Source organism: Anopheles stephensi, chromosome 3 (genome assembly GCF_013141755.1).
Source record: "Anopheles stephensi strain Indian chromosome 3, UCI_ANSTEP_V1.0, whole genome shotgun sequence".
NCBI lineage: Eukaryota > Metazoa > Arthropoda > Insecta > Diptera > Culicidae > Anopheles > Anopheles stephensi.
The window spans coordinates 80,937,171-81,513,886 of record NC_050203.1 but is presented as its reverse complement, the minus strand read 5'-3'; the positions used below and the strand labels follow the sequence as shown (position 1 = coordinate 81,513,886).

Genomic DNA, 576,716 nt, shown 5'->3' with positions numbered 1-576,716 from the left:
TTGACCGCGGTTCGATTCCCGGGTGTGCCCTTGAGGAAAAACTAAGAATTCGCCGTCCTCGGGGAGCCGATGAACTATTTCAATCATTTTTCATCAGCGTCCTCATGCAGTTGGGCTAGCACCACCGTCAAGCTTATCAGAACTAGCTCATCGGCTAGTTGGCACCTTCGCCGTACCATGCGAATGTCCTTTGGGGCACGTGGTGAACTTTGAAACTTTCCGAATGCACAAAACCTTTTACACCGTACCTTTGTGCCCATCACCTGCGGGTGATGAGCATCCATCCCGTGCACTTAGGTGCTATAAATTTTCGGATTATTTATTGACCGGTAGAGATGTTTGTCTACGGAACGAGCTGCTTGGCGCGCGCGCACACACACACACACACCACGGGTGGGGAGTTTTTTGCATAGCGGGCGGTGCGTTAAAGGCTAAAGACACGCTTTGGGGACTCGAGCGATCCGGCGAGGTCGCCAAACGGTCGGCACGACTGGAAACTAAGAGGCATTTTTCAAAGCTCCATATCGCAGCCAGGAAAAGCAATGGAAGGAACTCCGAAAGGAAATAAAAGCTACCCTAGCCTTCGGGGCGGCATGCTCTAGCCGGTCGGCGCTGCACCGGAGCTTATTTATTTCATATTTCACATGTAAATAGCATGTTTAAAATGTACTTAGAAGGTGTTACAAACTATAAAAATTACTCGCCAATCGTTCGTCTGATCGGGAAGGCTTCGAAGTACCGTTTACAGGTTCGGTGGGCACCATCTTCACCAAGGTTAATAAGGCGAAGCGCTCGAGCCGAGGGTACTCAAATAGGAAAATCATCGCCACGGGCGTGTGGCGTTCGTCGTGAAACCCGGCGTGATGGTGTGGTACAGATTGGTGCATTCGTTGCACCATCCAGCGCACGCTCTATTTCACAGTGGAGAGGGGGAAAAAAAAGGAAGCGCCATAAAATAAAATCATTCTCCGCCTGTCCCGATGTCCCGTACGGTAAACGCCATCCCACAACCCACCCCGAGGGTGCCAACCCGACTGATCGGGGCTCGGTCGTTAGAGGTATATTCGGTTTCAGAGTAAACGAGCCATAATTTTGATGATAACTGCGGCGCAGAACAAGAAATTTCACTTTGCACCCTCCGGGGTGATAGAAGACGAACCCCTCCGCCCGATGACGGTACAGCAAAGCCAGCGCGCCACTTAGACTGGTGCAGGCCCAAGCAGGAATGGAGCAGTTTCAGGTGGTGATCGATTTTTCTCCGTACGACTCAGGCATCGATTTTTTTTTTTTCGTTGATACTCTTTTGTCCTCGAGCGAACAACTGTGGAACAATAATTGATATTTATTACAGTGCAGTTTCTTTCTTGGTCGGGAGGAATCGACTGATATCGGCATGGTGCCGGCGAGAGTCTAGGCTCTAGATTCGCTCGCCACCTAGCTTCTCTTGGGGGCGCATCGTGCCGAATATTTTGTGCTGCTCGCTTGAAAATGGGTCCCCGGAAGCTACTGCAGCGAACTGCAAACTTCCAATGCCGGCGCGGTGATGACTTGCGGCTAGAATAAAAAGGGCCCCTAATTCTAGGATAGGTGCACCTTTTTCGTGATTTTACTAAGTATGAGCCTTTCGTTGGGATGTTCGCTGGATGTTCTATGAGTTTGGATTGCAGTGCAATCGGATGTGTTAATGTTTGCTCAAAGGGTTTTTATTGAGGCTTTTCTCGTGACCTTTCGTGATTTGCTAGACCTAATTTGAAGTGTCAATAGCGATCATCTGTGATTTGAAAATAGTATGGTATAAATTTGAGCTTCTGCCTAACGTTGCCTTCTGCCACATAAACTATTGCATATCCTTGATTGCAATGAATTCTTTTCAAGGACATTTCTGCAGAGAATTCCTCGATTCTTCTTCCTTAGCACTACAACCTGGAGAGTTTTCGACCTGCCATTTCTGGCTTTCTGTGACTTAAGTTTCAGTAGTGCATAAGCAGCCGTAAGAATTTGCAATACTTTGAGGGTGACTATTCAAAATGACCACTGGACATGGAACAAATGAATATAAATCCATTAAACGTAAGCAACACAGCACAACTCTACCAACCAATCACCCTCAGACTCATCACAGCACCAGACCGATGCGACAGAACGTCGCCTAAGCCGCTTCGAACCACGATTCTAGCTCATTAAAAAATAGCCCAGCCCTCCACGAACCACTACTCGCAGCTACTAGTGCTGGGCCGGTTTCCCTTGTCCACTTGCACATCCTCCCAAGGCATACATCACCCACCTAAACCTAAACGCCCCACACAAGAACGACACAGCATACACACATATACACACACTACACTCAATGATAAAAAAAGGTCTCGGACAGATTAAGTCCCACCCGGCCACCCTTCTATCCGTCGAACCCTCGTGCAAAAACTCGTGCTGTGGCCGAGAATGTACTTCGATGCAACCGAAACCGTCCCACCTCATCACGTTCACCTGATGCTTCTCACCCGCGATGGTGTGTTGCAACACTTGAGCTCTAGCTTTTGCTTCGTTTTCCGCAAAGCGGTCTACTAAAGGGTGTGGTCGTCGTCGTCGTCGTCCGAGCAGTGGCGTTTTGCTCTCCATTTGCTGGCTGGGCTCATAACGGGATCCAAGGTTGTGCCGATCGTAACCATATCTTGGGTAGCTTGCTCAAGTGCGCAGTTTCGCCGGCCGAGCTGTCGCTGTGTGCAAATGCAAAAACGGTGAACAGAATGGTGATCGTGTGTGTGTAGAAGTATGCATGATAGCACTGCATCCGGATGTAGAAAAAGGCTGTTACATTTAACAAAAATCAGAGTATTTTCTTGAGTTTCTTCAAACGTACAGACTCAAACCAAAAAAATGTCCCACCAAAGTGACTCTTTACAATCTGACCCCAAACCGAACGAGACCAGAGTGTGTGCTGCTTAAATCCTCATATTTTAAGTGCACTAAGCCGGAGTGCCAAGCATAGCCAAACATATTCTTCCGCTTTTTATGACCTTTACCCGGGCACTGATATCACCTCGACTGGGCCTGCACTTCCTTTCGCTCTTAATATCGCCCATAAAGTGGGTGACTTTATGCTGATTTCAGCGAATGGGGCACCATGACCTGACCGTTACGCGGTACATTATTTGTGTTGTACCGTGTCAAACCGTGTGTACGGCACACGGTTGTTTACCGTATCCCGACCGAGAATACGTGCTTAATTGAATTTGATGATGCACCTCGCGAGGTCATCTTAATTGTCAATCCAAATTTAGCGAGCTGAAGCGGAGAAAAAAACAAAACAGATAAATGCATCCCAAAAGCTGATTAACACGGTCTCGTTCTGTTGCATTTTAACCATCTTAATGTTGTTTGTTTATTTTACATGTATGTGATGCATGTATGTGAGTAAATCTGTTTTTTTTTTGTGTTAAAAACCCCCTCGGACCATGTAACAGTTCCTTCCGTGTTTTTTCCACTCTAATAACTTTCACTGATTTGTCTCATCGAAAGGGTTCGTCGCTTGTTGTCCCTGTGCCAGGAATCAAGTCTTTCGTTAAGACTATGAAGCAAATACTATTAAAACGCCTAGTTGAGTGATTCTTATCATTTTGCAACGTTGAAAATGCATAGGCTTGGATGTTTCCCTACACTTGTCTCAATAATACATCTATTTTCCTTTAAAATATCAATCAGAAGAAAATATACTGAAAGAGCAGATAGTCTACGCGCCGCATCGCCCGACAGGTTCGATGAAGGTTCGGCAAGGAAGTCTCCCCGACCAGAAGGCGCTCTAAAGCCTGACAATCACCTTAATCCCATCAGCGCGACTTCCGGACGCGGCAGTCACCTTTCGTCGGCCTGAACGCATTTTTCTGCGGCACTTCTGTCATTTACGTAAGCCACGGACCGGGCTCGGACCCATCAGACCCACTAATGTGCGCGTCTAATGATCGTGTACGAGCACCCAAGAGATGCGAGCGGTCCGATAAAAGATCTGCTCGCTTACTATGTCGGGCACCGCACACACACGCACGCACGCAATTCATCTGCTGTCGATGGTGTCTCCTCCCGAGTCTCTAATCGCGCAACCGTTGCCGGACATTCTTTCAATTTGGCGAATCGATAAATTATAATCTTCCAGCGGACCACCTCGATCACCTCATCGGAAACCTACCGTCCGCAGGCCGACTCTCCTTTCGGAGACCGCGAGCTTCCTGGTTGCGGCTGACCGCTAAACAAATATGTGGATGAGTGTGTGGGGTCTTCGGTGGTGTCTGCACCGGCAGAAAGAAAGTGGGCTGCAACGATCATTATAAATCACTCAACGAGTCACTCTCACTACCGTCAGCAACGTTAGACACCGTCGGCTTCCCTATCTATCCACGCATCCTGAGCCGGGGCTTTATAGGTTCTTGGGTAAAAAATCCTTCCCGAACGCATCTCGAACGGAATATCTTCCCCCGGAACGAATGATCGGATGATCGGTCAGATCTTTCAACCGCAGACCACGGGAGAAGACGAATAGTAACAGCAGCCTTTGGGATGGCCACCGATATGCGTGTTTTCGTAGTGGAGCACCGACCAAACTTTCGAACGACCGGGAAGGGTAATTGCTGCCAAAGAGCCATTAACTAAATTATCGCACCAGCGAGAGCGTAGAGTCCTTTCACTTTTCGACTGCCCTTATCACCTGGCGTTGGTCTCTTCTGTCTCTCCGCGTTCCTGTATCACGAAAGCATGAAGAGCACACACGCGCTGATGCTGGTGGACTGAAGAGTTTGGGGAGGATTTTTCGGTTTCGGGACTTTCGTAATGCGTGCTACGGATGGGTTTTCTGGATGGATGAGTTGTTTGTATTTGGCCTTTTTTGAGGAGAAGAGAGAGATTGAGAGAGGTCGTTGGTATAAGCGGGGGAAGGAGGAGTTTTGCACCATTATATGCAGTTCGGTTACGTTTTTCCTGGCGGTTGTGTGCGAGCGAAACAATTAATTCGGGTTGAAAGGTGACGAAGGTGATGGCGATGCGTATCTGCATCGAAAAAATGTTTGCCACCATTAATGCTGAGTTTATAATTATGGCTTTGGCTGTGTGGACTGTGTGCATGCTTTTATGTCGCGGTCGTCGATTTGGAGGATAATATTGAGTTATGTAAATAACTATTTGGATGCTTAAGTCTTTTTAATCAAGATAGATTGTATCTTCATTTGTTTATTTCATTTCGTTATGCATTAACTAATAAACGATTTGTTTTGGAATGTTGTTTTGAAATGTTTTTTGTGCTCTCTTTCATTGTATTTTTTTTTTCTAAATATTTTTATTTCACTTTTTTCCTTTTAAGTAAGTTTTGTTTGCTTGAGTTAGTTAAATATTTATTCTAAATAATGTTATTTTAATTTTCGTTTTTTCTTCTTTTCTTATTTGATTTATATTTCTATTTTATTTAATTTAATTTTTGTTTGCATTATTTTGTGTCATTTTATTTTATATACTTTTATAATATTTTTTTATTCCTATTTTTTATTTTTGTTGTTACATTATTTTGTTTTATTTTGTGATTTTTATATGTTTTGTTCTACTTTTTTGTGTTTTTTCTTTGTTTAACGTGAATTACGGCTTTGTTCGTTATTTGTGTTATTTTTATCACTGTTTTCAGTTCTGTTCTATTTGGTGAGGTGTGTTTTTCTCCTTTTTTCTTGTAGGCTTTTTAACAAGTAGAAATTAAATCTACAGTTTATAAACTTACTTTTTTTAGTTTCTTAGTAGTGTTGTTATTCAGGTTTGTTTTCTTTCACGTGTTTTACTTTATTTTCATTTTTCATATTAGCTTTTCTTATTTGCAACGAAAATTTGCTTTTTAAATTTTTGAAGTTTTGTTCTTAAACACAGAACTTTTTATTTGCAAAGTTATTTTAAGATGAATTGTGAACTCTCCTTCGCCTATTGAACCACCCTGCAAACACTTTCATCTGGTCAAGATTTACGGCACCCCCCTTGTTGGTCCTTGGTCATCGTACGCAAAACACACACGCCTCAATTAACTTGCATGTGCATCAGCATCATCTGCACAATGCCAACAGCAACGATTTCGAGGTCATTCGGTGTAATTTTAACCCGACAACCAGCAACAACAACAACACTCGACTCGTGTTCGCACCACGGTGCACTCTTACCTGAACCTGTCGCTTTAATTCGCGCTGCCTGCACGGGACCTTCACAGCTTACCCGGGTGACAGTGATGAAGAGTTGAAGCTCACGCTTTAGCAGAAGCTCATCAAACTGACCCCCGGGAGCATGACGCGACACCCATACCGGCTACGGGAAGCCCGACTTGACCGGTGAAGATCATGCCAGCGTCATCCGTCCAGTACCACTTCGTTTTGATAAACTTCAAGGCAACCGGTCGAGGTCGAGTGACCGAGCCGGAACCGGGACCGAAAGAATGCGATCGCATTTTGAATATTTCTTCCCCGCTCTGTTTTGCACACACACACACACGAACCACAAACCGTTGACTTCCCGCTGACAACCATGGTGGATGGTTGAAGTTTGACCTTATTTTCTTCGGAGCTTCGGAGTGCTTAAATCAAAAGTCAAGTCCCTCTCTAAGCTCGTGCATATTTTCCGGGAGCTACTAAAACCACAAAACTTTGATGAGAAAAGAATTCTTTCTCCCTCCTGTATCCCTGCACACCAAGCCTCTCATCTCGATCGTATCTTAAGGCACGCTGGCTATTTATTTTTGCATTTCCATTTTATTCCGACCGATGACAGCCAGCCACACGACATGACACGCGCACAATGACCGGAATAGTGGAAAGTTTTGAGCGATATTCAAAATAACTACCGTTGCAATCACCGCAAACCGGCAACCGTGTTGGCTTCCGTGTGTGTTTGTGCCTCCCCCGTGTGATGGGTATGCTTTCCGGATGGATGGATGGATGGGATAGTCGGAGGGGGAGCTGCTAGGTTATGGAAATGTTTTTTTTCCATCCCAAGAGCGACGGATCCCGGACGGATGCACTTGCACTACTTGTGTCATTAGGTAGTGGTGCACCGGCGCAAGATAACGAACGGGGCAGACAGGTGAATAAATGGATGGAGCGTTAAAAACTGTTACTTCGAGTGCATTTGCTTTCCTTTCTTTGGTGGTTTGCTGAAATGAGGCATTCCGTGTGGGTTTTTGATTGAATCCCCAGAGCAGGATCAATTGCTTATGAGTGCTGTCAAGAGAGATGGAAAAGGGGAAAATATTTTAATGGATGTTGAAGCAGTTGAGGGCTTGATCAATTTATAATTTTTGAATCAAGCTAAGGAGTATAAAAATGCTACAAAAAATTCCCACATCTAGTCAACTAGGGCCTGTTATAAGATGATATTATTAACCTTCGTTGAAGAATTTACAGAACCCTGTTGGATTAATTTGTTTTCATGTTCCTTCTCATCATCCGCTCTATTCATAACCCGTTTGATTGGATAATCAGCATCATATTAAATCCATCCAATCCACCGGCTTTGCTGCAGCTTAGCGACCTGTCACTGACAAGCTGGCAACAGTTTCCTACCGATTTTCCAATTGCCAATCGCAGAAAAACGCCAACCATTTGGCAGCGAAATTGTTTCTCTCGCTGTGTTTTCTTCCTGGTCGTTCGTACCTGGCCCTGGTCAGCCTGTACCACTGCATTGCTATTACTCTTTGACGCTCGTAAAATTGGCATAACCTTCCAGCACGCGTTAGATGGATTTATTTCAGATTTCCCTCGTCGTTCGGCTCGGGCCGGCAAAAACTGTAGCAAAATCCACCAACGCCTAGACATATGGTGCGCCCGCTTACCGGCAGCCCGCAGCTTATATTTTATGTTTGTCCTCACACACACACGCGCAGTGCTCTCTATCGAGTGCCGCTCGTCAAACGTCATCGTCTCCCGTCGATGAAACGTTGTAAATCAAAAAGGTCTAACATCGAAAATATTTTAATCGCTTTTTTGTTTCACCCACCTGCACCATTTTAAAAGCCATTCCAGCGGGACAGGACCGCCGGCATCGAACATCGAGCTCCATATTTCACCTCGCCACCCTTACTTTGCTCCTCCGCTCCTTCCCATCCTACGGCTACACTTAGCGACCCGAGGCACGCCGGTGAACTTGTTGCTCGACTTTGCTGGGGCGAACCGGTGGCCTCGGCCAAATCCATGAACCCGTGAACCCCCACCACTCACCGAAGCCCGACGCGCCCCCGAACAGGGAAAAGCTCATGCAAATCCTCGGTGCGTTTCACCACCGGCAACGGGAGGCCGACCACTGTCTACTAATCGCTTCCCTCTCTCACACCGATGGGGGTAGCCGAAAACGAAAAAGAGAGTAATAATAAGGGAAATAATTTTCGGATTAAACATCGCTAATTCTAACGATAAATTATCCCCGCGCTCCGTACTCGCGATCTCGATCTGTGATCTTGCGCCACATCGTCATCTGCTCGGGCACGGACGAAGAAGAACAGGAGTGTGGCGTTGGACGGAGCAGCACGATTTTTCTATCAAACATTCAGACAGCCACGTTGACAGGCGAGGCGGCGCTCGATCGCCCCGATTCGCCGACGACGGCCGAGGGTCATGGACAGGAAGCATGACACAGCATTACACTACATGAAACGGCTTTCCCGGCAACCGGCCCGTTCGACTTCCTTTCCCCGTTCGACGGCCGACGAGTTGGCGGTGGAAGGCCACCGACGGCTAATGGAAGTCGTGCAAAAAAGGTACAGACCACAAGTAAAGCATTGGGAGGTGGCATCTCGGTAGGTGTGTGGTGGTCAAATATGGGGAAGACTCGGTGAATTATTGGCGTTTTGGGAGTCATTCGATGTGCGAAGAAAGTAACTGCAAATTTGATTGGGATGAGTTTGAGAATATCTAATACGTCGTGTAAACATTCACTTGATATTTCACTTGAGATATTTCTAGAAGTCGGGCATCATCAACTCTGACTTTAGTAATTGTTATCAACCCTCGACTAAATTTCTTGATGATAGATACAGTATCAGAACTTCTGCTAGATGCTGTGATGTACAGTAAACTAGGTCTCGTGTTCATCAGTGTTGTTCAAGAGGACGATGTTTTGACATCTACAGAGCGTCGTCCAGCGTCACAGTTGAACGCCTTTTTGAAAGGTTCTCTTCAACCGGAACATCTCCTCCTCTGGATTAGTGATGAGGAAATTCATGCTTTAGCAGGATTTGATCAAAACAATTCGGATTCGAAAGAGACTAATGAAGTCGAATGTCTCAAACTATACGAATCTATGGAAAAGGATCGATCCTTCCAATCCTATCCTCTGCCCATACAGAAATCTAGTCAGAATCAGTGAAAAAATAATCAAAAGACTTCATCTGTTGAGAAATGGACCTCTGCGGAGATCCGCTCTAATTATGTTAATAATTCTTCATCTCGGTTTGACTCTGTTTTGTTGGACCTTCAAAGCAACTATAAATTCAAGAGACCCACGAGTTACTTCATCAAACTCTGCTCTTGTTACCACCATGTTAAGGATATTCTTCATCTCACCAATTCTCTGCGGACGATTCCCCAATAGCTTTAAAATCAGATTATTTTATAATTTCATTCGTTACGCAATCCTCCCAGGCATCCTTTCCATTCCCCATCAACAAGTCCTCGCGTCATCACGCACTCTTCACTCACTTGACCACTCTCAACACATCACCGAAGGATGAATGTGATCTCAAACCGGTACCTTTCCAATAACTGCTCTCAATGTATATTTCTCTCCATTCCAGCGCAAAACAAAAGAGACGACAAAGTAAACTACATTTCGTTACACAAGTGCAACCCCGAAAAAGAAACATAATCACCACACTAACGAGCGATCACACACAAGAACATCCTCTGATCGGTTTCGCATCAGCCGGATCAATTCCCACACCGTCAAGGAGCAAAAGTAAAAGTGATCTCGACCTCGTCCGTGTCATCCTGGACGGATACCATTCCCATCACCGTTTACCCGTGCGTCGACAGGATGATCAGATCAGATACTGTTAAACTCCTTCAGGGGAAGATACAGATCGAAAGTAAACTTCATCCGAAATCGGTAATTCTCAGATGGATCTTTTTTCCACATGTTTCTTCCCTTGTGTTCAAAACATCGACATCGAAGTTCACAAGGTCCAGGGATGTGGCACGTTTTTGGGGTTTTCTGGTTTCGACTTACGAAAACCAAACCGATGCACTCCCTGGAGGACGCTCACTTTCAGGCATGAAAAATGCATTGCTTCGAAAACGGAAGGGCAGACGTGCGTAACGTGCCGCGTTCCGTGTGCTTCGGTGTAAGATTCGAAAATTAAAAATTATGTGCATCCCGAAACCATCATCATCCAGCGAATGAAGGTTGGAGTCTCCGTCGTTTTTAGGCTTACGGATGCAATTGCATGCTTACATTCCGTTAATTTAATTTAACAAAACAAGCAAAAAACAAACCCACCAAGCATGGTTTCATGGTCGTGGGTCCCAAAAGGCAGCAGAATCCCTGTGGTCGTAATTAAAACCAAAACCTCGACCAAATATGTGCACCGGGGTGCGATCCACTAACGAGTGACGATCGTTCGTTGATTTTTCTTCCCCGACCCGGTACCATTAATTGCTGCACAACCATGAGCATCATCGCTTTATTATGCGAGCATCCTTTTTAACTGTGAATTTGGCTGTAGTTTGGTGTTTTATTTTTTTCTTCTTGGGTCGATAGTGATAGCGATCGCTTGTGTGTTCGAGGAATTTCTTGTTTTGGGGTTGGAGCATCGATCGAGCGAATGGTATTTTTAGTTGGGAACGTGGTTTTGGTAATTGTTTTTGGTAATTGTTTTTGTTTGAAAAAAACAGAAAAGATTGTTTGCTTTATTTGGCAAATAATGTATTATATTTTGATATATTAAAGTATTTCATCAAATCATATCAATAAAGCTGTCGGACTATATAACTATATAACGGGCATAGCTAAGCAGTTTATTCGGGCAAGAAAAGTTTTTCAATACTGCCATAGATTTATGGCAATCCTTGCTTTCTTTTTCTGTCTCTTTCTCTCTCTCTCGTTCCTTCTTTTTTTATCTCTTTGTCACCCTCTTTCTATCCTTCTTTATTTTTCCATATTCAACATGAACGTAACATTTAATGTGCCGACAAGTTGAACCAGCTAATAAGAGTTTTCTAATATGTTTTCACTGGTCTTCTCTCTATCTCTTTATTTGTTTTCTATTTATTTTTCAAACTTCTTTTCTCCCTTCAATTGAAATGAATCATACAAACATCTTATCAAATGAATCTTATTCATTTATAACATGCGAATTGTTTCAATCAGAATTTTTGAGCAGTCTAGCCTTTAACTGTGAAATTTTCTTAAACTTCTTCTTTCTCTTCTTTTTTCTTCTTATTATTCTTCTTCTTCTTTTTCTTTTTTCCTTGTTTTCTGTCTTTCTCTTCTTCTTCTTCTTCTTTTTCTTCTGTATTTTACATCTTCTTCTCCTATTCCTTATTCAGTCTACTTTTCCTTTTCGTATTCTACTTTTTTTTTAACCAAAAAAAGTTCGGGATAACAACATTAGTAGAATATTTAAAAATAAATTCCTACAAAGGGCTTCTTATTTAATTTTTTGAAATCTTGGCCATTCATCGATCAAACAACCAGAAGTTCAATTTTATGAATCTTCTACTCATTTACAGATAACTTACAAAGACCAGTTACAGTACATCGTGTATAATGCCACAAATTTATTGCAAAACAGCTCTTCCTTTGCACATCAAACCATCAACACATCGCTTCGCAGATTTGAACCGCTCAAACTGCATCGCTTTCTTGGAAATGAAGAGAAAATTTAATTTGACCTTAAATCTTCCCCGTTATCTCCCCGAAGACACCCAGCGCTGACCATGATTGCGTGTGAGTGTGTATGTGTGTCCACCCAAGTCAAGGCTGTGCTCCGGTTTAGGTGGCCAACATAAAACGCATTTCTTAATGATAACATTTCATTAGCGTTGTCGCAACCTGCCCAAAACCTATCCACCCTACCACGACTCCCTCTGTCAACCGTTCCTCACGCTGACGAAGCTCGCGTGAAGTGCAAATTGGTTCGACCCGTAGTGTTTGTGGCGGGAAAAAGTGCGAAAGGAAATTATAGCCCCGGCGCTCATTTCGGAACACAACAACAAGCTTGCGCGAAACACAACGCTCCGGACGCTCCAAAATGCCCAGCAACTGAAACATCCGACGGTCTCCCCCGAAAGTGAGACCCCCAAAAACGCTGCAGGAACAACACCTGACCAGATCGGTTGATACTTGCTCGGGTGACCCAAACCGGGCTGGGTGGAAGGATGGATGGATGGATGCTGTTGCGAAATTCTACACGCCGCTCGTGCACTCGCGCCGGAATCGCAATTCTTCACCCTCGAGGGCAGATTGCGCTCGGCCGGTCCGTCCGTCACCTGACAGTTATGTTGCGTTTGGATCGTAAATTTTAATGAACATGTACCCCCGAGTAGTTCGCGAGACCACGTCCCTGTACCTTCCTCACGCTCCATATCATCCGCACCCAATTAAGAAAAAGAAGAAGGCACGATGAAGGAAGCCCAACAGCGAACACGATAATTCGGAGCAAAACATCATGGGTGACATCGTTCGTTCCGGTTTTTTTTTCCGGGGGTTTGCATCTAACGGATGAAGATGTTCATGCATTTTTATTAAAGACGAGCGGTTTACGGTACATTCTGCCCTGTTCAACCCAGCTCAGGGTGATCAGCTTTCATCACAGCACAGCATGATTTGTGTACGGTATGCGGTGGTGGTTGTTGGAGAGTGTATCAACTCTGTGGAACGGTTCACCACCATGCTGATAAGGTGTGAAATTCGTCGCATTTTGCACGAACGAAAACTGATACACACTCGCACCGGTTTGTGCGTGTCAGGTGTTGATATCCTGGAGGGTGAGATCGGTGAAGTTCAGTACCCACAGAGTAATGAACTCTATTTTGAGGGCTTACCACCAGGTCACCCTATCCAATATTTTACCCTTTATTAATATTGTACGAGATATGTTATTAAACCTATCTTTGCAAAAAAGCTCATAACTAGAAGATGATTTTTTATACGTTAACAATATACGTCAAGGAATTACACTTTTTTTCTGTTAACCAAATAACGCTTAAAGCAGCTCAACAATGCTCTCAAAATTAAACGCAACTTAAGCTTCACATCCCCCAGAAAGCTGATAAGCATCACCACCACCAACTTTGAAGACATTTCGTCCACAAAACACATCGTCCGGAGAAGCCACAGTTGCTCTGATCCATTTAAAGTAATCGCTTTGCATTGTTCCGCTTCGGTTTTGCGCTCACAGCATATATGTAACGCTTAACGAGATGGACAAGATGAAACCGCTCGGTTGGATTTTTTTGTATTCCTCCCCCGATTGCGTGATTGTGCATCTTGACAAATATCTCCAACAAATGCAGCAGGAAGATCACCACGAACTTGGCTTGTTGAAAAATAAGGCCAAAGATGATGCTTTAAATTGACTGCTGGATTAAGTTCATCTCTGTACCGGCTCTTTATATGGCACGGGGTTTTTCAATTTTAAATCATTTTTGTAACCGCTCGCCGTCTCGGAAAGTATCGCCGGATAGGCAATCAGTGCGTGCATATGCGATCGCGTTTCGGTGCGTGATGGACGATGTGCGAAAGCACGGATCGGTGCCGATCCATGACGGGAAAACATCAAAAAAGTTTAATTGATTCTGACAGCTGAAGGGTAGCTGTGTGTTGATCGGCCACGCCGCTGCTGATGCGATTTCGGCGATGGTTGACCTTTCTTTCCGACTGGCGTACTGTCTTCCCATACATACACTGTGACAGATTGTTGATGATGCGTGTACGTGCAGCGGGGGCTGCGAGATGCTGGAAATTGATCCAAGGTTTTAGCTCGAACGTGCAGCAGGGTGTGTTTTGAGATCGGTTTGCCGAATTAGGACGATTGTCAGGGTTCCATTGACATCGTTACCTTGAAGCTTATGGACTATAAGAGCAGCAGTTTTTTTTTGTCGTGTGAGAAGCAGTTATGCATTCTCACAAAAACTGTTTTGGATAATGCAAAGAGCATCACATTAAAGCCCATAATTGACTCATCCAATCGTTAAACTTATCCCACGCCAATCTGCCCACTTCTTCGGGGTGAGTTAATTATCAGGCAATCAACCGATCAAGGTATATTTATGTATAAATACACCCCAAACAACTTTGGCGAAAGCTTTTACTAGCCACGCATAAGTTACCCGTCACCAAGTTTGTACCCCGTACCGTAACGCACCGAATGCCGATTTTATGGCCCATTTCAAAGCCAGGCCCTTTTTGCACTCTCGCTAAAGCCTATGCTTCGTGTGTCCCACGCAACTGTGTCCATTTCCAGCCCGGTCGGTCATTAAACAGCTCCGGTTCGGCATACCGATCGGAATCTTTATTGCGCTTGCAATTAAAAATTGACTCCCGAAACGCAGCCGAATGCAGCCGCCAACTGGGTCCATCTTCTGGGTAGTTGCAGTCACGAAGGCGGTGCAGCCCGACCCGATGACTGTAGACCCGGGCCGGTGATACCCATTTGAAGTTAAGTACCGCAATCGATCAGTCAGCGAAACGATTCCGGATCGGATATGTTTATGGGCACCGGGTGCACCGACGAGGTTACAGCCAGCATGAGAATCTCCGTGCACGGTAGCGTTTTTCGGTGCCGAAAAGGAAAAGGTTCACGTAAGAACGGCTCTTCGCGCTTCCCGCAAGCGTACTGTACGGTTCACATTTGATCACCGACCGACCGTAACTAGCTTATCGCAGTGCAAGATTGATTGCGGCGAAACAGACCGACTGCACCTTGTGCCTAATTATTCGGGATGCAAGATTTCAACGCTGACTCAAGCGACGAACCGCGCTCGAAGTCACTGTGCGTGTTTTAGCCTTTTTGGAGCTGCAAAGTTTCATGACCATATCGTAAATCTTATCATCGAAATGAAGTCGAGAGAATACAACAACAAAATAAATCCCGCACTCAAATTCATCCCGAACGATCGATCAATCGGATGCAGGCGAACGGCGATCGGAAAACTCGTAGGAAGACGATCAACGCTAACGGTACAATGGTACACCGGGACGGAATCGGTTAAAAGCTTTGACATTTTGCAACTTGGACAGTCTGTGTGTGTGTGTGCCGGAGCGTGTAGGGGTCGTTTCTCGATCGGATTCGCCAGTGCACCGAAAATCAACCAACTCTTCCTGATCGGCAAGATTGCCGAGCTTGGTTTTATTTCTTCGTGAGCTAAATTATTGTTTATTTTCGGCTCAAGCTTTTATACTCCGCTCTAATGCGCTAGGATGTCCTGCTTTTTTTTGCATCTTCCGACTAGAGGGTTGTTGCAGTTTCTAAGCACTCGCTTCAGGCCGGTTGATTGCACCGGCAATAAACGGTCAATCCGTCCGATTGCGGAGGATTTTCAAGCAGACGGCTTTACGGTGTGTCCCTCGGTATCGAACTGGGTCACCTTCTGCTCGGCGGTTCTTGCCCCTTTGTTTTGTTCTCTGCACGGCCAAGAACAACCATGTGCAACGTCTAGCGTGAGGGATGGGTTTTATGTCCCATCCTCTCCAAAAAGTGGAGGGGGAAGTGGACATGCAAACGCGATTTCGTATCGTGCCTTTATTTCTATCCCTGAAGATGAGATGTCGATGATGCATATACACGCTGGCACTATACAATCATGGCGCACGGTGGATTGGGGGAAAATTAGCATAGTATAAACTTTACAATACCCACCTCAAATCCATTCCGAGTCTCTACGGGCGACATCATCTGCATCTCAATCTGTTGGCGCTATTTGCGCTATTTCCCTTCCCGGTTTTGGTCGATTGATCAGCCCACGGGGAAAGAATGCGAGTCAAATCTGCACCGTTGCAAAATGCAGCCATATAAACTTTATGGCATACGGGTTTTTGTCTTCGGAATACAAACAACCGGCATCTGCGGAACGATTGCTACAGGATTGCTGTTTCTCTAAAATTTATTTGTTTGCATTTATGACGCGTGGTATTATACTTCTGAGCGCTGATTCGATTGCTTCTTCTGCTTGCATTTAGCTTTACTCTTTCCTCCCTAACCCGTATGTAGATCACTATCCTCGGTGATCTGAAGGAACAAAAAAAAATGCATTCGATTGAACCGTTTAGAGAAGAAACGTTGTCAAAAGCTGACATACCAGCTCCACATTAAATGTGAAACGCTTTGCTGTGCGAATCAGCTAAGGAACACTTTCGTTTCCGTTCCAGGCCTTGGTTTTCTCGTGACCGTGACACCGTCGGACGGAAAGTTTTATGGGACGGAAAAAGACGAAAAAAAAATCTAAGCTTCCCATTACTCGAGTCCAGCCCGGCCAAACCACCCCGAAAGCTAAATCATTTGCTAATAGGATTGAGAATTTTGCATAATTCTAAAACTGAAACGCAAATCTAGAACCAATAAAATGGTATTAAAAGCACGAGACTACCCAATCAAATTGGAAATCGCTTCAAAAATCAAGACTGACGATCGATTCGGGGAACGCTTTGTGCAGATTTCGTTCTGATCCTATTTTTACTTCCACTTTTACTTTTTTCTTTTTACTTGACTTGTACTAAAGGTCGTTGAAGTTTTCCTGCGCGCCTAGTTAAGACGACTACTCAAGCACTAAAACACCTTATCGTAGACAAAACGGTCATAGGATCGCTTCATTTCGTTCTGTCTCACACACAAACGCTCGATCCCTGTAAGACCTTGACGATCCATTCAGCGAAGATCGCAACACGGCCCAATCCGACAAACCGTGCCAACCAATTCCACGCCACATTCCAACGGCGTTCAGCTCACACGCACACGTTCGTTTTCATCCCGCAAATAATCCTGCCACCGAAATCAGAAAGTTCAGAGGTTAAACATAGTTATTTGGTGCGCGAATGACCGTTGATGATAGGTATTCAAATGAACTGCTGCAACCATTCGTATGGAACTCTTTTGCTCGAATCGTCATGCACTTTAGCCCCAGCTTGGGGATTGAATTCGCGTACCACCGGGGCCAGAAAATTACGTGTCCGAGTTGCTTCCATTTAAAGTTCGATACGGCCAGTAACATCCATTTTGCACGCTTCCAAATTCCGTCACTCGTGCGATAAGAGGCGGTCGGTGGCTGTGGTTGGACCGTGTGTGCAAGGGTCGTGCTTGTCGCTGCCGAAGTCAACGCGAGATATGGAACCAGCGATTGTGGATTGTGGTCACTGCACGTACTTTCACCCGGTAGAAATTGGAACAGGGGTCTGAGCTCTAGACAGCGAGTTGGATGCTGCTGGAACAGTGGAACTGATCCACACAAGCTTGGAACCTCCTGATATGAGGCGTCTTATAGGCTGGTATTCAGTTAACATGAATTTAGAGATTTTATGTAATTATTTATAATTTTGACGATATTTCGAATTACTCAGCAATTAAAGACCAATAAAAAAGGCAAATATAATCAAACCGAGCTAAATCCTAATTCCATTGACCATCCAACACTCAGCTCAGTTTTCCATCAATCATTCCTACCATCCAGCGAGCGATATCATTTCGAAGCTCAAATCATCATTAACTCACAGACAAAAAATCCGAATAATCTCACTAGTTGATCCAAATAAGAGCAACAATCCTAAGGAAAAAAATCGGTACCACCCAAACAGCAAACGGATACGATCAACGATCGTACCTCCCACCCGTGGTGACAATATTAAAACACCGGCTATTCTGCAAGTGGCAGCCACAACACAAAACTGAAACAAACACTCACCCGTCCCCGAAAACTGCCCAACTCAATTACGATAAAATCAATCGACCCGGAATCGAATGGCCGCGAAATGGTTTCGAGCAGAAGAAAAAAAAATTGGGAAGAGTTTTTCTTATTTTGTACACAAATAAAAGCAAACATTTGCGGCTTGAAAAAGATCACTTTACTCTGGTAAAGTTTTATCTCCTAGCAGAAAGTTATAAAAGAACCACCCCGCAAGACAATGATCAATATTAAACCGAGCGCCATTCACCCCTTTCATCGTGTGTGTGTGTGTGTGTGTGTGTGTGTGAGTGTAACGCGCTTATAAATTTGGGGTTCAGAGCTCCTCGCATCACGATGATCGTGGATCAGCTGCAAAATTGAGACACTTGCTCGGATGGTTAAGCGCGTGATCCGAATGTGAGCCCGGCATCTCGCCTACGCATCGCCGCACTCAGCTTGCGTAAATCCTTGGCCAGACCCCGCGAAAAAACCCATCAACACCACATCAAAACAGGTCGTTTTTTGCCTGTGACGAGCCCACCGGCGAACATCTTTCCACGGCCGCGGTCATTTGAAACGAAAATTGAAGCATAAATGTCGGCAATAGAGATAAGCATGTGCGCGCGTGCGCTCTCGTGCAAAAAACTCCCCGAGCGTTTTGTATGTGTGTCTGTATGTGTGTGTGTGTCCAGAAAGAATCTTTCACATTTCGGCCCCCCGTTTTGTCTAGACCGCAGTAACCATCCCGAGATACACCTGCAAAAATTTGGGTCCAGTGTTTGCGAGTGGACCTACCTACAGGAAGGCTTAAAGATTTATGCGCACGGTGAAGGTTAATTACCTTACTTTAACAAATTTATTCACCACCGAAACGAGACGGAGCGACTACAAGCGACAACAACGCGGCTTTGATGGCGATGTGAAAACCTACAAAACGACGAACAAGAACATTAAACCCGTGTGTCGCACGAGCCAAAATGACTCCATAGTACACACACTCGCACCCTAGGGGCCTGGTCCAGGCCGGGTAATAGTCTGCTAATCTCCTGCAAATCCACCTGACCCACACACCAGCCAGATGAAGCCAGCTATGAAGCTTTTATCCATAAACTATAGCCCGTTCGTGAAAGGAAACGTTTAGATCATCATCCGATGGAGTTTTGCTACGGTTTCCCTGCAACTGACCCATCACCGTCCGCTTTCGGGGCGGTAAGTTCACGAAGGATTAGCTCGTAACCGCACCTTTCAACACATATGGTAGAGTGTATGGGCGACGGTTAGAGCGGGGGCCTAGCACTAGCTTTGCCATTTTGATAGAGTTATTAGAAGCGTGCTTTTTGTGCCTTTCAGTTTAATGTAGCTGATGCCACCCGAGAGGCGAGCGGTGATGAAGACGGCTAAGCTGATGTTCGCGTTGGTCTGTATTGGGTGGCTCTTAAAGAAGATTTACTGGCCTTAAGGAGGGAACGGTTTTTTTAGTGAGAGTTTAAAAAATTGCTACAAAAAAACCTAGGCGCATCATTTGAGGGGTATTAAAAAGCTGTAAGACATTAGCAAGATGTAAGTGATGTCGCTTTTTTTTTTAAATGATTCCTCACTTTTTGAAACATTTTGCTCAAGTTTTTATTTTCGAGAGATTTTTTATATGTTTTACTTACAGAAAAGATTGGATACATCGTCCATCAACACCGGCGTTGATCAAGATCGTAGTAGCATAAATTATGCTCCACCTCAGACCATTCAATCTAAGTTCTCACTCGCAATTCTTCGCGTGAGCTCCCTATTGCTTAGCTAAATCAATGACTCCATCGATCGTTCGGTTGTTGCGTGCCGACTCGTCAACACGGACCAGCGCTACAGCATTCGCTAACGATACTGGACCTATTCCATTCGAGACGGGGGGAAGCTTGTTGCAGAAAATTCCTCTCGTGCGCTCCATCGAAAATCGAAAACGAAACCGAGAGTGAGAGAGAACGAAAAGGCGAGCGAGAACCGAGAGCTTCGATTTAATTAATTTTGACTCTAATTCCTTCGATATCAATTTTCCTATTCCGAATCGGTTCGCATGTTGTTCTTTTTTCATTTTGCGTCTGATTTATGGCGTCAAGTGTTTGATTGATGTCTTAATGGAATCTTGATCTTGAAACATATCCATGCTGTTGTACTTGCTGTTGGTAGGTTCTGATGCTTCTGGAGTTGGTGGAGACACGCATACATTACGCATGATTCGATGTGCTGAGATCAGGTGTGTAAGTGAATCTTGAGTTGAGAGCAAAAAGGGTTCCCCATCAAGAAGGGTTCGTCGCTCGTTCTCTGTACTATAAAATCGTTGATGTCTTTCGATGTAGCCGTCTTAATCGTCCGGGAAGCTATCCTTGAGCTGATGGCTTCCGTGTTTGTCGAGTTTCTACCTAACCTTAAGCCACTAACGTCTACATTATGTTTTCCTTGAACTTCATTACATTCCGATCCGATCGAGGCTGGTTGTGCGTACGTTACTTCGAGGCCGTACTAATGGATTCATTTGCGAGCTCAACTACTAAGGTGTGTCTCGTGTCGATGATAACAGCCTTGATTTCACTCGCTTACAATAATCTGGAAATAACGAGCCGATAAGCTTTTCATAAAATATAATCAACATTTATGACCGACCTGCCGAGCGAAAGTGTGTCCTTTACGCAACGTCGCACGAGCGAAAGATTTGAATCACGGTTTGGGGTAAAGAAATGAATACACAAAAAACACCGTTGCACGATTTTCGATTATGACGGACGAGGAAAACGAACGGAGAAATGGTTGACTTAAGTCCTGTGTTTTTTATTTTTTTTTGTTTTGCCCATCACACATCCTATATTCCCGATTCGCTTTCCAGCTCCGATTTCGGCGCCATCAGATTGCAATCCATGGGTTGCATGGGTAACAACCCATGTAACCCACGCTAAACTGTCTAAATATTACGTTTCTAGTTGGGTGCTTCGGGTTGCTTTTTTTCTCTTGTTGCCTTCCCCAAAAGTTTGCACCATTTTAGGTGGAATCGTGCTTATCGTGATAGCACGTGCCTGGAACGACTCCGAAACAAATGATTGTCGTACCGGGTGCGGGTCGAACGAGCCGTGCCGAACTTGTTTATGGTTTTGGCACCGAAAAGCCTTTCTAACGTGTCATCGATGCTTTTTTGTTTCGTCCCCGATGGTGTAGGATGTATTTAAACTATAAAAGAAAAAAAAATCAGTATCTGAGGAGGACTGTTTTATAGCAAAAATTATAACTTTTCTATTTAATTTATATGCCATATTTGAAAACTACCTCATGCTTGACTAAAAGCTTTGGGAATTCACTCAGTAACATCCTCGTTCACTGTGGTATAAATCACAATTTGCTCTATTTTGTAATCCAACAAACACGCAATCACTAAAATTGTGCCACCATAAACACTCACCGACGGCAATGCAAAACCCCCATCCTTGCGAAAATGGAATCGCTTTTAATCGCTTTTCCCATTTGCCCGCCGATCGCTGTCCCGTATGATTATCTGCCATCAAGGGTTGCCCCGGTATCTTTGCTCCAGTGATCGCGCGCTACTCATAAATCATCCCTCCGGGTCTCCGGCCCTTGAATGGCTGCACGTCTGGTGTCTTCGACAATATCATCACAACCGACGATGTGGTCATCGATTGAACGCTTGTGCGAACGTCCTTGCAAACGGGAACTGTAAAAAAGGCCTTCTGATTGCCCATCTCGGCGCAATGCATCCCGTACCTCATTACTCAAAATAAATATTTGCATAAAGCTTTATGGCCGTAATTCTTGCGCTCTCATTTCCTTCGCCCGCTTTCTATATGACACGCTGAAACGCAATCATCCCATCTAACCTGTGGCGCTGAGACGACTGAGAAGCATCATGCGTTTCGTAACGTGTGGATGCGTGAAGCTGTGAAGCTCTTTGATGGGACTGGGGTTCGAAAATTGAAATTTTTGAGGGACTGTTTTTGTAGACAATATTTAAAAGATAAATCTTAAACGAAAAAGCTATTTTGTACATTTCTCCTACTTTTTACAGCCGCAAACGCAACCCATCCGATATTAAAAATCGGATCTTGAAGAGGATGCATATACGGATATCATCCTCACTACGGGTGGCATCCTTTTTATGGCCCAAAACGCTCTCTTTCTATTCATCTCTCTCTCTCTCTTCCTTAAAAAAAATCAACACATCCAAACCTTCAACCCTGGATCCTGAATCGTAAAACGATTTGGTTCGAACGAAAACTGCTCTCTATTTATGTCCCATCCCCAGGATCGATCCCTAGTAGGGGAAAGTAAAATACAAGCTGCCGTTTTTTTCCTCCTCCTCAATGGTAAATCACTCCAGCAGCTCATTTTGGGACGTAAAACACAAACACACACACACACACAATTGACAACACACATTGAGCGAAAGATTGTTAACGTAATCTCATTTGGAACCTCCAGTCCAGCTTCCAACGCTGACTTCTGGGAAGCCAGCTGGAACGATTCGCGAATTTGATGGTTGCAAATGTTTCGTTTTCGTTTTTGCAGGACAGTTTAACGATCGAGCGAGACAAGCTGTGTTTTTTTTTGTTGATGACCGGCGAACGACGCCTGGCTAAGAAAGGGGAGAAGGTGCAATAAAAAGTTCAATTATAAAATCCAGACATTTAGAACGTCGTCAGCGCGCGCGTAGGGTGTCGGATGTCTTCATGGTCTTGTTGCTGCTGCTGCTGCTGCTGCAACTCTTTGCTAGTGACTTAATTATCGGCCGTTGAGAAATCCCAGAGCCTGTCAGCCAGCATCCAAGGAAGGACTTTAAACTGGACAATAATTGTGCCCAATAAATCACATATTTATTCTCGCGAGTGCTGGGACCACGGTACAGTGTAGTGAGAGATTGTATTCATCTTGGAAGGAAGCTGCCATATGATCGATGCTTTTTCTTTTTAACTATCTATTTGTGGTTTGTTTGCCTTTTGGTTGTATTTATTCCAGCAGACGACGAACCCTTGCTAGAGGAAATTCACAACATTGTAGCAAAGCTGATCGAAAACAGACAAAACGTGCCGATCCCCAAAGGTACGAGCTGTTCCTGTAAAAGCCTCTCGTCTTATTTACCCGCTTCTTTCTCACGCATACAAAACGCAACCCCACTGTGATGTAATCGATACGCTCCTCTACACGCGCCTTCATTCACCTGCCACCGATAGGGTGCCAATTTATCTCACCTCAGCAAATCTTCAGAGCAATAAACGATCCGTTGCGAAAAACCAAACGCAACTAGCAACGGGATCAATTTCGGGAACCCAGACGGGGTACACGCGTCAAATCACATCAACAATAATTAACATCTACGATACGCCTCGCAGCGGATGTAATTTCTATAGCGCCTGCAGACCTTCGCCTGGCCTGGCCAGCAGCCGTCAAGCCACCTGTAGAAAGTCACCCTCAGTCACACATTTGTCACCTTTTAATTACGACGAATCCGGTCGTAATTTACACCGTTATTGTGACAGTTAGTTTTGCTCCAGATCATGCTTCTTCTTGTTAGTGGTAGCGGTGAGCTTGTGCGCGCATGAGAAAGTGAGTGCGGCACTAAAGGAATTTGCTTCCTTTGGCGTGTTGTTTTCTGGAAAAAAAGTATGAACAGATCTACCGTTTCCGGGTGGTTTTAGCGATCGAGGAGGATGCCCGCGATCAGCCTTCACAAATATGAGATACGTTCCATTTTTTCACCTCACAACTCTCCTGCCTGGACAGTGTTGCATGTTGATGGCGATGAACTTATTTTTTAACTTCATCTCCATCCGGTGCTTTATTTCGAACCATTTTCAACTCACTCTCTACAGGTCGCTTTTTTCCAATCGAAACTTCAGTCAACACAAAAAACACGTACACGCACACATACACGAGTGTCCCCACCTTATCAATGAAATCGAGCGCGAACACGAAGCGCGTCGATTCGCACAAAAGACTTCAACACCCGGGCAAGCGATGAACCGGACCGTTTTCCGGGATCGATTCGATCGTAAGCCCCTCGAGGTGCTGCTTACGAGACCAATTTGGTCAGCTATCATAACAATAATAATAAATTATTTCAACTTACCCCCGTCCGGCCGAACCGGCCACCTCCTTCCTCAACAACTCACACGAAAGGGCCCCCCTTTGTTTTTTTGGGAATCGCCTTTTGGGGAGCAATATTTTACCCCCAAACCCAGCATGGTTCCCGTGAAAACTGGGGCAGGATGAGTTTTATCGTTACGGACGGTTTCTAGACTGGGGTGGGGGTTGTCAACCATCGTCGATGGCACTCACGCGATCAATTTTGTTTTCATCCAAATTTCTGGCTCTCTGGCAACGGATGCGCCCGGTACGTATCTTATGGTACGGGGCTGAGGGCCGTTCTTGTGCTTCTGCGTAAGCGTTCATCATGTACACACCGGATCGCTGTCGTTGTCGTGGTTACATTACCATCATCATGGCCATCACACACGACCGTTGTCGTGGTAGGTCGCACGAGATCGACAGATCACACTATCGATCGATCGTTTTCGATCAACATCAGCGATGCTAGCACCAACGGGAAAAAACACCAAGGGGGAAACGATGCTAAATGTGCCCAAAATATCGACTAGCCTCCGTGGCTGATAAGATCAAAACTTCGACTTCGTGCAACGGAAACTTTGCTGTACCCCTTCTTGTCTTCTTCGTTTCGTTCGAACGATCTGGGCTTGATGGATCCACACCAAAAATACACCCTACCAGGTCCCCAGCTTGTCCGGTTTGTTGAAGAATTTCGATCATCTTGTTTCCGTGGTCCCGTCCACAACCAAAAAACAAAAACGAAGCAGGCCTACAAGAATGGTTTGCTGCTCGATATCAACCGGTAATTTACCACAATTTATGATTATTAAAAATATATTCAATACGCCAAGTCATCTTTTCGAAGTTTGGCGGCTTTCTTCGAGCCTTTATGCCCTCCAGCTTCCAGACCGTAGAAGGGATGCGTCTTACGCAGCTGCATTTCCCAAAGCTTTCCTGCCCTACCACAACAGAAACCTGCCCATAGACGAGCTGGTGACGCATATTTCGCACAGCAAACCTGCAACGCACATCCCGATCTCTGCACGAAATCAGATGACGCAGCAAATGATCGTACTTGGTGCGGAGTTGATTATAATGTTTAATGTGCTTAAATTGGTAAACGATGCCATTTTGCGTCTTGTAAAATCAATTGTTACTTCATAATCGTAGCTCCGTAGCCTTAGGGGACGCACGGTGATTTCATGGTGGCAGAAAGCAGCGACACATACCCACGGGCAACCCGGCTGCCTTAATGAGACAGTTTGTTTGCATATTGGAGTATATCGGTTGAAGTAACCTTACAGTATCTACTAGGGTCTAAAGAGTAGGGTAGAATTCTAAATGCATTCTTCTTCATCGCGTAGCTTCTCGTCTGTAAAATACAACATTATATTTCCTTATCGTCCTCAATTTTCCCTCATCCCCAATATCGAGTATCGAACCAAATTATCGGCACTCAACTGCTCATAAACGGATATCACACGATTTTTCAATTTGCATCTGCTGCATCTCCGTGCACTTACGATGTGATGCCCTTCGGGGACATTCTCAACACTGCACTGCATTTTTCACATAAGCAGGCAGACACTCATCCTCACTGCACACACCTTTAATAATGATGTTTTGTGTATAATTTTCGAATTAAGCAACCAACAGCCCTGTGCGATCTGTGGCGGGTAATTTTTCGTACTATATTTAAGCCAGGAAAAAAAACCAACGCAAGTACATCATATTGAGCTTCGTGTAGAGTACTGTGCTACAGGCTACACTGGATGAGATATTCGCAAAAAGTTGTCCCAAAAATTGAATCTTTAACGATACAGTGCACCATCGCAAAGTAATTCTTCAACTACCTAGTGCAACGAACGCTGAAGAAAAATATGTTAAACGAATTGAATTTTTCATCGCCATCGCGCCGAAGTCACCGAAAACACTGGCAGGAAATAAATTGTGGAACAAATTGTAGCTGCTGGGCATTATTTTGCAGCGATTTTTGAGCGCACTAACCATGCGTGTGTGTGTGTGTGGCTGGAAGGAGATCTTCGTGTGTTTTGTACAAACGGGTTGATTGAAATAAAATAAATTTGATACATTTATTTTGACCAACCGTTAAATTGATATGTTATTGCCCTCGGATGCCTGACAGCGCGCGGTGCTTTCGCTCGTTACGGAAACATCTCTCTTTCTTATTTTTCGAGCGCAATTTAAATGATTTTTGTGAAGTTAATTTTCCGGTAATGCTTCATGCGTGTTTGTCCGCTGTTTTTGACGGATTGCTTTGCTGACTTTTGGCGGTTGGTAAGTTAAATTGATACCAGAGGGCAACGGGCGTATAAAATGTGCTATGATTTGCATAATGTGTCCATACGGTTCTCATGTCATCGGGCTGCGTTATATATTTATGAGCAGTACAGCTCAACTGACAGTACGATGAGCTCTTCATTCGTTTTATAAGGTAAAAATACATACATAATTTAAGGATATTTTTCACTATCATGAAAAAAGTTTAATATAAAGTTTTCAATACTGACACCAAAAAGACTTACTCTCTCTGGTAACTGTTACGATCCCCTTTCCATCCATTAAGCTTTAAATGGTCACCGATGAGCAGAGCGAAAAAACAAAACCATCCCCGAAAGAAGCATCATTAACTTGGCAACAAAAATAATAAAATTCAATAAAAACTCCCTTGAGGAATCTCCCGAGCAAAAAGCGATTTCCGTCCTCGGATGCAACAACCCTCACCACGGGAGGAACGCAAAAAGTGCAACCGTGTTTGCACAAAATTACCCAGCCACGCTACTATCTGGAGCGATTTATCAACCTTTATGTGCGGAATTAATCAACCATGGGTTCGCGCTTCGGGACGCTGCGCCCTGCCTACCTTTAAGGGACAGTTTGCCCATTTATGCATGGGAAGCGCTCTTTAGTTTTTGTTTGATTTTTGGAAATGCATCCCCCCAAAAGGAAGACGACTTGCCGTTAAGGGAATAAAATTCAAATCGATTGATAAGCAAAAGAAAGAAATGGACAAAAAAACGCTCACCGACACAGCTGTGGCATGTGAAAATTATCGTGTTTCGCAGGCGCCTCGTACGGTTGGGTTGCAGTTTTGCAGATTAATTGAATTTAATTCCTCACCGATATCCCTCTAATTAATTATGCGACGCTTATCATTTGGGCGACGCACAGTACAGTGACCATCCTCGATGGGTTTTGCTGGCAGTATAAATCTCCTTTTTCGGAGCACCCAATCGGTGCGTTCAGTGATTACGGGACTGTTTTTACTGTACGCTCACTGCCCAGTTCTATATCAAGGATAGGGCGATGCGTTAATTAATACTGCTCCTTCGAGTGTGACACACACACACGCGCACTCGTGTGCAACCCTCTGGGCATCTTCAGCCCGGAGTGTCGCCAATTTGCGCCCTTGCAAGATTAATTATCACCGTGCGTGTAAGTCGAGCCATGAACGTTTTTCCTTTCCACAGCTCCAATGCGAGATAGCAGATGGACGCACACACACAGGCACACACGGAACACCCTTGGGGGAATGTAATGGGATGAAATTTAATTAAAAGCAAAGCGAACTGTTTTTCGAAAAAAACCGTAAATGAAATCGCACTTCGTAATAACAAGCCGCAGAATTTTGGTTGGACCTGGTGAACCTGGTGGATCGTTACACCCGGTGTGCTTGTGGTTGTGCCGAAGAATGGAAAATGAACGGGTCCTAGTGGCGGGGAGAAAACTAATATCATTTACAATTAAGAGTGCCACGGTAACGCCCAAATATGTGTAGAAGGTGTATTAAGTTAACTGAATCGCATCAACATCGATCCAGTGAAAACACCGATTACAGTGGGGGATATATGTTTAAGCATATGAAATTTTGATTTGCTTGATGTTGTTTTTCATGATGAATTCCATGTTTAGATACCGATTTTATGTTTAAATTTAAAATTTAAAACTATAAAATATTTCCACATGTTTAAACGTAAATTTTGTTTTAATTCAAATCCCTTGAGACTGGGTCAAAACAAATAAATGTGAATATTAAAAGAACGGACTAACCTTATGGGCTAATGGTGGATAATTTGACACATAGCTTTAGCAAATCTCATAGCTTTTAAGAGTGAGAAATAGAACATGATCAAATAACTTTAAAATTGTGGAAAAGTTAGGTTATGGGTCTCATATCTATTATCCTGTCGGTTCTGGCAGACTTATCAACGACAGCACTTCATCTAAATTTGGGTATCCCATCATCCACTCATCACTAGCTCAGAGGAGCCTGGTGAGTCTAATTTGCTGTACAATATCTCACCACCGTACACCTCGTAAAACTCGTCATTGTAACGGCTCCTCCATCCATCAAAAATCCTTCCGAGCATTCTCCTCTCTAACACAGCTAAGAGAGTTTGGCCAGTTCTTAGAGCCGTATGTGAGTACTGGAAATTTAAATATTCTATTCAAACTTATCTTCATCTATCGCTGAAAAAAAGAGCTAGAATATACTTATAAAAACAGTCTCATTATTATTGTGGTGGCCCTCTTACTGTGTATCCCTGGCCGGTGGCCCTCTTACTGTCTAAAACACACATAATTATATGATCAACACTGTAGTGATATTGTCTCGTGAAAGGTAACGCCCTAAATGAAGCATCACCACACGCTGCTCGATCACAGTGATCAAACTGTCACAGTATTAAATTTTATCGATGCAACAGCTGCCTGAATTGCCAACCAGCTCGCTTGCATTTTCACCCCTCCAAAAATTGGAAAACCACAGTCAAGTGAAAATTGTTCCTTCCCACCGAAATGAGCAGTCATTTGTCACCGGCTTGTAAACGTCAACCTGATTACGGCAAAGGAGCTACACTCTCATGGCTAGAAAAAGTGTAACAATTTATTACCCGCAGACACCGGGAGAGTCGGTGGTGTCTCTTATCACCGATGCGAAAAAAACCCTTCAAATTGAGGAGTGACAAAAAAAAACGAAACCTCAAAGTGATCTAAATTAAAACTTAATTTTCATCACCATTATTATAAAGCTATGCATAACTGATCTACGCCCGATTTTTGTTCCCGTGAGGTGGTGTTCCTGACCATTACGGTTGGCAATCAAATTAACAGCTTCCATCAATCAGCAAACCGTCTATAAAGTCACCTTTTTTTGTGGTTCATTTTTTTTTGTTGGCTCAAAGTAATATAAAATGCAAAGCTCTCTCTCCATCTTGCTCTTTTTACTTCAGATACTATAAAATGTGCCCATTCGGCCGTATCGACCAATTTGTCGTCGTCCAGTGCCTTTATTCCCGTCGTTTCGGCGCAATACAAAAAAAAACCGCTTGCTAACAAAACCGTTGTGATAAAGCGCCTGATAAGCAGGACCGCAGCTCGTTCACGCTGAGCGACCCAAAATGCGACCATTTTCACGACAGCAAAAAAAAACCAGACCAAACAAAGACAGTGTCGTCTTGGCAGTAGCACCTCGCAAAACTCACCTTTTTTTGTTTTGCTCCAAAAAGGGACCTCATGGGGCGCGTTCGTCACCCGGTGTGGACGTGATTATGCGGGTTTTTGTTGACGCGATATAAAACATACCCACCTAAGTCTCATCTGGGAAGGTGCGAAGACTTCCAGCGGGGGTGAGAAGGACGTGGAGGAGGAGGAGTGCAAAAAATAAAATAAAAACCAACACCAACCCAAGCCGGCCAAGGCTGGACCATCCTTCGGTGTCGAATCGGTGGCCAGATAGATAGTGGTTTGATGCAAAATTAATTGTTACTAATTAGCGATTCCGCGCTTCGGGACAACATTAATGTGTATCGGTTCCTCGTGCGCGCATGTGTGTGTGTATGATGTGTGCCGGTATCAGTTTGTTATATTTTGGGGCTGATATGCTATACTTGCGAAACAGGTAGCGAACGAGCGAAAACTGTTATATCCTGCTGTGAAGCAAAGGATTAATTTGAATGGCTTTTGTCACATTACTTTTGGTGCAATATTTTATGGAAAAACCTTTCTGAAAAACTGAATTGTTTGAGCTTAAACATTATCCACAACTAAGCGTGCCAGAAAGCTCTCCTTCCATTGAACCTTCTCCCTTAATCAACCCCCTAGCGCTTATTTTACTCACATTTAATAATTGAATGGAATTGATTTCCCTTTAAAATTTAATTTAATCTAAATATTTTCTCCCCATAAACGTTGCCCCCGTTCGTAGTCACCTCGCAGGATGACTGAACCGCTGATTAATGCTCCGATTGGAGCGGTCCGATTGGAGCGAACACCGAGCCCCCGTGGGTGTCCTTAAATTCGATTACTTTATGGACATTTTCTGCGCACCATCAAACCCCTCGAAAACAGTGATACAGAGATGGTGGACTGCTGATAAGTTTGGAGATGCTGGAAGATTTGGCACAGCAAGATTGGGACACCATTTCGATCGGTCAAAAAATGGTACCGTTTCGCCTGCCGGGTTGACCGCTGCTGCTAACTGTGTTTGGACCCCAGGATGTGGCCGCACTTTCAGAGCCCGGTCGATCGGAGATTATTTCAGCACAAATTGATATTAAGGGTGTTAATGTGTGGAGATGTTTGGAAGGTATTCGGTTTTTTTTTGTATTAGGTTTATGTGTATCGTCTTCTGTGATGGTTGTTTGTTGTTTGCAGGTGTCAAACACCTAATTTAATAACGCGTGGCACACTCGAAATAGCTGAAGATTTATTTATTTGCTGTGCGCACAGCTAGATTCATATTGTACATTGCTCGAAATTGTTTAAAATTTATTAAAAAAGTCTTTTTAAGGATGTTTCTTGGTGATACTTAATCTTGCGTACTGGAATAAAGTCCGGACGAGATTAAATACCTGGTTCCGCGATTTTGAGATCAGCATAGTCTTCTTAATAAAATTCAAGCCTATTATTGGAAACATCACAAAGCAAACATTTCATAATGGATGGATTTTCACGCCTTGGTGTCGTCTTTTGACTGCTGTTTAATGAGTCCACCTAAAATCCACCACTACCAGCCCATTAGTATCGGCAGTGTTCAAACATATTAGCATCAGAGAGCTATTTTAATTCTCATTTCATCCCTAGAGACACACACTTCTGTGTAACACTCCTGCACTCATTTCCCTACTTCACTCCTATTAAATGGTTAACTAAAGCTTCGAAAAACCCTCATAAACGACTCTCCTTTATACACACACACACACTCCACTCACTAAGGTGAGATAGGTCCGTGTCCTCTAAACACAAACGTTCGACCGATGGTGTTTAATGGGTCGGCCGGGATAGCCTCCGCACGCCGACGACGAATGTAAACACTTTTATTCCAACTAATTAATCACGATTTTAGCTTTTATTGCTTTGGCGCTCTACCAATTGCTACCGCAACCGCCACTCGCTGTGGCAAGTGAATGTTCCAGCCGGGCACGGGGGGGATCCCGTAACGGACCGTGAATATGCCGGCCAGCTGCAAATGAAGACAAATGGTAGAATCGATAGCGGGTAGATGTCTAGAGTCCAGCAGCACCGGATGCAAACTATCCGATTCGGGATCCGTCGCTGTAGAAATGTCTGCGCTGCACGCGAGCCACGTCAAGTTGGTCCAGTAATTTCAGGACAAATTCTTCCCAAGCGCAGCTCAACCTGAACGAGAAATAGCAACGAAACAGAGCAAACGTTTGCAAAAAAAAAAATATTCTTCCTATGAGCACCTTGTAAGCGGTGTTATTCGTGTTTGACTCGGTTGAACCCCGGGCAATGGCGTGATCTACCGGACCTGTTCCAAACGTGGCCAAATAAAATGCAGGGGCTTTGTTGGGGAATTTCCTTTTTCCGGTACCTAACACGGATTCACCGACAACACCGCGAACGCCAATGTTCGATTCGGAAGGTCTTGGACATAAACATTAATTAGCACTACATCAAATACGTGGCGCACGCGATTAAAAGGCAACTTCTTAGAACGCAAGTCCACCTCGCATCTTCCGAGAAGCATCTCGTTAAAGTTGCGTGCATTGCTGCTGGTGCTGATCTTAGCCAAACTTTGTATTTTAATTAGCCCATCGAAAGAATGCTTTTTGGAGAAGAATTTAATAGGTTTCATTAACTCAGCGCATCCTTCTATTTTAATTGCTGGAGAGTATTTGTAAGAACTGTGAGGAATGGTAAGTGATCAAGTAATTAACTGCGGTTGTGTTACTGCTTTAAATATCTAGCTTTAAATTGGCTAGATATTTAAAGCAGTAACACAACCAGGAGAGACTCTAAAGCCCTCTCTTAGGAATATAACTTATCAAAGATTTTATCCTGAAAACTCTCATCAATAAATTAAATACATATCATCCTACCAATACCTTCCAAAATCAAGTAAACTTAGAAGAATTTCTTAACTTCTTTGGATTTTTCACAGTTTCCACCAACCAAGTCGTACCAGGAAGCGCGAAGAAGCGTTACGTTCGCTAATTACGTATGCCAGATAGCAGCAAAACCTCTGATCTGCATCATCACGAAACAGCTATTGCAACACCAAATTAAGCATGCATCCAACCACCACTACAAAGTAAGCAAGAGATAGGTTCATCTAATTATCCTTTCTCCCAAACACGACCAACCGACCAACCAGCACGCGTATGTTACGGTTGAGGGTATTTATGAAGCAAATTTAAATCTATCGTTCAATCGTATTAAGGCAGATTTACACCATATGCACACGCCAGACAAAGACAAAGCATGCAGACACCGATCTCCGATTTCTCCTTCACCTCAGACACACGGACACAGAACTCATTTACCGTGCTCAAAGGTACCATTAACAATTCATTTGATGTTACAATTTAATGGTCGTACATTCAGAAAGCAGCTTACCACCTAATACAAATCACCTTCTCCCCCCCTTATGGTACTGTCCCCATCGAAACCTCCACCCAATCGCTCGGTGGTGATAATTTGCTCGATTACATCCGTATCGCACGTGCCACCAACGAGTTGTGTTGCTGTTCCAAATGAAACAAACAGCAAAACTGGTGCAGCAGCCGTCCGATCCTTTAAGCGGGGTGGGTGGCTCATGTTTTGCTGTGGGTGGTGTGGGGTGATGTTTGAAGAAAAGGCTCCCGTGCTCCAAGAGTAGTCTCCAAGACGAGCGCTCCCGACGTGTGCCTCCTGGCAAAGGTGGACAAACACACACACAGTTCCACATGATGTTCGTTCCGTGTGATCGCATTACACAGATAAATCCTGCCGGCCCACACTACACCCTGCCTTGGCTCTTCTCCTCTTCCCCCTCATCCTTCTCCACCACCTTCCCGGACGAACCGTTACCCGTTGAAAAGTGAAAGGAGAAAAACAGGGCGTTGCACATACATCGGGGGTCGGCTTTGCCTGTCGGGTTGACAGAACCGGATCAAATTGGACGTGTTGCCAGGCAGCATCCAGCCAGCCGTGTTGGTTGCTTCGGTGTGTGTGTGTGTGTGCGCGCACGCCCGCCCGCCTGGTTTAGTTCCTCGGGTGGTTCCCGTCCTTGGACTGGATGCTTCTGGCAACCAGTTCTTGAACCGACCGACCTGTACCGGTTAGATCTTCAGCTAATCCCTCTTACGGCGAAACGCTGGATGCATATTGTCCGGGTGAAAGAATTGGATTACGATTGGGTCCGGGAAGTGTAGCGTAACAAAACAAATGCGATTTTACTCAACAGCTCATTAATAAATTATTATTTGAAATTATCGTTAAGAACTCGTATAATCCTACCAGATGAATACTGTATTAATTTAATTAAAATTAATCCCAAAATAATATTTTTAAGGCACGCTAAAATTCGAAAGTTGCTTCCACGTAAGTACCTCAGTTCCAGGAATCCATCGAGCACGAGATATCCAACCCCGCTGGAACATCGTTGAACCGGTCAGCTGACATCGACGGCGTCGCAGGACAGAAGTTGCTAAAAGCTGTTGTTACGCTCAAATAAAAGCAACAGTTGGCTCAACCTTTCTCTTCACTGTCGAACCAAGCGCGATCGAGTAAGCATCCTTGGGGTGTGACCCTGCCCAAACCTGGCACCTGGCTCATCCGTGGGAACATGGCACCCCGGTTACCGCCGTTTCGATCAGATATCCGGGGACCGAGCTCCGAGGTGAAGCCGCCTCACATGCGTGCGATAAATGATGATTGAAATGTGCCTTGCTTTAATTCGATTTTTACCAAAATAGTTTTACGACAAATAGGTCCAACCTACCCCATTTCGCTTAAGGCTCATCATACTTATTTGAGATTACTTTTTGAGATCACCGATAGCTCTGTGAAGCTCCCTACACATGCGTTGGAGCAAGCATCTTCAGCCTATTACCTATTTTCAAGGTTGTTCAACGCTAATGAAATGTCGCACCCTTTTAATTACCTCTTCTTTAGCTCTACCAGCATGCAAGATATTGCTTTGCAGAAACCTTTCGAAGATGCGCAACATCATGCGATCGATTGTTGGCGGCGAAACTTTAATTTCGAATGCAATCAATCAATGACTGGACTGGTAAACCTGTCGTGGATCTTCACCCTTGGACACGGCGTGTTTTTTTTCCATCCGAAGGAAACCAAACCTGTAGCTGAAGGCCATCCAGAGTTCAATATGTTCAATCGAAGGGACGAAGAGAAGAATGAATTTAAAAAAGAGCAACGAAAAAGTATCCTTCCGCGAGGTGAAAGGATGTCATCCCTTTATCTCGGCCACTGGGACCATCCATTTTTCAAGGACCGAAGTCAACTCCGTTCGTCGTTGAAGCGACTGATGATGATGATGACGATGATGAGCAGCAACAGAGCAAAATGATGGTGAGCAACGATAAAAAATCATCATCCTTCTCGCCGCAGTACACGGACCATTTATCCCGGCCGTACTCGAGCTCGGGCCAGCCGACGCTTCCTGCCGACGCCAAACGATGATTTATAAATCAATTTGTCATCTTTGTTTACCATTATTTTTAACAACGTTAAATTTTGTTATATTTTATACCACCACCAGCCTGATCTCCAATGTGCGCCGCGGCGTGTTTATGCGGAAAATTGCACTTGCATTAAGGTCATAATTATTATTAATGAACGATCGATTGATGTCAATCTCGTTCAGCTTGCCGGCTCATGGCTGCTCGCTCACTCACTCGCACGCTCGCTCTGCTTTTTCCTGCTCGATCTTGGATCGATTTCCTCGACTCAACCCCCTTACATAACGTCTCTCCTTCTGCTTCACTATATCCGAACGGTTCGAAAAGTGTGTTAAGGTGGAGACTTCCTTTTTTTTTTGTGTGCTTGCATCCTTTTTCGCGCTTAACGAAAGTTGCCTACGGTACGAGAACGAATCGCTTGCATTGTGATGAAGCTACCGGTTAAATGAAACATGTCCCGGTTTTGGTTGCATCCTCCAAGGGTGTTATGGGGGGATGGGGAACTCGGGAGGAGAGAAGAAAAATGTACACCCCGAAAAGTGAACGCCTTCGGTCGCTGTTGATGGTGGAGGATGTGTCTGTTTGGCTGTGTATTTTTTATTTTGTTAATGCTGTAAAGCCGTTTTTGATTACCTCATCGGCACGGGGAACGTAATAAGGGGGGCGAAGGAAGGAAATAATAATGTATGCATAATATTTAGTTCAATAACACGCTCTGGTGAAGGAATCGCATCAGAGCAGGAAATTCAATGACGATATTGGCTTGGTTTAGTAGGCAAGACACCTAGTTCTTTGAATTTCTTATTCATTTGCTTCTTTAAAAACTTCGCTCAACATGACATATCTGCATTAATTATTGGTCCTAGTCTCACGATGACTACAGTAAATAATTTTAAATACTTTTAATACACATAAGAGGTATTTGGTTCATTTTATAGGTCTTATAAGAATATTTTAAGGTTCTTTATCGATGTCAATAGATGTTTAGAAATTTCTAATCAGAATACCTGTGTGAAACTGTGTGAAGTCTTCACTTTTTAAAGTAATTATTACAGTCTTGATGGTCAGAATCACCTAAGATATGGATCCCTAAGTTTTCCTCAGATTCAAAGCCGTTACTCACCTCATCAGCTAAGAATTCCATTGACAAAGAAGTCCATGTCTGAGAGGAAGTCATCATTGCGACAAACTTTTGAAATTAGCGTCTGGCGAAGTGCATCATCAACCAAAGAGATATTTAACCGACCTCTGCGCATCGACTTCGAAATTTTTTTGAGTAAACTTCTATTGGAAGACCTTGATAAACTATACATTTTATCCATGACGGACTAATAGCTGATCATCTAGGAAGAATAATACCTATAAATCAAGGTTTCAAGGCCCAGCTAACTGACACCCAGGAAGTGACAGCAATATTTTTTTAGAATTAGTCCAGTATCTTCCTATAACCATTATTAAGGATGTAGGATTAGGGGCGGTCCGGTGGCCGAGACGACAGCGGCGCCGGTCTTCACACGGCAGGGCTGGAGTTCAAACCCCATCAAGACCGCCTGTCCGTACGTAGGGCTGACTACTTTACTACGGGTAAAATTAAGTCACAGAAAGCCAGAAATAGCAGGCCAAGACCTCTCGAGGTTGTAGTGCCAAGGAAAAAGAAGAAGAAGGATTAGGGTAAAATTATATCCAATGTTAATCTGAAGCTAGTCTAGTTGTTATAATTTAAAACTCTGTTTAAAGTTTAAACTAGTAACATAACGTATTACCACTCTAATGGTACACATGAATTGAAAGCAAATATATTGTTGTCTGGCTTAAAACCCTTAACATGCTTTCGATTAAGAGTTGCTTAAGATGCTGAAATATTTCTTCTAGCTACCAGCTTTACAAAAAAACACATACCCTCTACACCTTCTCTGCCCTGAAAGCGTATCACCAAAAACTCAAAAAAGGAGTATTAAAAACACCAAACCCGCTCATAAAGTTGAGCCATTTTTAATGCAATAAATTTTTACGTTATTCCGTTTATTAGCAATTTCACCAGAGCCATCGACGGGACTTTTTTTTTCGGTGCAGCATCGTTGCAAGCTTTACCAGTGGTTGAGTTTTTTTTACCTCTCTTCTCCTGTTTCCTTGAGCTTCCGCCTCCCGTTCCCAGCCAATGTGCGCTTACAAATGGAGCGAAGATAATGCGAAATGATACACTTTGCATAATGAGCTATCACGTCTCACGCCCAGCAAAGGGAAATGCACGTGCAGAAAGATTGGACAAAATGTATCCCAAAACAACGGAAAGCCCGGGGATCTGGAGCATTGGGTGGAGCCTTGTGGGATGCCCCAGACATACGTTACTTACCGGAGGTGCAACAAAAAAAAGGCCGTCCCAGCCCGCAATGACATCTTCGTGGTGAAATTATGAGCCTACGATTACTGGTGCGAAAATAACTCGCGTACCCAAGGACGACGGTGCACCCAGAGACGGGTCGAAAGACATCGTCTTCGAAGCTGGCATTCCTTCTGGCGAGTGAATCGGGAACGAAAAAATGTACTTTGTCTCTGGCATTTCACTCTCAGCGCAAGGCGTTTCACTTTCAAAGGTAGATCGCATCAGTTTTCTGTTTTTTTGCAAGCTCCCGATCGTGCGGAGAGAAATTATTTACGACCGCAAAGCAGCCGCACAGAAATCACTCTCGGTGAGACATTCGAATTTCGATTCGGTTCGATTTTTCCACCCTAGGTTACAATTATACGCCAGTGCTGGAGGTCCTGCCGAGCAGCAATTGCACTCCGATAAAATTCGAAAATGCAATTAATTCGACACCCCTAAAAATAGCCGCACGGAAATTGCGAATGATATGCGTGCGAATCGAAACATACATTCCGGAGCGTGGTTTGAAGCCGTTCAAGTCCTCGACAAAAGCGCATCCCCAACTAGCTGCCCTCGAAGGTGTCGAATATGTGGGGTTTTGTTGGCTATGGCACGAACTGAAATAAAAATCAACTGCCCGAATTCAATTGCTACCCCATTCCTTCCGTTTCTTCACCCCAGCTTCTATCTCCCACACGCATGATTAATGGCGTATCGAGCAATGCATCGTCGTTTCACATCGTGTGGCGCAAGCAGCATCTTGAGGCAGTCTGCTCCCTGGAAGCTGACGCTCAATCAGTGCGTCCATTGTGCGTTGCAGCAAACGTTTCCCCCATATCTCACACACGGTTGCAACAATGCATTCGCAATGCACATACACATCTTGCACCAATGCCGGATTGCGAATGCGTGTTGCGAATTATTGTGACCTAGGCCACCCTTTGACCTGCGCCTTTTCACATCGCCGCTCCGTTCTCTCATCCCTACACAGCACGATGAACGGGAGCGCGGTTCAAAATGATAAAAATCGCGACCACCCTTTTGCAATCGTGCATCCCCACAGACAGTTCGTGGGGGGGGGGGGGCTCGTTGTCTGTTTTTTCGTTTAAGTTCCCAGACAGAGGGGGTGCCATTTGATTGCTGAGCGCAAAACGCAACAGCAAGTGGATTGTTTGTTTTTTTCGAACCGACTTCGCTCCGTTCCTTCGATCAGTTCCTGTTCCTTCGCTGACCTGCTTTTATGAACTTTTGTTTGCACATCGGTACGGGGCATTTGTTTGTTTTGTCGGCCGGTCCACAACGCTTTAACGCTTCAGTCGGCCTCCGAATCGAAGACGGTTTTTCTCGGTGTGTCGTGCTGCTGCTTGAGGGCAAACCTGTGATCGCTGTTACAATAATGATACACAGAATTACATTTATCAATATGTATGCCCTGCTAGTGTGCGTGTGCGTGTGTGTTTGTTTTCCTTCCTTACCCGTGGCCGTAAAGGAAGGATGGTTAATATTTTTATATTTAACTGGGCTTGTTAACACTCACCAACCCAAAACGAGCCCTGTGTGATTGAGAGTAAATTTGGCCAATTTTTTTCTTAAATGCCTCTTTCCTTTTTCCCGCCTCGAGGGTGGTGAATGCTGAATCCCTCCACGCTCAGAAAAAAAACATGTAGCTCAATTTGCTCGCCTTTTGTGTTTGGTATTTGGTTGTTAAAACGTAAAAGCGGGGTTTTTTGTGTATTTACAAGCATTTTTTTTTCGCTTGTGTGATTGTTTTTTCTTCACCACCTTTGCAATTCATATGTTTACAAGAGGCGGCTTCTACACACACAAAAAAACGAATGGACATCATCGGTATCAGTCGTAACGTCGATGGGGTCCATCCACCGAGGCTACCATCCACCGAAACCGACCCGATCGTTATCGTGTGATCCAATTGTGGTTAATCGTTTTTCGTGACGAAGTAATTTGAATTCGAAGAAGCCATTAATCGAGTCGATGCATGCCGCCACCATCATACACACATGCAGGAGAAGAATATGGCCGTCGAACGTATGGGTCCGGCGAAAAGGCGAACTTTTCGTGTGATTAATTACTACGCGCCCACGGGGTAGTAAGGATTTGTAATGAGTGGCAAATTTACGGTATCACATTATGGGTCAAATGATGAGAAGGCTGTTTTGGATGTGTGTGATTTTTTGTTTTGCATAGTGGAAACATGATACATGATTTTCTGTTTTATTCTCGGGATGAGGAGATGCATCGCTTCTGCTACTCTTTACAGCAAGGTTTTGGGTTGATTCGTTAGCCGTCCTCTTGTATTGTGATTGGATAATCACATTCGCTGATCTGCGAATAGGTCTAAAATAGTTATGTTTTCCAACCTCAATATCAATATATTATCTGAAAATAGTTTCCAGTGCTACAATATAACTCTACGTAATGGTCCTAAGATGCGAACGCTGGGAAGTGAAGGACCAAAGATCGCAAGTAAACTAGACATGCTGATATAGGTCTGTGAAAAGATGTTTTGTCTGACAGTACGATAAGGAAGAATTGGAAAGAATGTCAGTATCTCTGAAAAATCTGTTTTTGGCATTTTATAAGATATATTGCTTCAAGGAATGAATGACGATCCAGTTGTACGAAGAAAGGCTGTTCGGTTTCGATGCTCAAGAGCTGCAGAAAACAGTTTAAACAGAAAATTTATATTTAAAACCTGGCAGAACTCTCAATGTTTGATAAGGTCCAACGATATTGAAAAAAATCGATCAACTGTATCCCGAAGTGGACTTCAGAGTTTGGAAAAGTCGTTCAATTCCCTGAGCATCATTGATCCAAGCAAAAAAGAAGCAGACTTAAATTTTGAAACTGTCCCTCAAATAATGATGGCGAGAATAGAGTGAGTCGCAGTCTAAGACTTAAACCGTTTGACTGCTTCATTGGATAATGATGATTAGCTGAATGCTTCAAGAAAATAATTTTGCCTTGAAAATAATTTAAAATACCTTTATGAACAACCAAACACAGCTATCTGCATTTTCAAGCAACTCTTTTTGTAAAAGGTCACAGACAAGCTGATCAAATTTTAAATAAAACTCATGCATTTTGCTTCGACTTATGATGTGCACAGTTAATGAACGAATCAAGCCGAACGAGATGACCCTTTCCATATTCGCTAATAAAGCATTTTATTGTCCACCTTTTACGAATCGACCTCGCAGGGTCCAACGCTTTTCATGCGTAACGACTCGGGACACAAAACTCTGCATGCAAATAAAAGCAAAACAAAAAACAAACGCGAAGATTCACAACACACACACTCAACGTCTCCTTCAAAAGTCACATTTTTCAAGCAATCCCAATACACCCCGTCGCCATAAATCTTCCCACCGGCCCATTCTTTATCGCCTCGTTTTGTACTGAAATCAACGCGTCCTTTCTCTCGCGCGCACGCTTGTCTCAGGCCCAAATCTTTCCTCAAGCCGCAAAAAAAACACAGCACGCCACGCACACACACCAGCAGTAAAAAAAAAAACAAAACACAGACAACAAAATTGCTAATTTGAAAATTTCGCTTTTACTCGCAAACGATTAATAAATTTGATAAGCGACAAAATTTATGAGTGTTTTATTGAAAATCTCTCACTCCGCGACAGTTCGCCCCATGGGCTGGTTGGTTCGGTGGGATGAAGATTTTTTGGCTGAACATGCACAACATAACGAACTGCCAATTCGCAGCTTCACACGAAATGCATTTCTGGATATCAGTGCATCCTCCCAGCTCGCGGACCAATACTACCACCACCCTATCTGGGTGGGGGGGGGGGGGGAGGGCGATAAACGCAACATGTGTGAAGGTATTCGAAAGTATGCTTTCCTGCACCCAATACTGCTGCTGCTGCTGCTGCTACTCTCAGAAGGGTGAAAGAAAAAGAAAAGGAATGCTGATAAATAAATAATTTATTTCGAGTACGATTTTTTCGTGTTTGATATGAGCAACATAAATATTCATATAATTGTCAACCAATAATTTATCATCCCCGTTCGGAGCGGTGCTGTTGCTCTCAGCTGATGATCTGCCCATCTGCACCTCGAGACCTCGAGCCACCACAGTGCAACAGAACCGCAACGAAAAGGCAGATCATCGTTGGTGATCTTATTTTATTGGTTATGTTTCATTTATTAAGAAAAACACTGAATGCCATCCGGGGCCACCTAGCTGCGTTTTTTTTTTTGCTTCCCTTACACGCACAACACTGCTGCTGCTGTGTATCTTCATTCAGGCAGTAATTGGGAGACGATTATGATTGTTTTATATGGGGAAGGAATTAAAATCAACCACCATTGTATGACCTATCGGAAAAAACATACAACCTTCGATCAGTTATTCAGCATAACCTTTTATTGAATTTCGTAGTCTCGGCAGCATTGAAATCTCTTATTCATTCGTGGCACCACGACGGCTGGCTAATAAACACATCATTTAGTACAAAACGCCGTTATCGGTCGCCGATCGATCGCCGCTATCTCCACGAAAGTTTTATCTCACGCCACACCATATGATCAATTATGCACCCCTGCCACACATATTACGTATGTAGATTGATTGAATAATATTTCTTACCGAATCGATATGATATCTTTTCTCCCCGACCAAAAAAAAAAATAAAGCTGAACCTTGTGACCAAAATTGCGACGAGTGATAAAAACGATACAATCGCTCACCTTCATCGCGTTCTTCAGGCCGAGCGCTGCCGATCGAAGGCGGCTGCATCTGTTGCGGACGGAACGGGGCGATTATCACCGAAATGATGGTCATGAATTTTGAAAATGACCAATATTCTTCACTGTCACAAGCTGGTGCCCAACCTACCCGTGTCCCGTCCCTATTCCAAGGCCGTCTGGAGTGTTCTCTCTGGTGTGGGCAAGATTTTCGTCCAAGGAATGTGTTACCCTGTTTTTCCTACCCGATGACTACATCGGGTATGGTGTGGGAAGCACACCGATAACGTGAGATGCAAATTGAATTTTATCACAGGCAAGAAGGAAACGCGAGCGAAGAAAATAGTTTTTGACGAATGGGATCGCAGAGAGATGGGACAGTGGTGGCAATAAGCTTAAACTTTGTTTATTGTTTCCAAAAATATTTTTTGTGCTGTTCTCCTTTGCTGATGTGCTGATGTTAAAAATACTTAACTAAAATAAGGTCTGCAAAAGAGTTGGTTCTGTAAAACACTCCAGCCTGCATCAAATTCTAGTTGATGAAGACTTTGTGTAGAAAAAAAAATGCCTCAAGTCTGTGTGGCTAAATGTGTGACCGATAATAGTAACTTGTGATCCAAAAATGAATTTAAATGAACAGAAATGAACAACCCTCGAATCCATCATGCGCACAAGCATAAATGAACGCAAATAAATTACTATCAATATTGGTGATATATTTACTCCTACCACTGTACATCTCCCAAAAAAGCCACTTGCTGATCAAATTTTTCTACCCAAACCAGCGAGCGAGTAGCATGTTTCGATGGTTCGTGTTGGCAAATCGTTGCGCTGTCGAATACGCTTCAAGTGAAATTAATAAAACCACACTTCATTCGCGCAACGGGAACACCACGCACAGCAGAAGCATGTCGACGGTGGGTGACTTCGGTTCCGTTTTTTTTTTTTCGGGAAGCTACGAACCCGTCGCTGGAAGGCTCTCGACAACAACCACAACACGCAAAGATGCAACGCAAGGAACGCTCTCGCGCTAATGGAAAGGAAAAGGAAGGAAGGAGTGAAATTCGGCTCAAAGGTGCGTCAGTGCATGTCAAACTTTCTTCCCGCGTGTTCGGTGCTTTTTTTCATAGTTTTATTTTCACTCTGCTCAATTTTACAAAATTCTGGGCGGGCCACATTCATCACGCCTTGAACCTTCCCGGGGCGCTCTAGCTGCTGTTGCTGCTGCTGCTGGTACGGAGCTACGGATTTTCTTTACCGAGCGAACAGTTTTTGTGTGTGTGTTCCGGCGTGCGATGCCAATTGATATTAATATTGCAATTACACCCATTATTATCCCGCTACCGGGGTCTGTTATCTGCAACCGGACCGGACCGCTCACAAAATTCAACCGTTTAGTCCACTTCCCAAGACTTAAGCCACCCAAAAACATTGAAGCAACCGTGATTGCCGAACATTAATATCGGCATTGCGACAATGCAGGGCTGTGTACGTACACCCGCAAGATAATGATACCGCTGGGAAGCTTTTCCGAAACCGTGCACCCATTGTGTGCCACACAAACACACACACACACACACAATTCCTTTGTCCGGTCGTGGTAAACAAGCACGCTCCCCTAACCACATGTGCAACAGATAGCGTGCGTGCTGCACTGCGGAACAGAGCTTTGTACACCGACAGTTTGTACGGTTGGCGCATTTGCTAATATGCTACCCATTTCCCTAACGCAAGAAGACAACCTGTTGGCACCTGGGACTGTTCTTGTTTTGTTTTGTTTTTATTTCATCCCAGCTCTTGCCTAACTGTACCACCCACCGCACCGCGAGCGCATTAGCGGCCAAGTGCATCCAAGGCCAGCGTAGCCGATGAGACCCTCGTTTTTGAAATTTCGTGCAACAAAAGAATCGCGAGCTTCTCGGGATCCCTGGGGGTGAGGCAAGCGGTGAAGAACAACAGCAACAACAACTACACCCATTTACGATGCAAATTGCAACCGATCATGCAGCTACAGAGCTGGATGTAACGCCACCGATTTTTTTTTTACCTTTATCGTGTCAGATTGCATTAAAACGAGACCGACCAAATCGGGTGCCGTCATACCATTTTCCCTTCCACGGGGGCCTATGCTTATCCCGCGCATTTTCATTTCAACGGGTGTGGTCTCTTTATGACACTTATCCTTTTAAACATGGACGAAAGTGTATCACGTATCCTGCAATTTGTTCCTTTAACCGAAAAAAGGCACAGCAAATGAAAGCGAACGTTGCGTAAAATTGGGATTTTTTTTAAGAGTCATTTCATTCTTTAGTCGAATCGGTCATAAATTTGACGAAATGCATTTGGTTGCGCTACCGATTGCTGCTCTCATTTCACTGTCGATTGCACCTAAAGAAAAGTGAAACACGGGCCACTTTAAATGGAGTTTTTAATTTTATTTTTCCACCCTTAAGCGAGCTGAATAATGACACGAATCTTTATTAGTTGTTAATGTGGAATGACTTTTGCCGGGCTGCTCATATTTCACCTCATGCTCGGGAATGCTGGTTTCACTTTTTCCAAACAATTAATCCCGGCCCGAAAACATGATCTGGCCGTAAGTGCTGAAATGCGTAGTTGAGAAGTATATTAAGCGCATTTAATGATGTAGTGCAAAATGGATTGTGATTGATACTCGAGGTTTCATTTTTTTTATCTCGATTTCATGATTAATATTCGATTTTTAAATTTAATTTTTAATTTTTTTATTAAAAAAAGGGAGCAAAAATGGTCTGTTAATGCATTTCGTGCTAAATATGAGCTATTTATATCAGACAGTCGTTTCGCCCTAGTCGATTACCCTGCACAGTAGGATGGAGAATTTAATCGATTCTGTCCAACCCCACTAGTATGCAGCTTACCAACCTTCACCAACCAATCCCGAACCTTGTTAGCGCACGATAACGACCGTCCACAAACCTAGCAACAAAAGTCGCGCAAAAACGACAACTGTCTCATATCGCTAATAAGCTCGATCGAACCGGACTACACCCCGAAGGACAGTGCTGCCCATCCACATCATCCACAGGCTTGACCAACGAAAATGAAGTCATCATCAGCAGTGCCGGTTCGCGACCGAAATGCGTCTGCGAGGATACAAAAATTTCGAAGGTTCGTCGCTTACTATCTGCTCGCTCAACCCTGTGAAGCATTCAAATCTTTCGTACATTATTTGCTCATGCGGTTCGACGCCAACGCGTTTAGTGCAATTCCCAAGTAGGGTGAGATCGTACGGGTGATCGAAACAACATACAGACACCCCCCGATCGGGATCGTGAGAATCGGTTTGCAACCGACGGCTGGAAAAGGTGATAAAGATGCAGATAAAAGCACAGCATCGGCTGGGGTTGGGTTGCTCCGGTTTGTGCTGTTTTGTGTACCGGTGGCATTAAGTTTCCACATTTTTCGGGGTGGCGATAAACAAGCAACGTGGGGGCAACAATTGTTACGGCCGCAACAACAGTTGCGTTGCAGCTTCTGCACGCAAGTGTAGCAGCTCACACACACATATGTGTGTCTCTATTATTTATTTGTTGCTAGCATGCAACATTGACCGGCATGCTAATAGGCTGATCGCGATTAAAGAAATAGATGTAGAAACGGCACGACAAGTTTGGGGAAAAATACAAGCTTTAAACAGTATTTACAAATCAATTCAAAATAATGCATGAGATGACTTTATTTTCATTTTAATTTAAGCAAAGCTCCCTTCAAATACACTGAAACCACTTTCTATAGCTACACTAATAATTTCATTTTCATTTCACTTATTTTAAAATAAATAAATAAATGTTATTAAAAGTATTTTAAAATTACTTAAAACAAGTCAGTATGTAGAATATTAAAAACTAACTCCAATTATGCTCAAATTCGGTGTGTCTCTCTAGGGAATGATTTCAGTGTACAACAGTTCAACATTGTTCAAATCGTTCACCTTCATCAGGCACCACCAAACACACTCCAGTTTTGCATTTCAGCCTCACAGCAAAACAGCACAATCCACATAAAATTAATTTCGACATAAAACAGTCACCTTCGCGGCAAAGGTTTTATGTGCGCCCGTGTGGTGTTGTAGTGCTGTTGCTATGTTTGAGCGGTGTGGTAAAGGCAACATTAAAAGTAACCAGCCAACCAGCCGGTGCACTGCACAGCCATCCTTTACGCAAATGCATCTTCATGTCTCACGTTCGTTGGTTTCCTATCAGGCCAAGTAAAAACAAAAAAAAAACGGGCCAAAAACACAGCCCAGTGTCTCGTGATAGTTTTGATGGTGAATAAATTAAATTACAATTTAATCAACCAAAACGACGGCCACGACGCCGCTTGATGACGTTCGCTGATGACATGAGCTGCACTCGCGGGTATGGGAAGGTCCTGTGGTGAAGGCGATGTTAAGACCTGACCTGTCTCGGTCAGGTTGGTTTGTTCTGGGGGTTTTGTTTTTGCAGGCCGAGCTGGGCCTCACGGACAGCCCTCAGTTCATCAGCCGAAATGTGTTTAATGAAATGGGTACCGCCTCTGGAAACATGTTGGAGCCGAAGAGGAGAAGAAAAACGAAGCAACAAACAAGCCATTCCACATATGCCAAAGTAAAAGTGAATAATGTGTCCTTGAGTGTTTTTTGACTTACGAAACTAAACGGAACACTTTGAACAGTGCGATGCTGCTTCCTTCCCGACGGACAAGCAAAGCAATCAACCATATCACATCATACTTATGCAAATTTCGGTGCACTAGTAATGATCATTGGATGTGATTACCTTTTTCGGTGTGTTTTTACCCTGGGAAAGAATTTCCTTTCACAAAGTGCGCATCATGTGATCCTTTCCTTCGTTGATCGCTTATCGAGACATCGCGATCGATCTTCCGGCCGCTGCTCATCTCATTTTTCACTCTCCAGCCGTTTGATGGATTATCGAAAGCGTTGAAGCGGCCCATAACAACCGTACTGCGGGGCAATTAAGCATTCGGACTGGAATTTGAGAAAGGATTCCCAAAAGTACATCCTTGCTGAAGCGTTTCGGGAAGATTCAAAGGCTTCCCGCTTCATGCACGATGTCAACCCGTCATGTTTTGGGGGCCATCATCACCGTTTCGGGCTGGACGAAGGGATCGTTCGTGTTCGTGTGGTGCTTGAAGATGATTTTTGATGGAATCGCGATGAAATAATAACATTAAAGAAGATTAAATCAGCCTCTTAAGCGAGGAGATAGGGGGGGAAGGAAAATGAGTGTCTTGCGAACTTCATTTACTCATGTCATCTTGACCTGAGATGGGTTGACGGCTTTGTGAAAGGATGTACAGGAATTGGCTGAAGATCATTTTGGAAGTGATGGAATGATCAATGGTTTCTCATCCTTTTTATAATGCATCGATATGGACTGAAGTCATCGAAAGTCATCTTTTACTCCGATTATTATTTATTCAAATAATAAATCTCCTATTTCAAACTCATTTTAAGACACCAAATTTTGCCAATTCGAAGTTACTCAATCACTTCTTATTACCCATCAAATCCCAACACTGCTCTCGTAACTCTCCCATCCAGATATCCGTATGCCGCCCATTTTATCCATGTACCAGCAAATTGCACTACACACGGCGGTACTTTTCAATCAATCGTCAATCAAGCCAACCTGACGCCTACTCATGACAGAACTCCTGCTTCATTAGCGCTTTCCCTCCTCATCTCCTCGTCCCCTTCCCATAACTTACCCACCTTAAAGCCCGTACGGATCAGATGAGCGCCGGCAAATGCACACACAACAAAAAAAAACTCACATCGAAAGCGAAAATGTCCCCGGGGCTAATTATTTGGCGACAAAGTTTACCCACATCCTTTACGCGATAACCATCGCGAGCGCGCGCGCGCTGGTTAAGAGACTTCGGCTTGCCTTGGTTACTCCACCGCAGCATTGCAACCAGTAGTGTGCCTGGTTCCGTGATGTAACATCGGAGCGTATGCTGCACCACAGCATCACCGACGGTTCGGGGTCGGTTTCCGAAACCGCCTGCGCGATGTGAATCGATCCGGATCGATGCACATTTGCATACACCTTCCAATAATCCAATTAAAATGCAATCGCAGCATTTTGAGCGCACCGGGTTTTTGCGACATCGTTTATGGGGTTTGCCGAGAGGTTTTTTTTTCTCTGTCTTATTTTGTTTAACGCTCTTTATTTTCATCTGCTCCAGTTCGAAGGTTGTGCTGGAATGGAATGGTTGGCAGAGGGAGCTACATTCGTGGTACCGCACTCATAGATCACATTGTTCAGCTCCTACGTAAAACAAAACCCCCGTCCGCAATCATCTGGGGCGACATAATCGAGCAACAGGAAGCAACTTACAGGCTACTTGGGGAGGTTCGAAGTTATGTTTTTGCTTGCATCTGTCTTAAAGCTTTTAGTTGTGGTTTGTTTTCAAATTCCCCTGTTAAAATTATACTTAAATATAAATCCTTGAAAGTTATCCGACGATTTTCTCTGCTTCGTTTGCTGGATTGGAGCTGGTGTTCCTAATGCCACTGTGACTTTGGAAACTTTGGAAGGAAGAAGAACTTCCTTTAATGAATCCGAGATATGGAGTCTGTTAAAACCAGGTGATACCCTCTTAGCTGCATGCCACGAAGAAGACAGGTTCTTTGATGAACTTGACTTCGAAGTTTTACAGCAAATTACTCGGGCCAGGTTAGGACTCTATGTTGAACATGTCCCACAAATAGCACCAGAGGACCCCTAAGAAAATACAATGACAGAGGAAGTGTTCTAGGCTCAAATTGAGAGGGAACTATGGCACTTGATGGGTCTGCCACAAAAATCGAGATGAAAGATTGGCATACGATGGCACTAGACTTAATTAAATAGCCTTTTTCTGCCAAAATAAACTCAATGAATTAATTGTTAGAGCTCACTCAAGAAGTTTCTGTCAAAAACAGTTGTCAGCACTCAGATTCGAGTGTCTGAAAATCGTGATCACCTTAACGATCAACATCCTTAAACCAACTAATCCCCCCTCAAGTCCTTTTCCCCCGAACCCCAATCCCGTTCATTCCATACTAATGTCATACCCGCCTACTTTGACAGACCACTGGGCAAATACCGCAAACGCATCCCTGCATACGCAAAACCCACGACCCATCCCACCGACTGACCTTTTAACATCCTGCACAGAGCATCCTCAACATTCTGCACGAGCAGAAGCCACGCCGGGAGAAAAACCCCCAGAAAACGAGTGCGTGATACGTCATTTAAAATGCATTAAGATGAACGGTTTTCCCGCTGCCGGAGATAATGACTTTATTAAACGCGATGCCTGCCGTGTGGACACAAGGACGTGCGCACGCTCGGCTGCATCGTGCTGGATGGGTAACATGCCCCATGTGCATGCATCCGACCCGACCATCCGAACAAACGGCGGCCGTCAACGGGCGTGTTTAATTTCGCGGGTTCCCGAAATTACGGTTGCATCCCTCGACCGTGCACTTAATCACTAGAGATGTTGTTGTGCCTGCAAAAGGATGTTCGATGCGTTTGTTTCAATCCAAACCCGGGGCCGTTTGTGTGTGCACATTCAATAATAATCGCACGCTTTGCTGCTCCCCCGGTTTGTGCCATGGCCGGGTTCGTGGATGTGGCGATCTTAAACGATCACATCGATCGTGCACTTTCTCCCACCGGTTGATTAGTTACGCAAAAACGGGGAGACGGCGAAAAACAAAATACGACAACAACACCACACTGCATCCTTATCAACCCCCGAAAGCGGCAATATGTACGGTGTGCGAAAATCATCATCGCATGATTACGAGTATGTGTACAGTACACTTGTGTTCCATTCCCTTCATCGGGTTTGCCGGTGAGATGGCACATCGGCCGCATCTACTTGCCGGCCTGAATTATGTGCCCGTGACGTGCTATAATTACTCAAATTAATGGGCCGGAGATGTTTACATTCCAAGTGGGTCCCATTTTTTCGGTCCGTTCGTTCGTTGGTTGGGTGGATAAAAAGCGTTGATTGTCAAAATATGCCGACAGTGTTGTGTTAGCTTCGGTTTCAGCCCCCGGGGAAGGGTGAGAAGACTCAATTCCTGGCTCGCTGACGGTTCCCATTTCGTAGTACGTATATGGATAAAAACGATCGAGAAACGGTTTATGATCAGCAGCAAAAAGTACCCTGAAATCGATTACAATGATTGGTTTTATTTTGCACGTGTTAATGATGTCTGAATTGAATATTCATGTATCGCTAATCAATCACAAAAGTGGCCGTTTACTTTGGTGTAAATCAATACAAACAGTTAGCCAAGAATTGTAAGACAACATTTTCATAAATAGACGCATAACTGTGGCAAAAATAATTATCAAAATTTAATAGACATCGAAACAACAATACAAATACAAATTGAAAATTGTTATTGAAAAACATAATTGAAGAAGCAAACTATCTCTTCAAAACAAACAGGACCATAAACACCCGATAATTACTATTAAGAATTGTAATGGATGAAATAAATAAAACGATTTGCTACAAATAAATTAAGTCAAAAGACAAAGAGAAAAAAGGGGATAAAAAACCCGACTAGCAAATTTTAGTAGAAAAAAGAACATAAAATTTAATAAATTGAAAAAAAGAACAAAACACTTTAAAATAAAGGAATTTATTTAAATTAATTCAGAAACGAATAAAATTTTAAAAAACTAACACAAAGGAATTCACAGAAAATAGAGATGGGTTTAAATAAATGAAACATAAATACATGAAGACATGAACTATAAGACATGAACAAACAAAAATGAAGAATAAAAAAACAGACAAATCAAACAGAGAAATAAATCAAATGAAAAACAAACATGCACAAAAAGCAACAGATAATCGCATAATTGAAAACTTCACTTTAAACAAATGGAATATTTATGCTTTCTTTATCTCGCTCAACCTTTCATCCTACAGTAAATCCCGCCGACGAACGCGCGAATCTTCAGCTTCAAACAAAAGGTTAAAGGGCCTTCCCATTCACGCAATCCAACCACCGATGCCGATTGTAAATTGGAAAATAAACGCACCCATAATCAATTATCGTCATTACGAAAAGCGCAAGCGGAAGCTACACACACACACACAGCGGCTTTTGTTTTCACCCCTAAATGTTCATCCCAACTGCAAAAAAAGCCGACAAGAAGATGCAACCAGCTGAAGCTGGAAAAAAACGCACACCATTCCCAGCTTGGGCTCGGTCAAAAATCTGCTGGTTGTGTCGCCGGCGGCAACCAAGATGCATCGAAATATGCACCGTGTCGTGGTGCGTGTGTGTGTGTGTGTCTTTTAGCACATCCAGCAAATAACTTAATTTTCACCCCGAAACAACACCAACAACAAAAAGCCGACCGAGCGTGTTAAAAGCGAACCCATAAACCTATACTTACGTCAATGACCACAGTACGGTCTCGGGGAACCCGAAAATGCAAACCAAACATTCACCGATGGAAGAAAAACGTGTTCAACATGACACTGCCTACTGCCTAACCACTCCACAACCCGTTCCCCAAGACCCACAAACCCCACCTTGCTTTGGGTGGCTCATTTACTACCCCCCCGTTTACAGAAGACGCTGGACAGGCTGGACGATCTTCCCCCGGAAAGCGTGATCGCACGTGAAATTCCTGTCCAAATTAAGGAAGAAAACTCAGTGAATCTGATACCGCTTCGGGGAGGAGAGATGTTTTATTGTGTCCCGGCGACGAGGCATCCGAAACACTCCCGTTTCGTGTAGTTCGCTTTGCGTACATAAAATCGTCCTCAATACAGAAAGGAACAAGCTGCAAGAGAAATAGACTGGCTTTTGGAGTAAATTGTTCTCATGGAAGATCGAGGTGGCCGTGCTTGAAAAAAAAAAGCTTGGCAAGGCTAAACTATCTTCTCACTTGGTCACATCGATGTCTCACATTTCACATAGATGACGTGCAACGCTTTTAACAACGCCATTTACATCCCATGAACGTCAAACCCCAGGTCGAACCATGATTGAAGACAAACGTGACCACAACGGCAGCAACAAAAAAGACGTTAATACCTTCCATGCTCATCTTCTTTTGCACTTTTTTGAAGCTCCTTCTTGGTAGCTTCGAAGCGTAACAAGAGAGCGAAAAAAACAGAGACCCCCTCATGATGGATCACCTGCTCCATCACTTTAAATTGTCTAAAAAAAACACTTCACCAACAACAATCCAATTCAAGAAGCTCACAAGATTAAGCTTAATCCCTGCAGCTGCTGGTGAGATAGGAACCGAACGAAACTTGCCGCTTGCAGCACACCTTCTTTATTTTCAGCCGATGACTCATCAGTCGATGACGTTTTTGCTTCCTTTCGGTTTTAGCCGCTTCCATTCGGCCGGTAGATGTCACCTTCAGGCCAACGGTAAGGAGCAACAAAAACTCTCCACTTTAGCTTCTTTATCTTAAACAGACCACCCACAGGATAGGAAACAGCACTCCCCAAACAAACTCCCCAAAGCTGCCTGAAAAAATAGACCTTTTTTTTGGGGGGTGTTGGGAACAAATAAATGCTCACCCTCAAATAATGGGGGTGGATGCCAGCCGGGTGAAATCATAAATCATAGAAAATGGCAAGATATACCTGTGCTGATAGTGAGCAGGTACGTCCGGATCAAATCCATCATGACGAGAGGCCAACGTTGTCCAATTTTGGACAGCAAAAGCAGTTTAATTTTTTATTGAAAGTGAGCAAAAAAATTGAGATGGAGTAAAAGAGAAAGAAAGTACAGGAAGTTGAAGTTAATTTGGACAATCATAGTGATGGATTTTTCTGAATTCATTTAAATTAATATGTTTGCTTAATCCTAATTTCCTAATTTATTGCTTGTTTTCTAGTCACTTCCTAGTGTCGAAAGAAGTATCAAGGCTAGTCATTTTCCATATATATGCGTGAAGCGCCTGGAATTTGCGTGAATATAATGCGTGAAGCATTAAATTTCACATTGTCACCGTAAACCTGTAATTGGGAATAACGAAGATTGAGTCGGTCAAACAAAATAAGTTATTTGGCAGATTCGTTTTGCTTTGATTTCCGACTGTCAAATGCATAAAGTTTTCGATCTGTGCTGCCGTATTGAAAGGAATAAGAGATAATGGAATGATAAATGAGTATACATAATGAGAGAGAAATGAGGGAGAAACGATATAGAAATGGGATAAAAATGAGAAAGAAGTGAGAAGGCATCAACAGAGAGATGACTTAGAGGGAGATGAGAGATAAATAAGCGCTAACCGACTGATAAATGAGAGAAAGGTGGAAATTAAACATGAGAAAATCGAGAGAAATGAGAGAAAATTGAGAGAAAACACAGACACAATTAGAGGGAAATCAGAGAGAATGGAGAGAGGAATGAAAGAGAAATCAGCGAGATTCGAAAACAAAATTAGATAGAATGAGAGAGAAAGTAGAGAGAAAAGGGAAAGAAATGAACGAAAATCAATAGAAAAATGAGAAAGAATCAAGAGAGAATCGAGCGAGAAATAAGAGAGAATTGACAGAGAATCCAGAGAGAGAAAGAGAGAGAGATGACAGAAATATGAGAGCTTCGAGTAAGAACTTACAGAGAAATGAGAGAGAATCGAGATTGAAATGAGAAAGTGATGAGAGAGAAATATTGAAAGAGAATTGATAGCGATACGAAAAAAAAACATGATAGAAATGAGAGAGAATTTTCTCATTGCCCTCTCATTTCTATCTCAATTTTCTTTCATTTCTTTTTTATTTCTCTCTCATTTTTCTCTTGATTCTCGTTCATTTCTCCATCATTTCTCTCCCATTTATCTAATTTTTCTCTTATTGCTCCGCTGATTCGTTTTCTTTCTCATTTTTCTCTCAGTTCTTTGGCGTTTCTCTCTCTTATCTTTTATATCGCTCCCGATTCGTTTTCAATCTCCTATTATTCCTCTCCCGAAACTCTCTGATTTATCTCCCTTTTCTCTTTCGATTATCTGCCGATTATCTCTATTTCCTTGCCTATTTTCTCTATTTCTCTCTACATTCTCTCTCATTTTTATCTCTCAATTCTCTGTCTCATATGCTAAGACACACGAGAGATTCCTTTCTCGATTCTCTGTCATTTCTCCGTTTTTCTCTCCTATAACTCTCTCTATTCTATTTCATTTCTCTCTCGCTGCTCTCTCAGCTTCCCGTCGCATCGGGTTGATGGAGCATTTTTTTCATAATTTCATCTATTTTATAGTCTATTTACTTTTAACTCTACTAGCAATACGGCCAGGCCGTTCTTTATGAATAAAAAAAAAAAATTTAACTCTTATGCTAGGTTTAAGAGATTTGTGAATTATGCGTAATACATACAGACATGCAATAATGTTTTTCATTCTCGATAAAGATTTTAAACTACATCAGTTTGAGCAAAACAAGTTCCTTCTCTACTCCAGTCTAAATGAAATTCTTCATTGAACCATTCACCCCTTAAGCACCAGCTACCTTTCTGCCCTAATCGAAGCTTCACGAAACATTCATTTACCACTGCACTCCCTCCTTACTAGATGAGCTTCAAGCTACCTTCAAGCCTTGCCTTAAATAACCACACAGCATACAGAGGCCGAGCGCTCAACCACTGTTTGTTTTTATTCCTAACAGTAGCCGCGCGAAATAATATAGCGCGGCTGCAGTAGCCGTGGACCTTCTTAACTGCCCTGCCCTCATTTGGCCCGTTCTGTCCGAGGGCAGTTCACGATGTTGTCGTCCGTAAGGCAAAAGCGATTGCATTCCCGTTGTGCCGTTTTGTTTCCTTGTCGAAAGTGCAGTTTGAAGTAAAAAAAAAACACAATGCAACAAACGGTCTTCGGTAGATACACACCCGGCGGACAAATTCCGCGATGATGTCGCGGTCGTTTCGAGTGGAGCAAAATAAATAAAAAAACCAGCTCAGCTCAGTTGGTGCAATTCAGGACGTGCTTCGTTTTGTTCTCTCTTTTCTAATTAACTAAGAAAATAAAATTTCTCTTCAACTGCTGTCCCTTCTATTTTAAAATACTTTCACAAAATAATATTGCACTAAAAATGCGATTCGTTTTTTGTTGTGGCTCTCCTGTGTCCGATAATCCACTAATTGCCTGGATGAATCAAACTTAAGCCTGATCATCTTCCTTCTAGATTTGTCGCAGGAAGCCCCTTCGAGCTAAGTTATCACCCAGCCTGGACCAACGTTAAATAAGATTTGCCTCCGGACACTCGCACAGATCCAGATAATCGCAGATTTAATGTACCAAGCCATCAGCCATCATCATCATCAGCAACGTCCAACTGCATCGGCGTAGATGCGTCGTCGCATTACGAAATGGTACCCTCAAAAAGCCGCGTTCGTTCGCTGATTGACAGGGTGGCCCGTTGGTTTTTGCTCCAACGATCGAACCGCACCGGGATCACACCGGGTGACGGGACAAAATCCTTTCTTTATACACTTAATCTTGCACGCAAAGTGCTACCGGGGAATGCGTGGTGCATGTGATAACCGAACGCTGTCCAACTATTTAGACGACCAATATGCGGACACGACTCCATGATGATCTCCAATGAATTAGGCTACTTTATGGTGTCATCAATGGAACTGCCGTGCTCGGCGAGGACCAAAGCGCACGGGGTGAAGCACCGGGAAATGGTCCGGTTGCCACTGGATTTTTGTTTTTTCGCCTTAAGAGCAAAACGGCATCAAACTGCTCAACATTAAGGTCTGAAAGCTTCAATTTACCAAGCCATCCGGAACTCACCATTTTGCAGCTGTGGGTGACGATTACTCATGCTGCGATTGCGGCGTACGCAGCGAGACTTTCCCTTAATTGTGCCATATTTTCTCAAGCGGAATGTGATCATACGTTTGAGCTGCGATGGAATTTTTGGGGTTTTGTTTTAAAAATGGTAAGTGTAACGATTGTTTAAAAATAAAATCTTCCAAAAGAGAGGGTTCGTCGCTTGACCCGGCATTGTAGTCTTTTGTCCCGTACGCTACTGTTCACCGCATAAAAACGCATCCAGTTGATTTTGTTTCAATCAAAAACGCATTCAGATGCACAAAATACGCGGATGTTTAATTAAACTAGAAACATGCTTCATTCCGTGCCATTAATTCAATTAAAAACACATATCATCACACACAGCTACAAAAGTAACACCTCGCTGTCGCCGTTGCGCGGGGTGCAAATAATTAATCAATTGCACAATCCAGCGCCAAGGTTCGAATTTAACAACGCCTTAGCTTCGATCGTTATCACCCCGGCGTTCTCAACGCTGGGCCAGCACTCGCCGACTGTGCGTATCACGTTCCTTTTTTGCACCGAGCTATCGCTTCGGCGATTCGAGACAAAGACGCCGACAGAAACGGATTCAACCATTCGATCTGTGGCATTGCAATTACTTCGGTGAGAGCGCGAGCGCGTGCGGGCCCTCGTGAGGGGAAACCAATTACACCCGAACAGAACACGGCCGGGTATCAGGTGTCACCGTTGGCCGATCGAAGCCAAGGTGTTGACAGCGGTACGTACAGGAAGGTCAAAGAAGCAAAACATTTCGCAGGCTTCACATTTCAGTAGCTTAGTGGGGAGAGCAAAAGAAAAAAAAACAATTCAGGCAGTCGTTTCGGTAACGAGACATCATTGAACGTACTGGAGGGGTAAATATTTCATTTCCCCGTTTTGCTGGTCGAAAATTTGGAATAAAATTAACGCAAAGTAAAACAACGCACCATTTCATACATAACGTGAGTTTTCGCTTTTATTCAGATAGTGTGTACGGTGAAGATTGTATTTTTTTAATATGATACATTTCGATCAGAGCGTTGTTTGGTTTTGTTTTATGGTAGGAATTTAAAAATATTTTTCTTACTGAATCGTGATTTTTTTGTAGCCTGCAACCTTACTGTAAGCATTTTCCCACAGTGCACAGTGGGAAAGTAGAACAAGTTGGGTTCGTCCGTATCACTCTATCTACTCCATTTTGATGCTACCTTTTTTACATATTATTCCCTCAAGTCCCTTTTCTTAAATATAATTGCGTTGTTTTGCTGTTATTTTGCTGCTTTTTCATTTCTTTTTAAACGTCATATACAGCTGTGAAACGTCATTCCGAAGGAGATAGAGCGAGAGAGAGAGAGAGAAAATGTGAGATGGAAAGAAAAGGAAAACAATTAAGATGTACGTGTTGCCCTTAACTTATTCGTTGTGACTATGCTTTATTACAGAAGAATTTAAACACTAACTAACAATGTTGCACTTACGAGACTACTTGTTCCTGTGAATTGTGTTTACTGGTTTTCGTTCGCCCCTTTTTACGCTGACATACATTCCATCCCCTCAACTCTCTTCATTCGAACAATACAATTCCTTCTAATTTTGAACTAAAACTCCAAACATGTAGGGAAACAGAGAAGTTCCTTTCTTGATTTGCTAGCATTTTTTTTAATAATTTTAATTTAGAAATTATTCACAGATTAATTGTTTATTTAGCTTCCTTATCGATCGTAAAGTAAACCAATATAAGCTCGTAACATAAGGTGAGAAATAAATTAACTCTTTGAAAACGTCTTTTTCTACCATACCCGAACCCATTCTATCTTTTATCTTAATACCTTACTGGGTTTGTGTGTGTGTGTTTGTGTTTGATTTCTTAGTTTGCATAAATCGTGAGCAGTAGATTAAGTGATCAAAGCCAATCTTAGTTTGCTTTGTTAGCCCTTTTCCATTTTTGGGTGTATCATTTTGGTTCATTTTTCTCATTCTGTTTTTGGTTGATCTGTCACCTTCATTTGAAGAATTAATTTTTAAGTCTTAATTAATAAAAAAACCCTTATCATTACCAATCATCATCCTACAGGAAAGAATAAGTGCATTCCTTCAATATCTTTCAGATAACCCATCCTAACCTAGGACATTTATTCTACTAACCGTGTCTCAACGTCCGCCACTTATTTCCTAATGTTTGATTATTCTTCCTTCCACTAAACTTGCTTGTACACTTATAATCTTAAGGTTCGAAAATTAAATCAAAAAGCGCCACAAATGACTTCAGTTAATGATATTGGAACCCGAGTTCCCGTTCCGTACAGCCTATTTACAAGCGTCCTTTACCTCACTGCTCTAAGTAGACACCTCGATCGTGTCATTGTTGTTGATCGTGTCCTTGTCCGAATCGATGTTGATCAGATCACTCTCACCGTCACAGCTGGCTGCATCTTCCTCCTCATCCTCTTCCTCCTCTTCCTCCTCATCATCCCCACCAGTCACGTCCAGCGTTCGCCCATATCGCCTCCTTCCAGACGCACTGTTCTCACCATCCTCACCATCCCCTTTACCCGCCTCAACGTCTGACGCTCCCGGCAGTGTCCCCGGAGGCAACAGAGACGCCGGTCCCGAGTAGGTAACCTTCCCCATAAACGAACGGATCTCATCGAAGAACACATCTTCCCCACGTTCTGCTTCGTTGGAGGAGGGCGAATCACCCAACACGAGTCCAGACGCATCCGCATCGTGCTTCTTCAGATGCCGGTCCAGATTCGTCTGCTGGCCGAAACAACGCTCACACAGATGACACTTGAACGGGCGCTCCTTGTTGTGGATATTCCGCACATGTCGTTGCAGGTTGCTCGAGATACTGAACGATCGCTCACAGTACCGACACTTGTACGGCTGTTCGCCCGTGTGGGTACGCAGATGCCGCGTCAGGTTGGCCGATCGCGGGAACACTTTGCCACAGTACTTGCACGAGTATCGATCTTTAACCTTCCCGGGAGCTACCTGTCCACCGGGTCCTCCCGGTACACCGGGAGGCCGCGCTCCTCCAACACCGAAGCCCGGTGGCATCATTGCTGCCTGGTGAAACGCTTTCGAAGGCATATACTGACGGCTACGCTTTAGCAGATCCAGATTCGATTCTAGTGAGTCCAGGAAGCTGAACGCTGGTCGCTGAAAGCCTCCCATCGGGCCAGGTCCTCCGTGACACATCGCTTCGAGGAGAAAGGGATAGATCGGTCGTGGATAGGAGATGGGCTGGTGGTGAGGACCGGATCCTACCATACCGCCCGGAGAGGACGGTGAGGGTGATGGACGCGGCGACAGTGAGGGTGAGGGACTTGGTAAAGCGAACGCATCTGCTAGTGGAGAGGCCGATGCCGCTTTCGGTGAAGTGTTCCGTCCGCGCGCTCTCAGCGAGAGATCCTGGTGCGGTGTGTCCGAGGAGTTGGGCGTTGGAACGGATGGGGTCGGTGTGGATCTTGGACTGGCCACCTCGATCGGGGTTGGACTTCGGTTTGAGCTACGATTTTCTACCTCCTCTGATGCATCTTTATCGTCATCTCCTTCACCACCATCGTCTGTGTCATCGTTTTTAAGCTTCTTCGAAAGACTCAGATCTAAGGGTTGCTCTGCGGATCCGGTTGAGTCATCCTCCTTCTTAACCTATGGAAGAACACAACTCATTAGTATACAGTTGCAATAATAAAAAAAAGTTTGATGAAGATAACATACCTTCTTCGCCTCCGACGAGAACTCCTCGGATTCTGACGTATCAACATCATCCACAGTGCGGCTTCTTCTACGCTGTGATTGACTTCTATCCTCTGACATAGCAGGTGACTTGCTCGGCTCTCCAACGGAATTCTTCGATCGTGTAGAGAAATTCTTCACCCGAATTGCTGAAACTCCCGCATCTCCTTCCTCTGCATCTGAAGACTCGCGATGCAGCTCTTCTTTAACGGTGGCCGCTGCAGTTACTGAGCTACTGCGGCTTGAAGATCGTCTCAACTGTTGCTGCGGTCCACCGTAGGAACTGGTACCATTCGTCTGGTTGTGATTGTTGTTCTCCTTGATGTGATTGTTGTTGTTGCCTCGCTCCGGGGCCGATTCCGTAGCAGGGAGGCTATGACTTCCCATTAGCGGACCAGGAGATCCTGACAGTAGCGCCACCGCTGCTGCCGCCGAGTTGAAGCTAACCGGTATTGGACGAGCCGGAGATGGGCGAAGATGGTTGGTCGCTTCCTCACCGGTCGGTGGTGAGATCTTCATCGATTGCTGCCCGTAACCTTCCAGCAGACCAAGATGTCTTGAAGATGGTGAAGGAGTTCTGCGTTCCGGTTCGGGTAGTGGGCCCGGTGCCGCCGGTTTTGGAAAGAAAGACAACGGAAACTGTGGAACCTGTCCTGGGGCCGGCGGGAAGATACTGGGCATCCCCGGGTATGGTCTAAACCCTGGTGCGAAGAACGGTGCACCCGGGAACATAAGGAATGGATTCGGTGGAGTTGCCATGCCGGGTGGTAAAGTGTGAAGTGGTCCTGCACCAGATCCGGCTCCAACTGCGGATGCTCCTCCCGTACCACTACCACCACCAGCACTGCCCTGTTGACCCGCTCCCGCTATCGAGCGTCCGTGTGGGTAAGGATCGTGCGAATGGCGCAGTTGCGATGGATGAGCTCCGGAGTGTAGTGAGGCTCGCGTAACTGCCGTTGAGTCACAGAAACGCTTGTGCTTCGAGAGGGACGTCGTAGTGCTGAAGCTATCGCCACACTTGTTACACTTTATCTGCACCTGGCAGTCAGCGTGCATACGCCGGTGGCGGCAAAGGTTGGAGAACTGGGTGTACGATTTGAAGCACACCTCGCACTGGAACGGCTTTACTGACGAGTGGATGTGCGTGTGCTGCTTGAGACCGGACGAGGTGGCGAACGTCTTACCACACTCGGGACACGCGTGACTACGGGCTCCCACGTGATGTGTGCGGATGTGGCGCTGCAAGTTCGAGGGATCGGTAAAAACCTGGAAGAGAGCAGAAGTCGAAAGAAAGCAAACGAATTAGTTGCGTTAAGTGTTACGATCGAACAGAGCAAGTTAAAAATAGTTTTCATTTGGTGAGATCTAACATTAAATGACCTACTGAGTGAGACATCCATTGGAGTTTGGATGATAAATCAAGCTCCTACCAGATACACTTGATATCAACCAAAACGCATCGGTTATCAAGGCCCTTTCTAACGTTTGAAACACCCGGCAAAGCAGTTTGCAATCTGAGCCCTTCTTACTTCATATCCCCGTCCTGTTCACTCGAGCCCCGGCCCATTCTAATCAAGATTGACAGTTCGTGACGATGGCTTTGCGGACGATAGTTATCTTGTGCCCAGCCCGCCCCAACGAACAAGTCCCGCCTGGGACTAAGAGCCAAGGTAGAGGAGATTCAGGCGAGGATAAACTTACTCTAAACAAACTATAAACCTTTGCCTCGCGGTATGAATAGAGTTAGCTTATGGGAAGGTTAAATGGCATCAATGGAAGCTGCCATTGGGAGTGGTAGAGTAAATTCAACGTCATAACGACTTGTGGAAAATATGGTGTTAATGTTGAATTTAAATTTGCTCATCATCTTCCATGTTTTAATATTAAAAATCCTAACCGCATCTTCATCATTAATTAGGACGCTTAAACTTCCAACTCTTCATAGCTTCAGAGACCCTCTATTTCTAGACGACATGTCCACATACGGTCCCTCCTGCTGTGCGTGTGCGCAATGGAGCATGGGACTGCGATCGCGATCTTTCCTTTCTATCTATTCCACGTGGCCAAACCCCAACACCACATCGTCCTAATACCTCCAAAAAGGCAAAACGCAACAGTAATCGGACACTCGGCACCCAGGAAGGCATCCCAAAAGACGAGAGTGTGCGGGAGACATAGAAAGGCATACTGGCTTTAGGGGTTTGCGTTGCGTTGTGGAAATCAACTGCGTGACCAAGTGCGCGACGCTCTGCTTTCAAATCGAGGCGGCGAAGAATAAATGTGATTAGCAAAATCAGCTGTCAGATTTGGCGGGTATCCCTCGAGTACCGAACGAGAAAAAAGGGAGACTCGACCCCCTGCTGCTGACCAGCGCGGTAGCGTTTTTGTGTAGTTGAGACACATATTTAGAGGGTGGATTTTGAGCCCGCTCCGCGAACCTACCACTCGCGAGCTCTCTTTTGACAGCAAATCGGCTGGTGCGACCATAAGCAGCACCTGGGAGGAACGCCTGGGTCGCTACCGATAGAAATAAATCAAAATGATTAGATTGGAAATGTCTATTTAGCGACCTGTGTGTGTGTGTGACTTCGCTGCGGTTACCGAACCAAGAACTGTGGACATTGCGAAGACGGGGACCTCAGGAGGTGTAGGAGCAAAGTGATGTGATACAATGCAACATGGAGCCTTTGCTCTGTCTGTATCTGTGTGTGTGTGTTTTTTTTTTGTCTTTAGTTTTTTTCCCCAACTAGCGTCAAGCTTCGGTTAAGGGCTATTCACCAACAAAAAAAAAACAAACGAAAACAACCGCTCCACGTCAGTCACCGTACGTAACTGGCAACCGCGAAAACTAAACAATCCAATCAAATCCTAGAAGTCACAGTGCTGGCGACCGGCGCCTTGCGCAGTTTGGGCTTCTGTACCGAGCCACTGTTCCGCACTGTCACTTTCCGTTGGTTGTAGATCAATCGGAGACATCTTGCCATGTTGCCGGCGCGGTTCGGACGCAAGTTACGCTCGAGGCGTAAGCACTGACTGACCGCAAGCCAATAGTTAGCAATATCGGTATGTTTCGTTGTATCTTAATCAATCGCCAGATAGCTTTGCGGTGTTGTGATTGTTATTAGAGGTTTTTTTTTCGATCTGTCTTTCTGTAAGCGGAAGAGGTCGATCGATGTGTGTGCCATTATGTAACCAATCTACCTACAATTGAGGTTAGGTGATCGTTTCGTAGAACGTGATCAACACTGTGATGCAAAGACATCCTCCAAGAAATTCATCGGAGTTCTTTTTGCAACCAAACACGAAGAGAAAGCCAACTCTGGTGTGTTTTCTTCTATCAAGTACTCTGTTTGTTGCCCTAATCACACCCAAACCCGGAACTGGTGAACTGCCCAAGGCCCACGTGCAGTACCCAAATGGGAAAAAGGGAGGCAAACAAACCGGCCACTCAATCCAGAGCACCTTCGCTTCGCAGCGGGTACGATTGTACTGCTTCCCTTTTTGCATTTGCATTTCTCCGAACTGCGAAACCGATAACGAACCGCTACTCCCAACTTCATGGCAACTATCTATCGGTCCCAGACTACCGTACAAGGAGATGGAACCCTTCGGGAGGGCGAATATCGTTTCCGGCGAATCGCTTTCGTCCATCGCCAAAACTGGTGCATACTGGAGCATTTCAATTCAACCCAGCAGGGATGGTTTTTTTTCTTCACAAAACCCCTTGGCTACAGTGCCCTGGCTACCGTTTTTGGGGGGCGCGCTATGCTTAATGAAAGCATGACCGCGATTATCCATATTGGAGTAGCGTTAGATAAACCTCCTCCTACAACGACCAAGTAACAACCCTCTTTGGGAGACTCCCGACAACGATGGGGACATTCTCGAGTCATTATCCGACCATACGCCCGGTAAGCCATTGTTTCAGTGGAAACCCCCGCGGGTGATCAAGCTTGGCGGCGGATCGATCGATCTTGCGCCATACAGCCGACAACGAGGGTGTGCCAGGCGCGAGTGTCTTGCACGAGGGGATTAAAATCATAATTTTATTCCAAATCATGATTCCCTGCGTTCTGTGGAGGACTTCTCGACCTGGCAATAAAAGTACTGCCACTGTAGGTGGCCACTCTCTGTGCCTTGTTCCTGGCCGGCTAATGCGCCATACTTCATTGATTCGTAGACATGAAAGGTGAAGATAAAACCTCACCCCTGAACCAGAACTGTTCGGTGGAGAACATCTGAAACAATAGCCAAATACGAGTCTATCTCGACAATGTTCAACTTTTAATAAATTGCTCTGCCTGTTGATCTTGTTTTACTAGCTTCCAGCCTTTATCATCATCTTCTTCGCCACAGGCATCCAGGAGGCAACTCCGGAGCACGCCAAGAACGCTAGGAAGCACTACCGTTCTGAGCTTTCGAAAAAAATGGATGGTTTATAACTATTTTTACCCAACCCTAGACAACGACTGTCCGAGCTACTTGCAATCATTAATAATAATTAATGAGACCCCCACCACCGAGGGGGGGACTCATTCTTAGGTACTTTCTGGACGACTCGGTCCAAAAATTTCACAACACCCACCTAAACATCTCGCATCTCCCGTAGAACGAAGAACCCGACAACGCTATTTGCTAATAAGTCCGAACCGGTTGCATAATCCGGCCCCCGGTGTCTCGTGATCATGGGCAACTGTCAAATTCCGTCACGTCACTTGTGTGTGTGTGTGTGTTCATCCTCGGGGCAAGGTGGAGCGGTTGCCGTTGCTCAAGAAAACCCCCTAAACAACCATTGCCATAATATCTGCGTCTGTTTGGGCGAGAGCCTTAGGTCACGAGCGCTTATCTATCGAGTTCAATCGATCGTCTTTCTCCCAAAACCAACCCGGCACCGTGCTCGCGCTTCGATGATTGATTACCCCATCTTCGTCAACTGGATCGACAACGACAGCTCCCAGGTGTGCCTGTTTGGCGGAGGAAGCGAGCGAGTTCGAGAGACCCCGAAGGAGAAATCAACACGAAGCACACGAAATCTCGTCGCCTTCCGCGGTGAAGTGTGCCCAAGTGCCGACGACCCTCTTTCGACCATCGACGGTTGATCGATCTTTCACAAAAAAGCCCCACCTCCCCCCTGGCAGCCTCGGATCCATAATAATCGAAGCGCGCTTCAAAAATCGCATCCACTTAGGTCCCGAAGCACGAGCACGCGCTCGCGCTCGAGTAGTTTTCGATTCCGAAAGCAAAACATTGCCAGGGCCAAAGGTTTTGTTTGCTCAAGCGCATTGATTACTGGCTGGGAGATTTCTGTTTCTGGGTTCGAGGGATTTCGGAGGGATGAGTTCGGACGCCGATTTGGAGCATCTGGAGGCAATTGGAGCATTCGATTCTGCAATATCGATTATTTAACCCCGGACTGGTGCATTCCAGTGTTTTGTTTTTGGCTGCGCCATAACTAGGCCGCACCACGATTCATTCCGGTTAGGCAAATAGATATTTGGGGTGTTTGGATTTCGCAACGCCAAGATCACTCCCAGAACACCCGCAAATGGGAGATTGGGCTTGTCTAGCCTGCTCCCGAGGTGAGGTTGAAGTTGATGCTGTTTGCACAACTCCCAGGGAAAATACCCAAACGGGAGCAGGTTGAAAATGGAAAACAGTTTGTTATGTTGCATTTGCTTACCCTATTATCATGAGCTTGCAGAAGGTAACTGAATAGTTCGCTCGGTGAGGAAGAGGTGTTGGGGGTTGCTGTGCTCACCTCGGTATCTTCGTTCTAGAAGTAAAATAATTTACACACAATCGCATTTTAAACGAAACTCTACCACCAGCAAACACAGACAACGAACTTCTCTGGAGTTGAAGTTTAGAGGGGCGTTAAGACAATCCAAGGATCAAAGAATAGGCAAGTGTCAGAAAGATAGGCAAGGACTTCGTCAGAAAAAGGCTCTTTTCAGTTACCTTCATGCGCTCAGCTTAGAAAATAGAAATAGATTCTCGTACGCGGGTTTTGTACGTTTGCCATTACTTACCTTGGGACAGTTCTCGCACGGAAACCGTCGCAGCTCGCCGTGTACGATCGCTCGGTGTCGCAGCAACGATGGTCTGTAGCTGTATGCCCTCGGACAAAGCTCACACCTGTAGGCGTCCTTTGGATAATGGTGCGAGATCACGAGATGATCGTCGAGCCTGTTGGTGAGGAAAGACCGTGAGGGGGGGGGGGGGGGAGGGAAGAAAAAGGAAACGCGGAAAACAACATTAATATCCAAACCCGATTCTCTTATGCTCAATCAAAAACACCGCCGACAACAACATCGAATTGCAGATCGTTACGAAATCAAAAATTAGTCAAAACCACGAACGAGCCTCCCTCCAAGGGACGTGTGTCTATGTTGTGATTATGAATATTCAAGCCGACACTGGAGAACTCCTGCCGGGACACGGTGCCACCAGGCCCGCCCTGTGTGGGCGGATAGAATAATGGCAAGCGGCAGCATAAATCACCATTACCCTGGTGCGCCAGAATCAACGCCCGAACGACCCAACGCTTTGCTGCTCCGTGGCTAGAACACCTAGGAAAAAAAAGCCTTCAACCATTCATGAATAATCCAGTGCACGATTTCTCAGTCTCATCATCATCAACCTCATCGTCAACGGCGTCATCGGCGGCTTCGACGCGCGAGCGATCAAAAAAACAAAGCCCCGTACTTGCGACGCTAAACATAAGAGAGGCGGTACAGTGGAAACATTCAAACAAATTTCAACGCGCTCTATTGTCCGCGTCCACCCACCCAGCGGTTTAAGGCTCCTCGCTCGCGAAACAGCGCGAGGACCCACCTAGCGGAGAGCCTTTCGGAGTTCGATTTTTCGGGGTGGGTGGGATTTCCTAACCTCGAAATGCCACACTCCACTCCGGTCGACACATTGGAGGGTTCTCCTGATTTTGCGTACATCGTTTAATATGTAAATTTCATAACATCAACATTAGTTGTGCCTTCTTCACTGCCTGTCACCGCGTCAGTGGTCCACCGGAAGAACAAATCACCCCAAATTGAATGTTCATCGAGCGAAAAGGGTGCTACTGTTACGACTAGCGGTACAATTATCTGACCACCAATTCCAACACCTTCACGAGGTGCGTCCAAAATCAATTCCAAGGCCCATCCACCCTTCATTAGTCAGCTTCGAGGGCAGGGCGTGGAGAGCGATTTGTTAATTATTCACCAAAAACGAGGTAACCGTAATTGCGAGGTACCTCATCAGTAAAACAACAACGGCGCTAGGGTGAGTTCCACGGAAGGGTTTCGGGAGTGCTACTCCTCCAACTGAAACAACAAGTTGGACTCTATCCGAGGATCGCCTATTCTACTGCCCTAAGCGTGTCTGTTGTTTGTTCGAGTGGATGACACACACGACACACAGCGCCACCAGCAATTCGAGCCAAACACGAACACGCCACCACCAGTGCCGGTTCCCATCATTAAAAAGGATTACCTTCGATTGAATGTTCACACGGCAGGTGCTTTTAAACGGGAGTGCCCCAATTGCGCCCGGCGAGGAAGCAGCAATATCATCATCATTCCGTGGCAATTGTTGATTGAAAGGGTGATTTGACCACAGTTAGCGATTATCGTCTCTGGCAGACTGTGTGTGTGTGTGTGCGTGTGGAGCAACGTGTGATGGGTGATGATGTTTATCATTCCCCGTCTAAACTGACCCTAACATGTGCCATGAATATTTTATTGCCGCAGAACCACTCTACGCTCGGTTCTAAGGACCTGAAGACCTTTCCCCTTTATAAATCGAAATCGGGATGTTGAATGCTACAGCGCTCTTGTGTATCCACCCACATCGGATGTATTTATTGCCCAAGATAACAACCATCCTCACCAGCATGTCTGGCATCCTGCGTCTCGTAAACGAAATCTGGTAAAAGCGAAAGGAAATCGATCAAACCGGACGAATCGCGCAATCGATCGAGTGCCCAGCGCACTCTTCTACCGGCCTTACTGCGTCACGGGAGATTGTGATTTGGAGATCGCAAACCGCCGGACGACAATCCGGGTCTCGTATCGTCGCGCCCACTGACATCCTCTCCGTGGTTCCGTGTGCGCAAAATTTTCGTGAAGGTGAAAGTGATAGACAGAGCAGTGCTACCTCCCAATGTTTGCCATGGATCAAGACAAACCAGCGGCGGCACCAGGTCCGAGCCGCTCGGAGTCAGATTAGAAATCAACGTCGCTGGACCCGAGCGCAACTTGGACGGAAATGAAGAACAAGATCAGCGCGATCTGCCCGGGCGCGTACTCACCCATGTACACCAACCGACCTACCGCCCCACAACTCCGAAGGGGTCGATGATTGATCGGCATGGTGAATTTTTCTGACGTTCGCAAAATCTGTGCCTATGTGTTACCTACGCCTCCGCACGAAAGGCGATCAAACCTGGCCAGCCTTCCTGGCGAACGGGATGTTTGAATAAACCTCAACCAAAGATCGTAACTAGACAAATCCTAAACCAGACAACACTTTCGGTATAGGCTACCACCTCCAGCACCGTCGGACATGAAGCTCTTCCTCGAACAGGGAAAAAAAAAACACCAAGCCAACAAAGCCCTCTCAACACTCTAAACATGCACCGTTGTTCTCCAACAGTTCCGTTCCCATGCGGTTCGATGATCTGCTTTTCGGGCTGGGAGGTGCGAAAACAGGAAATCTCAATTCGTCCTCCTTCTGTCTCCGATGTCGCATGTCAATGACACTGTCACCACTGTCATCCGGTTGTAGTGCCTTTTTTTTTGTCTTCTGCTCTCTTCTCCGAAATGCGCTAAACTTGTTGATCTTATCGCTGTCAAAGCAGAACAAGTCTGCCGTTTCGTACCCAAGCCGTGCTAGGTTTTCTTGGACGTCGTTTGACGAAGATTTCGAGCTGAGCTAGAGTTTTGACTTTGAACGTTGGAAGTAGATTGCTTTATATTCCAAATTCTTCAACTACTTCAATTTTTTATTTCAAGAAATAGCGAGAGTCTTGATCATCAGATCTTCATGGTCCTGAAAGCAATTGCTTATCGACTCTCAGTAAACATGTTTTTCGATACTACCCCAGCTGTACTCATATTTTTCACCCCGAGACAATCTCTCCCACCTAATAACATGACAACCTCCCGCGACATGTGTCATGAATAGGTTGCATTCTTCGCCGACCAAACATAATTTGTTTGGAGAAACAGCTTCGCGCAGCCCAGCCTCATGTACGGTACCCAAAGTTATGATCGGGTACGATCGCAAAACACGCAACATAGGCAATGTCGCCGATCTGCGCGCTGTTGGAGGGCCGATAGACCCAGACCGTACCAACAAGCATCCCGAGCAACCTACACCTACACGCGCGTGTGGTCACATCTACCAAGCGCGCTAGAAGACGAACCTCCTGCACAACCAGACTTCCACCGGGGAGGTACTGGACGGTCCTCCAGTGCGCGCGTTTAATGAAAATGTCACATAACTCATCACGACCACGAGCGCACGAGCCCGGTGTCGGTGCGATCGGCGCGTCGTCTGGTACACGACCCCGGCGCCCCGAATAGAAATCCTTCTGGGTATCACACCCCGAATAGCCACCTCATCGCCCAAGAGCTGTAACGCGTCTCCAGTAGTTCCCCTTCGCCGAACGTCACCGGATTCGAGGATCTTTCCATTCCGGGCGTGTGGGACTGTTGCGACGACAATTAGAGGCGTGAATAATTTGCACAAAAACTGCGCTCGCGAAGGTGTACACACCCGGACATTCAACGATCTATCGTACTCTAAACAATGGTGACCCCCAACGCGCACGAGGTGGTGGCCTTTTCCAAATGCACATCCGGCGCAGATCGCAAGATTTCGACGGCTTAAGGCGAGTGGCGCAACACCCGGCCCCGTGATCGTTGCAAAGCAATCCGAGGAAGACATTTGGCCGATCACCGGTCGACGACAGATCGATGAGTGATCGGCCCAGAGAAAGAGACAATCTCCTCACTCACTGTTGAAGTTGCGTTGATAATTGCTCACACCGCTTCCTACCCGCCGACGTCCCTCGGACGAAATCTGAAACTGAACTCCAGCACCTTGCCTCGTCAGCCGATCGACACATTTTTAATCAAAAAAACTTGCACCGCCGCGCTCATTCATATCTTTCGGTCGCCCACCATCCCGGAAAGTAGCCCATCCCCAGAGGGTAGATAAAGTAGCCTAGATAAAAGGCCGTCTGGAAGCAAACGGTAGGTTCCTTTCGGTGCGTCGATGACAGGGCTGCTTGCTGCTCGTGCGTTTCGATGCTGCGGGAAAGTAATCGCGTGTGCGCACGCGCGTGTCCGCACGATCCAAACATCGCACACACACACTCACTCCCAGCAGGAGTGGGCACGATCCTCGGAATCGGAAAATCATCATCATCGTAATAATAATGTTCAACATGGTACCCACATAGAATGGAACCGTTCCTCCTGCCCGAAACAAACGCACCACGAGGGCGATAAGCGTGCGGTCAAGCGGAAGAAGGTGGAACGCTTGATTGTAATTAGCGATGGACGACCCCCTGAACCGCCCAGACCGAGTAAACTGGGCGTGCGAGTGTGTGTGTGTGTGTGTGTGTGTGTGTGTCTTCGATCGAGAAAAAAAAAACCTGCGCTTAAAGGTTAACCCCAGCGGTGGTGCGTTCAGACCAAACAAGACCCTCCTCTTCAATGTAGCGACCAGGTGTTTACTACATCCATAAAGCTCAGCGATCGAGATCGAAAGTGACATGTTCGTAATTACCAGCGTGTTTTGCGTTCTTCTACTGCTGCTGCTGGTCTGCTTCACTACGAAGCCCCAATCGAGCACGAACCACCGCCAGCAGCCAGCCAAACGAGCTGCTTGATTGATTTCTTCGATTCATTTCGGTCACTTCCGTTTGCGGGTCCACCAACGCCGGTCGGACGATCGATCACGAAATCGCGGTGGCGTCTTTAACCACCTGGCTGGAGGCGTCGATGAGGCGCTAGACGGTGCGCTGACACGGACAAATGAAGACATGTTTCACTGTCACTTTCTGAATTCTCTTCTGCGCTACACGCGAAGGATGTGGGTCTCCGCGGGATGAATGTGTTGGAGAGCTATATAGGGCGGCCTTTGGTTTAATTGGAGTGGCATGAATATTTGACCACATTGTTTTAATTAGAATTTTATCAGCCCGTTTGGATGTCCTCCAAAAGTACTTCAATTTACCAACACCTTCAACTCACCGTACACACGAGGACACTAAAAGCGAGCCAAGTAATTAAAATGCAATCCCAGCGAAGTAATGCCTGCTGATGCAATATTCATAAATCAATCGTTTCATCACTTTGTTGTCAACGAAATACCAAAACACGGGCGACCGTTCATCGGACGCGCTCAGGACACGCGGACGTCTGGGTCCATCAGCACTGTTGTCACAGCTCAACACCCCCCCAACCGGCTACTGTGCATGTACATGTCTCGAACGTCATGGGTTCCGCCTCCACCAATCGCAGGCCAACGCGCCAAAGCGAACTACAGCCAAACGGAAGCACACTTGCGTATGTGGTCAATTATTCATACACCAAATCAGTCACTTATTATTGCGTGTCGTGAATCTGTTACAAACCAAATAAATTATTACCTTTCGCTCCTTCTGTTTGCTGCCAGCACAGAAGCCCCTGCTGAAGCGTCTCCAAAACACACCACCTTCGCGGACATGTGGACAGTTTGCCGTGTAAACATCACCTTCGCCGTGTGGTTGACATAAAAATTTTCACACAAACACTGATTTCAATTTGCACGCTTCAGCTGGACATTCCATGACCAGTTTTTTCGGAGTGCGGACACAGCTCGAAACAACTGGACCTGGTGGCTGTGGCTGCAGACAGATGACACTTTTGAGGCACACGGAACGGATTTGAACAGGTTTTTCGGGGCGAGAAACAGTTTTATGGAAGCAGCTTTTCGACGCCTTTGAAGCGTTGAGTCCACGCAATTTGGAGCAGTTTCTTGAGCATGTATATCTCTTTGGAGAAAGAAGGCCAACCTCAACTTCAAGCTCGCGCTCATGAACTCCTGACTCTAAAGACCTCAAGGTATGTGTTCATGTCTTGTAGACTTTCCGAAAAATCTTCGCTCCACCGAGCAGCATAAAGCCCTCTGAACTGTACCGCCGACCAACGGGCGTCAGCCATTGCTGTACCGCACCAACAGCTCCATCAAAATGCCGACATTTCATTTCGATCTACCATCCACCCACTGGCGACGCAAAAGAAAACAGCCGCCGCCGCCATTGAATTTAATCCATTTAGAGCTAATAGCACTGATTAAACGTCCGTCCTTCGTGTGTGCAGGGAAGAAATTAATTCTAGCCAAGACATCAACCACCCGCAGCAATGTCCATCAAGCGGGAGTTGACACAACAGACGTGCAGCGAAAAAATAAAAACTTTCATTTTCTCTCACTGCCACCGATAGCCAGGTTTGCCCAAGTTCCCCAGAGTGTGCCGTTCCGCATTCCGGCAGATAATCGATCTCCTTAAATCCGGACAGTATAAAATCGCAAAGCAGTTGTAAATTAAATTCCACCCAACCGAATGTGGACAGTCGTGGAATGGCCGCCTACTTCAGGGTAACATCGTGCCCAAGCGCGATTTCGGCACGTGGGGAACGTCGCTTACTTAGATCGGTCGGCTTTATTATACGCGTACCATAAAATGGCTTTCCGTCAGTACCTTCTGAACGCTGCGGATGGCGCCAAATAGCAAAAGTAAAGCCTTACCTGTCTTGGCGTTCCCTGGCATTGCGCGGGAAGTCATGTTTTCATAACAAAACGCTACGTCCTCGTAATAAGAATTTCAGCCCCAGCTTTCATCCAGGGGACCCATCCATGGATCAGGAATAGCGTTTCACCTGTACCGTGGCAATAATTGTATGCACATCGGAGCATATATCATTTCATTTGTAGACGATTTATGTGCGGCGAACAACACCGCTCAAATACCGCTCAAAACCGATCTCGCGTGGCTGTGGCTCGAGCGCCATCAAACGCGAGTGACGAACGTTTTGTTCGTTCGGTCGTAAGCATTGGCGCATTGTTTCTGCAGGCACAAACCGGCGACAGAAAACAAATTGAGTCGTAGGTGGACGCAAATTTATTATTTCAAGCCCGCCGGCAACAAGGAAGGCATCGCTTAGGCTCAACGTCATGCACAGGACAGTGGCGTTTGATGCAGGGCATAATGCATTCTCTCTGTACAGTTGTGCTCACACAAAGGGTGATGTCTTTTCAAGCTCTCTGGACATAAAATTGAGGTTTGTGATGACTTCAGCCAGAATATTGGTAATATTACTTGGCCGTAGAACTGCTACAATTTTGAGCATCACTGTGAAGTGCGCCACACAAAAATCTGATGACCCTTTAGACAAACGCTATCGCAGTTTTGCTATCCAGGGTTGCCTGCAACTACACGGTTCTACTACCTTAGTCGCCGTCCAGCGAAGACAAACAAAATGACACTCGGGGTTGAAGATTAATTACCCGCTAAACCAAACACACACACGCGTGCCAGTTCGAATGGGTCAGTTTGCGGGGTTTTACAAGCATCATACCGGTGGGAGTTGGGAAATTGATTTCCCACCGACAAATATTTGCTTCTGGGTTCGATCGATCTTCTCCTACACACACACCGCTCGCGTTGAATAATTCGATTTGGATTCAAGTACCCGCACCGCCACGGAATGAGGATCATTAAGCCTATGCCTCGGTTTCGGGGAACAGTGTGTAGACGACCCACCCACAAGTACCACGCGTAGACCACCCGAGAGAGGGGAATTGGAAGAAATCATAATAAATTGTGTGCTGTTGCCCATACTCTGCTACTCACTGATCAATATCGTGACACTGCCGATCACAGACGACACACCGCGCGTCAATGCCGTGCTCGTCCTCGTCCTCCTCCTTCACGTCCGAATGGTGGTGGTGTTGGTGCGGTTCGCCACTTCCGTTACCACTGTCGTCCGCCGGATGATGGTGGCCGTGTCCGTTCGCACGGGTACTGCTGCCGTTGCTGCTTCGGCCACTGCTGTTACTGCTGCTACTGTTGTGATGATGATGGCGGTGCTGCTCCTTGTTGTGACTAGAGTCAAGATCGTTCGACGTATTGTACTCGTCCTCGTAGTTGTCGCTGTGCTGGGAACCGCCTGAAGGGGTTACATTTTCAGGTCCAACCGAGACGAAGCGAAAGAAAGAAAGAACAATACGAAACTTCATTAGCATAGTGGATCGCGGTGAAAGGAGTCTATTGTCCCCGCTTGAGGACTCAGTGAACAATTAAACTTCAGCTACAATTGCGATAGGTATAGATTTTTCGTGCTGCAATAATGATGAATGTCCAGCGGCCGAAAACGGGACGCAAGGCCTTCTGTATCAGGTGGTTATCGTAGGTGAAAGAGCACCAACTACTACTACTGCCAGCCCATTCATGCGCTGGATGCGCGAAAACGAAGCGGCCAACAACACCGAATCTATGCGGACCAAATGGGCAGCAAATGGAAGCTAGTTTCGGGAGGCCAAAAGATCGCTAGACAGATAATCGATCAACTGTGGCGGTATGCATGAAGCAATGATATACACCCTGACCGGGGGGACCACTCCCTAATCCGGAGCAAGAAAGAAGACGGCCAACAGCAACAACAACAAAAACTCCACCAGTAATAGTCGCTGGCCCGAGGTACGGCCCAGGGTACGTGTTGGTCACTCTCGCGCGCAGTGCTCCACCAAAGCAAGGAGGCAAAAAAGCAGTAGTTTTGTTGATACAAACCGGTGACTGAATCGCATCAATCACTTTTTGCCTCCCCATCCGCTGCTTCGCTCGACCATACCCTCTCAAGATGATCATCACCGTGTGGAGGTTATGTGTGAGATCAGTGAGAAAAGTGATCGGCTCACATCGAGTCGAGTTCCACACACATTGGTCAAGTTCCATTCCGAAACGTTCGAGATCAAACAGAGACACAGAAGCGGCACACACACACACAGCATCCTACACCCCTAACGGTACTGGTGCTCCCATCGGTCAATTCCAAGGATTTGGACCACATTACTACACACCCGACGTGGCGGTGCATGGCGTGGTGCCTCCGTACGAAGCAAGAGAACGCCAAACTAATCTATGCCACACATTCCAACCGGAATTTCGGAGGAGCAGACACGGACCGAAAAATGATGTCTTCGCCGAGGTCATCATCATGCTCATGCACAGGTTGAGCAAACGGTTTGGTAAAACCACGCCGGAGCAAAGGGGTATGGGCGAGACAAAGGGTTAAAATATCGACATCCAAAAAACAAAGATCGCCTCTCGTCGGCTGCGGAGACCCTGCGGGGTCAGGTTGGTGAACGGTCTGTAATCAATCATTCCGATTCCGAAACGGACGCCGACGCCGAAACGCCTGAAGATTATCGGAGGGCCAGGTCGGGGCTGGGAGACTATTTTCTGCCGAGTGGACCACAGAGTCATCCTTTTCGCCAAAACATCATCGGTTCGGCGTTTTGGAGCACTAATTGTTTTTTTCCCCCCCCTTCAAACGGTTGTACTTCACAGCACACGGCAAACCTTGACACTATCCTTGGAGCTGATAATGTGCTGAAAGTGTGCAAATGCAGATCTTGTCTAATGAAAACAAATGAGCAATAAGCACAATCACGTTTCGGTCACGTTTTTTTGGCAACTTGAAGTTCACGATTTGGATGTGTTTGGCTTTTTATGGTTAGGTCCTGGACATGAGACCTTTGAGTATACTCACGCGTACAAACTTTCACTAAACTTCACTAGTCACTCGCCGATAGGCACGTAATCGTTGAAGATGTACCGCCGAAGACACCGCTAACTACTCTTCTCCGGAACTGCGGAAGAACATCCGAACACGTCTTCACCTGAAGCCCAATTGTCGGACTGTCCGGAATCAACGTCGCATCAAAGCAAGTCCTCGTCGTCTCCCATCGCGCGCACACACACACACAAGCAAAGGGGCATAAACCACGGACCACATCTCCACCCGCTTGCAAGGACCTGCAGAAACGCAGTCAATCGTATCGAGCGCTACTCCATAAGTCACGTTACGAGCGAGGGCACCCTAAAACCGTTCAACCCCACCGCGTCGGTGGATGGCGCTTCGGATGGCTGGCTCGGGAAGAGACAACGAACAAAAGGAAGCTTCACGTACACACACAGTCACGCATGTTAGGACATGGTCGGGTTTCGGACGGTCGGACCAGCCAACCAAGGACCCTCGTTCACGATCGTGGAACACAACAGCACTGTGTCTACCGTTTCGCTCACACAATCATAACGTGTCGCACGATATGATAAAGGATAATAGTACAGGACGGTTCGGAGCGTAACGCAAACGGTCAACTGTGCTTTAGCGCTCCTCGTATACCCAGTAACACCGTGGCCGCATTTATTCACCTGTACTGGGAGTGATTGGTTGGACGCTCAATGGAACTTCAATTCGAATCGAATTTCCGTAGCGGAATAATTGGTTCGGAAGCCAGAAGGATGAGGCAAACTGACCTAGCTTGTCATTGAAATTGTTTCGATTTGCACCAGGATCATCCGATTCAGGAGACAATGAATGGTTTGGAAGAACGGACATTAAATATTAACCACCATATTACTCAAATTATAATACAGGCACAAAGAATTCTAGAATTACTCCTGTATTAAAATTAAAAGATTGCTTAATGTCACACTTCTACGGAGGATTCCCACGCAACTCATCCATGAAAGGATCCGGCCCCAAATTATGATCCTCCAAGAGACCATATTGCACCTCAAGCTTAAGTCGAGGGTAAAGAACGCATTAAAAGGTGGAGTTCTTCTAACAGATGGTGCCCAATTTTTCCCCGCGAAAGAAGGGAGATCTAAGGGTCCTCGGACTAACTGCAAGCGTCAGATGGTGGCGTCGGTTTCTTCTCCTTCAAGGTATTCTAGCGACCGTCATCGTCGGTGACTTACCGGGAAATAGTTTTCCCACGAGGTGCGCTCTACCGTTGAGTTGCAGCTCAATGTTGTCTGTAAGGAAGCGATTCGCTTATAATATGTGAGAACTGTAGCATTAATGCAAGTGTGCCATATGGTGTCTTCATCGTCCGTAACATTGAGGAGAAGGTTTCGTTGAAGGCTCTAGAGCAATTCCCTTTACATTGGGAACTATTGCATCATGTTTATTAAAATGAGCTTGTCTTATATACACCTTCAAAGGTTACAGTTTTGAGATTTTCCTTATTATTTAATATTTTATCTAAACTTTATCTTTCATCTCTTTTTGTAACGGTTTTTTGCTTAATGGATTCCACAATCGCAACGGATCACGGATTCCGACAGGTGTGTATTTCGTATGCACCCCTACACCGGATCATACTGCACTGGCACATGGAAACCCTGCAGTGAAATCCTTTGCCCGAAAAATTCTACCAACTGTTCTACGGAAATGAGAAAACCACAAACTTAAGCGTAATTGGAAGAATCAGGACTTGTACTGTAGGCCCGACTTTAGGCAGGACATCTCTTGTGGTTTTATTCGTTAAATTAAACGTAACTTCACTACAAAAAGGAGTCATATTCTTCAACTTTTTTTTTTTTGGTCGCTCGCATGATTCAAGCTGCGATGGTCAAGAATAAATCAAACGATGACAGATAAGGTCAGACCTCGTCATCGGGCATCAGAGGCCGTTCCTGAACGGCAGGAAGTCAACAGCACGGCGCGTGCTGTCCACCGGAAGTAGTCGCACAGGTCACCCTCGTGGTGATTTCTCCCGCTTCTTCAGGTGCGTGCACTGGCGATCGTGATCCAGTTCAACGGTCGAAACGCAACCACAGAAAAGGGCCGAGTCGGGGTACGCGCTTCGGTTCCAGGCGGATGATTTCCATCGGGATAATGGAAATGGTTCAGGTGGTAGCCCTTGTTCAAAGGTCCTTTCCGGTCGGTACTTGACCGTAGGCCGGGAAAGTCAAATGAGCGCACGAGCAACGGCTTTTGGGTCCTGGACGTTACGCATTCAGATTTACCTCAGCCGCGTTAAGGACACGCCAGACACTCTCAGCAATTAAAAAGTCTGACTTCGATGAAGTTTGGCATCAAATCACGAAACAACTGAACGACGTTCACATTATTGCCACGTGACAGCTTACGTGTGAATCGAAACACATCGCTGCAAGTAATGAGTCTAGTCTATTAACTAGTCGATCTCATGCATGTTCACTTTTGGAAAGTAAAACACACATGAAGAAAACATAAACCTCCACGATCGTGAGAAATACGTGTGTCGTAGTTCAGCAAAAAAAATTGAATATCAAGTAGAATGGTTTTCCCCAGGAACTCTTCCTTCTTGTATCCAAGTTGTAAGAGAAACATAAGGCACACGGTTGAAGCATATGGCAGGATGGATAAAACTGGGGGAATAAATGTTCCTCAAGAAGCTAACCATGCAATTTATGTTAAAGAAAGCGTGGCGATGTTAGCTACTGAAACAACTGAAGTAAAGTTGTTAAGAAGTTATTGTATAAGTAGAATATATTAAAGTCATTTTTGTGGTCACAATGCTTCACTTGTACTATTCAATCAAGGTCCTGCAAGATAATATTCAACTATCAATTTCATAGAAACGAAACATTAAGCGCTTCAAAGCTTTCCTCCTGAAACTCTCAGGAACAACTGCGCGCAACTGCAGCCCATAACATTATTAACTAAATTTAAAATCATTCATACAGTACAATCACCACCAATTCCTGCTTTTGTCACACACCAAACCACATTCGCCAAAGCCGTTGCATGCGCAGCCCAGGGGAACCCAAAACAGATGCGGGTTTTCCCACTTTTCAATATCTCTCGGTCATCAGCCATCATCAGGCGTGCCGACCTTTTGCCCCGAACCTCTCTGCCAGCTCACAATGCTGAATCACATGTCGATAAGTGTAAGGTTCTCGCACACCGTACGACATGTCCTGTCCCACATGTCCCATACTTGGTGCATTGGTGGAAATTAGTTCGTTTGCCCTCCCCCTCCCTTTAATGTGACCACCGCCGTGTGGCGAGTGGTGGAAGAGAGAGAGAGAAATTATAATTTATGACCAAATCTCCTATCACCATTAGGAAATCACGTGAAATCGTGTGCCTGAGATGTAACGGTGCTGATACGGTGGGACGACTCGTGACCACCATTTCGATTGTCCTTTACTGATGGTCTAGTAGCCACAGAACCGATTTTTCATTACGATTTTCATTACGCACCGAAATACGCTTGCGCCTGAAGTTAGACAAATGCAATCAACGCAGCACCATTGCATAACTTTGTTCGTAGGGCTTATCGGTTAATTTTAAAATCTGCACGCTTCGCTTTCTCTCCTTGATTATTGAGATAGCATTAGGTGGGTTTTTGTTTCGAGAAGAACAACAATCTGTTAACATCTAAATTATGGGACGATATCATGGTTTATGAGAGATGAACCGCCTCAAAACCGAGAACAAATACAACCTTTTCCGTTCTGTCTTTCGAGCCTCCATTCTGAACGTTTGTCTGGTGAAAATGAGCGTAAAAAGGGATCAACAACAGCTACCTCAGATTACTCGTTTAGGGTGGTTGTGGAAAAAAAACACCTAGCTGTTAATGATCGGTTCCGGATCCGACCGTGATGCACGCGCCCATCCAAACAGCGCTGGGAAGCAAGAGAAAAAAAAGATGATCCATTACCTTTTTATTCTCTTTCCTGCTCTATCTCTCGGTTCGTCCCTTCATTGTTTTTGTAATCCCGCACTACCGACCGAAACTTTCGATCATTTGCGATGACATAATTTATCAATTTACACCCCGGCAGCAAGCAACCTACTCACAAATGGAAGATGCACTCGTGCCGTTCGGATGCGTCGATTTGTTCGCAGTAAGCACCCAAAAGCTACCGTAACGGGCGAGCGCCCTTTTCGGGGTGAAATTATTATCCTTGCTTTTGGGCGAATGTTTACCCCCATTATTTGTCGCCGGTCGGGTATTACACCATCCCGGTGATCACCAAATCACCGTACAACGGACACGATGTCCTCACCGTGAGGGCATGTAATTGTAATCGAAAGATAAATAAAATGTTACCAGTGTCACACTACGCTCCGTTGGTACGGGAGAAGAAGCAGGGGGAAAAAAAGGTTGCCAATCATAATCCACCCCTATGCGGATCGTGGCACGCACCTCGGGACACAATCAGCAATCCACGCACGCATTAGGACCCTCACGATTCGGCGTGTCCTCGTGCGTGATGTAACTGTCGCCGGCTCATCAGATGATTCAGTCAGTCTTTTGTGTGTCCTCCCTTGTGTCCGTGTGTAATGGATCCGACAGCTTTGGGACATTAATCCTTTACGTCAACTAATAAACTGTCAGCTTCCAGTTGCTGCGCAACTAACGCCATCCATAATCACCCGCTTGGAATAGCCATAACCGTGGGCCTGGTATAGTTCCTACGTCATCGCCCGAAAAGGAACAGCCACACAAAAACCTGGCGGACAGTTGTGACCGACTGTGGTGGCAAAATCAATTAAACCGAAAATTGTCTGATCCGGTGTAAGGGTGCGCGTACACATAGTTCAAGGTCGTCGGGCGGGGTAAGGCTTCCCTGGTAACCCTTTTATCCCGCACGCTCGCTGTCATCGCACTCGGTCATCGGAAGGCGGCGTACGAGTTACGGTTACGGTGACAGACGTCACTGTTAGCGATCGATCGGGTTGTGGGATGTGGGATGAATGATTAATAGATCTGGGTGGTACATCCTACTGTAAAAAGGAAATTGATCTTCGCCGTTTTGCTTTATGGTTGTGATAAATGAACGGCGACGTAGTTGCTTATTTCGAGCTTATTCTCATAGCTTCAGCTGCTCCAATAGCCCTTTATAGTAGATTGTAGCATCCAATCCTCCAGTCCTCAAAATATTATATTTTAAAGATAAAAAACTCTGTAAAATACATTCTCACGACATCAAGATTCACTATTCTAAAAAAATGTCCCTCAAACTGCACCAAAAAAGCCACCCCTAACATTATGAGGCACACGGCTTCACACTTTCCGATTAACAACTTCATCGAGCCACATCCCAATCGTTTTCATGGTTGTTGTGAAGGAAGGCTAATTATTTATCTTTAAAAAAACATGTGTAACGATTTACTAAAAAAAAAAGTGTGTGGCCCAACAAATCTGGGTCCCATACTATTTGTCACATAGACACACACAAAAGGAATCACGAAAAAAATCCTTTATCTTATTTTATTTATGCAAAAACTAATGCTAGATAAATATGAGCAAAAAACTCATGCTACCGGCTCTAAAAGGTGACACGAGCGAGCACCATAAAAAAATACAGTAACTAATCCAATTTGCATATGCATGCAGGCAGAGGAAAGAAATTCGATTGGCTCGTGGCAACACGCGCGATGTTTGCGTTTGCTCAGCACTAGATGGCGCTGTACCCTAAGCTGGTACCAGGTGGCAAACCGTACTAGACGCGATAATCATCTAATCGTGTGGATTAAAATTATTCCCTTTTATAGGTTTATCAGTTTACAGTTTACAGTCTAGTTCACTGCATGCAAATACGATTAGTTGAAAATAATTGTACGAGGCACACTTCACCCCTTTAGTCGCGCATTGATCCACAACAAACGCCAAGGCACGTGCCAATCATGCGGAAAGGAACAGTTTTTTTTATAAAGTTAATTCTTCCTTGTCGGGACCCCGTTTGAGGTTAGTTTTGTTAATCTTTTAATCCAGTTCGTTCACATTTGCAAAAGGATTTTCTGCATTATTCTCCCCGAAAGGGAAGTGCTTAAGCACTCCGGACAATTAAATGATTGTATCGCGGTACTTCACACGAAAAAAGGCTTTTTTGAAACCCTTCGCTAAATAAACAGCCACATCTGCATATTCTACTGCGATAAAGTCGGCTTGATAAGGTACCCGATACGGATATCCCTCGCATTACTATTGCATGAGATCACCGAAAACCCAACTTACCCGAGCCACGTTCGCTGCCACGCTCGTCTTGCCCATCCCGCGGATGAAGAGGAACCTTCGGTCGCAGCAACAGCTCCCTTCCGGGACTGATATCACATATCACTTCGTACCACAGCTGAAAATAGATCAACGCCGGGCAGTCCCAACGGGTCACCACCGATAGGGCGCAGAGACGAAGAAGAAAAAAAGAGAGGGAAAAAAGACAAAGGCAAACATTAAACATAAGTATCCCCAATTTTCGAAACCACACATCCCAAGCAGCAGCACAAAGTTTTTCGCTAAGACTCACATGACCATCTTTGAGAAAGTGTTGCACATTCGCTTCGGTTGGGCTGGAGGTGCAGCGTATGTGTTTCATCCAGTTCGTCGGCTCGACTGTTGCATCCAGCCAGCCTCGGATATCTACATCTATCACCTGAAAGAAGAGTTGAAGTTGAAGAAGGTTAATTAAAGTATAAAATGCGAGAAAATAAATAAATAAAAGAGTGTAGAATACTGCGGAAGAAGCATTAAGCCTTAATGTCTCGAGAGCGCCATCTGTTGGCTGCTCCCGGAAGCGCTTAGCGAAGACACACTTGAAAGCCATCTAGATCAATTTATTCCGTTGAAATTGAACCAGATGCATGTTTAAAGATTTTTTATTTTTTTATGTTGATTTATAATATTTAATAATAAGTTTTTCGGTTTCATAAAGTATATTAAATATAATTTATCTGCAATTGATACCGAGCTATAAATTTTAATATTTATCGAATTACTTCAAAGTATTCTTGATGAGCTATGCATAAAAATTGCTTAAATAAATAGTTTTGAAAGACTTTTAAAGAATAAAAAAATCTATTTATGAGCAATGGCTGGACTTCCAATAGCATCCAACGTTTCTGGTATTTTCCACAGCACAAGTTGCGCATGTCCGAGTTCTGGTCCCTTCGCTCGGGAAACTTGTTTCTCATTCATTCATCGTATCTCATCACTTTCCATCTTCTTTTCTATCAATTTTCTTGATTCCCACCTATTTCCCTTCTTCCGTCCGAAGTCGTCTTATTCAAACCTCAACGCAGAACCCTTAGTTCCTTTGATGGTGAGCGTAACGAATATAGTATAGCAAACTCCCCGATAGCCATTGTCCAATCACGAACGACGGCAGCGTGTCGTCTTCGTCTGGACAAACGATACAAACGATTCCAAACGGAAAGGACATCATCCAATTCGTTCCTTTTGCGGTGAACGTCCATCTCCCTTGCATTTTTTCCTTCCTTCCGACTATTCAACGGACAACCAATCGTAAAGACAATCGTTCGATGGTACCGATTGACACGTACGGACCGGTGTGTCCTTCTCACCAAAAAAAGCCAGGAAAAAAGACTTTCACATGTCGCTGCAGCACCAACTCCTATTGTGTGCCGTTCCGAAAGCAAATTAAAATTTAATTTTCAACTCAAAGCCCGGATTACAACACTGGTCCAGTTTTCTGCCTTTGCTACCCAGTCCGGAACAAAGCCAATCTCATCAACAAAGATCGAACAAATCGAGCAAGAGGATCCGATAATCCGAGGGTGTGAAGAAACGGATCCCTGATCCCTCGGTCCCGATAATGGGATGCTTAGGATCGCCGGCCGACACGTACGCGTATGCAATCTCTCTCTATGCATCTTGAGTAGATATTGGACTGTCCCGGTAGCCCGCGTTGTAATCTCTTTGTTCGGTGAAACTGTCCTACACGGGAAAAGTCGAGAGAAGGAAACTGTCCCGTGAAGGCTGTGCACGCAGATTACAGTGATGGACTCCTCAAAATCCTGGACAAGGGACACAATTTGTGAATACATTTAATTTTGAAGAAGAAAAAAGGCTGCCAAGATTTTGAAAAAACTAACGACACAACCTTACAAACCGTTGCAGCAGAGGAATGCAACCTTTCTGTTTCCCATTGCTCGTCCAAGGTCTTTTTCACAGATCTTTGTAGGAATTAGTTCGCAAGTTCATTTATTCCATAAAAAACATCCAACTTTTCATTTTCTATCTGCACATCTACCGATCGGCACGTCCGATACCCATAAACACATATCTTCTCTTCTCGGTCAGTTTCGCTTCTCCAAATCCCCAGCCAAGATCTTCCAGCCTTCGGATGGGAAATAATTAAACTTGTCTCGCAGACAATACCCGGTTTAGGTGTCGGCAGAGTATTTAAAGCAGATCACACTGAGATCACAGTGGGAGGATCTGTACGTGGCAGATGCCGTCCACAGCAAGGTGCGGAAGGATGGGAGACCGCGTCGCTCGTGGTCCCGTCGAAAGATGATCTTCGTACGTGCTGTTGTACAATATACAAGTGCCGCTTCATATCCCTCTGATGCATTTCCATTCACCTACTTTTCGATGCGGCCCGGGCCGCAATGGATGAAACCGTGCGTACGTGAGCTATCATCGTCCGAACGCATGCTTCTGCTCTGCTTTAACGATCGGGACACGATCGTTCGACGCTGGGAAATGTGTGTGCATGTGCGTCAAGAATTCATTACTCGCCCGGCGGACGGCCATCCCATCCAGTGGTGATGGGTTTTTTCGATTTAAGAAATGGGTCGATTCCTGGGGGTTGTTTCCTTCCTGAGTCGACTCCCTTCCGAGCTCCGGGTTTTATGTCCGGTGGCGACGGACCTAATAGCCGTGACGGAGTGAAAATGTCGTTCGAGGCATACATTAACACAGAGCATCGCTAGGAACGCAAAAGACGTCCAGAGAAAGAAAACTGGCACCAACATGTGTGGTATCTAAGAGATATTGTAGCTAATCATATTTTCCTGAAGAATTCTAGCTTCTGAGCAAGTTGTGAGTTGACATTAGATTCGCCCAAACTTCAATGAATAATCCCCTCCAGAATAGGATCCCTTTCGCACGCTTCACTCATCCATAACCACATAATACACATCATTGAGAAGATAAGCTCATCAAAAGGACCATCCAGCACCATCAAGAAGAGTCCTTCCCTAACCGCCGCCAAATAGACAAGACTACAATAATGCACTCCACTAGCTCAACTGCACTCATGCATGATGCAAAAAAGAAAACGGAAAGGGTGCGATGAACTTCCACCGAAACCGAACATATGGCATCAGACAGCCAACCGAGCACGTCGAGTGTGTTTGTTTAGGCGGCAGCTACTTGAGCGGATAATGAAGAAAGTAACGCACCAGATAGCAACAAACCGACTTGACTTTTGGCAGTTCCATCATCTGTTGGGAAAATGCTTCCCACCATGAAGAATCGGTTCCCGGTTCGGTTCGATCTCTGTGCCCGACTCTCCCTTTTGCTTCCCAATTGGGAGAATCTTGCAGAGGAAACCTGCATTTCACGCTGAATTATAAACTTATTAAACTTACCACTGTAAACCCTCGCGAGGACGGCTAGGCCCATGTGTTTCGATTTCAATCACAATTTTCTCGCCTGATAGTAAAACGGAAAATTTATGAGTCGTTTAAATGCGCTAGCAGTTAAAGGTTAATTCCTAGCATTCTCCACAGTCATGCGTGACTTCGAACAGGATTCGAACGTCTGACATACGGGACGGTCCGCCCACCCATCCGGACAAGCAAGAAACATGTGTCCAAACGTTCATCTCCGGGTGAGTTTGAATAAATGAGAGCAATTAATAGATGTCCACACAATCTGGACACTGGGGCACCGTCCATTTATATCTGACACTGTGGGACGAAGAGAGTCTGGGAACTTTGACGTTCGGGACGTTTGTCGCGCAGAGTTCAAGCCGCAATCGATTTGCATATCAACCTTCGATAACGAGCACTCTATTGTTGCAGCAAACGGCAGACATTGAGAACGTCCACAAACTTGTCAACCATACCAACCGTACGTGTCAATCAAATGGCTGTCAATTTCTGATGACGATCCTGGTCATCTCGGTGCTTCCATTCCCAATTTGCATTAATAATTCCAATCGTATCCCTGGCTTGTAATAACGCTCATTCAATAGTTGTTTGTGGTTACTCCAAGCGTTCGAAGAAGATTAGGGATGACGCACTCGAGGACCTCACGACACATTAAAAATTCATACCAATCGTCAATAATCGGGAGGGGGTAAATCAAACGTCAATAATCGAAACACGGAATATCTATTCCATGAGAGTTTTTGATATGTTCGGAACCACCACAGAACGGTGGCGGCCGAAGGTCAAACACCACCAAAGTGCTTCCGAACGAAAGAAACATGGAAAGGAAATATGCTAATTTCCATTACCGAAGAAATAAAAGCAAGTAAAACGGTTTTCCTTTTTTTTTGTGTGACTGTGTCTCCCTCTTGTGGGCTTGGAAAACTCCGTCCCTACCTCCCAAAAAAAACCAACCCTTGATTGACTTCTTCACAGAGCGAACGAAGCGAATCGCCGTTACGTAAAATTTGAAACCCCTCGGATAAAGTGTTCTCGCTCGGCAGCGAGCGTTGTCCGCTTGTCCGCACCCCCAATACTCGTCCCTCGTTCCCATCCCATCGTGCCAAACCGCTGGTAAACACATCGCAAATCAACATCCTCCCTCCCGGGGGGTGTCTCCTGTGCCAGTTGATAGCCGGAGAGCCATCCGGAAAAAAGGGAAGGAAAACATATTTAAAAACACTCCAAGCGGTGGTAATTTAATCAAAATTGAACAACAACCGACCATGCACTCGTTGCGTTAACTTGCCTGGGGTTCAGAAAGGAATAAGGGGACGATTTTTAGGACTATTCGGCCTACTCAGTATCCCCAGCCCAGTCAGTCGGCAGGATGTCTCGAGGGCGTACCGGGCGTAAATAGGGAATCTGTTTTGCTTCTCCTCCAGGGCACGGTGCCTTCCGGGCAAGTGCGAAACAGATTGAAACATATTTCCCACATTAGCCCAAATGCACATCATCCCGTGCGAGGGCGAAAGCGAACAAGGGATGGCGCACTTTTCCTGATAAGGGCAATTGATTTTCCCACATTATCCTCTCATTTCAATTGCGATGTTAGAAGCAAGCGAGAACTTGATGGATGTGGTTGAAAGTGATCTAGAAACGTGTCCAAGTGATCCGCTTCCTTCTAGAAGGCTTATATGATTCTAATAGGAATTGAATGTCCTCTTGTCCATCCTACATTCTATGAACACCTATCATGAGTTGCAGATTTTCCATGAGGCTTTCAAGTGATTTTTCATCTCAATTTCATGCTTCGTTACACGGCAAAGAACCAACGGCAGCCGCTTATCTCCCTCTGGAGATCACTCTTTAGGTCCCAAGTGTCTTCTTTAAAGGTGACAAAAATGTTCATCCCAACAGGACAAAGGAAGCAATTCATACAACTTGCCGCCTGCAATTTTGTCTATCCCGCAAAGGTGTCAATAATCGAACACTTTACAGCGCAAGCGGTACGGTATTGTTCATGCTAATCCTCTTCGTTTCATAGGCCACTTCTGGAAAATTGCTCACAAACAAAAAACAGAAGGACAGCGGTTGTGCTTCGTGGAGTGACCGGCAAGGCAGGTAGCATTAATATTCATTTCTTTACATCCTTTTCCGCCACCTTTAAGTGACCGAATGACAGTGCAGGAAAAATGACCCACCAAAAGCTAGGAAGAAAAGGATGTCACAGAAAAAATGGGTTTCTAAGCGAGACAGAAGAAGAACAGTAGTTCATTCATTTACATTTTCGGTTTTTGGAAAGCCTTTACGGGCCTCTATGCCGCGAACGTGTAGTGCAACTGGGAAATAAAACAAATTCACCCAAAAATGCAGTTACCGTTTCTTTCACACCAGCTAATCCTTCCGACGCGGAAAACCCCTCTTTCTAATACACTCACCCCTTTTTCCAGGCCAGGGTTCCATGTGTCAATCATCAAATTCACACCATTCCGTATTTGCGAAACAACCAGTAGAATCAGAGAACGAGAAGCAACAGCAAGGGCTTCAAATTGAAACTTACTGCACGGACGGATCTCAATATACCACTGGAAGCCTTGGTTGGGTTAGGGATGTTCGGATATAGGAACCTCCTCGGATCACCACGGCTCACAGATCACACGAGATATGATCTACTTTTCCAGCAGCAAATCGGCGTGGTTTTACGCGTGACAAACAAGCATCCCCTTGGAAAGGACCCTTCATTGTAGCTTCCTCTATGGTGAGGCTACTGTCGGGTTCTTCTCAATGTGCGCACCCAGCCAATAAACTGTCTAAGCGGTTGAAGCGACGGTAGGGACAACTCATTTACACCTGGACGGGTTAGACATTACTGCGGGAAGCGCACCTTTATTCTGTGTCTGTGTGCGTTTTGTAGAGACACAAACATCAGGGGACGACTCGAAGCCCACAGAAGATCATCAAAAACCACCTCAACTAATTCGATTTTCAATCAGGAAGCCTCCTTTGGCTGCTGCTCAGTTTCCAATAAAGAAGCAGGAAGGATCAATCCAGGATTAGAGGCCCAATTCTTGATGCTTTTTTCCCATTTAAATCTGCCTCTCGTTTGGCAGATTGAGGCTCTGTGGATTAATAAAAGGACAAGAAACGTTGAAGAAGGCTCGTCGTGATAGATTTGTCACTTCTTTGCCCTCAAATTGGCCATGATCGGGAGCGCTTGGTGACGCGCTACCCGACATTTATGATGGTTAATTAAGGGGATGTATCAGTTATCAGCTGTAAGCAATCCCTTTTCGGTAGCAATTTGCAGCATTTTTAAGAGTGATTCCTCTTTTAGATTTAATTTCTAATATCACAAATTTGTAAAATGCAGCCTGGACTTTCTCGGCGATTCTTTCGCAGCTGTTATAAGAACGCGCCATTTTTTTGGTCCCCTCGAAATGTCCTCAGAGCTGTCAATCATCTCGTCCACGTCCACGTCAGGAGCGCACCGGAAGACGAGTTACCTGGCGATGTCTTCTGTTAGAAGTTGGACCTCACATCACAACGAAGTCTCTCGCTCTAGATGGCAACTGCTGGTCACCTTCTTAACTTCTGTCCGAATATCCATAATTAGCATAAGAAAAGGAGGGATTCAGTTAACAAAACTTCAAGACTAACTCTCGAGAACCCCTCGCCGAAAGGAAAAACGACTTCGATTGATTGAATAATGGCAACTAATGTCGACTACTTGTTAACTGACTGGCCTAAACGCAATCGAAAAGCGCGCCAAAGGAACCCGCCGGGAATTGACCCGCAGTAATCAAAATTCATGAGATCGTCTAAATATAAATATCAAATTACAGGGCGCAGACTTCACTTGCCACTTGGCCACGTATCATAACGTTCATCTGTCAATCAAAATATTTTCGTTGGAAGAGAGAAAAGTAAACCCCTTCTGAGGAGAAATAGGATTGAGGGACTATCGAAGAATCTTGAAGTGTTGCCCAACGGTTCTTTTGAGTTAAGTTAAGGCTTATAACCTCAAAAATTCTATAATTTTTAGTAAATATTTAATTTAAATCTAGAAACACAATTAAATTATTTCATAAACTCATAACATCCCCCATTAATTTACACCCAATTTCAGTAGCCAGTGTGGCTAAAATGCGTATCCTGCCCATGCTCGTAATTTCATCAACATGCTTCCCGCCAACAAAACAACAGCCGGTTCACATGCGCCCGTGATGCTGCGCCATGATGACAATAAATGGCGTCACATTTCGAGGTAATTAACGCAAAAGCTTGTGTCGATTTATCGGAGCGTAAATTATGTTTTCATCCCTATCATCCTCGTTCTTCCCATCGGGTTGGTAACTCATTAAAATTTTAGCACTGTGACAAACGTACAGCACCCAGCCCATAGTTGGTTGGTGAATGTCGCAAGAGGAACAGGAAAGAGCTATCCCAACTATAGACCACCACCAGCATTACCAGGTGTGTGACTGTGAAAAGTTTGGTCAACTACTCTTACAGCGAAAGCATAATTAATATTTCACTCCCATCACGTATCACGGACGCAGTGGCTGATTGTCCAGCCGCGCAACAACAGCAGCCAGCCACAAACTTGAAATATCAAAACCACTTTGATGTGTACGAAAGCTGTCCCTCATGCGGAAAGGCCTCCCGCACGGTGCCGTTATCAAATCCTTGGTTGGTTTATTCAAACTCAAGCTAGTTGAAAGGTGTGGGTTGTTGGACGCTTCCACGCAAAATGTTTATGAATGGTATAATTCATATCAACGTTCAGCTACAAAAAAAAAGAGGCTGGAGTAACTGCACACTGCAACAATAACCTTTTTTCAGGGCCGTACCGCGCTTCTTTCCATGGCCCCGATGCATTCAGGATTGAAAAAAGAGTAGGAAAAAGTGCTGCTCCCGGCATACCATTATCCTCAGCTGGATGCACATGATATTTTAAGCATAAAATTTTAATCATAATTTTATTGCAACTTTTTAATTTTCACGGTGAAAGTTTTTGTCTCGAAAGAATTGTATAGGACGGCGCGTTTTTTGTCGTTCTACTACCCACCCAAACTTTCAACCAGTTAAAAGCATTAAAAGCATCATAGCTAGCAATGCATAAGCAACAAAAAAAATCCCAAACAATCCACTCGCAGGCTGCATTGTTCATTTAACTCTAAATGAAACTTGCTGTTAGCCGTGCTGTCCACGATTGATGCTTTGCTGTCGCTGCCAAGCTGTTGAAGTGCAATGACGAGACGTGTCGGTTGTGGTATGCGCAAATTAATTTGTCAACATATTAATATGTTTGTGGAGCGTATTTATAAAACAAATGCACACATCTGGTAATGAGGTGGTCCATCCGAATGCAGCCAACCGCAAAACAATATTCACAGGTGGCTGCCCATTTGCGGAATTTATTTGCCAGCAGCAAGGATTAAACAGCACTGTATTATTAATTGATCAGTTTTTTACGGTTCTTTCAATTTTCGTTTTTGTTTTATAGTTTTTCAAATGATTTCAAACAGAATTTTAGAAAAAGTTTTTCTTAATAATGTGGGTTGTAGTAGATAATCCACAAATATAGGATCCAGCTGTCATTAGCACTGAATACGTTTATACAGGGTAGTTGAGTATTTTGTCGTAAGGTTGAAGACATATTGTCCAAAGTTGATACTGGCGTTTAGCAGAAGAGTAATATTGTATTTCAATGTAATAAGAGTCCCAAGACCACTATTTCCCTTCCAAAAACTTGACCACAACTCCACAAAACAATCTGTTTTTCTGTCCAAGACACTAACCTGCCCATCAGTTTTACGCTGCATTAAGTAGCTCAGGCCTTTAGCCGAAAGCCAAAATTTACGACGGTAATAACAGACAATGTCCTAGCTTCCTTCCACCTTTGCCATATCCGGAGCACGGAAAACACACCACGACAAGACAAACGACGAACCTTACCGGCTCTGGTGGACGAGCTGCAATCCAGCAAAAGAACACAAAAACAGGCTCTCTTACTGTCCAGCGTCTGTCGATTCGAACGGAAAGAGTCCTTCCGGGGAACGTTGGTCGCATACCAGAAACAAAGGAAGAAAAAAAACATACACCAGAAATACGAGAAACTACTCGGCTATTTCGTTTTGCTAATTCTTTTCCCCCTTTTTTCGGGGGTTAGCATGTGACGACAAGCGAACCTGCATCGGTCATCTCCACTCGTTCATATTTTGCTTCACCTTTGCAGAGCTTCGTTTCGAGCAAAACCACCACTGGCAACGACTGGACAGTAGTTTTTCATCCCCAATTCTTACGGCAAACGACTTATTTTAGCTTTTGGTCTTTTTTCTGTCTTGGTTCTTACGCTACCAGCACACTTAACCTGGTAGAATAAAGGGGGAGATGTACTGCTAGCTATATCTTAATAAATGTGCTTGTGTCATGTTGCGGTGATAGTACAGGTTAGTGTCTTGATTTGCCGTCCGGACGACATCCTCGCCGAGGATGCGGACCAAACTTCGCCCACCCTCAGGCCACATAAAGCAGGCGCACCGGGCAACCTTCGTCCCATCGCAGAAACATGCTGCCAAGAACTACTGCACAGAAACAAAAGGGGAAAACTTGCCGAAATAGAAAGCACGGGCGAGGGAGTTCAGGAAATTTATTACATTATTACACAATTCATTCTTCACGAACCGTTTGCCTGTTCCTCGCTTCAAGGGTTTCCCGAGAGGGGAAGAAAAAACAAAGCCCACACCGATTAGTATCGCTAGCCAGTAGTTTGTGCTGAAGACCCCAAGACAGTTTATGCTTAAGCTATCAGGATGTAAGAGATTTCCCCTCGTGCGAGTGTGTGTGTCTATTTAGCAAACCGGTGTTAAGTGAGAACGAATTTCTCCTTACACAACGGATAAGGATGGACGAAAATTGGAGGGGAATGACGCTAGGATTGAGTATGGTGTGAGGAGGTCAAGTGCGTGCTACTGACTGACTTGATATTGCTTTATGATTTATCGTTTATTACTTTTTATGAGTGCCTGCGTGTGTGTCTGTGTACGTTTACTAGCTTCCCGGAAACTGGGAGGGTTCTTATGCTGAAGCAAGCAGTCACGTTCAACGCCATTTGCTATTAATTAGTTGCATGTTTGTTGATGTTCCTGATCCCTTCAATCTACACCGATTTTCAAATCTAAATTTTGGGAGTATTTCGCTATATTTCGGGTAATTCAAATTATTTGAAAGATTGTGATGAAGTCCTTCCTTCAATCATCTTCAACCACATTCAATCAATTAGCCGTGATGTACGCCACTTCGAATGATTATTTCTTCTTCGCATCCCATCAATAACCGATTCGCCAGTGTCGCCGCTCAACTGGCACCACCATCCGGCACACATCCGGTGGTAACATAAATCATAAATCTCATACGCAAGCAATCAAAAACAACACACACGCTCGTCCCAGCCGGAACAGCCATCGTCCCGCAACATAAATGATTAAGCAATAATAATAACAGCGACGTGATCGTACGCCACCGACGCCAAACCGATTGATGATTACGACTGCAAACCATATTTTTGCTATTTTTTACCTCCTCACCCATAAGATCTATTCCGGGGCGGAGACGAGAGAAAAAAAAACATTCTCTTGCACACTGATTTTACGCACGATTACGCCCCGAATCCATTGCCAACAGACGCGGACTGCGTCGCAAACCATCCGCAAAACTTTGCGGAGTGGCTTCGGAGATGCGCACCCGGGCGAGCCGTAAATCGGTTCGATAATCGAGCATGCGAAAGACATGAGTGATTATCTCAAACCTCCTCCAGCAAAAATGCTTATCATAATGCGTGTGGAGGATGAATGCGTAAACGGGTTGGAGAGGGGGTTTGGGTGAATGATTCCGGTTGCCAAATGCCAAAAGACAATCGAGCGATTTAATGATAAAGTCAATCATCAATCGGCACGCTATCCGTTTGGAGATAGCTGCGGCATGAAATGTCAACCCGGCTGCGAAGGTAAATCCCGCTCATCTATGATACTCAATCAGCTATCATCGCTCGGTGCACGGCTCGTGTCTTTAGGAATCGATCATCTCCACCCTGTAGTTGAGCTCAATTGAGCTCATCATTGAGGTAGGTGGATGGTTAGGTGAACGCGGTTAGGGATAGTCATTATGCCGTATCAACACACCTAACGCCATCAATAAATGACCATTTGCGAGACTCACACTGACAATCTTATCCACTAGCCCCCGTTAAATCGTCTCAACCCTACCAGCTCTCTATCTTATCCTGTCAGCTGTCCCAGTGGAAGTGGCTCGTGCACAAAACACAATGTGTGTTGTGTGACACAATCGTTTATCTCCAAACTGTCACCTCTGTCCGATTTGCTTTTTCTGTCTGGTGACGTACCATTACGATCGATGCGACACAATGTCCCATCATCGGCGAGATATCGAAAGACACCGACCGGGGTCTCGGGGAATCACCGGATGGGAATCCCTCTCGGGACGACACTCACCCGAAAAGAAAAATTGGAGCATAGCACCTCGGTGGGTGCGCTTAAGCGGAATTAAATGAAGATCGATAGCAATCTCCGGGCACGCTGGACTATCAATCACCGAATGATTACTGGCTCACCTGCTAGTTTCCTTTGGGTGCGTCTTTGGAAGCTCCCGTGCACAGTAACTGGACAAACGAAAGGGCATGTGTTGTTTACTGTATGTGCGACGTGCTGTCAAGTAGCGCCATCTCACCAATCGATGAATTAAGTCACCGGAAAGGAGATCGATGTCTGCTGTGTCTGGCTAGCTCCGGAAACACCTCGGTGATGTATCGAAGAAAGTTGGATCTATTGTTGTGCAATCGCAACCGAGTCAGCAAGCCAAAATAATGAAGATGTCCAGATTTTACAGATTCCATCCGTCTACCTGGCTCAAGAATTGTTCCTTCAAAAACGAGGCTTTCTTCAAGAACTCGCCCAAAGGAGACACTTTTTGATGATTCTTTTCTCTTCACAATTTCTTCGATCTTTATGCCTTGTCAACTTCGGAGAAAAAGATGTCCTTTGACGAGGTGATTATCAATGACACAGCAAATTCTCCTTCAAAAAATCAAAATACAATAAATGCTGATTTGACAGTACGAAGCAAATGCGAATCGCTTCAAGAGCCCGTGAACGTATCAATTTGTTCTACCGAGTGCTCTTGCTTTTATTTATAACAACTGTTAGACACACACAAAAACCCTGTTCCAAACAAGAAAAACAAATATCCCAACATTATTCTGCAATATGTTACCGCATCGAAAGAGCAAACAAAAAAAAGATCAAAGATAAAGCATTACACATCTCAGCCCATAGCACCCTCACGAACAGGCTTAACGAATGGTAAAATACCTTCCCGAAGCGAAAAAAAAAGCGGCATATCACGATCATTAGTACAAATAGCGCACCACGTCAGTGATGCATGTAATCCGCACACTCGTCGTCGGCAGCAGTGCGCAAAAAGCCGTAGCTGCGAGGGTTTGCTCTTCCACAGAGCAATGTGTGGCATTGGCAAAAATGGTACTACCGTTAAATAGATTAAACTTATTTGCCAGTAATTGTGTTGCTGTGGGCTGCGGTCGTTCTGCTTCGGGTATGAAAAAAACAGGCCGAGCGCAACAGTCACCGATCCCCATCCCGGTAGCAATTATTGAGTGTAGAAAGTGAGAAATCTCCTTAAAAAATGTGTGGAATCATCACACACACATCTTCTGAGATCTTAGCCGAGGCTGTTATCTTAATGATGCGTTAATATTGCTTTTGATCCTTCCCTGAGTTCACGTAAACGAATCACTTACCTCCCAAGCGAACCGTCGATCCATCGGTTCCCGCAGCAGCTTGCCAACGAACGGTCCGTACTGGGTGCCCTTGGGGATGGTTTTGAGCGCCACGACCGACCCCGTCTGGATGTCCAGATCTGGTGGTGGTGGTCGCTGTAGCCGTGCCATCTGTAGCAGGAACTGTTCCGCACTCTGGAGCTGGTGGGCGAAAGAGATGATGTTAGGTTTGCAGAAATTTCGATGTCCTCCCGAGGATCTTCACCGGCCGTACGTACCTTTAGCCGCTCGCGAACATCATCGGCGGTGGGTAGAAGGTGATGAGGCAGGGATGTGGGCAAGCTGAAGTCTGCCGGTCCGTGATCGTGATGCTTGCTCATCGGTACCACCTGCAGCCCTGGAGGCACTTCTAGATTGACGGGTAGTCCACGGGATGCGTCCGATTCGTCGCCACTGATGCCTGGAAGATGACGAGTACAAGTGAAGAATTAGATCAGCCTTCAAACATTTAGTCTTCTACATCGCTCCATCTCTAGACATTCAATGGAAGTGATGGTCCCCGAAAATTCTTCCACGAATTCTACTTGCGTCACTTTCAAGCTAGCGGTTGCGCATCACAACCAAGAAGAGCTATGGATTTAACCACATTCCAGCACAACTCTTTAGCCCAACCACAATGTAGTGTAAACACATTAGCACGAATCGGTTCCCACTTGTCACCCCGGGGGAAACTTATTTTACGACCATCTCCAAATCGTCGAAATATCCAACGCCTAGTTAACGTCCCAGCGGCTATTGCTTCTAACTCGTGCCTCGTACGGTTGTCTTCGGGCAAGATAATGCCGATGCTCTGTGCTGTCGATGGTTTCGGGCGTCTGGCGTTCTTCGAACACGGACAAGACTGTGACACTTACGATCATTGCCGTACAGACACATGGCCTCCGCTGCTCGGCGATGGGATTGCGGCTATTCATAATTGATTTTTTTCCCATTTTCCTAGCCAGCCAGATTGTCAACCAGCGACGCACAACTACTAAGCACTTGAGAGCGATCGTACGTTTCGGATGAGTGGTTTCTTTCACTCACAAAATTACACCAGATCCATCAGATCCACAACCGACCGATGGTGTGGTATTAAAATCAGAATCCATGACTGACCTATTTATCCCCGCATCAGCATCAATTACCAGCCGCTTCCATTACATCACACCCAGCCATTGAGTCTCAAAAGTCAAACTATCGAGTTTCCCCGAATCACGAACTTCAACACAATAACACCTTCTCCAGGAAACCCCTTTTCTTGCTTCGAGATGTTAAATTTCGTTGGTGCTGATTGAAACCGAACAAAACAACCGGCACGAGCCATCAGCATTATCCCTTGTGCTGGGTAACTTATCCCGGATTTAAATACCGGTCGATTAATGTAAACTAATTTTATTCTAATTTGCCGACAATCCGGCCACTCGAATCGCAAAAGCGAAACAACAACACATTTAAATATCATTTGCCAGGCAAACTGCCAATTGAAGGTAACAACTAGGGGCACGGGGTCCCTTGAGGAAAGAAACTTAAAACCTTCTGGACCTAGAGAAACCGGAACTACCAAGGAAACAATCGGCTGAGAGAGAGCGAGAGAGGCATATAGTTTTCCTTGGAAATGGTTTAATCCTGCGTGAAATCGGATCTTAGATCCGTTGATCTGTGTCACCGGGAAGGATCACCGGTAGGAAGTACGCAGAGAAAAGTTCGGAAGCAAAGCCCATACCCAAAAAGGGATTTGAGGCCCTGACTGAGGCAACGCAAAAAAATATATCAAAGGACACCTTTACCCACCAACCAAACTACCCATATCAAAACGGGACACACACACACGCAAAAAGTATTAAATTTAAAACCAGAAGAAATTGCACCAACCACGCTCGCACAAGCACGGGTAGACCCCTTCTCGAGAAACTGTCAACCGTACCGGAGTGGGCAAAACATGGGTAAACATTTATCGATGCCCAGTGGCGGATCAGATATTTAACGTCTTCATTTCGGGTTTCCCCCCCCCCCCCCTCCTTGGTTGTCTGTTTTTAATCTGGTGGAAATTGTTTGTTTAGCCCTTGTCTGTTACGGGCCTCTTTTTTTCTCGGGACGAGAAGACTTCAAGCATTCTACCGCTTGTTCAGGGGTGCAAAAAGCCAATTACATCAAGGCGCTTCTTGAGGAGTATCGCTGGAGGTTTTCTTTTTCCTTTCTGCCACATTTATACCAGCTAACACCTCAATCGACCTCAATCGGCGGAATTTGAAGGATTAAGCTGTTGGGATTGTTGGACCGAACAAATTGGAATCATCTTCCGAGCAACGGTTTTTTCGCCTCAATCAGCTTCAAGATCTTCGATTCCGAGGCTCATCTCAAATTTCTTCCCAAGAATCGATCGATACCCCAACATTCGGTTCTGCACACCGACTGTGTAATGCGCGTTTTCGGTGTTTAGTGTCCGCAACACAATATCTACTACACCCGAGCACAACATTACACATCATATTCCAATTGCCAAAATGCGAGCATGAATGAAAGGCAACAATGTGTGCGGACCAAAAAGTAATGTTACGGACGTGCCATGTCACCAAAAACCCAACCCACACTGTACAACAATATCTGGATCTTTCGGCTACTAAGCTGCTGAACATAGCACTTTTCGAACCACTTGTAAACAAACTCCAAATCACGATATGACTCGCACGCCCAAAAAAAAGATGCCAACGACAGCGAACGCCTGTGTGATCTTATGATGAGCGATCGCGGTTTGCCCTAAGTTAAGGGCGGCGGATGAATGATACATATCGTACGCCTCAAACCAACAATGTATCGGCCATGGGACGTCCCGAGCGGTTTAGTGATATTAGATTCTATATGTAGAATCACACACACACACACTTGAAGCGAAAATAAACATTGACCGACTTCTTCCGCTGCGACTTGATAATGATTTGGATTGGATCGGCGTACTTTGTGCGCCGTGGTACATTGTTGCTATCGCCGGACTGGATGAGCCATTCGAAGGCAGCTTCATCTTTTCGATGACTTTTTTTGGGGGTTTTCCAATCCAACATACCACGCACTGCATTCACCTGTAATCGTATCCAATTTCCTTACCACAAACACACAATCGGAAGCACTCGCTCCGAACAAAACCACACAACAACAGATGACATCTCGTTTCCTTCGGTTAGCCCTATTTTACAAAACGGTAGCTTAATATCTCCTGCAGGAATCTTTTCGCATGCCTGCACATCAATCGGGACCAACAATCTCTTCCGCGCACATCCACGCGGTGCGTTACTTCGGGATTTTTTAGTTGTGTTTATCATCGGCCGGGGCAGCATACAAGCCATCACGGAGCTCCCGGCGCACCGAGCTTTATCTCTCTTCTCAGATTCCCTATTCTGTCTGCGCGAAACAGGAAGCAGATTGCTTCATTTCCTGATCTGGTGGGACTTTTTGTTGTTGCTTCACTCCTCTTCCTGAGGCTATCTCTGTGCAGTAGAGTCTTCTACGATTGCTTGAACGAACATGGGGGGAAAGATAATTCATATCAAAACTCATCCCAATGACGATCGGATGCGAAACAAGCTACCTACAAGCAGCATCTTTTGTCTCATGAAGCTGTTTATTCTTCGTAACTCATCTTCATCCTTAGCGTAAAAGGTGATCTGCGCGAACAGGTACGTTCCGGTGGACACACACCATCTCTCTTGGTTGCTTTAACACCGCAAAACACACACACAAACACAATGTCCTTCAAGGTACGGCAGACACAAAGGAGGATCACAAAGCGATCAGAATATCCTGTCTCGGTGCGGTGTTTTAAATTGCGGTCCACACTTGCGTTTCCCTGTTCTTCCCACCGGAAACGATGCGGCTGAGAAGCGTTTGAATGATAACGAAGGACGATCACGTCTTGTGTGCTCGGGAGATATTGGATGCAATTTGCACATCGGAGGGTTTCTGGAGATGTTGTTTGATGTTCGAAAAGAGCTACGCTCACGTCTAGGTGAGTTGTTGAAGACAAATAATGCTATTAGGACACAACAAACCTAATAAACTAATTCTTGAACCTAGTGTTTGAAGAGGACCTCTCAAAAAACTTGAGGACCTTTTTTTTCCTCCATAAGGAATACAAGTATGCGGCCTAGATTTCATGTAACATGTTCAGATAAACTTCAGCAACGCACCACAGATCCTGCCCCAAGATCTAATATCCACCGCGTGTCGTGGAAACCTTCCCAAGGCAGCCGCTCGATTTACAATACCTGCATCTAATTATTAGCGTCTAATCTGAAACAGATTTGCAAAGCAAAACTTAGCAATAAAGCAGCAAGGAGAAACTGCTCGCTGGACATAAAATCGAATCCTCCAGCTTTTATTTTGGCAAAACTCCGTACCGTACACATAAATCTAAATCCGGCAAGGGTCTTGAAGGTATAAGGTGGTAGTTAACTTATCGTCCGGTTCGGTCCGGTCCAAAAAACCGTGGACATAAAATATTTCAATGCTCGTAAAATGAAAAAAAGCAGGCGAAACAAGCGAGTACATATTTCACCTCTCACCGGGGCTCAAGAAGGTGAAACCTCGAAATGGCCACCCGGCAAAGCAACATATCTGCCATAGAGACTCGTAAAAACAAAGCAACAGTTCTTAAAATATGTCGCACTGTAAGTAGGAGGAATCTCTAGCGCGTACAAGGAGAAGAAACGCGAAAAAGCTCTAGAAAATGGTACTAAATTTTCTTATTTACCACGACAATGCTCTGTGTGTGTGTATGTACACATTCTAATCAGCAATGTTTTGTGATACCTCATTGTATTTTTTTCCTCCCGAACCATAAACTGTAACGAGGAAAGAAATCTGTCACGTAAAAAAATGACCCATCGTGCCAAGTGGAATGTGTTTCTTTTTTAATATCGCACTTCGTTTTTGGCACTCCTTGAATTTATGTGTGTGTGTGTGTGTTGTGGCTTCATTTGCGTACGAGCCCCCTCCCCCCAGCAATACACACAAACATTGAGCACACAAATAACAACCCAAAATTAATCGCCCAACAGAACCGTGGTTAATAATCATCGAAGTATTTGCACGACCGACCAGGGAGAGGGGGACCCCACTATAACTCTATTACGTCCTCCCACCAGGGTCCTCCTAGCTTTTCCCGCCCCATCTTTACTGGGGGTAAGTATTTTAATATTGAACAAGCACGCTTGTTCCCCGTGCAACGGTGGGCACCCTTAAAACGGCGTCCGCGAAAAATCCCAATTATTCAATCATAAAACAACGACTAAAATGGCACCCACGGGGAAAAGGCCCCGGCTCGTGGCTTACAGGTTGCTATATTTTACTTTTCCAGTATGAGATTTTGGGGGGGGGCTGTATATTTCCCCACACACACACACACCCACGATCAAATTTATGCAAATCAGATAAGGTAGTCAGGGCATTGTTGCACGATTAAAAGAATCACACACCCGTTCGGGCATGATTCGATGCTAGATGGCAAGGGTAGGGATTTTTCCAAAATTCCCTGGTTACTCTGGTTTTATTGGTTATTATGGTTGTCTGGGTGAAAAAGTAGTCGGCCGGACCAAAAACACCACTGACCCACCCAGTTGCGCGAAAACGGCAAACGGTTTAATCATAATTAATTGAATTCTATAATCATGTTTTCGTTTGGCTGACTCGTTCGGTTTCGTGTGCGATAAGAAGTTAAGGTACTTCTCGGACAAAGTCATAATATACACGCTAATCGCACGCAAGTGCTTTTTCCCGGCCTGATGGTAAACATCCTCTTATCTGTAAGGTGTTTGCGTTCCCTACCTGGCATCATTAATTCGATATCGACCATAGCATGGATGGTTTGGTTTTATCCACTGTTCACGCAATGTTGGTAATATTTTCCACGTCTTAATCGCTTTCACACACTGTTTCACTGCTCTGGATGTCTTCAAACTTTTATAATGGGTTTTATTTTTTTGTCATTTACTGCACTTCATGATTTATTTTGATTGTTTCGAGCTAATTTTCTTAAACATCATGTACACTATTTTACTTTTTTTGTTTTTTTTTAATCTCTTAGGTCTTAGGATCTCTTGGGATCTGTGTAATCAATTTTGTCACATTAATCACATCACATTAGAACAATTTTTTTTATTAAATCCTCACAAGCTCAATTCACTAAAATATTCCTTTCAATTCCTTCAAATTTCACTTTTCAACCTATTTCAAAACACACACACTACCGCCAGGACCTTTCTTTGGACCACAAATTTTCCACGGTGAATCCTTGTTGGCCGACACCAACCAACATCCCGCGAACCGAAACCCCGTCCGACCGTAGCGCGGTAAAGCCGAGCCGAGCAGCAGTGGTAGTAGAATCGAAAGCGCGCCGGCACTGATCTCTGCAGCAGTTGTCTGTCTGTCGGAGATGCTAAGAATAGAGTAAAAATTCTTCCCAACACACAGGCGCTTTCAGGCGTTCATCGTTCTCGAATCCGAAATCCGATCCTCGATCCTGCTCACACGCTCGGCCACGGTTTGTCCCTTTTCGGCCCGACCCGACCCTCGGTACAATACAATCAGTGCCACATCAGCAAAGGGGTCGCTGTTTTTCCACCGACCGAACGTAAAGAAGCGTTCATTCACTGATGAGAGAATACACCGTGCGGAAGCGAGAGAGAGAAAGAGAGAGCGAGTGAAAAGCGAGCGAGAGAGCGCGAGTGAGAAAGAATGAAGCGAGGGGAAAATGAACTCAAGCGAGCGAATCTTCCACGAACGGGGAGTACTGTTGAGTGATAGAGAGATAGAGAGTGAGAGGAGGGAAAATGTGACTAGGGGGAGTGGGAATGCGGGTGGTATCAACCAACCCACAATGAAAGCACGATGATAAAAATAGTATTTGCTCCCCCAATTGTCAAAGGGATGGTCACTTCCTGCCTATGCGCAATGACTGTGGAGATACAGCCCGAACGGCGCATCCTCGACGAAGAACACACATACACACCCGGTGGCACCCCCTCGGTATATGACGCGAGGGTGACAGTGCCTCAAGGAGGAGCCTTCGAGTTTTTGGTGGAGGGTTTTGGAAACATCAGTGGGATATGTCTCTGGATGGCACACACATGCGCATGTATCCTTCCGCTATTCCGCGGCCAAGGTCTGCTTTTATCTGTCGCTCGTTCACTCTACCGTTTCGGGCAGCCTCGCGGCTTCTCTCGCCTCTCTTCGTGTGCACGGTTTGTCTATTTGTCCTGTCTATGTCCTTTCTCGAGGTCATAGGGCGCACATGGACGAGGGTTCCCAGGTCCGAATGAATGGATGTAGTCATGACAAACCTCAGCTGGAGAATGGTAGGGCGAGAAGAACTGAGGGTAGAGTGAGAGTGTACCTCCAAATCTATTTTCTAGAGATTTGGGAATGTTGTGTTACTTAGACTTAGACTTATCAAAACGAAAGTCCCAGAGATAAAAAGCCGTTCTAGATGGGTTTATCTACTCTTCTATACGTCACCAAAGTGTCTCTCTTTTCCGACCGTGTTCATCTCCGAGCTCCGTTCTCAAATTCTCGTTGAAGAACAACAGAACTCCGGCAATGTATCTAAACATACACATATCTCCGATTCCCGGTCACAGTTCATTCTGCCCTTCACAGCATCACCATCGTCATCATTCCGCATTCTGTCTCTCTGTGTGCTGCTCTGTGTAATTCTATGCTGTATTTAGCTCCTCCTCTCCAATTATGCTACACACGGCAGCATAATTCCTTCCACCAAGCCAACCAGTCAGTGAGCGGCAGCGTTACGCAAAAAAAAGAACGACGAAACGCACACACAGCAAGCCAGAGATAGAGCCGAAGACAACCCACAATCATCCGATGCGAAACAGATAGGGGATGATGATGATGACGATGATGACGATGCTGACAAACAAGGGTTGAATTGTCGTCTTCGTCGTCGTAAGGATCTATGGGGATCTATGCGAGCGAGTGAAAGAGACACAGACACACAGACACATAGAGAAGAGAATAGCCTGTTTGGGGAAGATTTCTAGTTCACCGAGGACATTCGGCAGATCACTAAGAGCTTCGCGGTACGAGAATTTGCACCGCCTCGGACGATGATCGTGTCGTGGTGTTGTCTCCCATTAACGAAAGCCCCCGTCGTCGGACAGAAGGCGGGATTTACAAGAGGATGATGCCGCAATTCTATAGGATGCATTTGCGGCTCGTCACTCTCTTCTCGTTATCTCATGTCCTTGCGCCGGTGACGTATCTGTACCTATTCAGAATTCCAGCACAGCGAGCGCTACAGAGTGTGCGCACACAGTGTCCTCACCGATTCCTCACATCAAGTCCCCGGGCGAGGTGGTTGGATGGTGAGCGAAGATAATCATTGCCAGTGAGATGAATTCTAGTTCTGCTACACAACGGTACACACCGGTCGGGATGATGGACAGGCTCCAAATCCGACCTCCGGCGACACATAGTAGCTATGGCAACGGTGGCAAAACGACACCAACACTAACAGCGAACAATTCTGAGAGATGCCACAATGATAGCGCCTGACGGTTGAGGGGGCAGGAGAGTTTTTTGTTCGTGTGAGTTTTCTGGAGCACTGTCATGTATTGTGACGTTAATGTTTCCGTTCTGATGTTAGTAGCACATAGCGTTTAGAGGCAAGGATTTGGGAGTTATGACACCAGGAAAAAAAGTTTGATGTATCACTCGGTAAAGAGCTACGTAAATTCTAGGAAATAAAATGTATCGTTTAGGTGCTCCCGTTCATTTCTCGTCTCGGATTCACCGGATTCCTGCACGGTCTCTTCCAACATGGAGAGATATATTTTTATATAATCTTCCAACTGGGGGCAGACATCATCGTGATGCGGTAACAGCCATCCTTCCACGAACACGAGCTTTGTAACCTCCATCGTACATGTTGTTCCTTTTTCGTTCAGACACGGGCACACACACACAAACACACCCGAAACCCGAGGCACACCCATGTGGGTGCACATGTTTTCACTTCGTCCAATCGTCGTGGTTTATCTCCATTTATCTGTCAACGATTCTAAATAAACGCCGAACGAACGAGGCGAGAACGAGCAAGCAAAGTGTGGCAAAGCGAGACCGACTGAGGTTTTACAGATTGCGGTGACTGCTGGTAGTAGTCACCGACGGCTATACACACTACAAGAGCATCGAGGATACATAAGACGTTAGCAACAGAGAGAAGCTGCAACATAGAGGCCAATAGCAGAAAAAAACAGCGTACACACCGAGCTCGGGAAACGGGATGAAATGTAACGACTCTTGCGCTATCATACCCCCACGGCAAGGACAGGACAGGAGAGTGGGTCGTCGTTCTGGCGATGGTGGTGACTTACTGGGAGCGCTGCTGAGGCCTTGACTTTATGTAACAATCTGTACGGGTCGGTCTCATGAGTTGGCGATGAAGCATGATCTCACAGCCAATGGCAGATAACGAAATCCCGAGATCCGGACAAAAACAGACATTTTGACAGCGACAGCGAGAGATAGTGGACAAGACGAGATATTTTTAGACACCATTTTTTATCACTTTCTTCTACTTGAGTCGCTCTCAGATATGGTGGCTGAAGTTGGTGAGAACTATCTGCAAATGCTGAAGTATCCGCTTTCTTCCCATCAAGGAGTGATCAGAATGTTGTTCTCCAATTATTTAATCCCTCCGACAACTTCACAAAAAAAACCCATCCCAACAGTACGAAACTTTGCTTCCAACAAAGCGAAGCGCGATCATCGACCGAAGGCTACCGATACGCCAGATAATCCGCCTTGGCCACCGTTAAAGCGAGGTTATGCTCAATTTACCACCCCTTGTACCGTACGTCCTACAGTAGCGCGCCTGTTTTCCACCGAAAACCGCATGTACTTTCCCTATGCAAGCTGCTGCCGTATGTAGTCCCCTTTGCAGCTCAACTTCCTCTGCCCCTCGTTCTCTTTAGCTTCCCTGGTTTTGTCAAACACATCCCATAATGGTATAATAAAGTTGTTCGCACATTAATGCGGATTTTCTTTGCCGTATAATGTTGGTGTATGTGGTGCCGCTTCACTGTGTGCCATCGCCGTTGTTTGTGATTGTGTTTCCCGCTGTCTTTCCGCTGTAGTGGTGGTCCCTTTGTTGCACTTTTCCGCGTGGGTCCATCCATGGTGAGGTGAGCGAAAAGCCGGGAAGATTTTTATTGAACGCTGCTAAATCGTTTGTTTGACTATCGTCTTTTTGACCAGAAACGATCCTCATAATCGCACTCTCCCCCAGGTTGTAGCTGGTGGTTCGCGTTTTTAAGGTTTGTTTTTTTGTTCTATTTTCGCTCCCGTTTGGTACCATATGCTGCCACACAAGCGACAGATTGCACCAATAATTGTTAATCCGATCTCGTTTGCACAATGTGACAGGTCATGATAGGGCTGAATCGTTCAATTATCACCAGCAAGATTAGTTGCCTGATTAGAGCAGGGTAAGTCGAAGAAAAATGTATTTAAATAGGAGCTATTTATATTAATTGTTTTCGATTAAATTAAATAGCACAAACTATTATTTCTTTTTTAAAATAAAAATGAACTTTCTTTAGATCTTTCAAACGCTCGGAACATTCAGGATGCTGCTACTCCTTTCTTTTGTCCCTTTCCTTCTCATAGATCCATTTATTTTCAATCGTTCAAAAGGAAAAATAGATTGCATCATCAGAGCACACCTTTTCTTGTTCGAGTTCCCGAGGCCATTTTCTCTCGCTCTCGTCCGGATGCTTGCTGATACACGGGGAACAGAATATTGATTTCACCAGCGAAACGAAACCTTCTTCCACAGCCGACGACGACGAAGAACGGTAAAGGATGCGTGCCAGGACTATCAAAACGTTCCGAGAACCTCGAACAATCGGTTATCGCTACAGTTACAACGGAGAATCGTATATTTTCTTGGTTTGCTTGGTCGCTCGATTCAAAATATAAAATTGCCAACGATTCCACCAACGGTCCCGGTGCCTGGGCCGACATAAGGCAAAGGGCTAAGCAGTGTTCCGAGAAAGGAATCTCCACTAGCCAAGTATTTATATTTTATTTGTGTTTGCACAAAAGCACATTCCCCAACGGTCCCGGGGAACCATTTTCCCTTAATGGGTCCATCAAAGGACACGTTTTACGGGCGAAGCTATTCGGATGCATCGCAGCCCAACCCGGCAAGCCACCTTAGCAAACCTTGAGCAGTTCGATTTTTCTTCCCTTATCTCGCAGCACAATGGCTGCGATGGTGGATGGGAAAAATAAATGTTTTAAAGTGGAAAACTATTCGCCCACACCCGGGGAAAACCCACCCTCATTTTCCACCGTATCCGTTTCGAATAGAATCGATGTTAAATTGAATGTGTTCGGGGTTTTTTCCTTTTCTTTCCCTTTCTCTTGAGAAGCTATTATTTGCAGAAGCAGAAATCCTGAGTCTCCTGAGAAGAGTTTCTAGGAAAAGAAGGATAAAATGTAATACCTACCTCCATGAAAATGGCACTGGTCACTGCCGCAAACAAGGAACTGGCGCGTGGTAAGTGCGAGATGCACAGCCACCACCACTACATACTATCGCCGTACTGGCCCTTATTGGCCGTTTGGCACATAAAAGTGACAAGTTATCCTTCTTGCAGTATGTGTTTGCCACGAGTTCTCAAACAGCACAATAACGGAACGTGCACTCAAGTGGCAAGAATGCAGTGAAGAAGTACAGCACTACTTAAGACAACAGTCTTTGCACCTTATGGTTGGAATGTGCAATTTTTCACTCTCCAAAATTGGTCATTGTCAAAGTCCAAGAAGCTCGCTCGTTTTGGGTGGAACGCATTCCATTGAAATGGGTTGAATTTATGGTCTTCCTCCCTCAAACAAGGCAGATTTATCTGATCACACCACCTAATAGAATCACACTTTAAAGTGAGAAGTAAAGGATGAGATTGAATTTAAACTGCCTGATAGTAATGGCAAGCCTGTCCAGGGTATCTCCCGAGAATTTTCTACCATTCCCAAAAAAAAAAGATCCCATCGCGAATTCAATTCAGCTCAACGTATCAATGGTCGTTACAGTTCAAACTCTTTGGAATTGAATAAATATTCTTAAGCTGTAGCTCTTTCCAAGATCTGATAGGGGTCGTCCATATCCGGATGCCGATTTCCATATGGAAATTATTCGTCTGATAAAAGCCTTCGAGCGGTATATGAGAGTTTTGCCTCTGCCAACTGCTCCTTAGTCTCCCTTTCTTAAAAGATGTCCACCATGACATAGCTTGAAGAGAGTACAATCCTTCAGAAGAGCTCCAGGAACATCGCAACTTACATCACACTCACTCTGCCTCGTTACGAACAAGCTCCACAGGCAGTCCCCGTTCGACTACATTCAACAGTAGCTAGACGTCCTGCCGTTCCGAAAGAGGCGCACACTATGCCAAGACCCCCGCGTATCTTGGGACTCTATCAAATATCGTGACCAAGGTTGAACGGTACATATCTCACAGTACTATCACGTCACTTTGTGCTCAACATTGTGCCTCATGCCGCGTTGGGTGACGTGGTAGAGTTGTCATCGGCGCTGAGCAATGTCGGGACTTATACGCGCCCTTGGATGTTTGACGCTCCCAAGCGTCGAAGACGAATCCATCTGCGTGAATTGAAGGAATGTCACCGAGTAGTTAGTGCCCCCCATGGTGGAAGTTCGTTGCCGTTGCGTTGCCATGATTGTTACTGATAAAGAGCGATCGATGATTCCTCCTGGCAGGGGAAATAAGTACGAATCAGGACTCAGTGGTCGGTACAAATATTTGCTGTGACCTTCAAACTGTGTTTTGACGTATCAGAAGAGAGAGAACTTCTCCTTTGAAAAGATTAAATAACTTCCAACAAACTGGATTACCAGTGTAATTGATCCAGATACAATACAAGCTTTCTGATGTACAAATTATCAAACAAATTCTACAGGCTTATGTTAATGTTTCAATTACACACACACACCGTGACAAGACTCTGAACACATTAAAGCGTGAAAATCCTATTCCAGCAGCAGAAAACGCCAGGCACATTATCATACCTTACGGACTCCCTTACCAGAAACCGCTAATGCAAGCATTTAACAAACATCGCAACGACACAACGCACGCAACGAGACCATCTTCGCACCCCGTAACTTCCTTTGCCTTGTACTTCAAAGCGGACGACATAATCTTCCTATTTGAATGCAAACAGACAAGCACAACACACACACAAAACCCAACACGGCTCGGTTTCACGCTCGCTTAACGCTGTCGCACCAATCCTTTATCACCGCGCACCAGTTTCTTCTCCTCATTACGATGTAAGAAGAGTGTAAAGCAGGGAAAATGCAAACGTGGCCTTCAGTTGCAAGCTCGTCACGGGATCATTACACGCACCAAAAGTGACCCGCAAAGATGCGCGTCCCTTTTCGCTGCCAGCGCCAACCGTGTGAAGGGTTGAAACGGTGTGTGAAAATAGATAATCCTTCCTGTCAACTTGTTCTTCCCTAGCCCCGGGGAAAACGTTCTTCCACGAGCATCATCATAAACGCATAATTCGAAGGTGTACAAAACGAATTTACATGCGGAGCGTTAAATCCTTTGACCCGGGGGGAAGTATGTCAAAGCTAGTTATGTTTATTGAATTTAATGCGTTCAAGGGATAGACTCACGGTTTATTAACCCTTGCCAGATTTAGATCGGTGTGTTACATATTTATTGATATTTTTAATAATGCTTTACGCTGACGACGAATGAAAGGTGACAAATGTAGCCGTTGGATAGGTAAGAAGGACAAACCATTAGGGAAATGCTATCTATTTTTGCTGTACCTGATAGGGGAGTAGAGATCCGTAACTCTAGGGTAAGATCTTCAGAGTGCATCCTTATCCTTACTCGAGGGAAAGATCTTCAGAGTGCATCCTTCCTGAATTTCATGCATCTCCATTTTATTAGATTGATTTAATGTTTTCCTTTTTCGCTAATAGTATGAATAAATTATGGGTTGACTTCTGTAGCTTTATTATCGATGCAAAAATTGACTCTAATTTATTCCCTATGCAGTTTTCTGCATTGGAAAGAACTTCGTCGATGAGGAAGTCTTCTTCAGAGTTGGCCACGTCGCCAATCCTTTTCCAGGAAGCCCATTTACTCGATAAACTCATAAATTCTACCAAAAGTCACATAAGTTATCTAGAAATATCTTTACAAGCTAGAAAAAGGCTCCCTCCACATGACATGGAGTCATGGAGAATGTGTTGATGGGATAATAAATTTATGACTATGTTCCTTCGCCACTAAAGATGATCCGTTTTGTGTTACTTTTTTAACTCAATTTCACGGTTGGTTGCAGGGACCAGTTTGCTTTTCGCACACGCACACACACACGTATGCCTCAGGTAGGCTGTTTTGTTTGCTGCCTGCCTTCCAAGGGCGCCTCATGCCGCTGATGGACGAGTGCAGATAAATAGCAACGGAATCCAACAACCCCGTGGCAGATTGGCTGGCTGGCATGCAAAATAATAATAATACACGCTCGAGTGGATGATAAAACATCATTTAAAATTCAATCCCATTCGTCCATCCGGTAGGAGATGACTTCCCAACCGTGTACCAGCAGCCCATTGACAAGAGTTGATCTGTTCTGCGCAAACGAAATGAGCACCGAGAGCTGTGCAAACAAGGGCAACCGACCGAGCCGGGCCTACCAAAAGGCCAACGAGTGTGCCGCCGGTGGGAGGTCCATGGGTAAACATGGGTTTTTCCGCCCGAAGGAACAAACCAGGCAAAAATAACAACATCGTCCCCCGAGCAGAATAGATGACGGGAAGGATGGATGCCGAGCAGAGCAGATAAACAAAACCATCTGACGTACGCTTCAACGGGCCGAGTTATAACGAGTTGTTTAATGCTGAATTAAATTTAAAACCTCTTCAGGCTGTGATGTACATTGATGTTGGATAAAGGAATGTAGGGAAAATTCAACCTAAAATGAGAAGAGAATAATTTTCCTCCGATCAGACCTCAAAATAACTTCATCAAGTAGCTCAACCGCGTGAGTAATCAACACCCTGAATCTCTTATCATAACCAATTCGTTCTGCACACGTGAGCTAAATTAGCGGTTCGATATGAGCTGCAACTGCACTGCCAATATTCTCGTCTACGATATCAATTCCGCGATTCGTTCCACCGATGACAGTACACCAACGTATACCGCACCGTACCGAAGGCTGCAGATTAGAACCGTGCTCTTGCTGCTGCTGGAAAAATATCTTTAAACAACAAACATCGCTTCTAGTGTCAACCATTCATTCCGTACAGCATTAGCGGCTGTAACTGATAGGCCAAGTGCACAACAGCGTCCGAGCGTGTGAACCATACCCGAACGAACGAGAATACAAGCGCACCATCAGATGAAGCGTGAAATCATCCTATCGGGTACGGCTGATAACACACTTTGCGAGCCTTTTTTTGCCAATGTTTTATGGACATTATATTTCTACAAGAAGCCATACGCACACTCACAGCTGTACGGAAAGTACATTGAAAACAATTTGCCCAACAGTTGCTTACTTTGGCCAGCTCGTTTTTGTTCTGCTAATAGAACACCAACTCCAGCTAGGCGTGAAGAAAGCCGACCGATGAACAGCAACTTACGGCTCAACGCAGATAGCTCCAAATGGCGACCGTCAAACAAGCAGCGACGAGCTCCCGGGGACGGTGGGCGAGAGTGAGATGTAATAAAAAATTAATGCAATTTTCAGCAGGCACGGCAAACACACCGGCAAACACACAGCAAACCGCAATGGCACACACAGGCCGACACAGTGCAATGCGCATGACATGATACGCTTCCGTTCGTCATCTCGTCTGTAAATAGCTCTGGGGGTCCAGCAAGTCGTGCGAGATTGTGTCGTGTTACGGGATGCAAAACGGTTTGGCAAAATGGAAGTCGCCGGATGATCTCATACCGCACACTGGGCGAAACGATGGAGAGCATTTGGAGCTGAGGTTTGGTATTTAAAATGATTTTAAATTTTCAGAAATTTACACAGACAGATAACAGGTGTCCCGAAATGTGTAAACCTGAAGGACTCAACTGCTGCAAAAATAAGGATAAATCGTTGTTAACGATTCTACCAGATGATGCCATGCTCCATCTCTCAGAGGAAATCGCTTAAGTACCAGCCCAACATATACTGATAAACATTATAAGACGGAAAAGTAAACAAGAAGCAGAGATATCTCTAAAGTTCATCTTCTTTGATATCTTGACGTATTATGAGAATCTAAGAACCAGAATCTGTGATAAATGTTGTCCCTTGAAGGTCCAAAGCAAAATGTAAATTGGGGTCATTGGAAATACTGGTCTGTCAGTTCGGGGCCTCTGGTTCGGGGTTGAAGTCGTTTTGTTTCTTTGTTCAATACTTCTTCAAAACTTTAGATTCATGTTTGGTCGTGGTTTAGAAACTGTGTGAGGATTTCTATGTTGGGCTTTCTGGACTAGGAAGGATAGGTTAAGTCATTAGAAATACACCGAACAACCAAGCCCTTGCGGACTTGCTCACTAACTCTTGACTTAGAACTCTTGCTCGGGAGTCAGGAAATATCTTGAGCTCTTACTCTACTCTATATATTGTAGTATCCTTATCTTAAAAGCAGTTTTCGGGCAAATAAGCCCAAACAGAATCTAGCAGATTACGATGTTACAATCGTCTGCATAAAAACATAACCTCGGAACATAAATCAAAGTCTCATTCCAAGCCAAGCCAATACGATATCTGCAGTTAGTCTCACCCTCCTATCCCATCCTTCTTTCTGATTCATGTCAAAATTACTCCGAGTGTAATTATTCCCCACTTTACACACAATCTGATCATCCTTCAACATCTCCGCCAAACCCGTGCTCATCATCCTCCAATGATTTATTGCGTGATAAATTATGTTATTATTTTCTCGTAAAATGGTTTTTGTCACCGCCAGACAGCCAGAGCAGCCAGGAGCGTCCCTTGTCAGAAACGGCAGTAAGGAATCGTCTAGCCGAAGGAGTAAGGACGCTGATGTTTCCCATTTAAATCAACTTCCGAAGCATATTTCCGGATCCTTTCGCCAAAACAGGCACGTCGCTAGGGACTTTGGATTTCATCCCCGCTCAAGGATGGTTCCCGAAACAATCTGCTCTCTTCATTAAAACTCCTTCAACGATTTGGTGGCAAGATGGTTGGCGTGTAAGACATCACACTGCTGTACGGCTTCCCTATCCATTCAATAACCCATCCCAAAGCATCTTCACCTTTTCGACCAGAAAGATCATCATGCCAACAAGGGAAAGGACACAAGGCTGTGTAGAAATTTAGAAACAATAACAACATAACTCCATCTCCAAACATTTCCACGTTACCAAGCAAAACCCACAATTAACCAAGTTCCCGAAGGAATCACACCGCAACTGCCACAAAATCACCGGTCTCACCATCTATCTTCTGACAGTTTCCAAGCACCAAAACCGGAGGGGGGGGGGGGGAAGAAAAGCGAAACGTGAAAACCCCCAAGCGTTGGCCGGTTGATTGTTTACCTTTTCCCTGTATCGCTTTGCAACGGAATGGAAACCCCGCACAATGATGACAATCCCGTCCCCGGTCGTTGTTTGTCATCGTGACAGTTTTTCACCATTGTTAATCATTAATTGAGTTGTGGCTGGCTGACTGCCACTCGGACGGAAAAGGGGACTAGGTTAATTCAGCGCCCAGCAAACCAATCTATGGAAGTCTTGAAAGTGTCCTCCTGTGCTGAATGTATGATAAAAAATCAATTTCTTCCACGATTTCGTAGAAGCAAAACAATACGACCAGCACAATACGATTCTATCGCTACCAGGAAAACTGTTTTCAAAGTCCTAAACACCAGCCCTGTATGGTGTGGAACAAGCTGGGGCAGAAAAAATGGGAAATAAATTATGAAAAATATATGCTCCAGCCATCCATCTTCTCGTGCCTCAAACCTTGAACCAGTTCTGCTCTTTCCTGCAACTTCTGAGCTCCCTCACCATACACAGAGATTGTGATTCCTTCACGCAGAGATTGTAACATCCTTGGTTGTACTTTAAAATGTTGCTCCTTTGCTAGCGTTACTTTCTACCATCGATCCTTGGCCGGGCCGCAACGAAACGGGATTCCGGGAGCGGTTACAAAGAAGTGTGTTTCTGACAGTTGACAGGTCGTCCTACACCTCCCAGGAGCGCTCGTTCGAGGGAAGGAAGGATGATGATAAACAATTTATATTCTATTTTGAAAATTTGTGTCATATTTTTTTCACCCAGCCAGACCTCATAGTGTCGGTGTTATCTAGCGCTTTCCCTTCTTGCTCATACCGTCAACACCTCACAACGTAACAGTTTTATGTAAGCGGGCGACAGAGGGAAGCCTGTTAAAGTTGTTTCCAACAACATGATAATGAATTTGTCCCGACAGGCGCGAAGGTCGACGAGCTGTTGCAAACAGGTGGGCAACCCATGGTAAGCGTGCTGTTTTTCCTGGTAAAAGAAAAGGAAAACGTCGCTCGCTCTCTCCTATTAGCCCTGCTAAACACCACCTGAAACAAGTCTAATCGATGTCGGATGGTGACTTATGGCATGTAGTCGGGTTTTGGAAAGAAAGTTATGAAAGCACTGATGATGACACCTGATGACGCCTGGTGCGAGATTTATCAGTCCTGATTTCTGCTCTAGGACCACTTGCTGGGAAAATTAATTATTACTTGGTTTTGTTTTCGGGCGAGAATTCCATAAACTCGTTACCGAGAGTACCTTTCTGAACGTGTCACATACCGGAACGTGTTACAATTAAATCGCCTTCTCTGCTTCTCTCTTTAAAGCTTTTCGGGGCTTTATGATAGGACACTCTTTGCTCGATCTCAATTGATTAAAGGAAGTGTCATGTGTGAGTGTTTGATTGAACGCGTTCGGCCAATTCCAATCGAACCAGGAGCAGAGATGGTCAACCGTCCACTACTTCCACCGACACCGTGTATGTGTGAACTTCAAAGCAAACTACCAACAGCTTCACTGAAGTGAAATGAACGGTGAAAAACTTCCATCCCACACTGACCAATGGCCATCTCCATGCCGTGTGACGGGGTTTTGAAGTCCCTCGTTTACACCACTGTCCTGGAATTGACTTTCAATCAGGAATTTATAATCACAGCTGTCAACATATATGCGACCAGCGGGACTTTGCGGGTTTGTCGATACGCAGATCATGTGGAGAGCAGGCGACAGGCAGGTTGATAACGCTACTGACAGGTTATGCTACCAATCACGCACCGATTCCGAATCGGCGAACTGGACATGGAAGCCCCGTGGAGCCGTAGGTGACGATTATCTAACACCTCCAATCACGTCCAATAAGGTAAGCTTCGATCCCTTTGAAGATAAAAGAGTCCTCTTCGCTCTTTTGACTGTCGGTGCTGTGGTTTCGATCGGAGTTGGCACTCGACATGTAATATCTGTAAGATACTCACACACACACACACAGTCAGTGCAGCTAATTTTTCACACGTCACCAGCAGAGTTGTGACACTTTGGCCTCACAGCTTGAGCCATACCGATCTCGGGGAAATAAACCTAACAGTCTTCAGGCAACTAAGGCTGATGCTTTGATCTTTTAGGGAGCATCAGCTTCTTACCTGTAAAGAGACAACGAGAGAAGGAGAGAGAAAAGAGAGACAATTAGAATTTGAATAGCTCGTATTTTTGGCGGTTGTAAAATGATTTTCAATTCAAACATCAAAACAGGAATTAATCAATCCAGCTCTGTTCGATTACGAGTCTGATTCATATTGAAATTAGAATGGGTCCTGTTCGAAAGGAAAGCAGTCAGAATCTCTAGACTACATGTCATAATTAATTCCGGGTTTTCCTTTGCCCTCATATTAACCGAACCGAACCGGCTGCTCGACACCGTTGACCTACAAATTGAAAGCAAAACCCCTCAATACAATCAATATGACATGACACGCAATGTTCACGGCGTCTCTAACCCTCTCTTCCGTTAATCAAACTAAATTAAGATGAGGTGTCGTGCACCCGGCGAAGGTCACACTGATCCAGTTCCCTTCGAGAAAAAAGAGTTTTTTTTTGCAGTTTATCTCGGTTTTTTGGCAAAAATGAAATATATTCTGCACGATTTTCTCATCAAGAAGGAAAGGATTGCTCTGAATATCGCTTTTTTGGGATAGTTTTGTGCCTCCGTTTGAGTTCGGGACAAACAAAGGGGTCTGATTAAAGATCAATACGATGAGAATCCGAGAGGGTTTAAAGATTCTGTCGTGAGAAACTGATGGTTCATGATTCCTCAGGATTCCTCTAGATTTTCTCAAGATGTCTGCAGTCCTTCATTGTTCTTTGGTATACAATGGAGAATATCTGAAAGTAGATGCATTATTATTCAGCAATGAATTCAATGGCTAAATGTCCAGCAATTCATTGCCATCCTTAAAGCTATAACAAATCGAAAAATACATTTACTTCACACCAAAGAAATAAAAGTTGTGGTAAAGACATCCTCGCGAAAGTCTTCGTCTAAGTACCAAAAACAATGGCTTTATTCGGGCTATCACATAATCCTAGTTCGACACGCACGTGTACCAAGCGCTCTTTTCGACTTTTCTTACTGCTCGTCTAATATCCGAAAGGTACAGAACCTTCATTGGGATCATCTTTTTTTTGGCCAATATCTCAACACATCTTCCTCAATCTTTTCACCCCAAAAATGCCACGCACATTGTACGTATCTTCGCACCACTTTCGGGATCGCCGGTGCTTAACAATGGCAAGATAAATTGGTTTTAAATTAACTGCCGCTTGTTACAGTTCGATTTTTGTGTGATCAAATTGAACTTTTTGCACTGCACACGCACACAGATTTCTGCTTAAGGATTTCTCAAGAAAAAAAAGATAACTTCGCTCCGTGTGGTTATTGATGATGGTTTGTGTCAGGGAAAAAGGATTGCAAGGGATGGCGGTGTGAGATAATTAATTGCTTTGACACTGGAAGTTGGGTGAAGTTTTGGATGAGATAGCAGGGGTTAAGATATTGATTTTTCTACGTGGATATCGTTAAGGAGTGATGCTGATATGCCACTGAGAGTTTCTTCTCGTTTCGCTTTGTAATCCAGATTGATATTGTTCCTACTGCCAACTGTCTTCAGAAGTTGCTGAGATTCAACTCCACATTATTTGAGCCTCCCAAAGTCATTAGACATCCGACCAAAAGTATGTTACCGAGTAAAATACACCATCCACTATGAGGATCTTCATGAAGAACAAAAAACAAAACCGAGCCTACATGCTTTAGTCACCGTCTGCCGGCACCGATGAACAATGGCAATAACCGTCGCTCAAGAGATTGATAGGTTTAACTTTACTCGTCCTATTAAAAGCCCCCTTCTAGTTTTTCACGACGGCTCAACGTGCATGAAACAGCGCACGCACACACACACACACTCGCCGGATCGCTTCAACACGGCAAGAAAATGTGCCGACGTTTTTGCCGCGCATCAAGGCCTCACTTCCGGTCGAGTCCGGCTGCAGCCAAGGTGGCTCGTGATCATCATTGTCCGCGCTCCCTATCATGCACAGCAGCTTCTGTTTTCCTTCGCTCACTTCGAGTCTATTATTCTTCCATTATAATTGCTGCATACGATGCTTGCCCTCTGCTATTCTGATTTCGCGCACTCTCTCTCTCTCTCTCTCTCTCTCTCTTTCTCTTTGGCTTCACGTCCAATAAAATATTTAGAAAAGGCGATTGACAAGGTGAAGATTTTTGTTGCCTAATGACATGATGATCAGCCGTCGAGCAGCACATCTACAACTGCTTCGACTTTATCTCAGACTTCGCCTTCAGACGCTCTCCAGAGCACAACCTCGAAAACAATCCTCCTCGAAACCGACAAGCACTTCCGCTCAGCTTTTAGCGAGTTCAGGGGGAATCCAGGAATCTTCTACCACATACACAACAACAACAGCAAAAAAAAACCTTACCAGACCACACCATAAGGCAAAACCGATATGCACACCTTTCTTCCGGTTGCTTCCCTTGCACACGAGAAAAGATCGCCTCCGCCTCTTGGCGACGGAGCGCGTTCAGCAAATGCATGCAACAAAGCCGCGATGTAACGCCCCGGTATAAAGTATCGAATGCACCGCCACCCGTCCAAAATCTCAAGGACACAGAACGAACGCAGAAGTCCTGCTTACGGGTGGGGAACTTCACTTCATGGCTTTTTCTTCGATGCAATGTTTTAATTTGACAGCATTGAGGTTGTTCGGCATCGGAGAAGGAACTTCACGCGTTGCTATCGAGTCAATCCGTCTCAGTTGTTTGGCCTATGGACCTCCCCTAACTGTGTTCTTAATATCTTCCGAATCTCACACAGATTCAATGCTCAGGACTCTCAGGATTGTCCTCCCGAGACATTGCCCAAGCTTGTCGATTCCTCCCTCTTTCCCCGATCTCAACGCCATCTGTCTGGATGCGGTATGTTCGGGTCACCCGGTATCAGGACGGTACATATGTTCCTGCAAACACCAACATCTACCAACATTACCGCCATTATGCGATTGTTAAAACGGACCCCAAGGCCCGACTGCCTCCCGGTTCAAGGAGGTGTGTACAAGACTTGTTTGTAGGTTAAGGCTAGAGCCCACCGATATTGCCGTGCTTCGATTGTATGCGCCGCACAATGTGCGTTGTTTTTTTTCCCCGCAGCTCATTGTGTCACAAGAATTTGCCTACCCGAGTGTGATTGAAACACAGTATCGAATGGGATTGTTTTTCGCGTTCGGTTTTCTTTTGCGATACGACAACATACACACAAGGCTCACAGTGGTTCGTTACCTTCGTCAGATACTGTTGAGGCCAAAATGAGTCTGACTCTCAAGAAGGTCAAGAAAGTACGCCCCGAGAAACAATGTCACAATGAACGCATTGGAAACACACATCAAAACTACCCTCTTGACAAGCGACTCAAGCTGAAGCGTATGCCCTCAGACGTTTTGCAACTTCAGTATGCAAATATTCGCTACAAACATTCCTGTACTATTGACGATGTTTCACACGTTTCACAGGCCAGGGAACCAGCCCTAATCAACAAACGATCGATTGTTTAAGTGAAAGGAGATGTCGGAATTTGTTGATCGAGTTTTAGGAGACGCAAATATACGCTGTTTCTTTGTGACCTTTCTCACGCTTTTATTGAGATCTTGTTGAGGTTATATTTTTGTACAGAGATGTTACAGAACAACACTCATGTATTTCTTCTTTTATGCAATACGAATAAAGATTTTATTGTTTTTTTTTCCTACATTAGAAGAAGGACGCGTAGCAAACGAAAAATGAATATGAAATGAATTGAAAAGAGAATTCCTTGAACAATAAATAGAAATCCTTTGCTCAATGACACATGTCTCAAAATTTGGGAAGTCTCAGGAATTAGTCTAACTGATCTTTGAGATGCCAAGGTGATAGCGGCGCCAGTCTTCATACGGCAGAAACAGGGTTAAAATCCCATTCAGACTACCTCCCGGAATCATCAGCGTTACTCAGATTTAATTGATTATTTCACTCTAACAATCTCTCTTACTCGTTTCAACTTTTTCCCAACAAGGAGCAAGCAACAAATCAGTCAAAAAGTCTGAAAATCTCGAGAAGAAAGTTCGTGCGTGTGCGCCAGTATCCCAAAGCAGAAAAGGATACGCCACATTGAAACCTTTCCGTCAAACCTCGTCCCCCCTTCAACCCATCCTCCCAATTCCCATCCCTTTTCACCCCACCGTGTTAATCGTGTGATCAGAAGAAACCGAACATCCCCAAAAAGAAAGACGGACGCGTACGCGGACACCGATGTGGCAAGTGGAAAAGTGCTATACGTGATACGGTCACGTGACCGTACGCAGTTTAGCGGAGTAATTTATTTTTCCCCTTCTTAATTCCCCCCCCCCCTCCCCCTCCCACAAGCAGGAAAGGCAATTTATAAAACGGTCGAACGGTCGTTGTTGTAAAATTCTCCTCGAAAAACCCCTGGTGAAAATTTAGCTCACTGGCGGGCGAGCCTTTTGCCCGCCCGATGGCCACCGTCACGGAAGGAAGGTTTGTATTATCATATCTGACGCTGACGGCGTTGGCTTTCAAAAGGCTAAGCACACCGATTGGTCCGTCGGTTGCCACCTCCCGAGCGACTCTCGGAGTGGAATCCATTAGTGCACCGCGCTTGGAGCGAGACTGTGGACGGTAAATTCGTTACGCCTTTCGCCATCCGGCCATCCGGACGACACTGTGGCTCGATTGCGGCCTGACACGAGACACGATTTTGAGATCCTATTGAATGGGGTTTGTACCGTGACGAAAGGATGGCCGTTTTATGCTGGCTGCGGTTTTAGCAGATATTAAGCAGCGAGATGACAAAGCATTAATGCAGCAGAAAATCATTGCGCCTAAAACATCCAAATGGAAAGCTTAATGTAAACATTTATTGGTCACGAAACAACGCACATTGAAGTTTTTAAGAGTTTATGGACAATAATATAAATTTTAAATAATTATTACCACCAATCAAATGCTTCAGCTCTCTATTTGAATATCTAATTAAGCAAACATTTAAACTAATGGCTCGCCCAATAATAAATTTCCTTGCCTAACTGCCGCTCGCTAAATTACCTCTTCATCATCCGAACCAATAGGAGATACAGCGCGATAAAGCTGTACGACATTTCCTTTTCATATTTTCCTCCAGTGTAATTGCAATGTTTACACATACCGCCCAACCATCATAACAATTAAATTCTATACGATACCGTAAATAATACTATGTAACGAGCCCCTTAAACTAAATCCTCTCACACACTGACGCACTTTCCTCGTGATAGCATTTGAATAAAATAAATCCAATTCTTGCCAACCGATTCCAACAGTTCGAAGCGAAAACCTAACCCCACTCCACACCATCATGTTAATGATTTTTGGATGTATGGAGTGGAGATTTTTATTTTTATTCCAGAACACAAGGGCTCATAAAATAAACCATACCAACGTAGGTGGAAGGAGTTTGAACATTGAACTCCAGCGTAGCCCTTGTATGCCACCGCTAGGAAGGTATTCCTCTTAATGACTTCAAAGAAACAAGCTCCTGGACCATACACAGAACACCATTTTTTTTACATCACCCAAAAGTGTGCCAACTAGCTTTAGTCATAATTCTTGACCACATTTTATTACCCAGTCGGGCACGCCCGTACGGGGGGGCAGGAATGCGTGAATTTACATCCCAACCGATATCTTTTCGCTTCATTACCGACGTGAGCCGAAGTATCATTTCGCCCACCGGGTTTTGTGCGTATTTATGCAAACAACGGAACAAACGCTCGGTGGCTTTTAACTAACCGCCAACTAATGTTGATCAAATCCTCCCACATCGTTCCGTTTTCTTTTCCATCGCCATTAAGGGGTGGTAATGTTGTTGTTGTTGTAACGAATAAAGGCCTGGGAGTCATTTTCCAGAACTCAACTTCCAAACGAAACGCGTTTAGGGAGAACGCAGGTTTCGTGGTGGGGAATGGTCCCTCACTGTGTCTTAATTATCGCGCAAACGAGCTTCCTTTCGCGAACACGGACCGAACGGGTGGTGCCATTTCTCATCGAAACTCTACACCTTTATAGCTCCATTTCTTCACCTCTTGGGGTTGGATTCTTAAATTCGGTGCCGTACAGAAGGAACTATTGTGTTGTTGGGAGCTTCCTTCCAACTACGTTTCGTCCAAGATACGATCATGTATGATTTACAAAGGAGCTAGTAGGCTTGATGAACTTCAGAATGTGTGAGTTGTTGAGGGTTGTTTTCTTTGAAGGCTAATGATCTACACCGGTTGTAAATTTTAACTTATCCATTCTGTAGCAGTTTTGATTATCCGGAGGTTCATTATTGATAGATTGACATATTATGACACGACTTTCTAAGCATATTTAAGTGTGTTAACATCACATCCTTAGTCATTTTTATTACCCAGACCTTCTTGACCGTTCGGTGGCAGAGGCGATAACGGCACTGGTCTTCATTCGGCAGGACCGAGATTCAAATCCCATCGAGACTGCCTCTCTATACGCTGACAGACGTCTAGTACCGCAGAAAGCCAGACTTGACGGGCCTTTCAAGCTTGTAGTGCCAAGGAAGCAGAAGACCTCCTTAAAGCCATCCTCCTCTTTCGTCGTATAAATCAAACCTAACCCTCCAGCATTCAAAGAACCTTCAGCTTTTAAACTATTCAAAAGAGAAAACTCTTCACTTTTTCCTTGCCAAGATTTTACTGAACTCCAGGAGGAGAGAAAAAAATCATCACCATGTGTTCTTATCTCACATTTCATACATCCATCACCGGTGCTACTTCCGGTGACAAATTGACTTCCACTTCCTTCCCGAAGGCCCATTCCTTTGAGTAAATTCCTTTGTTATGCACACACACACACTCGCTGAAAAACTTCCTTCTGCAACGTGGAAATACCTTCTGGGTACTCGTCCCCAATAAAAGCCACTGTCTTACGATGTCAGCTGAAGTACGTGGAGACGGAGAACTTACAGCAGCAGACCAGATTTTCAACATTGATTCCCCTTTTTACTCGAGACGCAGCATAAAAGAGGTTATACAGGGGACAAGGGTCGGAGGCGTACTGTGCTGTATCGGAAATGTTCCGACAAGACGCTGACTTCTTTAAACTAAAGCGACCCCTAACGGAGTTAATTATAGTGTTTAGAGCGGGCCGATCTCGGTGTGGCAGGGTTCTCACCGAACGGTTCCTTCTCGCTCGAGGTTATTGCAGGAAGGCATGAACCCTTGAGGCAGGGCAGAATTCGAAGCAAAACCGTTTTGATATAGAAATGATTCTATAAGATTCCCCTTCAAAGGCGGACGAAACTAACGAAAGGATGCATCGGAGGAAGGAAAAAAAACCTTCCAGAGAGTAATCATTACTCGCCAGAACACAACGGTCTGCAATTAAACGGAAGTTCTCGCGTCTTCTTCGAAGCTCTAGGACGAGAAAAAAAAACCTTCCCCGAAACCGTTTCGCGCCAAAAACTACTCCTCCCCAATAAGCCTTACACATCCACATCTCGAGAGCTCTGCCATAACCGCCCCTACCAGCGACCGAGTCCTTGAAACAATAAACTCAACACAGCTGATCCTAAATTCCCGCGTGCGTATGTTGAACCAGGCAGCACTGCTGGTGCGAATAAATAAACGACAAGGACCAGTGACCACTTCAGCGTCCTCGGCTCTCGGACTCGTTCAATACAGTACAGGACCAACTGCAGCTACTGTTGAATCAATACAAACCACAGCCACCTTCCACTTATCGCGCGCATATGTGTGTGTGTGTGTGTGTGGGCACTCACTCCAGCCCGATCTAGCATCTCATTTTAAATGCATTTTACAAGACCACAGTCACCATCATCACCCACTTCATCGTCGAATATTTTCTGCCAAACCGCCCAAGTTAAAGGGGTCCCCGGGATCCTGGAGGAAAAATCTCATAATCCCATTCGGTCGAAACCACAACAACGCAATCGAACGGGAGAGTGAGAGAGAGAGAGAGAGTTTTCCGATTGTTATCTTTCGCCTTTGAGCACGTAAAGAGCTAACGATTTTCCCTTTGTCTTCATGGGACGAGTTTTATCAGGAATTATAATTATGGGTAAGTGAACAGCCACCAGTTCGAATTATGGGGTGAGTTTTGCTATGCAAAACATCCCCAAACTTAGATTCTATTGGATTTTTGTTTTTTTTTTTTTTTGATCGGAATATTTTTGAAGTACGGTTGATGAATGCACTTTTCCAACCCGGAACGCTAGAAAATGTGACACTTGAGGTCGAAAATTGTGATTACGATCAAAGGCAATTTGACCTGGGACGAACTCATTTTTCTTCTGTATGTATGTAGTATTTCCTTCTATATTTGAGTAGCATTATGTTGTTTTTCTACCATGAACAAAATTTTATATTTTTATAGTAAATTTATACTCATTTTATTTGCTTCATTTATTATTTTTATCACTCATGTTTGCTACTTCTGTTCTCATCTCTTCTCTTTTCTTATATGTTTTGTATTCTTCTTTATTCCAGCATTATTTCAATTTTTATAGCTGCTTATTTATAGCAAGACTTATTTATATTTCTGCTTGCAAAACTTCCTGTTCCAAAAACTTTCCCCCTTGTGAAAATATTCACTAATTTATCCTTTTTACTGAAAGTTTTGCCTCATTTTTCCTAGTTAATGTAAATTTTATTACTAGCCATGAAACTTATATATAAAATAAATATTTTTGCATATTAAAACCCGATTGATCTCTTACACGACCATTAAATTTTAATTTTAAGCCACATTTTATCCTATCAAATCATCAAATAGCGCTTACCTTACCTCTTTATGCTCTAATCTATCCACCGCACATACAACACCACTCGAACACAAGCAGCAAAACCCGGTCACAACCCGGAAACGAACTGCACCGCAATATGCTCAACTCGTTTGTTCCGAGCAACCACTCCAGTCCATTCAGTCCTTATGCTTTAATCGACCTGTAACCCTTGTGGGATACCACACCACACACACACTCACTTATTTGAAAGAAAAAAAAACTCCCAATCGGAGTCCTCCCTGCCTGCTTGCTTTCTGCTATGCAAAACGATCAACCACACGCTCTCCGGCACAATTAAAATCGCAAAACAACAATGCAACACAGTTACGAACCCCAAAACCCCGATGAGCGACGCACCGACAAAGAACTTCAACCGACGGCATACGGTTGACGCGCTTCCTTAAACATTGAAACGTTAAAAACTGCTCCTCTTCACAACGTGCACAATCACAAATTGAGCGGCCGTGCTAATTCACTCGGCACAGTTCTGATCAGCTTGTGTTGATGTTAGGACACAATTAAAAGTGCTAGCAGTGCTCACCAACTCTCGACCAAACGTACACTCGGAATACATTCGTTCGTTATTTCGCACCGATTAAATTATAATCAACCATTGATTTCAACCGCACCCGGCATATCAATTTGAAGGTTATTAATAAAGACACTACACACTATTCTTTCGTGCAGCCTTTCAGCACCAGCAACATGTGCACTCGACGAAAAACGGTTACACGTGCTCACTCGCTAGTACTCGAGGTGCAGAAGAATGCACGCAAAATCGAGCAGTTGAGTGTCGAGCAAAAGGAATCACAATACAGCAAGAAAAAGAAAACCACAACCCGGCAACCGTACAGCCGTCCGACTCCACACCGACTGAATGGGTCTAATAGAGAGCATCGACTAATCTAAACCCTGGCCCGGCATCTAAACCATTCCAGCCAGGGGGGGTCTCCGCGTGCCAACGTGAATCGAATTTCGAGCTCCAAATTTAATGATAATGGAACTTCGGGGTAATAGTAGTATCCTGAAGGGAAAACATACTATCGGGGCATCGGGTTGGAGGGTGAGTCTTCCCTTATCTATCTCACACCCCGGGTGAGAACGGGCAGCCACTGAAGGAAAAGGGTGGCCGGTGAGGCTATTGGCTTATCAACATCATTACATACGTCGGTAGACAAATATTCAGCGTTCCGGTATCTACAGCCCGAAACGAAAAATGAATAAACCTTCCCTGGGTTGGACAATGATGAGCCGCAGTGTCGCACTAAGTAATAACACGTGTAATCGTGACACATCCGTGTCGTGCGGCAGCAGTGTTTGAAGAAGTTGCAGAAGCCGATTAAACATACATGCTAAGCAGATAAACCCTTTTATTGATGCGTTTGATGGAGGAGATGCATTACCGACGTTTGGCTTTGAGGTTTGAGAGTTACACGAATGAAAGGAAAGTTACGAAAAGATTAGCAACTTCAGCTGAAATCAAAGTAGCTATGAGATGGGAGCAGTTCAAAATTGTTTACACTGAGCTGCTATAAAAATACTTTTCTTCTAACAAAGGTCTTTTTTTCTTTATTTCACATAAATTTCTACAATGCTTTTAAAATATGCGGTCAAAAACATTTCAAAAGCTCCCTCAATTTATCTACAAATCTACAAATAACAAAACATTTTAGGTGATGGGAGCAGCAAAATATTTTTTGATGTGAGTCACCTTAACATATGTTTTACTCTATACAATGCCTTATCAATCGGTTTATCAAGCCTAATACCCAATGCTTCTGTAAGTAAATTATTCAATTTTGGCTAATTAATTTAAAAAATACTTAACAAAAACAAAATCATCTTTCAACATTTATGATTCAATTTGCTGTGCGTTGCTATAAAAATACTTATATTTTATAGCATTTTAAATAAACGTCGTTATGTGTTTTTTTTAACTTATCATGTAACTTTGGATGAAAAACACAATTGAACCCAGCTTTATCTGTTTGCAGGTTTGCAAAACAGATTCCCAAAACACAAAAAAAGCTACCAGAACCTTCCAATTCTGACCCGATTTGAATACCTTCACAAAACGTGACGTTACCAGGCCCGGAGGCGTTACCTTCTCACCCAAAACCGATAAACAAAACAACAGCAAAAACTCGCCAAATGATCCCGTCCCGTGTGCGGATATGATAGCGATAGGATTTTTATTGACCCGGGCCCGATGTTGCTGGCGCTCATAGCGCGCTTGACTTTTTTATAGCATGTCCGTGTCTGGGGACTCGCGGGACTTGCCCACCGGCTTAGTGAAATGACTGATGCGACAATAAATCTTGTCACTTTTCTAGTCCACATTTAGGTAGGTGCGCGACAGATAAAAGCCGCCCTTTCCGTGTGTTGGTGCAAAATAGGACAAAATAAAGGTGCCCGAATGGGTCGCTTTAATAATTATTTTGGGGCAGTTCCCGACAAACGGAATATTGATTTCTAAGCGTGCACCTACAGTTCTTAGTGACTAATTGGTTTCGCTCCGCAATTGACACACATTTGCCCGGGTGATGTAACGTAGCAGCAAAACTCCTTCCCTCAGCTGGCTTTTATTATATCGCTGCTACCGTTTTGACATAATGTTTCGCTTGAAATCTAAACAGGCTCATGACAATCGCTACAATATCTCTCCTGCTGATGCCCTTTACGCCGAAATCATTGTCTCTACGGTAGCAGCAACAGCAGCAGCAAGTGATGCGGTTGCACCCGGCAGCAGTAACCACAGTCGCCGTATTACAACCCGTGTTTTACAGCCCCATTATTAACGAATCGATAATCTACCTCTCACTCTACCGAGCCAGCCTGCGATGATCTGCGAACCGGCGTCATCAACCTATCAACCGTTCGCCTCGGCGGTATCTGCGCAAATCGACCTCACCGTAAAAGAAGCGGAGAGATAGCGCGACAAAGGTGCAATAAAACTTTACCCCAAAAAAAATTGCGACACAGCCCCAAAGGAGAGATAATCGTGACACTTGGAATGACAGTAGCGCATCGGGACAGTCGGGGCTGTAGACAACTCACCCTTCACAGAACCGGTGGTTGGTCATAAACTCATCAAAGTTACTTACCTTACCGAGAAAAAAAATGGAAAATAAATAGCAATAATCGTTTGCTTATCCTATGATCGATGAGAACCTCCCCAAAATCGCTAGTTATCGTACAGGAACGGTTTGCCCATCCAATAAAATGTCTTCGGGCTTTGGTTAGCTGGAGCTACTTCTGGAGAAGGAAACGTTTTTTTGCACAATCACTAAACAGACAAGATAAACACAGGAGCAGAAACGATTAACCCAGGGTCAGCTTAGGAATGTGCCATATCTAAATAGTACAATCATAGCAATACGGCCAGGCCGTTCTTTATGAATAAAAAAAAATAGTACAATCATTAGCATTGAGCTCGTGTTGAAGTATTCTGAATCCAAAAACGCATGATGTCACACTTTCATTCTCGGAAGATCTCCCCTAACCCCTCGGTGAGTAGTGCTAAGCCCTAACGAGATCAAGGTCAAACCTTGAAGCCAACATCCCAACAGAACGCGTGCGATGGTGCGTCGCCAGTCACTGTCGGCCGGATGGTACGCGACTCCGCATTAATCAAACTGCACGCGACCGGCAGCGTATTTCGTACTGGTTCAAACAAATCAATGCAACACAACGACCAGGCTGTTACCTCAATGTCTAGCCAGGTGCTGCTGAAAGATAAAAATCTCTTACTCATGCATGGCTCCCGATCTCAGTCACTCCCTCTTCCGACGAGAAGGTCCGCCTCAGATCACACACACACAAACCACTCCCGAGCACAAAAGGGGCTCCGGTGTCATATGATTAACAACTTCCCAACTGCGCGGACTCGGCTAACGGATGCAGTTTTTTTCTCCGTACGTACTCGTCTCCTCTCAGCTCAGATACAGCTTTAAGGAGCCAGACAAGCGCTTTGTGTGCTGTGGAAGGTGAAAAAGAAATCATTGCTCACTGGCGCCGCCAAGGCCACCGTTGCAGAGGAAGAAGCCGTTTTGTGACAGCTGGAACTCTCTCGGAAGGAAGGAACGGTCTGGTTCCAGCTTTTTCTTCCTGCCTGGTTGTCTGCAGTCTTTATAGAAATGCAAATTTGACCACGCGCTGCATATAATTCGCTCGAGAAAGATGAACTCACCTTCGTGCAAAAGATTGACTGTGAGGAAGAAACACAAATTAACCTCACTTCGGGACCTCGGGAAACATTATTTACACACCCTTCCAGAGTCCACCGGTCCAATCGAAAACATATGATATTACGTGTCCTTAATAGCTCCTACACCATAACATAGGGAAGGGATCCCTCAGTGGATATAAAGTTTATCATTCAATTATCTTCCTTCCCATGTGATTCCTGTCTGAACGCTTGGTCTAAGCCTGATGGCGTGGTGGGTGAAAATTGACATCCATTACCAGACCGATCAACACTTGTTCCTGGTTGGGATTCACCCTCCAAAATACGCCCTTCGAGGAATGACACGTTAGGGTGACGGATATCAAACGATGAGCGAGGACTTCACCCCTTTTTTATATCTTCAATAGTTTCTGAACAACTTTGTTATGAAATGATACACTTTTTTTCTAATTTGCACTTAAAGTAATCAAGAATAATTCTGTTTTTATCATTGCTAAGGTTTGGTGATGAAGTTGAATGGTCTTCTAACACGAATCCTATAAGATTTTTTTACCCTTTCCAAGGTAGCTCATAGAGCATATTTAGCCTTCCCAAAAAATAAAAAGCTAGAGCTTGATGCAATCAAACTGATAAATGCAGGAATGTGGATTGCGTGAACATTATCATAATTTCGCACACCAGCGCAACGTCCAGTTGAACTCAGGCTACGAAACGAGCCTTCAAATGAGCCACCCGGTAAGAGTCCTCGTTCACCCACGGATCGGCACCGAATTTGTGCATTAAATCATCATTTTCAGACGAAACTCGTCGTCGAAAATATTGAACCCTCAATCCATCAAATCGTGCTGGAGCGTAATTTTACTTACGCTACAGGCGGAGAAAAGTTGGAGGCCTCGCAATTGCTACAATTGAATAATTATTGTACGCAATCAAGCTCACATATTAAATGAGGAACGCAAATTATTATGTTAAAAGCGAGCTTTTCTTCAAGTGCTCCAAATGCTCCTGTGTGAAAGTGTACAATTGTCAAATTGTTTCGTCCACTTTCAGCTTTTCCTTTCAGCCAGCTGGAGTATTTGACCCTTTTTTCACTTTACTTGCTCCCCCCCGTTTTTGACGTCGAACGAGAACCCACGGATGATGGAAGTGGGATGATAAGCATCTAGCGAGGTTTTATCGGAAGGAATTCTGTTGCTCACGAATACGAATCGCTCTCATTACGTCGGCGTTGGACGGTGTTGCTTTTGCGTGAACGTTACAGAGTTACCGGTTTAAGGTCTGGTTATTGCTGAGCATACCATAGTTGGAATTTGTCTTGGGAACATTTTTTGCCCTGATGACAAGGACAACAAATCCATACGATTTATTATGCTATACAAAATGGTAACAAAATCTTTATCAAAATTTTAAAATAATTTAGGTATCAACGATTACTCAACAACAGTACGGAAAGACGTCCTCTTGCAATCGCCACAATTCCGCAGATAATTCTCTTACCATCAATCACAAACGGTCAAAGATAGTAGGATCTCAAACATTGCCCTGCACAACAAATCCATACGATTTATTATGCTATACAAAATGGTAACAAAATCTTTATCAAAATTTTAAAATAATTTAGGTATCAACGATTACTCAACAACAGTACGGAAAGACGTCCTCTTGCAATCGCCACAATTCCGCAGATAATTCTCTTACCATCAATCACAAACGGTCAAAGATAGTAGGATCTCAAACATTGCCCTCCGAGATATGGTGCGCTTCTCGCGACCAGCAAACACCGGTCACACGTTTCCCTGGCCAATCCAGAAAAGCTAAGCACGGGCAGCGAACCGATAACGGAAGATCAACTCTTTTTTCCGTGAGGCCTTCGATGATGGGATTATGATAAGCGATAGCGACACCGAACCCTGCAAAAATGACATTTTAATTGCCTGTTAATTGATTGGTACAGCGATCGGTAGCTCCTACCGTGGACCTACGCCGAAAGGGTGCTGCAAACCGCTGCCGCTATTGCGTTATTGGGCCGCACTTGGAGCGAATGACTTGTGCGGGGAGACGATGCGGAGGCACACAATCTATGACCGCGTACGTTGCAAATCACGCGAGAGCCTTCCGACGTTAATACTATCTCTGGTTGGTTGGGTAAGAGGATTTCTTGGAAAACGGTTGTACCGGAAAACGTTGTCTGAATGTCTGAGGTTGAAGTGAAGCCTTCCGTTTAACTAGTTCGACGATCAACTGTAGCCCTTATAGCCCATTTGAACATAATCTCGAATATCTTGTTCCTTCCCAATATTGATCGGTAAACACCTCCAAACTACAAGGCTGATAGCGACGCTCAATCACAACACAGCACACCGCGCGCAAAACAAAATCTCTTCCGTGCAAAGGCCACCTTTTATCTGTACAACTCGACACATCGGCAATTGCTCAACTTGTACACGGTGGTAAGACAAGCACTAGTAGCAGCACTTCGGACCACTCTCGGACATGATCCTCAGCGTATGGAGTGACCCACCGAGTGGCATATTTATGATGACAAATCACCTAATCCGACTCGTCGCTCGTCGCGGCACTCAAAAGACGCTTATTGACCAGTTCCAGGTGACCGCCGAGAGCAACCCCGACCGAGGCAAAAAAGGGCAGGGCACTCACAAACGCCCACAAACACACACACACAATATCTAGCCAACCGAAATCAATCGCTATCACGTGAGAGAGCACGCCTGCCTTCCTAGCAGAAGCGCGCTCCCTGCCGTACAGGGATTAGCATTATCTCCATTTTTTTAAGAAACGTCCGTTTGGTGGGTTTTTTCGAATGCTTGATTGGAGGTATTTTGGATTTTCAACTCCCAACCACCCATCTCCACTGCTGCCTGCTTCCCACCGATAACGCAACTCCCCAACACCGATCGAGCGTGCATTGGAGATGCAACATCGTCATGTCATGTTGGTGGCGATTGTGCCGGGGGTAGACCGCACTGGCTGTTTGACATTGATAGAACGAGGATTTGAAATTAATAACCGAAGATAAGAATAATTTTTAAGCCTTTAATTACCGTAACCGTTCGGCACACATGATAAAACTTTGTTGTTATTGATAACTCGAGCCTGTTTTTTGGGGGGTTAGAGCTGGTACTTCTATGGAAAGAGTTGGTAAAAAGATGTCTTATTGCAATTCGCTCTAATTTTTTAAAAAAGAACTCTTTTTAAGTTCCATGCTCTCTCACATTTTTTTTATTATTGCACATCGACGGCTATGGTTCGAATCTCCTATCTACCAAGCTGAGAATCATGAACTACGGATTCATATCCACTCATACGATACTAATAAAAGTGTCTTGCAACAATGTACTTCGCATCCTTGAACGTTCTTCAGCCTTCTGCCCAAAGCACCTTACGCCAAAAAGCGTTTGATCCACAACTACTGCTTCTCGGACGTGTGAAGAAACTTTTCGCCCAAAAATAACACCCTGCATTACTACTTCTATCCAGTTATGACTCGTCATAACTCGGCGAAACACAGGCCGTTGGAGGCATAGCCGTATCACCCCAAAAGCCTGGCCTAGCCCTGCAGGAGTTGACTCTTGAAAGACAGCCAAATTAGGTGGAGGCATTTCCGATTAGCATCTCGAGAGTTTTCGAATTTTCTATTTTATTTCGCTCACAAAAACCTTCAAAGTATGTGATTGAAAGTAGGTTCTTTGCGGAGATTCTTTCCTTCTTTCTTGTTTTTTTTTTCTTTCTCGACAGAACGCTCTTTCTGGGCCCGGAAAACGTGACGAGTTGCAGAAGAGAGCTGTGAAAAGACTTCCAAAGCGTGGCTTATTTTTAGATCAACCAATCACACCAGAATGTAAATACTAATCTTGTAACAGATTTTTAACGTATCAATACACGTACGCTGCCAGCCCTATTCACTCGGGCTGTGATTGACTTCACGCTTGATTCGAATTCAGTCTTTCTTTTTTCTTTTGCTTCCCCACACATGGAACTTCTTGTACTGTTCTCCAATCGGCCTCGAGAGCCTACACGGAGTGGTTTACAATTTTTTTTTCTTCTCTTTATCAAACCACGTACTTTTCCCAGTACACGTACGTACGGACACGCGACCTGTGGAACTAAAATAGCAGCAAACAAACGAAACGAACGAACGATACGAATGTCAAAATAAAAGTGAAGTTTTTCCCAATTTTCGCACCGATTTTTGCGCGATGAAGAGGAAAAAAGTTTTACTGCCAAATGTTTGTGCCCACACGGCCTGTGTCCATACACCGCGACAGCCAACCGTTTCTGACAGTTTTGTTTGCCCCTGGTTGAATTTTTTTATTCCCACCACTGTCTCCTGTGGCCAGTTTTTAGGCATTTATTCGGGTTGAATTTTTGTTTCCCCACGCCGCCATCCTCGTGTGACCGCGGAAACCAAAGGAAAGTTTTTCACTTTCCCTTTTTCTTTAGACACGCAGTCGAGGGTGGAAAAAAATTGGCTCACCGCAAACGCCGGAACCCGGATGACTGTTAATGTGGATGTGGGGAGGCGGGTAATTAAATTTATATACAATTTTAAGATCGATAAACAGATTCAATGAGCATTGGGATTTCTAATTACAAGATCTTCAACCAGGATTCATGGAAATCCTCTAATCCTCATTCAAAACTCCAATGATTTTAAAGTCAAAAAAATTTGTTTCTCTGTAGCCCAAAACAAAACTTATTGCCCAATTCTATCGCCACTTCGTATCGCCATGTAAAACATCGCCCGTACCTTGCTACACCAACACTTACGCCACCAAAAAATATGATTCCGTATTTATGAAATCATAACTCGCTTATCATACCCCCATTCTACACTTCGTCGAACCGAGAATGCCCAAGAGGAAGCGAAGCAAACAACGAATCATGACCCCAAGCGCAAGCGTGTCATGAATATATATTGACCTCTCCGGGGGCGTTTGGGTGTCGCAAAACCAAGGGCCGAAGTGAAAAACGCGTGAACGCGATCCTGTGACATTAGAATTGCTAATTAGTTAGCCCTTAGCCGGGCGAAATGTAACGTTGGAACGGATGGAGTAAATGCCTTGAAACTGTATGGGGAAAAGTAGTTTTTGGGAGTACTTTTGTGGGGTCAGAAAATATATGTAGGACATGCTGTACCTGTTGTAAGATACAAGCAGGACAAAGAGTTAAGAGAGACTTTGGCTTACGAACTTTGAAGAAGAGATATGCTTGGTGATATCTTTTCAGCTCTCCAGGGTTTTTGGGAACGATCAGGACTCTTTCACCATATCCAATACCATATCTCCCTGGAAAGATCTTCAGGAAATGGGCGTCAAGATATCTCTCCACTATCTGCCAACAATGTCCTGCAAAGATCCTGCAGAGATTTTTCAACACAAAAACCCTACTCCCAAACATGCCACACAAGACACCAAACACGATAGAGCATTGCTTTGGATCGTTCCCTTCTGTCTACCGAACACGACACCCTACCGTGTCTGGCCGAAAAACATATGCCGCTTTCAGCGCATCCGTGAGCACGTGTTTCCGGTAATTGAAAAAAAAACCGCCGGCGCAAGCCGCCGCCTTACAAAACATCCTCATAAACCCCCGGAGGGCGAACAGGCGAATTTATCTTTTGCCACGTGTCATCGCTCACCAGCAACCCGGGGGTTAGCTGGGTCGGGTGCTCAAATTGCCAACTGCACCTGGTGGATCAAAACGGTACATCTTCATGGTGCGAGGAATGTTCAAAGCAAGACCAAAGACAGGGGTGAACGTCTATCTATCTGCGCCACGGTACCTACCAGGACCTAAACACCCCTAAACACCACGTTCCATAAATTATCGAACGAAGCTTGACGAGTTGGACAGTGAAACGTGTTGCTTCCTTCCGGATATTATCTTAAGCGGCACCGGTTTTCTTCTTCGGCAAAGCGAGTTTTCGCCAGAGCAAAACATAAACAGGGTACGGGTTTGACACCATATGGTCACTGCCGTTTTGAAATGGATTGAGTTTTGCCACCACATGGCAAGAGCTTCCAGATCTTAGCTAGCTGATAGAACGAGTTTACATAATTAAGATATCACATTGCTTTTCAACAACTTGAGAAATCTAACAAGCTTCTTCAGGCAGATGCCCTGGGTGTTGCTGGACGATACCGGAACCAGAACCCGAATCAAACGCCCGGGTCTTAAGTCCCGGCCGAGGGCTTATGCTAAAAGACTTCAGCCGAATGATAAGAAAATGAACTGCTACACTGATTTGCTTTCTGCGTCGCAGACATTAGATAGCCGCCCAAAGACCCTGTGTCCTAAAAAAACAGATCCACTACAACTGGGATCGCTCAAGACATGCTGGTGCTGTGCCTCAAACACAGCGTCGAAGCGCTTGGACTTTATCTGTGGTGGTTCGTCACACTTCTGCCAACTATCTTCAGCTCCGGGTGCTCCGATTCGTTGGTCAGGATTTTTGGGAGCATTAGCGGCACTCCGTCTTATCACGTGTTGAGCAATTAGATAAACCCTCATCGACCACTTGATGTGGTGGAGTTTTGGAAATAGAGATTCATTTCCGAGTGAGCTCTGGAGGTTAGGAATAGTTTTGACTTCACTTTCACATCGCCCTTTGCCCAATCCGAGCAAATGAAGTTGTTTTTTATTAAACTTGACAGTTTCACATTCACAGCTGCACCCGGTTTCCTAATTTCCCCATTTCCCACTGTCAATCGGGCACAACTTATCATTCCGCCGACAATAACTAAATGACAACGGCCACACACACACCGGTGCTCAACCGTTGCTGGTCTTGCTCATTTCATGGACCCTCCACACACATCGTACGATCGTACGATTCGCACCAATTTTCTAGATAGTTAATACAACAAAGTCCGGAAGTCAGCTGACAACGGCAGCGCAAGGTGCGCACCAAAAGTGGGAACGTCCGGAAGTAAACGCTCCCGCACCGCGGGGGTAAGGTGCGTAAGAAATTGCTGCGTTTTTTTCCCCCCATTTCGGAACACTTCCGTGACACCGAAAGGCTGAAGAAGAAGCAACTTCTGACAGTGCCGATTTGGATTTGCACTGCACACACGCACCGAACGCACGCATACTCCGGCACGTCAAAATCGAGTGCTTTTCGGAGTTTGGAATTGGTTCGCACCTTCCCCCCCAACCCTGGAAGATACACGTCCCCGAGAGAGAGAGATATGGGAAGCAAAATCTACCAAAACGCATGCCCACGTTTACGCAACGTTTCTTCGCCACCTCGCTACACCCCTTTTTTTGGCCGAAACGGGGCCGATTGCGCTGGGTAGCAATAATGCAGGAAATTGGGCTGTCATCTCGCACCAGTCGCGAGAGTCGGAAGGACCGGAAGCTTGCTTGCAAGTAAATTTTATGATCCATACACCGGTTGGTCTATCGTTCGAGGGCAGCTCCAAAATACGACACACACACACACACACACAGCGCTCATACACTGCGTATCCAAATAATCAATGTCCGCATCAACACAGCATTCGTTTGGTGCCGGGTGCACTGTGTTTTCGACTGACACTGGCAGTAAGTAAGCTGCCGGGCGGTGGTGAAGAAGTCTCGATCCGCGTGATTTCCGGTGCACAATGAGGTGGATTTAACTTTGGACGTTGTGCGTGCACTTTGTGTATTGCTCCGCTTTTGTAATCTTTTTCTATTCTCGGATGGAGTAGAACGAGTGTGAAGGATATATTAAACACCTATCGAATAGGTAGGTAAATTGGAGTAAAGTATTATTTGAAAATGATTCCGTAATCTGATTTATAATATAGAGAACCAAAGTGGGGATAAAGGACTGAAAGGATAAAATAAATAAAAATATGTAAGACCAATCAGATAAATAAACAATTGAAAAGACATGACGTTAAACCAAATGAACAAGCTCAAAATGAATTAAAATGAATTGAAATGAACTATGACCATTGACAAGTAGCGTAATAGGATTCTAATTTATTGGAGCAATTTATTCCTTTAAATGACTATAGCAAATATAGGTAGGAGAAACCTCAACTTCTTACCTATGATGAACCGGAAAATGTACTTAAATGAATACTATAATTAAAAAGATTGTTAAATGCGTCATTCTAAACAGTAAGCAACGATTGCAACTCTTGTAACGATTCGAAAATGTTACTGATTCACCGTCAGTGAAATATTGTACAATATTCCACCATAAATGATTTATCGAACGGTATTAATGTCAACCAAGCTCAGATATACTGTCTGTTGAACGTTTCCAAATTTAATTTCAAGCATTACACATATGCCAACACGTATGTATCCTTGCTCTAGAGCCCTGCGTGAGCCACAAATGTCACGCCGCATGCAAAGCGGCAGCAGCACACGAGCGTGTCCCCTTCACCAAGTTAAATGAGAATTTATCGCCAAACATAAATTCAAATTTGCAAAAATGAAATGGAATCGTTTTTTGGCATTGCGAAGCTGTCTGGCTTTCGCTATCTTTCGTTTGTATTATTGTGTGAGGATTTTGTGAATGCCGCCATCCATCATGATGAGGGAGTTTTAAAACAAGATTTTATTATGAAGACTGTGGTTCTATATTATGAATTTTGTAGCATAAAAATTTCTATGCTTATAGTAACACACCTGTAATGCTCCCTTCATCAAGCTAACTTTAAGGCGCGCAACAAGCGAGCACAAATTACTTCACTCGCTTCCCTTTCACTGCAAACGTAAATTATTTCCCGATGGCTACACCTAACTACAGATAATCGATGATAAACACAAACGCGGAAAGATGACACACGACCACGCAATCTACTGCTATTAACCACCGCTGCCGCAGCAAGGACACTTTCAATTACCCCGGGCCAAAGGTTCATGCCCTAATTGAGCCCTCGTTCGGCTGTGGCCGAGGGTTTGAGCGAACCACCGAAAAACAACAAACAGAAATCGTTACAAAAGACACCAATTATGTCACTCGACACCCTCGCCGACGAACCGAGAACCACCGGAAGGAATACAGCAATTGTCACCGGAAGTGAAGTATCATCAACTACTGCAGCACCTCTTTCCACCCGGTGGAAAACTCGAACTTCCCCCAGAGAAGGGAAGATAACCATCGTGCTTGAATGCTACAAAGTGATACAATAACGGTGAGGGAAACGTGGTGCTTCGGGTTTTCCACATTGCCCAAGAAGTGTTGCTCGATATTGTCCATCAATGGGGGGATGGGGGCGGAAAATGGGTAGATACTGAGGAAGCAATTTTCCACCTTCTCTATTTACAGTACGCCGGAAGAAAGGGCGTAGATAAACAGAAAGTCAATTGAGGAGGATACGCCAAAGTGGGGAAAAAACATCGCTCATCCTGCACAACGCGGTGAAAGATGTGGGAAGCGAAGTTATTATCGATGACACGAGAATTAATTTAACTTTTTGAACTAGCGCTGGACGTGTGAGCGTGTGAGTTTGACGTGGAAAGTAACAAGAAAGAGTTTTGGTTTTGGTGTTTATTTAATCATAAATATTGTTTGTTCTTGTACATATTAGAACTTCAAAAAAAGATAATTTAAAAGACATTTTATAAAAATAAAAATAAAATTAAGTGTATTATAAACTAAATTGAAACACAAGTACAAAAGAATATAAGGAGAAAGTCTGATAATTTGAATAAAAAATCTTGTTATTTGAACAAAACATAATACAAAAAATAAATTAAAAAAAACTCCGAAAGAAACAAGAGAGAATATTAGAATCAATTTGAAAACAGGAAAAATACAAACCAACCCAAACATAATTCAAAATTCCTGTAGTTCCTTAGCTATAGATATTTTAATTAAAAACTTTATCTATCATCCTTCGATTTCTGCACTAATTATCCAGACAAAAGCCCCAGCATCGATATAATCGAACCACCACCCCAGGACAAATCAAACGATCAAAAATCAACGCTACCCTTCGAATGAATTATGCCTACCAATAACAATAACCGTCAGAATAAAAGGCTACAAATCTGCTCTAGGGAACGTGGGCCCTTCTGACCCCTCGCTCCAAATCAAACCCACAACAAGGCCTCGACCCAGAGCCTCCACTTGCCTGCGGAATCCTTACCGAGGAAGAAAATGATGGAAAATATCTTCACCGGGTGGAAAGGACCAGCTAAAGATCATTTACCGAGCTCCCGTGGTACAATCTCGAAGTCCCCAAAAGCAGACTCTCCAAGACTTGCTTCACACTATGCCGTGGATGCTAAAAATCACGCGCTCGAAATTTATGAATAATAATAAACAAATTAATTTGCTCGCACAAATGTCACTCTCGGCTCTTCGCACGGGAAACGCGCACCGTCCCAAACCCGGGGAACCGGTAGAGCTTCTTCACACTGGTACCGCTTATTAAGACAAATGGTGGAACATTTCGTTCGCCGCTCCGTTCGCTTCTTTGCTAAACGAAATGAAGAATATTCATTTTGCCAGCTGAAAGGCACCTCAGTAGAACAATTCCGGTCACGATCAACGCAAACAAAAAATGGTACCCAAACAGACAAACGACACCGGCGGAGGGCGAATGTCCCTGCCCGAAGCTTGCCAACGTTCTGAAGCCGTTCGGTCGTTCGTTCGTTCGCACGCGTGCGGCATCATTCTTGGGCTCGGCTTGGTAGGGCTAATTAGTGCGGATGCGGAACGGGGAAACCTCACGTCGCGCTGAAGGGATGTAGCAGCTGCTGTAAACTACTCCGTTGCCAACCGTTCGCTGATCGATCCCGATCCGGAGCAAGAAGGTATGACTTCAAGGCACGTTCTTCCAAGCCGTTTCCTAGACGTCACAGCACCAAAACGTTTATTTCCATTCACTTGTCATATCTTTATGGCCAACGGTAGTAGTAGCAGCAGCAGCAACAGCCGAAGAAAACTCATATTTTCCGGGTGGTGGGAAGCCTGATTTTCCCCGAAACCGGGTACAACAGGGGACGCAAATTATGTGTGTGAAAATCTTTTGATAATTAAAATTGATAATTATTACCCGGCCCTAAGAGAGTAAGGGAGGTTTTTAGTTTCCACCCGGGGTCATGATGGGTGGGTGGTTAGGGGGTTATGGAAAACTCGGGAAAAGTTAATTGAAGGCTGGTAACTTCTAAGAGCGGAAGCAAAGTTAACAGCAAAGTTATGAGCTTCGCTGGAGGAAAATCTCCAGAACGAATTGCAAGATTTTCCTCAAACCGATTTTCACACACGAACTGCAAACGTTTATATCATTCTTCTGAAACAACAGCTGCTTCTTCTTCAGCTTTCCTTTAATATCTCTGCTTTTTTTCCTGCTCGTGAACTGGATGTCAGTGGACTTTCCACCTATCGTTATAAGGAAAATTCGAAAGGAAAAAGAAATTAAAAACTCGCACTCGCAGGATGAAAATCGCCTTTCGGTTGGTGATGTATTTTCCTCTTCTTTTGTTTCAATCGTTTCCTATCTGCAGAGTGGGAAAACGAACGATTGGTTCTAGGAAGCCAGCGTAATATCTTTTCCCATTTTCTTTCGCTTTCTCATTTGCGACACGATGCGCAACTTGCGACCGACGTTTTTGGAGATCAATAATTCATCGGGAATTTTACCAATTTCGTTTGGTTTTTTTTTCTCTATGGAATGGAGCCTTCTGGGGGAAAAGTTTCCATCGTTTTGAGAGAAACACAGGAAGAAAAACTGCACACAAAGAAAACTTTACTTTTCTGGGGAAAAAAACACCCATTCTACGTTAAAACAATCGCTGGAAGTGTTTGGGCACCATCTCTATTACATCCAGTAGTAGAGAGAGAGAGAGGGACACACAGAGAGAGAGAATCGCACCCGAGTTTCTCTTATTTACTTTTGCAGAATCATAATGGTGGTATGATGCTTTATTTATGCATTTAATTAGAAGATTATACAATGAGCGGCGAGGGTGCATCGGGATCAACTTTTACAACTGCTATTACTCTTGCTCCTCCGAAACTTCTTTGTTTGAATGCATTTTTCACAGGATTTTTTTTTTCTTTATTTGCCTCATCGAGTTTTTCCTTACTAGTTTTCTTTTTCATTTTTTTCCTCCAGAGTCCAGAACCCACTTACTACTTTCTCCTGTGCAACCAATGCAACTGACCATCAAAGCTATCCAACGGGGTTTTCCTATACTCCACAATGGTCGCCATAATAAGCCGAGAAGCTGTTTCCACCACACATGTATGTTTGCACATACATTTGTCAAGAGAGTTTTCTCGCATTGATGGCTTTGGTTCGGTGGCTACCGTCATCCGTCCATCAAGCCAATAGGATGTAAAACCGACGCATTCTCAAGTGTTCGCTATCCTGTCGAGCGTACCTTCACAAAAATTGGCCCTGGACTTTTGAATGCCCACTCGGGCAAACCTCATATGGGGTAGGCGAAACGGAGTTCTTCAGCACAAAGTGCCACTTCTCGGACAAACTGCGCACAACTGAACTGTTCAAATCAATCGAAGAAAGAATGCTTCCATTGCCTTTAAAAAGCATGGTCCAAGAAAAAAACCCAGGAACCCCTTTTTAAGAACGAGTTTTTTTGTGAGAGTGTGTGTGTGTTTTTTGAGGTTATGTGTATGGAAAGTTGAATATAAAAAATTCACTATTCTTTCCTGGTGAAAGGTTTATTCTAGACATCAAATAGTAGCCTAAGCCTAATTGTTTCGGGCTTTTTGTGAAGAGTTGAACGAATCAAAACATTATTGCTGCGTGCTATGATAAGGAATAATTTGATCGTGTATCACATGCCATGAGCAATGGAATAGAAACCTTCAAGCCCCTTTGTTATCCGCAAGGAACTGCATCTACTTGGGACCTATGAGATAGGACCATCAGGGAATATGAGTAGGAAACTTTGTGGACCAATACGTCATAAGTCATGTTAAATTTTGGCATACGAAATAACGAATAGTAGAGTATCTTTTTATGTATCTAAGGATTGAAAAGACGGCAGAACTCCTCAGGATGGAGATCACCCTCTAGATCACCCTCTAGACTCCTATCCAGACCGCCTCCTTTCTCGGACTTACCATCCATCTAAGGGTAATCCAGAAATGACAGCCCGAGATTAGGACTAGGACTGTTCAAACAATCCTCTCAGTCACTTTCAATATTCAGATCCCCTGAGAAACATTTTTGACCCGTATGTGTTGACAATGCGAAACTTATTATGCGAATTCTCCACGCCAAACTGCGTTCGGTTGGTGATGTCGTACGAATGCCACCAATGGTCGTCCTACCCTCTAATGTTCTTTAGCCATTCAAAGTGAGATATAGCGATGCCCGTAATAAACTATTGCAAAACGAAGGGATCAATCTAAGGAAGGAGAGGCTCTATAAAAAAACGAATAAAAAAAATCTAAGAAGGGCTAAAGAGCTTCTGCAGCAGGTTGTAGCCCCTATCGCTAACACATCTCTAATATCACTCTGGCACAGTTCAATGCACAGACGAGCACATCTACAGTGTCGTTCTCATTACTGCACTTCCTACTGTTCCCAAGTGCAGAGCCTCAAGAAGTTCCTACCGACCTACCACTTCACCTTGATGAGCACCATTTTCACGCAAAAACCCACACCCGCAAACAACAAGTGCATTAGTGGGCCTTCTTTGCACCCAACCAACCCTAAACGCGCTATCCATTTATCAACCGACCAGGTTAAAACAATTTATTTTAATGATTATGATTCCCGTTTTTTCTTAGAATTTTAATGAACAAACACTCCACGGCAAACGATCGCCTTGCTTGGATACAACAACGACCAGACGACAGCAACGTCCTCTTAATGATAATGTGAAAACCTTCCTGACAATAATAGCGATGACGATTATGATGATGATGATGATGATGGTTTTAATGATGATAATGAAGACTAGGAATTGAATACTTAACCGTGACACGCCACTACTGCACTACCTGGTGCACCAGTGCACCGTTGCCTTGGGCCATCCTTCGTGGACTGGGAAGAGCGTGACGATGATAATAAGAATTAAGGAAGCGATACGCAAGGAGGGCGTTTGAACAGGTCCTTGGCGGTGCAGTAATTTTTCAGTCATGAAGATAAGATGGCTGTACCTGCCGGCCCTTCCATCCTGTGTGCAAATGACCTAATGCTAATCACAGTCCCGTCTCGTCGCGCAGGATGCATTCGGACTGTCTTGCGAGTATGTGTGGGGCTGCCCTTAACGACAACGCACTAATACACTTTGCTTTCCCATTTATCGCTGCTTGCTCAAGAAAACTGAAAACAATGTTCAACACGGTTGTAAAAAACGGTCATAACCACCGGGAGCAGGACCGGCAAGCCGGCAAGTATCATTTCGTGTTTGTGCAATTTGATGACTGCAGGTACTCCATGCATTACGTGCAGCGGAGGAAATATGCATAACGAACTATAAAGTACACACACACACACAAACCACGGCTAAAGCTCTCGCAAAGCAGGAAGTGTGTGTCGTGTCTTGTCGTGCGCAACCAGCGACGCCCATCGGTCCAGAAAATGGCATCACGATTGGTCGTCGTGGTTTTGGTCAGTCTTGTAAAGCCCCATGCTAAATGTGGCTATTGATTTTCTTCACTGTCTTCGCAGGTGCGCTAGCCCGCGGCTTTTGGTGCATTTTGTTCACAATTCCCAGAACACACAGGAAGGAAGTTTTCCTTCGGTGTGCAAGCACAGCGTTAGGAAAAATATGATTTCCATAAGGTAATTTTCCGACGACTGCGGGTAAAGACTGTTTTCGTGCTGGACGAGGTTTGCCACGAACAAGATGCATTCGGTTCGTGTATGCATGATAATGATGATGACATGCAAGCGGTCATTTTTGCCCCTCGTGTCCTGTTCCGCTTGTACCGTGAACTGATCACGACAGGTTTCTCCTTAGTACTTGGTTTGATGAGCTTTCCTTGAAAACAATTATTTCCTAGAAGGTTTGACCAACAACGTAGAGTAAATAATATCTTTGTGGTAAAGATTTTTTTTTTCAAAATAATTGTGTTAATGTCAAAACATTCCAATATTTTTTATTCTAGGCTTTTTTAATATAATATGCGCTACACTATTAATTTTATATTTCTCCCACCAAACCGTAATAGCATTTTATTCATACTATCTTGAAGATTTGCCATCATACATGCATGTTTTCTTTAAGATTTTTAGATTTAATAACTTAGGCTCATAGTACACTACGTCAGATGAGGTCCCACCATAAAGATATTGCTACAGGTTCACAAGGTTACTAGATCAGAAGAGGTTCGAGTTACAATATTTTGTAGTCCCTCTTAATTATTTGTATGGAAACTCACCTCAAACAACTAATAAAAAATGCCCTGTTTTAATGAAAACCAAACCTGTTAAATAAAGCACTATAGTACTTGCACTTTTCCAAGAACCAACAAAGTAACTTCCATCGCCTATCCGAAATCACGAAAACTAACGCAATTAAAATGCACAACTTTTGAGCATGGGAAAATTGTGGACACAAATATCAAAAATTACTTGCCCGTTTGGTACGTGAGCACCACACACATACACATCATCTAGCGGAAAATTTTCCAACGCCATTACCCAACTCCATTACAAGCGGAAAGTTCCCGGTTGCCTTCGACGCTGGTCAGCAAATGCGGCTGCTAGTGTCACCATCGGGTTAAAATAAAATCTACAAATATAACGACAAATCTACCGAAATGTGAATGTTTAAACGACACACTAATGAATGTTCAAATAAAACACTAATTTTATTTTCACCTCTTTTTATAGCCTTACACCGCTGGGCAAAATGCAACGAAAACAGTGAATCGTTTTAAATGTGGCCACAGTCGGTCCAAAGCGCTGCCAGCATGCGATTGGTGGTTCTCCTTTTCCCTTTCCCAGAGCAAAGGATCGGTAGCCTTCGCCCGCTTAAATTAAAGTAATGTTATTTTTCCTTTCCGAAAATGCACCGCTACAACAAAAAACAGCGATCCAAAGAAACCGATTTGTTCTAGTAGCAGTTGCAGTTGAGCTGTTTATTTGAAGATTTGCCATTTACTTTCCCACAGCGGCTAGTACAATGCTGGTTTCTCTCTCTTTATCGCACGAAAAATGACGCCATTTCCCGCTAAAAGGTGATCTTTTTTGAACTGCAACTCGCATCGTTGGGGCGTAAGGAATGAAGCTTACGTGAAAACAGCTCGGCCCAGACATAGATCGAGCGGGCAAGATCGGGTTTGATGTAGTATTTTTGGTGCATTCGCAACTACCGAAACACGTGTCTGGATCTCTCTGTGCTCTGCTGGTGGGTTAGTGGTGACCGCCAAAAAGTGCACACTTTACGATCACCTACTCATAAATCTTACGGGCTAAAAATAATCATCACCCACTGACACCGATCGACACCGACCACGGCGAAGATGATGATGATGTGACTGCTGGCTGCACGGCACAAGACCCACGCCCATCTGCACCCGGGCATTGTTCATGATCATTCTGTTTCGCTTGTGGGCATAACAAAATACTGCTCAAGGTTAGCACGTGCTTGGCGATTTACTCAAACCCTCTTGAAGTACACACTGCTGAGTAATGAATAAATCAAAGATAAAAGCCAAATTTTGACACATTTTTAACAACACGGATTCAATTTATTGCCAATATCGTCGCAAACGATCGTTCGTTCGTTAGCGCGCTACTAACGCCAATCCGCAACCGCAACTTTGACAGCGCCACCAACAGTGTCAGGTTGACAGTTCGCTTGCAGGCGCTTAACAAAATGCGCCAAAGCCACCACAACACGCTAGCGCAAATGAGGCTCACCGTCAGCCCCTTCATAAAAAAAGATGAAGGCATTAGAAATTCACGCCGGTTCACCGCTACCACATAAACTCGCTACATTTCAATATCGTGTAATCAAAGTCATAAATAAAGTTTTTATCTGCACCCGGGCATCTGCTCGCCATCCCCAACCTTTTCGCCAATTAATGCTTGCGCTCCTGACAAGGAGGGCGGCAACTCAGGGATTTCTCGACCACAACCGAATCGCCCCGACGACCTCCTCCCGTTACGGTATTGCGTGTTGCCACACACACACACACACACACACACACACACACACAAGAAGAAGCAATCCGTGCGAGCTTACTCACGGGCACGAAACGATTCCTTCTGCTAGCCCTCGAAACCCGGCTCGAAGATTGATGTGCGCCCCGTGCGCCCAGAGGGAAAGACAGTGGTGACTCCCGTGTGGGAGTGTGTTTTCTAATGTATACGCAGCCAGCAATAAAGAAATGGCAGTAAAAGGACACTCTACCACGTTCGTGTTCGTGGTGGCCCTCGTGTGACAGTTGACAGGACAATTCCCACCCTCGGGCGGGAGCTAAGATCAGGACCGGGGCCATCATCATAAAACGGACCAATATTCACATACAACGTCATGCACTTGTACGGCACATGGAAATGGAAAGGCTGGAAGCAAAGGAGCCCCGCATGTCCAACGCCCGTCCAACGAAATCCCGTCTCCACGCTTTTGGAACGCGATCGTTTTTATGTAATCATAAATTTTATGACACAAAAGAAAGAGAGAGCGAGCGAGGGTGGGAGCTACGATGAACATTTCGGGCGGTACTTCCCGTTTATGATGAAAAGGGGTGCTACGCGCCTGAATGTCTGCACGGGTCCTAACGACGACGGCGAGTGCCCGAACCGAAAACTCCGAATGATAAATTAAAACAATTGGTTCCTATTGGTTGTCCTGTTGGGTGGCAGGACGAGAGCCCGCTGACTGTTTACCATAAAAAGGTGCTTAACAAGAGGGGACAAAACCAGGATCGACTATCGACTGTCCACTGCGCGGAGCGAACCGAAGCAAAGCTCTAGTCACCTGAGCCTATAACCCATCAAAAAACCTAACATCCGGTTTACCTTCCCGCCTGCCCGTGCTCCTTTATTATCTCTCATCGCACGAGGGACACTACCACCGGTCCAGCCAAGGCCGGCCCGTCAAGACTTGGGGTCATTTTTATTTCCACCCAGGCACCCACAAGATGCATGTGACGTTATACGCCGCAGTTTATTAACGACGCTGACGCTGTCTTTTCCTCCGGTCACCGCTGTTGTCTTGCTCCGGGTGACTGATACGATAAGAACACTGGTAAAAACGGAAGAAACTGGACCTTCGGTGGGACCTTCCTGCAGCTCCCCGATCGGACACCGGCATGCCGGCGCAATAACAGTAACTTCTTCGAGAGACAGGAACGGAACGCGACGAACGGTCGAATGGAGAAACACGATTGGAATGGGCCTAAATGGCGCCCATAAAAATTCCCGGCTACTGTCCACTCAACCTCCCAACCCAACGACCTGACGCCCTGTGTAGACTGTGATTTGGAAGCACCTCGAGGACGGCGGACTGCACCGAATTCAGGACATCGGGACATAGACACCGGAGCACCGGTATTAACGATGGCGCCCGTTTTTATTGGAGGCGTCCGACGACCGTCCATTAGTCTTCGGTGAACCTAAAACAACGTCGATAACGATGCAGGGCAATAATTATTGCTCACTTTGGGTAGGACCAGAGCATAGGAGGAGAATCATTGGAGGGGGTTCATGTCCAGATTTACTGTGATGACTACTTCTGTATTTAAATACTATCTGTGCTTGGACAACTCCAAACTTCTTGGAGGTATGGGGAACTCTTTGGGTCTTTAACTTATAGAGACCTTTGTGACTCTAGCCTATGTCTGTGTCTAGATTTACTGCAAAGGACATGAATTCTTTCTGAATCTCTCAAGTTGCGTTCTTCAAGATTCATGGACCCATTAGTTCCGTGAGCGACACTTTCTTGACTACTAACATTCGAATCTTTACATCCAACACGCCTTTAAGGACTTTAGGATCTCATCGATTCCTCAGCTTATCGACACTCTCGTGACCCGAGACACATAAAACAGTAAAAATATTTATCGTACCCATTAAGGCGAACCGGGGAACGCTCATGCGGACCTTCACCTCAGGACACTCAGGCAGGTCTTTTGGAAAAATTATGACAACCGCACCATAACTCGCTGACGATCCACACACGATCCAGGTGAACCGTTTTGGCCGGAAGTCCGTCGTCCCCTTTCGGCTTCCTCTCTTCATGTGTTTCCGGTTCAACCACCACCGAACAACAACAAAAAAAAAGGCAACGATACACTCGTGTTCCCTACCAGTGTTGTGGTCTTGCGCGTGAGCAAGTATGATATGATTGCATGTCATGTCCTTCGAGGTACGTCCCCTTGCTTTGCTTTCCCCTTAAGCATGTAAGAATATTAACTTATTTCACTTGTCAATTGTTATCTAGATACGAGATCTCCACCGCCACAGCTCCTTTCGGAACAACCCTCCCGCAGTGCCGATGTTCCATTAGCGCAGTGATTGCGTCTTTCGTGAGCTCCTCCGTGGTACTTCTTATCATATCCCAAAAAACCCCCCTCATTCAAGAAGGGTAATGAAACCGGCGAGGCCCGAGGACACTGGGGCCAGTGGGAGGAGGTTAAGCGATTTCGCTGCTATGCGAATGTCCCTTTTTTCTGTGTCACATCCATTACCATCATCGGTCGGTCGGTCGTCGTCGTGGACAACGTCGTCGTCGTCGTCTGGAAGCTACCACAGTTTTAGTTGAAGCGGCAGCAACTAAAACACTTGAGTTGAGCGGTGATTGGTCGCTTTTTCGTACTGCTGGGCGCATTGTCATTTGGGACAGCAGGTGGTGTGGAGCGAGGGTTTAGTGATATGACAATGGGACCACACCAATGGCTGGCCCTGGCGAGCGCGCTGCGGTGGGCCATTTGGCACATGCGGACATGCGACAGGACACTTCTAATCGACTGTCCGCATCCGGTGTTCGTGTAGTTTGGTTGTGCTTTTCTTTGCGTTTTTACGTGTGTCTTACTGTGGGTCAGCCATAAAGACACCGAGTTGGCGTCATTTCGGACAGCATAATGATATTGATCGTGAGTGGACATGGTAAGAAATTGTCCTTTTTGCTTTTGGAAAGATGGAACAATGCAATATTCGTGGCAGAGTCCTTGTTCCTTTGGACAGGAAATTGAATATATATTGATTCTTTTTAACCAAGAGTTATGATAATATTTCTGTAAAGGAATGTGACCACATTCGTTGATTTAAGGCATTGCAATAGAACAAGCGACCGTTCGAAAACATTATTCATCAGCGTGTAATTTACGAGAGCATAAACAAACGCCACTAGAACTAGAACAACATTTCTCCATCCATCCATCACTAATGCGCACTTATCGCTTAGCTTGATAAGAACGCTAGGCAACAGCGCTTACAGCTTCAAAACCCGGGTTCAATTTGAACCGTTATTCGCTCTCCGAATGCATTGCTTATGTCATTACGCGCTGGTTCTGTTCTCGAGATATTAGATCTTGGCTCACTTACCTTGAGCGAATCGTCGAGCGACAGACTTGGACCGCATCCTGACGCACAGCTGCACAGTTGAAGTGGTTTGCTTGGTACTGACTGCAGTTTTCTTGGAAGTGTCACTTGTGGGATCCGAAGGTCATTACGAGATATTGAATCTTTTGCACACAAGAAATCACTTCGGATAAAGATCACTCAAGATGTACTATGCTCTTTTGGAGATACTCGGAGAATTCTGTTTGACAGGTGATTCCAAAACAAATGTAAACATTGCGAGCTGTCAGTTACGACAGCTCAGAGATGGAAGCTTGAGCTACTAAACTCTCTCGGTGTATTTTTAATTTGTGGTCCACTATCGCTAGTTCACTATAACGATGTTTAGTATTCACTTGTTCTTATCTCCTTTTTTAATTTATTAATTGTTTTTAGTATTTATTGCTTTATTCTTCAACACCGTTGCATCACAGATGCTTCATTTATCAACCGAGGTTGTTTTCCAAGTTTCCACACGCACTTCAAACGCATCAAACACACAACGTCCGAAAACTCCCAAAACTGCTAATTAAATGTGGTTTCGCGAAAGGCAAATCACGCTCCCATTTCACTCACAAGCTACGAGCAGCCGGTTGCTACTACGGTCTGGTGCTCCTGTCCGTTGGATGGATCGTTCACTACTGTCCCGGACCGTGGTCTATGGGGCCACGGCATCACACAACGGCTACACACAAAAATCTTCCTCCCCAGCGGTGGGGTTTGGTGTGAATGAATAACAGCCAACAACATAAAAAAATAACCCTCAGTAGAAACCGCTCACCATACTACCTCGGCCCACGTGGGAAGTAAACTTTCCTCGGCTTACTGTGTGTATGTGTGTGTGGATAAAAAGGCGGGGGGAGCGTGCTGGATGCAATAGTTCGGAAGGGACAACGACACTCGGTCTTTCGGCGCGCAGAACGGTTACTGCTACTGCTGCTGCTGCTACTGGTGGCGAGTATTCGCGACGACTGATCGTCCGACTCGATTCACCCGGACCGTGGAGTGCTTGCCAGCGGTTTTTTTTTTTGTTCTTTGCTGTTGCGGCTCGTCGGAGGTCCGCGTGTTTGACTGTATGGTGTTCATGTCGGGTGGTCCAACCCGATGAGCGTGCCGATAGTGTAGGAATAGAGTAAACGGATTAAACGAAAAAAAATCCCGACTAGAGCACACACACAGTGACACCAGTTGTATAGTACGAAATGGATGACTCAAAATTTTTGGATTTTTTAAAACAATTTTTGGTTTTGAATTGGACGACATCTTTTTTTCCTTGCTTGGACCCGTACTACCCTTCTGTCACTCTCTTGAACGGACTTCGGAAAACTTCGGAACAACTTGTTTTGTTTTCTGCTTTTCCTTAGTCTTCTCTGTGCTCTGGGGGGGTGTGTGTGGTGGGAAACTATTTTACTTCGCTCGCGAACATTGTAACGTTCTCTTTCTCTGTTGCTCAGCCTTTCAGATGGGGAATGGATACTCTTGGGTTCATTCAATTCCTCATAATTAAGAGGCCTTTGTTACCCTTCGCTTGTCTGTAATTTGAAGGCGTGGAGTGAAGGATTTGAGGAAGATATGTAAGTAGTAAAAACGATAATGGAAATTTACATAGAAATTTATTTAAATTGAATAACAGTTCAATTTTAATCTGAGAAAAATAACATATTATTTAAATATTTAACAGCTTTTCGAGATCACTATTTCGTTTTCGTTATTCTATATTTTTGTCAAGCCGGAAAATGGTTGAGCCAGGTTTAGGTAGGTTTTTTCTGCTTATTTTACAATGTTTGTGCACTTTTCTTCACCACTTTCCAATCGGATGAAGACGCTTAGACCCAAGCGTCACCCATCGCAAACACACATGTGACGCACATGTGTGTGAGACTTACACGAGCGAAGCGGAACCCCGAATCAGACTCGACGGAGGCCTTGGCCGACGTATGGCTTTCGCGCCAGTGTTGTTATAATTGTTGTTGCTGTTGTTGTTGGAAAAACTAGCGATATACTAGTGCAGCAGCACGTACGTTTCACTATTCGTTTGGATGGAGCTATTTTTGGCACCACTCAGCTGAGATTCGGAGATAAAATTTTGACTTTTTGGTCATCAGTTTTCTTACCGGTGGTGTGATAGACTATATAACTATAAATGTACTTTCTCCTTTTATCTGTTAAAATTGTATGGATCCATGTTTGTTTAATTTTTAACTTAAATCATAAATTATTACTTAACACAAACAATTTAATGGAGGCGCCTGGTAGCTCGTAGAAAAGTACTTAACACTAAACGTATGAATGGAGGCGCCTGGTAGTTCTTAAAAATACGAATTTCAATATTTAAATCAGAATCAAAAACTAAAACTATTGCATTAGTCCACCTTTTTTGTAATATATTTGTACAATCTTGTTTATATTTTACAGCACACACACACACTAACAGACCGATCCAGTCACAATTGTCCCGATAATGGATGACATTTCAGGGCTTGCCATCGAGCTCGCTGGATCTATAAACCGCGCAGGATAACGACATGACGTGACCGTGCCAGTCCTTCTTGAACCGGGTATCGCATAAATCCGGTCATCGCATTAATGATCTCGATGTTTCTTCGTTTTCGCTCTTTTCCTTCTCCCCTTTTTTCGAGGACATCGAGCGTTTGAAAACAAATACGAACGGTAGCTAACTCAATTGACCACCCAACAACGGCGACAACAAAAAGAACCACTTAATTTGATCTTCACTCCGAAGGAAATTGGTGACGGAATGAAAGCATCACAAACACGAAGGCATCACGCAAACACTCTTAAACCCCAAAACCCGAAGAAAGTCATCCAATCCTGTTGCGGGTGCTTCTTTACCTTTTTTTCCATTTCTCGCTTCTAACGCCACCATAAAGCGTAATGAAAAGTTGCCCTTAAATACCTGACGACCGTTTGCGAGTCGTGAAAATCAAGATTTCCCTGCCCTGGCCCTTTCGCTTGACCGTTGCAAATGAGCTTTTTCCACACACACACACACACATACACCTGTCTTGAAGCTCTCCTTCGTTATTTGTCACAAAATTTAGATTCCTTTTTTTCACCAGCTCTCTTGTCTAGAAACACTTTCTATTTTTTCATCACTCTAGAAGGAAAATAAGCAGCCCCCTGTTTTCCGCAACTTTCCCCACCCGCTCGACACACGACATAATTTGACATTTATGAGCAAGTGGATTTGGAATGGAATTTTCGGTTCACCTGCTTTTCTTTTGGCTTTGGAAAATCGGGGAGGATTGTTTCACTGATGGAATGTAAACAATTCCGCAGCCGAACCGAATCGGCAAGCGAGAGAGAGAGAGAGAGAGAGAGAGCGAGAGAGAGAGAGAGAGAGTAAAATTAGCATATAGTATCATAAACTAAACCATCTAAGCTGCTAGGTGGGTTAATCGAGCCATGACCGAAACGGGCTACAATTTACGCGACACCAAGAAAGCTGCACCAGCCATTCTGCCACCTGAAAAAACCCCATCTTACCGTGGAAAATGAGTAACGCTTTTAATGAGCTGCTTACGGGTGGATAATTCGATTGTTGACCAACCTGGGGAAAATAGCAACCAAAAAAACAATTAAAAACCAGCTACAGTATTAAATAAAAAAAAGTGTGTCCAACCGAGGTGCACAGGGTACCGTCGTGTCACAGAGTGATGTGGTTTATGCATGAAAAGAGTTCAATTTCAGTTGAATAGTCAATGTGCGGTCATGGTGGAAATGTGTGGAGCCCGAATGGGCCAATCGGTTGTGAAAAATCGCATCTCGCTGTGAAAGGAATACACGGCGCAATTTGTTGCGGTTCCGATGAGCGATTGCAATAAATAATGGCATGATAATTTTTCACACTTTGATTAAGCATGATACGGTCCGGGGAGCAAACACAAACGGATGGAAAATCGTTTGCATCAAATTAAAAGTGATTTTTTTTAAATAAATTATATTGTCATGAGGCCACATGACATTTTTCTCGTCGTATAATTAAAAAATATTATTTAAAAGGTAATTTTTCTTCAGGAAATTCAGTTTTCATTTTCAGAATCCATACGGAGGAACGCTCTCAGATGATATCATAAAAGGAGCACATAACTTCACTCAACCAATTCAGCAGTCTGAATTAAATAACTAGCTTCAATAAATGTAATCAGTTCGTCGAACTGCTAGACAGTGATATTATAGAACTTTTACCTAAAAACGATCGTTCAACGTAAATGTTTTTAACAGAATTTTGAATTATTATTTTGTTTCTCATATGCTAAAAATTGGTATCCCTTTATTTAAAATAAGAGTTGATAGAAATCATACGTGTTTGTCGCTAGTCTTCCCTGCAGCTGTTGACTTGAATGTGTGAAATTAATTGTTGCAATTGTGATATCATCTGAGAACCTTGCCTTAAAAGGTTACTGAAGTCAAGTGATGCTTATGTCTTATTACACTTGCCAAAAGTAACGACATCTTCTCCTATCTTCTATCATCTTCCTGTAATTCCTTTTTTATTATTGGCTGCTATAAAAGAGTAAACAGTCCAACAAAATCACTATCCTTACAGCTTCTGTGCCTCTTTTTGTGTATGAAACTAAAAAAACACACAAATTTCCTCCAGCAATTTCGAACGCTTTTTCACTTCTCCATCGATCAGGACGATTTCGATCGACGACCACCACCATCATCGTACGGTTTCTGTTTTGTACACGGATTTCGATTCCTTCAGCCGTTGCGTTATTATTATTTTCTCACTTTCACCTGGCCGACGTCGTGGTTGCGTTTTTGCATATTGATTTCCTGTATTAGCACGGTAGCTAAGCCAAGTGAAACCGCACCATCGGGAAAGCACCGGCGTAAGAAGATGAAAACCACTGCAAACTCACCCTCCGAAATCCGAAATAATCGAACACTCGGACTCGCAGGGAGTAGTGTTTTGTTTTTTGTTTGTTTGGAGCGGTGAAAAGAAAAGCACTGTTATTAATTTCGACCTTGATCGATAAATGGTGCTGTCGATTATTAATAGCCGCTGGTGAGTCTGATAGCAGGAGGAAGCAAGCAAAATAAAACAATGTGAGGGAATTTTCCAACTAAATTGTTGCACTTTATAATGTGTAGAATAATAAAAAGACGACTCTTTTCATTATTTAAAACATTTTATCATGGATTCTTAGTATTTGGTGTAATGAAAAGAACCAATGAATTATTTTATTCTAGTGAAGAATTTCAACATGATACAGTACATCTCTTCATGGCTTTACATACCATTTTTGTTGAATTTTTTTGCCAGTAAGTAGTACAAAAAAAACCTTCGTTTGGGTTCTTATCGCACTTACATTGTGTCCGCTGAGAGTAAACAAAATTCTTTCTCTCTCTCTCTGCTATATCTTCTCTTTGTTTTGATGATTCTATGAGCAGAAGGCTTAGCTCCGCCCACTTTTTTCTCCATGTACACCGTTCACTATGCACTGTGGTGGACAGAAATGGAGTAGTTAATAGAAATTGTAGAACATTTTCTTATGGTTTTGCCTTTGGAGTTGATAAACTATTTACTTTAACATTAAAATTGCATAAATAAACAAGTGGATAATAAAACAATTTTAATAACTCTGCTCTCGATTCTTATTGGAACATTCCCCACTCGATTCTTGTTGGAAAATTCAAAGCGTTCAATCCTACCTGTTTTCCCCCGTTTCCACAAGCCTTAATCCTGTTAATCCTTTTTCACTTCATATTAAATTTCCTTCTTAAAGCTTCCCTTCGCTTTTCTTAAAGCGTCACACAAACGTTACCTTACCGCCACCAGACGTTTTCCCAGATTTTTCCCAGATCGCGATGACCACCGGGACGGTGCAGACAAAAAACAGGCCGGCCCTTAAGTGCATAAATCGATAAATTTCAAAAATCAATACACCTTGTGTACACCGCTGTACACAATAATACACCGGCGAACCGCCGTGGCAAATGTGTTATTTGGTTTTCCCGGGTCGGTTTTGCTCTTATTCGCCGCCCTTCTTTTCGCCTGTGTCGTATTTCGTCTTGCGGAAAAACAAACTACGACCACCACTACGCTACGCTCGGCCCGTCTGGTGCGGAAAAGCTGGAAAGGAAAACTGTGGAGGAATTTATGCCGGCGCTAATGCGGCCACTACCGGTTTGCGAGGCAACAAGTACTTCCGCGTGAAAATGGCGAACGAGCCCATATTCACCTGGCGGGATCGCAGTGGGAATCAAACTGGAAGGGTGGTGGGAGGGTGTGAGGGGGGGGGGTTGCTGGGGGTGGTAACAGAAGCAGGTGAAAATTTAAATTCAACCACTGGTTTCACTTTCGCTTCGATAAGTGTATGTGTGTGTGTGTAAAAGAAGGATTGAAGGTTCACATCAAGGCTTGTGGCCAATGACAAATCGAAACGAACACTTGAAGGGTTAAATGTAATTTGTCAAAACGAAGAATATTATTTTACATAAAAATATTAAGACTTATAGAACGATAAGGTAGCTATTTTTGAAGTTCGATAAGCAAGTCATGTCTAATGCTTATTTCAAGCCTTCTTTATGAAAATCATAATCGTCTCTCAAGGACAGCCCGTGCCTTATTCTAGCCTTAATCTCTCCGCCGGAAATGGTCCACCACACACACACACAACCGCACACGGTCACGGACGTGTCAACGTCGCCGGTGCTCTGCCATAAAATATCACATGCTATATCAAAAGCCCCAAAAGTCTCCAGCTAGCTGATGTGCATAGGCCAAATTTGCCGCCCTTTATGCCCTTCTCGTTAAGATAAAGTCTTGAACCAGCTGGCCTCACCGAGCTCACTTCACCCACAGAATTGGTGTGATTTGTCAGTCCAGGTGGAAAGGTGGTCATGCCGTACCGTAGATTTACCGAGCACAGAGTTTTTGCACGGCCCGTACCTTGTGCCTCATCAAAATTGGTTGCGTGTGGCGACAAAAATCGCGCAACCCAGCTTGACTAGCGTTTCACCGATAATTTGCATATCTCATGCGTTTAAAGAAGTTGCAATTGCGAACGAGGCATGGAAAAGCACAATTAAAGTGGAAATTTTACGGTCCGACACACATTGTGTCACGCATTCAAGGTAAAGCGCGACAGCGGTCTACTGAGCGGGGTACTGTACATTGTTAGATATAGTGGTCTTATATGACTAGCCTATGCCTATGCTAATATGATTAGAACTCGAAAAGATCATATTAAATCACCGTCCACAACCTTCAGTACTTTCTAACCCAACACGATCACTTTTCACTATGTCAAGGTCAATTCACAGTCGCCAGAGTTCCAGTCCAACGCAACCCATATTCTCAGCGCACACGGGCAACCCGCTCACAGCCCGGGATGGATTGGAAAGGGATGGATTGTTTTGTTTTTCCTAGCGGCTTGAAAGGCACGATTCCTGCTCGGTCAAGGCATCACATCAAAGGGTGTGGGACGTTGGGTGGGTAGACGATTTCCCTGCAAGAAAGTTGCTGGATAGCTGAGTGCTCAGCTGATTTTATTGAGTTTCGATCGATCGGGAATGCAAAAATAGAGTATATTGAAACCAAGCCTCTAGAATATACCTGTTACTACTAGATACTTATACGTGTTAGTAGCTATCGCCTAATTATTACCTAATAAACGAAATGAGCCCTCTTTTACTAGCCCTCTCTTTACTAAGTGTCATTAATCACAATATCAGTTCCATTACTATTTACTAAGAAAAATACTCTCTATCTCTCTCACTTTCGTTCTTTGTGAGTATACTAACCACTAACAGATGTGCCCCTGAAACGTCAAATTTGGGATGACGGTTCAAGGTTCCTAACTGCTTAGATGCGCATTCCTCCACGAATGAGATTCTGCCCGTATATACGATGCACCAACGTAGTAAACAATGTGGAGAACTAAAGCAATGATTATAAATAGAAGCTAGTGGCAGTTCCGATGCAGCGGACCTGACGTCAGTGGTTGTTTTAAGGTTGGAAATTTAATATTAATGATACGAACGGATAAAATTCAAAGTATTCAGCTGACTAATATATTTATACCCCGAGGATAGTCTCCACTGGAGCCGGAACTCCGTGTTTGCTATAAACTGTAAATGTTTACTACCAACTTTGCCATAATAACCATAAATAATAGCAGATTGTTTCTATCACCATAATGGAAGCGCTTCTGGGTACGCTCGCTCGCCGCTAGACCAAAAATTAATTGCTACTTTTCATTAGCTGTAACAATAAATTATACTCATTCCCGCATCAAGGAAGTCCATTTGTTTCTTCACCTACGTTCTGATAGTTTGCACGAATGCGCCACTATGGTCACCCCGTCTAGTCAATGTCCGGAGGTAGCCCCGAAATGAGGATAGTTGATTAAGCTTTTAGTCAAAGAGCGAAAGGAAACCTGTTGGTCAGCGGGCTCGGAAAGAATCAAAAGCAATACTTATTATGGTGATGAGAATCCTGTCCAATCTTATCCTGGCCCCTAATCGGAAAGTCCATCCCAGTCCAAGTCTGGCCGAACGGAACCGATACGAGCGTGAATACAGCGGAATAAAGGGAACCGAGAGAGCATTATCATGGCGTCCGAAAGGGTGGACCTGGTCCTGGAGATACATTCCCAAGTGTGTGCTTAATTGACTTTTGGCGTAAATCATCACCCCAAGACCCTTCAATATCCGGGACCCATGGCTGTGGCTAGAAAAGACACTACCACCTGTAAATTACTAGCAGTTGGAAGGTAGAACTACAACTCAAGCGGTCTTGAGTTCGACAAAAGCGGGAACTAGTTTAGTCTTGATAACACATTCGCGAATCACTACCAGCACCACCAATAAAAGTGCCAAACAATGTAAATGTAAACCATCAAAACGATTCGGTCCAGCTCCGTGCATATAAACGCAATCGGGCCCGCTAAAGCCGCTAGCTCCGACGAAAAAAGGGCCAAAAAAGATAAGCATGAAATATTTCGCTATCGAATTGCGTGGCGATGAATATGGAAACGTATTAAAATGGAAATCTCGAGCCACCGACTGCTTCCAGCCATGGAGCCAGCGAAATGTGTGGAAAATGTGATCGCAAAATTGGAATAAATTAACTCTTAACGTCAATCGGTCAGGCATTCGGCTGGGTTCGGTTTTGGAGAGAAGGATTTGGTGCGCTAGAGTGAGGACCCGTTCCATCCATCCAATCCAATACCGCAGGACCGCGAAATCACCTGCGATCAGCCAGATATGAACCTGCAGCATACCGAACCGAGATAGGGTGTACGCTAATTTACCTTTTAATGGTACTTCGCAAATACCAACAGCCACAAAAAAACGCTACGCAACTCTTAACCGACCGGAAACGATCGGGTTGGCTCTTCTAAAAATATAACTCCAACTCCCTTCGGTGTGGGAGTCCAATCCGTACACTGGCGCCCAGTTTTATGCGCTTCATGATGAATGCAAAATGAATATTCAACGCGAAAAGTTTATTAAACACAAAACTCCAATCGAAAGTTCCAAAAGTGTAAAAAGAGAGAGCCCCAAAAAAAAATTGAGTGAATTGCGTGACAGAGTTTGTTTTTGGGGGGTTCGGTTCGGTTTCGAGGGCTTAAGGACTTCATTAACGAGCTATGGATGGGTTATCCTTGAAGGGAGAGAAGGGGAGATTTTCATGTGGAATATGATAATGATACTGAGTTATCAGATTAGTAGATTCGAGCTGTCATTTGTACTACTTTGACTGGTTTAGAATATGTGGTTCAATACTCCCTGGAGTCCTTGGCGTGGTTTTTGAGTTTTCATATTATTGAACTATTTATTTTTGCTTATCTGATCATGCCGTTAATCCAGTTTACCCCTGCACGGACCAATTGGTTGTACTTCTTGCATATTAAAGCGCCAGACGCTCTGGAACGACTCACCGTGACGAATTGGAGACATCGTATGGAAGGCAAACAAATGTCAGGCAATGTGTTCTGCTTGAGCCAGAACCAATTGGACCACGCATTTGTTCTAAAAATTCTAAGCAACTCGTCGTCTCATAACGAGTTTGCTTTATTGAGGTTTCGTTTGAACCTAGCTGTCTAGATAACACCAGCCACGTCTCAATCGGCCCCATGCTGAGCGACGGCAAACACTCAGCACTTCCCCGCTTAACTCAAGAGGCATCACATGCAACCGTTTTGCGTACGAATTGGTCTATTATTGCTCATTTTATTTCTACGGAAGTGAGCATCCTCGACCCGGCCTGGGGGTGTGGATGTGTGCTAAAAATCTGTTATTCAACTCCTCCAAACGACGCTGGCTCAACCGCACAATTGGATAAAGAGCTCAGCCCACAATCGACAACCCTCGACCGCATCCTCAAGTGACTTGTCTAGGACTCTCGTCTCGGGTTCTAGATATGCGATTGTTCCCGCTCGCAACTAACCTCTAATGAACTTCTACAGTTCCACGGCAAATTTCACGTAGCGTACCACAGGATGGTTCGCGCAAAACCCTCCAAGGACATAAGGACAGTTCGCGGCTGAGCAAAATATCGAGTGGTGGCACGTGACAACCGTTTTGGGGAAAATTTATCAAACAGAACCACCACCACCGCCTGCGCCCAAAGCTAAACTTTGGAATTTGGATTCCCATTTCCCCTTTTTCAATTCCAAGGTGAAGATTAATTGCTCCGATACATACGTCGAACGCCATATCGCGTTAGTGAGGGAAAGATGCAAACCAGCTCCAGCGCTCATAAAGTACGCACGAACGGAATGCAAATGGTCTGTTGGTAGTCCTCCAGAACGGTTTGTTGTCATCGTAAAATGTACACCACCCGCGTTGTACAGGTTACCGTAGCGTAAGTCGTAAAAGTTGAAACGACTTTCACGTTGGAATGAAAGATTGTGGACGTTCCGAAAAAGGGTTTGTTCATGCTGCTGCTGGCTTGTAACGGTCAGAACTGGAACCTAACTTATCGATGGCAGTGCTCCCCTGCAGGGAGGGTCGGCCATTGTCTTTGGATATCTAAGCGATAGGAGTTTTTGTTGTTAAAGTCCATTTACTGCCAGCCTCTTTAATATTGTACTAAAAGCGAACGTAGTATTGCTTCTATCTTTGTTTTACTATGATTGTTAATACTTTCTATTGTTATTGCGTTGAGTCAAACGTAAAAAAAAATGAGTAAACAGAAAAAAATCACGATTTGATATCAGTCCAACGGAAAACGATGTAAAAAATAGTAAATTTTCAAAATGATCCTATTTTGAGTGGTGAACCCAGTTCTATATACACAAAGCCTGCTTGCAGATGAACGACGACCCCTGCATCCGCCTTTGACAGCAAGCGATTTGTTGATAAACACAATTCTATCGAAAAATCGATCCCGTCTTGAACGCGATCAAAATGAATCGCGGAAAAATCACATTTGGAAAAATAAATCTCAAATCTTCTGCCCCATCAACAAGCTCAGCGGAAAGCACAGAAAATCCTTCAGCGTCTTCAGGTAAGCTTTAGCAGTTTGGCGTCTCGCTTACACCAATATTCTAACCCATTCTTTCCGTTGCAGATGGCACCGTATCCGGGTTTGGATCGTTCGGGCGTAAGGACAGCTCCTCGAAGGACGATCCAGTTGAGCGTATTTCGGAAGAGCTGGATAACAGTAAGCTGCAGGAAGTGATGGGAATATCGGGCTTCGGTCGAAAGCAGGCCAAACAGTTCGACATTAATGAGATGATTCAAAAGGCCAAGCAGAACGCACCGAAAGCGGTGGTGGATGAGAAGGCTATCATTGAACCGGGTGGTGGTACGAAAGGGGAAAACGATGATGATGATGATGACGACGATGAGGATGATGATGATGATGATGTGATTGGTCCAGTACCAACTCCTGATGGAGCTGCGAACGATAATCGACGGAAGAAAGGTGACGATTCGGATGATGACGAGCAGGACGATGACGACGACGACGACGATGAGTTTGATGAAGATGCACCGATAAACAAGCTACCCCACTCACACGAGGTCGAGATGCGCCATGGTAGCAAGGCGGTGATTGCACTCGCCAGTGACCCATCCGGCGTACGGCTCGCTTCCGGATCGATGGACTACAACCTCAACTTTTGGGACTTTTCCGGCATGGATAAATCGATGAAAAGCTTCCGATCGTTGCAGCCGTGCGAAAACCATCCCATCCGCAATCTGTCCTACTCGTTTTCGGGCGATATGATGCTGGTCGTGTCGGGAAGCTCTCAGGCGAAAGTGCTCGATCGTGACGGGTTCGAGAAAATGGAGTGCGTAAAGGGAGATCAGTACATTGCGGATATGTCGAAAACGAAGGGCCACATTGCGGGTCTGACCAGCGGTTGCTGGAGTCCGGTTCGGCGGGAAGAGTTCCTCACGAGCGGTATGGATTCGACGCTCCGGACATGGGTGTTTGCCAAGACAAAGGAACAGCGTGCGGTAATAAAAACCCGGGCACAGGGTGGCCTGAAGACGATTCCCAACAGCTGTGCGTACAATCGCGATGGTACACTGATTGCGGCCGGTTGTAGCGATGGTTCGCTGCAGACCTGGGACACACGCAAAATGTTCGTCCACACCACACACTGCATACGGGACGCACACAGCAAAGGTTCCGACGTATCCTCCGTGCTGTTTTCATACTCGGGCTTCCAGCTGGCCTCCCGTTCGATGGACGAAACGCTCAAGCTGTGGGATATGCGTGCGTTTAAAAAGCCGCTCCACGTGTTCGACGGATTGTTCACCCGGTACGACACAACAGACTGCTGCTTCAGCCCGGACGACACAATGATACTGACCGGGGAATCTCTCCCGAAAGGTGCCAAACAGGCCAATCTGTTCGTGTACGATACGAAAACGTTCGACGTGGTCGCAAAGCTTCCGGTTACCGATTCGCACGTCATCCGCACGCTGTGGCACCCGAAGCTGAACCAAATCTTCATCGGATGTGGAAATGGGCTTATTCGCGGACTGTACGACGAGAAGCGTAGTATGCGCGGCGCCAAGCTGTGTGTCGTTAGGACGCATCGGAAGAAGAAGGAGTCGGAAATTGTCGGTACGACGCAGATCATCACCCCACACGCGCTGCCAATGTTCCGGCAGGAAAAGACTCGCTCGGTGCGTAAGAAGCTGGAGAAGGATCGGCTTGATCCTGTGAAATCCAAGCGACCCGATCTACCGATCACCAGCGGCCAGGGTGGACGTGTGGCCAGTTCCGGTGGAACGCTCTCGTCGTACGTTATTCGAAATTTGGGCTTAAGCAAGCGGGTGGAGGATGATCAGGATCCGCGCGAAGCCATCCTGAAGTATGCGAAGGAGGCGGCCGAAAATCCTTACTGGATTGCGCCGGCCTACGCCAAAACGCAACCCAAGCCCATCTTCAACAGCGAGGACGAACCGGAAGCGAAAAAGACTAAAACGGAGCAGTAGAAGGACGTATTGATAGGTTAAACATGTATAAGAAAAAATGTTCCATTTCTGCCTATTAAAACATGTGCTTTTAATCGTAAATTAAACATAAATGATGCGCCGCCGAGCTCACACGACACTACAAAATGCCGTCCTGCAGGCGGAAACAGTCCGAAACGATTTTCCACTTGTCTCCCTGGGCCGTTATCATGAACGATTGCTGGAATGGTTTCGACGGGTTATCGTGGAACTTTACCGAGCCGGAAACCTGCATCACGAAGGTTATCTGCGCCGATACGGCATCGTCTACGATGGGCTGTGCATCGATCGTCGTGATCGTGTGCTCAGAGCGGGGTAGCTCGTGGAAATATTTCTGTATTTCGTCCTTTCCCTTCGCACCGTTCCCATTCCACACGAGCAGCCCGGTGTCCATGTACAGGGGTGCCATGTGCTGTGCAGGAAAGAATAGCTTTATTAGTGTATGCGGTGCGGTTTACAACACAATATGCCCGCTTACCTGCCGCTTCTTATCCACATGGTCGTAGTATAGCTTTACGAACGCTTCCGCTGTGGTACATACTGTATCGATTTTGGTACGCATTTCCTAGGAGAAGAGTGATTAAAATAACGGTTCAAAATGAACATTCTGACTGAGATTTTAGTGAAGATGCTTACGTTATCAATTTTTGCAGAAGCCATTATGAAATAAAGATGATTTTTACAACGGAAAGTAACGAAAATTAGTTAGCGCGGCGTCAAGAATGCCGGACATAAACACGATTGTTTACATTGTTTGACGTTTAACACATGCGGACAGTGGGAAATCAAGCTGGTACGCAAACGTATTATTTTTATATATTGTTATTGCTTGCGCTAGGTTTTTGGCATTTTTAATTAAAACGGTAAACTAATAAAAATAACAGTGAAAATATGAAGCATGTTTGTTGTTTCGTTTTCTTTTATTTCACAAAAGTTTTCCAGCAAAATCTCCCAATGATTGTGTCCGTTAGCAGTCCCTTTGTGATACGTATTGCGAGGAACGAGCGAACGTCTGTGATTTTTCAACCCATCGACATAAACACGAACAAAACCAATCCTGAAATGTCACGGAAAACACAAACAATCCTTGTTCGCGCCAACGCACAACTAGGAAACTACGCAATTCAACTGAACTTTTCATAGATAGTAAGGACAGCTGGCCTCAGCAGCCGGACCGTAAAATAACAGGAACAATATTGCGAGGAAACCACCACAAGCTATGACCTCTTCCAAGTGCCGATTCTGCCTAGAGCCGCATTGCCCTGAAGCCGGTAGCGTTTCCGTGCAGAACGTACCATTCAGCACCGCCATCAAGCGTGTATTCTCGTTTGAGGTAATAACCCGGAACAATTGCAGAATAATGTATCAAATTACTATGTAAATCGCTGTGTATACTATTGTAGATAAAATCGGAACATAATTTACCCGACCATGTGTGTAAAGTATGTTCGACAAAGGTATGGCTATTCCATACCTACAGCGTACTGGTGGAAGATAATCAGCGTAAACTGCTACAAGAATGCACGATGGCGAGTACTATCCAAAGCGATGACGTAGATAACGCATCGCCTAATGGAACTTCAACTGAGCATCCTCAAATCAAAGTAGAACCACAGGACGAGGACAGCACCACGGTAGATGACACCTCCGCAAACTGTGAGGATGCTTTGGAAGCTACGGCTCAGCCAGTGTTAGAAATTGATGTAGCTGACAATATTACGACGGAAGAATACCGTATTGCAACAAACGGTGAGGAAATCAATTCAGTTACCACAGGTAAGACTTCCGCGGACACAAATCTGCCGCTAGAAGATGAAAGCACAAATACTAGCAACGTGTTGGAGCGTGATAGAACACACGAGGGCGAGCCAGGCGAAGCTGAAACAACTTCTGCGAACGATTCTCAACAAACCTCGCAAGATGTTTCCCTTCCCTCGAACACTGTCGGGCCGTTCGCGTGCGATCACTGTGAGCGATCGTTCGGCAGCCGAAAAGAGTTGAAAAACCATCAGCGTATCCACAAAACGAGCGAGTGTCCCATTTGCAAAAAAACGATTAAAGGGGACTTTATCAACCAGCATATAGCCGTACACAATGGCACGTTCCGGTGTGACATCTGTGACACTCCGTTCGGCAGTCGCCTCACCTTGCGAAAGCACAAAGACCTGAGGCACGCGGACGAAGATCAACCGTACGATGAAGCGTTTCACTGCAGCATGTGCGACCGGACATTTCACAACAAAACGCAATTGTCGGTGCATCGCAAGACGCACCTCATGAAACAGTGCCCGATGTGCTTGAAGCAGGTAAGAAGCATGCATCTGCAGAGTCACATTTCCACCCATCAGGGTGCGCACTACTGTGAGCCTTGCCAGAAAGCGTTTTCGTCGCGCAATAATTTATTGATTCATAAAAAATCTAAACATTCGACGGTGGTACAGCCGGTAGTGGCGTGCGATCAGTGCGAACTTACCTTTCCCACTCGGGCAAAGCTGACCGTTCATCAGAAGGTGCACCTGCGTAAAGTGTGTCATGTCTGTGGGAAATCATTACGGCCGAACAAGATGAAGGAGCATCTGGCTTCGCATGAAGGGGCGTTCCGGTGTCCGGACTGTGATAAGACGTTCACCACCAAGTACAGCATGCAGAAACACATCCGTACATCGGCGCAATGTGGAAAAGAAACAAGCGATGATGAATCAGAACCTGAGTTAACGGTAGCTTTAGAATGCCGGGAATGACTGTACTAAGCTGAGCTATTAATATTTTTACCTATTTTAGCCATATAACCGGTAAAGGTCTTGCCTTCTGAATCTTCTTTTATTCGAGAAAAAAAAATAATTCATAATACTTTAATACAAACTTTACCAGCAATACGGCCAGGCCGTTCTTTATGAATAAAAAAAAATACAAACTTTACCTGATTCCGGTCCGGATTCTCTTAGACAAAAAAAAGAACAGAACAATTATTAGTCCCCACAAGCATTATAATGTTTCAACGGTATTTTGAAATTCTTCTCCCGAATCGGTTATTTTCGAACGTGAGCTCGAATGTTTGTGCCGCCGTTGACAGCTTCGTTTGCGTTTACAACCACCCTGATCGAGCGCTTGACAATCGACGCCATTTTCCAATTTGCCATTTTTATAAACAAAGTGCTTGCGGACGGATGCCGTGCTGCCGAGTCGTCCGTGTTATTTCACTCCACTGACGAACATGTTCAACGCCGATGTCTGGAAATTGTGGGAAAGAAGCGGAAAATCCGAGTTGTAAATATCCTTCCATGGTTCCGGACGGGCACTTGCCGGCTGCACATCTCTGCGTCTGTTGCGTGCGTCGTGTTTGGTGGAACCGTGCCATTGCAAAAAAAAAGTCTCTTCCTCTGCTCCCCCATCCCACCCCCTCATCGGTCCATTAGCGAGCGCCATGTGAAAACGTCAAAGTGATGAAATTCGCTTACGTGAGGCCAATCGAACCCGTAATTTACCACCGGGTGTGCCGATGTGCTGAATTTCCGGTGTTTGCCGGTGGACGGAAGCGGAATGCAAACCATCCGACCGAACGAGCGCGGGATTGCGTCGTGCCGATGCGGCTGCCTCCATCCTCTCTCCATTCGCTTATCCACCCATTCACTAACACAGTGCGTATGCTCAATGTTCTTGGTCGTTTGTTTATCTTCCTTCCCGGACGGACGCACACGCCAGCTTGAAGCAATGCAAGGCACTTCTGAAGGACGATCAGCAGAGCCCACTGTTTGGGAAGAACGAGCGCAAGAATGGCATCTCCCGGGCGATCTACGAGCTCATCTCGCGGGGCATACACGGCCAGCTGAAGAAGGATAGTGTGCTGCAGATGCTCGGGGAGCTTGTGGTAAGTGCTTGCGGTGGTCACAAACCGCACGGCCAGTCGCTCATCCGCTCATCGGCTGTTGCATTGTAGAGTCTCCACAATGACGTGCCCTCCATACTGCTGGATGTGTTCGGGATCTTCGACGCGGAAACTGCCGGCACCGGTGGCGACGCTCCGCCGAGCGAGGAGCGTTCCATGTTTTGCTACATCGTGAAGGAAACGGAACGGTTTCTGTCGGAAAAGCTGCTTAAGGAACGGCTGGAGATCGACACGCTGCAGGACGTGGGCACAATCAAGAATCGTAGTTTCTACACACGATTTATCAAAGTGAAAACAAAGCTCTAGTAAGACCCGGTGGCAAGAGTAAATGTTTGTGATGCGATTCTTAACCTATTTTCCTTTCTCGCTCCCCACACACCCACAGTTACAAGCAGCGTCGGTTTAATCTGTTCCGCGAGGAAAGCGAAGGCTATGCGAAACTCATCACGGAACTGAACCAGGAGTTCAATCAGGACACGATGACGGTACAGAGCGTGCTGGAAATTATCAAATCACTAATCGGCTGCTTCAATCTCGACCCGAACCGGGTGCTGGACATTATACTGGAATCGTTCGAAGCGCGCCCGGAGCAGGATCGAATTTTCATCCCGTTGCTGCAGGCCTACATCAACGATGGAAACATTATTTGCGAAGTGCTCGGGTACAAGTACCGCTACTTTGCGGATGTCCAGACGCCGGGTTCATTGTTCAAGGTGACCGCCCTGCTGCTGCAGCACCGTGTGATTATGCTGGACGATATATATGCGTGGGTAGGTAGTCCAAGCTCACCGAACTCTGTGGCTGAGAAAAAATCGCAAGCTGTAATGTGTCTGTTTTACTGTCCACCCCCCCAGTTAAATCCACCGGACAAAACAATCGTAGCGGACTGGGAAGCGGAAATGACGCAGGCGAAAGAGTACGTCCGGAAGCTTAACATTATCCTCACCAACAAGGACAAGGAACCGGAGCAGGAGCCCGAGTTCGAAACGGCACCGGAGAAGTACGCGCTCAACCAGAAGTGGGGTCTGTGCGAAGCGATGCTAATGATCGGTGACTGGAGCACGGCCCAGCAGCTGATCCGCAAGCTGCCGGACCAGTCGGTCATGGTGCACGAACCGATCGCGCTAGCACTGTGCCGACTGCTGCACATGATCATTGAACCGGTGTACAGGCTAAAGTGTGCCCTGCCGGCCAATATCAAGGGCCGTGCCATTTCGACGTACGGCGTGCTAAACAAGCTCGCGCCACCCCCCGTTACAACGCTGACCAAGCTTCGTCTGCATGCATTCCCCATGTTTACCGCCCTCGGGCCATCGTTGCACTACGATTCGGTGCTGCTGTACAAGTTGCTGCGCCTGATGCGCGTCATTCTGACCGACATGAACGTGGATCCGCTGAACCCGCCGGCCCCGGGCAGTACGTTGACCGAGCACGAGCAGCTTTACTACGACATTCTGACGCTGCTGGACGCTGCCGTGCTGCCGGCGCTGGCGTACATGGATTGCAATTGCTGTGTGGCGGAAGAGATCTGGTCCATCGTGAAGCTGTACCCGTACCAGTACCGGTACAGCTTGTACGCGCGCTGGAAGAACGATACCTTTCAGCTGCAGCCCCAGCTGATTCACCGACGCGGGACGGCTCAAAAGCAAATCAAAGCGCTCATGAAACGGGTCAGCAAGGAGAACAGCAAACCGGTGGGCAGGCTGATCGGAAAGCTTAGCCACTGTTCGCCCGGATTCCTGTTTGAATACGTGAGTAAAATTGCCCGGTGTGGCCTGCTTTTGTTTTCCCCACCTTATTCAAACTCTTCAAATCTCCCGCTGTTCCCGTGACGACAGATTCTGCTGCAGATACAGATCTACGACAATCTGATCGCACCGGTGGTCGATTCGCTCAAGTATCTCACCTCACTGTCGTACGACGTGCTCGGCTACTGTTTGATCGAAGCGCTCGAGCAGGTCGATCGGAATCCGATGCAAAACGACGGCACGAGCATCTCGCTGTGGCTGCAAAGTTTGGCCAACTTTTGCGGTGCCATCTACAAGAAGTACAACATCGAGCTGAGCGGGCTGCTGCAGTACGTCGCGAACCAGCTCAAATCGCACAAAAGTCTCGACCTGCTCATCCTGAAGGAGGTGGTGCAGAAGATGGCCGGCATCGAGGCGGCGGAAGAGATGACGAACGAGCAGCTGCAGGCGATGTGCGGTGGCGAGCTGCTGCGCGGTGAGGCTGGCTACTTCAGCCAGGTGCGCAACACGAAAAAGTCTTCACAGCGGCTGAAGGAGGCGCTGGCCAGCAACGATCTGGCGGTGGCGTTGTGCTTGCTGATAGCGCAGCAGAAACACTGCGTTATCTATCGCGAGACGGCCCAGAGCCATTTGAAGCTGGTGGGCAAGCTGTACGATCAGTGCCAGGATACGTTGGTACAGTTCGGGACGTTCCTTGGGTCGACGTACTCGGTGGAGGAGTACGTCGAGCGGCTGCCGACCATCCACAACATGCTGCAGAAGTACCACATACACTCGGATGTGGCATTCTTCCTGGCCCGTCCAATGTTTTCCCACGCAATCAATGTAAGGCGGCCCGGGGTAGCGGCGTGGCGGGTGGCGATTCCATTTTATTCAATTCCCTTTCCTTACTTTTGTAGCAAAAGTACGACCAGTTGCGTAAAGCGGAACCGAACGGGAAGAAGCTGTCCACCTCGCAGAAGATGGCCAAATACCTCGAAGCAACGGCGCAGGTCATGAACCCGGTCATCGAATCGGTTCGACCGCTGCATCCACCGAAGATCTGGGAGGACATCAGCCCCCAGTTTCTGGTCAGCTTTTGGTCGCTGTCGATGTACGATCTGCAGGTGCCGATGGAGAGCTATCAGCGCGAGATCAGCAAGCTCAAGCAGCTTTCGCTGGCGGTCATGGAGTCGAAGGAGCAGAACGCGTCCAAAAACAAGAAGGAGCAGGAGCGGTACGTTGCGCTGATGGACAAGCTGCAGGACGAGCGGAAGAAGCAGCAGGAGCACGTCGACAAAATAATGCACCGGTTGGCGAGCGAGAAGGACTACTGGTTCCTGTCCCGGTCGGCGAAATCGGCCAAAAACGAAACCATCACCCAGTTCCTGCAGCTGTGTCTGTTCCCGCGCTGCACGTTCACCGCGCTGGATGCGATCTACTGTGCCAAGTTCGTGCACACCATCCACAATCTGAAAACGGCCAACTTTTCCACCCTGCTCTGTTACGATCGGGTACGTAAGGCGGGCCTGAGGGGGAGAATCTCGAAACCAGCGAATCATTTCCGACTGTTTGTAATCTTCCTCCGATAGATATTCTGCGACATTACGTACTCGGTCACGTCCTGCACGGAGAACGAGGCGACCCGGTACGGCCGGTTCCTGTGCGCGATGCTGGAAACGGTGATGCGTTGGCACTCGGATGAGGCCACCTTCAACAAGGAGTGCGCCAACTACCCGGGCTTTGTGACCAAGTTCCGCGTCAGCAACCAGTACTCGGAGGCGATCGACCATGTCAACTACGAAAACTATCGGCACGTGTGCCACAAGTGGCACTACAAAATCACCAAAGCGATGGTGTTCTGTCTCGACTCGAAGGATTACATGCAGATCCGCAACTCGCTCATCATACTGATGCGCATCCTGCCCCACTTCCCGGTGCTGACGAAGCTGTCGCAGATACTCGAGAAGAAGGTGGAGAAGGTGCGCGAGGAGGAGAAGAACCAGCGGCAGGATCTGTTCGTGCTCGCGTCCAGCTACATCGGCCAGCTGAAAGCGAAGGCGGGCCAGATGATGCTGGAATCCGATTTCCATCAGGTGCCGGAGAAGACGTTTAAGGCGGCCACGGCGACCGCAACCGCAGCAACCACCACCGCAGCCGATCAGCAGCAGCAGCAGCAGCAGCAGAGTACGAAATCATCCGTCAATGGAAATGACGTTAAAGGTGAGAAAGGTCCTTCTGCGCTTTTGTCGAATGGTAAAATGCTAATTAGTTTTTGCTTTTGCTGTTAGGTGGACAGAGCAGTACAAGGCAGGCGGGCACTGGAAGCAGCAATTCCGGCACATCGAACGGTACAATCGCTAGCGCACCGGGCGGAAACTCAATCTCTTCCTCATCCTCTAGCTCAGTAGGTGCAACGGCGAACGGTAGCATCGGTGGCGGCGGCGGCGGCAGCGATCATCATCGCGCTGTCGACGCGGCCAAGAAGGAACCATCATCGTCCACGGCGTCATCCGGTGCGCGGGAAAGCGTTGGAGGATCGTCTTCGTCCACCCGCGAACCTTCCGTCTCGATGGCGCGCGAAAAGTCTTCGAAAGAGATCAAGCGCGAGGAGCGCGCCAGAGAGAAGGAGCGGGAGCGCGAGGAAGCGGCCGCCGCTGTGGCGGCACTTGCAACGGATCGTAAGCGGGAAAAGGAGAAGCGACGGGACAAACGAGGTAAGGGCGGAGAGGGATTGTGTGTGTGTGTGAGCAAGAAAGTAGATAACAGTTGGATTGGTTTGTTTCCAAAGATCATTACAACCACGAGCGTGAATCGAGAACCAGCGAGAGAGACCTAGCGCCACGGGATCGCAGCGAGCGGGATTTAAGCTCGGTGTCCAACTCGAGCAATGAGCAGCAGCACAGCAGTACGCGACGCAGCCAGGATCCGCCCGAACATGATAGAGGTGAGTCGGCATGGCATCATGTGCGGACGGGTGTTGGAGAAAATGGCGAGCTGAAAGTCATGTCTCTGATACATGCCATCTCCTACGTCTCCTTTGTCCATGAGAAAGATCAAGATCGGTTCTCAGATCTCGGATCCAGCATCTCACGGATTTCAGATCTCGTATCCCGGATCGCTCAGATCCCATTAGATATTCCCCCCACAGAAGAGCTAGAATGGCTAGAAAAGTTCTTCTACCTTCTCCAATCTACCGAGATTTGCATTGAGCTAATCGCTACATCTTAACCCTCTCACCATTTACCTCTTCCAGAGATGAAGCGCCGCAAGCTGGAAGGCTCTAGCTCCTCGAAGGTTAGTATACTGGAGGTGTCGAACGGTCGGTATAACGGCAGCGGTCTCGAACTCGCAAACTCGAAAGGTGCAACCCAGGAATGGCAAGGACGTCTAGCGCGAGCAACTAGCTACACACACTCACACACTTACCGCCCCCGAGATACAGAATAGAACAGTGGATGAGTGGGTTTGTGCGGGACGTTTGCTTTCGACGCCCAGTTAGAGGAGACGGGGCAGGCTAATCCCCAAACTCTAGACGTCAGACGTTTTTGCTACACCAAGCCGCCCCCCCCCTGGTTAGAGTGGGGGGAAAGTTGGTTCCATTTTGAACGGCCACTTTGAGATGCAGAAGCGAAGCTCGGTGCTGCTGCTGAAAGTTCTTCTACCAAGTCTTCCTTCCCTTCGCGAATGGATTGTGTGGAGCGAGAGCCAAATGTTTTGAAGGGTTTTGCATGAAGTGTCCCCACACCATCGAGCCGCGCGGTACACATACACAACTGATGGAGGACTGAAGGGCCAGTGTGTGTTCTTCAACCTAACCGGCAGGATGGAAACTACGGCACAAGAGAGCTTGATCACGGTAACAAGTAAGACCAGTTAACGACACTAGCATTACCCATCACGTGTGTGTGCCTGTGTGCCTGTGTGTGTGTGATGATGTCAAGGGTAGCAAAAAGAAGTGCAAAATGTAATGTAGTACAGAAGGTCCGGTCCACCGAGGAGGGAGGTATGTATACGGGAGCGTGCCAAAACGTGTTGACAAATTTGCAATTCATTCTTTAACCGTTTCCCCTTTTTCGTGTGCGTGTGTGCTACCAACTGTAGGAGGGCTAAATTAGGGCGGGTCGCAATCCTTTTAGCTTTTAAGTTCGAACATGTTGGTATGGGGAAACCGGTAACTCTGCTAATGTCGCACTCTTGTCCTACTCCTACTGTGTGACCTGGGACGGCAGGACGAACAGTATTAATACTACTGCAGACAAACCTGTTGCTACTGATCGGTTGCGAACGAGACAAAACCCCCTTTCACAATAATCCGACTAGTGACGGAAAACAGCACCAAGAGCATTCATTGTAATTGTCCCATTTTCTTATACCGGTTCAAAATCGCACAGAGCAAGCACGACGATGGTATCGGCAGCTCCGGCCAGCAGCTACTGTCCGAGTCGAAAAAGGAGCGCAGCAGCAAAACGAAGGAAAAGCGCGACAAGACTGACGAGGAGAAGGAACTCCGCAAGGAGCGCAAGCTGGGCCGCAAACGGGTATGCCGACCTGCCGCCAACGCGTCGCCCGTCGTCCTCTACCTCATCTTCATCGTCATTCTTCCCTCTGCTCTTCTTCAGCAGGAACGCAATCCGGAAGACGCGCTCCTAACGGACAAACGGTTGCGCCGGGAGGAGGAAAAGGCGAGCAAGCTGCTCGCCCACCAGAACGGTGACAATGACGGGGATCTGCCGCTGATGTCCGTGTCGTCGTCGTCGTCGCACCGGGACAAGCACCATCATTACCATCTGCGGGAATCGTCGCCCTCGTACTACCCGAGCAGCAGTAGCGGTGGTGGTGGTGGCGGTGGTGGCGGGAGTGGTGGTGGTGGTAGCGGTGGCAGTGTGTTGCGGGATCACCGTGAACGATCGCACGACCGTGGTTTGGATCGGGGCGAGAAGCAGTACTTTACGAAGACTTCCCGCACACGTTCGGGCTACTAGAACGGGGGGGAGCATTGATGTGTGTTGTAAAAAGAAGCGAGAGGGAAAGAGCAGAACAGTACAGACAAAGATCACAAAGTTGGAGGGGAATGAAATGATTTTAAATAAAAAAACAAAACAGCCTTCGTTACGGATCACTTTACACAGGTTCTGAATTTAGAGTTTGATTTGGCACGCGAGCTCTACACCTGGTTGGGACTTGGTGAGGTTAGGTAAAGTTGTATTAAATGGAGTCCTGTCGTGTAATTAAGCATTCGATTGTATGCACTAGTAGCTAGCGGAAGACTGGATCCTCAGAGATCCAACAGCAAACCAACTCAGCGTATTTTAATTGATCTTAACTGTGTTTGTGCCGCCGTGAAGATCACCCGAACTCGGCCGGTGCTCAGGGAAGAAATCTTTGTAAAGTTCAATTTTACCTCTTGAGTTGAGTGTGCGTGAGAGAGAAGAAAAGAAAGAGAGCCAGAAGTAATTGAATTCGCTATACACTACACAAACGGCACGGAAGGAGCTAGCGATATTGTATATTTTAAGCTAGACACACGATGTAATGAAGGTAGAGCAACTACTATAATAAAACGATAAACATTCTAGAGTTTAAAGACCAAGTTCTACTGGTGTTTTACAGCTTCACTCCTACCATCTCTTCATTGATTTTAAAGCCGCATATGACAGCATAGCCAGGGTAAAACTGTACGACGCCATGAGCTGTTTTGGAATTCCGGCCAAGCTTACCAGGCTTGTACGAATGACAATGGCCAACATCACATGCCAGGTGAAGGTGGTTGGAAAACTCCAGGATAAACTTCGGGGACCATCTTCTGTAAGTCAATCCAGATCCTGGCATACGCTGATGATATAGACATCATGGGTTTGAGGCTCTCCTATGTAGCAGAAGCTTATCAAAGGATCGAGCGTGCGGCACAGAACCTCGGGTTGGAGATTAACGAGGCGAAAACCAAAATGATGGTGACAGCGGCCCTGCTAACAAACACTGATTTACGCAGGGGTGATGTACAGATAGGTGACCGCACCTTCGAAGTCGTCCAAAACTTCACCTACCTGGGGTCAAAAGTCAGCACCGACAACAACACTGATATTGAGTTACGCGCAAGGGCTGGCTGGCCGCCAACCGGTCATACTACAGCCTGAGGAAACTTCTCCACTCTAAATACCTGTCGCGACGGACGAAGCTGAGACTGTACAGAACTTTTATAGTCCCAGTACTCACATACGCCTCTGAGGCATGGACTCTGTCCAAAACTGACGAAGCCCTCTTAGCCGCGTTCGAGAAGAAGATGCTCAGAAGGATTTTAGGCTCCGGTATGTGTGGAAGGACAATGGAGGAGCCGCTACAATGACGAGCTGTACGAGCTGTACGATGATCTTACCATCGTGCAGGGAATTAGACTCGCCAGGCTCCGGTGGGCTGGTAGCGTCATGAGAATGACACCGGACGACCCAGCCCGTAAAGTCCTTTTAGGCCGTCCACACGAACAGAGGAGGCGTGGTCCGCCCAAATTGAGATGGAGTGATGGCGTTGATGCGTTCGCCAGTGGTAGACGACGGCGCTAAACCGTGAGCGGTATCGAGGATTGTAGCAGCAGGCCAAGACCGCGAAGCGGTTGTAGCGCCCGATAAGTAAGTAAGTCTATTGGTGTTTTTTTTGTGTCCTTTCCATAGCCTTTATTTGGTATCTTTACAGTGAATTAAACGTGATGTTCAAGTGTTTCCTAGATTCCAATAGTTCCAATATCTAGGAGCCCTAGATCCCAAGGTCCCAAGATGGCAATACCTCGGATCCCGATCCGTCTCATCTAGGATCCGGAATCTTGGGAGCCGGGAATCTCCGATGATCTCAACTTCTTGGGATTCGCGATCCGGAATCTTGGAATCTCGGGATCTCGATATCCGGAATGTTGTGAGCAGGGAGAATCTCCGAATCTCGGATTTCAAGATCCTGAAAAAATCATCCCATGTTCTTGGGATTCGCGATCCGGAATCTCGGGCTCTTGTCCTTAGCCTTAATTTCGTATCTTTACAGTGACTTAAGTGTTGTGTTTCAAGTGTTCTTGGGTCAAGTGTTTCTTAGAGATTCCAATAGCTCCAAGATCCAGAAGTCCTAGATCCCGGATCCTAAGATCCCATGATGACAAGATCTCGGATCCCGATCCGTCTCACCTAGGATCTAGGATCCGGAATTTTGGGAGCCCGGAATCCCGGATCTCAATATCCTGAAAAAATCATCCCATGTTCTTGGGATTCGTTATCCGGAATCTCGGGCTCTTGTCCTTAGCCTTAATTTCGTATCTTTACAGTGACTTAAGTGTTGTTCAAGTGTGCAGCTTAAGTAAACCCACCGACAGTTTACTTACTTGAGCTAATGACCTTAATGACGTCCACAGTGTTCGGTTCAACCGAAACCTTCCATCTAAAATAGTTCCTTAAGATAAAACATCCCGAAGTCTCCGAAAAAGGAGTCCCCTTCGGAGTTATTATTCCTATCCTTAGCGATCGCAGGAGGTATCTCTTGGGATTCTAGCGTAAGCAGTCCACCCCGCAGTAACCATCTCCGCCAAAGTAGATGCATGAACCCACGGTTCCCCTCGAACGTTCCATAGTACATCAGATTTGTCCTCGGGGTGGTGGTGGTGGTGTTGTGCCCGAACCGCCGGCACATTAAGTAACACATCCGACGTCACACTAGCGAGCAGGAGTTAATGCTTCGCGTCGGTTTCGGGATCAGCTCGACCGAGGGTTGGTTTAGGTGGAGGGTAGAGGCGGACGGTGATTCCGTCTTTGCCTGCAGCAGTGGCGTTCCTTCGGTGCAGACCATTGAGGTTCGGTTGCGGCGCTGTAGGAAGAGAGCGTCTTGTTAGTGAAGAATCCAACAGCTCCTTCGTAGCACTGTACTTACTCTGAGCTCTGCACTAGAGTCGGAACTCGCCTGCCGTCGAAATCGCCACCGGCAGTTCCACTTCTGGTAGACGAGAGAGTTAAAGAACGCTTGCAGCGGATTCGTGATGGCCTAGGGAAGGGTAAAAGGCATATTGGATCAGAAGTTCACAAACGATTCCATCCCCAAAACGTTACGCACCATTATGTACCACACGGTGATGACCATCGAGAAGGGCAGATTGTACCACATCGTCCACAGCACGATACCGTTCACCAGGTTCGGCAGCCAGCAGACGTAAAATACGAGATTGATGAGGGAAAACTTGAGCTTAAACTTCGCCATCAGGTCCCGCTCGGTGTTGGACATCTGGCTGAAGCGTGCCACCAGCTGCCGGTCGACTTCCCGCGCTGCCTGGTAGTAGAGGACGGGGTTGGCGACCATCACCGCTATCATCGGCCCGTAAGTCATCACGTAGTTGGGCAGGATGCGCATGTAGGCCGTCGTCATGTCGTGGACGTTGTGGCAGCTGTGCGAAGAGGAAGTTAGTGACCTCCAGTTAGTGAGTCCAGTCATCCAACAAGAAGTCAGGATCGGCAACACTTACTCCGCATCTGGCACGTACAGCACCGTCAACCCCACACCAGTCAGTACCGCCGATATGCTCCACACGTAGTAGTGATAGGTTCGCAGTGCGTACCGTGCCCCGCTGAGCTGCCGCCGCACGTTGATCGCATAGCAGAGTGTCCAGAGCCAGGTGCACATGTAGAAGTACTGTATCCAGGCGGACGAAACGGCACAGAAGATGACGTTCGTCGTATCGTCCACATCGCTGTCCGGCGGGAGGACATCCTTGATGTACTTCCAGAGAGCGGACCGCAGGAAAACACCCAACGAAGCGCACAGGTCCGCTACCGCCAGCCAGACAATGATCTGTCGGCCGAGGTTCTGGTTCGAAAGGGTCAGCTCACCGCCGCGCCTTCGCCGAACGGCATGATGTGTGGGCCCATCCTCGTGTCGGATCCAAATCTACGGACGGGGGGAATGGAGGCATGGAGTGATCATTAACCTGATCCGCTCGGGATCATCGTGTTTAATTGGGAGAAATGTCTCGCCGGTCTTGATTATGTCAGAAGCAGAAGCATGTACACAAAAAACTGCCATAACCTAGGTCAGACTGGGTTCCCCCCCTCGTTAACCGCTGCTGGGGAGGCCACATTCCGAAAAGGAAGTTTGTTTTTTGTTTATTTAATTTCCACTTCGTCGGACAGTCTGAAAAGGCCGCTGATAACACTGACGCGCGAGGGCATGAGCTGATGATGGTACAGGAAATGCGCCTGAGTTAAAATCGATTCGAGTGTTAGGCTGATAAGAGATTAGAAGTTTGGAAGCTAATTTCACTACTGCTAAGCGAGTAAAGATGGCGGTCTCTGATTGCCAGGCACGATCTTCATACAATGTTGGAATCTCTCGGGTGAATCACTTCGGGCATTTGGGCGGCACTTTTTAAACTCTGATAAGACGCAAGATAAACACCAACAATCATCTCCAGACCATCATCTCGTGATGCAAGAAGACGATCTCTCCCTTCAAGATAAAGCTAGAGGAAGCGAATGACCTCGCGCAGGTTTCGTTCAAACTGGCAACACACCGTTTCTTATTAACAACGTCAAAACTACCTTCCCCAATGTCTCTTTATGTATATCCGGCCGACACGAGCCACGACCAGTGAAACGAAACCCCGAAATGGGAAAACTGCACTTCAGGAGCTTCACCGGACGGTGGCTTCCATCGCCCGACGGCTTACCTGATAGATCGCACCGGCTATGCCGAACACGGACGATATCAAACACACCACAATGTACCCGTCCGTATCGAACTCCGCCATCAGCTTGATGGCGGGCGGTGATCGTATCCGGTTGTGGCAGCAGAACGTCTGTATCGTTGGGTCTGCCATCGTTGCGGATCGGTCCGGTCGGACGAACTAAACCCCCACCGAAACAGCTCTGCCGGCGACGACGATGCCGCTTCAACCAACACTGCTCGATTCCGTGTCGCTAGTGCCGGTTGCAAGCGTGGTGGACATTTTCCGTGGTGTCTCTCGCACACTGGTGCGTGTGATGATGATTGGTGAAGCTGGTGCTGCTGCTGGCATCGGTTATCACTTTTTCGGAACACAGTCCCACCAGCTTACTCATGGGACGATGATGATGCTATTGATGAGATGAGGGGCAGCACACACAAAAAAAACCCCTTAATCCACTCCACCAAGTTCCAGTGCAATAAAAAATTGAATTGTGTTTTTGTTTGCTTTCGTCCAGTCCAGTTTAGAGGCTTTATCAATCTCTCGCTACTGTACTGGTCCACGACTATCGCCACGAAATGCACGAGTTCCGATGGTGATAGCGTTGGAGATGGTTGAGAAGAGTTAATCTAGCTTGAATGGAGCAGCGCATCGGTGGCCGTTGACATCGTACGGATGACCACACGAGACTCCGGAAGTCGCGTCCAGCGACGTGAGACGCCTGGAACTCCTAGGTATTACTTCACGTGTCTTATATCACTTTGATTGCGAGCCTGTATGCACTCTTCTGACTGATCCAGTTGACTGTTTTCTTTCTTCAGGGAGGACCCCATTCTCATCACCCCGTTCCCGTGACACTGGACATATCTACGATCGAAACCCCCGTTGCCGCTAAGTGAGGTTTAAATTTAAATCACTGATAAGACGCTTATAAGACGCTGGCAAGATAAGTGTACGAAAGGGATCGGCTAGACACAGACTGACGGACACACAGTTGCTCCCAGCTCGAGGTGAAACGAGTGACTAAAGCCAGAACGGTTATGTTTTCTGTCCCCACACAGTACATACAGCGCATGGCCTGCGATGAAGAAGCCCCGCAACGGTTTGGGCCCGGTTTGTTCGATTGCGGACTACCGTGGTTCAACGGATCGGAAGAAGTTCCCGAGCGGGACTTGCATTTTGTGGCTTTAATGCTTCATGCGGCTCAGGTTACGATTAACTTGGCTGCGGTTTATTAATCACAGGAGTGAATAGTGGATGACGATTCGTCTGATTCGGATAAACATGTTTATTCATTCATAGATACACAGACACATGTACGGCTCGATGTTGGGCTAGATTAGTGCGCGTATAGATAGACTCGGGTCCTCACCGTCCTCACTGTCCCACCAGCTGAAACCTTGCAAACAGTCCCAACAGTGCCGCTCCCACACCGGTCATGTGTGTGGAACAGTGTGCGGTTAGCGCATTAGGTCCGCCGGCACCATCGCCCCCGTCCGCGTAGTACTTGAAGCATCCCTCACCATTCTGCCAGCTGACGATGGCCGCCAACCAGCCGGGATTGGTAAAGTCCGGTGCATCGCTGAACGCGCACAGAAACACCTGCTCCATGAACAGATCGCGAAACAGGTCCGGATAGTCGAAGCCGGCAATCAGTTCCGATTCGCGCAGTATCTGCTCGCACAGGGTCCGTTGTCCGTTCGCGACGAAGCTACGATCCACATTCGCGAACCGCTGCCGACCGAGCACGATGTAGAAGAGCAATCTGGAACGGCACAGTGATAAGGCAAGTGGGGAAGTGTGTTAATACCCCCCGTCGAGGGCGGGTCAGGAACTTGGTCGGCGCTAACCCGCTTACTTACTTGTGCGTGAGATGGTAACCGTAGGACCGTTTGCGTAGTGACATCGCGGCACTACACTCACGGCTAAGGATGAGTCGGCGAGCGGTTGGTCCAGCTTTGGGATTGGCCGTGGTGTTGAACTCATTTTCCGACTCGTTCACCAGGAGCTCCGATAAACATTCGTCTTCCGGGATGGGATGGAATATAAAGAGAAAGTTGAGGCTTCAGAAGGACTGCGATGGGGCGTAGAAATTGCAAGTTCCCTGGAGTCTCTGGAGACGCGAGACTTTGCCTAGATTATGTTGGATAATAAAAATCGCTGGACGGGAATCCATTTGGATGGCGAGATTCCTTACCAAACGAGGCACCTTGGACGGCTGGAATCGGTAGACAAGGCCTCAAGGACATCGACAACTCCGTAAAGGCAAGCCTACTTGGATGACAGGCGTCCTCAGCACAAACATCGATGTGACGCTCACCTCATAAAATTCACGCCTGCTTTGATTCAAAACCGTATGATAGAATAATGGGATATTCATTCTACCGGTGATTTTGAATCGAGCAGGCTTAGTTTTAAAGAGGGAAAGAGTTCCTGTGTTCCAAGTTCGTGCCAAGGGTGAAAATTTCTTTGTAGATGAGACTCTGAGGCGTTCTTGAGATAATCTCCATGTTCGCCTTATGAGGACTGTCCAACTTTTACCTGGACACATCTGGACCTGGACCTTACCTGACTGCAGCTCACTCGGACCTCCGGCATCAATCGCTTCCAGGTAGGTCTCCATCATCGCTTGCGGATCATTCATCATCAGTTCACTTCGACGCCGTCTGCTTCGTCTATTTCGCATCTGATCCGGGATTGCCACCATCTTACCATCTCCTTCAGACTGCCAGAACTCGGAATCTATCAACAATTTAGATACTGGACAAACGGAAAACCCCCAAAAAAAAACTTGAAGAATTCCTTATCAAAATGGAGTATGTTTCCCATGCCCACTTACCGACAGCATTAGCACCGCTCGGGAAGCTAAAGATACTCTCGATACGGCTTTCCACAAAATCACATTTCTTTGCCAACGATTCCACAAACTGGCGCTGCGGCTCCTGGAGCGCTTGCTGCTTCAGGATGGTCCTCAGTTGTGCTTCGAACGGAAATGATATGATAGGTCATTGAGAGCAATGGAAAAGGAAAACAATTTAAATTAAAGAAACAAATGCTTCAGTAAGCAGCGTGTCCGTGTGCCCCCGAGCGGTGTTTTCCAGTTCTCGGGGGCGCATCACGGATGCAATTTAATTAGCGTCAAATGGAATGGAAAAGGCACCGAGATTATGTGAGCTTACGGACACGGACCGAAAATGCCCGCAGTCATTCGAGTGTGTTTTTCATCGCACCACAGTTTTCCTTTGCACGCAACTGTAACGCACGGCGTGATTTAAATCTTGCGGAAAAATGGTGGACTTTTTGTGGAGAAGCTGCTGCTGCACTAACCGTTGGCGATCGCTATCCCTAGCAGTAAATCGGTGGTAAGATCCTCATAGCTGGCCACACACACGTTCACCAAACGGTCCAACCGAACTAGCAGTGCATCCGGTGCAAGTTCACGTGCCATTTCCGGCTTCCAGGACGGTTGTGCCGGTGTTGGGCTGGCAAGAACTGTCCCACCGAACGTGAGCAGTATGAGTAAGCGAAGCACCATTTTAAGCACTGCTTTCTTGACAACACTATTTCCTTCAAACTTGAACCTGATGTCCTGTCGGCGAGCTCAACCGGCCGACCGTAGCACAAGACGACAGACGACGGAATGCCAGTCAGCATTCGCTACCAACGGTTCTTGTCCCATTTTCCGAGGGAAGAACTTTCCCTGCCGAACGGCGAGAAGCTGTGGCACAAATCAAAACCAAGAGCATGCGTACGCAGCACAAGAAGTGGCATTCGCGGTAGCATCGCATTGCATCGCACACGCACGTGAGCGGTGGTGTGTGTGTGTGGAGAGAGAGAGTGGCGCGCGTGGAGGGAAATAAAAATTTATTTCCCGGATTAGCTTAAATCCACCCGGCTAATAGGAAAGCAATCGACCGGCGGTTGCTGTAGTGGGCTTCTGCTTTGGCTAGCTGGCGGGCGATGATGCTTAGTTTTCATTTTCACTTCCCAGTCCAGACCGTACCCCGAATCCCCTCCATATAGTGACACCCGGAAATGGGTGAATAGGATTTCGAATCGCGCCACTCGCAATCTCGGAGGATCTCGAAGAAAAGGAAATTAATTCCTCCCATCAATGGGAATCGGTTGTGATATCTTTCTGAATGAAAGCCGGCATTCTGACGTCATGTCCCGGAGGTGAGTGGCTTGTTTATTCTCTCTCCTTCTCGGAATCAGTATGTAAGTATGTAATGTTTATTTAAGGTAAAATGAAAACAAAATTAAAAAAAAACACTCAATTAACAAAAGTGGTTTGCACGGGAGGGGCTTTTTCCGCATGGTGATAAATAAATTTAAATAAAAGAAAAGGACAGACAAAACTAGAACGAAACAAATGAGTCTAGACTGGAGCGCGCGCTGTGTGCGATGGCGGAAGTGAAGTCCATGAGCCCGACCGCAACTAATCCGCATGGAGATTGCCTCCCACCGCTCCGCTTTTTTAAAGCCTCAATAGCCTCAACTATTCGGCGGGAAACCCGTGCCAACAAAAATTGGGGGGAACTCACTTTAATTGTCCGGATGGTGTTCGTAATCCAGCAGCAGGATTCTGCCGTCACGGTCTTTTGCGGCAAGTACACAAGAGCAGTTTTTGGGGAGGATTTCTCGCTGCCAATCTGCGTCCTTAGCGTCTAGCCGGTGTTTTGTTCCTCCGCATCGTCATCATCGAAACCATCCTCGAACTTGCAGTCGATTGTGATCAGCTTAATGATAGATCTGGAAGAGCGAAATGAACGGGCAAAAATGGCTTTAAAGGGGTTTAAATGGAATACATTTGGAAGATGCGGACCTTAACAGTTCGCCTTCGCGAGAGTTCCAATCGACCGGTGATGGGCTGCAGATTTGCTTCTGCAGAAACAGATTGAAGCCTGTCCGCAGATCCTGAATGAGGTCGTACGTTTCTTTATCACACTTGAGGCTGTAGGGTGGATAAAAGAAAGGGAATATAAATGGCACCTTTTCGTAAGACTTCTGTCCATCACATCAAGTTCTTCAACTAGGAACACCCGTCTGAATCCTATTTGGAGTTTCTGTCGGAAACTCCTGACTTCGTGGGATATGGCTACATCCTGAGATGTTAATTCGGCTAGAGCGAACTGACAAGAGTCCAAGAGAGTGGTATGTCATCATCATCATCATCAGCTAAAGGCAGGATGACCAGAAGTATGTCTTCCACACGCAGTTCTCCAAGAGAGTCCTACCGTGTTGCACTTTCCACAGACTCTTACCAGTAATGGCCAGCGATGGAGATCATTTGACGTCCGTCTATCGTTTCCACGTGATTGTCCCCGAAGAACAGCAACGGGAACGGGTTCACAACCGTCGTGTCGAAGATGGTGAGCGATTTGAGCTTCTGCATGTCATAATAAACGACGAAACTGAAGCAGAAAAGAAGGATTTATAGAAAGCTGCTTCCTCATCACGCGAATCCGCTTACTTCGAATGAAAAACGCTTCTGCTGCCATTAACCGAACCGGGATGAATCTCTGCCCGGCCCTGCTGCTCCACGCTGAGAATCGCCCGACCGTCCGCACTGTTCCTCGACCGGATCACCTTCCGCACGAACGCCACGTTCGGATACAGACCCGCACCAACGATCGCACGCAGCAGCTCCATATTGTGCGAGTGCAGATTGTCCTGCCTGGATTGCGGTTGCAAACCGGCCATAAACTTTGTGTGGTACAGATACTCACAGAACTGTCCCTTCATGTTGGTAAGCTGCTGGAGGGTAGCATTGTTCAGGAAATTCTTCCCACAAAATCCACCCTTGTTCGACTGCTTGCGCCACTCGGCAATTACGTTCGCGAGCATGATGTGATCGCTTGCCGAATCCTCGGCGAAATTGCGCTTTATCCGATCGACTTCCTTCTCCTTTCCGAGCGGTTTGTAGAACGCGTTCTTGAACGTCAGGCTGGCCGCGATCGATGTGATCGGATCGATGCAGCTAAAGATGCTTGCCAGCAGGATCATTTTCCCCGTGCGCGGATCCATCGGTAGCCGGGCAAGGTGGAACCCGAGCGGCGTAAGCTTCTCATCGTTATCGAGCGCATTAAGTCCGTTGAGCAGTTTCAACGATTTATCGATGATCTCTTCGGCCGGTTTATCGAGCAAGTGTTCCATAAACGCACGCGCATCGCCCAGTTGAAGGATTTTTATCTGCAAAATCACTTCGTCCAGCGCGACGCGGATGATTTCCGGTGGGACATTCTCCAGCAGCGAACGCCTACGGGCACGGCTGTACAGGTGGTAGCAGAGGCCGGCCTGCACGCGCCCAGCGCGTCCCTTGCGTTGAATTTCGTTCGACGTTGAGATCCATTCGTCGCGCAACACCGACACACCATTTTCGTACATGTTTAGCTTGTGACGACCCGCATTGATCACGTACACAATATCGTTGATCGTGATGGACGTTTCGGCGATGTTGGTTGAGAGGATGATTTTACGCACATCGTCGGGCGGACGTTCGAATACGACCGTTTGATCTCTCGTAGGTAGCTTCGAGTGTAACGGATACACTACGAGCCTGGCCTGGGAAAGATGCGGATGCTCCCGGATCATCCGGTTTACGTCCGATATTTGTGCCAGGCTGGGCAGAAACACCAGAATCGCTCCGGGCGGTTTCGAGCAGGTGATGTAGTACAGCAGCTCCACAATCAGCTCGTTCTGGTTGGTTTCGCTGGCCGGATTTTGAAGCGCACGCAGAACCGGTGCTGAATAGCGACCGCGAATCTCTTCGCAGTACGGTTCGATCATGTCGTAGAACGGTCCTTCACGTCGCTGCGGTTTATTATGTCTGCTGGTTCCCTTCTGGGCCTTCGATGCAAATTTATCTTCAAACGTGTGAAACTTTAGCTCCGCCAGGATATCCTCCAGGTAGTACTCGCGTACCGGGTAGGTTATCCCTTGGATTTCAACCATCGGACAGTTGTCGAAGTACTGGGAAAATGTTTCCGCTGTCAGCGTCGCACTCATCAGGATTACGCGCAAATCTTTCCGGTACGGAAGCACCATACGTATGATGGCCAGCAGTAGATCGGTGATGACGTCACGTTCGTGAATTTCGTCCAGCACCAGATGGGTGTACCGACGCAGCAATGGGTCCGATTGCATCAACGTCAGCACGATGCCGGTGGTACAAAACAGGATACTGCCACCGTCTCTATTCGGAGGCACCGATTCCAACCTTATCTGATAGCCAACCGAGCGACCAAGCGCTTCGTTCCGTTCGTCCGCTACACGCCGCGCGAGCGTTATGGCCGATATCCGACGTGGCTGGGTGCAAAGTATCTTGCAGCGTGATTCACGCCCACACGCCTTAGCTTCCTCCAGGATGTACTGAGGCACTTGGGTTGTCTTTCCGGAGCCCGTTTCACCCTTAATCAGTATCACCTGATGCCGTTCGATCATGTCAAGCACGGCTGTGCGGTGAGCGTATGCCGGTAAAGTTTTACGAAACGCCCCCAGCGGTGTCCGCTTGTAGTCGATGTCCGTATCCAACTCGTCATCCAGCAGCATCGCTTTATATGCGTCCTCGTCCACCGGTGCCTCCCGAACCATCTTCGCACTCTCCTCCCGCAGTGTTTCCTGTAGCGTTTTACTGATAACCCGCAAGTACTCGTTCTTAAACACCGACCGGATGTTTTCGTTCTCGATAAACTCCCGGTAAATGTCACTCTGCTCGAACCCTCGGTTTATCTGCAGATGGTTCCGTATCTCCTCTATCTGCCAGCGAGGTAGTGTAATGTCCACCGCGTCCCGTTTTTCACGCTGCTTCGATTTAGCCGTTTGACGATCACGGTAAAAGAGGCCTAACTCACGACCACGCAATCCGGGCGGTGGTGCTTCCGCTTGCTCTTCTAGCCTTATGTCCCGCTGGTCCTGATAGCGACGGAAGCGGTTCGAGCTGCCTGGTTCGTTCGCTTCGTATCTGGACCGTTCCTGATCTTTGCGGCGTTGCAAGCCTTTGTGGCGCTCGCTGCGCCATTGTCCATCGTGACCGGCGGCCGTGTCGGAGTCTTGCTTGTTCCGGCGGGCCTTATTCCGGTAGTACATACCCAGCTCGCGGCCTTTTAGGTGCGAGGGAGGTTTCTGCTGTGAATTTCGATCCATATTTTGGGTTTCCCTATCGTCCGTGTTGCTAGTTCCTGCTGTGTCGTTTACGTTGAACGACGCACTACCATCCGATGAAGCTTCCTGGAAAGGAAAGAAGGCTTTCAGTACGGGCTAATGCAACGAGGCACAACAAATGAAGGGTTTTCCTCACCTTCCATAGGCGAAATTTGCGAAGTTTCTCTTCAAGGGATTCCTCCGAATCAGACATTACAAGAAGGTGAAAGGTTTAAAAAGAAATTACCACTCTTTTCGGCGCCCTACTTGCAAATTTTGCCGGGTTTTCAGCGAGGTTTGTTTTGATTGTGTGCTACCCAGCGACAGTTGGTGTCGAATCATGCTCTGCCCTAGCAGCAATTGTCATTTTAGCAATGCAAATGGAGCTTTCAAGGAATTAATAAAAGTGTTTTGTAATCGAAGTAAATTTAGTATCAATAAAACGCGTAATTGTATTTTTGAACACAATTTCCTCCAACATTTTCTTATATCCTGGCGAATGTCGACATTGCGTCGACCAAGTCGATATAGCGTTTGAAGTTGCTAGCACGAAACGTCACTTGGGAATTAAGTGTGTGTGCGTTTGTGTGCGACGCTGTCAAACGGCGTGTCAAAGAGCTCACCAACAACAACACTAGCAACAGTAGCACCAAACCGAGAAAAACGCATGCAAAGTGGCGTTGGCCAGTGCAGCCGAGAAAATTGAAAGAAGCAGTTTCCCTCGGTACGAACAGCAGCACCGTGCTGCCCGGTGGAGTTTTCTCCTTTTCCTCGGTGAGTGCGTGCGACTCTCAGTCAGAAAGACGGCAAAAACGGACCACAGAACTACAGTTGCGGTGGAGCGCTACCAAGCGATGCGGGAAGAAAACCAAGCATCGTGAAAGAAAGCAGGAAAAATGGTAAATGGTGATCGATAGAAGGAGACAAAGTGCGTGCCGTACGGGGTTGCCCACTAAAAGTAGAAGAAGGTCTGCAGATGGTTCGATAAAGCAATAGCACGGTGTCCGTCCTATGCAGCAAGGAGTGTGCGAAGAAAGCGAAGCGAAAAATCGTTAATACCCCTTTCTTCGGTAGGCTTGAATGGGAGAATCCGTTATCCTGCTACGGCACAGGATTCTGCATACAGCCACAGGGTGCGCGTGTGTGCGTGCGTACACGTGCGTGCAAGCAACAGTGCGTGCGTTTTTCTTCGTCACGAAAAAGGGAAAATCCACCACACAACCCCTTTTTCGTTCCTCGACGACGGTTGGTAGTGTACGTGTAGCAGTGTGTGTGTGCGTTGTAAAACACATCGTCTTGTCGCGTTGGGGTAGCGTTTTGTGTGCTGTATTGCAGTGAGTGTATGCGTGTGCGGAGTTGGTAGTGTGTGTGTCGTGTGAGGTCGACATGCAACGAAGAGGAAGCCAAGAAGCGGAGAAGCGAAGAAAGTGAAGGCAAAGCAAACGTTGGAAGAACGATGGTCGCAGCACCAGCAGCAGCAGTAAACGGAATGGAAGACTAGTCGGAAAACTCCGATGAGAAGAAAACGGAAGAGAACCACGGCAACGACAACCACGACTACGACGAACACGGCAACGATGGTGCCCATACTCGAGGTGGTGCTTTGTGATGTTTTAGCAGAGCAGCCAGCATAAACAGCATCAGTCCGTCAGATCTAGCAGAGACACAGAGCTTACGACAAACAGCAACATAAAAACATGTAATTTGTTTAATGTAACACAGGAATATTCGCTTATAAGGTCGAAGCTGTCGCTGTCCGCTTCCTGATCGCATCGTTCCGAGAACCCGGAAACCTGTTTTTCGGTCCGTAAAATTGTTACAGAGGAAAACCCGCCCCGTCTGTGTGTGTTGGCACGTAGCAGGCTGTGGCCGTTTACATGAAAAGTGCGTGCAAAAAAAAAATCCAAGGGTCGCGTTTCTTAGTAGGCCACCCTGCCGCCAGTCGTTCTTCGGTGCTGTTGGCTGACGGAAGAAGTTTTTTGACATTCAGCAGAGCAGCCAGCAGTCCAACGCACATACGACACGCACATCTTTTTCTTGTGAAGAAAAAAGGGAAATTTTTACGTAGTGCCCCGTCTTGTTGAGTGAGGAAAAGTCGGAAAAAGTGTGCTGTAAGTGTAAAGAAAAACACACACCACGGTTTGTCGAATCTGGCTGCAGAGAAGGGGAGAAGAAAAAAGAAGTGTGCGATTCGAGTGTGTGTGTGCGTGCAAGTGTATTTGTTCCTCTGTGCGTGTATGTGTGTTTGTAAGTGGTTGCTCTGTGTGTGCGATTTTATCCTTTCTGGTGTGTGCGTACATGTTGGTGCTGGATCAGGTTGTGTTTCCTGGAAAATCGGTCAACCGACGTTGTGTGTGTGTGCGTGTGTTTTTCGTTTTTGTTGCCTGGTGGTGTTGTAAGGTTTACCAGCTGTAAAAATCATATCAAGTGGCAACTCTCACACACAAGGTAGTAAGTTACCTGTGTGTAAAGTGTGTGTGTGTGCTTGTGTTTGTTATTCCGTGTCTGGTGTTGCCGTTTGCTAAAAGTGTCCCGTCCTTACAGAAGGACCACCGTGGGAAATAAATCTGTCCGGTGGTAGAAGGACCCTTTTTTCTGGCTGGAAAGGTGGTAACGGTGGTGTGGTGTACACTACTGCAAAAAAGCAGTATAGCAGAGGCCACACACATGCCGTTTGAGGCGATATCTCTGCAGAGAAGTCCACCGAAAAGAAGGAGCACATCAATCTCACAGGCACAGGATAACGATCAAAAAAGGACCCCGATAAAGATGCCGAGAAATGTGCGAATGTAATCGAAACGGGAAGAAAAATGGCTTCATGTAAATGAATGTGATGTAAGTAAGGTGTACTGTGATGGAATGTAGAGGAAAAATTGATTCTTGCCGCACACTGAATCGTGATGAACGATCGGACAAAGACGATGAAGCCCAAACTAAGTTATACTTTTAACCCAACAAGCTCGCCAGCTGAATTTTTAAGGGCTAATGGTAAACTTATACATCGGCTTGGATTTTTTTGCTTCAGTCTCATCTATACTGACTTTTCGAGTGAAGTGTTTCATTCCTTGAAGCCGATGAATGACTCAAAGTCTCTATGAATCAATGAAACAATCAACATTGTGTGAAATGATTATCTTCCTGTAGTAGAAGCTATCCAAAGCCGGTGTTTTATTTAGTAAATATCTAGAGTTTGATTTTATTTTATTCAATAACTCCAATTATATCGCAAACTGAAAATTGATAAAAACCATCACTATTTAATTTTCATGATACTTCAAAGAAGTCCTAGTCTCGGATTAAAAACAAAAAATGTAAAAAAGATTTTTATTGCACCAAATATCGAAAGGCAAATCCTGCTTCCTGTGCAGGCCTCTCTAATTTGCATTCGATGGTGTCTGTTTGGTGATCGAAGTAGCCGCAGCAGCAGCAGAAAATTCGATTCAAGAAACCGATGAAAACATCTCCAAAAGCAAACATCAACAATGAGAAAGAAGGAAACCTGGACGGCACATAAAACCAACACGCACACTCGCACGCCCCTGTGCGTGTGTGTACCCCCGACAAGGGTTGCCATGAACCGCCGTCTTCGCAGTGCGCCCACCTCGTTGCTAATGCTGTGTTGCTGAGGCCAATAATGTGGTAATGGTTTGAAGAAGAAATCCCTCCACACGAGATCGGACACAGCATCTGTGTGGTGCTAGTAGCCGTAAACGAGCGATCCGTAAGGATAGGATAGAACCAGCAACAACAACAAAAAAAGGGAAGAAGGTCGAAAACGGCCCCCTTTGGTTCATCATCACGGTCGTTCCTTGGGGGAAGAAGGTGGGGAACGCGAATGGAGAGTTTTTCGGGTTTTTTTTTTCTGGTGTTGCTACCAAAGGTAGAAGTCTTTTTCGGCATCCTCCATTTTTTGACGTTCACATGTTAGCTTTTGGGGAGAGTGGGAGGCGGCGAGTAGAGGTAGAAGAAGTGGGCGAAAGGGGTTATGCTGGCCGGCGGCGTCTCGACATTGGATCCATCCTGTTTGGATTCGTTCTGAGCGGTTCCAATGTTTCTCAATTTGGTAGGAGCGAAAGAGAAGTCACATCTGGTTTTGTATTTGCTCTCTTTCGCTGGTGTACGATCCTGCCTGCTGTGATCCTGTTTGGAAGCGGCGGCCACCTTGTCTTATTCTTGTACACTTTGCGTTTCTGCGTTTATTAACTCTTCAAGTACGGTGACCGTACAAGTAAGAAAAATTATGGTGATTTAACTTTTTATTTGAAGTGCAATTAGCTTAAATTTTTTCAAGTTTATATTTAAGCGTTATGAGACAATACGGCATCATGCCGTAATACTGAAATTGTAAATAAATAAATTTAAGCGTTATGAATCTAGACTCAGGCATTTATTCATTTCTAGTTGGAGTCTAGTTGAAGTATCTCTTTACCTCCAGCTATATCCGATCTGGCCTGATTTTCTGCAGATATGGAAGCACATTGAAAGGCCTTCTCGTACCTTGAGTCTTACATTGATTCACAAGGAAAGGTTCATTCTTTTTGTGATTTTCTTGGGTTCTTTCAGTGAAGCAATCCAGTTCGTAGGGCCTGTCGGAAGCTGCTGCTTTCACCGAGTAGTCCAAGGGATAGTTCAATTTGTCGGTTAGATTCCATTTTTGTGGGAAAATTGGAGGAACAACTGAAATATTCATACAACAATTGGTTAGGATCGAAGAATATTTGAAGTCCTTCCATGGAGACTACGTCAACAGCATTTTACCACAAAATTCAAATTTGATTCCTGTGTCTTTCACGAAGGGAAAAGTTGGTAATAATTCTACCTAACTATCAATCTTCACTACCCCGCTATGTTCCTTCAAGGGTTAAACGTTTAGAATCCCGGACGCACATTTGTTGATCAGAAACCCACTTGAATGTGAGGAGCAAGAACAGGCGGACTGTCGGTCCTCCCCGTAGTTACTTCGGCTGCTGCTGTTTTGCTGCAGTTAATCGACGATGAACATCACACCACACACACTCAATGTGCGCGTTCTCTTTCTCTTTTCTTCTCGATGTTGTCCTCTCTCTCTCTGTCAAACACTCACTCACCCCTTTTCGGTGCATCGCGATCTGGCTGGTGCAGCAGCAGCAAGACTGCACATAGCAGTGGGTTTCACGCTAAGCCCGTTGCGTGTGCGTTCCGATCTCGCGCGCGCAGTTCTTGCGCGATGTATCTGTCTGTGTGTGTGTGCTGCTGTTGATGATGATGCTACACACAATGCCATATCGTCTTCGCGGCGAACGAACGGTCAGTCAACCCGTCACATCGTGGGCTCTCCGTTCTTTTTGTGGTCTCGCTCGTTCCTGCGGGTATTGTAAATGCGCGCGCTGCACTTGATTCAGCATTAGGTCTGGGTTTGCCGGTTGCTGTCCAGTGGAAGGACGGTGGGTGGGTGGGGGAGCTGAAGCAACATATGAGCGGTTTTCATGTTTCGGTGGTACATCGATACATAGCACAATGGTCGATCATTGATGAAAAGAGGGAGTGAACGAGAGCGAGAGAGGCCTCGGGCCGGTTCATCTTTTGGGTGTGTGTTTGTGGCCGGTGGAGTGGAAAGAGATGTGATTCCATTAAAATAATAATGGATATTGCAGAAGAAGGAAACGGAGATCCGTTGGAAAACAAAAACTGGGAAGAAGTTGATAACAGCAAAGCCAAAACACCCGCCAGCCAGTCAGCCAGCAGGAGAAGAAAGCCAACCATCCAACATTTCGAAATCATTGAGTTATTCGATTTTCGCTTCGCACAATCGCACTCTCGTCAGCCGACACACCAATGCCAATGATGAAGATGATGATGATGATTATCCAAAAAAAAAAAGGAGGCGAGGGAGGCCAGTGTTTCGAGTCCATCAACATCCAGCAGCAGCACTGGCACTTCCTTTCGCCTCGTGGGAGGCATTTCGGGGAGCATATTTAAACACACACACAAAACAACAGCAAACCACCGCCATACATGCCGGGCACGACGATGCCGATCGATCGGCGGTGGAGAAAAGTTCATTCTCCGCAAATTAAATCGGCGGGGGATGGGTTTCAATGAATGAAATCAAATGCCCAATTACCGAAAAATGGTTTGGCCGTGCGATCACCCCTCAGCAGGGCAAACAAAAATAAAAAACGGGCTAGGGCTAAATGTACTGGGGCCGATCGTGATATGTGGTCGGAATGTTGGTGGACCGAAAAGAGAAAAGCCCGGGGGTGAAATTAGAAGGGGCTTGAAGGGCAAAGGGTTGTTGAGCTGATTTCAGTCAAGCTCTGAATGGTTTGGCTTGCCTGACTTTTGTTGTGCGTGTAATGTACGATAGCCAAAAATAGCGTGGCGTACTACGCACGTTTGTTTGCACAGGGTGAGCAGGTGCCCGAGGTGGGTGTAAGGATGGGCGTAACGGGTGCAAGGGTGCATTGGCTTAGTTTGTCTCGTGCAACATACTTTTTTCTTCATATATTTAGCGAACTGCCTTAAAATGCATCGTTTCTTTAAGAGTAATTAAGAAAAAGGGGATGTTTTTGTTTCGGTGGGACATTGTTTACATCGTATACCGTGAGCTGATCGGTTTTGTGAAGTCGTGTAAAATATTTGTTTTCATGTATTTTTTCCTATGTAATTGCTAAATATGCACCATTATTCAGTTCACAGTTTAATTAAAATGCTAAAAAAAATTCTTCCGGTGTGTGGCCTATCTCAGATCTTATACTACGAGCCACCACCAAAATACCTATTTTGGTATGAAAACATTATCTGCCCGGCACACATGTTTGATGCAATCCCTTTTATCTCAAAGGAAATGGCACTGTTGGGCCTCACAACATTTTTAGACGAAGCCCTACAAAAATCAACAACGGAACAGGCCTTCCGTGCTGCTACTACCTACATGGGATAGCTTCCATACATGCGGGTTGGTTTGCACGTTCAATTTAGAGCACGATCGAGTGCTGAAGAACGAGCATGGCCAAAGGAACTGCGAATAAAGGCACAAGAACTTCGGTCAGAGCTTCTTAACCACGGCGTTTCGCTTGTATCTTTGCTAGTCAGCCGGCACAATGTTTCCTGCACGTTGGTATGTCTGCAAGTGTGTGTGATTCCTTCGTTTCATGTGGTTAACAAAGACGAAACATTGGAATTGTATGTTGTGTGTACGTGTGTAGAGGCTTCCTGGTTCTTGCTGGTGTTTTCGTGCCGCTTGCCGACACCGCATCTCTCAACACGCAGGTTTTCCGGATCAACGGCAACAGTTCATCGCACGATCGACGTCATCGTGAGGTCGCACGCACGCACGTACGCGGTGACTCAAAAAGTGTTTTCGATGCAAGAGACATATTTGTCAAGGATCTTCAGGGGTGTCCAACTTCGCAATTTTGGTGATAAGACAAAAAAAAATCTTGATAGATTTTTTTATTGTTTTGAAATCCAACTCTTGATCAGCTGATGTTGATATGATCTTGGCTATTTTTACGACTTTTGTAAGACCATTTTAAAATATTCTAAGAGCTCAGGCATAAACGGTAAAAAATCAAACTAAAGATTCTCATTAACTTAATCGTCAATATCAATTTGAGGTTTCGTCCAATCCCTCTGTCATCCGATTGTCTAACTGCTAATTACTCAAGAAAGAGTCAAAAGTGTCAGTCCAATCGCTTTTAAAGCACTTCTTTTTGTGCTTTTTTGGTATGACGACAACAGAACTTTATAGTGATCCTACATCGATACATTTTTTTCGAGTTTACTTATGTAAACAAATTCTGTTATTAAATGGCTTTGTTTTTTTGTAAAATTTATCTTTTTTACCCATTAATCTCTTCTAGAACAATTTTTATTTTTTGCTGTAAGAAAAAACAGTTCAACTCACTTTAAATATTTAAGGTTTTTTGTAAAAAAACTCGTGTTTTTTTATTCCAATTAAAAACGCCTAATTCTTTGTTGAATGGCTTTGGGTAAAAAGATTGATCATTACTATTGATTTATGCCATTTTATACCGGATAACGAATCCCGTCCGGATCTTCCCTCACAGGACAGACTCTCGAGCTACATGGGTCAAGTCCAGGATGTCAGTTCTGGCAGGCCAAGACCTCTAAAGGTTGTAGAGCCAAACAAGAAGATACATGTTTTGTTGCAATATGTAATTACAAGTCGTGTTTCTAGTTCCCTGTCTTTATTCGTTCGTGGTCGGACTAAGAATGATGGCCCGTCGAGGAGCCTGTCTGTGTGTAGCCGACTGACGATGCACAGATGTCATTTGGCTAAGGTTTTCTAAATAAGGTGTGATGAAATATTATAATGAAATATAATATTCATCACCTATCTATTATTTCTCCGGGGGGTAGAGATCGGGCGTCCTCGTCCGAATATTAACGACAGTATTCAAAAAAAAGTTCAAATGGTTTCCTAGCCTAATTCCTTATCCTAATACAATTGACATACAATGAATTTGCGTTCCTTAATTTAAGTACCGTATACAAAAAAAAAAAAAAAAAAAATGGTTTCATTCGAATTCTTTTTACGCTATTCCTTACTGGTTAAATTTTTAACCTCTTAATCTTTTCTTATGTCTCTTAACGCCTCTAGCATTTTCAAATGTTTTGTCCTGTACGTTTTTCACTAGTATTTTTGTTGCTCTAGGTTGCATCTTAGTTCTTATGTTAGGTATAACGAATACTGCTTGCTCTTCTGCTAATGTTGGAGGGACACATTTCGTATCGTTTTTATTAGTTTGCTGTTTGGCGGCTTTGCTCATATTCTTATACGCCTCATCATACAGCACTTGAGCGTTTCTAGATATTTCTAAAAGATTTCTATTGTTAGTGTTGTTAAACAACAATTCGTTGGGCGTAAATTTAGTTGCTGAGTGTACACTATTATTGTAAAGAGTTACAGCAATTTTTGTTAAGGTTCGTGTGTCCGCTCTTTCATATTTGTACTTATTTGTATTTATAATCTCTGTTATTGTGCAGTGTGTTTTTTCAATTTGGCCGTTAGACTCTGAGCAAGATGCATACTTCAACAAAACTCCTAACGATGAAAGATAACTTTTTAGTTGGACAGACATGAATGTGGTCTCATGATCTGTTATAATTTCTTTAGGTAATCCTATGGTAGAAAAGTAAGAAGCTAATTTTTTTTGAACTTGCACAATATTTTTGTTTTTAAGATACAGCATTTGCAAATGTTTAGAAAATGAATCAATGATAGATAAGAAACTACAACTATTGATTATATAAATGTCCATATGAACGCGATCTAATGGTTTCCGGGTGATCGGTCTAGGGGAAATCTTAATATTATAACGTTTTCGTTCATACTTATTACAACTACAAATTTCACAACTGTTCACATAACGTGTAATCATTTTAAGCATACAAGGAAAAAAATACGATCTCCTTAGCTGTTGCTCTACTTCGCATATGCCTCTATGGGCCCTATCATGTTCAGATGTTACAAGAAAGTTTTGTTTCTCAGAGCTTGTCACGTCTTCTACCATATGTGTTGTAACTACGAAATGTCCTTTACTAAAGGAATGGTTACTAAGTGTTTCTTGGATCACTTGCATAAGATTTTCTGGGGCAAAAATCGCAGTTTGCTTTCCGTTATGGTACATTCCTAAAAGCTGACTAACATTACATGAATCGAAATTATTCTTAGTGATTACAGTTCGTTGATAATTCGTGAATGGTGTTTCTTGTACAATAGAATCCGTGTCTCCCAACTTGAATATTAGCTGGTTACGATACAAATTCACAGGTCTTGTTGTGTAGTGGACGTAGTGATCGTTGGATCTATCCGCCGAATGAATCGTGCCACTACTTTGGTTTGTTCCACTTCTTGGTGAATCTGAAATGGAGGAAGCATTAATATCTCGTATTGGTTTGTCGGGATCAATCCTTCTACTCAACGCATCCGCTACTACATTAGTTTTTCCTTCTTTATACTTAACCTCGTAGTCAAAATTTTCCAGCTCTAAACGCCAATTCAGAATTTTTGAATTTTTAAAAGAAGTTTTTATGAATGTGAGGGGTTTATGATCCGTGATTAACGTAAACTTTTTTCCGTAAAGATAAGGCTTGAATTTTTTGACTGCCCAAATTATTGCTAAGGCCTCTTTTTCTGTGGCTGGATAGTTAGACTCGGTGCTATTCAGTGTCCTACTTGCAAATGCTATAGGCCTTTCACGATTATCCTGAATTTGAGACAACACCGCTCCTAAGGCGAAATTGCTAGCGTCTGTGGTAAGAATGAAGGGTTGTTCAAAATCTGGATAAGCGAGGACTTGATCAGAAGCAATAATTTGTTTTAATTCTTCAAATGCCTTTTTATAATCTTCTTCATCATAAGTGACTTTAGTGCCTTTTTTCAGGCATTTTGAAAGTAGTCTACTTAGCTTGGCATAATCTTTCACAAACTTGCGATAGTAACCAGTTAGCCCGAGAAACTGTTTAATTTCCTTTTGATTCGTGGGTATTTTCCAATCTAGAATTTTTTGAATTTTATCGGGGTTAGGTTTTATCCCGTCCTGAGTTATTAAATGACCTAAAAATTCCGTCTCTCTTTTTAGAAATTCACATTTGTTAACTTGAATTTTTAAATTGCAAGCTGCTAATCTTTTCAAGACTTTATCCAAATTTTCCAAATGTGATGTTAAACTATGACCTGTAACAATAATATCGTCCAAGTAGACAAAACAAATTGATCCTATGTATCCTGCTAATACGTGATTCATTGCACGTTGAAAAGTCGCTGGGGCATTTTTAAGCCCAAAAGGCATTCTCGTAAACTCGAAGTGTCCTTGTGCTGTAGAGAAAGCCGTTTTTTTCGCGATGTGCGGGATCCATTTCTATCTGGTGAAAACCAGATTTGAGATCTAATGTGGAAAAGTATGTAGATTTTCCCAAACTATCTAAGATTTCCTCTATCTGAGGAATGGGGTATTTATCATTGATAGTTTTTTCATTTAGTTTTCGAAAATCTATTACGACTCTGATCTTTCTTTTTTGAGAGGCATCTGGTTTTTTGGGAACAACCCAAATCGGAGAAGAATATGGGCTGTTGGAGGGAACAATTATCCCATCTTCGAGCATTTCTAAGATTTGCTCCTCTACATCTTTTTTAAAATGATTTGGAAATCGGTACGTTTTGGAATATGTTGGTTCATCGTCTTTAGTTATAATTTTGTGCTTAACTACGGTAGTAGAAGAAAGTTTTTCATTGCTCTTGAGGAGTACCTGTTGATTTTTTAATATTAAATCCAAAAGGTTTTCTTTTTCATAAGGTGTCAAATGGTCAACCCTTATTAACATTTCTATTGTTTTTTTTATCAATTGGTTCATCAATGTTTAATGGGATAGGGTTAATGGTTTCAAAATTATTTACATTTAGATGAAAACTTGTCGTAATAGTTGGTGCAATATGAGATTTGCTTATGATTTTTACGGTAGACTTATTGTTTTCTGATTTATATAATCCAGGCTCTATTATAATATTATTACAAAGAACTTGATGGCACGGAACAAACCAATCTCCATTTTCCAGAGTGTCAATTGTTACTATGTGATAAAACAATTTTTTAGATGGAAAATATTTGCGGAATGCAATCGAGTTACCAGCGATGGTTACTGTTTCTTCACTATAGCTGATAACAGAATCACATTCGGCTAAATATTGTGAACCGATAATTCCATCAAAAAACTTATGGAAGTCATATTCATAGTACATTTGGTCTGGAAATTCTGGTCCAAGCAAGTTTATTGATCCTTTCCGTGAAACTTTATGACGACCTGAAGTGTTCTTTATAACTGTATCAACAGATTGTAATGACTGAATTATACCCGGTTTCAAAATATTTTTATTTGCACCACTATCCAAAAGTAATTTAAATTGTCGTGAAGTTTTCGGATGTGTTCCTATTATGTATGGAAGAAAGTCTAAATTGGTAGATTTGTTTCCGTAGTCTCCCAAAAATTTACTGTAATGTCTTCCTCCTCATCTTCAAACGATCGAGTTAAGTTCGTATCAAACGTTTCGTTTGTATTTAAATTTTTCCTATTTAGTGTTAGTCTTGTTCTGCTGGTTTCAGTTTCCATTGGAACAGGGGCATTTGTGTTAGAAGAGTGCACATTTCTCGTGCTTCGGTTCATTGAACTCGATGACGATGCTTGATTTGTAGGTTTTGATCTATTGGCGTTATTATCAAAACGCTTTTGGGATCCTTCACTGTTTGAAAAATGCTTCGTCTCTGCAATTTTCCTAACATTCAAATTTTGTGCTGTCACCTCGTTGGATTTCAATTTGCATAAAAATGCATATGCCTCTTCCAAATCCTCAGGGCGTGCTGCTTGAACATGACCAAAATATGGTTCCTGCAACCCTGCAATAAATGCAGCTAGACTTGTTTCGTCTATAAATTGGTTTATAGCAGACCAACTCTCCTGATATTTATCGGTTTGCCTAGCTATCTGTTTAATCTTTTGTACTAATTCTTTTGTGTGTATGTAATAAGTTTTTAAATTTGCACTGTTATTCATCTTGTTATGCCACAGTTGGCTCATGTGCATTGATAGATCATATTTATCACTGAAAGCTTTCGTCAAAATATCTTTGATTTCTTGAAAATCAGCAGGATTTCCTTCTAAGCACAACGCATCTTTTGCTCGACCTTGTATTTTATTGCTAATAGCATCTTCATACATGCGATAAACAGCAGGATGCACGTTATTTTTAAAAATATTCAATACACTCTCAGCTGTCTTCAACCAAGCAAAAAGCTGTTTTTTGTTCCCATCGTACACTGGTACTGCCTTTATCGGATCTGGGATTTTATAAAAGGCATCCAAATTAGCACTAAGGTTAGCGCCATGCGGTTCGCTACTACTACTAGCTTGATTATTGCTAGACTTGTTCTCTAATGAGAGAATTTTTTGAGATTGCTGCTCGTGAGAGACAGCGAGAGTTTGCACAAGCTGCTTAAGCTGCTCAAGTTGCACTTGTATTTGTTCCATATTATCTGCTAAGGATAAATTCTCGATAGGAATAACTACGTTTGTGGGTATGTGCGAGAGGCTACCGGAATCGTTCGATATGGAATCGGAATCCGAAGAAAAAGCCTCAGCCGTTGGATCTCTCCACATAAAAATGTGTCGGTTAAAAACGTCTCTCTAAGAACGCGTTTTTAATACACTCAAATTAAAGAAATCGAATAGCTCTATTCAATAGTTACTATTCGAAGCACGGTAGCAAAAGTTTTTTTTTCTCTGTCACTCGGACAAACAAAAGATATTAAAAACTAAAAGTTTGCTTACCTGTGCGTTAGTGTTGAAGAACACGTGAGGATCCTAACCTCAATCCGACACTGGATGATGAAAGAGGGAAGAGGATGGTCCTTTCGATGAAAAGAAAACGGCGTTGCCACAAATCGTCCGCACTTTTGGAATCGCACGGAGATGAATATGAAGCCCTATCTGGTAGTAGCTACAAATCCGGACAAACTACGTGAGCTTTTTGTCACTCACTAGCACTGTTCTTTTTTCTAATCACCTAATACCGGCTGCGCCAATTACAAGTCGTGTTTCTAGTTCCCTGTCTTTATTCGTTCGTGGTCGGACTAAGAATGATGGCCCGTCGAGGAGCCTGTCTGTGTGTAGCCGACTGACGATGCACAGATGTCATTTGGCTAAGGTTTTCTAAATAAGGTGTGATGAAATATTATAATGAAATATAATATTCATCACCTATCTATTATTATGTATTACTGCACGATCAACCATGCAGCATCCAAGCAAGACCATATTCTTAAAAATAATAAAATACCTAGAAAGCAATTTATTTTAAATTCAGTAGTTTAAATTCGTTGCCTTCTGCGGCCGATAATTTATGACTAACGTTTAATCCAATTTGATCCCTGCTTCTCTTCCTCTGGTGTGTTCCGCACCAGTGGCTGATCATCCCCATTTGACAACTCTGCCCATATTTGCTTGCTTATCGTGCGGGGTTCGATTTTTGATGTGGTTCATCGGCCGCGTGTGTGCTTTTTTTTTTGCTGTACAACTCCTCCTCCTCCGTTGGACACTTTTAGTACTGTCCCAAGAGCTTTTCGTACCACAGCGCGTACGTGGCACTTTGTGGTAGTGGTGTTGGAGAAGACCCACCATTTGACCGCGCCATGGTCATTCATTAGCCGCTGCTGCTGCTCTGTTCGCTGCGGTAACAAATAAAGAAAAAGTACCACGCCGCGGACGCCACGGACCGGGGCAAAACGAGACCAATTATATTCGAAGCTACTGCCGCCGCCGTTTTTCTTCGCCATGGTTTCTGACGTTTCTTTTTTTTTGCAGTCGCAAGTACGCGCCGGTCATTTTCCGGCTGGTTAATGCTGCTGGTGCTGCCCTTAATAGCGAGTAGCGCGTACCGTTTGCGGTGAGGTTTGGCATTGATTTTTAAGGTTTGTTTAAAAAAAAAACCAAGGAAGGATAGCGTGATACCACGAGTCAGGTTGCGCTCGGCGCCGTGACACTCCTGGAGGCCCAGTCTTCGAGGCGCCAGTTGGGTGGTATTTATAGTACGCCTTTTGGAGGATCTTTCACCTATGAGTCGTGTGTTTGTTTTTTCTTCCTTGTGCAACTCTCTTCCAACTCGTTTCCTTATCATCACGAGCTGGAAATAAACATAAACACATAAATGTATTTATTCCTGGTGTGCTGCTTGCGGAACAGAATGATGTCAAACGGATGACTAATGACGTACATTTAAAGCACGGATTAAAAACATGAGGTTCCAAGTGTCTAATCGAAGCCTTATCAAGGCGCGTTTGAAAGGGGTTGCAGTGCAAGTACTGCTTGGTAAAACTAATATGCGCAAGTAAACGTGATCACATCTACTCACGGTCCGGGCTTCTGTGAGGTACACCACTGGTCCAACATATCATGTGTCCGGGGGTTACGGTCCCCCCTTTTTTGTTTCGCTCTCACCGTAGCTCTAGTGTGCCCGGGAGGCAAATTTTTGAAATGAAAATTTGTGACACAAAAACAACAGAATAGTCCCAATGGACTGGAACAAACCGAATAGCTGTCGCTGGCCACAATTTTGTGTCCCATCGTGTTGTTAGCGTATGGATCGATCGATATGCATTAGTGCATTCGGTTGCAGACTGTGTCGCAGCAATCCCCCCTGGTTGGCTATATACTCTTCGTGGAGTCGTGCTCAGGGATCGCGTGCCACTTGAACAAAGATGCTGAAAGCTGTGCACGCTAACAGAGCCCGAAGAAGTCCTCAAAGAAGAAGGAACATGGCGCAGCTTTAATGCAAATGAAGAGACAAACGCTGTTGATGGACCATTTTCCTAAATTGTATCAAAATTTTGTGTTTTAACGAAGCAAAAGAGAAAATGAAAATGGAGAAAAAAATGTAGATCATTATAACATACAAAAACCGCAGGAGGATGGTGCGAAAACAGATGTGTGTAGAAGTGAAGTAAAAACAAACAAACATGAGATAAGAAAATGAGCAGCAAGGTTCGAAACGATGGTGAAATTGAAGCTTTTACTCGTTTTGTTAAGTCAGTAGAAATGTATTTTGGTGTTTTCTTTCTCTTCATTTTGCTGATCGTGGACGAAATGTGATCATTACTGGCCTGTGATCGTTCACCGGATAGTGCATACCGTGTGCAGTGCGTTTTTGGTGTGCAATTTCTCAACAAACACAAACACACACACACGAGGGAGAAAATTAGCACGTCTTACTCACTTCTCTTGGATGCGTAAGACAAAACCCCGAGCAAGGAATCCGGTCATTAAACGCGGTTCGAACGACGCTCGGCGTGGCATTGAAAATTTGCAACCACCACCCCGAACCGTCCTGCACAGTTGGTTCATTGCCAATCAATCGCACGTCGTTGCGCGCATGTTTTGACAGCTTCTTGGGGTCACACTCGCACCGGCAGCAGGCGGCCACACTTTCACGCCCGTCCGAAGACGAAAAATGGGCGACAGCGCGACCGACCACCAACGGACGGGGAAAGATAAATAAGCTTTAAAAATTCAGTCCAGCGCCGGTGAAACGTGAAGGACGGTGGCACGTGGACGTGGAGCTGCGGTGTCCGTCCGAGTGGTCCAATCTCTGGTCGAGGTGTGTGTCTTGGGTGGAGATTTTTTTATTGTCTTCGAGCGTCTCAAATTGCTTGCCGTGAAGTGACACGACGAATGCAGGTTCATTGCCAAAACTGCGTGCCAGTGTTCACCTGAGGCTTTTCGGTGGGGAAGTTTTTTGTTGTTGTTGTTTCCAAGTCATCACTGACACTGCTGATGGACGGTTGAACGTACTTGTTAGCTGGTAGACAAAGACTTCCGCGCGAGAGGTTTGTATGGCGCCTGCTAGAGGTGTTGATGGCTTCGAGGACGAATGGGTCTTCTCTCCGGCGGTTGGTATGAATGTCATGGGCAGCAGATAATGTGGGAATAACGTATTCCTAATCTGATTTGAAGGGTTTTGCAACGATCTTCTGTGCTTGATATTTGCCTATGGCTTAAATATTGAAATAAAGTACGGTTGACGATTTGTTAGCAATCGAGCAAAGAATTTAAGGCTCTTTGTAATGTCCAGTAGCTGGTCTCTCTCATCGAAAAAGACACAAAAATGATGAATAGAGAAGAGGTCCTTTTGGTCAGGTCTACTATCTGAACACATCTGTTGAACTGTTCTTTCCGTCCCGGAGTGGCGATCCCTGGAAGACTCACCAAGTATGTAGTATCTGCCAGAAGTTGAAGTCTTCATTGAGAAGTATCACTGCGGTCTTTTAGGCACAACTGGCCTTATAATGTTAGATCAAGCGCTCAGGAGTAAATCAACGGAAATGTACTTACCGACTCTTCCAGTGTCCTGAAGTCTTTGGGATCTTGTTTTAGGATACATAGAAGATGTCATGGATTATGTTCTTATGGACTACGTTAAGCGTACATCAAACGATAAACTAGTGTACCAATTTTAAAATGTTGAAATGGTGTGTTCCTTACTAAGTAACTGATCGCCAAGGTCACGAAAAGACTGAAAAACTATAATTTCCGAGGACATATTATTATGGCACACTTTGAAGTAGGTTTTTTTGGGAACCTTTCGCGGGACTTGTTGGTGTGAAACAACTCTTAATGATCGTTTATGATTATGCTGTTCATTTTTTAACTAACAAAATTGACTCCCGTTGTGTGCATTGTTTCCCACCTAACCGTTTTTCCCCCTCAATTTCCTTTATATCCGTTAGCTTATTTGGGAACAGTATTTCCTTCCGCATCGACGCAACGCGTGAAACATCTCTGTTTTGCAATCATAAAAATTAGAAATCCCTCAATAGTAGAACACCGGATTGGTGGGGGTTGGTAATGGTCACAACAGATGAACTGGAATGGTACGGCCAAACCACACACACACACACACACATACAAGAAACAGATTGAGCCAGCCAGAGTTGGCAGAAGAAAGGGAGCAAAACGAATGGGTGAAATGATATGTGTGTGCAGACGACCACACCACATGATAAGCACAGATTCCCTGCTGCCCTAGCTGGGCGAACCTAGGCCAATCCACCCCATCAAAACAGGTGTGTGGCGGCTCTTTGTGGCGAACTGCTTGGGAAGGCTAGTGGACGAAACGGTTGGCGATGTTATCAATGAACAACGGTTGGCAATATTATCCAGGAATGTCTCTGTGTCCAGTGTAAGCGATGCAGTTACTGCCCTTTACTGACATTTGAAGATGATCTTCAAGAGACGTCTGAGGAGTCTCACGAGACAAGGATCACTGAGGTTAAAAATCGTAAAAACATAGCTTGTGAGTGGTGACTTCACCTAAGTTGTTGCTCATAACTATGCTCCTTTTATTTAGGATGAATATTATAAGGAAAACAAAAACCTGAAAACGCTTTAAACCCAGTTAAGCTTTCTAATTGATCGCTTTAGTGTGGCTTCTCTCCAGAGCAAAGCGATTCGCGCAGATGCAACCCGTACGTACAGCTGCACAGGCGCGCGCACGGCGGTCTCTTCTTGATTCGCCTCCATAACACTCGCTACCCAGCCCACGACTTCCTCCACCATATCCCCCCTCCCCTGGAAATACCGGGACGGAACCCCGTTAGACGGGCAATGATGTGTGTTTTATGTTGCGCCAGTAGGTGATCCATCGATCGCTATTCGAAGGTTTTATTTTCTTCATCGGCCACCGGGGCGCGAGCGGTATAGTTGTGCGCGAAGCGTCTCCTAAGGCGAGTTCTTGGAGAGGAGTAGTCGGAGTAGAAAGAAATGGGATGCTTCAGTGAATATCGGCAAAGAGTCGGCGACTTACGGAACTTTGTTTTTTTTTTGCGCTGTAACGCCCGTTTTATTATTGCTCCCGTTTTTATAGAGGATGATCGAGGCGCTTTGGCCTTACGTTTGCCGATGTTTGGGGCGGCCGCCATAAGCAGTGCCAGGCGAGGTTCATAAGCGATTTTTCGTTGCTCTTTAAGAGTGGATCGGTTAGTTCTTTTTTTCTTCCATCGAGCGTAAAATAATGCAGCTCCATCGAAAGTATGCAACATTCCGTTTGTTGTTCGGTGCGTTTTACCGTTAATGCACGGAGCGTTATTTTCATGTTTGTTTTATGGTTTTTTTTTTATTTTAGTGCATGGTAGTTTTCCAAACGTTTTTCTTTCACTGCACAGGTCAACGGTGCACTAGAAGACGCAGCAAATGCTAGCGTGTGGTAGTCCATGTTAGTGACACATGTTTGGTTTGTATTGATTTGCTGGTGGGGTGGACTCGGGAGTCATCAAAAGACCGTGATTTATGTTTGTTCTGAGGGTGGTGAAAATCCCCGGCTCCGGATCGATTTACATCCCAGCAGGAATATGTTTAGACGCTAATGCCGCCGTGGGGTTTATTTTGAATCGTTGCCAAAATCAGATTAGCGTCGGTGCTGCTGGCCATGTGTGAGCCGGTTTGATTATATCTGCATTTTATTTTAATGCGTTTTGGCAATTTTATTAATACTACCATTGTTCATGTTATTAGAGCATTTATGTATGGGTTGCTGCTGGTGTTTTAATTTAAAATTTTATTATTTTATTTGGAAACAAAATTGTACATATGTAGATTGTTTTTCTATCTAGAAAATTCTTTAGTTCTATGAAAATTTTAATGTCTTGTAATAATAGAGCAATCATAGATCTGATTTGATATCCATAACATATAATTATGCTTGAGCTAAAATCCCCCCAAAAAAACCAACCCACCAAATAACCGTGACGCACGGCTCGCTTGTATCTGTCTCCACCCTGTTACCGGAAGATCGATTCTCTTCGGGCTGAAGTTATGAAAATTCAAGACAAAAAACAAAACGCCCATCCCCGACAAAAATCGTTGGCGAACGGTGGTGGGGTTGCACAATTAAACCGAACCGAACAACCACCGTTCGACAACTTCTCATGTAGAACGAACCGATTTTTATTGTTTGTTTGACGACTGACGGCTTTATTTGTGGTTTTCGGGAGGGTTAGAGCTTTGGGCCGTGCGTTCTTTGTCCCCCAGTGGCGTCGTTTTATAGTTTGGCGATAGTTTATAGCTTTTCGTCAGTTATATAGGTAGAAAAAGAGTTGAAAAATAATAAAAAACTTACATCGATACAGTGTGAAAGACAAGAATCCATTTTTTTATTGCATTCCCATGCCGTTTTTATATCAAAATATTGTTCTAAAAATGATCTTTTTGTATTTTAGGTAAAACGAAGATTTCGAAAAGAGTGAACGAATCATCCGCATAGCAGCCCCTTTACAAACGAGAACACTATGACCGTTGCTAGTGTTGGCATCAGCTGTCGAACGTGCACATTTCCCGGCGCCATTGGTAAAGCTTCGTCATCCACCCGTTCCGTGCTTCCGGTAGCCGCTGGTGCTGGTGGTGCTGGTGGTGGTGGTGGTGGTGGTCAGCGTTCGGCATCCTTCGAGGAGCATGTTGGTTGCGAGCAGTCGCCTGTTCGCGCACTGTGATGTCGTAGATATGGACTGTAACGCTGGCAGTAACAGTAACGGTGGCAGCAACAGTAACGGTGCTAACGGTGTCGGCAGCGTTAGCAACATCTTCACCCGCCAGCACTCACTCACGGGCGGTAACAACGGGTACTCCTTGCTGTTGGCAAGCGGTTCATCGATCGTTCCACCCAACACCGCCACCACGCTCCGGTGCGACAAGGTGAACGGAAACACGTCGATCCTGGTCAGCAACAGTGTTGTTGGTGGTGGAAGCAGTAGCAATATTAGCAGCATCGGTTCCTCATCATCCGGTGGTGGGCTGGCGACGTTTCAACCGACGTTGATCGCACCACCGTCGGCAACGACGCTAAAGACGTCCTCGCTCACATCGTCCGCCATCCTGTTCGGTGGAAGTAGTGGAAATTTGAGCAGTATCGCCGGGAAAGCTTCCGGCGGTACGCATAAGTGGATCGGATCGCTGTGTGATGGTGCTACCTCGATCGGGTACAGCAGTGGTAGCAGCAGTAAACTGAATCAACAGCTGCACTTCCAGCAACATCCTCAGCAGCAGCAGCAGCAACAGTTACATCTGTTGCAGCATCAGAACAAGCATCATCATCCTCATCTGTCGCAGCAGCATCATCACCATCATAGCTTACCGGTGACCAGTAGCGGCAGCACGGTTGGTTCCAACATGCTGGACAGTCTCACCTTTCGGCTGTGTGATGTGGATGGTGCGGTGAGCAGCACCATGTCCAACCCGAACGGAGCCGGCGGTGGGAATGGGGCGAGCAATGGGGCTTCCACGAACGGAGGTACGGGCGGCGGAAGCATACTGATGGTGGTGCCATCACAGCAAACCGGAAGCGGGAAACAGTCACATTCCTCAGCGATAAATGCCGGTGGTGGGGAGCGACTCTCCTACGCAGCTCACGATCATCAGCACCAGGCAAAAATGGTGGCACAGCATCACCATCAGCAGCAACACAGCAGCAATACTAGTAGTAGCAGTAGCAATAATAGCGCAGCAATTGCGGCTGGCAGCGATGTGCCGATTAACTATAGCAAAATGACGCGCATCAGCAAGATGGGACTGAGCGCAGATGCGGTACATCAGCAGCACCAGCATCACCATCACCACCACCATCATGATAGTTCGGCGTCCGTATCGATCCTGCCCACATCATCGTCCGCGGCGGTGGCACAGCAGCAGCAAGCCGCCCTCCACAAGCAGCAGCAGCAGCAGCAGCAGCTACACCATCTACGCAGTACGGTCGGTGGTAGTAGTGGAAATGTCGCCAAGGGGAACGATGCTTCAGCGGCCGCCAGCTACTGCAAGGTGACGCGCATCGGTAACATAACGTTACTCGACCCGGAGGATCAAACCATGCTCCAGTCGCACATGCTGGGGAACAGTAGTAATAGCAGCACTACGGGCGGTAGCAGTAGCGGTAGCAGCAGCAACAACACGATGAAAAAGGATGAGGTGAGCCTGACGAAGGTGGCAAAGTTGGGACATTCGGTTGATCAAAAGGTGTGTGATTTGCAGCAACATTTTATACAGCATCATCAGCATCAGCTTCAGCAAATGCAGCAGCAGCAGCAGCAGCAGCAGCAGCAGCAACAAGCTTCTCAAAAGCAGCAGCAACAGGGGAAGGAGCAGCAGCAGGGTAACGGTGGCGAAGAGGTGCGGATAACGGAGAGCTTAGCGCCGTTCGAGGTGTTGCGGTTGTACATGGACAAGCTGACGCAGTACGAGCATCACGAGATTTACAACTATCCGCGCATCTACTTTATCGGTGCGAATGCGAAGAAAAGGCGCGGTGCGGGCAATTCCGACTACGACAACGAGCAGGGTTCGTACATTCATATCGCGCACGATCACATAGCGTACCGGTACGAGGTGCTAAAGATTATCGGGAAGGGGAGCTTCGGGCAGGTGGTGAAGGCGTACGATCATCGAAACTTTCAGCACGTGGCGCTGAAGATGATACGCAACGAGCAGCGGTTCCACCGGCAGGCACAGGAAGAGATACGCATACTGAAGCACCTGCGAGCGCAGGACCGGTACAACTCGATGAACATCATCCACATGTACGATAGCTTCGTGTTCCGGAACCATATGTGCATCACGTTCGAGCTGCTGTACATCAACCTGTACGAGCTGATCAAGAAGAACAAATTCAAGGGCTTCAGCATGCAGCTGGTGCGCAAGTTTACGCACTCGCTGCTCAAGTGCCTGGACGCGCTGTACAAGAACAAGATCATCCATTGTGATATGAAGCCGGAGAACATTCTGCTTAAGCAGCAGGGCCGTTCCGGCATCAAGGTGATCGATTTCGGGTCGTCCTGCTTCGAGAACGAGCGCGTCTACACCTACATACAGTCGCGGTTCTACCGTGCGCCGGAAGTGATCCTGGGCGCCAAGTACGATATGGCGATCGATATGTGGTCGCTCGGGTGTATTGTGGCGGAGCTGTACACCGGGTCGGCGCTGCTGCCCGGCGAGGACGAGTACGATCAGATGGCGTGCATTATCGAGCTGCTGGGAATGCCTCCGCTGAAGCTGCTGCACAATGCGCGGTGGCCATCGCGCTACTTTGCGTACGACGGGGACGACCAGTTCCCGCACTACTGCTCGCTGAGCTTCCGGGAGGACGGGCGGGAAGAGATTCAGGGCAGTTATAGCAAGCGGGGCCGGTATCGTGGTGCACCCGGTACGCGCGATCTAGCCAAGGTGCTGAACTACTGTGACGAACTGTTTTTGGACTTTGTAAAGCACTGTCTGCGGTGGGACCCGAAGCGCCGCATGACGCCGCAGGAAGCGCTCAACCATAATTGGTTCCACCGGATGTTGCCACAGTCGCCGCAGGTCGTGAAGGTGGTCAGCGATGGGGGCGGTTCGGAATCGGCCGCCTCGACGACGGTTAGCAGCGGGACGACGGCTGGCGGCAGTTCGTCCCACTCGACGGCCACCTCGATCAGCAAGCAGCTTAGCTCGTCGATGGTGAGCGGCGGTGGCGGTGGTGTCGGACTGGGCGGAGGTATGGAGAGCAATCCGGGCGGAAGTCTGGCGGGCGCCGGTGCTGCCGGCATTGGCAGCATTTCGATGGGATCCTAGCAGAAGAAAGGGCACACGGCCACCGCCGGTGGTTCATCGTCCGGTGGTATGTCGTTGAAGAAGGTTTCATCAGCGCTGTCGTTACCGGCCGGCAGCGGGTTTACCGGTATCAGCAAAACATCTCCAACGACCGTGTCCTCGCTGCTTTCGTCCGGGATCTCTAGTTCGATGATAACGCTTGCTGGTTCGCTGCAGCAACCAACCTGCCAGCGGCAGGCGACCTCCCTGCAGGCACTGCTCGAAGGCAGAATATTGGCCACCAGCCGCACGGTGGCTTCGTTAGGATTAGATTCTGCCTCGGTTATCCACGGCAGCAAGAGTGGTTCGAAGGGTGATGAATTGTACGGCGAACGGAGAAGACATCATGCGCCTGCTATCGCCGATCATCAACCGTCAACGGCACAGCTTGCAGCGCTGGCACTAGGTACGGCGGAAGGCTGTAGCGGCAGCAGCAATAATCAACAACCTTCCTCATCGTCACACCATCACAGCGGTCCCACTGGCGGGGATTTTAGTGGCAGCACCAACGAGAACAGCAATACAGTCTCGGGATCTGTTCCGGCATCGTCGTCTTTCATAGAGTACATAGGATAAATTGAATCGTTGACATCGCCCGCCAGGTAAGGGGCAGGAACGCTAGAACGAGTAAAGACATCCGCAAACGGGGAAGCTACATAGATAGGTAAATTCGGGGACACGAGCATAAAGAGTCTGATATCTTGAAAGTGTGTGCGTGGCGGACGTTTAGGAACAAATTTCTAGCTAAACCTCACTCACCCACTTGCAACTTGGCCGAAAGATTCAAAAAGGATTCTTACCTTACACTCGTTGGTGAAGTAACGCTTGTATGCAACTGGATAGACATTTATTTTTTAGAAACGATTTTTGTGTTCAAATATAGTAAGAACAGATGAGGATAATTTACTTGTCCATCTTTTTTTTCGATACGAAGTACGTAGTAGTTTATTTGTTTGTGATTTGTAGTTCTTAGCATCAACTTTGTGATGTGACGAATATGAGACTTTTTCGCTTTTTAACACTAGAACGACCAGAATGGAGAATCTAAGCACGGTACTGCCAAACAAAAAATAGTTTCCTCATATTTTAGCTAAACCCTACTCACTATTTAGCCAATTTTCTGTTAGTATAGGCAACCCCAAAGCCGTGCAAAAAGACTTTTATCTTACTTTCGTGCGAGAAGTAACACTTACATGAAAATCGGCTTGACATTTATATTTTAGAAACGATTGTTGTGTTCAAATATAGTAAGAAAAGATCAACTGTGACGAATGTGAGACTTTCGCGTTTCTAACACTAGAACGACCAGAATGGAGAACCTAAACTTTCCTGTCGAGCAAAAAAAAACCTCATAATTTACTGTATTTATAATAGTAATGTGTTCTTTCAATGTTTAAAAAAACAGAATTCTTACTAAAAATTGATTACTTTTTTTTCCTTGGCACTACAACCTTGAGAGGGCGCGGCCTGCCATTTCTGGTTTTCTTTAACTAATTTAACCCATAGTAAACAAGTTCTTACCCCAACGTAAGGGTGACTACTTTACTACGGGTAAAATTAAATCACAGAAAGCCAGAAACGGCAGGCCGAGACCTCTCGAGGTTTTAGTGCCAGGGAAGAAGAAGAGAAACAAGTTAGCCCCACGTACGGGAAGGCGCTCTGGGCGGGATTTGAACTCCGGTCCTGCCGTGTGAAGAACCGGACCGGCTCATAGACGCCCTCAAACAAGATATAGGGAATATTCCTTTCGAAGTGGAGTTCAAAAATAAGACTCGATTCTAGGATCGTCTTTTCCGGATGTTTTTTTTTATTTTCTTGACTTGTATTTATTTGCTATCAAAAATCATTTGCAAGCCATACGGCCAGGCTGTCCTTTTTTCATTAAGAACTTACTTACTTACTTATCGGCTTTGCGGTCTTGACCTGCTGCAACAATCCTCGATACCGCTCACGGTTTAGCGCCGTCGTCTGCCAATCCGTTATCCTGGCCGTTCTGGCGACGCCCATCAACGCCAGCACTCCATCTCAATTTGGACCTACCATGTCCGTGTGGACGGCCTAAAAGGACTTTACGGGCTGGGTCGTCCGGTGTCATTCTCATGACGTGATCAGTCCACCTAGCCGAGTCTAATGGTAAGATCATCGTACAGCTCGTAGAGCTCGTCGTTGTAGCGGCTGTTCCATTGTCCTTCATTCCTCCATTGGCATGGCCGTATTGCTGCCAGGCCGTCCTGAATGAATACAAAACGAATCCTTTTCCACTTGCAAGTAATTTAACATTCGCGGTCGCTCTAGTGTAAATACAGCTCTGTCTGTGAACTGGCTTTGTGTTCTACTCACTCACGTTAACCTGCCCCATTCAATTCCCGATAATTTGCCCGAATGACTAGTTTACTTTTGGTTTTCGAGCATGAATGAATTCGCAAGCGATATACTTCGCGTTGCGTATTGCATTTTATCATATCATATATTTCGCTCGGCTTACAATTTTCATCAGAAAAAAAGTGTTACGATACATAAGCTAGGTTGAATCTTTAGCAAGGCTTAGAATAGAGACGCCCAGAGACTGTTTAATCCGAGGCACGCAAGCAAAATAAATCTCCTATTGTAGATAAATGTCGTGCATATAAAGGCGCACCATCAGCGATGGAAAAGATACATCAAGAGCGCCCCTATAGTGAATGTGTGTTGTGTTGCTTTTGTGGGTGGCTGGAAAATGACCCGCAGAAACCCGGAAAAACCATTACGAACCAATACCAAAAAGTGTAAGAGTTGTGACGATTTTAAACCACACTTGACGGATAATCCTTGTCAGTAGCGCAACGTAAACGAAGGAATGAAGAGAAGCATTATCCAGAAGCAAGATGTTCCGTCAATCAGTGGTCCTACAGAGGTGGATTATATACTCTGCCGCTTGGTTAGCAAAATTAGACTGAAGCGGAAGAAGCCCTGGGTGGGCCATCATTAGCCCAAACGGAGGCGAAAGCTTATCACCTAGCTAGAGCAAACACAGAGGGTAGGGAGAAATGTGTAGCTTAATTTTAGTCTAATTCATTCCTATCGAACGCGATACGCTCTCACGAGTCCTCCGGAGAAGATGGGTGATCGATTTCACGTTACGCACCAGAGAAAAATACAAATGTACACGCGCAGAAAATACACAATCTTTACAATCATCGATCGGCTGCATGTGTATCCCATACAAGCAGAAGGTAGGTAGCTGTCCATTTCTTACTACTTACGGTCAAATGGCCACTCAGAATGCTCAAATATTATCACAAATCAGAATCACTATCAAAACCACACACACGAGGAGGAAGGATGAAGAAGGATGTAGGAAGCGAGGAAGAATACCCCGTAAAGCGAAACTAACTGCCAATTAACGTTTAGGAAGAGAACCAGCACCCGCGTGCTATTACATGTCTTAGCATAGGACAGGTCACCTTGATGATGATTGATTCCTCCATTTTCTAACAATTGTACAAACACGCGGTGGAAGTGCTTGATGATGGAAAGAGCCCCATGTTAGGTGTTAATAGTAGCAGCAGAAGAACATTTACAGGGTTTCTTAGGCCAGTTGAACATTGTAACTGTTGTGTTGTCAATGTTGAATGAGGCCTGAGAAGCCCGGTAATATCCATCCCCACGTGGTACTCTCTTATTGCCACGTGGTTGCCAGCAATAATAGATTTCGCTATAGAGATACCCCTTCGTACAATAGGAACTGAATGTTGAGTTTTTGTCGCTTGTGTGATTTTTGTTTTGCTGTACTTATGTACTTATAGTAAAACCCCGTTTGTGCTGCATAATAATCAACTGCACTGCGCACCCCAGGCACCATAATTATGGACACCTATTTTTTTTTTGTGCTGTTTCACACCTTCATATCCTATCCATTTTTTTTTGCTCACTTACTAAACACAACACACAGTATAAAGTAATCGTTCCATGGTTCGATCGCACCGATAAATGATAAACTGGTATGATAGAAAATTGAAAAAAGAGGGCAAGAAGCAAAGATAGAAAAGGACACGTGCCGAATCAAATTATCCTTGCTTAGTCGCAATAGGATGAGGAGGTAAAGAATTCCCAACCACTTCTCGCAACAGGAATGTATGATAAGCGGGATTGTCTCTGTTGTATTTGTCGCTCTGAATGTGTCCATGTACGCTGTGGTGTGTGTGAGAGAGAGAGAGAGAGGGAGGAGATTTTCTAGCGAACCGAAACTATGAAATCAAAAGGACTGCACATTATAAGCTAATAATTAGTAGTAATAATATTAATTATAAAGAAAGGTAGCTCGTAGTATGATTGTGAGAGCAAAAAACAACAAATCGGAATAGTAAAATTATATATAAAAAAAGGTTTAATATCTCACTCACACGTGATGTGTGAGGTGTGCGTGTGTGTGTGTGTGTAGTGTAGAACTGTAGAGAATGTACATCTCAAACCACACACCACAAAACACTCCCCTCAATATGATGGAAGCTAGAGCATTAAAAATTTGTGTAAGTGTAAGCACGTTCCCCGCGTACGACAGAAACCCTTCCAAGACGCGCTTGTCCGTGGGTGTGGAAATATACTAAAAGCATCGACTAATGGACGATGTTAAAAGCAAATACGAGTTTGTGTAAGCAAAAAATCATTAGCTAATTTAGAACAAGTGTATGCTTAGCTGCTAGGAAGAAAGAATGCAACAAAAACAAAAACAACATGTAAATAAAACAAGAGTACACTTAACTTTAGTGCAAAACATTTCAAACGAAAACAAAACAGAAGAAACACACAAAGCAAAAGTAAGAAAGCACGCACCGCGCATAAAATTAATCTTAAATGAGAGAGAAAACAAAAACGCAAAGAGAATAATTAAAAGCCTTAATGTTTAGAGAAAAAGACAAGCGTGTTAGACTAGATGAAAGAGTTGGTAACAACACAAGCAAATAAGAAATCTCAACGAAAGTGGTGGAGGAAGAAGATTGTACAGAGTAGTGCTGCTACCAGCTGCTTGTGTGGCGAATTCTTTCTCCAATATTATTCACACCCTTTCCTCACTTACCAACATTTTGTGGTGTTAATGAGCATTAAGTTCGAATTCAAATGGAACACGAAAATTCAAATATTCCATCCGGTTTTTTTCTTCTTCTTCTTTACTCCGTTTTGTCATACAGCTGTAACCGTTCTCTATATACATATATTATTGTGATAACTAAACGAGCGCATTAGTTTCGTTCAGCTCACACACACACACTGCCTTAAGTTGTGTTCTCAAACTGAATTTTTCACATCCAATTCCAATTCACGATAAACCTGGGCGAATAAGTTAGCGATTCGGAAACAAACGTAACTACGTAGAAACAGTATGATCTTTTACAGCGTGATCTTTAGCAATGTATGGTACATTAAGTTTAAGGTTAGCATTTAAGTTGTGACATTCATGCGGTTTTTCTTTCTTTCTTTCCCATACGTGGTGTGCTGCTTCGTTGCGGTTGTGCTTATTCGTAAAGCTAGCAAACTGTTGTCTCCTTACCAATATTCGTATGATTTTGGTTTTTGGCGTTCGCCGCCCCCTCTATCCGTTTGGTTCGTGTAAGCTTAAGGAGCCAATTGCTAAATCTTAACCTAACCTACTCACGGTGAGATACACACGTCCCAGGTGGGGACAAATTATTGAGGTGCTTAACAAAATGTAACAAAAGTGTGTGTGTGTTGTAAAAAACATCAATCCAATGGAAGAGGATGCGATGAAAGTAATATTCCCTGTCAAAAATACTCTTGAAATGTATAGAAAAAAAGGTAAAGAAAAAGGTCGTTGAATTTTGAAAACAAAAGCTGATAAAAGAAAAGATTAACGAAATCCACCAACGAACGAAATGCCGAACCGAATCCTCTAATATCCCGCTCACCGTTTTGTTGAGGTCGATTAAATCGCACATGCCTTAGTTTGCTCTGTGTTGCGTTGTAACCTTGCCTTGTTGCGTGAAATTGAACAAACAAATTAAGAGAAAACAGAAACAAATGGAGACACATTTGGGGAGTAAAACAACCTGTTGCTTAAATGCTTTGTTAATGTTGTTGAAATGCACTACCTGTTTGGCTGATATCTACTTCCTAAATAATCTTACACTAGAACACCGTACACTTATTACACTACTGTTTGGCATGGAGGACAGGCAAAGAAGGATAACTGAAGATGGTAGAGAATAATTTAGAAAACGGACCTAGCGGACACAAATATCTAAATTAATTATCCTCCAAAAAACTCATGTGAAGAAGAAAAACGTATCAAAATTGAAATCATAAAGTGCACCAACCAGGGAGAATCCAATACACAGTAAAATTGCATAGTTTTGTCATACATCACACTACACACAAAAGGGACAAATTTCTAACAATGTTAATATGGTAGCAAGAAACTTGAAAAACAAACCCAATACACGCACAGATAGCAATAGCAAACAAGAGAAACGTATGTTAGCGAAACAAGCAAAAAGATACAAATTAGAAGAAGAAAGTAAATTAATTGTAAAGAAGCAAAACCCGCAACAGCTACCAATTTGGATAGAATGCAATAGCAAGACAAGAAAAATGGAGCAAAGAAGCGCTAAGTACGCACCCCATTTCCCCGTGCGCTAATGGAAATGGAAGGAAAGACCAAACTGCAACCAGCAATCAGCTTTTTGATCGGCGATATAAGCAAGTGTTTAATACGAGCAACGTGATTTAAGCAAGGAAATGCACACGAAACGCAGAAAAATGATCGAATAAAAGAAGGAAACAAAAACCAAGATCAATATAGTAGAAGCAGAATGAGCTTCATACAAAGGGAGCAGAAGAAGAAAACCCGAATCCCGGATGGACGCGTTAATGGGACAAAATTAATAATATTAAACAAAAAAAGAAAACAGCAGTAAATATAATCTATAAGCATGAAAAAAATCATAGTCATAGGCAAGAGAGAAGGATGCGAGGAGGACGAGTACCGAGCAGAGGAGACGAAATGGGCGAAAGAGAGAGAGAGAGAGAGAAAGAACAAAAAACCGTGAAAAGTAAGTAACGTATGTATAGTGAAAATGAAATACAAACAAAAAAACATATAAACGAACGATTGTGTGAATGAATGTGTGAGTACGAAACATTGGCCAAACTTCTGGAAAAAATGATGTAAGGTAAGTTGAAAAATAAGGATCACTAAGAAGGAAGGAAGGATCACTGTAGAGGAGTAGTGATGGGCGGGTCGACCCGAACCTACCGGGTCGGAGCCATTCATAAGCAACACAGAACCGTTCGGGTCGACCCGTGGGTGCAGCGAGTTCGGATAGACCCGTGAGTTCGATGAGTTCGGTCTAATGCATCGCTACGGGTCGGCCCGAACCTACCTGATCGGAGCCATTCGTAAGCAACCCAGGATCGACCCGTGAGTTCGACGAGTTCGGTCTAATGCATGGATCGTCCCGAAATCGCTACGGGTCGGCCCGAACCTACCTGGTCGGAGCCATTCGTAAGCAACCTAGAATCGTTCGGGTCAACCCGTGGGTGCAGCGAGTTCGGATCGGCCCGTAAGTTCGATGAGTTCGGTCTAATGCATCTAATCTCGAAATCGCTACGAGTCGACCCGAACCTATTACACCCACGGGTCGAACTCCATTCCTATAGGTTCGAATCCGACACCGGCTCGATCCGTGAAAAGAGTCGTATGACCCATCACTACTGCAGAGTACGCTTATCATAGAACATTCCGGTCGTCCGGCATCATTATCATCACGAGCTCCAACTAATCCTTTCCTTCCGCCTTTGGCCATTATCATTACATCTGTTTCAGTATATTTTTGAATTCACATTTTACATGTTTTCCTACCAGGTGCTCTTCATTTAGATCTGGAAGGTTCTATAACAGGTTTGACTAACTATAGCGGTGTACAAGATCCATCGAACAAAGATTAGATAAACCCAAGATTTCTAACCGAACAAAGCAAAGGTAAGTAAGCGTTCCTGTTGTGTTGCTGTCATCTGTTAGTAAATCGCATTCAACAATCAGCTAGTAACAATCCTCAAGAGAGAGGGAGAGTGTGTGAGAGAAAAACACGTTTATTGCCATAATGCCATGGAAGCAAAATAAATACAATTCTTCTTAAAGCTCTACCTATCCTAAACACTCCGTTGTTCCGTAAAAGCCCCCGGGGGGCTATCACAATTGCATTAAACAGGTCCCATCATCTGCGCCGTCCCCGTCACGAGCTGGACATGGTGTGCAGGGACACGGTGTTGCTAGTGATGCTCGCACTTCCTACCAAGCTTCCGGTCATGCTTGCAGCAGCTGTCACAGCTGCTCCCGTCACACCAGCGCTTCCTCCCACTAGACTGGAGACGGTGCTGTTACCACTACTTCCTCCACTACCTCCTCCCCCACTCGACTCCACATCATTCTTGCCGTAGTTGGTGTCCTTCAGGTAGTACACAGCACCACCGTTGATGAGTCCGTGAATGGTTTTCTTCAGTCCAAGAAGCGACGAAAGGCGATATTTGAGCGTAACCGATTGGATGCGATCGATAAAGGTGCCGATCGCTTGCTCCATGCGGGGAGTAAGATTCGGTTCCAGCTGGAACAGCTTGACGAGCGTTTCGATCATCCCGTCCGTTAGCGGGAGCCGGTCGAGATAGTCTACCAGGTAGGTCGCCTCGCCCTGTATGATGTAGTGCTGATAGATAGCACCGGGCCAGTTAATTTCGATCCCGTAAGCTCGGCCCACGATCAGCGCCTGTGGGACGGCGAGCAGGAAGTTGATGTAGTAGAGCAGTGTGCCGGTGGCAGCGTTCGTGCCGGAGATTTCTTGCATTGCGGCTGCTCCACCACGCCGGTTATCGTCGGTCGGTGGCCGAAGGTTTAACACCGAAAGGCAGGTAGAGGACACTTGTTTGCTTGCCGAGCTGGAGGTGGAAGGACTCGAGTCGGCTTGCTGTCCCTTTTCGGACGCGACCAGTGCTTGCCGCACGTAGCAGATCTGTAACGCCACCAGCTCGGCGTTGGCAGCGGCACGTTGCGCGAGTGTAAGATTGTTGTCCAGCAGATAGTTTTCGGTGGCATGGGTAAACGCGTCCATAGCACCGGTTAGCTCGGTCTGCACGAGTGCAGTCACCTGAAGCCGATGACAGTGGGCGGGACTGTTCGATTTCGTTGCAACAGGCTGCTTCATCTCGTACGTCTTGACGATCGCGTCGATCGTGTTGTGCGCTTCCGTCTCCCAAAGTTCGGCTATCTCTCGGTACATCCGGAAGTGTAGTGCTGCCAGACGGAAGTAATCACGCCGCTCGGGACAGTGCTCGTTCAGGAAGGTGATGATGGCAGACTGCAGCCGACGTCCGTTGCTGGCACGATCATCAAACTGACCCAGCAGTGATTCGAACTGTTCGTGACTGATCAGTGTTTCGAAGCAGTAGTACATATCGCGGTAGCGTCCAATGCCGACCAGCAGTTTCACGATCAGATTCCAAGATTTGGCTGCCGTCAGTATCACGGTGAGAGCCTTACAGCAGGCCAGCACCTCCATGATGCCCTCCATCGAACACTCGTGCACGAAGCAGTCGTGAGCCTTCACCAACAACGCCACGATGATTGTGTTTTGCTTCTTCAGCGATAGTATCTGGCCTTGCAGAATTTGATCCAATCGCTCCCCGACATCCGGCCCAGCGGTGCTTAACCGTATCGCAGGAATAGTGGCGAATGACTCGAGCGCATCACGCACTCCCGCACTGTCTGCCGTCGTGTCTCGGCGCTTGCGATAAAGCCGAAAGGCGTTACAGTACCGCAAAAGCACATTTCCCAACGCTGTGGTGTTGGGCGCAAGCTCCAGAAACAGATGAAACTCACGATCGATATTGTAGCCCCACAGCAGCTCATCGGACGCGTGTGTCGTCTGTGGAAGTTGCTGCTGGAAGAGATAAAACTTCGAACGCACCACCGCCGATACGATTTCCGATGCGAGAAAATCGGTAAAGCTTTCGATGCTCATGCGAGTCGCCGTTACGATGTCACTGATCACCTCCAGCTTGTGGACGCAATCTTCACGAACTACCTCGGGCAGGAAGGCTAGCGGATCGCGCAGTTTGAGCAGCTCGTTGTACTCTCGATCGAGGTACATCGCGACGCGGTACGTGAGGACCACGCGCTGAGCAAGCTCCTGTCCGTGTGTGATGCGATTTCCGAGGGCCTGCGAAAAGATGATGGAATGTGGGAGATTATAAAGCGATCAGGATTCTCAAAGTACCATGCAAACGCTTACACTTATTGCTTCAAATATGTCTTGACGATCACGGGATGGTACCTCCTCGAAGTCGGACGTCGCCGTGGTGCTCGTATCCGAGGTATCCAACTGCGCACTCTTCATGGGCGATCCTCCAATCTGGCTGCTTTGACTAACACGGCTAAAGCGTAGGGTACGGCGCTGGAAGCGGCCCGAAGATCGCGCACTGTCCTCGTTCAGTAGCATCCGTTCCTCCTTCGAAAGATTGTACAAACTGACCAGGCCCTCCGCTAGCGCCATACAGAACACGATAAAGTGAAGATCCAGCGGACGTTGCTCAAAGATCGCTTGATAACGCAACGCCTGCACAATGTCACCGCAGTCGAGCAGTCGATTGATAAGCGCATCGAGCCGCAAACGTTCCTCCGTTTGCGCTAGTGGTACGTTCGACAGGGTAAGATCATCGATGCCGGCGACTTCCTTCAGCTCGAGAAACGTGTGATACAAAATGGCCGCCGTCGAGGGTGAATGGTGCTGCTGGGTGTTGCACCAATACTGGGAGCAGTACAGTTCGAGCAGCTCCTGCCGTTCGTCCGTGCAGCGTATGTAGCTCAGGGCCAGCTCGTACTCCAATCGATCCCGATCGAACGCTTCGCTCGGATAGAGACCATGCTCACGGATCAGTTCTAGCGCGTAGCGAAGCAAATCGTAGCGCTGCCGGTCACCGTACTCAAGCCGATTGGCAATGTGCGTGAAGAAGCTGATGCGTAGCTCCGGTTCAAGCCCGTACCGTTCACTCTCGGCCCGGTAGCGCTCAAACGAACCTACCGAACCGCTCGACTCGAATCCACTCACCCAATGCTCGAAGATAATACTTTCCCGCGGCAGACCTGCCTCCTCAGCGACGGCAATGGCCGCTTCGTGATGCTTCCTGGCGACGAGTTGTTCACACAGTGACTCATACAAGCTTAGCTGTTGCTCCTTGCCACCACCACCGGAGCACTCGTGCAGCGCGAGGAAGTCGATCGTGACGCCACAATGACGAACGATCCCACAAATGCGTAGCATCCGCTCGAAATCTATCCCCGGGACCAAGAAGCATCGGAAATCGCACCGCACGTACGACTGGAGCAGCAGGAACTGATGATGCATCGATGTCCGACGATCCAGATGTACCATGAGCAGCCGAGCGCAAAAGGCAAACATTTCGTACTTGGGTATGTGCAGCAGGAAACACTCGTCGCCGGCGGTGGCAGAGCGTACGAGAAACCCGGTCAGCAATTCTGCTGCACGATCCGCATCGAACAGTACGTCCTCGGTGAGGCTAAGGTACGCGGCCAGGTAGTACCACCCGGAATCGGGATAGAAAGTGGCCAGCGAGCTAGCAAGCGTACAGAGCCGACCGGTCTGTACGAGATGCTCCACCAAACCGCACACAAACGATCGCTCCGGTTCGGATCCCGGTGGCTCCGTACGCTCGGGTGAAAGTTTATCTTGGAACGGAAACTCACCGGCCAACATTGCCCACACTATCCAACAGTAGCGGCGACTTTCGCTTCCTTCCGCACACACGTCACCAGCGAGAAGTGCCAGCAGAGGCCACCGGGAGCGTATGGCCCGGTCGAGCAAGTTTTGGTAGGTGTACGGATAGCGTGGCGCTGGTCGATCGGAAGTCGCCTGCAAGGTGAGACGTTTGAAGGTTTCGAAATCGAACGGTGGTGGGGATGCTCCTGCTGCTGCTGCGTAGGGGTTGGCTTCATTCGAGCAGAGTAATAGCACGGATACGAGGTCAGTGTCGTAGCGTTCGGAAAGGAAGCAGGCACCATCGTACAGGGAACATGAGCTGCTGGTGGATATGTCTGTGGCCGGTAGCTGTAGAGGGGGCGATGAAGTGGTTGTGATGGTGTGGCCGATGCCGGACGTGCTGCGCCCGATGGAGGTGGCGTCGGTTTCGCTCGAGATACTTGAATGACCGCTCGAATCGACCGTTGTACTGCTTGCCTGCAGAAAAGTGTGAAAAATAGTCACTGTAGACTCCTTTTCACAGTTTAGGGATTGTACTGTGGGCTAATATAGGCTATTCAAGGACCTCAGAGTTCTTTACTACGTGAGACCCCGTTAGAATGACCATAGAACTTCAAAGAGATGAGGAAGCCCAGGGAAGGTACAAATGGCTTGCGGCTTCTTGACGATTTAATGCCAGAGACGAGGGCTCCGGGGGCGGTCCGATGGTCGAAGTGACAGCGGCGCCGGTCTTCACATGGCAGGGCCGGGGCTCAAATCCCATCCAGACCGCATCTCCGTACATAAAATCTGACTACTTTATTGTGGGTAAAATCAAGTCACAGAAAGCCAGAAATGGTAGGCCGAGACCGAAGAAGAAGACGAGGGCTCCGATGGGTGGTTGATCATGTAATGAAAATGATACCAGACAACCATCTCGAAAATAGATTTAGAATTAAAGTGCGCGATTTATAGGCATTCAATCCCAAGATCCTGAAGCTTTGCTGAAGACTTTGACCAGAAAATCCGAAATCGTATAAAACACCACCCTACGAGCTTCCTGAAATCACCGGGAAAATGTCAAACAAAGAACCAATCTTCCGCTATTTTTAAACTCCACCCCAGAACCAACGGTCAGATAATGGTTGGCGCGTGCAAAAAATAATTAGAATACATCTCGACGTAATTGTGGTAAAGTGTCTCAAGAGCGTGCTCTCTCTCTTTCTCACTGTCCCTCGCCCTTGCCCATACCATCCGTATGAATCGCCCACGAATTTCACGCCGATCCTGGATGACTGGGCTGTGCTGGGTGGTAGGGTCGCCGACCCGATCCGATTCCACCAAAAAACGGTGACGATCCGAACCGGTTCCCGCTTGCGGCTTTCACAAAGTCTCGCGTACAATCGTGGAACCGCACGGCGAAACACGGCACGGTAAGCCGCAGTCAAAGGTTACAGACCAAGCGTTTGTTTGATATGGGACACATTTGATAAGCGGAGGGGGATGGTAAAATGAGTTCATCAGAAAATCCGCGTCCTCTTGCCGCTCCGTTTCCGCGACCTCGTCCGATGCGTTGTACTATTGCGCAATATAGCGAAGCGCGTAGGATGGATGGATGGATGGAAGCAAACGGAGCAAAACAAATAAAGTGCGCGGGATGAACAATTATCTGCAGCTCCTAGCGCTTCAAATCCCTGGAAGTGCAATTATTTACTACGGCCATAAAATACGCCCATGTTTGCCGATTCTTCTGCGTGCTCTACCTCACTGAAGAACGATTACACCGACCGTTTCCTTCGCAGTAGGGTAGCGAGGATGGATTTAAAGGGCATTACGTTACGGTTCACTTACCCTTCTTCTACGTCGAGGTGTTAAACTCGAACGCCGCTTGCACGAGGTAAACGAGCTCGAGCTCGTCTGCCCATCCCGACCGTCGGCGATCGGCCTCGGCTGATGGAGTAACGCCGTCATCAGGTTTCGTCCGATACGTGATTCATGAAACCCGGTCCGACACAGCTCAACGATTTGCTCCGCCGGGTAGCTGAGATAGTCCACGAGCAGCAGAAAGCGCAACCAATCGTTTCTGGCCAGCAGTCGCTCTCGCAGGTACACTTCCGGGTAGGGTAAGGCGTTCGTTTTGGCTACGATTGTCATCGCTTCGAGATCGACCAGTAGCTCGGGATCGTCGATCGATTTGTCCCCGATCGCTTCCTCGCAGCGTCGTAGCAAATGCGCCACCGAAAGACGGATCGGTGTGTGATCTTCTCCTTCCCGAGACGCTTCACCGACGAGCGATAGACAGCGCAGATAGGCACGGGTCGGCACACTGCTCACACCGATCATTTCGATAAACGCGACCGCATGCGTCGCGAGCTCCTTGTCCCAGTAGCGTTCGATTGCCATTCGAGCTACCGTTTGGGCGGCACTGTTCAGTTGGCGCGAGGATATCTGCGAGTAGTTCTGCAGCTGCTCGCGGTAGAACTCGTACACCGCGTGGCAGGCGCGATGCAGCCGGATGAAGTGCATGTAGCGCAGCGTGACCGGCTGTCCGTACCGGCTGACGAGCAGTGGATGATTAAAGTGGGGCACGGTACCGTGCTGCTCGAGCAGTTCCAGCTGTGACGCACGCTCATCCTCCTCCTCGACCGCTCCGTTCGCATCGGTACGCGTGCCGTGGAAGAGAAACTGCTGCACTTTGGCCGCATCCGGAACGCCAGCGATCGCCAGCAGTTTGCTAACAATCACACCGCTCGTTTCGTTCGCACCGAAGCCGGCCTTGGTGCGCGCGATGAAATTCTGAAGATGGGGCAGCTTCGCGAAGCATGGGTCGTCCACCGCGAAGCTCGTGTTTCGCTCATCCAACCCATACTCGAACAGATAGACGATAGGGTTCTCCTCGTAGAAGGCACGATTGTGCTTCAGGATATACTCCGACGTGGTGCGCGACACGCCCAACAGCTCCTTACTGGTTATTGCGCTATTTTTAAGCTTTTGAAGCTGCCGGAACACCTTCACCTCGTCGTGATGCTGTGCGCCCGGGTCGGTGCCGATCCGTTCGAGCATCTCCCTACAAACGATCGGTAAACCAAGCATGGTAAAGAACCGATTGTCAACCATCTGGCGTGTTAGCTGCTCCCGGAACCATTTGGCTTCGGTCCACTCTCGGTGCTGTTTGAACGATTCCGTCGTGAACAGTCGGCGCACGATGGCAACAGCATCGTTTCGTTCGTGGTCAAGAAATTTCCCCAGCCGAGCCAGTTCATTCAGCAGGATATCGTTCCGAGACAGGGTTCGATGGTGGGATAGTTGCGAGAGCATGAAATCATCGATTTCCCATCGTTGAAACAGTTGCCGCAAGCGTTCGTTAAACCGTGGATCATCGTAAATGTCGATTTTGATGCGTAAAAGCTGCTGCGCCGGATCGGTACCGTCGTGAAAGCAGCGGCGCAGGCAACTGTTGAGCTGAATCCATATCTTCACCAGATTGGCAATGTTGTTCTTTAGCAGATAGCTCCACACGGTGTACCGGTCGAGGATGGGAGAGATTTCGGTTTCTGGCAAAGGAAAAACGGAAACAAAATTTGGAAAAATGATTAAAACTGTTGGCGTGAGTCGGTTTGGGTAGGTCACAGAAACAAAAGCGCGCGCACTATTCTCTACAGAACAGACCTCAATCGTGCTGCGGAAGAATGTAGGGTTTACGGTAGATCAAGCGTTAAGGATTGTCTAAATAACAGATACAACATTGTCCATTTTAATTAAATAATTGGGCAAAGGAGAATAAGGCCCACGCGTAGCAAGGAACACACTCGCACGCAAGCTTTGGTCGAATAAATTGACTTGTATGTCGAATAAATTGACGCGTAGCAAGGACCGAAGCGCGATTCGGAGCTTGTTCTGTTTTTAAGCCCGGTAAACCCTGCCAAGCCGTTTGGTTTGGGTAGGTCACAGTAAAAACACACACTCTCCGCCCCAACCGTGCTTATCAAGCCTCTCATTCACAACTCATTTTTACTCCATTTCAGTAGTCGGTTCGTGATTGTGAGCTCATCGAAACGAGGTCTTTACGTCTGTTCGAAAAAAAAAACGGTCGGACCAAAGTTCTGCTGGCGGCCTTGGATCAATCGGTGGATGGGTTGCAACAAACTAGAGTCAACCACCAGTCAATTATGTTCACATAACTATGCGTCCGTATGCTACGGGACGGGGCTCGATTGTCGTCAACGGTCAAATATTACACCATTCTAATCTACTGTCAATATTAGCGCGCTTGTTCTAAATCACGTGGGACAAACGGTGCCCTAGTCGTGATTTGGTCTGGGTACAATGGAAACCGAAAACCTGGATCGATCGGTTAGCGATCGGTACAAGCAGTCAGGAACACCAACTCGCTCACTCGCTCACTTCCCTCCAAGGTAAGGTTGTATAATTTCACTGTGAAGGGCAAATCGATGCATCTGTTGCATTCTTATCAAATAGTGAACCGTTTTTTTTTGCAAATGCAAAAGTGTGCGCGTCACCTCAGTTCACGAGAAGGAGAATATGATTAGGCATCAAAGGTCCCCCGATGTCCTTTTCTAATACACTCACACTTTACACACACACGCACTCACACATCACTGCTGCTGCTGTACCTTGATTTTTGAAGAACAGATCCACAGCGACCGAGTTCCGGTAGACGTCCTCCTTCATGCAGAACGTGTTGAACGACATCGTTTCGATCTCGAGCACCGTGTACCCGGTCGTCACCTCGTTCAGCACTTCCGCCATCTGGCGCACGTTCGCTTTGAGCTGGGTGTAAACGCGCCAGCTAGCTGCAATCCGTTCCTCTTCCCCGTGGCTATAGTTTTCGACCGTCCGTGCCAGATGCTCCCGTATGTAGTCGCGCAGCCCGTGATCGGTCGTTTCGGCGGCAATCTGGTAGAAAACGTACCGCGGTACACGATCGATGTTCTTCAGGATGTGGTGCGCTTTGTAGAGCTGCCGGTTCGACAGTAACCGATAGACGTACGCATTCACCTACAAATAAACCAGCGCACACAGAAGAGAAAGGGATACTGTAGAAAATGCATGAAATATTAATTATTACACGAAATATGGTAAAGGAACAACACTATAAGCAGATAGTATAAATTGACGCACACGAACGAACTTAGAAGTGAATTAAGGGGAAAGTGACTTGACCAATAGGATGAACTTGTAACCGGACCAGTGAATAAACAGTATGAAATTGTAAGTCGAGCGCGCAACACTACAACTCTTTAGCGTCCGTCTGATATCACAAAAATCACTCCCAACCAGTGATCATATTCTACATTTTTGGTCCTTCGAACCGGATCTGGTGAAGTCGGTTTAGTGATTTCGGAAAAAATTCACTACGTTAATTACCGTACACAGTGACGTGAATCATCTCTGTGTTTGTGAGGAAACGAACAGTTCGCTGTCTTGCTCCGCATATTGGCGCGAATTGCTGTGAAAGGTCATTACGTGCACGTGAACCCTTGTATGTTCGTTTGTTTTCTCGTGAGTTGTGTTGCGATTTATTCAAATCGACTTACTGGAGTGAAAGTTGTTGTTACGCATCAACTTAAGGCAACAGGCAAAGCTTAGCGTCCCGCGTAGCTTAGCTTCATCGGAAATCTACGCCATTGCGAAGCGTGGTTCCATTTTAACGGCCATCACTCCTATCGTATTCTAACGAAACTTGCATGCAACGCAGCAGGTTGTGAACAATTTCGAATCAAATTCAAAGTGAACGTTACATCGTCTGTATTAAGTGTTAGTGAAGTGCAGAACATTGAACTTTGTTCATTTTACGTGTGTGTTAGTGAAGCAACGTAGAAAATGGAGAAGAAAATCAAAGCCGCGCAATTAAAAAAGCGCCAAGCGCAAATGCTTGTGAAGAACATTGAACAATTTAAAAACGATTATAGTGAAAGTGATGTGGGTGAAATACCAGTGTGCTTGGATCAGCTAGAACGGCATGTTCAAGATTATTTGAACGCGGTAGCAAAACTGGAGGAATTGGAAGAATCTCCCGAAGCGTTAGAAGCTTTGCTGCAAGAGCGATGTGAAATGGACAGTGTGTACCGAAAGGTGAAAGGATTTTTGTTGCAAAAGCAACCGTGTGAAGCCAATCCTCTCAACGCGTCGATTTTGCAAGCCAATTCTAGCCTGAACTCAACGGGTAATTTCGGATCAATTAATGTGCGGTTACCGAAAATCGATCTCCCCACGTTCGACGGTGATACGACGAAGTGGCTCACGTTTCGTGATCGCTTCGTGGCAATGATCGATTCGTCAGCAGATATACCTTCGATACTGAAACTTCAGTATCTGTTGTCATCATTGAAGAGTGAGGCGGCGCTGCTGTTCGAGCATACCACATTGACCGCGGACAACTATGCGACCACCTGGGCCGCGCTGCTGAAACGGTATGATAACCCGCGCATGTTAGTCCGTGATTATTATCGAACATTGCATCACCTTCCCGCGATGCATGAAGGATCTGTGGATGAATTGGCGCAGCTTGTGGACGAGTTCACGCGGCACGTGAACGGTTTAAGAAAGCTGAAGGAACCGGTTGACAACTGGGACACTCCCCTCACCACATTGCTGTTCTTCAAATTGGATTCATCAACCATCCTAGCTTGGGAAAAGCATTCATCGGCCAGCCCCAAGGATAAGTATTCAGATCTAATCGATTTCCTGCAGGATAGAATCCGAATCCTTCGTTCGTCCCAAACGTTAGCGAAGATATCTGAATCGAAACAAACGCCGGTGGCCTGTGGAGAAAGAAGAATGGGAGGAAAGGTTAGATACGTGAGCAATTCAGTGTCAACGCGGAAGCCAGCTAGCAGCACATCCTACGCATCCTGTCCATTAGAGTGTGCAGAGCCACACCATCTACGAAGCTGCCCGAAGTTCTACAAAGGAGACGTAAAGTTCCGGCGTGAAGTGATTGCGAAGCATAAACTATGCTTCAACTGTTTGAACCCGAATCATCAGGTACGGTCGTGCAATTCCGTCTTCCGTTGCAACAAGTGCAACGCACGTCATCACAGCATGTTGCACGACGATTCACCGCCACAGGTAACCATGAACGTAGGTTCGAGCAATGAAATTGTGGTTCTCGAAACGGTGGTTCTCTGGTTAGTCGATGACCATGGCATTCGGCATGAAGCACGAGCGTTGTTGGATTCAGGATCCATGTGCAATATCGTGTCCGAATCCCTAGCGCGGAAGCTGCTGACACGTCGTACAAAGATCAACGTTGCATTGACAGGTATCGGTGAGGGTGTTCAGCAAGCCAAGGGTTCGATCATCGCAACGGTGCAGTCAAAGTCAGCGCCATTTTCGTCGCCACTTGAGTTCCTGATAGTGAACTCCCCTTGTGCTGAGATACCGACTGCCCCAATCGATGTTGCTGGTTGGAAATTCCCTGACGTTCCGTTGGCTGATCCTGCCTTTAACCTTCCTTCAAGAGTTGATGTGATCATTGGGAGTGACGCATATTGGGAATGGCATACCGGAAAGAAGCAGTTACTGGTCAAAGGCGGTCCTTGGTTGGTTGAGACTCCGTTTGGGTGGACAGTTGCTGGGAATACTTCCCACATTTCAATCGCTAGTCCTGTTTCGTGCCACTCAATTAGGAGCCATGAGTCTCTCGATACATTGCTGCAACGGTTTTGGGAGAACGAGACCAATCTAGAGGGACCCGCTCTCTCGCTTGAGGAAGATGCTTGTGAGAAGCATTATGCTGCCACTACAACGCGTGATCACCATGGTCGTTACATCGTTTGTCTGCCTCGTAATCCCAGAGCAGATATAGTATTGGGTTCATCAAAGGAGATTGCGGATCGACGACTGATGGCTGTGGAGCGGCGATTGAAGATCAACCCTGAAATGGAGATGGAATATAAGCGTTTCATGCAAGAGTACGAGGAACTTGGTCACATGCGAAAACTTACCGAACCAGTGGATGATAGTGTTCCGCATTGTTATATTCCTCACCATGCGGTGGTGAAGGAATCGAGTACATCCACAAAAGTACGGGTCGTGTTTGACGCGTCCTGTAAAACGAGCTCGGGATACTCCTTAAACGATACGTTACTAGTTGGCCCAATTGTCCAGGAAGATCTACTAACGATTATATTGCGATTCAGGTCCTACGCAATCGCATTAGTGGCCGATGTGGAAAAAATGTACCGGCAAATTCTCCACAACATCATCGATCGGAATCTGCTACGTATCAGGTACCGAAAGAGCCCCCTGGATCCGATATCGACCTACGAGCTGAATACCGTTACTTACGGCACGGCGTCAGCTCCATTCCTCGCCACTAGAACGCTCCAGCAGGTTGCGCATGACCACAAAGATCAATTCCCGAAGGCAGTTGATCCCGTGTTACGTGATTTTTACGTCGACGATCTACTAACAGGAGCGACTGACCTTAACGAAGCAGTAGAAGTGCGAAAGCAAATCACCGCAATGCTCGATTCAGCTGGTTTCGCATTGAAAAAGTGGGCATCTAACGTTCCAGAATCGCTTCTAGATGTCCCACGTGAAGATCTTGCGATTCAATCAATGCACGAGTGGAAGGATAGTCAAGCTGTTTCGACGCTGGGGCTGGTTTGGGAACCCGCCAACGATTCGTTTTCCTTCAAGGTTGGCCTTCCACAACCAGCTGAAGTATTAACGAGAAGCTTGATCTTGTCGTACACGGCAAGCATATTCGACCCACTTGGTTTGTTGGGTCCGACAATCATCATCGCGAAAGTCTTTCTACAACGTTTGTGGAGTTTGAAGGAGAATGGAAAGGCTTGGGATTGGGAACGTGCACTGCCCGGTGAGCTTCAACAAGAGTGGAGAAGCTTTCATTCAACGTTATATTCGCTACGCGAATTAAGAGTGCCACGTTTTATCTCCCAACCTACAACGGTCAGCTTGCAATTGCACGTCTTCGCTGATGCGTCACAAAGTGCATATGGTGCTTGCTGTTATGTACGCGCAGAATCGACGGACAACATTGTGACGGTGCAATTGTTAGCAGCGAAGTCGAAAGTGGTTTCATTGGCGAATACGCACTCGATCGCCAGGTTGGAATTGTGCGCCGCACGATTAGCAACCCAACTGTTCCAGAAGGTGAGTCGAACGTTACCGGCATCTACGATGGCCTTTTGTTGGACCGATTCAATGACGGTAATGTATTGGCTGGATTCTCCACCACGTCGATGGAAACCATTTGTCGCCAACCGAGTGGCGCAGATACAGGAAGAAACGCGGATAGCTGAGTGGCGTCACGTTCCTGGTTGTGATAATCCAGCAGACGACATATCACGGGGTCTGAAGCCGGAGGAGCTGCTTAATTGTGAACGTTGGTGGCATGGGCCTCGTTGGTTGGCTTACAGTCATGATGCATGGCCAAATCATCCACCAGCAGTGAAGGAGAATGACGGTGTCATCGAAGAACGGGCGACGGCGTCACGGATTGTCACAGTTTCTACGAGGTGTGAGTTCCGTGACAAACTGTTCGAGCGATACTCATCATACTACAGGCTGAGACGAGTTGTAGCTTATTGTTTACGCTTCATGGAGTGCATCAAGGGAGCCAACAAATCATCGAGAGCAAGCTGCAAGGATGCGCCACACATCGAGGAGAAGAGTGTTCCACCGCTTACAGCCACGGAACTACGTCGGGCCGAACTGAAGTTATGCCAGTTAGCCCAAAGGGATTCGTTCGCGGAGGAGCTAAAGGTTTTAGCTCAAGAGAAGCATGTTTCCGACAAATCGAAGCTGAAGTGGTTGTCACCGTACATCGACCATACTGGTGTGTTACGCGTCGGTGGCCGGCTCGGAAATGCTGATCTTCCAGAAGAAGGACGACATCCAGCGATTCTCTCGGCGAAGCACCCACTATCGGTGTTATTGGCAGTGGCGTATCATCTTCAACTGTTGCATGCTGGACCGCAACTGTTATTAGCAACACTTCGTCAAAGATTCTGGTTGATTGGTGGGAGGAATCTCGTTAAGGCTGTTTACCACCGGTGTCACGTTTGTTTCAAAAACAAGCCGACTCTCGTGAAACAAAGTGTTGCTGACCTACCAACGTCGAGAGTATCACCGACCAGACCTTTCTCGATCAGTGGAGTGGACTACTGCGGGCCGTTTATGCTGAAATCACCCGTCCGCAATCGGAGTCCGACGAAGGCGTACATCGCAATCTTTGTTTGCTTCGCGACTAGAGCCGTACACATCGAGCTAGTGAGTGATTTAACTACTACGGCATTTCTGGCAGCACTACGTCGTTTTGTGGCACGCCGAGGCAAGGTGTGCGAGTTACACTCCGACAACGCGACAACGTTTAAGGGAGCTGCCCACGAGCTGCATCGCGTGTACGAAATGCTGAAGAAGAACGATGACGATCGCCGGTCTATCATCAATTGGTGTTCGTCCAACGAAATGGAATGGAAGTTCATTCCCCCAAGGGCCCCTCACTTCGGCGGATTATGGGAAGCGGCAGTCAAGTCGGCTAAAAAACACATTTTACGCACGATAAGTATAACAAGTATCGCCCAAGAAAGTATGCTTACACTTATTGCTCAGGTGGAGCAATGTTTAAATTCCCGTCCTTTGACCCCTTTATCCGATGATCCTTGCGATTTAGAACCATTAACCCCAAGTCATTTTCTAATCGGCAGCAACATGCAAGCAATCCCGGATGTTGACATACGACACCTTCCGACCAACCGACTCAAGGAGTACCAACTCGTGCAGAGGCACGTGCAAACGATCTGGTCCCGATGGTATCCGGAATACATCCAACAACTCCAAGCCCGAGCCAAACACATTAACAACGCACCGGTTAAGCTGGAGATCAATCAGCTGGTTATAATCAAGGAAGATAATCTTCACCCGACTGTTTGGCCAATGGGGCGCATTACGGCGCTGCACCCGGGCAAGGATGGTGTCGTGCGTGTAGTTACGCTACGTACGGCAGGGGGGAAACAAATTGTTAGAGCAGCTAATCGTTTAGCTTTGTTACCACGACCAATCGATACAAACGAGGGATTTGTGTAACCACATGGTGCACTAATAATGTAACCAAACACTGTGTTTACGTTTAGATGTTTTGTTTACGCTTAGACGTCACACCATACTTGACGAAAGCTAGTTTCGTCAAGTTTTTTGATAAACGAAATATTTCAAGTATACAGTGAGTAAGGATGAGTGTCGCTCGCGTGGGGGGCACTCAGAAAGTTTATAAATAGGGCAGAAAACACAATTATATCTCTCTTCGAATTTGGAATCTGAACACGACGCTTGGTAAATATTGCAACACACATCGATCCGAAACTCCGCGAATTCTTCATGGTGCCGTGACCAGGATTTATAGCTCGAATTTCTGGTGCTTTCGCGAGTTTGATCGACCCATCGTTCACCGTTTTCTGTGTCGTACCACATTTCGTTTGGATTTTCGTGCACCGTACAGCTGTTTTTGCCGCATCACGCATTACACTGCAGGTCACTCACTCACACGCACATACACACACACAAGATTGCACAATGCCCGTACCACCCGTTGTTTTGGCGTCCCGTCGGACAATTTTGTTGGCGTCCCTTACTCGGTACGAGAAATTTTTGGATAGTTTCGTTCACGCACGGGATCAAGTACAAGTGGAGGTTCGCCTAAGAAAATTCGAAACATTATGCAAGGACCTAGAGAGTGTTCAACAAGAATTAGAGGATTCCGCTTCCACGCTGGAAGAAACAACGCAGAATGCTGCATTTCGAGAGAATTTCGAGAATAGATTGATTCGTGTCCAATCTCAACTGCAGGCAAAGCTAGCTCCTACCGCGCACCCGAGCACTGGATCGAACCCACTTAAGGGCATCAAGCTTCCCACCATCGCGCATCATACGTCACAGGGTCACGAACTGAGTCACTCGCGGCGAATAACCTTTCCGCGTCAAACTTGTTTTGGTACCACGTCACATGAAACGCCAAATTGCATTTTATGCAATTCCTCGCATTCATTGCTAAAATGCCCACGATTTGAAGGAATGGAGCCTAAGGATCGCTATCGTTTCGCGATGACCGCGCGTTTATGCACAAATTGCTTACGCGAGAATCATGCGGCTCGTGATTGTCCGGCGCACTACAAATGCCGGTATTGTAATTTGGCACACCACACAAAACTGCACTTCACACCGAATAGCCCTAGTGACACAGCTCCGCCACATCACACACACAACACCGCTAACGATCACACGGCCACCGATAACACACAACGCACATTTGCAGCAGCACTACAGCAAGCACCCGAGCAGGTATTGCTCCAAACTGCCTTGGTGAATATCATTGATAATTTCGGAATTGCTCATCCTGCGCGCGCGCTGTTGGACAGCGCATCGCAGCCGAATCTAATTAGCGATCGACTCGCTAAACGGCTGAATTTGAAGAAGAGTAACGTACACGTTACCATTGTTGGAGCAGGACAATCTACGAAGACAGTACGGGAATCCGTACACGCCCAGATTGCCTCTCGAGTGACAGCGTTTACGATCAATACTGAGTTTTTGATGGTCGACAATTTGATAGCGAATCTTCCAACGCGCGATGTTTGCACCAAAAACTGGAAGATACCGCCTGGCATCAATTTAGCAGATCCGATGTTCTACAAATCTGCTCCCGTTGATATCATTCTCGGCGCTCGTCATTACCATGCATTCTTTGAGAATGCCACTCAGCTTCGTCCCGCACCTCATCAACCCGTCATGATTAATAGTGCTTTCGGTTGGGTAGTGACCGGTACCACAGCTGATCAGAATGTGCATTCTAAAACCCATCCTACCACTTCCTATTCAATCGTCTGCATGGCATCATTGGAAGAATCCCTACAACGATTTTGGCAACTAGAAAATTTAACGGTTAATGATGCATACTCACCCGATGAACGGCATTGCGAATCATTTTATAAAGCAACCACTGAACGTGACGACACAGGTAGATATATTGTCCGTCTACCAAAACAGCCCGACTTCGGAGAAAAACTCGGCCTGTCCAGAGCTCAAGACATCCGTCGGTTTGAACTTCTTGAGCGAAGACTAGAACGCGATCCAGCACTTAGAGAAGCATACCAAGCATTCATGAAGGAGTACTTAGAACTGGGACACATGTCTCCTATAAGCACTGATACTACTGATGATACAGCTGCTTATTATTTACCGCATCATCCTGTTTTCAAAGCTTCAAGCACCACTACAAAGGTTAGAGTAGTTTTCGATGGTTCGGCAAAAACGTCGACTGGTTATTCGCTGAATGAAACGTTGCGGGTTGGACCCATAGTTCAGGATGAACTAATAGACATCGTTCTACGTTTTTGCACATTTAAAATCGCTGTTGTTGCTGATATAGCAAAAATGTATCGGCAAATCATCCTGCACCCTGATGATCGACGTTTAGTTCGCATCTTTTTTCGATTCTCACCGGAATCGCCTATGGAATTGTACGAGCTGAATACCGTGACATACGGTTTGTCTCCATCATCGTTCTTGGCCACTCGTACTCTGTTGCAGCTTGCGGAAGATGAAGGTGCAGCTTATCCACTTGCCACACCTGCGCTTAAGCACAATTTCTACGTTGACGACTTCATTGGTGGAGCAAACAGCGTGGATGAAGCTCGGAGCCTTCGGCAGCAACTATCGGATCTGCTCTCCAAGGGCGGGTTCGAACTCCGAAAGTGGACTTCAAATTGTTTGGAAGTGCTCTCCGGTTTACCAGCGGAGCATATCGGTACACAATCCTCGCTGCAGTTTGTGCCAAACGAGAAGGTAAAGGCTCTTGGCATCATATGGAAACCCGAACTCGACGTGTTGTGTTTCGAATCACCAGCTGCAGTCGATACAACCACCATCACCATGAGATCAATATTATCGAATATTGCCCGAATATTCGATCCCCTTGGATTGATCGCTCCGGTCATTATACGTGCGAAGCTGCTCATGCAGGAATTGTGGCTGCAGAAGATCGGATGGGACGATCCGGTTCCCGTTCACATCTATAACAAATGGAAGGCTGTTAATGATGATTGGAAAGATTTGGCTGACTTCAAACGTGATAGGTATGTGCTCTTACCAAACTCCAAAATACAATTCCATACATTTGCAGACGCGTCAGAGGTAGCGTATGGTGCCTGTATTTACGCACGTTGTGAAGACCAGCAGGGGCACGTTCGAGTTAGTTTGCTCGCATCAAAATCTCGAGTGGCCCCACTGAAACGCGTCACGCTGCCAAGACTGGAACTGTGCGCAGCCGTGTTAGGAGCTCATCTGCATCATCGTGTTCGACAAGCAATGCAAATCGAAGTCACCGATTCGTTCTTCTGGTCGGATTCCACGGTCATGCTAAACTGGATTGCGTCACCACCCAACACCTGGAAAACCTTTGTGGCTAATCGTGTTGCTGAGATCCAGAACTATTCACATCCTCGTCAGTGGAAACACATTCCCGGCTCAACAAATCCCGCCGACCTGGTATCTCGTGGGATGTCAGCAGTGGACATGCTGAAAAGTTCGATATGGAGTTGCGGTCCCGAGTGGTTGAGGTTACCTGCTTCTGATTGGCCGATTTCGAATCCATTGCTGGCGGCCGAAGCTGATATTGAAATTCGTCAGGTGAGTGCTGTAGTCGCAAATGTACAGACCACTCACCCTTGGTTCGATTTGTGGTCGTCATACACCAAATTGTTACATGTAATCGCATATTGCACACGATTCATACACAATACCAAACACAAGACACGCACACAACAATCGTCACCAGTTACTACATCCGCGATCACACCTAAGTTCCTGGAAGCAGCTAAACTCGCATTATGCAAGCTGGCGCAACAAGACGAGTTTTCATCGGAGATCCGGCTGCTGAAAAAAGGAGAAACTGTAGGGCGGCGCTCACCTCTACGGCGCTTGAATCCATTCCTCGATGAGGAAGGAATAATGCGAGTGGGTGGCCGATTGAAGCTTGCACAGCTTCCCTACCAGTTCAAACACCCTATCCTACTTCCCAAGAAACATCCGTTTGCTCGTCTCATCGCATACCACTTTCATGAAAAGCTGATGCATGGCGGGGGAAGACTATTACTTTCCCAGATTCGAGAAGAATATTGGCCGCTCGACGGACGGAGATTAGTGAAAGGAGTAGTCCGTAATTGTTTTCGTTGCATACGACAGGATCCCGCCCTAGTGCAACAACAAACCGGCCAACTTCCGTATCAACGCATCACTCCGAGCCGGCCGTTTTCTATTACTGGAGTGGATTACGCCGGCCCATTTTATCTTAAGCCGACGTACAAGAGAGCTGCCGCTGCCAAATGTTATTTGTGTGTTTTCGTTTGTTTTGCAACCAAGGCGGTTCACCTGGAGCTGGTCAGCGATCTCACCACTGCAGGGTTCTTGGCCGCTTTACACCGCTTCACAGCCCGGCGCGGGCTACCGTCGGATATACACTCCGACAACGGGAAAAATTTCGAAGGTGCGTCACACGAGCTAAAAGAATTATTCGAGTTATTTCAGAGTGAGCAACAGCAAAACATCATCGCCACCAACTGCTCTGACATGGGGATTACCTGGCACTTTACTCCACCTAAGGCTCCACATTTCGGTGGATTGTGGGAGGCTGCGGTGAAGACAGCCAAACGACATCTCTACCGGCATCTGGGCAGCTCGAGGCTGTCTTACGAAGGGTACAGCACCGTTCTTCAGCAGATAGAAGCGGCGATGAACTCGCGTCCCTTGCTGCCGATGACGGATGACCCGAACGATTTGGCCGCGCTTACTCCTGCGCACTTCCTGATCGGTACTTCCATGTACGCCGTCCCCGTTCCCGACTACACGCGCCTGAAGACCTACACTTTGGATGAACTACAAACCTGGCAATTACTCGTGCAACGTTTCTGGAAGCATTGGACCACCGAGTATTTGCAGGAAATGCAGAAGGACAATAAGGTTGCGGTTCGATGCGAAATCGTTCCCGGCAGGCTGGTCATCCTTGTGGACGATTCCCTCCCCATCACCCGCTGGCCACTGGCGCGCATCATTGATGTACACCCTGGAGAGGATCAGCTTACTCGTGTAGTGAAGCTGAAAACGGCAAAGGGATTAGTCACGCGTCCTGTTACGAAAATTTGCGTTTTACCTGTTGCGAAACCGTCCTGTTAGTACCGCGTGTTAGTTATTTTGTTATGACATTCTGTCATGGGGGGGAGTATGTTTACGTTTAGATGTTTTGTTTACGCTTAGACGTCACACCATACTTGACGAAAGCTAGTTTCGTCAAGTTTTTTGATAAACGAAATATTTCAAGTATACAGTGAGTAAGGATGAGTGTCGCTCGCGTGGGGGGCACTCAGAAAGTTTATAAATAGGGCAGAAAACACAATTATATCTCTCTTCGAATTTGGAATCTGAACACGACGCTTGGTAAATATTGCAACACACATCGATCCGAAACTCCGCGAATTCTTCACACTGATACCGACCCAAGCGAAACGTCAATTACGTATATATTAGCGAATAGGATATTGGTTAGCATGTTACATGAAGAAAAACAACGAATTTGCAGAAATTGAAAAGAATTCTCTTTTGGTGGCCGGAATGTAGAAAATGCATGAAATATTAATTATTACACGAAATATGGTAAAGGAACAACACTATAAGCAGATAGTATAAATTGACGCACACGAACGAACTTAGAAGTGAATTAAGGGGAAAGTGACTTGACCAATAGGATGAACTTGTAACCGGACCAGTGAATAAACAGTATGAAATTGTAAGTCGAGCGCGCAACACTACAACTCTTTAGCGTCCGTCTGATATCACAAAAATCACTCCCAACCAGTGATCATATTCTACAGATACAGAGTGCGTCAGCGAAACCGTGCCCGTCGAGTGTCCGATCGACCGATCGGATTGCTACTGGTGAGCGGCGCGTATTTGCGAACGGCTGCGACCAGGCCAGGCAGCTTCGTAACGCGATAAGAAGCGGGACTCAAGTTACTTCGTTCGGCTCGCTGCGGCTGTGGAGATTATGTTACGAAGCACCGCGTCTTACCGAATGGTGGCGAACTAGAAAAAGAAATTAGACAAGTGCCATCCGTTACTGCTTGAGCCGTTCCGGTTGTTTGCACAGTGATAAGTGGAAGCTGCACAGTGATAAGTGGAGCAATACGGCCAGGCCGTTCTTTATGAATAAAAAAAAAAAAAAAAAAAAGTGGAAGCTGCCTGCCTGACGAGCCGCTCAGCTGGGGACCGATCGATAAGCATGCACTCGCAAGTGCATTCGGTAGGCGTGAAAGATAAAAGAAAATGAGAGCCGTCTGTTGTGCTTCTGGATACGGTACCTTCTGGAGAAAGTAGTTCTTGGCCTCCTTCATCGACAGTTCGTTCCGTTCGGCCAGATACTGGATGCAGAGGTTGACGTGTTTGCCCTTGGTAGACACCTCCTTGATGATAACGTCATCGTCCAGCTTTTCCCAGCCCTTGAGTATGATGCTTTTCTCGGGCGGTACGGCCGAACTGTCTCCCGGGGTAGAAGCCATCCGAGTCGGGTGCGCTTTCGTACCAAGTTGGGCGTAAAGTTGGGGTGCAGCTGAGTTTACGAACCATTCACACGGTACGGTGCTGGTTTTGCCACAGATCACTTTAAACGTATTCCTACTAGCAAAATAAAGTAAACAGAAACGGATAAAGCTAAATGAAACACACACAGAAAATGCTTGGTAAGCGTAAAACGAGCGCAGCAAAGCTGGCTGCCACACACTAAAAACGAGATGATAATGCAAAACAAAAGCGAACAGATGAATCAGATTTGTTGTTGTTTACATTCGAGAGCTGTCATCGTAGTTGCGCTAGTGTCCGCTAGTGGCGCGCTTCGGTTGTCATTTTCAAAAGCGTTCGAACAGATTCGAGCGGATCACCTTCGGAAAGCAGCCCGAACGCAACAGAGAGCCCCAGAGGTGGATAATACTGTTGCCTCTTTCTTTCATAGGCAGTATGCAGTAGTGTGAAGGAAAGGGCAGAAACATTGCACTTCTCTCTTGCTCTCTGTTCTGGTGTGCTTGCTGCACACCACACACACGGTCCAAGCCGTTGGTTTGAAACGGGTGGCTTTAAAAAAAATTAACTTTCAACAACGTCGGGTGTGTGTCTCGTCTCCGCAGCGCGTTACGTGGGGAACTCAAGTGTACGGTGTCACAAAAATATTATTAGCATTTTTTTTAAATAATAAAATTAGTGTGAAGAGATTCGACGAGTAGCGGGATTCAGTTTTGTAAAAAAAAAAAAACCGTTGCTTGGGAAAGGAAGATTACAAAGTTCTAGCGTTGATAACGAAGAGATCTGCTTGCGCAAAGAGTTGTTCATGGCATCAAGTGCATCTTGCTATATGGATTCTTTCAAGACTCTTTAAATAATAAGCAAAGTCGAGGATCGCCTAGTGCCACAGCGAAAGCCACAAAGGTAAAGTAGAGTTCTTGACCGTGTGATTTATCTAAATGATTATACAAAGGAGTTGCTGCTTGATCTTGTGACAAGTGAATTGGTGTGCATGCGCAGTGAATTCAAGTGAATCCTTTCATCCCAGAGGTGTGATCTGGAGAAGATGGCGGCATGTCATAAGATATCTGAGTAGTGCTACGGACTCAAAAGGAAGAGAAGTTAGTTAAAGGTTTTCCTGTAAAACTTGTTCGGGTAATTAAGCATCCCATCACCACAAAGAACCTAAAGGATATCCTCAAAGTAACCACATGGTCTTCATCTCAAACCTCATTTGCTTATGGTTATATTTTCGTGAGTGTGAACCTTCAAAACGTGTGCAGGAAATGTTTTGCCAAAGCGGTTGCGAGCGGTGAACAAGACAAGTGCAAGTGCAGTTCTTCCTTAAGCCGGGTGCAACATCACCCTCGGCGGGGTGAATGGGAAGCGTTTGCCATTTGGAATGGAAGAGTGCTTTAGTTTTGTTATGTTGTTGTTCTTCATCATCAGATTTTGGGGGATGGTTGGTGTGTGCATGGGTGCAGGTGTATATGTGTGTGTGAGCTCGTATGTGTAAGCTTCGGTAGAATTCCTTAATCGTCTTACGATATTGCCAATATTGCCGATGTGGGTTGGTTCATACGTGTCTTTCGATAAGTTTAAGTAATTCTGGAGATTTTGATGCAATTTGAAGCGAGTTTTAATATAAAAATGTGATTTAAGATTTTTTTGTGGATATAATGAAGAGCTCTCTTTTCGTGGATATTAAACCTAGGTAAGTTGTGATCATAAACAAGGAGTTGTGTGATTATTGTTAAGAAACTCTCCCACCGTACACCGGTTGCATCTATTAACCAGCAAGCGGGTACAATCAAACAGCTCCGGGAAAGCTTGTACACTTCTCGCTCAAGATCAAGTGCCTGTTGCCTGCCTGCCAAAGGCATTCTTCTCGCGCAAGAGAGTTCAACGTGTTTGGTTCCGTTTGCTTTCACGCAGCAGCCTCACCAACACATACATTCACCAAACAAACGTCGAAGATCGAGAAATTCTTGCCCGGTTTCTCGAACTCTAATGGTTGGCATTCAACCCCCCCCCCCCACCGTCGGGGTGGTCCGCGGGGTGGAAAAGGGTCAATCAGGCGGTTTGGGGTCTGCGAGAAGCCTGGCCCGGAGAACCGGCCTCTACGATTCGATCCGTGTTTGTGTTGGTAAAAGCTGACCAAGACCGTTTTTCAGTTCATTTTCGTATTTTCCTTCGCCCGATGGACGATCGCGCTCGACTCCGGCAGCTTCCACGGCAGCGCACTTGCACGCCTGCGATGCCTTCTGCTAAACGTTCAACCCCGGGGGTAAGGGTTGAAGTTGCTCTCTTTCACCCACCGATGGGATGGGGCCGATGGGGGGGGGGGGGTGGGTGGGAAGGTAGGAGAAAGAAAAGTTCGTAAGAGAGAGAACGGGAGAGCATAAAACAGGGAAGAATCTCCACCCGGGCTGGATCTAGAACCACGGACACGGCTTTCGCTCCGTGTGTCTGCGTGTTTGCTGTGTACACGCGCGCCAAAAAAGAAATAAAAGAACCACCCATCTCAACGCTCCCCGTCAACACCCCTAAAACTCACCCCACCGAACAGGGCAGGCGCAGAACGCAAGCGAAGAACGATCGAAGGAAAAATGGAATGATCGTTCGTTCAAGCACGCGAATCGGTCGGACACTGAGACAAACACACACACACACACTCGCACGTACTGCTACAACACCGGCACATCAATAGTTAATGGTGGTGGTGAACGCGTACGATCGAATGATCACTAGAAACACAGTGACGAGGGGGTTGAACCATAGGGGTGGTTTCGGTGCAGCTTCGATCGCGAAAGGCTCAGCGCCGTTCGATCGATGCTGTGCTTAGGAATTCGCGGCTCTGATTCTTTGCTCATGGCTCTGTTTTCGTTTGGCTGAACTTTACGTTCGGTTTGGTATTCTTGGCCTCACCGGGCGAAAATGACGTGTGCTGATATTTATAAAGTTTATTTGGTGGCGCATGGATTTCGCGATCTCAGTTTTAATTCTTGGTAATTGAAGTCAAGACTTGATCCAGAGTTGTAGAATTCTTTGTTCTTTGGACTCGACATTCGAAGATCACTTCACTCGCTCTCTCTCTCTCTCCAGCTCAACTTCAAAACTGGCGATCGATTGAACTTTTGTGTCCCACAAAACCTCCTTCGTTAGGTTCCAATTTTACACCTATCATCCCAAGAGTGTCCTAGAGAGAAATGGGAGAAAAAGCAAACTGCTCGAAAGCGACAATGCAAATACGACCAATTGACCATCTCAAACCATCTCCCAAACTAGACCCTTTTACACACCATCATTCTTCTTCTTTGCTCATGGTGGCAGGCAGGCAGGCAAACACACACACAAGCTGTACTGTATTTTCGGCGTGCTTTATTTGTGCTCTCGGTGTTGTGTTTGCTCCGGGGTGGATGCGTTGTTTGCAGCACCGACCGACCGACAATAAGGTGGAAAATATCAGTTCCATTCCACTTCATAAATATTCATCGATCGATCATCATGTGAAACGGAAAGTGAGAACTGTTTGGAACTGATGGATGCAAGGCAGAGATTACTTCTACGCCGGGTTCGTCGCTTACGTACGAGGTCAAATCTTTCTTCGCTGAGGAACGCTGTCACAGCTTTAAAGCTCAGGTACGGGGGTTCGGGGTTTGTGGGTAATTAAAGACCTCGGGGTACAAAAATAAAATGCATCGAGGAGGTTTTTCCGAGGTATGCAAACACTTTACAGCACCTGTGGGGAGGGTTTGTGTAAACTTTTGGGTAATGTTTTAGATCGAAAATTGTTCGAGTTGTGTGGGAAAATATTTCTTTAAGAATATTTTGAGCCTCAAAGGGGTTTTTATGGTAGTTTTGTAGGTTAATTTAAGGAGAATTTTGCATAAATGAAGCTTAAGAACACATGTCTTTTCTATTAGCATCTTCCTGCTGGGTGTTTTTATGAGAGCAATAAAAGTGTCAGATTTTTTAAAACTGTTCTATGCATCGTCACGTTCTAATATTTCCTTTGGAATATCTTATCTCTCTCCAGCGTAGGAACTTCATGGCTGACATGAAGTCACATACCCATCAAATTGTGGTACAATAATAGTAATTTCTCGTCTGGCAAGCAAAGCAACCTCCCTTGCTGCAGCAGCAGCAAACAGCCGCTAGCGTGACTAACCTTGGGATCACTTTGGATCTTTGAGCTGTTGCTTTGCTCGTCACTGCGGAAAAATACGACATTTTCACGGTTATTCAAATGTGTACGGGCTGGCGATGCAACTGGAGCGGTATAACAGATTCGTATCAGACACGTCCGGAGCGGAACGGCAGAAGGTTGCGAGACGGAAGCAACATCCGTCCTAGGGGAAAACGACGCTCGGCAAAAGGATGTGTTTGAAAGGAAATTACCTGTGCATTAAACGATGATTCGGTGTGTTACAACATCGAACAGCGAATGCAATTAATCAGTGCCTCCTCACCTTGATAAGATAGAGCGCGCGATGGATGGATTGGTTGCTATTAATATGAATGAGAAGATCCGTTTTATGACTTGTTTTATCAAGTATGATTTGAGGTACGGAATTTTAAATTGATTTAATCGAAAGCAAAATGATTTCTGTCAACATTGAAACAATCCTGCCCCAAAGCATCTTGTTTCAAGTTGTTGATTTAATTTCGAGGAAAGCTTTGACCATTTTGGAAGATCACGCTGCTTGTTTTTGCTTGTCTTTCAAAATGATGCACATTATTCTATAATCTAGATAGAAGCTAGGATAGTATAGAATCGTCAGACGTCAGCAAGGATACACAGAAGGATTGTTGGCCCTGTGTGGAAGGACAGTAGATGAGCCATAACAATGATGAGCTCTATGAGCTGCTCAATTATCTCACCACTGTACTGAGTTTGGAAGGCTGGTCATGTCATGAGAATCACGCCGGACGACCCATCTCGTGAAGTCTTCTAATCCGGATCGTTATCCAGGATTTCTGTATCGTTGCCAAGACAACGAAGCTTTCTTCTAGAACTTCTAGATCAGATGGTCCTCTTCAGCGTTTGATTGAAGAATAGCTGCCGTAATCTTAAAAAAAACTCAAACTCACCCTTTAATATGGCTTCCTTCTCTAAAAGGGTTAAGCAGGAAGCTAGCTTTTATGGGCTATACGTTTTGTGACATTCCGCAAGTCCACCTCAACCAACCGATCGTACAAGCCTTTCAGCACAGCAGCAAATCATGCTTCCACACGGAACACCACCCGGTGGCAGGTGTTAAAGCAGTGGCCATAATAACAACAGTCCCTAAAGCATGCTGCGGGCAGCAGCCAGCATAGACCAACGCTTAGAAGAAAAGGGGCAAGCGAAAAAGGGGGCGAAGTTCTTTCCGGTTTCGAAAACACCTTCTCTACGTGTGTGTGTGTGTGTGTGTGTGTGGCGTGGCGAATGATGAAGCTTTTGCGATAATTCTTCACTCCACCGAGCAGAGGATAGCGTTCGTCGTGGCTGGCTGGCAAAGTGTCTGGTCGCGAGACCTTCACGGTCAGATTATCGCCTGGCAGAAGCGCTGTTTCGTTTCGCGAACGGCGTGCACAATTAATTCTAAACCTTGATGCCTCCGGTTCCGAGGCTCGGACACAGTTGGACGAAGTGAAATTGCTCACATAGAACACACGTAGCAGAAGAGATAGGAAGAAAAAAAGCCCAGACACATTCCATTGGGAGCGTTTTTTGTTGGTTCGCTTTCTAACGTTCTGACCAGGTGGAAAACCTAACCAGAAAGTGAGATGTGGTGGCGATCGCTGTGCTGGAAAGTAGTAGTAGTAGTAGTAGTTGAAGTAGCAGAAGCTATTGCAGCAATAAAGTCAGAGGGAGACACAACAACAGACAGCAACACAAAAAAAAAAACATGCTGGCTGTTACTAAGCTCGTTATCTTGCGAATAGATTGATGATTTATTTTCCACCCTGGTTCGCGGTTGGTGAGATGGCAATTCATCATCGTCATCAGCAGTCGCGTTGTTTTGTGGAGACGTGAGATCGAGACGGTGGGCCTAGCGATCATCGGCTTAAGATTGTCGTCATCGGCATGGGAAAAGTGGTGCAATTTTTTGTTCTGCGTTTGGTAGATGTTGGCAGTTGGGGATTTAGATTCTTCTGCTAGAATTTATTTCTTTATTCTGTGTAATTAATTTTTAATGCCTCAAAAAAAGATGCAGTTTTTCCTAGTTTTATTCATGCGTTTGGGAAGCCAATAAATCAACTTTCTTCTCACATTAATATTTGGATCCCAAATTAAACACAGGAGGAGGGCTTTGGGTTTGCTTATTTGCCTTTTCGCTATTGATCCGATTATTGATCCGATTTATTGTCACATAATCGTTGCTCTGTTATTTATGTTCATTTGTTCCTCTTTTGGGTACGAAATGTTTCCGTTTCGTTGCTTGTTTCGTTTTCTGAACCATATTGAAGTTCTCTTTTATACTTTTATATGCTTTTGCGGTTGTTTTACTTTAATTGAACTCTTCTGATGTGTTTCCGCAGTATTTTATTGTTATGCTTTAAGTCAAATTACTTTCTCTAATTTATACGGATTATTTAGTTTATTTTTCTAAAAATTATTTTCAGTAGATACGGACTTCATACAGCTGTATTATGGGCTTATATGTAAAGAGGAATAAATTGAACGTTTTATTTTTGGTTAATAGTTCTTTAGTTCTCGAGCTCAACTAATTATTACTTTCAATAAAAAAAAACTATAATTACAATTATTAGAAAAATCAGTGAAAAAGCGTAGAAGATATTGAAAAAAATAGTCTTTTCATCTATGCTTAACATTTGCTTTATGCATGAGCAATCGTCACATTGTACATGCCCTTTTTCTTACTATAAATACAGTGAGAAGCCCTTCAAAAACTGTCTAAACAATCAACCAGTGCCAGCAATTTCAATTATTCTTTACCTCCCAAGAATCATCCTCGATCGTCACCTTCCCGAAGGGAGAAGAGAAAAAAACGTCTTCGTTCCACAATTTCATTTTATGATTGAGCCCTCGACCAACCGGCGCCAACCCATTTACTGCATCCGTCAGCAGCAGCCTCCTCCCGGGGGTGCGTCCATCCATCTGTGAGTGTGTGTGGGCTTCAGCAACACCCGAAGAACACTCTAGCATTAGGCAAAATCTCGTTCCGGTCGGCCCTCTGTGTTTCCGATCCCTATACCTGTGTCATTAAACGGTGTGTTACAAAAATTGTTAACCATTTTACGGAATACGGGAATAGCTTTTCGGCTGCTGCTCCGAAAGCCCTCCCGGTGTTAGCATCTTGCGTACCTTTGAGCAAGACAGAACAAAAAATCTCCTGGTAAAGATCATAAAATTCTAAACACTTTCTGCAATGGTTCGTTGTGCCACGGCTAGGGCTGGGAAATTGGGAAACATAAAATGAATCCAACCAGAGAGATTAGACCCCCGAACCCAACTGTAGGAGGTTGGAGTCTAACAAGCGAAAGCGAAATAAACTGCATTTTAAGGGCGCTTTTCTCCACCGTTCCTTCGGGTCGCAGTAATTACGGAAGATCGCCCATCTTACGGGGGGGTCCGTAGTTGGGTTGTTATTTCACTTCCCTACGCGTTTTACTGCTTCCGTTGTTTGTTTTAGGTGGTTGTTGTTCTAAAGGGAGTTCTTCAACTTCTTCTACATCCTAACAGAGCTCTCCAGAAGCATTAAAGACCTTAAAGCGAAAGCCTTCTTCAAAATGACTTCAATATCCTAGAATTTCTCGGTCGATTCATTTTTAAAGGGCATAAATCGGACCATAAGTGTAGGGCGATTGGGAGATTAGTGCTGGGCCGGGATAAAGATTTCTATGGAAAGAAGAATCCCGTGTGTGTGTCACGCTGCTGGTCGTTGAAATAGATATATGGGGATATGATGGCAGTGGTTCCTACAGGGTCGATTCACCGATAACCTGCTAATGTGAGATGGACAATATTGAAACAAATCGACACGAAGGAAAGTGAAAGAAAAGTTGAAGAAAGCCTCACCGTACTCATAAAAGGAATGGACGACGAATCCCGAGGGGAAAAAAGAAGGGCACAAAACAATAATAAAAGGATCATTGAAAAAACAACAACACACACACAAACACACGCACATGCATAAATCTCACTCTCGCCTAGGTGAAAAAGATCAACGCAAACAATGGGTAGCATGTGGTGAGAGGTTAGAAGAAAAAAAGGGAAAAGGAAAACACACAAGCGAAACGGAGAAAAGAGTAAGAAAAAGCGACAGATTGCTACTCTTATCAGTATGACACAGGTTTGGACGGGGTTCGTCGCTTGCACGAGTAGGCCGGCATTGAAGTCCTTTGAATGCGTTGCACTTGAGAATGAAAGGTCTTTCTCCTTTTCCTTTCCAGGTAGAGTGCGTGTTTTTGATTGATTTTTGACGAGGGATCGAACTGGAATATTGATTTTGAAAGGTTTATAGAAAAATAAATTATTACCATATTTGTTCTATTAATATTTCGATCAAAAAGAAAAAAAAGTATTTAAATAGAAAGTTCAACATTTTGGGGGAGCTTTATTTAGGGAAGATTGTTCAGTTCATTGATTTTATTTTTATTTTTTGTATTTTGTTTCTATTTTGCTTTACATGTTAGTTCTTTTTCTTATCTACTTTCGTGCTATTTCTCTTATATTTTATTTTGTTGCTTATGTATCCAAAAACCGTCATACTAATTGCTTTTTACTTATCTTTTCTTTTCAGGTCTCTTATATTTGTTCTGTTTTTGGATGAAGTTTGGAGTCTCCACGTCTTCAGGCCTGTCTTAAATATAAGATAGCTACTCGAGAAAAAAATTGTGTATATTGATACGCAAATGAAGATTTGAATTTGATGAACCGAATCTTGTGGTTCAGTTTTTAGAGCCCAATCTTTTTCTTCTTCCTTGGCACTACAGCTTTGAAAGGACTTACCATTTCTGGCTTTTTGTGAGATGATTTTACGCAGTCCATCGGTCAGTCCAGCGTACTGGGAGGTGATCTGGATGGGGTTGAGGTGAAGACCAGAGCCACAATCGCTTTGGCCACGGGAGAGCCTATTCTAAATGATAGATTATTGATTGGTAGTCAATTGTTCTGTCAAAAGGTTTATAGATCATGTGTTGATATTAAACTTGACTTAACTTAAATAATGATAGTTGTTTAAGGCTCAAAAAGAAAACAAAACCCTGCTTTATCAAACCTTTGCATAATTATCGCAATCGAACCGATCGATTACAGCTGGCGGCGGGTTTTTTGGCCACTCCAAAACGAGGTAACACACACACACAAAGTGTATAATAGAGCACCCAGATGGGTGGTATCAATTTCCACAAAAGTGGCCAGCCGAATGGATGTTTTGTTTTTGTGTGTCTACTCGCATGTACTTGCCTTTTTAATATTTTTTTTCTTCTTACTCTTATCATATGTTCCATTTGGCTCATCCAGTGTGTGTGTGTGCGTGTGATTGTTTTTCCTTTACCATTTTTCGTGCCAGCTGGTTTTTCTTTCGGGCTCAGGTGTCCATTAGACTGCCACACCAGACACAGTAATGGAGATGGCCAGCGCCCGGGGGTTGGCGACGTTGGCCCCACGAGTGGGCCACGATTTTCCCCTCATTACTCACTCATCGGCTCGGCTCATCGCAATTATTATTGACTCCACCACACACCCCGGGTGGGTCGTGGTAATGCTTAAAAGCTTTTTTTCTTTGGTACAGTACAACCCGAAGCTCGAAACAAAAATTCGTTTCGGACGGGGCGGTTCGGTCAAAAGCCGGGGTAAAGCACGCCCTCCCCCCCCCCCCCCCCACGCAGACCGGGTCCCCGGATATCACGGTGCAGCGATCACCGATTACCGAACTAATTTTCCACCGATCGGGCAGTTGTTTTGGGAGGTGTTTTTCCATCGCATGGAAAGAAGGTGCGTGCCTGTTTTTTTTTTGCACTAAGCAGGAGGCAGCGGCACAAATGCGCGGTTGATTTGGAAAGTGCTCTCGATATCGGATATTGATACGCGGCGCACCGCTTCCGGGGTGGTTGTGTTTTTTTTCTCGTATCGGCATTAATGGGGCGGTGGAGGGTTTTCTAATGTTGAACAATCGAAATTTGACAGTTTCCATGGAAATGGTTCGAAAACCCGAAAAAAAAACCAAAGGTGGAAATTGTTAGATTAATAGTCTTTAATACACACTCATCGCGTTTAGAAGGCTTTTGCTGTGCAGTAAATCGCTTTGTGATCGATCGATAGGAGATAAAACGATCGTTCGGAGGATGTATTTGCTATAAAATATCTTATCTAGAATTAAACATAGATCAGTTAAAATTCTTAGTACTTCAGCGGTCAATAGCTCAGAGATGATCGGACCGCTATCAAAGCAGTGGTTCATTTCGCCATCATCGGCCATTCATTGAGTGGTGCACTCATTTACAGTACCGTGATATAATTTGATGGATCGACAGCTCATAGTATAAAATTTTGCGTACGAATATATACGTCCAAGAAGCGTCTCTTTGAAACTATGACTAACGTATCCCAAGCGCAATAGCAATAGCTTACCTTACCTCCTAGTGTATAGTGCGTGTTGTGATGTCGTGACGGTATGTGAATCCGCTACCCATTCCTACCCTTAATACAGGTGTGAAAGGCCATTGATAGCGTCGGAATGAGTTTCTCCTCCCAGGCCCGCAGCGCTGTTACTACAAGAACATATGGTGTGCAGCTTCAGGGCGAGCTAGGATGAGCATTGTCATCTTCAGCTCGGTGCCCTTATCTCACCGCCCCATTCCACCAGACATGTTTTACCCTGCTCCTCGATGTTTTCTAATCTTACTTTTTCTTTCATTATTTTCCAGCCAAAGCAGACGACACCGCCATAACGCGCCCATTGTGTGACTCTCTGGTGGGAGCAAAACCCGGGGACAGGGGGTTTTGTAAGCGTGTTGTGATTTTGTTTTCTTTGCGATGCTGCACTGAATTTTCCCGACCAGCGAGTGTGCGTGTGTGTGTGTGCCAAGAAGAGAGTGAGAAAAATAAAACAGAAGAATAGATAACAACAAAGAGGTGTTTTGGGGGGGGAGAGGCTGTTGATGGGGTTAGGTTTTTGGGAAAATTGCATAGAAAAGCCCCCGTACAAATGCACCTACAACACGGTGAAAACAACAAAAGGGGCAAACCGGCAAGCCAGGCAGGTCAAAAGTGAAACACAGTGAATGATGATGATGATGATGATGATGCGCAGGTGAAGAAGATGATGATCGGTGTTGATGATGAAGCATAAGAAAGAGGCCGCCAGCTAGCGAAGGAGGAGCGCGTTACAAGTAGTGTGAAGACCGACCCGAGGTCGGGTCTGTGCGTGCGTGTGTATGTGATTGTGTGTGTGTGTGCGTGTGCCTTTTTTTCCTTCTTCTGTGGCAGGCGATCTTCAGCGAGGGAAATTCGGTGGAAAAGCGACACGTGCTTCATTCTTTCTTTCTCTTTCTATCTTTCGTAAAGGAAAACTGTGTGTGTGTGTCTGTGTGGTTCTCTCTCGCTCGCTTTCTCGCGTGTGTGCTGATGGTGTCGAACGGAAAACGCATCCGCGCGTTTGTTGTGCAGTAGTTGTGGCAGTAGTAAATAGTAGGTTGGTTTGGCTCTGAATGTGGCGCAGCGCTTCAATGGTGCCTTTTTGTTTTGGTTTTCTTTCGCTGTGAGCTTGAGGGCCGATGCCAACCACCAAACCAAAACACGCATTTCAGTGTCGCTTCGTACATTCGCATGAGTGAGTGAGTGAGTGTGGTCGGTTGTGTTGTGGTGCGCGCGCTGTGGGATGTCTATTGGCGACAGCACAATGGAATTGGCGACGACCACGACGGCACGATACGCCAATGGAGGTGGTGGCGGTGGTGGTGGTGGTGGTGGTGGGCCACCCCCATCATCGTCGTCCTCCACCACCGTGGGGCCGTCCGGGGAGAGTTTGAGCCTTCCGATCGGCACGACGGCGGCACCCAACACCAGCACCAGCGCCAGCAGCACTGGCAACGGCACTGGCAACAATAGTGCGAACAATCTGAAACGAAGCAGTATGCGGCTTATCGCGAACGCGGCGCCATCCGCGCCGACCCCAGCCGCGGCACCTGCCGTGTCGGCCGCAGCACAGTCACCAGCATCAACCAGCACGACGGCATCTTCGGCGGCAACGGCAACGGCGGTCATCGACACCGTCGCCTCCACCGTGTCCTATCACCGGCGGCCGACGTATCCGGATGCTGCGACGCTACAGGTACGCTTGAGCTTTTTAACCGATAACACTGTTTGCACTCTTGCCAGAGCGAGAGAGAGAGCGAGAGAGAGAAAAAGGGGGGTTGTTAAAAATGATCATGAACTGAAGCGAACGCGCACGCGCTGCTTAATCCACTTCCGGTTCCGGTCGCGCACGTCACGTGTTTAGCCGCACTCATGCTTAAATCCTTCCTTGGAAGGGTTTTGTATCGAGCAGTAGCAAATGTTTTTTTTTGTCCGTCCAACAAATGTAACATATCCGATCGGGGTTTGATAGCGATTTGGCTAGCGAATGTGCGCGTGGCTTTGGGAGATCCACGCTTCGCGACACCCGTCGCACCGGATGTGTTCGGACAGTGATGAAGTGACGAAGATGATTCGATTAAGGTTAGCGCGGCTAATTTTAATGGGGTGCCGCTCAGCGTAGATCCTTTTCGAGCGGCTGTTCTGGGTGTCTGTTTTGAATCACAGCTGGACATTTCCGTTGGTTGATCGAATAGAGCGACCTCGAGGGGTTGATAAACATCTGTAACGATTTATAGTAGTTTCGAACGAGAAAAGTCTACGTTTTAAAATCTACGAAATAAGATATCAATGTTATCTATTTTTAGAATTGAGCAAAATTATGAAAAAGCCAAAAGTCAAACATGTGTTGATCAAATCAAGCACAAAATGATGAGAAAATATATAAAGTATTAATAAATTAAGTAACAGTTAACAGATAGTTTAATATAAAATAATAAAAATGCAAAAAATCAGTAATAATTAAAAAAAAATAGAAAAAAACAAGGCTTCAAAACGTATTTTTTTCTGCCTTACCCTAGGCGGTTCGGTAGCCCAGGTGATAGCGGCGCCTGTCTTCATATGGCAGGACCGTGGTTCAAATCCCATCCCAACCGCCTCCCCGTTCGTAGGACTGACTACTTTGCTACAGGTAAAACCACTCACAGAAAGCCAGAAATGGCAGGCCAAGACCTTTCGAGGTTGTAGTGCCACCGAAGAAGAAGAAGAAGAAGAAAACTCGACATTGATCTGGATCTGATTCGATCGATCTTTTAATGACTGCATTCTTTCATTGCCAATCGCTTTTTTAACCTTGAACCGTTCATCGTATGTTCTCACCACCATGCTCCACAATCATTCTATAAGATAGGCAAGCACTTAGATACACATCAGCCGGATAGGGTGTTTTCGGCTTCCTGTCCACCGACCAGAATGCATAACTACGCCACTAGCGGGACGAAAACCCTTTTAGTCCGCGTTGCAAGGTGTAAATTTAGCTCCAGCTAATCTTATCCCGATCGGATTGGCTCGCATCGCGCCGGAATGATCGCGCGTGCTATTTTTGGAATAGTGCGAGCGGCTGCTGCCGAGTGCTACGAATGTCCGTGGCGATATAGAGATAGTCATCTGGCCGGTACATTGAAAGAACATTTGCGAGATTGGACGGCTTCTCAACCGGCGGGGCAAATCGGCCAGAGGTGTGTTGAGCTTCGCGGATCTAGACAGAATGCTGCTTCTTTGATGAGGTTTGGCTGGAAGGCGGGCTAGTTTGTAGCAAAATGTAAGCTATAGCTGTGCGCGATAAGTGTACCGCACTATCTTTGAGCCGTTCAGCTAATGTCATGCGATAAAACGGAAGCGGTGGTTCGAGCGGTACCGTACAGATGTCACGCGAAAACGTTCAACCCCCCGGGCCTTTGGGGGTTGTCGGCAGGGGGAGAGAGCGAGAGTCTCCCACCATTCAACCGGAACCGGTTCGATAATCCCGGAAGGATTTCGTGGGCGTGTGTGTGTGTGTGATGACCTGCCGCTCTCAGCTCAATGCAGTAAAGCCGAAGCCAACGAGCTACTTGCGCGGAAGACCAAAAAGGATGCTTGACCTAATCGAGCAAAAGCCAGCACGAGCTTTGCTTTCGAGCTTCGAGCGGATGAAAACCATCACCGATAAGCAGAGATGGGGGGAAGGTGGCGCAATATAACGGGACTCGTCTTTTATTCGTGTCCCGTGTCCGCGAACCTTTCCATTCGTTGTCGTGTAATCTGCTGAAAGCACTTAAACAATCGGTTTTGCAGCTACTTGCAGCGGGCCTGTACGTCGGGGTACCTGGCCCGACCACAGCTAATCACGGGAAAGGTGTTGACGGGTCTGGTGGGTACCGTTTCGCTTCGCCTGGAAGTTGAAGTTATGGTGATTTATGGAGGTGATGAAAAGAGGGTGTCCATTAGTGGACAGTTACCACTATCTAAGCGGATGTCATTGGCGGGTTGAGCATGTAAGCATGCTCGTGAGCTAATGTTTCCCGCACTCGAAATCAACTCCTTGGTGTGGAGATCCTGCCACGAGTCCCACCCCAACTCTTACTTCATCGGAGCATGTTCTGCTGTAACGAAATATTCCACCATTCTTATCCAACAGCGATCTTCCAAAGTCCGCAAGCAGATGTGATGTGTTGTTGATTTATTTTCGTACGAGAAAGATGACAAGATATCTCTGGGCGAGAGAGCGAGAGACAAATCGCACCAAACAGACGTAACCGATATCGATAAATCAATTCGAAGGCAAACCAGCTGCGAAGATCATTGAACGGTTCGGACCCGTTTCGAGCGTACATTCTTCATGATCGCAGGGGGAAAACAAGCTTTCCGAAGTCGGCGTCGTCGTGTGCAGTATGCAGATTAGTGTCACGCAGCAGTATCTGCTCTCGTGCCGTGATCCATCGTGAAAGACAACTTATCGGGAAAGAATAGTTCGCCCAAATACAAAACCGTATCACAATCAAGATAAGCGGGACACTTGAGCGTGCGAGCGTGTATTTCCCGCATCAAGGAGTGTGTTGCGTTTAATCTAGCAATCAATTAGCATTAGATGGAGGTTTTGATGTGATGTTTGCTTCGCTCCTCCTGGGTGGGGGGAAATCTAGTTGAATAAATTAGCTCACTGTCTAGAGGGGAAACAAATGGATGGCAAACAAAATGGAAGGCGACAGCAGACCGGACAGACCGTGAGTTTGATAAACGAAATATATCTCCAAAAGGAAGAAAACAAAAAACACGCGCGGGAGAATGAAATCTGCTTCACAACAATTCTTTTCGCTAGGTGGCGTCACATCATCCGGTTCCGACTCTAAGGGGACCGGTTCGCCACTCGCTCAGGATCGATCGATCGGTCAAGTTTTAGGGTTTTTTGTTTTGGCGAATTATTTATTTTCCTATCGAGCGCGAGTTCTTGCGAAATCGGGCGCGTAGTCGTCGCTAGACGATCGATCGGTCGGATAAAGGGTTGATTTTATGGTTCTAAAATTTGAATATTTCCCTGGAACTCATTACGGGGCCTTAGTTATGATCGTTATGAGTCGATAAAACATCAACACTTGAGGTAAAACGGGCCGATATCAGGAAGGGTGATCATGTTTTGCTGCTTGTTTATCGCATTCTAGACGTAGAGTTATGTGGGAATGAGTTTCGTCTAATTTTAATTGGAAAACAGGGTCCTCACAAGAAATACGTTCCCCCAAAATAAAAAAATAAAAATTAACTTCCCTGTCTATTGTTTATTCTGATCTCAATTTAGATCGGTGTATTTACAATCCTCTTTTTGCGATCCGCAAGTGCAAAAGCAAACCAACCTGCTTCTCAAGGTCGTGTTCGTGCTCCGTCTTGCAAACCCCCGTCCAGTCCAGTCCAGCGTACAATGATTTCTTTTTATTGTATTTCCCCTGACTTGCTTTATGCTTTCAACCTGCGGGAGCATAAAAAAAGAGTTCTTGCTTTACATAATAAGAGCACGACAGCAGCAGCAGCAGCAGCATCGGAGTGGAATAATAAAACCAGATTGATGTGAAACGGCGTCGTCATCATCGTGGCGATCGCATCACAACCTGGAAGCGCGAGAACTTTAATCATGCTTCGTATCGTTTCGCGATTGTATTTTGCAACAATGTAGTGCGAAATGGGAAGCCATCGTTTTGGCGGGTTCAGCTTCTTTCCCGCGCATGGCTGGAGAGCTCCATTTGCTTTTACGCTCTTCGGGAGCTATTAATTCTTCGAGCTCTATATCTGGACATTGGAAGTATTTTCCTCAAGGAACATAAAATATTTTTTCCGAAAAGTTTGGCTTTCCAATTCGGCCAGCCATTTACCGAAAGTGATCAGGAAAACGAGAACAAGTTCACACGCACACACCAACACTCATCTCTCGCGTTTGTTCCGTTTTCGAAGGCGCAAACCTGCGGAACTGCGGGAGATGAACCGCCGATCCAGCTCTCGGTCTAAACGTTCTCCGTTTTGCAATTTCTTACCGCAAAACCCACCAGCCTGCCTGGCCACCCCGTTCTTCTCAAGTTCTTCCTTGAACTTGCAAGCAAAAACTCGAATCTTCCCGCTCGCCGTGCAAAGCGAAGGGGATAATAATTCGCTGCAGCCAAAGAACGCTTGCCCGGGTTTTTTTTTGCGAGAGCTGAGAGAGCTCGGGCGAATGGCGCGCGAGTCATTGAACTCCTCCGGTAACCGTGCCCCTTCCATTCCACCGTCCGTCCGCCGCCCTATGGGGGGGGAAGACCGAGGGTTCGTCGCTGTCGCCCGGTTGAAGTCTTTTTGGTTGATGAAAGTTTGCCCGTTGCAAAACAGGAAGCTGCTTGTGATCGTGAAAATTAACTCATTCTTTGTCTGCCAAGAACTCCAACCAATGGAGGTGGTAATAAGAGCGATCCGGTCCCGGTTAAAGGACATTAGGTTGTGAAATTTAATCCCAAACTAATGAAGAGTTCCTTGCGCACTCGGTAAGGTCGCCGGTAATTGCACGCCTAACTCCTGACGCACCGTTTCTCACGGCTCAATCCTTTCGATTTCCAACGGCTTTCCGTTGGAAGGAAATGTGAGAAAAACTTTATTATCAAAATTACATCCAACGAACCTTAGTTGCTGCCAGTCGCGATCGTGTAGGCGATCGTAAGCGAAGATCGAAGGTGTGAGAGGGAGTCCGATGTTGGTTGGATTCTGTCCCTTTAGTCCGTAATTTTGCTGGCTCATCGTTATCTTTCCAGCCGTTCTAATGGAACTGTTAGAACTGCATCCTCCAGTCCGAATGCTTCGTTCGGAAAACCTTTTTCGGAATGAGTCGGCAGAATTCTGGCCTCTCCATGTTCATCTAAAGCTTACGAGCTAAGAGACGTTGTTGTGAGGTTTAGAATGTTACATTCCTGGTTCTTTCTCTTCCAACCTCTTCCAACGTGATTGGTGAGGTACGATAGCACGCTTTACTGTAGACAACTTCTCTTCCCTTCGAGGGTTGCTAGATCTCTAGCAACCTTGCGTGGCGTTTGGTGAGTGTTCTTGATGAAGTGTTCCGTTTTTGATTACGTAAAGGCTCCTTTCGATACGGCGTTCGAACATCACACGAGCAGGAACACGGGAAGAAGGATCACGGCACCGAGAAGATTGCGACCAACCGTGATAATGACGGCCGGTGGAAATTCTTTTCAAATCGAATCAATTCGAACGAACGTGATCATGATGTGTTTGTAGAAGCGGGAGTTGTTTTTATTAGTGCGCTTCGCTCGAACCACTTCCAAAAGCTAGAGATGAACCTTATCCGATCGGTTTGGACAACAGGATGAATCTATTAAATGGTCTCTCGAGGCTGCTGCTGCTGCTGAGGCCTTCCTTCCGGATGACACTATCTTGCTTCGGTGATCTTTCCCGCGAATCTTTCGCTTGCTGCGGATGGATGGAGCAGAAGGATCAGACAAGCAGATCGTGGAACGCGCAACCAACACTGGGGGTACGTGTAGTGCATAGTGCAGCTAAAGGCCTAGGGAACGGATGGATCGATCACGCTTCACCGATCACGGTGGATCGCAAAACCCACCCCCAAGGAGGCAACATGGCAGAAATGGTAAATGAAGTGATTAACAACAGCCAACCGCAAGCTTATCTGACCACGTCTCCACACTGACTGCAGGCAGAGGGGGAAGGGTTTGGTCAACCAGCAACGGGCTTAGAATCAGATTCTGCGGATGTGCACGTGTACACCGGCCGGGGTGTTACAGACAATCGCACCTGTACGATCGGGTCCGGGCAGAAAGTCCGCAAACGGTCGGCGGCGGGATGGGAATAAAATTGAAGCGAAGACCTTACGTGCTGTTTCGTGGGATTTTCTATTCTAGCCTATACCGTCCCTATCGATTGCTTCGGTTACGAGATCCGGCTGGTTTCATTCTGCTGCACATCTAAAAAGCTTCGTCTTCGGGCAGAACTAAACTGGTGGAACGGTGGAAAGCGGTCGGACCAGAACACATGTCTGTTCCATCATCTTTCCTTCCATCGGAGTTGTTCCTTGTGCTGGTGCCACCTGCCACGATCCCTTTTTTGCTTCCCTCCCCTTGAAGGGTTGACCTTTATCTTAATCTCATTTGCATATCGCTTTGATTTCATCTCTATATGCCCCGGACCCAACCATTACTAGTTCGCAGCGAACCAGCGCGGTTTGGCAGTTCTTGTAGGCACACACACACACACACATTCGCTTCACTCACCCGATGCAAAGACATTAGTTGCTCCCCCTCTCTTGCCAGTTGATCTTTCTCAGTCGATTAGGATAGGAAACCCTATTTCGGGTTCGGGAGAGCAGGGTTTGCTGTACCGATAAAAACCAGCGTCCAGACATTCTGGAACATGGTGTGTGGTGAGGTTGAAGCAACTAATGAGAAATGGAAAGAACTTGAAGTTCTTCCTAGAGGTTGTGGTTGGTTGATGAGGCCACGAGATGCCACTCGCTTTGTATATCGATTCATCACACACACACACACCAGCAGTATGTGTTGAGGCTCTAAAACTCTGGACGAGAGAGAGAGAGAGTCTCTGATAGCTGCTAGATGCTTGCAAAATGTGCTCTGCTTCTGCGTTATCAGATTTAGACCTGGTGGACGTGGTGTTTTTCCCCTGCTCTTTTGATGGCGAGATTGACGTGCCTGACGGAAGGGCAGGTCAGGTTTTCTTGTGAGTGCGTGTGCAACGAATGGCACGTTATGAGAGGCATTATAGGACACACTGCGGTGGAGGTTTCGTTACGGTGAGATCTGATCAGTGATGGGATTTGGGAGGCATATTTTTTCGTTGGTTGTTGGCTGTTGAGGTTCGTTCCGTTGTTTGAGTTGATGTTGGCCGAACGTCCTTCCCTATCATTATGTCCGAAAGAACACCAAACCCAAGGTCTAACTGTAGATCGAACTTACTGTTGTCGGTGAGGGGTTTTTTTCTGAGTATTGTTTCGGGACCCACTTTTGTTTTGTGGGGGGTTGCCCTCTTGCTTTGGAGGGTGTGACCGGTGCGAGGTTTATAGGAGCGTCTCGCTAAGTAGTGCCATGCCGTACCAGTTGTGGAAGGTTAGATGGCGCAGAATTATTGGGTGGAGTTCCTGCACCGCACATAACTTCCTTCCGTTCGGTTGGTGAAGTTGAGTAACTGACTAGAAAACAGCGGCGGTAGCTAAACCGTTGATATAATAGCTGAAGCCAAACTATCTTCAGGTTCTCTCTCTCTCTCTGTAGGCTAATCGCATTAAGAAGGTAGTAGATAATATTCAATATCTCCTAGATTATTAATATCTCACCTCGATTGTCGATCAAATTGATCCTAAGAAACCAGGTCTCACCATCCCAGCTCTCCCCGCTCAAGTTGTTGCGGATAGACCAAAACTAGCCACTTCCGACAATTTCCTTCCCAAATAAAACAAACCGGCAGCATAACGAAAAGAGCCGGGCCAGGCGCCATATCCACCCATATCCAGACAGACACCCGGATGCCGGAATGAATTACGTTTTAATCCAATTATTTCGGTTGCCGGTATATTGGTCGTTTCGGTGTTGGCTGTTTGCGGAAGTCACGGCATACGCGAGCACTGGACGCTGGAAATAGGTTAGCAGGAAATGTTTGATTTCCTTCCAAAGCTGATTGCTCAATCTCAAGCGCTCAGAGTATCGCTAGTATCAGTGCTAGGCTCGGAGCTAGTGCGAGCAATTTCGTGTGGGATACGAGATTAATTTGTATTGAAATTATATCGAATCATTTTCATGAAGATATAATTTGGCTGAATGGTTTCAATGTAGGATAGAGCAGTGGAACGGCGCCAGATCTAATAAGACTCGATGTGCGCTTTTTATTAGTCAAATATTTAAAATAACCGTTCCGAATTCTTCCTTCAGCAAGCAAATATGGCCCCACAAATAAGACACACGGTGGGTCACGACGTCCAGAGATAGAGAGAGAAAGAGAGAGAGACAGAGCGATGGAACAGCATCAATCCACCAACCACAGCCACAGGTCTCGCCAAAGCCAAAGATCTACCGTTGGCCAGAGGTCACCCGGGAAATGGGGACAGGCAAGAAGAAGAATACTGGCTCAGATTTGTTCTCCACGTCCGTCCCGTTGGACGCCGTGTGCTGCGCTATCCATTGTCTACTTCTGCAAACATGGCTACAAGCTATCATAAATATGTGTGTATAGATTGAGAGAGAGCGATTGAAAGTGGACCCTCCGCGATTGAAGGTTGCTGTCACCGTGAAGCTGGGGAGCAAGCTAAAACCCGAGAAAACCCGAAGGAGGTGTGTCCCGGGGCTCCCTGGCCAGCCGGGCTAGTCGGCCGCTTGGTGCTCGGATGAATAGCTACAACATCAAAGATCAATATTTTATGTTGTGCCCATAGCAGAGGCGAAGAGCTAGCCGAAGTGCCGTCGTCTGTATGGAGAAAACAAGAAGAACTCAACATGCACTCGGTCAGTTGTTGCTGGATAGCGAGGGGGAGACTAGAGAAGGCGGGGAGGCAAGCATGACGATAAGAAGGCAGAAGAAGAATGCGCACAGCGAATGTAGCGAACAGTAATGGCAACAATAATTCGCAGCGCGACAAACGTGAACGTGAGCCCGGTCTGTGCACCGTCTGTCGAGAGACTCTTGGGGCTGGAGACGACGGCGACGACGCTGGTGACGTTGGACACGATGCTAGTTGTCGTCCTCAACGCCGTTTGCGATGTCCGTTCTTGTTGCTGTCCGGTCCGGTGTTCATCGGAGCAACAAAGAAGAAGGGCCTCCATAGGCGTCGCCGTCGTTTGCTTGTTAGTGGAACTGTTTGCCCTTCAGAATAGCCAGCCTGCCTGCCTGGTGGGAAGTGTTCGCCTACTTGGCACCTTGTCCTTGCGCGAGCTGCCGGTTCTTGTTCAGCTGTCCGGGGCTAGTTAGTTTATGTAGCGAAGGAATCTTCCCCCTGCTCCGAGAAGAGATGAGACGGTGACACACTATTAGCTGGTTTGGATCCGGAGAGGATGATCACGTTCGTTCGTCGCTGATCACAATTATCAACGGTCGTAGATTAAAAAAAGTGACACCAGCCAAGAGGGCCACCACAATACCTGACAATATCGCGGATTGATAAACGATTTCGCGAGGCATTAGATGTGAGGTCCAGTTACTTTGCACAGCCTAGTCGTTGAAAACGGGACTGTACTGTTCCCCGTTTGCGCTTGTTTTACCACTGGGCTAGAACAGACGACAGTGACGCTCGTGATGGAAACTTGCCGAGAATTCTGGACTGGTGTCTGGTGGACGACGTGGCTTGGAGGTCAGGTCAGTGACACACGTGGCACTCTGCTTTTCCCTCTCCTGCTCGCCCTCCGATCATCACCGATCGCCGTCTGACGGGTCGAGTTCAAACGCAACGTCCCTTCTTCTCTCTCACCGGTTCGGGGTGCAAGAATTCGCCGACAGAGACGAAGCTCACAGCCGGGCAACAAAGTGTGCAACAAAATATGCGGGATGATAAAGTGTTTCTGGTGTTGCGTGTGCGAAGCTCCCCAGGCACTAGGCCCAAGTGTGCCAATGTTTGGTGACGGGCTAGTATTCCAACGGGACACACCCGTATTCCCCTTCGTTCCCCTTGGGGAAGTTCTTGTTGGAGCTCTTTTTCCTGCAGCTTCAACGGATTATGGGTGTGCGTGTCCAGGAAGGGCAGGAATTTAGCAGCCCAAAGCGAAGTGTCCAATATCGCAAGATAAATGAACCTCGCGCACAAGTCCCGGATCTAGAACCGCCGGGTGAGCTAGCGTGGTGGAGTTCAATTGTTTGGGTTTGACGTGCGCCCGAGGACATGAGGAGAGGTGGACCACCGGCGAGCAGGCGTTAGAAAGGTGAAGGTGAAGTTGAAGAATGACGTTTGACGGAGTTAAAAAAAGGAAAAAAGAGCTATAAATAGATACTAGGTAGGTGGGTTGGTTTTTTTTGGAGGAACTCTTTCTAGAATAAAAACTGAAGACATCAGCAAGATCCGCCAAATGATCGTGCACTTCCAGGCCGCTTTATCCTTAAGCGGCTTTTACAGGCCCGTTTTGCGTATTGTGTGCCGTTTTGTTTGTTTTTACTTATCGCTCCCACTCAGCCATTGAGAGAGCTGGGGTTTGCAGATATTCGCCTGAGCCCATGTAGCTCCCGCAGCTACATTATACTGGTTGCAATTTGTTTAGATTATCGGGCTCTTACAGGAGTGAATGTCAGAATGGCGGGTTGTTTTTTCTTCTCCTACTTCAGATCGGATGTGTATCCGTATCCTGCTGAGCCAAAAAGGGGGCCAGAATAACAGTTAAACTGTCACCGTTAACCAGCATCAGTGGGTTGCGGTTGGGGTGCAATTTTTGTTCCACCATTTTGATCTGAATTCTATCTCGGGACTCCTCCACCAGACGTTTCAGAGGGAGAGAGAGAGAGAACTCCGAGGGAGGCAAGTTATTGGTCCTGGTAAAGTGGTGTGGCATGCCTTTATAAACAATGCTCTTAAGCTGCTCCAGTTTGACAGTGAATTACATCATTTGCCGGTGGAATTTATTTGTTTGTTATTGCAAACCCAACCCCTTAAGAAAGCGCTCCGGCGGGAGAGTGCATTGACATACGGAAGCTGTGCGATTAATATAGGAAGAACAGGTTTTCAAATGGAATGTTGATGCAACCTCGTTTAGGGGTTCGCTCGATTTTTTAACTCTCTTAAGTTATGAAACATATGGCCACACCATCGTCGGCACCCTGCATCAAAGTAAATACACTGTTTATCATCAACAAACGACATTGTGTGGAGCTTTTTGTTGAAGGTTTTTTTCTTGTCGGGGTCCGATATCGTCTTTCCAAATGTGTTTTTCGTTTACTAACGTCGCACTGCGCCGGTAAATTAAGTCGTACCTGGTGGGAATTTTTGTTTTCCACCTTTTCGCTCCTAAAATACTGTTTTTGCTTTCGCTTCTGCCCGTCCTGCTTCAACTCCTACAACACACACACACACGGCTCGGTCGATAGTGTACATGCGCGCCGTGGAATTGGATACTTTTTGCGCGTAGCCCCACACGACGAACTTGATGATGGGTTGATCGTTTTTTTTAGCTGTATGTGCCCCCCTTTTTTTTGCTCTGTGTGTTGGTATGGTTTTGTGTCAATTCTCAACCCCCCAAGACACACACACGGACACGCGGGCACATTGTAGAAAGGAATTTGCAAAGCGCGTGGAAACTCACTTCTGGTGGCCTGGTCCACTTCTTTTGGGCTTCTAGTTGCCGGCATCGTTTTTATTTGACCTTCAAGGCCTGTTGGCGTGTGTGGTCTTCTGTGGCCTCCCTCACTCTGTAGCCTCATAAAAGGAAGGTGATACAGTTTTGGCTTGGTCCCGGCCTGTTTTTTTTGCTCAATTTCTAATCGATTTCAAGAGTCATTAGAATTCCCTGGAGGGAGATATCGGCCTCCCTTTTCTGGAAGTGAGAGTGTTGAAGATCCGCAAAAAACACTTTTCTTTTCTAACACCATTTCGAGTAAGCTCCAACTTCGGTAGTCGATTCCTCTTGGAAAGATCATACCAATAATTGAGGGATAATGAGTCGTTTCCCTTTCATGTTTTGGATGACTCCCGGAGGGAGATATGTACCCATGAGCGCTTGAGGCTACATATCTGTTACACTGTCGCCCGAGCTGAATATGGACAGCGTAGTTATTATCCAGGTGTCCAGGTCAGGGCGATTCCCTCCACCCGCCTAGCAAACCTCAATCCAATAATGAAACGTAATAAATTAGATTAGGTAGCTAAACTGTGCGAAAGCTCCCTGACTGTCTCGCCTCTATGCCTCCGCCGTTCCCGGTAGAGCAGCACGGGACGCAAGAAACCCGTTCGGACACGTTTGGGGCGTACACCACCCCGCGGCTTAACGGAGCAGTGGCGTCACGAGCCATGTCACATAGGGCGCATGCGTGTACAGTGCAACGCAGATAGAGAAGCATTAGACGTCGTGGTGTGGTGCACGATCACGTAGCGTTAGGAATGTCCCAGCGTCGTTTGGACTCATATGCCTCCAAGCACCAGGGAAGCAGAAATTGATCGTATAATTGTTGGTAAGGTTTCGCTTCCCTCAAATAAACCCCGAGTGTCGAGTTTATTAAGTGTGCAGTTTTTCTCACTAAACTCTGCCACCGACCGACTCTTGCCGCTTCCAGATCAGGTTCTTGTGAAACATTTACTGTACGCATGGCTTGGACGTGATCTTGAGTTGAAGATGCAGACGGAATAAATCATAAACCTGTCGGTTAGCATACGAATATCAATCCCCCGCGTTGATGTGACGTACCAGCACCGGCGCGGAGTGATCGTCCACTCGCCGTGCCTGGTTTCTTTGTGTTTGTTTCTGCAAGTGCACCCAGCTCGTCAGGGTCGTGTCCGAGCGTTGGTTCTGAACCGGCGCCAGCATGGCTTCGAGCCGGGCGAGCCCGAGATTGATAATTGGTGGTGCGAATTTGTGCGCTTAATGCCGAGCGAGTGAGAGAGAGAGAGAGAGAGGGAGACAGAAAGAGGGTAATAATTATAATCAATAATAATTACATTCAAATTACTCTTTGGAACGGGGTGGTTGGTGGTTGGCAGTGTCATGCGAAGACGAAGGTGTGCGCGAACGCGCGAGCGTCCTACCACATTACCGTAATTGAGTTATGGATCTCTTTGTGTTGTGAGCTACGGGGAGAAACTGATGGCCCTCACCGTAAAGTTCATGCTCAAGACACGCTCAAAATGAATATTTGTGTGCGAAGAAATTTTGGGTTAGAAATCGGTTTCGATCTTCCTCACAGCTGAACGACAGCTCGTTCGTCTGCCTGTGGCAATTGGTTTTTCATCATCAAATTACCTTTACGAACCTCAGATGACTCAGATTGGCCCCCGGGGTTTGGGTGTGCGTACTGCGGAACTGCCACTGCGACCACTTGGCATTCCGAAGATACTATCTTTTATCCATTCCAGTGAGCAGCCACCCGGCATTTTATGTGTCATCATGTTCTAACGGGCAGATGCTTCTTTGGTACGATTGATTTACTTGATCCCAACGTACGGGTGTTTCTTCCTTCGAAGTGAATGTTTTGTTCCAGCTCAAGAAACCGTACCGTAATTCAATTCAATTAACACTCTATCGCTTCAGCTGGAACCGTTTGAGCAAAACGTTTAAAACGCCATATCTTAACCTTTTCTGCTGCTAACGAATGCCGCCAGCTGCTGGCTGACGTTTAGTAACTGTTTCGTTTGCTGGAGCGTATTCCGATGGGGTGTACCGGTATGTGTCTGTGTCTTATCCTTCCTGTTTTGATGGTGATTTTATATTAAACAATTCCATCGTTCACTTAATACCCAGCGGGAAACCGTTGCGTACCGGTTGGAGAGTGGAAGGAAAAGTCAGTTAAATGAAGATAACGCGATGCAGTCAGCCAATTGGTGCAACAGGAGGAACGGTACCGGGGCAGTAATTGGAAGCAGAATTGGGGCATCTTTTGAACGGTTAAGCTTAAGGGGGGTTGTTTTGCGGTACTGACAGGCAAGTTTGATTTTGGATGAACGTTTTAAAGTATATGCGTTCAGAGAGTAGAATGGCTCATAATATACAATATCCTGAGAGTCCCACCAAACATCGTTCAAGTAGTTTAGTAGCTGCTGGGGCTTTTTTCGAACTGTATTTGAACAAAAATCGTGTACCAGTTAAAAAATACTTCCAGCGAGTAGAAAGGCTCATAATAAACTACTTCATTGGAGTCCCTCCCAAAATATTCGTTTGGGTAGGACCTCCCAGAATTTTTCGTCCACATGGGAGTATGAGTAGTATGTATGAGTATGAGTAGGGAGTTTTGATTTTAAAATAAATTGAGAAGGGAACGATGTCATGGTAAATAATCTTGCAGAGAGCAGCTCACAATATATAATTTATGGGGAGTCCCACCAACGATTTGTGAATGATACCAGCATGCAGCTAAGTTAAGCCCTATGACCACTTCCCATTTTTCAATTACCTAAACGATTCTTTCCTAATCTTGCCCTATTGAGGATGCATAAAGGCATAACCTCAATTTTCATGGTCGCCAGCGATGGTGGACATCTATCGGCTTTTCGTTGAAAAAAACCGACCAAACCGTATGGCGTTGACACCTTCATTTATTTCTCACTTAACCACGCTACATCTGCCATTTAAACCGCACTTTTCCTTTTCAGAATACATTGTGCAGTGTGCGCCTAATCGCTTCATCTGCACACCACAAACGCCCAAGGTCGGTCGGCTCGCCCCTCGGGTCGCCATTCTGCCTTTTTCGAGGGTCTTCCTAACCGGCCATTACGCAAGCGCAAAGGGGCACACGCTTTGCAAGAGCAAAATTGAAGGAAGCTTTACATTGTCATAAACCATCATAACAGTGTGGTGAGCAGTGCGGTGTTGTGCGGTTTTTGTGTGGTGTGTCCTGAACTGACTGAGACTTGAGTGTTGGTAGTAAAACTAATGAATCATGGCGTAGGCCGTGGGAGGACATGCATGCGCGTCCTGTGGTACCTTTTTGTGTTTATCGGAGGCAAGGCAGCCAATCCACAGCACAGCCACAGTCGTCCGTCGTTAATTTTCACTTTCCATGGTTGTCATGACGACGATGACGACGGCACAGTCGCGTTTTGACAGATTGCTTGACGGATGAGATGGAGGTTTCGGTGCGCTCGCGCGATGATCCTTTATTGTTTTTCGAACTGCTGGCGATGATGGGAAGAAGGGCGCCAGGGCAGCAAAAACCCAATCGGGCGCCATTCTCTTAAGGGCCTGTGTTTGAAGTGTTGTTTACTACAATGGCTGCAAGAGATGAGGCACGGGCTCTTGTACTTACACCTTTAGTGTTTGAAAGCGATAGGAAAATATAAATAGCATCAAGGGATAAAAGGGTGGTAAAGTAATCGCAATTACGCTGACTATCCATGAGAAATTCATGTCCATTGATGCACCGGGAACGCTGTGGCGAAGCGAAAGATTACATAAACGATTGGCTTTGGCCGGCGCACCACGGATGGTGACGATTATTAGAATGGTCCTGGGCAAATCGATCATCGCCGGCACAACTAAAGTCAAGTCGACACACGATCGTGCAGCGTCAGCCATCTTTCATGGAAAGGTTGGGTGACCGTTTGCTTTCCACCAGAGGAAAACGAGCGGATGGGAAAATCGGTTTTACTTTTACCGCTCGACCGCCGAATCCAAGTCCTCATCATTGTTTTTGCTGCTGCTCACTCAGGTCGAGTGATAGTGATGGACATGCGAAAGTTGTTGATCTCGTTTTGTTGTTTTCGGGGTACCTTCAAACATTGATTGAAAACGTGCTCACAATGGCACATACACAAAAGGGGAAAACATTGGAGAGGACGACACAATGGGTGGCATCAATAATAATTAGGGAAGATTATGTTTCCCTTCTTCAAAGGTGGATTGCATATGTTCGGTGAAGTGCTTTCACTTGTGAGGTTACCCAATGCGGTTCCGCAAACGACGGACGGAGTTGTTGTAGGAAGGTTGGGTATGAATCACCCTATTGCTCACACTTAACTTCACAAGTGGGTCAAGCTTTGTGGACATCATTCTAAATCTTCTGAGAACACTCCTCCTGGCTAAAACCACAGCCGTGGTTCAGATTCACACCAAAGACCACACCTTTAAGACAAGAATCCAACAGAAGAATTCCTGGAGTGTGAAGACAACGACGGTCATTGATCTTTTCGCGAATTCAGTTTTGGTTGGGCCCCCGGCCTCCAACGATTCAAGGAACCCATGAGAATCAATTTCACAAGTGTCCCTTAAGCACCCATTATCGTTTCTCCCCAGTGCCATAATGCTGGGGCTTGGTGCAAATTGGATCGTAAAACGCCTTGCATTCCATTAGCACTTTGACGGGCGCGAGGTAGAGAGAAAATTCCAATCACGTCCTACTGTCCCTAGCGGAATGTGTCCAAATGTTCAATCAGCTTCGCTTCGAACAATGGACACACATATGCATGCGATAAGAAAGGCGCTTGCGAGCATGAATCATATGGTTCACGTTTTACGAAAAGCTTAGCAAAGGTACGCACGCAACGCCACGTTCTATTCTGTCATGGTCAGGCTTCTTAGGCGGCGTCGGAACTCAACTGTAGCGTGTAGAAACGTACACACACACAGAAACAGATTTTGAAATGTTGAATGAAGTCCGTCAAGTGGAGGTAGTTGTTTGCCGGTGTTTGGGTGAACTCAAGTGGAGTTGCCGATTGCTTGACGTGGTCTAGCGCTTTGACACATCTGGGAGAGCGAACCATGCTTGTTGGAATATAGTTCAACAGGCTTCCTTCCTGTTGGACTCTTAGGTATCTAAGTTCCCCTTCCAGGTGGAGTGGCTGTCGGAAAAAGAAAAACAGGCCCAGTAACACGGAATCATGTTACATTTCCGTACTCGCACCCGTAGCTTCTGTTCACCGGTAGGTTTCCAGCATGGTCGCGCTTTCGAATGACCTTCACATCGTTCAAGATATTCGCAGGGGCTCAAAGAAAGCCCACGAAAGGGATAAGCTATTGGAATTGTCAGCTAGTGGCGTTTTGTGGTGAGATCGATCAGTTAGTTGTCCGGCCACTAGCTGGCACCCCTCCCCCCAGTTTTTTTTTATAAACGTCTTACCGTGACTCATCGTTTACCGACTGACAATCACCTGGACAGTCTTGATGGGAAGCCTTGTGGTTGTGTCTCGAAGTACAGGCTGGAAGTTTTTTTGCTCACCAGTTTGCGGTTTTCGGCGAACCGTTTCCTCAAGCGCTCTGGAATAGGAACTTGAGCCGTACACAACAGCAAAAAAAAAAATGGCCTCAGCAATTTTACAACCATCTGCTGCTCCACAGTCAAGCGGTGCGCCCGTCGTAATGTTAATCGAGCGGACGGTGCGTTCGTTTCGTGTGTGTGTGTGCACAGAGGGTTTTGTTGGAGGGCATTATTTGACTCACCGATGGTTGCAGCAGCCGCACCAGTGTGTCAGTCGGTAGTGGTAGTGGCCTGTGCAAAATGTCAAAATATATTGCCCGGGAATTGCGTGGAAGTAGGTTACCGGGAGCATAAAGCGAAGCAGCCTCTCCTTGTGCCGTTGAGGTTGAGAGGGGAGAGCGAGCATCATAAGTGTGGTGGAACTAACGAGATGTCGTTTGGGAATGGAGTAGAATTGACACCGTTACCTGCGGAGGTGCGGATCCCAGGGACAATGGAAGCTTAGACGAGCCTGCGAGACAGCGGGAACTTGCACATGTGTCAATCATAGTGAGGATCGCTGAAGCTCACTTGAGGATGTTAATAATGTAACTGTTTGCAATGCACAAGTCTTGCGGGGATCTTCTATCAAGAACTAAAGCTATGAAGAAGTGAACGCTAGGAACTAGGGAATCTCACCCAAAGAATCTGTAACCGTATGGGAAATCAGTTTTATTGCTCCAGCGCTTAACATTCCACCAGCTAGATATTCACTTCAATTCTCAAGCTCCACTTAGGCGAATTCTCCCCCGGAGTGAAGGAAAACGATCAGCCGCGTCTAATGACGTGAGTAGCATTCGCGAATTTTCGCACATCATTTGCCGAACCTGCACGTCATCCATAGAGTCCGCACGCGTTCTTTACCCTATGATTAAGATAACGCTTCTCGAAGCGTTTTATAGGCCCATCACCAAAAGTGTTTGCAAGTAGGCTGTAGAACTATTAACGACCAAGGAACTGGCGCTGGGATCTAGCGTATCATTTTAACGACCATCCCATTCCGGGGCTAGCTCTTCGCTTACGTGGTCCGATCGGACATTAAACGTGCAGTCTGTCACCGTGGCGTGAGAACTATCGTTTTTTTTTGCGGGCCAATTTCTTCCCTGCCGTTGGGGAAAAGTGGAGATGGAATGTGGTAGATGTGTAAGCGGGTGACTTTATGACACTGCTCGTTTTGACGTTGCATCCCAATGGTTGCGGAGCGTCCAGATATGGGACGCCTGGAAAGGCCAGTCCGTCGTTATGAGCCCGGACTGTTACGGGGTCGCGTTCTAATGAGATATCAGATAAGGCACCCGGGGTAGACAGACAGGCTCTAGAAATGTCGTGTGGTGGAGATCACACGGCGGTTCTCCAAGAAAGAGGTAACGATCTTTCTCCAAACCTTCTTCTCCTTCGCTCCCGTGCTTCCATGTGAAACGAAAATCCCACCAACTCCCCGAGAAGCGGGAAGCTCACAGGTCACGGGGTTTTTGTGATGTTTAATGGTTCAGATTTGTGTGTCTGTGTGTGTGTTTGGTTTGCTTTGTCCCGCGGTTCGCTGGAAGTGCGCGATCGCGCCGGATCGCTGCACATTTTTCCCGCTTATGGCGCATGTTTTGATAGTGACCCGAGCGAAAGAAGCCAGCACTGACGCTGGTCCGGGGAATTGCATGGATCGGTGCGCTTCTCCGGTGTTGTGTCTAGAATATCGTGCCCGCGCCTGGAATTGGTTCCAGATTCCAGACTAAACGGGAAACCGTCACATCAAGATGAAGATCGCTGTTTTGGTGTTTGTTTTGTGTAACTTTTGCTTTATGATGGTTGTTTTGGATGTGGCGCCCCCCCTCCCGGCTTCTCACCACATTGGAGTCTAGACTCTAGACCTTAGGGCACTCGTAGCAAGCAATGGAGATGCATCATCTTGTGCTCATAGCGAGGTGGTTTTGGTTTGAGCATGACGACGGGATAACATTTAGCACATTGTTGTGGAGGCTAGATTTATGAGCTTTCTTAAGGAAAGAGTTGATGGGATTCCGGGAACTCACGATCATTTCGGGGGACTCCGATTTGGGAATCGCGGGAACTTTAAGCTTCTCCTGCGTTGGATAACCTGGCGAAGAACCCTGTGGCGTCGAACGCCACAGTTACTCACGGGGGATATATGTATGAGGGCTGCCTTTCGGGAGGGAAAAATAAGGTCATGATCAGTGCGTGTTGGAAACAATGACGAAATTGGGCCACAGTCGAGCTGCCCTAGCGGGTGATCGCGATGACGAGGCCTGTTTTTCTCCACCAGCGCTGCTTCCTTATTCCCCGGGCGACCTTCATTCAATGTCATTTCGTAAATGAACACCGAGGGAACTCTGAAGGGTAGTTAGCGCTCAGCTCCCCCTTCTAAATCCCATCCCAAAACCATTCATCGATGTTTGCTGGCTGTCATTTAGAGAGCATCCTCGATCTTTGATCATTTGGGGTTTCGTTTGGGGGGCACGCAAGCACACAACAATAGAAGCGGCCTGCTCCGGACGCACACATTGGATGGTCTTTCGATTGATTACGCGAATCAATTCTGATGGTCGGAACCTGTGGGAGGCAGGCAGGGCACCACTGAGTTATTGAAGTGGTAAGAGATCGACACTTTTCACCACTTTCCTTTCACGGGTTCGGCGTTTTTTCGGTGTTGGATTTGGGAAGAACCCGCCCGTCTGTTTCTTTTAGCACGATAAATTGAAGTCAATTCAAGTGTACTCGGCCTCGGCGCGCACACACAGCTTTTGGGGAGTGCCCAATGTGTTTTGTTAGGCGTCGCTTCCCCTTCTATTACCGGCTGCTGGCCGAAGGAGCTCAAAGGAGAAAATACGGAACGAGCCGACGGTGTTCGAAAATTAATAAAAAAAAATCCTATGAGGCACACATTTACGCCACATAAGCGCACGTGAAATGAAAGCAGGTCACTTGCCGTGGTTCGCATCTTTCGCTTGGCTGTGTGACTTGGCGGTGTGTGCGGTGCATCTGATGAATCCAACGACGAAACCCTTGCCAGATGGTTCAACCCCGGAAAGGAAGATTTTCAAACACGAATCGATTGGGTCGTGTTGGGTGGGTGGTATGGGCGAAGATTAGGGGGAGGAGGAGGAGGCGGACCTGAACTCTTTACCTCATATGTATATGAAGATGTACGTTTCGGTAACAACGTACACCACCGCCGAAGATGGTTGTTGGCCTGTGTGCATAGAGTGGTCCAATTTTACCTTACCTCCACACGGATTGGCGTTGGACGGCAGTGCAACGATGTTTCCTTATCTACCTAGTGGGTGGAAGATAAAGCTGAACATCTTTAGCTTCAAACAACAACAAAATAGAGAGTACCTTATGGTGAAGTAGTGGCGCGAGTTTACGCTTCCTGTGCGCAAGTGTTTCCTCGCCACCCTTTATTTAGGTGACCGTAATTTACTTTCATGATCGATTGAGATAGTTTAATTTTTAAATTGAGTGCAGCTGGCGCGGATAGAAATGTTTCGTACCCGGTGAGCGTCAATTGCGAGGCCCTAACTATATAGCGCTAGCCGCTACCCGTCCAGCCCGAGACTTTCACTATCGGTAGAATGAATGTTACCATTTCAGTTCGGCCGTCGTTTAGTGCGTGGTGGTGATTTAGTACAGTTAAGGAGGGAAATCGAGATTGGGGACGAAATTGATGGGCCATTTCAGTCCAAAATCTTCAATATATTGGACGTTACTGGCATTTGAGGTTACGCTTCTGACGCATTAGCGTAGTAAGTGATGGAACTTGCTGAAGAAGTAGCTTAAAACAGAAGGAATGCCATTTTGGAGATAAATAGCCAGCTGATCTTCCATTTTGGGAGTTGTCTCCAACTCCAACAAGGTGATGAAATAAATTGTCGCATTATCCTGCAAAGCTCTTCGCTTCTTCGGTGTTAAGCATTAAGAGATTCTTGAACGATCGCTTACTGTTGCATTTAACTACTCTCGGCTTCTGGAGACACAAATCGTTCGATCCTTAATTTGGGGATATCGTGAGAGTGCTGCTATCTCAGTGTAGTGCAGTTGTTTATGAACTTAAGATTCAATTATTCTTACCGCCCCAACTTATGCTCTCCCGTTTGCTCTCTTCTTCTCGTTCCAGGTACGTGTGCGAAGATTTAACAAATAAAAAGATGAAAACTGTGACCTGTATGTGCCCTGGCTACCTTCACCGAACGTGTGTGCCGGTGTGTGAACCGGCCTCTTTCAGCTGTCAGGCTCCGTTGCGTGTGCTTACATTTCGCACGAGCTTCGTTACACTTCTCATCCGCGTTTTTTGTGCGTGTCCCAAGCGGACGACTCCAAAACTAGGTCCAATGTGTGTGACGGTTAAGTGAACACGTTAAGATTTTTCGAGGGAGGAACTCTCCGTCTAGTCTTTCCCATTTTTTGTTTTTCGGGACGCTGTGAGCTCGGTGACCTAGTCTAGTGATTTCTTCCTGGTGGTGGGTTGTCCACCCTTCTTAAGCCTGGGGGATTTCGGGTTAGAGTGTGTGTGTGCGAAAAGATGGGGAAGAATTAGACACCGCTAGGTTATTTGCTGTGCTGCCGGATGTGACGACCTTCACCGGGCTCGAAACGTCACATACCACACTCGCCGATCGCAGCGGCAGAGCTTACGCGGTGGCTCGAGTTCTGCTTTTAATCGATTCCCGAGCTCCGGTTCCTCCCGGGCTCGGGGCGGATATGCTCATTAGAGGAAGAAAAGCAACCCCATCCATCCATCCGGCAGCAGCCACCGGAAGTGTAAGCGGGCGGGCAAAGAATCGCGCACCAAGAAGAAAGGCACGCAATCCCGTGCACTACGTTACACAATGGAGCGGGCGTAGGTTTATGATGATGCTGGGCGCTTCTGCTGCTCTTCTTTCGGTATAATAAGGGGGGGCAGCACGATTTGTGTGTGCCTTCTTCCACCTCATTTCCGTAGTAGTTCTTAGACTAATTAGCGGGGTTTACACGTGCGCACGGTGTAGAGCAGAACTCAAGAGTCGGCGCGTGACCTTGATTTTGTGTGACCCGCGGACTCGGGCCGCTTTTTGGCGGGGTCTCCAAAAATCTTCCAAATGTCATGCACAATCAAAAGACACACGCCCCAAAGTGTGGGTTCGTTTGCGTAATGAAGTAAACCGGATACGAGAGGGCATCTGTTCCGAACTCCGGTCCGGTGAGGTCACATTGCCGGGTAATGAGCTATTTGAATATGAAACATCACCCTGGAATCATCTGACTAATAAGTTGACTACGTTCGGGTCTCCCACGACCCACGGAACCCTGAATTCTTGAGTCGAAAAATTTGTCTCTTGACGATAGAGGCCAATCATCGGTCGGTCGGTTCTGGTTGCATAATGTAGCTGCTTGATCATCACCACCATGTCGATCTTGATGATGAGCGTTTACTATCGTCCTCGGCCGATGCCCTTCCATCGGTTATCAAACAGATCACGGTGGCGCTATGAGCAGAGGATTATGGTCGGCAGTAAAACCGTTGACCTACAGACGGTGGCTTTACGGGTCAAAGCGACGTTTCCGAAGCTCATCGTTTTTGGCTTTATGATGTTCGGTAGCTGTAAAGTGGCGTATTGCGAAACGTGTGTCCGATTATAAACCAGGCGACGTTGTTTGTGATTTTTTGCCAAAAGGTTCAGACATTGAAGTCTTACTTGTCCGGATATCCGATTCAATTATCGTTTGCGAAAACCAAGAATGAGGTTACCAGTAACGATATATAGGTTAATGTAATTCCTGAACTCCCTCTTGACCACCAATTCTTGGTGCAATAACTGTATGAGAGCACCACAAAGAAAACGAATCCAATATCCTCCAATATTTGGTGGATCAATTAATTTTGGAACCAATCTAAAATACGTTAATCACCCAACGCACCATCTCTCTGGCGGGCCAGTGCTGGATGGCGCCGACTGACCTGACCAGCGCAAAGCGTGCTCTGTGTTTCATCATCAAAATCTGTGTTAGTATGCCTTTGCTATCATTATCTTGTTTTTTTTTTTAGTCGCACCACGCGTGTGCGAATGTTTATCGTTCCCTTTCTAGGCCGAAAGGCAGATGTTAGACAGAAGGGACTATAAAAATTCTTTGCAAACAGCAAACAGCCGGCTCGTGGTCGTCTGGTTTGTCTATAATTACTGGAGAGGTTCGCGGGACGGGTTTTTCTTTCAATGTCTGCAGGCACTCTTCTTGGCTTTGGAGAGTTTTTTTTTGCGGTTTCATCATTATTGCTTTATTGGGGCAGTGTTTTTCGGGCCAGAAGATCGAGATGAGAGCAAAAAATGGGTGCAATTAATGTATTAATCAAAAGCGCAACGCTGTTGGTGGAGCCGTTATGTTTTCTGGATCAGTTTCTGGATGAGATCTGGGACTTGGTGCTGATTTATGAAGAAATTAGTGAAGAAAGCACTTTTTTTATTCCAAAAAATCAGAATTCTACGTGTCTAGTTTTTTGAGCTTGGTTAAACCTACTACCTCACGTAACGTAGCTAATTAACAACGACACAGGTGGTTCCATTTTGTTTAACGAAGTTATTCGTTATTACATCTCTTTTCTACCGTAATTGGACACTGTCAACCAGTTGGAAATTAACACTTGATCACTAATTACTACCAGCGACATTCACTGTCACACATCATGGACGTAGAGAGGAAAAGTAATGTCCCGCGTCAGTTGCCACTCAGAAACAAAAAAGAAAACGAAAACCTCCCTATTGTGACACATTGTTTGGTGCGTACAAAACGTGTGTGAAGTTCGCTCGATCGTTGCAGTCACAGCAAACGACGACCAGGACTCGTTCGATCTCGGAACTTCGATCCAAATTAAGTGTGACGTGCTCAATCCCAGTAGTCGCGCTGGGGAGTAGAGCCCACGAGTGCATAAATACTACCTCTCGCGCTCACGTGTGTGTGTGGCTTTCGTTATCCAGTCGATCAATCGCCGGCACTCTCCGCGAGGTAGCTGGAAATGATTGTCGCCTCCAAAAAAGGGCGTCTCGTCCACCCACGGATGCCCTACTCTAACGGTCATCCGGTCACTAGGACTGCCGACACGAAGGTACGGTTGGCGAACCCTTTTTCTTTCCCCCCTCCCCAGTCCAGGTGACACGTGCCCAAAACTGGCAACGGTGGCGAAGAACTCTCCCCCGTGTTTGATATGGTCTGAAAAAGCGTTACCGCTACCTTGGTGTGCGCTGCGCGACGGAAAAGCTGTATGAAGACCTCGTAAAACGCACCTCCGAATGGTCATTTATCGCTTATGGATAGGGGGGGGGGGGGGGGGGGGGTGTCTATGACTGAGACACCTTATGGTGCTCTTGCAGTGAAGGTGTTTATCCCCAAGACAACTCCCGGCCCACAGCCGTCCACGGGACTTTGGCGTTCAAACGTCCCAAAAGACACCAGCTCGTGCGTGACTGGTTGGTGCCTCAAGGTGCCTCAAGGTGACAGTTTTGGGAGTGTGTGTGTGTGTGTGTTTGGGTCAAAATGAGTTTGAGGGAGAGAGAAGGACAAAACACTGCAACTTGGTTCTTTCCTGGTGGTTCTTGTTGGTGTTTACCAAACGCCGCCGGCCACATCTAATCCAATTTAATGTGACGATTGAATAATAACGAGGCTCCGTTGATATCTACCACAATGTCTACGAAGTTTGGAATTGAGTCGGTTGTGGAATTTAGTTGCTTAAGTAATTTTTTGATATATTTTTAGGCTAAGAAGGGAGAGCAAAAATTGATGTAGAAGAGGACTTCAAGGCCTCCTGTGACTGCGGGTTCGATATGATTTAGAGTCTCTTGACTGATATGCTTCCTTGGGTAACATATTCGGTCGAGACATCAGGAGATGTTCCGCCACTACATACCCAACAACATAGTAATCCCTCGTAAATCAATCGCGCCGAAAAGGGTCAAAAATCATTCCGGCGAAAAAAACCTTACCAGAACTGTCGTAAAAACCGACCCATATTATAACCTCCGCCGAAGAGTAATTTTTGCCCGGCAAAGAATTAACATCAGCAGTCCGATCGCGACCGCGATCGTCATTTTTACGAGTTCAGTTCCCTGGCCGCCCCCCAAAGGCAATAAAAGGATCGTCCCGTCTACCGTGATCAGTCGGACTTTAAAGAAAAAACGCGTTGAGGGCACCTTCGGCAGGATTAAGCAGGGAATTAGTGTGGGTCATAAAATTGATTTATCAGTTGGAATGTTTAATGATGGGTGAACCTGAAATGGTACGAAATTGTTGCCGAACGTGGTTGGAATAATTTGTTTCTTTTAATGCCGAGCGTTACCGACAGACCGACGGACACATCGTCCCTTAGCCATTTCTTAACCAATTTTAGGGTTAATTTTACAAAAATTTTATGTGTTTTTTCCGCAGTGCTTTGATGTCGGCCGGCTTTGCTGTTTTCATGCTACAAATGTAGTGGTATTAATATTGATTCAACCCGCTAAATAAATGCTTCACTACGATTAAAGTATCGATTCGTCAAAATCGATGGTTTAATTACGTGCTCGGCTCCATCTCATTGTGTCGACTTCATGCAGATCTCTTCCCCTCTCCCCAAATTACCCCATGTGTGAGTGTGTGTGCCCATTTGCGTTTTCATCTTAATTATGTTGTAATGTGTGTGTGTGTGTGCATCTCGCACAATCGGTAACACCGAAAACAATCCCCGTTAGCACCGGGGGATGATGTTCCGGTGGCTTTAGGGTGGGGCACTGTGTTTTTTTCCACCACTCCCCCCAAATTGAGCGTATAAAACAACAAGGGTGGAATATTCACATGGACGACGGTGTTGGGAAAATTTGAATGAGAAGAAAAAATGAATTAACTACAAAAAAAAAAAAAACAGTAACATCATTTTGAAATTCACTCCCCCCAAACGAGTACATTCCACGGCTTGGGAACTTGCTCTCCACATCGTGGGTTGAATTTTTTTCCCGCGTGGGTGGGTAATCAATCCGTCCGTCCGTCCGTCCGTCCGTCCGAGCGCGATGTTTGAGATCAATTTATCGATCGAGTTTTCACCCTTTTTTTTTTTTTTTGTTTGCTGGAAGGGAAAGTCCGTCCGAGATCCCGAGATCCTCGATGGGTGGAAAAGCCTTTTCAAACCTTCCCCGATAATTGGTCGTCTTGCAAGGTAATTTTGCCGGTGTTTCTTTTTTTTTTTGCTTTATTTCGCTAATTAGAGACCGCAAATATATATGGTAATGAGAGGAGACGTTAGATGTTGGTTCCAACAGAGGGAAAAAAATAAATAAAAAGAACCGAAGAAAACAGAACACGAAAAGAGGAATATCAAAATGTAAATAACGAAAAATATAACAAAAAACAAGAAAATATGAAACAAAATCAAATAAAAAAAAACTAAACAAAAAATATAAGAAAAGAAAAAAAGTGAGGGAAAAGGAGATTAAAAAAGTAAATAAATGAAAATTTACAGCAAAAGTTAAACAAAAACAAAAAATCAAACATTAAAACAGATGGTGAACAGATTTAGCAAGCGATTTCCTATATCTGTTTGCTGTCACACCACGTCACCACGACCAGGGCAAACTTCGATCGAGCGTTGATTCGATGCCCACCCACAAACGCCAGCCATCGACAACAACACGACCCCAGTGAAGCATCTCAGCTTTCTTCACCCTCGCCGGTTGGTCTCGGTTCCCATTTGGCAAAACTCCACGACGCCTATCACTGCTAATTAGTATCGAGTTAGACTTGTTTCATCGAGTGGACGTACTGAGTACTGTGGGTGTTTTTTTGTGTTGTTTCGGCTGCTTTCCTCGTTGATTCGATATCAATCGCTCGGTCTAAGGAACGGTGGTGTGTTCTTCTGGGTGGTAACATCAGTTCCGATTTGATCGGCCGTTCGCCTGTAATTGATCGCTTCGCATTTAGCAACGATCTTGGCATCAGGCGCTGCCCTGATCAGCGTGGAATCTCCCTCCCTCTCTTTCTCTCGATAAATTGAAGCGTTGGTGCACCGTAATGGGGTATGCAAATTGAAATCGAGCGTTTCATCATCGAGCAGCTGCAGCAATTAGACTGTCGCGGAATCGATCGAGCCTGAGTTCGGTGATGGACACACTGTGCTGCAAAAACGTCTAATTGAGGTTAATGGCGAAAACAATCGCAACATGAGGGTGAAGTGTGCGTGTGTGTGTGTTTGTGGTTAATTGAATCAATTGGTTTTGCACAATCGTTAGCAGATGGTGTGAAGCGTTTTATATTTGTTTTGATTTTTGTATTTAATAATCACTGTTTGAGTATGAGTTCATTCGTTGGATTCGACCGTCCCGGGAGTGTTCGATGAATATCTTAGCGTATTACAGTTTATTTTACTTATGAACTTAGTCGTATAACAGATTTCGACAATTGAGTTAGCTTTAGAGATAGAATGAACACAAATGAACTGGAATGAATATTCCTTGCTCTACACCTTCGAACGCTCCTGTAACGATCGAATCCACGCATAGGCCCTGTTCAGTTTTAAACATATTTCTTACGTTTTTATCTGTAAAAGCAGATGAAAAGTGAAATTAAATTTTGTCGAAGCGCATTTTAATGCAGCAACTTTTTTTTAATGCTAACACAGCACACGGAGCCACTTCTTAGCCGCTTTCTACCCATTGCAATACTTTCTTTGCAAATGATCCAGTGTGGGAAAGCGGATCCCTCAAGCCTAGGATGGGACAGTTAGTTTCCATCGGTTGACGTTATTATAATTTCCCATCCTCACAATTGACTCATTTTCTTCGCCTCCAAAACCTCCCAAGCTGGTGCGTGAACTATGGACCCCGGTACTGTGTCCAATTTCCCATCGGGGGACCGCAAGCCATCGTTAAATTAGTGTTTCGACGGGGGAGAGAAAAGGCCCCGTAAATTGAAGCTCATTATTTGGCTGCATTTGAGCATCGTTTTGTCGCGCGACACAATGGTGGTGGTGTTACGCTTATCAGAAATGTTGTGATGTTGTTGTACCACTGCAAGTGTCAAATTGGTTTATCTGTGGCGTTTCGAGTACATCAGCATCAGCTGTGTTTCGGGAGCGATGTGACGAGCGATATGCTTTTACTGTCACTGAAGCTATCCCTGTTCGTCTTTGGGGAAAACTTTGCCTCCTGTCTCGAGAGGGAAAGAGGCAAGCTGCAAACACAAACAAACAGCCTCATCAAATTGGGAACGAAAGGCCTCGCCCCAAGGGTGAGGAAACGAAATAAAGCCATAAAAGTGCAAATGATATGACTTTAATTGCATGCTTCCATCGTTTCTCGCATTGCAAGCGATCCGTGCCACACCGGGCAGAAATCATACCGATACGATGCCGTGCCACAGGTCGTTGCACTTCGGAAATGGTGCTGTGCGCCTCCGCCACTGGCAGCAAGTGCGCACGCGGCCACTATATATCGACTTCTGCGCGGGGTCTAAGATCGCACGAAACAAACAATACTCACAGCACAAAGAGAGCCTCTTGGAAGCGAGGAAAAAAAAAGGTGGAAATATTTCATCCACCCGCGCGCATGATCGTGAAAAGTGTCCATAAAGCCGAAGCTGCTCGGCCTGCAAATGGAACAAAAACATGAAAAAGAAAAGAAGATAGTGAAAAACAAAAAAAAAAAAAAGGAACACAAAGCGGAGCAATCATAATGATACGGTACGGTTGCAAAAGATTGGGAAGTCAAATGATGCAGTGGCAGTGGAAAAATTACATAAAAATGCAAAACAGGCCCCCGACTTTCTCGTCGCTGCCTTCTTTTTCCGGATGTGGAAATCTGCATTCGGGGCCGATTACTGCATCCAGTCGAAATGATCGGTTAAATTTTCCCAGCATATGTCTCCGAGGCAGGCGAAAAAACCCCTTTTCCGCTGTGCTTGCAAGCGCACATTGCTTTGCATTAGCGTAGAAAAATCGCCCAAATCGCGCACAAGCGCCTCGGTTTGTTCTTGAGATTGGGTTCGCTTCCCGATGGCGAAGTACCGTTTTGCGAGCAACCCGACTCGAACTGCAGGCCTCTTCTGTCCTATTTTCGTTCTCTGCGCCCACCCTTGGTTGCCCCCCACCCCAGGTTTCAGCCTCCTGTTTGCCTAGGATTTTGGGTGCCCGGAAAGCACGAGTAGGCAGTAAAATTTATGCACTTTTCGGTATGATGCAATCAGGGAGGGGGAAAGGCGTGGATGGGTGGGTTGGGCAGAGAACGGTTCTTCGGTTGCAGTTTTTAAGTGTTTTCTCTCTCCTCCCTTTTCCATGCTGTGTGCTGTTTGAATATTCAACAGCCTCCCGGCTCGGCTTGCTGGGATGCATTCTAGCGAGATCGCAAGATCTCGCGACAAGGAAAAAGTGGGCCTATTGGAACGGTTGGTGAAAGAGTGAATGATTCGCAAGAAACACACATCGACACAAGATTGGTAAGGCATAAGAACGCTGCTACAGACGCCTCCGAGGAAAGGAAAAAAAAAACAACTTTCCAATAGTTGGCCGGATCTTCAGAATGTAGGCAACAATAGCGTCCCGGCACTGTACGCTCGTGAAGGAAGAAGCTAAATTACAGGCACTCGCAGGGGGGTGCTCGGGTGTTTTCCTTAATGCATATGTATGCTGAGCCAGCCAGCCACTCGGCGAACAGGCCACAGCGAACGATCACTGCCTGCTACAATGTATACGATCCAGGCACTACGTCTATACGTAGTTCGTCTTAGGCATCATCACGGTGGATAAGCAACATGGAAATCGAATAGACCGATGATCCAGCGCGCACGAGCTCTTTCAGGTCTCCAGCAGCAAAAGATTCTCCCGTACCCATAAGTGCAGTTTGCGCGGCTGCATAAATAAACAATTGACGCGAGCGCGATCGCGAAGACATACACACACGCGCCCGATGATGTTCTGGTAGCAGCCGTTTTGTAGGCTCCGCTTGCTACTAAAGTGCTATAAAATTTAAATAAACAACAGCAGCAGATCGGTAGGAGAATGGCCTTCCTGTGGCGATTTTCCCCCCGTTAGTTAGCTTCTGTGCTGTTCAATCAAATTAATGGAAAATGGGGGGGAAAACATATGCAATGCCAATCAAATCGGGTATGGGTAGGTAGCTGGCGCTGGATTATGAGGCTGCGACGTAAATGTTGATGGCCAGTGGGGCTATGAAATCGATATATTCAAATCTAGATTGGACGACCCTAAGGTTCGGTTGCGAACGGATTCTGGCTAGGTATTGATTTGGTTTTGAAAGTATAGTGGATGGAAAATTAGATTTATAATCATCTTTATTTCATCCTAGTTGTTTTCCTGCGCTGGACATATTTGATTGCCATATGTTAAGAATGTTCCGTCAAATTAAATGCTAAATGAGAGCTACCGTATAGCCCCAAATTGTATCGCTCATTAACTAGTCTCTATTGATGTTACAATCACCAAGCAATCGCCATTATCGGATAACCGTACGTAATTGTCATGAGCTGCTTTTCCTATTAATTAGGCGCCTGGAGCTCGAACCCTATGTGAGTTGAATGAATCTTTTTAAGTAGCTGTAATATGTGCAATGAGTAGCTGTGTATATTACAGGGTGGGTTCCGGTGGCCGTGGCGATAACGGCGCCGATCTTCACATGGCAGGACCAGAAAGTCAAAAATGGCAGGCCACAAGACCACCACTCGAGGTTTGTAGTGGCAAGGTAGAAGAAGTAAAATGAGCAAAACATCAAAATATTTGCGTGAAAAGAATGCTGGTTTCAAGGTAGAGTTTTGTTTGATGAAGCTTTACTTGATTCAAGTAAAGGATTGTGGAAATTATTTTAACTTTTCTCATTGTTTTTTTCCCGATGGACAACTTGAACTAGCCTGCAATAGTTTGTATTGACAACTGCAGTTATTGGAGATCAATCTAGATTAAGAATTGTTGAAATATTTGCCATATCCACATATTGGCGATTTAATCCTGATTGAGTCGTCAGGAGCCTATGGCCATACGACATAGTGATCGAGCACTATATAGATCATTGTAGGCGGCGTTAGTTCGAATCCCAACTAAACGATAGGGGTGGTGAGACTTGATCTTATTCCTCTCCTTATTACCTGTCTTCGTCTTGTGATCATCGTCCTGTCGTGTTTAATCATGTGGGCAAACACCGAAACATCCTTCGTCACGATTGTAGGTCCATATTTGGTATGTTTTCAAACATTGCCTCCTACATGTCGATATAAAAACTAAGATAGCGAAAATAGTAGGGTACACGTCGACAGCTCTCCTCTTGCTGTGTGGAGCAGCATATTTTGGTGGGAGTTATTTATTCGCTGTGATGTGTAATGATGATGTGATTGGTGAGATCCACACAAAACACATTGCTAAGGTTGAGAGCAGAAAAAAAAACATTATCACGACCCTAGAGCGATTAGAAATCGTAGCTGCGAGAGGGGTAAAAAAATTATAATTTCAGAGCCAGACGCCCCAAACTGTACTACCCTCGCAGGTGGCAAAAGGTTTAAGCCCTAGAAAGTGGTTTTATAATGCGATTTAGGAGTTTGTTTGTATTTTCCCATCTCAGCGCATTAATTACTGTTGCGATGACTTGGTTAGTTTTTGGTATGTTGATCATATTATCGCAATGCCGCACCTCATATGAAACTGTCCACAAAAATCAGTAACGGTTTTATATGATGAAGTCTTTTTCTCTGACACTTTTAAAACTCCCGTGACAGGCACAGAGATCCTCCGCGTTCGCTTTTCCCATCGTTTGTATTTAAAGAGCAATTTCAATAACAATGAGCTCTGAGTGGCGTTCTGAGTGGCACCGAGACACGGTGTAACGCGCGGACACACTTTGCGCCTCCTCACATCTAATCATAATTGCATCCTCTAATGCAATTGACGCCTCTGGTAGCTTCCAGTTAGGACTCGCGGGTAGAAGATTTAATTTGAGCTACCGCAACGCATCCACGACCCAGTGGAGATATCGGAAAAGAGCCTAAACCTTAAGCCGCTTTCCAACCGTTGGGGGTGGTCCGACTGGCTGGCTGGCTACCCTGATGCTCACGTCCATCAGCCACGACCATGCGCGCGAACACCCAACGAACCTGTACTTTGCCCCGTTCGCTTGATTATGCATTTTCATTTCCAGCTGTGATTTTAATGGACAGACCGGGCGGAAAAAGCATGTTTAGTATTTAATAACAAAAAAAAGCATACCACGAAGAGAAGTATCCTCTCTTCGCATCTGGGCTTCTGTATCTGGGGCCGGCGAAACAACTGGGAAGTTATTGGCAGAAGGAAAAACTTATCCGACCGTCGTTGGGTGCATATAACCTTCCGCTGGCTGGCATGTTTTTTTGCCTTACGTTTCTTGCATCTTATTTTACGGTTGCACGGTTGAAGGCGTTTTCTTTCTTCAAGCTTTTCAGCTTGACGTTTTGAGTACAGTACACACACACACACGAAAAAGAGGGAAAAGCTTGGTATCGGCGAAGTTTCAATTAAAAAAAAGCCTCCAACAGGAGAGGCCTTCCCGCGCTGTCCGATTGACGTTTGCAAAGCGTACAGGGGCAGCGCGTATTTGCGTACGCAACCGAACGCAACCCGGTGAGGCCATCAACTTGCTGAACTCTCTCCCCCGGGATCGTGAGTAAGCGATCCACTTTCTATTACACGTCCGTTTACAATAGTCCAACTAGAAGCCCGGTCGGAAATCCTTGTCACATGATGGGGGACTTGAAAGTAGAAAAGGAAAAAAAAATCTTGTATAAAACATTAAATGACAACGACTTCTTCACCTCAGGGGAGCTTTAGTGCTGTTTTCCCGGGTCGATCGATGGGTCTTATAAATAAATCGCTTCCATCGCCATTCTACCCCGGATGCAACCGATGTCTCTGGCTGGCACTGGAGGATGCAATTGTCAACGCATCGACGAGGGACTAAACGACATCTACCAAAACGGCAAAAAAGCACACACACGAGATACGAGGGACAGATGACTTATTGCAAGGGATTAAGAGTGTCTGCTGGGGTTTGCACGGACACCTATCGTACGACAGACGTACGCACTCGCACGTACTATTGTTTCCGCTTTATCAGAGTAAGCTCGTCGAAGCAATAGATCTTGCTTGCAAAACGGCCATGGCAGAACTTGTTGAACCAGCAGGTGGGAAAGTATTAGATTATTAATCGCAGCACTATGAGGATGACGTTTTATTTTTTGTATCTCAAATTGCATAAGTGAGCAGTGAAAGTTGTGGAAACATGATCAAGCAGCATTTGTCCCGGGTTATGTCATGTGCGGTGTTGCGCCGTTGCTCATCATTCTTTCTGTTACGCACTTGATTTGAGCACTTCTTATCTGTTTAATCGTATGCTTGGCTCAGACGGCTAACGGTTATGTTGTGTATGGATAATCGTGTATATGGCTTAGTGGATATCGTAAAATCATACTGTGTGCATCACGTACGTACACAGCATCTGCATTAATGGTATTGTTTATTCATTTTCGCTTTAGGACGAAGCCACTGTGTAATTGAAGGCTTTGCAATAATTTTATTCACCGATGGCCACGCCAAGATAGAATTGTGCAGAAAAGAAGGCTTCCACCCGGGAGGGAAGGTTGATTTAAATATTTGTACAAGAAAGGCGTGTGGCGCGCCACGCATACTCACACACCGGAAGTGCGTGAAGCAAAATGCAAACAGAATGTGGCTTTTATCATGGAAGCCACGTTGGTAAACGTGCTCTAAGGTGGCGTTCGGTAGGCAGATTAAGAATCCATGTGTGCTCTATGCGCATGTTGAAGCTCGTTGAAGGTCGACTGAGAATGCGGACATTTAACGGTTTAACGGTCGAGTCAAACAAGAAAAACGGCATGTTTACTGCAACAATATGACATTAAATCTCTGGAGCTGTAAAATTTGTTTAATTCTGCTGTGTGAGCTTTGGTCGTCATTTTCGCCTGCTTTAACTGTTTTGCTAGTGAGTGTTTCTTAGTTTGACAACCAGATGGTTACCCTCAAAGCAGTATATTGCGCGTAGTTTTTTCACTAGGAGGTGTGTTATATTTTTTTCTTTGAATGGATTTGTGTTAGAGTCATCTATCAATCATTTTTAGATAACTGGAAATCAATAAATTCTCATGTGATTTTATATCCTTAGATCCTAGTTTATGCCTTGGCTCAACAAATAGCTGTACTACTAATTTATTTATCGATGATACTAGCCCGAGGTGTAGAACCGATCACCATGGCACACTTTAAAATGTTGCATCAGTTTGATACGAAATGTTGCGTTAATTAAAAATGTATTAGCTCCCAAAGAAACCCCCGCCATTACGAGAGAGCCTTCCAATATCTATCTCTCAACCGCCAAAAACATCATTATTCATCCGAAAAAGCCCAACGTTGCCTAATAAGTGGGTGGAAAATTAATACGTACCCAGGTTTATTTTTCCTTCTCTTCAACCCGTGGCCAGAAATGTCAGAAAGCCTGCGTCTGTCAGCCCCGCTCCTGGCGGGTGGAGTGATATTTTGGGGATTTGTTTTGCGCAAATCCGGGGCTCGCGAAATGGCGGCTGGCGATCGGTTTCGATTCGCGCTCAAAGTTTTCCCTCCGCGTGTCGGCCGCGTGCCCAAGCTTTTGTTTTAGCATGCGTTTGTAATGTGATTTGCGGTGGAACTGCGTGGCGCACGAGATCGAGCCACCATAATGGGAAAGCACTGACCTTTGCGTACCTCCGCACCGAACCGGGGAAACCGAACCTCGTGGAAGACCGGGGAGAACGCTGCCTGTTTGGAGCTGGAGCCATAGGAAGGTCTCTCCACTTAGGGAAGGTCGGACCGTCGGATTGGTTGGAGCGTTTTTCGGTTTTGGATTTTGGGTAATTTGTTTGCATTAAGTAAACACACTTCTTGAGCGCTCAGTGTTCAGTGTTGGTGCAACACCTTCTCGAGCCGGTCGAGTATGCTTCTAGTATGCTGCGCTGAAGAGAGAGAGAGAGAGAGCAGAGGGGTTGGAAATTGAGTTTAATGTGGCCGCTTGGAGTAGCCGTAGGGGCAGGAGAGGCTTATTATGTCTTCTGGTAGAGTCATTCAAACATTCGCGTGCAAGCACACGCGGAGCCACAATCATAGAAATGATGGAGTGTTAATTGAATGCGTTTCCCAACCGGCGAGAATGCACCCCAGGGCTGGAGAGCGACTGGAGGGATGTGCGTGTGTTGGCGACATCATTTCGGCTGGAGTGGTTTGGAAAATGAAAGGTATTTAAGCGATCAGGTGCGCCTGCTTCGCTAGCAGGTCCCTCGGCATGAAGTAATGGAGCGTTTGATTATTTCGTTTGCTCAAATTATCCAGCTTATTAGCTTGGCATCAAGGTGATACATATGTTAAGGTGACATGCACCAGAAGAATGTAGAATTAGCTCTCCCGCAAACTTCATTGTGCAGGTTTGATTTACAGCGCTCCTTACCATATCGGCCGTCAATGGTGTCTAATGATTTTTCACTAATATGCACCTTGCCAAAACCTACACACCGCAGTCGGTCGTTCGTGGCAATGAATGATTTACAAAGTGGGCTATAAATTTGACATTGGGGCTGTAAAATTGCTCTTTTTCGATTTCGCGAACCGATTTGCTTACTACAGCGGGTGGTTTGGTTTGATCAAAACTTTTACGACCGTTCGTCTCTTATGGCAGTAGATGGCGATCTATCTGCAATCACTCGGCTGGGTTGTTGCTGGGTGTGACCCAGTATACCACCACGCATTGTTGAATAGTTGTTGATCAATGGGCGAAAGAAAAGCGTTCGCTGATTGTTGTTGTGAGGTTATGAGGTAATAAAAATACAATTTTGCGGACGTAACATAAAGATCAAAATTATGATCCATTCCGATCGCGCAACGTGCACACAAACGCCCGTCGTGTGTGAAGTTGATCGCATGCATGCACGTATGAGTCATATGACAAATCTTTATCGGGAGGGTTAATAAAAATAAATATTTAGTACAGACGTGTAAACGCCTGCTGTGAGCTTCGCGATGAGGTCGATTTGCCTTGCTGGACAATTATTCCGCGTGAACAAAGGCTACACAAATCGATTGCCATTTCGCGACCACTGCTGCTGCTGGGTGATCTTTGACCTGTCATTTGGCCGGACCTGGACGACGTTGAGCGGCCTACGCATGCGCTCGATGTCGCAACGTTTAATTTGTTGATTGGTTGCACTTTGGTGCACACTCCGCAGGGGAGCGAACCACCTTAATGCGCGTGTGATGCAATGTCACCAGACGGTGCAGACATCGGTAGGACACGAGCCGAGTGGACACTTCATCAGTGTTTCGCTAGATCGTGCCACACATCACCGGAATCGTTCGATCAATCTAATCTGCGTCTAGGGATCAGTCTGCCAGGAGGAGTTGTCCACGGCAGTCGCCAGTGCAGATTGAATCTTTCTTCGGATTAAACGGGGGATCTCCAGTGGCTAGATTCGCTCGATCAATGTCTCGTTCTGAAGCGTGTACGGGGGACGGCGACATTTTACCATAAATGGACGTAAATGACACCAACATCTGTGCCCAAGTTTCGCTGTTTTTGGAGCTAAAATCCGGTAAAATGGCTTAGAGTTAACCTCAATTCTTGGAGTGGTGTGGTAAACCATTATAATGTCTTGCTTCCTTTTAGAGGGTAGTCCCCGGGAGTAGGAGTGACGGTGACGTGTTGTTCTTGTGGCAAAAGGTTAGGTCCACCATGTTCTAATGCACTTTCAAAGATCGACATTTTGAAGTGGTCTGGGGCGCGAAATTAAAATCTAGACCAGCCTGGGATAACCTGTACAAGCAATCGGGTGACTCAAACTCGGCAGGTCGGAGTTTGCAGTTTTAGCTCCAGAGTAACCTTCTCCTGCCCACGCAAGCAGCTATTAAGGTTTGTCCTCAAACACTCGTACGGGCTGGACTTTTGCCCGGCTGTTGGGAGCCTGCCGCGAAAGTGTCACTTATGTAACACCGGAGGGTGGATCCAGTCTGCGTCCACCGAAAGGGCCCAACCGAGATTTGGTTCCACAGTCTCGTTATGGGGTATGAGAGAGAGAGAGAGAGAGAGAGAGAGAGAGAGAGAGAGAGAGAGAACGCCCAGCACACGCGACGTAATACTGTCTACGGCATGTGACACGCGATTAGGAGGTGCGGTTGTCATATGAGAGCGTGGCCGAGGCTGTGGCTTAAGAGATTGAACGGAAAAAGGTTATTCCCCAGGTTGGTGGTTTGATATACAGCAGGCGCTATTACTACTGGTCGTCGGCCGGGAGATTTCAGAAGTTCGGTGGGTCGTAATTTCTGCTAAATTATTACCACGTATCGGTCGCTTTCTTGAAGCCCAAACCAGTAAGCCCTTGTATTTGGATACCAAAAATGGTATAGTATAACAGTATCCCTGTCCACCCCTGCATCGTCCCATTTCGTGGGTTAGACGCTCGTGAAATTTAGCCCTGCAGTCCTGAGCTTTTACGTTCGTCGTCCGGATCTGTCGCCGCATCGTTACCACAAGTGGGCGATAAATGATAAAACAAGACTACCGATCGTGCCGCGTAAACGTTTATTGCTTTATGAAATTGGAAGTCACCGTGTGTTCCATAACCTTCCATCGCTGGTATTACGATAATACGACGGCCATCGTGAGGCCGTTACTCAGTTACTCAATTTTGCCTTCGAGTTAACCAGCTGATATTTATTGACCCACGGACGTGCCTTGGAAAGTGGACGGGAAGTGTACGAGACTCGTTGCTGTCTCAATTCTTGGTGAGTGATATCGATCGGGGCCGAGGAGATTAACAGATTGTTAAGCCGGTGTGCGAGCAGCAGCTGATAGTGATCGTCGATCGGGCGTAGCTTTGTTGTTGTTTTATTTTCGTCGTTAAACGATTTGTTTTTTCGTGGTTTGCCTATTTTCCGTCGTCCAGTGCGTGAAGGATCGTCTCATTACGGACGGGAAGTGTTGAAATGTGGCTGTCGCGTGTTTCGGTAGATTAAGTTTCTCCATTTTTTTTTTGAGTTTTCAGTGTCAATATCTAGAGAGCGGTGTTTTTTTTCGTTCGATAATTGTTTGTTTGTTTTGGGCTCGTGGTGGAGGGTTTTGCTTGTTTAGTTGTGTCCGACCTATTCGGGGTGGTGTGTTGGGGTAAGACAGTTGACATTTGTGGAGTAGAGAAAATAAGGTCAGTAAAAATTGAAGCATAATTTAGGGAAGGTTTTTAAAATATTTTGCGATGGTCCGGTGGCCGACCGGTCTTCACACGCCAGTATCGGGGTTCAAATCCCATCCAGACCGCCTCCCCGTACATAGGACTGACTACTTCACTACGGGTAAAATTAAGTCACTCAAACCCAGATTTGGCAGGCCGTGACCTCTTGAGGTTGTAGTGCCACGGAAGAAGAAGAGGTTTTAAAATATTTCCAGCTTGATTATATTATATTCCAGTGCTTCCAAATAAAAATTTTGTTTAATTTTGGGTTGACGCCATAGCTAAAATCATAGATTTGTAGCATAATTTAGGGAAAGTTACCATAATTTTCTAGACTTAAGTTTATTCTTGAACTCGCATAGTGCTGCTTCAAAGTAAAATTTTGATAAATTTTGGTTAGATAAAGAAAATGCCTACACCCAAAATATCAGCAGCACTTATTGATGTTTTCCTCTCGCCAAATTTAATACATAACACACCTTAAGTGGATCACAACACCAGCATGCAGTGTTTAAATAATTGGTAACTACCGCTTTAAACAAAAAACAACCTCATCCAAACAATATGTACATAACACACTCCAAAAACAAAAACCAGTAAAATAGAAACCATCCCGCAACCACGATAGCCCGTGGTGCAGTGAATTGAAATTAATTCCACTTTCCTTGCCAATGCCAATGGGTTGCAATTAAATGCAGCTAAAGCCACTGCCCTTCCAGTGCCACAGATCCACCTGAATGGTGCATCGATTGCCATTAACCTTTTGCTTCCGATTTCGATTAGTTAGTGGGGCTGGGAAAGGAAGGGGACAAAAATTGCACACCGGAAACAAAACATTTATGCCCGGGTGCAAGGGCAAACCCGTGCGTTCGGTAAATGGGCTTCTTTGGTAGGAGATTGTACGAAAAAAACGCGAAACAATAACAAACCGAAAAAGGAACTCAGCCACAGCTAGGTACACTTACAAATCGCGCTAAACGATATTGTGAGAGTGTGTTCGTGTTGCTGGTTCACTAGACACGAAAGGGAACTTGGGCGTGGAGATGCGTATACGAACCGTTGGCTGTGTACGAAACCCCTCAGGAAGAGCCGTAGCCGACGAACGAGGTGGATAAAATTAGAGTTTACTTTCGTTGAATTAATTAAATTATGATCGATTAGCGTCGCTTGTTGTTTTTCGATTAGCTCCCTCGAAAAGACGATTTAGGCGTTGCGTTGTGCGCCTTTTGCCATGCCAAATGGGGAAAGCATTTCACACGAAAGTAAAAATCGAATCCAATTTAAATCCGTTTAAGACACAAACGAAACGTAACAAAAAGCGGCCAATAGAAAATGAAACACCAAATAGCTTGTTGCAGCTAATTGTGTGCTAGCAGTAGTAGTAGTAGTAGCAGGAAGATGTGATCGCAAAACAAAACCAAGATTGCAGATCGATCGTCTTTTGTTGCTTTCGGACGTTTTCCATTTGTTTGCAGTTCGAGCAGATTTTCCGATAGCGGCAAGCAAAATGATGTGAAAACTGGTTTCTTTGCACCGCTATCAAGATTTTTGCGGCTGGTTCCGCTTTTTTGTGAGCTCTTTGCAAAAGCATCAATTAAAAAGGCCTAAAACTCTTTCATTTCTATCGCGGAATTGAAGAGTCCTCTTGTGCGTTCAAGTCCCTCAAGCATCGGGGAGCCTAGTGTTTGGGTTAAAATGCTCTCGGAGGTCTTTCGATTGCGTCTTCAAAATTGATTGCAAATTTTGATTAGAAGCTATAATTCGAATTGCAGACACGGTGGCATTTTCCATCGTTTTGTAGTGATGCAACGTTCGTCGTGTCGCTCGGCAAAGGAGGTTATCTTTCAATGCTTGTCGGACGCAATTAAACTGTCGAATCGAAGAGCGAATAAAAACTGGGCCTGTTTTGTTCAATTTTCGGTAGCTCAAAAGAGTAATTGTCTCATAATGTAGCCAGCTAAACATGTCAATCATTAGCACACATTTGCGACATAATTTGCTCGATGCGCACTTCGCGATCGATCGCAAGCAAAACATTTTTCACACGAGGCCGAAATCATCATCATCATCAGTGGCACCGGAAAGTGCCATTTGAATTATTTAGCTAATTTTATTTGCTTGTCCTCGATCGTCACCCGAGCTTATTAAATGCTGAGGGTTAATCATTTCCATTACCTGTGATCGTGTGCCCCTTTTTTCCCTACAAACGAGTGAAAGAGACAGTGAGAGGGCAAAATGTGTAGCAAATGTAGTGCCGAAGGGCATATGATGGGGTTTTCGTTTGATGGAAACGAGTAGATTAACGTTGCCATTTTGTTGTTGTTAAGGAGCTATCCAGCCAAGTGTTTACCCACAAAACCACCGGCAACCATAACGGTATTGAACCACCCAGCGTAGCCTTTTCACTTGCACGCAACGGGCTATGGGTTGGCGAATTGTGCGAAGCAAAACTTATGGCGGCTGTATGTGCCCGTCCGTCACCCGTGCGCGATCGAGCACGGAGGTTCGTCGCTTTGGGACGATTGAAATCTTTCCGTTTTTGTTCACCGCGCGCCACGATGTGATGTGTGTTTGCTAACGGTATCTGCACGATACGAGCAGGAGTGAGAAAGAGAGAGAGAGAGAGAGAGAGCCCGCGCCCGCTGCAGGCTTCGTATGTGACCTTGAACGATCTAATAAAAACAGGTCTGCAGCATCACAAACAATCGAAGGAAAATTCTGCACAACACCTTCCCATTGCTTTGGCAGAGCAATTCGACGGTCGGAAACGAGTCTGCGGAAAGACCAAGAGAGTTGAGGTCGAGTTTGGGAGGGAGGGGAAACGGGACCCGCTTTCCCAAGATTGATGGAAGGCACAATCTGGCAGAGAAACGGGATCGTCAACCCATTCCCGGGACCACTCATTCTCTATCCAGCATCCAGCCGGGGAATGCGAGAATGCGTCTTCCGCGGGCGATTAAAACTGTTCCCCCTCCTCCCCCCCCCACACAAGCACACACACACACACTGATGGTGATGTGTGTTGCGTGCATCAGGTGAAAAAAGGCGATTTCAATTTATTATCTCTTAATTGTATCGCGTGCTGTGCAGTTGCAGCAGGCACTGACTGGGAGCTGGGAGGGGACGAGATCAGAGCAAATGTTTACGTGTCTAACGGCTGCGTTTAAGCGTGCGATTAGAAGCTCAAGACTCGCGTAACTCTCCTCCGAAATGGGTTGAGGTTAGAATCGCAGATGGGCGGCGATGGAATTATTGCACATCAACGAGGGTATGTGCGATGCTACAGTTAGGTTTGATAATGATCCGAACGGCTTCCGCGATGAGGAAGCCTTGGAATGGAAGAATCGCCCGAGCCCGGTGCTGGCGACCGTATTTGCTCTGTGGCCGGGTGACATTGCAAACCGGAACGCAGCTACCGCAGTACCGATGCAGCATTCCCAGATCGGTACGTGAAATGATTTATAGGTTTGCAGTGCTGCAGCTACCGGGAGCTTCTCCCGCTTCTTCGGGCCGATTCTATCGATCGATGCCCCATGCAATACCATATCCATCATCGCAAGGCGATCGCCTGTGAACGCCCTTGATACTCTCCACCACTAACCTTCGCGTCCGGGGACCGGTTCTGAAACCTCGCCGAAACCCAACGGGACACCAACATTCCTCTTCAGGTGGTGAGAGCCTTCCACCACCACATACCTGACGAGCCCGCGCGACTAGAGATGCGTGTCTTTGTGTCTCTCTCTCTCTCTCTGGATCGAGCTCCCGTTTCCGTTTGACTTATTTTTATTGAATTGTAAATGATAGACATTCTTGCCTTTTATTGATTAATTGAACCCACCAGCCAACGGTTCGGTTGTGCGAAATTCGGGTCGCGAGGTATCGGAGTGTGGCGCGGCTGTTCGGCTGCGTGTATCAGATTTCTCGGCAAGTAACGTGAGATAGATGATACGGTTCGGATTTCGAACGGGACGTCGGAGAATGCAGTTGGAGATTTTCTTTGCGACAGGATTTTAGCGCAGCTGCTGCTAGTTCTTGTGTCTCGGTGACTTGCGGGGAACGTGTGGATGGCGTCTGACGGTGACCGTCTAACGGTTGACAGGCAAAATGGCGGTAATATTTCATCGATAAACATCAATCAGACTTCTGTCGCCGAGACGTTCTGCCGGTGGACACATACAGGTGATCTATGTTGGTGGAGCGTTGGAGCATTAGGATTGTAAGGACTTGAGCCTTGAAGATTCTCTAGTTGTTCTACTATCACGACAACAAGTACAAATGTCACCAATAAGTCGTTGAACACATGTCCCCAAAGACTGTCTAGAGCTTCAGTCTTCATGCAAAAATACTGCAAGTCCAAATTTGCAGTTCAATGACCCTCCATTTCAAGCAGCTTCTCCTATTGAGCTCCACCACCTGGCAAGCACAAAAAACAGTCTGTCACCGGATTACGCACCGGTACGCATTCCTTGCTGACGTAAGGAAGTCACGTGGGATTAATAGTTCTCCGAAACAAGAGTACCTAGCCCGCGATCGCTTGACTTGACGTCGGTCGAATAAGTACCAAACCAGCCGCTGTTCGCCTAAACTAATGAGCGTTAATCCTAATCTTTGGTCAACTAGTCGCACTGGACACGGTAGACTTACTAAGCGTAAGAGACTCGGCGAAATTTCACTCCACATTTTCCGGCTGGCGAACCGTATGGCTTCACGGCGGAATTTGGACTAGCTCGTGTTAGCTGAAACACTATCCCTGTTATATCCTCGCCCAGACGCTTACGCCGCATGGGAGAATTTATTTCTTCCACTACCAAGTCCACTAGCGGTTAGTTTGTGCTGTAACAAAACTTTCTCTAATTAAATTGTGCATCCACAAAACACCCGTGGAGCTGGCCCAAGTGCCAACGGTTGTTGTTTTGCGAATAGTAAACTTTATGCTCGATTTCAACACATTACACATCACCGCTGTTGTTGCTGGCGTGTGCCTTCCTTTTGGTGTGACCTATTCCTTTGTATGCCTCCGGGGCATCACTGCAAAGTGGAGTAGTAGCAACCATGCGGCCACGACACACATGTACAAAACAGAACCAATGAAAACTAATTTGTTACCGTATTCTTTTGGCTGTCCGTTCGCATGCGGACACAGCCGGGCCGGGGCAGTACCTCGTACCGGAGCAGAATTGATTTTACTAGGTCATAAATCATTAATGTGGAGGCAAAATTATTACCTCGCTCCTCGGCAAAACATCTCCCCAGCATAATCGCCAAAGGAACGGACGGATGCTCGATTTGATATTGGACGTCGGCGATTGGAGCGGTGCTCTGAATGAAATGAATTGTTTTACTGGCTCGCTTTTATGTGATTGTGTTGTTATTGTACGCAAAAAAGGGGCCTCAACTGCTTCAACGAGAATTTTCTCCCTCTCCTGTGTGTGTGGTTGAAAAGAAGCGTTACCATAAGGGGGTAAATGGATAAGTTCGCCCAGCTGAAGCTTGCCCATTTTCGGCGATGAGCAAATCAAATTCTTCGCCCGAAGCCTTCGCCAGCTGGTGCCGATTGATGGACAGCGTCGCGTAACCTACTATTACAATTAACTGTATCTGCTACTGTAGGTGCTCACGGTTTTGGCCACCGTGCACAGATGGCAAACTAGTGCTCCAGTTTTGTGGTTATGCCAAGAAGGTTCAGCTGGTAGACTTCTTGGTGCTCCCGGCGGGAAGAGAACCGATGTGCATAAATGGTTTCCCTCGCACTTCCTGGGGGGAGATTCTGATTCTCCCATTGGGCAGCACCTTTCTCACCTGGTTCGTCATCGAAAACATACAGACGCACCGTTACTTTGGTGGAATGTTGGGGACGCACGACACGGCAGCCAGGCGACAATGGTTGTAACAGTAAAAACAATTTTCCAAAATAAGAATTCCTTCACCAACTAACCCGATTGCGATCGATGCCGGAAGAGATAGTGTGTGTGCGTGTTTACCAGTCAACCTAGGGGCTGCGAGCGGGAAGCCATAGCGAAGAAGCACTGGGTCAATCGCTATCTAGATGTTCTCGTGTGCGTCACGTGTTTGAGCTGGTTGAGAGCTCCGGAACTCACCATTTGTACAGCTGGTCTAGGTTTTTGGGCAAACAAACCAAAATCTTGTCTCAGGCCCTCACTCAGGAATTTGAGGGTTGGTAGCGTTTTGGTTGGTTGCGAAAACTGAGACACAGTTTTGTTGTGTGTCGCTAAATGATAGCTTAAAGTACAGAAGATAAAGTGCCTACGGAAATAGCGGCATCAATCATCTCTCTCTGCCTGTGGTATGTTCAGCCGCAGAAAAGTTCCTGGCGCATTAGCACCAGCTTTCGTCCCCAAATCGATTGATTGCAGAAAAGCATGAAACGAAATGTGCGCGCGCGCGAGGACGTCCAGGTCGGCCCTCGGACAACACATCACACGCAATCTCCGGTGCCCGCACTTCCTGGAGCTCCTGAGCCGGCCGAGTAGACGACGGTACAACACGACGAAGGCTTCCCGGATACCGGAAGTGTCTTGTTTGCGTGTCGGTTGATCTGGATCCGATCGGGACCGCGAGCAACGCTGACCATCGAAAGAAGCCGTCGAATAACCGAAAGCTGCAACCCTTCCAGCACAGTAGGCAGGCATCGTGTTACTTGTGCGCCTGTGACGCGAGCAATTTGTTAGCCTAAAATATGATCGCGCGCACCCGGGGGAACGCCTTGAAGGTGATCGCGCACATATATATCTTTGCGACCGGGCATTAAAGCTGGACCTACAAAATGTTGGGTGGCGTGTTACGGCACCGGATATTGAAGCGGTGTACTCGAGCTCGATAACTCGAGCACCTTAAACGAGAGTTTAAGGGTGAGGACGCTGGAACGCTAACGAGGACCTGGCGTACCGGACGAACTGGACAGCAGGAATGCGGGATAGAATTATGAACCACTTGTTGTGTGCCGTCTGCCGGAAGTATTTCAGACTCTGTGTGGTTCAGTGGCGCGAGTGTTTAAATCGCTTTTTGCCTGAGCTGTTTTGACCACTGCTCGTACATTATTGGAAAACCAATCACCTGGTGAACCAAAGTTATGAGCCCAGCCGTCCGCAGACGCAGTCGGGCTACACATAATGTATGTGTTTCAATTAAATGTTCCTCAGCGTAGTCTTGTTCGAAGCGGGCAGTTAAGATTGTAACAATTTAAGCGCACAACATACGACCGTTACAGCTTACAGCTGACAAATAAATTATCTCACGATAGTGTGGCTGATCTTTACGCTGACCTCTTTCGGATCGAAGTTTTTCGGGAGGGAAAGACTCTGAAATGGGCTTGTGTGTTTCTTTTTTCACCCCCAAAACACCAAGGTCGTCTGACGTAGAGCCACCTTCCTTCAATTCGAAATGCTTTTTATCTCGACCCCGACTGGGTCTTGGGGTGGCACTATTGCACCTGGGTGATCGGCAGCAGCTGGTTCGATCGTGTGTCAACAAGCGAGTCTATATGTGAGACTCGTTACGCCTTGCTCGTAGTTCCGATCCGAACACTGCTGTAAATGTTCCACCCGGTGAAGCGTAACGCACGACCGAAGAACACCTTGTGGAAACGCTTGTTGGACGCCGTATGGAAACGCGGTGTCCACCCGCCATCCGAATCGACCGGAAAGTCACGCAGACGCAGTGTGGAGAGTTGCATAATTTAATTTACCTCACCTGGAGACACCTAGTGTGTGTCTGTGGCTTTTTTTTTCCTGTTCAATTTTATTGTGTTGTCATTACAGTCTTGTTTGCTGGAGGTTGTTCGAAAGAAGAGCCCTCTTTTTACACGAAAATTCCATCAATCGTGTGGAGTGTGTGTTCCGGGCGTGAATGATTTTGTACGTACCCAGGAGGGGGGCGGTGGGACACTAGACCTAAGTTGAGTTGGTGACGATGAGATACGAGAATCGTGCGTGACGCTTGTTGGAGAGGTGTATTCTACCGCACGGATTAACTAACTTAACCTTTGGACGAAATTAGGTAAATTGTTGGTGGATGTCCCAGAAGTGCGGCATATTGGAGCATGGCTTGGAGAATTCTGAACCAAAAACTACGAGGTGTAATACGAATTTGTATCGTACACAAGTCAAACACCTCATCAAACCAGATGGCTAGCAGCTGATTGGCTATTCCGAGCACGGACACTAGCAAGACACATCGTTTGAGGTTCGCCGTCGTCCGCCGCGCGCCGTCTGACCAATGTTTTGGGCTCTCTCAGCAGATCCCCATCCATTTATCTCTGCCCGTCACGTGGCTAATTGGAGTTCATCGATTTTCGAAAACATTCCACGCGGACCGGTGGCCGATTTTATCGTAGTGTCCGACACGTTTAGCACGTGGAATGTGGAATAGTACCCGGAGGGTTGTTTAGAACACTCTATTCAGGGCTCTATGCAGAGCTTAAAGTAATGTTGTCCATTTAGTTTGTTCTCTCGGGTCTCTTAGGTCCCTTAGATCTCTTAGGACTCTTAAGTGATATTGGTGAGGTCTAGACGAGTATCAGAAGTGTCTGAAATAAATTCCAATGAGTTGAGTAATACATCGGGTGCTTTAGATTGGCTTCCCGAAAACAAATCTCTCCAGTTCTAACCTCTGAATGTCGCTACTAATTGGGGCAAGTTGATTTCCTCGCTTTGATGGATTACCCGGGAAAGATAGCTCGAAGGTGCAGCCTTCTGGAGAGTGAGAGCGATATACATATTGGGGCTATTGATGCGTTTTATGATTCATGCCAGAGTTACCGGTAGCAGTGTTGCCAGCCAGCCTCTTCTCCGTACCCGTTCGTTTTAATAATGATTTAACGGCAGCTCATTAGCGGCGGAAACAGAAGCTACCCCGGATGACGGGATCGGTAGGGTCGGCTGGATCTCTAGGTCCGTTACATGATCGCTCAACATGCTTAATCTGTCAATCAGGCACGATTAGGCCACACCGTCGCCCGTCACATGAAAGCAGCGCGCACACACACACACACACACATCGGTAGCCGCGTCCGTTTGTCGGCTACCGTTTGGATGCGTCTTCGCTGAGGACCCGTCCGTCTCTTTCGCGTGCGCACCGTGCGATGACTTTCTTGACCACAAAGCTTTCCATCGTGAGTGAAACATCTAGCCTAGGCCCGTTGTACGCCCGGCATTCGTCCGGGGAAGGCATCAATTTGTCAATTCGTTCACCGGCTTCGGCTTCGACCGTGAAGGTTTGCTGGATGCACGTTTCACCTGCTCTCCAACCGTCCACAACCGTCGGCCGGGGGCATTTCGTTTGATTATTGATGGATCCGATGCGCGCGTGCAGTGCTCCGAGAACTCGTTTGGGACAAACAAATTTTGCTTCGCCCGCTTCGGTCGGTGCGATGCAGCGATAGAAAATGCAGAAACGCTCGCCACGACGGTTTTGCTTTATCATGTCGCGATGAGTTGGCAGAGACAGATCGATGAGTTGTCGTTTGGTCCGGTACCACCAGCACCACCAACAGCATCACGGCCAGGAATGGCATTAACCATGATCGATGCATCAACTATCGATCGGCCCAACCGGTTCTGGGCTGGCTGACACAGTGGAGACGTTGGACTGCATTTGGACTGCAGCGAGTTGGAGAAAGATTTGCTTTCTTCCTCTGCAGGGGCGATATGTTGGCGGGTTGGTTCTTTCGCTAATCGAAACGTATCGCCGGAGATTACTGGGCGGACAAGTACTTTCTCATTTCACGGTGGGCTACGTACGGCTCTGGGTGCAAAACTGTTGGCGCTGTTCAAGTTCGCAAGAAGGCAAGGGAATTAGTTTGTTTAGGGCGTACAGCTGTTGATAACAGAAATACGAAGAGGTCACTCGTGACGTTGATCATTGGCTGATCTTACCCGTATTTCGTCAATGCTTGTCAATGATTGTTGAATAAAACGACCTTGCACAGGACGCTCAATTCCTGGATCATATGATAAGAGCAAGGTCTAAATATGTTGTTCTTAGTTTGACGTCCAGATGGCGACACTGGTAACAGTTCTTCCTAGACTTCAATAGAAAACTGTCACATCCAGTGTTGATCACTTAGTGATCAATTGCTCATTGCTTATCGAATATTTTCGGCCAATAAAATCACTTCTTAGACGCCTCCCCCTTAATTGGCTTAAAGACAACTCATTGATGTAGATCGAAGGCTGTCAATCTTCATGAGGCTGATATCATTCCGAACAAAATATTATCACATGATAGTCGTCAACGCTCCATGTAAAGAATGTCCAATAAATATAAAGCGACCTTTCATCGAACTTTGTCGTCCAAAAGCCAAATCTTTCACACTCCATTCTCTTGCTCGAAACATTCACAACATTCCCAGAGGTTAGGTAATCCATACTGTCCTTAATCCGCCCTGGGGGGGGGGGGGTCGCGGGATACCTTCAAGTGGGCGTAATTTACACAGCCACATCTCGCGCAAAAGAGAAAACAAAAATCTCGAACATCTTGGGACATGCAAAATAACGAACTCGAATTGATCTCGATCTCGAGTTGCAGCGGACCGTGTCGTATCGATCGGGATTGCTGTTCGGCTTATTTGGACGTTTAAGCTTAATTTGTGACTGTTTGACATTCAATATGCAGATGCAAGTACAACGCATATAGGCCGGAGAGTTAAAAATGGTTCAAAGTCATGTTGTTTGCTGTAAACAATTTATTATCCTTTATGCAAAAACTGTATATTCCGCCCTTGCATTGGATGGAATCTTAGATGTGTGTGTGTGGTTTTATTTTTTCGTTAGTGCCTGTACTTTTCTCTCCGCATAATTTATTGCTCGCCTGGTACCGTTCTCGTGTATTTTTGATTTCTACACGAAACCACCCACTCTCGTGTCCGGGCACACGGAAGCCCGAAATAAGGAACATCCTGCGAGGTTTATTAGCATCCATCCTCGAACCGAAAACGGTAGCAGTAGCAAACAAGCAATCTTCGTGTCGTTTGGCCGCTCCTCCACAAAGACCTTTCCGTAGATGTGTACGATTAATTCCAACATTCCTTGGGTGGAGTGTCCGTCCTTTCCAAAGCGGTGATTATTATCAAACCGGCACGTAAGCCCGGTAGCTGTGTAGCATGCTCGCGCTACATGCGAAGAACCGACGCTCTAAGGTGCAGAAAATTCTGACATCTTGCGTCCGGTGGAGTTGGGCCAGCCAGCCAGCCGGCCAGCATCTTTCGGGGGCGAACATTCTTTCGCGCCGTCGGACGATTGCACACGAGATGTAAATCATGCAAAGCGCATCGCACGCGTATCACCGCATCCCATTCGCATATAAAAATGGATAGATAGTTGCAATTAAAATTGCAAATAGGTAACAAGATACGCCCCCAGCAGAAGGCTTGAACGGGGTTGTGCAGGAGACCTCCAAAGGGAAGTTCCCCATAAGGAAGAGGTGCTTCGAGGTCGTGGTTTTGAAATTGATCTTCACTTTCCACCAGGGACGCACGGGCAATGTTGGGATCGTGCGAGCGGATGGGCAATACATTCCTCGACCTCGAGGTTTCACGAGGCACGTAACCTAGGGCATACGATCGTTCTTACGAGTGCTGGTGTGTGCGCGCCCGCACGTCCGCGATGTACGAAAAGGCGGAGAGATTAATTAACTTCCTGATAGAGCAAACAGCGTCCCTGCACGCGATCTCACGATCGTGCGCGAAAAGGATACTTCATCGGCTTCAGCGGCCCCTTTGCAGCGGCAAACCCCTGCCGGCCGGTGGGGTTGCAAGAATTTGAATATCGTGCTAAGTAGGGCTGGGATTGGAATGCTTTTCGCCCGGTGCTCAGCGGTAGCATCACGCGCACGGAACGGTTCGCAATAATTTTAACCCCCTCCCCCTGACACACACCACCCAACCGGAAGACAAGGAGGGAGACAGGGGAAGGAGGTGGGAAACCATGGTCAACCTCCCAACGGTTCAAGTTTCACAGTTGCACGGAAAGGACGTAAACCAGGCGACCAACAGAAGAAAAAAAACCCGACGCTTCCAACAGTCCTGTCGTCGCCTGTCGTCGCATTGACATCCTTCCCGTTCGCGTGAAGGAGAATCGAGGGCGCACACACACACACAGCTATCCCACACCCCTACTGAACCTGATGACCGAAAGGGCAACACCGTGAGTCCTTTCCGATTAAGCCTCGCCAATATCGTATCGTTTTGGGCAGGGGATCGAGAGCGTTGAGTGTAGCTGTCAGTTGCTGGCGTGGCTACGGATTCGGGTCGATAAATTTATGGCCATGGGTTGGGTGGGGAGGATTGGTTTTCTTTTATGAATTACATACAACAAGCTGATGGCATACAAGTGTTGAAACAATATACGAACGAAATTGTGCGATTCATCGGCTGACTGAGGTGGGTGCATATTTGCTTTCGTTGAATGCTGATTTTATTTGAAATCTTCTTTAATCTTCGAGACTTTAAGCGATCTTAAATGGTCGATGGGCTTTAAACAGACAAGCTGGTGAGATCCATTCATGTTCAGCTTTTAGGTCTGTTTCGTCCAAACATTCCACGGAATGATTCAAAAGTTCCATCTTTTTAAATGAAACGCACAAGAAGGATTAAACAAAGCATAAATCGCCTAAGATTATCAAACTGATCAGATTGCAAATTTTACAGAGAATTCATCTTTTATTTTAATAATTTACTTTAATCGATCAAGATATGATACCCCGTTAAGGTCATGCCAAAAGAAAAACACGAGTCAATAACCATCTCGCAAAGAAGCGATTATTCCCAGAAGAAAAACCACAAAAAACCCCCCATTCGCCTCAAGTTGTCTAATAAGATGGCCTAGAAAATGTCAAGAAAAGATAAATAAACATAATGCCGGTTCATTGCGATAAAGCGCACGCTGGTCAGCTGCGTTGAGGTTTGAAGTTGAGTTCGCGAGACTTTCTCATCCTGGTTTTCCTTCGCCTCGGTTCCGCTTTTCACCTTCACCATTATTATTGGATGACAATTTTGAACCGGCTCACCCTGGATCGAAGACAAAACTGCACAAATAATACAAAATAATAACTGTGGGAATTGGCGAACAAGTATCGTTCGCTGGACCAGCAGCAGCAGCAGCAGCAGCAGTCAAAAACTGCCTGCAGTTGGTGTGTTGTTGCAGTGGGAGCATTTTCCACCACGACGAAGACGACGACGACACCGCGAAGGAAGGATACCTACCGTCTGCCATAATTGCGAGTCGTGGCCAACCATTTGCTCCCTTCCGATAGAGTGGTAATGAGATAATTTGTTTGCCGTTTTGCACAACAATTTCGCATCGGTCGCAACTTTCTTCGCCGAGCAGAAATGCGCAACCCCCATCCTTCGTGAAACAGATGAGTCAATTCTGTCAACTGTCGAAGCCCACGACTTCGGCGATCATTTCCATCCCATTTGCCGACCCCTGCTGCCGGTGGTTCATGGGAGGGTGGTTAATTTGTTTTACGGTCGTCGCCGGGTTGCCGAAGATGGCGCCTCACGAAAGTGTGCCTCGCCCGTTTTTACCAGGGGCTGCTGATGCTGCCTCCTGCTGATACGAACGATTGATGGTGCAGTCTGCTGCAGTTAAATCTGTGGAACCGAAACCGGGATGGCTTTCCCTCCTTCGGGGTGGGATCGTGTCGTTAGTTCGTGAGAAAATTAGCACCGATCTACGGTATGGCAATGGGAAAAACTGGGGAGAGAAAAAAAAATGTTGCAAGGAGAAATCTGCGTTCGATGGGTCTTCTTTGAGCGAAATTCAGAATAAAGGACTGTTTTAGAGTCATAGAAAGCGATTTTGAATATCAACTAAACTCTTGATTTTAATGGAAGCATAAGCTAAAACACTTTTGATATAGAGACTCGCACGGTATAGATTTCCATAAGATCGACAATTCAGGTTTTCTCAAAGAGTCCTTGGATTAATTGAAATTTCGACAACTCACCACGGATAAAGAGAAAAGTACGACCGATCTGTTTATACTCCAATGCTATGTTCTTCATTCATGGTGCGCAAAGATTATAGTATCCCAACATATTCCTATCACGGCAACTGCGTAGAATGTCGAGTTGTTCTTCAGGAATGTAGCCACACTTCGTCAGGTTCTTATCCGAACGACAGTTCTTCCACACTCATCAGCGACTGAGAAAACTACCCAGGACCACTCAATAACTGCCTCAAGAATGTCTTATCTCAGCACATCTTTGCACCAAAGCCTTAATTTTCACTACTTACCCTAATTGAATTTACTGTTGTCTATTTACACTTTTATTCTGTTCTTCTCTACCCACTCAGGAGGACGTACGGTACAATGGCGCAGCTACGCCGGGAAACGGTGCTGGTGCCCTAGGCAATGGGCCTGGTAGTGCTAATGGCACCACGGCGAGCAACGGCGCTGCCAATTTGCATCCCGCCCTAATGCAACTTCAGCAACAGCACGGCAAGCTGCTGATGGGAAGCGGCAGCACCAGTAATGGTGGCCCACCGTCTGCCGGCCCGGAACGGATGCTGATGAGCGGGGTGACCTCCGTTAACGGAAACGCCAGCAACGGCGGCAACATCACCAACGGCAATCAGACGCCGACACCGACGATTGTCCCCGGTGGGGGCAACAACACCAACGGCACCAACAGCATTCTAACGCAGGCCGGGTTGGAGGAGTACAGCCGGGCGTACTACGAGCAGACGACGATGTACCACCATCAGAAGCAATCGTCCTACGCACAATCGGAGGGTTATCATAGCTACGTGTCGAGCTCCGACTCAAGCTCTACGCCGTTTCTCGATCGGTAAGTCCAATGTGCTCGATAGCGCTTAAACATTAAAGCAGTCACCCGAACAGGATCCCGCCTCTGTAGGTCAGTAGAATAGCCATTAATTTAACGCTTGATCAGGCGGCTAAATGTGACTGTGTCATCGGCTAATAGCAGGTGCATCGGAGCTGTTTTTTTGATGACCGTTTCGTTTCGGCCACTCGGTCAGGGTTGCCGTGTTCGTGAGGCTCCGAGCGACACACCAGCTGACACGGCGAAGTGTGTGACGATGCGTGGCAACGAAAAAACAGAGAAGAAAAACCACCAAAAATCTTCGAAAAAGAAACAAGTCGGAAAGGCGTCGTCGGGTCGTCCGGTGCATCCGTCGATCGCGTTAATTTCCGGAAGACACGACAATACACTTAAAAGCGGAATTGCTGAGCTGCCGAGGGATGTGATCGAGGTGGAGCAAAACAGGCAACGCTAGGAAATCCTTTTGTTCGCCCGGAGCGTGTTGTGTGGCGTGCCGTTGTTTGTGGATGCAAATCTTCCCGCTTTTGCCCGTGAAACGCCATGTGCCGGATTTCGGGCCAAGGGTTTCCTTTATGTTGGGGAACATTTTCACAAGAAGGCCAAATTTTGCTAATGTGTTTACACGTGGTAGAAAGTGTTAAAACTTTCTTTTTAATGTCCAATGGTAAATAGGGTGATGTTTACCAAGGTTGTGATGTTAGGGAAATGTGCTCTAGATGCAAATACTTGTCTATTGAAGCATGTAATGCGAATACAAGAAGACTGGACCATAAAAGGATCTTTAAGAAGCAAGATGATGTTGAGAATGTGATACTTGTCGAATTTCTGACAGAGATTAAGGTCATGCAGTACTGTCTTAACAGATGGAGACCTGGAGACCTTTTAGCAGATTTTGGCGATCGAGCAATTGAATGGTCCAAATCCAATTTTATCATAAAACTCAGGGTTGGGATAGTCTGGTTTAATGGCAGAGCCGTTAGCGACGCTGGTCTTTATATGGCAGAACCGGCGATCTAATCCTATCAAGATTGCCTTGAGCTACGGATAAAATCAAGTCAAGGGAAAGCCAAACATAGCAGGCCGAGACCTATGGAGCCGAGGTTCTATGCGAGGATGAAGAAGTTCTGAGTTGAGGGCCTGGATTGCACTACATGATTCTAAGAAGGTCTCATAAGATAAAGCAGGACGTTTTATATTTGCATCCTTACTGTTTTTTAGTTTTCCAGACGGATTCTCGCTTCTGATAGCTATATCAGTAGCTATTGAATTTAAAGCAAAATACAGCCACCTTGGCCCCAAAATCTGTAATGTCTAGAACATAACACATAGCGTGACATAAAAATACTTAGATTGAGTTTGGAAATATTCTTTCGTATATTATTGTCATGCAATGGGCATTACCTTTAGAGCTTTCCTTTGTTTACTTCACCCATGCTTCTTAACCTCTCTTGCTCATAGTTTTCCTCTCTTCAATAGCTATTTTTTCCCCTCCCAAGGCTCGAAAAAAAACCCCTCTAATTACTTCCCGATACGGTGAAGGCAAACGAAATTAGCATTTGTTTTTAGAGCGCACCAATCTCGTACCCATCATCTTTCCCCAACTGCCTTTTTGTGCTCTGACGTCGTCTCCGGCCAGCAGGCAGTCGGTATAATAATGCGGCTTATAACTCCCGCGAAACATGCTCCACATAAACCCATAGCTAACAAAGAAGGATGCATATAATTATTACACAAACAATCTTTGAACGGGGCCCGATGTTGGAAGTGTGGCAGAGTGGAGAAAAAAATGTATATCCAACAGAAAAAAGCCCCGAATGTGTGTGTGTGTGTGTGCGTCAAGCTCATCACTAAAAATTGAGTTTTTTGTAAATGAAATGTAGACGAAAACCGGGGTGGTTGTGCATGCGCACGAAGCAACGCGGGCTGGCTCGGTGGGGAAATTAGATGGAACGGAGCCAAGATGAAGAAGAGGCAATCAAATTTCTTACCGTCTTTGGTGGGTGGATGGGTTCATCAAGATCTGGGGAAAATGGATGGAAAACTGTGACTTCAACAGAGCCACCGAATCTGAGCGATAGGTTGAGCACTCGGTATGGCAATAGGTTGGAATTTGCGAAATAGAGCAATCGTAGGTGAAAAGTGTAGCTAACGCGTGTTGGAAGCACGACCCTAAAGTAGCGTAAAATGTGGAGCAAGCAGTTTTGCATCCTTGTTAAGGCTGGTCTGCTGAAGAAAATAAACGGGGTTAAAGATGAATTGCCCCTGCCGATGACTCCTATATCAGTGGCGATAAGCGTCTTGGCGTAGCAAAGCAAAATGAGGCTATGATTGGCATTGTTATCGTTATCAAGCGACTGGTCGCTGCTACCCCAACAAATCCCAACGACTCGACTTGAATTCTGCATGCGGTTTCGAGCTGGCACTAATGGTGCAAACTGTGAAGAAACAGCCTTCCAATCGTCTGATTGATTCCGGCATCATTCCGTTAAGGCGTGAAAATGACCAGAACGAGCGAGGCACCTCAAAACCAGATCCATTTCGACTAGCGCGCCGAGTGGGAAAACGATGCGTGCCCGATCATTTTCAGCGCACCTCGCCTCGGTTCACCTCGGCTATTTCACCCATTCCCCGTGCAACAATTACCAAACCAATATGAAAACCGTCGCTAATGAACTTCCAAAGTTCCCAGCATTGTGAGAAGAGAGCCTCAGCCCAGGAGAAGAGGAAGTAAGCGGAAGAAGTTTTGGGGCGTTTTTTGATGGAAATATTACACACACAAGCCAACAAGCAACAAACAAAAAATGGCCCCATTCCAGCTAATCCAAAACGATGAGCGAATTGAAACGAATCCAATATTACATTTAGACAAAGCAACGGTCGTGGCCGATGGTTGGACTTCATCTCCATCTCCAAACCGGAGGCTCAATCAACATCCTCATGATCGATGGTTTTGAGATCGATTTTGCCGCGCAGTCAAGAAGTGTTACGCATTAGGTTCACATTTGGCGGAGATGATATAATGGTGGATTTAGATTCGATTTCCGACACCTTTCGGATTTTTTTCTGGTTGTGCACGGTGGTTGTGGTTTGGCGAGGGGGCATCTGAAGTCATAATTATAGTATTAAGAATCATTTATAAACGATGTATGCTTAAGAGGTTACTGTATCGCTTCGTTTTTTTTTTGTTGCTTACCGAGATCGGCTTTGGGAAGGGTATGTCGGTTGCAGTTGGTTTTCAATTCGGGGTCTGATTAAAAGCATGCCCGAGGGTGAAATCGCCCCTAACTATAGCTAGCCTCCCCTATTATGGACGCAGACATTGCTGCACAGGTCGGCAGCTGCCTTAAGACCTTCTTGATTAGGTTCTTATTAAAGGGAGCTCCAAAATCATAGGCGAGCCTTTCGCTTGCCGGTGAGCTGGTTTTCAATTTCATGCCTAGTTCTTCGCGTTCGAAGGAGGTTGAAGTTATCGTTCGCTTCGTGAGCTTATGGGATGCTGAAGCCGCCGTGTTAGCGTTATGATTAATGGTGTAGTTTTGGTGGTGCGTGGTAGAAAAGTTCAATAGCTAGGGAGCTGTAGCCTAATGAACGGAAACATCAAACAATAGCTTCAGAAATTACGTTCATGATGAGGTTCAGTTTAAGTCTTGTGGTGCGAATAGTTAAAGTTCTACAAGAGCATTAATTTAAATAGCAGTAGAAATCGAAACAGGAGATCTTCATGTTAGTTTTCCACAACTCCACAACCAACACTATTACATCCGACATGAACCAAGCAAATCGCGGCGTCTCGGCGTCACTGTTATCTGACAACTTGCATCAGCCTTCTAACGAGCAAACGCTCCAACGCCCAGGAAACGGGCCTGACGAGCCAGTCTGTTGCGGGTCAAGATCAACAACATCCGCCCGGTCTGGTTCGATCCCGGATCCCTTTCACTTTCCTCCTGCCGGAAGAGCGCGTCATGCAGTAGTCGCCCATTTTTCGGGTTTTTCGTTGGCCCCATAGAAACTTTCGCTCACGAAGAATCCTCAAACCCCGCCCCCCCCCCCATGGCAGAAGGGTTCGATTTCTAATGCTCCGGTAAACGGTACTGGACCAACGACCGTTCAGTTCGGGAAGTTCGGGATAAGTTTGATAAAATCTAACCCCGTTTCATTGGGCACGGGTGCTGGTTTGGCGTGAACGAGGCCACTTCTCGTCGCTGGCGTCCTATGACCTGACCCTGGCGCGAGCGTCGAGGCGGTCCCTGCTGAGCGGACTTGAATACCGGTCCAATGAATCGATCGATAGAGGTGAAGGAATGCTTTGTTTGGATAGGGTTTCTTTTTTGGATGTGATTCGTATAGTTCTATTTGAAATTATTCATTTTTAACTTCAAACCTTATAGAATCTCGAATGATGGCGTTAACCATTATGAGGAATGAACTAAGACCTCTTCTTTGAATATAAACAAATGGCGCCAGTGATTTTGGCAAGCATTTGCCGTATTTCCATCAGCATCGTATAGATACAGATCTCAGGCTCTTAGGCCCCAGTTAGGACTTGAATGAACTTCAACCCCTCCCAGCATCGGATCTCTTTCGCATAACTCCAATAAAGGAAACTAAAGCTGCACATTGTTTGCTCTCGATCATCCGGGGAGCGAAACTCCAGGGCAAAGACACACGCGCGCCTTTATTCGGCGGGACCAATGTTTACAGCTAGGCATAGGTCACGCAAGGAAAAGTCGATCGAATTTAAGCCGAGCGAAACAAAACGCACTCCAAGAATGGAAGCTCTTGTATCGATCGTATTCGATCGCTGATCGATCAGAAATCGTAGATAGAGGCTCTAAGAGGATCTTTATTGAAGTGGTGCGCGAAGCAGCTTTTGGTTTTGGCAATGATTGGTGTTTGAGATTGCAATTGTATGAAACAAATGAGATGGTAGTCTAAGGGATAAAATTGAAGGAGTAACCTCTGGAGATACTTTAGCGAGAACTTTCTCCATGGGGGGGAAGCTGCAGACGGATGTGGTTGATTTGGAAGAGAATCTTGTTTCACGGTAGTTGGAGATGTACTTACGGTAGAATCGAAAACGTAATGAGCAAACCCTCCCAACATTGGGGGTGATCGTACGGTAAGAAAATTACTACCAGAAAAAGCGTATTACGGTATGGTTCTCATCATCAGATGATCATCCAAATAGCGCACAAAACTCACCGAGTCAATGGACGGGCTACATCACCGCTACTGAGGATGTACCTTAATGTTTGGTGGAGCTTTCAGTTGAGCAGCGCGCATTACTTCGCTGCTGGAAGATATTTTCTAATTGCGTATGTGCGTCGGAAACGGAAATGTTTATTATATTTTAACCAGCACCAGTGAGCTCTCAAAATTACCCTCAAACGCTTCTTTTTTCTTCTTCCGCAATTAAAGCAGCACAGCAGAATTCTAACCTCAATTTTCCCCTCAGAGCTGTTCTTCGTGTGCACTGAGTAGACTGCGATGCAGCAAACGTAACAAGGAAGAATATAGGGCTCATTAGGGCTCAAGTTACCTTAACAAAAAAGGGCATTTATCTTTGCTGTCAAAAATTGTGATTTATTGGCACCTCGCGCTCAATAGGTCAAACGCGGTCCAGTCGCCAGTCTGCCCCTCACTGACGCTGACCTGTCACAAAAAGGGATCAACTACAGAAAAAAACGCGGTTACCAACCGGCAAACAAAAATCATTCTGCAATCTCGCAATAACGTTAACCCGCACAAACGCATCCCTGGCCGGTAGCGTATGGGAAATCTGCCAAAAGTACGCCTAAACCCCACGACCCTGGTGGTCTGACGACGGAGCTGTCGTCTAATTGTTCGCCGTGCTCGATCGATCATGCTCGCACTCGGTGTACGAGCGTTCATTTGCGTACATTAAAGCAAAACATCTTTTCAAGCCGGCCCACCCGGTCTCGTCGGAAGCTTAAGGGAAGCTCCTTAGGTAGTAGAAGAGGTCGCTGAGGACGCTGTGACGCCGCCGCCGCTCATCCAAACCGACGCGGGAGATTGAAAACATGGGAATGTAATTACCGGCCCTCGAATGCGCATCGATCGTTTGAACTGGCGCGCGCGTACGTATTTGCAAAACGACGTCTCTTGGTTGTGCTGCAAGTCGCTCGCGCGGTAAGCATATTCCGCACCTCATTGCGCTTCTGGCGGCAAAGTAACAGCTGTGCGGCTGTCATTTTCATTTGGCAAATTGCGTTTGGCCTAGATTCATCCGTCGGGTACTGATCGCCGCAGTGTTTGCGGTTGTCTTTCTCCACCATCGTCTCACCGAGTCTCAGCTGGCAGGCGTCTCTCATCAAATAGACGACTTTTTTTAAATATCACTTTTAATGAGTCCCCACTGTTTGTGAGGGTGTGTGGTACGCGGAGCCTTGATTGTCCCTTGAAGCTGGACAGCTGAACAAGAAGCACACATTTCCCTTTTTGGGTTGCAAATTTTGTGGCCAGACACTAGCAGCTTGTCCCAGTGTGTTTTCCACATCCGCTCCGGAATACGCGCCCAGTTCCGAGAACACTCTTGTGTCGCCCACCAGTGTGAGGAACGCTCTGATCGTTCGATACCCAACTGACAGCCAAATTAATGATCCCGTGCAGCATATATCTGCATGCAGCTTTGCAGCGCAAAACGAGACTGACAGGCGTACAAGAGGCACAATATCACGTATCCGGATGCGTTGTGATCGCGGGTCTCTTTCGCCTTGCACCGGGTTCCGCTGGCCAAAAACACACAAGCGATATATCGAGATCCGATCGCGGGTGTAACACATGCACACTGTGGCGAATTGTGTATAGAATTAAGGGGGTGAAATTCTTGAGTCCCGGCAGTCCAACTTTATGGGGAGCACTTTCTTCGGTCGTCGTTTGAGACTGATTGACCGGACCTAGCATTTGCATATCAGTTAAATGGCAATTGGGAAGAGAAACCTTGGCTTGCTATTGTAGCTATCGATTTGAAGAGAACTCTTAGCTTGCTTTTGCACAAATTTGCCCACCACATGCAGGGCTCGACATAAGTGATCGCGTTTGTAGTCGTCGACGAGCACCCGGATCAATCTACTCAGTGCTCGAGTCCTTTGTCTGTTTCTTTCGGAAAAAAGTGAAAGCTGAGCAGAACTCTTCCCCTTCTCCGCCACTTCCACTCCTGCCACTGCGTTTGTCAAAAACGTCTTCCGGTAGACCGGCACTCGCGGTTCGGCTAAGGAGGAAACTAACTCTAACTTCTATTGTTCGTTATGCATCTTCCTCCATATCGCACCGTTGCAGACCGGACCGGACCATCCAAAACGAAATTTCCCTTTTTATGTTGCCTTGCAGCGATATTCGATTCACTGCTGGTGACAGCTGGTCGGAAGTATTATTCCCTATTTTCCGCTTTCCCTCAGCGCCCCCCCATAGATGTGGCTTTAATTCGGATCGGAGTCGTAGAGCGCGAGGGACAATAGGAAAACGATGCCGATCGTCGGGTTTGCGATCACGAAACGATTTGAATTGAAGCACAGCACATCAGCATGATTCTTGCCACGAGTGGGACTTTCGGTTTCGCTCGAAGTCATCACCTGGTAGACTCCGCAGTGGAAAAGCCCACCCGGGCTACAAATCGGTGGTAATCGGAGCCGTCTTTAAGAGACGATGATTTTGCACATCCACGACAACATTCCAGGTGACGATTGTCAAGCGGCCACGGCACTGTAATTTGGATGTACGGTGTTTTTGTTCCCTGCAAACTCTCGGTGACCGGGCTCGGCTCGGTGCACTCAATGCTATAATTGCACAACCGAGCAGTTCTCGGTGGAACTGGAGGCTGCTGTCATCAAACCGTCGAACCGTCCCCAGAAGGCACCGTGCCGAGCATGGCGCAGTCAGCGGAAGTTGAAGTTGACCTAAGTGCTCATCATCCGGCTCCGGAGACACGTTCGCTTCCAGACGACGTGTAATCGCTCGTAATAACTGAGGAACAGTTACCAGGATTAGACGAGATTCGATTTCACTTTCGCACTGTATCCAGGTTAAGGGCCAGGATCGAGACATTAAGCCAATTCTTCAACAATCAAATAAGCCTAGGAATATACTTTCTCCCCAATCACACATTTCACTGCTACATTGTCCTCCTGTTCATTGAGTTATCTCGAACAGTTCTGATTTTTATGACAAATTTTAATCCCATCCCCATCCAGAAGGTCAGTGGATCGAGTATAAATATGAAAATGTTTGCTTTTACGATCCAAACGTAGTAAAATATCCGCCTGCACACTTTATCAGGCGATCGGCTATCTGGTGTGTTCGATAGTGTACCGATTGATGGGAAATTTCTCCCCACACGGGCAATAAACCCTCGGCCAAGCTTTAGAAGAAGTTTGGCACAGCACCACCGGGCAGCTACTGGGAAGAAGCAGTTAAAAAATCCCGTCCACCCATAAACACCGGTAGCCCACGGATTTGACCTGCTAAAGAGCAGCGCCTACAGCCTGCGAGAAGCCCACGGTGTTTGGCTCTTGGGTGCTCCAAGCCTCCCGGTCCTGGCGCTGCTTCCCGCACATACAAAGCAGTCGATTGTATCGATGTCGTCCGTCACGAGTCGATGGTCATGGGATGGTGTGAGTAGGGCAAAGCGTGTGTCTTGAGTTCGTTAGCATAAGTGGACCACGGACGACGTTTGTCCATTGAAACCGAAAGCCCACCAGAACCGCATCAGCCGACGACGATGCAGATTTACTGCGGGGTCTTTCAGCCGGGAGCCGGATGAAAGTGAAGCGCGTGTGTGTGTGTGTGGCGGTTTTTAGCAACTTTCTCCTCGGAGGTATCTGATCCTGTTGGTAAGATTCTTTGCGATTGAGATCTTCCAGCGGGTGACTTATGGCTTTTGAATGGCTTGTCACATAAGGCGCTTGCGAGATCAATTTCGTCCAACACTTGAATGTTGGGTTCCCCCATAATTGGAACCATCCACATCCTAATGACATCAGCGAGACATTAGGCTTCCGACGATTTCATCATACGGTTCCAGTTTGGTCTCAATCCAATCCCCTGGAGCAATGTTTCTCATGACAGACGGTTCGATTGTCGGGTCGCGTACGATCACTTCTGACTAAATGAGAACTGCGATGATGATGCTTTCCTGAGGTTGTCTAAGAAATCTGAGCTTGATTATATCATCCATCCATCCGTGGGTAACTGGCGAGGAATTTCCATCTCGGAATAGAATGTATTGGAGCTACTGGTGGAGTTACGAAGCGTGGAAAAGGCAACTTGGCGAGATGACCCGGTCAATTACGTCGACTACCTTCCTGTGTTGGACGCTGGCATTCGACGCGTTCACGAGCGCTCGTGATCCGTCCTCCGACACTGGTGACCTAATTTTGTCAACGCCTTAGGGAATAGCAACGACAAGCTACCGTTGGGCTCCGATCGAAGGTTTTTCCTTTCCATACCGATCATAATGAGTGTTCCGTGTTGGGAAATGAGAAAAACATATCGATCATCTCAACCTTCGTTCAGCGTAGAATTCATATTGGAGATGTTTCTAAAATGAACGTTAAGTTCCTATGTCCATCTAAGAAATTCTTCATCTACGTCCATCATTCACACCCAACAATGCTAACAAGCATCGAACGGGTCGAATGTGTAGCTCGTACCGAATGGTAGATCATTTCGCATCCCCTCGAGCGACTTGCAGAAATTGGCGGAAGTTTTGACGCAAATCGCCAAGAATCGTGAGCAGAGAAAGGCCAGCCAGCGCTGCTATTCCACCAACTCCGGTTTCTCGATGGAAGTGTAGGAGAACCACCAATAAAGCTACAAATCTACGGCCCAAACACTCCGCCTGTCAGCACTGTAACAACGGTGCCTCATTCATTGGAGCCTGTCCAGGCCGACCGATCGATCCGATGCCGATGATGAGACAGCGACAACAACAACGACGACGGCGGTCGTGAAGACGCGGCACACAGCGCTCTTGGGGCAAAAGGTTCTATTTCGTGACTTACGGACAGACGCAACTAATTAGGCAAACGGTACGACGACGAGAAAAGGAACGCGTGGAACCGCAACTTTCATAACCCCAGCGGCGTCCAGTATCCTAGTTTTGCGTACAACACAAGAAGCGTTCAATATTTCTCACTCTCGATGACCTTTTTTCGGGCAAGTACTTTCTCGTGGCGGGGTCCAGTTGAAGGAAGCATCATTAGTTCTTCATACCAGGGCTAAGATCTCCCGCTAGGAATCATCTCACTTTCTACTCGTCTTACACACCGGGTCAACTTGTGCCAATGCGGAAGCCATCAGCGCATGCGGGTGATCGCTGCCTCCTTTGCAGCCTTCATCTTTCAGGACCTCTGCGTTTTTGTGCTGTGCTGTGGCCTCGAGGCACTGTGGAGGAAAAAACACGACACAGAAAATCTCGGATCCACAAAACCAAAAGTGGGATTGATTTCTGCACTTTCCTGCACAGGCCCACTCAACTTCAGAGTTTCGAGACGGGTTCCCCTTAGTTCGTGCTGGAGAACGATCCAATGATCGCGGCCGGGCGATCATTAGCGATCGTAATTTACGCAGATTGCGACTTTATCGTGGACCGCAGGTCGTGGTCATCGTCGTGTCGTCTCTGGTTTGCTTTCTGCACATTGCCTGCAGGGTCTGCGCAGTGGACAGGACACTACCGAGCAGATCGTAGTTCCCGTGCAACATTGTTGCTGTCACCGAGATATTGTTTTGCCGTATTTCGTACATCGTTTGCCACCAGCCCGAAGGAGCCAAACAAATCAGTCCGGGCAGTAGCCGTCTCCTACGCAGACACTGGTGAGGCTCGTGAAAAGTCAGAACCGCAGACCACAGGCCGATTTCTGGACGTGATTGCAACACTGTTGCGTAGACAGCGAGCGTATCGACCGGCGAAGCGTTGGAACCAGGAAGCAAGCGTGGGTTACTCTTGACATGAAGGTTCTCCCGTCCCGCGGAGTCGTGGACAGCGGCTCTGAGATGTCTGTTTTATTAAAAAGCCGGATTGCTTTAATGAAACAATTGCGAATGGGAAGATCTTATTCTTTGGGAGATAAACACACACACACTGCTAGCCTGGTAGCTATCTGGACATCTTTGTGATTTTCTGATTGGGATTGGGGCCATAACCTCCCGGGACGTCACGAAACAAACAACAACCGATACGGCCGGACAGTAAACCTAATTAATAGAGCACTGTAGAGAATTTACTGGATGTGATTAACCGATCGCACTTAACCGATACCCCACGGACACGGTGTGTTTGCTAATAATGGCACGGTGAAGGTTGCTTCTGTTGCTGCCCATTTGCTTACCAAGTGTAAACACGAGTGCCAAGTGCCAATGAGATGAACGGTTACGCTTGTACCTTGTGCCCGGGGAGGCGTATCGCGGATCGTTCAATTGTTCTCGCGCCTGATCAAGTAATCAAGCGTTCGGAATGGACCGGGAGAAGACCTTGAAGAGTGCATCCAACTAACCCGATCGACGGTGCGCTTTCACCTTGAGGAGATCTCTACCCGGCCTGGGGGAGACGACTGTGGAAGAAGGAGCTGCTGGTTGGTTGATTGGATTCTTTATTTGTGCGTTTATCTTCCAAGTGTGTATTAACATCGCTTACGCGTGGTTATCACACAAAAAAAAAAAATTCGAAAAGGAACAAGTTTCCTTTCATTTCTGCCGCATTGTGATGTCTAATGACGCAGTCTTCTCTGCAGGTTCGAAGATCGGTCACCTGGTGAGAGATCTGACTGTACTCCAATTTTAATCAGGGTCAGCAGCCACTATCACACCACGGCCACGTCTCGTAATGAAGCTTTGAATGCATAATTTAAGCCTCCTTTTGTGCACTTGATGGAGTTACCGAGATTGCCAAATTATTCTGCAAGCAAATCCAGGTGACCCGCTGTGATCTTACGATGACGTCCGTGTGCCCGCTGTTTAGTGTTGTGATCGCTACGCTTAAACTATCTCACAGAAGCTCCAACTCTTATCCAAAGACCATTTGTCGTATCTGTTCTAATCAATCATCGTCGGCCCTGTTCGTCGGATCTCCCGTTGAGTGTCTACAGCTCCGAAAAAAAAGGCTTAGACATTGTGCCATCGCGTCTATCGCAGCTGTCATCATTAGATCGCGTCATCGCTGCTTCGTATCTTTTGATGGTTAGTGAATGTCATCTGAATACCTTTCAACGGTACAGAGGGCGTCTTCTAATGCTCTAATGTACGCGCGCGCGCGCTACTAATCGTTACATCATAAACCTTCCGAATGATTCACGCCGGTGTTACCGTAAGCGCACTTGAAAAATCATAACAATCTCAAGAGTGCCCACGGCTAAAGTGTCGTACCGCGCTGTGGGCCGATTTGTGTGTGAGGGATTAGGGCTGCAACGCTACAGTAACGCTCGTTGGACACAGACATGAGCCCAGACAAAATCAACAAAAATTACATATGCGATTCGGCCGGTGAGTTCCTCACTAGATGTCGCTATTTCTTGAGAGTTCTCCACGTACGCCCAGCGCGTAGGTTGGGAGGGTTTTTCTAATAGATTAAAAAGATAGTTCGTTGCAGATAGATCAGATCGGTGATGCAGATGAGACTCCTGCAATAAGGGAGCTAGCGATAATGCGATTAAAAACTACTCATAAACCGTTCCACTGCTTTGTCGGCGCGTCTTTAACAAATTTCAAACTGGCGATGCAAATAAAGCGATTTCATCCTTCTGCATCTGGGGTGGATCGATTTTACGATTCTAAAGCAGCTCCTCCATAAATCGTACCTGTCAAGTAGCCTCTAGCTCTAGCAACCGCCGTGAAAGTGAAGCTGACGTTGAGCAATCAAGCGAAGGGCCTCCAACAGCAGCAACAGCAGCAGAAGTGTGTTCTGTAACCCGGGGTGAAGAGTTTAAGGGGTATCTCGAGCAGCGCTCTTCGCGATGCGATGAGTCGTCATTGTTCTTAGTCGTCCCGAACTAGGTCATCGATGGCTCCGTCTTGCCGTGGCCCGTTTCTTGCCACGATTCCGAAAAAAAAGGAACCAACAGCTTCATTGCTGCGGCGTGATTTGAAATCTCCTCATCTTCACGTGTGGTCCAAAGGCTCCAAATGCTGCTTCGCACGGGCTGATGAAATGGAAAGGGCAACCAGGGCCCGGACAGCGATGGTCAGTGGTCGGAAAAGCTACGCTTGGCAGTGCAATAAAATCAACTCCCGCGCCTGCGAGTTGCAAGCGTGGGGAAAATTGTTCACGGTTTAAGTTTTTCGGCCCCTGCGAGACGGGCATTCGCCGTGTGGCTCTGAAGGAAGCATCTAGGTTAGAGGGAATGCTTGCACACACCGATTACAAACGCAGCACCGTACACAAAACAACCGAAACGATTACGATCGTTACACGATCGTTCAATTTCCATTCGACGCGGCACTTGCTTGCCTATTCGTACCACGACTGCTCCCCGATGCTCTCCGGTGTGTATGCACTTCCATTTTTCCCTCATTTCCATCGCGAAATGGCACAGATGTGTCAGAGATGAGTGCGCGAACGCGGTTTGCCAGTGGTACTGCATCTCGGCATGCGAAGGGAAAGTGGTATTTGGACCCATTTGCGCCGGCTGGCTGCAAAAACCCATGGGTATCGGCGGGTATCGGTTCGGTGGTAGCATTCTTCGGCAGCAGGGTTTTCCTCGGGCGTTTCTGTTTTCTAGGTCGGAATGCTGGTCTCGATTTTCCATGTGTTTTTGTTTTTGTATTTTAAAAACAGTGAGAAAAGTAAGGGATGTTAAGGTCGAATGTATCAACGATGATAGTAGCCTAGTGCAATTGTGCATGACCGAAATGCAACAATCAATCAATTAATCGATCAGAGATGGGCACTTCGGGTCGTAATCACGATTCGGTGAGAGAAATCCGACCCGAAAAAATAATTTCAACTAATTCCGGACTCATTATGGATTCCGGACTTATTTTCGATTCCGGACTCGTGTTTGATTCCGGATTCATTTTGGACACCCACCCATATGACAATGGTCGCATCTGCTCATCCCTAGAATCAATTCACATTGTTCCTCAACGAAGGTGGCATTTCTTTCATTCCATCTATAATTACTAATTCCATCTCGAACACTTTTAAGTGGGGTAAAAATAACATCCAGATAGCTTATTGATCGTATGGTTACGCTCATGATCATCAGCGATCCCACACTCGATTGAAATGCAGGCACGAAAGTGAAAAGCTACAAACCAAGAGATGAGATGAGGCTCACTCTTGTTATTTGTAATGCAAGTAATGTTTCGCTGTAATAAATGCAAAGAGGGGCTTTTCTTCTTTGTCTACCTCAACGAGGGAAGCTTCGGTTAATCATCTAGAGAGCATAAGAAGGATGGGCTCCTATCTTCACTCTTATGCTGCACGCGTCGTTCACAGCAGAAAGCAAGGGCGTAGGTGTCCGGTTTCGTATCGCAAATAACGCGCTCGTACCAACACAAAACCCCCGGCGACGAGTGCGAGGCGTGAATGTGAACAATAAAAGCGCCACAGCATCGCGAAACTGTTTGCAATTTGAATGATAATAACATCCCAAGTAACAAAATAAAGAGTGCGAGAGGAGAGCAAAAAAAAACGAGTGGAAAGTGAGAAGTTCATGACCTCCGTAATAAAATACCGGTGGGTCCGTTTCGCGTTCCTTCCTCAACTCGCGTGATCGCGTGCTCGGTGTGAACCACGAGAGAAGCAAAAAGAAGCAGGTTTAAACGATTGGGTTAAAAATACTGCGTGCCCTGCGTGTACTGGTGAAAAGGATTAAAAATATAAATCGCATCCTTGCCGGATCGAAAATCGAAATTGAAAACCCCATATTCAAAGTTGCCGAGGTTGTTGCATACGGGGAAGTGGGTCCTTTAAGATGACGTCCGCGAGCAAGGGGGACGTGTTGATGAAGGAGGGTTGATGTTGTTGATTAACAAAGAAGACATGCGTGTGAACTGTGAAGTGAAATTGAATCTCTCAGATATCACACAGTACGGGTAAAAGGCACCGGATCGAATCGAACCGCTGTTGCGATTGCGTGGAAATCGAATAAAAGCACTGACTGTCAGAAAGCGTTTCATTGCGGTGCGTTGTGTATCATACCGGATCTATCTGTAGGGGCCGTTGAACAACCTGGTTAAGGGGATAAATTATGTGACTCGTACAGTTTTTACTTTGAGCGATTCGGGTGACTTTTAAGTCTACTTACGATAGTGAGCACTTTAGTTGCTCAATTGATTGTTTAAAGAAATAGAATGGAAGGGCCAACCGCCAGACTGACCTCCTTTCCTCTGCCTAATGGTGTAAAATGGCGTGTGAAAAATCGTACCCAAAATCCATTCCCAATCGATCATCGAACGTACCGTGCGTCGATCGTGACGACAATGTGATAATGCGCTACTTCCTTCTCAACGCGACTATGCAGCGCTCAAAATGCATTCCCATCCCGCATTACCGTTACATCCACTTGTGTGAATGTGTTTGTGCTTTTTTTTTTCCTATTCCTATTTGCGTAACTTCCTTTGTGGCGGAAAACCTTCCGACACACACACACACAGCCCACACAGCACAATGATGCACTCACAGCAGTCTTACGCTCGGAGGATGCGCACCGTTCACTAGAGAGGGTGAGAGACACCTCAAAGCCGCCTCGAAACGTACTAACAGCTAACGCTGGGGGAATTGGGGGGGGGGGGGGGGGGAAACACTAAAACAAAAAAGCGAGCGTCGTGCGCAAATTGGTACTTGCGGCGGGGATATGACGTCCGTGACGAAGGTTTTGCCGTTGCTGGTTGGGGTTAGAGGTGAAGGAAAACTGCTGCCGGCAGAAGACACACACACCCCAGACCCAGACTACGTTCTATTACGTCACGGTAACAATGGACTCTCGTGTCGTGTGTGTATGTGTGCTTCCTGTCCAGGTAGCTTGAGCGGGGCTCTATAACTCTGTGTCGAGGGGTAAGAGAGTTTAAATAACAGAATTGAGTGTTCTACTTTGAAGAAGTTCTCAGCGAATTTAGAAGGTTATGGGGATTTATAAAGTCTACCTCGTCGCGATCACTGTGACACAAAAATTATCTAATTTTTATAGTGGTATAATTATATACTAGGGTTTGTTTCTTGACTAAATAGTAATATTGGCGGCTGCATGGAGTGCATAAGCTAATATTTTGATAGGATCTACTTATCAACCTCGATTTCGATTCCATTTACTACAAAATTCATTAAACTTGAAACCTTTTTCTACTAAAATCAAACACATATTTATAACACTTATCCAATCTCGCCGATCTCACCTCATCGATACGAATTAACTTAATACTTTCACTTCCGAAGTCTTCATGTTACGTAGATAAGTCGTAACAGCTTTGTTACATCTTAAATCTTCAATTTTACCCCCAAACTACAAGTTGTAAATGGTTTTTTCTTCACTCGCACTCATGTTTTAGTTTAGGTTAGATCGTCCCGGTAGTCATAAATAATTTCTCTTAGATGTATGACACAGCTAGCGTCATCGTTACATCCGATCGAATATGGGGTCATCGAAATCAATACTAATGTTTGCGATTTACAGTGTCGTTCGGAAATCGGAAATGGATCATAGTTTTCATCGCAACATGCGTAACATTATTTCCGGTTTTGCATTTCATTCGTAAAAGGGTGTGAGATCTTGACCAGTATTCGGATGATGGAATAATTTAATTTGAAATAGTTCATTTGATGTTCATTCGTGAGTTCATTTTTCTTCCCAGAGCATCAAATTCCATCACAAACAAATCAATTGCACATTATGAGTAGCTTAAGGATTGCAGATTTATTTATTAATTATTACGGACTGATGCCGTATTGTCAGGATTGCAGATTGTTGGGGAAAAAAGTAGTTTTCGTCTGTGAGTCGATGAAATATGATCACTTTTTTTATGGCACGTGATTTTATCTTCCAAAATGTCATACACTCACTATGACAGCCTACGAAACACATGTTTCTCCTTTATTTACTCACCGTTTATCGGCGCATCGGCCCATCTGAACGCTTGCGCCATCCTATCACACCCATAACAAATGGCATTATTGTTCACCAGGCACCAGTTATTGAATGCATTTTGCTTATTAATTGCATTGCTCATAGATAACCCCGAACAAGAGCGGCCCCTCTTTATTTCGATCCACATTATTCACATCGTCTTCAGCCTTCTTGAATTGAGCACCACTTCGCAAGTGGTGTAAAAAAGCCGTACTTCACCGTCTTTTTGGGTGAAATAAATAATGTACCGAGCAGCCACACTTTTGTTTAATACTCAGCCTCTTTTTATTCGCGAAGATGTATCCATGTTTTCGCTTTCAACTTCTACTCCCGCACAACGCCAGCCAACCGATTTGAATGCAACAGCAAACACAATTGCTTAACAATGGTCAATTCATGATCGAAAAAACCCTCTTCCGAGCCACTTCTGAACCCTTTTGAGGGTCTGACTCCAGTTTGCTAACAACATGCACAGCTTGCTTGCTGCCACTACCGCTGGTGCAGCAACACGGCAAATATAAATAATCTTCCACCGACCATTAGTCAAAGTTTATCACGCTCCCTGAAGAAAACCGTATCGTGCGGCGATCATGATGAAGGAATCGGTTTATTATTATTCTTTACCGCCACCGGTAGAGCAGCGCTCCATACACGTATAAATATCTTTCAACCGACCGTCATAGGACGCGATGTCCGCTTGCTACTACTAGGCCTTTTGTTTACCCTAGCAGCACGCCTAGGTGCCTGCCTGCCTGCCATTTCGGGGTGTCCGGAAAAGGTGACAACCGTTTCGAAATTTGCCACCAAAGGCCCATCAATAATGTGCGGCTGTTGGGGCGGCTGTTTGTACATAACAGCGGCCAAAAGGGACAGGGTGTTAAATGTGTAACAGCGCTCCGATCGAATTATTTATAACCAACCAGCTCCGACTGGCTGCAATTCGAAACTAATGTTTTACCGAGCAGATTAATTGAAAATGGTTTTGCAATGTTTCTTTTCCCGTTTTTACTTCAGACTGCGGCAGGATAGTGAGCTACTGCTGTCGTCCCGCTCGTCACACAACTGGTCCCAGCAGGACCTGCAGCAGCTAGCGTCCGCGACGAGCAGCAGCATCGGCGACAATCATAGCTCGGCGGAGAGTAACAGCTCCTCGACGGAAACGCTCAAATGGCTCGGCTCGATGAGCGACGTGTCGGTGGCCAGTAGTCATGCGACGAGCACGTCCGCTTTATCCAGCGCTGGTAAGTGTTCTTTTCATATATCACTCCTGGGGTTCTATATTCAAATTAAAACAGAATCAATTTCTAGTAGTCGCGTGTGTTTGTGTGTGTAGGACCCTTTAAAGAAGCTCATTATAATGGTCCCTCGAGAGGGCGAGCATTAAATTCCATTTTCCAATCGAGTTCGTGAAATGAAAAGCAAATAATGAATGCTCCCCCTTGGGTTCGTCGCTTGTGCAGTGCTCGATTGAAGTCTTTCGTTTGCTACGCTAGACGGATCGGGTGTGTGTACTAAGACGTACTCGGGCGTCGATGACCTTTGCTGTTCTCGCTTCTCACTCTCAACCCCCCCCCCCACCCCCCTCCCTGTCTATGTGGAGGCGATCTGAAGGACGGGTGTGTGTGTATATGCCCTTTCGGTGGGTGGTTGATTGGACTCCGTTCCTTGCAGATTCAGGTAGAAAAATGGTCGGTTCGTACATTTTCCTCCTTTTTAATTTCGTGATTTATCATCGCGAACCACGTCTAGACGGGAGGTTGATTATTGTTTAGGTCCACGGTTCGATTCGGCCGCAAAGGAACACGCTCCTTTCCAGAAGTGTGAACATATGCCGCACGGCACCGGGGTGTGTCTGCAAGACTAGCTACTGGACGTGTGGAAATGAAATGGGTTCCATTGAGCGTGCTCGGGGTCCATCTCAATCGGGGAAATCACAGCAAGTGATCATCGATCGGTTCAAGTGGCAATCGTACGGAGAAGATAGTTATAGAAATGGAAATATCACACTCTAGACATTCGATCCGGGGGAAGGTTTTGCCCCTAATGAGCTCCCCAAAGAAGAACGCTTTTCTCATGCAAATATCCAAATGGGTGGTGTCAAGCTGAATGAAGATAGAATTGTCAGAAAAATTGTTCACATCAAGAAGAGAAATTATTCGTTCTCGGTGTAGTCACACGGAAGTCCCATAAGCTACCCTGCGCCTGATGCTCGAGAACAAAAAAAAAAGTGTGCGTAAAATTGATCACCCTTACGATCACTCACCGTGGACGAGAGGCACCATCGGTGCCGTGTCCGATTATTTACGTTTCAAGTAGTGCGAACGGCGATTTACTCGCGGCAGAAATTACTCACCCCATCTCCGGCATCGCCGCAAAAGGTCGATGTCCTTGCCGATGTTTATTACCCCTTCCGAGGGTGTGGGTGGGTTTGTTTTTTTTTCGTGGGTGGTAGATGGTCGTTGTTCGCTCCATGCATAATTGTGTTCTTCTTCCGATTCGTTCGCACCATTAAGGCACGGGATGCACCCTCTACCAGGGTGCCGCGTGTGTTGTCAAATTGGATGCATCTTTTTAGTGCCGGAACTTGCCACGTCGCTTGACGTGCGGGGTGGATAATAATCTTACGCCCCAACCCCCCCACAATTACGATCACTTTTGTCCACTTAGATCGCGGGCTTACAATATTATTTTCTTCTGGTAAGGAAGTAAATCAAAGCACCCCTGCCTGCTGTGGTGTTCGATCTGTTCTGGCAGAGGCAGAGTCGCAGTTTCTTTCGCTTCCTTATTTTGTCCATCAGCCGCGTAAACACAGTGGTGTGGTGCATTACTGTACGGCGCGGCGTGGCTTCTGTCCACACCGCGAGATACTTTGATTGAGAACGAGGAAGCGATCTGTGTGCCTGTGATGCCTGCAGGGGGTGTAGGCTCGCTGCGGCGTCGGTCGGTTGTGTTTAGTTGCGCGCGGTTAAATTGTTTACTATTTATTTTGTGATGGATTTATTGTGATTGCAAAATGCTGCCGATGCGTGGTTTTGCCGTGTAAAGCGCTGGAAAGGTTATCGTCCATAAAGGTTAGTACGGCTGGGGAGAGCATCGGTAAGTCTTTCCTTTGGAAGGCTTATGAGCAATTATCCTGGCGATGAAAGACTGGTGTGGGAACTGTGGCATGCTTCTTGCCATATTTGTTCTTGGCTTATTGGGTTTGAGAGCTCGCTTAGCTATACTGAGCAATGCTGACGCTATAAAATGTGTGTGAATTGAGTACATATAGATCTCTCAATAAGAGTTGAAGCTCTCCAACACTATAATCTCTCAAGGTCCGACTTAGCATCTTTTAATCTCAAGGTCTATATGAAATGGTAGATGAACCTTAGCATTTGTCATTCTAGCTATTGACATTCGATCTGAAGTATTTTGTTTCAATTGTAATATTTTTATAGACCATAGTCGACTTCAAGGCAATCCATAAAATTCAATTAGAAATACCAAGGACATCAATTAAAAAGCTCTTAAATATCGATCGATGATCAAGGCTTCAGAGCGAAAATGGATTCGCGTCACAAAGCAAACACTTCGTGGCATACGTCCACCAATCCAATTAGCATACGTAAGGGCGACAGTTACTGGGTCACCCGGAGTGAGTTAGGCACAACAGTAGTCCAAATAAAAACAAAACAGGCGGCATTGAAACAAAAAAAAGCCACGGTAAAGATAACAACACTCCAAGAATGGCGTCCTCTTGACAGCTTCATCGCCCGTAGTTTGTTTTGACGTGTGGCCGAGATCGTCTGTCACTGCCCAAATGTGTGTCTCATCATGATTTAGCCAGATGTGTGAATAATAAGGAAATCGGCACGGTTCCTTACCTGTTCCGTGTGGGCGTTGGTGGGAACGATCGTAAGCTTGACGTCGATCTTAAGTCTAGCAGTTTTTTTTCCTCTTCTTGCTAAATGTAGGTAGTACGTGAGGTCTTCTATGATGAAAACTATCATAAGCATCGTTTGAATATTTGAAGTACCATCCCGATTCCGGCTCGGGTACGCCGGGTACATTTGCATATTTACAGCAGCAACACTAATTCCGCAGCCCTCCATTATGTGTGTCACTAACCGAGCATGGTTGGCGCAGCCCTCACATAACACATTCAGCAATGCATCACGCATTTATTTCGCTTGACCAGTTCGATCGAGCTTATCCTTCGCCCAGAAATACCTCAGACATAGTCTCTCGCTCTGAGCCTGTGTGTGTGTGTGTGTGCGTTTTCGAATGCAGATCTCGTCCTCCGCTTCATTCCAAAAGCCCACGGAAATGGGGAGTTATCTCGGTCTGGAGTACTGTCGCAATCTTGCACACACGGTACAACAGCAGACAGTGGACGACAACGCCCCAGCAGTGGTGTGGTCAGTTGTTAAAGCACGTTGCGGTTTTCCTTACTTCGCTTCGAAGGAACCTTGAATTCGATCTGGCAGCCAATAAATTATTTGTTTGGTGCAGAAAAAAAAGAGACCGAGGGACCTGGACCACCTCTCATCTGAGCTGAGGCTGAAGGTTCGCTGAGATGATCGACCGGATTGAAGTTTGTTTACCGAGGTCACCCTAGTGTTTGGTTGGATAAGCAAAAAGGGTTCTACGATAGCGTCCAAAATTCTATTGTACTGAACGCCGAATTGGATCGCGCTGAAAAATCACGAGTCAGCAGCTCCACCACCGAACGATCGCGTGTACCGCTGGTCATGATTTCTAGAGCGACCACCCTTTTTCCGGACCACCAGTCCTACCCCGGTTCGATGACAACGAAAATTGTGTCCAAGAAGTACGCGATCCGTGGAGTTACCTCCCGGTAAAACTGGTTTCATTCGCCATGAATCAAGCAATCGTAGAGCGGCGTGGATTGAGAAGGACTTAGACGCTGCTAGATCGACGTTCTCCCTCATGGAGGCTTCCAGCGGGGCTTAGAATGTCCGAACGAACGTGCTCCAGCGCTACCAATACCCTTGCAAATCTAATGGTCCAGCGTGGCTGTGTCTTTTAGGGAGTGGCGTTGCGGACCCAAGCGAGGTCCCAAGAACTTGGCAAAAACTATGAAGCCACACATTCGGTAGGTCCGAATCCGACGTCCACTCCACCAGTGGACCTGGAGCCTAGAACAAAACGCCTTTATCATGCCTCCCCAGCCGCCGATCGTACGCCGAGTCACAATTAAGTCACGAAGTTTCACCGCGCCAGTTATCAACGGCAAGACAGCCAAAGTTCAATGTCCAGCCGGCACAAAGTTCTCGCAAACGGACGACGACGACGGTTGGTGGTGAATGTTAATGTCCAGGCCGGTTAGATGACGGCTTAACATTCTTGCTGGCAGCAGTGTAGTGTTAACCTCTAGCCCATGCTGCAGCAGGACTTTGCCGGGTTAAATTTGCGACGCGATCGTCGTATCTTTAGCTCTGTATTAATATTTGAACTCTCAACGATGCACATTAGCAACGAATAGTTTGTTTGAAGCGGAGTTCCGACGAAAGAATTGCCGACGCACTCAGAACCAGAACAAAGATGGCGGAAGATGGTTTGGTGGGCCGTAAAAATCTTTCATCCATCGCGATTTGGAGCCAATTTTCTCTGCCGTAACATCTGCACAAACCGTCCGGCAGCCGTCCGTCCGTCGTCTTCCGTCCTTCATCGAAAGCAGAAGTGAATGCACTTTCGTATCGATCGAGGCCCATTCGGAGGTTTGCCTTCGTCTTGATAGTAGCACCCCAAGTCGTTAGCCGCCTGCGTTGGGTTCTCTTCGCATCCCAGCTCGTTGGTTTGATGCACGAGAACGATTTCTGTACGGCTTTGGAATCTTCCTTGGTCCGGCAAGAAAAAAAAACAAAACCGGATGACTCCGCGGGAACTGAGCACCTTCGGATTCGGGATCCGAGAACAGGTTTGCCAGTGGGCGCGCGTCATGTACTCGAGAGCGCGATAGAGCGAGAAAAAGAAACAAGTTCCAGTTCCACCACATCGGATCCTCCAACCTGCTGTGGTTGTCCACCATCTGGTCGATTGCGAATGTGCCTGTTTTTTTCGCAAACTGTCTCCTCTTCCTGAGCATCCTCTTCCCACCAACCAACTGGAGAAAGATCAGCAGAAAGAAAGAAACCTCTTGCCCATCGCGTTCGCCAAGGTTTGCCAAAGTGGTCAGTGGTATTTTGCGAAATCTTCTCTTTATCCATGCGGGGCCGTGTACCCGTGGCCGGTACGCTGTTCTGGTGTTTGGGGAGAAGTATATGTGTGTTTTTTTGTTGGCCATCCCGGCCCCGGGGCCATGATTAGCCGAACGGGTCGAGCTTGCATGATTTTGGAGCATTATATTTAGGCCGCCGGTTTGTGACCTGGCCTCGCCTCAAAAAACGTCCATGATCTTGAGGTTGCTGCTGATGATGATGATGACGGCGATGGTTTCCAGGGTTTCGCTACGAACCTTTTGAAGCTGTTGTCTTCTTGCTGCGACTCCTCTCGAACGGGCGAACGCGGGAAGAAGGAAGCCAACAGCCTGTGGCCACGACCTTGGAGATTAACGTTTTGCGGTTTGTGGCAGGTGCAATTTTCTTGATATAGGGCCTGGCCGTCTGTTGCTTTTTTCGAATGCATTTTCGTGGTTTGGGCTGTAATGAATGTCTCTTAGAGGGGGGGACCTTTTGTTTGGAGGACTCTTATGCTGCACGCAGTCGGTTTACCCTAAGGGGCGAGCAGAAAACAAATCGCTTTTTAACTAATAGCGCAATAATTTTTACCCTGGAGGGAATTAATTAAGGGGATTGCTGTGTTTTTTTTGCTGACTTACTGCTTTTTTATGGCAAAAAACGTCTAGAAGTCATGGGGGAAGATTTGAAAATAATATCCTAGTCAGAGATATCTTCCAACGATGCGGATAATATTTGTGATCATCAGGATTACTTTTTCTGAGCTCTGGTCACAATTCTAACTTCAAATTGAGCTAGGTTCTGATGAGAACCTCACACAAAGCAAGAATTTAATCTTCCTACTGGAGAATTCTGACGAGCACTGTCCATCCCACCCAACGCAAGCTGCTGATTGATACTTCATACCAGCACGATCAAGCTTTACGATCCAAACACCCAGCCCAGTCGACTGATCACCTCTCGTTTGATTGCTTTTAATGAGAATGAGCATTCGCTGCTCGGGAAATGGGTGTCATAAACGTTCTCGGTTCTCCCAGGACCGTTTACGTATCGATAAAGCGCACACGAACCACTGCAACATTGTTTCGATTGTGCGCACTAACGCAAAAGAAATTGAGTTTGGAGTTTAATTTCTGTTCTCAAGCCGAAGATCCTCATCGTCCTCATCAAGCGATGGTGCGTTGTGCAATGTAATGTTGCGCGTCTTTTTCTCGTTTTGCAAACTGCGAACTACAGTTTATTCATCGTAAATTTTATAGGCCATAATTTTGCGGATTATGTCTTCCGTAACATGGGATTAAGCGGAATCGAACAATCATCGATCCATCATCGGCGCTGATCATCGGCGAAACCCGTGAACGGTGCTGTCTTGCGTCTAATTCCCTTTTCTCGTGTGGCATCTCTTCTCGCAGGGATGGGAGGTTGGTACTTTATCCAACCTTTCTGTCTGGCTGTTTTTTTTTTAAGTTTTGCGTAAGACTTGTGCATCTTTTTGCTCCACAAAATATAAAACACCCCTCGCCGAGGAACGAGCAGTGCGAGACGGGATGATCAATCCTGTCGTATTTTCTGCTTATGACGCGTAGGAAATGACTTTCAGATAACCAGCCCGATTCGCGTCGATGAAGGCGTGAACAAAACAACACGCAACAGTATCGGTACGAATGGGGAGAAGAAAAAAACAATTACGACCAATGTGCGCGGCTCTCAATAAAATGCTGAACCTCGGGACGGTGCTGCGGCTGACGGCGAAACAACGCACAGTCCATTCTTTACGATCGACGACCGTTTGTGGCGGGAAGTGTCCCGATTGAATTCTCTGCAATCAACGCGATTTCCGCAATAAAACGTTCTGATAGATCTATCCGAGTGCGACACGACGACCGGCGATCGATCGGGGCCGATATCTTGGGCGTTGTTGGACATACGGTTTCAGCGCCTAGCGTGCTGAAGGCGTACAGATATTGAATCTAATGACAGACTTGTGGTTGCGGCCCCAGGACTTCGGTCTTGTACTTCGGTAATCATAAAGCGAGCGGTACTTAAGCTCAGAACTGTCATGTTCGATTTACCGACATAAGTGACATCGATAGACTTCCACGAGCTTAATGATGAGGGAGTAATCGCGTTGATAGAGCAAACACTCTTGATTCTGTTGGACGTTCAAGGACGCAAAGGATGCTTGCATCATCTCGCCCAGCTCACAAAGGGAACTGCGGAAATGCAAATGCTTCAAACACCCGTGCGACACCGTAATAAGTCGTAAAAGTCCAATTATAATTCCGCATCGCACAGCACACAGAAGAAAGGAGTTGCCACTTCAAAACGCCTTCACGTAACTGCTGCTCAGGAACTGCTGTCCGATCAGCGGTGCGTCGTACAGGTTCGAGGACGTGTTGCGGGCTTTAGATGGTGAGACGGTAAACGCCTTCGATGATGAGATTGCCTCGAGAAGAACCTTAATTATCTGGTGCCTTAAGGCGATCTTAGAAACAACTCCTAAATGGGTTTCCGGCACCACGACCACGCATTTTGTGGAGGTTTTATTTTTCGACCAAAAATTTCAACATTTGTGGTCCTAAAAAAGCACAAAATAATTACGATTAGAACCGCCACTTCGTTCTGGATGCCTTCGTAAGAGCAACGCTGTAACCCAACAAGACTGTTTTGGGATATCTTCGACGGTAGCATTCCTTTTTGGGGGAAGAATTTGTTGTTCGCATTTTTTTGGAAGTATTTTCGCTTTTCTCCATAGGCGTACGACCAGCCCAAGACCGAACCTACTTCTGTTCCCGCCGGATACGTTAATCCGCGAAGTAATTGTGACGTTGGCGTCGCGTTTTACTGTTTTACGATCGATTGCTGCTAATGAGCGAAGCTTTATGGTTTGTCCCTGCTTGTTGTTTCCCGCTTCGGGGCATTGCAGTCGTAAGCGGGCGATGTCTTCGTTTATTCCGGGGTGTTTGTTACCACGTCCGTGTTACCGAAGCCGTCGGTCAGTTTGGTTGACTTCCCGTTCCCGAGAGGCGACGGCTATTCGCGGCTCGCTCAATAGTATCCGTTGTTCGCGAACGCCTCCATTTCCCGTGGCCGAACCGAAACGCTGACTTCATCGACGCCCGAAGGATTTGACACGCGCGTTGACATTGAAAGTGTTCCAGCTCCATCGAAACCGAAAGTAAACCCGGTGGTGGGAAGGTAGGAGCGGGGTTGGGCTACGAGCCGTTCGCATTCCAGCGCCAGCAATCGGGCGCAAACGACGTGCGCGCCAGGGTACGTCATCGAGGTTTCCTATGTAAATCGCCCCATTGCGTGATCGACGTAAATTTCCCTTTCGGAGCGCGCCCGGCGATCGCTTGCTGTCTGCCGATCGATCGGCTAAAGTGATCCACTTTCCGTGCCTTTTTGTGCGCAGGCACAAACACAATGAATCAATCAGGCCCGGCCGGCGCACTTGAGAATGCGCACAATTGATGTGGTGGCGATAATTTGCATAAGCCTTGCGGCGGGTCCGATTGGCGAAGGCCCGATCGGGATCGTTGATCTGGATAGCACCCCGTGTTGCGGTGTGCTTGGGAAGATATTGGACGGGGAAAGAGTTCGAATCTCCAATTTCAAGACGTCACCCTCGGGCGACATGTGGACAAGAATTCAGAATATCCGAGGCGCCTCTGTCGCTGGGCCGGTCTCTGTCGGTATGGGATAGGGAAGCAGTCGAAAGGTTAAATTGATGGCCGTACCACACTGGTGGTCAATACAATGTGTGTCTGATCGAGTTTCTTGCGCAACCGGGAATGCGAAAACTCCGTTAGAAACTGGAACTGCTCGCGGGTGCTAGAAGTTGTAGCTTGTGCTTGTTGACGTACGAGGACATTATTGTGGATTTATGTGCACAACAGAGTTGTGCAGAGGCTCGGAGAGAGCAAGGCGAATAAGTTTAGTGACTTATGACCTCACGAAGTGCAGATCGTTATTCTTCGTAAGGAACTCCTACGTCTTTTGAAGAGCGAGAATCACTTAGGGCGTTCTATTTCTGAGGACATTGTAGAGCATAGCGAATCCTATATTTTTAATTAGTTTTAAACAGGTTTCTAAAACAGACCTTCTTTTGGAAGTTCCATCTGAGGAAGATTTCACTGAATATTTATGTCCTTGTTATAAGTCATGCTCTCATAAATAAAGGCACGTCAATTGTTTCCTGTAAGTCTGTTGCGAGGGTAAAACAAACACGCTGATACACACACCTTCAGGCCAACAAAAAAACTTTTTCCCATCAATAACTCCTTACGCACGGACCGTTAAAGTTATTGGCAAATATTTGCACCCATCGTTGATACAAGACGATGAACTTGTTGTGTCCCAAACCACTTGGCACATGTCCAGTAAACACAGAAGAAAAAAAAAACCTTACTTACTCATCTCTCCTGCTGACTAATCCACCAAAGCCACACAAACAAACATTGACTGATCACCTGCCACTTCTTTCTCTCACAGGTTCAACCTCGCAGCTGATCGCGCACAGTTCTCGCGTCCGCACGCCCCAGCGCCACAATTCCGAGAGCATCCTGTACATGTCGAACGATGACCAATCGACGCTCGGCGGTGTGTCCCAGTCGACGGGCTCGCTTCACAACCACAACCAAACGCTCACGCATCGACAGCAACAACAGCCGACACATCCCCAGCATAACCATCACTTCCACCGGCATCAGCCACATCGGCACAGTCATTTGCACGCGAACGGTGCCACCGGCAACAACCATCATACGGCGAACACCGGGAATACTACCGGGTCGGCTACTTCTGCTGCTGCTGCTGCTACTGCACAATCGCAACATCAGCAGGCTGTGGCATCGCAGCAACCATCGCCGACGGGATCGACGACGCAATCGTCGAACGGGTCCGGCCCGAACACACGCTCTAGTCGTAGCAATAATCGATTGTTTCCTATCAGCACGTACACGGAACCACCTGGAAGTGGTAGTGGTGGTGGAGGAGGTGGTGGTGGCGGCGGTGGAGGCGTTGGAAGTAACAGCAGCAGTAACACTGGCGGCAATCCTCAAACCAACGGTGGTGGTTCGATGCTCGATTTCAAGTAAATATTATATCTTCGATGCAGTTTTATTGCTGACGTTGATTCTACAAAACCTTCGCTTTCTTCCTTCCAGACAACTCAACTCACACAACTGGCAATCGGTGGCAGAGCGAATTAATGAGCTGGAAAAGCATCAGCAACAGCAGCATCACGGGATAAACGTGCACAGTAACAGTACATCGAATTTGAATGGGAGTAGTCATAGCGTTGGTGGTGGTTCTGGTGGACAAGGAAACAAGTCTCATCTTAGCCAACATAACCTGTCCGGAATATCGAATGGGTCCTCCAACCCACCGTCGATATCTCCTGGAAAGCAGCAACAGCAGCAACAGCAGCAACGCTACACCTACTTCGATCCAAGTAAAACGCATCGTGTGTCGAATCCTTCACTGAAGGCGTTTCAGAAAAACGCCGTCATTTCGTACTTCGAGCGTCAGCAGCAGCACGCCCGCGAAAGCATCCACTCGCGCCCGAACTCTCTCAACCTGTCGACAACATCCTCCTCCGGGAACAGTGGAAACGCTTCCAACGCTGGTGGATCGCCAGGAGCTTCATCGAATGGGAAATCTCAACCGGGTGGAAGTCCACCCGGTGTATCAACTCCCGTCATCAGCTCACACTCGCAGCGATCGTCCATATCGAGTGCGTACTCTTCGGCAGCTGGTAGCATGATGGAGCTGTCCAGTGCGTCCCTCTCGATGGGCAGCTACTCACCTCCGAGTAGCCTTGCCGTGCAGCAGCAGCTGGACAAGCTGGCCGTAAACAATCTGCGCAATCAACTTGCTTCGGTGCATACGATGAATTTGCTGAACAAGGTTGTACCTTCACCCAGTGTACAACTGGAGCATCAGCAGCACCAACATCAGCAACAGCAGCAGCATCATAACCACCAGCATCACCATCAACAGCAGCAGCAGCAAATGATTAGTAACGCAACACTGATTCTAGCGTCGGCACCAACAAATGGGTTACCCAGTGCTCCGGGTGATACGATGAGTGAAAGTCATGACATGATCTCGACACTGGATGGTGCGCCACCACCTCCACCACCACCAAGGAACCGTGCCTCGATGCTTCCGATGGGTAGTGCGGTGCCTTACTCACCTTCTGCCCATATGGCTACGGTTAGACGGTAAGCTGAGCTTGGTCTAGACAGAAATTGAAATTGTTTACTAATGATATCCTCTCTCGCCGCTTTTTAGGACATCATCCGCTTCAGAATACTCTTCCATTCGGGACAAGCTAATCCAGCAACGTCAACAACTCTCCAAGGACCTACTAGGACCGATGATAATGGGCCCCATTATCGCCCTCGACGATTGGGTCCCGGAGCGTCCCCCGAAAAATCCGATGCTACGGATACCGAGCCCCGAACTTCCGCCACCACCTCCAATGCTCACACCGACCGAGGACGTGCTGCTGATCAATCAAGACGAACCATTGCCTCCGCCACCACCGGAGCTGCTACGTCACATGCGTCAGCTAAGCGATTCTGGTGACTGTCGATCGAACTCCGCCAGCCGGCGGAACAGTTTCGCCGGTCAGACAAACAAGAAGAGTCTTTACCGAGCATCAACGTTTGAGAATCTTTCTCCCGCTAATGCACCCCCCGCTGGACAACAGCAGCAGAACGTAGCTGTAGTTCCACCGATGGTTCCGAAGAAGCCACAGCAATGCTCACCACCCGGTAACACGGTGGACGGATCGACGAATGTTCATCGACGTCCAGCATCGAGTATGGCAAAAACGCAAACCGTTCCTTCGATGGCGGCAGCGGTGCAAAACAATAATCCCGGTGCTGGAATGCATCACCACCATCACCATCGATTATCGCATCAGATGGTACCAAATGGTCGTCCAGCTCAAGAGCAACAGCAACATCATCGTCTATCGTTGCCACTGCAACAATCAGGACAATCAGGACAACTGATCGGGATGAATGCGTCACAGCAGCAGCATCCGCATCAGCAACCCAACTTCGTTGCCGGTAGACAATCCGATACGCGCATCTCCGTTCGCAAGCGTGCCCACAACTCGCAACAGATACCTGTTTCGGAGTATCTCATGAAAATGAATGGTGTTGTCGGTGGTCAAAACGGTACTACACCACCGCCACCACTAAAACCGCGCATGCCAGTGCAACCGCTGGCAGAGTGTAATGGACAGCAGCCAACACTGCAGCAAATGCAGCAACAGTTCCTGCAGCATCAACACCAGCAGTACCAGCAGCAGCAGCAGCAGCTCATTTCGATGGGAAGCAAAAGGTAGGTGTCCTTGAAGTAGAACGTTTAATTTCATTCCGAGTGTTGTTGGAGGTTATGTTGCACTATCTAAAGTGTAATACGTTGCTGTCTTATTAACTGGGCAGCTTCTAAGTGGAGCATTGCCGGTCCCTAGCACTTTGGGACATTGTTTATCCACTCTTTACTACAAGGTGACGAATATTAATGTGTGCACTGATATTACATGCAGATAATTAATGGAACACGCTCGCTAACAACATCATTGTGTGTTGGATAGCTGTGGGACAGGATTAAGGGGCAGCACTATGTTTGAACTCGCGCCACCTCCATTAAATGGACCTTACTGGTTGGTGTGGTTATTGGAACCGAACCGTCGTAATTATCAAGTCGCGTGAAAAATGGCGCTCCGGAGGTGAACCGTACAAAACAACGAGGGACTACAAATAAAGGACATTGTCGGTCAACTTCTAAAACCGCTTTGGAGAGAACTCTTGGCGAAGCTAACGAGCAACTCTCAGCATCTCTCGCTGGACAAACCATACCGGGACAGAGATTTGTAATTGAATCATTTACAACCGTTTCGAGGACCCAAGTTGCCAACTCTTGTTGCCATTTGCAAGACTGCGCCGCGTCGGTACCGCAATGAGCGCAACCCTTACTTTAATGGGTATAAATTTATTATAATCAAATTATGACCACCATGAACACAACCACCTACCTAACCCTGTTGGATGCAGGCAATGCAGCAGCATTTCTGCATTAGATAGACCACCGATCGGGTCTTTGATCGGTTTGAACCTATTAGTGTACCGATCGCTTGATCGGTCATGATTTGAAGTTGTGCTCTTGTGGTGTAACTCTACCAACCCCCCCCCCCCCTCCCCCTCCATGCAGAGCATCGTGGGGGAGATAATAGTTTGCTCCACCTTTACATTGACATTAATTGATCCTGATGCCGGTTGGCGCTTGGAACAGTCGAAACATGGACCTCAGTTGTTGTTTGATCCATTTAAAAAACCACAAAGAGAGACCTTTGGTGGGGCGTGAGTCTTGGAACGACGATCCACACACACACACACCAGCTATCGGCTCCGGAACCCATAAGCTTTTGACCCCATTTGAATATCGGGCCCTGATTAATTACAACACCCGTCGAGCAGCAGCAACGATAATTAGGTTGCCATAAATATCAACCGCCGTCCGGAGAGCGTACCGGACCGCGTACCTGACACAGAAGTAGTTGGGTTGGGTTAGCCGTGGTACATCTAGTGCCCCTTTTTTTTATCTTTCTCGGCACGGGATGCTGTGTCATTGTGGAACCAAAGCAAAACCCATCTTAGAGTCTTAGACGTTTTGCCTACAATTTCCTATTTCCTCCCGCAACTAGAATCCTGTAGGAAGTGGGTTGCAGAGCAGCGAGATACTGCGAAGGAGAATAAATCACCAACCTTCCCATTCGTCCCGTCCGCCCTCTTCACGTCCCCCTCCCTGTGGCACAAAAACCGTTAGCACCACACACAGAGACACAGAGTCACCCGCACCCGCTTATATGGCAAACGGTTAGATTTTTATCGTTCCACCCGGTCTCTGCCAGGTTTTGTGTCCCGGCCGGCTCGGTTGGTGCTTTCCTTTTTCGGTGTTAAGTATTTCACTCCATCAGCTCGCAAAAGGGCGAAAAGAAAAAAAAAGAATCGTTGCAATTAATGGCACTGCAACATATTTGCACTTTATCGGCGCGTTATTCGCATTCATTAGCCATGCCAGGTTCCGGCCGCGGGATTGAGTTTTGACTCGCTCCGCTTTTCACCGCTGTGCCACTTTGTATCGGTGGCGGATGGATGGTTTATTGATAAATTGTGCATAAGCAAAAGAGGTGAAGGTAGGGGCACCCGGTGTTTTTTTTTTGCTGTTCCTGCGTTTGAGTAAATGTCATTAGAATAAATCGTTTTAAATGGGATCGTTATGAGATGTAATTTATCGGAAAGCGATACGATTATGACGGCGATGGCTGTAGCTTTGAATTCTAAGCTGAAGTAAAGAGACCACTTCATTAAATCTGTTTTTAATGAAATATTATAGAGATCTTGCTTCAACGTCTAATAGAGGGTAGAAGTGACAGCTTAGAATTGGAATAAAATTTAGGAAGCTAAATGGTTGCTAAATTTAAGCTGCTATTTATTAGATATTTTACGATTTTAATAGTTCTTACTCCAACTAAGCATTCAACTAAATCAAAGAAGTCTTTCTAAATAGTCAGGGACAATGAAATCGTACTCTGTGGCTTGTTTAAAGCTTATTAAGCGCAGCTTAAGCCTCGATTGAACTTTGAAGCTGTTTAACCAGCGCAAAGAACTTCATGGACCTGAGAGACGTCGTAGTGAACGGGTTCAAATTTTAAGTGGATTTACGTGGTTTCCTAAGCTGCTTAAGCGCTGGTTTAAAGATCCAAGCACTTTGATGTTGCGTATCTACTTCTTAGTTCCATTTCCAGAGCAGTTTTCCTTGGCTTACTGAACATAGCTACTCATGATATATTGGCTAGATAAATTAAATAAGATTTTAATAAAATTTTATTGAGCTCGTGCCCTCCAAAGCTCACTTGCTGGTATTAATCTCTTACGAAAGATGTATCGCAAGTTCAGCAAAAGGGGAGGGTTCTATTACTGTCACGCAGAAAGATTTGTCGGCAGTCGGCTGTCAGGATTCATTCCAATCTTGCAAGAACAATCGGAAAACCGTGTGGCTTGTCGTGAACCGAGCGCCCGTTTTTTGATCGCTCGCGATTTCATCTCCTCTGGAGCAAGTAATCCACACCAAGCAGCACTACCACCGGCACTGCAAGAATGGGCTTTATTTCTTATTCTTTACACAATCTGGTGATTCGGTGGCGGTTTTTTTTACCTCCACTGCGGTGCAACACGTCGTGACTATGAAGAAAAACTCCGATTCGCGTGTGCTTTCGGAGCCATCAAACGACGTGCCTCTTGGATGGACCGCTCGCAACAGCTACGCCCGGGTTTTAAGAAGCGTCGGCACGTTTCGGATCGTGTTCGGTGTCAAAATGGACGGTGCGGGGTTGTTTTTTGTATGTCACAAATGATATAATAAGTCCAGATCGTGTTGGGTCCGTAGCACACAGTTGGTGAATGGTCACATTGTCAATCGGTACATCGAGAACCTTTACCAGCATTTAGCTGTTCAATTCTAGCTCGTTGATGCTTGGAGGAAAAACGGATTGACGTGACGCCACCGGGAAAGCTCACGTTGACCACTCCACTTCAGTCCAAGACAAGACAAGAGAGCGAGGACACGTTCGGTGACATTAGGCATTTCCCTGCCCGGTAAGGTCGGCTTTCAGTAATGGTTGTTCCTGATGGTGTGCACACGATTTCTTTCATCGTTCATCGCCGACAACGGGGCGGTGGACGATATTTATGGAACTGGAGCAAGCGCCCTCGACAACGACAACAACGATGTGTCGTTTGGATTTCCTTTGGGGCGGAAAAGGGCATCGGTTGGGTCTTTAAAGACATGAATCCGATGGCATTTACACTCGTAAAACTCGCGAGTACGAGTGTAACGCATGTTTGTGTGCCGAACAGGGTAGCTACAATGTTGCTTGGAAGCTAATGCAAAATAGGGATACATTGAACCGCGATTTAAGCCGGGTGATGTGATCCAAGGAGACAAATGATAGGAGTTTTGCTGAGCATTTAAGATCCACCTCAGCAATAGAAAAAGGAAACTCGAGAAAAAAAAAAGATAAACTAGTTTTTATGATCCAACCTTAAATTAATAGCTAAGAAAATGAAAAAAAAACTACAAAAACCTACAAAAATAGAATACGATAGAAAAAAAGTAAAATACTTCAGAAATTTAGGAAACAACGCCAATATATCTAGTTGATTGAGCAAACCCAAAAAAGCAGATAAAACGAAACAAGACTCAAAGCGAGAAAAAATTGAGAGAACTAAATAAGAAGAAAATAGACAAACAAATAGTCTGAACAGGAAAAAATGGAGGACCAATTTGAATTGCAACAAAGCTATCCTTAAAGTAGATTATGAATTCTTGCAAATAATTTATAACTTTTCCAATTTTTCCCACTAATATAGTTAAAGCTTCTTTTGTCTCATACCATTAGGCTTTTTAAATAATAATTCATGGTACCAGGTCTAGGCGTTTTTTATATTTTCTACTGTTCATTTTAGTTCAATTTACATTTTTGAATATTTTCTTTTGTATTATGTTTTGTTTTAATACTTTTGTTTATTTTTATAAATTTATTTTCTATTCTTCTCGCTACCAAGTCTGATGAAACCTCCTTCACGATCTTTACAGCTTTCTCTGAAAGCTTTTACAAGCTCCGAGCGAAAGCTTCACGGCTTGCAGCGAACACTTTCAAGCTCTCTGAGAAAGCTCCCTTTGAAGTGGGGGCCATGACTGGCATATCTGCAGCTTTTCCATTGCACTTTATGCTCATGCTCATTAGGCTTCTCGATGGGAGTTGTGCGATTCGCGATCGTACAGCCCACTTTAAACCGCTCGCTCCTATCACACAAAGGACTGCAGCGACTTGCTTAATAGTGGCAAATATTCACACCTTTAGCGCATAGAATTGAAGAATTTAATAAAAGGGCTGACCAAATGGATACTATGAGCAATCAAATCGAGGTCTGTACGCGAAGGGACCAACACCTTTCGCGTGAATTATTACCAATCGCCAGTGGCATTCCCAGGCTTCAAAGCAAAGCCGTAGAGCTTAGACAGCTGGCGCCTTAATAAATCGCCATCGTCGGCTCACAAACACACACGCATACACTCATTGATAGCGTAACATGAGGTTTATGAAGTGTTGCGGGTAAATTGTAAACATATTGCAACTGCAATTTATTGGAACCGATGCCACGGGTCTGCATCGAATCGGCTATCCACCAAGGGCCTATCATTCGCGCCGTAAGCTGTAAAGTGTCTTCGGGGGTTGAGCTGATCGGTGGGTGGTGGTTATGCGATGGTTTAAGGAACGGTTTCGTTTCGTTTGTTTTTTTGAGCGATCGTGGTACGCTGCTGGTTGCTCTCACTTTTTTTTCGCCGTGCTGCTCTTCAAGCAATACGTCATTGGTGGCATTTTCGGAGAATCGTAACCGATCGCGGCGCTATTAGGGAGCCTTTCAAGATAGGCTTCTGGTGGGTGTCGTTTGCGTGTTGGCGGGTGTGCCTAGATCACCGTGTGGGCAGAAGGCATTAGGGAGGCGATTATTATGGAGCACCAACACACACACACTTATACACATGCAAAATTAGCCACAACAAATTGATGATATAGAAGCGAACTTGGCGCTTGGTTTTGTGGTTTTGTGGAGGCTAATGAGCCGAAGACGGTGACGGTGGATTTGAATGGTTCGTAAGTAAGTGGAGCTTTCATGGAACGGGGAATTATGCCGCAAAGCTGGTCAGGCGTGAGGGCATTTATTTAATCAGTGCCAATTTAATTGAATGCTTTAAATAAAAATAGTAAAGAAAAGCTTGCAAATGACTAACGCAACGAGATTACTGATGTTGGTCATGCAACGTGCAAAACTAGCTCAACTTCACTCGTTGAAAATGGCGCTTGCAAAGGTGAAATGAGAAAGAATATTTCTTCTTCTCGTGTAATGAGTTTTAAATCTCTTTTCCACGTTGAGAGAAGATGGACGATCTCCATCTCAAAGATCTTGGGGAAGTTCCTCGGCGTAATGGTAATTTAACGCTGGTGGTGGCGATGGTTAAATAGAGATCATCATGCAACGAGTTCCAAGGGCGTTCCTTGAGGATGAGTTACAGGGTTTTACATATAGAGTTAGAGAAAGTTTAATCGATTTGACCTCGCGTTTAACAGTTGAGTTTCCGCAATTTTCCCACTTGATCTGCGTCTAATCTGTTGGTCTACCCTCCAATGATGATATCAAAAGTTCCAAAGTTGAGAAATCTTTAGTGAAAGTGTTAAAAAGCATCTCAAAACCCTGTAATACCTGGCTGCAGATGTGTGGACCTATTTTAAGAATATTTTTCCCTCTGTCTCTGTGGGGCCTCGTAATCACAGACAGATGGTGTCATAATAACCTCTCACACTTGATGCTTGTTACTCCCGTACGTCCCGATAATAATTTCTCCTCGTTACGTAGAACACAACCTTGACGCAGGGAAACCAACGATCGCAAAATACAGCCGAGCCGGTCCAGTGTGTCAAATTTATCGACCATGACACATTTTAGACTACCCGTGGCACGCCCCTCACAAAGCACGACACTTGCAAAAATGCAAAAATGCAACTCCCCAACAAAAAACACCTCGCAGGGGGGAGATTGAAATATTTTTGTCATAACCGCAATATCAGATCACGATTTGCTACGCTTTTGCTTCGACAGCACAGCAAAGAGAGTTCGGTAATCAACATCGGCCAAAGCTCCAAAACTGCGATTTTGAAGACCATAATTCGCACCTAGCCCTCACCGGTGATACGCTCGCGTATCATTTAGTCAGGCGTTTTCGTTTTCTTTCTTCTGAAGGGTGTTTTTTTGTGTGGTACTCTGTTCGGAAACGTGCAACAATTTCGGGTCGGTTTCAACTCTGACCGGGCAGCAGCAATCCACCCCAACCCGGGGAGATTGGACCAGAAATCGAGGCCGACATTATTTTTGCGGTGTAGCAACTCTAGCGGCTAGCTGCAATTGGGATTGGTTGAAAGAAGAAAAGGCCGCCACCCTGCTGGCATCCTGAGATGATAATACGATACTGGAATTTATTAGTGCGCTTGTGCAACGGAGGCACAATTGAGGTTTTTTTTTTGTTATAATTTGTGGTTTTGGATTTTTAATGCATCTTTGATTGGTGGTGGATGTCGATTTCAGAACTCTCCGAGTGTGGGGAGCCTGATGGCCTAGTTATGTACGTAACGTTGGGAAGATACAATGGTTTTTGAAGTCTCCCCAGGAAAAGGTTTGCAAATAAACAAAAAGGAATCACCGTGTTTTTTGAGCCACAGAAAAACTTCGCCAGCTAATAACTTCACGCTTCACGTTCCGTCCAAGAAGTACCGCCGAAAAGCGCCAGTTGGTTTCGTTGGTTGAAATTTAATTTCATCACCTGTTGCGAGACAGCGGCCCACGGGAATTGTAATGCACCACGGCATGTTGCCACCCGTTACTGGTTACTATTCCGGCACGGACCGTGGCCAGCCGGGCCGGGGAGATCGAAAGTGAGATTTTACCGCCCCAAGGAAGGGTTTTTCTTCCTTCGCTGTTTTCCGACTTTTTTGTTTTGTTTTCGGGGAGCATTAAACTCGCCACGCCAGCATATCGGGTATCGACTATCTGCCAATAACGACCTACTCCAACTTAGACGACTACGCATTACCATAACAAACGAAAACCAATGCAAAAATATCGCTCCCCAAGAGCTCGTGTACAGCCACACTCTCACTCTCTCGTGCACGTGAAAGCAGCCTGCAGGGCTCATTCCGGTAGTGGTGGACCGTACAGTAAAAGCGGAGTCCCAATCAAAGAATGAACTCCATAAATCAATAAAACACCGCACAGCTTCGCCTCCGCTAGAGCTGTTGGGGGAGCATCATAAATTGAAGAATCTATGGATCAATTTCGATCAGATATAGTCCATGGCCGGTGGTTCGTGGTAGGTAATGACTGAATACAGTCCCGACCACGCCGTTACTCCAATTTCGTCGGAGCTAACTGGAGTAACTTTCATTAAGATGTTGTGGAGCACAGGCAACCTCCCGATAGCTCGCACCTTCACACCGTCGTTAGCGAGTGACCTCCGGGGCTCCGAGCCGGCTGTAGAACGGAACCTCCAGGACCAGGAGAAAATCCGTCCAATATTGATCTTCCAAACGGCTTTTGTTTACCGAGCGCAGTCTATGATGTTGGCGAGAGACCTCTCTAGGCTGAACTTTTACACCATTTCTAAGCACCACATAAAAAGCGGGATCGTTTTGTAGGCTTACTCTTGCAAGCACTTCAAGAGTCCTCTTCTAGCCTGTCTGCTCTCTGTCTGCCTTCAACAGAGTCTGCACTGTGGCGGGCTGGATGGTGAAACACATCCAATTTAGATGAACCTTTAGCGGAGTTTGATTTGACTGGAGAGTGCAATAACGTCCGTAGCCCAGCGCACGAGTTGAAAGCCCCAAACCAAAATCCTCGGGATAGGTCAACGCTTAGACGACGCTCCAGATGGCCCGATCGAAAACCGATCGGGCACCACCGTCATCAGGCAACGTCTCGGTTCGCTCGGTGTTTCTGTTTGCGAGTGTCTGGCAGAAAATTGGCTTGTTATGCCCACCACGTTGAGATGCAAACGCGAAGATCTGACCAGCGAGGTTTGCTGGTGTCCCAAACTGAGGGAGATCGCACCTGGATTGGGCAGACCCACGTCCGTGTCTCCACTCTTGGTGAAGTGGATCAGTATAGCACACACACACGTACGAGAAGGGAAGAACACGATCGAAGCTGTCGCATTTGTTTTGCATCGCAGACGATCGTCTTGAAGGGTGCTCTAGAAAATCTCGGCCGTCTAGTCGAAAGTGAAACTTTCCAAATCGGGATAATCTTCGGACGTAGCTTTCGATCGAGTTCGTGTTTCACTTTCCGCCCGTCAAGCACCGACATCAGCGGATGGTCAGCATCGCGTCGGGCAGAAGTGCACGGTTGCAAGGTCCAAGCTAGTAACGATTCCCATGTCGGTGGGAATTACCGCAATTTAGCATGGTGTGTAAGAAATCAACCTTTTATGGCACTGTTCTTCAGCAGTGTGCCACACCATGGAAGGCACTTCCTCAATGCCGATGATGATGCACCCGGGGCGAGTGGTTTATGAGCTTTTGGATGGCTCATGTAAATTTAACTAACTCTACTACTCCATTCTGACGACTTCATTTTAGTCTCCGTTTTGAAGGTGATCCACCTAGGACACATGGATCGTACTGAACTGAAACGCACTATAAAATGCACCCTGAGTAAAAGGATTAGCTCACTCGCCCGGTGATAACTTTACGCAATATCCACACCTAGAGTAGCCTCGGCTCGCTCAGTGACAATATGGGCCACTGGTAGCACGATTGCCCTGTGAACCGGGTGAACCTGCATGCCACCAATGCGTCAAATAATGGCTCTAAGCTAATCAAACTAATCCACATCCATTCATTCGTTCACCTGCAGGCCCCGGTTCGTTTTCTCGTACGTATAAAATGTGTCCAATCCCTCCCTGAGGGTACACACACCGGTGAGCTGATCCCGCCGAGTGCAAGCCCTTTTCGCTCTCACAATAGCATCAACGGCCCCCGCTAATTCGGTGTTGCCTTAAAAAAAACGCGTCCAAACGTTCGGGTGCGATTTCGCCACCAGTGCGTCCATCAATCATGGGCGCGATTACCTTTGCCGGGGGACAATGTGTATTCCTCGCGTGTGTAGGACATTGGAAATTGCAAGATGTTGGGGGTGGGCTGACCGCGCGAGGCTTGCCTTTTATTTTTGGGTCACTCATGCGACAACGATTTGTGCTGCGCTGGCTCTCGCGGACTCTCTAGTCTGGCAAAGACGGTTTGTAGCGCGAGTGACAGATCGATTCCAGGTGCAGTCGGTGGTTGGCTATTGCTAGACAAACTGTGCGCCCACTCGGAAACTGTAGCCCCTGTGCCACCGTGAAGACGTCCGTCTGTCCAATGCAAGCACGGGTGGTGGCCTTTTATGCCCGAAATAAAAACCGCGACGAAGTCCCGTGTTTCGGTGTCTTTAATACCGATCAACCTAGGCTAACGGCTGCAGCTCCGAAAGGTTGCAGCAAACAAACGTGATCTTCCGAACACTGGCGACCCAGGTGCGGAAGGTGGGATGCCTAGTGTGGTGTGCAATCGCAAAAAGGGTTGTACCCTAGTTTTCGGTTTGGGCAGTAGCGCTCGTTCTTGTTGATGCTTGTTGGGTACGTACCACCGCCAGGCTTTTGCCAGCCATCCAGAAGGCAAAAACTGAAACCGACAGGATGACCTACTGCAATGGCGAATGTGCGAAACGGGGCTGAAACTGCGCGCACATGGTGGTCGATTAATCGCACACAGTCTGTCGACATGACGGGTTTAAGGCTGTCGCACCTTAAGATAAAAAACGGGGTGAAAAAATTGGTAGCGAATCGTTCATGGAGATATGGTGGTTGCAAAAATAATGGGCCGGCTTCTTGAGGGAAAGGGAAATGAATAATAATTAAATCAGCTTTTTAAGGTTTAAACTACAACTTGGGAGTTGAAGTAAAGTTGTGGGAATTAGAATAATTATATAATCTTGCCTGCATTTGAACTACAGGATTTAATATTACAATTTTCGAGCATGCATTTAAATTTCACGAATTAAACAGTAGACAATTAAGGATTAAGATTAGGACTACTCGACTGTTATACACTTACACGAACTACTCGAATTACATGTAAATCATTATGGACAAACGAATACACAGTTGCAAACCGACCAGCGATACGAGTGCACACAGTCTCACTTCAATCCTCAAAATATATCACAACCACCCCCTTTCGTGAACATTTTCACATTTGTTGGTCCTTCGAACCGGATCGTGATATACGGAGAGGAAGTTTCATTCTGCAACCAAGAGTGGAACTCGGTATACGGAAATTGTGCAAGTCATTACGTGACAAATTCGCCATCGCATTCGGCCCCGCGTCAAGGGCAACGGTCGGTTACACTCCACCATTTCGAATTTCGCGCCAACGAGTTGTTCGTTACCGTCGTGTGATATTTCGTGTGATATTTTCGAGAAGCAATGGATAAGAAAATCAAGGCAGTGCAGTTGAAGAAAAGGATTGCTGTGGAAAGCATTAAATCCATGGAGCGGTTCCAGACGGATTTCCAACCCAACGACGCCCAACAGATTCCGGAGGTGTTAGAGAATTTGGAATCGCATCAGGCAGGGTTCTTCGCCGCTATTTCTAAACTGGAGGAACTCGACGAAAGTGATGCAACAATCGAAGCGTGCATTATGGAGAGAATCCACTTCGAGGAACGTTGCAGGAAGCTGAAATCATTTTTACGTGCAAATCAACCCAAGGAAGAAGGAGCGGTCAACGATACGACAGGTTTGGCTTCGTCGACACTCGCTTTTGGTCGACCGCACGCACCAAACCTACGCTTACCCAAAATCGAGCTTCCAACGTTCGATGGAGATCATACGAAATGGCTGTCGTTCCGCGATCGCTTCCTTGCTATGATCGACGCTTCGCCTGAGCTTCCGTCCATCGCAAAACTGCAGTACTTACTTTCATCGCTAAAAGGAGAGGCTGCACTACCCTTCGAGCACACACCTCTAACGGAAGACAATTACGCAATCACATGGGCTGCTCTGCTTAAACGGTACGACAACTCGCGTCTACTAATCCGTGAGTATTATCGGAAAATGCACTATCTCCCCGGAGTGCATTCGGTGTGCGTGGATAAGCTTTCCCACTTGGTGGATGAATTCACGCGCTTCGTGAACGGATTAGTGAAGTTAAAGGAACCGGTAGATTCGTGGGATACACCGCTGTCGAATATGCTGCTTATGAAGTTAGATCGGGAAACGCTGTTGGCTTGGGAAAAGCATTCGGTACACTTCACGCGGGACAAATACAAGGATGTGATCGAGTTTGTTCAAGATCGGATCCAAATCTTGAAATCGACCAACACTTTCGTGATGGATCAAAGCGCTGGTGGTACCAAGGTGGCCGGCAACAGTCGGCAGCCAGTGCAACGACGGTTCATCGCGTATGCAGCTACTTCTCGCCCGGCTCCTGTTCCTTCGTCTGCCCTCATCCAACCGCCAAAGTGTCCACTGGAGTGTTCCGAAGGTCACACTTTGCGCAACTGCCCAGTGTTCACAGGTAAAGAAGTTCAGCAACGACGAGACATTGTTGCAACGAATCGACTGTGCTGGAATTGTTTGAGCAGCAATCATCAGGTGAGGGAGTGTAAATCGGAATTTTCGTGTCGCATATGTCGGGAGCGTCATCACAGCTTATTGCATCACACTCCACGCTACACTCCTCCCACAACGGTTACAATGTCTGCTCAAACGGATGACGACAATGTGTTCCTTGCAACGGCAAACATCCAAATCAAGGATGACTACGGCAACATCCACGAAGCAAGGGCTTTATTGGATTCGGGTTCCACATCGAATTTCATCGCGGAAGACCTAGCTCGAAGGCTGTTGACCAGTCGCAAAAGGGTCAACGTCGCTGTTTCGGGCATCGGCAATTCGGTACAGCTGGTCAAGGGTTCGATCGTCGCCACCGTTCACTCCAAGACACAACCCTTCTCAACGGAAATGGCGTTCCTGGTTCTGGACACGCCATGTACAAACATTCCTACTTCACCAACGGACATCTCTTCATGGGAAATGCCGGATGTGGCATTGGCGGACAGCACCTTTAATCATCCGGGGCAAGTCGATATCGTCATCGGAGGCGATACGTTCTGGGAGCTGCACACCGGTCGCAAGCGCTCTATTGGCAGAGGCAAGCCGTGGCTGATTGAAACCCGTTTCGGTTGGGTTGTCAGCGGCATCTCTCATCATATATCAGCCGGTCCGCGGCTGTGTCATCTTTCTGCACACGATGCCACATTGGAGGAGATCCTGCATCGATTCTGGGAGAGCGAAACCATAGCCGAGGATCCTGTGCTATCGGTCGAGGAGAATGCTTGCGAAAAGCATTTCGCTGCAACAACTGTTCGCACTACAAGTGGAAGGTATGTCGTTCGTTTGCCTTTTAACCCCAATCCTAATGTCGTTTTAGGAGAGTCGAAACAAATAGCTGATCGTAGATTGCGTAGTATGGAACGGCGGTTGAACAGTAATCCTACAATGAAAAAGGAGTATGCCAAATTCATGAGAGAATACGAACAGTTGGGGCATATGAAACGACTTACCAGTCCTGCAGATGATTCGATAGATCACTATTACCTTCCACACCATGCCGTTGTTAAAGAGTCGAGCACAACCACGAAGGTTCGCGTCGTGTTCGATGCATCGTGCAAAACGTCGAGTGGTTACTCGTTGAACGACAAACTCATGGTGGGACCAGTCGTTCAAGAAGATCTCCTATCGATCATCCTTCGGTTCCGTTCTCGTGCCATCGCATTGTCTGCCGACGTAGAGAAGATGTATCGGCAAATTTTACACAGTCCCGATGATTGTAGATATCTGCGCATCCGGTACAGAGAAGATCCTGCTGAACCCATCTCAACCTTTGAACTACAGACGGTTACGTACGGCACAGCATCAGCTCCTTTTCTAGCTACAAGGACCTTGAAACAAGCTGCTATTGACAACAAGGAAGAGTACCCGCTGGCAGTGAACGCTGTCCTAAACGACTTCTACGTTGATGATTTGTTAACGGGTACCGATGATATCTATGAAGCGATTGAAATGCAGAAGCAGATATCAGGCATGTTAAATTCAGCTGGTTTCACACTGAAGAAATGGGCTTCAAACCGCACCGAAGCATTGCAAACCGTGCCGTCTGAAGATGTAGCAGTTCAACTAACGCATGAATGGAAGGATTCGAAGCAGGTTTCCACGTTAGGTATCATGTGGGAACCAGCTGCTGACACTCTACGTTTTCGGATCGATATACCACCTACACCATCCCGCATGACAAAAAGGCTAGTTTTGTCATACATAGCTAAAATATTCGATCCCCTCGGGTTGCTGGGTCCAACGATCATCATCGCCAAAATGTTCATGCAGCAACTGTGGGCTCTAAAGCAGAACGGAAGATCGTGGGATTGGGACAGCGAGCTACCATCGCACCTACAGCAAGAATGGTTGAACTTCCACTCAACCTTATCCTCACTGCGCAACCTGAGAATACCACGGTACATAGCTCAACGCACGGCCACAAGTCTGCAAATACACATCTTTGCTGACGCATCACAACTAGCATACGGCGCTTGTTGTTACATCCGCGCTGAAGGCTTGGAAGGAGTCACCGTACAGCTGCTAACAGCCAAGTCGAAAGTCGTCGCATTATCTAACTCACACTCTATAGCTAGGTTGGAATTATGTGCAGCGCGATTGGCCACACTCCTACACGAGAAGGTGATTAATTCACTGAAGGTTTCTGCTACTACAATCTGTTGGACCGACTCAATGACTGTACTTCACTGGTTGAACTCCGTACCAAATCGCTGGAAGCCGTTCGTAGCCAACAGGGTGGCTAAAATCCAGCAAACTTCCGGCATACAGTGCTGGAAGCATGTTCCAGGCACCGACAATCCAGCAGACGACATCTCGCGTGGCTTAACACCAGAGAAACTATTGGCATGTGAACGCTGGTGGCACGGGCCACATTGGTTAGCACGCAACGCTGAAGATTGGCCACAAAACACTTCACCACCAAACGAGGCTGAGAGCGCAGAGGAGGAGAGGTTAACTTCACCACGGGTTGCAACAACATCTACAATCTGCGAATTTCGGAACAGGTTGTTTTCCCGAATTTCGGCTTACCACACACTGCAAAGGGTTGTTGCATACGGCTTGCGCTTTATTCATAACGCGAAGCTTCACAAGGGAAATACGGCACATTCAAAACACATACCACCTCTCACTACGGACGAACTCAAGGCGGCAGAACTCAAACTGTGTTACCTATCACAACGAGACACTTTCTTCGAGGAGATACAAGCCCTACAGAAGGGCAAAGAGATTCCAAAGAACTCCAAACTGAAGTGGATCTCACCCTTCATCGACATCGACGGGATCCTGCGCATCGGTGGCCGGCTCACTAACGCACAACTAACAGAAGCAGAAAAACACCAGGTCATCTTATCTTCAAAGCACCCACTTGCCGCACTACTAGCTGTTTCGATTCACTTGCAAAAGTTGCATGCTGCACCACAATTGCTGCTATCTACTCTGCGCCAAAGATTTTGGATTATTGGTGGTCGCAATTTGTGCAAATCCGTGTACCACACTTGCCACGCGTGTTTTAAGGTAAAACCAACACTCATCAAACAAACTATCGCCGATCTGCCAACATCACGCGTCACACCAACAAGGCCATTCTCGGTATGCGGAGTGGATTACTGCGGGCCAATCTACCTAAAACCAACCATCCGCAACAGAAGTCCGATCAAAGCATACATCGCTATTTTTGTATGTTTTTCAACACGAGCGGTACACATCGAACTGGTTGGCGATTTAACCTCAACAGCATTCATAAATGCACTTCGTCGTTTGGTTGCACGCCGCGGTCAAATCAGGGAACTTCACTCCGACAATGCAACCACATTCAAGGGAGCCGCGCACGAGCTGAATCGCATCTACAAGATGCTTAAATGCGACGAACACGATCGAGCTGCAATATTTGATTGGTGCGCGACGAATCAGATGAAGTGGAAATTCATCCCACCGAGAGCGCCGCATTTTGGAGGTTTATGGGAGGCAGCGGTGAAAGCAGCTAAAAAACACATCATTAGAACCATCGGCACTACAAGCATCACGCAGGAGAACATGCTTACCTTGCTTGCCCAGGTAGAGCAATGTTTAAATTCACGGCCAATAACACCTTTATCCGATGAGCCGTGTGATTTAGAACCACTGACACCGGGCCACTTCCTTGTCGGTGGCAATATGCAAGCGGTACCAGACATCGATTACACCAATACGCCGAGCAATCACCTGAAGGAATACCAATTGGTACAAAAACAGCTCCAATCGATTTGGGCCCGATGGTATCCGGAGTATCTGCAACAGTTACAAGCCCGGGCCAAATATTGTTCCGGTAAAGCAGCCGTCCTACAACAAAATCAATTGGTGATTATTAAGGAAGACAATGTTCATCCTACCTCTTGGCCCATGGGGCGCATCGTTGCAGTACATCCAGGAAAGGACGGGGTAGTTCGCGTTGTTACACTGCGCACTGCTTCAGGGAAGCATATCGTCCGCGCAGCTAATCGTCTAGCTGTTCTACCAAATCCAGACCCGCTAAGTCATCTTGAAACCACGGAAACCACATGCACTGATTAATGCGCACTTGTAAACCACGCTACATTGTTTACATTCACAAGTGTCAATCACGGATCAAGATAAACAAACACACGCCCACACGCACCCACATATACACACACACACATGATAACAGGCAGATAGGAGATAAGCATTGCGTCAGGAGTACACGATTAGTTTTGAATTCACATTTGCATGAAATTTAAAGAAGTTCCTTCTTTGGTGGCCGGGAATGTGGGAATTAGAATAATTATATAATCTTGCCTGCATTTGAACTACAGGATTTAATATTACAATTTTCGAGCATGCATTTAAATTTCACGAATTAAACAGTAGACAATTAAGGATTAAGATTAGGACTACTCGACTGTTATACACTTACACGAACTACTCGAATTACATGTAAATCATTATGGACAAACGAATACACAGTTGCAAACCGACCAGCGATACGAGTGCACACAGTCTCACTTCAATCCTCAAAATATATCACAACCACCCCCTTTCGTGAACATTTTCACAAAAGTTTTACAGAGAGCAGGGGATATTTCTGAAGCTCAGTAAACTAATATTCCTTTAATATCCTCTAGTTGGATTATTATAACATTTGACTACCATTTGACTAATTTACTAATTTTTCGGGTAGAGTACATCCCACACTCAACGCTTCTCACATCAGTTTTCATTCTGAAGGTTTAGAAACCCTGACCAAACTCTCGCTAAAGCTTTTCGCCCCATCGCAGAGAACTGAAGGGAGCATAAATGGGTACAACTCATGCTCTCTTACTTTGAGCCGTCGTTACACCACACCGAACTACAACGCCGTTTACACCACACGTCCGAGTAAAGTCAGAAGAAATGTTTTGATCATTTCTGTTTTGATCAACCATTCGTAGGCTTAGCTCTCATACATTTGCTCTTTTGCCGGTCTCTTGTTGAGAAGGTCTCGGAGAGCGACCGAGAGAATACAAGGGTTGACAACCGTTATAGAGAGCACACTGCCAGGGTGCAATTCACTGTAAAAAAGAGCACAACAAAAGATCACTCTCACATACAGGGGTGGGGAGTTCGCTGTCTCCCCATTGCTGCGAGAGAACGCTACCACACGTCAAACGATCGTTGGATTGCGTAGCAGACGGACGTCGTACTCCCCAGCGTCGCGTATTCGCGGTTTTGTGTTTCCGTGTTTTTTCCCTTGCGCGTGACTTAGCAAGTGTAGTGGTAATTAGCATTCGCACACCTTCTCTGTGCTTGCTCTGATTGGTATCGGTGTGCGTGTGCAGTAAATTGATTTTGCAAGTTAAATTTACTTTCCTACGTACACGTCAGCTGGAAGTTGCTTTTCCCTTCTCTATGCGTTCCCCGTCAAATGGTGCACAACGGTCAGCAGAGGGCTAAAGAGTGAGAGCTAGAGGAAGCGTACCCCGTTCCCGATCCCGTCTGCCTGATGTAACTTGAAACGTCAACACGGGGCTGCGCTTAGGGGGATGACCTTGGTACGCGAAGTGCACCAGTGTAGGGTGGTAGCGTAACGTAGAACCTAACCGACATGTTCCCGGTGTGATCGTGCGAGCGTGGCGTGGTTGGAGTTTCTATGCGTGGCACTGGCGACCATCCCTTGTACTCGTCGAGAAAGCGAAAGAAGGGGAAGGGTGCGTGCAATCGACGAGGTGAATGTAAAGTATTAAACCTTCACTGTTGAGGTTAGAATTGAAGTGGAGATATTAAACACTTTGATTCCAGATCAAAGAAACAACTACCTAATCAGTAGATTGTAGAGTGGAGATGTGAAACAAACACGTAGAGCGAGAGCAAATCATCAAGTGCGAAATCAGCTGATCTTCTTCCGTTCGGAGATCAGTTTAGAGGTGGTGAAAGTCTCTGGTGTGAGAAATTATCGGCAAGATCTATCATTATCGTGTGTGCCTGTACTTGCCTCGATGGTGTGGTGACATAGTGTGGTGCAGTGCGTTGGTGTGTGACGTGACGGCAAACCTAACCTCTTCTTATAGTAGTCTCCCGGGGGCGGGCTCCCAAGCTACACCGAGCGAAATTGGGTTAGCAGAACGTGTATATGTGTACATCTCGTCGCAGGTCGAGCGATCGATCTTACCGACCGAGATCGTGTCAGTGCGTCCAGTCGCGTGTGTTTGTGTGTTGTTATCCGTGTCCCATCTTCTGGTGAGGTTTCCCGGAACAGTCCACCTATCAGGGTCACACCTGCGTCACATCAAAGCCTAGGTTCCGGTGAAGCGCTAGAAGTATTACTTCCAGCTCCAGCTTCAAAATGGTGTTTGGAAGCCGATTTCGTATAGGAAGGTAAGGTTTTTTTGTGGCAGAGGGGAGATGTCAACAATTTTTTCCACCCTCCCGAGGCAGGATATCCGTGGGATTAAATGCGTTGCATAATTCACACAGTGTGTACCAAGATCTTGGGAATTAGGCCTCTAAACAGGTACAAAACCCATAACAGTCGTGCTATATCTATCCGTAACATCTGGATCACGTATAGAGACTCCACTGGAAGATTAAACTCCGAAGAGTTCTTACCTTCAGATAGCAATCTCTTTCCCACCATTGCTGGAAGAGATGTCCCATTGTAGCTTGTTTGGACGTTGGCGAAGTCGCCGGTGCGTACTTTGTTTTTAGAAAGGTTGTCACCACACATGCGAACTGCTAAATGTTGGCGATCAAGGGACCGATAAGACAAAGCGGTAATACAAACCATTCCACCACTCTACTACGCACATATCTTGAAGTTTCCGCGAGATTCACCGGGTTCTTCGCATGCATCCCAAGTGCAGTTACACAATAGCCGGGGTTTTCTGCCAACGCTTACGGGGCTGCTGCTGTAGCTGGCTGCTGAAAAGGACTGTGTTTGTGTTACTTTCACTTACCTTCTATCCCACCGGGACACTGCGGACAGAAGACAAACCAGCCAGACTGCTGCAGTTCCTTCTTCCTGTTGCAGAGGCAATTTCGTGTTTTCTTCTTCACTCACTCAAAACTCCACCAAACAACATTTCGCGTATCGCGCATTTTCCGTTCCATACACACAGGCACACAGTCCGTTCAGTGGATGTGATTATTTTCTCCTAAGCTGTACGAGCGCAAGAAGCATCACATTTCGCGTCGGACACGACCGGCCTTCGATGGAAAAGCGTTCCTCTGGCCTTTGGAGGGCGAAATGGTTATAGTGTTGTTTGGTACGCAGCTTCAGCTCACGTTTGATGCTGACCATAATTGATTGCCGGCTATGGGTAAGGCGGAGGACGAAACCGAAACCACCGAGGCTACTATGTTTCATTACGGTTCATTATTACGCCGACTCTGTATACACCGAAATTGCACACGCAGAGTCCGCAAGCTGCTGTGGGGATGAGTTATGATGCAGTGGACGGTTAGTGGTAGCAATTTGAAATAGTTAGCTCAACGTTTTGCAATTATTTACAGTGGATACATACAGATACTCAGGAGATATACCATCTCTTCTTGAAAGCTTACGCATCAGGAAAAGAAAATGTCTGAGGTACTAATGCTATATTGGAAGGGAGTTTTGAGCTCAGTAAGATCCTCATGGTGAATATCGCAGTGGCTGATACATAAAGTGACCTTTCGTAATTAAACTTAACATCAGCTTACTTCGTTCCCATCTCCATGCATAATACTAATAGCTGAACTCTCTGAATCACGATCTGAAACTACCTCCCCCCATACAGTGGCGTGATGCAATAGATCGGGATCTATTGTTCCGACGTGACCTATTTAGAGGCACACGTGCACCTCCGAAAGCTGCCTCAAGAATTATGTCCACAGACTACCAAATATCAAATTGGAGCTCCCGAAAAGGCATTAAACCCGATAAAGAAGGCAGCCGTGAAAGGTTGAGAAGCTTTCCAGCTTTAGTAGAATGGAAAGAGGTTCCCTTAATGTCTCTGTCTCCGGTGAACTTCTAAGCCTCTCTTCAAGTACTGAAAGTGTTTTCGGAGCACGTCATTGTGTCCCCTCCGAGCCTCCCCAAACCGCGACTTCACGGTCCCGCCGGTCCGATGAGCTAACTTCTCGCACCGGAGGAACTGTCGTGTTCTTTGTCGGGGTACCAACACTCGGCGACGACGCAATCACCAGCCGTCGTATAATACCGCCGACCACGGTCTTTGGTCGTGGTGCTTTACTTTAATTGTGTGTTTTCCCTCGCCACCACCTAACGGTTCTCACACGAGCCTGCCAAACTTAAACAAAGAAGCCGTGCCTCCCAGCTGGTCCTGTGGGTTCCCTCCTGTCGTTGTGGACGCTGTACGCCATTTGTCTCTCCGCCGTTGCGGTGAGTACTGCGCCGTAGTTCCGTCTGGTTTTATGCATGCACTTCGGACAGGAGTTTTTTTTGCGGTGCGAGATTCTGTCCGTACTTCTGTTCGCTTTGTCACCTTTTGTGTCCGGAACACGCAGGCCAGGATGGTGAGCCGCTTCGCCAGCCGCCCCTTATGACTCATGATCTTTTGCGGCTTTCGGATTACTTAACCCTGCTCTCCCGTGGTAAAAACATTCACGGCAAGTGTTGTATGGAAATAGAGAGACGCAGAAGCAAACAACCGAAACCACCGCAAAAACCACGAATGGCAGTGCAAAAGAACGTCGCGATCGGTGTGTGATGTGCCTATGTTTATCTTGTATAACTCCATCCTGAACTGTTTCTTCAGATGGCGATGGGAGATGATCAAGAATCGGCAAGATAAATTCATTTCGTTGTACCGTTTTTTTGTGTGTGTGTATTCGTACTCCTTTCCTGCTGATGATGATGGGCCGCGTTTGAAGCGCCGAGTTCTCAGTCATCGGCACATCTTCAATCGTGCCTTCGGTTCGGCACCAACAATCACAGTCCTCTGATGAGCAGTCGACCGTGCGCTAGAACTGTGACGCCATTGGCAACACAGCACGACGGTGTTGATCTAATTTGCTCGCGCGTGTGTTCTAGGTCTCGGCGACAGACATGCGCATCGGTGGACGACCGATCGTTGCAGTTCGTTTGCCCTGCTCCGGCACGTGGTTGGGTAGTGGGTAGTTTTGCGTCGCTGAGGATGTCAAGAGTTCAACAAACCACACGCGTGCTTCGTGACGGGGGAGGGGGGGGGGCGGAGGGAGTTGAGTCACGGCATTAAACTGCTGTCTATTTTTGACGGCGTCATGGATGATGGAATTCCTTGAGCGACGAGAACTGCACTTCACAACCTAATGCTCAGTCAAAAACCAGTCATGATGCGGTCAAAGTCAAAGACTCAAGAGCAGATTCTGTAGATGCTTCGCTCTTCAACCATCCGGAACGTCTATTTCTGGTCATGCACGAAGCATCGCATCCGATGCAAATGGATGCTCAAGACACAACAATCATCTGGTTTTTGGAACATTCGTACGTACGTCTCATTGTGCACGCGTATGATTAATGAGCCATAACTATCATCAGATCCCTCTAAACGCAGCCACATTGTAGCCGAGTTTTTGCAGAGCGCACATATACTTCCCATCGGGTGATTGATAGTTGCTGCTGGTTTTGCGTCCGAATCATAATAATTCCACCCGGCGGGCATTCCGTGATCACTAGGAAACACTTTTTGAAGCATAAAATTCTCATTAACTCACGACTACTGGCAGGGCAGGAAATTATTCTGAAAGATCGTAAACACAACCGGCGGCAGCAGCAATTTCAGCAGCGTAGTGCACTTAGCGTTCCTACGGTGGCTTCAAATTCCAGCCGGGGCGTTAGGGACGCAGGCCCCACAATTACCATAAAGCCTGTGTGTACGTTCCACGAAACCCGGGACCGTAAACCCCCGGGAAAAGCACATTGACACCGCGTTTGCTCAGCTGGAACATGTCTGCTTTCGGAGCGTCGGATTCATTCACCTTGCGAAAGTTCTACTCACCCGAATTGCTCTCATTTTTCTAAACAATCACGGCTGTAGTTGCGTTCCACCGTGTTTCAATGTTTTCTTTTGTTGGTCGTCGAGAGCTTGGGACGGGGCGCAATTAAATGCGTTCTTCACGAGTTTTACTTCAACCCAACCCAACAGTGGGGCTATCGCGTTTGGTTCGATGGCCGGTCTCGGTTCGACCGAGGAATGACCTAATAAAAGAGAAATAACTTTCCTTCGCTTTTACGCAAAAACACGAACCTGAAGGCGAGGGCGTCAGGAGGACAGCCCAGCTCGGGCGAGCGTACTTCCGGTTCGCGGTTCGTGCGCTCGACGCTGGCCAGAGCTAGGCTGATATGCGATCTGTCTCGGACGGTCGGTCTGTCGGTGACCTTCGACTTTTTTTTCCATCTCCCTACTCTTTCTTGCTACCTCTTAAGTTCATCGGGGTGTGCGGATTTTTTTTCGTACGCAATTCAGGCAGATAGTTTGGCTTCCAAAAATTAAAGAAAGTTACACGAGCTCCCCAGCTTCTTGTTCTCTGCAATTCTCTTTTGGGGTTATTTTTTGTCCTGCAAACTTTGAGTCGTCTTTACTTCACTCGACCGCAGCAGCATGGGTACAATCTGGCGACGTTGCTACCGTGTCAGCTACCCCACTTTGCTCTGGTCCACTCCACCGTGAATCCTGGAGACCTGGAACGGTTTGCCAGCGATGCGAGAAGATAATGAACTCATTCTTCTGTGGCTAAAAAAATGAGGGGGGTTTTTATTTTATTTTTTGCATTCCAAATTTCACTCTTTTCGTGAGGCAAGCTGCCGGACGACTGGCGGTAGTTCTGATGCGTAGCAGATATTTCTCGCCCTTGGATTGTGTTTGTGTTGGAATGCTCTCTGAAGGGCTCAGCGGATATAGGAGGAGTTGAAAATATTTCAATTTTTTCACGCTTGGTGGAACGCACTTATAGGAATTCTTGGTTGGTCTTCATGAAACCGAAATTCGTAGAAAGTGTTGGCAGACCGAGTTTCAGCTAAATATTTGAATTAAAAAGCGGGTAAGGCTGTCGAGCCCGAGGTCTGCATGTCAAAATAGCCTGTTTTCTGATTGATGAATGATACTGCCAACGCCTTGAATGAAAGGACAAATCAACCAGCAAACCACACCTTTAAAGAAATTAATTACTATTTTTCGACTTCCAGTTTTGCTACCGTCCAAACAGTTCCTATTACTCTTGAGCTGGTTCAAAAAGGTCCAGCACAAAAAACGGGGCGTAGGTGTTTCCTCAAGGACACTTGGTCGAAGGTTTTGCTTCTATCGATCAAAAACTGATTAAATTCCACGCCACTGTGTAGGTTTGCGAGAGTTCTTAGAGGTCTTGTAGGGACCCTCGAAAGTCCCTCGGTAAAGTGTCTATAAGGTCCTCTCACCATCAAAGCCAACATTGAGCCAAGAACTGTGGCGCACTGATTTGCACTAGAGATATTCGACTTCATTACTAGTCTTTAGCTGACTTCTTGTTGCGTCCGCGTGCGGAATTCTACGGGAGTCTGCAACATAAAAGCGGAACCCACTATTCATTGACCTTCCGGATTGTGCCTCAGCCAACGACACGCGAATTTTTCAAACTAATTCAATTTGATGTCGGCTTTCTGGGTAAATAGCGAGCCTCCGAGAGTAGCACTGCTGTGCTGACCGTCATTAGTCAGCTGTCAACGGTATCGGTTCGAAGCCATCGCGCATTAAGACCGCCTCCGTTGTGTGTCTGCGGAGGTTCGTTCTCTCGGGAGGTCGGATCTATTGAAGCAGTGAATGTTTGCCGCCAGTTCGTACGGTCACTGAGGGACCTTTAGCCGCAAACAGGACATCTTGGCGAAAATAGAATTCAATTTAAAGATTTAAAGGCTTCCAGCGACAAATTCTGTCAATCACAACTTCGCTCAGCATGGACAAATCGGACGCGGAGGGGTAGAAGCTTACTGAGCACATCTGGCGATGGTGTCGATCATTCGGTTGGAGATGGACACGAAATGGCCCCAGGGTAGGATGATCAGAATGCGAGTGAGGTTAAGTCGTGGAATGTTTCGTTCCCGAAAAAAAAAACACACACAAGAGAAGCAAAGGATGAGGTGGGAACAACAGCAACATAAACCGATCACGAAATCTTGGGAAGCAATCAAGGTCGATTGAAACCGTGTCTCTTGTTTCGTTCCTCGAGGCTATGAACACGCGTCGCGCCCTGTTGCGGGAGTCTTTTGGGATCCGGATCTCCGTCCACCATCGTTTCTGCGATGTTCACGGGGAAGAAGCAGAGGTTTTTTTCGTAAATTAAAATACCGCTACTGCTACTCTGGTCAGGGTTTTGGCTACATTGATTTAGGAATTTCGGTGGGACCTTGTGTTGATTATTAATGATTGCTGTAGATTGCTTGCGAATCATAGCTTTTTAAAAGAGCAAACATTTGGCAAGGAACAACAAGAAAATGACGACTCAGGGTAGCTTATCATGAGAATCATCCATTTTAATCGATCTTAAGCTGAAAGCACCGTTGTTTTGTGGAGAGCAAAAAATCTGTTCTATCGAATCTTCTAGACAAACTGGTGAGCAAAAGATAATCAATGATAGATGTCTGTAAGAGCATTACTTTGGAGAAGACTCCATGTTGTTTATCCAGGAATAATTGTGCATTTAAAATGACTCCAAATCTCAACATAATTACTAACCAGTCCAGTGTGCTTTACCTGTGATACTCAAGACTTCAGGTTCAACTTTAGCTTTCATTTTCATTCCAACCGTGCCTGGGCTCGATCTCGACCTGTTTGGATCTAATTCTACGAATCGTCTCTCATCAGCAATGTGAGAAAAATGCGATCAACCAGACACAATCAATTGCGCACACTGGATGCATCAACAGCATCAGCAGTAGTAGGCCTTGCATAGGTGCGGCTCGACCTTTTTCGCTTTCGCCGTACAAACGAACTCAACTCGCCCGGTGCGTGTCGTTCGTACAGGAATAACCACTTTTGCTTGCGCGTGACTTTATTTAGTCAAACGACGTTGAAACAATAATGTCAACTCCTCCGGGTGTTCTTCGCTACCCGCACGTCGTGTGCACGCTTGTTTCGCTGTTTTTCATTTCTCATTCCCGCTTTTCCATAACGATCGCAACCAGTTTTCCACGGTCTCTTTCTCGCTCCCGTTGGGCATTTACTAACGCTAAGGGACAACGGGTCAGTATGTGAAAACTGCGTCCGATACGTTGGCAAAACCCGTTGGCCAACATCGATACCGGATGAGATTGGTTCGATGAGGTCGTGTGTTGAAGAAGTGTTTGCTAATTCTTGCATCCGTCTAGTTATATCGTTTTTGGATAAACCCTATCATCACGATTAGTAAAACCCTCACCTCGAATGATGTAACGAATTGCAACTTACTTCGAATAGGTCACGATTTGACTCCTAATTCCTTAATAATAGTAACCGTCCTAAATGACTTCGCTCCAAATGCCCACAACAAAGTCGATAGGCGATAGCACACCACGCAGACATTTCCACTATATTTTAAACACTTTCACCAACACCTTCGCGAGGCTGACTAACGGCCTCGGATAGCTCGGAAGCGTCGGCACTTCCATTAGTCAAACGGTGTCATTTGAACGCCCGCACATCACCAACGCTTATGCCAATAAAATCAAGTTTTATTGGTTACTTTGTTGGTAAACTTTGGGACAAATCAATTTGCTGCTTCTCCAAACCTCCACACGTTGGTGGCGCATTGCGTGTCTCGGTGATGTGTCTGTCCATAAGCCCTTGGTGAAGAGAAAATGTGGCGAAATCAACACGCCCGATACGTGCAACAGCGAAGAAGATCCGCTTAGTATTCTTGCCGTGAATACGGTCCCCATCACAGACGAACCGGAAGGTCCGGTTTTCTCTGGGAACGTACGACCGGTTCCGTCTGTGTTTGTTGTGGAAATTGTGGAGGTTATCGACAAGGGTTGAGGCTCATTTTCATACGCGCTCGATACAACTTACTTTAGATGCGCGCGCGCTGATCAGTATGGTGATGAGCACTTGAACCTTGTAAGAAGTTGTAGTTGTGCCGCGGATACTTCTTGAAATCTTCATCCATCTTTCACGCGTGAAAGGCGTAATTCTTCACAACTAGACGCCCGCAATGGACCGCCAGTCTGGAATGCGGACCCGAGCAAACCGTATCGACATTCTGCGCGTCGTCTGCATCCATCGATCACTAGTCGCCAATCGCACTGGCTTGCCTGTGGATGCTCGGTAGACCACGCCGATGGGACCTGAACGATGCCTGCAAGTGATCTTGAACTGCACGACACACTGATCGACCGATCAGGTTTTGTAGCCGACGGCATAAATCCCATCACCGGCAATGTCGTTCCGGACCACTCCACCACTCTCGCGCTCGTCCAATGCTACGTTCGATCGAGTATGATTTATGTGAGATCAGCGACAGTCCGATCGCAATCATCGGTCACCAAAGCGATCGCGCGATAATGCCGCTAGGTTGTGGCTGGCTGTCGCCATCGTCACACACCGCCAACCGTGGTGGGGCTCCATCAAATGGCGCACGGTAAATGAGATCAGATTAACGATTTCAACGCCACCGTCGCAGCGCTATACAGCGAACCGGACCACGTGAGACCCCATCAGCCTAGGTGTAGTGAGCCGACGTCGGCGAGAGATGAATTCTCAGTGTCCCTCCCCCGTTTGGCGATGGTCTGTGCGAACTCTATTGATCTAAGATTTGCTGCGCCGGTATCGGCACGAATCAGTTGGCCGGTAAAGGCCACACTCCACACCGGCAATCCTTCGCAAAAGGCTTGGTAGTAGTAATGGGTAGCATATTGGTCCGCCGCCCCATGAACAAACAAAACCTCGATATCCAGAGTAGGCGATCGGCTTTTTAAAATTAGATTTCGTAATGTAGCAAATTGTTCGTCGCGGCTTTCAGCCGTTCGTCGGGGTGTGTCCCGGTACCGGGTACGGAATTCGCACAGCAGTTTTTATTTGGAGTTTGGAAGTCAATCATGGTGCGCCGTGTTGCCTAATGTGCCCGCATGCACTACGCAGCGTACCGTGGTCATGTGGATAGGGCCGACATTCGGTATATTTATATTGATTTGTCAGAGCGACAGAAACATGTGACTCTTGGTGTTCACCAGCTCCACAGGATGTTGTCAAAGAAGACAAACAATCGTTCATTAATATCGCGCCACTCGCGGTAAGTCAAAACCCGGGGAGGCAACCTCCAAAAAGAATGCTTTACTTTTGAAGTGATCGTTGGCAGATGCCTTGACTTATGGACTTATGGATGCTGGAGCTCTGTCGCTCGGTCTCACCGCACTGCTCCACTGCTAGACGACCTTGAAGGACCTTAAAACATCTCGGGCACCTGTTGTGTGCAGCCGCCGCCGCCGCCACCTCTACTACACCGTATCCGTAAAAAGGTATCACATGAAAAAGTGAATGTTCCACATTCTTCCGAATACTTGCCGTAGCTAGCGAAGGCTGGCAAATAAAACACGCACAACGCTTACCTTTGTGTCGTGAGCGGCATTGCAGTTGCTGGGATGCGATGTACGTTGCAGCTGTACAATCGGCTGTAGAACGGGAGTGTGGCTTGTCTGTGCGTTCTGTTTCCATCTGTCACCACATTTTTGTCAATGTCGAGTCCAGTAACGGATTCTGTACGGCTGGAATGTGGCGTGACGGAATTGATATCTGTTTGCAAAATGGTGAGCCATTTTGTTGGGGATTTACTCACAAGCAAGATGGCTGTTCGTCATTTCAAAGGGATCCCTCATTTTGCTTTTTAGGAACGAAGTCTCGTAATCTGCAACTGTTTGACACTTGAACGCCTCTTTTCGCTTTAAAATTTGAGAAATTTTTGTGTTGACGGGTTTCAATTGGATTCAAGTGTATAATTATTGGTCATTGACAAAACGGGCGTCCAGCTGTCAATTTTGATGGCCAAGATGGCCAAGTAGGACATTGAAACGAGATCTTATTCCTAACCAAAACTAGAGAGATCCTCCGGTACCCTTTGACCTTTCTGGTGGTTACTCCGTCTTTTGACAGTTGTGTTTGTTTACATCGCGCTCGCGCCATAGCTTACTTCAAATGTCAACTGTACGCCCCATTCCCAAACAATAGATCGTCGAACGGAGCATCAATTGAATTTTCACTTACAATTCCGTACAGGGTTTACTTGCCGGGGGTTTTTCATTTTGTTTTGCTCTCCCAATTGTTACTCAATTGTTGATCGATTCGATTATGCGATGAAAGATAATGAAATGACGGGCGGTAAAAAAAAAGCGGACCAATTCAATCCACACCAAAACCCACCGTAAAATGTGCTTGCCTCGAACGCAAGTTGTGGTAGTGGTGGCACCTTAAAAAATGCCACGATTTGATCTATTTCTCTGTTTAGTGTGGTTTTTTTCCTCGCTCTTTCGATGGGTTTTGCCCTCATTGCATTGCGCCTTCCATTCAAATAGGCTAATACAGCGATTGTTGAATCGGTGTAGCAAATCGTTAATTCAATTCTTTCACCAATATAGAAAAAAGCAACCCCGCACACACTACAATGCAATTGGATGTTTAAGGGGGCACGATCGCAAATGGGACGAAGCATGTTCTTCATTATTGTGGCGGCTGCATCTCGAATGTTTGCTCAAATCCACTTACACAACTTGATAGGTGTTTTAGCCGGTTTTTTGTTTCTATTTACGATGTAGCACAGTTTAACCTTAAAGTTCAATTGGTGCAACATTAGTCGCTTCGGCGGCTGTAATCGCTGTGTTGTATATTTTTCGCAATAAACAGTTTATGCTGCGAAAACATCGAACCTGACGCTTCCCGATCGATGTTAACATCATTAAACATACACACAAAAGAGAACAAAAAGCACCACCTCGAAACCACCAAAACATCGATCGATTTCAACGGTGAAATAAAAAATGTTAATTTTATTGCAGTTTTTGCGTTGCAAATTAAACGTGTTTCTCGCGTTCGGTTGCCGCTTATCACAGGAAGTGTTACACAATGTGGAAAATGTTTTTTTTTCTGTGCCTTGTTGTTGTATCGCACAGCTCATTCACCTCTCAGTTTTTTGGTTAAGAAACTATCGAAATGATGCGCCTTTAAATGCACCGAAGCGTGCTATTTCTTCGCGCGCTTGCCGAAAAATGTTATTCGTTGCGTACACCGAAGTCGGAATCGCAGCACCGAAACTGTTTTGCCACACATTTTCCGGAATGCATTGCATTGCACTTTCCCCCCATTACTACCGGCTGCAGTACGTGCGGTGCAGCCCAAGAACGATGCAAAGGAAAGTTGTTTTGCGATTTATTTTCTATACCGGGCACACACCGCAAAACGCCCGACGATTGCGCTAATTGTATCAAATGCCTTAAACGATCTAACACTCGGCCGGGCTCGGTTTCTTTTCCACCGGTGTGTGTGTGCGGCACATTTTTCCGCCTACCAGCCGGTTGATTTCTATTTTTCCCTACCAGCCTAACAGAGCGCTCTCTCGTGCACACACACACGCACGTACCAGAGTATGTGGCGGGAATGATGTTCCGTTTATCGCGGCGGCAGTTTTGTGCAGCCGTCGTGTGCAGTAAAATGGGTTCATTTTTCTATTTGTTTAGCCTAAACGGCACAAAAGATTCCAACATTGCACGGTAAATAGTGTGTGGGAATGTGTGGTAAACACGCACAGAAAAGGGAATTTTCCTTTCGGTCGGTTGGTTTTCTTTTTGCGTTGGGGATTCATTCGAATCGGTTCCGCGGCGAGAGTGTGGCGAGTGTGGATGCTGAAAGTGGAACACACCAAGGTCGTCTGTGTGGCCGGAGATAAACCGGGCTAAAGCACGATCGCATGCTTTATTTATCGGCCAATAGCGTTCAAAGCCGTGAGTGACCGTGTGGCTCAATGGTATCGGTGCTGGCCTTTCACACGGCTGGACCGAGTATCAAATCCCGTATCGAGGCTAACATTTCTGTGTACGAGAATGAGTTTGCAGTTATTGGAAAATATAAGGAAAAATAGTCAGAAAATAAATGGAAGACCGTCAAGATTTTCCAAGGTGTGTATATATGAATAAAGAGAAGAAGTTTTCTCAGATCTATGGTACGGAAGAGGATTCAAAATTGGAACTTGTTATTATTATTAGCCCTTTTTTGAACAATTTCTTTAGGAAAATTTTACTTTAAAAAAATCAAATTACCAAAACCTCATAAATCAGATTTAGCCTAGCTGAGCATCACTTGTTTTCCAAAAGAATTTCCCTCAGCAAGATCGGCTCTTTTCAATAGACAATTTCTCCGGTTTCTCTCCACTCGACCAATATTGTTTGTCCCAAGTGTAGGTCAACACTGCATGTGTCTGGCATATTTGCACCGCCGTGGGAAAATCAGTTCGGTTCGGCTTCTTCGGCCGACACAGTATGAGTTCAGGTCAAAACCATCATCCCTCTTTCAAGCTGGTGATAAGTGACCAAATGCTCCAAAATGTACCAATTGCTAGCTCTAAGCCGGGAAGCTCGGCACCATCGGAACGAAACTTCCTAAAATGCATACTGCTGTCGGCGACCAATCAACTAGCTCGGGAGATAATTTTCCCTACCAACCGTTGAAGATCATTTTCTAAAGCCAAAGCGAGTGCTTCTCCCTATGTAAGGAGCGTGTTGTAGCTCCGAAGGAAACCCGAAAACAAGTTTCATGGCGTTTATTGGTACGTGCACGCTCCCACGAGCTAGTTCGCTTTTGCTTCCCTCTCAGTTTCGATTGACCACAACACGGCAGGGTCTCCAGAAGCATAAAATCATGCCTTCCCGAACACACGTGGGGGGGGAAGCTGATCGGTTGCTTTTATTATTCACCTGCGCATGAAGGGTTGCTTTCGGTGAGGTGTCGTGTGTAGCATAAACCCATACGCGCACCGCTTTCGATTTTGTTCCCGCTGTCCATGCGCACAGCTTGGTTGCCCTCTTTTTACCACAGCCTTTATCTTTTAGTTGTTTGTCGAAAAAAAAACAGCAAATCGACGGTTGCAACATATTCACCCGGTTGGCAACCTCGCGATCGTGTGTGTGTGCGCGCGATCTAGTGAATTTAATTAATTCAGTCATTACACCCGTTTTTGGCAGCTGCCAAAATGCTGCGTGCTTCGATGGTTTTGTGTGTGAACCGTGTGTGTGTAAACCCGGCTCAAAATGGATTCAACTCACCCTCCAACCCACCCCAGGAGGGTTGGTTACGGTTCACCGAAAAACTGGCCATTATTTTAACAGGTTCGTTGCAGCAATGAGACACACCAAGTCAATAAGGTGTCCATATGCGTACCACCGGCTCACATAGGACATCGAATCACACAACACCGATGGCACAGTTTTTATGGGTGCACGGTTTTTGGAAATTGGGTGGGAAAATCGAATCCGTAATCGAGGGGGGGTTTTCCTATTCGGCCGGTTGGCCTCTTTACATTTATTGAGCCGCAAATGTTTTGACGGTCTGTTGCCATCAGGAAATTAATCACCCGTATAAACTTTTCGGTTCTGGGGTTTTGGCTAATTTCGGTAACATTTTTTATAATGAATTGATGCAAGAAATGAAAATAATACGACTTGTCGTCATGTTTTGCATTCATTGGTATTATACAGTGTGTTACATAAATTTAAGAGCATTTATATTTGTAAGAAAATTTTACAAAACTAAAAAACGACATCGGTCATTGGTCAACTTTGAATGATTAGCAAAGCAATATTTTTGGATTCTATGTAATGTACTTCAATACTTTACGTTTAAGTTTTGTGTAATAAAAAATGCAAGTGCTCTTATAGTTATGTTTTATACTGTAAAGGCATACCGAAGAAAGATATGAAGAGCAATATTGTTGCCTTTTCATAAGAACAATTCTATAAAATGAAATTAATTGAAAACTATTCCACTTTTAATACGGAGATAGAAGAATCCATTAAACAAGCCTGGAAGTCAATGCTCATTTCCGCTTGGCCTGTTTTCAAAACGATATCAAGTGCTAGAATTCAACTTTACAACAGAACACCACTAGCTGAACTATAAACAGGAGCGCCCCTAGGTATATTTACACCACCGGGCCTTTCGTTAGCTCCCTGGCGCCAAACCAAACCTGAAAAGTGTGAAGTCAAAGAAGGAAAGCTAGCACCTCATCCACACTAACACTCTTTCGATAGAATTTTTCCCCGTGTTTTTTGTAACTCTTTTGTTACCAGTTGTTGTATGTTCCCGGGGTTTTCTCTTCTCCAACGCCGTTTCAACTATGGGTGGTAGTTATGATAACAAAAGGGCGACAATTAACCTCCGTACAGGCGTTGCTTGTGCACCAAGAATGTCCCACTTTTGGTGGTCCGGAACCGCCAAAGAATGGTAGAACAAATTTCACGCACAGGTGCAGCCCGATTATTAAGCACGTCAAATAATACGGGTCACCCGGTGGTTGGCACCCCTCAGCTTGAGTCCTCTGCTGCTACAACGGTATCAACGGTGAAGGAAGGTGTTTTGTTAATAGAATAAAGAGAATGAGTAAACTGTTTATTTTGAGTCGTCAAGCGACAGGGTTTGGACGGTTCTCCCGGCTTTGGAAGGAATGTCTATTTTTGGGAAGAGTTGTGGCGCCTAATGGCGCTTTTTTGGAGGTGCTTGTCTTGTGTGTATAAGGTGTTGATTTGATGATTATACAAGAAACCGGTAGAGCTTGTGCAAGGGAATTATCAAATACAAGCGCTTCCGTCTCATGTTTATTAATACGAGAAGGCGCTTCGCGTGCTAACTGATTCGAGCTGCATTCCAGCATCCATAACATCAACTTTGTGTGCGCTTTTCTGGCGTGTTAGAACTGGCCGCGTCCGATGACACCACACCTTCTTTAGTACACAAATAACTCATTCACTGACATCACGCGAAGGTTAGGTAAGACTGTTGGAGCAGTCAGAAGTACTGGGGCTTGTCCGTAAACAGTGTCGTTTAATTTCTTCCTAAACTCATCCCTTATCAGCATCGTGGTGGGGTTTGAATTATCTTGCCTGGGGAGAGCTTTGTCATACGTCAAACAAGTTCCCTGTTCTATTAGACCTGTGGTTTATTGCTCGCTTGGTGGTCGATAAACTTTCCGCTGTATCGTAGGCGCTTGTTTACTGATATTAGCTCACATACTAATTGAGGGAGTAAATCATGCTTAAAATAGACTTGTTTACCCCTCAATAGTACATGACAGAGAAAGAGATCTTCGTCAAATTTGAAACGAATTTGATTTTGGAGACATAATAACAACTTTGATTACTTGTGTGATAAAAGAAACACACGCAGCGCCCTCTGCCAGATTCCCTCGGTACTACAATGACAGCTAAGTATGCTCTAATAATTTCGACGGTGATGTTTACGATTTAATGTCCAACAGATGGTTACGTGAGTGGTGAAAATCACTCGTTGAGTAACAACCCTTAATTTCTATCTGGGCTGGTGAATCTTTCTGATCGGAATCAACTAAACTGTATAGCGCTAATTGTGTTTTGAACCACTTACGGTGACATCTCACCATCTCACCATTGTTATGTGATTAACGAGACCCCAGAAAAGGGGAGTTTTGCTGCTGTAACTTGTTTTCTGAACACATTTTTTTCATTAAAAATTAGAGAAATTAAAGTTCATTTATCTGAAGGAAAAACGTGGTACCGCGTTAATGTGCGTGTAAATTGTCACCTTCAGGAAAGTGACAGCGTGAGGCTGTGCACACTTCCCAAAATGATTCCACATAATGTACTCCATTTGTCCATTCATTCGTCATTCCGGGAAGTTTTTTTTCTCACCTTTCCGGAGCACCTTTCAACGCCCTGTATTTTCCACGACAAGGTTCAGCTGCGTTCACGCATAGCAAAACAAAGCTTTATCGCGATGAAAATGCCAACCAGCGTTGCGTTCCATGTTTGACCGTCCATTTGTTCTTCTGCAAAGGTGTGTAGGATAATGGTATTGTTATTTTCGCGAGACTTTCTTATCCGTGCCAAATCATACCAAGCGCGGGCTGCTAACTTGGGTGGGTGTCAGGGCGGAAAAAAATGCAACCTCCCCAATCCCACACCCTTCACGTGCATTATGGCACACCGAACCAGCTTAAGAAACAAACCACCTTGGATATCGTTTTCCTTTGAATGGAAATTTTCATGCACTTTCTTACGCAGCAAATTACATTGAAAAAAAAAAACGGAAATTGTGTGCCCTTTTTTTCTCCTCATTCTTCTCGTTTTCCACTTAACCTTTTGCTATTGTGATGATGCGTTTTTTTTTGTAATCAGGGAGGGGAAGATTGGTTACAATGGCACTTCTTTAGCGGCTTCGGTGATTTATCCGACACCACAGTACCGGAACAGCACCGGGTACGGCTCGATGCGCATCTTATTTGGAAGGTTTTCGTGCCCCCGCAGAAGTGACAACTTCCATCAAACTGCAGTGCAATAGTGGTGGAGAAATGTCTTATCATCTGAACCGACAGAGGTACGGTAAACATCAAACTCCACCACACGACGGGTGTGTAGGCTCCATTATAGAGCTTCGTCCACGGCCGAAAGGCACCAACTTTCCTCTTGCGAGAAGGCGTCTTTAGTGTCTGTGGTTGTGGCACTAAAACCAGGCGCCAAAGTTGAATCTTCTTCGGACGAAAAAGCCGCATAAAACTGGGGAGAGAAAAAAAAAGAGGAAGACACAAAATGATAAATTCAATCCAACCGCAAGAGGTGTGATGGGTTTGAAGTAACAAAACAACACACCATCATCAGCGCCGCCATCCAACGCCGAGCGAAGGCGAAACGAGTTGATAGTGGGAAAACAATATAATCAGATGTAAATCATGGCGTGTGTGAGTGGCGGCGGTGGCGAGACCTAGACACCTCGATCCGGCTAGCGCTGCTGTCGCCTGTCGGTCGGCAAGGGCACCCCGAAACATACCAAGCTGCTGGAGATGAGTTGGTGAAAAATTGCGTAACATCCTCTTTCGGTTTTTTCGGACCAGGGGTTTTTTTTCTAAGACTTCAAATCTTCCTCCGGACCTCCGGACCGGAAGTTCAGGCTCACGATGCTGTGTGAGTGTTTGGTCGGCGTGTTCCTGTCGCATAAGGTCTCCCTCCAAGGGGACTTTATTGTTGTTGTTCACTAGTTGTTTCGAATTCCAATTCGCAATCGATCGATCGAGGATGGGTCGGAGTAAAATGCAAATATTTTATTTAATTAATTCCGCTTAAGCAAACGGTGCTGCTTTCCAGTGTTTTTTTAAATTAGCAAATGTAAATCATTATAGGTGAAATGTTAGCACCGATAAGCATGTGATGAGATGGTCTCATTTCTTCACATTGGCTCAAACATTCCTGTTTGACATTTGAACGGCTACCGAGCTGTCCGATTTGCAAGCGCCATCTATGAGCAATAGCATGAACTATAAAATATTGCTTAGGTGAGCGACTGTGGGGACTCGGGAATTGGATTTTTTTTCATTATCTTAACGCTCACCCCATGGGTCATAAATGAATGTGCGAATTGTATCAACGGCTTGCAGGCCGAGCATCGCCACAAAGCGGTTTAATTTCGAGATTGATGGAAAAAGTTTTCTGATGAAGCGATTGTATCAAAACAACAGGCCGCTCCCCACACTCCTGATCACACCATATGGTACGATAGTATTAATCTGATCGTTTTTCCTCCCCTTCTTTTTTCCCTTTGCAGGTAAGTTCAACCATAAAACACATCGGTGCGAGATCACAAAACTGTCCTACCAATCCGCCAGTGTGCCCCCGCGGGAGAAGAAGATTGCTATCTGGCTCGGCTGGAGGTCAGCTAACGGATAGGTTCGCGCATTGGCTAGCACCCCGTTTACCTGGACCCGGGGTGAAAGGGTAATCGACTAAACGGACATCGCGTATCGGTTTCTGACGGAACGGGCCTGGCTGCCGGGGAGAAGGTCTAAACCAGCCTCCCGGATATCCATCTAATCTTGAGCCTCCGACGCAATTAAATGCTGACAATCAAATTACTGAACGATTTGCCCCGAAGGAGGTCAACGCGTTGATGGAAATGATAGTGATCGCGCTGGCGGTGATGATGATGATGGATAATTTTGATACTTCCCACTGTATGGTCGAACCGAGGATAAGACAAGCCATATTTCTGCTATTTATTGCAAAACAATCGTTTAATCCGATCTGTCTCTCGTGGTGGAAGAAAAGCCTTCTAATGAGCCTGTTCTCTTTGGGGTCTTTCTTCGTTCTTTGAGATAATAGACACTCCGAGACCTCCGTTAGAAATCCATGAAAATCATCCAAAATCATCATCTCAGAACTTTTTTTTTTGTGGAGATTCGTACTAATCTAATGAAGCTAATTAGGGGCGCCTTTCAAGGGGAAAAATTCTCCAGAGCAGCATCAACCTGCAGAGATCAGCTGATCAGTCGGGGTTTGCCTTCAAATAAAACGGTTCTTACACGGTTCCCTCTCGACTCGGTCCGTTAGTACGGGATCAGCTCACCGGGACAGAGGAAGATCACCATTTAAAAGCGACTACCGCTTCTAACAGATGAATCGAATTTCATGTGTGTGTGTGTGTCTCCGTCGTGATTGAGCAGTGTGTTGGCTGGGAAGCGTTTCGGATTATTAGCTGCTACGGTTCCGGCCAACGCCGACAGTGCAAGGTCGCAGCGGGAAGCCATCGGACACGATCAGACACGAGAACATTCTGTCTGTTTTGGAGAAATTAAGCAATACCGAGGGGAGTTTTGGTATTTTTGATTTGCTGGAAGCAGCATAAACGGGAAGAGAGCGATAAACGTTTGCCTCTTTGAAGATTGGAATTGGAAGAGCTTGAGAGATATCTTCAACAAGAACCCTCCAAGTTCTTCACACGTGGATCATAAATGTGCCGTTCCGATTAAACGATCCAATGATTACTACTCCAGTAGTCTCGAAGGAAATGATGTAGAATTAAAGTCTCCCCCTCCCCATGGGCCGCGCATCTAGACTCGGCTTTCGTAGACACCGGGAATGAGATAATCCACGTCCACAACATCAAATTGACATCTCTTTCTAATGACGCGCGCCGGAATCGCACAACGCTCAGCTCGCCCGATGACAGCCGCATGATTTGATGCGGAGGACCGTTTGTTTTATGACTTTTTAATGGGCTAATGGAGAAGCTCACCGATTGTGGTTAGCTGAAGGCCGGGAGTCACACGATTTGGTCCGTACGTTTGATACGTTTCCCCAGGGAAAACGGTTCTTTTCGCCAAAACTCGGTTGATTAGTTGCGGACAGCTGAACTGGGCTGATGAGTTGACGTCACATTTAATCGACATGTTTCTGCGATAAGACATTAACCTTAAGCCATCGGGAGTTTTTTTTTGTTCATTCGTATCATGTTGCACAAGAAATATTCGCGTAATGTTTGTTAAATCATTTGGAACCTCTGCGTGTTTTGGCTGGTGTAGGTTTTTGCATCCGCGTAGCGAACTGCGAAGTCGAGGAATCTTCGTGGTGGTTGCGTGCTACACCAGGCCAACCGTACGGATCACGGAATCAGTACGGTGAAAGATGTTTTAATTAAATATGACCTTTCTGGAGTCGTTTTTCTTTTCGGTGGAACGGGTTGCAAGTTGTTTGAAGGTTACAAATTCGTTTCTAACAAGCCACCAACCCTTCTGTCCATCCTGTGGTAATGTTTTGGCGTACATAAATCGAGTGGGAGAATTATTTCCATTCCCGGTTTGTTTTTTTTCGTGACAAACGTGAAATTTATACCTCTTTCGTGTGGCTGGCAAACAGGTTTTCACGCCGCGCCGTGTTTGTTTGTGGCATTCCAAGGCTTCAGCTTGCCTGGTTCGGTGAGATATACGACAAAACTGAAAGGACAACAGATTTATTTTATGCTTCACCTGCACGCACGCGCAAATTCAGCTCCACCCAGGCTCTCTCGGTCCGGAGTTGTTAATCGTTGCCCATGTGAAATATGAAAAGAACAGCGCGAAAGAGAACTTTCGTTCGAACGTCCAACGTCCTTCAAAGAGCTTCCAAAAGCGTATACTTTCACTCCATTTCTTTTGTGTGTCTGCTTCACCACCGCCGGATTGGGATTGGGTTCAAAAGTAATGCAGAGTACGGGTGTCTGTCCGGTTGTGATATCCTTTGGCGCAAAATATTTCATAATCCATTCCAATTACACTTTCATGCACTTAGCCTGATGTACCCCATTTCACGCCCTAACGAACCGGAATCGGGTGGACGTTCGCCACCGATCCGGAACAGTCCCGTCTGGCACTGTCTGCCCTTTGGCCGTCGTTACTCGCGTCGAAGGTTGACGGCGCGAACATAGCTTTTCGGGCTCGCCAAGCATTTGGTTGCGCAACGGACGAGCGACACAACCGGAGAGGAAGCATTGGAAGACGCCAAGCTGACGACGGTGTTCGTTAACATGATGGAGGAGGATACATTATTCCCGTATCGTCGACCTTCCGAACGGGGGGTTTAATAGTTTCCCCCGTTGTAGTAGTAGTAGGACGGGTTGTGTTTATTTATGTAGTTGTGATTGGTTTCGTTCCGGATTAGGGATATCCTTCGATTACGTTCTGGACTCAAACCTTGACGATCGGCAAAAGGCGTTATGGCGGGTGGCGAAATCGATGTAGATCGTGACATACGATTATTTACGGATGTTGTTGAGCACGGAGGCGTTGGGAAACATTGATTGTGTTCAGCTTTGAAGCTGATTGTCAGCTGCAATAGCTATGGTGGGTTTTATTTATTGTATGAGCCTGGTTAACTTACTTCAATCCTATTTTAGTTATATTTCAATTTAAATCTATTTTCACTTACATTATCCTCTCTTTTTAACTGCTCGTTAGCAATTCGCGTTCGCCATAACCCAGTCATTGAACCACATTTAAATGTCCGCACGGTCCTCGCTTAAATCGGAACTCACGATTCGATTAGCTGTAAACAAACGATCCATCCGATCGCGATCTCAGCCGTCACTTTACCATCGTCTTGCTGGACCGTAAATCATTCCGAAATGCTTCGGAATGCGGCCGGAGTCGATGTTATTACAAATTTAACACTTCCGTTCCCGTGTTCGGAACGAGAGGGAGAAATTCGGATCTCGGACGAGTTTGTGTCTTCGTACCGGAAGAACGGTCGAGAGAGACAGACCGAAAAGCAACTAAAACGTCGGACCGCGGGCGGGAAAACAAACGGAAAAGAGACATTTTAATACGATCGATCGACAAACGTTTCGATCGTTCGATCGATTTCCTGCTCTCAGGTGTGACTTGGAGGGTTTTTCTTTTCTCCTTTGGTCCACGATAGCCAAGGTGATGAGCGATTGATCAGTGAGGTAAGATATGGTCAAGATAATCACCCAGCTTGATGCAGATTAGTTTGACGATTGTTGTGTTGATATTGGGGTAAACAGTGTGGACTTGCTGTGGCACATGAAATATTGGAAGAAAGCTCAGCTTCCTCGACAGATCGGCAATAGATAGTTATCTAATTAATTTAACTGTCATGTTAGTATGCCTTTTCTACTGATCGCGTCATTTGCATACTGTGAGTAATGTTTTGTTTCTGTAGCTCATTTGATCGTTTTGTGTTGAAGAAGTTACGTTTGCCTAGAAGGTAGATTAATCGATCCATTAAACCTGACAAGATGTTGACGCTCTCTTACTCGTTCTCTCTGTGTTCCGCTAGCTAAACGATGATTGATTCAAACGCATTAACCGAGTGAAGATACTGATCAGACACTCTGTATCTCGTGCAAATCACTGAGAAAAACCTTGAAGCGAAGCGCCTGATGCATCGCGGTTTGATTGGTGAGCGTTAGCCTCTCTTTAGGCGCTTTGCATCCACGGTCACGGCACCAAGAGATATTCTGAGATCTCACCACTTCTGAGAGCTTTAGCTTCTCACCACTATGTAGCGCATCATTTTTGTATCAAGTATGTCAAAGGTCACCCAGCTCACAGTGCACTCTTATGCAATGGAGAATCAAGACCTCTCCGATACTTAACTAGCGAATTTAAAAGCATCTTATCACTACGTACGTACGATAGTAGAGAGTTTATCATGACCTCCGAGTGTTTGTTTTCGAGACCTTTCACCAAATCGCTTTAGCTTCCCATGAGGCCTCCCGCAAGTCCATCATAAATAACGCAAAGTACTCATCTCCACCAGCAAAACAAACAAAACATAAACGGAACGAGAAATTAAACACTTTACCGGGTTGCTACCCGACGACGATAAAAAAGGGTTGCACATAAATTCACCAATAAACCGGAGGACAAATGGGAGGCTCACTGTTAGCGGGCGAGAGCCACCGGAGCCTCACCAGGTTTCCCAGGTGTTTGAAAATGAAGATGAGGTTGTTGTTGCTTGATCATAAACTTAACGGGCATTACCACAACTAATTGCTGTTACTTCATCGATTGCCGAAATCCAGTTTTCCTACATTCCGATGAAAGTAAAATCACACCGCGCGAGAGAGGGACAGCGTTGGGACGGAAATTTGGAGCCGCGACCGCGGGGATGGATGACAAAACCGGCCTCAGATTGCCACGCTGAATTCAAACTGGTGTGGTTCGAATCGTCGTCGTCGAGCACAACTTTCTTCACGAAAGAAAGGAAAGAGGAGGACACCTCGTGCCCTCGCGTGTGTGTGTGTGTTTGTATGTGAGGTCCACCCCACTTATCTCTTTCGGCTTTATTTAAGCTACTCTTTTCCCTCGACGCGTGATATGGCGAGAAATTATGTGCAAGCAGGGTTGCCTGCTTTTGCAGTTCGGAACATCTAAAAGCTTGCCCCCGAAGCGAACGAAAAAAAAAAGGCACCAAAATCGGCTTATATGGAGAGAAGAGCGAGACACCTTTCCTAACGAACGAGCACGACAGGCGGAACTGTGCGGTTTTGCTGCAGTGAAACATAAAACTGCAACCGGCCAGAAGCGCGCCATGGAACCACCTAAAGTGACGGGTTACAAAAGTGGCTCCGGCCATGCAAAAGTCAGGCAACAGGTTGCCGCTTGCTGTGCGTGTGTGTGTGTGTGAGGAGGCTCTCCAGAGGGTTTCCCGGCTCGAACGGCTCGAACGGAAGGTAAGAAGGTGGCCATCTTTCCGGCTCGATCAAGTTTGGGAGTTACCGCTTGTGGAAGGTGAACGCCGCAGGTTATGAACGCTGTAAACAAGATTGGTGGAGACCCGCTCGGTAATAACCGGGTGTCCGGAGGCATCGCACCAACCAGCTGATATGATGATGAGGAGTCGCCCCCGGGGCCTAAACGCGCATGATGCAGCAGAAACCTGTTTAGGATTAGGCGGAGGCAGCAGCAGTGTGATCGGATCGGCAAGCCGTTGTCCAAGACAAATCTCCCCCGGTGGAAGGTACTATTTTTTTGCCCACGATCTTCCACGTGCAACATACTCCTCCCGATGGCCAACACACCTCCCGATGGGTTTGAATGAAACCTGAGCTCACCACACGGTGTACGCGTGTAGTAATAATCCTTCTGTGCAGATTGATCACAAGAGGACATTGGGGAGACTTGTCCGCGATCATGGCACATGCGACACATCCGCAGCCGTACAAAAGGCGCCACGCTAACCAGAGGACTCAGTAAGCGTACCCTCGGGCGATCGGGTGAAAATGAAACAACAACAACAACAAAAAACCCTCCCATCGAAAAGTGGGAGTTTTGGAGGTGAAATTATAATTTCACTTTAATTATAGTTTTACGTGCTGGGTGCCTGTCGCGCGCACACCACAGGGTGTTGTTTTATTACACGCAGCACACAAGTGGTCTTTCCCTTCCTACAAGGTTGTCTGCTTGCTGGTGGTGCTTTCAAACGCTTTTGTTGGTGAAAATTGAATCAAAAAGCACTTCTTGAAGGTGGACGTGTTCCAGCAGAAGCAAGAAAAAAAGGAGCATCGCCCAAAGGACTTTGCGTTGCACGGTAGCCTTGCGTATCGGGATCCAAAATTGCACGGTCCCCTAATCTGATCCGCTGTTTGAGAAAGCGAATTAGCCGTCTGGCTGGTCGATCTGCTGGAATCACCTGTGCCCAATCGGTAAACACATACGAAGCAGACAAGCGAACTTTGGGGAGAAAATGGAGCTCGTACGGCTGAGGACCTGCAGGGCATAGTTTATCAGAGTGTGGCAATTAATATATTATTATGCGCCTAGACTTGCGGAGTCTTCAGGTCGTACTTCCTGGTTTAAGCTCTATCTATCCGGTACACCGCGAGGGTATCTTGCTCTCTCACACCACCTTTCCCTTGAGTCTTTACATTTGGGATGCAAATGTAACGGGTGTTCTCGTCTCGTCCAGACGTGATCAGGTCCACCAACATACAATTTAGTAGCCACCTCAGAGCAGTGTCTGGTGGTGAAAATGATTGCATGATGAAGGGATCAGATATCTCTCTATTTTGTTTCAAATCACATGTTTCCCTTCCTTTTGCGAGGCTTGTGTGACTAGAGGGACCCTACGATATTAGCGCTAATAGAGCGATTGTGGATAATTAAATTAAAACCATCGTTTCACAGCTCACCCGTTGGTGTATCAATAAATTGATCAGTGATTATTGCGGTACCAGGTTCCGAGGATCTTTTAGACACTGGATCAGGAAAATTATTACTTTCCGTTTAGTGTTCATTGTTTTAGTAGCTTGGGTTTAAAGAAAAATTCTACTCTTCTGGAACTCCATTTTCTTCCATCATGCAATTCGCTCAGGAAGAACGAATCGGCGGAAGTCAAGTATCGTAACTCTTCGACAGCGTGACTGATGTTTCGTATCGAGGATCTGCACAAAACCGCAGACGCTCAAGTGGTGAGATCGAGAAGTTAATTTAAGCCTGACCAAAGCAGCGTGCAATTTTCTTCGTTTCGAGCAATGGCGGACGGCGCACACCAGCGGTTCATGGTCAGGCTGGAGCTAGAGTGCTACCGAAGTAGATTGAAGGGGCAACTGTTGAACATTATCTCCATGTGAGTCAAGCTTTCGTCCAGCAGTTGAAGCAGCAGCTGCAGCGTATTTTGGTTATGGCCAAGCTCCACCACCATCAAGTGTCAAGTTCAAGTGTTTTCAAGTGCTTCGCCATGTTCGCGGGGAATCTGCAAAAAAAACCATTGCACCGAGTCAGACAATTTATTGTAATTTATTTTACACAAAACTCAACCGCTTGTTCGTTGGCAGGTATTCGCCAGCAGACAAGTTCTTCATTTGCAACAAACAAAAACAACAGAAAAACAATCCGCGAGACAACATAACCTTGACTGATTGGTGCCTTACCGTATACACTCCAGTCCTTTGCTCAATTATCCGGTTACCGGTCACTACTCTTACGCACACGAGAACGCTCCGAAACCGAACCAGACACAGTCAAGACAGACGGTTGACAAGTTGTTGCATTTTGGAGTTTCTCGTACCAAAGATACGTTCCCCTTTTTTTTTCGGTGGCCTTCGGGGGGTTGAGAATTTTTATGAGCCAACCTTATGAGCATGCAAAACACGGAAGGTGTTTGTGTGAAGAATTTCGCTCGTACAATCGAAATGTCAGCGGACAAACTTCGTAACCAGAAGCTACCTTCGAAGAGGGAAAAACCAACCGACCGCGCTTGTTGAAGTATGTTTTCATTTGGGTGTTAACGTCTTCCTTCTACCCTGGAAGAAAGCAATATCGCACCGTTCGTCAAGGTTAATCGGTCGTTGAGCTCCGTTTAAGCCATCCTCGGAACTCGGAACTGCACTATTGCGAACATACCGACGAAAGAAAAAAACCGGTAAAATCGACTACATAAAACAACCATCCATTTCCTTTAGCCCCTCATCGGGTTGGTGATGAGTTGTGGGAAAATTTCAACACTTTTCCTACCGGATCTACCGCGCGGAACTGTTGACGATCGGATGTGCGTGAGGGCATGCGTGGTTCGTGCGTGCGCAGCCATTTTTCGTAATTAGTACGCCCAACCCGTTCATCACAGTAGTTCCGCCATTTTGTACATGTGCGTGTACATGGGGTGGGTGAGATTCGTCGAACCTTAAAGAAATTCTGTACGTTTGAAGGTTCAATGACACCACCACCGTTGTTGGTAGTAGTGGATGACACACTTAAACGTTTGCGTTCTGTACTGCGTTCTATCCGAAAAGTTTGGAAGATCATCCAAGCAGTATGGAGTCGTACGTGATCGCAATTCTTGAGCGTACGTTTATACGCCTCTACGATACGTTTCGATCTCATGGGCTGGAACCTGTTTGTACAGGTTGTTCTCTGAGAATTTAAAGTATAATATTATATCAAAACATCACAACATACCACTCAATCCACTGAGTCTCTCTAGACCCACTCAGGAGGACCATCAGGTCTTGTTTTATTTTTGAATAAAGCTCCACCGCTGTAACTAATAACTTCCGGCTCAGGGTGATTGATGATGACCGAGGAGGACTCACACCACATCTACTGACAAATTGCTCCAGAAATAGATAAGCCACTGATTAAGCTATCAAAATCCGCGCACCGCAGTACAAAAAGGGTTTCCCTGACAAGGCGGACCCGGTTGGGTTGGGCCAAGGGTTAATAGGATCAGACCGGAATCGAGCCGTTTACGTAACGCGCTAGACGTGCTGTGGTGTGATCCATGCCTTCGGGCATCCACTGGCAATGCAACGTTGAAGCAGCTGATAGACACATATCATCGGGTTTCGGGTGCAGGTGCACAATGATCGTCCACCACCGGGACTGTTCTTCAAAGCAGTGCTTTAAGGGTACAAATAATTAATGCGAGTTGAAAACTTCAACTTTTTTTTTGACAGATATGCACTGCGGTAATGAGAAGAAGGTGATGAAAGTGTTTTCTCCACCGTTTGTTTGGGGCGAGGTAGCAAAGGAAGAGTCAGCGTTCGGTTAGGAGCGTTTGATAACAGCTAGCTTCAAGGGAACATCCGGTTTAGGAGGCCACGTCCGTGCAGGGTGACGCCTATAACAAAATTAATCGGATGTGTCACGGTTCATTTGTTGGTGAAGTCTTCAGACATGGCGAGAAGCGGTGGCTTAGAAAGTTTCACGATAGTTAGCTATTGGAGATGGTACTAGCAATACGGCTAGGGAAATATGTTCGATCGTTCATTTCGTTTTGCGCCGCTTGCGAGACTTCCACGATCGAAACTAATGACTGAGTAAAAGAAAGTGGAAGAATCGGATTAACGACGTATTACAGCCGTACAGAGGCGTATTAGAGTCAGTTCGTGATCGTCGGCTGACCTACAAGATATTCACTCCGTTATTGTTTCACGGCTCGCTCGGCCAAGGTTTGCTTCTTCCTGTTTGCTGTATCCGCTAACGTCATCGGGACATATTGGCACCATGCCAATGTGTACCATGTACGTCAACATTTGTTTTACCCCAGCATATGTGTCCAGCAGTTGGCGATATTTATAGCATCTCCGAATCTTGTACGCCCCTGGCTGACCGTTGGAAGCTGGCTTTAAATTTGTTTACTTACACCAAAACCTTCCACTGCTTTCTTTGTATCCGGCGAGCAGCAACAACTGGCCGTGTCCGGTGATATGTGCGGGAGAGGAGCGTTTTGGGTGATGAGCTCTTGTGCATCGATGATCGTCAAAGTTTGGTGGATAAAATTTCATGAACAAAAACCGGAAAGCCATCGCGTTTTGTGCCGGGTAAAGGGGTTAAACGAAAACAAGAGAGAGAAAAGAGCTAAGAGGAAGAGATCTTCGGAGAAAGGTGTTTGGAAAAATGTAAATAGATATTATCTAATAACGACAACAGACCTCCCTTCCCAAAATCAAACAGTGCCGAGAGATGTCTTTCCGCTTTCAAGTCGTTGGTGAGCTCTGAAGAAAACAAATGATGATCCCACTGTGTAGGTGCAAACTGCGAAATGGATTAAGCAGATATTGCCATAAAACAAGCAGTCAAACCAGCTCGCCCTACTTTTGTTAAGCAGATGCGATGTTTCTAACTCCGCTTGTTCCGGCCATTCATTCTGTCCCAATTTCGTGATTTAACGATCATGTTTTCCTGAGGCTTTTTGGAGGCTTTGCCTGGAGCTGGTACGTATGTAAATCAGTGTGCCATCTACGTGATAACAAAAAATTGTCGCATTTCGGCTATGTTGATGATGATGCTAGTGTTTTATGGTGCCAAAGCACACCTTCGGATGTGAGGATGCTCCAGAAAGTGATGAATCTTACCGGCCTAGCTTCAAAAAGACCTAGTCGAGCGGTAATTTAATTTTGAGAACCGTTATGCGAAAGCCCACACAAACTTTGAGACACATGTACCAGGTCGTCTTACGTTGAACGTGGACATGTTTTGGTCACATCTAACACATCTAGGCGGCCGTGAGAACTCTTCTGCCTGCTGGCATTACGGAACAAGCATTAAATCATAAACTCAAAACACTCCTAAATCTTGTTTCCCGCAGCGTTCCAATGTCATTCTAGACCGCCATTGTCGACTCGAGGGAAGTGTGTTAATCCGCCCTGGCTTAGACGATAAGACGACCTTTTCTCAAGACCCTTGGCTTGTCAATTTGGCGACGGTTTGGTTCGTTCTACATTTCTGCAGTACAATTAGAAGCTACCGCCACATTTATAACAGCTTCATCCTACTTTTCTCACGTGGTGGCGGTGGCCTTTTCTTTAATTAAAAATTAGTCGTCTATCCACCCTTCAACTCCGGTGTGCGGTACTCCAAACAGATTACGTCCAGAGCAAATAGTAGGACAAAGCCTCAGCTATTACTTCATTTTCAAGCTTGCGATTGGATCATCTTTTTAATTCGTTTTCTTTCTTTCTTTTCCTTCTCGTTTTCTTTTTCTCTTTTCCCAGGTGAGTGACTCCGTTCTGCGATGGGTAATTATGGTTTAGGTGATAGAACTTTCCACGGTTGGACTCGCTCCCTGCCAGAACGGACTGCTTCGACTAGAACGCTCTCGCTTGGTTGGACAAGCGGAACAGTATAAAATCAATTACCGAACCGAGAGAGCTGGTGAGAGCATGCAATCTTCACGATTAGTTGCCCATTTCCGAGGTCCGGAACCTTCTTGCAGATGTTGCTACGATCTTTTCCTAGGGCCAATGGACTTCTCTCCCTGGTTCTGGTTCTGGGGCCCATCCAACCGAGCTGATCTATTTGTAACAGCTATTGCGCACTTTACTAAAATTCAGTTTTAATGATTCGTTGAGAATCGTTTACAAAATCATCAGCCACAAACAGCTAGCGCGCTTTACACCTCTTCCTCCGAGTGTCAGTGTTTCAGGGTTCAAGTCCAAGTTCTGCGGACAAGCACGGTGTGGCCTTGCATTGAATTTAAATTTCCACCCGGTTAATGTTGTGACCGGACCGGTCGGGTTTGCTTTTGCGCTTTGTCCCATAACGGATGTGACCATTTCCTACCGCGATTAGTATGCGCCAATTTGTGTTTTTTTGATATGTTGGTCGTGGTTTCTTCAGATTAAAATGTACACATCCGGGCTGGAGTTTTAGACAAGAAGCTAGAAGTACACTGGAGACATTGAAACAGAGCGCTTTTTGACATTTTTGTGCCAGTGATGAGATTTTGAAGTGTTTTGTCTGTCCTCTTGTCTAGTGTGTCTTCAAGGATGGCTTAATTGTTCGTGTACAATAAGCTGTTTGAGCTATTCATTGCAGATGTCCTAATTTATCTTGAAGAGAACATCTCAATTCCGCTGTTGAGGATAAGGTGAAGTGATGAATTGCCTTAGCAAAAGATTCATTTGACTCTATGGATTCTGAAGTGTTTGGACCAACACTTACACCTCGCATCGTCTGAGCATCAACAAAAGATTCTTATTTATAGATTTACTTTAAGATTTACTGTTGAAGGATTTTAGTCAAAAGATCTTATAGCTTTTAAAATTCTAGTTTTGTTCCCAAATCGTATATTGCCATCTTTAAGAGTCATATGTTTCTGTCACGATCTTTCGTTTGAAAGCTGTTCGCTCTCTTTGTACGCAAATGATGCATTTAATATGTCCCTCTAAATCCATGAATCCACAAGTCACGATAATGCATGCAGGCCAGCACATGATTGATTCGTACTAGCGCTCGCTCTCCAATCTTTTCCCTTCGCCAGCCTTACTACAAATAACCTGTTCAACTGCAGCACACCAGGACCAGGTTCGCGAAATAGACAGACTGCCGCCACGCTAGGCCGTACGCTACCAGTAGCCACCGGTCGCATAAATAAATAACAATGACACTATCTTTCACAAATCGCATTTATGTGACAGATGCGGAATTGGCACATGTATGTGTGTAGGAATGCAAATGCTGTCCAGCCCTGTTTCGCGGGCGCAGAGGGAAGATTAGCTCGACAGGTGGAAACGGCGTAAGCGCGCACGCGAGTCTAAATTGGAGCATGCTCATTAATCAATGGCACTCTGCCTAGGTTGGCGAGTCTCGGTGAGCTGTCCTCACCTCACGAGGGCTGGCTAATGGGGCTTTGATGCATGTGCCTTTTGCGTTCCATTTTTCTCACCGTGATACCGCTTTGATTTGATGTGTCTTAAAAGAGATTCCAGCAGCCGCATGCTTTTTTTTTTGCTATTCATTCGCAACTCTTACACAACCGGTGTGAGATCATTATTTGCGGCACAGCGTGAGCCTTGAAGTAATCAGCTGTGTGGTGGTGATAGTAAACCAAACTGGCATCGATGACAGCTGGGCGAAGGGGTTTGATTGGACATATTTTTGAAGGAAAAAAAATTGGAGCAATATCTGAAGAGTGATGACTTTGACCAACCGCAGCTTAGCATGAGGTCATCAGGTTAGGACGGTCTCGTACTTCGGAATGATATCCGCCAGAAGTCAACTGTCAAGGAACTCTAACACGACCAACCCTTACAACTCTATGCTCTACTTAGATTTCTTATAGACAATGTTCCACGCTCCAACCATTTCGACCATACAAAGAATCAGGAAGGAACCCGTTACGAACCCAACCTTTACCGGCAGAGGAATTCTCTTGACCATACATCCGTATCGCCCATGTTCTGACTGTGGAGGTACCACACCGTTTCTGGCTGCATTGTGGCACTGTCGAGCCAGCAAGCCCCCGCTGTGGAGATCCAATCTTGCATCCAGTTGGACAGTTAGGCGGGCATTAGTCGCCCAGACCCGTATGACCCCAGTGACAGTGACTCGCACAAGAAGGATCACCGTCGGCAAACTTTGCCATACATTTTATAGCAACACGACAGAACGCAGGAACTGGATCGGATGCTATCAAAGCGTGTGTGTGTGTGTAGGTACGGTTAGGTGTGGCGTGTGGACAAGTACACGGTTCTTCAAAGTTTCGAATGACCAGCCGAATGTACCGGTTCTCGGTCGTACCGTTGCTTCCTACACATGTTTCTGCAAACTCAGACACACACACACACGGTACAAAGGTGCGGTCATCGTATTATCGACCGCCCGTTTTGCTACCGCGCTATTCTTTCCATTCATTCTTTGCTGGACATTGCTCGAGTTGGTCGATTAGTTTGTAGCCGATGGACGGACGGCTCGCCACAGGACCGAGTGTGCATTATCAATTTAAATAAATGCATATCGGAGCGAAAATTACAAACGGGGCAGCAGGGCACGCTGCTGCGGTCGCCATTACTGCAGTGGAGTTGATTGAGCGCGACGATCGCCCATGATCTCCAAAGTCTGGCGGAAAGTGGCAACAGGGTGGCTTGTCAAATTATCATTTTTTAATGCTCGGTACAAAGAGCCCTTCGTGAGGCTGGATGCTGGATCGGAGCAACGGGGGTGTGAAAAATAACGGTAGTTAGGTAATTTTAGCAAAAAAGGCGATATCACACTGCACTTTGGGGAGGGTCTTATTAAATCTGGACCGGCAGATACTTTGGCGGCGGAAAAATATAGTTATGACGCAAAACATATTACTGGCAGCAGTAGTTCAGGGTGAGAAGAGAATGAAAATTTGTAAGGATCATTTGAGCGATCTCTCCTTAATGAGGTGGTGTTAAGGTCAAACGGATCGTTGCTAGATGGAAAGTTACAGGTCGTCTAATATCTCAAAGTAGCTCAAATTAAGAGAAAAAGTGTGTTACATATATGGATATGTGGGACATCGCCTAATGATGGATTTCTTGCGATAGCAACTCAGTGGATATCAAAACTAGCTCACTGGCTAGTCGCTTAATCACTAGAAATTGAGATTCATATGTTGTACATTGTTAATTTCTGATCGCTCAGTTTATCATAACTTACAGTTGAACCTACAGAGTCCTCGAAAGATCTACCAAATGCACAACATAAATCACATTTATCACAGTGCAAAAGCCATCAGGGAAAACATTAAAACTCAATCAGCCCAATAATGAGCTTCGAGCCCCATCTGCTAGCTACATTCTTCTTCCATCAACGACAATTTAATGTAATTGCATGTGCACGTTGACCTCTCCGAACGAAACGTTCCTCCGCTTCCTGTACAATGAGACACGTCGGAAGAAGGGTAAGAGATTACATCGAAAGATGCAACCCCTTGAAACTACAATGGAGAACGTCGTCACCGTGGGGTTTTTTTTTTGCTTAGTTATTTAACCACCGATGGAGAAATGGGTGAGCTTGCGGTTTGCAGAATGCCACCATCACCACCACCGCCGAGTGTGTCAAGTTGACAAATGTGCCTGCCAAACAGAACAAACGGACGCTGTCAGCATAATGGCGGTAATAATCGAGCTGCACTTTCAAGTGTGGATCGAGAGTTCCTTATTGCTTTTTGATATCTGGCCACACGGTTTCTTGAGGAGTTTGCAGAGCTTAGTTTCTGTAAGTTGGAGACGAAAACATGATTGTACAATTATATCAGGGTGACATAATGAGCTGATTAAAGTACCTTCCGCTCTGCTTGCTAGTTGATTAGTGACCACACAGCTTGTAGACCTTGTGTGGAGCTAACCATTAACATATAGGAGTCGAAGATCTAGCATTCAGTTCCTCGGAAGGTGTCAGGGCCAGTGCCCTTTGAAGAGAGATCTCTCCACAAGAAAAGAAGTAACTTGACTTCTCAAGAAACAAATCAATGTCTAGGAGTATCGGGGTTAAGCTCGAAACCTGAGACGAACCTTTAGGGTCGTAAAACCCTTCCCAGGTAGTAACAGTTCCATCAGGGCGAGAAAACAGTTCTCCGATCGGTGATGAACTCCCGACTACCGCTACTGGGTTTAGTTGGAGTGACCTAGATTTTTGAAGCCCTTCAAGTACATTTTCTGATGCGTTGCAATCAGCGTTAATTGTTTGTAAATTTTACGATACCTCATAACTCATATCAGACGGGGACCGGCGTAGTCTGAAGATGCCTGAGGCACTTTTGTTGTTTTGAAACCTTCGGTATTCCTCATGACAGCTTCTGCTCCCAATTCTTTACCGGGCGTTTTTTGATAAATGTCAGGCACCCGTGGTTGGTAGCGCCCTCTGGGAGCAAAACAACAACCTCAAAATCGCTCGATCGTGTTGAATATAGGTCGATTTCGGTAATTTTAATGATCGATCAATCGATCGATCGATCAATTATTCGGCTCCAAAATCGTTTCGTGGTCGTTCCACTCCCATCCTTGACGTCCTTTCCGTCCTCGCACTATTTAAATTACACTCTCTCGGCGGCAGTGTTGTGCTGTTGTTGTTGTGTCATTTCGTACCTCAAAGTACCGTTTACACTTGACATGCGCATGACACATCGGGTGAATGAGAAGCATAATTTATGCATCGATTTCGGTACCTTTTCCATTGCCATTTGCGGTCTCTGGACTTTTTCTTCTCGCAATATCTCGCAATTTTTCTTTCCCCCATGAGCGATGCAAAGTTGGCAAGTCAAATCAGAGGTCACCGGAGGCATCGCGCAGTATTATGTCATGTTTACCTACCTTTAAGAATAATGCTTTACCATCGTCGTCGTCCGACTCCCATCAGATGCATCTGAAAGGGGCAGTAATGTTTCGTAATGCTTCCCAGCTTCTTCTTCTTTCCATAATCGACTGGCAGGCAACGGTAGCGAAAAGCAATTTTTTATCATTTATCTCCGAAAGGCTATCGATAAGATGCGCCAAAAGGGTATTTTGCACCACCATCACCACTAGGTATAGCTAGAAAGCTTTGTACAGGAGATGCTGATGGCGGCATTCCACTGATATATCTCATCTCATCAGCTGGGGCTCGTACGCGCGCGTGGAATAATTGCCATGGCTGTGACCTTGAGTTAATTGGAAAGCTTTAAGATATTACCTCGCAGCACACTACGGCACGGTCGACGTTCGAAAATGAGGTGTTGAAAGTAAAGGGGGTAGTACACAAGGCAGCATTAGCATCTGAGCTCCATCAACGCCTGAGCCTCCAGTGTAATTACAATCTCTCTGACCTGCTGCTACCGAAACGCCATCTGGAGAGGTGGAAAAAAGGTCACAAGGAATTAGTGGGCAAAGTCTCTCTCCCTGTCCTCCACTACCACCCTGCACCACCCCCTACCCTATACTTCATGGCAAAACGCTTTGGCACCTCATCATTTTTATCGATCATCGGGTCATTTATATAATGTCACCCGGCCTCGCCAATGGCTTTTACCATTTTGCTCCAGATAAAGCGCATATGATCGATGGCGCGGCCAAAGTCGAAAAACAAACAGCGTTAAATGTCGGGTTTGGGATTTTTTTTTCGCGGTGGCTTGTTTCAAGCAAAGTGGCCGTTTAAGTCACACGCAAAACTACGATTATCATACGCATATCATTCATGTTTATGTAAATCGATTACCGGCCGCGAGGGTACGCCCGGACGATCGCCTCGAAACAAAAACTAGTTCTTTCCAGTTTCTCAGATTTCCAAACCTTTTGTTTTGAGGTTTTTTGGGGTGTGTGAGAAAGAAAACTCCCCCCCTATCGAATGTGGAGCTAGCGTGTTGGAATAAATTATTTCCTTTCTTAGCTAATTTTCTTACGCCTAGCGCAACAGAACGAAGTTTTTGAGTGTGTCTTGTCTTGTAGTCATACGTCATCTTTTGTGTCAAGCCGGGTATCATAATCCCACACATACGCGGGTTATGTCCTTTCGCTATTGTTTCGCGCTCGTAAAACTGTGCACATAAAATCGCAACGCCACATTCCATCGTGTGAGACTCGATTGTTTTTCGATTTTTAATAACTAAACCGGGTTATGAGGGATTTCTGTTTTTGCTGTGTCTTTGCTCGGCTCTGCTCTGTACCAAATTTTATGATCATCTCTTCTTGCTGGTCGGAAGTTTTATGACTTCCAACACGTCACGATTTTACGCTCGTCACTGTGCTGCCGGTGATGCATTTCTTGGTAGTGAAGCGTCAAACCGAGTTTGTTGCATAACTTTAGGGGGCTTTAAATTCGGAAGACGTGATCTATACGTTTACTGCCCTTGGCATTACGTGTGAGCCTTACTAACGGGAACTAGCGCTGGAGCTTCGTTTATCTTCTCGAAGACTTCGATGTTTCAAACCATACAGACCGTGTTCCTGCAAGCTACACTTATCATCTCCATAGTGACCAGAACGTCTAGGAATGTCTGCACGGTTGGCGCCTGCTCCACAGCGATCCTACCGGTAATTCGTATCTTCCTGACATGTAGCCATTATTGTGCAATTTTTAGCCTCCACTGTTTTTGCCTCAGCGTTGATGCTGCCCCCTGACAAATGTGCCTTTGCCTACTGTCTGCACTCTCATCGATCGGGTCAACCTTTCTACGATTGCCGTTGCGATTGGGAGTGGCAGAATTTTTGATCCAAACGAGAAAATAATTGCCACCCCAAGAACGCGAACAGCGCACCACTGCCGCATTCTTTTGCTCCGCTTGTTTTCGCTCTACAATTTCTTCGGTCGTTTTCTTTCGGACGTTCGTTTGGTTGGAGTTTTTTTCTTCATTTGGTGTCCATGTGTGTCCATACAGTGGAATGTTGCATGGTAAATGGGCTCTTGCCTCGACTGCATCTGCAACTGCGGCGTCCGCATGGTGGTAGCAATCGGGTCGAAACGGGATGCGAATCGTGTCGGGATATTAAATTGCACCTCGACCTCAAGAACGTACGGAGCGCGATAAGGAGGCCTCGCCGTAGGGGTAAAGTGTCCGTTCTTAGGCCTATTAGTGTGCTTCAAGAAGAAGCGGAGGGAGAGACAGAGGGCACTAGATCCCTAGCCATGTGGAACTTCTGTGCAGACTTCTAGTGCACTCTTTGGATTCTAGGCGTACTCGTGCTGACAAGCTGCGGTGTGCTCCACTCTCAGGGTCGTCTCCCAAGGTGTTCAGTAGGGCGGGGCTGAATGTATGGGCCAACCAACTGCCTGGATAACTGGAGCAACTGCGAGCTCATTGCGAGTGGAAAGCACCCAAAGGCAAAATGTAGAATATTATCGATGGCGAAGGCGAAAACTAACTAATTAAAGACCAGACAAGAAGGTCCTCGGTCCTGCTCCCGGCGCACAGCAGCGAGTGTTGGTGATGATTTTAGAATCTATTGGGGGAAGATGGGGGCGTAACAAGTCGATTACAGGGCTCCAGGAGACCTCCATTAGCAAAAGCGGGAAGATACGGGAGCTCAGAAGCAGCTTTGTTCGTTAGCAAACGTTGCCCGGGATACATTCGCCTCACCTATGGAGATTAATGATTACTCGGCAGCTCGGGAGGCTCTCTGCATGAAGTGGTTCGTTCCATGCCATTAGGTGCAGAATACATTTTGCACTGCTCAAAAACCGAGGGGAGTTAGCAAATAGAACTCTTATCAGGGTAGCGGTGAGGTTAAACGAGTGGTGGGATGAGGTACTTAAAATTAATGACGAGAATGGCTTAGAACAACAGCAACAGCGTCCGTATCTTTTATTGAATCCGTTTGCAAAAAAAGGGAATAAAATCTTTCCAGCTCTCTCTCTCTCTCTCTCTTCAGATATCTACTCTTGCTTCTTCAAGGTTCTTTAAGAGAATTTTTTTTTCTATAGCGGAAATTAAATTAATGATGTTTGCACTGACTTTCACAATTTCGCAATCAGAAGCGAATTGTGGTTTTTTTTTTCGAAATCAAAATCTTCTCACTAAAGCGTATTAAATTGATTGATTGCATCCCCAAAACGAATTGAGTGCCTCCAGATCAGACCTCAGCAAGTTATAGATTCGGAAAAAAGGCATAACCATTTCAGCGTGTGCCCATTAAAGGCGCCCGTTAGCTCTAAGCATGCTCCGGTCGGGCAGCGTGACCTTGTATGTAGACGGCTTCTTGGTGACTCCCCAAAAAGGTCATCTCTTTCCAAAGTCTCTGCCCTATAGCTACTACTCCGCATCTGAAAGGCTCTATCTCGCCGTCGAAAAAAGTAGGAAATTAAACAATTAAGCAGTTAACATTCCGTCCCGGAGTTGGTAGCATCCACTTGGATGGTCCGGGCGATGATGGACAGATGTCGCCGATGATGATCGTCGCACGCCCAGACATAGGAAGCGGCACGCTCGTCGCATTCCGCATTCCACTTCCAATTACGCTACGCGAACTGAACGAATCACATAAAAATAATAGCACGATTATTTTACCTCCACACGAGCGGTGGGTTAGCGTATGCGCTCAACAAACCACCACGCCCGAGTGCCGATTTTATCAATTGCCTTACTCGTGTATGCGTGTGTACTGCTATAAATCATAATGAAAAGTTTGATGGCATGGGTGATGGTGGTCGGCCACGTCTACACTGCACGCCTTTTGTAAACGGGCGAAATTCACAAGAATTCTTCCTATACTGCCGTGCTACCGGGAAGGTTATAAATTCCGATGTGAAGAAGGGGTTCGTGGAATGCGATCGTGAGGTGTCATCGGAGTGCAATTTCGCGAATGATGCCGCCAAACCTCTAACTGCCCTGCTCTAGAGCGGAGCTCTCGTCGAGTTGCTCAGGCTCGGCAATCGGAGCGGAAAGAAGAAACTCTACGAGTCGTCGTCGTCATCAACTTCAAGCCACCGGGAAGGGCAATGTTGGGATGTCGGCAAGGATCTAAAAATACTGACGAGATGAAGTAATTTCTCGTACGATCGTACGATGAAGCCATCTGTTTCCAATCACCCGGCAATTACTGCACGCGAATGAATCGCGTATAATTGTGGCAGAAAAGATGCAGCGACCGAGCCACAGTCACTGTCGGCGATGGTGGTCGTCACTAAAATCAGTGAACTCATCGTTGCTGTTCTGTAGGATTATGGCGTTTCCGTCTTTGATTGCAATTAGCATTCGATAAGAGAGCGGGACCAAATTTAGTCAAGATCCCCCTCCCCATCGGAAACTTTACAAATTGCGACAGTTTAAAAAAAACGCCAAGCCGTCCTAATGGTAATGCAATCAACTGTACATTTCGATTGAAATGAAGTTCTTTCGGTTTGCTCCCCCTTTTTTTTGTCGGTCGTTTATTATAAATCGCATAGCGGGCGTGGCGCCACTGCCCAAATGACTTCTTGCCCGCAACAACATCGATTGGACACTGATTTTAACGATCCCAAAATCAGCAACTGCTCCGCTCGTTATCATTGCGTCAAGCAGACCTTGTGCGGTACGAAATAAATTCAAATTAAATCTGTTACGATCCCAGCCGGAGCAGGACGGGCACGGGAACTGCCAGAGATAGCAGAGATGCTAATGATGGTTCGGTCGTATAAAAGACATGTTTGAAGCCTGCGGCAACATCACCATAACTCTGCACACAATCCGCAACATCGATCCGGTGAAGGATTTACCTTCCTTTTTTGCTGCGCTTGTAGCTGTTGTTCCGTGCTCCACTGCCACGTACCACGAAGAGGTGACCTACCGCTCGGGGCGACATCAAGCCGAGGGACGACCTTCGCAGCGAACACGCAACGGATCGTGAGAATCTCTTCTACCACGCGCGCGATAAGGGAGCGTACATCGAGCTTACAGACCTTCAATCCTCGGTGAAAAGTGATCACTTATCGCCAAAGAAACAGTCATGTTGCCCCCGTTTTTATCTTCAGGAGATTAAGAGAAGGAATACAACAAGACTCCAGCGCTTGCTACACGCTTGGTTTCTGGGAAGAAAGTATCCCAGCAGGTCCTACGTACGCTACTTAGTAAGCTCGTGCGCGTTGGGTGGGTTTGGAAGAGACTATCGCCCGAGTGGTGAAAATTAGCATTTTCTTACAAACGACTGATCATTGCTCGTGCATGTAAATGCACCGTACCACCAAGTGCAGCTTCATTGAGATGTTAATCGGGTTCAGAGACCGACGCCGCACCGCGGATGATCTTTCGTGCTCCCAAACCGGGTCGCTCTATTAGCAGCCCCGGTCCTGTCCGCTATCGGTCGGTCGGCCTGATGCCCTCGCCCAAGTATCGGTAAAACATGGCCCAACCGAAAGGGGTGAAAATGGAGATATCCAAACTGATTACATAGCAAACGTAGGTACCTGCTCGAGCAGCAGCATCATCATCAACGATTTCGCTACAATGTTGCAGCAGTACACGGACCACCCTATCTAATGTTAATAATGCGTTTCACAACGATTGCACAGTGTCTCCAACGGGGGCCGGGCGAGTTTATTGGTAAAGGATTTTAACTAACAAGCCATGGAATCGGGGTTGGGTTTGGGGTGATTTGTAAGTGTAGACAGAGGGAAAATGACTTTCCAATTGCAAATCACACCCTTGTTAAGCGTGGTGGGAAAGCTCAAAATTTCCCTTCGCGATAAGGGCTGGCCCGGTGCTCCGGAGTGGAATAACATTAAACGGGTGACATTTAAATATGTCTGGAATGTACAAAATGGTACAGAAAAATTGCAACACTTCTTGCCGATCGTGCCGAGGGCATTAGAATTAATTCAATAGCTAATCGTGTGCATACAGATCGAGTTTTAACGTCTCCACTGATAACGTGCATCACAGCGTTCCGGGTAGCGTGAAAGGCTGTCACACTGGAGGCCATGAGTTCAAGTTCTCAGTCTCGCGCTCGTTTCAAACATCTATTCGTTCCATTTTTCTCGTTAGCCATTTTGCTATTAATTGCCTCCTGATACCTTTCTCTCTCATACTTTACCTCATCACAGTTCCACGCCTCCAATGTGCATGACGACATCTCAAATTAACGAAATATTTAATAGAACCGATTACTGCTTCCTGTGTATCTCCTCTCAGCCGTCTCGTTATACTACACTGCACACTGCTTCTCCTCGCTCGCGCCCACCTTATATTAAGATGTATGATTGTCAGGCTCATTACGTGAAGTGTCACACACCGGTTGTGTTGTAGCGAAGCATATACACCCGATGAGTGATCACTCAATTCCGCCAGCAAAAAAAAGGTGCATTGTGTAATGGGTTCACACACAATTTTACATCACCCCAAGGAGCGACCAGTCACCGCAGCACCCTGATTGCATCTTCAAATTGCATCGTGCATAGAAGGCGACGGTGGGCAGGTTCGCACTAAACCCTTGGGAGAGAAGGTGATATGTGTGTGGGGTGGCTAACTCCCTCTGATTATTGCTCACGCAATCTCCCAACGACGACGACCTGTCCAGCATAATATGGGCAGCAGCCAAGACAGCAGCCAGCCTCCTCACTGAAGCGTTACGTTCTTCTGCGTGTGTGAGCTGTTGTGCAGCTTTTTAAGCCTTCAGAGCGGTCCCGTGCAGGGAAATTAACACCACCCCTCGATCGGCAACGATCTGCATTTCCGTCCAGCAGTAGTAGGACGTGAAAAATTCCCCACACGAAGTGGCAGCTTGTCAAGGGAAAGCCACCGGGTGATGATGATGATTGGAAGATCGTTTGGGTGCACGAGCATTATCGTGTTCGCGTGTGGCGCGATTACCAGCAGCCAAACGTGTGAGCAATTGGTGACTCCTCTGGCTCTCTCACTCTCTCGCGCCCTATCTCTTATCATTTTCATTAGGACAGCTTTTCCACATCGCAGCAAATGAATGTTTCCTGTAGATAAGGTGTTTTAATTTCTACCCTTTTGCGCACACTCACACACGCTGCAGACGACAGACGGTCGCCTATGTCCCTTATGGTTACGATCGGTAACGATCACCCGTGCGTTAGCTGTGCTAGAGGAGAAGGAAAAACACACATACACTCGATTTGAAAGCTCCAGTAACAAAACGAGAGTAGATGTTGGGCACGTTCCCTTCTATATTTTCCGTCACCGCAGCAACAGGTGGGTGGGTGGGCTTGATGCGAATTCCTACGGTCCTCCCAAGCCAGAAATCACACCCACCTTTCGGTGTTTGCAGTTACGCAATCTCAGGCTTCCCAGACCTGGTGCCTGGTCTGACCACAAACCAAACCTCTCGTTGCAGCAAGTCAAGGAGATCCTAGGAGATAAAATCAAAACTCCAGTATGCCCAATATGCATCACGTTCCTCTCGCTGGCTGACCTTCAGAGCGCTTGGAGCGTACGGAGTTAAAAAGTGCATATCATATTGCAGGTGGCTACGGGCTACGGGGACTTGGGCTACTGGAAACCGCAATTGCTCAATCTTCTAGCTTGCGGCTTTGGCTGCTAATGTGTTAGAAATGATTCAATTAGGTATGAACCTGGGGAGGAATTAGAGTGTTATTGAGGTGTTCTCACATTGTAACGAGATTGAACTCCATGAAGTTTTGCGTTTGGAGTGTTTGGTTTTCCAAGAAGTTTCGATATTTGAAAGAATAAAATGGATAAAACGAGAATAAATTGTTTTCGTCATAAGCATCGATCTTTGCTATCTGTGTTATCTGTGCAATTTTGAAAAGGTTTTTGATCAATTTCTTGTTCGAGAGCCAAGATACCAGAGTTTTGGAACAAATTGGGCTACGTCAACGCTGTTAACTACATCAGTTGCTTCATTGACTGTAACTTGGCTATCAATCAGAATACTATTGTTCCCTATGTCCATATCTCCATCAAATAGACAACCTCTTCTAGGACACATAACAAATTATACTTCCCTTGTTAACTCTTGACTAATTGACTATAGATGCAGCATAATAATATTCTGAGCAACCTTTCCAAACCAAGGAAATTTGCTCAGGAAATTCCAGTCTCGACCAATAAGCCTCTCCAAATCCAAGCAATTCAAAAAGACTCATTACTTTTTAAGAGCAACATTCAATTCATTTCGCGTTCTATGTAAACATTGCTTTCTTAATTTCTTATCATAAATATAGCGATTTCCCACCGCTCGTCGTTACATCACGAGGAAGCGGAAACGATTGTGCATTGCAATCACAACCCTTACAGAAAAAAAAATCTGCAAAAACCCACCACCGATCACAGGGTGGTCATCTCTCCGGTCGCTGGAATGCCAATCGACCCTTTTTTATCCGGAATCCTCCACGCAAACCACCGCACGGCTCCACGGGGCTTACTTATCTGTCGGAGCTGGATCTAAATCGCGTCTCCCCACGAGTGCGCACCCTACACACGTATCGTACGCAGACGAGATGCGAAGAGTCGTTGCAGCTGCAGCATCATCCGCAACGGCTACACGACTCGAACCACGTGGAGTGAAATTGATGATGCGCATTTAGCCGGCTGGCGCAAAACGAACGATCGGTTGCGTTGGTCGGTGGCGAGGCGGATGAAAATTTATTGAAAGTAATTAAAAGCCATTTTGGTGCATTCGATGCACCGAGCGAGGTTTGTTTGCTTATCTTGCCGCCCAACAGGAAGTGATGACATGGTAGGAGTTTTTTTTGTTCCCTTAATTTTTCTCCTCTATAGAAAGGGAAGATGTAACATAATCGATCGGAGATCACATTTTGGCAGTTTTGTACAGTTTACGCAATTTTTAAAACCGTCCGTGATAGGATCAGAACAGTGCAGCGGGTAGATGACACGTACGTAATTCATAAGGATCGATTTGAATAATGCTTGCAGTGTCGTGAAGGAAGGTTTCAGACACATGCAAACGAGAGCCGTCGTTTCCGTCATAAATAACGATCATTGTAAAGGGCAAGCGCCCTTTGGTCACCGTCAGTTCAACAAACCACCCGTCAGCTCTTGTGATGGAATGCTTTTGCTTTCTCGCAGACACATCTTCGGTAGCTCATCGAGTGTGGAATTGCTTCTGCTCCGTGCCATAGTGTTGAATATGTTTTATTTATTTGTTTAACCACCAGCGCACACCAGCCACATGTGACTCCACCAATCGAGATACAAATAGACGGTTGCAAACCTCGCTCCCGGACGCTACGCTTCTACCTCGTCAGAATGCATCTCGCCCTCGGTACGAAAACGTAACGCCGGCGTAATCCATCGCTCAACGCAGATCCACCGCTGCAGATCGATAAATCTTACTAATTTACGATGCAGATTGAGCCGATTGTCGATGGCTCGGTGTGTGTCTGTTTGTGTTACCATCGATCGATCTTGTGCGGCTGACGACTTTCGGCTTTTACTTTCTACCGGAAGATACTGGCCCCGACACCGAGAGGCGTAGTTGTAGTGTGCAGGGATGCATCATTCCACTTAGTTGGCACCAGCCGCTGGTTGAAGAAGAAGCGTTCGTATTTACAAACGATCGTTGAGATGCGGAGAGACCGAGAGAACTCCCGCCACATTGTTTAGGGCGTCCTGAGCGGTCGTCGGGTAAGCGAAAGGCACCCGGCAAGTGACATTTTGAACGCCCGGTCTTAGGGCGCACTCTGGGTCTTTGGCTACGATAATGATCGTACTATGCTGGCTGGCTGGCTGGTTGTGGGAAAATGCATCTCCCGAGTACCAATGCGGGCTGGCGGTTTTTTTTGTTGTTGCTGTTGCAAAATGAGTACAATTAAAAGCGACATAAATTAGCCCTACCGGAAGGGCTTTCTGCTAAACGGTGGTGCGTTCGGTGCTGCTCGATGCTTCGGTTGGACCGAGCTATGTGAGAAAATTGAGTTGGTTGTTTCAAGGAAGAAAAAAACAGCGTCGGAAGACTAGAATTATGAGCTTAAATGAACTCTTAATTCACTAGGAAGTCATAAACGTTTGACAGTTATTATTTGATAGCATCAAGGGTTGATGAACAATCCAAAGTCGTATTTGATCAAACGTAATAACAATTCTCAGAGAGTAACATCTTTATATCTGAACGACAAACATCATAAAATTTCAAAATGGATCTTAGTTGTATTTGACAGCTGCCATTGTACAACAGCGCCATCTGTCAGAAAGCTTCATGAACCTTTAAGTTTAAGTAGATAGATTTACTAATTTCGTAGCTATCAGTTTCGACTCTTCGACGAAGACTTCTCACAATAGATCCAGGACGTCCCTGATGAAGAAAAAAAAACTTCTGAAGGATTACAGGCTACTCCCAGACTGGTATCATTATTATCACGAAATGTCATCTTGGAGTTGGAGTAAAGATAGTCTTAGTTATGATAGACACACATGTGCCTTAAGACTTAACTACCTAAACACTTATACGACATCTATTTCCTGAAACTGTCATTGTTACGACAGTGCCATCTGTTGGAAAGCAAGCGGAAAGACCATTTTATTTGACAAATTTACTAATTAGATACATAACAAACGAGTCCAAACACCAACATCTTATGGCTTGTGGTAAAATGAGAGTATAAAGAAGGACCTCACTACGATAGTGTTCAGCAAAACAGCCATAAAGTGATCAAGCACCCCAGACAGTTGCATATTTTATAGCGCTTGGGGTTTTACAACCGCACGTCACATTTACGACTGCACAACAGTCGCAGTGTGAATGCATCGGTCATCAGCACCTTGTTTGTATTGTGTTCACCTGCAGCTTGAAATTTAAAATGCAAATCGCATTTTGTAGCACCCAAACAGTGGCACCGTGCTTCTCGTCCACCTGACCACATACGGCTGAGGAAGGTGTTGAACCAGAACCCGCACCAGTATCACCAGTCTCCCATTTGTGCGTCCGAGTTCCGGAAACTCTTTCATTTTCCCCCGAGATGACAATCGTGGCGCCTTCGTCTCTGTGCGGGCCGTGGTTGCGTGATGCTTTATGAAAAGTGACGAGCAGCCAAGGGACGATATGACGGCCAGACGACGCGACGTAAATAAGTAATTAATCAATCGCGTGAAAACAAGGGAAAGATGCGGACAAAGCGACACAAACCAAGCGGATTGGTGGGATGATGATGATGCTGGTCGGTTTGTTACAGTTTTGTAGGTGTCTGGGAGACCGTACTGTCGCCGGTTGCAGCAGAAGAATCGTGATGTGCTGTTGCAAGAAGGCGGGTGAATAGTGCGTTTTAACGGCGGGCCGTTAAATTGACATCGGTTTGGTAGTGATGGTTCACTTTCCTTTTTTTCCCCCCGTTCAAAGGTTAGGGTTGCGTACCACACACGTCCAAAGTCCGAGCTCAAGTTTCCAAGATGACCCTCTGCGTTCTGCGTCCAATTTAGCTTGCAGAGTTGCGAGCTATAGTCGGTAGTAAGTCGTGGTTTAATTATCCGCTTAGGTCTCCCAAGGGAGACTTGAAAAACACAATCGCCTCCATGTCACTGCGGAGGACCTCCTGTGGATAACATCGCAAGTTTGAGTTCTCTGTTTCGCACAGCTTGCCAACGACACATCAATAATTATTAGGTTAATATTTCATCCCCTAGTCATGCGGTAAAGTCAGCTTAACCGTAGCGTACCTCACGACTCACGCTCAACTTCTGCCCAATATGATCCCAAAAGCAGAGAGGATCTTGGATCGCTCGGCTGAAGTTTTCGGGTGCATGACTTGGTGATGATCCGATTTTAAATGATTTAAGATCTCCCTCCCTCCAAGTTCTGGTTCGTGGAGCGAAAAGGCAATCGGTGCGGTGGACTACTTTTACTTTAGCTCTTAAAGTTTGGCGTGAGAAGGAGAAGTGGTGGTTCGCAGGCATCGATGGTGATGCTTCAGTTTTCGTGAGCATGCTCACGATCGGAATTAAGACATGAATCCCTTTCGAGAGTTGGGTAATCCCGGTGGAAATGTAGACTGTTTATTAGATTCCACCTAAAAAGAGGGAGTCTTGGTTCCAGTTTTATATCATTACCTTCAGTGAGATGGATGGAATCTTCTGCGAGGAATTTCTTTGTTATGGTTAAACGTCAAAGGTGCGATCAAGAATTTCAAGTACACACCCAGTACCTGCGATATTCACCTCAGTACTTTAACAAGGAAGCGTTAGGATACTTCATAATATATTCCACAGATATTACTTTGCATCACACGGGCAGAGTATTAAAGACAACTATAAAACGGGCAATAACTATTCATCATCTTATTGCGGATCGAGGCACGCCTTGTGCGTTGTGAATGGATGTGATGATTTATACCCTTGAAGACCTCTTGAGAATAAATTAGCTAGTAATAACCAATTCTTAAGTGATATTACTACTACCTGGCTAGTAATATAAATTCTTCTCATTGCACTCAACTATAAAAAATATTGTATATTGATCTCAACCTTCCATGGGTTGATCGTAATAAAAAAAAACTCTATTATCTCACCATCCACCGACAGAAAAAGCCGTATCAAGATGAACGCGCGCGCGGAACTGTTTGCCCCATGCCACCATGTGGCACCGTTGACATTTGAATTTGATTTGCCTCAGTAAGGAGTTACCTTTCAGACGGCAGAGGTTAAACAGACCCTTCTTATACGGGGGCAGCCAGACCATTTCGTTCGACATTCGGCATCACCTTTGGGCTTAGGATGGTGCGCTCTCGAGGTCCAAAACGGTGAGCCCACGGCGTGACGAACCACGCCTTAATATTTCGCTCCAACAATATCGATCGGTCGCGTGAGGCAGCGATGGTCGTCGTCGTAAAAGGTCAAACCGGGCGGACCACAGAAGACTTCTCGAGTGGGGAGAGAGACACACTTGAGGAGATTAACAAACCCCCTAAGGGGTGTATTCGTAGATATTTCGAGTACTGTTTTGCGATAATGGAGCGAGCTACTGGATTTGGAGCGAGCGACCAGGCAGGCTACCGCACTTGAAGAGAGCTAAGTTAATGGAGGGTGCAGTTCTTGTGTGGCATTTGACAAAGCTACTAACTGTATCGAGCACTTCCAGCCTGAAGTGGCGTTAGGCTTTGGAAGGTGATTTGGGCAAATTTGGATAACCTATCGATCGGTGAAGAGGTTTGTGAGCTGCCCCAAAAATGGGATAATTTAATTTCATTACGGAGTTATGGTGCCGCTCAACTTTACACCTTTGTCGGGACCGGTGTCTGATCAATCGATACTTTTGCACACCTTCATCAAGAAATCTACTACTACTGAGGCCTCCAGAAAAGCAGCATCAGCATCTTCGGATCCACACAAACCCATCCATTAAGTCAAACGATCGTTTCTTAATTGAATTTACCATACCGAGCTACATAAAACCCCAACCATCACTAATTGATTATTTTTTGCTCGTTTCGTTCACAGGTATGGCAATTCGCGTGCAGAGAACCTCCATTCTCTACCATACTGACAGGATTGTGTTCCAGCGGCGGTAAAGTAATGTTTTGCGTGTGCCCTGGAGGCTTTTGTTTCGCGTAACTCACGAAACATATGGCATTCTAAGACGCGTCATGTTCTAAAATCGTTAGCAGGTCGTCCAACTTCAACTCCACTGCGAGCATACGGTTTTTCAATTCGTTTTCTAATTTTCCACGCCGTTTTGCAGTCCCTTGGAAGCGGACTTGCGTGCGCGGGGTTCGCTAGCGTGACAGAACTTAAAAAGCAACCTCCACCACCAGGTCCAACATAATCTCATTAACCGGTCACGATCGGTGTTGTGGTGGCCCGAGGTGTGCAACAGTGTATCGCGTCGGTTATTGCAGCCAGTAATCCTCCCACAAAAAAGGCACACGCTAAAACTCCATTATACACTCTACCACCAGGAGATGGCTAATCGGGTGATCTAGCTAGGCTCACGCGTATCTAAGAACTTTTCGATGCTGCTAGCAGATTCAAGCAGCAGATAGTGTGGCTCTGATCCGGTTTTGTTGGATGACGGTCATGCCGACGGATAGAGCAGGGCGACATTGACCAGTATCGTGTCTAACTAAGCCGCCATGGCCTTCTGGCTGGGGAGAAGCGTACGAGAGCAGGTCTCGCTTTTGTGTGTGATTTATCTAATCTGTACGATTTGAGCTTAATGGGTTTTGGTTTGGGAAGCTAACCTCAGCAGGTAAATTGCTTTTTAATTTGTTTATCGTGTTAAATCGTCGGTCAGAATGTGTTATAATCGCATTCTACATCACGGGATGAATATTTAGGTACAAAATTGCGTTCGTAAACGTTGATGGTGAGGAGAATTAGATCCGCACGCCGGAATGTATGCAATTTGGTGTGTTCAAACACCTTGACATACACTGAGAGCACTTACTAGAATTACTTCTTGGTGGTTAGTGGTACTATCAAGACGATTAAAAATCGTCGTAAAACTATTAATTGCATACTTTCAGGCGCTATCAAGACTCCACTCAGTTTTGCTTATTTAATTTGTACAAGCAATTTGTTGCATCCTGAAAAGCCTTTTTTCGATTGCTTTCATCTTGCATCCTTCGTTCAAGGCAATGCAAACCCCAAACCCCAAAACAACACTCTTTTCGCCCAATAGCCGCTAGGGGCGCCATGAAACACCCTAACCGAACCGATGGCATAATAGCCTCCGGCGGTTCAGCTTTGAAAGCCTTCGATCCTATGCTGCTCTACCAGACAAATTAGCAAACGATTTGTAGCAGCGTTAGCTTACAGACGTTCTCTCGGCCTGACTAATGCGCTCAGCACCGTGGCTCACCCATTCATGCGTTTCATCATTTAAGGTTTTCGAAAAGTTTGACATCCCGTTCGATGTCGACGGAACTTAGCCGGAATAGTTTGACGTACAGCTGTCACTTTAGTGCGGCAGATTGAGTGAGTGAGTGAGCTGCGTGAACATCGTGTCGTGGTGTGCGCCCGCTCGTTATTTGGGTTGGCAATTTCGCCACGGAAACGTTTGTCGTTCGTTCGCGATTGGTTCCGCTTAATCTGACAGGCTCGTTATTTGTGGCCCGGCCTGGCGGGTGAAAATAGACACGATGATGATACCCCGGCGACAGATTAGCCGTAAAAGATAAGTGATTGTCTCGCAAAGCTCAGGTTTTACTACCGGTTCCACCGGGTTGACACATTCACCTCCGTGGTTGGCAAATTTCTCACAACCATCCGGAAGGGGGTGAAAAACAGGCGCTAAATCTCACAGCCACACGTCAATGCTTTCTTTCGCCCGAGCCGACGTGTGTGTGTGTGTGTGACAATCGGTGGCCTTTGGACTTGGAATGCTTTAGCTCAGCTGGTTTGTGTGAGGGTCCCGCTCGCTATCCTACACGATATCACGGTATCTACGGAAGAGGATCAACCATATCACGGCGATGTATCGTGGCTGAGCAGTATCCGGCATTGGCATCTCGTGCCTTGAATGTTCCTCAATGCACACGAGAGACATGAGCGAGCCGTTTACACACGTGCAGCGGAGTTGGGGAGTGCCTTCAGTAGGCCATCATCGCTGATCGTGATCGTGAAAGGAAAACAAAAGCATCTAAATAATTGAGAAGGATAAACACACTTCCGAATGGTCTTGGGCTCTTGGGTGTTGCCGTTGCTCAAACAGACCCGGTAAGGTTGTTAACGAGGTCAGTTTGCAGCTGTACTATACGTCGGCACTTGAAGCTGGTAGACGCAATACGGCACGCCAATCTACTCTGGTGGGGCTACTGTTGGAGGTAAGGTTTTTGAAAATACAAACAACAAACACAGAACATGAAATCAAACCACTTTTCCAATTCCCGGCAAAAAGTGGGAAAACATTCACGAATGCCTCATGTATGAGATAGAGCGGGAGGGACAGCTCAGTTATTGATGTCTAAGCATTGGAACTTGAGCCCCTGTGTACACATCGGAAGATCCATCTCTCGCCTGCCTGAGGACTGCCGACGGGGCAATGTTGTTTGAATGAAATTGAAAGTAAAGCGAGGCACGCCACTCTTCGCTTGTTTTCTTCTGTCTAGTTCACCCACAAGAACGCGCGAACGGGTGCTGTCGATGATCGATGATGAAGTTGGGGGATTATTTAGGCCTTTTAGACATTTGGTTTTTGGTTTGCATCAATATTAATTGCATCTTATTTTTTCTTTTAATTTTCATGCGTTTCTGGTTTCTGTTCCCTGCTTTTAATTTTACGCTCTTCTTAAACACACAACACAACTGTCAAATTTACTTTCAATCGCATCGCACCACACACATGCATGCGCACAACACCGCATGTCCAACGCTTTTATAGTTGCACGAGCAGGGACTATCACATCTACCACGTCACGAGTCCTGAACCGGCGGCATCGATCGCAAAGGACGATGAGGCGAAGCGTCCTGACAGCAGGGGCATTGCCTCGGTCTATTCACTGAACTGTCGTCATGGTGGAGGTGGTGACACGATCAGCAGTGACGATGACGACCAGGACGACGAAGACACCGATGGCACTGTGTCCACCTCGGCGTACTCCGTTGCGTCGTCTTCCTCTTCCTCTTGCCATTCGGCTTCACGCAACTGGCTGGAGTTGCTGAGTCCCAGAATTCCTAGCCCTTTCAGGATGAAGCGCACGATTGCGTTGACGTAAGTCCAAATCTGTCCAATGTGTGTTTGTGTGTTTCTGTGTGGCGTGTTTATTTTGCGTTGTTCAATCGGCTTTGTGTTTTGGCGTTCTGTTTGGAGATGCGCTTCGCTTATGCTTCGGTGTTCTTTTTATGCCTCATTTTTTCCATAAATTAAATGATTTCTTACCAATTTTTATACAACGTGAGATCTGAATTTTCTAGAGACGATTTTCCTTAGTTCTTTTTAATGCTAGAAGCAAATATTTTTGCCAGCGTTTCGAAAATGCTGGAAATTTTCTCGAACGCCTTCGATATCTCGGTCACAATCTGAGATCCTGTTACGGGTGGTTTCTCCGTACTGGATGTCACTTGTGAAAGAGTCGTTGTTTCGGGGGCTAGCGTTGTGCTTAGCGTCATTCCTTCGGCAGTCACTTCAATCGTAGATAATGTGATCGACTCCGTTGTGGTGTCCGATTGCGTTGAGGATTCAGATCGTTCTGTTGTCGACTCGGCTGCCGTCACCTCTGTAGTTGGTTCTTCCGTCGTAGACTCTTCTGTTGTGGACTCCTCTGTTGTTGACTCGGATGCTGTCCCCTCAGTAGTGGATTCTTCAGTCGTAGACTCTTCCGTTGTGGACTCCTCCGTGGTCGAATCGGATGCTGTTACCTCAGTAGTGGATTCTTCAGTCGTAGACTCTTCCGTTGTGGACTCCTCCGTTGTCGACTCGGATGCTGTTACCTCAGTAGTGGATTCTTCAGTCGTAGACTCTTCCGTTGTCGACTCGGATGCTGTTACCTCAGTAGTGGATTCTTCAGTCGTAGACTCTTCCGTTGTGGACTCCTCCGTTGTTGACTCAGATGCCGTTACCTCAGTAGTGGATTCTTCAGTCGTAGACTCTTCCGTTGTGGACTCCTCTGTTGTTGACTCGGATGCTGTCCCCTCAGTAGTGGATTCTTCAGTCGTAGACTCTTCCGTTGTGGACTCCTCCGTGGTCGAATCGGATGCTGTTACCTCAGTTGTGGATTCTTCAGTCGTAGACTCTTCCGTTGTGGACTCCTCTGTTGTTGACTCGGATGCTGTCCCCTCAGTAGTGGATTCTTCAGTCGTAGACTCTTCCGTTGTGGACTCCTCCGTGGTCGAATCGGATGCTGTTACCTCAGTAGTGGATTCTTCAGTCGTAGACTCTTCCGTTGTGGACTCCTCCGTGGTCGAATCGGATGCTGTTACCTCAGTAGTGGATTCTTCAGTCGTAGACTCTTCCGTTGTCGACTCGGATGCTGTTACCTCAGTAGTGGATTCTTCAGTCGTAGACTCTTCCGTTGTGGACTCCTCTGTTGTTGACTCGGATGCTGTCCCCTCAGTAGTGGATTCTTCAGTCGTAGACTCTTCCGTTGTGGACTCCTCCGTGGTCGAATCGGATGCTGTTACCTCAGTAGTGGATTCTTCAGTCGTAGACTCTTCCGTTGTGGACTCCTCCGTTGTCGAATCGGATGCTGTTACCTCAGTAGTGGATTCTTCAGTCGTAGACTCTTCCGTTGTCGACTCGGAAGCTGTCACCTCAGTAGTGGATTCTTCAGTCGTAGACTCTTCCGTTGTGGACTCCTCTGTTGTTGACTCGGATGCTGTCCCCTCAGTAGTGGATTCTTCAGTCGTAGACTCTTCCGTTGTGGACTCTTCCGTCGTGGACTCGGATGCTGTTACCTCAGTAGTAGATTCTTCCGTTGTCGACTCGGATGCTGTAACCTCAGTTGTGGATTCCTCTGTCGTCGACTCTTCCGTTGTTGGCTCGGATGTAGTAACCTCAGTTGTGGATTCCTCAGTCGTCGACTCTCCCGTTGTGGACTCCTCCGTTTTTGACTCGGATGCAGTGACCTCAGTGGTGGATTCCTCTGTCGTCGACTCTTCCGTTGTTGACTCGGAAGCTGTCACCTCAGTAGTGGATTCTTCAGTCGTAGACTCTTCAGAAGTGGCTTCTTCCGTTGTTGGCTCGGATGTAGTAACCTCAGTTGTGGATTCTTCAGTCGTCGACTCTTCCGTTGTTGACTCGGAAGCTGTCACCTCAGTAGTGGATGCTTCATTCGTAGACTCTTCTGTTGTGGACTCCTCCGTTGTTGACTCGGATGCTGTCACCTCAGTAGTTGATTCTTCAGTCGTAGACTCTTCCGTTGTGGACTCCTCCGTTGTTGACTCGGATGCTGTCACCTCAGTAGTTGATTCTTCAGTCGTAGACTCTTCCGTTGTGGACTCTTCCGTTGTTGGCTCGGATGTAGTAACCTCAGTTGTGGATTCTTCAGTCGTCGACTCTTCCGTTGTTGACTCGGAAGCTGTCACCTCAGTAGTGGATGCTTCATTCGTTGACTCTTCTGTTGTGGACTCCTCCGTTGTTGACTCGGATGCTGTCACCTCAGTAGTTGATTCTTCAGTCGTAGACTCTTCCGTTGTGGACTCCTCCGTGGTCGAATCGGATGCTGTTACCTCAGTTGTGGATTCTTCAGTCGTAGACTCTTCCGTTGTGGACTCCTCTGTTGTTGACTCGGATGCTGTCCCCTCAGTAGTGGATTCTTCAGTCGTAGACTCTTCCGTTGTCGACTCGGAAGCTGTCACCTCAGTAGTTGATTCTTCAGTCGTAGACTCTTCCGTTGTGGACTCCTCTGTTGTTGACTCGGATGCTGTCCCCTCAGTAGTGGATTCTTCAGTCGTAGACTCTTCCGTTGTGGACTCTTCCGTCGTGGACTCGGATGCTGTTACCTCAGTAGTAGATTCTTCCGTTGTCGACTCGGATGCTGTAACCTCAGTTGTGGATTCCTCTGTCGTCGACTCTTCCGTTGTTGGCTCGGATGTAGTAACCTCAGTTGTGGATTCCTCAGTCGTCGACTCTCCCGTTGTGGACTCCTCCGTTTTTGACTCGGATGCAGTGACCTCAGTGGTGGATTCCTCTGTCGTCGACTCTTCCGTTGTTGACTCGGAAGCTGTCACCTCAGTAGTGGATTCTTCAGTCGTAGACTCTTCAGAAGTGGCTTCTTCCGTTGTTGGCTCGGATGTAGTAACCTCAGTTGTGGATTCTTCAGTCGTCGACTCTTCCGTTGTTGACTCGGAAGCTGTCACCTCAGTAGTTGATTCTTCAGTCGTAGACTCTTCCGTTGTGGACTCCTCCGTTGTTGACTCGGATGCTGTCACCTCAGTAGTTGATTCTTCAGTCGTAGACTCTTCCGTTGTGGACTCCTCCGTTGTTGACTCGGATGCTGTCACCTCAGTAGTTGATTCTTCAGTCGTAGACTCTTCCGTTGTGGACTCTTCCGTTGTTGGCTCGGATGTAGTAACCTCAGTTGTGGATTCTTCAGTCGTCGACTCTTCCGTTGTTGACTCGGAAGCTGTCACCTCAGTAGTGGATGCTTCATTCGTAGACTCTTCTGTTGTGGACTCCTCCGTGGTCGAATCGGATGCAGTGACCTCAGTGGTGGATTCCTCTGTCGTCGACTCTTCCGTTGTTGACTCGGAAGCTGTCACCTCAGTAGTGGATTCTTCAGTCGTAGACTCTTCAGAAGTGGCTTCTTCCGTTGTTGGCTCGGATGTAGTAACCTCAGTTGTGGATTCTTCAGTCGTCGACTCTTCCGTTGTTGACTCGGAAGCTGTCACCTCAGTAGTGGATGCTTCATTCGTAGACTCTTCTGTTGTGGACTCCTCCGTTGTTGACTCGGATGCTGTCACCTCAGTAGTTGATTCTTCAGTCGTAGACTCTTCCGTTGTGGACTCCTCCGTTGTTGACTCGGATGCTGTCACCTCAGTAGTTGATTCTTCAGTCGTAGACTCTTCCGTTGTGGACTCTTCCGTTGTTGGCTCGGATGTAGTAACCTCAGTTGTGGATTCTTCAGTCGTCGACTCTTCCGTTGTTGACTCGGAAGCTGTCACCTCAGTAGTGGATGCTTCATTCGTAGACTCTTCTGTTGTGGACTCCTCCGTTGTTGACTCGGATGCTGTTACCTCAGTAGTAGATTCTTCCGTTGTTGACTCGGATGCTGTCACCTCAGTAGTTGATTCTTCAGTCGTAGACTCTTCCGTTGTGGACTCTTCCGTTGTTGGCTCGGATGTAGTAACCTCAGTTGTGGATTCTTCAGTCGTCGACTCTTCCGTTGTTGACTCGGAAGCTGTCACCTCAGTAGTGGATGCTTCATTCGTAGACTCTTCCGTTGTGGACTCCTCCGTTGTTGACTCGGATGCTGTCACCTCAGTAGTTGATTCTTCAGTCGTAGACTCTTCCGTTGTGGACTCCTCCGTTGTTGACTCGGATGCTGTCACCTCAGTAGTTGATTCTTCAGTCGTAGACTCTTCCGTTGTGGACTCTTCCGTTGTTGGCTCGGATGTAGTAACCTCAGTTGTGGATTCTTCAGTCGTCGACTCTTCCGTTGTTGACTCGGAAGCTGTCACCTCAGTAGTGGATGCTTCATTCGTAGACTCTTCTGTTGTGGACTCCTCCGTGGTCGAATCGGATGCTGTTACCTCAGTAGTGGATTCTTCAGTCGTAGACTCTTCCGTTGTCGACTCGGATGCTGTTACCTCAGTAGTGGATTCTTCAGTCGTAGACTCTTCCGTTGTGGACTCCTCTGTTGTTGACTCGGATGCTGTCCCCTCAGTAGTGGATTCTTCAGTCGTAGACTCTTCCGTTGTGGACTCCTCCGTGGTCGAATCGGATGCTGTTACCTCAGTAGTGGATTCTTCAGTCGTAGACTCTTCCGTTGTGGACTCCTCCGTTGTCGAATCGGATGCTGTTACCTCAGTAGTGGATTCTTCAGTCGTAGACTCTTCCGTTGTCGACTCGGAAGCTGTCACCTCAGTAGTTGATTCTTCAGTCGTAGACTCTTCCGTTGTGGACTCCTCTGTTGTTGACTCGGATGCTGTCCCCTCAGTAGTGGATTCTTCAGTCGTAGACTCTTCCGTTGTGGACTCTTCCGTCGTGGACTCGGATGCTGTTACCTCAGTAGTAGATTCTTCCGTTGTCGACTCGGATGCTGTAACCTCAGTTGTGGATTCCTCTGTCGTCGACTCTTCCGTTGTTGGCTCGGATGTAGTAACCTCAGTTGTGGATTCCTCAGTCGTCGACTCTCCCGTTGTGGACTCCTCCGTTTTTGACTCGGATGCAGTGACCTCAGTGGTGGATTCCTCTGTCGTCGACTCTTCCGTTGTTGACTCGGAAGCTGTCACCTCAGTAGTGGATTCTTCAGTCATAGACTCTTCAGAAGTGGCTTCTTCCGTTGTTGGCTCGGATGTAGTAACCTCAGTTGTGGATTCTTCAGTCGTCGACTCTTCCGTTGTTGACTCGGAAGCTGTCACCTCAGTAGTGGATGCTTCATTCGTAGACTCTTCTGTTGTGGACTCCTCCGTTGTTGACTCGGATGCTGTCACCTCAGTAGTTGATTCTTCAGTCGTAGACTCTTCCGTTGTGGACTCCTCCGTTGTCGACTCGGATGCTGTCACCTCAGTAGTGGATTCTTCTGTCGTCGACTCTTCCGTTGTCGACTCGGATGCAGTAACCTCAGTAGTGTATTCTTCCGTTGTGCTCACCTCTGTTGTCGTCGAACCGTAATCGATTGTTGTGGTCGCTGGATCTTCACCTTCACAGTACACATTCTCCTTAAAATCACACTCACATCGTTCCTGATTGAAACGCAAGTCGTTCGGACACGACACTGACAACATCAGCCCAAGCACGCACAGATTATACTTCGTACACGCAGCATGATCCACTATCACAAGCCTGCGTGGATCAAACACTTGCGGACAAACTGTGGCACAGGTGGTCACTGTCTCTATTGCAGTGTCTCGTCTCGATCGTTCAACAACGTCCGTTGAGCGATGTCGGACGCAGGTTTTATCACTATCGCTCCACACACCACCCTCAGGACAATGTGCTTCAATTTTGATTCTCCCAACACAGGTCACATAACCCGTCGGACTGTGAGGCATTGCATGCAGCGTAGACAACTGTCTGGCACTGTCATACCTTGGGCAGATGAAAGTGGCAGCTACATGCAGATAGCATGCAGTGCTCAACGCTAACGCGAACAATGTCCGTGGGAAACTCATTTTTGTATCACTTTATTGCACTTTTCACTTCACAACACCTTTTTTTAAGCACTTATTCTTATGGTTCTTGCGTTCCAATTGAATCCGGAGTGTTTTGCTGAATTGCTGTAGGAGTTGCTATCCCGATCCGGTCGAATTTACCCACTGCAGAACGAGCGAGCTTCCTTTTATATAGGGACGGCACGGTCGCTTATAAAAATATCAACAAAACTCATACCAAAATACCAATTTTTCAAGTGGAAAGTAGATAATATTTTTTTGTGATAAACGGAGGCACTTTATCATCACATTTTTACTCTCGTTTGCCCATCGAGTATCGGTGCCGCGTGAATCGTGAGAGAACAAATATGCCGCCATCCCAAATATCGCGTCACACCATGGCGCCCCTCGTGCCGCAGCCATGTCTTGTCAGACCCCTTCAGGGTACTTCATTAGCTTCGACTTTGACACAGGACGCGTAGCGTAAAACGTTTAGAAGAAAATTCAATTGGAAAGTAAAACGCAATCCGCGCAACGTGAGTTGTGATAAGTTGTGTACGGTTCGACATTCACACCTTCTTCTCTACGTGTACAACATTAGCGGTAATGAGGTATCCCACTTTCGGTACATTGTTTTAATCGTGAGGCTCGAAATTGTTGATTTATTTCGTGCGTATTAAGTTCGATTCGTGACTCGATGTGTAGAACGCTGTTCCGCAGCATTTCCCATGCCCCGTGAAGGTGTTGGGAATATTAAGGTCACTCTGTCAGTCGCTCCCGGGAGCGATTAGCGTCGGAGGGACAGTAGGTTAAGGTCTGGTAGGTTTTTTTTTGTGCCTTAGGGAAAGCATTTTTCGTTCACAATGGCCGGTAGTAAATGTGTCACTACAATTGCGTTCATTTTACCTGAGCTTCCTGACACTAATCAACCGTTTGAACCGTTCGAAGAGTGCGCGTCGCCATTTGTTCATTCTACACCCGCTAAAAGGAAAGAGGGGAAAAAACGGACGGGGCGCATAAAAAACCCCCAACATTCAGCCGAAGAGACATTGAATAAATGGCCACACAAAGCAACGCCATTAACACTGTGGCCCAGCTAGGTGAATGGGTGTTTATGCTTCATCACATATGTATAGACAGTTTCAGTTCACACCAACCGCATCGCCATCATTACTTTGCTGCTTGCCTTGCCGCCTGGTCGGATGATCACTTTCTCATCATTTCACACTGTGTTTTTAAATTAAGCATCGATTTTCCCTTTTTTCCCCTCGCTGGGCCGGCGTTACATACAGCTACCTGTTGCTATTTTCGACCCGGAAAAAGGCATTTTGAAAATGGCTTCAAAATTTTCCTTCCAAAATTTTCTAAAAATGGCAAATTTTGATTCTTTCTTTAAGCCTTCATTTCCGCTACTCTCCATTGATAAAAAGTTATTCATGGGCAGGCAATTCTGCCTCAGTCATCCTCAGACACCTACCGGTTTGAAGTGTGAGACAAGCATTGTTTACATGCAAAAACTGTGGTTTCCCCGTTGTTGGGACTTTGCTGATAAAAATACTATCAGACACCATCGATAAACTTCGCACTAAACGGGAATAATGGCCGGTATACAAATGCGAGCTTGTTTAAAGAAAGATTCATCGTCACCGGGTGTGTGTCGTCATACTTCACTCATCATCTGCTTCTTCTACAGCAAACGTTCAAGCTCAAGAGGCTTTTCCCTCCCCTTTTGATTGACTGAAGATGAGATTGACTCGTCGTATTTGCAGAGCATGCTTTTGTTTCATTTACAAGCAGAGAGGTGATAATTTGCGCCGTTGGTAAACATTCCCTTACCACGCGAACGTTTATTTTTATTCCTAATTAATCATTCTTTTCAAGAAGCTCTTGAAATGCTTTCTTCTATCATTACTCAATATGTTGCAAGCTGCTTAGGTTGTTGAAGGTATGATTTTTCATTTATTTATCAGTACATGATTATGATGAAAATGTTATTTAAATTAGCAAAACGCGCCAAATTTAAACGGCCATCAAAGTGTTGGAAACTAGCGCCACCTGCCTTTCAAATGAGAAACTACATTAGCGCCATCTGTCAGGCAGTAAGCGAGACACTTTCTTTGCTGTGCAGCTGCATTCAGTGCTTGCCCCTCAAGGTATGCAAACGGCTGTACATGAATTTTCGTTGCTTCGGTTTGTTCATCGTTTAGTGAATTTATTTACTTTTGAGTATTAAAAATAAATGTAAAACGTTGATTTCATTAATCAAAATTAAAAGAAAAAGTATATTATCAAATATTCTCTCGCAAAACCATTTGAAATATCTTCAATTTATAATATTTGTCGTGTGAGAATTATTCGTTGTCTACTTCTAAATATTCACCTATGGCATTTAACTGAGCCAACAATAGTTCTACAAAAGTTAAAAAATAAGAAGATAATCTCCATAATCTTCAACAAGCGTGCTCTCAAAAATATTTAAATAGCGTTGCTAACGAGCTTGTTTAACAGCCGTTTCCGTTCTGCAAGCTCTCCAAGGAACACGTCCCGAAGACTTCCTCTAAATTCCACCACAAACCTACAACTCAATTAATTGCAGTAATCACCATCCAGTGTATCGAAAATCTGCCTTGCGTTGTCTCTCGAGACCGTCAATAATTTAATTCCATTCAGCTCATTAAGATGCGAACCACCACCACAACACAACTCAGCCCTCAGCTCAAGTCCCCAAATTCGAACCACAACGAATCCCGTTAATTCGACTCCGTCTTTCGCTTCAAGCAAACCTACATCTGCTCCACACCAGCCCAAAAAATTATACACATTGTGCATTGTTGTGCTCCGCGAGCGCGATCTCCAACCCTTTTCTTTTCGGGAAAATTGGGAAGTGAGAAACACAAAATCGCTGCCAAAAAGATAGAGTCCAGTTTTTTGTTGTTCTTCTCCGTTTGATGATGATGTAGAAAAATGCGAACATGCGAAAACGGTTAATTGTCGGAAGCTTAGTTGGAGGGGAGTTGGGCTAAAGGTATGTGTGTTTCGGAAGCGCGCTTTTCGAAGGTGAGGAATTAAATGTGCCAAAGCGCGGGGTTGGATTAGGCTGTCGAGAAAGAGCCCAAAGAGGAAAGGGATGCAAAGGTTGAGCTTGTGTGTGCGAGTGTCGCTATGTGTTGGAATCGGGAAGGGGTCGAATCCGGTTTGAATTCCGGCTCCCAAAACAAAACAGATAATCAAGCTCCGTGTTCTTGTGCCTCTCATTTCCCTTTTGTAGCTTTTGTGAGTCGGGCAGACTTGGCCATCGTTGGGTGGATGATCAGCGCTTTTGATGTACTGCTGGCTAATTTCTGTTTGCATATTTAATGCCCTTTTTACATCCGGATACTGATCGCTTTTTCGACCTTTTACTCTCTTCTACAGGAGCAACTCGAAAGCTTCCTACCTGCCGAGACAGCCCCGGGACAAGCTGCACTCCGATCCGGACCATGGTAGCTACAAGCTAACGCTCACTTCCAACGAGGACTGCATCAATCACAACAGTAGTAACACTGGCACAGCGACCACCACAACAACGCCCAACAGCGGTGGTGCAAGTGGCGGCCATGATGGATTCCCGGAGGAGATCATCACCACCGCCACATCGCCCAAGTGTAATCTACCGGATGTGCTTCCGCCCGGTGTAAAGTATTCGCTGTACTCCACCAACAACAACAACAACACGGTCAACAACAACAACAGCATCAACAACCAGCATAATGGCGGTATGCTGAAGTCCAAGCATGGAGGTCCTCACTCGGCCCCGATCATCTCGACGGCAAACAGTCTCAAGTCACTGTTCAACTTCAGCACATCCTCTTCGGACACCTCGAAGGATCGCGAAGGGCCGGCAACACCGCCCACCCTAATGTTCAACGGCAACGGTAGTGTGAGTCCTCCGCTAGCCCAGATCCAGGCCACCTCCCCGAAGTACACCTCCCAATCGTCGTTCGATCTGAAGAAAACGCAAATCCTGGACACTGGTGGCGATTCGCACTGCAACGGTTACCATCTACACAACGGCAACGGCATTCTCGGTCTGCCGACAACTCCCACCACCACCAACGTTAGCGCCACGGCCACCCTGACCTCGATCGCTTCCATCAACCATACCGTGGTGGTGGAGGAGGAGGAGCAGCTGGAGCTGGTGGAGCCGAAACCGACGGCAGATGAAGATGCATCAACAACAACTTCCAACACGGCCACGCCCGACGATAGTGTACCGCCGCCGCTTCCCTCCACACCCTCGCCGGCCCTCAGCAACGGTGGGCCAGCCAACTGTTTGCCGGTGTGGCCGACCCAAACTGTAAATAATTGCAGCGAAAATTCCGAACATCTAACCAATTTCGACCACCAACACCAGCGCGAAGCGCCGAGCAGCGGTACCGTTGGTTCCGCGTGTGCCAGCTCCGAACGGCCCGTGACGGAGGCGGCCGTCGACAGTGAAGTTTCGCCCGCCAGCACGTCCACACGCAACGATGCGTCGAACGACGCAACAGCAACGCAAGCAACGGAAACACCAGTCGTCCCAGTGGAAGTTGTCGTGGCCAAAGAGCAGGAAGGAGAAAGTTGCCCCAGCGGGTCCGAACTGATCGTGAACGGTAGTGTTGGTGATCATAATTCCACCACCAGCAGTGGCTCTCCCGTGCCCGGTCTAGAACGCGTCACGAAAGAGATCAACCTGTCGCCGGTAGCGTCCACCGAGGACACACCGGTTGTGAGTGAAGTTCCGCTGCAACGAACGGAAATTGTACTGCGCGTTCAGGCGCCAACATCGGAGGCCGCTTCCCAGACCGATATTGACGAAACTGGTACGATTCTTAGCCGAGGTATCGCTGAGCTAACGATCGATTGTGGTAGAAAGAAGGATTCGCAGGTTAGCTCCAGTCAGCAGTCCTCGAACGGCACGGTTACTTCGGTCGCGACGTCCACCACGTCCAGTCCACTCGGATCGCCACCAGGAACTCCGCCGAGCGGTAAGGAACCGGGTCAGAAGTTCTTTGCTGCACCGTCGACTTCTCCGCCGCCGCCTCCACCAACGCCCCGTAAGCTACACCCGGAGGAGATCGATTGCGATAAGCTGTCGCACGATCTTGTCAGTCAACTGTCACCGTCGGATAAGCTGCACACCATACTGGGTAAGTGATAGGGTGATGTGATGTGAAGTGTTTTTGAGTAGTAGTGTGGCGAGGCTTATGAGGTCTGTGACGTGACTCAAGTGATCTAGGGAAACAAGAAGTTTTGATGGGAGATCTTCAAAGGGCCACTCTTTAGTGAGGATATCTGTGAAGTTTGTTTGTCGGTGTTTTGAGTCTCTGAGATTTCATTTCGGAACTCCCAATTCAAGCCCTACTATTTGACGTGTAAAACATGGGAAAATGGGAAATCCCCGGCCCAAACGACTTCATAATTACAACCTATCATTGATGGTGCATTACACGGACATTTATGAACCGCTCGCCGACTGGCGGGTGCTATAAAACTGTCCTCCGCTGGGGCTGTAAGACATTGCGGTGCGAAAGTGGAACAAATGGAAAATCTTTAACCACAAACCCACCCAACCCGTCCAAACTATCCCAAAAACGGGCAATTACAGATTTCGTTCAATTTCCCGCGAGCGAGAGATGAGATACTGATGTCCGGTGGGGTCCCCCACATTTGGATTTGGTGTTGTGCTTGATTCGGAAGGGAAACAATATTTACTGTCTCTCCCTCTCTCCTTCTTTCTCTGCCTCTCTCTTTCCCGAGTGGAGATGAAGTTTTTCCCACCTGTATGGCGATCGCCCCTCTCGCCGTACGATCAGCTAAACAAGCATCAAACACGGAGGGTGCGATAAAATCGAAAGTTTGTTTGTGAAAAGATATGGCTTCGATGCGAATAATAACTCGCACACGCGGAAGAGCGCGCCATCTTACAGCACCAAACAAAAGAAAAAAAAATTGTAAACAAAAGCCCTACAACGTACGGAGAACGTAGAGAGAAGAGGGATAATAAAGGGAAAACTGTTAAATTTTCCCCCTCTTAATCTGCGACTGATGGCAGAGAAAGTAGGTTCAAGGTAAGTTTTTCTTGCGATGGGTTTTTTGGAAGGTTTTTTTGCGAGGGCTTAATAATTTGGATCTTCGCCCATACTTCAAGACTGATCTTCAGAAACTTCTAATCACTTTGAGGTGTTAGGCAATAATGGGTAAATTTTATCACCTTCACAAACTCCCAACGCGTTCTCCAAATCGGCCGGAGATCAGTTTTATGAAATTCAAACCAACGCAAGGTGACTATTGTTCGTCGGGATGGATGAAAGATCGTGTGAGCTCCATAATGCACTCGGTCTCAAAACAACTCCCCGATGGAATGTTGGCGGTGATGTGGGAAAGTGTTTTGTTTGGGACATTGAGGTGGTGCAGGTTATGCAAAGTGGTCTAGATTTGCGTGGGAGCTCCCATAGATCTCAGCCCTGTTAGCTACGGGAAGGTTTGCGTTATATTCGTCACGTCACTTCCGATCGCTAAGACTCGGTGTGTACTGTAACAGCTCACTAACTAGCGTGCTCTCTCTCTCCCTCTTATGACAGCGCCGAAAACATTCAAATCCACGTCGGACTACGTGTCCGACCTGTTCAACATCCAGATCGCACCCCGACCGCTCAAGAAGGATGCATCGACCGAAACACCAACAGAAACGGGTGGCGGTACACCGAAAAGGTAAGGCACCGTGCCACAGGGCAACATTCTAGATGCCAGCTGCTGTTTGCGTGCTCGACACATCTTAATTAAGCTCGTTTCCGGTTCGTGTTCCAAAGTAATGCTCCAATTTTCGGTTTGTGTTTGCTTTCTTCCCTTCAACAGCCCGCTCGGTATTCTGACGTCCAGCTCAACCTACTTTCAAATCTCCGAACCGAAGGCGAAGCTGATGACGCGCTACAGCCGCGAGATGACCCTGATCAATGGTGATTGCTGTGATCTGACCAAGAAGAAGGTAAGCGTCCTTGCCGTGTCGGAATGTTTCGGAATTCGGAGAATGGAAAGTGCGTACTTGCAGCAGCTAATTGCGGTACCGAGCGTTCGAGTCTCGATCAGTCGCAATCCGAGGACAGCTCTAATTGTTTCAACCACATGCCAACTGCTGAAAGCTTAGGCCGTAAGCGATAGTTAAAGTGTTACGTCGAAAACGCTAAAATACGCCCTTCGGTGATTAGGAATGATAAGACTTTGGAACCGGTTCAACCATTCCTGGGGAGGGCTGCTGTCGGATGAGCTGTGGATGTGCGATATGCGCCGTGTGCTGGTGGCACATATGGGTCACGTGCCGAGTGTGCTGAGAGCGTGAATCCGACCCGAAGATACGGTGGTTCTTTCTCACAATCCGAGCCAGCACAACCTACACAAACTGCGCGCGCGTCTGACGTGCGTTGTCATCAGCTCCCCACCTCACAAACTCGCTCGCTCGCGGCAGATAGGGAACGAGACACGACTCCACTGTTGTTAGTTCACTTCCGAACGAGTTGAAGGTTAGACGCGGTGGTACCCGGCCAGCCAGCCAGTTCACCCAGCTGAAGATAATGCCCGTGATCTGTCACACATCAGCCAACCGTTATCGATGTCTACCAAACGTCGTGCCGCATCGATTACAGCATCACAGCGACAACAGTTGGTAATGTTGGATATGGCCACCTGGAGGCCTAAGAAGTGTTGTAGTTACTTTTGGAGCTGGGAAGCGTTGGTGCAAACAGTGCTGTGCAAATACTGGCAGATACGTCCTACTGCAAGTGATCAAAGTTGGTTGACTTTTTTTTTTGTTTTGGTGGAGCTGTTGGCGATGTGTGGGACGTTGTCACCTTCTTTTTGCGTGAGGTGTTGTTTGTGAAAAATTGCTTCCGATGAGGTATTTTTTTTTTCGTGCGTGTGGTGCGAGAGGATGCTGAGGACTTGTGCAAGCAACTGTGTGATGTAATGTTTGATAAATTACGAGCAGCACTTGGGGAAGTGTTTGCCTGCCCGTAGGAGAACCTTGACGAGCGTGAGCGGAGTGAACTTTGGTTTAACTATGTTGTCATAAACGCACTGTTCTTCATTGCTCGAAAAAGATTGGAATCTCTGAGGAAGTACTCGGGTCGTTCGGAGATTTCATGACCAATTCGTCTACAATGTGCTACAGATTCGTATTGTCATTGTGTAGCTGATAAGGCTGGCGACATTTGCTCGACACGTACGAGAGGAAACATTCTTGGAATGTTCTGCTAGAACGTGTCGGAGGGTATAGGAATTAGGGAACATTCTATATAGTCCCAGCTTTTTACTGGGGATAGGATTGTTGGTTTTGACTCAGATTAGTTGAAGTTCTATCGAGGATGGTTCGCTGATCTTCATAGCTAGATGGTGTTCTGTGATCTGTGGCCAAAGGATCAATCCCAATCAGGGATTTTATCTTTAGGAAGACATTTGGCGACATATTCTATTCCGATTTTAATTCTCATCCGTCAAGGTGTTAATTAAATAGTCGAAGAGAATGAAGAGAGAGAGAGGGAACGAGAAATATAAAGCAAGGAAGAATCTAGATGATCTTCTTCTTCTTGGCTTAACGACCTGCGTGGTCACGCCAGCTATCTAATGGCTGACTAGTTGGATAGTCATGCCTCACTCGAGAGGGAACGGTCAGGATGGGATTTGATCCTTCATGAAGACCAGCGCCGCTATCGCTTCGGCCGCCGGACCGCTCCAATACTAATGATCGTAGAACCTAAAAATCGGTGCCTAAAGCCCTTACCGGCTTCGAAGCCAATATCCAAAGGAAGTTCGGCTTGATATCAGACCCAAACACATCAAAAGGATCTGATTAACTATTGATAATGGATCCGTTAAGGGGAGTTCCGGTAGAATATTAACTCTGATACTACAGGACCAGTATCAAACTTCAAGAAATTCCATACTCTGCCTTGTTTAAATCCATTGAATTGTAGAACATTGAAGTCGTAGAACCAGATAAGAAAAATCAGATATTTGATCTTGGGATATGCTCTCGACAGCTCATCCGATCATGATGAAAGGCTTATTAGACCCTATTTTTCTCTTAGGCTGCTCTATATCATCTCAGAACTTAGTTCATCAGGGTATCAAGTCACAGATACCAAGTTGAAACAAACCCAGACACTGATATTCAATTTCTTGGAGATAAAAACTTTTGATGAGGATTGATGTGTGATACTTGCCATCATCATCATCATAATTCCTTTTGTAACAAACACCAAACAGCTTATGTAAATCTCGTATCTAATATTAGATTACCTCATCCGCCACGCTATCAACCTGCGTAACAGTGATCCCTCGTTTCGTTCCCACTCGGAAACGCTTCATTTTCCAATCACGCTTCGATCGAGCCCAATTCGACTCGTTTTCCGCCTCAATCTTTCACAAATTCCAAGCATGCCATGGTGCTAACAAGCTCCCTGACGCGTAACGCGCGTGTTCCACCCATCCCCCGCCTAATCACACCGTTACACGTGCTTTACAGGAGGAACTTGTCCAACGGCTTGGCAAGAAGCTACTAGTCCTAACGAACGAGCAAACGAACATCGCGGAGGAAAGCAACGCGAACGATCTGCTCGGCAACGATGTCGCGCTGAAGGTGGCCCAAAAGGTACGCCCCACCGATGCGTCCAAGTTCCGCTCGTACGTGGACGACGTCGGGTACATTACGATGCTGCTGCTGTCACTGTCCGGCCGGCTTGCCCGCACCGAGAACGCTCTCCACATGATCGATTCTAACCATCCGGATAAGGTAAGTGCTAATGTCAGGCAGGCAGAATTGGACATTAATTCTCCATCCCCATGGTTCGTTCTATCGTTCAGAAGATCCTGGAAGCGAAGCGGGAACGATTGCTGGAGCAGCTGGACGAGGCCAAACAGCTGAAGGATGACATCGATCAGCGTGGCGCCACGATCGCCCGAATCCTCGAACAGTCGCTCACGATCGAGGAGTACGCGGACTACGATTACTTCATCAACATGAAGGCAAAGTTGATCGTGGATTCGCGCGAAATCGCGGACAAGATTAAGCTCGGCGAGGAACAGCTGGCCGCCTTGAAGGATACGCTCGTCCAGAGCGAGTGCTAGTGGGGCCTCCGATCCATCGGCGCCGTGTTCGTGTTATTTTTTGGCTGTTTTTTCGTTTCTTCACGTGTGTGTGTTTGTGTGTGTGCAGTAGTGAGTAAGTGTTCGTGGCCGAACGAACGAGAGACGTGCATTTTGTGTAAATAGGGAGCCGACAAAAGGGCCCACCTATCACCACTAATGATGTGCTGGTGGGACCTTTTTAGCCGGTTGGCTTTTTTTCTTCTGCCTGTAAATTAGTCAAAGTCCTGGGTCGGACCACCGCTTACGGCTTTAGTGAAGCGGATTAGGATAGGATAGGTTTGTTTTTAAGGTTATAGCGTTCTTATTCCTTTTTTGTGTGTCTCTCTCTCTCTCTCTCTCTCTCTCTCTCTCTCTCTCTCGTCCTTCTCTTCTGTTCTCTTGTTCTGCTAATTTCCTCCTTCAGTACGGATCAAGTTCTTGCATTTCAACGGTGTTGAAAGTTGAAATTCAAAGAGTGTTGCACCGCTTTCCCATAACTCCTGATTTACCAATTTTCCCATTTTCCTTTCCTCCAAATGCACCCCCTCGCCTGCCCCTTTTTAGCGTATTTTATATTCCGCCCAGTTTCGTGTGATTATTAGAAGTTCGTGTTGTACGTTTTTCTGTGTGTGTTTGTGAAGCGAGAGATTTGTCTCCTTTTTTGCGTTCTTTTTCCTTACAATTTTAAGTAAAGTTCCATGTACTCGTTCCCTTCGTAATAATTGTTTGTGTGTGTGTGCGCGCATCAAATCTTCCACACTGCAATATAATGGTGCTTACAGCAACGTTTCTCGTTCTTAAAACCTATCTTAAGCTTATAAGAATGTAAGGAAAAGGAAACAAAAATTAAAAAAAACGTTCGCTTTTTTGGGAAGAAAAAGCATTAAAAAGAGAGAGAGAGAAGAAAAGAAAGGAAGGAAACATCTAGCAGCTACTGTGTTACTACTTTAGCAAAATTTAGGCAAAAGAGGAATCGGAAAGAGAAGCAAACGAGCGAACCGAAAATTGGAACGAAGGAAGGAAGAAAATGTGATTTTATCGAAAATAATTATTTGATTCGTGTGCTACTATTACTACGACAACCACACTACAACACTGCTGGCCGCGATCTCCCTTTAGAGGAGATCGCATTAGGAAGGTTAGTGTGTATAGGTAGTTGTTATTAGCCCGTAGCTAGTTTTTAATCGTAAAATCGTAAAGCAAATCCATTTAGAAGCGGACGAAGACGTGCAGAACAGCAGAGCTTAGTAACTAGCTAGCACTAACACTACACAGCAACGAACGATGAGTTGAGTTGTTACGAGTATTTCTTATTACGACTCTAAACGTCCTAGCCCTTATCTTCCCGTCGAGCGGACGATTTTTGGTTTGTTTTGTATTTAGTGCGTTTGTTTCTTGCAGCTTTATGGCTTCCTACTCTGCGACTGTCTTTCTCCTCATTTCTTCTTACGAAAATCTCCATTACTAGCCTTAGTAGACATGTAGTAGGAAAGAGAAAAGGAAGGTATCCTTAAGGGATGTATCTGTCCTTTGGGGGGGTTTTTTTGCTACTTAGTTCGTCCCGGGACGTAACGCAATATGATCGTATATCCCCGGTTTAATTTTTTTTTTTCTTTCGTTTTCCCTTTAGTGAGGTAATTGTGTCGCGAATAATTGAGCATGTGTTTTACTTATTACTCGAGCTTATCATATCCTGCTGCTATCCCGAACAAAACCCCTCCTTCGATGCGAGGAAGGCAGCAGGGACCCCACACTACAATCTTATCGAATCGAGGAATGCGAAAATATCATTTAAAAATATAAAACAAAAATCGTACCAACGGGTTGTGGTTGTTTGTTTTTTCCATGGGTTTGGCACTCCTAATCCGAAGCCGCTTTCAGGACGCGCAGTTTCGAGTAGATTTCGTCCCAATCGAGATACGCCCCAACGATGTGGCGTGTGTTGGCTGCGGTGTCGGTATAGCCGGTACGGCCGTGTACCATCCGAACGTTGCTGAACGTTAGAATGTCTCCGGGAGCTGTCTTGAAGCTTACCGCTTCACGGTGCAGAATGGTGACGAAGCGCTGCATCGCCCGGTACCACGGTTCGACGCGATCGATCGGTACGCTGAAGTGGCTGTCCCGCTGCGGTACACTGTGATTGATTCGCTCCAGTCGACCATCACGTCCGATGCTGGAAAATCGTGCAACCCATTAGTAAACTAAGAGCAATTTTAAAGGAACGTATCCTACCAGATAACAGGTGCACGATAGATGCTATGGAAGCTTCCCGCCTCATCCGAACCCAGATCGCTCCAATCCACAAGCGTTTCACTAAGCAGCCGGAAATCGTCCGGATAGTGGTGGCGCAGTTGTTCCGCAACGTAAAACCCGTCCGCGATTAGGTTTTCACCTCCGACGCGATTGTTCGACTGTACGAGACAGTGCAGTAGATTGCAGCCCGGTTTGTAGTCGTAGTACGGGAGATCGGTGTGCAATTGCAGTGGTGTCGATAGGTAGGCGACATTACTGGTACCTTCTTTTGCTTTTACGATGAATTCTTCCCTGGTGGAAATAGAAAGAAATTAATAGCGTGAAAGTGTGGCGCAAACGATTTATTTAAGGCACCACGAGTGAGTATAATTTTAAAATTATAGTTCCGCTACTGACCAATAGATGGCGCCACTAGCAAGTTAAAAGAAATGTGAAGCAGCCACAGTTTGAGATGTTTTCAAATCGAACCCAGTAGCCATCGTTCCACCGTTCTCCCAGTGTTAAAATCGCCATTATTCTGTTAAAATCTACAAATTAATCCCCAATACATTATTCAGAAAACCTCCCAACGTGTACTGGGCATTTCAGAGGTCCGATCAGAAGTCTTTACAAACCAAACCAACAATTGAGAGAGTGATACGTATAAACACACCTTAAGCTTGATGCTAGACAAAGAAATGCATGATCAACACGCTGTTTGTCTCGCTCTTTCCTCATTGCAAACTAAATTGAGAAAAAGCTATATTTTGATTTTGCTCTCACTGACCTATCTCAACACGGAATAGAAACACAAGTGCGGAAGTAATTCTTCTTTATAAGCAAGTTGATCCTAATAAATTTCAAATAGCTTAATTAACTGTTTGAATGCATCAAAACAAGAATTCCCTTTACTTACCCGTAATGCGTTTTCCGAATGAATCCAACCCGATCGGCCAACCGCCGACACTCGTTCTCCGTCAATGGAGCGCCCTTGATCATGACCACGCCGTACGCAATCAGCGCCTCGATCCACTGCCTCAACGCCCCATCATCCCGCAGGACCTCGTCGAACGAAAACTCCCGCAACACCTCACCGAACCCATCCACACCCCAAACGATCGGCTCGGGACGATACCACTCCCTCAGATAGCGTTCAGTGTCCTCCTCCTTAAAGCTTCTCTTCAAAAGCCATTCCAGCCCGTACACCGATCGATGGCCTTCTTCGGATTCTTCATTACCCCACACCAACTCCAACGATCGCCCACTGTCCACCACACGCACCTGCATCACCTTCACCCGATCCACATCGAACCGTTCCCAGTCCAGCACTCGGCTGGAGGATCCTCCATGGAAGCATCGCTCACACTGACAGTTATCGCGTAACCAAACGGCCGGGAACTCGTACCGTGCCGTGTCCACCCGGAGCACCACACGCGCACGGTTCGTATCGACGGTGGCTTCGCTTATCTGGCGTCGCGGTGACGTCGAGCTTTCTACCACAAGCCGGTCGGACTTTGCCCTCGGATTTGGCGGATCTTCCGAGGTTTCGCGATCCGCGGGCAGAGACGCTGACGGTGATGAGGATGCCACTGTTCGAAACGGATGCGTGCCGGAACTGGCGAATGTGTGACGGGGACCACTGGTGGTGGTGGTGAGATTGCGTTTGAGATTGCTAAAATTAACACCAGCAGTTGGGGCCACGGTGGCGATGATGGGCGGGTTTGTTAAGAGTGATGACGATCCGATCGCCCTGTTAAGCTTTGCTACACAGCGAACAAGTGACATCGTTTTAACAAGGGGGTTTTGTTTCACTAATAAAACTGAGTCGATCACAATGTTTTTGTCTGAAGATACTTCAACAGAAGGAACTAGAATGCTTCGCAACACAGCTTGAATGTCGGTCAGTAGTATGCGTGTTTCAGGAGCGAAAGACCGACGACAACTGAATGAAACACAACGCACTGGGTCAAACGATGCCAAGGCGCCGACATTCAACTCAATACATCAAGCTCGAGTGGGACTGTAATCTCTCCAATCCACCTAGAGTGCTCAGTCTTGGTGGTTTATAAAGAAAATATAAAGTCTCCTGGAAAGGACTGACTATCTAGCAACGGGTTGAATGAAGTGCTGAGTCCAAGCTTAAGGTGGATGGGTCACAACTTCACAGCATAGTCGAAAAAATTTGTTCCTAGTCCTGAATTAAATCACAAACGTTAATTAAATCTGATCATTTCTACTTCATGCAGCGCTCTGCTTGTAGACAGTAGAGCATCTGAATTGAACTACAAGATGTTTGGCCAATGATGCCCCGTCTCGATCTGGAACTCCTTGAATAACCGACAGTTAATTCAGATTCTTCTTGCTTCGCACAGTAGCTGATTGCCGTGTTCCAATAAATTGAAGTCGCTTTTTATAATAAATAGATATCAATATGATCGGTGTGTTGGTTTCAGATGCATTTACAGCGCTATTGATATTACCAATTTGACATTTTGTAGCCGGAGTTGTTTGCAACAGTTCCTCCGGGGGTTGAGTTACCGAAAATACACCATTTTTAGAAAGCCTGAGCGTACTGCAAAAGTAATGGCACACTTTGATCAAAGGAGCACACAGAAGAAACGCAATTCCGTTTACAAAATGTCAACAAGGCAGTAGCAATGGCGACCTGATCAATGTTCTAAGCTCACCTTTTAAGCCAATTGTTCCAGGAGACCTCTCCCAAACTTCTCGCAAAATCCCAAATATACTGAAAAAGGTCTAAAATAAATTAATTTAGCCCTAGAACAGAGTTGAATAGAAGAGAGCAAAAATAATTTCCAGCTTGAGCGATTATTCTCATTATGTCCACAGTTCAATTCACAGTGCACTTTCACCAAATGCCCCTAAAAGTATACAATTGTTTTTCATAAAACCCACATAGTAATAGAAAGTGCATAAAAAATATTTTTAAGAGCACATTTTAGCCAGTATATCGATCATTACTCGACTTTCGCCAAGACGAATACAGTAAACGCAACTTGCTGTCCATTATTTACCTTAAATGCTTAAACCCCCTAGCCCAAGTCCCTTTTCTCCACTTATCTTTGTTTAGCTTTTCAACGCAGATAACGTCCAGCTCTCCCCTGCACGATAAAACCTTGTTTTTCGGACGCGCCAGTGTCATCAACTTTAGCTCCTCATCACACCATGCTTTGGATGTTCCACATTTTTTAATCATTTTTTGTTACAAAAAGACAATAATCGATCACGGTTTTTCATTCTTGTGTGTCTGTGTGTGAGTGACTGTGTATGTGTTTTTCCCCCCACCTTCATCATACTGATTCCTCAATGCGTGTATCCTTAGTGGTTTCGGGATCGGCCCTGGTTGCAGGTGGTGACGTGTACCTATTTTCTCTCTCTCTCTCTCTCTTCACTTCTCTTCTTTCTTTTGTTTTTACTTTTATCGTGTTCGTTTTTGTTCTGTTTTTTGTTTTCTCTTTGTGTTATGCTTTACTTTTTTAGCTTTCGGTTGTGTGTTTCCTATTTCGTTTTCCTGTTTCTTATCTTCTTATTAACTTATGTGTGTTTTTGTTTTGTTTTGTTTTTTTTCTTGTATCTCTTACACTCTATAGTCTATGTTAATATTTATCTTTTCTTGTTTCCTTATCCAGTCACCTTCCATCCGACTGCTGCTCTGTTTGTGTAGTTCTAATGTGCTGTTGTACACTCTTACTTAATTTTTCTTTACATGTTCCGATGCTTCCAACTGTAAGCATTGTATGTGTGAGTGTGTGTGTCTTCTGTGAAGGTATGTATGGTGAAGGAAGAAACGAAACGATACAATTAATATTTCTTCTTCGATACACACACTCACACACACACACACAAACGCTCGGCATCATTTTTACATTGGTTTAACCAGTGTATATTTTACTTTCATGTTGTTTAGTGTTAGTTTTGTTTTTGTTTTCTTTATTCTTATTTTCTCCCCATAACCCCTTTGCTTAGCACTACACACACCTGTTACACTTTCTTCCTCTGTTTACTTCTTTACTTACTTTCTTTCGTTTTTTTTCCCCGTATTACTCCTTTTTGCAACCGTGCGCCGCTTTCCGTGTTTTGTGTTTGTTTTGTTTTCTTCTTTTGTTTTTCTTTTTCACGCTTACACTAATAAGAGAATAGTTCTTGTTTTCTTTTTTGTTTTTTGCCCCCATTTTGCATCGTGTGTAAATGTTTGCCTTTTTCTTTCGACTTGCTCTCTCTCTCTTTCTTTTTCCCTCTCGCTCTCTCTCGCATACCTAAATATAGGATTATAATATAATTATAATAATAAGGACAATAATATAATAGTATTATGGGGTTCACATTAGAGTGTGAGTGTATGTGTGTGTGTGTGTTGAATGTATCTGCACGCACTAATGCAGTAGAGGGAATAAGAATGTTCATAATTATAATATTCAGCAAACACAAAACCACACGCGCACTGCGCAATGATCATTATAATCATAACAGGCATATGAGCTTGATTCCGCTTAAGCGTAAACCAATTGGGAGTTTTCTTTTTCTTTTGTCAAAAAACTGTTAGCAAATAGGCATTTTTCCTTTTCGAAAGAAAAAAACACACACACAATTTGCAAAGCAAAATATCATATATAATCATATTTAGCGATTATGGAAAAAGAAATCCTTTAAGGAACTCTTTTGCTTTTTTTCATCCAAAAACCATTCCCCTAAACACTAATTTTGCTTTCAGCTATTTGTTTGTTGCTTGTTTTTCCTTTTCTTTGCAGACTTTTGACAACCCCTTTTCATCCAAAGCTTAGCTTATCTTTCCTTACCTTCTCCCTGTCTCTTGTTCGTTTTGCTTTGCTTCTCATTTCTTTTGATGTTTTCTTCTCTTCTTTTCTTGCTCTCTTCCGTACTTTGTACGTTTTTTCTTCTTCTTTTTTTTTCGATACAAAAACAAACGTTTCATTAATCATAGCCAAATCCATCAATTTTGATTTCTTTTTCATCTTTTACTGTTTTTGTTTCCTCTTTCCAAGCCTGCAGCATGCTTTAATATTTAGGTTTAGTTTTAGGTTTTATTTAGGTTTTACTCATGAGAATGGGAACTTAACGGGCAAAAGTTACAAAATGGTTTTAACGAGTTTTTCCTTTAGCTTTTGACAAAATAACCCCTAAACATAACTTACTATCGCTCGCACTGAATGAATGATATGAGCATATGTATAGGTGAATGAAGGTGTGAAGGAGTGTGTGTGTTTGTTGTGTTTTTCGCTTACCTTACTCCTTACCACACTAGCTGGGTTTTTTGTTTTAATAGAAAACAAAAAAAAAACGCAGGAAAAAGAGGGAACAATATTCTTATTTCACACACCCGACACAAAATCGTGTACCGCTCAAGAACGAACGTACATTAATTATCAAATAAATGAGGTAGAAAATCATAATCGACGTACAGTCTACTGCTACAGTCTACACAGGCCTTACTCGCTACCATGCGCTCCTCTAGCTTCTCTCTCTCTCTCCCTCTATCTCTGTGTTCCTTGTTTTAGCCAACAAACCATTTAAAGTCAATCGCTAGGTTCCAAACTCTAATCCGTATCTTCCGTATCGGGATGCATTCTTGCAAGGTGTTCCATCCATTTGGTGGAACTTTTCACTCGCTTAAGGGAATATTTCATATGGATAGTGGAATATTGCAAGCTCCGTTGAGGTACTTTGCCACCATATAATGGTATCTCATAATTACCACTTTAGCCGCTCTGCAAAGTTTCCTCTAGCTGTATGCAAAATTCCATTATATGGTTGCAAAGTTCCGCAACTAGCTTCCAATATTTCACTATCCATTTTAAACATCCCCTTTAACCGATTGAACAGTTCTCTTTTGCGGTTCGAACTCCTCTCTAACACTCTAAACACTCTAAACCACAAATAGGAAAACCGAAAATGGACGATCGCCAATCTTTCGATCGTTCGATGTACCATCGTCTGGGGTTTGTATAGGGGGGTTTGTTTGCTGTTTCCATTCCGAGTTGCTTCCTCTCTTCCTTGGCCTATGTATTTTGTTTGCGGGGTTTTGGGTTTCAATGCTGATGGCACACGCACGCACACACATACGCATCATCTGGACTATTTGTACGGACTAACCAAACATCAAACCTGTAGGATCCTGTATCTTCTATTCGAGGTATGTTAGTGTTGAATTGTTGCAAACGTTCTTAACTATCGATCGGCCGTCATCCCTAACGGCCAATCAGAGGAACCTAAATCAACCTGGATTAATGTGGATTTAAGAAGAAGAAGAAGAAGACAACTTAATCTCACTGGGCAGGTAGAGGGAGGCGACTCTATTCCTTTTGAAAAGAAACAAAAAAATGGCGGAGTTCGTTGAGCAAACTGGGTGTTTCAGTTCAGTTCATCTTTTTTCGTTTTGTCCACAATTTTTGTTCAATAATCACTGAGAAGCATTTTTTTTTATTCTTGCGAGCGCTTTAATAGCTTTTCAACAGCTTTTCTTTCCGATTCATATTCTGCGCCGTGCAAAAGAAAGGGGGGAGGGAAGGAGGACAGATAAACAAGGTACTTCAAACCTCATTTACATTGTTTGCTTTCGTTCTTCCTTTACCACTCTTCTTTTTCGACGATTTAAATAGTTTAAATAGAGCGTGTCCTGTTGCCTTTACATCTTCTTAAACTTTCTCGCTATCCTTCTCCCTCTCTTTCTTAACAACTTTGTAGCTTTGTTCTGTGTTTTGTCTGTGTTGCATTTGCCTGTCTTACATACATGTTTCCCTTCCCTTCTCTCCTTTTCTTGCTTCGTTCTTCTTCCACTTCCGTTTCTCTTTCTCCGTGTTTTTTTGTTTTTGTTTTGTTTAAATGTTTCTTCTTTCTCCTCTCCTTTTATTTGCTCTATTTTACGTTTGTATTTTGCTTGCTTGTTTGTTTAAGTTTGTTTTTTGTAGACTTTTGTTTTGTTGTTGCTTTAACACGGGTTGTTTTTTCTTAGATGCTCTGGGGAGAAAGGGATACCGGCGGGAAGAGAGGGAGGGACGGGACACGGGGGAAAACTGTATTTAGTATAAATTATGTTTCTGTTTCTGCTAATTATTAACTTCGCTTCTGCTTCCCCGGGGGGTGGGTTTGCACTTCTCTTATCCTCAATTCCTACAAACTTTTGTTTTCTTTTCCGTTTTTTAACTCACACTTACTCATCTGCTTTCCATCTCCAATATGAAAATTTTAAATTACTTTTGTTATCTTCAATCGCCTCCTTATTTTTCTCCTTCTCTTCACTATCTTCACTCGCTTTCCATCATCATCATCATCATCATTAGTAGTAGTAGTACACACACACACACAAACACACTCGTATCTTTTAGAACAGTTTAATGAACATCAGGTCTATCTGTGTTGCGCAGCGCTTTTCTTCTATCTTCAAAACCTTTTCCTCACTTTTCGGGATTTAATAACGGGGACGGGGGGAAATTAGAACGGAAGTTTTGGTGTAGTAACACTAGCTCAACTCAAGAAGGGTACTCACAATAAGATTCTTGTAAATGTTACAAGAGCGTTCTATTTTTTTTATCTTCCCACTGCTTGTGCAATTAAGCCTACTTTCTGTTTGTGTGTGAGTGTGTGGGTTTGAAGATGGGATTTGATAAACGTAAAGTACACTTACACAAAGGTCAATGTACGATGAATAGTAATAATAGTATAATAGAACTAGAAAAAGGATTATCTTCCAGGTTCGCGCTTGATTGACAACGGTTAATTTAATGGTAAAAGAGAAAACAAAACAAAAATGGCTTACTCTATTACAGAATAACTAAGAAAAAGGGAAAATAAAAGAACTTACATTAACAAAAAACTAATTGATTGATCACACTTTCATTTGGAACGAAAATTGCTTGGTAAGAAACAACAGAAAATCAACATTTCAACTATTGTTTCGTTTGTGTATGTCGGTGTGGCTATGGCGGCTATGGTGTTGGTGTATACTGTAGAGTAATGGTAATGTTGCTGTGGTTGGAAGTGTTGGTATGGTTGCTCTATTGGTATGGGACGGTGTGTTTCACACCTAATACTATTGCTTGCGTTGGTTGGTTCGGTTGGTTGTGTGAGTGTGTGAGGTTTTTAGTATACTATCCCGAGCGTTCGAAACTTAGCCCGCTGCCCGCTCTGCGTGCGTGCGTGCGTGCGTGTGTTCATATCGAAAATCGTACAGGTTGGTGTTGCCCGTCGGTAAAAGCCTGGTCAGCCAGCTACACATACAAACATTATCGCCTTCTTCTTTTTTTGTTGCTTCTTGCTTTGTTCATTCATCTAGTTGTTCAACAGTTGAATATTGCTATCACACACACACACATACATACACCAACATCTATTTGAACTACAGCTTTGTACCGATCGGTGTAAGGCTTCACACTTAATGGGGAGATACACCAATTGATTTGAAGAAAAAAATCGTTTAAAAATAAAATGAAACTTGGTTATGGAGTTTAATGGATTTTAAATAATTTATAGTGAAAAGGGAAACAGAAATGCAAATAGAAAGGAACTCTACTCAACGACTCACTCCGGTGTTGAGCTTCGTCTTTGGTTCGCGCCCCCTAAAAGTATGCAATAATATTATTCGAAATAACATTTTATTCTAGAAAATTTTACTGCATACTTTCAGGCGCTCTGATCTCAAAACAAGCACACCTGAATGAAATTCTAAAGGGACATCCAGAATTTAGAATGAACAAATTGTCAAAAATTATTCAAACGAGCCTTTATAGCGTACGCCACGTGTTTCGTACATCTCTGGAGGTAGCTTCAAACGTGTAGAGCATTGCTGGACCCAGTATTCGCACCGGAACGGACAGCACTTCCGGAAGATCTTTCTAGACACACATACACACACTTACACGCTAACGACAAACGGGAGCTAGTTCGAACATATTTGGTGTGAATAGTGATAGGAAAGTGTAACGTAACGCATCCAGCTACTACCGAATAGCTGGGTAGTAGTAGTAGTTGGACTATTGGGGAGTAATAACTACAAAAAAACCCGCTGTAACGTAATATTAAATGTTTATGGAATCATACGAGCATCAGCAGTAGTAGCTAGTAGGATTGTGTGTGTGTGTGTGGGTTTATCGGGGCTGTATGTAGTAGAAGGATTCATTTCTCTCCGCCATCTTAACAGTAGTATTCATCTCATACATCTAACTGCCTTTCCTCTGAACGATTAAATGCCTCTTCCACGGCTCGGCTTTCGCAAACACGACACGCTACAGATAGAATACCAATCATCATTATACTTTGCTTTCTTGTTTCTTGTACTCTTCTTACTACTACCCAGCACTTCCTTCCTTCACTTCGAGCCTGTCTCACAGGATAAACGTAGCAACTCCTGTGTGGCCTCTCGCGGAGCAGTGCCAGGAATTGAGGGATGGCGGATCATGGGAGGGTGGTTTTCATGTTGGTTTGGAAGAGTGGTTTGGCAAACGGTTTGATTGTTCATGTTCTCAGAGTCCGTGCTCGCTTCGGGAGCTGTTCGCCTGTCCGCTTCTGGATGATCAGAAACCCAAAAAAAAACCCCGCGTTGAGCTGTCGCTCCGAGAGCACTGTCCTCTGTCGCGAAAACCATCTACTTATCGATTACATTTGAACTGAACTTACCTGATCGGAATAGTGGGGAAGAATGCACCGAACATTGTAGGTATTCCCAACGCTATCTGTCTTTTTCACTGAGCTTCTCTTCCTGTCTCGTTCGCGTCTCATACGCGCGCGTGTGTTTGTGGGGTTTTTGTTTTTTTTTTTGGTTAGTTTTGTTTGCGGTTCACGCAAATCGGCAGTATTATGTTGCTTTTTTTTTCTTATATGAACTTCTATATTCGTTCACTACATCACCACACTGTATATGTGGGGGGAGGGGGCCTCGGGGAACCTGAACATATCGTGGACATCTGAGCAGAAGTTTGAATAGCTGTTTGCGGTTGTCGCACATTGGTACGTGGTTTCCTTCCTTCACTGGTATTTTTGTTTGTCGGTTTTTATAATTTGCTCTGGGTTTTTCACCTTCTTCTTTACCATCATCCGCTAAAGTACTCTCTAGTGTGGTTGCTTTATATTGCATTATTAGACTTTTGTTTTAACTTTTACTCTCCTTTCTTCATTCCTTTTCCCTTCATTTGTATTTGTGCACTTTTGTATTTAATCTTAATCTTTTCTTTTCTTTGTTTTTGTTTGAATGTGGTATTGTTTTATGTTATGTTTTTCGTTTTGTTCTGTGGAAGCAATCGATACAGGTAATGTTCCGGGTTTTTTTTTTTGTTTGTTAAGATTTGTAGACCTTTGTAAAGAGTTTTGTATCATTTTTGTGTTTGTTTTCCGTCCTCTCTCTCTCTCTCTCTCTCTCTCTCTCTCGCACACAAAACACACGCACACACTGTTACAATGATTATTTTCCTTTCCACTTTTCATCCAACACATATAATCTGCAATCTCTCGGCAAAACTTTCTTTACATGCAGGTATCGTTGTTTGCTCCAGAAAAGGGAAATGATCCGCGCTGCCACAAACATATAACTAACTTCATGCCCTTCCGAAAGAAAGAAAAAAAATCAACCGACAAATCACATTCAAAAAATTGCATTCAACCTGTGGAATTGTATGTGTTCAGTACAAAACCAAACAACAAAAAGAGCCTGTTGAGGGATGTACGGTTAGTTGAATTCAAGTTTTGCTAACGCAATCTACTATACCCTACCAATACTACTACCGCGCGTTAATATTTACTTTCTACATTTTTTTCGCACCATCCCCCACGGTGATTTATTTTCAAACTCGTTGATGTCGTCTTCCGTCTTTCGATTGATGGAGTTAGATTTGTTGTTAGAAATAAAACTGGAGGTATTGAAGTGTTTTTCGTTTTCCTTTTTCGTTTGCAATTCTTTGTTCAATATTCCTTGTAGCCGTTACTCTGCATTTAATTGGCCGTTTTCCGACCGCAGCCGGTTTATGAGTGTGGGTTGTTTATGGTTTTAAGTGGTGCCATTGTGGCGTTGTTCGGTTAACTTTTTATCCTGTTCTGTTCGTTTTTTTTTTGTTTCATTGTGTGTTGCAAAAATCTCAAATTTATCTGGAGCTATGAAGGTTGGCCGGGTTTTGTTTAAAGCAAAATTGAAAAGAGTGGATATGTTTCTGGAGTTAAGGATTAGAAGAGGCTCACAACTGCATGCAATTCACGGTGAAATATGTGGATGAGCATGCACGACATAAGAAGAATATTTTAACTTACCGTTAATTATATAAATAAAATGATTTAAAATTTATTACAAGTTGTGGTGAAAGCTTGTTAAAATATTCATTAGATATTTCATAAGGTTTCATTAACTTTTCCAATTTTTAAAATACGCTCAACTATGTTGTTACCCAATATAGATGCATATTTTCATATTTTTTAATAGTAAAAACGTGAATCAATTTTGAATTTACGTATGTTATAACTTAATAGTTTATGATGAGAATGGGAATGATTTACATACTCCATAAATAAAAGTAACGGTGAGTTTAAATTAATTTTTTCTTGTCCCAACTCGTCATGTTCTCATTCCACTGTGCACTTCCACACAGGCTTCCAGGCTACTTGTGGGCCCTTTCTACTCCTCAACCATTTCTAGTCTTTGTACGTAAAACTCAACCATGATGAAGGTTCCTGCATACAAACGGCACTGGATTTGGTTAAAAGAAAATGAAAAACTTATCAATCTCTTAGGAAAATTTTTGCTCTGAGTTTTCATTTACACGACTCACGAGATGGCGACAATACTACACAAGGAAAAAGAAAATTAGTTCCATAATGCAGGCGGTGTACGCAATCGCATTCGGTCTCTGCAAACGGTCTCCACTCTCTAGTGTGTGAGTGTGTGTGTGTCCCCGTTTGTGTATATATAGTTGTGGCAATATGCCTCTGTTTGTTGTTGTTGTTGTTCTTCTCTAACAATCTCCCAATCACTCAATTTCCCACACATACAAGTATCCTTTTCCACGCTTCTTTACACACGCACACGCACCTTTCTACCACTCATGTCGTCAGCGTTTGTCTTATGCACTATATGAAACATATACCACTTACTACGCACAATACCTTATCCAACTAAACGGACTTACGATTAAAAATGGGTTTTTATAGTTACTTAGTAGCTGGGTGTATGTGTGTGTGTCTGTGTGTGTGTTTTTTGTTTTCACTCTGTCCTTAGTTACTTTCATCATCATCTCATTTCCATCCCTTTTTTTTGCGTCTGTCGAATTATGTTAAATAGTACGTTTAAAAACACCGTATTCTGTTGCTTGTTCTTGCACGGGAACGGGATGTATAGGAGAATGAGAAGAGCACGCATTTAGCGTAGATTCGCCAACGTTTTCTTGATCCTGAGTGCTGACAGACGGGCGGCTGGATGCTGGTACCAGCATTCCTTCATCACCTTCGAGATTGCGTGCAGGGTGTCGCAGGCAACCCATCGGCTCGGTATGCACGGACGCTGCTGATCCACACAGACTACCTGCAATTGTGGAAGATAACGGAGCACGAGTCAAATAATGATCGAATGGAAAGCAGTGCCCCCCTAAAGGCAAAACGCACCTTTCGCATCTCTTCGATGGTGGGATCGGGCTGCACCACGTCGTAGAAAGGCAGCTGATACTCGTCGTAAATGCCGTCCACGTTACACCGCCGGGCGATCTCCCACAGTACGAGCCCCAGCGCGTACACATCCGCCCGCTTGAACGAATCGAACTGGTACACGTTGATCGTTTCGTCCAGCACTTCCGGTGCCATGTAGCGCTTGGTGCCGACGCGATGCGTCGACGGTATGTCAACCGTGTCGGTCGTGACGATGTGGCGCACCGCCAGCCCAAGATCACCGATGCAGCAGGTAAGGTTCGATTTGACCAGAATGTTCTTCGACTTTAGATCACGGTGGGCGATCGCGGGCTTACCGCGCGTACCGACAATGTCCATGTGCAGGTGGGCCAGTCCGGTCGCTATCGAGTACGCCATTTCGAGCATCGTGTCCGGATCGACGCAGCGTGCTGTGAGGAAGTCAAACAGGGAACCTTTCTCGTGATAGTCCGTTACCAGCCAGAGCTGGGTCCAGGTGCCATTATCTAGAAGAGTGGGAAAAAAAGAAATATTATTGTAACGTCTTCAGAGACGATTCTAGCGTGGTTTGTCCAAATGTCTAGCATTCAAACTACACAATTTCAACGATATGTCAGACGCAGCTTTATTCTCATGAACGAAGCAATTGTCGCAGTTTCTATGATAACATTTTGAGACCAGAAGTTGTCTTGGAGACCCTATCCCGAATACTACAGACCTCGTCAGAAGCTTGTATCTTTAGTTGGATTAGTTGGAAGAAAATCTACTTCCGCCTAAGTCTTCGCTCTACGGTAATTCCTCTAGAACTTCCGAGAGGATCAGATGCTTACGAAGTACTTGTTCATCGACTTCAAGAAATAAGGTCTAAAGTATCATGGTATAGCCTACTGAACTATAGAACATCATGATGAGGGCCACAATAAACATTTTTCCACAGCATGTTCCAGATATCATGAGGATGGACTGTTTAGTTTGTTGTTCGAAAAGCTGTGGAAGGTATCATGAGGGACGTTGCTATATCCGTGGCGCAGGTTTCATCTGATCTCTCCTGAGCTTTTTAGCTTCTCGGATGACATTAACATTCTCCTAGATGCATCAACAGGGGTTTTTGAGGCCCATTGGATTGATTCGTCCAATGCGAATGAAACAGAGTATCTACTTATAGTAGAGTATCAGTAGACAGCGACAATCTCGAGGCACCCCAAATCGAAAGCAAATCGTTCTGGGGAATCTTGTCTCCTGTAGATACCACAAACATCCTCAGAAGCAGCAGAAGCGCCTTACCTTTGTTGTCCGCCGCAATAAAGCCTAGAATGTTTTCGTGGCGCAACATAATCGTCTGATAGATTTCCGCCTCCCGGAACCAGGAACATTCCTCGCGGCTGGAGAATATCTTTACCGCCACATTCTCACCCCGCCATCTGCCGCGCCACACCTCACCGAAGCGTCCCTTGCCGATCACCTCGACCAGCTGTATCTGACGAGCGATTGAGCGTTGCACCAATAATGGCAGTCCAGCTAGATATGGGAAGAGAGATAGAATCATATTAGACAAACTGCTTTATCTCACACACGCACACACACACACGGGCACAACTTACCAGAACCAGAACCGGATGTGGTCAACTCAATAAAATCCTGTATGGTAGTGTGGCCGTTCAGTATCGGATAGCTCGCACCGCACACCGAATCTTCCGGCAGTATTTGCCGTGCGCCACTGTTACGCTTACGGCGGCCGTAGAATAGCACGGAAAAGACCGCGATCAACGTTACCGCGAGTGCGGCCAACAGCAGCACGACCAGTAATGCGGCTGGCCACTTTTCCTCTTCTTGGGCTGGTGGTTTGCAGATCAAACGCGCAATCAATCGAACGGGGTGTGTGAGGTTGAATAACATCAACCACAACGACGACGGCCAAATCATCCGCGCCGTATCGGAAATGGGAAAAGTTTTATTAGAAAATGTACCACAGCAAAAAAAAACAGAAACTCGCAATGCGTGGAAAAGGATAAGGATCATAACTAATCATATTCGAAAGGGAATGGGTGGGAAACGAACGGGATAAGGAGGGGGGAAAACAAAAACAAAAACAAAACCAAAAAGGCAGTAGAAAATCATTTAATTTTATCGGTGGGCGCCTTCATGTAGGGTCCCTTTGCTCGACAGGTCGTAGAATAGATTGCAGCAAAACTTGTATCTACTTGTTTTGTCGTGTCTCACTTCTTGCTTTCCGTGGGCGATGATAGGGCAAGGTCCCACCAGGCGGCCGTAAGTTGTTGCACATAATTTTGCTAACCTCATTCGATGGCGCTAGTAAAATTATGAACACCGTGTGAATTTACCGATCCCAGCAGATACAAGTTTTTGCAGAGAAGAAAAATTAAATAGAAAAAAAATCCCACACACACACACACACAAACTAACTAACGTGCTAAGGCTACACACCGAGCTACGCAAGCAGATTATAAACCAACGACCCGCGTTAGAAGCGACTAGTGGACGTGCGGGTTCGGGCACCGAAGACCGAACCGGGGCGAAAAAGTTGTGCAAATCCTATTCGAAGTTAGTGAAGCGTTAAAATAAAAAACTAAACCCCCACCCGGGCGGCCCGGGTGGGGTGGCCAACAAGCGGATTAGTATTATTCACGTGTTTTTACGACGGCCAACGACCATGTGACACACCGAGACGTCGACGATAACCACCATCACCGAAATTATACACCCAACAGTTAGTATCAAACAGACACACGCACACGCACACACAGTCGCATACATACACGTGCACACACACACACATGCAAACACATACATCTTTTTTTCCCTCATGCAAGTGGGAGCCGATATTAGCGATTCACTCATAGAAGCAATAGTTTCGAAAATAGCTTAAAACACAGAGGACAACAGGAACATGCATAAGCCGATAATAGTAAAGCGTAGGTAACTCTTCGGGGTGGGCAAGCTGCAATAAGAGCCAGTGTTGCACAAGAACAAGCAAATTTATACATGTTATAGTAAGCAGGAAGGGAAAAACAGGAGAAAATAAAACTAGTTAATAGAAGGCGGATTTTTTTCTGTTTGTTCGAGCTTGCTTGCACTTCAACCGGTTGTGAAGCCGTATATATATGGGGATGTGTAAAAATTGTTGCGTGTGTTGGTTTTCTTCCACATCACACACACGCACACACACACATTCACATCTAACCTCTCAAGAAGCTTTTTACAGTGAGCTGTTATTGTAGTAGAAAAATGGCGGAACCACCAGTACCAGCTTCAAGGAACTGGGTGGTGAGTGTGATGTGACGTTTGTTGTGGAAAAGCACACAACCAATAAAGTTTGTTTCCCGCAAAATAGGAAAACAAGAGGGGAGGGCAGGACTCACAGGAGCAACAGGGATGTGATAACGTATACGAGTGATGTGTACATGCGAAATAAATTATTTATACGAGTAGGTGCCTGAAAAACACATTCCTGCGCTCGGCACGCCAGGAAATGTGCTTTTTGAAAACAATAAAAAAATATTATTGCCACCAGCTAAAAATAAAAATGCTAATATTTTCTTTCCACCAACCATGTCTTGGTCTGCCTTGGCAAGGAGTTGTGGACCGATGTTGCTCCACAACAAAAAACGGGAAACTGTTGGTGCTCACTCTATGTACTGCGCGCGAACGCGTTGATAGTGTAAGACATTTTTCCCATCCCTCCAACTAAACTATCAACCCGGTTTTTTTTCCGAGCACGCAGCGGGAAAACGGGAAGCGAAAGGCTTGAGAAAAATCGTTCTGACGCGTGAGCGAACTGAAGAACGATTATCTGGCCCGTATGTGGCTTTGGAAAAATAAATGGGGAATTTGGGGCCGAGTGGGGGGTTCGAGGTGGGTTTAATATTTATTCAGCATCTTATTTTTATAACCATGGCCAGGGTATCATGGCATAGCAAAAAAAAAAACCGCCCTCGGGAAGTTAACGTCGTACGGAACGCTTTTCGGGGGCAGCAACAACAGCGACAAAAAAAAAGAGCCAGCGTGAAAGGAAAAAGCCACACACATATAAACTAATAAAACGAAGCGTGCATAAACAACATAAGGTTTTCCACGGAAAAGCACACTGTTAGTGTGTGTGTGAGTGGAGAGGGAAAATTCTCCAACTCATATACATTTTTTTCATTTTTTTCTCTTTTATCTCCAGCAGCACTATGCGAAAAGCGCGTAAACAAACGGGTTCAAAGCAAATGGCGAACATAAAGAGCAGTTGAGTTGAACGCAAGCAGGAAAAGTAGTGGGTAAGAGCAAGCAAGTAGAAATGGAAGCGCGGTGATTGTGTAACTTATTTCGTAGAAGTGAACTAAAACAGTACAAACAGAAAGTTAAGCTAAGCATATAAAAGCTAGAAGGAAAAGAAGACAAAAAAGGAAAAAGGTGTTACATAACAATCGAAACGTTAAGGAGATTGAAAGAAGAAAGTGAAATTTACAAAAGAAAAGCAAAAAAAAGGAAAAAGAATTAAAAAGAATCAAGAGGACCTTAAACAAATGGAAGCCATAAATGTAATCAAACAAAAGTTGAAACTTGTTACAAAGCATATCTTACACAAAACAAAACAGTAAGCAAAAGAAAACTTTCCCTAGAAGCAAAACTTATAGCGAAAGTAACAATAAAACATAAAACGAACAAAGAAAGGACGAAATACTGTGAATATTTAACTAAGAAATTGCAACACTAAGTATCAAACCGATTTTTTCCTTTCTTTCCGTAAGTATTCTCTTCCACAAGGAAAATTCCACTACTGTACCGCATTGTTTCATCAACAACATTATTAGCCTTGCGTCCTTCCTGCCGATATTTCACTCACTTCTTTTTACACTCGGAACATTCAAAGCGAACGATGAACCACCATTCGTTTCACCCGCCCAAAAACCCACTCAATTACCCTGCTTCGAATGAAGATGTAAGCTTTATGGCCGTCTGAGATTTCATCGAGTGCTGATGCTTAATTTTTTGCTCCCTTTTTTCCCCCACCGACACAAGGGCATCGCCGAAATGGAGGCACGATGACGTGAGAAAGGAAAAGGAAGTTCCTGTGTGTTGCTGTGAGCAGACTATTAGTTTCGTAAGCCTCATTAGCATATTCGAGCAGAGGTCAGAATTAGTTTCGGTCCCTTTTTTTCGGCTTTTGTTCGATTTTAGTGTTAGTGTTTCGTTTTTCTTCCTTTTTTCTGTGCTTGTGTTGGGAGGGCCAATCTACTGGCGATTCTGCTGCCTCCGAGAAGTGATATGGTTCCGATGGAAAGAGGCTTGATGTTGAGCGAAAAAGGTTTCGAAAGAATCTTTCAGCTGGACGAATTTTTGCCACCCAGTACTAACGTATCCGATTACATCAGCCAGATCGTTGGAGCTTCTTCTCGCTTTAGCTCTCTTTCAGACCAAACAGTTGGATAAAAATTGGACCGAAATATTTTTATTTGCCCTACAACTATCCTAGACGAAACCTAAGCCACACATACGCACTTCTATTAATCATCATCAGATTCGTCCGAGAGGGTGCTTATGCGCTCAGATGATCCTTGGAGCTTTGGTGACGCTCCTACTTCTACTACTACTCTCAGCAGATATAATTGTGCTGCGCTCTTGAGCCACAAGAAACAATCACCACTCGGAAGTCGGAACAACCCCCGAAGGGAACAGGCCAGAAGGAAGTCCATATGTCAGTATGTTTGTTCCTACCGGATGACTTGTGATTGATGTCTACGTGGGGCTTGCACCACGACCTGAGCGCCAAGCACTTTTCTTTGCTTTGCTCTACCATTCTCCATTTATTGTAACCGGCGAAAGTAAGATAAATGATACAGTAACAACCGCATGACACACTCGTTGAGCCACCAGAGAATAAACACACACACACACGCTGATACTGGCTGGTACGAAAAACCACTGGCTCTTAGACGAGTGGGCCCTAAACAGTGTCGCGTATTGTCGACCTTCTCTTTAAGGTGGAATAAATCTTACAACAGGAATTCTCCGGTTGCGAATTATTCAACGATTCGCTTCCTAATGTGATTCAGAGCGTCCACTAAACGGTAACGCTTTCCAATCGATGCAATCTTCCACCGGGGAGACCTTTGAAACTGCTTAGAAACAAGCTTACATCAGCATCAAAATATGCCGCCGTCAAGCGGACCGGACCACGAAACTTTCTAAATATGCCCCAAGTGTGAACAACATTCGCTCGGTTCGGAATGACCCAACCCAAGCAACCAAACGAACTTTGTGGTAGTCGATAGCCGCAAAACCGAACTACCGAATGGTGGAACATTACTTACATTAAATAGGCATCTTTAATGGCAGTCTCTTTCCACTCACTCCAACTACTTTTTTTTAGCCCAGTAAGTTAGATTGAGAAACGCACCGAAGTGACCGGAATCGATATTGTAAAAACCACAAGAAAACAATGCTCAAATGCTCCAACAAAAAAAAATGCCTCACAATACTTAATGTGTGTGTGACACTTTCCTGTTCCGAGAAATCGCGTTTAGCTTAACGATTATGGGGCCCAACTTTTCCAAAGCTCATTTTATGCTAAACTGCTCCAATCCAAGCCACACAAACATCAGGCTGTTGGAGTGGGGTTGTTTTGAAGAAAAAGTCCATCGAAAGAAACCAAACACACGCCATAAACGCAATTCACTAGTATTGCTTAGTAAGCGTGTCGTTTCACTGACTGAAAAGCGCCTGAAGGTATGCAATTATACAGTTTTTGATTGGATTTCAGCAAAAACAGAATTACAACGTGGAATTTAAAATATTTTCTGGGTTTTATTCCCTTGTTTTCTCTTATTCCAACAACATCAACGTAAATTTCTTTCCTGCTTAAGAAATAAATAATTACCATTTTGCATAACCATTTTCCTAACGGAAAGGGTAACTGTTAAACGATTATAAAATACTCGCACAAAACATAAATAAAAACCACAACAACCCACCACGTTAGATTTCTTTAATCACATTATTTTCCATGCCAGAGCAAGCCGTTTCGATTCGAAGAAAGCTCATTAATTTGCAAATATGGTTGTGATCGAGGGGTTTCCGAGAGCGACACCCGCCACAAAAAAAACTATTCACGACAGAGCGCCATTAGTTTTGCCGCACAAAACCGTTCATTACCGCCGCAAGCCAAGTCGATTGCCATTATTTACCTTCCTTCACATTTGTCCCAAGCCGGCAGAGAAAGCGAAAGGAGTTTCCCACCAACAGTCGACCAACCAGCCAGCCAGCCGAATATCCTTGTTACCGCCGCAAGAAGAGCCTTTCAGATAAATGATTACTTTCCCGTGTAACACAACACAAATGTATCGATAAATAACAAAACACGGATTTCAAATGGCACAAATAAAACGCAGCCAGAAAAAAAAACGCATCGAAAACAACCGCCGAAACAGCAGCGAAGGAAGCTGATTTTCGGCGAGCTCGTAAACTCGATAAAATATTGTATGCGGTCAGGCACACAAGCCACCACACACACACAAGAAGGGAGCCGGCTTCTGTTTGTTGGTGCAAAAGGATGGCGAGAAAATAAAAATATTTGTACATCGAAAAACATTTCGTGTTACATGCAATCCGGCCCAACATGCGCAACATGATTCATGGGAGAGGGTCAAAATGGCGTGAATGATTGAAACAAATGCAAAACTGATCAGATTGTTCCTTGACTTTCGATGCAAAGCAAATCAATCAGTTTAAAATTGTCCATCATTTAAATTTAAGCACAAGAATGAGTCCGTCGTGTCTGACTTCTGGTCCCCGAAATATACCACCAGATCGTACTATACAAAGCACTTAATGAAAGGTCCGCGTTCTGTCCGCGCTCCTAGGACAGGTAACGCCAGGAGTGATAAAAAACCCCAAATGCAAGTCAATGCTATTTTTGAGCACAACCAGCCGATCCGGATATATCTCCACTGTGCCGACCACTGAATCCGTACCGAAGAGCCAAAATCCGTAGCGACACAACCTTTGTGTTGTCCTCGTTCCTGGAAGGACATCGGGCGGACAAGTCAAGTCGACAAGTCGAAATCATCCGCACGCAAATAGGGCAACGGCAGCAGCAAAATAGCAAACCGGATGATGATTGCCTTTCGGGAGGCTTCGATACACCAACGCACCGTCGTATCGGCCCAACCTTCGGTGGTTGACGGGACAGAGGCATGACGCAAGTTAACCAACGATATTTATCTAGTTGATGAAGGCGACTGTACGGTTGACGGTTATGGATTTATAGCGCATTGTTTGTAAGTTGTTGGGCAGAAATTCCGTGGAATTGATTTCCCACAGGATTGTCGTCGTCCCCCGTAGCGGCAGCCCTAGCGTGGCGGTACTGGGGAACCAACATCTATATGAAGGTTTTATCACCGATGGAAATGGATGGATCTCATTTCGGCGGCCTTCGCTTCTTTGGACGTTTATTCTTGGAATGAACGCCGCGCACTGGCTGTGGTTGGAGGACGTGGTCGAATAGTTGTTGGCATACGGCGGCGCACACAGCAGGACTATGATTAAGTGGAGCGAGTAAAATAGCTTTAATGAATCGCCCCACCTCCTCCAAATAAGGATGAAGGACACAAGAAACACACACACATACAAAAAGTACACACACACTCACACACGCACACAATATAGGCTCTGTTTATCCCCGCAAGTACGAATGCAAATGAGCAAGTCAACAAAGTGAATGTACCCAAGATGAGATTAAATACCTGGAACTATGAGCAGTTAAATAGTGGAACAGTTACCAGGATGTAGATGATGACAGTAGTACCCAACGATGGTAGCTTATAGGACGAGGACGATCACCAAACCAAACCAAGATGACGCTTTGACGACACACAGAAAGACAAAGACATGGAGTAGCCTGTTATCCGTAACCAAAGAACAGTACAAGTCCCGTATTCTCTCTCCTAAGGACACCACGTTTTCCACCGATTTCAAAACCCCTTTTTAGATGGACATCAGAGGGTAGGTGTGAGTACATGGAAACCATCTCCGCTCCATGCTCACCTGGCGTCAGGTAGCTAAACACGATCTCCAGATTGCAAAAGTCTTCCTTGCAACAACCCATCCAGTGTGGTTCGGTGGTAGTCTTCTGCCGGCACCAGAGAGGATCATGCTTCAGATTAAGCTCTTTATGCTCCACGCACCTTGTACAGCGCACGCACACACAGGCACAGAGCAAGAGATGGGGAGGGGGAGGATCAAACAGCCGGAAGCGAAAGAAGAGATCACGCGGGCACACACATCCACAGACCGCGTCCAATAGAGTGGGTCCGGAAAGAATAAAGGGGAAAGGGTAGAACTTTACTAGCCTGCTAGCTTCGGTGTGCACTTACTGCACCGTGCATGCACTGTACGATACAGGATCAGGAGTTCTGAGCGGATAGCTCAGGACTGTGGCGAGGCTTACTTGCTATCCCGCAACCGCATCTATCACCGTTTAATGGAACAAGATGACTACCCAAGGGCGCACAAACACACACACACTGTTGATGATGATGGTGATGAAGATAGTAATGTTGATGATCGCTTCCGGTTTGATCAATGAAAGCTGAGAAACAAAACAAATGATCAACTGATGATTTTGGTGGGGAAAACAGAAACGGATGAGTTATGGAGTGTGATTTTTATAGCTGTTTCTAAAACCTCTTCTGAAGAGATTGTAAAGGACTTTTCCTCTTAACCAAAAAAAAAACTCTTTTCCCCGGAGAAATGGCCCCATGATAAATGATGATGAAGGGTTTTCGCTGGAACAATGCCGATGGTAACCGGAAAAGGTAGCGAGAAAAGATAAATTATTTGCAGAAAAAGCCTACTGTTTGTGTGAAGTTTGAAGGATTAAAAGAAAGTTTGGCAATCAAATTAAAGGGGGGCAAAAACACTGGACGTCGAGGAAGCACTCAAGATCAATTAGAAAGAAGGACGATCCGCGAGATGAGCATAAATGAGGTGAGTTTCTGAGAAGGTTGATAAATATGACTTCATAAATGGATTTAAATGGGGTTTTCTGACGCATCAAGAGCATCAAGAGACACAGGACGAGTGGATTAATAAAGTAAAGTTGCTTTGGTGTACTATGGAACCCATCTAAAAGATGAAGTAACGGAAGGAGTTCTTCAATGTTTTAGCCTAGGCAGTTAGTACTAAGCGATAATCCGAGGAACGTTATTTTGCGAAGGATCTTCAATGTCCGTACTGCATCGAAATTTCTGAGGTTTCGTGTTTGCTAAGTGTTGCGTCCATAGACTTGGGGTACTCAGAATATCGCATACAGTTATCGATGCCGGGATTTATCAAGCAGTGAAACTTGAGCAAAGTTTTAAGATGTCCCAAGTGTAATGAGGGCCACTGTATCGCAAAAACACATTTACACGAGTACTGATATCCTTACAATTAGCTATTTCACGCGTTGCAAAAGAGAGCAAAACACTAATCTGCACTTGAGACAGCTGACGTCTGGAATAAATTAGCGATTCACACAAAATCATATACCCACTACCGTCGATATCCCAAAACCGCCCCGCCATAGAAGAATGCTTCCCCGCATTTATGGTCTCATTAAAATATTAAATACTCCCTTCTATCGCCATTTGCATCCGCTTGTTGGTCGGCGACTGCCTAAAACTATCATTACAAAACCATCTCAAAACAGCGCCGCCCGAACACACACTAATTAAAGTGCTTCAAAAAGCGCAACTTTATAGCAACCTTTCACCGTGCTGCTTCTGCTGCTGCTGCTGTGTCTTCCCACAAATGAGAAAACACAACCTAAGGCGAAAAACTTTGACTTCGATATGGTTCGAACGCCGCGGCCATCGTCAAAGCCTTCGCCGAGTTGCTCTGCCTATGCAGGTATGAAGAAGCGCGATTGCCATATTTGGCCATCGGGAGTCTGGCGCTGAAATGCTTGTCGAATTCGGCGCCACACACACACACAAAGCCACGGAAGATGCCGACAGTGCCGGTTTTTGGCGGGACCGAGTATCGTCGACTAAGTGGAAGCGCATCAGTAGTGTAGCCCTACCGGCAGTCTCCACCCGCAACGGGCCCACAACCATCCGCCGCTCCGGTCGGACTTCCATCGCCGGCTTAAACTATGGAAACAATTATGCTTGTTATGATGTTCGCTTTGCCGATGCTTTTTTGCCGATGGGCAAATTTCAATCATTGGCACGTGAGACGCAAATTAGATGATTCTGACAAAAGACACCCGCGGGCGGCTAATGTACGGCTCACCTTCTCCGCCACACTCCTGCCTGGTCCTCACCATTCTGAAACATGGCATACCGTCAGAAATTCTACCGCTCAACAACAAAGACACATCTGCGGGTGAAGCCTAAGCTAAAACACCGGCGAGCGAGCGAGCGAGCTTCTGCCAAGTGCTCTTTTTCTTCCGAATCATCTAAATCTCGTCACTAGCACACGCCACGGAGGAGCGCGTTCCTAGGCAAGTTCCATGACCGTTCCATTTCGTACTGCAACTACAACCCGAGACGAAGAGATCATGAAATTTATATGCGTGCAAATTATTTCGAATTTGAATTTTATAGCCAGAACGCCCTGCAATCATGCGCGCCCCGAAACAAATATAGGCCCCTGCCGGCCTGGCCAGCGAACGTCCCGGGGGGAGGGGGGCCTGGGCCGGCGGGAACGATACATTACAGCGCAATTCCTTGCTGATGACCGTACGAAGCTTTGGAGGAACGCCGGCAGCGGCGGTTGCGATAGAGCGACGACGGTGTAATCGACAACCAACCTACCATTCCCTCGCCGTGCATTATGCGAGAGCGTGACTATGGCAGGGGGTGGAAAGCAGGTTAGAGGAAGTGGTTGGTGGCAAGCGGAACGTGGAAGCACCCGACCGGAAAGAAGAGCTCAGGGTGCTGCGGCGAGACTTGTGTGCGAGGTAGCTGACCGGTCTGAAGGGTAACGAGAACGAATTGAAATTGAAATTACGAGAATCACTGCTGGCCTGGTGGTTGAGAGGAGGGAGGGGGGGGGAGAAAGAGAAGAAGCGGAGCTTCCCCTCTCCCACACAATTCGGTGTTCGTCTAGTGTCTTATCATATCGTAACGGCCGCCGCTACCAAGAGTGTGAGCATTCAAGTATGATTCCCCCCACAATTCACATCCAATTTTGTGCCTAGTTCCTTACAAGTCTAGACACGATTGGAGATGGTCTCCGGGTCCGACCGTGCCAAGCCAAAACTGATTCACAGAATGCGTTTCTAACACGCATCCAGGTATTTTTGTGCTGAAATGTGATTTAAAACGATTGGAGAATCACCACTGCTGTATTATTTATTGCCTGCCATACGGGCCTCTTATGTCTATTCAACTGGATCTGGTTCTAGAGCCTTTAACTCTAGTCTTCAGTTCCATATCTCACCTGCAAGAATCACTCTTCAAGACGAGCGAAACCAATAGTCCGCTCAATATCCAAAAAAAACCGCAACAAAGAGTTCTTCAAGTAGACGACACCGTCTTGATCTTCTTATTCGCACTCCTCAACCGATTGGCTCCATTAGAACCTTGGCGGGCTAACGCTTTTTCGAACGATGAGGATGCAGAAATGTCTTGAGGATGCTCAGTACATTGCACCCAGGTATCGCGAGATGATGTCTGCAAACTTTCGATACAGCATTACATCAGCATAATCAAAGCGCATCAAAGTTCAGCTCTGCTTCGACGTCAGCATGATGCGCGATTTTGCGAGCGATTCTTGAGAAGCGAGATTTATTAGAATGCCCAAGCCCGGTTCCTTAAAGCAGATAACGCTCTCCATCCTCAACTTATCAGAACTCTGGTTGAATTTTTTTTTTATCGAAGATAATATTGCAAAACTCCTCTCGCTTTAATGCGCTATTAATCAGCACCGACACACTGTTGATCCTGTCAAACGAGTTTATTACGGATCATTAGACACGAGGCAGTAGCCAGAAACTGCATCAGCAGCGTTACATTTTCGCTCGCCAAGCTGTCCCTTAACGACCCGTTGACAAATGACCGGTTTTTGATAAATGAAGTATCTCTCGTTCTCTCCCTCTCGTCCAGTATCTTCCCGATCGGCGATTAAAGTAAAACAAGTTCCGGCCACCTTCATGATGACCTAAAACCTGCCTCGCAAATGCGTATTACTTGGCGCAATGCAATATCCTCATCGTTATATGCATCCCCACCTTCGGTGATAGATATCGCAGGGTGAGGCGTAAAACAAAGCCAAAAGAAGCTCAAGAATGCCTGATTGGGAAAACGAGCAGCATTTACGTAAGCATCATTGGTAGCTCGGCCAGTATCGGAACATTGGAAGCATCAGGAAAAAAAAAAAAACAAGAGCTCCTTATCGCGCTTGTGGCGCACTTCAACATCACTCCTAGCGTCGGCGTACACCGGACGGGGAGTTTTTCTTCGCCAAAGTTGAGCAGATGCCCATGCCCAACACAGATTGTTCAGCGTGTTGTTACTTCGGTTCGGAACACCTGTACCAATACCACCCATAACACCGTGGCATCGGTAAACTAGCGCTCGTCTCCAAGTAATGGATGTGCAACAGAGTAACAGGCTGCATGATGTATTCGGGAAGAGATTGCACCAAAAGCAACGGTGCTACACACCCTTCCATCCTTCAGCAATCTTTATCATTAATCTTTATTACCGTTGTCTCCCGTACGTCCTCACGGGTTTAACCCATGCAGCATGACGCGCTGATGACATTTGATCGTGGACGACCTCTTGCGTCATGCTGGAGGATGCAGACGAGAACATCTCGGGGCCAGTGAAAGTGAACGAAAAGAAAAATTACCATCAATAATCACCAGTTGCAGTATCGGGAGGTGCCATGTGAAGGACAGAAGGCATTGGCTGGTGGAAAGTTAAAACAATCTGGTGGACATTAACTCATTCTGGAAAAATCTAGAGTAAATACAAAAGGACCAGATGATATGTGTTCCACCCAAATAAGAGAGTTCTTGAAGTTGGGGAGAATAGTCCGGATTTGTCCTCTCTGAAGTTATGAGTAAGAATCTCTGTAATAAACAATAATATCCCAACAAATTCTAACCACTGCCAAATTTAATCTCAAATACATCTGGAACGATTTTATTTCAGATACGATAAAGGAAGATAAAAAAGGCAATGTTATATTTTACTCCAATTGCAAATCTCTTCCAACTTGGCCAACCAACCGCCATCCAGAGTAAGAATCCCCTTTTCATCCGCTTCCAACGATCGAGTCCATTCTTGGGTCCCATCCCAAGCGCTACTTGAACGCTTCAGATGATGATCTCACATCACATTTATTGATTTTTATCATCGCCATAGCTTATTACTGTTATTACCATTATCGTCGTCATCGTCAACATTAATCGATTCCAATACGGCGACCCGCCTCCGACTGGCCCTGCTACCACATCTCAGCCTGCGACGGGAAGATACGCCTGCGCAAACTGCATGCATGCGCATCGCCTACTTTAACACACCCAGAGGGCCCCGCCGGCGTTTGGTCGGGTTGCGTGCCATTCGTACGCGACAACGATCGAGCGAGCGAGCAACTGTATCGTTAATTTTTATCACACGGCAATTTTTACTTCACTCCTTATTTATGCCCCCTCGACGATTTCGGGAGGCACACCGCTCTCACCGACGACTTTGCATACACTCTTTGGTGTCCATCCGTCCAGAAGCCGTCATCGAAATGGCCCAATCGTACCGGCCACAAAACGACCGGAAAGGAGAGTGCACGGCTCGATTGAAATAAGGAACGATTTGCCGATTGGTAAGCGAGACCACCCTTGAAGTTGTTTTTGAGCCATGGTCCACACGAGCGGGAAATTACTGTTGCTTTGCGTTTTTGGAGCCTTAGGCGGTCCTTGGATTGTATTATTACACATAATTTAAGGATTAGCATTGTGAGGACTTCTTGTTGTTGAAGGCGACTGGACTACACAACGCTTTAGTATGGAAGCTTAGTAACTATAATATACCAAAGGCTGAACAAAGTTCCCCAGAAATCGCCTACCGCATTCAATTTCCTTCGCAAAGAAGGTCCCGAAAGTGCAGACATTTACTCAAGATAAATACAACTCCACCCATCCATTTCTATTTTGATCCGTTTTTTTTTTTTACACGATCAACATCCACACGTAAGTCTCTCGTGCGGGAGAGCCAAAACAGTCAAGAGGCGTTTTTTGGGGGGCATCAGCTTGTCGGCTGACTATGCCGGCGATAGTGATGATGATGGGTAGCTGCCGAACTAGAACTCTGCCCTAACTTAGCATAGGCTGAAGTTGACTGAGAGCTCTATCTTTCTGGAACCCTTTTTCCGGAAAATATAGCAATCAAAAAGGGGAATCACTAAGAGCATGGGACCCTTTTTTGAACCTAGAGTTGAGGATGTAATCAAAATAAAGGCTTAAAGAAATGTCTGCTAGAAGAAGAGAACCTTCACAAGAAAGGGAATGCCACAACTTGAATGTCCAACTTGAAATGAATCATATTCTATGCGATTGACACATCCAACTGATGTCCCACTGCTATCGCTATTACTTTTTCCATTCGCAAAAGGTCACTTCAATACACTCCATGCGAAGTGAGATGGCCCATGTTCGATGACACCCGCATACTTTCGAAGCAGTTGTTGATGACTCTAGCTACAATTTCCTTCAACTTTTGTGCGATTAATAAGCCAACAAATATAAATAATCATTGCCCAAAGCAAGCTTCTTGTTAGAACTCAATAAATGATGTTGAGTGTCAGATATCCCGGTCCCCGAAAAAAAAACCCTCCTTTATCCAAACAAATCCTTTCCCGATCGGTGTTGGTATAGGATCAAGATAAGTAATTTCCCACCGGTCGTCGGTTGGTGTGAAACAAATTTTTCTCCCCTCTTGACCATTCGGAACATTTCCTGCTCACTTCCCTCCGAAATCCCCCCGACGTCGGCAGGAGACCGATTATTGCCGTACACAAGAAAAGACTTTGCCGGTGCGTCAAAGTCAAACTTGAAGTCGATGCTGTTTAGCTTAACAGCGTTCTCCCCGAGAAAGAAAAAAAACCTGCCCTGAAACCTGCCCTGAAATGGAAAGATATTTTTTTCTTCTTTCCTTTAAGTTCTAAGCAAACCAACAAGCAAACCCATTCCCATACTGATGGACGGAATGGAAATGAACTACCCTGGATCGGACTCGGAGGTGCCAGAGACTCGGGCATTTCTTCACCTCACAGCGAGCAAACAAAGACTCGGATGGCAGCAGTTACCAGAACACGAGAATCAAGTCGAAAACACTAAAGTAAACTGTTCTATACACTAAGAACGCACACACACACACACAAAGCGGAAAACATACTTTCTGGGAATAAAGAAAAACCGGACGTACCGGAAAGCTCCCGGCTTAACTCGGGTTAATTGAATCAACGATGGCTCGATTTGATAAGAGATTCTGATCACGCATTTTCATCACTGCCGTGAAGTTTTCCCTGGCTTCCCGGCGCTCGAGAGATGGCCACTCTTGGTTGGGGTTTGGTCCCTCCTTTTCCTTCCTTTTCTTTGGTTTCTTTGGCCGTCTTTTTGTTGCGATCCCATGTTTCAACCATTGACGAAATGGAAACCGCACAAGGTAGACGACTTTGGCGGAGGGCGACTGTGAGGACCAAGCCACCAAAAACAAGGAACTCGCGTCTCTGTGCCACCCGCTGAAAAGAACAAACTTCTAGCTCCCATTCCACTTTGCCTGTGTGTGTGTGTGTGTGTGTGTGGTTTGTACTGCGGCACACCGTTAATACCGCAGAACAACGCACGACTTCACATCGTTCCATCGGGCGATGATGGGAAGGGGCACGGAACGCGAAAACCCCGGTCGTAGCCGTCGCAATGGCTAAACAAGCAGCTAACGAGATACCACTTTAGAATTAGAAGATATTCGGAAAATGCTACACCACCGTCCACAGCTCCAAGTGTTCCACGGTCCACAGGATGATGGGGGAGATTTTGGACGACGAGTGCCGAAAATTGTCTCCGAAAAATTTAAACTCGATCTCGATGAAATTGAATGAGTTTGGAGCGGATTTTTGGAGCTGAAGGGAAGCGTCCACCAACTCTGCGTCATCGTTAGCATTGTGACTTTGCCGGTTGACTTTTAAGGATTCTTGGGCACGCGAATCGGACACGCGAACCAACTCCATTGTGTGGCAGATCGGGTGGGAACCGTTTTACAAAAACCGCAAAATTTACTGTCGCCAGCGTGGTACTTTCCGTTCGCCTGCAAAGACTCTAGAGGGTACAATTTGCAAAACGTTACCGCAGCAAACGAATTCCACCACTGGACGGGACGACCCTCCCTAAACAATGCTCGCAAGCCGCCGGGAAACAAAGAACACTCTGACAGGCACTATTCCAAGGTGGTTCCTTACGAACAACTCAATTGTACGCTATTGTAAGCAATCATTTTTTTTCCCGTGGACAGTTGACAGCAAGGTCAACAACTGGGGAAATGAAATAAATTTTACATAATTCTTCATCAAAATACAGCACCTTCAACACCGACCAGCCCAACTTCATAAATTACGGGAGTTTAATTAAATTTTGAATGAGACAAATCACGTTCCTCAAAGAAGTCCCGGCTGCAAAAGCGAAGAGGATGAGCATAAAATCTTAACAACTTCCTAAGTGCTAACCATTGTTTTGTCTATCCCATGCTATTACCCTTCGAAGACCGGTTTATGACTTGCAGCGGGATCTGCCGTAGTAAACGAATCTCCTAATATCTGCTCCCAGACCGAACCGAAAGCTAAGCTCAAAAGAGCATCCACTAGTTGGGACAAGGAAAAGCTACAACAATCACAGCACACCAGTGCGATTTGATGCATCCGGGCCAAGAGGTTCACATTGTATACCCAAAATAGAATCTTGGCACTCGGCAGGGCACCGGGCAGCTTTGGTTGCCGTTTAAGAGTCTTTCCTTCCAACGTGCCACACGACACCGTACATGTCCGGCTTGACGTGCCACAGTCGTTTAACCCGGGTACCGGTCGAACCACATCTTACTTAAATGCACCTTTCACACACCAAGATGGACCAACAGCATCGACCTTTTACCTTTTTCGAAGCGAGAGAGAGAGAGAGAGTGATATTGTGCATAGAAAAATTGCAACCAAGATGTTGTTCGACGGAGGAAATTTCATTAGCCGTCCATTTCATTTCGGCTACACAATCTTGCGACTGCTGGCCGTCTAGCTTCCTAAAGTCTGTTTCCCTGGAATTGAAGTTGATCTCGGGATGCACGGGAAGTACTAATTCGGTACAGAACCTTCCCAAGAAGCCAGGTAGAAGTAAAGGAGAACCAAAAAAAAAACACACGCAACTACCAGGGATACAGCCAAATATCTCCTCTTACAGACTTATTGCCTTCTTCCGCCTGACGACGGTGGTCTGGCGCACTCCGGGCAGAGACATGCTAATTAAATTTCTTACACTATAGAGCTCCTCGGCCAAGATCTCGGGAGCATTTTGATACGCTTTATTGCGCTTCCTTTAACTTTTATTCCGTGCGACTCGTCGGTGCGCGGCTCATCCACCATTGCTAGCTGACCTTTGCCGATAAGACTTTCAACCGGACCGTGGTGTGGCACGGGATAAGGATCGGACTAAGGTCCGGGCTCCTAAAAATGGTTTACATTTTCTCTCGCTCTCTCTCTCCCTCTGCTAGGTATCGGGCTAGGTACATAAAACACAAAGCAGCAACACCCCCCGAACGGTAATGTGACACCTTTGTGTTGATTTAATTAACTTCGGACCATTACATGACCAAGTGGCGGAAGAATTTGGGGAAACATTGGGTGCACAATGCTGGAACCTTCAACAAGCAGGCCAGCGTTTTTGCCAAGGGATCAATGCCAAAGTAACTGATGTCGGACGGTGAAAAGCATCCAGTCTGCGGGGTGAAGCTTCGGTTCCTGTTTTATGGTCGATTCACTTTCATCTCCCACCCAAACGTAGACATCCGGCTTGGATCTTTTTGTCTAAGGATGAAGCTAAAATCTCACACCCAACATCCAAACTTGTGGGCGAGATTTTGCGAAGTTGATGCCATTTCTTAGACCAATCTCACCGATACGGCAAAGTGGGACCAACAAAGAAAAAAAAAAAAACACACGGGAAGTCATAAAATATCTTTCTGATGGGTCACTCCCATAAAATTGGAACCTCAAGGGAGAATTGCTTGTGGTTCCTTCGGTGCTTGCGGTGAAGGTGTTGATATGGTCCTGCGTTGTTGTCCGGACAGACTTTTTTTTATTATTCATCCATTCCACTAATAACGTACATTATGAGTGGCTTTTCCAGATGGCTAAGCTGTGCTGCGAAACTAAATCCCGCATCTTAATCGTGCCCGGGAGGTTATTTTCGCGCACTTCCCGTTGTTGATGGTGCGGCGTTAACACGATCCAGCCAACGCATCCCCCATTCAGCGGGGTGAGCACCATCCGCTTTCTGGGAATAAAAGGGGTAGATCCTGGTATCCACAGCTTGTACTTTCTCTCGCTATCGGTGACTCTCCCTGCATGCGTCTTAATGTCGGTTTAGCTAAGGATTCCTGCTTCCAGCAGCCCGGTGTTATTCAATATCATCCGCCATCGAGCGGATCACAACACATTAATGGAAGATTTTTTCGGATGATATTTTTGGGAGGGCTGCTCTGGAAACCAAGACTACACACCACCCACTCCTCCCCCCAAATAATGGTTCGTCGCGAGAGTGGTTTTGATGGGTTTTGATGGGTTTCAGTTTTATCTGGTCCTGGTGTCAGTTTTACACTTTGGTAACAATTTATCTTCGCTTGTGGTGCCTGTGCCATTCGGTTAAGGGGTACTTCGCCAACGAACAAGGAAGCGTTACCGGACGGAGCGCCCGACTCGGAGCGTGTTTGTGGACATATTTCAGAAAAATAGCATCACATCACCACGGCTACACACGCGTTCGTCGCCTACGCCGTTTGTCTTTTGTGTGTATGGCAATGGCCAACTTCGAACGGTGGTGGGTTCCAGCTCTTCGACGGCCGTGCAACACATCCTCCAACCGGTGCGAAGGATACAGAGTGTCAGATTACGGTCTGAAAACTTTCTTTGTGTACCGATCGCTTACCACGCGCACACACGCACACACACACAGCCGACGATAAACTGCTGCTCGCTCCTACACACGTATGTGTGTTTGCGTTTTATCATGTGAAAACTCAGGCCGCAATTCTTTTTCTGTTTCTCTTACCTCTACTACATTCTTGCGAATCGGAAAAACTTTCATCGAGCTTTGAAGAAGGTTTTTTCTTTTTGCTTTGGAAGGCACAGATTTCGTTCCAAATTCCAACAAAAGCCGCAAGAACATTCCATTTGAAAAACGATTCAAACAGCAACAACAACAAACCCTATAAATAAATTGCTAATCGCTTCGTGTACTGTCGTAGGACGAGAGCTCACGGTGGCAGCGAACGGGACATTCTCGATTGAAAGTTAGATTAAATAACGATCGGGAGATAAAAATCTTCACCCAAAGTTAATGCTAATTCGGTCCAAAGTTGTTCCATGTTTGGTTGGACAGTTGGAACTTGGATATTGACAGGTCGCATAATTACGATCAATATGGTTAAACTGCTAGCCCAAAATCGATTATCTGGAATCATAAACTTAAAACTCTATCGCGAAGTCATTCACATCCTAGCTAATCCTGATGACGTCGGCTGATTTACTTCCCACTTGACGAGGAATCGCCGAAGAGTATGTAATTTCGCTCAAAATTAACGGACCCATAAACCAGACACCAATTAACCAGACACCAGAAAACCTCGTTTCTAGAGACCGCCATACCGCGAAGTCATACAACTTCGATTACGCGAATACTCGCCAGAAACAAAACTTTACAAGCAAGTACTTCATTTAACGGTGACTCAGGGCGCGAACCTTACGGAGTGAGCAAAAAACCGAATTAAATTAAGCTACTGAAGCAACACCCAGGTCTCCAACAATAGCTGGAGTGTCCTTCTCTGGTTCTCTGGTGGTGGTTGGATTGCAAGAACAAAAATTGACCATTAAAACAAGCTCACGATTTGAAGTTTTATCTCCCGCAAACATGAGCGCTTCTCGCATCCGGAACCTTTACACCCTTGCTTCCTGGGATAGCTTCTTCCAGAGAATGCTACACCATCCCGCAGGTCAGCTCCCTCACACACAGCCGTGTGTTCTGTGGAATGCACGTTTCACAGCTACTTTTACGATTCTGGTTGCAATAAAACCAGCCGGGGGGGGGGACAACGCGCCAGACAGCATCGCCGTCACTAGGGCTACACTGACGGATCCGTAGCGCCAAAACATCATTATCGCCGAAAACCCACATCACATCACAACTCTCTCCGCCACCGCCGTTGTTGGGGCTTTTTTCTAAAAACATCCTTCGACTTCAATGAACAAATTGCACTTTATGTCCACACGTGTTTGGACTAACCTGATGGGGGGAAACACGCACAACCGAACTCATAAACGCGCTGCTCCATCCATCTTGCTCGATGCTTCTGCCCGAGGGTTCGGCCTAAAAATGTTCTACTAATGTTTATATGTATTCTGTCCGAAATTACTACCAAAAACCGTTTATTACCCGGGACGCGCGTTACAGTTTGATGCCTCCGAATGTTTCCGTTCCATTTGCACAATTTTCCAAGCTTTTTGGATCTGGTCTGGGCAGAATACGGCACATCAGGGAGGGCTTCAGGGTTTTTAAATATTAAAATAGCTGTAAAATGTTTACCCAATCTTCTCAGCTCTTTTTTGTCCATTTTAAGGCTATCCCGATGACTTCACCTGATCGTGGCGATGCCCACAGTCACACAGATATGCGCTCTCGATCGTTCTTAATCTTTAAGCATCCTTCCGATGGGAGCGAAAAACAAATTCAACTAGCACGCATTTGGCATTTTCCAAATTGTTGTCTTTCCATTTTCCGCCAAAGAAAGCGAAAAGAAATCACCATTTACCCTATTTCCGGTCAAAGTGCAAAGAGATAGCAGGGACAAGCGGGCGTAAAAAAAAATCTGACGAAAAAAAAGGGCGAACCAAAGTACCTTTTTTCCGTCCCACAAAGTGCTATCAGGGGAATTTTCCCTTTTCCGAATCAAGGATAGGTTGAATGACGCTATGGATGGCAAGATGGTAACCCAACAAACAGACAAGGTGTCTTTGCGAAATCGAAATCGAATGGGTTATATCGCCGAATTGGGCATCGCCGTCGGTTTGCTGCGTGCCCGATCGTGCCTTCAACCCTACCATACGATATGGTGCAAAGCTGACAAAGGCAGACACTTAGGGTGGGGAAAAACTATGCAGCAAGTATTTCTTCCTTATGTCACAGCAACACCCGATGAATTTCACAAAACCGAGGTACTTTTCCCACCATTTTGCTTATCTGCACGTGGCACAAACACACGCTCAACACTTGGAAAACCCATAAAGGAGCGTTTGCTTCTCCTAAACACAAGGCAAGGTATATTTGTGAACCTTCTGCGAATTTTGCATTCTATTTTCAACCTTGCAGTTGACAGAACTTCCCGCGAAGGTAAATGATCGTGGTCGGATTGACAAAAACTCGATCCTCCTGCCCGGGCAGCGATAGCCAATCAAAAAGTGTCCTGCAAAGAAAAACTCAAAAATCAAACAAGACTCTACCCTTCATCTTGAGGCACATCACAGGGATGAAATAGGTTAGCCAGATAGAAATTCTTGGAGAAAAACAACCCTTTTCTGGCACATTCCCGCAACAGAAACGCCACGAAGAGAGAGAGCGTTTCGTATCGGCTTGCCTATCAAATTACCGAACCATCGAACCGATAGCCTTCTTCGTGACCAGAAATACCGAATGCAACGGTTCGGTCCGAGGAAATGGAAAAACAACCAGACACTGGAGCGTTTTTTTCTCTTCGCTGTCCTTCTTCTTCTTCTGCTCAAACGCGCTTCCAATCATCACCGTCTTCTATCGCTCTGTCAACATTCGAACCCACCATTCCGGGACAGGTATTTTAATTCAGTTCCGTACAACGTTCCGTTCGTCTGGTACGCAAGCCTTCGGTCCATCGGCATCGGTCGAAGCGGATTGGGGTGTCGATAACGATAAGCAGCAACGCCAATGGAATGCTCAAGCAGGTGATCTCGAAAACAAAACAAAAAAAAATACGCCGCACACAGTACAAAGCTGGAAAAGAGAAGTGTGAGTGGCTCTGAAGAGAGATAAAACAAAAACAAGATAGTCATCTGAGGAATGAATAAAAAAAATTGTGTGTCCTGGTAGAGCGAGCTCGAAGCGATGGAGACGCCTGGTCGTTTTTAAGAGCGGCTTCGCCACGCACCACAGAGAGATGGACAATGGGCAATTTTAAAATCACACAAACGTGCGGTTATGAAAAGCTTCCAAAGTTGAGGCCTTTGACAACCTATTTAAGTCTCCATTATATACTAGAAATATTCCTATTAAAATAATGTTTAAAATTTATTTTAAAATATTTTGACCACAACTCTTTACACCGTGCCGAAATTAAACGCAGTTCCACCTGTAAAGTTTCCTTCTTGCTCAAGAACTTCTTATCCACCCACACTGTTCCTCCTTGAGGCGAGTGTAAAATTCTTTATTTTAAGAGCATTCCTAATCAATGATAAATATTTAAGAAGTTTAGTTACAGTAATTCGATTAAATTATTCAACACCGCTTGATGGAACGAGCGGTGTAAAACGTTTTTGCCATTGCCTTTCCCGTGCTTTCCATTGCGAATCGAATCATTCCGTCGTAACCACCACGAAAAGGGGGAGAGCCAGCAAGCGCGAGAGAGCAGCGACGAAAGCTTGGGAAGAATCAAATTTCGAATTCATTGCTGACCTCCTTTATCGGTAATGGTACTTTTGGCTTCATTTATCCCACCCCACGCAGCCCTCACTCGCTCTAATCCACAGCAACAACCCCGAGCGGTCAGGGGGAATTGCCAAAATGTTCCCAAACATTTGAGCAAATAACTGGACATCGGGCGAGTTCGGGGTTTTGAAACGGGCTCATCGGATGGGATGGAAGGCCGCAATAGCAAGAACTAGACTTTATCTTTCCATTACGGTTCGACTTCATTTTCCCACAGAGCCGGAAAGTAATAAAAAAAAGGTTCTCATTTTGCCACCGTGTGCCAATTATATTCGCTGCACACACAAACAGGTCACACACAGACAGAGAAAGTTACACATTTGGAAGTCGAACGATTTTTAATAAATCGGTTAAGCGAAGTGATGTTTTTGGATTAGAATTAATTACGAGTTGAGTGCATAGTTTTGTTAAATAATACGCTGTAAATTTTCGGACAAAGATTATTATACAATCAAAAGTGTTTCGTTGAATTATTTAAGCAGTTAAGAGTTAACGACTGTTGAAATTGTGCAGATCTTTGGTGGAAATATTGTAGGTTTTCCCGAATGCTGTTGGGGGACAAATGGGTATGTTCTTCTAGGAAAAGATCCTGAACATTTTTACGTTAAAGTACATTAAAACTATCGCCCATGTAATGACCATATTAGGCAGGGTTTATTGAAGTTATTTATTTATAATGGTATTTCATCTAATATTGAAGATATTGAAGATACCTCATTGGAAAATAACTCACAACTAGTACGAGTTTAAGATGATAAATATAATAAAAATCTTTAACAATTTATTATGCTTCACTTTTAATCTAGTTCGTATTCTACTAAAAAGAAAAAGATACACAAAAAAAAACTAAATAAACGATTCATTCAAGCAGGAAGGCGAAAGAAAAACAAGGCTATTAAGGGAACAAAAATAGAGAAGAGAGCAAGCTATATTGCAAGCGGAAAACAAGAAAACAAACGACTTACGCATTCCAGTGGTAGTAAAAACTATTTACAAAAATGTATCGGAAAAACATCATATGCAGGGTAATTACAGAGTAGAAGGAAAAATTAGCACAAGCAGAGAAACAAGGTGGGTAGAGGAGATAGAAATCTGTTCGCTGCTTAGCAGTCATTTTTAGCTGGTCAGCCAAATCAACGGCAAAATGAAAACATTTAAAATTAGTACACTGTACAACGATAAGAAACCACTTTTAACCAATTAGATACAGAGAAGACACTTAGCAAGAGTAAGCAACCAAACAGAAGATCTCTAAAGCGGTTCGAGCTTTAGATGCGAACTTTAACTAAAACCCCTTAGTTTTGGGAGTCATCTCTCCATCGTGTGCATGGGAATAGGAATTTTTGATCTATATTACAACACGAAACAAAAGAAAAACCTTGCTGTTGAGAGCATGACTCCCGGCTCAATTCTACGACACATCGTTCTACTGCCATATGAACTAAACGAAACTGGGAACAAAAAATTTAAGGTTGGGAATGGATTTTAATTAAAAGAAAAACACACACTGCAGGAATTTCAGATTAAGAATGAACGGATTCGCTCGACAAATGTACCTGGTTCGGGCAGTGTTAGGAGTTTGTTATTATTGCAGAAGTCAGTGGCACAACACTCGATCATGAAGGAGGTACTCTTTTCCTTTGAGGTTAGACAACTCAGGGGCAACCGATCGGCCAGGTCGTACTTTTTCGTCTTACAGCTATGCCGCCCACCCAAGATCGGTTGGTGGTGGCGGGTGGTGGGGGTGGTGGTGATGATGATGGTGATTGATGGGAATCATGATGACACACACACACACGTCGTTGAAGTGATTTGACGAAGCAATGACGTATGTACGGGGCGAATCACAAACCACCCGATCGGATTCGTGTATTTAATTTGACCAGTTACATTGACAACACATGGTAAAGAAAGAGAGAGAGAGAAAAAAAGAGGAAAAGAACAATAGTATAGTGAATGTGAATGGGCACAAGAAACGCTGGAATTTGGGCGATGGACGACACCATGAAAAGTGTGTTCAAATTTTAAAAGTTTGTAATCTTAAAACGATTTTTCGATTTTTTTTAACTTTAAGCTGGGGTGAAAATGGATAAAAAGGATAATCAAAAGGTCGCACGGGGCATAGAAAACTTCACTTCAAACCAATTCATGGGGGAAAACCAATAGAAGACGAACAATTCGAAGGGTCACACAGTAGCAGGGATACTCTCGCAGAAATCTTAGCTATAACATTCAATAATTCGACAAATAGGAACACCTGAAAACGCTTCTGAAATCAACAAAACACTGATAAAAAAAATTCCGGATGTAGAAAAAAGGTGCTAAAAGGGGAACGTTATACAACAGCATGTAAATTAAATAAGCAACAATCAGTAGGAACAAAGAGTAGGGGAATTGGGAAGGTAAGATCTAGGCTTCAGCTTGGCTGTAAACAGGAAGAAACATAACAAAATTAGTGTGTTCCAAACTCCAAACAAAAGAGAGCGCATGAGAAAAAGAGGGTGGAGGTGGGGACTGAGAGAAAAAAATTCGTAAATTATAATAAAACAAAACATCACATAATCAACAAACCAAAGATCAGTTCATTCAAGACCGAGCACAAACAGTAAGCTAACTTTGCTGGATTAGACAACTCAAACAGGAGGGGTTTTGCTTTTTTACTTCTACCAAGTTTGTTGTGATTCGGTGTGAAGGTGTAACGGTGATGGTGGTAGTTTCTAGATTTTGTCCAGTTCCTTCGGTCGGCAGAAAAGGAACTCAAACAAACGTATGTCAAAATTTAGATTCATCGAACAGAAGACTTTCTTTTAAGTAGCAGCTTACATAAACGCGTAATGTTAATATTAAATCGATTAAATAAACGAAGCAAACAAAAAAGGAGAATAGGAATAAAACTTGAAAAAACACATTGGCAAAAAAGAAAACAAAAACAAAACAAAACAAAGAGTCATTTGTAACTGTAACTGCAACAAAAAACAAAAATTCACATAACAAAAAAAGAAATCAAAAACAAAACACAAACAACAGAAGATCAGATCAAAACGAGATAAAAGGAACATAAGAAAAGGAAAGAAATAAAGAAATAAAAACCGAAGCGCACCTTCCACCATCGGCGTCGCGGGTTTGAGCGACAAATTACACAAGTCTGGTCCGTAGCAACAGTAGTGATCGTTTGGCGTACCATCCGTCTGATTAAGGCACCAGTTCCAGGTAAATGGACCCAGATGGTCCTTCAGATCGAAACACCTTCAGGAAAGATTGCGAGTAAATGCTGCATTATTCTACTGTCCCAAAAACAAACAAAAACCGTTCAGTTCGTGTAGAGTTAGTAGAGTGAGTAGTCAGCCAGTCGTAGGTATGCGTCGGTCTGCAAAGTTGTATTTGAAATGTAATTTTCCATTCGAGCATCCGAGCGCACGCAACAGTAGGATGAATTGCACGATGAAATTTGTTGATGGGGATTTTTCTTTTATTTTGGCTTCAGTTTACTGCATCCAAACAATTCGGTCTCCATTCGGTGTAAGCACAGTGGGGGGGAGCAGCAAAACACAAATATAAATTTTCCGTAATTCTGTGGAATGTTGGTTTTCACCATGCCTACACGAGGTGTACCAAACCTACCATCAGCCATCGTCGCGTCCAAAGCGAGCCCACATGCCCCGCTAGATTCTATTTATGTACCCACGTGAACCAACCAGCAGCGGCACATTATGTGTGGTTTCCAGTAAATCTATACAAATGCACACAGCAAAACCGATTTCACAAATAGGGCTTTCGAAATCGCTGAAAATGAATCAAACAAATAGCATTTATTTACTGATTGTGCCACAAAGTTCACGGATCGAAATCTCATTAACGATCATCAAACGGTTGCCTCGTGCGAGCGCATGGTGGCCGGCCCCCGGAGACGAGGACAAATGAAACAGAACAACAACAATTTTCGTGGAAGTTTTTGCATGAAACGCATGGCCATTCATATTTTGTACTGCTTCGCCAATGCGCTAAAGATGGTTCTAATTTGATTTAACCACAGTAATACCCTCGCAGTACATTCAAAAATTCTATGAAAAGCCGATTTTATTTGAAATATATTGTTGAACGTAAGGCGCTTTTTTAATTTTTCTTATGAGACTGAATGGTCGTCCAATTAATTTTGTAAGTCATAACTAGTCAGACCATAAGCAGGACACACCATAAACAGTGGTCAACAGTGGAGTGAACATGCAAACACTTTTAACCAGCGCATGTAACGATCATTAACAATGACCAGAAGAAGTTAGACGTTTTGGCGTGTGTTTTTTTGCCCTCCCTAATTTAAATAATGTGCTAACCAACACACTGCACACTGTAGTCGGTCGTAGCCGTTTAGCAACTGCTTTCAGCTTAATTAGCAGACTATTTATCGGAACCGGAGTTGTTAGGTCAGCTAAAAGGCAACGCAACCAGCACCGGGGGAAAGCCTCTGGACAGCTATCAATTTCTCCATTAAATAGACAGTTTTAATTGCTAACCGTAGTTCCGTGGTATGTGTGAGCAGCCTCGTGTGCAGTATTTAAAAGGATGAACGACGGAACCAGGCGGCAATCCACCCCTTACGAAACTCAGCTCCATGGAAGCAAGCTCGGAGTAACGGTGGATGATCCATCCATTTTTCCCAGCCTGACTCTGCCTGGTCCAGTTAGTTGATAGTTGCTGATTATACGTGCGAATGAACTACCTTCCATCGAACAAAAAAGGTGTTGAAAATAGAAAATTAGCACCTTTTTCTTCTTCTGCTATGCAAAAAAACCTTTCTCGAACGTGGCTGAACGTTAAGGCGTGAATTCATAAATCAAATAATAGTCTACACGAAGAAGGGGGCGAGCGAACACAGGAGTCGCATGGAGTTTAATTTTTCACATTTTAAGCTCTTCGTTTCGTATCGGACGAATGGGAAAAGGCAAGATTTGACGACAGCCATGGCTTGGGTTCTAATCTTGTTCCTAATCCAGCACGAAAGCTGATAAAGAATGTATAAGTATAAGTCGTAAAGCACCAAGGAATCTTCTTTTTTTCTGTAGCCAAGGGAAGATGAGAAATCAAAGAAGAAAAAAGTAAAACTATATTTAAAAAATTTAAAAGAAGAAAAAAACTAAATCATTAAAAGTGAACAAGAGAAAAATAATGAATGTTACGGTTTCTAACCATAAAGTGAATTAAACAAGAAATAAAAGAAAATTAAATAGAGAAGTAAACTTGATAGCTTCGATTTTTCATGCCTCATTTCTTCTTTTCAAGAACAAAATTTGATATTTTCACAGCATTATAAAATTCATTCAAATGCTTCACAATATACATTCTATCAACAACATATATGCTTCTCGTAGGGTGGAATTATTGCTAACGAGCGAATGAAACATTTAAAACTACACATCCATAAATGTCAGCTTGAAAATTTTCATCCAAACGCGTTTTTTTTTTCCACCGTGCAATGTACCAACCAACCACCGGTATCGGTTTTCCTATCAATAGCACATTACCCTAAGCTTCCAAACAAAAATCCTGTCCCCGTCTATCCATTTACTTCCCGAGTCCCATAAGTCGGCGACACGCGAATAGAAACAATCTAGCCAAATGTAGCCCGCGCGCACTCATACACACACACACACGCTATATCCCATTACAATTCGAATTCAATTTTGCGACTCTTGCGACGATGCCATAAAATTACCAAACGGCTTGGAACCGTTCAGAAGCAGCAACACGATCGAAAGGATTTTCGCTGACTAAAAACTCGCCTCCACGAGCAGCAACTCACACACGGACACACACGCGCCGAATAACTGGATTGTGATGCTTTCGATTTGTTTTGGACTGCCATCGACAGCGTATCGAATCGCATCGAAACGTCCAACCGATATTACCGGGGAGTATGATTTTAATGTTGCCACATATGCTTACACCGATGATTTGGATAAAAAAAAGACTCGCGCCGTTTGGTGGAACTGCTTTCTGTTTCGAGCAAGAAAATACCGATCATAATACCGTTTGCAAATGACGGGAAATGAACGGTGGAAGAGCTCGCGTAAGAAATTTGAAGAAACAAAAACAGCAACAAATAAAAGAAAAAAACTGCCTGGTGCCATGACCAGGATACGTCGAAACAGAAAAACAAAACGCGTAGCGTATCGAATGGGCTGGAAAATTGTCATTTTTCCCTAGTAATCGTTTGTGTCCTGTGTTCTGTGCTATCGCACCATAAACTGGTATGTTTTTTTTTGTTTTTGTGTTCTGAGGCCGTGTAGTGGTCGTGATTGGTAAGGGTTAATTTGGTGTTTGTTTCCTAAAAACATTTTTTGTTGTTTCCGCTACGTTCCCGCACTGTGGTGATGGTGGTCGAAGTCGAAAGAAGAAGAAAAATAAACTACACAGGCGAAGATGAAACAGTTCGAGCTGAAATCGATGTCATAACTTTGCAATTTCATTGCCTTTTTATGGGCTCGTAAAATAAATATTAGCGAAATGAAGTGGAAAGGTATTTTTTCCCCTTGGCGGGAAATGGGAAAACACTCACACTCTGGGAATGATACCCGGATAGAGAGCAACATAAAAATAGATGTGACAATGGGGGGAGGGTGCAAAAAATTATAATTTTTCTTATTGCTATATCCATAAGTAAAGGAGAAAACGATTTTGAAAATGGCGGAATTATGAAATGTGTTATAAAATGAATATAAACTGTGAAATTGAAAGTGTGAAAAATGACAAAGACAAAATATAAAAAAACAAGCTAAAAATTTAAATTAAAGCTCCACCCGGTGAAAAAAATACACAATATTTTCGATAGGGAGAGCCCTCTATATGTCACATTTGAAACTAAGACTAGAAAAATTAACAAACCGAAACAGTTTACAATACGACAAGGATGTATAAAAACTATAACAATAGAGCTAAAAATTACTCAACAAATTTTGATATTGTACATCAGCGACAAAAAAATAGAAAATAATATTTCAACAGCAACACAATAACGCACGAAACCAAAAGTTGCAAGAAACAATCATATCCAGAAGCCTCCCCTTGTCACGATCACCATATGAGGCAAAAAGGTAATGAAACACAATGCGCGTATACACTCCAAAAAAAAACCCCCCGAAGAACTCAAGAGAAGAATACAAGCCCGAACAAAAATAAAATTCACCGTCCTGTGCGAATTTGTTGACCAATCGGTTGCTGGTTGGCCGAAACGGCGCATCATTATTCCGGTCAGCGCTTCCAGTTAAAGCTTACCGCACGAAACGACGCCAAGGGACGCGAAGGGAGCGGAGTCTGGTAGGTTGGTGAAGGGGCGAGGGGTGGCCGAAAGAAGCGTTCACGCTGTATGAAATAATCATACAGACCAGATGTAGGATTCGAGTTTGATGCTTTTCATGTGTGTCTTGGGCATGCCGACAGTGCGCGCAGACACACGCGCGCCCGCCAAGAGGGTGGAAGAAAGGACACGATCCTCGTCGATTCTTCTCTAATGCTAGCAATGGTCCTAAGGTAGGTGGAACTATGCTCAGGAACATACCAACCCAAGAGAGAGAAAAAAAGACTTCCCTCCAAAGCTCACGATAACGCCTCTTCAAGTGTGGGAGACACGAATAATGATTCAAATCGTGGTGTATGCCGTTGGTATAGACCTCTTGGCGAGCGGGAGCTGGGATTGGGTGAGTTTGGGGAGAGGGGAAAGGACATGACGACATGAATTTTCTTGAAATTATTATTGGATTTAATTAAAACGCCTCGCGTTCTAAGGAAATTTAGGATGCGGATTATCATCTTAAGAGAAGGAGGAGGAGGAGGGTTGGTGGTGGGTTGGGGTGGATTTGGAGGAGTACGAGACAGGATTCTTAGACACCCACGTACACATACACACACACACACCTGGACCTGGAGGGGTGACGATGGCAGCTGAATACTAATAAAGGAAACACCAAAACCATCAGTAATAGGATCATACCATGACCGTGAAACGACAATACAAAGAGACCTGCTGCTGGCCACACACACACACACCACCGGATGGTAACAAACAATTTTTCTACTTTTTCTTTCGGTCGCTTTTTTTTTTGGGGTGTGTCCAAACATTCTCCCAAGTAAGGACGTTATGCTTATTTCCCTTACCGAAACTTTGGTTTGGACGTTTTTCTTTTTTCTTCTTCTGATTCTTTTTAGAACAATTTTCCAACTTGGAAAAAGAATATTTTTTTCCCCGATGCCGTTTTTTCTTCGTTCTATCTCTCTCTCTTTCATTCAAATCGAGAAACAACAAATAAAAATTAAAAAAACAAGGGCCTAATAATAAGACTTTTCAAATGATTTTTCCGTTTATCGTCACGCACAAATAAAGGGAAAACTTCAGCACTCCCCACCGATTCAATGGGAACCGGGTAGCCCAACAAGAAAAGCTCGTGTCCGTGTTCCGGTCCGATGGTATTATGATATTTCGCCGCACGCAAAAAAAAATCACAAACTCCGATTCGTCGTCTGCAGATGCTTGCAGACAAACATAGCCCGGGACACCATATCACGTCGACGCCGGGAAAAAAGGATTGGGGAGTCCGATCTACGGGTTTTCCATCTGCTTTGCCCGGAAAAAGCGTACGCAAAAAGCATCTTCTTCGGTGGCGCGTCGCGCGTGTACCACGGTGTGTTGTTACCACGTTTCCAACCCCAATATCACCCCTTCCAGGTCCAAAAGTCCAGCGGGATGTATTCTTCCAGATCGGAGAAAGGTTTTCAGTTCTTCTTTTCTTCGCTTTGGTTTCGCCGACCCCTGTTTTCTTGGGTATATTGCAAATAAAACGAGTATTTACAAGCATTACACCGGATTCCGGCGGGAAGTCGCGACTGTTTGGTTGCGGATGTTCCGTTTCCAGCCAGAAAAGGGTTGGCACACACAGCTCGGCAAAACAGAAAACGGGATAACACATGGAAGCCGTTCGTCGTTCCACACAGCAGGACATCCGGTTGAATCCTCATTTTTTGTTGGTTCAATCAAGAAACGAATGCGTGACGACGCGCATCACGGGTGGAAAGCGTTGAAAATCAAAGCGAGAAAATGTCCATTTCCCTTTTCCGAGATGTACGCAGTTTGAAGTGATTGGGGGCAAGAAAAAATGGGCGAATGATGGCGATGATCTTTTCTGTTTTAGACTGGTTACTTTCGAACGGTGACACCTTAGCCATCCACGTATCTGCTAGCGAGGAAAAGGGGTTAACCATTTTTCCGGATCCCGGTTCAGTGGGCCGAAACAAACGGCGTGTGAGAATCAGCTATCCGAAGGGAAAGTTATTCGACTGAATGGATGATCCTGAACCGCTCGCTAAAGGCGAATCTCGAACATGAGGTTGAGTGATGATCGCGATGAAAACGTGTTGTTGAGACGGAAAACAGATGATCAAAGGACGAGACTGAAGGTGGACGAGGGATGAAAATACAATTAACGACTATGGCTGAAGTTATTAAGAGCGCGAGAGAAACATTAAACAGACCATATTGTTTGTTACCTTTCGCGCGATACGCGAGAAATCAATGATGATACTAGAGTGTTGTTGTGAGGTTAAAGTGTAACAGTACGAACGATTTTGACGAACACACACACGATTAAACGATCGAAATTTGCAATGTGAAATGAGTATGAGATTAAACGGTCGGTGAAACCCAGTTGGAGGCTGATAAAACCCTACCTGTAGGAGTACTTGAGTGTACCGTCCGATTCGCGCGTGAGCGAGGTGAAGCAAAGGCCGTCCGTTTCGCACACGAAGTTTTCGTCCTTGCAAATGTCGCAGTGACATTTAAGTAGTTCTGGAAGAGGAATCGAGAGAGAGAGAGAGAGAGAGAGAGAGAGAGAGAGAGAGGGAAAGAATTAGAAAAGGGTACACTATACAAGGCTATTTTGTTTGTGATCTTCTTCGACGGATCCGGGAACATCCAGAGCAACACACACACACATGAGAATACAATTTATGGTTTTTAATTTACCGAGAATTTGTCCCAACGACTTCAGGCGGCTTCCCATTTTGCCCATTTGAACTAACTCTCCTCCATCGTCACCACCCTTTTTCTGGGACCAAAATCCATTTGCTTGGGCTTATAGGAAAATGGCCATCCCGCCAAACAGATGTCGATACGATACTGAAGCCAAACAGGGGTTAATCGTATTTGACCGTGATCCTCCCGCCTGATCTGTTTTGGTCTTGAGTGTTATTTCTTAACTAGAGTTTCAAGAACCCCGAGAAGATACCGCTTCCTTCGCCAAAAAGAGAACCGAAAAAGGGGGGTAGCGCGGGTAAAATATTCCACCCAGGATTGCACACGCTTCAAATTAACGTTTTAATCGAGTGAAATTGTCAGAGCAATGAGCTGCTTAAGATGGACGCAATGACGCGCGAAAAGGATGGGATGACAAGCGCCGGACCGGACCCCGCCGGATCGTACAGTGGATGACACAAGATTGCAAACAGTGGTGCATTGGACAGATTTTGATTATGTTTTCCAAAAAATAATTGGAAAGCCTCAAGAAGATTCCTCTGGAGACGATTCAAGTAGAGAACTCCCAGATCTCATGGTCTTAGACAAATAGAGTTGGAGTTACTAGTGTGTAATCCTCTGTCATTCTGTCAGTATATCTTCGAATTATGCTATTTTTGGCTTCCTTGACTTGATTATACTCTATCTAGTCTGTCTTCTGACTATCTAGCCAATCATTTCTGTGTACGTAGGAACATGATTTGATTCTTAGACCTGCCTGTCGGCAGACGAGCGTCGCTATCACCTCGGCCTCCGTACTGCATCTTTATGCCCTCAACACTTCAACTCACTATTTGTGTGTCGAACTTGGAAAAAATATATCTTCATAAATCCAGGAATTCTCCAATGACAAGGCTATTGTTGTGGGAGCTTAAGTGGCAGAGCTTTTTTAACAGTTAGACACATTAAGATTCTTGACTTGACTTTTCTTGAGATTCTTGAATATATATCTATGAATTCTCAAACACTGCCAAACTTGTGCAGCATACTGTAAAAACCTTCGTCCGGATAATCTTCAACTTTCACTCGCACATAAAAATAAGCACCAATATTCTACCCCTTCACTCGCTCCCTCGCTCGCTCGTTACACTAATTCTAATCGGGCGCGAGTGCGGTATGCATTAGCCTAGGGCCGAAATTAAACGCTTGGTTCACAGCTGTCCCTTCCATAAACGACCCGGGCAGCACTTAAACGGGGTTTAAGCTTTTCATGATTCACTTACACAAACGGTTAAAATCTTAATGCATTCTTACGATGCCTTAAAATTTCCATCGCGCTCAGTACCAGCGAGCGACACACAGCGCAGCAACGAGCTTGGAAAGTTAAGGCGTCATCAAATGAAGCTACAACAAGAAAAAGCAACAGAATCCACATCCTTAACTGTTGGTTTAAATTAATAAACTTCTAGGATATAGAAACAGCAGACGTAGCGCGTGTATTTATACTTCAAACTTTTGCTTGATTTTTTGCGAGTGTTTTCTCTGCCCAGGTTTGAAGGTAATGTCCTGTGGCAACGTTCGCAAAGTATGCACAGAACAGATGAACCGATCTTCTTCCATCCTGATGATCGTCCGTATGGCACACCAGCACGACCACCAAGTGGGCGACGTTGAGAGGCGAACGGAACGATGTTGTCTACGATGATAATTCCGTACGCTCATCTCCTCCAATTTAAAAGCTCATTAAGAATCGAAAAGCATATTTTAGAAATTAATTAATAACGATTTTTCCGACCGAGAAAATTCCACCTCCATTCGGGCCAGCAAAAGGTTCAGCGCTAGGAGTAGCTGGGTCTGGGTAAGAGGGCCACAGCGTTTTTTTTTATCGCCTCACCCAAACTTTCAAGTCCGTGGAGCGTGGTAGCTTAAATGCTTGAAGGAGCGATCCTGAGAGTCCTGAGGTGTGGATTCCAGACTCCCGCCCAATCAACGATAATACACACACACATACCCCCACCGGTTTTTCCGTTTTTCCTGTCTCGTCAACATTCGAACCTTGCCTCCGGAATCCTCACCGATGGGGATATCTTTTGTGTGCGTTGTGTGTCTTGTCTATGGGTGACGCTTTTTTGACAGCCTCAGTCAACTCTCCCTTCAGTGTCCCTGTAAGGCACCCAAGCCACACCTCGAAGCAGGTGGGGGGGCGAACTCCCTCACCGAACCTGTTGTAGTCACTGTCACATTTTTGTCTCCTGTCTATCAGCTCTGACGACTCGTCGCTTAGGACCTGTTGTTAATCACCCATTCACCCAGCCCAGGTTACACAACTTCGCTGTCATCTCGGTGTTCTCCGAGAGGGCTCTGTGGCTTCCAGAATTTCCTCCATTTGGTGTTCACTGACTTTTCGGCAGTGAATCGACTGCTGCTGTGACACACTACGCTACTGTGTTTGAAATATGCTGTACAGCACTCCATCAACAAGGAAATTATAGCCTCCAGAGCCGTCGCCAAACATGGTAGGTGTATGACCGACAACCTTCTTTTTTTTTGCTGCTTGCGATACGGCAAAAATTCAGCAAAGTATTTTCCAACCCTCAAAAACACCCCGTCGTTCAATGCATTTTAAGTTAAGGCAAAAACTCTACTTACTGGTTTTATTTTTATCCGCCGTCAGTGTCATCGTTTGGGGCGACGCTGCCTGTAGGGAGGCCGGCGCCAGAGCACCGTTCGGTGGTTGGGGAAAGTTCTCGCCCGAGCTGGAATGCTGCTTCCCGTTCGGCGGCTGTTGATCCTTCGCCTGCTGTACCATTGACGACGTATCGTTATCATCGGCCGTGTGTCGCTGAATTGTTGATGCTGATGGATTAACACGCCGAAAAAATTCGCCCGGAAAGGTAAGCGCATGGAACGGAAAGCGGAAAGAGAAGATGGAAGGATGAAAATCAATACCGATTATATGCGATGAACTACAATAAGCTCGAGACGCCAGGCGGGGGAGGGTGTGAAGCAATTCCGGGCCGGGCTAGGATTTATATCAATTTTATTTACCCAATCAAAATCCTAACCGGTAGTGGAGGGTTCTAAAATTTGTAAATTGTTTGAAAAATTCAATCATTGCTGTTTTCAATTTCTTTTCAGCGTTGGAGGGTGCCTTTGGTGGCTTTTGAGGGAAATCAGAAGAGGAAAATTATGCTATTGAGTTTTGAAGTTTGCTCAATTTATTCTTGAGAGATTTTTGGCTGATAAAAATCTATTTCATAATTTTTTGCAGGGTTTTCAAGCTTAAAAATATTTTTCAAGAAATCAATACGGAACTTCAAGTTATCATTTGACAATTAGTAATAAATACTGAGAGCGTTTTTGGTGATTTGAAGAAATTATGTTGGAAAAATATTCAAAAAATTGCAAAAAGGAAAAAACAATTTCAAGTGCAAAAATAGGATATTAATGCAAAGACAAAAAATTTATTAAACTCATTAGAGAAAATTTGAAAAAAAAAATCCAAATATGAAAGCTCGCAAACGTTTCAATCCAATTGGTGTATTACGATCGATTCAAATTGACTTCTAATCACCCACCCTGACTGGGAAGCAAAATGGCGTGCAACGCAACAACGCAACGGCCATCATATACTCATTTTCCAGCATTTGTTTTATTGGATGAATTTTATTCAAATTTTCAACTTTCTAGCATTCACAGTGCACGGTGCGGCGAGCGTGTTAAATCCAGCAGGGATCTACACGCCCCCAGGACACCGAATTTTCTCCTCACAAAACCCCTTCGTGATCGTCCATTTTCACGCTCACATCTCCACTAATGAAAGCTGCGTGTGTTTTAACGATAATTTTGTTCAAAAATAAAACCATCCAATTCCAAAGCGGCATAGTTTGATGGCATTGCGTCAGTTCGTCCTCGTTTTTCCCCATTTCACTACACCACACCACACATTTCCCACTTTCCATCTCGCTTTCAATGTCAGCAGAAGGTTAGTGAACGGTAGTGCGATAAAACCATCAAAGCTCCTGAAGCCACCACACAGGGTGCTTTGTTTTGCTTTTTTTCTCCTTTTGGCATCATTTTCCTTTCGGTCGGGCTCAAAAATCCAAATTTGAAGGAGTGTCGATGGCACAAGCCGAACACAATTTCTTCTTCCTCTTTTTCCTAAGGACAGGCACCATCAGAGGTTTCAATTTTCCAGCACTCGGCGTGAAACGACGACTGGCGCTTTCGTTCATCAGAATTTATGATCGTGTGCCCTGCTCGTGGATGGCAATTAACTTTCAGTTGCGGACAAGCAAAACACTTGCAACACATGCGTGTGAGGGAAATTCGTGACACGCTGGATGAAAAATCTTGCTCTCTGCCTCATTCAAGCTTTGCGCCAATGTCATCAGTCTCAAGTAAGAGGATTTTCCAGAAGGGAAAAGTCGCCCATCTGGTACCCAATCTGGTGGATTTAACTCTGAGCCCTATAGCGTCACTTGTCGCGCCAGGGTCGCCATTCGAGGCGTGTTTGATTCATGCGATAAACTTCCCGCAGGGTGATTAGAGGGAATAAAATACTGCCGCTGCTAGGCGAGAAGAGTGATATAAAGCTATCTGCAAAATTTATCTGTCTTAATGTTTGAAATCTTGGATTGGTCTTACTTAGAATGTTGCCGGAGGGTTTTACAGATAAAAGCAGGATGCAGGGTTCTTTGGATCAGAAAACAAGCGTCTATACGTTCTAAACAATGCCAAAAGTCCAAAATAGCCAGCAAAGATCTACCAAACCCTTCAGATAGCACAGAAAACAGTCTACAATAAAGCCATTGATGACGAATACACCCGGGACAACAAAAAAACGGAAGCGACACAAGTCCTGTGTCTTCTGCCTAATTTGCAACAATTTCACCACAATCAAACACAGGCTTTGGGGCCATCCTCGGGGTTGAGCGGTTCAGATCTCGGCCCGAATCAAATTAATTACACCCCAATCGCGACAAATGCGAAAAACCAACAGCTTTTCCATCGCTGCCAGCTACTGCGTCGTCTGGTTCGGTTCTTTAATGCTCCCCAGCAATAACACACCGTGGATGTTCATCCATCGGAATGAGACGTGAGGACGCGCTTCACTGGTGAGAATCACTCGTTTGAATACCCGCGAGGAAAGAGTGCCGTTGGGCACAAAGATTTGAATAAATTCCCACTTGCCAAACCGCACAATGTACTTACAAAGTAGCAGCCGCGGACCAGATAGTGTCGAGCGGAACAATAATCGATTCCTTGCCGTTGCTGTACTGTTGAGTGTTTGCCCGTTTCCGCTCTTTCTGTTTTGCTTTCTGGGCGATTTAAATAAATTTCACATCAACAAATTAATGGTCGCAGGAAATGGGTGCGCGCGGTTCTGCTGTTTTTTTATTTTCGTGTTGGCTTTCGACCATTCCACCACCCGGACAGCTGTTTCCGTTTCCGAACGACCAAACTCTACCTGACTTAGTTGTCGCCGGGACTGTGTTCTGGAATGCGTCAACCAACAAGAGTGTGTGCGAGTCTCCAAGATACGGAGAGGTAACATTGTCGCATTCATCAACCCCTGGACGAAGGTGCACCAAAAGTGTGCTGGTGAAGAAGCACACGCAAGCACATATCCAAGTACATCCATCAACTACCAAACCGGAATGATAATGAACTTTAAATGCATCGTACGCTCGTTGGAGTCGACGAGCGGCGGGGTGGTCATCAATTATCGTAGTGCATTGCTTGTTTATCTCGTTCTCGGGGTGGTAGTTTATATGCTTTTTTGCGGTAGGAGAAGCATCTGGAAACGGGCTGCATGATAAATATCCTGGGCCCCTGGGTTTTATCGTGCAGGTTGAACGGCTTGACATCCGCGCGATAGTCCAGAAAGGCAAGAGTAGCTCATTTGTTTGTATTAAAATGGAGTTAAAATTCCTAATTGCTTGACCGCATACATTTGTGCGCATTAGGTCTAATACAATTCCACCGCCCCTTGTTCGTTAATTTATACTCCAAGACGCATTGTCTACTGGACCAATAAATCCCTGACCAAAGTTAATGCTTCGAACCTCATTTCGAAACGAGCATTGGAACAAACCGTAACAATCGAATTGCTGATAGCTTCAAAACTACCGAGTCGAAGCGAAAAAAAAAACCTTCAAACACGGCCGGACTGTAGCAGCGTGTAAGTAGTATTGTGGAAGGAAAATGGTTTTATAATCACTGGTCCAACCCGTCCACAGGGAGCGATAAGAGACATGTGATAAGATAATCGTGGGATTCGCCCATAAATTACCAAGCACTTGATGGTTGGAATGCTGTTGGTAGTTGTAATCGTCGAACGGTGGCACTTAGTACTGCACCGAGTACTATAAACACGCACACATCGAAGCCACACGAAGGGCAGCAATCAGGGCAGTGTCTGGTTTACCAATTGAATTAGCTTGTTCGAGAGCGCGTAGAAACATAGGCGCTATTTTATTAAATGTTTTTTTCCCAACTCTAACTCAATTACAAAAAATATTTCTATTTATAATTCGGTGTGCTTGCCAGCCCGAATAGCGAGATCCAAATGCGGAAACAATGTCCCCTGGCAAACCCTTTCCTGGTGGGGAGCATTTTTCGTTGAGGGTCATCTGAACATTTCTAATCGCACGTCGCCCATGAACTTGTGTTTTGATTTTTTTAATAGCGCCCATCGCGCCTTATTTTCTCTTCGCAACATGATAAGGCACAACCTGTTGTTATTGCTCTGGTGCGATAAGAGCACCCTACCCTTAGTAGTGCGCTGTAAGCGAGAAATGTTTACTCGGAGATGAAGTGTGTCACTACAAAGCATCGTACTGCCTGGAAGGCGTTAACGTATTTATAAATAGATTTTAAACTAATACAGAAATGCCAGTGTTATCTGTCTCACGAATACTATTCCCTTTGAAAACAGATTTTTAATTTCAATTTTACATGAAAATACCATTTAATTTCAGACATTTACACCTTCTCCTTCAATGACGCTATCATCCATTGCACAACCTCTAGCTGAATTGCTCATGCGATCGTCACCGTAGTTCCGCCTTCGTGCGACCTCCGCAGGATCGCGTACAAATACGCTCGATCAATATTTGCCAATTTGAGCATCGTTGTCAACGGTGCTTGAACGCACGATCCTCCGATCGAAACGAAACACTCAACCAACCGATCCGGCACCGCAAAGTGGTGGTGGACAAAACGAATTAGAAGCGTTGCCTCTCTCCATCACGCAGTGTTTTGGTTTGCTGTTCGCATCTCGAAATAGATTGTATTAATCCGTGGAGACAACAACAGCAGCATGCATCGCGGGACAAACCTTGAGCGCCATCATACACGATCCCACCGTTGGGCCACGAACCACTTTACGATGAACCCCCGTCATCTTCAGCTTTCATTCACCACAGCTGATTTGCATATCTTGCAAACAACGGGTTTCCAAACAGGTTGGATGTGTACGATTACCTTAACGGTGAGGAGGATTGTTTAGATTTGGATTTTATGTCTATTTTGAAACTGTCACGGCTATAGCTGTACGGAGTAGTTTGATAGGACAGGCAGTAGCCTGACTGTAACGTTAAAGCTGCGTGTGTTGTTTGTCTTGAACTAAAGAGTGTGCTGCTCGATTTAAAACACGCAACGGAAGGGAGATACAAATGAGCTGTTTAAATTAATTACTCGTTAGATGGATTAACAACGGTCCGGTTTGATAGCGGTTACTGACATGGGTGATGCAATTTCAGATTAAAATTAATCGTATTAGAAACCCTTACGAGCTTTAATACACAAGAAGATATATACAGCCATGAAAACATTAGGAAATACACAATAAAAAGGCATGAAATGAAATAGCTGCCTCAAGAGATTTTGAAATGCACAACACTCGTTTTATCGCATGATTGCGGATCCCTTCCTGAGCTGATCAAATAGTTTCATCGGTAACGTATGACTCCTCACTCTGCACTCTAACCACAGCCATAGGTTCGAATCTCAACTGGATCTTAAGAGAAAATTCTTAGGGCTAGATTTTTTCTGCTATGTATAATGAAACTTCTTAATTAAAGGAAGACGGAAAAGGATGGGAAAATAAGAATTCTTAAGTTCCCAATGGTGCCTTCTAGTTGTGCCCTATATCTAGAAAAGCATTAAGTTACTCATCGAAATGATCAACACTATACAATATAAAGCCTGACAATGTACAACTACCAACAAATTAAAGACTTTAACACATCCCTTCAACAAATGCTGTAGCCGTCAGCCATTCAAGCTCCGGCTGATGCAGAGCAATATTATGATTATGATAATGGCCACGGTTATATGATAATCGCACCATGCAAAACCATACCCCAAAACTGCTCGGTTTTTTGACTGCTTTCATGTACAAAACCCGACGACCTGGTGGGTTTGGCTCAAGTAGAAATGAACCACTTTACATTTCCGTTTCTTCTTCTTCTGCTTCTTGCCTCTTGCCCCGGTGGAGTATAATTTCCATTTTCTTTGACCACACTTCTTGCATCAAATACAAACCCGAATGTCGCAAAAGAACTCAAAATGACCTCTCTTGGACGATTGTATTACTTTTTTGTATTTTTATTTTTCCCTTTTTACTTCACCCAAAAGACGACCAAAAAAAGGCTAGCAACGGGAAGAAAATTAAATGAAAAAAAATTATCAAACCGACAACGACCGACCGACACAAACACCGACAGTTAGCATAATTTGTCGCCACGGAGGAACACGACTAGGCAACAACGCGTCGACGCATAATGATAGCAATGAGCGGTAACGCAAAGCAACGGCCAGACCAAGCAAGGAAACAACACGAGCAGTAACAACAACGATCATTATAATAACACCGTTGTCAGCGCGTGTGCATCCTTCTCGTCCTTTAGCCGGGATGAAAATGAAGCCCCCGAAGAAGGTTCTTCTCGGAGGAGCAGCGAGCGGATAAAAACAATCATAAAAATTGCTGCTTAATCTTTATATCGCTGTTTTATCAGACCGATACGGAAAGGTTTTTACTCTTTCGCCGAAGATCTTCTTCCCCGTATTCCTTCCCGCCAGACACGAACCCAAAAAAGGTTAAAGATCTGCGAACGGTGGAGTGCTTCAACGCCGCCCCGCCGGGCCGCATAAAGCACGTTGAATGTGTCCGAGGAAATAAAACTTTCAAAGCGCACATCCCGTTTTCCCAGCGCACCTAACACAGCATCCCGTCGTCCTCCCACCAGCGCACAAACGATCGTCAAACATGATTTACATCATAAACCAACCCTGAGAGTGTGTGTACGTGGCCATCGCTTTAAGCAGCCACTTTGCGCCAGAGTTTCCACCACTTCCGTATATTCCGAATCCGAAGATCCGTGGCCATTTCCCAGCCCGAAAGAAACGGCGCAAAGAAGGATTCGTGAGCGGGCGGGGAAAATCGTTCCACTGGGGCCGAACGTCGCAAACGTCGTACCGTCGTAGTACGGCGAGTTCATCACATCACCTCACACTTGGTTGTCGGTTGCGGGCTTTTTTGTTTTTTCGCTTGTTTCGCTGAACACGATTTGAATTGTGGATTTCCATTTGTTTGAATTTTTATGCTCCTTTGCGATTGCCTTTGACTTCTTCGCGGATGATTTGATCTTGGATCGTATCCGTGGTGTTGTGATTTTATTTAACACGCCGAGTGGCAGTAACCGAGCGGCTGGGAAGGAAAAAACCGGAACGGCATCAGGCATCAAACGGCTTTGGGAATTTGAAGAATTTGCTGTAAATGATTAAATTTTCGTTTAAGCCTGGTTGGACTAAATACAAATATTGAAGGTAGCTTAAAGAGTAAAAATATAAATCGGGAGTATATTTAACATATTATAAAAAAGTGACAAAAAAAGAAAAAAAAATCAATATAAAAATAAAAAGCCTCAACTAACTCAACTAAATGAAAAACAAAGTTGAAATAATTGAAATAAAATTTTAAACCAAATAGGCAAACAAGCAAGGATTTCCAAAAACTTAAGCCGGGCGAAGAGATACCATCAGGAAAATGTTGAATAAAATACAACCTTTCGTCTCCAGTCGTTTCTGTCCACAGCACCATCCAGATCACCCTTCGTGGGTAAGAATTAATAATTTAAAACCCATCCATGAATTCAAACCAATTCAAAGCCTGCCACCGTTTTACCGTCCGCACATGCAGGCACGTTCTGATGCGAAATGATTTTTGCACCGTTCATGGGAATGCCGGTGGCGTGAAAACTCGCCAGAAGTTTCCCCCATCCCATCGATACCGGGGCCAACGACGACGACGACGGCAGAGATATTTCGGGTCCAGAGCAGTTCAGGCACCTTCGCAAAGCGGCACGCGTTAAACAGAAATCATTGCCCGATTTCGGTTCCCATCTCCGGCTAACAAACGACCGCAACGGGAAAGTTGATGTTGGGTTTCCACTTCGAAAAAAGAATCATACCCCGGTACCAAATGAATCAAGGAATAAATAAATGCCGGGTCATTCCTGGGCACAAAATCAAACTTTTGCCCGGCGCGCGCTCGCAAGAATGCCGCAAAATGTGAAAAAAGTTCGGCCGGTTCGAACGAGAGAGCTTAAAGGGAAGGAACGTGTCCGTTTTCCCTTTATCTCTACACCGATGATGCACCATTCGCACACACCTCGATGATGATGATGATGATGGTGTCGTGCGGGTTTTTTTTTTTCGCCAAATTTTTACGAGTTTTTCCCATCACGCTTCCACCTCGAAGGCAACAATTTCGTGCACTTCATGCACCACGTACGGGCAAAATGCAAAACTGCCCGTACGGGGGGGGTTAGCAACCCAACAAAAAAGGTGCTGGAAAAGGTGAGACACATTTCTCTGCTTCCTTAAAGTCGTACGCTCCCAGCTTGCGACATCTTCGATTTTTCGCACGACGACGAATGGCCCGCTGCTGTTTCGATGACCTATGACTTTTATGTTATGTTTTTTGCCCAACTTACACCCCACGGGCGTGCACGGAAGAGCGCATTCGCATGAACTTATAATACCCCGCAACGACCCTTGTGCATCGACACTCGCAAAAAAAAACTGGAGGATGAGGGTAGCACACACACACACACACACAAAGATGAGAGGTCAATGTGGCCAACTTGTTCGCCGGTGAAGCAAAAAGAACCGAATCGAGGAAATATTTCTTCGCCTCGTGTTGCCGTATCGTTTTCCACTTCAATTTCCTTCTTTTTTCCACCCTCCCCTCCTGGCAAAACAACTTGACACGACAGTGTTGACACCCTGCAGCACCAACCCTCTAGAAAACCATCGACCCCTGCTGCTGCTGCTGCTGGGTGCGGGATATTGGGAGTGTCATTTCGTTTAGCAATTTATTTTTTAATAATGGCTTTTATCGTAAATTTCGTTGCGCGCTTTAAGAAGATGCAGCCAGTTACGCCGGTAGCTATTTTTAATTTAACGATCACTCTGTTCCTTCCCAGCGCTGTTGGAGACGATTTACAGGCACACGCATCATTTGGACATGACACAGAGAGAGGAAAATTGAGCATCCGTGCAGAAGAATCCTTGATGAAAGCTATAAATCACATAAATTTTTAGAAAAATGTACAGGAATGATCCGACGAAAAATCGGCATAAGTAAATAAGCATTTTTATTCCATTTGAACATCGCCAAATTTTCATAAATTTATAACAAAATATGTAAAAAGATATGAAAGTAATGTTTATAATTACCCGTCGCGCATAAACCACACGGCCAAAGGTTCAGTGAACCTCTCATTTCATTCATGCATTACAAAAAACTTAACGGTAAATTAGGGAAAACTTTCCAGCCATTTAAGAGTGGCCGCCCCGCCTTGCCGGCTTTCGTCATCCATCTTTCAACTACCGCCCACCGAAAGGAACTACGATTCGGTGAACTGTTGATGGTTGGGCTTCGGTAAATGGTGTAGCCAGGAGCATCATTTTGCCCACAAGCACACACACACACACACATAACGTACAGCATCTCCTACCCCGCATCGAAATGCGGGAGGAGGTGGAGGACACATACAAACACCACACGCGCAAAGTTTGTCCAAATAATTTGCAAATAAAGCACAACAATAAATCCTCCCGGCCTTTTTCTTATTTGTTTTGTACGCTCGCTGCTCACATTATTGTCCTTTTTGGAGAAGCGAACCAAGAGTTGAGGAGGTGGGGAGGCGGAGCCACGAAAACCACCCAGCCTCCAAAGTCTTTGACAAACTAGCTCCTGAAAACACATCCAGACCATCCAGAGTAGTGTGTGCGCGCGTGAATGACATAAGAAGGAAGCTCGGGAACTCGTCGTATGTGTGTGTGTGTGTGTGGAGTTCCCCATTAAAGTCGAAGACGGGGACACACGCAGGATGACGTTGGAGGATGAAGAATCTGCTTGCTGTTTGGTGTTCTTCTGGGCACGAGGTTGTCAGGCAGGTCCATATAAAACTTCCCTCCCAAAAACTTAAGTGAAACTAACCTAGCGAAAGTTCAAGATGTTTGCGACGGCAACGTAGAATCTTGAGCATTGCCTCCCCGCCCTGCTTATTGCTCTGATATGTGAAAGTGTTGGCTTCGTCAAATCTTTCTGCAGCGCACGCGGCGTGTCTTGGTGTGACTGGATTAAAAATCATTTGAAAATTGCTCGTCGGTCGGATGGGGTTGTTGTGTGTTTTAGATGCAGTCAGCGCTCCAGCAGCAGCAGCACCAGCAGGAACATTATCTAACCAGAGGACAAGAAACACACAGCAAGACGCTCTTGGCAGCAAAAAACCATCGGATGATGGAAAAGTTGAGGCTATTTTTAGAAGGTTCAGTTCTTTCTTTTTTCTCCTTCCAATATGCTTCTTGCAGCATCTTTGACGAACCTGTGAGCTGAAATTGCATACGAAATCAGTATCTTATGCTGGGCGCGTCCCATCGTTCTTCAAAACTCGTTCGATAAATCAGGTATCTAACATTTAAAAATCATGTAGGAGATTCTAAAATCGCTCGACGTTAAGGAAACCAGTACATAAATCGCTTTTAAATCTTCTCTTTGTTGTACCGAAGCTACCTAATCTAAGCCCCCCCCCCCCCCCCCCCCACTTTCCAAGAGCCAAATGCAGCCATACTTTCATCACACCCGATTCCGGTGCTGCTCATTTCAGTCGAGTCGAGTCGAAAAAATCTATTAGAAACACCTTCAACCGCCGACCGAAACCTCTCCGCAGACACAGACAATACCCCGGTGCGGCCTCAACCGGCAGGAAACACAAATGGAAACCATTAGCGAGAAAACGGTTACTGTGCGACGATGATCGTCGGCCCGAGAACACACCAAACACAAGCCCGGCCAAACAGCGAGCAAATACCGCAAATGTTTGCGTTGCAGAAATCACTAAGACAAACCCCCAACCGGCCGACCGGTTTGCGGTGGTGAAGGAGAAGGGATGCCGGGGGTGAAGGAAATAAGAAATGAAGCAGAAGGAAGCCGGCCGAGCAGCCACAGCCAGGTTGAAGATCCGCGCGTCATGTTTCGTCTTGTTTGTGCGGTGATTTAGTCGTTAGGTTGATTGATATTATTAGTTTGTTGCACTGGTCGTTCGCTCAGGTCGCAGTGACGCTTCAACCAAAACACACGCACACACACACACACACACTCTTGTGTTTTAGCAGTGGCCGGGCTTGATGATTCGGTTGTTTTTGGTTCGGTTCGGTCACTTTCAGTATTTCTGGCGACCGTCGTCGATTGGTGGAAGCAATTTATGCAACGATTATGATGCCGGGCGTCTTTTTCTTCAACACGTTAGTGCCTATATTTCATGAATAATGTGGGTTTTTTTTTGTACTGCTCTTCCGACTGCCAACAAAAGCGCGAGTTATTTAATTAAACTGCGCACAAATACGCGCACGGGTACGTTTGGTCGTTGGTTGAAGTTTCATTAGCGTAATAAGTTGGTAAATTTGTTATGCTTATGGTAATGGTATGAACTGGCTGTTAGGAAAGATTTAATTGAGTGCGCATTTTGTGCACGTTTTAGCGCTGAGAACCGTCGGTAGGTTAAAGAGCGTAATCGGTAACGCACGGATCTTCAACACGTCTGGATCGGGGTTCAAATCACGGCTAGACCTGGCTTTTTTACACAAAAAATGGTTTCTAGTCAGCAGCTTTAGCGGATAGAAAGCATAGTTGAGGTTTACAGAGCAGAAGACGGAGAAGGAGAAGAAAAAAGAAGACATTGATCGTTCCATTTCCAGTTTAGACTAACATTTTAACGAAGCAGTGGACTTAATTATTATTATAATGAAAACAAAAAGCAACCTAATTGGTAGAGGAAACAAGGGCTACTCCACTTAACACAAAGCCTCATCAGCTTGCTGCTCGCCTTTGATCAGAAATACCAATAGTTGCGCTTTGTTTACAAATCCCCGGTCCACGCGCCCGTTTGTTGCTCTGGAATCCTACCGGTTGGCTGGCTAGCTAGAGCTGGCTGGCTGGCGTGCATTATTGTTGCACACCGGCGACGCTAGCTGCTCTATGCATTCCGGCAACAGAGAGCCGCTGGTTGTGCGAGACGGTGCGGAGGCTCATGTAAACATACTTGAACTTGCCGCGCCACGGTTCACACGCGACCGTCTGGAGCTGCTGCAGCACCCCAGACCCAGACAGCGCAGCCAACATGCACACGCGACGGAGCTAAACACCATCGTGGACCGGTCTCTCTCTCTCTTTGTAATGGCAATGACCAAGGACAAAGAATTCGAATCGAAGGTTGTGTGCCGGTAGCTGGTATGAGTGTGTGAGTGACTGTTGTCGGTTAGAAGCAGAAATTGGAAACCATCGAAGTGCAAGTGCATGGAAAATCGATGGCAAAAAAGCAGTGCACTAGATTGCACTAGAAAAAAGGGAAAACCGAACGAGTGTGACGAGTTTTGTTATCCTATTAGTTGTAACAAAATATACTAGACAAGACGACAAAGGTCAATAAATCAATACATGTTATTCGATGATTTTTTTTTCCAATTCCTTTATTTTTCAAATTACTTTTACTTAAATTACTTTGCGAAATATATAAGGAAAAATATGCACTTGGAACTATCTCATCACAAAATTAATTATCCTTTTCATCATGTTGCACTTATTTTACACAAATGACCAGGCGCCTCCATCGAGTGTCGTAAACAGCAAAAAAAACGCACACAAAAAGGTCCTTTCCCACAAATTGGTTTCAAACGCGCACATACTCAAACACATACGAATAAAAATCACCTTCCTCACTGGAGCATATGCCTTCGCAGCTTATGTGCAGCGAGCGAGCGAGAGTAAATTATGGGTACACACACACTTTTTGGGGCGCGGAAAATTCTTCTGCTTTACCATCTTCTTCCTCCGTTGCCGTCCAATGCTGCTACTAAACTGCAGCACGAGTGAATCTGTGTATTCTTAATGTCCGATAATAAAGTACACCCATAAAAGCCAAATTGAGCAACGCACCCGTTTTTCACACCAAGACCAGCACCACCACCCCATTACCATCGCGAAGAAGAAGAGAAAAAAAACCAAAGCTCAAGAGTGAAACCCATGGCGGGTGAAACGTGGGGAATGCAAGATGAAGGAAATGAGACCGCTTGAAGTTCCTTCCCCCGGAGATTGGGGATAGGAACTTTTTGGCGTGCGACGAAAAGCGCAAAAAAGCCACCGAACTTCTTGCAATTTGGTGGGAGAAAGCGAGCGAAAGAGAGAGAGAGAGAGGAATAGATTGAAGAAAGCAAAACAGTTACAGGCAACGATCAAAGTATGGAAAGTGTTTTCCACCCAAAAGAAAAAAAAAAGAAAAACCCAAAAAAGTAGCAAAAGAAAACCCGAATGGAAAAAGGCTTCCGAGAGCGAAACTTGGGATCCCAAAATGCTGGCAAAACTTATTTCCCGGCTACCCTTTTTCTTTCCGTGGCCATGGCCCCACCGTTTTTGGGAGGGAAAGGGGGAACGGATTGCAAGGGTGGAAGCGGGAGGCATCAAAGAGCAGAGAAGGATGGGTTCATGAATAAACCAGACGCATTTCGCTGTAGTGCGACACATGGACGCCTCACACACACACACACATACACTACACGGCTTTTAACCTGTTTGAAGCATCCGACCGGTTAGAATAAACAACAGCAGAAACAGCAACAAAAAAAGATTTCCACAAAAAGAAGATTCGATTTTTGAAAATGGAAAAAAGAAGAAGCACAACCGTTTCTCTCTCGGCTACCCACCCAACTGACGAAAGGCGACAAAATTGGGCTAGGTTTATTTAAGAAAGGACGCGCCAAAAGGGCGAGTAAAAAGAAAACAAAAGGAAAACACACAGCAAAAAGGATATCTTCTCGGATATCCGGGCGAGCACGGCTGCACGCTGCTAAACGAGGATGAAAGACGAGATAAAACGTGGCAAAATATTGCGCGCTTATATTTCCGCTTCTCGTTGGTGAGAAAATTTCCCACTGCTCGTTTTCCCGCTTCTCACGGTTCGAGCTTCGTATCCTTTTACCCTCCCCACCCCAGATCGTCGCCAGGGTAGGTTCATGTTCGTGGCAACATTGTCACACACTGTTGGACGGACTCTGTTTTTTGCTCCTTTTCGTTTGCTTCGTTTTCCTTTTCGCTTTCGGCCCCAAAGCGAGCAACTCCCGGCAGCACAAATGATGGTACATTCGATGGTATTTTCACCGGGTACTGCAATAAGCCAGTTTGAAAAAGGATGAGCCGGGGATAAAAAAAACAACGAACGCAACGCACGATGGGCATACCGTGGGGCTGAAAATCACAGTGGCCCCGTACTTTAAATATTTTATTTTATTTATCTTTCAACACTATGGGGCGTAAAAGAGGCCTTACACACACACACGCACACATACACACGAATTTGTCCACATGGTTTTCCACGATCGATCCTTTTTCGGACCCACGGCTGTAACACACTTTGGGTTACAATTTTTACAACATTTGTGCCTCTCTCTCTCTCTCGCTCTCTGACCAGGCTTTCACAGCTGATAAACTGAAGTTTGAGCTTTTTTATCTTCCGTTGAAGGGTACTTTTTCTTTTTCCTCTTTTTCCTGTCGTAGAGAGCAACCTACAATCTCCTGTAACAACGGTTGTGGTGATGGTAATATGTTTTTATCTGTCGAAGCTTAGTGTCTTGTTTCGATTAAGAGGGAAATTTCGACCGTCCTTCGGTCTCCTCGACCTCGCGTTTTTCGGGGTTGCCATTTTGTTTGGTTGCCGGCAGCATAACAATGACGACAAAATGTCCAAATGCTGATTGTGCTTATTGGATCAACACTGTTTTATTTCCATGTTTTTTGTTTTTTGCCCTTACGAGTTTAAAATATTTGTTATTCACCGCTTAACAACGGACATGGAAAATAAAAGCTATCGGGAAAATTCCTTGGAAATGGGTGCAAAGCAATAGATTCAGCAAAATACATTTCTATTCTTTTTTCTAGCAAAACACAAGATACAATCTTAATAAATATTGCACATTAAGCCAAAACCATAAATAACCAATAAAACCCCATCACTCAACTGTGGCTCACTACAACTATCGAAGAAACATAAAAAAAACCTGTAGCTGGTAAATATTTCAAAACAAATGAAATATGAGAAAGCGTCAACCAGCTAAACCTACGCTACGAAATTCATAAAGCGGATAATGAACTCGAAGAATCGCACCCATAAGCAAAATGAAGCGCTCCCATCAGAAGAATAATTAATTTTCCATTTCCAGCCCCCGCTTCCAATCCACTAGACTCCTCTCAACCCACCATCGTCCAAACGGAAACGGATGATTGAATATTTAGAACCTATCGTACCGCTGGTGCCGCTCGCGCCAATATCATACACCGTCGTGCCGTGCTGTGTGTGGCAGAGAGGTGATAACCCAAAGCGGCGATCCTCCCAACGGGCTGGCTGCACCGTATGTGTGTGTGTGTGTGTGCACACGTATTACCCTCGATGCCCTCGAGCATCTTCCGCTTAACGTAAATCAACCTCGAGTAAGCAGGCTACGTGGCTACGAATTTGAACGACTTCCCGGCGTTCATTACACTCTCTCTCTCTCACGCTCTTGGGGATGATAAATCGGACAAAGGCACGGATGCGAACGCCAATCCCACCGACACACACACACACGCGAGACCATTTTATCCCGGCGAGAGCATTAGAAGAAACAGAAAATGATTATAAAAACGAATTATCAAACCGAAAAGCGTAGCGCATTTTCCCCGTGAGCGACCGGGCGTCTCCATTTCCGGTGGATGGATGGTGTTGCCATCTAAATGTTCCACAGACACGCCATCTCGAATCAATGAGATGGTGTGGCGAGAGCTTTTTTTTTTTGCTCCACCACATATATCTCACACACACACACAAACACTGCATTGAATCGCTTTATTATGTGGCATACACGCACACCAACGCAACGCGGTCCTTTCATTCAAAAGCTGGCTGGATCCTGTCGGCGATTGTGTCCTGTTGTGGGGGATGTAGCGTTTCATCTCGCGTTCTACGCTACGGAAGGGGCAAAGCCGCGTACGTTCGCTAAGAACGTTTTGCGAGTACGACCATGGGGGAGCCGTGCGTTTGTAGCGTAAAACTAGCAGAACCGTAACCACCCGAAGATCTAGACGAGAGCGAGAGGGCTAGACAGGCCTACAGAATGCCGACCCGCAATAGGGCAGACGGGCACAATCGCTCTGTGCCATTTAGTCATATGTGTTAATGCGAGCAATTATTTCTCCATCATTCATACAGGGTTGCTGCAAAACAGGGTTTTAGTACGGGCCTAGTCGTCATTTGCGCGGTAGTCGATGTAGAGTAATTAAGAGTAGATCTCTCGGCCGCCCTCGAGCGGGGTCTGGCTGGGGTGAAGTTATTGATTCATGGAAAATGTATAGGCAACGTATGCTTTCGATGGAAACCATATTTCTCATGCATTATTTATTGCTTTTGCTTGCGTGTCATTAAAAAGATTATGGATATCCATACCTCCCTCCAACAAACCGAAAGCCAATTGATGGCGAATTTTCCTTTTTAGAATTTATTTTTTTCGATTTTGCATTCCACATAACAAAAGGTCCATATGTTTAAAACAATAGCCGATTTTGCTGCAACACCTGCTCTAAGCAATATGCGTCTTATTGTAGTATAGTAATCCGGAATAGTTGCTCGCAAAAATCGATTAAGCCTACAAAACCAAAGCAGCACTGTTACGTAACGAGACTCACGGGACGGAACAGCAGCACAAGACAGGACAGCAAAAACAAAAAACCAAACAAGACACCCAGAGAACGCGTCAGAACCTTATGAGCGATATTCTTACAAGGCACGCACGACGATCTCAATCAGAAACATAAAAACCACCCATACAGCCACACACACACCGCGCCGGAAAGACAACAAAAACAATCGCTCCAGAGACGCCCGGCGGCATAATCAAGGGAACGGAATCGAAATCGCACCAGACACGTCAGGAAAAATGAACAGTTTTGCACCCCCTGCCCCACCCCAACAGCATAGCGAGGGAAGGGATGGGTGGGAAGGAAAAGTTTACGCAAGCGAAACTCCTTGTGAAAGGTGGATGGAACAACCGTCGACGTCATCGACGTCGTCACCCGTCGTCGTCGAGCTCGAAAAAAGGGAAATGACCTTTCACAAAACGCCATCCGTCATGCTGTCGTGGGGAGCAAAAGCTTTTTGTGTGAGTGAGAGTGTGTGTGTGTGTGTGCGTAAGGTTGGGTGAAGGTGTGTGTAAGTGTAAGGCATCACTATACGCATCACTGTACGCATCTGATGGGTCTGGGGAGAATATACACGCACCCAGGATATTGGCAAATGCAACCACTCTCCAAAGGGAGGGTTTAGGGCAGAGCTGAGATGGAGAAGTTGTGCATCAGACATCGCTAATGATGCTTCAGAATGGAGCCTGGTTTTATGTACGCAGAATAAAGGTGGGGTTTGTTTGCATGCAGACAAACTATGCAAGAATTTATAAACCTGGGGGTTTGTGTGATGACTATTTGAATATCCAAGAGGGAGCAACAGGAAGATATTCTTGAAATTGTTCCTCAGCTATTTTTCCTAAAGTTGAGCTGTTTCGGATGGAACAATACATTCTTCTTTAAACTAGTCTTATTAAACACCTAACTTGATGCATTACGGATGATTGAGCAAGACATCAGCTGGAGTCGGCTTAGAACTAGCAACACAAGCACAATATCCATCAAGACATTAAAAAGTTTAAAGACTTTGAAGAAATTGCCTACGACAATTTCAACAAACAGTAGATTGAGCTGTAATACTACAGATGTTTTTTCGTGTCTCATATACCTGTCCAGAGTTCCTCCACTATAGACGTGTTCTTCTTTTGTGTTATTCTTTAGATTCTACAGCAGAGTTTAAGCCACTGCCTCAGTTACTCCGAATCGATTACGAACCATATAACTCGAATAAAGCTCTTTAATTACTTTTTAAGCAGATGCCTTGGGTATTTCCCAGAAAGTACAACGATCCCTTCTTTCCTTCTAGCTTCCCGCTCATCAACGTTGAAAAATAGAGATGGTTGAAAAACTTTCGCTTCCAATAAAGCACAGCCACACCGAAAAGGGTGAACAGTGAAACAAAATTACGGAAACGCGCCAACTCTCTCCAATACCTTGGTGGGTTCAACCAACATTCGAGGATCGCCGAAGAAAGATTGGACCAAAAAAAAAACCCCCACAGTTCCCTCCTCAAGCGAACTCCCAAGCGACGAACGAAAGAAATTACACCAGTGAAATCTAAAATGTGATTAGGGATTTTTTCGGGTAATGAAAGTAACCGCGTATGGAGCGTTTTGGGCCAAGTTCTTCTTCGATACACGTTGTTGGCGTGTTCGGAAGCTGGAGCAAGACGAGGGAAATGCAAAAAGAAAACACAAAATTAAGGAAAGCCCGGAGACGATGCACACAAGGCACACACTTCACAGCGAGGCAAGATCCACAGGACAGCGATGGCGACCCTCGTCAGGGGAATTCAACAGAGCTTTTAGTTTCTTTATTGATGTCCTTGCCCATCGGCGGCGCCAGCGAACGTTTTTCTCTTTCTCTCGATTGGGACCAAAATATGTATGCATAGTGTGGTGTGTATGTTTGTGTGCTTAATGATTTAAGGACATCTCCATCTTCCTTCTTCCGAGTGGCGGTGTTTTTGTTGTTGTTGTTGTTGTTTCCTTTTGAAACTTTCCCCAAAATGTATCCCAACGTGAGACGGACGAGATTAGACGTGGGCAGCAGCGAAATGCGTTCATCCGTCCGTCCGGGGGATCACACACCAATCGAGCCTGGTAAGCAGCAACAGCACAAGAGGAAAGAGATTTCCCAATCAAATGAAAATGAAATGAATGACTGCAGCAGCAATCGGTTTGACATCGGTTTGGGATGCGGTGCGAACGGGCCGCTGGACACAGGTCTCACCGGGCGTTCAAACAAATTTGCCGGTTTTTGGCTTGATTGGTGGTTTTATTTCTTGCACGGATCGGGTTCGTCGGGAAGTTCATATTAGTGTTTCCTTCTTTGTGGTGTGACTATGGGTGTTTTGTGGCGTTATAAATCTCTTTTTTGAACTTCTATGTTAACTACTGGATTGTGGTGAGCACAGAAACGGTAGGAAGCCAAACGTTTTCTAGACTAATAAATACTGCGTGAAGGATGTTAGCCTGGTTGGGATATTGCGTATTCCCAATATTGAAGCTCTCCAACGATCTGAAGCGAGGGTCTCTAAATTACGACCCAAAAAACTCTGTAATATGGCCATGGATCAATTATAAGCAATTTTACAACATATTGAAGACAACATGTCTAAGAGACCTAAGCTAGAATACAGCTATTACAGGGATATTACGGTTTTGGATACTATTTACTAGAATACCGAACCAGAAAGTCAACTATTGATCAGATCTTCACCAAGCTGATAGAGCAGTTGCTGTCTAATAATTGCCACCTTTACATTAATTTTAAAGCTCAGCCGAAGAAAGTACCAACAGAAGATCACGATGAGTTCTTTTACAATTCTGAATCTTTTGGAACTTTCGGACCTCTTGAAGCTTACCAGACTTGTTAGAATGAATGTGACCAACTTCAGATGGTATGTAAAGGTGGATCAAAAAAAAACTCTATTGCTACCAGCAAGGAGGACGTACGTCAGGAGATGGCTTGAACCATCCGAGGCTCAGTAGTAGAAGCTTCGGGTACTATCTTCTATTGCGCAGAGGACATATAGACATGTTAAGGCTCTACTAAAGTATCAGAAGCTTGCCAAAGGATTGAACAAGCGTCGGTATATTTTGAATTAAAAATAAACAAGGCACCAACCGATATGGGTAACCTCAGTTCTTCATCAAATCTTCGTTCAAATATTCACCTATCTTGGTTCAAACTTCAACACCGACAATAGCATAGATGTTGAGGATTGCTGGATCTCAACCGGTCATACCAAAGCCTACACTCCTTCAACTCACTCTTGTTGTAAACTTCTCCGATTCGCGTAAGTAAGTAAGTAAGGCCCAAAGATTGGTCAAATTCACCACCAGAGCAGAGTTTCTTTAAGGACCCTGGATCAAGAGGATCAAATTCGTCAATCCTTTTAAACGGAAGTTCGGACCAGAAAACAGCCCTACATCCCCAGCTGCGTCCGATCTTTGGCAGGTTCTATTCCTCTTGATTAAGCCAACGGGCTTGCTGCGCTACTTTACGACTCATAACGAACTTAGCTGAGTCTTAGGTTCATAATACGTTACTTAAGGTAACATTCAACAATATTAAAGTTCAACGTAACCTGCTTTGGACAAAAAAGCCGACATGGCATTTACATAATTTTTCCTCTTTTTTCCGCTACACAATCGCAACACCACCACAATACTATTGGCTCAATAAATAAACATCAAGAAAGCTCATTGGAACGAGAGCTGAGCCGCGGTGTCAATTAAAGGTAATGTTTTCTTCTACTCAAGGAAACGGAACGGAAAACCTTTACCATGTATATCATTCAAATAGCAGAACGATGATTAATTGGTCTTCCGCACGAAAAGCTGGGAATAGACAATGAAGCCAACGCTTCGGTTGCACTCACGCACGGGGTTCGTGCATCGGGAGATAGAAGCAAGCAGGCACACGAGCAAACTAACTAGCTGTCTATGTTAACAAGCTTAAAATGAGGCAAATGTAACGCAATTTTTTGCTTCATTGAATTATGTCTTTTTATTTCGCTTATTATTAATAAAGATTTTGGGGAAAATTAGCTTATTTAATTCGATAAATCCCAAGAGTAGTTTTTCATTTTTTTTAAATATTTAGATCGATTAACAGTCTTCACACAGAACTAAACCCCGCCTGCAAACGCGCTACAATCAAATCCGGATTGCTTGTTTTTTTTTCTCAGTAAAAAAAACAAACACCCACAAACACACCCGCCCCACTACATGATTAATAGCATCTCACGTGATCTGAAGAATCTAGATTACAACAATGTTTATGTTCAATGCATTCCTTAATCGCCCCCCCGCCCTTCTTTACAAGGCACACCACCGTATTGCATTGCAGATGTTGCTGCTATTTCCCAATCCTAACGGTCACACAAGCGAAAGAAAAAAAACCGAATGCATTTTCCACACCGACCAGAGTGTGTGTGTTTCCCATGCAAAAGGAACTTGTTCAATTTCCTACGCGTGCGTGTACAAACAAACGCACGTTATCAATCATACCGCCCTGACGGTGGCGTCTGTTATCGGTCGGATTTAACCAGCGACTCAACCTCGTTTTTCCCTTGTTTTTCCTCTCGAATGCTTGCGGTTGCATTGTTTTGCGGTGCACGTCCGTAAACAGCAAAGAGAAGTGTTAATTAGGATAAAGACCGGGAGAAGCAAGAGCACTTCCTCTTCGCATGATCGCATCATATTTGTGTGTTTTTCTGTTGCACTTGATCTTACTGCAGCACGCTTCTTCTTTGGATTTTCCTTCTTTTTTACTTCAATTCAATTATGTACCGCACGAATTAACGACCGAATCGTAATTTACATTTTAAATCAATACACTTATAAAACTTTAAATCAATTTACTACTACCACTAAAACGTCGAAACCAGTCACGATACCAAATGCAGCAAAAGCACATTAAAAATCGGCATTGGAAGCATTGCATTTTCATTTCCAATGTTTTTCCTCGCAACGCTCGAAACCGCATCATCCCGCCGCCACCCATTCAATTAAATCGTAAAAACAGCAGCAAGTGCACTAACCAGCCTCCCGGGAACGGATGAACTTAAAATCACAACCAGACGTAAACAAGCACTAGCTCATATTCACACATGCAAACACACACACACACACGCTCCAAGCACGACTAATAATTGTTTCAATTAGTTTGCCATATAATTTGATACGTTATGGGATACCTTCATTACCCTCTTTCAACCTCCACCCCGGTAGATGCACGCCCCAGTGGTGGTTGTTTTGTTTTTCCTTCCGTTTTTTTTTTTTTGGTATTTGTTGCAAATTTTCTCTCTCGGTGCTCATACGCAGGGCGCCACGCAAACACACGGGAGACGACGATTGTTGCATACGTAGCGGCGGTGTGTGAGCCGGCCAAAGAACAGGGAATAATTAAAATAGCATCGCAAATTAAAATACTACCCGACCAGAGTGGATCAAACACTGGCCACCCTCCAGAAGGAGGGGGGAGTGGGGTGGGGGTGCGTTGCCTTATGAAAACAAATAAACAAACAGTTAACCGTGGGGTAGTGAGGGTGCGGCGATTCAGGGAGGAGAAAAGGGTGGTTGCTATTTCAGCAAACAACAGGGGCGTGCGAGCGATACACAAACAGCCGCTTTGTTATTTTTTGTGTTTTTCAAAGTCACCACCCAAGTCACGGAGTTCTTTTTCTTTCATATGTGATGGGGTGCAAAATAAAAAGGGCAATAAATAGCATATTGCATTGATTTCAAATCCAAAACACGAACCGGCGCGCCATGCCGCCGAAGAAAGAGAGAGAGAACGATGAGATAGTCCGTTGAAGAAGATAAGACTAAATTGATTATGAATGAATGCATCAATTGCACCACATTACCGATTGCATTGCAAATCGAAATTAGTGTCATGCTTTTTGTTTTTTAATGCACATGCAGTGGTCTATTTTTAAGAAGATTTGAAGGGATGTTTTGCAGAACTAGCGAAATCGGAAACAAAACAAGCGTAATGTGTAACGAGAGTGATAGGAAGAAGCAAATTAATCATGCCGATCGATCGAACTCTAACGAAAAACTCTCTAACCAACCATGTCAATGGAAAAGATCTCAAAATTGCTACATGAGATAACCTCCTGACAGCCCAAACAAATTAACGATCACAATAAATTCTCACAGTCTTCTTCTTCTTCTTTATTGGCACTAAAACCTCGAGAGGTCTCGGCCTGCCATTTCTGGCTTTCTGTGACTTGGTTTTACCCGTAGCAAAGTAGTCAGCCCTGCGCACGGGGAGGCGGTCTGGCTGGGATTTGAACACCGGTCCTGTCGTGTGAAGACCGGTGCCGTTATCGCCTCGACCACCGGACCGCCCCAAATTAAACAGTAGTAATTGGTAAACTCTCTCGATTTAACTTCATTTTTTTAAATATTATTTCAGCTGGTTTGAAATATTTCTAAATTTTGCATTTGTTGCAAATTTTAATATAAAAATTTACAACATTATATGATGTGTTATTTTACTACATTTGAGGTCTTGTGTCCTGTCCATTAAGAGAAAGAAATCAGAACTGAAATGGTTACTACTACTACAAAAGTCACAACAATAAATCTCTCCAATGTAAGTACAAATGTCAAGCACAATGTAGAGCTGATCGAAAACAATCTTCTTTGGACAATGTCAATCTTTGGATAAAATTTTTGTTGACAACGTGATGAGAGAATCCCTTGAAAGGTCTGGGCCTGCCACTTCTGTGGCTGTCAGTCCTGTGTACGGGAAGGCGGTCTGGATAGGATTTGAGCCCCGGAGCTGCCGAGAGAATACTAAGCATTGAATATTTTGCCAAAATTGGCTACTTGCTCACATGAGTTTCAGATAAGCTTTGGCAGTACAAAACGTTAAAGTTCTGCTCAAGTCTTAAGCCCTCTATCTTGTCTTAAGTTCAGCTAAAAAGACTGCATGAAATATCGTTTGTCTTTTTGGAGAGTTTTTCTCTAACAATCGAGCCCGGCAACAGGTGTGAATGTGTCAACTCATTCGAATAATTTGCCAATAATATTTTACATCCCTATGATTATGATTATGATCATTCAAATGTATTATAAATGTAAATAAGATGCCTCCTAAAATTGTAAACGAATATTCATCTTTATAGCACAATTCCCACCATGCCGCACCATCTTCTACACCCACAACCATCTATAAAAATGCAAGAGAAATTCCTTCCCGTGTTTTTCATTTCCATCCCACTGAAAAACAGGAAAGAAAACCTAGTACAAATGGAATGTCAGTCCACTGGATGGGGGGGGCGGGAAAAAAACCCGGGCCCTAGCAGCAAAACGTACTGAGCGCGATCTTACCACCCAAGAACCCATGGTAGAAACAGTTCATTTGCTTGGGGTAAGTATTTTTCGCCTTCTGTTTTTTTAGTTCTGTTTTATTTTACTTCACCACCACACGCCAACGCGAAGGCGATTTGTGTTCATGATTGGTTTCGATTGATGGCTGGTACCTACTAACAAGGAAATGAGCAAAACCTTCCTTCCGAAACCCCAGCCAGCCCCTCCCCCGCTGCTCACCAGGGATGCAGAAGACGGATGAAGGCAAGCGGCTGAAGCAGCTTAATTGATTTGCATCAGCGTTGCATCGATGGTGGTCGTTAAACCTTGGAGGATTGCCGATTTATGGCTGGTTTCCCATCGGGCCGGGCCGGACCGGTGGACGGGACCAAGAATGGAATGCACAAGCAATCGTAATCGTAATTGGTTTGAGATTAATTAGACGCTATTAGTATTAATCTTCCAAACGACCCACTCGCAAAGCGAACGGTCCTGCCGGGCGGAGAAGAAAGTAGAGCTTGGCGTTATTTATAGGAGAAATTCTTTACTTTGTACTCATTTGTGAAGCAAAAAATTAATTTACAAAAAAAAAGTCAAGTGATGCAACGCAAAATTTTAAAACAAATTAAGCTGTTAAATATACCAAAAAAGATTAATTTACACATCAAAATTCAACACCTACTCACCTCGATTTGAGTATGGTAAGGAGAAAGAATGATTTATTCGCTAAACGTACACTCTCAGACAATCCAACCAATTTGTCATACTTCTTGTCTTCGAGACAAGTGGAAGTGATCCTTGAACATATGCCCACAACAAACTTGCCTGGACGGGTCGGAGCGGATTACCTTCGAATGTGATGACTTTCGCATGCGTACATTGTATGCGAGGTGGTAGAAAATATGACAAAATATTACACCACTCACCACTCAGCTTGAACCACCACCAAAACCAATGGAATCTAATTTAATGAAAAGTAAATGTTTAAAATAATCACTTTCCAATTATTATAAACCCGGTGAACGATGGGGTTAGTTAGTGCGAAGAAGTGAAAGAGAGAGAGAGTCCCCGGGGAAAGAATAATTCACCACACCGTGTAATCCATCATCTTTGCGCAGACTTTGCGCAAACATTGTGGCGACCCCAATTCGTTGTCGTTGTCGTCGTTTGTCGTCGTTGTACCGTTTTCAAGGTGCATAAACAATCCATCACCCTCCACGAAGATATTGACGACCGAAATGACGTGTTCAATATCTTCTACCGGGGTTCAAAAACCGTCGGTAGGTGTCGCAAACCGTGTGGAGCGCCGGGAAGAAACTCTGTCTGGGAATGGGATTAATGGGTAAGTTAGTCAGCGGGAGGATTGAACTATAATAAAAATTATAGCGACCCTAAGAGTTGGTTAAAACAAGTGATATGGAGTAGAGTAGAGTATCCAAGCTACTAGAGCTTTGATAAATTAATATCTTCTTGACGTAAAGATCTTCTTGACGTTTGTGGCTACAAGAACTTCAAAAGCTAGACTCTGAAGCTTTAGAATGCAGATCCATCCGCTAGAATTTTGCCAAGTTGTCAGGGACTTTTTTATACCAAGCGATACTATAAAATAGTATAATAGTAGCTCACATACTAGGTGATGCTATAAATAATATTACACATTTAATAGTATCAATTAAATAAAACAAATGTAATGATGGCACGTGAAATTGAAGTGTAGTTAAGGTAGTTTTGGATGTTGAAGATAATGGCAAGATTTTAATAAAAATAAATTAATCAAAATAATAATATTTTTTCAAGTTTGTAGTATTAATAGGAAAGAGTAGTGGGACATCTACTGAATCTATAGATAACATATTATGGAACTTTTTATTGCAAATGGTCTACTATACATGGCGGAAAAGCTTAGATACTTATAAGTGCGCTAAGTCATATAACAATAATAATGCAAACAGTTAATTAGAGATAATTAAACAAAAAAAATGTTGAGAAACATGCACTCTTGTTGAAGTTTCTTGTATTAATAAGGAATAACTGAAAACTGAGCTGCATCCCCACCAAAAAAATCGTCAGAAAAATATATTAAAACTTTTCATAGAAAATGATCCCACACAAAAAGTCAAAAGTAGTTTATCTTATTATAAAAAAAAAAACATATCGAACACAAAATTATCAAAGTGCCTCTTCACAATCAACAAGTTGATGTACTCAGCTAGGCAAATATGTTTTACCTATATAAAACAAATGTACAAAGCTTGAAGAACTCGTTCCTCTAAAAAAAAAAAACATAATTTCAATAAAGATCATTATTCACCCGAATACCTTAACGCTGGGAACAGACTCTCATCCATCTCACAACTGTAGCAACCCGTCTCGTCTCGCGTCTAACGCAACGCGCACAGACAAAACATGTTGAAAGGCACACACCACATTTTCCTATTACCATCAGCAGCAGCAACCAGACCAAACCCGCTTCCCTGCCCGCCGTCGCAGAATTCAGCTGCAGCCGAACAGTCTGCGCGCATAGCTCGACACCGTCTACATAACTAATGTAGACCTCGGAAAGCCGGTCTAGGCGCGATCGTCGCAAGCCGGACGTGTAGAAGCCGCGCCACAAGCTAGACGAACGGCAAAGACAACGGCAACGGAGCTAAAGACTGAGACCGTCGAGACGCTTCGAGCGTCGACCAGCCACAAGAAGACAGACAAACAAACCCCCCGCCCTAACGCAAAGGGGTGTTGTATACATGCAGACCGGGACCAGACAGCTGCTGCCGTCTGCCCAAAAACCTGTTTCCCATTTAGACGATCAACAACCCTCCCCCGGCTTTTTCTCTCCAGTCGCGTCTGTCTGTTCATATAGCGATCACTTTCTACACACACACACACATACACATCCGCCCCGAAAAACCTGAACCTGAACGGCCCAACTTCTTGCAGGCATTTGCATTTTTTGGCTGCGACGATTTCGATCGATTTATGAACTAGACGACCGGCACGCTGCCTTATGCATGGCGATGCGTGCGACAACCCATGCCCAACTCGCCGTCCGTCGGAAAGAGGGGAAATAAAATACCGTCGGAATTTGTGTACGCAGCGCGAAAAAGTGCAGCAGACGTTAACACCATGGGAAAGTTGTTGTGGGCAATTTCAGGTCAATTAAAGCATGATCAAGCGTATTTCGAGAGTCCTCAGAATTTGGACCTTCCGTTGTGAGAGTATTATAGGTTGAAGTTGATATGATCATTTGCTATTTCTTCAAAGTGATCACCAACTTTAAACCCTTGTCTGTCTCCAGCAGCAACTAGCCTGCCGCACACACATCCACAAAGAACAATTGGTCACGATCGTCTCAATTGCGTGCATGTGTTGATCGCCAGCCAACACTCCCACCGAGTAGTTAACCCGCGTCTGGAACTACTGCTATCCGGCTGCTTCCGTTTGGCAGGGCCCGCACATTGGTGGCACGTTTGCATTTACACGCACGCACATGCATCCGACACGTGCGTTCTGGTGGTGCAAGATGCAATCGATGTCTCGGTGCTCGCCCCGGTACAGATCTCCAGATAGAACGGCGTGTAGTGTATGAGCGCGGATCGCAGCAGAATCGCGTCAGAAACTGGGTCATTGCAGTTCATTCGTCCCGGGTTCGACGTTGTTTGGCTGTTTTTACTACACTCGTCTTGCCTGCACCGTCTTCTGATCATCTACTGCCGATCAGCGTGTACTACACTATTGCCATACGGGGAGAGAAAATACGAGGTGTGAAGCTGTTGTGTGAGATGAATGAGTAATTGTGCTTTTTTGCTTCTTTGATTGCTTTCCTTTCCATATTCGGCCAGCTAGCGATCGTCGTGGAGATATTTCAATGTAAATGATACTATCCTGGTTGAATGTTAACATTACCATCAGCTGATCTTCGGATCGAGCATTGTTGGGTGAGGTATCAGAACTGCAGTTCCATATTTATATTCAAATATCTGATTGTTATTATAGATGAGCTCATAGTATCTCATCTCACACAGGTCCCACCTTAAACAGAAATGGCGAATTTGGAGTGTGAAAGTCTAGTTTTAGAATAAGTCTGAAGGATTCGTCTTGAGTTGTTTGAACAATATAAAGAATTCAAAATTTCTGAGATCATGCTAAATTCTACATAAATATTGAAAGAGCTATGCATTAACTCACAATAACAAACCTAGCAAAGGTCCCACCAAAGAAATTGGAGATATTTTGGTTACTCCTGTCCTTTTCTCTATTCTGCTTTATCAATATCTATTTTCCCTGAAGAAGTTGTCTTGAAACTTTTAGAAAGGGGCAATTCTACTGATATCCCCCATCTCTAGCCATGTATGAGAATCAGAGTCGATAAGAGGATTTAGTCTAAGTCACCCCAATACTAGGAACGATTGAGCATTACGCTGCAAAAAAAAGCTGCCAACAAACATTTATGTCCCATTCCGGTGAAGAAATTTGATCACTATCAACGATTCCGCCAATATGACGTGGACTGGAAGGAAACTGGACCGCTTCACGTTCGCACATTCCTGCCAGCCTCGGAGCGGAAAGATAAGATATCGTCACCCTTATCGCGCGGGCACGCTTCTCCTACAAGCGCCGTAGCAAGAACGCACACGATCATCAACTTCGAATGTAGTAAGAGACCTATACCAAGTAGCAGAGCGAATGGATTGAATCTTTTATTTACAATCTACAGAGTTTACAGCAGCAAACAATGTAACTGTTGGAAATGCTCTTTGGACAGAAGAAAAAAAATCTGTCACTCTAAGAGGACCCCCAACGTGGTGATGTGAGCCGCCCTTGCGACTACGGTCGCAACACAATTTATTGATGACCACAGGTGGATGGGGACCGAAAATCCAAAACAGAAAACAAATGTGCATGTCACCTAATGATGGGCAACGTCAAACAATAAAACAACCACCGCCTGTCTTGACTGATTGACAGCTGAGAGTCTCAGCTCCGGCCACTGGAATCGCAACGGATCTCAACGCACGCAACACACACACACACACACACAAACGGTACCGGCCACTTCCACATTTCCATGTGGAGAAATAGATACATTGTGCGTGGTGTGCCCGGCACGGTGGACGCACAACCCGTCATCGCTAAAAATATCGTCACGACCCCACGGTCTTGGCGACGCAACGGCGGATTAGAACGGGCGTGTGAAAAGCGGAAAGATATTGGCGCGATTGGGTTGGGCAGGCAGGCAGGCAGGCAAGTGAAATCGAAACCGATTCCAATTCCGGACAGGGCCGCACACGTCTTCGATTGATTAGGAAAAGGGTGATTAGCATGGAGTCATTATTTATTTGGCGCTTCGATAAAGCGCCATTCCTTGCCAAAGGGCGGCATAACACAGAGCATTTCGGCCTGGTGGATGATGATGATGGTTGGGATTTTACATTTTATCGGTTGCTGATTATGTGAATTAGCTTATCGAATGGGCGTATGGAACGTTTGGAGCATGGTGGGTGATGTGATGTTGTTCGGAACTGGGACCTCGAATCCCGGAATCAATCGTATCGTGGCATTAGGCAGCGGGTAAAGAGCGTATCGTAAAAACATATTTTCAATCGATACAGTAAATAATGCTGGTGTAAATATTTAAACCCAATAATTACTGCCGAGCAAGCAGAACTGATCACGAATTAACCCAGGTCTGGGCATAAACTTTCGAACACTTTAGATTTAGACATGGGAAATTCGAGGCGTTGTTTATTAGCCATTAAACTTTGCACACGATAAACAATGGGATTAAAATAAGTCTTTAGGAATAGGCTATTTCACATGATTTTTTGGAACAAATCTCTAGTCAAACTTTTTACGAGAATAGAATTTATTCTTAATATCCTCCACAACATCAATATCGCAGATCACTGTTCAGGCTCATGATAACAAATTAATTTAACGAATGACTGTTTTGCATGGCGCTTGAGGTATTTGAAAACCTTTTCGGCAATAAGATCCTCCTGTACTTTAACTTATCCTTCTTCTTGGGCTCTACACACCCAGAGATTCTGGACTGTCATTACTCGCTTTTTTAAAGATCATCCTTCATAGATCTTCATTTTCTTGCTGCATGAGATATTCTGGTTTTAAGATAAGCATAATATTCCTTCTAACTATAACTACGAGAGGTCCTGCCTTGGTCTTCTTGAGTTAAGTTACCCGTAGTCGGATTTCATATCGGTCCCTTCCCAAATTACAACAGTGCTATAGAGTAGCTCCAGTTATATAGTGAGTATCAGAATACTGTAGTCCACGATAACTTCATCCCATATTTCGAATTTGTTTGGATGTTAAACGGCTAAAATGTTCCTAGTTCAGCATAAGAACTGGCTAGCCAAGGAAAAGTTTAGGATGCCTCTTTCAAGGGTTCACGACGAGATAAAAGAGATATCTTCTAGAGTCATATACAATTTTGTTTCAGTCTATGTGGTATAGACCTGAACACCGATCAATGTTCTGAGATCGCTAATATAGCGGGATTATAGCGAAGTTGTCGAGAACCTGCAATCTACATAATTAGCAACAATAATTGAACCATCCTTCGCCGATTTGATCGGAAAAAGATATCCTCAGATAATGCTCAACAAGAAAGAAATAACTCATTCTTCAAGAAACTTAAAGATCCAGTAATCGATATTAGACATTTTAAAAATCTTAAGCAATTTTTGACGCTTAATTCAAACGCCCTATAATGCTACCGATGGAATGTACCCATCCTAGATATTCAAGACAGTAAGGGATATCCTAACACCTCCGGTTTAGGCCAAAATCTCATCTGCAGCCCTCCTCAAGACGGTGATCATCACCTACCTTTGGCAAAGCTCCGATCGCTGAGACTGGGCAGCAACAGCAGGATCATGGCAGCGAACGACAGCACTGACCACTGGTGCTGGTGGTGCTGCAGACGCCGACCACTTTTCTGCCATCTTCCGCCACCCACCGACCCACCGTCGCCGGCGGCACTAATGTTCCCCATCGTCGTACCGGCACGGGTGGTGGTTGCTCTACGTTTTTCCACTTTACGATCAATCACGATCGTCGTCGTTTTCGGCCCGGTGGCGGTACTAATGCTGCCGACCTGCGTCATTGAGAATTTGCTCCGGTTGCTCACGGTTGCTGCTGGCTGCACCACAGTTTTGCCGGCGGCCATCGGCAGCGACCGGAAACGAATGGCGGCGGCGGCGAAGACGTTTCGAACTCGCGATCGCAACGGCACGGCCAATTTTTGCTCATCAGAAAAGATTAGCACTTTTATTTATTTTTATTCGCCTTCTTCGCTTGCGCCTGCTCCTGCTGCGCGCTACCCCTTTTCTACCTCCCCCGGCGGTGGGGTTTTTGTTTCCGTTTTTTTCGTGCGTTTAAGTGTAGCGAGAGCAAACTTGCTTATTGCTTCTTTTGCGATTTGTTATGCTTTTTTTTTGCACTGCACTGTTAAACACTTTTTGGATCGCACTTCCAAACAGAACACTTCTTCTTTTGTGTGGTTGCTTTTTTTTTTGGTTGGCAATTAGTAAAGCAACATCATGATCAATTTGTTGCTGGTGCGAACAACCAGCTTCCTGCGTGTTGGCACTTCTATCCAACTAATTATATTCCACTTTTTTAAACATTAAACATCACTTTTGCAACACACATTCGCACAGACTACACTCGGCACGGGGCAAATATCTTCACTGAGAGCATTAAACACACACACAATCCTACATATCTGTTAGGAATTAATGGAGGAAATAAAACATTTACACTTTTCCTTCAATTACTTCAGAAGTAAAGAAAATTGGGAAAAATACCCAAAAGTATTCAATTCACTTCCTGCAAGCTTTTGATGAGAAATTCATCTCACCAATTGGATTCTTCTCACTAGTACTAGAGACCAGCTGAATCTTCAATCGCCAGTGTTTATCACGCACAAACTTTAGAGAAGAAGCGCCACAATGTTGACTACCTTATTCTCTATTTTCCTACAAATATCTACCAAGTAAATGAATTTTACTCCCACCAAAAAAGGACAAGGAAATAAGAGTTGTGAGTTGATTACGTGGTTCTGGGTTGTGCTACGTGTCTCACATCGTAACCAAAAAAAAGCGATTTTCACGGCCCACTTCGATTAATCTTCCACTTTCGATTTACCCTCTACACGCGCGCACATACACAGATGCATGTTAAGCAGGGCAAAAATCGTTACTTAATCTTTCGTACCTTTCCTTCTCCTATGTCCTAGCAATAATTGTATTTATTAAATTTAATCTACAAACACTTTACCAAAAATATGTTCCCTATTTCTAATACACGTAAACATCTTCGCCCCCTTCAGTCGGAAAAGCGAGGTGTCCAACAAAAACGGATTGTTTGGTGGTCGTCCTCGCATTCTCGCGGGCAGCAAAACACTAACACGCCGCCATCAGGAACCAAGGCGGTTCTGTGTATCCTTCGCGCTCTTCCTTTCAGCAACACCGTGGATGCGGACGGAAGAAAACCCCCGGGAAACGTGGGGAGTCGGAAAACCCACGGAGCGCTTGTTGTTCGTCGTGCCGTGTTCCGGCACCCGAAAATTTCATTCACACCTTGCCGTTTTCGGTGTGTGTCTCCGCTGGTGCCGCACACGCACGCAGCAGCAGCAGCAACCAGCCAAAGAGGACTCAACACTAACACACATGCGCGAACCGTACGCTCTGTATCGCGGTGTATCCTTTTTTCCTTTTTTTACGGAAACGGCGTGGTGGGGGGATACCAGGTTGCTTTTCGGTTGTGTTTGTGTGTGCGTGTTTGGATGTGTTAAAACGAGGGGTGGGGAGACATAGCGAGCGCACACACGCACACTAGTAAACAAAAAGGAATAAATCGGAAAATCGGAAGCATTACAAAAATGGGGATGAAGTATCGAGCAAGGAACAAAAAAACGCCGGGTTACGGAAGTATTTTCCCATAATTAAGGTAATTGGGGTAAAGAAAAACTAAATAAAAGGAAAATGTTTCCTTTTAGGGGCACAAAAAAACTGGCTTGACCTTTTCCCCCCGGCAAAAATTGCCGCTGTTATTTACCTCGCTAAGCTTCACAAAAAGGAAAACCCCCCGTTATAGCGTACACAAACCCACACACACCGAAACCGGCGTGCACATACAGACGCGCACACAGCCACACGCTAGTGCGCGCCCAACCGTAACCCAAACAGGGGGCTAACGCACCGTAAGAAAATTATCCAAATTCATGGCGCAGCAGGAACCGGGAAACCCGGAGGGGGGGGGAGTAGTTTTTCCACCGACAAATATAAAAAACAGCAGTGCGTTTGCCCTCCACACAAACGCACACCCAAAACAGCGTAAGGGGCAAACGGGAAACGCGGAATGTCAAGTGGTATGCGTGCGTACAACATTCCATCTCTGGTGCTGCTGCTGGTCCTCTTCCTTTGCTAGTGTTTGTGGCCGTATTTTGCTGCACACAATTTCCGATTTACTTTGCCTGTTCGCCCTTTGCGATGCCGAATTCCCTTCCGAAAAAGAACAAGAAGAAGGAGCAGAGGCAGCATAGGAAAGGAAAGCGTAGAAAATTTGGTCAAGAAAATACCTTGGAGAACACAAACAACAATTAAGGGAAAATATTTCGATCTTCTATAATTAATCTTAGTAGGCTTCGAAATTTTGTAGCTAATTTATCGTAGGTTCTACTATAAGCCCAGTGGATCGAAAATCGCCATTAGAACCCTACCTCTCAACTACTTTACAATTTGGCATTTGGAAAACTGTTTTAACTTCCACCACAATAAACGACGGATAAAGAATTATCACTTTCAACACATCATCATCATCATCCATCGATGGGCAACACAAACAACACCGGGTAGAAGAGGAAATATGCAATCTTCCGCAAGATGAGCACACGCACACACTCACACGTCACGGGCACGGGTCGGTCGAAGGAAATACAACCCCTCGGCACAAAATCTTCCCCAACCCTCTGGGAATGAATTACCCCCGAAAAACGAATTCTTTAACCCGCACACACTTTTTCTCCTAAAAAACGCACACACACTCACACGAGCGCGAACAGCACACAATACGCGCACACACTGACCAGCCTCAGCTAACAATCGAACGCACCACTATCTTCACCCATATCATCATCATCAGCGGCGTTGAGCAACATTCAGATTTGCCCTCCAAATTCCGGGGGAAATCGTGCGCTCGCTCGCGGAAAAACTTGCTCCAAGTTTCCTTTAATCACCTTTCCTTGCACAACACAACACACTTTCCACCGACATTTTCCCTTGACATTTCGCGAAACGGCACAGCACCGCACGAAATAGAAGGACGTTCCTTCGCGACGAACTTTTTTTTAATGCTTCTTCCGGACCGCAAAGATGGAAACCTTCTTGCCTTTGCTTGCTGCTGCTGCTGCTGCTGCTGCTTCTGCCTTTTTTCTCTATGCTGCCATTGCTAATATGCTGGCTAATTCTGCCTTCGCTGGGTACTGTGTGTGTGGACGCGTTTTTGCACACAACACAACCTTTGCACGCACACAAACCTGCTCTTTCCGCACGAATGTTTGTTTCCTTCTGCTACCAGATCAGCCGACACGCCATCGACACACAGTCCGCAACCGCACGCAACAACGAATCGGAAAACAATAGAAAAAATGCCTCCCAATTTTAGCCGAACGGGGCGAATTTGTGTGTCCGCTGTTGTGTGTGTGTTTTTTATTTGTGCTGAGTTTTGCGTGCTTTTTTCGCTATTTTCCGTGTCGAACTGTCAGCTCATGTCAACAAGTTCGAAAACAAGCGAGAGAGCGATATGGCGTTAAAAAGAGAGGCAGATTGGTGCTGGCTTTCGAATACGATTTAACGTGTACTTTTGTATTTTTAATGCAAAACTCAGTCTTTTAATATTTTTATACATTTTCAGCTACTATATTTAGCTCATTTATTACAAAACAGTTGCAACTATGATTCAAGCAAAACGCTGAATATGCGCCACCGAGTGCAGCACTGAATCTGGCCCCATAAACCGGACGACCCACTGTCAAAGCGATCATCGAAAAAAAGAAAATAAAAAGAATCACGCGAACCCAAGAAGGAGTGGAAACAGGCAGTCGACCGTACGCTGCTCTTTGCCGGAAAGGAAAATTCGTTTTTCATTTCCTCAAACAGCGTGACTTCGTTGGTTTTTCATTTAGTGGTTCGTAAATTTTTCAACACTGTTCACCCATTCTGTGTGATTGAATGCGATTTGTCCTAGTTTTTATTCAAATTTGTTTCCCTTTGTGGTCTGTCCCTTGTAGTGTGCTTGTAGCGAAGTAAATCATCCAAGATGATGTCCTTACCGGGAACGTTCGCCTGTGACGAATACGGGCGTCCGTTTATCGTGCTCCGTGACCAGGAGAACCAGAAGCGGCTGACCGGCAACGAAGCCATCAAGGTAATAATGCTACCAGTTGTTACGAACCTTCTCCATCACGGTGATTCATCCCGTGACCGAATCTTGCTGAATCGAACATGCTTTGTGTGCAGGAAAGTGTTGTTTTTCCTGTATTTTTCCGCATGATATCGATTTTTTCTGTCTTCTGCGAGAAGCTTTTCAACTAAACTCTACGTTAGCGATCGATTTGGCTGCGAAATTCCACTTTCGGCACACAGCCGGAATAGCGGGCAAACCTAACCTCACTTTGTTTTCTCGTTCCTTCCTACGCACACAGAGTCACATCTTGGCAGCGAAGCAGATCGCCTCCATCATCCGTTCGTCGCTCGGACCGAAGGGGCTGGACAAGATGATGGTCAGCGGTGACGGTGACGTCATGGTCACGAACGACGGTGCCACCATCATGAAGGAGATGGATGTCGATCACGAAATCGGCAAGCTGATGGTGCAGCTCAGTCAATCACAGGACGATGAAATCGGTGACGGTACCACGGGTGTGGTTGTGCTGGCCGGTGCCTTACTCGAACAGGCCGAATCCCTGCTCGACCGTGGCATCCACCCGATCCGTATTGCGGATGGGTTCGAGCTGGCGGCACAGTGCGCCGTAAAGCATCTGGACACGATCGCGCAACCCTTCCCGGTGTCGCGTGACAACAAGGAACCGCTGATCCGTGTTGCGATGACCACGCTCGGCAGTAAGATCGTAAACAAGTGCCACCGGCAGATGGCGGAGATTGCGGTCGATGCCGTGCTGACGGTGGCCGATCTGGAGAAGAAGGACGTGAACTTCGAGCTGATCAAGCTGGAGTGCAAGGTGGGCGGACGGATGGAGGACACCTGTCTGGTGAAGGGTGTGGTGGTGGACAAAACGATGAGCCACTCGCAGATGCCGACCGTGCTGAAGAACGTGAAGCTGGCCATTCTCACCTGCCCGTTCGAGCCGCCGAAGCCGAAGACCAAGCATAAGCTCGATGTGACGTCCGCGGACGATTACCGCAAGCTGCGCGAGTACGAGCAGGAGAAGTTCCTGGAGATGGTGAAGCAGGTGAAGGATGCCGGTGCAACGTTGGCCATCTGCCAGTGGGGCTTCGACGATGAGGCAAACCATCTGCTGCTCCAGCAGCAGCTGCCCGCAGTTCGCTGGGTAGGTGGACCGGAAATCGAACTGATCGCCATCGCTACCGGTGGCCGGATTGTTCCCCGGTTTGAGGAACTCACTCCGGACAAGCTCGGATCGGCTGGTGTTGTGCGAGAGCTAAGCTTCGGTACGACCAAGAACAAGATGCTGGTGATTGAGGACTGCAAGAATACGCGCGCCGTTACGGTACTGATCCGTGGTGGCAACCGCATGATTACCGAGGAAGCGAAACGATCCATCCATGATGCGCTCTGCGTGGTTCGTTCGTTGATCCGTGACTCGCGCATCGTGTACGGTGGGGGTGCGGCAGAAATTAGCTGCTCACTGGCGGTGGCTCGCGAAGCCGACCAGCTGTCCACCCTGGAACAGTACGCGTTCCGTGCATTTAGTGTGGCGCTCGAGTCGATCCCGCTGGCTCTGGCAGAAAACAGTGGCCTTTCGCCGATCGAAACGCTGGCCGAGCTGAAGGCACGCCAGGGAACGGAGAACAGCTCGACGTTCGGCGTTGACTGCATGCTGACCGGCAATTCCGACATGAAGGATCATCACGTGATCGAGTCGCTGCACTCGAAGAAACAGCAGATCGTGCTCGCTACCCAGCTCGTGAAGATGATCCTGAAGATCGACGATGTGCGAACTCCGTCCGATCGTTAAGATTCGGTGCCGGTCGAGATTCCTTATGTATTTGCACATGGCGCATCCTAATGCTACACGTATGATAGGTTCTTTCATTTTGTCGCTAACACACGCAGACCATTCGGGGGGGTAGAGCTTGGAGAACAAACATCTTCCTTTCTTTTCCTCTTTTACGTTTACCTCATTTTGCATCAGTACTCTCCCCCATGGCGTTGAATCACACACTCACCTACACCGCACTAATGGATAAACGGTTGTCGATATCGATCTCCGGTATTGATGAAACGACGACGTAACACTTAAGCGCTTTCTGAATGCTCGTTTAATCAATAAACGGAAATCTTTCCATACCAACTTATTGGAGGATTTGCAACTGAGATCACGTACCGTCCTTAGTCTGCTGGAATCGCTTCCTATTGAACTTTCGGTATCACTCTTATGACATGTCCATCACACCTCTGAAGCTAGGCGAATTAAAAGTCGCGATGCCGTCCATCAAACAGTGAGTGGGAAAGTCTCAACAGGCTCTACAGTGGTAGCGTATCACGATTTCATTGGGCTCATGGCATGGTATACTGTAGCCCACTGAATAGTACTAGCAGGCCTACAGACGCATGTCTGTCGGAGGTCCTAACGCATCAAGAAGAAAAAAAATCATCTTGGCATCTTGTTAGATGAAGCCATTGGATTACGATCCTTCTTGCGGCCTACCCTAACGGACATTTTAAATATTGCCCTAGATCACATATGATATCGCAGGGCTGGAATCAATATGTGCAAAATATCCTTCCTAATGCTTGTTCACCTTTCAGAATGGCTTTTACGACTATTGAAGTTATTCCAACAATTTAGCATCGTGAATAAATTAGATTTTAGTAGAAAACACCAATAAAATTTCCAGATAATTCCTACGATGATGTCCGCATGGTCATCCGATGTGCCAACAGCTGTCATTCAACGTCATCGCGTGATCGTGCAAAAGGTTGGTTCACAATGTAAACAGAGATTAGACAAAAGCAAGAACAACCACGACGTACAAGAGCTTTTTACAAGCATTTTGTCATCATAGTCTTCTAGTTTTGGTTATGATAATAATCTTTACGGTAAATAATGGCCAATGAAATAGTAAATCTTGTCCAAATCGGTATTTTTCATCAAATAAACACATTTTCCCTTGTAAACAAACCACGAACACTTATGTCAGCCTGACAGTTGACGTACGTCACACGGTCCCACATTGGATGCACCTGCCCTGCCCGCTCGAGAATTTGGAGAAAGTCATCAGAAAAAGAAACGAAACCACTTTTTTCTGCCCTTCTCGTGTGGTGTTTGCGTGGACGATTGCCAAGAAACTCGGTGTCTCGTCGGTTTGCTGCACAGCAAAAAAAGCTCGCCATCCAGTTGTCCCCGGGGCTGTACCGGGATACGCGGTTTAGCGGAGCGGATTGTACGGTGTGCCCGTCGTTGAAATCGCTTCACACGACCAGAAGTGGTTCTCTCGGTCATCATCACCACCATCATCATCGTCGTCGTCGTCATCCGGTCATCTCGCATCTGGTGTGTAAGTGTGCGGAATTGCATAGTTGGTTGGTGCGCGCGGGTCACATAAGCGATGTGCAAAACTTCTTCAAACGGGAAGGTGTAGAAAAGGTGTCCGGGAAGGTGTTTCCTGCTTGGAAACTTCCAGCGCGGTGGTCGATCGGGCATAGGCAGGCAGGCAGACAGTGCTAAGTGACGGAAGTGGGCCAACGGCTCCAGCTGCGGAAGGCTTCCCATTTGAAGAAGGCTCCCGAGTGTGGCATAAAAGGGCACGAAACTCCAAATTAAGACACTTCTCATACCGCGAATCCGTAGCAAGAGTTGCCGTGCTGACGTGTGTGTGTGTGTGTGTGTGTGTGGTTGTGTTGGTATGCGCGCATGTGCGTGTGTGTTGGTGTATCGAAGCTGCTGGAGCTGGTGCTGTCAAAGCCTACTTGCGTGTCCAGCAGCAGATCGCACAGTGTATGTGTGTGTGTGTGAGTGTGTGGATATACGGTTACGCTCAGAATGTTTGTTTCCTTAAGCCTTCCACAAAACACTGCCACCCCAGTGGCCGCCCATCGCACCACAAAAGGATCAATGAGGCAGTCCGAGTGTTGACCTCGGGGCTGGGAAGTGTTTCACCGTTCGAAGGAGAAGAAAAATCGCGGTCGCTTTCCCCCGACGCGACCGGTGTAAGAACCTCCGCCTTCGGAAAGCTGCCAAGGCGCTGTGGGGTTGCAATATCCTCCCAACCGGTATTAATGACCCCATGCATTGCAATAATATGCTCTGCATGCCCTCCAAACTCCCAGCATACGGCCACACGGTTAAAGGATTAGTGCGAAACGCGGTGTGTTCCTGTGTGTTTGTATGTGTGCCCATCATAATTGGCCGTGTTTGTAGTTGTGTGCGAAACCAAGCGAACAAGTGTGGAGCAGCGTGGTGACAAAAAGGATGACACAGGTGCTGTTGTTCTTTTCCCCCTTTTTTGGGGTGGTTTTCGGTAATAAAGCGCTAATGAAAATTAAGTGACGCATCACCAACTTCAAACGGCCAACGGCAACCTTGGAGAAAAATCGCGTCCACACGAAACGTTACGGTATAAAATTAAGCCAAGGAAGCCAGCAATCGTAGACCAAGATCCTGAGAAGTTGTACTTGCCAAAACAAAGAAGAAACCAGCTGTTTGTGTGTGTGTGTGTGTGTGCGTTTGTGTATGAGCTTCGAAAAGAGTTCCGGAAAGCTTCTTCAACTTTAGTGCAAAAGTGCAGTGCAATTTAATGGGGTTTAGTGGGGCCCTTTTTTGCACCGCTCTTGTGACGTGCGAAACGTGTCACCTTCTACGGGCGGGTTACAACAATACGTCCGGACGAACGGACGTGGACGACATAAGCTGCTGACACACGGCTACTGGGTGGGAAAGGTTTCCAATTCCAGCAGCAGCAGCAGCCGCCTGACGTCATTTGACGCCAGTGGCCGGAGGAGAACTGTCGAGTGTAAAACAAATATAAGTTTTGAGGATGGCAGAGCACATGAGTATGGGCTTGGAATGGTCATCGAAACGGTTGGGCATACGGGCAGCGAGACAGATGGCATCGTTATGTCGACTTACCCAATGTCTAGATATCTTTAACTTGAATTACCACCTGGCCAAATTATCCATCGATTGGAACGCATCGTGAAACTGCATTTGATCAGGTCAAGAACAGGGAGTAGCTCTCATTTAAATTGAGACACCTAAGCATTTAGGCGTTGCGTGAGGGATAATGCTTTATAAACTAGTAATGGAGACAATTGGCGTCATTGTAGATAAATTGGGTTTTTACATCCGTCTTTCCGTTCTGGAGAAAGGAGATAACATCCAATCTTCTACCCTAGAGCCTTGTACGACCTCTAGAAGCTGATTTGCTGAAGCAACATTAGAAGCTGATGAGGATACCAGAGGCACCTTGGTTCCAGAGATAAGAACTTCCGTCCAGATGTTGAAGAAGATCGTGGACAAAACGAGCATTGTTATACAAAATCTCACAAAAGTGGCTGATGGCGCTCGTGGAACAGATCTTCCAAAATCTCTCAGTAGAGTTCAACAGATTTTTTGGGGCAATACTCTATTGTTGGGCATTTGATCGCCAAGGGCTAGATAGAGTTATAGTAGAACATGTTTAAGGTAACTGCTAACAGCCTTAAAGCCACCGGACCTAGGTCAGGCTCTATCCTTGCAGGATATACCTTGAACGTCAGTTTTCTTTGGACGAATGGCACCACAGATATCGCCAATTGTTACCTATTCTGATTTATACAGCGCTCACTTAAGATAATACTCCCCAATATAACTTTAAACTAAAGCATAAAAGTCCCGTGCACGGTACAAATCACGAGGAGCATAAACTGGTGGTGACTCATGCTCCCCTGTTTCAATTAATGGTGAAGCATCTCGTGCCGTACCGAGGACGTAGGAAGTAATGCCAGTGCCTTTAAAGCACTCGGCACAAATTGATTTGCTTTTCATTGCTGTCGTTAAATTTCAATCAAAGGCACCCATGTCCAGCGCAACGCTACGTCAATTAAAACTGTTACAGGGCTGATATTAAGATTCCCATGGGAGAACCTGAGGGACAAAGCTCATCTTCATGGCCATTGATTTCTATTGGAGTGTAGGCAGAAATGATTAGAATATTTTATGGGACTTGATTACTTGACTCGTAATTCCTAAAATCTTGATTAAGTTATATCTCTGATCTGATTTGTTCCTATTTTTTTCTTAGTGACCAGAGTTCAGTGTAATCGTGTTAGTAACCCACACACCGGCCTACTTAGAATCGGGCTACTGAAGCAAAACAAACCATCCCCCCTCCCCCCCATTCATGTCTTGAGCATCTTGGCCGGGTAAGACACCTTCGGTTCGTTTCGGTTTATCATTTCGCTCCGGAATCACTCACTTCCGGTGTGGCAGAAGAGTGTCCAGAAAGTGTTACTGTGTTGCTACCCGTATCATAGTGCCTCCGTTTCCTGCGTTTGTATTATTTATATCCCTACTGTGTATCTGTGTGTGTGTGAGTGAAAGTGAGCAAAAGAAATAACGGAGTGGAGCAAAAAAAAAAAATCCCTCGGTATCCTACCGGCTGCCCTCGATCTGCTGGCCTTCCCTCGCAAGGCTGGCCAGAGCCGCGAAAAGACGCCGTTCAGTGCAAAACCCACCGGGCATTAATCATCGTGTGGAAAGCTAGAGTCGGCTGCTGTAGGGCCCAAGTGCCAGGATGAATGCCTCCGATCATGGGTAAGTAGAGCACGTGGGAAGGATGGTGGGTTGGGTGGGTTCATGGATTGGATTTCGTTTTAATTCCCCCTGCTGGAACCCGCGACCATTGGGCGATGTGATTTAGTGGCGGCCCAGATTTGGTCGGTACCATGTATTCTATGAATTGTGAAACCCAATTTATACTGTGTGGGTTAAGACATTTAGACAGGGCAGAATCTATATTATAATTTTGTAATTAATAATAGAATGGAAACCTCAAATGTTCTGCAGCAGAAATATTGAGCAAAAGCTGCCCTAGCTGTTGCTAGCTTCCATTGCCTAGGGACGGCCATCCGCACCTGAAGTACAACCCTTGACGCACAAAACTGTTCACGCTTGATTGCGTCAAAATGTTCTGTGTTTGCACACACATTGTTGGCTTCCGCACTGGAGGAGCGCACAACGGTGGCTTAATCCACCCATTGAAGCTTGTCGAACAACTGTCCGTGATGGTAATGTGTTACGACGGTGCCATGGTGGGTAGGGAATAACATTTCATTCACGAAAACGAATTGTTATTTCATTGCGCAAATGTTGAATGTAGTGAAGCAAGAATAATGAAAAAAATTGGTGGGACTAATTCGAAGTTGTATAGTATGAGCTAATGATTTTTTGAACATAACTTTCATTACAACAACTGTGTATCGTTGTACGTCCTTAATATTTTAGACGATTCTAAAAAAACACAAACATTGGCTGTGGTGGGACAAGATTAAAATAGTATACTGTGAGCTACCAATGTTTTTTTTTATCGAAAACAATTGTCAATAGAATATTTATACATAGAATCGCTTCATTAGGTTCTACAAACATTGTGAATAATATTTTGTGAGCAAATTTTAATTTAATTCGCATAAAAAAATTGCCTCTTAATGTGTCAATTAATTTTTAAAATAAATTAAACTAAAAATTCATCAATTAAAACGATTGGTGGGATAAGTTATGGATAGTTGATTATGAGCTATTAGAATATTATTCACGATAGAAAAATGGTTTGTCTTAACAATATTTTTTTAACTAAAAATATGTATGCTTCGAACACAAATCTTTGGTGGGACTAGTTCGGAATAGTATAGTATGAGCTGTTGAGAAAAAAAACTTGTACCTTGTATCTCTTTTTCCAATGTTGGGCAAGGCCTAAAATGAACCTATTGCAGTAGCACACAATGCCCCACAGTCCTTGACAATAGAATTTCTCGCCGAGGTCACTAAATTACAGTGACTGCTGCAAACGAGCCGACGTCATACAATTGCTGGAGCTGCCTTTACACTATCACTGCAGCTCTACGTATTGTCCGCGTGATAGATCGTTCCGTATGCAATTTCCTCCCATGAATGTATTGTGCTTGTCTAGGGGGGGGGTTCGTGAGACTGCTCCAACACAGCACCGATACCATGAGGTTGACTATGGCTTACGAGAACCCACCGCTTAGTCGGTTTGTGTTGGCTCAACTTAAGTAGCCATTAACAGATGCACTACCGGTTTTTACTGGTGTGTTTGTGTGCTGCGCCTCTGAAGCTTTTACATTCTACACCGGAACCTCGGCGATGTCCGGCTGGAAGCTGATTAAATGCAGCTGTATGATTATACGACTCCCCAAACATTGTGCCTACCCTTCTGTTCGGTGTCTGTTTGCAACAGTTTTGCGGTAGAATGTGCTTAAGACTTAATGGGGAAACACCCCGGGAGATACTCCCTAGATTACTTCAAATACGGCATGTTCCGGTTTTGAGCCAAGAGTGCCTTATCTGGTGCGCGTACGTGAGAAGTGGTACGTGTGACAGACACGGCGCAGCGAGCAGTTGGCATTAGCAAGATACAGCGATTACTTAATCACACGACAAGTTGTGATTTATTGCGTACTTTTTTTTATCTAGAAGCCCGTTTGTTTGCGCTCTGCCTACCGGGAGCGGGAGATAAGCTTGTATTTATTTGCATTCTAGTGGGCGCCGGGTATTTGCTAGGATTGATTTAAGAGATAAAGTACTTGAAGAATTTAGAGTATAGTTGAAGAGTACTCCAATACTCCCAATGCTCCACATGACCACACCTTCAAAGGTAGAGCTTCACATGTCAATCAGTCCAGCACGACACTCTGATGATGTGTTCGCGACGCTTGTCGTAGTTCTGTGGATGATTCATCCAATGTTTGAGGAGCTGTTCTGTGTATTTGCGGTAAAGTAAAGTCAATATTGTCCACCCCATTTTATTTGCCGTTAAATATTCCAACCAGCTTTCCTTTAGCTCTTAATACTAATAAGCGCAAACGTGTTCCCCGCATAATCAACTAGATAAAGCCTCTTAACTCAGTGTCCACACAAAGTTTAGTCGGAAGGGGCTTGCTGTTGCTACCTGCCGCTATGATATGGCCAAAAATTTAATATTTAAAGTTAATAAAACAACCTCTCCCTCATCTTGGAGTTCGTTTCCAGGAACTGTGCCCTGACTGCTCGGACATCTTCCAGCTCCGAAAGGGAGCTACGTGTCCTGTAAGGTCGAAAATGAATTGACACCAAATTTTACCGAAAGAGCACTGTGGGCAACACGCCAGCTGGCCAGCATGATGGTGATGCCCCCGTTCATAATCTTCATCATCATCAAATATTGGTCCTGTCCCTTGTAGAGAATCATCTGGGGAGGGAACAGGATTGCTGGTGGAGTTTTTTTTTTTTGTTCGCAAAACCGCATCATCATCATCGTCAACCGTCTCGTACACACCTTGATTTTACGTGCCGTACGTGACGTTGGCTGGATTGGGACGATCCGGTCGGAGGATTCGTGATTAAAATTTCCCACCCTTGTGCTGCTTGTTGTGGCCTTTCTCGCAGGCAGGACCTAGGCAAGTCCTCAAGTCTAGTGTGCGTGTGTGTGATGTTCGTTGGAACAGTATGATGGCCTCGTGACCTAAAGGGATTACTAGGACGGCCGGTTTGGGGACGACACGGTCGTACACGCCATGCCGAGGAGCGGTCCCAGTGGAAAATAATCTTAGATCAACTTGCGGGTAGAGATTGCGTGTGTGTGTGTGTTTCGGGGTTGGTGTCTCGTCAGGGCCCGAAGTGTGCTGTGGGAAATAAAAGGACACACTCCCTTTGGTAGATTGTATTACACACATGCTTCGGGTGGTTTGGTGATGCAGGGAGAGATGGAGCTCTAAATGTTCCCCTGGGTTCGTTTTCGTACGAGTGACACATTTTCCCAGCAGCAGATTTTTGGGGCAGAATTTTTGGAGTGCTGGGGAGCACTCGTCCAAGTGTGGTTCTTGCACTTATGCATCAACTTTTCTCTCCTTGAAGTGATTTGCATTATCTTGATAATTCGTTGCCGAAAGGAATCAGTTTAGGTCACTCGATCAGCCTTTCGTGACCTTCCGGGCTATTAGCGCCTTTCGATGTTTCGTGGAGTAATAATTTTTCTTCTATCCAAATTTGAAGTTATTTCGCCTCCTTTTTGTTGTACAAGATCACGCCTCCGCTATCTTTGGAAGGCGAGAGAACTCCATGGATATTGGTGTGACAACGGTGTTCAAGGTGTTTTTGGTTGTTGGTACAATTTTGTAACATTTATTTACCATTCGCTCGTGCGTATCCCCATCAATTTTCCTCGGATCAACTTCCGTGATTCGTCGAGTGGCATATCGTGTTACCCTGTGGCGAGGCGGTATTTACTCATTCGCGAGCTCAAGCTTCACCAAAAGGGCATCAGGCGACTCGTCTCACCTCCGGCCCGTGACATGTACTGCTTTGCTGAGCTCGCGTTTTGACCCTGAAGCAAAAGGGAACAGCGGAAGAAATCGAGGTTCCACTTGAACACCTCAATCGATCTTGCGCCACGCCGACACGGGTTATGAGTATCATTGGGAAGTATTATACCCGTCGACCCGTCGTTGCTTCACACGAGGATAATGGATTTTTGATAGACGGGAGCAGGCGTGCAGGTGATGTATGCCAGATCGATTAGCAGCAAAGCGCTTGGTTCGTCGTAAGCATCAACTTAGACTACAACGTCCATAAAGTCCTGGATTGCCCGAGGTCTGCCATGCTTTAAAGGGCTTGATAGTGTCGTAAGGGCGTTTGTAGTTATTGAGTCATTATTTTTCTGGTGCAATCCGGATCAATAGTTGTCATGAGAACTCGTGGAACTCTTTGGAGTTGTGCAAAGGACTGAAACAGTTCCGTGTCACTCCCAAGATGACATCAACTCAGTAGTTGTGGACCAATTCTGTCCTGATGAACTTCAAAATTAAGATTAATTGTACTCCACAGGCCTCAACCAAACTATTCACATTATGGAGAATTATCCCCAGCATTAAATTAACTCCTAGAAATCCAAAACTACTCTTTCCCACCCGCCATTAAAGCAATGCCGCCAGAAATGAACCCCTGTCTGCGATGGCTTAATGACGGATAATAATGATTTTCGCCTCGGGCAGCCAAATAGTTTCACCTGGTGTTAATTGGCTAATTATTTCTCTCGCGCCCCAAACCAATATCGTCAACGAGACAGACTTGACATTCGACCCTGCTATTAACTTACCATGTTCGACGCTATGTCTGCGTGACGTTATGTCATATCGATGCCAGAAAATTGTAATTAAATCTTAAGACTCTTCGGGGGATAGGACTTTCGGCTTCCATTTAAATCAGAATAAAACGACCTGTACTTTGTTGTATAAATACCCATTTTAAATCGTATTTTCTTTCTTTCTCTCTCTCTGTCTCTCGGTAGGTTCAATCCAGCGTTTAACATGGCCACCATACGACAAGCCATCAACGAAACGATAGAACGAGGTGAGTAAACACTGCCACGGATGAATGCTTCCAAATGAAAACGAACGACAATGGTCAACCGGAGAAGCCATCGCCTGGAAGGAAGATCCGACTATGATTATTTCGTCTGTTTGCCCTGCATTTTCTCAATCCCTTTCTGTGTGGATCTGGGATTGTGTTTAAATGGTGGAGACAGTAATTTTATTTTAGTTTTATTTTTTTGGGTGCGGTCCCGCACACGACGCACCTAGAGAGCTGCTGCCGTTAAACCGATGGATGAACACTGCAGGGTTTTCCCTACAGAGTTTACCCTTAATCGGTACACTTTAATTTAAGAATTTCCTCTTTTAATTGAACACCTGTCAGAATCTTCAATTGGGTTGATATATATTTTCGATAACGATATAGCGGCAAAGCTGACAAATTTGACCTTTTTCTGCCCAAAATGGTGAAAATTATTTTATTAAAGTGGACAGTGTTGCTTTAATAATGTCAATTATTTGCGAGTCCTATCATGTTCTGTAGACATCCGGGGCCTTATCTTCTGATCCGCAAGTCATTGACTGTTAGATGTCCAGGAAAGCACAACACTTTGAACTTGCGGATGCTCGGGTCAGGGCCCTGGTAAACCCTGTACCGATGCGGTTCGTGAAAGAAATTCCCCAATCGTGTGCAACCACCGGAAGTTCGTTGTACCGTGCCAGACGAACGAACCGTTCAAGGGGGGTGGGGTCCCTTCTTTTTACTTCCGATGATGTTATCGATTGAAACTAATTAATATTCTCCCGCTGAGTGCGTACACACGGAAGCACGGCAGACTGCTACCGCTGCTTCTTCGGCGGGGTTTTTGTTACATGTCACGACGTGTCTGTAGAATTTGATTAGAGTGCTATTAATAGGCAGCATTTTGAAGATTGGATAACTTTTTATTTGAATAATCCGGTAATCGATATCGAGCAAGCCGCTAACGACACCCACTCTCCAATCTCCAATCTCCAGTACGGATCCCAACGCCAACCCGCCTGCGAGATCTCATCCGACAGATCCGTGCCGCCCGGACGGCGGCCGAAGAGCGTGCCGTGGTGAACCGCGAGTGCGCCTACATCCGCAGCACATTCCGCGAGGAGGATTCGGTGTGGCGATGTCGCAACATTGCCAAGCTGCTGTACATACACATGCTCGGCTATCCGGCCCATTTCGGGCAGCTCGAGTGCCTGAAGCTGACGGCCAGCCCGCGCTTCACCGACAAGCGTATCGGTTATCTCGGTGCGATGTTGCTGCTGGACGAACGGCAGGACGTGCATCTGCTGATTACCAACTGTCTCAAGAAGTAAGTGAGAATGGGGGGGGGGGGGGGGGGGAATCAAAGTGTCCAACAATCTCCACTAATGTCGCCCTCTTTTTCATCCGCTCATCATCACAGTGACCTCAACAGTCCGACACAGTTCGTCGTGGGGCTGGCACTCTGTACGCTCGGTGCGATCGCCTCGCCGGAAATGGCCCGCGACTTGGCGGGCGAGGTGGAAAAGCTGATGCGCTCCCCGAACGCGTACATCCGGAAAAAGGCTGCCCTGTGTGCGTTCCGGATCATCAAGCGGGTGCCGGAGTTGATGGAAATTTTCCTGCCGGCCACACGGTCGCTGCTGAACGAGAAAAATCACGGTAATGGATACGCAGCTGTCTGCGCCATGACTATCGATGACAATTGGTAGATCGTTGGATAGGAGGCAGTAGATCGAATTTAATGAGGCTCAGAGCAAATCCTTGGAAGGACGGAAGCATCATTAGGAAGGTTAGCTTTTAGGGCGTATTCAAATGCCGGAACGACTAGGCCAGCGTGACGTAACTGGCTTACACAGCAGTTTACGGTTGTGAAAAGCGACACCAATAATTAACAGCAGCAGAGCGTACCTTCGCACAACCGGGGGACGATAATAAGTTTGCCTGGATCTCTTGATGCTGGTGTAAAATGTGGCGCCGTAACACCATCTCCCGGACCCGGACTCCCGGTACCCGAGCCGGGATGTAATTTATGCTGATATATTCATTAGGGCACGGTTGGCAAAATTAGCCGCGTGCAGCAGCAGCAGCCAACGAACGAGCATTTCGCCAGCAGCAGCAGCAGCAGCATTCATGCTGGCTAACGCAATAATCAATACCCACACAGCGCACTCCTCTACCAGTGCGGTCTAGCAGACGGAAGCCATGCGAGAGTGAGTGCGATTGCCCGTTGTTTACGGGGCTGCCCGGACATATGCTGCTGGCTAATTAAGACAAGTGAAACCTTTTACGACGGCCGTGCCGCATCCACGTTGACTCATCGGTGTAAACATTAATTTGCTCGTTTCAAAATATCCATAAAATGCTCGAGAATATTGGAAGAATGCTGTTTGGATGCTAACGTGCTTTCATCCTTTATCGGCAGGTATTCTCATCGCGGGCGTTACCCTCATTACGGAGATGTGCGAGAAGAGTTCCGACACGTTGAATCACTTTAAAAAGGTAAGAAAGGTTTGGCATTTTTGAATTCGATCTCCACAGCCTCCCACAAGAACAACACTTTATCGACAGTTTTACACAGTTAAGCAAAAAAAAACACTTGAAAGGAGAATATTTGGCCTCTTTTCTCACTATTTATCAGTTCTACTGCACTGGCAGGGAGTTCCAAATTAAATTGTAACGCTGCCTTTCCGATTGGAACACACATTTTTACTCGTCAAGCCCTTGGGTTAGGGAGAGTGTTTTTCTGGTTTTTATTTTATTAATTGTTTTCTTTTTCATTTTTGTTGTTTGTGTTTTTACTGCATATCCTTGCGTAACACTCAACCTAGCGATCTTTTAGATTAGTGATGTTAGTTGAAGCTAGATGATTGTGCGACGGTAAATTAGAACATCGCGTTTAGATTGTTTTGCTACTCGTTTTCTTCAACTTCTATATGAATCTTGTCGAATTATTATCTCTTAGAGTAACTCGTTTGTTTAGTCGTTGGACATGTTAGTGCATATTTTGTAAAATAACGTTTAGCAGTAGGTACAATTTACTTCTTTCTATCATATGTCGACGTGTAGCAATTTGAAATTTAGATTTTTTAGATGCAAAAAAACTAATTTTTTACATAAAAAGGTATTTACAGGGTTTTTCAGTTGATAATGTAAATGTATAGATCTTTTTTGTAGACTCCTAAGATAAAATGGTTAACAAAGCTGGTTAGCATGGGAACGGCTGCAGATGACATGAGAATCAATTACCTTTTATTGTGAAGTGGCCAGATTATATAGTAATTGTAGCGCATTATATTGTACGCGGCCTGTCAGTGCTCTGTCAGTTACGCACTAACCAGAGCGCTGACAAGCCGTGTACAATATCATTGGCTTCGATTACAATATCATCTGGTCACTTCAAAGTGAAATGTAATTAATTATCCTGTCATCTGGAGCCCTTCCAATGTCATCAAGCTTTGTTTACCACGTCTTATAAAGAGTGTACGAAAAAGATCTATACCTTTACATTATCAACTGAAAACCCCTGTAACAAGATAGCCGTTAATGCCGTAAATTTTGTATTTTGTATTTTGGGCTACAGTTTTCAAAGTATTAAATTTTAACTAATGCTATCAAATGTACATTTTTACTGCAAACGAATGCGTTTTTTTTTTCTTTGCAGTCAAAAAAAACTTAAAACTTTTTAAACTTTTTACAATTTTATTATGCAGTGTAGCGTGTTAGTAATAGTGATTTTTACTCACAGTTTTGACACATTTTGTTTTTTTTTTCTCAACGTTAGCACTCATACACATTTTGACAACACCGTCCGTGTATAGCAAACACAATAGTGGAGTAGTGTTTTAGAAATTAGTCGACAATTTTTTTCTAATAATTTGTGGCTTGTTTTTTGTGGGTTTTTGTTTGTTCTGTTGGTTGTGTGCGTTTTCGGTTGAAATTCTTCCACGCTCTTGGGCAAATTGGATGTTGCAACTAAAAAATCAAAAATGAATTGGCATAATCTTTTCTGTTTTCCAATCAACTAGTATTTGGAAATTTGTGACAGCTGTCACTTTTTTTTCCTTGTTAATCGAACTACTAGCGCGCGCTCCATCATGCGTAGTAACCCTGCTACTTCAAACTCATAAGCGACCTCGTTTGTCGTCGCGCCTCGTATGTTATTTCATTAAACCTTACTATCGTATATTGAACAAAAACGCTTTAGGAAAAGTATTCCCGTAAGATCATCATCTCTACTACGTATTTTAACCGTTTTCTTGCTGTTAATTTCCCCCCTCCGAACCATTGCTCATTGCTTGCCAGGATAGTGGAAATCAAGAGGTAATGCCCCACATATCTTTTCCATGCTATATTCTCTCTCTCACTCTCGTTCTCGCGCTCTCTCTCTCCCTAATCTTCATTCTATATCCTTCCTTCTATTCCCCTAAAGTTGCTTAGTTTCATATCAAAAATATCCATCTGTGTTAGTCCTGTACTGTTGCCATCGTAATGTCCCGGGAATATCCCGCCTTAAAGCCAAGAAAAACCAACTCCCATTGACTGACTGTTTAATGGCTCCCTTAAAACCCGGTGATTAAAGCCCGGCAGGAAGCAGGAATGCCGATTGCCTACTAGCGATAGTTAATCATCATCCTTCATGCCAAACACTCCTACATGGCTGGAAACTGGTTTCGATGCCATCTTCCTTTGCCATGTGCTTTTTGTGCCGTTTTGGTTTTTCGAATGTGTGAAAGAGCTCTATTCTGATGTGTTGATTTGTTTCTTACTCTGTATTTTGTACAATACTTTATCATTTACTAGACTTTCCTTTCTTTCCTTTTTCGTGGGCTGTTAATACTGTTTGCCAAACACCAGCTTTTGTACATGCTTTTCTACGTACTTTAATGTTATCAACTGTTTGCCTTTAGTGTATTTTTCCGTTAAATGTCTCTCTCGTTTCTTTCACAAGTAAAAAACAGCTTTTTGGATGTGCCACAATCGATGTAAAGCTTGTGTTCCTTGCTCTAAGCTTAATTTTGCTTTGTCGCTTTATGTAACGTTTTACCGGTACCAAGAAGTTAGTTGCAAAACTTTCTCACCTCTTCCGAGCTCCTTTTCCAACACAGCAAACACGCAACAGGACATTTGTTAGGGGGGATTGGATGTCCTTGTACTACTTCTTGTTTGTTATCCTTCTGTGGCTTTATTGTTTCTTGCTGGGAAAGGTTTCTTCCATCAAAAAAAAGTTTGTTTTGTTCAAGGGTTTTTGGTGATTTGGTGATTCATTTACTTTTTGTGGTTGGTTGGTCTTGTTTTTGTGGTGATCTCGACCGACGAAAAACCGGAGTAATTTCAGGGGACCCTCGCTTCTTTTAAAGTAAAACTTCCTCAGAAGCTTGTCTCTGATTGGTTTAAGCCTCTTAAAACCTGTGTGGAAATCCCTGCTATGATGGGAAGCGGCATGTAGATCCCCACATGAGATTCGATTCACGTCCTTCGGGTGTAGCAAACCGAACGCCTAATCAATAGACCATTCGGTCGCTTCTAAATCTCCCTGCAAACTTCAATTATAAGCTACCAGAACCATTACTCCTTTCCACTCTACGCTATCGATAGCATGGGCTATTTAAATTCAGATTAGCAAATCCACCAACTGAACCACCCGGTATTTGCACCTCGTTCGCTCAATAATCACACCCGATAGTCACACGATAGGCTCACGTCAATCAATCAAACTGATGTAAGGCGTCTCTGTACCTATCGCCGCCCCCCCATTAACGGTTGCTTAAGTCGGCCGATTTACCGTCTGCCAATTCTCACCAAAAAAAAAAATCTTCTCAAGCATAAGCATATGAACACATTTATCTATCTGCCGTGTGCCGGTGCAGTATCGTTTCGATATATGGGTGCTTGTGCTGATGCGCTTAAAATATTCATCATTTTCCACAAAGCTATTGAGCATAGCTTGTCTGCCTGTGTTTCGTCTGACCAGCTGAAGCCACCATCCCGGAAACCTTCCCCCATAACCTGCAAACTCCAACGTCCGTCAGATTTATTTGGCCCTGTCTGTCTATCTGTCTGTGCCTGTGTGTGCCTTGCTCCTTTTACCGGTCAATGTTGCTTAGCAAACATTTTCCCATTCCACCCTTTTTGCTTCATCCTCTCTCGTCTTTCTGTTAGTTTTTCCTCCTTTCACAGTCGTTGCCTCCTTTCGTTTCGTCCTGTGAAATGGTCAACGGTCATTTTTTTCTTCCTTCAGTTGAATTTTTGGTGTTATTTTGTGTGACTTGATTTTAAATTCGGCCCGAAACGATCGCGCACCTCGTTCGCTGTAGCTTCCTCCCCTGTTGCACGTGCAATGTACGGCTTCTGGTGCATCTCTTTCGTGCATGATTTATTCATGCTCGCTTCCTACCTTTGACTGCTAGAGCTAATGCTGCTCGGCTCGATTAGGCTGCCGCAGCTGCATCGCTGCTATATTGCTTTTATGTCAGTTTTTTTGTGTGTCACTGTACGCAAGCTAATTTTTGGCCAAAAGCCCGGGCACACCTTGTCAGTGCATTGACGTTTCTATTAGGTGTAGCTTTAATGCTTCTTTCTCCCATCGCTCATCAATTAGGCTTTTTTTATTTTATAACGAATCATGATGAAGCCTTCTTTATGATGTATTATTATCCTGATATTGGCCTGATCAATTTTCTGTTTAAAAAAGTCCATTTCGTAACGTTTTGCATAGCTCATCTGCATGAGCGCGGAAAGGATATTCTAAATCCAATCCATTGCTCTATCATCTTTATAAAAAGAACTTGAACCTGTTTCCCTTACATTGAACCGTACGTGGAAATGGAAAATATGTAAATAATATAGCCGCTCTTGGGTGGAGAACACTCACCACGCGGAACGAATCCGTGCGCTGCGTGCGCTGTTGTGTGCTATAAAAATTCATTACCCACCTAACATCAGAACGTCTTTACCGTGGTAGCACATCCAAGTGCTGCCAACACTCCACACATTGTGCCCACATTCGTTCGTTCGTGATTCGTGACTCCTATCCACTGTATGTGCTCTGTGTGCCCTTGTGCGACTGCATCTGTGGAAGCCTTCCCTTAAACAAAGGACCTAAAGGATGACAGTAAAGGAAAATAATTGCACCATCCAGTTCTACCACGACGCGACAGACGGTGGTGGATACGCTTCGTCTACCGTCGTGCAGTTCTACATGACACTTACAGTGAGTCAAAGTCAATGTGGGACACCTAAACCTGTAATGAATTCCTTTAATTGGAGCCCGAATATATGCAATCTTTCGCTCTTCTTATTTTGTTGCTCTTTGGATGAGCAACATTACAATTAATTTAATGTTTTCAGTCTACACACTCCATGTTGGACACTAATTCAACGGTTGATCTGTTAAATTCAAGCATATTTTTTAAAATATTTGGTAAAAGATTCGAGAATTTAATCGAGGGATTTAATCGAATAATAAGCAATATTTAATTCGAATTTATTCAACCATTTTTGGCCACACTAAAAGCACACTGTGAATCTTTCGCAACGTGTACTGCGGATTGCATAAATTTAGGCGTACTGTGCCTAACAAATTCTTTTAGGGGGAGGGGGCCTTCTTGAGTCTTTTACCAAATACTCAAATCACATACTTGCCCATCTTCGCCGTGGAGGCTCTTAATCGAACTCTTAAGATTATCTGATATTTACCCCGGAACGAAAGCGCGTTAGTAGCGGTATACGCGGACATTAAAACCCGAAAATAATTTTATTTTATTTGCTTCTGGTGAGGTCTGGTGCTGGCCGGTCAGAATCGGAGCTACCATATTCCGATTTCGTTGTTGGAATCGGTTCCGATTCCGACTCGATTTTCAAAATTGATTCCGGATCCATTGATGGATTCGATTCTAATGAATAAATATTTTAATTTTGGGTCGAAGCAAAAACGGAAGTATCAAAAGGAATTTTCGAGACGTCCCACATTGACTTTGAGCCACTGTACATAGCAGCAGAAGAAGCAAGTACAACAATCGCAAACCTCTCCAAAACTCACAAAAGTCGATCCATCTTTTGTCTGGTCCCGCAGCATAAGAACACACACACAGCGAGAAAAACAAAGCGAGACTCAAAAGCGCAATGCTGCTCCCACGCTCCTCCCACTCACCTGTGTTTGGGTGTGTGGATGTGTGTCCCTTCTTTTCCGGATGACTCAATATCCTTCTTGTGTGCCCATTGCCCATTGACACTAACGCCATTTTGCTTGTTGTTTTTATGTGCCTGTGTTTCTTTCTTCCTCCTCCCCTGTACGGCGACGGTCGCACTGGGCAGATTGTGCCGAATCTGGTACGAATCCTGAAAAATCTGATCCTGGCCGGATACTCACCGGAGCATGACGTGAGTGGCGTTAGTGATCCATTCCTGCAGGTAAGCTGTGCGATGAGCAGACTTTTAACGGCAAGTATAACTTCTCCGTTTTAATGTTCCTGTTTTTAAGGTAAAAATCCTTCGTCTGCTAAGAATTCTGGGCCACAACGATCCGGATGCGTCGGAAGCGATGAACGACATACTGGCGCAGGTGGCAACCAACACGGAGACGAGCAAAAACGTTGGCAACACCATCCTGTACGAGACGGTGCTTTCCATCATGGATATCAAGTAAGTTCGCGTTGGTTCGATTCTCCCGACGTCATTTGACACGTTTTTTTTTTCGTTCCTTTTGGTGCGCAAACAGATCCGAAGGTGGCCTTCGTGTGCTGGCCGTTAACATTCTCGGCCGGTTTTTGCTAAACAGCGACAAAAACATTCGCTACGTTGCGCTCAACACACTGCTGCGGACGGTGCACGCCGACATCTCGGCTGTGCAGCGTCACCGAAGCACGATACTGGAGTGTCTCAAGGATCCGGACGTTTCGATTCGGAGGCGCGCGATGGAGCTATCGTTTGCGCTTATCAATTCCCAGAACATACGGGCCATGTCGAAGGAGCTGCTCGTGTTTCTCGAGAAAGCGGACCCCGAGTTTAAGGCACAGTGCAGCAGCCGTATGGTGCATGTGGCGGAACGGTACGCGACCTCGATCCGCTGGCGGCTGGATACGCTACTAAGCGTACTGATAGCGGTAAGTTTTGGCAGGCGGCCTATTGCTTCATGCTATTTACGTTCATAAGTGTGTAATAAACAAAACAAAATCTTTTGCTTTTAGGCTGGCAACTACGTTCGCGATGATGTGGTATCGTCAACGATCCACCTAATTCTCAACAGTCCACCGGAGGAGCAAGCGTACATTGGGCTGCGACTGTGGAGCTCGGTGCATAATGTGGCCAATTCGGAGGAGAAGCAACCGCTGCTGCAGGTGGCTGTATGGACGATCGGAGAGTACGGCGATCTGTTGCTCAGCTCCGAACGGATCGAAGGTAGGTAGCGACGGCACGAAGCAGCATCATCGACCAAAGGGATACAGCCAGAGCCTGGTGGTGGTGGCGGAACCTGGTTTTGCACCTGCTTGTGTCGTGTATTTGTAGACGAGCAAATCCCTTGTTGTAGTGTCGAGTCCTGTAGCATATTTGTCTCTCTCTCTCTCCCCCCCCGGGTCTCCGTATTCTGCTTGCTTTTGTCACATCACCGTCCCACGTGCGCACGCCTTGTCCCGCATTGTCCGCCTTTAAACACGCAAAGATGTTGAACTTCCTGCAGAGCATCAGCTGGTCGACATCTATCAGCGGCTGCTCTGGTCTACCTCGGTTTCGACGACGACGAAACAGTACGCGCTGGTATCGCTGGCCAAGCTAAGCACCCGTATCCGAACGAAGGAAGAGTAAGTAGTTCGCATTAGAGGGCGCGCGTTAGAGCATACCGCTGACCTTCCCGCTCACAAACACTTTCAGGGAAACGCGCGTGAAACAGATGATCGAAGCGTTCGGCTCGCATCTGAACATCGATCTGCAGCAGCGAGGCGTCGAATTTGCTCAGCTCTTCCGTGATTACAGCCATCTGCGGCCGGCGCTGCTAGAGAAAATGCCCAAAATACAGAAAACGCTGCCGAACGGTACGGATGTGGACGGTGGTGGCGCCTTTGACGATCAGCAGCCCAGCATCGATCTCATCGAGGGTGGCGATGATGGTGACGCGTCGCTGATGATTAACACGTCCGGTGGCAGCATGGTTGGCAAGCTAGGGTCCGATTCGGTAAGTGGACGATGGGTTTTCCTAAAGGGAAAATAATTGCAACGGGGTTTTTCCTCTTTCAGCGAGCACTACTCGATCTACTGGGCGGAGGAGACGATCCGATCGATGGGCTTGGGCTGGTGCCGACCGCCGACGTACTGATCACCGGTAGCACAACCGCCACCACCAACGGCAAACCGGTTGTACCCACCAGCACCACCACCACCACCACCACCACCACCGGCAACAATCAGGATCTGCTCGATCTGCTCGGCAGTCTCGATATGCCGGCGAGCACACCGCCGGCCGCCGTGAATTCGTCGCTCGGTGCCACCAGCCCGCTCGGCGGCATCGGGCTCGATCTGAACAGTCTGAACGACAATAGCATTAAGAATGGTACCGGCGGTCCACCGAACCTGCTCGCCAACTCTTCTTCCTCCTTCGGTGGGCTCGATAATCTGCTAAATTCCAATCCAATCTCGCCAACGATGCCACCGGTGCTGCCGGGGCTGGGATCACCGCTGGCTGGGTTGGGTGGTAGCCTTACCAGCCCGACGTCGCCTACAGCGCTCGTGTGCAGCAGCACCACGAACGGAAGCGCCAGTCTGTTCAGTGACTTCTCCGCGGCAGCTATTAACAATAATGATGTACGTTTTAAACGCTTTGTGAAGTATTTTTGTACGAGGATTGTAATCGATTTGTTGTCTGCCTTACTTCAGGAACATGCCAAGCTACTGACGGCGTTGGATAAGAATGGAATCCTTGTGCAGCTGTCCGCGAAGCATACCGGCGGTGCATTACAGATCCTTATGACGGCGACCAACAATTCACTCACCACCCTCGAGCAGTATCTATTCCAGGTACGGTTCACATCCATTTCTAAGGGCTTTTTTCGAACGGAAGCATATTTATTGAACCCTTTCTTACCCCATTAAAGGCGGCCGTTCCGAGAAGTTTCTCCCTGCAGATGCTTTCCCCATCCGGCTCCACGTTACCGCCCGGTGGAACGATAACGCAGGAGATGCGCGTTACTAGCACAGCTAAGGTAGTTTTGGTCGAGTTCAGGCCTTACACTGGTGGGCATAAGTATAATCGCGCTCCAAATTAACCTTTCTGTCTTGCGCTTCAACCTACAGGCCACGCTCAGGATGCGGCTACGAATATCGTACCAATCGGACGGCAGCCCGGTACAGGAGCAGACCGAAGTGTCCGGCTTCCCGGAGGAACCTACCGAATGAGACCTAAACGTGCACCGGGCGACGGTATCCCTCACCCACCCCATCCGGCACCAGCAGCACACAGCACCGCTACTGTTATTGTCCGCGGGCGTTTAAGCAAACAGGCAAACGGGCAAAGTATTCTCTCTCTCTCTCTCTCTCCCGCTCTTTTTTGCAGTAAAACCGTACCGAAAACCGACCACCAACTCCCCTACCTAGGTGTGGAGTTTTATGTGTGTGTGTGTGTGTGTGTGTGTGCGTGAGCGCATCTTTCACAATTCAAGAGCATAATTTATGTTACTGTGTTACTGTGCGATGCATATGTTCCGCGCTAGAATGAATTGTATAGAATTGTAATAGCTTTACACAGGGTTGGGAGGGAAGCGCCCTCACTTCCATCCATCCATCAAAGCTTTTAGGTTTTTTTTTTTTGAAATAAGGGTTTAAGTTTACGACGGCAATACAAATGTTTTTAATTTTACGTACGTGATGAAGGGAAGTAATATATTCTCCATACGGTTAACGATGGAAACGAGGGCGACCGAACTGGTTTTCCACCATCTACTTCCTGATGTCCTGATGGACTTGTGTTGGAGCTAGTGATGGGGGTCATACGACTCTTTGCACGGATCGATCCGGAGTCGAGTTCGGTCCTATAGGAATCGGGTTCGGCCTGTACCTACGGGACGATCCTGATTCTTTGGAGCTAGGCATACGACCCGTACGATTCCGGATGGCTCCGACCCGGTAGGTTCGGGTGTCGATCCGCCCATCACTAGCAGGAACCATAATTATAGCAAGCAATTTAGAACAAATCGAGGTGTGTTTAGGGGACGTGGAGGATGATAAAGCCCGATTGCTCAACGCGTGTGTGTTTGGGGTGAGAGAGCAAAGTGTCCGTACTGCGGCAGGGAATGGAAAATGGATTTTTTTCAGCTTTTTTTTTTCTTAACTTTGTTTTGATAATCCTTTCAACATATTAGAGCTTGCTTATCCCCCCCCTCGGATAAATCGGACACATAATCTAAACAGCCGCAACAACATAGCTAGCAAAGGGAGGCGAACGAATGATAGAACTTGTTGTTTTGTGTAAGGGGTCGTGTGTATGAATGTGTGAATTTCCAGTACAAGTGTAAGTGCGATCGCGAGTGTGTGTGTGTGTGTGCGTGTGTGTGCTGTTTGTGGAGCGTTTGTATATACCAACATTTGCTGTGCATATTATAGAGAAAGAAGCGGAAGCGCTAATTATGCGGAAAGTAAGGTTATGTTGTATGGTTATTATCCCTACTAAAAAAAAATGGAACCGTGTGGGAATAGGTGTGTGCGTGTGTGTGTGGTAGGTGAAAGAATTAAAAAAAAAGACATTAAACAAAGCGCCTCTCATTGTAGCTTACGAAAGGAATCGCATGTCGGGGATAGGCAACGTGAAACTTGTATAACCATTTATATAAATGAGTATTGCGGTTGCATAAGTGGTGTGTCGACATTCTAATAGAGAAAAACGCGAAACGCCCCCCCAATAAATAAACACACTAACAAAAAAGCGGAAGCGAATGGCGAATGGAGAGATGGCATAACGAAGGAACTTATTCATATAAGCTTTAGAACGCAAAACCGCGAAACATAGTGCTGGCAAATACAGTTGTAAGCAGAATACTATACAGAAGACAAGTTAACCTAGTAAAATATGTGAGGAACAGTTACACACACACACACACATACTATTATAAATATCCATTCACACCACAACATCACCACCAACCAGCAGTTGAGGATCATCAGGAAGCTCAAGAAGTATTGATGGATTGTTGAACGTGTCTCCTTGTTGGTGTTAATGCGTTTGTGTGTGTGCGTGTACGTTAAGCGCTTGATCCCCGATCTTCCGACACAGAGACCCCCAAAACGAACTACTTCCCCCGTTCCTAGTACTCCGCTTGATGACATGCTGGACGCCAATGTGTTCCACTCATGTGCGTGTGTGTGCGTGTTGATGCCATCCTCTTTTTTTAAGATGATAACGGAAGAGATTGTGTGAGCGAATGATATTTGAAAGGTAGAAGAAGCAAAAAGGGAAGCGTGTGTGTGTGTGTGTGTGTGTGTGTGTGGCCACGCCACCGATCTGCTGTTGTTTTCCGTCCAAAAACGAATGAGAATTAAACGAACTATGTGTGGCGTGAAGTAAACCGGTTAGAAGAGCGCATGTCTCTCTGTGGCTCCATCCCATCCAAATCTTTCTACTCTTGTGTGTAAGACATGCTTTTTTGTTTATTTGGAAAATATATTCATAAGAGCTAGTAAGTTGGGGTTTTCCTTTCTTTCCTTTCCTCTTTATGTACTGTGTGATTTTTTCTTTAATCGTTTTATGTTTAAGTTTGATTTCTTTTATAATTTTCTTTTGCCTTTTAACGCTATTTACATACCTCATTTGATGAGTAACACATGGGGGGAAAAAATAAGAAAAGTACTTAAACGACCACCTTAGGCGAAGAAGACCCAGAGAGCGTAGAAGCAAAGAGCAATAAGAGGGAAGGAAATAGAAACTTTGAAATGGCTTTGTTACGAGGTCCCTTCCGTGGTTGTACTATACATATGAAGGAGCTATAGAGGGGGTGAAGAAGAGAGCAAAAAAAGGAAGTGCGAAAAAAGGTGTAAAATAGAATGCAAAACCCTGTCCTACTTAAAAGCAGCAAGAAACAAAAAGCGAGCGCCCGTAACATATATTGTGTAGCTATATTATCGTACTATTGGGACTATGCATTACACCGAGTAACGTGTGTTGTGCAGCGAAAGTTGTACACTAAAGAAGGAGCAAAAGTAGGTAAAAACATAAGATAATAGATACTTATCAAGACGAGCGCGCGCTTTTTTTTCCTCTTCCGGTTTTCCCTCCCCTAATGACAACAACAATCACATTAAAAGATTCCTCCCCGCGAGGCGTGAGCGAGCAAAATGGAAAAGGACACGGGCAGGCCGGATCAGAGGGAAAAATACGACGATAAAACACATACAGAACATGGTGAACAAATATAAATAAATGTATGATACACACTATTGTAAAACCTTCTGGTAACAAATTTCGCTGTGAAAAAAAGGGATGAAAGAAACGTTGCGTTACGCTTCTGGTGGTGGGACATAAGTAGACGTTGTATATTGCGAGCCGCACTATGCACTATGGGACGGTGTAGAGAGTGATATTGGTCAAAAATACCCTTTTTCGGTGAGTTTTTTTTAAACTTTGTGGTGGAAAGTGTTTCTTATTTTACTACGATTTTAAAAAGTTTTAAGGATAAAAGACTCGAGAAGGCCCCCCCTAGAATCTTTTGTGTACAGCACTGTGGCCTGTAATTTTTATTGCACAGTGTGATTTCTGTACGGTCAAAACTCTATTGATAAAAACATTGAGTATTGTTGCTTAACACTGTTACTCTACACTGAATACAATATGATAATATGCATTATAAAAAGTGATTTACCCAAATCTGCTAAATTCTGCTTTTTCTCCTTTAATGAATATCAATCCCCGGTTGCAAGTATCTATCGAATAAATAATCCGTTGCCGTCCAACAACGCCATGCAAGTAATAGGCCAGATTTTTCACTCCTTATGCGACCGAGAATAAGTGCATAAGTGCCCCTTAAGCCAAAATGCCTGCACAGGATTGAGTGGAGAGGGTGGGGAGGGGGATTTAATAGAATAATAAGCAATATTTCATTCGACTTTATTCAATCATTTTCGACCACACTCATTTTTGTAACTGAGTTACCTGAAAGGGTATATTTTTCAGACTTTTTACTGTAAGTATTTTTTATTTATTTATTTTTTATTACTTTTGCTTCACTTTTACCTAAATTTAAGGTAATTCAGTAGCGAAAAGTGGGTGCCGTGAGTGGGGCGGTGGGGGGGGGGGGGGGGGGAGCATCTATTCAGGCTTTAGCCAAAATAAGTTAATTATTCAGAATTTTATCTAAGAATTTGTAGAAAATTATACAATAACTTTAACTGCATTTTATCGCGTCAGATGAAAATGCTTAACATAATTTATGCACACAACTTACTGTGAGTTTAAATTACACCATTTTGTCCTATCTTGTCATGTTCTCATTCCACTGTGCACTGTCCACGGCAGCTTGCGTGCGAGTGTGTTCCATCCAACTTGTTCCAGCCTCTTCTACTTCTTAACCCTTGTATTTAGTTAAAATAATAGATTAATTTACTAAAAAACAAACACATAACACACTTCCCCATTGAATTGGATTCTCCATTTATTCAAACAGGCATTTTTTCTCGCTTTTTTGTCACATATTCGTAATAAGAGAAGTTGAAACTTTTAAAAACTAGATAAAACCACTTAATATCATCCTTTGTCTGTGACTGGGTCTCGAGCGTGGTTTTCTTTATTCGATAAGAAAAAAAAAAACCGATCGTTCAGTTGCTTTAAATCTACCCATTGAAATCGTTCCAGTTTTGCCACATTCGTTACATTGATCACTATTAAAAATTCGCCCTTTTTAAAAAACGCATTAAAACGCATGCTGATATCTCTACCGGAAGGGAACTTTCTATCGCGTGTGTTTGTGTGTGTGTCGTTCGTCGTGTTGCGGGTGCGTTTGGTACTTTGAGATTCTCTACCTTTTTTGCTTTAATCCTCCCTTCTAAAAGCCATTATTTGATCTGTACTTTGATTATGTGTGTGTGTGCGTGGGTTTTGCTTTTTTTGCTCAGAAATTTAAAAACCACTACAAAACTGTGCTGTGCGTCATGTTCCTGTCCTCTAGTCAAGCCATCTCTAATTACTTGTGAATATTTTGATTTAGTTTTATAAAAATAATCCCCACAGGTTGCGATCGGGGTAAATGTCTATCGATTTAATGGTGTGGGAAAGTAAATCGATTCGAATCGATCACCTACACTACAAGATTAAACGTGTTAGTCGCGTTTACGGAGAACGAGTTCAATCGTTCAAACACTTATCAAACGCACGGTCTTACTACAACAAGCTCTACGGAACGAGACGGAATAAATTATTCAACAATTAAACAAAAACAGATGTAAAACAGTGGAGTAACGAATGTGCGAATGCGAATGCTGCACAGTTTAAAACAGTCGTTTTCGCAACTTTTTTTTCGTAATGTACCAGAGCATACAAAAAAAAACGAAGAAAACAACAGAACGGTAAATACCTGACGAAGAAGCTTTGCTTGCGTGTGTTCGTTGGTGTTGGTGGTGTGAAATCGGCCCCAATCGCGTTCCGATTGCCATTTCTATTCATCACAATGTAGTTTACCTTACAGAATAACTGTCCTCGTCCATCCTTCTTCTTCGCAGTTCCGTTCAGTAGCATTCGCTCTCTACGGCCACCAGCCTTCCTTTTTGTGCAATCATTCCCTGCCCTACAGCTCTCGCTAGCACGGTGAGCAGGCGAAATGGGGTGAGGGAGGGATACTTGCTTGGGAAAACCTTAGGCCTCGAAGAATCAGTTCTCATACTCCTGGTAATCGAACGTGTACCGTGGCTGAAACTCTTCGGTAAGCCGCTCCGGTTCCGTCACCGGCAGATGGCACACCTTGTTGTGGCAGATGTACGCGGTCGGCATGTTTTTCACCATCTTAAAGTTGTCGAGCGATTTGCGGCGCCGTACAATGTGCGCCGGCTGATCGATCTTAAGCTGCACGGTGATCATACCGGGCACGTAGAACTCGCGTACCGCATCGATCAGTGCGGTCGCGTCGGGGCTTTCCGGACCGACGACGATCAGCGTGTTGCGGCCCTGTTCCTCGAGCAGCGCGGCCGACATCATCTCCGGCAGGACGTACCCGAAATGGGCCGTGTGTGCGAAGTAGTCGAACAGGGTGCGTGCCTTCTCCTTGAGCCGTTCCTCCTCGAAGTAGTCGCTGAGCAGGAGCAGGTTGTGTGCGGCGACACTGTTACCACACGGTTCGGCACCATCGTGATCTGGGGAAGGGCGTGGTGAAAGGTGGACCATTAGATCGTGTGTCTTGTGCTAGTAGTGGCCATGCTAAGGCGCTCTCTGAGGTCTCTTGATCGCCTCAAGTCACAGAAGAACTTACCTTCCTTCAACCGAACGGCCACGTTCGGAGAGTTGGCCTCCGAGTAGAAGTAGGCACCATGCTTCGGATCCCAGAACAGCTCGTCCTGGATGTCCTGCAGCTCCTTCGCCCAGTGCAGTGCGTGCTCGTCCAGCGAGGCAACGTAGTAATCGATCAGGCCCTTGATCAGGAAGGCATAATCGTCGATGAATCCGTAAATTGGCCTCTCCCTTTAAATTAAAACAAGCAAACATTCACTTTAATTTGATTTCGATTTTAAATATAGGCAAACAAAAGACTTACGATGCCAACGGCTCTTCAGCGCCCCCGTAACACGATCGCAGCAACTTCCGCGCCTGCACGTCGTACAGATTCGCACGCACGAACTTCACCAGCTCGGTGGCCGTTGCCAGATACTCGCTCCGGGCCGGTGCATCCTTCACGCAGGCCAACTGGGCCAACCCGGAAAGTACGAGCCCGTTCCAGGCGCACAGAATTTTCGTATCCAGATGCGGTCGGGGCCGTTTATCGCGCACCTCGTGCAGCAGCTCATTGGCCGTCTTTAGGATGCGCTCCACGATCTCTTCCGTCGTTTTGCACTTTTCTGCCGTTTCCCGCACCGATCCGTACACGATGAGAATGTTCTTGCCGAGCAAATGGCCGTGTGGATCGCTCGTCGGCTTAACGTTGCCCTCCTCCTTTACATCGTAATGGCCGGTGTAGACCGCCACCGGATCGGCACCGGCCAGATCACCGAACTTGTCCAAGTTCGCTTGCAGCAGCTCCTTGATCTCGTCGTACGTCCACGCGTAGAAGGCACCCTCGATCTTTTCCTCGCTGTCCGCCGTGGGCAGGGAATCGGCATCCTCGCCACTGTAGAAGCCTCCAGTCGGGTGACGCAGATCCTTGCAGAGATAGCGATAGATCGCGTCAGCAACGGCCAGGTACGATGGCTTCCGCGTCAACCGGTAGCCATTCGCGTACAGCGACAGCAGCTGGCCCTGATCGTACAGCATCTTCTCGAAGTGTGGCACGTGCCACTTCTTATCGACCGAGTACCGGGCAAAGCCACCGAACACGTGATCGTGTATACCACCGGCCGCCATCTTGTCCAGCGTGTTGAGCACCACACCCAGCACCTTGTGCTTCGGCTCCTGCACGTGCAGATGGAACATCAGGTTGAGCTTGGACGCTTCCGGGAACTTGGGCGCACCGAGCGATCCACCCCAAACCGGATCGTAGTTGCGCTGGTACATGTTGACCGCCTGCTTAAACTTCGCTTCCAGCGTTTCCATACCCGTCGCATCCTCCACCTCGTCCGCCCGCTTGTGATCCACATTGCGCCGGATCGCCTCAATCACGGACCGGCCCGTCGTAGTCAGCTCGTCCCTATCCGTCGCCCACTTGCTGGCCAGCTTCGTCAGCACCGTCGTAAAGCCGGGCATACCCCAACGATCGTTCGGTGGGAAGTAGGTCCCCCCCGTGACGGGTGCCAAATCCGGCGTCAACCACACCGACATTGGCCATCCACCGGATCCGTTTATCAGCAGCACAAACATCATGTACAGCTTATCTATGTCGGGCCGTTCCTCCCGATCCACCTTGATGTTGATAAAGTGTTCATTCATAATTTTGGCCACCTCCTCGTTTTCGAACGATTCCTTCTCCATCACATGGCACCAGTGGCAGGTGCTGTAGCCCACCGATAGGAAGATGAGCTTGTTCTCCGCCCTCGCTCGCTGAATCGCTTCCTCACCCCAAGGGTACCATTCGACGGGGTTGTGCGCATGCTGAAGCAGATAGGGGGACTTTTCCTCCTTCAGCCGGTTAGTAAACTTTGGCTCGCTGGTGGCACCACTCGAGTTGGCTTCCATGCCGCCGCTGCCTGACGGTCCTTTCGAATGGGTCGAGCTGGAGGAACTGGGGTTGCATAATGCCCGCGCGCGCGTACCGATCGGTGGCCCGCATGTTCCCGATTCGTTCCAATCACGAGGTACGGTTGAGATAAAAGGGGGGTGGAAAAAAACACCACGGTAGTTGTGCGATTAGTTATGAAAAATCGATAACACTACATGTCAATCACAGGTGTAGAGCTGTGCTATGCATAATCTTACCGTACTTGCGTTGCGGACGCTAGTGGATGAGATGAAGACGGCTGCTGCTGCTGGTGCTGTGGGGATGCCGGTGGGGAAGGAAACTGATGGAACAGCAACCCGGTGGGGCTGGTTGAGAACGAGCAACAGTCAACGGTTGTGGCACCCTGCGCACCGAGTTGACTGCAGCTCAAGCCACCGGTACGGGGCACCTTTCGCAGATGATGGTTGGTCGATGTGCAGCACCGCAAATAGTTCGCTAGCGGGATTCTGGCAACGCTATGCAACATAGCATAGACTGCTCGCGGTCGGCTGGGCCCGGCGATTATTTCGAGCTTCTTTCGGTCACAACAAGCTTTGCCAACGAACAACTCCCAGCCAACGGGAAGGTATCGATTGTTTTTTGGGAGGGAGTATGATTGCTGTACCTAATCACGCACTCAATCCGATGCGGGTGTGTTTCGGAATGCACAACGAGACACTTTTCCGAGCGATTGGAACGCAAAATCCGTAAGACGAACGATTTTAAAGACAGTTTCAGTGCCACCGGTACTAAGCGAGCGCCATACGTAGCGTTATTCGCGAAATTTGGTAAGTTTATTTGCGGATTTTGCGTTTCGGTACGATTTTCTTGCGAATTTTGTGTGTGTTATTTTCCTGTTGTTGTCAAAATGCCTCCCTCGATTTGACATCTGATTTGGGTGTGTTTATAAGGAAGAGTTGACTGGTTGTCATGAGATGGCGAGCCTAGGACGATCGACTGGATGACAAATTTGAATGGATGAAGATTTATTCCTGTTTATTTGAAATTTAGAAGAATTAAATCAACGAGCAAATGCTTCTGTGACGCCTTTGCCCACTTTATTTAGCGAATGAGAATAACCAAGTTTGGATGGGCTGGTCGTGTCATGAGAATGGCACCGGACGACCCAGCTTTTTAGGACGCATTCTTGGAAAGATGGAGGTTGCTGGCGTCAAAGGTCTTGGTGTTCTGTTGTTACATAATGTTACTAGATCGCGATGTAGAACTCTTCTCTTCTTCTACTCTTGCACAAACCTGACTATCGCCGATTAGAACATGAGCCGATCTTCCCTACCACATTAGACGATCCGCATAAAAAAAAACTAGATCTTTAACATCTTCGGCAAGAAACTAGTTTATCCAAACGTTGAAAACCACAAAACAAAACCAAAAAACCGAACCTCTCCAAACCGGATCCATACTTCTGCCGGTCACGTCAGCTACCTGCCCCGGCTTCAGTGCCCACACCATAAAAGAACGAATTAAGAAGTCCTCACCTTCCTGCATGGGATGCTGCCTTTCCTTGACTTTGCACGATCGGCCGCGTACCGCCGCGGATAGAAAACTAATTAGCATAATTATGCATAAGCATAATTAGCGTAATAATTAGGTGCACTAATATTGCACCCACGAGGTGCGAGGCCAAGCTGGCCCGAACGTTCGGGGCGGCAGATGGCTGCCTGCTCAAATTCTACCGAGCTAATTAGATATTTGGCCACGGCCAAGGCGAAAGCCACCATCACCTTTGGCAATCGGCTGTAAATGCTGAATGTAAACGTCGATCGATGGGCAGCGCCGACAACTTTTAATTTCGATCGATCGACCCCATGTGAAAGGTGATGGTTTTAACCTAGGCTAAAGAGAGCGAGAGCCGTTTGGAATAGTGAAAACCGAAGGCTTAGGCACCATGGAGTCAGATGCCCTTGGCTCGGTTAGATGCAGATTATGGTAATTTGTGGAGCGTATTGAGCTTTTCCTTCCCAAAATAAACCCACCTTTTCTCACAGCGGGGCCAACGTTTGGAGCACCGCAAGGACAGAGCAGCAGGTAGTAGCATCTTAACTGATGGAAAAATTCGTTAGAAAGTAACATCCTCACCGTTGCAATCTCTGAATGATGGCGTTGCATTTTGCGCATTGTAAATAAGTGCCCTGTCTGGCTAATACCGTCCCCATTATTATCTACTCTCACTCCATCAAACACCGATAATTAAATGAAAGCGCAACCTCAGTCACGTTTGAGTGTGCATCACCGATTTGACACGCCTGCACGATTAGCAATGGCCAAAACAAGCCGCAGGAACAAATGCTTCATTTCCGCCTGTTTTTGTCCTTCCAGTGTTGTAATGCTAATTTGATAGTCGCATTTGCATGGCGTCTGAAAATCGCATAACCTCAACCAAAAAAAAATCCTCCCAAATCCGAACCGAAAATGGACGACTTAAGTCGGAGCCGGCTTATTCAACAGTTGTCTACCGAAAAACAAATGAAAAGAGTTGCATATTAATGCATCCTGTATTACAGCATACAGTTGTCTGTTTCGTTCGGGAGTCTCCATTTAACTTTGGATGCACGCCGGAGATGTGAAGCATTAGTAATCCTCTTCTTTAGACCACAATGATGAGCCTAACCTCACTTTAAGCTGCACTTTTTACAGCTCAACAAAAGAGCTATTATATTTATGGATGGTTTTAGAGCCCTGAAGAGTCTGGCGAACTGAAGACACCGAAGGGCTTTTAAAAAACCACAACCGACTTCAATGACTGCTTCCATGCGGCTGTAAAATTGTAAAGCCTGAACGTTTAACGAGCCGTGAATGTCCCTAGAAAACCACAGAATCCACTAAGCGTTGCGGACGTTTGGGAACCACTTTGTTAGCTCTAGTCCGCCTAATGGATATGGACGAAAAGAGCTAGCCATCAAAACGTGTTCCTTGGTCAAGTTCATTCCAGACTGTGCCGTTCGTCCAGTAATGGCCGGTTGTCTATGTTCAAGGTCCTCTTCAAAATTCCAACCGTATGGACAGATGTTTGCACCCGGCGATCTTGTGCAAATATCACCACATCAGATCACGTAATTTCTGCAAAGATCTCCGAGTCTCGCACAGTAAATAAAACACGCCGAAAGTTGTTTGAACGGTGTTGTTGTTATTATTGTTGTTTCATTTCAATATTTTGTTCCCTCGTCTCTTGTCGTTTTTGCTTTTTTTCCTCTCTATCTCCCTCTTTCTCTCGCTAATTAAGTTTAAAAAGTCAACATTTGTAACATAATAAAAAAAACAAACACGCACGCACGCACACAACCCATTTTCGTAGTACAAATGTACGAAAAGCGGTCTTATACATTAGGGGCAGAGCTTTGCGGTTGGCACCTTCGTGGAAGAATAGCCAGCTTCTCGGCCATATAGAATTGGTTTCGCATTCCCGCTGCCTGGTGGTAGAGTTCCCCCCCGGACCTGCGGAGTGTCATCTTGGAGCGTTGGAAGTAGAGTCCGGAGGGATGCGCCACGAAACTTGTTGGAGCTTGTGAAGTGCTCAGGAAAGATCGTAGATAGAAGGTAGGTGACGCTCCAGATTGGGGGGTGCCTTCGGCGGTCCTTAGTTCTGGCCAACCTGATCCACCTGCGACTGCAGGTTGGAGATGACCTCACGCGGTACCTGATCTCCGAGCAGCTGGAACAGATCGACACGCTGGCTGCCGGGGATGGATTCGAGGGCGGCCACCTGAATACCCTGCTGCACACCCTGGATCTGGGCGTCCTGGGGGATCAGCTGCTGGGACTGTGCCTGCCGGATCGCTTCATCGGTGAGGGCACCTCCGTCGCGCTGGGGAGCGGCCAGAGCCAGGCAGATGACGGCGAACAGGCAGATAGCAACCTTCATGATGAGACCTGCCGAATAGAGCGATCGTAGTAAACGTTGAAGTTAAAATGTATTCAAAGCGGTGTTCTAAAGATCTTTTCGCCAAATGTCAACGGTTACTGAGATGAGCTGTTCGGAAATCACGACGGCAGGGTTCTTCGAAAGTCTGAAGAAATCAAGCATTCCCCCAAGAGGCATTATACCGAACGGGTTCGTCTCGGAGGCCACGGAGTTTCGTAATCGAGCATTCGAGCCAGTCGCTGGACACTCTTCCACACCTCGTTCACGACCATTCCATGCCGATCATCATCATGGAAAAAAAAACTCAGAAACAGCACCAAAACCTGTGTTTCTTCCTGCGATCGTGCCGTTACGATCGTGCTACCACCGGAGACGTCATTTGGAGGTAAGTGAGCGCGCTCATTTCTCGTTCCTTTCATCGCCGTGGCCAGCAAACGATTCCTTTTCCTTTCGTTCGCTGGCTTAGGCTGTCCAACTGTCTCTCACACAACTCCCGATTCCGACACCGTAACCGGGGGGAGAACGATTAACAATTTCACTTTCGATGGCATTGAGCTTTCACGAGGGGTTTTTTTTTCTTTTTTGTGTGTCGCCTCCTTCGATTCCTGGTGTAAGTGTTGGTGGTTGGTTAAAGTTACGCCGAGGCTAACTGAGTTTTTGCGCACTCTACCGATATCTGGCCGAGAAGTTGCACAAAACCGTCCATTAATCAACACATCTCGATCGTTAGCAACAAAACACACTTCGTGCTCACTTAACTACACCATTTGGTTTCTTGCTCTCTGTCCCGGGCGTCACCAAGCAACCCCACACGCCCCAATCCCAGATCCAGTCCTGAGTAGCTGAAGAAGCCTGAAGAGTTTGTCCTCCAACGGTACGTACCTGTGGAAAGTCCTAGAGAAGACCGGTCGACTGCGAGACGATTGTGACGGCGCACGGTATAGGTAACGATTAAAGTGTTGGCGCCATCGGTACGGTTGGTTTTATATCTTCGATCCCCACCATCAACAGGCAGCAGTGCAACCGCTGTGCTCGGTTGGTAAGGTGGGGAGGGCTTCGAGCTCTGACGGGACGGTGCGATCCCAGTCCTTCTTCCTTTGTTGCCTAGTTCCCCATCTTGGTCGGGGTTATGTTTGTGGTTTTTTTTGTGTTTCCCATCCCATCGTTCCTTCTCATCAGCCACCACTCATTTAGATGCTAATGATCGTTCGGAGCTTTAGTGATCTCGGTTGGGGTTTTGCTCCACAAAGGGTTTTGGTTGTTTGTGGAACGAAACACAGAGACATAAAGCACATAAAAATATGAGACTTTTTTGCTGCCTGAGTCCCGGCATTAGACGTTATTTGGGTTGATCGCGAAGAGTCTTTTGGCCAGACATTACCCACTGAAACCAATAACCATCAATCTTTTCGGTAGCTTCTCGGATAGGATTACAATACTTTAGGAGTTACGATTTTGTGTGTACGAGGCGTCAGAGGCTCACTCTCGACATGAATCATTCAACGTGCGGTGCTAAAAAGCCCCCCCTCCCCCATACCCGATCGATGATCGATTGAATCGATGCTTGGGTGACAAATTCAACAAGTTGTGTGTGCGTGTTGCTTGTGCCGCTAAATCCTTCCCCTTTGATCGATGGTTGTTTAATCTAAGCAACACGGTAGCCTGGACGCTTCGGTTGGCACGGTGCTGCTGATGACACCCTGCCGAAACCGGTAGCTTTGATTGATGTTTTCATCTTCGCAGGCAAGATCTTTTCGTGTGGTGGGAAAACAGTTGCCCAACAAATGTTTATTTTAGCACAATAGTGGAGAAAATGGCGATTTAATGGCATATTAAGCTTTATAATTGCTCGTTGAAGCACAAGTAAATCTTTTACAGGGTTCGTAGCACGTAGTATAAAAATAATATAAATCCTATTTTTTGGCGGTGGAATATTTTTTAGTACAAATGTACTAAAACGGTGATCTTATATTTCTGCCATACAAAGGGAGCGTTTTTTTTTTATTTTCTTGGCCAAACCTGAGAACATAATCGGCCTAAAAGCTTATACTCCATAAATTAGAGATTTATGCAGGATTTCTCGTGCTTAAAGTAGCTACAAACCGTTTTTTTCCGTGTCTACTTTATTTAATAAATTGATTAGAGTAACTATTCTCGTTGAAAATAAGAAAACGAACTTATTAGAGATCTCAAGATCTATGTTAAAACGCAAGACTATTTTGGTGCCTTTGCAGGGTTCATGGCCCATCGAATGATCGCCATAAAAATTTGTCGTGGGGAATATTTTAAGCATATTAGTTCTAAATGTGACTTCAGACAGCTTGCTATAAATTCGGAACTATGCGGTGTTCTTCGTCGTTTTATGTGTGAACAGGAATAGCTTTTAAAGGTTATCATTTATTATATTTAAAAATAGATTTTTTGGAGGATTTTCCTCCATAACCACACATTAGCCATTTGCTAACATTTTCTCCACAATTGTGTCAGTTTGTTAATCTTTTTACTGTTAAACTAGTTTAAGCTATAACTAAGATGAAAATTCAATTAACACCTCAAAAGTTGTTTTAAAACATTAAACTTTTGAAGTTCTTTTAAACATATAAAACAAAGGCTAAAATAATCTCACAACAGCTCTCATCTCTCTCTCTTTCTTATGACGAGAAGAATGGCTCACTAGTTAAGGATGCATACAATCAAGCTTAATGTCCATGAGCCGAGCTTAAGCTTCATTTAAATTCAATATCATAAGAGATCTCGCAACACGACTTTCGGACTCTTCGGGGCGCTTTTTTTTCGAATGCCACGCTGAAGAAAATAAATGAAGCCACAGCACTACCATGTGTACAGTATACAAAGTAACAACTAAAATACATTTATTTTCCCTTTCTAGTATTCACTATCTTTGATTCTAACCAAGCGATCGTAACGACCTGAAGCCAAACGGCGTTTTGGCAAGAGATCGTTTGGTTCACCCGTTTCGTTTGTACAGTATTAAGAAGCCAGCGTTGTTTTTCTTTCTTGTTTCTCGTTACATATCCTTACTAAGAGCAAACGTATCCACATCCGCTCACATCCTGTTACACGATGCGATTAAGGGACGGTGTTGTGAGTGTGAGTGTTTCTTATCGGTTCAAAAGAAAAAAAGTCCATCTCGTTGTCTGGGTGACGTTGGCAGGGGGGGGTTCGGAATCGGCGATGCTGACGTTCATCATCATCTGTTTGACATATCCGTTAAAGCTTGCAGCCTGTTTAACCTGAGTGCGGTCGTGTGAGACACTAAGCGATGGCTTAGAAACGGGCCAAGTTATCGGAGACGCTGCGCTGCAGTGGAGCGTAGACCTGGGGCTGCTCGAACGGCACCACAACCTGGTCGATCGACACGGGCTGATCGAACGGGACGTTCTCGAGCTGGTTCACGAGCGGGGCAACCTGGAGTCCGCTGACGAACTGCTCGTCCGGGCGGATGATACGCTGCTGTTGGGCACGCTGGAGCGCCTCGGGCCAGAACTGTTCACCGTAGCTTTGTGGCCGAGCCAGTGCGACGGCCAGCACGGCAAGCAGGCAAAGGACAACCTTCATCGTCTGTAGGATACTGTGGATGGACGGGACACGGGCACACACACACACCGAGCAGGTAAGTACAAAAACAACGTCGCAACGGCACACACGGCAGAAACCTACCTTATCCAGTGCAGTTATCCGAAACGATAGAACAGCGGATCAGCGCCAGAGGGCTTTATATGAACCGATCCCCCACCCGAATTTCGAAATTCTTGATCGCCAAAAACACACACAGCGCACACACTTGCTATCATTCGCCGTTTGCTGGTATGTGTGTCCGTGTGTGATATGGGGGATTCGATCCGTTGGTAGATGGTTTCAGTTCAAATAATCCAAATGGAACAGCTTTTTCTGTTTAAAATTTCAGTTAGAAAGAGCGAACAAGATCTCCTACCAGTAAGGAGTCTGTCGGAACGAGAGGACCCGCCAGCTAATTTGCATCTTGAAGCGTTCCAAAATCAATTAAAAAAAAAAACTCCAAAATCCACCTGGGTGTGACAGTATGGGTGTGATACGGAAGGGGGGAATCTGGGATGCTGAAGCTTACGGTGAGGGATAAATTTTGCATACGCGAGTGGGCAGAATGTTCGAAAGCAGTAGACGACACTGGCAAGCGCCAAAGGCTATTTGGAGCGTCTTTGGAGCTTGGCTTCGTTTATTGATGAGATTTTTCAGTGAAACTCCACCAAACTTTGTGGGGAGGTTGGAGATCTTCAACCTTGCGAGTTTTTTTTTGTTTGTGTTTCGATTTTCTTAACATTTTCCTTGTGTCTTTTGTTTTTTGGGAGGAGATGCGATCACCATCGACAGAGATAGAAGAAGAAGAGGTAGCAGCAAGCGACGAACCTGTTGTGTGGGGCGAGTTTTTGTTTGTTTCGTGAGTGTCTTTTTCTCTCCGGACTCAGACTAGTTTCAGTCGATACAAAGTTTATTGGTCTGGAAGGTGCAAAATAGCTGGAACATAAAATATTCCTGCCATTCTGGAATGTCTGGGACATCCAGGGGGTTCGTTGGGGATCGTTAGCCTGGAGGATCATCGTCTTCACGGGAAGGTTTCGCTGCGTGTGTGTGTGTCTTGTTAGGGGGATCAACGTTCTTTATGCTGCTGTGGATGGAGCTCATGCGTTCAGGCTACGGAAGAGCAGAGAGCTTCGAGACTCACGAGACAAGTAAACAAACATTACGCTGCGTGACATCATCTATTTCTGTTTAGAATTGGACATCACCGAGAAGAGCGGTGGGGTTATTGAAGATCTCATGTTTATTTTTATGTTATTCAAATTTAATCCAAAACTCTTTCCCTTCTAAAGATCACCCGTCAGTGTTCCTCTTATTAACAACAACAAAAAAGCCATCTAGAGTTAATTTTGGAACCGTCGGGGGCAACTTTGACGAGTTTTCCTCGCAACTTGAGCTCACCAAACCGGTTCCTTTTTTCTCCTCGCTTAGGAAGAAAGAATTTTTATCACGAAGAACGCGCAAAAAACAACTCGAGTGTCATCTTCGAAAAGGTTTTTTTTTTGCGAACTCTCGATTGGAAGTATTAATAAGCACAGGATGCAATCAAATGGCGTTTAAAGATTAAGGTGCGCTGCGGACTGCATTTAGTCTACAAAGTTGATGCACCGATGTGAGGTTCTTTCTTTGGTGCTGGCTTGCTCGCTTCCCCGCCAGGACCGGTTATGGGATGGAATTTTATGACACTGCTCTGCTCAGTCTGCTCGCCAGTTTTCTTTTCGATCGCGATCAGCATCCCACCAAACCGAGCTGAAACTTATCTTTGTAATTGACCTTCAAATGCTTAAACTGCGAGCTTAAAACTTAAATGGGAGTTTCGGGATTAGCAATCCGGCTCGCTGGCATGCTCCAAATCGCGCTCCATTACATAACCCGACGATTTGCCCATTTTGGCAGACGTGAAAACTGAAGCATTTAAAAAAGCTACGCAATCGTGGCCAGCACAAACTTCATAAGCTAATGTTTGCCTCGTGAACCTTACCAGCGTTCACAATTACCACCGGAAAGGAAGCAACGGAGACGCGCAATAAAAAAAAAGGTGGCTCGAAGAAATGGCTGTGAGGTAAATCAATCGACGCAACGGAAGCGTTTGAATGAAAGCGAAACATAATCGATCGTACTGGCCCGGTGCGTACATGAGCGAGAAACGATTCACGATTTGCCTATTGATCGTCGTGACCGTGCGAATATGGCGCGTGCTGCGCGCACACACACACACGCGCGCGCTCCCATTTTGTTTTCCTTTTCTTCTTCTTCTTTACCCCGTGAGCATGTGTATTAGTTGTTGCACCCTATCGCTCCCGCCGATCGATCCCGTACGTCGATCACGATCCGAAATAGTGATAAACTGTCAACTTTCACTCTCATTTTTCCCACCCCAGGCCACTTGTGGGGATACTGGCCACACGGACGGACGGGGTGGGAAAGTTCGGAAGTCACGTTTTTCAAACGTGGTGGTGGTGATGGGTTGGGGTAGCGGCGCAGGAGGTTGTTGTTGAGTTTTCAGCCACCCTTTCGTCGGTGGCAGACGCCGCGCGTTCAATGCGATACAGGTAGGCGTCAGCAATCGACATTGTGTAGACAATTTGAATCGAATTCAGTTCGTCCTCTGACGGGAGTGAAAATATTTGATGAGCGGTGTGTGTCTTGATCACAAAGGCCATTTTTCAGGGATGAATTCGAATGCGTTTAATTTCATCTTTCTCCCATGGAAATTAGACTGCGATCATGGAAGCATCCATAAAAAAATAATTACTAAATAATAAATGTTGCTCTTGAATAAAATATAAAATAGTTTTACGAAGTGAGAATTACACTAAAATATCCATGAAGTAAAATTGCAGAGGAAGACATTTAAATAAATAACCCAGAAACGAAAGTCTTGAGCATCATAAGCGACGAACTCCCTTGAACGATGAAAACCGCCTAAAAGTATGCAATGCGTGCAGCACGTCTTGATTGCAACCACTCTAGCAGGCGTTGCTTTAAGCGTTTCTTTGCTCTCATGTGAAGCGTTTCATCAAAACTGTCCGTTATTTTGAATTTAAACGATAAAGACAAGCCGACCAGCCTTAACGGGGTTTCAATAGATGTCATTCTTTGTCATAGAACTGTTTATTCCATTCTGCATGTATCCATAGGTTTGTTGTAATTTTTTTTTTACAGTTTTGTTTGAATATTGTTAATTTCACTATCTAGCTACCCTCCAATCAACAACTACTTTTGCTCTTAGGCTTATTTACTGCATGTAGTACCTAAGCTGTTGCTGCTCTTCCTACTGTAATGCTCTCTCTCGCTCTCTCTCTCGCTCTCAACAGATACAAATTATTTAGTTACGCACTAATGATAATATAACTATGCTTGAAAATTGTAATATGTAGTGTTTTCTTTATCTTATGTTTCGGAAACTAGTAAAACTTGTTTTTAATTTGCTTTTTCAGAATAAAAAATGCTTCTTTCCTTTTTTTCTCTTTCTCTCTCTCTGACCTCATATTCCCAGCTGTACTGGAAACGTTCTAATGTTAAACGACTTGCTTGAAAACGGTGTGGCCTTGCTAGCGCCAGACGACAGTGATAAACAAATCGACCGTTCGCGACCGATTAACCTACCATTCATTCCCCTACCCAGAGAGACTACCATAGTTAGGATTAAGATATGCCTGCTGATTTCACTTTGCTTCTAAACCTTACATTCCTTAACGCTACGAAATTCGCTTCTCTACTCATTGAGGAGCCGCTCGCACGAAAGAACGATTGATGAGGGACAATTTTCCGGTGTACTGCTGGGGTGGCGGGATGAAATTTTGATGAAACGAAACCGGCGGTATATATAAATAGCGTGACATTTAATAAATACGTACTTGCTAGCGAACCTCTGCTTAAACACAACAGTCTCCTAAGTGTAAAGTAAAACCGGCATGCATGGCTCTAATCGCAAGGGAAAGAAAACAAAACACATTGGAACGCTTCCCATCACTCTACCGACGATGCTTCGTCTCGCTTATCACATACCCGGTTATTCCCACCCCAGTTTTTGGCCACCACCGATAGAAGTGGATATCGGTGTGGACGTTAGTAAAATAAGGCCTTACACTATCTACAGTACATCACGGTTGACGTACCGCAACAGGCTCCTTTGGGAAGCAATTCTTCCCATAAGCACTAAACATAGACACGACTGATACATGGAACAATGTGTGGTGCGAGAATAAATAATTTGCACAAAATGGAGGGGGGGGTTTTCCAATTTTTATACGCCATACAGAATTTGAACCAATCACACAAGAGACTGTACATAACTCCTACGTTGCAGAGCCGAAACGGACGTAAAGACACTCTATCCTGCCCGTCTTACCAGCTCGATGTTTGAGGTTTGGGTAAGAAATCTACAATTTGATGGCACATCTGCAGTTGGAGCAGAAATACTACCACATACACACACACACACACGCACACCAGCAGTCGGGTCGTACCCATATTGAGGAGCGTCACTGTGCTACCGGGGAGAACGTTAAACTGGCACCAGGATTTTGCAGCCGACGTTGCAGGACTCAGACACTGGTCAATGTGGGCGTCACTGCCCGTTCGCTTGGTTCCAGCTGCTGCACCTTCTTCGGGATGGCTTCGTCGGCGGTGGCATTGTTTTCGTCCTCATCGTACTTCAAACTCTCCACATCGTTCTTTGGATTATGCTTCACACTGTCCGACTGGTCGTCGGTCACGTTTGCCGACGACATGGGAGAATCGATATCGAGCAAAGAGTTCGCGGCCGAACCCAGCTCCAGTCCACCAGCCGTTGGTTCCTTCGCTTTGCTTTCGTCTTCCTCCTCTTCCGAACGATTCTCGGGCACTGCCGAAGACTTTGCTGACATGGGCGCGGCAGATGTTGACGGTGCGCTACCACTACCCTCACCGGCGTCCACGTACTCGTCCGAGCCCATCTTCAGCATTTGGAAGTCACTGGGTGCACTACCGGCGCCGCTTGCATCCTGATCTTGATCTTCCTCCGAGGAGCTACTGTTGTTGGTACCATTCTTACGTTCCCATTCGGGGATGAGCAGTGGTTCGCCTGGGGATCTCAGCTGAGGCTGTGGATCTTCCTTCAACCAAGCAGGAGAGTTGGACGTTTCTTCCTGGCTCGCGGGCACACCAGCTTCTGAAGTAGATGACTCCGAGCTACCGGTTACGGGCGATGCGGTTGTGGAGGACATATTGCTCTTCAGGTCGAACACTTCGGATAGGATCTTCTCCTGCTTAGCTGGCGCGCTTTTGCTAGGCGATGCTGGCTGATGGTCCATTTCCATCTCCATCGCTGGCTGGTCAAGCTGCGGTAGACTGAAATCCTCCGGGATGGGTTGAAAGCCCGGATGGATGAGCTCATGCTCGTTGTCCTCGATGTACGTTTCGCGTTGCGTAGCTAGCTCATCCGCTACGGGAACCGGGTGGCGCGGGATGAATGTGCTTCCGGCGGTGGACGTTTCTTCCGAACCAGTGCCAAGCGTTGGTCCGTGCTCCTCCGAAGATGTGCTGGGTCCTTCGGTGTAGAAATGTGTATCGTAGATCATCTCATCGCCTGATGCTTCCGAGCTGAGAGATACCGGCAGATCGGACATTGTGGTACTACCCTCCTCAACACTACTGTAGGACGTACTGGAACTTCCGATGGCAGCGCTTGTTGTGTGTTCTTCTTCCTGCTGAAGCTTGGCCGGTTCTTGAGAGTCTCCCATGTGCAGGAACTCTTCCTTGCTCACCGACAATGGCTCTCCCTGTTGTGTATCGTTTCGTTCCGCTGAGATCGCTGCATCCTCAGGACCTTCGGTGTAGAGTTGCGTTTCGAAAATCTCCTCCGAAGACACCCCGCCACCAGCCTGTTCTGTGGACCCTGCATGGTAAACCGTTTCGTAAGCCGCACTTGAATCGGCCTGCGTTGAAAGCGTCTCCTGCTCCAAATCGGCCGAATGATGTAGCTTCAGTTTCTTGGACGATTCCCGACCACTCTCAGCTGCTGCATGATGATTGCGCTCCGTGTACATCTCCTGATCGTACACGCTGTCATCCTCTCCACGCTGCAGACCTTCGACCTCTTCCACCTGGATCACGGTGATGGGTTTCGGTTGGTTGTGGTCCACAATTACCAGCTTATCACCGATCTGAACCACTGCTGGCAGGGCATTATCCTGCTTCGATGGCTTCATGTTACTCTCGGACACGACTTCCTCATCGCGCGATGATGGCCCACTGGTCGACGGAGCTAGCGAGGGTGCTTGTGTGGTGGTGGTGCTAACAGCAAAGGAGCTTGGCGTCCAGGTAGACGAGTCGCCGAATTCCTTCACATCCATCCATTCGTCCGATTCGGATAGGGTCGATGACACCGTACCGACGGTTGACGCTTCGTTCGATTCTAGCCGATTTTCCGCCGAAGTAGTTTTGAGCGATTCTTCACTCGCATCCTTCCGCTCGCCGTCCACATCCGAGCGCATCTCATCGGCGTCGGTGTGGCGGACAATTTTCGTCCCATTCTCACCATCATCGTCCGGCACGTTGACGTCTAGATGTTCGAGATTTATAAGCTCCTCGCTCTGTGATGAAGATGGCTGGACGGTTGTTTCGCGACTAGCTGCCAATTGTTGCTGCTGTTGTTGTTGCTGCTGCTGCTGCTGCTGCTGCTGCTCTTCAGCACTGGGGCGATTGTCGGTCAGACGAATCTCTTCCACTTTCGTGATTTCTTTGATCTTGATACCGAGCGGGTTATCGTTGGGCATCGACGGCGTAACGGCAGGTTGAAGTGTCGTCGTCGTTGTCTGGTGCTTTTGAAGTCCAGCCAGGTCTTCCGCCTCGACGGCATAGTTCCCCTTCACCTCGTTCGTTTCCTCATCCTGCCGCTCGGTGTTTGCTGCATCCTTCGCACCGGACTCCGTTATTTTGAAGTTTTCTGCAAAAAAATGTAGGAAATTGTGATAAAATATTAGACTGATTCTCCTGACAAGCGATGCGTTGGAAGTTGCAGTAGACCATATTATCCGGATATTATCACATACCTAGCGGAGGACAGTTGTCGTACTCTGGGCAGCATCGTCCGGGGATATACTTCGGATCGCAGTCGTTTCGCTTGTAGCAGCTCACTTCACTGCACGTAATTTCGCCACCTGGGGAAAATTGTTGAAGTGTGTAAAGGTATCAAGATTAATTATTCAAATGAGTGAACGTCACGCAAGGGTGAAAATGATGTGATAAAATACACACCCTAGGGATGTGGTGTCTGTTGAATTTTTTTCAAACCTGACCACTTAGTGTATTTATTAAAATCATCATAATATCTTACCTTGACAGTAACAGGCACGGCACGGAGTATTCGGGTCGAAGACTTTCTCGCCATTGGCATACGTTTTGCCATCTCGTTGACACTCTGCAAGCATAATGAACAGCCCGGCATTATTTTCAAACTCCCGAGAGAATATAGCTCATCGTGATAAAAGCGAGCACATGGCACATGACCCTCCACGGAAAAAAACCTCGATGACCTTCCGATATCACTTCTTCCCATACGTACCACACTGATAGTCTGGACAGCATTCGCCGGTCTTCTGAATTGCACGGCAACCGTGCTTCTTCTCGCATGCTATCGCCGATCGCTCAATGTAGGAACCATCGTATAGGCACATGTCCGTTGCTGTTACTGCGGTCGGTCAGCCCCGGTTGTAGAAAGCAATGGAGCGGAAAACAGAGAGACAAAGATGGAAGGAATGTTAATGAAAGTTTTCACTTTTATTAAGCCAAATTCAGAGTGTCAATACACCTCCCTCCCTTCGGTCACTGCACGGTGCGGGAGTGCAAAAGAGCATGTGTGTGTGTGTGACTTACCGTTGTTGGCACTGCTGCTAGGAACTTCCGACGAAGTGGTTTCTGGTGCCGCCGGGGACGCTGCCGAGTTGTCTACGTAAATCTCTCGAATCATGCGACGCGATCGGATCACGGGTCCTGTAAGCGATAAGCAGATGCAGAATATAAGGTATGATGATTGATGTCCGCTGTTGTCGAAGGTAATTGGATGCTTTATGTAAGATTTTGGATATTCCATTGACTAAGCCTTGCAGCTGCAACACCGAAACCTCAAAAGTGATAAGGGGTTTCAATAGGCCAGCTTAAGCTATTTTAAACTTCAAGAATTTGAGATTCAGCTTTTCATGCAGGTACAGCTTATTGAGCATGATGATTTCCCATCAGCATGGTAGTTTTCAACACCTTTGCAAGGTTTGAAGTAGTTGACGGTGTACTCGCCATGTATTACAATTGATTGCGATCTGTCTATAGATAATCAGACTTTTTACTGGTTTGCCCGTCTGTATCTCATCTCTCTCACCTTTCTCACTGCCAGTTTCAGACGAAAGCTGCACGCGACCTGGATGGACGTGTTCGGGTCAGGTAGAGGAAATGCTCACTACCAACTGCCACTTACAAAGAGCCATTGTGTTAACGCACAACCCAAGCATCCACATTAATCGACAGCAGCACGCACGAACAAGGGTGTTTAATGCACAATTCGTTAGCCGGGGTAGTAACAGCAGCCGATTATTCAGCCAGTCTTTTGGCACCCGTGATCTCCCATGTGCGTTCGATCATGCGGGCATCAAATAATGTTCACAATAGCTCATAAAAACACACACTAAAAGCTGCTCCAAGCAGCCCAACTTCCGTGAAGAAGATTACTTTAGGAAAATTGGCAAACGATTCCATCATCCCGTGTGGAATGTGCCGTGGATGAATCGGTGGTCTAAGATCCGGTTAGCAGAACACTTAGGGACAGCCGAGTTCTGTAAGGGGTTTTGATTGGTAGCACGAAGCATCTGCCGTCGGGTGTGAGACCTATAATTTTCCCTAATCACAATTACCGCCGATCGTGGTCATGATGTGGTTGTGTGTCATTGGTCAGAGAGAGAAAAAAAAAACGGAATCACTGGAAACCTGGCAGACATAGCTGGCCGGTGAGATCATCGTTCCTAGCGGGAAACAGGTAGCACGGATCGAGATGAATATCTGCAGAGTCACTAAATGAGTATCGGCACTAGAGTGTGCGCATTAAACGTCTCTTTGCGCTCCATATCCTGGTAAGAATTTTTCCGGGACATCAGACAGGTGCTTGACTCATAGACGACATAAGCTGAAGTTTCTTGAAGATTTTCAAGCTTCTCACAATTTCATGCCACAATTACCCCTTGTGGACAGTAACGTTCGGCGACAAATCCGTTAATAGCTCGCACACGGTGTAAAGAAGAAAAACATCCGCCCGGCAAGCAAATAGACAAACAAGAACCATGGTTAAACGCATTGGCGCGCACATAAGCGCTTCTTTGTGCATTCGCGCGTCGACTGCATCCAATTCCCGCACCGAAGTTAGTAGAGAGTGGCCATGAAGAACCGACACGACCGACAAACAATACGGCCGTGTGAACGATGACAAATAGTATGGTTTCGAGCTCAGGCAGTGCGGACTGCACAAACAGAACAACATTAAATGCACACCACCAGCAGGCAGATCACACATGGGGAATATAAGAAACGGGGAACTGGGAACAGTGGAGGTACGTTTTGTTTGAGAGAAATTGATTTTCTTCAACACCTTGGGTCCGTTGCCGCGAGTGACTGAAAACTCATTAATCAGAGATCACATCGCACAATGGGTTTGCGCTCTGTTGGATCATGAGGAGCATGACCACCTCTTCAAAGTGGCCAGGACCCATGGGCAAATGATTGCAGTAAACAGTCATCATTCATGGCCCGGCCAATCGTAGGAAGGACGTCGTTGGACTTCTACTCCATGACAGTTTGCCGACCTATAAGATGTCAACAATGTTTTCTGAAGCAGTGCAGGACTTCAAACTAACCGCTGGAAAACGAACTTTGGTGTGGGACCTCTAATGGTTTCAACTTTGACTTATTTAAATCCAACAAAATAGAGAGATAAGACGACACTAGCTAATCTCTAAGAGAACCTTAGTAAAAACTGCATAACACTTAGGTGCAACCCACTCGGGCCATTGCTGCTCTATTTATACCGTTAACTTCACACCTAACATTGAACTCCCGATTACGGAGCAGGTGACATTTGAGCCCGTTCCTAAAAATCCTAGAATTTGAAGCTACCGGCACTGGCCCATCTCCCGGAATTGCTGAACTTTCCCATCCAACGGCGATGGGTTTATTTTCAAACGTGCAGCGGAAACAAGACACGTCCTACTGCTGCCAGTCCCTTGCGGTCAGCTCGCACACACCGAACCGAGCGCGACATCCGGACGTCATCGTCCTCTCCGATGGGAGGTTAGAGATAGAGCGGTCGAAATTTGCATAATTTGCATTCCTCTTTCTACGGTACACGATAGGAAAGTGAGCTTCTTGTTTTTCTTTCTTCCTAAAGGCACACACACACACACACCAAGGTTACCAGGCCAGTGTCGGCCGCCCTCCGGGAGGTTTCTTGTTGGGACCGGCAATAAAAATGCAACAAGAAACGGTGCACGGTGGTCCAGCGTTTTGTTGAGGAAGGTTCAGGTTTCAGCAGTGGTCAGCTGTTGTGGCTTTCGTGTACCGAGGGGGTTAGGGTCGGGAGGTGCCCAAGGTTTGCTCCATTCATACTTCTCTTCCGGCCGGCCGGTACGGGCGGACGACTGACTACTTGGCGCAATTTGAGAAAGCCATCCACAAACCTCACGTCAGCAACGTGTGAGGCATTGTGCGAAGATGAGTCTTTAGTCATAACTTATCGGGTGTTTTGTTAAAAAAAAAACAAAAAGGTAATGAACTTGCTGACACTTTATGGTTCCAGTTGTGAAGTGATTGCATAAATTGATCCTACAATAATGATGCAATATCTGGCGTTCAAATAATTGTCGTTAATGAAACCAACAGCCATAAATGAGCAATACGCGACTGATAAAGCTCGCTTAAACCCAACTCTGAATATATCCATCCGCCCTCACAAGCGCTTCATCTTGCCAGTGAATCGATGAATCTCCGGAAATGACCCTCCAAGATATTTAACGATGCGTGGGAATTAACACGGGTTAAAAACACGATGAATAACATCGCCGGTATTTCCAGTCAGGATTTTACGCGACGACCAGTGATCGGTGTACGCATCCTTGGTCAGGTCTCGACAAATGGTTGGAATATCCGTAACCTGTTCAATATCTTAATGTCCATAAGTTATGTTTCGTGTGTTTTTTTTTCACTCTCAAGAGCACATTACCCAAGAAACAATATCGATTCGTTAGCTCTAGAATCTCATTTGCCCAAGGGCATCTGGTCTGCCCACGTCCATGGCACGTGTGTCCTTAAGGAGTGTGATGCTACCGCCCGCTCCCGGAACTATTATCTCGTCCTCGAGCGTTCCCAAAAACAACCATAACTCTCCAAATGCAAAAAGGAATCGGGCACGCCGTATGCCGTGCACGCGAAAAATGATTTAATTGAACTCTTCAAATCGTTAGGCATCGTACTACCGCCGGAAGTCATTCCCTGCTTGTGACCTTTACCTTACTGCCGTCGCATCGCCGTACCTTGGGCGCGGTACAGGCACGGCTCGTACCTAGAGCGTCGTGACAATGTTTCAAATTTTGTGACCCATCATCGCCATCGGTCGTTCGGTCATTATCATCGGAGACGAGACGAGCGCGCAGCGTGGATGTGCCTTGCAAGCGTAATTAGCAAACACACATTCAGAGCCCTGCCCTATGACAGCCCCCGGGTCTATTGCGAAGGTTACTCGTCCAGGAATTGAGAAGCGAGTTGTGGCATGCGAGTTGTGGACCAACTGGGTATTGCCCGGTACGGTACGGTCCATTCTGTTTGTGAACCGCGCCGATGTCGGGCGTCTCTTTAGGGATATCGGTGTACCGGTGACTTACAAAAACCAAAAAAAAGCTGCATAAATATGGACTTTTCTGTTTATAGCACCGTTTGTTTTGTGTGGTTCGTTGGTGCTGGCACAGTCGGTTCAAGGCCACAGCAGACGGCGTGCGCCATATGCTAACCAATAATTCTTGTTTCAAATAAGAAAAAATGCTAGGAAAGCCTTTCAAACTTAAAGATTCCACTGTGAACTATGTGACTCTCTGTCTGACATCCCTCAACGCTGAGTTAAAGAGCCTGAAGACAGCCATTTCTATGGTACAGAAATATTAAAACGCAACCGTTGCTGGTGGCTTCTTCTTGGTTATTCCTTTACGTCCAAGGATGACGCATTCCTAATGGACGCCCCATCCGGTGCGAGTGCTCGCGGTGTAGTTAATTGCATTCAAATTAAGCATAATTCATCCGCACGTAAGTTATGGGCGATGCAGAATGAAGGATATAAATTATTCTGCGTGGTGTGGTGTGGTAGCTGTGTGTACACAGCACACTGACGCACAAGTGTAAGCAGGAAATCAATAACGAATGTGATGAAACACAAATTAGCCTTTGATGGTCGGTAGAAGGATGATGGACCTTTTTTGTCCTGCTTTAAGGTTTCAATACAGGTAGCTGTATAGGAGTTCTAGAAATCAGAACAGCCATTAATGTACCTTAAAGCAAACATTGATTTTTAAAATATATTACTGCATCTCCAACTTCATTTTCACCCAGAATTAACATCACTTTAGTCAGATTTCCGCTATCTTGACGGCCCTTTAACAAATTTGCCCTCATGCTCACACACGCCCAATTAAGTTGTTTACGGCTGCTCCGACAGCGAAAAGGCTCCCATTCAGCACGTGTACCGTCAGATGCGCATTCGATTCCGCTTTGCATTAGGTTCACAACTTCACTGCATGTCAGATTAGACGCCCAAGTCTCGCATCTAAACAGCATGAGAACAAACCTCGGGAAAGCTATCCACCCAGTCATAGTCTCATTTCTAATTTCTATTCAAAATCGCACATGGCCCCCGAAGGTGTCGGCCAGCCCTGCTGGACTACACTACTACATTGCGTGACGCTCACTGCAATTACTCACCTGTCTGTACGACGGACGCTGTGAGAAGCAATAGACACATCGTTACTCCGACCAGTGTGCATTGTGCTAGCGTCGCTGGACGTCGGGCCATCGATGATCTGGAGGTGGTGGTGGTGGTGGTGGCCCGTTTATCTACCGGTTCCATCTTCACTGTCTCGTCTCGAGCCTCGCTTGTGCGCCGAATGCGGTTGTTGTGTCGTGCTGGAAGATAGGAAACAGGATGGAAAGTCAAAGTTTAGATCTGGAACTGCGATATGCTAATGCTGTCAGCAGTGCATGGGCAGAGGCAGGCAGCCGTATGCGTACAGCCGGCAGTCACTGCCATTACACGATCACATTAATAGAATCGGGTCGGAAATAGATCACGAAAGTGAAAGACCCACCGAGGGCTGCAATTAGGTGTGTGAGGTGGTTTCGGTGGAAGTATCCCCGCTAGCAGTCGGGGACGAAGGTGTTGGTGAACTTGAACGGCCAAACCCCTTTTGCGGTGAACAGCTGGTGAAAGCTTGGCGATACAGCTAGGAGTTACAGGTAGCGGAGCTAGACAGAAGGGACGAAGTATACAACACACACAAAAAAACCGCTCTTTGGAAATCAAACTCTTGTTAGAGTCGTGACAAGAGGGTTTGGGTATAGCACCATAACGGTCAACTTCTTGTACGTCATTGTCAGCTAACCTTCATTATCCCGTCCTAGGAGTGGTCAGTACCGGTGCAAACGAGCCGAAAGAATGATCCGATAAAGTCCGTTAAAGCGAGACTAAACGACGCTACCTTGCGACATGAGCTGAACCACTACAACTTCGCTCCTTCTCTCTTTCTCTCTCTCTCTCTCTCTCTCTCCCTCTGTACAGGCTGAGTAAGAACGCATAGCGCAAAGGTCAAGAGAATTTATTGCCCACCGTTCCCATCGGGGCAGTTTGGCAAGTTTTGCCTTTTCCACACATTTGTTGAGGGTCGTCGCGTGGACGGTAGCCGGTCCCGGTGGGACACGTACGTGTCATCGTAGCCCGGTCGGGAACATGCACAGTTTTACGAGCTAGCTCATTGACCGAATGCATGAGCCGGTGTGGCCGGAACGTGAGGATGGTTTATTATGTCACAATGGGTAAGTTGATCGAAATAGGGTCCATTAAAGTATGGAACGCTCATTCAGTAGGTACATATGATTTAGGGGTTTCTGTATGAATGAAACGGGCCGTGTGATGTGATGGAACCGTTTCTTGATGACATCGAGAATTACTGGATTGCGGTAAGTGCGTTCCGTGATTAATGTATTCATTTTCAACGAAATAACTTTCGCTTCTACTCTCTACTGAGCAGACGACAACACAAAAGTGCGGCACTAGAATCATCCAAGGTGCTTCGGTGTCGGTTAGATCGCAATCGGCCCCAGGTCGCCATTAAACTCATTCCCAACAGATATGCCTAGCCTGATTTTTAGTATCAGCTATGCGGTTTAGAAAGTGAATGTAGACCAATTTGTGGTTCCAGCAAGCTTGCAGCAACTGTCACCTTTAGTGTCATCGGGAAAACTCCCCGAGTGCACAAAGAGAAAAAAAAACCCCGAAACAGGTCTCCTAGGAGCAGCCTACCGAACCTCTGGCTGGAAATTATCAACAAAACAACAACATAAAAAGTGAAAATCTAGGTCAAAACTGAGCGACGGGTTTTCCACGAGGCGGAGGGCGCCGGAGAAAAGGTAAAAGGAGGGTTAGGAAATGCTGAAACCTTGCATTTGGTGCCCTGCTGAAAAGCTGAAATCTAATCACCGCACTATCAACAAAGTAAGGCCCATCGGAGGGACCTAGTGTCGAGCGATATAGACAAATGGCATCGAAACTGTTGTGAGCGTAGTGAGAAGTCACACGCACACAGAGAAGTGTATTAAAAGAAAAAAAAAGAAAAACAAACAAGCTTCATAATGGAAAAGCTCACCATGGTGAAGAAACAAACACTCCCAAAAACTGCATAACCCAGCCAGCGAAACGATGATGGAGGCACCCCTGGTGGTGGTACAGGGTAGTGGCACCGGAAGGATGAAGCTTACTGAAGCTACTGCGCTGCAAAGACGGCAGTCCCGCGGCGGCATGCCAACTATTCGTATACGCGTATGAAATAGTTTCGTGACGTGGAGTGGAGCTAAAGCTTCCCTCCTAGCGTGACCTGACGACCAAAGCCTCGAACGATGGCGGAGTGTGGGTACCATGGACAGAAATAAATCATACTGATAGACATTTAGATATGTAAGTCAAGCTAAAAGAAGAAAACACCACAAAACAACACCATACATAACTGCGTGTCTTCACACTAACACACCTGGATCTATTGTGTAAATGGGTACGTCAAAGTATAAACAAACAAAACAAAAAGAGAAGGCAAAAAACAAAACTGCAAGCGAAATATTGTTGCGAAAAGTAAAGAAAACCGCAAACTCCACACAAGAAAACAAAACTAGTCAAATGAAGAGGGATCGCACACGGCAGAGAAGTGGATTTGAGCGCATTAATTACGGACCGAAAAATCGTAACTAATCGTAACCTCAAAGTAGACCACTTTGGGCTGAACTTGGCATTTAGCACGGAGGACCTTCTGGCGAACTTAGGATTTGCGTACAGTGTTTATGCGGTTCGCTTAGTACCCTCCGTTGTTTATGGGTTTTTTTTTTGGGGAATCAAAAATCGATTCTGAGACGCCAGAGTGGTTTGTTTGTTTATTCAATAATATTTTGGTAACCATTCCTGGGCTATTTATCTTTAATGGACATTCGAGAATTAATGATCATAATGAAGGTAAATACTATCAGATCAGAACTTTGAAGCATATATCACAAGAACCACAACAACGATCGATTCTGCAAAAAACATGGTGGAAGAAACGGAAGGAAGGATATCTGCTCAGGGTTCCGATCAGAAATCGCAAGCGGAAGTACATGTACATGCGGCTGTTAACAGCCGCTAACGGAACAATCGCCAAACATGGACGCCAATGGACATTCCACCACTGCATAGACCTGGTACACAGACACATTGAAAGTGTGTGGTGATATGTGTACAACTCGCAAATTGATTCCGGCCGTCTATTGTGAGTATTATCTGTTTTTTTTTTCTTTCTTCTGCTCAGTTCGGCTTCGGCTTGGGAGGAGTAGCTACAATATGCGGCATCAACATCCGTCACCAACGCGACCATTGCCGGTAATAGAGTATCGGCAGTGGGCACCGGCACAACAGCAGCAAGGTCAATGCTATAAACCCCAGCAAGACGCAAGATATATGTGGTGTACCACCTCTTTGTCAATATGTCCCTGCAGCTCTCTACCCCCGGTAGGCTACTACTGCTACTTAAGGCAAGCCCTGTGAAATCGCAACCGGCGATCGATCCGGGCCGCGGGTTTTGAAGTCCGTAGTCGATCGCACCAGTATACACGCATTGCGGCCGGTGGTCGGTCACGTACACACGCTGCTTGGAAGCGAACACTCTGGCCCGGTCCCGGGCACTGTAGCCTTCGAAGTAGCGACCACGTTTCGTTGGGGGTGACTGTATGGGTGTAGCTCTTCTTTTCTACTTTTTTGGTTGCATTTCCTTCCGAGCAACTCAGCGTATAGGAGTAGTAGATTTGAACTTTTGACAGCTACATATTGAAACTCCGTGATTACTAAAACCTCAACTTCATAGAAGCCCCCCGAAAAAGAAATGAATTTGCCATCTCCAATATTGATCGTCGTTATCAGACCAAGACCTCCAAGAGGCGAAACCACCGAAAGACATACGGTCGAGTAACGTGACGTGGAACTCGTCGATTGGTGTCCACGATATGCCCCCAACAAACTCCGGCGGTGTACTCACGTGCATGAGTACGTTTCCACTTCCTCTCGGGGAACTCCTACCTAGGCAGCTGTATCTCTACCCAAACCACACTACTAAGCACGCCACATTGAAGAGTGCATCGCCGTTTCTTAAGTAGAAAATAACCTCACTAACTACTGGCACAGGCATGTGCTTTTTTACGATACAGAGCGTGGGGCCCTTTCATTCGTGTATTCATTCATATTTAAGCGTGTGTTACGATGTTGTTTTCATTTCTACCACCAGCAGCACACGCCATGTTTGTACGGTAAGATTAGACCACTTGCATGCCGGAGAAATTATGATCTTGATGAACCATATGAGGCCCTCAATATCCTCACCAAATTTTCTTGCTATAAAATCTCCAAACTCACCACAAAAGACAGCAACTTGGAGGTGTCTATTAGCGACCTCAACGAAAAAAAAACCTCTCAGTTCTACAATTCGTCCGATGGCCTCCGATGCATAATTCATGCGAGTGCAGTTCGTGAACCATGGTCAAGTTTTCATCCATATGTTGCGGGGAGACCTTCTTGATCGTGTTTATTGTTGGCTTTAGCCAACTGTCTCACGTTTGCACGAGATGATTATGCGGCGGTGGTTAGGTAAACGGATGTGGTGTGTCAAAACGAGCCCGACTAAATTTAGTCTCAATTTATGGACCATCCGAGACAAACATTTGAGGCAAGATTAGTGAAGCTATGGCTGGTAGATATGGCGGTACGTGTTCTACAGCTTCGGGGTGTTATTCTGTGAGCAATAACCGGAGCCGTGACATTTATGGTGGCTTATGAGTTATTTAATGTCCAGTAGCCCACGGCTCATCAGGCGATTAATAAATGACGTTAGTAATCATGTCCGTTAGTTATTACGATTAAGCAATAATGGCGTTAGGTGTTGCTTTCGTCCTGAAACAATTCAATTAGGATATCAGTTTCGTGTCGGTCCAGAAATAGAACCTAATTTCGATGAACCCACGACAGTCAACAATTGATAAAACATGGATGAATGACGCTATTTTGGTTCCGTGAGCTAGTCATGTGCAAAGTACCCTCCTGCTCGTCCGATGATATCCATGCAAATCTAACGAGCTTCACGAACTTGTCACCGTTCTGAATTAATCGCTCTGGTAGCTTCAACAGCGTGGAATGAATTTGTCTGTGAAATAAAGAGCACAAGTACCTACCGAAACAACAAAACAACTTGCTAGGAGGGCAACGTGCACAAATATCATCTCAATCACCAGCATCGACGGCGGAGACCGCGTGTACTCTTGTTTAGTCAGTTGTTGTTTCTGTGGGGGTTTTTCAATTAATGACTAATTAGTTTCCATGAAAACGTTAGCAGGTCTGTTTTGTTTTTTCACCGTTCTAGGGGTTCGGACTCATTACCATAAACGCTATTGATGAAGACATAAAACTGTATAGAAGCAACAGGCAAACAAAGATCGTAAAAAAACTGCTGTTCTCTTATCTACAGCACAGTTAGGTGTGAGGGTACAACTGAAACACTCCAATTTGATGCCTAGTAACACTTCAAGAAATATGTGTGAGGAGCGCTGTTTGATTGAATCTCGTGTTGGGATGGGACAGACAGAATTACCTAACGTAGTTCCCTAATTAAGTCATCATCAGCTTTCCCAGATGACTAATTCATCTGTCAGACTAATCGGTTTACGATCAACAGGTTCATCGGTTCATCGGTAAGAGCGTGAACATTTTCACAACTGACAGGGGCAAGACAGAAAACAGAAGATGGTGAAGATCCCATACACACAATACCCGAATGTTGCAACAAGTAGCACGGGGAAAGAAAATTCGCTTTGCCGCACAATGCACCATCGCTACGCACCATCGCCGTCGCAGAAAACTCGCAAAATATGGCCGCACATTACGCAACACTCACACACTCGCGGCGAGTACTACCGTTCGACTGGCCGGTCGCTTCCTTTGACAAGCAGGAAGCAAAGGGGTGCGACTACTAGCGGTGGGAAATGATATTTTGAGAGAGAAAATTGTTCCGAATTCGTTACCAGCTGCTGTTCGATGCAACTCCATAGAGCAGAAGAGCTAAATGTCGGGCGACAGAGATGGGGACCGGTGTCATTGGCATTGGATGTAATGCGATGCGTTGGCATCGAAGGAATTCATCGGCCGGCCGGTGACGTCAGGTAAGTCGGCGCTTGCTATCAACAAACGGTCGAAGTGGAATGGAAAATGAACCTCAAAATCGGAACCGGAACGATGACGTCGATCGGACAGATTCATCGGACGATCGAGTTCGATCGGTGGTTCATTCCAAGATAGTTGAGGAGATGGGCGAGCGTGTTTTTTTTCCCTTGGACGATCTTGGACCGGGAATCTTGGAACCGGGGGTATTGCAGACTTAATCGGTGAAGTAAGGCAGGGTAAACTATCTTACACCGGGAGAACCAGTTTCGGTGGTCAAAGAATGTGCCGTTCACGCACATGTTGTTTTATTCAGGGCAAAGGCATGTGACATCGTTCGCTCCCGGTGACGTCTCGATGTCGTTGGACTGATGCGCAGTTTTCTGGTTCCGTTTGTGCCATTTTCTGAACCCCGTTTCGTAACATGGTTCAGCGTAATTTCAGTTGACAATGTTAAACATATTTAAAAAAAAACCGTTGCAAAATAATGGTTGGAATACTATCACTGGCGATTATTTTGTGACTTACGACTCTCCATGATAAGATACGAGCCGCAGGAGGCACAATGGAATGTGAACCATAAAAAAAGGTTTCTTGAGTTATTGCGGATGAAAAAGCGAGTCATAAAAAACCGAACAGATATTGAAGGAAAAAAGGCACAATCTGAAGCACCGGAGAATTACCTGCCGAGCGATCCTTCGCCTACATCACCCGAACCGATGAGTCGTCAGGTTGTGTACCGGGCGATTGTGAAGCAAAGAATAAAGACAGATAATGAGACTAACGCTACTGGAATTAGAATCTCGCGTAGAATGTGCGCAGAATCTGTCTGCCCATTTGCCACTACAGTTCATTGCCAAGATCAAGATCGAAATGGTTGGGCCGTCTGGGCAACGGGGGTCTTGAAGATCTCGGTGCTCAAGATGACGAACGGCACACCGATGGCACAACGGTGGCGCAGTTGTGCCATGCATCTCCAGCTCACCGGTGATCGTTAAGGCAAATTATGTGTTGTTAGATCACGTCTTCTGACATTCGCCCTCGTACTGGAGGAGACCCGGGACGATGTGTCGGACACACGCACGCACACACAACACACCGTCAGCTTCCATCTGCCCAGGGGAAAACAGGCGCAAAAAAGAATCGAAAGAGCTGACACGGGGGCATAACAGCACACACACGTCCGTTTTTTTTTATGTCCGCTTTGGTCAACGATTCGAGGATGACTTTGCGCACGGTATTTGGATCGGTCCGATCGGCTCCGACCGGCAGGGGGAATAATTCGAATTCCTTCCCAATGAATCAGTTCCTCGAGCGTACGTGAACATCTTTCGAAGGTGTGTGACTGTGTGTGGAGGGTCAAATAAGATGTTATCCTCTTGCCAGCGTTGATGTGGGTGCTTTACGAGAAGTCCTGTTTTTCTTACAACTTCTGGACCCAAATGAAGCACACACTTTGAGCAGCAATCACACTCAAAGCATTTGAAGGGTGCAGCGATCTCTCGAATAGCACACAACCGTTCCAAAAGAGGAAGTCAAGTTGCCGTTTAATGAACGTCAATTTGTTGATCCGTCTTGCGCACGTGGAGTGCGCACGGTCGAGAAGGAGCGCCTGAGTGTGAGGGCGCTCACGAGGAATCGGGGCTCGCAGCACGATCACCTTCAAAATTCCATTACCACGAAACAATCGCAGAGCGACCACTAGGAGGTGGTGGATGCAATTAAAATTTGATTCCAAGCGCACCGTACTTCCAATTATCCGTCGTTCAAATGATCCCATTTTCTAACTCTGCCCTATCACTCAGCGCGCGACAGCGAACATACCGAGCCAGCACCACCGTCTTTGGTCGAGGCGATAGAAGTTACAGTCGGGAGTGAGGTACATTTACATCCGAATTGCCCTAGACTAGACGTGCTCTCTCATCTGGACCTTGTGCAGTGCACACACTAGTGTCACTCGAGTGGCCTCGTACCTCAAACACCATCGTTTCGCGGGACGGTCATTCCGAATATCTGTCACAATTGTGCAGTGGGCCGTCGTTAGTAGTCTGGCCGCGAAATTCGCACATCGCACGATCGGATCTACATAATTCATCATTCTTATCTGCCCTGCCCACCAAAATGCCACGGGCCACCACTTGCACACACCAACAACAAAAAAACAACCTCTCTTTGAAGAGTCTCAAGCCCATAGTAACACACATCCACAGCAAATGGTCGCACTAAAAAGGGAAAACGCGGCAGAAAGAAAAACCAAGCAAACTGCAACGGTTCGATTTCGTTGCAGTGGATGTGCACACGCAGGTACCCGGCCGGACCGGGCGACATCTACTACTCGTGCCATCAAGCCTCTCGAGTGAACGAATAAATCACGAACGTCACGGCGAACGCGTACGGTGATAGCGCGATCGGGAGGACATTGAGCGGTTGTTGCGTGATTTGTGGAAGGTTGTGCTGTCCCGGGTTTGTCCGTCGCTAGCCAGCTGTCAGTCTGATTTAGTTCCAGCTGGCATATGAGTGTAGAAGATGGGTCTCCTGTGTTTTTTTTTTGTTTCGTTTGGTGCCTTGCCTTCAATGCAAGAACCTTGGGAGGTAACACCTTCATTCTATGCCTCCTTTTTGCTAGGATATTGCTTGCCACAGCACAAAGGGGCTATTGGATAGGATTGGACTGGTACGCTAAAAATAGAAGCTCATTTATTCTTCGTTCCCGCCCAAGAGTGATTGCATTGGAAGGGTGTGTGTGTGCGCCATTGCAAGTTAGGAGATAATTAGAGATGGATCCCGTCCACGGCTCTTCTTTTGCTTTGTGGTCAGGTTGCTCAGGTGATCAGAGATTCTAGCAGGAGTTGCTACATCACCATAGCACCATGATGGCAACGACCGGGCTTGACTTGCAAGATTCCTTACACCCTCGTCCCTGTTGGAACCTCGCCTTGTGATTCGTCTACATTCTTCAACAAAATAAACGGACCTGCAGAAAATAGCAATAGCGGGAATAGCGGGAATGCGAAACGGGGAATATCTATCGCGTACGTGTCTGGGCGAGCATTTCTCCAGCGGTGGTCCGAACGAGTCTCCGGTCACTAGATAGAATCGCCGTGCTACTGATGGCTCAGTCATCTGGATGCCTGCTGCTGGTGAGACTGTGTTCACGCCCGGTCCTTGCCTTCGGGAATATCTGCAACACACTGGTATGTGATGTAATGTGATGCAGCTGACACACGGGACAGAGGACGGTCGGGCGGACGGAAGCACGGGCATAAAATGTAGCGAACACCTTCGGTTCGACATTAACATCATTATCATCTCTTGCGGCAGAAGAAAAACGCATCACCAGCTGTAGCCGGTAGAATCCGAGTCAGGGTCGTGCTCGCGAACGGTTGTCCGCACATAAAGAACTCGCGATGCTGTAACTGCTTATGTTGGGTCTGCCCTAGCTGGAACCGTCGGCACATTGCAGCATGGCGCTGGGGGTGCATAAAGAAGAAGAGCAAAAGAGGCTGGCAAAAAAAAACCGGGGGATTGGAGGTTTTCCTCCGCTTTTCAACCTGGCAATTATCACATAGTACAGGAATCAATGAACTTTCCGGAGCGTCCCAGCACGATCGATTGGCTGGTCGTTCGACAAGCCTGCGGTCGAACACAGCCACAGTCTTACGTGGGCAAGGGCTGCGGGCTTCGGTTGTAAACATCCCACCGATCCGTGGTTCGAGCGTCCAAACGAGGGGGCGGGGGGGCGTTCTTGTGCTGCACCACGTATGGACTAGACAAGGAGATGTGGAGGAATCTTGTGAGGGAAAATCCGCTCAATGTAGAAAACCGGGAATGGACGAGAGAATTATGGTGGACGGTGTTATTGCGCTGAATGAGAAGATGCTAGGACCTCGGGGGCCATTCGCTCGATCTCGATCGCTTACATAAATCGCGACGAAAGGTTTGCACGCTGGATAGTCTCGTACGAGGAGGAAGAAAACAAGGGCAGAGCAGAGCATGGAGTGGCGCACGAGCACGGAGTTCCGACACGGGTGGACGACTGATTGCGGTAATAAGTGGCACTGACCACCAGGCTGCCTGCTTGGGAGATGATGCAATAAAAGGATACTGAACTTGAACTTGACACTCTCTTAGCAGGAGACGGTTGTGGTGAAGTGGAGGGCTTGCATTCCTTCGGGCGTACACGGTAGCAGGTACGATGGCAGAACCGTTCGTGGAATGCCCTGATGCGTCCGTGATGGGAGGGACCTTATATCTTAACGACTTATTCGATGGTGGAAAATGTGATGCATGCAACTTCGCATCGGACGGATGTTCGCTGTAGTATAGAGTTTTAAATTTTGAGGATTATTTTATAGGTTTTTTATCTAAAAATTTGAGCTGTCAAATTTGACAGCTGGCGTTAGTTCTACCAAGTGACTTATTTCTTAAGTATATCAGAGATGCAGGGGTCGTATCGTTTGTTTAAGTGGCATTTTCAATTAAATTAAACTAAAATGGAGTTTCAATTCGATTACCATTCTCGCTGTCTGTCTTTGTCACTTTTATCCCCTAGCTATCATATTGCAATCTTGTTGCTCACAGTGTGCACCATGGTAGGTCACCGACAAAACAAGTGCATTAGAACAACACTCTATATGGAAAATCGAACTCATTGATTTTCAATTCGAATTGGTAATGCAAAAACACTATCAGGATTATCTGCACCGGAACGATGCTCTCGAGACAGATGACGTCTCGGAAAGGCGAACGATATGAAATCGAATTGGTCGATGCAGAAAAAGCAGCGAGGACAAGAGCACAAGAAAAAACCTCGGATGTACGAAATAGTATTGCTCCCCATAGCACCCAGACGTTACGTTACCCGGTTGAACGTCAATTTTTCCGATTTTGTGGAATGGAAAAACACACTTCAACTCCATGCAAATGGGAAGAAGAAAATTGTTGGCAAATTTTGGTGCAACGGACCACCACACACTCTCAAAAGCTTGGGCGACATATAGCACACACACAGAGAAAAAACACAATGAACGATACAGCAGAAAATAATGAAACGATGGTGAAGTTACCCGGGGCCCCATGGACAGCAAAAGGAAAAACAGAACAGCGCAATCCAACAAACAGAAAATAGCGCGCCCAGAAAAAAAACCTTAACCGTTAATGATTCAATAAATGATAAATTTGCCCAACCGAGGGACGAAGGGCACCAAGTGGGGGACGAGGTGTGGTAGAATTGTTGAACCTTCCTCAAAGGGGATGGAATGTCTCGCTTTTCGCGGTAGCTTAAGGGGTGGTGATTTTTGCTGCTCGATTAAATGTAGTTATGTAAAGGAAAAACTTTTGCTCAACACACGCGGCTCTACGAAGCTGACCTGGCTTCCAGACGGATCGCGTATTGCCGGCATCGGGCCAGTGCGTTGGCTTGCTGTTGTTCATTTAGGCGTAATGGTGAACTCATTGTAAAGGAGGCTGAAACAATGCAGGCCAAAATATTCGATGCTCGCCGGCAGGCATTATCTTAGAGCTTCTGGGAAAAAAAGTATTAAATCATCCCAGTGGCCTATAAAGAAGCGCAATTATGGAAGTTATAATAGGGAATCTTCGTCAAAAAACATGATAAATAATCTATGTTGATGATGAAAAAAAATCAATTTTAATTTACACAAATTTTGTCAAACGGCAATAATTAAAAAAGCTCAATAAGCCATTGTTAATTCCCCTTAGGAATATGTTATAAGTTCAATATAAAATCTCCTACCAAAAAATTGAAAATTTATATTCCCCTGGAAATTTCATTAGGTAAATGAAGCGGTCTGGATGAGATTTTAATTACGGTCCTGCCGTGTGAAGATCGGCGTCGCTGTCGCCTCTGCAACCGGACCACCCCATTCAATCATTTCCCGAGCTTTCAGAATAAAAAATAATATAATTTTTATAATATTTCTCATAATTTTTTAAGGTGTAAAATTTAAAAAAAAAGTTTCCAATATTTTTGGAATATTCAACTAAATTAAAGCTAAGGCAAATAAGGCGAAATTAAACACTAAAGACAAGGGTAAAGCATTTTGGGCAAATTTCTAAGCTGATATCACCAGAGCAACATATAACTTCATACCAAAAAAAATTCTGAAATCATTTGATTTTTTGGTCTTTTTAAAACGCAAAAGACAGAAAACATTCAATTAAATATTAAGAAATAAATAGGCAAAAAAAACTATCATAACACAAAACATAATCTTAATTTAAGCATAACAATCCCGCTTATCGATTTGACTGAGTGTAGGCATCGGGGGAAATGGAGTCATTTATAATTCAATTCCAACAGCAAACCCCTGTCGATCCCAAATGTCCATGACACGTAAAGACGAACGGGAAAAACTCGGTCGGGGGCCTACTCGGTACTAATTGAAAATGGAGCATGCAATGAAGCCGACGGTTGGAATGTCTCCAGTTGCTTAAAATGCACCAAGAAAGAGGCCCCGTACCAGCCAACCCCATCAACCGATTGATTCTTCGCTCCGAGGACCGTATTGTCCTCATTTCTACTATCAGTGCAAAAGTGAGAAGGAGTTCGAACCACGATTACGACTTTGCACCAATCTAATTTCATTTTCTATAGGCTGTCCTTTCAAGGAAGCACACCTGTTTCCTTAGGAAGCAAGAATGCATCTCACAGTCCGAGCCAAGTTAACCAAGTGTCCTAACACTCGAATCGAACCCAACCGTTGTCCCAATACAGTTCCTCACCCTGCTGCTATTAGTTGGTTAATATATTTGCCCCCTTTTTGCGTTTCTGAACCGAGGCCTCTTTCCCGCGTGAAGGAAAAACTTCCTTTCCCATAGCAACCTCGGTCCGTAATACCCCGGGAGAGGGGGCATCGGATGCTAACACACCACCAACAAAAAAGAGCGACGGGGAGTTTGTTTTGTCGATAAAATATTTAAAATCAAGCATAGTTTTGCGCTAGTTTTTGTTGGCTCACGTGGGGCCTCTTCATGCGATTGTTACTTTACGTATCTTTGTGGGTTGTGTTTTTTTCGCAGAATTTTCCAACAAAAAAAACTGAGCAAAGAAATAAGAAGACACTACTCACCTTCAGATTCTTAAGCTCTGAACAAAAGAACGTTTTTCTTCTCGGCGTTCTTCAGAAATTTCCACCACAAAAAAAAACAGGGAAAACTATTCAGCAAATGAGGAAACTCCTCCGGTGTACTCGAAATGTCAAATGTTAGTTTAGATTTTTCTTCTCACAGCCTGCTTCGTTCGATGAGACGCTGCTGCTGGTTGCGATTCCTGCACCTTTAGCAACGGTTTTAATTCAAATTAATTTCATCGAATCGTGCGGAGCCCTTTCTTCTTCACACCTGGCGCTCTTGCTTTTTTTTTCCTTTTTTTCTATTTCACGCACACCCACACGGTACTACACACACAACATTTCACGTTTACACCGCGTTTTCACTAATTTCCCTTTCAACAATTGAACAAAAAAATCGGACCAAAAAGAACCAAAAAAAAAAGGTTAAAACACACCCACCAGTGCGCGTTGTTCCAGAAAGGGGTGGGGGAGTGATTTTCTAACTCCTTCTCCCTCTCTCTCTCTTTCCCTCCCTATTGCTTCTTCTCTTTTGCCGGTTTTCGGTGTGCGTGTGTGGGGAAAGCTTGCACTTTTCTATGCTCCCACCTGGCGGTTAGAGGGTTTTGTTTTCCTCTCTCACATGCACTATCAATCGCACAATCACACACCTACACACACACACACAAGCCGCACACACACAGTGGAACCAAAAAAAACTGAAACACTTTTCGAAAAAAAAAATCGCGCTGATTGCACGTTTGGTACACCGTTAACCGATCGGAATTCGCTTTTCTCGTTACGCGGGCCACAAAACCACCCAACGCACACACACACACTATTCGTGGGCGAAAACGCACTATCAATCCGTGTTTGCTGCACCACGGTGTGACACTCGGAATCAATTTCCACAGCCTTCTAAGACGCACACACAGTTTCCGGTGGATAATATATATATTTTTGCTTGTAATTAACAAAATCGTCGCTAACTTGCTTGATGCTGTCCCTGTTTTATTTTGCCTCTTTGCGGGCCAACACTTCCGTTTTTCTGTCGTTACGAACGCCGAACACCGCTGAACACGTTCGTACCGTGGCCGGTGATAGAGGGAAATAATGCGAGAATATCGAAAGGCAGCACCAACCCCGAACAATTCAATTCCGTTCACGCGCGCGAAGAAGCACGACTGCGTTCGACTACGGCTTGCATTTCACGACTGTGTTCACCGTTGGAAGGTTGCGGCATTTTTATGTTGTGCGGTACAGTGTGTGCTGCGTGTGTAGGCGCGACGCTAGGAGTTAAAATTCTAAAAATGTTATTTTTTTAATTTGTTGAGAGATGTGTTTGAAATCGTAATTGAATATTTTTTATGATTACAAAAAATATTAAAAAATAAAATTAAAATATTTATTGTCTATAAATAATCAAGTTATAATTTAAGGCTTTATACAAGATTAAACACAGTATATAGTATTCTACTTAAAAAAGTTGTTTAAAATTTGGCAAAAAAAAAACGAAGTAAATCATACTTATGCTAAGCACTGCAGCTAAAGGAAAATAGGGTGAAAATGTTTGTATTTAGCTAACTGCCCTTTCTATACCCAATGGCAATATTCTGTAACTGATTACTGAATACTAAATAGTTCGTTTAAATTTTTTTTGTTTAAAAACTACAATATTAGAAAAACCTTATTAAGCATCTTCAACACGAATTTTGCCCTAATTCTCTCCCTATTTGTGCTAAGTAAGGGCTTCGATCATAGAAGCAACTGTTGCCACAGTAACGTGTTCATTTCCATTCACGTTGCGCATCGGTCAAGGGTGTCGAACCTAAATCTAGCTCCCATGATTTGTCATGCAGATATTATACGCAATAGGAGCTGTTTTCGAATTGAAATTAGAATCAAATGAAGAATCTCAGGCTTATTTAAAATTTATGAAAAAATTAAAAACGTCCAGCTACGAACTAGATCAGAAATAATATAACGATCTTATAAATCGACGAAGCAAATAACCAATAAAAAGAAATTAAATAATTTTTGAATGACTTCATACTGGAGGATCGGAGCTTAAATCTCATCGAGACCATTCCCCTGTATTGAGGGTTGACTATCCAACTACGTGTCGTTATTAGCGAAATTTAAAGTCTTTCGACTCCATACGTCGCTTATTTATTGTTTATGGCTTTGTCCCTTTCGTTATCGGATATATTTGACTAATCGTACTAATCTATAATCTCATACCAAAAATAAATATTTCTACAGTCTATCTGGACTTTAGCTATAAAAATTACATTTATCCATCCAAACATTTGTAAAAAAGATGACCTGAATTGTAGCTTCATCAATAAAGTTCGACACATTTGCCTAAAGCTCCTTATGCGCGCATCGTAAAAAAGATGAATATAAAAACGTGGAAAATTTTATGAAACACTTTTTTCAATTGCACACAATTAGAACCAATTTGTATCTTTTTTCCCAAAGACTGCAAGCATTTTAAGGTTTTATTCCGCCTATTAGTAAGGTGTGCCTAGTTAATTCATTTGCGAATCGAGAAAATTTCATCCACAATTACCGGCACGTGGATCATCTGTTTACACTCTCTGAACAATTTTCGAATTGTAAACAATATAATTACTGTCACTGGGGGCTAATTATTCGCCTCTAAAAACGTAGCCCCATACTAGCATCCAGTATCGTCCCACCGGAAATAACGAAAATACCAATCGCGATGCCAATTTCGCGACGAATTAATCATTGGAATGGCCCGGAATTTCTATTTTATTACACCTGGTGAAATCATTCTTTCTGAAGCACCTTAAAAAACGCGACCCATTCGGCCGGTCAAGCCACGTGCTGAAGAAATGGCACACTTGGAAGGCAATTATAAAAATGCGCTCGAGAGGAGAGCGGAGAGCTTCACGGGCGCAGCATCCGCTTAAGAAGCGTCGCCGTGGCCTGGGCCCTGTCTGTCGACAAATGAATAACGACAGGCGCCAGTGTGCTCATTAACAGGCAGGCGCGTCCCGCTGGCGTTATATTGATGGCCGTTTATTTAGTAGATTTTGTGCCAAACTTCGTTTTTCTTCATTAGCTGATTTAGATGATTATTCACCGGGTGTTTAAATGCCAGGAAGAAAGGGTCCGGTCGGTTCGAGATACCAGCTCCACAGACAGAAGGAATGTGTTCCCGTGGATGAACCCCTAAAGGAACTCAAGGAATTCCAGCTGGACGTGGGTCCGTTTGGGTGGAGTCTCTGTGCAAAATACGCACCGCGATGCAACTGAGTGCAGAAGTGGTCCTCTTTACCTTTGCTGATGATCGATATTATCAAGCGTTTGATTGATACCTTTTAAATGGCGTCTTTAGAGGAACGCGCGTGGTTTTACAGTTAAAATGACAGGTTGGACAAGTTCTAATTCCGTCCGTGGTTGGCGGGATGAGTAGGAAAGAGCGGTGCAAATGGGGAAGGAAAGAATGCAGTTCCTGAGGGATGTGATGAAGCGGGATGGTCGAGGTGACCATGACCAAAAGCAGTTGGGGGCGCCACAGCTCGCCAACATTCAGTTTGTCGGTCACGGTTGTTTACGGATGTACTGCAGGGATTTACACTTTGGACAGGGCTGACGTGCAGTAGCGATGGTGAGGTCGTTTGATTAATCTTCTGACGACTTCATGAATCCCGCCAAAAGTGTTCGCCTGGATGAGTTCCTTGGTGATGAGATGTCCTGTGCTCAGTGATCAAAATTTCTAAGGTAACCAACTTCTTTCATGAAGGTGATATTGGGCCACGATCCTAGGACAGAATTTAAAGAATTGGTAACTTTAGTACGAGAAATGTGACAAAACCCCTATCTCTAGGGATTTCGAACGCAGCCGACAGAGCCACGTGGCCAGCAAGAAGCGATCGGGAGTCCAACCACGCTGATGGACGGAATCAATCATTCCCATTAATCATCCCGAAAAGATCGTGCCATCGACCGGCAGGGCGTCCAATGTGTCAAAACACGTCGATCAATAATGGCCTCCAGGCCAACGGAGTCCGGGCATGGGACAGAAGCTGCAGCATCATCATCATCATCGCCCGGTACACGTTCGGGAATTCGATCAACGATCGGGGCTAACCGTGGCGCCTCACCGGGAGACACCTCACGAGACACGCTCACGATCGTTGATTAATTGTCTGAGGACTCCCGAATGGGAATGTGTCTGAAGAATGCACACCGCCGAGAAAGAGTGAGAGAGAGCGATAGAGCGAAAAGAGTCAAACCTGTTCACGAACCACATCAGACGAACCGGTAACCTCCCGGTAACCGGCCGGTTCGACGGTTGTAAAGTGAAGAATTATAACGGACTTATTTCGTTCCTGGGCTGGGGCGTCGAACGTACGAAACGTCCAATGGGGAGGACATTCCAAACACCTCTTTCGGTCGCTCTGTACCTCTCTCTCTCTCTCTCTCTCTCTCTCTCTCTCTCTCTCTTTCTCTTGCAACTCATTTCTCCCATACCGGGAGGATATTTTTAGCGGAATAACGCTGAACCCCAGCCGGCGTGTTCCGGATTCTTTCGAACAGCCGCCGCCGCCGCCAGGCGCCAACGAAACCAGGTTTCACTTCCTGTTGTCCAGCGACGACTGTCGCCGAACTGTCAAACCTGACGTCAGACGGCTGTGGCACGGTGCAAGATTTGGGTCGGATATTTCTGACTGATCCTTATCGCTCTCCTTCTCACTCGTTCCCTCTATTCATCTCTCCTCTCGGGAGCTAATTTTTCATACGCCAATAAAAGTGACATCGAATCCAGCCGGAGGTCATTTTAGGGGTGTGGACACCTAGTGGCGCATCTGTGTACTGGGCGGTAGACGTCAGACGTTTGATGATGGCTTTCTACCGGATATTGGGACACGTGACTGGCGTCTCGAAGGATTTTAAGGGAGGGATATCTTCCCAGAGGATTGATTTGTTTTCGTGCGAAAGCTTAGACCACACGTAGACAACAGAGTCGAAAAAAAGTCGAATTGATGAAGGGCTCCACATATGGACCTCTGTCTAAAAATTCTATCCTTGATCATAAAAACCCATTCGGTGCCAGCAAACCAAGTAAGAGATTAGCCAATGTCTTGCTAGATGTATGAGTAAGGATTTCATTGCGGATTCCACCCAAAAGTATCTCCATAACTGATCTGGTTAAATGATTATCTGAATAAGTCTGACAAATATCTTCTTGGGGATATCTTGTGGATCTTTTTTTGGGGGCTTCGTCTTCTTCTAGGATGTTTAATATCTTCATCACTCAAGAGATTTAATAGCCAAGACGGGGCTTATTTTGCACTCATTTATTCATGCCTAATTTGGTAAGAAAATGGCGATCGAACCATTGTATTCCCCCTTCAATAGAGTCAGCTTACTAAAGCTTTATTTTCCAGCCTATTCATGCGACTTATTTTTAGCATTTAGGTCTCGCTGACAAACCGTTTAAACATCCAATAGTAGCAGCGGGTAGTAAATGTTTGGCATACTTAAAACACTTTTTGCCACTTTAATCGATCGATACGGTAACATCACCTCATCGATCGATCGCCATCATCGATTGGTTGCTGCCAAAGTGTCTGCCGGGAAGGAAACAATCGAAAAAAGGGCCCACAAAAGCAAAACCAAGCCCACCAGTTCGAGAATGAAATTGTTTAAACAACCGAGTTTTTACCGAATTCATCAAAAGCTGGAGCAAAAAATCGGTATCGCCAGCAGAACGCGTCTGAGAAGCTTCCAGCACGAACGGTCCCAGCTAGCTCAGCAGAACCGGTCATGACGTCGGTGGCGTCCAAAAATTTAACACCCAAAAATAAAACGACAGATTCTGAAACTAGCAACAGTTGCTGTGTTGCCTGCTTTTCAGTAGCTTAAGCAGCGTACGAACCGGACTGCTGCCACTGGTTCGAATTGCAAGTGCATAGCTTTGCATAATCGGCACACGGTGCACCATTCATAGAATTACATCGATCTGGCAAGTACGCCGGACCGAGACGTTGACGTGACGGTTTTTTGTGCGTGTGTGTGCCGCGTTCTTATGCGGTGGGAACAATGGGGAACGAGCTCGCGTCTTGGCGGTCGAATTTCGCCCAACAGGAAGTGATTGAGCCGCGGGTCGACGACGTACGACAAACAGATATTCGATTCCATCGCAGTCGTCGCACGCTGTTGGAAAACGGCACTATGTGGAGTAATACGAAAGAGAAATAACTCAGCAACAGCTGTACGGTTGTTCTAGATGTTAAGTGGGTTTTAGTGATCTCGGTTTTCTCCTAGCAACTAGAGTTGGATCGTTGAGACGTGACGCTTGCTACGGGTGACCTGTTACCGGTGGGATTTAAATTTCCCTCGTTGAATGAAACTTGCCCAGTGACACATTTTGACTTGAACCAATAGTAAACAGAATTTTGCGAAACACCACAACAGCATTGTAAGGTTCTGTGTGATAATTTGAACCTCCCTCTGGTGGTGATATTAATAACTAATAATTATTACTACAATATGACGCACTGGTTGCATACTTTGTGGCGCAATTACAGTTCTGATAGTTGTAGGCCATATTTAGACAATCAATCAAGCTTGTTTTATTGTTTTATTTTCAACTAGAATCAACTTCCAGATCATCTGTTTCGGTGTTGCAACAGCTTCAACATTCTACGAGCTTTCCCAGAATGACCGCCCCTTTCGAACGACAATTGCATAATATTGTGCCACACATTGTTGTGTAAATAGGCGCGTTCAGACGTGCCATGTGCAGTTATGAATGACTGGGATGACAAACGACTGCCTAACGATCGGAACATGTGTACTGTGTGTTACTATGGAGATGCAGTCGGCAGTAAGTTGTAAGCATTAGGGCCAACAAATATTTAAATCGCTGTTACGTTCCTGTCCATTAAATCAACCAATTTTTTTCGATCGATTTACCCCCAAAAAGAATCCGGTAGCAAAAAAAGAGTAGTAAAACAATCTGCCAGTACAAAAATTGTTTCCTTCCTTTCGGTATGGTCCGAGGACCTTGTCTCACAGTCAAGGTTGCTTCGAGTTGTAGCATGACCTCCTGCGTTGGCACCAATCGATACACCTAAAGCAGGCACATACTTATGACCCTTGTGGAAGACAAATGAGCTTCGCGGCTGGTTTAGTACACTAGTATATTTAGTACGAAAGATAGCAAAAAAAGGAAGCTTGTAACATTCGTGCTAGTGGTCAATTTCTTTTGCACCGTTCAACCGCT

The 576,716-nt window shown here is 45.7% G+C and overlaps 19 protein-coding genes across 49 annotated transcripts; 7 read left to right on the top strand and 12 right to left on the bottom strand.

Annotated features, from left to right (window-relative positions):
• Window positions 1–56,796: 56,796 nt before the first annotated feature.
• On the bottom strand, window positions 56,797–149,293 carry LOC118513003 (transcription factor hamlet). 5 transcript variants are annotated; one of them, XM_036058261.1, is made up of 11 exons: window positions 148,630–149,293; window positions 148,039–148,255; window positions 95,138–95,319; window positions 94,881–95,060; window positions 81,952–82,077; window positions 81,663–81,777; window positions 73,492–73,807; window positions 65,618–65,774; window positions 65,269–65,361; window positions 59,571–60,854; window positions 56,797–59,501 (listed from the first exon to the last, which is right to left on the bottom strand). In XM_036058261.1, the coding sequence occupies exons 2-11, from the start codon at window positions 148,073–148,075 to the stop codon at window positions 58,185–58,187; spliced, it is 3,807 nt and encodes a 1,268-aa protein (XP_035914154.1). In that variant the 5' UTR covers window positions 148,076–148,255; window positions 148,630–149,293; the 3' UTR covers window positions 56,797–58,184. The 5 variants fall into 5 exon arrangements, with proteins under 5 accessions (XP_035914154.1, XP_035914153.1, XP_035914157.1 ...); XM_036058260.1 differs by having other exon boundaries at window positions 148,039–149,293; XM_036058264.1 differs by lacking the exons at window positions 148,039–148,255; window positions 148,630–149,293 and adding an exon at window positions 123,411–124,263.
• Window positions 149,294–159,379: 10,086 nt separating this feature from the next.
• On the top strand, window positions 159,380–161,593 carry LOC118510912 (gastrulation defective protein 1 homolog). The gene is made up of 2 exons (XM_036053315.1): window positions 159,380–159,541; window positions 159,605–161,593. The coding sequence occupies exons 1-2, from the start codon at window positions 159,442–159,444 to the stop codon at window positions 161,485–161,487; spliced, it is 1,983 nt and encodes a 660-aa protein (XP_035909208.1). The 5' UTR covers window positions 159,380–159,441; the 3' UTR covers window positions 161,488–161,593.
• LOC118510914 (NTF2-related export protein) lies at window positions 161,514–162,290 on the bottom strand. The gene is made up of 3 exons (XM_036053317.1): window positions 162,142–162,290; window positions 161,984–162,070; window positions 161,514–161,917 (listed from the first exon to the last, which is right to left on the bottom strand). The coding sequence occupies exons 1-3, from the start codon at window positions 162,163–162,165 to the stop codon at window positions 161,606–161,608; spliced, it is 423 nt and encodes a 140-aa protein (XP_035909210.1). The 5' UTR covers window positions 162,166–162,290; the 3' UTR covers window positions 161,514–161,605.
• Window positions 162,291–162,564: 274 nt separating this feature from the next.
• LOC118510913 (zinc finger and SCAN domain-containing protein 12-like) lies at window positions 162,565–164,430 on the top strand. Its single transcript, XM_036053316.1, has 2 exons — window positions 162,565–162,838; window positions 162,909–164,430. Exons 1-2 carry the CDS (start codon window positions 162,725–162,727, stop codon window positions 164,244–164,246), a joined length of 1,452 nt encoding a protein of 483 aa, XP_035909209.1. The 5' UTR covers window positions 162,565–162,724; the 3' UTR covers window positions 164,247–164,430.
• A 193-nt stretch (window positions 164,431–164,623) lies between these two features.
• On the top strand, window positions 164,624–172,711 carry LOC118510911 (THO complex subunit 2). 2 transcript variants are annotated; one of them, XM_036053313.1, is made up of 13 exons: window positions 164,624–164,772; window positions 165,208–165,373; window positions 165,443–165,696; window positions 165,777–166,161; window positions 166,246–167,142; window positions 167,230–167,964; window positions 168,039–168,632; window positions 168,711–169,341; window positions 169,410–169,835; window positions 169,910–170,065; window positions 170,375–170,415; window positions 171,513–171,659; window positions 171,744–172,711. In XM_036053313.1, exons 1-13 carry the CDS (start codon window positions 164,720–164,722, stop codon window positions 172,101–172,103), a joined length of 4,845 nt encoding a protein of 1,614 aa, XP_035909206.1. In that variant the 5' UTR covers window positions 164,624–164,719; the 3' UTR covers window positions 172,104–172,711. The 2 variants fall into 2 exon arrangements, with proteins under 2 accessions (XP_035909206.1, XP_035909205.1); XM_036053312.1 differs by having other exon boundaries at window positions 171,741–172,711.
• A 1,052-nt stretch (window positions 172,712–173,763) lies between these two features.
• LOC118513212 (G-protein coupled receptor 143-like) lies at window positions 173,764–177,823 on the bottom strand. The gene is made up of 5 exons (XM_036058726.1): window positions 176,807–177,823; window positions 175,607–176,028; window positions 175,201–175,528; window positions 175,021–175,131; window positions 173,764–174,957 (listed from the first exon to the last, which is right to left on the bottom strand). Exons 1-5 carry the CDS (start codon window positions 176,954–176,956, stop codon window positions 174,802–174,804), a joined length of 1,167 nt encoding a protein of 388 aa, XP_035914619.1. The 5' UTR covers window positions 176,957–177,823; the 3' UTR covers window positions 173,764–174,801.
• A 248-nt stretch (window positions 177,824–178,071) lies between these two features.
• Window positions 178,072–180,505, bottom strand: LOC118513213 (UPF0764 protein C16orf89 homolog). Its single transcript, XM_036058727.1, has 5 exons — window positions 180,131–180,505; window positions 179,643–179,783; window positions 179,372–179,563; window positions 178,666–178,828; window positions 178,072–178,568 (listed from the first exon to the last, which is right to left on the bottom strand). Exons 1-5 carry the CDS (start codon window positions 180,336–180,338, stop codon window positions 178,181–178,183), a joined length of 1,092 nt encoding a protein of 363 aa, XP_035914620.1. The 5' UTR covers window positions 180,339–180,505; the 3' UTR covers window positions 178,072–178,180.
• A 456-nt stretch (window positions 180,506–180,961) lies between these two features.
• LOC118513205 (ATP-dependent DNA/RNA helicase DHX36-like) lies at window positions 180,962–185,429 on the bottom strand. Its single transcript, XM_036058704.1, has 5 exons — window positions 185,103–185,429; window positions 182,277–185,032; window positions 182,068–182,217; window positions 181,629–181,757; window positions 180,962–181,555 (listed from the first exon to the last, which is right to left on the bottom strand). Exons 1-5 carry the CDS (start codon window positions 185,157–185,159, stop codon window positions 181,471–181,473), a joined length of 3,177 nt encoding a protein of 1,058 aa, XP_035914597.1. The 5' UTR covers window positions 185,160–185,429; the 3' UTR covers window positions 180,962–181,470.
• A 149-nt stretch (window positions 185,430–185,578) lies between these two features.
• Window positions 185,579–209,370, top strand: LOC118513206 (dual specificity tyrosine-phosphorylation-regulated kinase mbk-2-like). 6 transcript variants are annotated; one of them, XM_036058709.1, is made up of 3 exons: window positions 185,579–185,719; window positions 187,490–187,780; window positions 204,712–209,370. In XM_036058709.1, exon 3 carries the CDS (start codon window positions 204,944–204,946, stop codon window positions 208,082–208,084), a length of 3,141 nt encoding a protein of 1,046 aa, XP_035914602.1. In that variant the 5' UTR covers window positions 185,579–185,719; window positions 187,490–187,780; window positions 204,712–204,943; the 3' UTR covers window positions 208,085–209,370. The 6 variants fall into 6 exon arrangements, with proteins under 6 accessions (XP_035914602.1, XP_035914600.1, XP_035914601.1 ...); XM_036058707.1 differs by having other exon boundaries at window positions 185,582–185,719; window positions 186,020–187,780; XM_036058708.1 differs by having other exon boundaries at window positions 185,582–185,844.
• Window positions 209,371–216,138: 6,768 nt separating this feature from the next.
• Window positions 216,139–237,655, bottom strand: LOC118513203. The gene is made up of 5 exons (XM_036058700.1): window positions 237,243–237,655; window positions 224,478–224,862; window positions 221,695–223,397; window positions 218,380–220,341; window positions 216,139–218,307 (listed from the first exon to the last, which is right to left on the bottom strand). Exons 1-5 carry the CDS (start codon window positions 237,438–237,440, stop codon window positions 216,331–216,333), a joined length of 6,225 nt encoding a protein of 2,074 aa, XP_035914593.1. The 5' UTR covers window positions 237,441–237,655; the 3' UTR covers window positions 216,139–216,330.
• Window positions 237,656–237,990: 335 nt separating this feature from the next.
• On the top strand, window positions 237,991–420,174 carry LOC118513202 (protein Shroom). Of its 6 annotated transcripts, none has more exons than XM_036058697.1 (13): window positions 237,996–238,084; window positions 248,317–248,363; window positions 248,957–249,722; window positions 302,404–302,897; window positions 320,984–321,210; window positions 330,646–331,246; window positions 331,320–332,378; window positions 332,449–333,510; window positions 411,629–413,382; window positions 414,817–414,946; window positions 415,091–415,220; window positions 417,753–418,019; window positions 418,091–420,174. In XM_036058697.1, exons 3-13 carry the CDS (start codon window positions 249,270–249,272, stop codon window positions 418,352–418,354), a joined length of 6,441 nt encoding a protein of 2,146 aa, XP_035914590.1. In that variant the 5' UTR covers window positions 237,996–238,084; window positions 248,317–248,363; window positions 248,957–249,269; the 3' UTR covers window positions 418,355–420,174. The 6 variants fall into 6 exon arrangements, with proteins under 6 accessions (XP_035914589.1, XP_035914590.1, XP_035914588.1 ...); XM_036058695.1 differs by having other exon boundaries at window positions 248,317–248,484; XM_036058693.1 differs by having other exon boundaries at window positions 248,317–248,702.
• Window positions 401,655–408,395, bottom strand: LOC118513204 (platelet binding protein GspB-like). Of its 3 annotated transcripts, none has more exons than XM_036058702.1 (7): window positions 407,426–408,395; window positions 406,652–407,353; window positions 406,178–406,579; window positions 404,759–406,135; window positions 404,630–404,701; window positions 403,370–404,083; window positions 401,655–402,994 (listed from the first exon to the last, which is right to left on the bottom strand). In XM_036058702.1, the coding sequence occupies exons 1-7, from the start codon at window positions 408,233–408,235 to the stop codon at window positions 402,389–402,391; spliced, it is 4,683 nt and encodes a 1,560-aa protein (XP_035914595.1). In that variant the 5' UTR covers window positions 408,236–408,395; the 3' UTR covers window positions 401,655–402,388. The 3 variants fall into 3 exon arrangements, with proteins under 3 accessions (XP_035914595.1, XP_035914594.1, XP_035914596.1); XM_036058701.1 differs by lacking the exon at window positions 404,630–404,701 and adding an exon at window positions 404,429–404,629 and having other exon boundaries at window positions 404,759–406,177; window positions 406,250–406,579; XM_036058703.1 differs by lacking the exon at window positions 404,630–404,701.
• On the bottom strand, window positions 419,968–422,550 carry LOC118513211 (gamma-butyrobetaine dioxygenase-like). Its single transcript, XM_036058724.1, has 3 exons — window positions 421,503–422,550; window positions 420,587–420,898; window positions 419,968–420,527 (listed from the first exon to the last, which is right to left on the bottom strand). The coding sequence occupies exons 1-3, from the start codon at window positions 422,369–422,371 to the stop codon at window positions 420,215–420,217; spliced, it is 1,494 nt and encodes a 497-aa protein (XP_035914617.1). The 5' UTR covers window positions 422,372–422,550; the 3' UTR covers window positions 419,968–420,214.
• A 1,601-nt stretch (window positions 422,551–424,151) lies between these two features.
• LOC118513208 (TGF-beta receptor type-1) lies at window positions 424,152–504,586 on the bottom strand. 9 transcript variants are annotated; one of them, XM_036058715.1, is made up of 9 exons: window positions 504,214–504,586; window positions 500,650–501,547; window positions 469,843–470,049; window positions 466,911–467,028; window positions 460,297–460,442; window positions 434,821–435,054; window positions 434,504–434,737; window positions 433,202–433,725; window positions 424,152–433,121 (listed from the first exon to the last, which is right to left on the bottom strand). In XM_036058715.1, the coding sequence occupies exons 2-9, from the start codon at window positions 500,987–500,989 to the stop codon at window positions 432,960–432,962; spliced, it is 1,965 nt and encodes a 654-aa protein (XP_035914608.1). In that variant the 5' UTR covers window positions 500,990–501,547; window positions 504,214–504,586; the 3' UTR covers window positions 424,152–432,959. The 9 variants fall into 9 exon arrangements, with proteins under 9 accessions (XP_035914608.1, XP_035914614.1, XP_035914610.1 ...); XM_036058721.1 differs by lacking the exon at window positions 460,297–460,442 and adding an exon at window positions 442,268–442,407; XM_036058717.1 differs by having other exon boundaries at window positions 500,650–501,583; window positions 504,362–504,586.
• A 269-nt stretch (window positions 504,587–504,855) lies between these two features.
• On the top strand, window positions 504,856–507,404 carry LOC118513210 (T-complex protein 1 subunit epsilon). Its single transcript, XM_036058723.1, has 3 exons — window positions 504,856–505,011; window positions 505,115–505,251; window positions 505,529–507,404. Exons 2-3 carry the CDS (start codon window positions 505,144–505,146, stop codon window positions 507,041–507,043), a joined length of 1,623 nt encoding a protein of 540 aa, XP_035914616.1. The 5' UTR covers window positions 504,856–505,011; window positions 505,115–505,143; the 3' UTR covers window positions 507,044–507,404.
• An 886-nt stretch (window positions 507,405–508,290) lies between these two features.
• Window positions 508,291–531,039, top strand: LOC118513207 (AP-1 complex subunit gamma-1). Of its 3 annotated transcripts, none has more exons than XM_036058712.1 (16): window positions 508,291–508,582; window positions 511,311–511,822; window positions 516,573–516,634; window positions 517,613–517,943; window positions 518,037–518,275; window positions 519,039–519,115; window positions 524,930–525,025; window positions 525,096–525,256; window positions 525,333–525,717; window positions 525,802–526,012; window positions 526,275–526,413; window positions 526,484–526,784; window positions 526,847–527,410; window positions 527,483–527,623; window positions 527,701–527,808; window positions 527,900–531,039. In XM_036058712.1, exons 2-16 carry the CDS (start codon window positions 511,803–511,805, stop codon window positions 527,999–528,001), a joined length of 2,937 nt encoding a protein of 978 aa, XP_035914605.1. In that variant the 5' UTR covers window positions 508,291–508,582; window positions 511,311–511,802; the 3' UTR covers window positions 528,002–531,039. The 3 variants fall into 3 exon arrangements, with proteins under 3 accessions (XP_035914605.1, XP_035914606.1, XP_035914604.1); XM_036058713.1 differs by having other exon boundaries at window positions 508,291–508,586; window positions 526,293–526,413; XM_036058711.1 differs by having other exon boundaries at window positions 508,291–508,586.
• A 1,185-nt stretch (window positions 531,040–532,224) lies between these two features.
• LOC118512969 (spermatogenesis-associated protein 20) lies at window positions 532,225–536,790 on the bottom strand. Its single transcript, XM_036058196.1, has 4 exons — window positions 536,142–536,790; window positions 534,331–535,947; window positions 534,049–534,257; window positions 532,225–533,932 (listed from the first exon to the last, which is right to left on the bottom strand). Exons 1-4 carry the CDS (start codon window positions 536,408–536,410, stop codon window positions 533,454–533,456), a joined length of 2,574 nt encoding a protein of 857 aa, XP_035914089.1. The 5' UTR covers window positions 536,411–536,790; the 3' UTR covers window positions 532,225–533,453.
• Window positions 536,791–539,048: 2,258 nt separating this feature from the next.
• LOC118511807 lies at window positions 539,049–540,821 on the bottom strand. The gene is made up of 2 exons (XM_036055347.1): window positions 540,686–540,821; window positions 539,049–539,811 (listed from the first exon to the last, which is right to left on the bottom strand). The coding sequence occupies exon 2, from the start codon at window positions 539,801–539,803 to the stop codon at window positions 539,519–539,521; it is 285 nt and encodes a 94-aa protein (XP_035911240.1). The 5' UTR covers window positions 539,804–539,811; window positions 540,686–540,821; the 3' UTR covers window positions 539,049–539,518.
• Window positions 540,822–546,474: 5,653 nt separating this feature from the next.
• Window positions 546,475–570,671, bottom strand: LOC118511806 (serine-rich adhesin for platelets). Of its 4 annotated transcripts, none has more exons than XM_036055342.1 (8): window positions 570,595–570,670; window positions 569,474–569,847; window positions 556,370–556,570; window positions 551,243–551,359; window positions 550,932–551,057; window positions 550,704–550,787; window positions 550,420–550,527; window positions 546,475–550,313 (listed from the first exon to the last, which is right to left on the bottom strand). In XM_036055342.1, the coding sequence occupies exons 3-8, from the start codon at window positions 556,512–556,514 to the stop codon at window positions 547,933–547,935; spliced, it is 2,961 nt and encodes a 986-aa protein (XP_035911235.1). In that variant the 5' UTR covers window positions 556,515–556,570; window positions 569,474–569,847; window positions 570,595–570,670; the 3' UTR covers window positions 546,475–547,932. The 4 variants fall into 4 exon arrangements, with proteins under 4 accessions (XP_035911235.1, XP_035911236.1, XP_035911238.1 ...); XM_036055343.1 differs by having other exon boundaries at window positions 570,542–570,667; XM_036055345.1 differs by lacking the exon at window positions 569,474–569,847 and having other exon boundaries at window positions 569,915–570,671.
• Between the last annotated feature and the right edge of the window lie 6,045 nt (window positions 570,672–576,716).

Coding starts and splice junctions, on each gene's coding strand:
- LOC118513003 (XM_036058260.1), bottom strand. CDS start 148,075: ATGCGGTCCAAGTCTGTCGCTCGACGATTCGCTCAAG. Junction 81,778..81,951: donor ACTTTCTCAAAGATGGTCAT/GTGAGTCTTAGC, acceptor ATCTATTTTCAG/CTGTGGTACGAAGTGATATG. Junction 60,855..65,268: donor TGCAAGCTCATGATAATAGG/GTAAGCAAATGC, acceptor GCTCTCTTCCAG/GTTTTTACCGATCCCTCGAA.
- LOC118510912 (XM_036053315.1), top strand. CDS start 159,442: ATGAATCGCGGAAAAATCACATTTGGAAAAATAAATCTCAAATCTTCT. Junction 159,542..159,604: donor AAATCCTTCAGCGTCTTCAG/GTAAGCTTTAGC, acceptor TTTCCGTTGCAG/ATGGCACCGTATCCGGGTTT.
- LOC118510914 (XM_036053317.1), bottom strand. CDS start 162,165: ATGGCTTCTGCAAAAATTGATAAC. Junction 162,071..162,141: donor CTTCTGCAAAAATTGATAAC/GTAAGCATCTTC, acceptor CTCTTCTCCTAG/GAAATGCGTACCAAAATCGA. Junction 161,918..161,983: donor ATGTGGATAAGAAGCGGCAG/GTAAGCGGGCAT, acceptor TTTCCTGCACAG/CACATGGCACCCCTGTACAT.
- LOC118510913 (XM_036053316.1), top strand. CDS start 162,725: ATGACCTCTTCCAAGTGCCGATTCTGCCTAGAGCCGCATTGCCCTGAA. Junction 162,839..162,908: donor AGCGTGTATTCTCGTTTGAG/GTAATAACCCGG, acceptor ATACTATTGTAG/ATAAAATCGGAACATAATTT.
- LOC118510911 (XM_036053312.1), top strand. CDS start 164,720: ATGTTCAACGCCGATGTCTGGAAATTGTGGGAAAGAAGCGGAAAATCC. Junction 169,342..169,409: donor CAATGGAAATGACGTTAAAG/GTGAGAAAGGTC, acceptor TTTTGCTGTTAG/GTGGACAGAGCAGTACAAGG. Junction 171,660..171,740: donor GCAAGCTGGGCCGCAAACGG/GTATGCCGACCT, acceptor GCTCTTCTTCAG/CAGGAACGCAATCCGGAAGA.
- LOC118513212 (XM_036058726.1), bottom strand. CDS start 176,956: ATGGCAGACCCAACGATACAGACGTTCTGCTGCCACAACCGGATACGA. Junction 176,029..176,806: donor TAGCCGGTGCGATCTATCAG/GTAAGCCGTCGG, acceptor CCCCGTCCGTAG/ATTTGGATCCGACACGAGGA. Junction 174,958..175,020: donor ACTCTAGTGCAGAGCTCAGA/GTAAGTACAGTG, acceptor CTCTTCCTACAG/CGCCGCAACCGAACCTCAAT.
- LOC118513213 (XM_036058727.1), bottom strand. CDS start 180,338: ATGGTGCTTCGCTTACTCATACTGCTCACGTTCGGTGGGACAGTTCTT. Junction 178,829..179,371: donor TCCGAGTGAGCTGCAGTCAG/GTAAGGTCCAGG, acceptor CCATCCCGGAAG/ACGAATGTTTATCGGAGCTC. Junction 178,569..178,665: donor GGTTACCATCTCACGCACAA/GTAAGTAAGCGG, acceptor GTGCCGTTCCAG/ATTGCTCTTCTACATCGTGC.
- LOC118513205 (XM_036058704.1), bottom strand. CDS start 185,159: ATGTCTGATTCGGAGGAATCCCTTGAAGAGAAACTTCGCAAATTTCGC. Junction 185,033..185,102: donor GCAAATTTCGCCTATGGAAG/GTGAGGAAAACC, acceptor TTTCCTTTCCAG/GAAGCTTCATCGGATGGTAG. Junction 181,758..182,067: donor TCCATCGCTGGCCATTACTG/GTAAGAGTCTGT, acceptor TCCACCCTACAG/CCTCAAGTGTGATAAAGAAA.
- LOC118513206 (XM_036058709.1), top strand. CDS start 204,944: ATGTTGGTTGCGAGCAGTCGCCTGTTCGCGCACTGTGATGTCGTAGAT.
- LOC118513203 (XM_036058700.1), bottom strand. CDS start 237,440: ATGGCTTCTACCCCGGGAGACAGTTCGGCCGTACCGCCCGAGAAAAGC. Junction 224,863..237,242: donor AGAACTACTTTCTCCAGAAG/GTACCGTATCCA, acceptor GTTTATTTGTAG/GTGAATGCGTACGTCTATCG. Junction 218,308..218,379: donor ACATATTTGAAGCAATAAGT/GTAAGCGTTTGC, acceptor ATCTTTTCGCAG/GCCCTCGGAAATCGCATCAC.
- LOC118513202 (XM_036058696.1), top strand. CDS start 249,270: ATGTCTATTGGCGACAGCACAATGGAATTGGCGACGACCACGACGGCA. Junction 331,247..331,319: donor GGTTCGATGCTCGATTTCAA/GTAAATATTATA, acceptor TCTTCCTTCCAG/ACAACTCAACTCACACAACT. Junction 415,221..417,752: donor GTGATCTGACCAAGAAGAAG/GTAAGCGTCCTT, acceptor CGTGCTTTACAG/GAGGAACTTGTCCAACGGCT.
- LOC118513204 (XM_036058701.1), bottom strand. CDS start 408,235: ATGAGTTTCCCACGGACATTGTTCGCGTTAGCGTTGAGCACTGCATGC. Junction 406,178..406,249: donor CTGAAGAATCCACAACTGAG/GTTACTACATCC, acceptor TCAACTACTGAG/GTGACAGCATCCGAGTCAAC. Junction 402,995..403,369: donor CTACTGAGGTAACAGCATCC/GATTCGACCACG, acceptor TCAACAACGGAG/GAGTCCACAACGGAAGAGTC.
- LOC118513211 (XM_036058724.1), bottom strand. CDS start 422,371: ATGTCACTTGTTCGCTGTGTAGCAAAGCTTAACAGGGCGATCGGATCG. Junction 420,899..421,502: donor ATTCGGAAAACGCATTACGG/GTAAGTAAAGGG, acceptor TATTTCCACCAG/GGAAGAATTCATCGTAAAAG. Junction 420,528..420,586: donor TATCGTGCACCTGTTATCTG/GTAGGATACGTT, acceptor ACGATTTTCCAG/CATCGGACGTGATGGTCGAC.
- LOC118513208 (XM_036058715.1), bottom strand. CDS start 500,989: ATGGCCGCCGGCAAAACTGTGGTGCAGCCAGCAGCAACCGTGAGCAAC. Junction 470,050..500,649: donor CGATCGGAGCTTTGCCAAAG/GTAGGTGATGAT, acceptor TTAATCCATCAG/CATCAACAATTCAGCGACAC. Junction 433,122..433,201: donor CCATCGAAGAGATGCGAAAG/GTGCGTTTTGCC, acceptor CCACAATTGCAG/GTAGTCTGTGTGGATCAGCA.
- LOC118513210 (XM_036058723.1), top strand. CDS start 505,144: ATGATGTCCTTACCGGGAACGTTCGCCTGTGACGAATACGGGCGTCCG. Junction 505,252..505,528: donor CCGGCAACGAAGCCATCAAG/GTAATAATGCTA, acceptor CTACGCACACAG/AGTCACATCTTGGCAGCGAA.
- LOC118513207 (XM_036058712.1), top strand. CDS start 511,803: ATGAATGCCTCCGATCATGG. Junction 525,257..525,332: donor CTTTCCATCATGGATATCAA/GTAAGTTCGCGT, acceptor GTGCGCAAACAG/ATCCGAAGGTGGCCTTCGTG. Junction 526,785..526,846: donor GCAAGCTAGGGTCCGATTCG/GTAAGTGGACGA, acceptor TTCCTCTTTCAG/CGAGCACTACTCGATCTACT.
- LOC118512969 (XM_036058196.1), bottom strand. CDS start 536,410: ATGTTGCATAGCGTTGCCAGAATCCCGCTAGCGAACTATTTGCGGTGC. Junction 535,948..536,141: donor GCGTCCGCAACGCAAGTACG/GTAAGATTATGC, acceptor ATGCAACCCCAG/TTCCTCCAGCTCGACCCATT. Junction 533,933..534,048: donor GGCCGTTCGGTTGAAGGAAG/GTAAGTTCTTCT, acceptor GCCCTTCCCCAG/ATCACGATGGTGCCGAACCG.
- LOC118511807 (XM_036055347.1), bottom strand. CDS start 539,803: ATGAAGGTTGCTATCTGCCTGTTCGCCGTCATCTGCCTGGCTCTGGCC.
- LOC118511806 (XM_036055345.1), bottom strand. CDS start 556,514: ATGGAACCGGTAGATAAACGGGCCACCACCACCACCACCACCTCCAGA. Junction 550,788..550,931: donor CTGTCCAGACTATCAGTGTG/GTACGTATGGGA, acceptor TTATGCTTGCAG/AGTGTCAACGAGATGGCAAA. Junction 550,528..550,703: donor CCGTGCCTGTTACTGTCAAG/GTAAGATATTAT, acceptor AATTTTCCCCAG/GTGGCGAAATTACGTGCAGT.